This window comes from Diabrotica virgifera, chromosome 2, assembly GCF_917563875.1.
Source record: "Diabrotica virgifera virgifera chromosome 2, PGI_DIABVI_V3a".
NCBI classification, from domain to species: Eukaryota; Metazoa; Arthropoda; class Insecta; order Coleoptera; family Chrysomelidae; genus Diabrotica; species Diabrotica virgifera.
The window spans coordinates 208,403,852-208,980,567 of NC_065444.1; the positions used below are offsets into that span (position 1 = coordinate 208,403,852).

The window sequence follows — 576,716 nt, forward strand, 5'->3', positions numbered from 1 at the left end:
TGTATTTCTCGAGATATTAGACCGTTTCTATAATTTACCTATGGTATCAGGATAAATCGTTTTTCTCAATTATAGCGCCATCTATCCACAGTTCGAAAAAATGTCTTGAATAAAAGTTGCTTACTTTTACGTAACGAATCCAAATCTGCAAGAAACACTAGGGGTTTCCATTTGAGATTTTGAAGTTACCCTCCACCCCACCTCCAGGGGGTGTACTGGGGGTTGGTGTTTGATGTCATTGGATAGATTTTTGAAAATGATTGAATACGTATTTTTCAGTTTTTCGATCCGATGTTTAGTTTGCGAAATATTCGACCGTTCCACTACTTTTGGGACACCCTGTATAAAACATCCATCCTTTAAAAGGAAAATAACCATCCTTTAAATAGCAATAACTCAGTAATTATTGGGTTTACATAGGTCTTTCCGACTCCAATCTCTTTGATTTTTGTTAACCACAATTTTGTTCTTAATGATTTTTTCTATAAAATTAAATTTTTTTAAGTTATTCATGAAATACGTGATTCATAAAACGTGAGTTTTCAATGAAAAATGCAGTTTCAATCGCTAATAACTTGGAAAGCATCAATTTTGCAAAAAAAAAATTATAGAACTAAATTTATTTACAATTGGTCACTATCGATTTCCATAGTTATTTTAATTGAAAAATTTTTCATCCCCTAGATGGGGTTGTTTTCACCCCCAGGGCAAAAACCCGGTTCAGCATAGGGTAGATTTTGAAGAAGAGGGTCAACCGAGCTTTAATCCAAATTTTCATTAGAATCTGTGTTAATTCTCAAAATTCCACAGTTTTACAGTTTTTTACCGCTGATGAGTTGTCTATGGGGCGGTTTTATCGTACCTCCCGCATGATTCATGAAATACGGTTATAAAACGTGAGTTTTCAATGAAAAATTCAGTTTCAATCACTAATAACTTGGAAAGTATCAATTTTGCAATAGAACAAAATTTATTCACAATTGGTCACTATCGATTTCCATAGCTTGATTGAAAAAATTTTCATTCCCCTAGATGGGGTTTTTTTCACCCCCAGGGCAAAAACCCGGTTCAGCATAGGGTAGATTTTGAAGAAGAGGGTCAACCGAGCTTTAATCCAAATTTTCATTAGAATCTGTGTTAATTCTCAAAATTCCACAGTTTTACAGTTTTTTACCGCTGATGAGTTGTCTATGGGGCGGTTTTATCGTACCTCCCGCATGATTCATGAAATACGGTTATAAAACGTGAGTTTTCAATGAAAAATGCAGTTTCAATCGCTAATAACTTGGAAAGCATCAATTTTGCAAAAAAAAAAATTATAGAACTAAATTTATTTACAATTGGTCACTATCGATTTCCATAGTTATTTTAATTGAAAAATTTTTCATCCCCTAGATGGGGTTGTTTTCACCCCCAGGGCAAAACCCGGTTCAGCATAGGGTAGATTTTGAAGAAGAGGGTCAACCGAGCTTTAATCCAAATTTTCATTAGAATCTGTGTTAATTCTCAAAATTCCACAGTTTTACAGTTTTTTACCGCTGATGAGTTGTCTATTAGGGTGGAACGAAAAAAATGTGTTTATAATTTCAAAGTGTAATAGTGATAAAAAGTTGCCTATAGCCATTGTTAAGCCACAAATAAAATATTTTTCAAAACAAAATATTTTTAGAGGTGCCGCAAAAGGGTTGAAAATTAGAATTTTTAGTTAAATTTTGCTAATTTTGATGATTTTATTTTGGTCAAAAATAGCTATTGTAATGTCTTAATTCCTATTATAGCTATGATAAATATATACTCTAAAACTACTCTTTAAAGGTAATTTTAGTTTTAACTTACAACAATCCAATATTTATTTTTACTAAAAGTGACAAAGTTTCAACTAGAATTCAACATTTAAAGAAATATTTAGTAGTAAATATTTATTTCATTCCTTAATATATTATTTTAACATTCTTAGTAGCAGATGAAAGCCAAGACGTGAGGAAAATTTGTATTGGCAGAGTTGACAAGATAGTTTCAAAGGTTCTGGCAACGAGGGACGAAAGGAGGCAAAAACTAGTACAGCAGCATTTGAATTACAGACAATAATCATTAGCTGATGGTAACACTGCTGTGAGTAGTGTTACATCAAAGTTACGAGCAAGAATTTATTTATAGTTCCAAAAAGCCCTCAAGTTCTTTAAGTATAAGAACTAAACAAATGCGAGTAAAACTGCCAACAGTAGCTTCTATCTGTGACAGGACTGGTGTCTCAAACAGAGTAGCAGCAGCAATCACCAGAGCTGAAAAAAAGGTTGGCATTATTAGCGAAGATAATAAAAGTAAGGTAATTGACAGGATGAAAATACGTCGAGTACGGTTGAAAAATCGTACACAAGCCACAGAAATTAGCTTCACGCAAATTAAAAAAAAAACGCGGGGTTATCCTTTGATTTAAGAAAAGACAAAACAATTAATCAAGAAAAACGAGGGCATAAATTTTACAACAAAACTATACTAGAAAAGCACATTTCAATAGTAGATGAACCTGGATCAACCTTCCTAGGGCATATAGCTCCTGCTTCCTTCCGGAACAGGTGAAGCTATAAAAGATAGCATAGTGGAGCATTTTCAAGGTGACAATCCTTTGAACATTTCCAATATAACAGCTGTCGGATGTGATGGAACTGCCACTATATCAGGTTTTAACAATGGTGTAATTGCTTTAGTAGAAAAAAAACCTAAGTAAGCCGCTACAGTGGTTGATTTGTTTGTTTCATACCAATGAATTGCCTTTGCGTCATTTGTTTTGTACATTGGATGAAAAAACTTAAAACCCTAATGAATTTGAAGAGGTTTTAAGCAAAGAACTTGAAATATGTAACCCGCTTCCTGTGGTTAATTTCACTCCCATACAAAACATAAACAACCTCCCTATTGTAGATATTGAGGATGATCTAAGCACACATCGAAAATATTTACTTGAAATGTGCAAAGCAATCAGATATGTATGTCCTGCTGATCTTTGTTTAAACACCCCTGGAAAATTAGCTCATTCACGATGGCTTACGTTGGCTAATCACATGTTCCGGTTATATGTTGCAACAGAGAATCCTTTAGATAATCTGAAAACTTTAACTATGTATGTGATGAAGGTGTATGTCCCAGTCTTGTCTCATATCAAACTAAAACCATCTTGTGTAAATGGATCAAATCATCTATGGGGATCCAGTAATTCAAAGGAATGATTACTTCTCTCACCCAGAAAATATGGTTGTCTCCATGTTATGTGACAAGAGAAAACACATAAGAGAGCTAGGTTTGCGGCGATTTTTGAAGGCAAGATCGGAACTCATAAATGGTGTAAGAAAGTTTGTTGTCCCGAAGCATAACTTTAATGCCAATGACTACATTGATATAATTAACTGGACGGAACAAGAAATTATCGAGCCTCCTATGACAAAACATATAACTGACGAGGACTTAAAAAAGTATATAAATGAAGCAAGAGACCCTAGTTGTCAGGTGCAGTGTGTGGATTTTCAGTGTTTTCCCTCTCATACACAGGCAGTGGAAAGAGTCATAAAGCTCGTGACTGAGACATCTCTTAGTTTCTGTGGTCTAGAAGCAAGAAATGGCTTTGCTAGAGCAAATATTGCTTCCCAAAAGATTATGCCCATATTTTAGACAAAAATACAATGTTTTGAGTATCAAGAAGAATATTGTAACTAAAGAAATCTTATAGCAATGTATACATATAGCAATGATAGCAATGTTAACTATTATTATAAACAATATTTGACTAAGAAATGTTAGCTATGGTACCAGGTTAAAATATATAAAATATTTGAAAATTTCTTTATTTTTTTGTTAAAAACCTATCTTTTCAATGCTCTTGCGGCACCTCAAGATGTAAACCTAGAACAAAAATATTTTGTAGTTTTATTGTAGACATGAAAAGGCAACTTTCGAGTGCTATTAGAAAGTTCTTTGAAAAAAAATTTTTTTTCCCTATCCTTTCGTTCCACCCTATTGTCTATGGGGCGGTTTTATCGTACCTCCCGCATGATTCATGAAATACGGTTATAAAACGTGAGTTTTCAATGAAAAATTCAGTTTCAATCACTAATAACTTGGAAAGTATCAATATTTCACAATTGGTCACTATCGATTTCCATAGCTTGATTGAAAAAATTTCATTCCCCTAGATGGGGTTTTTTTCACCCCAAGGGCAAAAACCCAGTTCATCATAGGGTAGATTTTGAAGAAGAGGGTCAACCGAGCTTTAATCCAAATTTTCATTAGAATCTGTGTTAATTCTCAAAATTCCACAGTTTTACAGTTTTTTACCGCTGATGAGTTGTTTATGGGGCGGTTTTATCGTACCTCCCGCATGATTCATGAAATACGGTTATAAAACGTGAGTTTTCAATGAAAAATGCAGTTTCAATCGCTAATAACTTGGAAAGTATCAATTTTGCAAAAAAAAATTATAGAACAAAATTTATTCACAATTGGTCACGATCGATTTCCATAGTTAGTTTGACTGAAAAAATTTTCATCCCCTAGATGGGGTTGTTTTCACCCCCAGGGCAAAAACCCGGTTCAGCGTAGGTTAGATTTTGAAGAAGAGGGTCAACCGAGTTTTAATCCTTTTCATTAGAATCGGTGTGGATTCTCAAAATTCCACGGTTTTACAGTTTTTTACCGCTGATGAGTTGTCTACGGGGCGGTTTTATCGTACCTCCCGCACATACATTCGTAAGTACCCATTATATTTTTATTAGATATTTTTTATGATGTAGTTATGATTTGATTATTAATTGAATTTGTTATATATTTGCAGTGAGGCAATATATGTGGGTTTATGTATATATAAAATAAAATTATGGTTCCACTAAAACTTATTATTCTGATTTCGAATTTCCTAGCTCTCAGTTGATCAGCACTTGATTCTGGATCATGTTGATATATAAAGTATGTGTGATTTTGTTGTTGAATATGGTTTTCCTAAAAGGCATTGCATCAAAAAGTACCGAAGAGAAAAAATCTGAGGTAAACTTTCCTAATCCTGAGAAAGACGAAATTTATTTTGAAGGTGATATCATATTACCTGAGAAATCATTGCGAAATGGCATTGTTGGAGATACATATAGATGGGATAAAGGAATCATTCCGTTCATGTTAACTGGGGATTATACTAAAATACAAAAACGAGTTTTATTTCGAGCAGTGGCCACGTTTCATAAATATACGTGTATCAAGTAAGTTTCAATATTTTTAATATTATAGTTTTGAAAATATTAAAATTTGTTATTATAAAAAGTTTATCAAACTTAGAAACAGGGGAGCAGCTACCGCCGTAGATGCGACACTATACATATTATACAGGGTGTCCAGAAACTCTACCGACAAACGAAGACAGGAGATTTTTCAGATAATTTTAAGATAATTTAACCCAATTCACTTAGTCCGAAAATGCTTCCTAAGGGAGCTAGAGCTCTTTGAAGATGGCGTCTTGTAATTAGTTTTTCTTAAATACCTCCAAAACGCTTCTATTTAGAAAAACAAAAATTGGTACGCGTTTTTATCTTCAAGATATAAATCTAATCCATCCATTTCAAATTTCTAGTTCCTCTCATAGGCGTCCGTTTTGGGTAGGGCAACGGTTATTTTAACGCATAACTTTTTTATCTTTAACTTTTATGCATTTATGATACTGGACTGTTAAATTGTGAAGTATTCTAGTACTAAAAGGTACTCTTGTTTTAAATCGGTAGGACACACCGTTTTCTATAAAAATCAATTTAAAATTTTTTCGCTTTTTGAATAAAAAAAAATTTCAAAAAAAAACTGTTTAGAAAGACGAAAATTGGTACATTTATTTATATTCCAGAGATAAATCGATTTCATTAATTGCGAATTTCTGGTACTGGTCATAGGCGTCCATTTTGGGTAGGTCAACAGCTATTTTATAGCATAACTTTTTTTTGTCTTGAATTTTTGAGCATTTTTGACATTAGGTTATTAAATTATGAGGTATTCGAGTACTAAAAGTTACTCTTACTTTATGTTGGTAAAATACTTCGGTTTTTGTTGAAAAGTTCTTTCAATTTTTTTTCAAATTCCAAAAACGAAAAATTTTCAAATCGATTTTTCTAGAAAACGGTGTGTCCTACCGACTTACAACAAGAGTACCTTTTAGTACTAGAATACCTCACAATTTAATAATCCGGTGTCAAAAATGCATAAAAGTAAAGGACAAAAAAGTTATGCGATAAAATACCCGTTGCTATACCCAAAACGGACGCCTATGACCGATACTAGAAATTTGCAATGGATGGAATCGATTCATCTCTGAAAAGTAAATAAGTATACCAATTTTCGTTTTTCTAAATAGAAGCGTTCTGGAGGTATTTAAGAAAAACTAATTTCATGACGCCATCTTCAAAGAGCTCTAGCTCCCGTAAGAAGCATTTTCGGATTAGGTGAATTATTGGGTTAAATTGTCTTAAAATTATCTGAGGAATCTCCTGTCTTCTTTTGTCGGTAGAGTTTCTGGACACCCTGTATACACGCAATTTTCGATTTTCTGTTTTTGTTTCTGTCTGTTTTTCGTTCTCGTCCCCAAAACTCCCAAAAAATATAAGTCCGACTTTTGTGGCTTCTGATAGTACTGATCATTACCTTTCCAACGCATGTTTAATTTACGTCCCTCAAGTTAGCATAACAAAGTCAGCAGAACACAGCAGTGGCGGATATAGGAAAATATTTTGGGGGTGGCCCAATAACCGGGGAATCCGGGGGGGGGGGTATGGAATAAGCAGAGGGGGGTTCGGGTATACTCCCACGAAAAAAAATTTAAAGAATTGGTATATTTTTATTTTAATTTAATATTTTAAGTTTACAACTTTATTACAACTTTTATATTTTAAGTTTACAACACAAAATCAAGGTTTCTTGGTACACTCGCAAACTTGTCAAGAACTTCTTCATTGCTTATTGCAAAGTCTCTGTGGATTGAAAGCAACGCTAGCCCATTAAGCCTATTTTCCGAAGTGCTATTTCTCAAGTATGTTTTTAGCCTTCTTAAACTTGAGAACGATCTTTCCACGGTTGCCACAGAAACAGGCAGAACTGCTAGCAGTTTTAATAGAACATAAATGTTTGGGAAGAAATCTTGGTCACATTTTTCAAGAGAGCTTACGGCTGACTTGGGAAGATTTTCATACTTCTCTTGGCTCCACCTTTCTTTCCACAGCATGAACTCGCTTTCCACAACCTCTTTATGGGACAAATCCTCTTCATAGGAATTGAAAGCAGGTTCCAATGCACAGAAATCAGTTTTGATACAAAATTCTGGAAGGATGTTTTGTAAGGATGCAACTGTTTCCTTGTGAGACTCAAAGCGTTCCTTCAGCGAATTGCAAAAATCGTCTAGGTAAGGTAAATAAACAGCTCGGCGATAGTACTCTTCTTGGGTACTGTATGGAACGTTGTTGCGGGCTGTTTGAAGGCGGCAAATTCTAGGAACCTCCTCTTTAATCTTAAGTTTGTCAGCCCGCTCCTGTATTTGACTATACAGGACTTTAAAGTTGTTATCGGCATTTTCCCTTTCTTTTGAAAGCAGATCTAAGACATTCGAAACATTTTTCACAGCCTGTGTGAGATCTAAGTTCTTTTTTTGAAGATTCTCAGATAAGTTATGTGTTTTAGACAGCATATGGCTCAAAACAAAAGTATTTACAAGAAATTGAAATTGAGTGATAGAACTACCTAGAGCGTGTGCCTTAGGCGCTGAGTCACTTGATTCTTCTTCAATTTTCAAAAGGGAAAGACTGACGGGTTCCAATAGTTCCTTAAATAAAAGCACCGAGTCATGCCTCTCCACCCATCTTGTTTCACATAAAGAAATAAGTTTCTTTTTCTTTTGTTCAGGACAACATTCAGTAATGGTTAATTTTAATACTTCAGTTCTTTTGGCTGACTTATGGAAGAATGCGCAGACTTCTTTAATAACGCCCATGCAATTTTTTATAGAAGGTATGATACTTGCATCTGATAAACATAAGTTTAGGGTATGTGAAGAACAGTGTGTGTACAACGCTAGAGGCAGTTTCTGTTTGATGCACGCTTGCACCCCTCTGAAGGGCCCTCTCATCGTGGAAGCACCATCGTACCCTTGGCCTCTCAATTTGTTCAGGTCAAGCCCTAAGCTTGACAAGGTATCCAAAACTGTGTTAGCTAATGCTGCCCCAGTAACGTCATACACTGGAACAAAAGTCAGGAAATCTTCTCTGATTTTATATGATGAGTCGTCGACATACCGTACACAAAGAGAAAACTGTTCAACTTGACTAATGTCAGTTGTTTCGTCTGCCAAAACAGAGTAAAAAATAGATTTTCTGACATTTGTGACAATCTGACTTTGAATCAAATGACCAAACGTGCTAATCAGTTCATTTTGAATAAAAGAACTTGTGTACATACTCTTACCACCACTGCTCAATAATTGAAGTTTTAGATCATTGTCTCCACTGTTAGCCCTGTATCTGAGCAAAGATCGGAAATTTCCATCATTTTTTTCTGGCTCTTCTAAGCCTATTCGTCCACTGTCACGGTGGCCTCTTAGTGCTATTTGTTGCCTCCCGCAAAATCTTATACTTTCTATTATAGGAATAAGCTTTTTCCTGTTTTCTTTAATATCTATTATTCTTTGAGCATTTAGTTGATTGATAACACTCTCCGATTTTTTAGTTACAACAGATTTTGTATTTTGAGCTACCAAAATTGATCGTTTGTGATATGTACATTTTTCGTGTTTACCAAATACTTCTTTTGCCTTTTTCAAATTAGTGAAAGCCTTATTTACCAATGCCCCTGACATTTGGTGGTCTCCTTTTCCTACAGTTTCGGAGTGAGAAAATATTACGCAGTATTTACAAAATGACCCAGATTTTTCCTCGGAATATGCTAACCACTTAAATTCTTCTTGCCATTTCATTTGAAAAGATCTAGCATGGTTTGAACTAGAAATAGTAGGAAATTTATATCCAATCGGAGGTTTCCAAACATTTTCTAACAGTGAATTTTTTTCTTCATTTGTTAAGCTTTGAGTAGAGTTGATTTGACAATAGTGTCCAATATCATATTTGTTTGCTTTTACTTGTAATAAGCCTAACTGGTTACAGTCCTCTGCTACTGGAAATGGATCGGTGCTCGTAGTAGCAACAACAGAAGACGCAGCATCATTGCTAACGGCACAGTTAACTTCACTAGGTTCACTTACGTTTAGCCTTTTCGTAAAAAAGGTTTCAATTGAAGCTTGTCTCTTCATAACGAAATGAGCTGAACTATATAACAACGGATAACAACAAACGAATAACAAATAAAGCAAACTCAACACCACTTAATTGCAGTTTGTAACTGACGCTTCTCTGAAAACAATCAACACAGCATGCGCCGAGAACGTTCCGCACAGCGTTGCCATATCGCTAAAATTAAAGCGGTAGTAAGTAAAATGTACTGGCTCCGTTAAGAACGACTCTGAGCAAAGTTGCCGTTTAGGGAGATCCCAAAAAAGGAAGGGGAGAATAATGCACGGACGTAAGTGAGGGGTTACCATAATTAGCACCTACTTCCGAGTCCGAGCTTTTTCCCCTTTTTCTTGTTTAATGTCTTAACAATTTTTCTATTACATATTTTTCAAAAATTTTGGAATTCATTTGACAATGATAATCTCCACTATAAAATAGTAGTGTAGGCTCTATAAACCAGTTATGCTCCTTGGATAAATCCTTCCGAACAGCCAGCATGCACAACAAACAGTATATATCAATCTCCATAAAATCAATCAATCTCCATCCACTTCAATATTTTGTGTTAACTTGTATTTTTTAACTTCATCAACCATTTTTCATTTATTTATTTTTATTTCGGGAGGGGCCCGGGCCCCCTCGGCCCCCCCCTTATATTCGCCCTTGGAACACAGTTATTCTTATACCATAATTAAGTGTTAATTTAATGCTAATTTAATGTTCCAAGAAAAAATTTATTGCTCTTCTTCTTTAAAAGTTATCGCATGTTATGCTAACTTAAGACTCAAGTTAGCAGAACAAAGTCAGCAGAACACAGTTATTCTTATACCATAATTAAGTGTTAATTTAATGCTAATTTAATGTTCCAAGAAAAAATTTATTGCTCTTCTTCTTTAAAAGTTATCGCATGTTCTGCTAACTTGAGACTCAAGTTAGCAGAACAAAGTCAGCAGAACACAGTTATTCTTATACCATAATTAAGTGTTAATTTAATGCTAATTTAATGTTCCAAGAAAAAATTTATTGCTCTTCTTCTTTAAAAGTTATCGCATGTTCTGTTAACTTGAGACTCAAGCTAGCAGAACACTAGGTCAAAAATTTGATAAATCATTTATAATTGAATGCCAAAGTATTCTCTGAATTAAATACTAATTTAATGTTCCAAGAAAAAATTTATTACTCTTCTTTAAAAGTTATCGCATGTTCTGCTAATTTGATAATCAAGCTAGCAGAACACTAGGTCAAAATTTGATAAATGAAAGACTAAATTATTATCGAGGGCCGAAAATCCCTTAGAATAAATAAAAAGTTTCTTTTCAACGAGATAATTGGAACTAATAATCACACCACATTTTCTCTTAGTTTGTCACCCCTATAACTTATTAAAATAAACATTATAGAAGTTTTCAGGGATTTCGGCCCTCGGTAAGACTGTAATCTTTCATTCTGTGTTTAAATTTTTCAAAAATTTCATTGCAGCCGAAAATACGTACCCATCCCCTTAATGAAATTGATTTATCTCTGAAATATAAACAAACATACCAGTTTTCGGATTTCTAAATATTTTTTTTAATTTTTTTTGGAAACTCAAAAAAAATTTTTAAATCAATTTTTCTAGAAAACGGTGTATTCTATCGACTTAAAACTAGAGTACCTTTTAGTTGTAGAATATCTCACAATTTAATAATCCAGAGTCAAACATGCTCCAAAATTAAAGATAAAAAAATTATGCGATAAAATATCTATTGCCCACCCAAAACGGACGCCTATGACCGGTACCAGAAATTCGTAATGCATGGAATGGATTTATCTCTGGAAGATAAATATGTGTACCAATTTTTATTTTTGTCAATAAAAGCGTTCTGGAGTTATTTATTTAAGGAAAACTAATTAAAGGACGCCATTTTCAAAGAGCTTTAGCTCCCTTAGGAAGCCTTTTCTGACTAGGTGAATTGGGTTAAATTGTCTTAAAATTATCTGAGGAATCTCCTGTCTTTTCTTGTGGGTAGAGTTTCTGGCCACCCTGTATACAGGGTGTCCAGAAATGTTCAGAAAAGTTATAGTTTTTGTAAATAGTAGATGTACGTAAAGTTAGCGAATCACTTCTCGCAAATATTATGGCGAGCACAATGGGAATTTGCCGCTTTTTTGCCGTTAATTAGTTGTGAAAAAATTAATTTTGCCGCTCTTTTATTTTTCTTAATATTCAATGTTTCGCTAACTTCATATGAAGTTAGCGAATCACAACAGCAAAAAATATTTCAAATTTAAATCGAGTAGGTGCTGAATTTGCCGCTTTTTGCCGTTAATTAGTTGTGAAAAAATTAATTTTGCCGCTCTTTTATTTTTCTTAATATTCGATGTTTCGCTAACTTCATAATGAAGTTAGCGAATCACAACAGCAAAAAAAGTTTCAAATTAAAATCGAGTTGGTGCTGAATTTGCCGCTTTTTTGCCGTTAATTAGTTGTGAAAAAATTAATTTTGCCGCTCTTTTATTTTTCTTAATATTCGATGTTTCGCTAACTTCATATGAAGTTAGCGAATCACAACAGCAAAAAATGTTTCAAATTCAAATCGAGTTGGTGCTGAATTTGCCGCTTTTTTGCCGTTAATTAGTTGTGAAAAAATTAATTTTGCCGCTCTTTTATTTTTCTTAATATTCGATGTTTCGCTAATTTCATAAAGGGTGGGGAATTAGTGTGAAGAAGTCCAATTACTCGTTTATCGTAGGAGATACGAAAAAAAGTTACTTAGTTAAAAGTTGGTGCCTAGACAGGACCATAATCTGAAAATATTTTCAAATATACAGGGCTATCCGTATTGAGAGGGGAACGCAAACTTATGTTTTTTTAAATAGAACACCCTATATATTTTTACATTTTTGGATTCTCCTGTACGTCTACTTTCCTAAAATATAGGCTTTTGTACTAATATACGAAGTAGTTTAAAGGATAATTACGTTTTTTGTTAATTTCGTAGCAATATTCACACCCTGTAGAATTGTAGTAGGTAACTTGACATAAAAATTTCTATTTATATTGAAAATATTTTTAATATAGTCTACTATTGGTAAACATTATTAATATACAGAAACGTTTAGTTTTAGTATACAAGGCTGGTCAAAACTAGGAATGAGTATTTTTTGAGCTTCCTTAAATGAATTTTAGTATAGTATTTTGGTATTGTGAACCAACAAATTTGTGATAATTAGAGAGGAATAACACTACTAAGTACAACATATAAAATATTGACTTCAATAATAAGAAAAGATCACGAAGATCAATAAGATTGTCAAAGATCACGAAGAAGAGAGTGGGACAGTACCAATGTGGAGTCACAGAAGGAAGATATATGGAGGAAGGAAGAATAATGGAAAAAGCAAATGAATACAAACTGGAATTAGAAATGCTATTCATCGACTTCAAACAGGCATTTGATTCGATTAAGAGAAAACAACTAACTATTGCCCTGGAAAAATTAAAAATCCCACATAAACTCAGAAAATTAATAAATATGACAATGAGAACTACCAAAATTAGCATAAAAACGCAAAGAGGCGAGACAGATGAATTCATTATAAATAAAGGAGTGAAACAAGGGGATGCTTTATCCACTGTTTAATCTAGCATTAGAATATGTACTACGAAATATAAACAAAGGAAACCTAAGAACAAGAGGTGGACAAAAAATCGCCTGCGCAGACGACATTGTTATTATTGCAAAGAATAGAAACATAATGAAAGAAATGCTAAAAGAAATAAAAGAGAAAGGGGAGACAATGGGACTCAGATTAAATGAAGAAAAGACAAAAATATTAAGACTAGCGAAAACAGCAATAAAAGGAAAAACCAAAATAGGAAATCAGAGTTTGAAGGTGTAGAACATTTCAAATACCTAGGAGTGACAATAAGCAAAACGGGTGAAAGAATACAGAAATAAAAGAAAAAATATTGGCAGCGAATAAAGCTTATTTTGCAAATAAAACACTACTTAAAAGCAAATTATTGTCTATTAAAACCAAGATAAGAATGTATAACACCATAATGAGACCAATATTATTATACGCAGCGGAAACAATGACGATGACTAAAAAAGATGAAGAAAAGTTAAGAATAGTGGAGAGAAAGATCATGAGAACTATACTGGGACCAATCAGAACAGAGCAAAATGAATATAGAAGCCGAACACATGCAGAGATTAAGAAAGTACTAAAAGAAGATATCGTGACCAAAATAAAGCAATGCAGAGTTAGATAGTTAGGTCACATCTGGCGGGCAGGAGATGAAGCAGTGACATATACTATGTTAGAATGTAATCCAGTAGGAAGAAAGAAAAAAGGAAGACCAAGATCAAAATGGTTGCAAGAAGTTGAAGAAGACTTTTGCCGCACTTTTTTTTAACATTCAATTTTTCGCTAACTTCATTATGAAGTTAATGAAGATAGCGAATCACAACAGCAAAAAACTTTTCAAATTCAAATCGAGTTAGTGCTGAATTTGTCGCTTTTTTGCCGTTAATTAGTTGTGAAAAAATTAATTTTGCCGTTTTTTTATTTTTTTTTTAATATTCGATGTTTTGCTAACTTCATATGAAGTTAGCAAATCACAACAGCAAAAACTGTTTCAAATTCAAATCGAGTTGGTGCTGAATTTGCTGCTTTTTTGCCGCACATTAATTGTGGAAAAATTTATTTTGCCGCTATTTTATTTTTTTTTAATATTCGATGTTTCGCTAACTTCATATGAAGTTGGCGAATCACAACAGCAAAAAATGTTTCAAATCCAAATCGAGTTGGTGCTGAATTTGCCGCTTTTTTGCCGCTCATTAGTTGTGGAAAAATAAATTTTGCCGCTTTTTTATTTTTCTTAGTAATCGATGTTCCGCTAACTTCATATAAAGTTAGCGAATCACAACAGCGAATAATGTTTCAGATTCCAATCGAGTTGGTGCTGAATTCTGAATTTGCCGCTTTTGCCGCTCATTAGTTGCGAAAAAAATAAATTTTGCCGCTTTTTTAATTTTTTAATATTCGACGTTTCAATAACTTCATAAATATTAACTTGTGCTGAATGCTGAATGGTACCATTTTTTACGATATTGTAACATATTTTTCTTCTTTTATAATTCTGAAACGCTGCACGATAATTTCGTAGGATGCGTCTGGTAGACTTGCATCTCCACACAACTCTTTTGGGTCCTGATTGACGCTTCTAGTGGTACGCGGTACGAATAGATTATTATTAATTTATGGATATCCTACTTAAAACATAATATAATTTCATCTAACATAATATCCTCACTGTATAAAATACTTGAAATAAAATATAAAAGGAGGGGGTAAATATATGAATTTATATTTTATAATATTATTAATATTATAATGAATTTATTCCAACTCAAACGTCCTTACTGTATAAAATACTTGAAATAAAATATAAAAGGAGGGGGTGAATATATGAATTTATATTTTATAATATTATTATAAAAAACTAAAAATAAAATATAAAAGGAGGGGATAAATATATGAATTTATATTTTATAATATTATTATAAAATATAAATTCATATATTTACCCCCTCCTTTTATATTTTATTTCAAGTATTTTATACAGTAAGGACGTTTGAGTTGGAATAAATTCATTATCTCGAGAAGGAGCCAATTTGGAGAGAACTCCTGAGACAGGTCGAATTTTATTTTGAAATTATGACTTTTTAGCATATATATCACACTAGTGACGTCATACATCTGGGCGTGATTACGTAATGGATGATTTTTTTTAAATGAAAGTAGGAGTCGTGTGATAGCTCATTCGAAAGGTTACGTAATTCTCTATTCAGTAATATAAACGTTAACATAATTATTTAAACAGGGTGTCCAATTTTTTTTTAATAAAATTAATTGAGACAAAAAGGAGAATGTACGTAATTCATTTATTTCAAAATACATTTGAATTCCGTCAGAAAACAGAATGAAATGTTTATTTGACAAATAAGCATTGCTTTTCGCTTAAATTTAACGTTAAAACTGACACCCACCTGTCTCTTAGCAGTTTGAACATTTAATTTAAGCGAAAAGCAATGTTTATTTGTGAAATAAACATTATAAACTGTTTTTCTGACAGCAGTAAAATGTATTTTGAATTAACTAAATTGCTTACATTCTTCTTTATGTGTAAATAATTGTAATAATAAAAAAATTTGTACACCCTGTATAAATAATTATTTTAATGTTCATACTACTGAATAGAGAATTAAATAACCTTTCAAATGAGCTATCACACAACCCCAACTCTTATTTAAAAAAATCACCGATTACGTCATCATGCCCAGATGGATGACGCCACTAGTATAGTATATATGCTAAAAAGTCATAATTTAAAAATAAAAATCGACCTGTCTCAGGATTTTTCTACAAATTCGCCCATTCTCGAAATAATGAATTTATTCCAACGCAAACGTTCTCACAATATGTTTATGTATATTATGTTTAAATAAGATTGATCCGTAATTATTGGTGTAATAAAAATAGATATTTAAATAACTAATGGATGACGTTTTGATTTCCACTGCGGAAATTGTTCTCAAAAAACCTTATTCTAAAAATAGGTACTGTGAAAATTTTATGACTTGATTTGTTTAAGGGTTATAAATTGTTTCCAGAATTTGTAGAATAATCTTTTTTGAGAACGATTTCCGGAGTGTAAATCGAAACGACAAACATACACCAATAATTATTGTCGGTCTCTCCCATTAACCGTTAAAATGTCAACATCTGTGCTTCTTTGTTTCCCCGTGTATATTTAAATTATACAAAAACATAGATACAATATAATTATTGTGACTAACTACCAAACAATAGTTCTACTGTTTCAGTAGAACAGTAGGAAACACAATGAATAAAAAGGTTCTTTATTTGAGAATGCAATTCAGCCGGTATTTATAATACAACACATAATGAATGTCTCGCGTTGTTATCGCAAAATATATTACTTCACTGCAAGACACCTGATGACCTGATATAAAGAAATTTGAACACCATTCGCTAATCAATCGACAAGTAGTTAACACACAAAAATTAAACAATACATTTTCGCATTTTACACTTAGGTAGTGTCTTATAGGGTATAGGGAATGCTTAAGAAATAAAAAAGTATTATTTAAGAAAACTCAAAAAATACTCATTCCTACTTTGGACCAACCCTGTATACTAAAACTAAACGTTTCTTTATATTAATTATGTTTAACAATAGAAGAATATATTAAAATCGTTTGAACATAAATAAACATTTTTATGTCAAATTACTACAATTCTACAGGGTGTGAATATTGCTACAAAATTTAAAAAAACCGCACTTAATTATCTTTTAAACTACTTCATATATTATTACAAAAGTCTATATATTAGGAAAAGAGAATTCAAAAATGTAAAAATATTCAGGTTGTTCTATTAAAAAAGCATAAGGTTGTGGAATCCTGTCAATACGGATAGCCCTGTATATTTCAAAATATTTTTAAATTATGGTCCTGTCTGGGGACCAACTTTTACCTAATAACATTTTTCCTATCTCTTACGATACATGAGTAATTGGACTTCTTCGCACTAATTCCCCACCCTTTATGAAATAAGCGAAACACCTAATATTAAAAAAAATATAAAAACGCGGAAAAATTAATTTTTTCACAACTAATTAACGCCAAAAAGAGGCAAATTCAGCACCAACTCGATTTGAATTTGAAACGTTTTTTGCTGTTGTGATTCGCTAACTTCATATGAAGTTAGCGAAACATCGAATATTAAAAAAAAAAAAATAAAAGAGCGGCAAAAGTCTTCTTCAACTTCTTGCAACCATTTCGATCTTGGTCTTCCTCTTTTCTTTCTTCCTACTGGATTCCATTCTATCATAGTATATGTCACTGCTTCATCTCCTGCCCGCCAGATGTGACCTAACTATCTAACTCTGCATTGCTTTATTTTGGTCACGATATCTTCTTTAGTACTTTCTTAATACAGTCGAACCCGCTTATTGGAATAGCCTTCGTGCCAATCAAAAGTATTCCTATAAAAGGGATATTCTAATAACCGATCATTGGTCCCTAGTAGAAACGTTTCGGGACCTCAAATTTTTATTTCTTAAACCGGGATATTCCTTTAAGAGGTATTCTAATAAGCGGGTTTGACTATCTGCATTTGTTCGGCTTCTATATTCATTTTGCTCTGTTCTGATTGGTCCCAGTATGGTTCTCATGATCTTTCTCTCCACTATTCTTAACTTTTCTTCATCTTTTTTAGTCATCGTCATTGTTTCCGCTGCGTATAATAATATTGGTCTAATTATGGTGTTATACATTCTTATCTTGGTTTTAATAGACAGTATTTTGCTTTTAAGTAGTGTTTTATTTGCAAAATAAGCTTTATTCGCTGCCAATATTTTTCCTTTTATTTCTGTATTATTTCACCCGTTTTGCTTACTGTCACTCCTAGGTATTTGAAATGTTCTACATCTTCAAACTCTGAATTTCCTATTTTGGGTTTTCCTTTTATTGCTGTTTTCCCTAGTCTTAATATTTTTGTCTTTTCTTCAATTAATCTGAGTCCCATTGTCTCCCCTTTCTCTTTTATTTTTTTTAGCATTTCTTTCATTATGTTTTTATGCTTTGCAATAATAACAATGTCGTCTGCGTAGGCGATTATTTGTCCACCTCTTGTTCTTAGGTTTCCTTTGTTTATATTTCGTAGTACATATTCTAAAGTTACTTCTCTCTTCACAAGTTACACTCTCTTCTTCGTGATCTTTGACAATATTTTTCTTATTATTGAAGTCAATATTTTATATGTTGTGCTTAGTAGTGTTATTCCTCTATAATTATCACAAATTTGTTGGTTCACAATACCAAAATACTATACTAAAATCCATTTAAGAAAGCTCAAAAAATACTCATTCCTAGTTTTGACCAACCTTGTATACTAAAACTAAACGTTTCTGTATATTAATAATGTTTAACAATAGTAGACTATATTAAAAATATTTTCAATATAAATAGAAATTTTTATGTCAAGTTACCTACTACAATTCTACAGGGTGTAAATATTGCTACGAAATTAACAAAAAACGTAATTATCTTTTAAACTACTTCGTATATTACTACGAAAGCCTATATTTTAGGAAAGTAGACGTACAGGAGAATCCAAAAATGTAAAAATATATAGGGTGTTCTATTTAAAAAAACATAACTTTGTGTCACCCTGTCAATACGGATGGTCCTGTATATTTGAAAATATTTTCAGATTATGGTCCTGTCTAGGCACCAACTTTTAACTAAATAACTTTTTTTCGTATCTCCTACGATAAACGAGTAATTGGACTTCTTCACACTAATTCCCCACCCTTTATGAAATTAACGAAACATCGAATATTAAGAAAAATAAAAGAGCGGCAAAATTAATTTTTTCACAACTAATTAACGGCAAAAAAGCGGCAAATTCAGCACCAGCTCGATTTGAATTTGAAACATTTTTTGCTGTTGTGATTCGCTAACTTCATATGAAGTTAGCGAAACATTGAATATTAAGAAAAATAAAAGAGCGGCAAAATTAATTTTTTCACAACTAATTAACGGCAAAAAAGCGGCAAATTCAGCACCAACTCGATTTGAATTTGAAACATTTTTTGCTGCTGTGATTCGCTAACTTCATATGAAGTTAGCGAAACATCGAATATTAAGAAAAATAAAAGAGCGGCAAAATTAATTTTTTCACAACTAATTAACGGCAAAAAAGCGGCAAATTGAGCACCAACTCGATTTGAATTTGAAACATTTTTTGCTGTTGTGATTCGCTAACTTCATATGAAGTTAGTGAAACATGGAATCATAAGAAAAATAAAAGAGCGGCAAAATTAATTTTGTCACAACTAATTAACGGCAAAAAAGCGGCAAATTCAGCACCAACTCGATTTGAATTTGAAACATTTTTTGCTGTTGTGATTCGCTAACTTCATATGAAGTTAGCGAAACATTGAATATTAAGAAAAATAAAAGAGCGGCAAAATTAATTTTTTCACAACTTAACGGCAAAAAAGCGGCAAATTCCCATTGTGCTTGCCATAATATTTGCGAGAAGTGATTCGCTAACTTTATGTACATAAATAGTAGTGTTCTGGAGATATTTAAGAAAAACTAATTCCATACGCCATCTTCGAAGAATCTCCAGTCTTCGCTTGTCGGGAGAGTTTCTGGATACCCTGTATACAGTGATGAGCGCACTAATAACCGGCAAAATAACGCAAAAGATGGAAAACATATTAAGTTGTGAGATAAAAAGAAATGAACCTAATGGAGGTGTTAAATTAAGCGATAGTAACTTATAGATTGACATTATATTAATTGTTTCCCACCTTTAGACGTATAGGACGAATTTGAGAAACGCCACTGTCACAGTGACAGTTTTAGTTGACATACTCCTCTGATACGTATAAAGGTGGGAAACAATCAACATAATGTCAATTTATATGTTATTATCGCTAAATATAACAATTCTACTAGTTTTATTTCTTTTTATCTCACCATTTAATATGTTTCCATCTTTTGCGCTATTTTGCCGGTTATTAGCACGCTCATCACTGTATAGCCTGGTTAGGCTGGCAATGTGTTACATTTTCTCGACTCTGCTTTACGGGATAGAAGCATGGACACTTAACGCGTCGACTACTAAAAATTTGGAAGCATTTGAACTGTGGGTGTCTACAACTGTGGAAGACATCATGGACCGAGCATGTAACAAATAATGAAGCCATGGGAAGCGTCAACAAAGGAATGGAAATATTGGAAACAACATACTTCCGTCGTGGATATGGCACGTAAAGAAGAAGACCAGAGTACTCTCTGAATTAAATGCAAATTTAATGTTTCAAGAAAACATGCTATTAATAATAGCATATTCTGCTAACTTGAATTCAAGCTAGCAGTAGTTCAACTTTAACATTGAACAGTAGTTCAATAATTATGGATAAATCATCAAATAATTGAATACCACAGTATTCTCTAAACTAAATTCAAATGAAATGTTCCAACAATAAATTGAATTCTCTTTTTTTTTTTCGGAAAACAAATTTAATTCCACTAGTGCTATCTAATACCTAGAGTTACGTTGTTATTCTTTGAAGGGGTCAAACCTTACTGGGGCTTTATTGTACAAATTCGTTTACAGCTTTGCTAACTCTTTATGGCATAGGATTTTATAGAATTTCTAGACACTTACTGCAAGGAAACAATCAATTGTATGTACAAAATGGATCTTACCCTCACATTTCAAGAAACAGATGATAAACATTCGCGTTTGGTCGGACGAAGCCATGGGAATTTTACCAATATTTACCAAAAGCAGATGCGATTAGAAACTCTATAACCATTCTTCTTCAATGCACAATTGAAGTTTTTTTACCATTATTATTCGTCAATATTGCTTCAATAATATTGACCGTGACCGCCTTTCTGACATTTCATCAAAATTAAAATCTTAGCGATTATCAACGGTTCGGACTGTAACGTTGTCGATAATAATAAAAAAATATCATTTTACAATGACTTCCGACTAAGCAATAAAAAAAAGGATTTCGGTACCACTATTAATAGGTCTGGATCCCGCGTATGAAAAAAAAGTTGATTAATAGCAAGCTGAAAATTTGTTAATAGCTTAAGGGTGTCTAGTCGGTCAAACTTTGATATGTGGGAACACTGGAACAGGGGAAGTTTTAATTGTGGAACAGGATAAAAATTAGGAAAAGTCAGACCACGAAAAAGGCACATGTATTTTGTCCGACAGAACAGACTTAAACTCTCCGAACAGAGATTAAACTCTCAGGCAAAAATCAGACTGCTATTTATCACCTGTCATAATTCCTGTCATTTGACATATTCTACGTGTTCCACTCATTAATATGCCCATTTGGTGATAAATTTCAGTCTGATTTTTGCATGAGAGTTTAATCTCTGTTCGGAGGGTTTAAGTCTGTTCTGTCGGACAAAATACATGTGCCGTTTTCGTGGTCTGACCGTTCCAAATTTTTAACCTGTTCCACAATTAAAACTTCTCCTGTTCCAGTGTTCCCACATATCAAAGTTTGTCCGACTAGTCACCTTTAAGCTATTAACAAATTTTCAGCTTGCTATTAATCAACTTTTTTTTCATACGCGGGATCCAGACCTATAAGAATTTGTATGATTCTATGCAAATACCAGCTCGCATGTGTTTAAAAATCCTTTCTAAGCGTTTTTTTTTCATATCTGATTGAGCACCTACCTACCAAATTAAACCATAGGTCCCCTAGCTTGAAATCAAGATAACTGTAAAAAATATGTAGTGAGGGGCAAAATTATGGAATAAATTCATTTTTTCAAGAATGGGCGATTTTAGAGAGAAATCATGAAACAAGTCGATTTTTAATTTTAAATTATGATTTTTTGGGATACATATCTTACTAGTGACGTCAATCATCTGGGCGTGATGACGTAATCGATGATTTTTTTAAATGAGAATAAGGGTCTTGTGACATTTCATTTTAATGTATCTTCTCAGTAACATAAACCTTACCATAATTATTTGCACAGGGTGACCAAAAAAACTAATTTTAATTTAAATTAATTCACACATTGAGAAGAATGGATGTAATTTATTTAATTCAAAATACATTTTAATGCTGTCAGAAAATATAAAAACATATTTATATGACAAACAAACACTGCTTTTCGCTTAAATTAGATGCTCAAACTGCCAACAGAAGGTGGGTGCAAGCTTTAACGTTGAATTTAAGCGAAAGCGATGTTTATTTGTGAAATAAACATTTTTTTTTCTATTTTCTGACAGTAGTAAAATTTGTTCGGATATAAATAAATTACATACATTCTTCTTTTTGTGTAAATTTATTTAATTCACAAGTGTTTTATTGGCCAACCTGTATAAGTAATTATGGTAAGGTTTATATTACTGAAAAGATAATTGAGTAACCTTTCATACGAGCTATCACACGACCCCTATTTTCATTTTTAAACTACTGTGCTGCTAGCTTAAAATCAAGTTAGCAGAAGGTGCGATAGCTTTTTAAAAAATATAGCAATACATTTTTTCGTTGCTCATTCAATTTGCATTTAAGTAAGAGAATACTCTGCCATGCAATTATAAATGATTTATCAATTTTTGAACTACTGTTCTGCTAGCTAGATTATCATGTTAGCAGACCATGCGATAATTTTTATAGAAGAAAAGCAATACATTTTTTTTAAACATTAAATTTGCATTTACGTCAGAGAATACCCTGGCATTCAATTATAAATGATTTATCAATTTTTGAACTACTGCTCGGCTAGCTTGATTATCAAGTTAGCAGAACCTGCGATAACTTTTAAAGAAGAAGAGCAATAAATTTTTTCTTGGAACATTAAATTAGCATTTAATTCAGAGAATATTTTGGCATTCAATTATAAATGATTTATCAAATTTTTGACCTAGTGTTCTGCTAGTTTGAGTCTCAAGTTAGCAGAACATGCGATAACTTTTAAAGAAGAAGAGCAATAAATTTTTTCTTGGAACATTAATTAATTAGCTTTAAATTCAGAGAATACTTTGGCATTCAATTATAAATGACTTATCAAATTTTTGACCTAGTGTTCTGGTAGCTTGAGTCTCAAATTAGCAGAACATGCGATAACTTTTAAAGAAGAAGAACAATAAATTTTTTCTTGGAACATTAAATTAGCAATTAATTCAGAGAATACTTTGGCATTTAATCATAAATGATTTATCAAATTTTTGACCTAGTGTTCTGCTAGCTTGATTCTCAAGTTAGCAGAACATGCGAAAACTTTTAAAGAAGAAGAGCAATAAATTTTTTCTTGGAACATTAAATTAGCTTTAAATTAAGAGAATACTTTGGCATTCAATTATAAATGACTTATCAAATTTTTGACCTAGTGTTCTGCTAGCTTGAGTCTCAAGTTAGCAGAACATGCGAAAACTTTTAAAGAAGAAGAGCAATAAATTTTTTCTTGGAACATTAAATTAGCAATTAATTCAGAGAATACTTTGGCATTTAATCATAAATGACTTATCAAATTTTTGACCTAGTGTTCTGCTAGCTTGAGTCTCAAGTTAGCAGAACATGCGATAACTTTTAAAAAAGAAGAGCAATAAATTTTTTCTGGGAAGATTAAATTAGCATTTAATTCAGAGAATACTTTGGCATTCAATTATAAATGATTTATCAAATTTTGGACCTAGTGTTCTGCTAGCTTGTGTCTCAAGTTAGCAGAACATGCGATAACTTTTAAAGAAGAAGAGTAATAAATTTTTTCTTGGAACATTAAATTAGCATTTAATTCAGAGAATACTTTGGCATTTAATTATAAATGATTTATCAAATTTTTGACCTAGTGCTCTGCTAGCTTGATTATCAAGTTAGCAGAACGTGCGATAACTTTTAAAGAAGAAGAGCAATAAATTTTTTCTGGGAAGATTAAATTAGCATTTAATTCAGAGAATACTTTGGCATTCAATTATAAATGATTTATCAAATTTTTGACCTAGTGTTCTGCTAGTTTGAGTCTCAAATTAGCAGAACATGCGAAAACTTTTAAAGAAGAAGAGCAATAAATTTTTTCTTGGAACATTAAATTAGCTTTAAATTAAGAGAATACTTTGGCATTCAATTATAAATGACTTATCAAATTTTTGACCTAGTGTTCTGCTAGCTTGAGTCTCAAGTTAGCAGAACATGCGAAAACTTTTAAAGAAGAAGAGCAATAAATTTTTTCTTGGAACATTAAATTAGCAATTAATTCAGAGAATACTTTGGCATTTAATCATAAATGACTTATCAAATTTTTGACCTAGTGTTCTGCTAGCTTGAGTCTCAAGTTAGCAGAACATGCGATAACTTTTAAAAAAGAAGAGCAATAAATTTTTTCTGGGAAGATTAAATTAGCATTTAATTCAGAGAATACTTTGGCATTCAATTATAAATGATTTATCAAATTTTGGACCTAGTGTTCTGCTAGCTTGTGTCTCAAGTTAGCAGAACATGCGATAACTTTTAAAGAAGAAGAGTAATAAATTTTTTCTTGGAACATTAAATTAGCATTTAATTCAGAGAATACTTTGGCATTTAATTATAAATGATTTATCAAATTTTTGACCTAGTGCTCTGCTAGCTTGATTATCAAGTTAGCAGAACGTGCGATAACTTTTAAAGAAGAAGAGCAATAAATTTTTTCTTGGAACATTAAATTAGCATTAAATTAACACTTAATTATGGTATAAGAATAACTGTGTTCTGCTGACTTTGTTCTGCTAACTTGAGGGAAGTGTTTAATTTTTAAAATCTGTAAAAGCGGGCTACTCACACGCATGCCGCAGGGGCAACCGAGGGCGCACGGTTGTTGGGGCAATACAAAAAAGGGGAGATACTGGGTGAAGGGATGACTACAGAAAAGAAAAGATTTGACCACATGAACGTCATGCAACAATAATTGGAAGTAGATGATCTTAAGAACTTTTTGCGAATTGACATAGATTCCTTTGAAGAGCTCCTTGATACGGTGACACCAATAATAAAAAAAACAAGGCTCATTGCTACTACTCTACGATTTTTAATTAGGGGACAAAGCTATGAAGATTTAAAATTTAGTACTATCATATCACCTCAATTAATGTCAACACTGAGATGTTGACATTGTTGTGTGTGTGTGTGTGTGTGTGTGTGTGTGTGTGTGTGTGTGTGTGTGTGTGTGTGTGTGTGTGTGTGTGTGTGTGTGTGTGTGTGTGTGTGTGTGTGTGTGTGTGTGTGTGTGTGTGTGTGTGTGTGTGTGTGTGTGTGTGTGTGTGTGTGTGTGTGTGTGTGTGTGTGTGTGTGTGTGTGTGTGTGTGTGTGTGTGTGTGTGTGTGTGTGTGTGTGTGTGTGTGTGTGTGTGTGTGTGTGTGTGTGTGTGTGTGTGTGTGTGTGTGTGTGTGTGTGTGTGTGTGTGTGTGTGTGTGTGTGTGTGTGTGTGTGTGTGTGTGTGTGTGTGTGTGTGTGTGTGTGTGTGTGTGTGTGTGTGTGTGTGTGTGTGTGTGTGTGTGTGTGTGTGTGTGTGTGTGTGTGTGTGTGTGTGTGTGTGTGTGTGTGTGTGTGTGTGTGTGTGTGTGTGTGTGTGTGTGTGTGTGTGTGTGTGTGTGTGTGTGTGTGTGTGTGTGTGTGTGTGTGTGTGTGTGTGTGTGTGTGTGTGTGTGTGTGTGTGTGTGTGTGTGTGTGTGTGTGTGTGTGTGTGTGTGTGTGTGTGTGTGTGTGTGTGTGTGTGTGTGTGTGTGTGTGTGTGTGTGTGTGTGTGTGTGTGTGTGTGTGTGTGTGTGTGTGTGTGTGTGTGTGTGTGTGTGTGTGTGTGTGTGTGTGTGTGTGTGTGTGTGTGTGTGTGTGTGTGTGTGTGTGTGTGTGTGTGTGTGTGTGTGTGTGTGTGTGTGTGTGTGTGTGTGTGTGTGTGTGTGTGTGTGTGTGTGTGTGTGTGTGTGTGTGTGTGTGTGTGTGTGTGTGTGTGTGTGTGTGTGTGTGTGTGTGTGTGTGTGTGTGTGTGTGTGTGTGTGTGTGTGTGTGTGTGTGTGTGTGTGTGTGTGTGTGTGTGTGTGTGTGTGTGTGTGTGTGTGTGTGTGTGTGTGTGTGTGTGTGTGTGTGTGTGTGTGTGTGTGTGTGTGTGTGTGTGTGTGTGTGTGTGTGTGTGTGTGTGTGTGTGTGTGTGTGTGTGTGTGTGTGTGTGTGTGTGTGTGTGTGTGTGTGTGTGTGTGTGTGTGTGTGTGTGTGTGTGTGTGTGTGTGTGTGTGTGTGTGTGTGTGTGTGTGTGTGTGTGTGTGTGTGTGTGTGTGTGTGTGTGTGTGTGTGTGTGTGTGTGTGTGTGTGTGTGTGTGTGTGTGTGTGTGTGTGTGTGTGTGTGTGTGTGTGTGTGTGTGTGTGTGTGTGTGTGTGTGTGTGTGTGTGTGTGTGTGTGTGTGTGTGTGTGTGTGTGTGTGTGTGTGTGTGTGTGTGTGTGTGTGTGTGTGTGTGTGTGTGTGTGTGTGTGTGTGTGTGTGTGTGTGTGTGTGTGTGTGTGTGTGTGTGTGTGTGTGTGTGTGTGTGTGTGTGTGTGTGTGTGTGTGTGTGTGTGTGTGTGTGTGTGTGTGTGTGTGTGTGTGTGTGTGTGTGTGTGTGTGTGTGTGTGTGTGTGTGTGTGTGTGTGTGTGTGTGTGTGTGTGTGTGTGTGTGTGTGTGTGTGTGTGTGTGTGTGTGTGTGTGTGTGTGTGTGTGTGTGTGTGTGTGTGTGTGTGTGTGTGTGTGTGTGTGTGTGTGTGTGTGTGTGTGTGTGTGTGTGTGTGTGTGTGTGTGTGTGTGTGTGTGTGTGTGTGTGTGTGTGTGTGTGTGTGTGTGTGTGTGTGTGTGTGTGTGTGTGTGTGTGTGTGTGTGTGTGTGTGTGTGTGTGTGTGTGTGTGTGTGTGTGTGTGTGTGTGTGTGTGTGTGTGTGTGTGTGTGTGTGTGTGTGTGTGTGTGTGTGTGTGTGTGTGTGTGTGTGTGTGTGTGTGTGTGTGTGTGTGTGTGTGTGTGTGTGTGTGTGTGTGTGTGTGTGTGTGTGTGTGTGTGTGTGTGTGTGTGTGTGTGTGTGTGTGTGTGTGTGTGTGTGTGTGTGTGTGTGTGTGTGTGTGTGTGTGTGTGTGTGTGTGTGTGTGTGTGTGTGTGTGTGTGTGTGTGTGTGTGTGTGTGTGTGTGTGTGTGTGTGTGTGTGTGTGTGTGTGTGTGTGTGTGTGTGTGTGTGTGTGTGTGTGTGTGTGTGTGTGTGTGTGTGTGTGTGTGTGTGTGTGTGTGTGTGTGTGTGTGTGTGTGTGTGTGTGTGTGTGTGTGTGTGTGTGTGTGTGTGTGTGTGTGTGTGTGTGTGTGTGTGTGTGTGTGTGTGTGTGTGTGTGTGTGTGTGTGTGTGTGTGTGTGTGTGTGTGTGTGTGTGTGTGTGTGTGTGTGTGTGTGTGTGTGTGTGTGTGTGTGTGTGTGTGTGTGTGTGTGTGTGTGTGTGTGTGTGTGTGTGTGTGTGTGTGTGTGTGTGTGTGTGTGTGTGTGTGTGTGTGTGTGTGTGTGTGTGTGTGTGTGTGTGTGTGTGTGTGTGTGTGTGTGTGTGTGTGTGTGTGTGTGTGTGTGTGTGTGTGTGTGTGTGTGTGTGTGTGTGTGTGTGTGTGTGTGTGTGTGTGTGTGTGTGTGTGTGTGTGTGTGTGTGTGTGTGTGTGTGTGTGTGTGTGTGTGTGTGTGTGTGTGTGTGTGTGTGTGTGTGTGTGTGTGTGTGTGTGTGTGTGTGTGTGTGTGTGTGTGTGTGTGTGTGTGTGTGTGTGTGTGTGTGTGTGTGTGTGTGTGTGTGTGTGTGTGTGTGTGTGTGTGTGTGTGTGTGTGTGTGTGTGTGTGTGTGTGTGTGTGTGTGTGTGTGTGTGTGTGTGTGTGTGTGTGTGTGTGTGTGTGTGTGTGTGTGTGACACAGGGCAGAATGGCAAATGGCAGAAAACCGAAAAGAATGGAAGAGATGGGTGAATGTAAATTAAAATAGCGATCCCAAATCTAACACCCTGACAGGTTACAAGGAAAGGGAGAAAGAAAGAAGAAGGAAAGAAAAATAGTACTGTATACAAAATTGTCTTCTTAATTTCTAGGAGATATTAAAATTACGCTTTATTTACAATCTGAAAACCCCTATATCTTAAACTAAACAAATATGTTTACTATCATTTCCTTCTAAGAAACCATATAAAAGTCATTCATCATCATCATCCAGCCTCAAAAGTCCACTGCTGAACATAGGCCTCCTCCCCTCGTTTCCAACCCCATCTATCCTGCGCCGCCGTCATCCAGTTTTTATTTACCTTTCTTAAGTCGTCAGTCCATCTTGTAGGCGGTCGACCGACGCTTCTCTTGTCTTCTCTTGGCCTCCATTCCAATAACCTCTTCGTCCATCGCCCATCTGTCATTCTGGCTACGTGTCCTGCCCATCTCCACTTCAACCTGGCTATCCTCTCGATGACGTCAGTCACCTTTGTTCTTCTCCTGATTTCTTCGTTTCTGATTTTGTCTCGCAGAGTTATTCCTATAAAGGAATAGGAATAAAAGTCATTGTCTCTGGTTAAATCAAACCACGCTGGTTATTTTAAATAATAAATTAAAACTTCCTAAACACTTAGTCTGTTCTTTAGATTTTTAAAAATGTTCGTAGGAGGTCTATTACTATAAAATTTTCACTCTTCTGCGAAACACTTCTTACTGCTAAATTATTTTATTTACAAAATTTGACCATATACAGGGTCTTGAAAATTTATGATCTCGTGGTATTTGACATCAATATTATTTTATTTTTAAGATTAATTTTGATCTACAATAATATACATATAATATATTATATGTAATATAATATAATATACTTATAGATGTTTATGTTATATTTAGGTTTATTCGTCGAAAGATTGGGCATAACGATTATTTCAAAATCGTTGATGAGAGTCCGGGCTGTTTTTCCGGAGTAGGAAGATTGTCCTATGGAAAAAATAAAATGAATCTGGGTAAGGATTGTTTTACAAAAATTGGAATAATTATACATGAACTAATGCACATAATTGGTTTTTGGCACGAACACAGCAGAAGTGATCGAGATCAATTCGTTGACATTTTTAAAGAAAATATTATAGCTGGTAAGTAATTATTAAAACGTTTTTATATACTTGACTTGGTCTTTCTCACTCTATCCGCAAATTTTTTAATCCATTTTAAAAATAGTTCTAGGCTACCTAGGCACCTGAAATTTTCAAAATATTTATTTATTTATTTACGGGTTTCCCCAATTTCAAAAAAAATATACATATATAAACAATAAGTAGAAGTAAAAGTAGTATTAGTAAAGTCCAGTAAAACAGTAAAAAACTAAAAATAAAATTAAATGAATTAAATGAAAGTGTGACAGCATAAAACTATAGTAATTACATTACAATAAAACTAAATATAACATACGCACAATCCACGTTATGCAGTGACAATACATAATAATATAATATAAATTGACATTAATCAACTAACTACAGACAATAAAAAATGAACACATTACATAATACAAAAGCATTATCCATGGCAAAAATTAACAGATCCACTGAAAATATAATATTAAATATTAAACATAAGTGCTGACCGGAAAAATTGATTTTAGTCGGTTTTTAAATACTCGACTGGAAGAAGAGAATAAATCGATGTCCAAATCATTCAGGCGACTTAAAGTTCTATCTATTGGTGAGTTAAGACCATAGTTTGTTGATTGAAGAGGTACATGGAACAAGTTATTATTTCTCAGATTATGGTTTGGAATATTAAAGTTTATTAATTTTAATAAATCAGGACAATTGATTTCACTATTTAATAGTTTATAAATAAAAGCTAGATCATTTATAATTCTACGGTCTTTTAAGGAGTGCAAATTGAGATCACTACGGATGATGGTATAGTTGTGGTTTAGTTCAATAACATTATATCCCAATCTGTATGCTGCAAATCTTAAAAACTTATTTTGAACTCTCTCGAGACAAACAACATGAACATTATAAAATGGTGACCAGACAATAGAGGAGAATTCTAATATAGATATAACCAATGATGAGTAAACAGCCTTTATTGTATTAAGGGAAAGATCAGCACAACTGCTAAGTATATAACCCAGTACTTTTGAAGCCTTTGCTGTCACATAGTTAATGTGATCCACAAACGTTAAGTTTTCATCGAATATTACTCCTAAATCCTTTACTGTTTTAACATAGGAGAGCGCTTTACTGTCGATGACATATGATGATTGATATTTTTTTGCAACTTTGTGGAAGCTAATGAAATGACATTTATTAATGTTTAAAAAGAGTCTGTTTTTGTTACACCACTCAACTAAATTATTGAGATCGTTTTGAAGGAGACTACAATCTTCATGATCTTTGATAGATCTGTAAATCTTCAAATCATCAGCAAATAGCAAGTACTTAGAGTGATTAAAACATTCACCTATGTCGTTAATAAATAGATTGAACAGAAGGGGCGAACAATGAGCATCTTGTGGAACTCCAGATTTTATTTGTATTGCATCTGACATAAATGTACCCAGTTTGACTTTTTGTGTGCGACCTATTAAATAGCTATCAAACCACTTTAAAAGCTGATCGCTGAAACCATATGCCTTAAGTTTATGTAGCAGTAAGTAGTGGTGAATCCTATCAAAGGCTTTTGAAAAGTCTGTGTATACACAATCTACCTGACATTTTCTTTCCAGATCTCTGATAATAGATGTTTCATAAGATAGTAAGTTTGTAGTTGTGGATTTCTTGTGCATAAAGCCATGTTGATAATTATTTATTAATTGTTGACAAGTAAAACTAATATGGTTATAAATCAACTTATCAAGTAGTTTAGGAATGGTCGATTGTTTAGATATACCTCTGTAATTTTCTATATTTTCTCTTTCGCCAGATTTAAAAATTGGAATTAAATGGCTAGTTTTCCATTTATCAGGAACTATCTCAGAACTAGCTAACAATGCAATATTTAACTGCTATTATACAGGGTGATTGATTAGTGGGGTAAAGCTCCGTAGATCCGTTATAGTAATGAATATCGATAAAAGTTAATAACAAAAATTGTAGCCAACTTTGAGCTTTACCTTACAAAATTAGTTAGAATGGTACAGGGTGTTCGATAACATAGTGGCAGACCAAACTTATGTTTTTTTTTAATAGAACACCCTGTATTTTGTTTTATATTAGAAATCTCCGTAACTTCTCCATTACAAAAATATAAAGGTCTGGTATGTTACATATACAGGGTATTTACAAAGTTATAAGCAATTTTATCTGAAAATCGTAACAAGTTCAACTCCCTAGGTATATAAATAAAAATAAGCACAACGGCAATGGTTTATTGATGCCATATTTTTTTATTTATTGACAAAATTTTCGTAAATGATTGATATTTGAACGGGTGAAGTCGAGTTCGCTCCGCTTCGTTCAGGTATATATTAGAAGGGTACGAATTGGCTCCCGCATGAATGCGGGTAGGCTCTCATCTAATCGCGGAAACATTAGACATTGTTGCCAAATCGTGTAATATTTATACTGCTTAGGAAATTTACATAGTGATATAGACTTTTTATAGGAAAATTATACTTTTAGACAAATACTTTTAGAGTTTGTTTTAGTTCAACATTGGCATATGTGGCAATTTTAACACAAATTATCGGTGTCGGCCGGTATGCGCTCGACCGTTTTGCGCTCTTACCTGAAATCGGCCGGTTTTCGCTCTACACTCTAATACCCGAAAGTTAAGTTAGGACCGAAGGGTTAGGTCTTCCTCCTTTCCCATAGATATTTCTAGGAAGGTACCTGTTTCTAACAAAAAGAGAAAATTTGAAAGGAGTGACAACGCTGGGTGATATTTTCGACATATTTAGGTAAAATAAATTTTGTCTATGGGAGCCAATTCGGACTCTACCTTTTTTAGTTCAGGTAAAATTCTTACCATTGGGAGCGAACTCGACCCCGTCCATTTGAACGACTTGTTTAACAACATTTCAAACATAAATATATTCTTTTTTAACTTTTTTAGTAATTTAAGTCTTTAAGAACTCATTGCACTTTGCCGTAAAGCTCTGAAAACACTCCTTGGCAACAATGATTGTTTAAACATTCGATGCCTGGGATAAACATTTAACATAACTCGTAAACTAACAAACAGATCTTGAAAATTTGCACACTGATAAAGGCACTTAATTACCTCATGATCAAGTTACTTACGGCCTTTTGGTAAAAGTTATTAACATTTCCAATATATCGGTTAATTATTTATGGATTTTAACTTATAAAAATTAAAATGGACTCCGGCCCTAAACCCCATTTATAAACGTATCGATAAATTTCAGCTCCGAATTAAAACGTGTTTTTGTTAGTTTACACTCAAAATTAAAAAACAAGTTTGTAATAAGTTAATTACAGAAGAGAAAAAATTGTAAGTACAATAATTTTCATTTCGGCCATATCAAACCATTTAGTGGATATTGTTGAAAACTAACCAAACAGAAAATCCATTTTTATTTAAAATAAAAACGACGACAAACCAGCTTAATTACCTTAAGTCAGGAGCGGCTCTAGATAATTCCACCAATGAAGAAAACAAAAATTAAAAATGGATAGCAATTTAACTCATACAGCAATCAATAAACCATTATCAACACCAATTACTTCTTCCACATCTTCAACATTAACCTACTCCAACGCCGTAACTCGTAACCAACTTTAACTTCCCATCCAGAGAACATGTAGTCGTTTTGTCATCTGTACCAGACACAAAAATAAATGAATATATAACAGCAATAGGAACTTTAATATACCTAACCAGGAAATATCATCTTCGCGTCCAAAATCTCAAACAACTGAGTATGCATATGCATCTATCTTAGTAACACCACAATCGTAAAAAATTTACTACACAATCACAAATCCGTTTCAATACAAGGAAACGACATCGAGATCAGAAGATTAATTACTCCTACGAGGCGACTAGTGATATCAAATGTCTGCCCAGTATTCCAAAAATACTATAATCGAAGCAGAGCTCAAAAAATTGGAGCTTACTGCAGTGTCTAAAATAACATTTTTAAAAGTCTGAATACAGTCATATATTAAGTTTTAGGCGTCAAGTATTTGTTGCTTCAACAATTAATAATATTATCCCAAATTCACTTCTAATATCTCACGACAATACCCTTACAGAATTTATCTTTCCTTAGATGGTCTAAATTGCTCTAAATGTACTACCACAGGGCATAAAGACGAAAACTGCACTACTGAATCAATTAATATACAAAATCTTGACCAGAAAACAGAAAATTATCCAATAAATCAAAAACCCATTACATCAGATTCAACTGCTCATCAATCCAGTATCTCTACAACCAGCCCACCACCAAATACCTCCACTAACTCACAAAACCTATCCGAATGACTATCTAATATCAGCAACATAGTAGCACATACTTCTGTCAAAAGACAAATTTCAACATCTCCTGAAATAATAGAGTCAGAAAATAAAAAAAATACTTCCTGCTCCAAAGAAACCTGCACCTAAAAGAATAAAAAAAGTACTGAACATCGAAGCCTCAATGAAACCTAGAGAAGCCTTTTTATTGTCAACTACTACTTCTTACCCACTAAAATACATAGAACTTTGTGACTATATTACAAATGCTATATCCTCAAAATTGCCTGAAAACGTAGTAAAGCATTATACAAATGATCTAGAAGGACTTAGCGCTAAATTGCAAAAATGGTACACGCAAACGCAAACGACCGACGCCTTAAATACAACATTTCAAGGATCTTAAGAAAGATAAACGGAATAGACAACTCTTCTATTACTGAGGAAGAAAGCGACTGTAACCCTATTGTCCCTATTCAATAAAGCTTAGACACACACGACTTACCCACTGCTACATAATATCCAAATAACCACCACCAATGCAATGTGCCAAAGATGCCAAACACCTCTCACAGTTAACCATATTATTATAATGATAGAATGTCAAGAGTACACTTCAGCGAAGGCGATATTCAAGATACTCAACAGCCTGAAAGAAGCACTGGTTACAAAATTCAACGAAGTTCTGTCTTTTATAAATCATTGTAAACTGTATAACAAATTATGATTCATTTTTTCGTTTTCATCCAATTTTGAAAAAATGTGAAAACTTTGAATTATCCACGTCCGTCTGTCCGTAATCACAACTCCTCCGTCAATATACCAGCTAGAATGACAAATAAGTTGTCAAATGAAAGCTTATAATCCTAGGATGGTACTAAAGGTGAGATATTTTACCTAAGCTGTCTGTCCGTCGGTCCGTCCGACCGCGAATATAGCTCCTCAGTCATGATATCAGGTAGAATTCCAAATGAGGTGTCAAATGAAAGCTTATAATCCAAGGATGGTACTAAAGGTGAGATATTTGACCTAGGCTGTCTGTCCGCCGGTCCGTCTGACCGCAAATATAACTCCTCTGCCATTATACCAGGTAGAATGAAAAATGAGGTGTCAAATGAAAGCTTATAATCCAACGATGGTAATAAATTTGAGATATTTGACCTCAGCTGTCTGTCCGTCGGTCCGTCCGACCGCGAATATAACTCCTCCGTCATTATACCAGGTAGAATTCCAAATGAGGTGTCAAATGAAAGCTTATAATCCAAGGATGGTACTAAAGGTGAGATATTTGACCTAGGCTGTCTGTCCGCCGGTCCGTCTGACGGCAAATATAACTCATCTGCCATTATACCAGGTAGAATGAAAAATGAGGTGTAAAATGAAAGCTTATAATCCAAGGATGGTAATAAATTTGAGATATTTGACCCCAGCTGTCTGTCCGTCGGTCCATACGACCGCGAATATAACACCTCCGTCATTATACCAGGTAGAATGACAAATGAGGTATCAAATGAAAACTTATAATCAAAGGATGGTACTAAAGGTGAGACATTTGATCTAGGCTGTCTGCCCATCTATCCGTCGGACCGCAAATATAACTCCTTCGTCATTATACCAGGTAGAATGACAAGTGAGGTGTCAAATGAAAGCTTATAATCCAAGAAATGTACCAATGTGAGAAATTCGACCTAGGACTTCCGGTTTTAGAAGTACGACCAGAAGTACTGTTTTAAAGTCACCGGAATAGTACACGTGATATATTATTCGAAGCTACTTCGCAAGAAGAAAACAAATATATACTTCCGGTTTCATGACTGTCTGTTCATCTCTCTTTCCGTCCGCGAATACAATTCCTTCATTATTATCTACAGTATGGGAAAAAACTCCTTACTGTATAATATAATATGTACCAAAAGATGTATATAATTTTAAATAATTTCAGTTGTTACAAAAGATATTGTTTCTAAATATGCAAACAAAACGAAGGCTGATTAAGGCAGTTTTGTTTGTGTAACCTCGTAGATGCTCACGAATAGTTTTGCTTTTCAAAGTTCAAATTATAAGGAGATATAAATAGCCCACGGAGGGATTGAGATAGAATGATTGTAGTATTGTGATTTTTCAGATCGTTACTATGCTAGTGAGCCGTCCTGCGAGAAGGGTGTCCTAAAGGACTATCCCGCGAAACAATTTCTTAGTAACCTTATGTGATTGATGTTGTAAATCGTAAATAAAGTTATAAAGTTAGAGTCAGTGTTTCAACTCGATATTTCAACCCCGCAAGATTATCATGGCAATCTACCAACGTAACAATACCAACATAACAATTAATACAGATAGAATGACAAATGAGGTGTCAAATGAAAGCTTATAATCCAAGGATGGTATTAAAGATGAGAAATTTGACATCGGACTTCCGGTTTTAGAATTGCAACCGTATGAACTGTTCTAAAGTCACCGAAATAGTATAAGCGATATATCATTCGACGTGCCTTAGCAATATGAGAACAAATTTTAGTTTTGGTTTTTATATCATTTCCGCTTGAAAAGTTCTAACCAGAAATGCCGGTATAGTTGCAGAAATAGTACATGTAACACATCAATCGAAGCGTATTGAAAAGATGAGTTTTAGTTCCGGTTGTGAAGTCATTTCTGTTTAAACAATGATGACCCAAAGTTTAGTCAAAATGACTCAAAATTAGTAAAATCGTATATCAATCGACGCAAAGTGACACGAAGCGTTCAAATATCGACTTCCAAATCTACTTTCGATTACTATGGGTGAAAACCTAGGACTTACGAAGTCCAATTACTTGTTTGTAAACTGCAAAAAATAATTACCATATTTTTGTCATTCATATCTTTAAAAATGTATCTTTTTTCCCTATTTTGTATTATAAATCTACCGCTAATGACCCGAGTGGTTGATGCGAATAAAAAAAAATAAAATTAATTGTTTTTTTTGTGTAATATACAACTTTTATAATAAAACTTTTGCTCTTAATATGATACTAAAAATGCTATAGGCAAAAAAACAATATTTTCTGACTTTGGCCTTTGTTTATAAAAAATGAGGTTGATTTACGAGTACCTCTGTATGTATTTTTAATTAACTATATCCTCCCTACGATTTAGCACTTTCAAATACCTGTATTGATTTTTTCCCGTTTTTATTTTTCTACTCTGAACTAAACGTCATTATAACGTATGTGAATGTCGTGATAATGTTAGGTGTTTTAGAATGGTTCTCAGTTTTGCAGAAACAATTTTTATGCTGGAGTACTATTTTCGGCCATACGGAAAAGGTCACGAAAACGGTCCAAACATAAGATCAAGAATGGTTTCAGGAGGACGAAACAACCTGTCACACTACCAGGGAGTCTCTTCGAATACTGAGTGATCATTTTTGGGGTTGCCACTCACCACAACTAACGCCACCAGATGCGTACATATGGGGAAGGCTGAAGGAGTCAGACAGATCCACCGTCTGCCATTTCGGAATTGCGGACTAGAATTAAAGATTTGTCGTACCAGAGGTAGTAGCGGATCTAGAAACTTGCCTTCGGATGGAATTGGGGGGAATTTAAAATGAAAAACTAACCAAAAAACATAAAAAGATAAACTCAGATTACATAACAGACATAAATAATCAGCCCTGTGATGGATGACCGAAGTTATCGTTAACGTAAAGTTATCCTGTAGTTATGTTATAACCATCGAATTGGTGTGATGTATCATACTTAACTTAACTATTTGCGTTATTTCTTGACAGTTCTTGAGTTATCTGGTCACTTTATAACGCGACGTTAAACCTCAAGTTATGAGATAACTCTGTAGTTATGCAAGGTTAGGTTCATCTTTTAACTTCTTTTAGACAGAAATCAAGTGAATTTAGAAGCTAGTAATTTAATAATTAAGAATAGAAGGGTAATACAATTTTAAAAATTATACAAAAATCAAGTCGAGCGATATAAGTTGAAATTTTATTTTAAGTACCTACTGAGCTTTCTATCCAGAGTTGCCAGATGATATTTTATAAATCCCCCACTTAGAAACTGAAATTCCCTGAAATTAAAGCTCAAATACCCCAAAGTCCCAAAATTTAAATTGTTGTCGCATTTTAATAAATTATATTAGTCAAATGAAGAGAACAGTAAAGCAAAATTCATACTACAATATCAACGAGGGCAATAGAAATAATTCATAGTTCCTATCGTCTTCGATTATATGGGAGTATAATATACAGTTCTATGTACATTCGCAAATTTCATTTACCATGACCCCTTAAAATCATCCATAATTTTCCGCCCCCAAAAAATCCCACTACAATTTCTGCTTAGAAAAATTTCAATTGGCTCCGTGCGTCTCCCCTCTACTTACAGTCACGTGACACGCTGTCAGATTTTGTCAGGACGTTTTAACATTGAGTCTTATGGGATTATTTTGTTAAACTTGAATACTTTATTTTGTAGTGATAATAACCGAATACAATTGTTAGAATTCATCAGTTATTAATTTATACTGTAATTTATAGTGCAACAAAAATATTTTCTTTTTCGTTAAGAAAGATTTATTGACATAAACTGCGATAGTGAGGTTATGTATACAAAATCAAACTGATAATCAAGATTGGAAATAGAAGAATTTATATCAGATTAAGTGCGTTTTTATTTTCTGTTTTTATTAATACATAATATCACTAGCGTGACACGGCATTTTTTTTAATGTCTCATTTAAACATATCTACACAAAGCGTCCTGATAAAATTTCAAAAAACCGCCACCATGAGCAGGTCGGTCGATTTTGCTTTGACACTTTGTTAAAGCTCAGAGCGAATAGACGCTTTCAAATTAACCCAAAATTTTGGGAAAATACACCAATCTGGCAACCCTGTTTCTATCTACCGTTTGAAAGCAACTTAGAAACACCAACGAACCCAAACAGCTGTTTGCTGTTCGGTCATCGGCGGTAGCCGACGACGGGTATGTTCGGAACAATCTCTCGCGTTCACTCCAACTGTACTATTTGTACATAAGGTTCTCTTTGTTACTTCAAAATTTGTTCCTGAAAATTTCTTTCTAATATAACGTTGATGATATAACTATCTCATAACTGCGTGCGATACATCACACCAAATTTTACCTATATAGTTATGGGCACGTTATTCCTGAGAGTTATCTTAACTTTAACTCAAACGTTAAACTTAACTTCGGTCATCCATCACACGACTGAATACCTTATAGGTATTACGTTCCTTTAATTTTCCTAACTAGCGTGTTTATTGTATTGAATTTGTCTTTCTGTGGTTTCGGTTCCATGTCAGCTAATATATTTTTAGGTCTGAACATTTTTTTTTTCTTTAATTTTGAACCTTGTTAGGGGGGAAATTTCCTCATTCCCCCCCCCCCGCGCAGATCTGCCACTGGCCAGAGAGCATCTTTAACAACTGTTTTATCGGGGACGTGCCGCGTTGTGAATAATGTTTGCAAGGCTATATCATGTATACTAGATACATAAATAATCATAAATATTTAAATATTCATTTCAGTACTCTTTTAAACGGGGTATCACATGATTTACTTTCCCATTTAAAAAAATCACAGTTACGACTCACCTGAAGAGGGATCGCCGCGTAAAGTTCGAAACATTGATGCTATAATATACTATAATTCTTTTAAAACTCGACCTGTCCGAGATTTTTGCTTACGTTCTAAAAATAAATATAATAAGTTAATAGCGGTGAGGGAGGCCTTAACTCTTATTCCAGCGAAAGGTAGGTATGGTAAGTATATTGTTTACCAAGATGGTACACCATACTACTATTTTGAGTTCCCTTTTTAACATCACTCTGAATATGAATGTAAATATTATGAATGTTTCTGTTTGGTAGAAATAGCACTTATTTTATTAAACGCTTTTCTTAGACAAACAATACACGAATAGTCAATAAATTTTTTTTTGGTTATTAATTGTTTAAATAGATAAAAATCGATTTTAATGAAAAATGCTTAAGTTCTCTTGTTTTTTACAATGTAGAACCTTGAAACTTTTATGGATTGTAGCTAATAATATGAACTATACATAATTTCACTTTTTACGTTAATTGTTTACTGATTCAATAAAATTGTGTTTGAACTAGGAAAGTTTTGGGGTAGTTCTGATTTCTTTCATTCTATATGGATTTTGGACTGATGAATCAGAATATGAGATTTGCGGACAAAATTTCTTGCCGAAACATTGAAAAAATCGCGGAAAAAGCGAAAAATTTCAGCTTTTTCCCGCTTTTTTGCGCCAATCTCGAAAACTATTAACTTTTAGTAAATGTCTGTTAACAGAAATTAAAGTACTTAAAATTATCTACAAATATCACTATTTACTTTTTTTTTCAGACGAACCGTTCGGTCTAAAGTGCAAGTTGAAAATTGCCAATTTTTAACGGTCTCGGCAAAACCCACTTTTTACATTCCAAAACTTTATTTTTTATGAGAATGCTGGCATTTGATAAATTTCTCCTAGTTTTCTGTACAAATAATAAATGTTAGTTCATAGGTATGGTATGTCTCTTGTGACAGCTTCCATGAGTCCATTCAGTCCTAAGAGGCCGGGAATGTCTCTGCTTTTCCCTTAGAGCCACAGAAGATCAGGCACAGATGGAGTCACAGTTTCAGTTGGTGTGAACATTTCCTTCGGATCTGTTATCCTGATTTCTGATAAACTTTGAGGTTTTGTCCTTTTAAAATGAATTAGTTGAACAGCTCCCTGACTTCCATAAACCTCATCTTTTTTATAAGATTCTTATAGGGTTCTTTTTTATAAGAAGAATGGATTGCTTAGGAGCTACTGCATGTTTTGGTGCAATACAAGAAATGCCACATATGACGTGAAAAGTGTGGTATTCGTCGATTTTATGTACGTTAAAATCAGCGTTATCGTACACCTGCTGTGTAAAACACGGCAGGTCAATTTTCTGCGGATCGCCTGAAGAATGCTGACACTTCCAGGCGAACAGCTTCTGTATGGGATGAACAAAATCCAAAAGGGGAAACTACATCAACCTATTTTCTTGAGCCGTACTTTTTGTAGAGAAAACGGCCAACCCTGCAAGGAATGGTGAGACCAACTATCTGGGCCTTATTGCCGCTACAAGACTTTGACCAAGCGCGTTGTTTATCTGGAAGTGTCAGCAATCGCAGACGATCCGCATAAAATTGACCAGCTGTGCTTTACACAACAGGTGTACGAAAACGCTGATTTTAACCCTTTCTACGCTAGGCCTTAATTTGCATGTTGGTCCCTCAATTCCAAAGGTTTTTTCATGCTTAGAGTCCCATTGCCTTATATACGTCGCATATAAATAAACAAATAAATGACCAAAACATGTTTTTTAATGAGTTTTTTTAACCAACTTAAACGTTTTCTTTTCAAAAGTCTCATCAGAGAGCAAAACCAACTTGAAAAAATGTAACTAACTTAAAAAAATAATGTAATGTAAATTAACATTAAAAGTTTTCTTTTGTGTGGTACTTCTAAAAACATGACACTACTCAAAGGCAGACTCCGCATCTTGCACACATGTATCTCTATTCGCTTCTTTTTTTTCTGATCTTTTCTGTGGCTACAAACGCTTCACCTTCTAGCAGCTACCTATAAGCGTTGCCACCAGTGCTACAATATAGCATATATCTAAAATATGTGAACAAATATATACGGCAATGGCTCCGCATGACCTGTCTTAGGTGCCAATATTTTGAGGCTTTGGGAAAAATAATCTAACATTTTCGGACATATTTCTACGGCATTGGGACACCAATAAGTCTAAAATTTTATAAGCAACGCATATTTTCGGCTTTGGTAAATTTAGACCATAATACCTTGAACGTATATATACGGCGCGGTGGCTGGGAATACAGACCCACTTTTTCAAAAACATATATATGCAGCGTTGGGACAGAAAGGGTTAACGTACATACAATCGACGGATACCACACTTTTTACGTCATGGGTGGCATTTCTTGTATTGCACCAAAACATGCAATAGCTCCTAACCAATCCATTCCTCGGCTAAAAACTAAACCCGCACCTGAGGTTTATGGAAGTCAGAGAGCTGTTCAACTAATACATTTTGAAAGGACAAAATCTCAAGGTTTATCAGAAATCAAGATCCGAAGGGAATGTTCACACCAACTGAAACTCAGGGCCTATTTTACCAGTAGGTCCGTGAGGCACCTGCCTCGGGCCCGTATTTTAGTGGGGCCCGTAAAGATCACAAAAAAAGTCTTATTGCAATAACAAAATAAATTTTCAAAATTCTTTCATTTTACGAACAGCAAAAAATGATAAATGATATCAATAAGAGTTATATTCATAAACAACTGTACTATACTTATACCATCAATATAGCCTATCTATTGAATGCTCAATATACACAGCAGAAATGATAGCAGTAATGTTTGATGTTCAGTATGTACTACTGAATCCAACTAGTAATTATGTTATATTTACTGACAGTAAAAGCGTAGTGGACACATTGAGTAACATTCAAACAGTAAAACATATAAACCACATTGAATTGAATATTCTTAAAACTTTGTAAAAAACTTCTTAAAAAACTGGAGTATCTAGGCCACATAATGAGAGGAGAAAAGTACTCTCTGCTTAGACTCATAATCCAAGGAAAAATCTCGGGAAAGAAAAATGTGGGACGTAGGAAGATTTCCTGGTTGCGAAATTTAAGGGAGTGGTATGGGTGCAGTTCAATACAGTTGTTCAGAGCTGCAGCCAACAAAGTTAAGATTGCTGTGATGGTAGCCAACCTCCGATAGGAGACGGTACTGCAAGAAGAAAAAACTTTGTTTGAAACTATACAATTGGGAGTAAATGTAACAATTGCTTGGATTAAGGGCCATTCGGGAATAAAAGGCAATGAAATAGTTGACAATTTTGCTAAATCAGCTTATATGATCGGAGAAAAAATAAGCAAAAATTTAATTCCAGCTTCAGATATCGATAATTTTAGCAGACAAAAACTTAAAAGTAATTGGCAATTGTATTACAGAGAATGTAATACTGACTCAAATTTTCCTCATTGTAACCCTAGGATATTCTCAAGAAGATGGTTTTACACAGAATATAATAGAAATCGGCTGAGAGCCAATCATACACTTACGCTATCTTACATGCATAGAATCGGCTTGTCAGATACTCCTAATGTATTGTGGCAAAATCGGAGACCTAACACATGTCATATTAGAATGTCATTTAAAAATAAATAATATAAACGGCCTTTATAAGGAATTAAAAGATTTAAAATGTTTTTTCCCAATAAACCTTAATACTTTAATATTTACAAATGATATGCAAATTCTTTATCTCATTTATAAACATGTTTAATTATGTAAATACAAGTTGTAAATGTCTACTAACTAGGCAGAATTTGTTAATGTGGTTTGAAAAATTAAAAAGAAGAAAAAAAATATATAAAAAACACAGTAAAATAATAATAACAACAAAAATAAAAAAAATAAAAATAAAAAAAATGAAACAAAAATAAAAAGAAAAGAAAAATAAAAAAAAAAGAAAGTAAAAAAAAGTGTTTAGCACAAATTAAAATATATATAAAAAACACAGTAAAATAATTTAAAAAAACAAAATAAAAAAAGCAACATAATGTACCTATGTATCTAAAAATAATAATGTTGTATGTACTTATGCTATGAAATAAGAAATTTATGACTATGAATCTGCAATCAATCACAAACAAGTCTGGCTGATTGGCTCTGCCAAAGCCATTTTTCAAAAAAAAACTGTACTATGAGCAACTATATTTCTATTAAATAATTAATACATTTAAAAAGGTTGTTAATATTATTAAATTGTATTAACGGCCCCGAAAATTGTGTAGTGCCTCGGGCCTGATTCGTAGTAAAATAAGCTCTGCTGAAACTGTGACTTCATCTGTGCCTGATCTTCTGTGGCTCTAAGGTCCACTTGCTCATTCGGAGTTCAACCCTAGTTCATCGCGATAACCGAGTTCAAGGCATGAAGTGCATTGTACGGTGGTACGCACTTCATGCCTTGAACGCGGTAATGGCGCTGAACTAGAGTTGAACTCCGAATGAGCAAGCGGGCCTAAGGGAAAAGCATGGAATTCTCGGTATTTTAGGATGGAATGGATTCATGGAAGCTGTGAGAAGAGATATACCATATTCATATTATGAACTAACATTTAATATTTGTACAGAAAACTAGGAGAAATTTATCAAATAACAGCATTCTAATAAAAACTAAAGTTTTGGAATGTAAAAAGTGGGTTTTGCCAAGACCGTTAAAAATTGGCAATTTTCAACATGCACTTTAGACCGAACGGTTCGTCTGAAAAAAAAGTAAATAGTGATATTTGTAGATAATTTTAAGTACTTTAATTTCTGTTAACATACCATTTACTAAAAGTTAACAGTTTTCGAGATTTGAGTAAAAAAGCGGAAAAAAGCTTAAATTTTTCGATTTTTTCGCGATTTTCCGGCAAGAAATTTTGTCCGTAAACCTCATATTCGGATTCAGCAGCCCAAAATCCATATATAATGAAAGAAATCAGAACTACCCCAAAACTTTCCCACTAGGGAGCTTGTAGAGTACAAATGAATTGAATCATACGTTATGCTTCGTAAATAACCAATAAAATTTTAAATTTTTTGCCGATTCCGACTATTTTTCATGTTTGTACATCATATGTTTTATACATATTTTAATAAACATGACGATATATTTTAATGTTTGAAAAGTGTAAGACTAAAAAGTAAAAAATAAAAAAATATAAAAAAAAATTTTAAGAAAACGCTTTTCTTTAGTTACGAGTGACTAATATTATAAATATTATAAAAAAAGTCAACTAAAAAGCAAAAAATAAAAAAAATTGAAAAATCTAACACATTCGTTAAAGAAAAGCGTGGATCGAAAACCGTTTATTCGATGAAGACGCGCCACGTTTTTCTTTGACGAATGTGTTAGATTTTTCAATTTTTTTTATTTTTTGCTTTTTAGTTGATTTTTCATATTTTTAATTTTAGTCACTCGTAACTAAAGAAAAGCATTTCTTTTTATATTTTTTGCTTTATTTTTATTTATATTGATCACTGATTATTATACATATGTATATGTTGATAATGAAAACCGAAAATCGAAACTTTAAATTTAAAATTCATTTTAAATAATTTTTTTTATAAAAAACCAGAACTAATAATATGGTATATTGTTTTTTAGGGGAAGAAAATAATTTTGTGAAACAAAATACTACTATTAATTTTAATCAAACGTATGATTATGAATCTGTAATGCATTATTTTTCTAATGAATATTCTAAAAACGATAACTACACAATAGTACCAAAGGTAAGCGATCTATATTAATATAAATGTTACCGGCCAAACCCGATTTCAGGACAAACTAGTTTGGCCTCTACTTTGTCCTGAACGCGTTAGGATAAACTAGTTTGACCTAAACGCGATAGGATAAACTAGTTTAGCCTAGGCCAAACTAGTTTATCCTGATATTATTACGGACACTGCAGGATAAACTAGTACGGCCTAGTATAAACATTATAGTATACCTACAAAGTCAAAATAAATAAACTGATTAAAATACACTGTAATTGGATGTAAGACAATCATTTTTATTAAAACGATAATGATTCGGCATAAACTAATAACTAGAGCGGAATATATGCAAAGTGCATATAGATACATATATTGCATATTTTCAGGCAACAAACACAACATTGCATATTTAAGCTAAACACGATTTATTTTGCATATTTTAAAAATAAATTATATAAAAGTTTAAAATTTTCCTCTCTTAGTTGGAATTTTATAACTTCGATATGAACGAGCTCGTTATTTATATATCTATCGCTTATTATTATCTATCTGGACTTTCCCATTACTACCTGAATTTAACAATTATGGGTGTTCCCAGAAAAATATTATTTTATTAGCGTAGCAAGTCGTAGGTACCTACCTGCTTTTAAGGGTCTAATATTTATTTTGTCAGTTTCCGGCCAACATTTGTTTAAAGTAAACGTTGTATCGTATTTAGTGTTTTTGAAGTGATTGGTATTTATTAAATTTAAATATGTCTACCATTCAAAAAAGTGCTTGGATAAAGTGTTTCCCGAGTTAAAGCTAAGTGGAGACAAAGTATTTTGCAAGGCCTGTTCCAAAATCGTAAGTTACATTCATTTTCACATTTCATTTTTTAAATGAGGAACTGACAAACAAAAGCATCATGTCCCACAAAAGAAATTTTTCTGGAAAGAGTGTTTTTATTCGACAAATTCGCTTTTACTTCTATAAAGACGGACATAGAGAGAAGCATCAAAATACAAAAATCCATCAAATTGTAGACAATTCCGCAATTTTGAAAAATATTTGATTATTGATTATAAATTCATACTATAATTTAGATTCTTAATTTAATTATATCAGTTTTTGTGTGTCATTTCATTTGTTTTTATGTGAAAAATAAATACGTATTAAACATAAATGTAGGTTGAATTTTTTAAACATAAATGTTTATATTTAATATATTGTTTTATTTTTGAGTATTTTTAATATGCATTTGCATATTTAGCCAAATTTAGAAAAAATACCTGCATATTTGTAGTAAAAGTAATGCATATATATGCGCATATTTTGGTAATGTTGTGTTGCATATATTCCGCTCTCTACTAATAACTAATGGACAATAATTGTAAATACAAACAATCATATAAAAAATATTCAGTGTTTTTTTTTTATAAAAACAATAGTTATTCCCAGTGGTGTCATGGCAAAATTAGCAGTGCCGGAACGCGTTTTCCTTAACTTTTTTACAAGTAAAATATTACTCTTATGTTTTTTTGTTGTACATGGTTGTACTGTATCGAAATATACATATACAATAGAGAGCTTTTTCTAGCCATCTCTAAGTTAATGGTGACAATGTCACTGTCAAATAATCTTTATGTACATATCCATACCAGTGAAAATTTTACTACACGTAATTTGCGTGTAAAGAAAGAAAAAGTAGGGATAGCCGAAATCTTAATATTTTCAGGTCTATAATCCACAACTCAGAGATTGGACATTCTTAATGATACACCATGTATTTGGTAGTACCGCTGATCCAATGTTATCTTATTTTTCTTTTAATGTTCTATTTGGTTAATTCAATAGACTGGCTGAACGAGTCTTTATCTTTTAATAGGGAAAATCCCTACTTAAAGCCGTCTATCTGGCACAGGATTGCAGCCAATGGAGACAGCAAATAGTGTAGGAAACAGAAGTTGAACCTCGCAAAATGGACACAAGTCCGGTTTTATTTTTTTTTTCTGGTATATCAAGGGGTGCTTATTATGAGACTAACTTTTTCTTAAAAAAATTCACCCCAGAACCCCCCTTTTCATCCCTTTAAAGGGGGCAATTTGTGGTTTTTGTGAATCGTAGCCCTTCCAGTACGTTTTGCAAAAAATTTACTTAATAGTAAAATGAAGAGGGCTATATTTCCTACTATTTATTTCCCGACAGCAAATGTCTATCACTCATCGTTTAGCGGGGGTGGTGCCCCAAAATTGACAAATTTAAAAAAAAAACATCTAAAAAAGATGTTTTTAAAAAAATTATTTTTCCCTAACTGTAATGAAAATTAAGAAGAAAACCTGCGGCAATTAATCACAAATAAGTGGCTGATTTTTTGGTATAGGTTTCATTTAAGGGCAATTGCAAATTTTTTAATTACAGGGTGTTACATTTTTAAAAACCCCTTTTTATACCATCTGAACCGCCTATGCTAGAGTAAAAAAACTTTCAGCGATTATCCATGTGCTGGTGTTATTTACAAATTTGTATTTGTATACAAAATAATCAAAAATTTATTTTAGGCCACCACTGTGGCTTTGGGGTGCAAAGAAAATAAAATATGCATAGGTCATAATGTGTAGCAAACAGTGTGTTCTTATAAGTAGTGTTCGCGCAGTACAAATCGAACGTATTCAGAGTAAGTTCGGGATTAGTTTCCAATGCGCAGGCGTCAACGTAAACTTATCCTTTATCTGATTCTAAATCAAATTTCGACCAAAAACAAGTCGCTTTCAATATGGCGACTGTCGAAATTATTTGACACGGAGATGAATGAATGGCCAAAAGCGAGGTTAGGTTTAGTTTAGATGTGTTTTGTTTATTTCTTGCAAGGAAAACTAAATCAAAAGGTATTATAATATAGCTGGGTTTAATTGAAATTTGCTTGTTTTGAGGAATTAGATAAAATAGTATTAAATTAGAAATATAATAATTGAGAATGTCCACAACATGAATCATCAACTCAATGAAAGATGTGAGGTAATAATCTGGGAAAATTAGTAAAAAACAAGGAAAATTAATTACCAGCTATTTTATTGCTGGACATGCTGAAATCAAATCTTAAGATTTCCTATATTAGTAATATAGCTGTGCAAAGTCCACAGAAAGTGTGCTATTTTGTTTATAAACAAATTAGCGCTCCGAAATCTTTTTTTTTATTATTGGTCTATAACTCCGAAAATTTTAACTTTAAACCAAAACACTCACATAAAAATTGACAGTAATTTAATTCTGCACATTGATAATTTATTCCAATTTCCTTCGACGGAAATTTTCTTCGGAAAATTCGGGTTTTCCAAACAAAATCTTTAATTTTCAACTAAAATTTGAGGGAAGTAATTATTTATCAATAATTAAATAATTTGGTGACAGTGACATAAATCTTTTTTGTTATGAGTGTCTTGAAGATATGAAAATTTGTATGTACAAAGAGGACCGGAATTAAAAGGTATCTAATGGTTCAAAGATTAAAATCCTGTTGTTTATAACTCTGTCGCAAATGCCGGTCAAATTTGACCGGTTATACCTGGAATCACTCCTCGCAATTCAATTTGTTTTTCTTCGAAAAGGACACAGAAGCCGTGCTCTTTTGAACAGCGTTAACTTAATTTAATTTAATCTAATATTTTCTGAGGGGTTCTATTTGTTTATAAGCCAAAAAATTGTTTCTTTATAACATTCCTGAGACCGCTCAAATGGTCCAATTTCAATCCTGTAAGGTACGTTGAATAGGTATAGTGCTTTTTTATATGAAAATCATAGTTATTCTGGTGTATCATAATCTTTCTGGTTATTATTTCGACCGAAATTTTTTAATTAACATTTTAATTATTGCTAAACTATTGGTTAGATTGTCGCCGGTCTCCTGATATACAGAGAGGGGCTAAATTATGGAATAAATTCATTTTCTCTAAAATGGACGATTTTAGAGAAAAATCCCGAAACAGGTCGATTTTTATTTTTAAATTAAATTTCTTGGCATATATTTCAAACTAGTGACGTCATCCATCCGAGCGTGATGACGTAATTATTTTTTTAAATAGGAATATGGGTTCGTGTTGTAGCTCATTTACAAAGGCGTTCAATTCTCTATTCAGTATTATAAACATTAATATCAATATTTATACAGGGAGGCCAAAAAAATTTTTGAATTAAATTAATTGACGCAAGAAGAAGAATGCATGTAATTTATTTAACTCAAAATACATTCTATTGCTGTCAGAAAATAGAAAAAAATGTTTATTTTGCAAATAAACATTGCTTTTAGCTTAAATTAAAAGTTCAAACTGCCAATAGGTAGGAGGGAGGCTGTTTGTGATTTAATTTAAGCGAAAAGAAATGTTTATTTGTGAAATAAACCTTTTTTCTATTTTCTGACAGCAGTACAATGTATTTTGAGTTAAATAAATTACATACATTCTTCTTTTTGCGCCAATTAATTTAATTCAAAATTTTTTTTTGGCAACCCTGTATAAATACCTAATGATATTAATGTTTATATTACTGAATAGAGAATTAAACGCCCTTTCAAATGACTTACCACACGACCCCTATTCCCATTAACAAAATTATCGATTACGTCATCACGCTCAGATGGATGACGTCACTAGTATGAAATATATGCCAAAAAATTGTAATTTAAAAATAAAAATCGACCTCTTTCGGGATTTTGCTCTAAAATCGTCCGTTTTAAAGAAATGAATTTATTCCATAATTTAGCCCCTCTGTATAATCTACTATAATAAATCTTTCATGTCTTCAATTATTTAATTATTGATAAATAATTAGGTACTTCCCTAAAATTTTAATTGAAAATGGCAGATTTTTTGGGAAAACTCGGATTTTCTGAGTAAAATTTTTGTTGAAGGAAATCGGAAAAAAAATAACTTTGTGCAGAACTAAATTACGGTGAATTTTTATTTGAGTGTTTTTGGCTCAAAGGAAAAATTATAGGAGTTACAGACCACTAATTGAAAAAAAAGAAGATTTAGGAGTGCTAATTTGTTTATAAATAAAATAACACACTTTCTGCGGACTTGTCATACCCCATATTACTAATATATGCAATCTTAAGATTCGATTTTAGCAATAAAATAGCTGGTAAATAATTTTTCCCAAAAATGGTACTATTATTTCGATAATTTTCCCAGACTATCAACAAAATCCAAGAAACCAAAGCGCCAACCCAAATTCTGAGCAGTCTCAACATGATAAGGTTAATATCCCCAGTTGCTGTCATGGCGGTGTCGAAATGAAATTGCGACTGTCGAAATGAATTAGAATCAGGCCCCTGGACATGCTCAGGATTTTTCGCTCCGCGAACAATTTTCGGATTCGCAATGTAATGACGGGTTGCATACCTTAAGGTTAGAGAAGGAAGCCTTTTGTTGTCTCTTTCTTATTTCGAAATAAATGTCAAAAAAATGCAAAAAATGCAACAAATTTGTATGTCAACAAAGAGAAAGAGAAAAGAGAATAAAAGCAACAGGCAAAGGATTAAGTTTCTATTCAATAATTCAATGCCTTTCTTAGAAGGTAGAAATTTGATTAGAGTCTTTTTCCACAATATAATGTGGTTATTTCCACTCGGAAATCCAGCTTACATTTTTAGAGAGTAAAAGATTGTTGATATTTAGATATTAAAATTACCTTTAACTTCCTGGGGGTTGAACATTATCTGAAGGAAGGAATAATTTAGTAAAACAATCATTTCCAATTTTGATATCTATGTATTGAATTTGATGGGTTGTGGCATTGTGTTTTGGTTTATTACACCACAAAAATAATGAAATATAACAAGACACAATAAATAGTTTCAAAATAAGTTTGATGTATTGTTTATGTTTCATTATATTCAATATAGACCAGGGCGCATCTGTAAAAATATTAGTACATTTGGACGTTAAGAGGTGACTCAAATTTTTTTTGCACAAATTGCTTGAAAATAAATCAAGTAATAATCCCTCTCAAAAAGGTCCGGAACATTGTTTAAATAATCAAAATGTCAAAAAATGAAGGAGAAATTGTTTTTTTATTATAACTTTAAAAGTATTCATTTTCGAGAAAAGTTGTACTGACATAAAAGTTGCGTAATTAAATTTCCTACAATATAGAATTGGTTAAGAATTTAAAAAATAGTCACCCTTGTTGCAAAATAGCAAAAATTGCGAAAAAAAAACATACAAAAACAAGTATTCGCATTTTACGTTTTTCAACCATTTATGCTACACTTAGAACCTTCATATTTCATTCAGAAAAACTTTATGATACAGTAACATAATACTGTAAATTTTATTAAGATCAGTTCAATAGATTTTGCAAATTAAATTTTGCAGTCCAGCTTTCGCAAAAAAAATTCATTTCTTCAAAATATTACAGGACTGAAAATAAAGCAGGTAGCACGTTGAAATTTTTTTTGCGTATAGAAGTATAGAAGTTTACTATACCTTTCATTTGCAATTTTGCAAAATTAAAATCAATTAACTACCACGGGGTCAGGAATTTTTTTAAATAAACATTAATTATTGGTGCTACGAGCAGGACAGCGGATAGTTTGCTCTTATTGGGCATTCCAATGACCTTTGATAATGATTGATACATTTTAATTTTTATTACATTTCGATATAAATAAATAAATTTGTTTATTGCAAAATAAAAACACATACTCTATCCTTTGAAATAACACTTTTATTAGCAAAAACTTTATTGTTCATATATTTGAACTTAGAGAATAAAAGTTTATTATTTTTAAACATATGCAATTGTTTAAACAATATTTCACAAACAATAATAAAATTAGTTTGATTTTTGTGGAATTAAAATATTAAAATACAACAAAATATAGAGTAAGAAAATAATATATTAGATAAAGATTGGAAGAAATTTTGCTGGAAATCAACTTGTGTGAATCGAACACCGCTGTCCTGCGCGTAGCACCAAAAATTAATGTTTATTTAAAAAATTTCCTGGCGCCGGGGTAATTAATCAATTTAAATTTTGCAAATTGCAAATGAAAGGCACAGTACACTTCTATAAGCAAAAAAAAATTCAACTTGCTATCTGCTTTATTTTCAGTCCTGTAACATTTTGAAAAAATGAATTTTTTTTGCGAAAGCTGGATTGCAAAATTTATTTTGCAAAATCTGTTAAACCGATCTTAATGAAATTTACAGTACTGTTTTACTGTATCATAGCGTTTTTCTGGGTGAAACATGAAGGTCCTAAGTATAGTATAAATGGTTGAAAAACGTAAAATGCGAATACTTGTTTTTTATGGTTTTTTCGCAATTATTGCTATTTTGCAACAAGGGTGACTATTTTTTAAATTTTTTACCAATTCTATATTATAGGAAATTTAATTACGCAACTTTTATGTCCGTAAAGCTTTTCTCGGAAATGAATACTTTTAAAGTTATAATCAAGAAACGAAGAAAAAAATCGAATTTTTCCTTCATTTTTTGACATTTTGGTTATTTAAACAATATTCCGGACCTTTTTGAAAGGGAGGATAACTCAAATATTATTATTTGACTTATTTTCAAGCAATTTCTGCAAAAAAATTTGAGTCACCTCTCAACGTCCACCTCAAAACAGATGCGGCCTGGACTAATAAGAGACTAATTTAACTCATAATTTAAACTGAAAAATAAACCACAAGAATACCTATGTAGGTACTTATAAGCTCATTTAGATAGAAGAAATTAAGTAAAAACAGAGTACAATTTATTTTAATACATACTACCGTAATAGATAATTATCGAATATCGAATGAAAATAATACCTACTAGAAAAGGTACCTACTTATTTATAAACATACGAAATGGAAAACATTGACAAATCAACTAAAAAAGCTTTAATATAAAAAATATTAAAATTGTTTGAAGAATATTTAAATGACACAACACTTTACATAATTTCAAAACTTTAAAAACCAGAATCTACATCTACAAGTTGTTTAACAAAACAATATTTTAGGTTAAGAATTGGAAGGAGTAAGAACAAAATGTCAAGAAATTCTTCCCAAATATTTTGTGCGCCTGTGCGAACTTAAAATTCGAAACAAAATCCTCGAACGTCGAGAGCGTATCCCGGACATGTTCAGGAACTTTTTTCTGTACTGCGCGAACACCGAATTAAAAATCCGGAGGGTGTTCAGAGGGAAAGATTTGGACTCCGCGAACGCCCAATTTTGTAATGCGCAGGCGTTCTCCCTCTGGGTATACCCAGGACGTACTGCGCGATCAAAGCTATAGTTTCCATAAGTACTTTATCAATAGAATGAATAGGTGACGAAAAAAGAACAAAAACTGCCATCTCAGAAACCTCAGAAATGCCAAAGCATTGCTGAGGTTTACGGTGCCACTGTGCCGTAACAGTTGCTTATACGAAAAAATGCGTAGGACCTTATTTGTAGAGAAAATAGTGGTCTTTAATTCTGCATAAGTTTTGTTTTAAAAAAATGCATAGGTAATGAGAAAATCGTAAAAACATGCTCTCCAAGGGATAGGGGTAGTTTCTGCAGCTTATATTCAATGATAGGGGTAGTTTCCGCAGGGATGTTGCAATAATCATATATATTTATGAAAAACTCTATTGATGGAGCATACGTCCATATGGGTCAACAAGCAAAAAAAAAATTTTTTCAACCCCTCCTTTATTTATTTTTTTTGGCTACAGGGGTTGCATCAAGCAATCGCTTCTGGTGTCCATGCTTAGGTAATAAGAACGTGCATAAAATGGTGTGTGAAGGGTTCCACGAAAATCACCTTCTTTATTAATTCTTCTTTTTTTGGGTGGTTCCGGACAAAAATGGGGGTGCATTATAGAAATTTGTAAATAACACTGTTACATGGATAATCGCTGAAAGTTTTTTTACTCTAGCATAGGCGGTTCAGATGCTATAAAAAGGGGTTTGTTAAAATGTAACACCCTGTAATTAAAAAATTTGCAATTGCCCTTAAATGAAACTTATACCAAAAAATCAGCCACTTATTTCTGATTAATTGCCGCAGGGTTTCTTCTTAATTTTCATTACAGTTAGGGAAAAATAATTTTTTTTAAAACATCTTTTTTAAAGAGTTGTTAACTTTGAGGCGCCACCCCCGCTAAACGGTGGGTGATAGACATATGCTGTCCTGAAATAAATAGTAGGAAATATAGTTACGGTGACCATATGTACTTATTTAAGTAGGACAGTACTTATTTTTAAATATTGTCCTAATGTACTTTAAAACCTTTCCAAGGACACGCAAATGTACTTATTTTTTCTAAAAAATGAATATTTTTATATTTTACTATGTACTTTAAACAAATTTCTTTGTATACTGTTTCCGGTATTGCAGCTTTTGTGTCTTGATGGTTTCCAATATTTTCATTCTTTTGTTGACTCTTCTCATGACTTCGTTGTTTGTGACAGGCTCGGTTCATGCTATCTTCAGGTACCTTCACCCACAGTTCAAATGCTTCCAACTTTTCAGTAGTCGACACGTTAATTGACCATGCTTCTATCACGTAAAGCAGAGTCGAGAAAACATAACACCTTGCCAGCTTAATTCTCAAGTCTTAATTATTTCAGTTCCCTTACACAAACTACCTTTCTCATTTTATTGAAGTTTGTTCTTGTCCTCTCTATTCGAACTTTGATTTCTTTGGAGTAATCGTTTGTGTGATTAATGATTGTGCCAAGATAGTTGTAGTTTTCAACTTGTTCTAAAGTTTTACCTTTAATTGTCAGGCTTTTATCATTATTTTGGGTTTTTGATATCCTCATAAAGTGTTTAGTTTTCTTGATGTTTACTGATAATTCATATTCTTCTCCATACTCAACTATCTTGTGTTTTGGAGGTATTGGAGGTTGTCCGCTATTATGATAGTATCGTCTGCATACCTATCTAATGTTGTTAATTGGCGTTCCATTTACCTTTATTCCTGCTGTTCCTCCCTCAAGAGCTTTTTTCATAATTTCTTCAGAGTATGCACTGAATAGTAGTAGTGACAATACACGCCTCTATCGCACTCCTCTTTTAATTTCGAACTCTTCTGATGTGTGTTCGTTAATGCGTATGTGTGCCTGCTGTTTATAATATAGATTTGTTATAATTCAAAGGTCATTGTATTGTAATTGTTTTGCTTTGAGGACGTCCATTAGCTCTTTGTGGCGGACTTTATCGAAAGCCTTGTTGTAATCTATGAAACAGACGTACATATCCTGGTTCACATCCAAGCATCTCTGGATTAGTACGTTGAATGCAAACAGAGCTTCACGGGTACCTACGCCTCTACGGAATCCAAAGTGGGTTTCTTCAATATCCATATCAAGTGTTTGGTAAATGCGTTTATGAATGATTTTTAAAAACATTTTAAGTGTATGAGATATCAGGCTTATGGTGCGGTGGTCGTGCACAAAACTTCACTGCACAAGTGAAATATTTTTACACAAAATGTGTAACCTATCTAGACAACTGGAGTACAAATTTTCATGAATTTAAACTATTCAAAAAGATAGATCTAAGAAGTGAAATAACATGGAACGATGTTTGTTATTCTCTCGAAACTTTTAAATTGTATATCAAGGCAACCATGTTAAATGAAGATCAACTCTTTGACGAACTGGGAATTTTGCAAGACGTGGCTACAAGTGAAAAAATTGCTGAGTGGAACAGAGAAGAAGAAAATAGTCAGGATCGATAACTTGAAGTTTTTAAATGTGTAGATCAATTGAAACTGAAAAACTTACAAATATTATGCGAATTTATGTTTTGTCTTCCGGGTACTGGTCCGGCTATCGAGCGTTTATTTTCTGCAATAAATAATTATTGGACGTCGGAAAAGTCTCAAATGTCCATATCCACTCTCAAGGCAGCGATGCTGGTGTACGCAAATTTTGATGAGACTTGTATGAAATGTTTCATTTACTTTAGTCGAAGCCGGACTATCTTAAATTCATTTTAAGTTCAGAAAAATATGAATGATGCAAAAAACCGGAAGAAGATGAGGCTATTCCAGGTCCCTCATCTAAAAACTCTTAATTACAGGCTTGCAACTTTTTCAAAGTTAATATAATGTTATGTTTAGTTTAATTGATATAATTTTTTATGTTTAGCTACATAGTTGATTTATTTTTAATGCCAAAAAGTTATATTTGTCCAATAACAAGATACATTTTGCGTTTTTAATACATTTTTGTTTTTTGTACTTTTTTTTCTTTAAAAAGATATGGTCGCCGTAAATATAGTCATCTTCATTTTACTATTAAGTAACTAAATTTTTTGCAAAACGTACAGGAAGGGCTACGTTTCGCAAAAACCACAAATTACCCCCTTCAAAGGGATGAAAAGGGGGTTCCGGGAAAAATTTTTTTAAGAAAAAGGTAGTATTATAATAAGCACCCCTTGATATACCAGAAAAAAATAAAACTGGACTTGTGCCCATTTTGCGAGGTTCAACCTCTGTTTCCTACACTAAAACTAATTATATTTAGAGCATCACCAAGTCCTGACAAGGTCTCAAGGATTGAGGAGAAAGATCTTGTATCGGTACTATTAAGCGTAATAAAGCACTAAAATCGGCCTTGCCTCCGAAAAAAACGACAAGACGGATCTTAATAATTTTTTTTGCATTCGATTCGTGAATGCGCCAGGAAACTTTGTGACCCCGAGCCATGATATATTATTCAAAAACTGCATACAAAAAATGCATTCTTAAAGTGCATCTCAAACAGACAATAAAAAAATTCAGAGCTTGTCAATTATCGGCAGAAATGAGTTCAGTTTTGTTATTCTCAGGTTTTTGGGGTCGCTGAAAACGAATATGACGTCGTAAGTGATTTCCGGAGTACCTGGTGCCCAGGGTACCAACTGTTTACCTCGTGGGTCACTAACGACGAATATGACATCGGAAGTGATCTACGGACTACCTGGTGCACAGGGTACCTACTGTTTACCTCGTCTTGTGGAGTTTTCGGCAAAAACTTTATTAAAAAATTAGTCAAAAATCATTATTTGGGGGATTTTTGGGGCCCCTAACGACGAATATGACATCGGAAGTGATCTCCGGAATATCTGGTGCCCAGGGTATATCGTCTTCTGGAGTTTTTGGCAAATTCATTAAAAAAATAGTCAAAAATCATTACTCGGAGGTTTTTGGGTCGCTGACGACGAATATGACATCGGAAGTGATCTCCGGAGTAGCTGATGCCCAAGGTACCTACTGTTTACCTCGTCTTAAAAAATTAGTCAAAAATCATTAGTCACGAGATAAACAGTAGGTACCCTGGGCACCAGGTACTACGGAGATCACTTTCGATGTCATATTTGTCGTCAGCGACCCCAAAAACCCCCTGAGTAATGATTTTTGACTAATTTTTTAATGAATTTGCCGGAAACTCCCGAAGACGAGGTAAACAGTAGGTACCCTGGGCACCAGGTGTTCCTGAGATCACTTCCGATGTCATATTCGTCGTTAGCGACCCCAAAACCCCCCGAGTAATGTTTTAATAAATTTTTGTAGAAAACTTCACAAGACGAGTTAAACAGCAGGTACCTTGGGCACCAGGTATGACTTCCGATGTCATAATCATCGTTAGTGACCCTAAAAACCCCCCGAGTAATGATTGTTTACTAATTGTTTAATGAATTTTAATGACAAGGTAAACAATAGGTACCCTGGGCACCAGGTACTCCGGAGATCATTTATGACATCATATTCGTTTTCAGTAGGTACTTTATATTGAGTTCAGTATAAAATTCAAATAGTTAATGTTTTCAGGATTCTTTTTTTTCGGGTATGCGGTTTGTGCAATTTTAAAACATTCCTAAATAGGTCAATCAAGTTAGTAAAAAATTAGCCTTTTTTAGACATACCTGAAAGGACAGGGTTTGACAGTTGAAATGTGTAGTATGAGATATTATAAAAAGACTACCATCTTGGGATTCATCAATTTTTTAGTGGAACAATTTTTAAATTAACAACAAAAACGTCAAACTTAGTTTTTTGCTCATAACTTAAAAACTTGTTTATTTAGAGATTTGACGCTCACAGGTAACTTTTTGAGACAAAAAAGATACATCGAATGAGATGCGCTAAATGAAAATCGGTTAATAAACAAAAAAGTTATTGCAAAACGGACGACAAAATCGTTGTTTTTGGATATTGTTAATAACAATTTAATTGTTGAATTTTGCGTTCCGAGCAAAAAATAGTGGACGTAGCGGCTGCCGTAGCCGAATGAGACTGAATTCGCGCGCTATTACAGTGATAGCCGGTATAGGTGAAATTTGCTAGTCATTTCAGGAACGATAAGAGCCTAAACTTAAATGATAGAACCTAAAAGAAAACGTATGAACACTATGCCGTCACGTTTTAGTGACGCACATGCGTCGACAGTGGCGCATCAAAGTTTTCACTTATGGACGGGATAAATAAATTAAAAGGTAGCCTCCTTCACTAATAGAATTCATTTTTTTTATTTTTTAAGTTCTATGTGATTAACAAGTAAAACTGGTAATACGTAATAACCTCATTTTAACCCACCACCCCCTTCCTCCTTCTGCCACCATCAAAAACTTCATTTTTTGTCTTATTTTTTTGTCAATTTTTAAATTTGAAAAATATTCACACGCACAATTGAGGCTTTTAAAAAACAAGTCTCTTTTTTTATGGACCTGTAAATTGAGTGTACATAACCTCTAATTAAATTTTTTTTTCGGAAAAAAACGTATAATTTTTTTTGGGGATGGCTGCAAGTCTAATTTTTTTTACTCCTTTGTATTTTATCAAACACTATATTCTTAATTTTTATAAGATTTTTCGTAAGGTTTGCCACCTTCAAAAATCCGAAAAACTGTTTTTTAGATGGTTTTTGGGGATTTTCCCTATTTTATAGACTTCAAAATAGATCAAATATGATCGCTTCAAAACTTAGTTCCTTAGAATATTTAAAAATGGGAAAAACACGTTAAAACTCCCAAAAACCACTAATAAAACAGTTTTTTTGGATTGTTGAACGTGGCGAACCTTAAGGAAAAGTCTAAAAAAAAATTAGAAATTTAGTGTTTGATAAAATATATTAAATACAAGATTAAAAAAATTAGACCTGCAGCCACCCCTAAAAAAAAGTTATAGGTTTTTCTCTGAACAAAATTTTTTTTTGAGGTGATGTACACTTAATCTACGGGTCCATAAACAATAGACATATTTTGTAGAAGCCTCAATTATGCGTGTGAATTTTTTGAAATTTAAAAATTGATTGAATCCTACCTAAAAAAATAAAATCGGGATTCTTTTGGTTTTTGATGGTGGGGAAGGGGTGGTGGATTAAAATTACGTTATTAAGTACATATTGTCTTATTTGTTAATAACATAGAACTTAAAATGTGAAATAAATTGAATTCTGTTAGTGAGGGAGGGTATCTTTTAATTTATTTATCCCGTCCATAAGTAGAAACTTTGATGCGCCACTGTCGACGCATGTGCGTCACTAAAACGTGACGGCATAGTGTTCATACGTCTCCTTTTAGGTTCTACTATTTAAGTTTAGGCTCTTATCGTGCCTAAAGTGACTAGCAAATTTCACTATACCGGCTATTAGTGTAATAGCGCGCGCATTCAGTCTCATTCGGCTACGCCAGTCAATACGTCTACTATTTTTTACTCGGAACGCAAAATACTCTTTGTTTATAACACTTCTGTTTAAACAATTTGTAATATTTTTTCTAGCTAAAAATTTTGATGAAAACTTTGATGTTTCTTATAATAGATTGCTTAATTTCAGATCTTAATGTTGTTAATTAACGTAACAGTAATTTTTTTAAAAAAGGGAGCCATCTCAGCCTCCCAAGCTGGTAGGACTTTTAATTTTTTTAAAGTTGTGTATTTTAATCAGTTTTCCGTATTTTTTATTGCCATTTAATTTGATATAATTTCCACGGAGTTATTGTAATTGTTTATAAGCTTAAAAAGTGCTATTTATTAACAAATAATTTTGAGTACATAAATGTAACTTTTTTTTTATTTTTTTCATAGGCTATTAGTATACATCTTAACGAAGGAAATAAGCCCCAGATCATTAAAATCCAGTCAGCCAAATTAACTAGATCAGCCTCAGAAATTAGCTCGTTTTTCAAAAAATTTTATAAACAAATTCAATTTTGCAAAAACTATTTAACACATCTGGACCATTTTTTGCACACCATTCAAACACCATAATACCCTCAAGTTTAGATACATTTAAACAAATTTTAATCAACAATAAAATTGTTATTAACAATATCCAAAAACAGCGATTTTGTCGGCCGTTTTGCAATAACTTTTTTGTTCATTAACCGATTTTCATTTAGCGTATCTCATTCGATGTATCTTTTTTGTCTGAAAAAGTTACCTGTGAACGTCAAATCTCTAAATAAACAAGTTTTTAAGTTATGAGCAAAAAACTAAGTTTGACGTTTTTGTTGTTAATTTAAAAATTGTTCCACTAAAAAATTGATGAATCCCAAGATGGTAGTCTTTTTGTAATATCTCTTACTACACATTTCAACTGTCAAACCCTGTCCTTTCAGTTATATCGAGTAAAAACCTAATTTGATTGGTCTAAAATGTGAATACAGTCCGTCCAATATACTTACCGTTGCACGTCATTATCTACGTCAGAGATCTAAGTTGGCATTGTTGCCGGATTACAAAAAAATTGTTGAATTCATTTCAAATAAAATATATCACATAATTTAACAATTATATGATATGATTATGTGATTATACAACAAAACAAATTAATATTCAATGTAAATAAATAAAAACTTTAGAAATAGAAAACAAGAATTATGTTATAATCTTACGTTAAAGTAAATGTTAAAAACAGTAAATAGGTATAATAAAGCAAATACTTATAGTCATGATACTATAAGTAACATTATAATAACGTTATTTATAATATCATGCTTATAGCACAGAATAAATAACCACAATAGTAACGAATAAAAACAAATATGAAATGTCATCACTGCAACTGTCAAATAAATGTTACCAATTTATATCAAAATATCACCTTTGTTCGATGACCGTTAGAGTAGTTAGAGTGTAATCCTAACAAGTGTGCTGTATAAGAACGCGTTATATTCCACTTATACAAATTAAATGAAAAAAGTTAGGGTATGTTTCTGTAAATGTACATTAATAGAAATCTTCTATTATTTCTATGCGTATATAATAAAATATGTCTAGTGGCTGTAATTCCCGTTTACTCGGCTAAATGATTCTAAAAAGGAACAGACCTACCGCCTAAATATTTCGTATTGGTATCAAGCGATGTCACAGACTATGACGCGGATGACGTGCAACGGTAAGTATATTGGACGGACTGTATATGTATACTTACTCAGTGACATAGAAGTGTTACATCCAGAAGGAATAATTTCTTGAACTTAATCTTTTGGCATCAGGGTAGATTTACATTAAGCAAGAAACGACAACGTTGATAAGAAGTTTTATTAACATGCAATAAAAAAAATTAATAATGTATTTAGCGACCCCGTAGCTAAATACCTACACTCCTGTACACGTCTAGGCGTTGACCAAATGAGATGATTGTTATCTGCTTGTGGCACCTCGCAAGCAACTTAAAATTCATTGATTAACTGTGCCAAAGTCTGTGGAAGATGGCCACGGCATAACACTACCGCCACCTTCTTGGAAAAAGTCCATGGTTCGACGAGCAATATGGGGACGCGCGTTGTCTTGCTGAAAAAAGGCATGTAGACGGCCGTCTAGATAAGGCAGTAAAGTGGTTTGTAAGATTATAAACATAACGCGCAGCTGTCAATGCTGTTATACTGCCTCGAATAAATAGAAGTGGTGATCGGCTACCATAGTTAATAGCCCCCTAAACCATTACTCCAACTGTCCTAAGAACATGGCTCTCAACAGCAAATCCGATATATTGTCGCTCTCCACGGCAATGTTTTACCTTCCTACCACCGTCTTTGTCTATCGTGCTTCCTACGACCATCATGCATTCCTAAACACAATCGCGATTCATCGCGGAATGCTACATTATGCCATTTTGCAACCCAATGCTACCGTTCTCCGCACCAATTCAAACGTTGATGACAGTGGTCCGCAGTTAAAGGAAGCACTAGTGTTGGGCGGAATGAAACCAGTCTAAAGGCGAAGTGTTCGCATAGTAACAGGTCAACCTACTACTCCAATCCAATTAGTCAGCGATTTGGCGCGTAGTAGCAAAACGGCCTATCTTGACGCTCTGTAGTACGCCTTGGTTAACCAGTTAGTCTTTTTCGTGTTCCTCTACCTGCGTTTGTCCACACACGACAAACACATATAAATAACCATCATTACCGTACAATTAACACGACGGACAATTTCGGGATATGACAAACCCATATTACGCTAGGGAAATAAGGCCAAAATATACCATGTTCGGGACACTTGAGCAGCCAGGTTGCAAATGGGTTTTTTTGGGTACTATATACCTAATACATTATAAATACAAAAATGCCCGTCACAGTTCGGGCGAGAAATTTAGTTATTAACAAATAAGGGTCAAAAATGGCAGTTTTTTTCATTTAAATCGCTACAGGTAAAAATACGGTAACTAAGTAAATATCTTATTTATAGTATTCATCTTTTAGTAGATAAGCCAAGGCTTAAAATGGAGGTTTTTGAATTTTGCTCCGATTATTATTTGTTGCTTCGAAAATTGCAAAATAACACAAAAATTTATAAAATAAAAAATTTACTATAACTTTTGCAAAAATGAATTTAAGACTTTCATATTGCATGAAAAGTTGAGCAAAACAGTCCATATAATGCACAAAAGTTTTTAAGACGATTTGTCAATTAGTTTAAATTTTATTCAATTTCTTTATCCCAAAGAGCTATTTTTCGCAATGTTATTGTTCAAAAAATAATAATGATATAGCAATACTGTGGAAACCACATGAAATAAGAATAGTCATACTTTCAACGTATTATAAAAATATTAATAAGTTACTTTTATTTGCTTTTATCACTCCGAAAACATTTTAATAAAATAAAGTCATTTTTGGCTTATAAACAATTTGAATAACTTTGTTAATATTGACTATACGCTAAAACTACAATGGGATTTGAAAAACTGGTATTTTTACACCAATTTTAAAAAACCACTTTTCGCCTAGGGTAATTACGGTCAAAGATAGCCACTTTTTTATTTAATTGACGGCTACTTTGTTTATAACAACTAAGTAACCGAACTAGAGCCATTTTGAAGTTGAAGGTATATACCTAGTTTATGTGTAAAAGTTTTAGTAAACTTTGAACCTCAACAGAGTGGTTAATAAAGCTTTAAAAATGACGTCCTAACGAAATCGATTCGTGGTCGGTGGAGGGGAATTATTAAAATCCGTGCACTCAAAAACTGAAACTGATTTTTCAAACATATGCTGCGATTAATATCGCCGGAGCGTGTTGATGGATTTTGATCATAATATTTTTAATTTGTATGTACTCGTAGTCTTATAGAGTACGTTATGTACACACATCCCCACCTAACATTACAAAATGTTGGGGGGAACCCTCCTTATCACTCAGGGATTTGAAAAATAGATTACGACCGATTATAAGACCTACCGAATATACATGTACATACATAATTTCATAAAAATCGGCCTAGCGGTCTCGGAGGAGTATGGCAACTAACACTGTGACAGGAGAATTTTATAGATGTAAATATATAGATAGCTATTAACAAATAGGGCTTGGTGATAGAAGAGTGAAAATTAAGGGTTGTATGTATTTTTTAATTCTACATCATATCAAATTAAGGTAGATAATTTTATCCAAAATATTTTAAAAAATGTCAGGGGAGCAACCACCCTTATAACTTATGGGTATGAAAAATAGATTAAAACCTATCCTTAGTCCTCTACAGGATATACGTGTAAAATTTCATAAAAATCGGCCAAGCGGCTTCGGAGTAGTATGGTAACTAACACTATTACAGGAGAATTTTATGTATATAGAAGTAACTGAATTAAATAATAAAAGTGGTTGACTTTGACCCTAATTAACCTACTAATTTTTTTTTGAAAATCCGTTTAAAAATACTAGCTTTTGAAACCCCAAAGTAAATTTACTCTACAGTCAATATTAACAAAGCTATTCAAATTGTTTATAAGCCAAAAATGACTATTTTAGTAAACTGTTTTCAGAGTGATAAAAACGACTTTTTAATGATTTTTCAATACTTTGAAAATATGACTTTTCTTCTTTCATGGTTTCCACAGAACTGCCATATCATTATTAGTTTCTGAACAATAACATTGCGAAAAAAAAACTCTTTGCGATAAACAAATTGAATAACATTTAAACGAATTGACGAATCGTCTTAAAAATTTTTGTGCATTATAAGGACTGCTTGACTCAACTTTTCATGCAATATGAAAGTCTTAAGGCCATTTTCGCAAAAGTTATAACAATTTTTTTATTTTCAAAATTTTAGTCTTATTTTGCAATTTTCGAAGCAACAAGTGATCGGACCAAAATTCAAAAAGTGCCATTTTAAACCTTGACTCATCTACTAAAAGAAAAATATTATAAATAAGATATTTAATTACCCTATTTTTACCTGTAGCGATTTAAACGAAAAAGCTGCCATTTCTGACCCTTATTTGTTAATAACTAAATTTCTCGTCCGAACTGTGACGGGCATTTTTGTATTTATAGTGTATTAGGTATATAGTATCCAAAAACCCATTTGCAACCTGGCGGCTCAAGTGTCCCGACAAATACCTTATTACTCCAGGGAAATAAGGTTTTTGTCGGGACACTTGAGCAGCCAGGTTGCAAATGGGTTTTTTGGGTACTATATACACCTAACACATTATACATACAAAAATGCCCGTCACAGTTCGGACGAGAATTTTAGTTATTAACAAATAAGGGTCAAAAATGGCAGTTTTTCGTTTAAATCGCTACAGGTAAAAACAGGATAATTACATATCTTATTTATAGTATTCTTCTTTTAGTAGATGAGCCAATGTTTAAAACGGCAGTTTTTTAATTTTGGTCCAATCATTTGTTGCTTCGAAAATTGCAAAATAAAACTAAAATTTCGAAAATAAAAAATTTGCTATAACTTTCGCGAAAGTGACCTTACGACTTTTATATATTTCATAAAAAGTTGAGTCAAAGAGTCCATATACTGCACAAAAAATAATAAGGCGATTCGTCAATTAGTTTAAATTTTATTCAATTTGTTTTTCCCAAAGAGCGTTTTTTTGTAATGTTATTGTTCAGAAAATAATAATTATATAGAAATTCTGTGAAAACAAAATGAAAGAAAAATAGTCATGTTTTCAAATTATTACAGAAAATCATTACAAAGTAATTTTTGTCACTACGAAAACATTTTACTAAAGTAGAGTCATTTTTGGCTTGAAAACAATTTGAATAGCTTTGTTAATATTGACTGTAGAGTAAATTTACCTTGGAATTTCAAAAGCTGGTATTTTTACACAAATTAAAAAAAAAACTTTTCGCCTATGTTAATTACGGTCAAAGTTAGCCAATTTTATTATTTAATTCACAGTTACTTCAATATACATAAAATTCTCCTGTAACAGGGTTAGTTACCATACTACTCCGAAACGGCTTGGCCGATTTTGATGAAATTTTACAAGTGTATCCTATGGGACTGAGAATAGGTTTTAATCTATTTTTCATACCCATAAGTTATAAGGGGGGTTGCCCCCCTGACATTTTTTTATGTTTTTGAACAAAATTGTCAATCTTAATTTTATATGATGTAGGAATAAAAAATACATACAACTCTTAATTTACACTTTTCCATCACCAACCCCTATTTGTTAATACCCATCTATATATTTACATCTATAAAATTCTCCTGTCACAGTGTTAGTTGTCATACTCCTCCGAGACCGCTTGATCGATTTTTATGAAATTATATATGTATATTCGGTAGGTCTTAGAATCGGTCGTAATCTATTTTTCATATTCCTGAGTGATAAGGGGAACTCCCCCTAACATTTTGAAATGTTAGGTGGGGATTTACGTACATAACATACTCTACAAGACTACGAGTACATACAATTTAAAAAAATTATGATCAAAATCCATCAACAAGCTCTGGAGATATTAATCGCAGCATATGTTTGAAGAATCAGTTTCATTTTTTGAGTGCACGGATTTTAATAATTCATTTCCACCGACCACAAATCGATTTCGTTAGAACGTTATTTTTAAATCTTTATTAACAACTATGCTGATGTTTAAAGTTTACTCAAACTGTTACATATAAACTATATACCTTCAACTTCGAAATGGCGCTAGCTGGGTTGCTTAATTGTTATAAACAAAGTAGCTGTCAATTAATAAAAAAAAGTGGCTAACTTTGACTGTAATTAACCTAGGCAAAAAGCATTTTTTTGAAAATTCGTATAAAAATACCAGCTTTTCAAATCCCAAAATGGTTTTATTCTACAGTCAATATTAACAAAGTTATTCAAATTGTTTTTGAACTAAAAATGACCCTACTTTAGTAAAATGTTTTCGGAATGATAAAAATGACTTTTTAATGATTTTTTTTAAATACTTTGAAATCATGACTTTTCTTCTTTCATGTGGTTTTCACAGAATTGCTATTACATTACTATTTTCTGAACAATAATATTGCGAAAAAAAAGCTCATTGGGATAAACAAATTGAATAAAATTTAAACTAATTGACGAATCGTCTTAAAAATTTTTGTACATTATATGGACTGTTTGTCTCAACTTTTCGTGCAACATGAAAGTCTTAAGGTCATTTTCACAAAAGTTACAGCAATTTTTTCATTTTCGAAATTTAAGTTTTATTTTACAATTTCTGAAGCAACAAATTATCGAACCAAAATTCAAAAACTACCATTTTAAACCTTGGCACATCTACTACGAGAATAACAGTATAAATCAGATATTTAATTACCCTATTTTTACCCGTAGCGATTTAAACTAAAAAACTGCCATTTTTGACACTTATTTGTTAAGAACTAAATTTCTCGTCCGAACTGTGACGGGCATTTTTGTGTGTATAATGTATTAGGTATATAGTACCCAAAAAACCCATTTGCAACCTGGCTGCTCAAGTGTCCCGAACATGGTATATTTTTGCCTTATTTCCCTGGAGTATATTTCTCTGGACTATGTCTCTATAGGCATCAATTCTACCTCTGTCAAAATCGCTAATATGGTGGTAATTTTGGTGTGATGGTAATGTTAAAACATTTATATTGTTATCATAGCATGCTTTAAATATAGTCATTCTCTTGCTAAAAAATTAAGTTCAAGAAATTTTTCCTTCTGGGTGTAACACTTTTTTAAATTTATTTTTTTTTTATTTCAATAATTCTGATTTGTAGAATGAATCATTTATAGACATCATTGGTCAACGACACGGATTGTCGAAGATAGATATAACTAAAGTAAATCTTATGTATAATTGTTCTGAAAAAACCGACGCCATTGTTAACGATACGAGACAGATTTACGTTGCGAGCGAGGAAGAATATAAAACTTATTTATCACCTGATGATTTATTGTTTTTATGATATAACTATTAAAGTTTAATACAGATTTTGTTTTTCCTTTTTACTCTGGGGTTTATTTTATTTAGCGTATGGCTTAATATATCACAGAATATATTTAGATTTATGCATTATACAATGCATCACAAACAGATGTCCAATTTTTTTATATATTCGATTGACCCTTCGGTTGCCATTACAAAGTCTATAGGATCGCCTGTGTATGCTCTGCGTGGGCAGTCCTGAACAATGTGACTGATCGTCTGTCTTGCAGCGCCGCAGTCACAAGAAGGCGAGAGGAGTTTACCCCATCTGTGGAGGGAGTCGGCGCATCTTCCACAGTTTGTTCGAATTCGATTAAGGGCTGCCCAAATCTTACGGGGACGTTCAAATTCGCCAGGTTTCCCTATGATGTCCGGTAGACTATGGTAATGCGGATCTGTCCTACTTACCCAATCTTCTCTCCGTCGGGTATTTAAGTCAAAGTTGGATTGCTGCAGCGCTTGAGCAGATTGTAGAGGGGGTAACCTGGATCGGAGACGGTTTCCAAGAATATCGGGGATGTCGTTGTGGACTAGAAGCTGGCGACTGTCCATTATTTTGTTATATTCTTTAACCAATGCATGTTCGCGGCGTAGGTTGGGTGGTGCTATATTACTAAGGGTAGGTAGCCACATTGTAGGGGTGGGCTTAATTGTGCCTGTTATCATACGCATAGTACGGTTTAGTTGGGTGTCGACCAGGTGGGTATGCCTGCTATTTAGCCACACTGGAGCACAGTATTCTGCCACCTGATATATCAGGCCAAGAGCAGAGGATCTTAATGTTGATGCTGTGGACCCCCATGTAGTGCCGCAGAGTTTCTGTATTATATTGTTGCGTGTTTTCAATTTTGCTGCTGTTTTCGTCAGGTGTTCTCTGAATGTGAGCGTTCTGTCTAGAGTAACCCCAAGGTATTTCGGATATTTATTGTGTTTTAACAGCTTGTTATTAAAATACACTCGCAATTCTCTGTTTGCCAACTTGTTGTTTAGATGAAAAGCTGATACTTCAGTTTTTGTAGTACTTGGCTGTAGTCTCCATTTCTTAAGGTATTCGCTGAGGATGGATAAGTCATTCGTGAGAGTGATTTCTGTAGTTTCTAAAGATTGGTGGCTTGTTGCAAGGGTCCAGTCGTCAGCATATCCAAACTTCCGAGATTCGGTTTCAGGCATGTCAGCAATATAGAGGCTGAAAAGTAAAGGGGCAAGGGCAGAACCCTGTGGAAGACCATTGTTAAGTTTCATCTGTCTACTCGTCTCCTTTCCCATTATAACCTGGAAGGCTCTGTTGGTCAGCATGTTGTCAATGAGGTTAATTATCTTTCTGCAGGGGATAATGCGGGCCAGTTTATATATTAATCCCTGTCTCCAAACAGTATCATATGCTGCTGTTAGATCTATAAATACTGTTGCTGTCTTTTGTTTCTTTTGAAAACTAGCTTCGATAAAAGTTGTTAATGACAGCACTTGGTCCGTACAGCTTCGATGAGGGCGGAAGCCAGCTTGTTCACTGGGGACATTTTCTAGTATCCTGTGACTAATTCTGTTGAGGAGAAGCTTTTCTAATAGTTTATATACCATGCTGAGTAGAGCTATGGGGCGGTAGTTTGCTGGCTTATCGTTTGATTTGCCCGGTTTCGGAATTGCAATTATCTTTGTTCGCTTAAGTGAGAAAGGAATGTTACCTGACTGAAGTATATCATTAAAGAACATTGCAAGCCACTGTTTCGTGTATGCACCACTGTGTATCAAGAACTCTGGATGGATACCATCAAAGCCAGGTGCTTTACCTGATTTCATTTCTTTCAGCACATGTGTGATTTCAGAAATAAGTATTCTTGCTGAATATTCGGAGGTCGTTCTGTTCATTTGTTTTAATGCCCTTAAGTCTCTTTTCACGTTGGTAGTATGTGTTCGATCTCGTGGAGCTCTGGATAGAGATACTATATGGGAGGCAACCTTGTTAGGAGACATTTTAGACTCTCTGGATTCCAGCTGGTTAGCTCCTCCAATTTTCCGCAACAAGGACCATGCCTGCCGGCTTGATTTTTTGAAGTCAAGGTTTTCGACAGTCTTTATCCATTTTTGGCGTCTAGCTGTATCGATGTTGTGTAAAAGCTCATCGGCTATTTCTCGGTCACCACTTTCGAGAAACTTCGTGTATAAGTCTTCACATGTTTCAGTCCATCCAGGCACATATTCTTTGCGATACCCCCTAGGTATGGTTTTCTTGGCAGTGCTTATTACTGCGCCCACAAACCTCTGATAATGTTTGCTGGTTGGAGGGACCCAGCTCAAGGTCCGGTCTAGTTGTTCAGAGAACTTCTTCCAGTTTGCTTTTCTAAGATTCCACCTGGGTCGAGGATATGATCTAATTATTGGAATTGATATTCCGATGGTGATAAGCACCGGACGATGTTGAGTATGTGGGAAGTCTGCAAGGACACTTCTCGCAGTTGTTAGTGGTCTGTCATTGGTATCTTTTGAGACAAAGCATAGGTCTGGGTTATATTCTTTTCTCCATGCAGCTGATTTAAATGTTCCTCTGTCTTTGGCATCAAAAACTAGATATATGTTTTGCTCTTCGGACCATTCTACTAGTGCCTCCCCATTTTCATCATTCGTGGTGTACTTCCACATTTCGTGGTGGCTGTTGAAGTCGCCGCGATGTATATAGTAGGATGTGGATGAGTCTTTAGCACTTCTGAGTTCCATGTAGTGGCTGGAGGTTTGTATATGTTAACTACGGTAATATCTCCAATCTTGGTGACTACTTCATGTATATTATTTTCATTGGAAGCAGAAAGTAGGAAACCATTTTCTATATTGCAGCGAGTGTAGGTTGCGACGCCGTAATGTTTATCATAGGTGGCTCCCAGTAAATCGTAGCCAGGTATCTTTCCCCTTAAATCAAGCTGGACTTTGTCTTCAGTATGGGTCTCTTGTATGGCAACCAGATCAATGTCGTTATCGTGTAGGATTTTTTGCAACACTTGGCATTTTGCCTGGCTTATGCCCTCGATGTTAAGGTGACAGACTCGGATACACGGTCCGAGATCTCTAGTCAGTTGGTTCTGAGAAGAACCTTTATTTGTTCCCATCGTATGTTTACGTATAGATAAGATTTCTGTTTGTGATCTGTGATGTTGGCAGGATATTGTTTTTGTTTTTCGTTCGTCTGCCGCCAAATTTTTGCTAGTTCATTTAGCGTTACCCAGGGTGCACCACATGGAGGCGAACTAGCATTACACCCCTACTCTGGGGTAATATATACCCACGTGGGGTCTCAAAAAAATTTGTACCCCATAAGTAAGTAAAACAATTGTTTTGGCAAAAATCGAAAACCTGTCAATTTTTATATCTAGGAGTACCAAATTATATGAAGAATTCTTGCAACTTTAACCCTGTGCTAAAGATTGAAACCCCACACAAATTTATAAATAGATAACAATTCTTTTACTTGTCATTTATACATCAACTTGTAAATGTTCAATTGCAAATTTAGCTTTAGTTATTAGGCAATAAGCTAATAACTTTTTTTAGTCGAGAATAACAAATTAGTTTTTCTAAACTAAAATGATTAAAATTATGTGTTTAGAACGCTCCACCAAGTCACTTTAGGGGTACCAAATTATAATAAATAATCATTTCGTTGTGAAGCGAAACAAGAGCCGTCTTATTATCAGGGCCTATTTTACCACTAGGCCAGTGAGGCACCTGTCTCGGGCCCGCATTTAATTGGGGCCCGGAAAGATCATCAAAAAATTTTGATTGCAATAAAACAAGATAAATTTTCAAATTTGTCAACTGTGGTCTTAGAACCACATGAGCCACACTTTGAAAATCTTTCTACGTATCATCCACAGTAGAATCAGAGATAAATGTGAAGAAGACCAGGATGAAACACAATAATTTGGCTTCAGAAATGGAATGGGAACCCGGGTCGCAATCTTTGCACTAAATGTATTATTGCAGAAATGCCGAGATCAAAGGAAAGACGTATTTGCTGTATTTATTGACTATGAGAAGGCCTTTGATCGAGTACAACATCACAAATTAATTAAATTATTAAAGAATTAAGGAGTTGATAGTCAACATGTACGAATCATAGAAAAATTATACTAGCGTCAAACAGCGACAGCTTGCATAAAAAGAAAATCAACAGAAATATGCAAAATACAAAGAGGTGTCAGACAGGGTTGTATACTGACCCCACTGTTATTCAATTTATATTCAGATAGTATATTTAAGAAAGCGCTCCATATTTTGGAATGGAGTGTGAAAGTTAACGGAATTCTGATAAATACAATCAGATATGCAGACGATGGAGTTATTTTAAGTGATGATATGAATAGATTACAACACCTTTTAAATGCCATTGACACAATGGGAAGAGATTTTGGCCTAAACATAAACTGTTCAAAAACAAAATACATGGTATTTAGCCGTTTGGCCCATCAAGATTCACAGTTATATGTTGATTTCATATAATTCAAAGAGTACCCAGTTTTAAATACATATCTTGGTTACCATATTACTGAACAACTAGATCCAGATAAAGAGATAAAATGTAGAATCGAGATAGCCAGCACATTTTTAAAAATGAGGTCATTCTTCTGTAATGATAACTTGCAACTTAAACTTCGAAAGCGCATGATTAAATGTTACATTTGGTCAGTCCTCTTGTATGTTGTCGAAGCATGGACATTAAAAATGTCGACCATTAATCGTTTGGAGGCCTTTGAAATGTGACTGCACAGACGTACACTGAAAATACCATGGACGGCTACATGGACGTGGACAGGAATAAAGAAAGCAGAACAACTATTTAGAATAGCTCGAGACAGACAGTTTCGCCATGTTAATCGCTAACGTCAAGAGGACTTGATAGAGCACTTTAAGAAGAAGAAGAAGGTCTTAGAACAATTAAAAAATTTGATATCAATATTAACTAATTAACTTAATTAATATTATTATTAAATTATATTTAGGGGCCCGAAAATTATGTAGTGCCTCGGGCCTGATTTGAAGTAAAGTAGGTTCTGCTTATTATAGTCAGTTCAGAGAGCGCCAAAAGAGCTTTAACTAGTTTCAACCCTTCTTAGGGTCTCATCATAGAGTGTATATTTGATTCTCTCTGAACCGCTAAAATTCGGGCTGCCGGTATCGGTTCACAACGAAATAACATGATGGTATGGATGCCGTGGCGGCATCTGCTAAAGAAGAATGAAAGTTTTAATTTTAATATTCAATATCAAAAATAAAACTTTATTAGGACTAATCTATTTATATAACTTAAAGTAAAGTAAAAAACTCCCAGGTGCAGTTGGTATAAAATTTAATTAAGAATTAAAATTCTAAAAAATCCAAAAGGATTATACATTCATTGTTCAGAAAACTCCGTGTCCTTGCAAAATAGCCACTACAATGCCAAACACTGGTTGAGTTAAATGAGCGAACTACATAATAAATTTATTTATTGATTTATTTATTACATGAAAATAAGGGCTGGAATGATGGAGACCCATAAGCCCATTTACAAGAAAAATGAAACATTACCTAAATTACAAAAAAAGTTTCGCAAATAAACTATAGACTAGTAGAGTGTGCACAACACTGATCAGCATACTGATCAGTTTACAAACAAATAACCCAGCAAACATACCGACGTGGGTACATTTTGGGTACATTTGTTACCAATATACGTAAATTGCTTACGTGAATTTCACGTGAAAATTTGGTTGGAATGTCACATTGAAAATACGTCTTTAAATTACGTGAATAACTCGTCTTCAATAGACGTGTTATTTACCTTAAATAGCAATAAAATGTTTCGAAAAATTCACGTTGCAAATACGTGTTGATTAACGTATCTTTTATCTGAATTTTTATTTATCTGAAAGATAGGTCCTTGGTTCACGTAAATAATTCGACCTTAATTAAATTATGAAACACGTAATTATTATCCTCATATGATATAAGTAAATAAAACAAGCATAATATAAAGTATTAACATAATGTATTTGTTTAGTAGAATTTAGAGACTTTAAAACATTTGTCTTGTAAAATTATTATACAAGATAATGAACCAAAAATGGTACCGACCTAAAGACACATTAAAAAATTTGCCAACACAAAACACAACACAGGTCACATTTTATCCCTAAGAGGACACTTCGACACTTTCCTGTTTTTTTCTAATGGCAGTTAATCTGGAAAGCTCAACGTAGGTGGCGCTCGTGTAGTTGGAGGTCATGTCAACTTACGTTAATACTTCAAATTTACGTTAATACTTCTATTTCCAAGTAAATATATGGTAAATATTGCATATTTGTTTCGCTGTGTGAATTAAACTTAAGAAAATAAAATCCCTCAATGTTGTGCTGTGCATTTGTGCTCATCGAGAACATCAGGACACAGTTTGCCAAAGATATTCTGATGAGAAAAAAGTGGATTGTAGCAATAGGCAGGGGCGGCTTTACCTATTGTGCAGGGTGTGCGGTGCACACGGGCGCCGGGATGTTGGGGGCGCCGAGCGCCAAAGAGAGGATCATTTACTTTGTTTTTCAACAAAAAATATGCTTTAAAACGATTAATGAAAAAGTACATTGAATTCTACTACACCTTTGGATATTTTAAATTACTTGAATATAAATAAATTACTTTCATTGTTTCCAAATTTGTTCACTGCTCTTAGAATTTACCTCACATTGCCAGTGACAGTAGTGCACAGTGAAAAATCATTTTCTAAATTACACAAAAAGAATTAAAAATTATCTAACGTCACATTGTCTCAAAGTCGATTGAAATTACTAGTAAGTATTGAACATGAAATTAAAATTGAAGTAAGTGATATTATTCAAGATTTTGCTAATGCCAATGCACGAAAAGTGATAATTTGTTAATAAATTATTATTTTTTTAAATAATCACAACGTTCTTCTTTTTTATTTTTCTAACCAATTCCTTCCTAAAAGTACTATTTACTCGTATACTCAAACCTGTCAAATTTCCTCAACCAATTTTTAACCTTACCTTGTAGATAAAAAAGTTCATTTTTAATTAAATATTTTTAACAGATTTGGGTAGGTTATTCTGACGCCGTGAATAACTATTGGCTCCCGGCATCATTTAATATTGCTATATTTGCATCTGGATTTTTGTTTACATTATATAGACAAGGCGAAAACGGCGGGTTCGTTGGAAAAAATATTCCAGTCGATGCCCTGGCGCTCTTTGGTGGACGCGCAGTCAAACAGGAATAGTCGAATAGGTACCTACCTAGTACTAGTACATGGGGTATTAGGTACGCTGATTAGACAAGGCGAAAGCGGCGGGTTCATTGAAAAAAATATTTCCATGAGATTTTTTGCATAATCACATTCGTGAGACATCCCAGAATAAGGTTCAAGAAGCTCACGTGAAAAGTGGTCCAAATTTTTTTTAACAATTTTTTTTAATCAAATTGCAAAAATCAATATTTTTGGTCCAGTCAATTTTTTTTAGGTTTTTTGGACCATTCTGGACAAAAAGGTTTCCTGTAATTTTTCTCTAAAGTTGATCGTTTTCGAGTTATAAGCAATTTAAAATTTGAAAAACGCGAATATTGCCATTTTTAAGACGTAATGATTCAGTTAAAAATTATTATTATGAAAGTCAGAAAGTGAATAAATCAAAGTTTAAAGCTACCCCTACGTGATCCTAGAGAAATTTGTGTCATTAATTTATTACTAAGCTGTTATTTTTAATTATTAATAATGAGCGGTAACATCGTATTGACGCGGCTGTAAATGTGAGTGCGAGTAAGATAGCACCATTGACTGCCGGAATGGCATCTCTCTCGCACTCACCTTTGACGGCCACCTAATACGTGCATGGCGCTCATTATTATTACTTAAAAATAACAGCTTAGTAATAAAATAATGACAAAAATTTCTTCAGGATCTTGTAGGGGGGACTTTAAACTGTGATTTAGTCACTTTCTAACTTTCATATTAATAACTTTTAACCGAGTTATTAAGGTTTGAAAATCGCCATTTTTCGTTTTTTTCTATTTTAAATTGCGTATAACTCTAAAACGATCAACTCTAGATAAAAATTATAAGAGACCTTTTTTGTCCAGAATGGTACAAAAAACCTTAAAAAAATTTGTTCGCGCCAAAAATATTAATTTTTGAAATTAGATTAAAAAAAATTTTTAAAAAAGATTTGGACCACTTTTCACGTGGGCGACTTCTTGAACCTTATTCTGGGATGTCTCACGAATGTGATTATGCAAAAAATCTCATGGGAATATTTTTTCCAACGAACCCGCCGCTTTCGCCTTGTCTAATAAGCGTACCTAATACCCCATATACTAGTACTAGGTAGGTACTTATTCGACTATTCTTGTTTGACTGCGCGTCCACCAAAGGGCGCCAGGGCATCGACTGCACACGGGCGCTACATGGGCTAGAGCCGCCTCTGGCAATAGGGCTTTTCATTCACAGTCATTTGTTTCGAGCTTCTGTCATGTGTCACATAATATTAATTTATCTACGTCGTACGTTATTGGTATGAAACAAACCTTAGAGTAGGGAGAGATTAAATGTCCAGCAAACGACGGCACTGTTGCCAGATTTACCTTTTTCCTTTTAGCGGGAATTTTAAAATTAGTCTAATAATGCCACTTTGGTTTTAAAAGAGAGTTCTGTATTCTTAAATTTATAACCTTACTTTTACAAGTAATTAGGATTATTTTATTTACATGTAAATATTGAAACAAGTATTGTACTGTGTCATAATTTAAAACTCATGTTGCAGTATTTTGAAAAAAAAAATGAAGCTCAAAAGAAATATACAGTACAAATTATTTTTTAATGGGAATGGAAATTTACGATTTCAAAGGTGAAAATGTGTTGGGATAGTATAGATGGACACTTTTTTATTTTAGTATTAAGTGGTTACATAATTATTCAGAATATTAATACAATTACTAGTAATTTGAATTAGTTTTAATATGTATTATAATAGTATTAATTCTCATCATGTATCTGGCTAAATAGCTAAGCGTTAAAGCCGCAAAATAAAAAAAATTGAAAAAAACATTCTTAGTCCTAGCACCTTTACTTTGCCTGGGGGCGAGGAGAGTTAATAAATTCTATTTTCTTATTGCAGTCATTTTGTGACGGCTTAAGAAGTTACATAAATGATGTCTTTAGGCTGTGAAATTTTAACCGTAGAAAGACATCTTTATGACTTGTATTTACACGATATAGGCCTTTTCACTCAGTCATTTGTTTCGAGCTTCTGTCATGTGTTGTCTAATATTAATACATTTATGTCATATGTTATTGATATTGCCCATGATACAAACCAAAGACGTATGACGTAGATATATTAATATTATGTGACACTTGACCGAAGCTCGAAACAAATGATAATTGATGAAAAGCCCTATTCAATATGGCATTTAATTCACAGTCATTTGTTTCGAGCTTGTCATGTGTCACATAATATTAATGTATCTACGTAGTACGTTATTGGTATATACCAATGATACAAACCAAAGACGTATGACGTAGATACATTAATATTATGTGACTCATGACAGAAGCTCGAAACAAATGACAATCGATGAAAAGCCCTATTGGAGTCTGCATATCAGGATCCGGTAATACTATATTATTTATCTATGATCAGGATATGGCTGGGTGTACACAAGTAAACAACACTTTTTTGATTAAAAGGTTTATTTCATTAAATCAATTAATCAATTAATTTCATTAAAACTACATGGATACAATTTAAATAAGATATTTTTTCTATTTAAGGCAATATAATATATATATATATTTTAGTATAACTCTCCTACATTAACAAGCTTTAACACATTCAGTGGCCATGACGTATGGCTTTACGTGACGAAGGTTTTACGGAAGGTACTGACGACACATAAGTTATGTGAGTAGTACTGTGTAACTAAATAAATGATTTAAGTATGTGGTACCAGCTAAGTGGAGCTTGTTTGAGATGGGGACCAAACATGTTAATCTGGTCATGCAGAGACTTATACTATAATATGTTACATCTCATATTGCTCACTATTGTAATGAGTGAGCCTGCATACACAAACTATAATATATTATTATGGTTCTGTGTATGCAGGCTCACTCATTACTACTGTAGTGAACAATATGAGGTGTAATATTATGAGATATACCTATTATATATTATGGTATAGCTCTCCATGAGTACCAAGTTTTAAACTTAACTGATAACAACTAATGGATACCCTTTTATTCAAAATTTTATGAAAATTTTGAATGGTCATATTGGTATTAATTCCACAACCCCTTCCTATAACAATAGGCCTATTGTTGGATGTTATAGTTCTACTGGAAATACTTACTAAAATTGTATGTATCTACATCACTTAGAAGTCTACCCAAAAAGCTATTAATACTCTCTAAACCATCATTAATACATCTTGTATACATAATAGGATTTTTTTCAGAATCAGATATTTTATTAAGATTTACTTACCATGCCCTATCTATGTGCCAGGCACTTAACAGTCTATTAGGAGCAATACCCATTACATTTGACGAGGCATTGTAAAAGGTGTCGCTTATGCCTGATATGAAAACATTTGACTATACATATAATACCAACACAGACATGTATTTAAAAAAATTGGTAAATTAAAGTAGGTATCTTTTCTATTTGAAAATAAGAAAGCAGTACAAAATCCATTCCCAAATTCATCTTTTACTAATACTGTCATAAGTTCAAAGTCATAGGAATTGAGCCCATGAGTTCCATCGATTGCGATAAAGGATTTACCAAACTTAATTAACATTTTCTTTTGGCACAGTATTAAGGAAAATAAGACAAAAATCATAAATGTTAAATTCAGAATGAATATCCATTAGTATGCCCTGTTGTTTGTAAAATAATATTGGACATGAGTCTGTAAGCATTCAACCCAAAAATAAACACTGGTTGCATCATCATTGTACATATACCCATCTTTCAAATCAATGCCATAAGAGAGTTTAATGTTTGTGATATCTTTTCTTGTAAGTAAATCAATTCTTTTTAATTCGCCTCCTATGCTATTATGCTATCCTGAACAGTCTGAAGTTTACTAAAAAAGTAAAATATAGGTATAGGAGAATCAAACACACTAGTTTGAAATTGTAAACTGTAGTAAATATTCATGAGTAATATTTAAAAAGTGGTTTAGTGGTAACATTCTTGTTTTAAATTATATTGTGTATATCGATGGCGGAAAGGCAGGACCTCATAACTGAAAAATTTGTATAAAATGAGTTACTTCGGTTTTCGCTTTAGAATAAGTGTATCAGCAGCTATTAAACAGCTTTTAGAGCTGGGAAAGCCTTTTGGAAGCCTTCCGGAAACTTTCCCAGCTGTAATCGCTGTTTAATAGCTGCCGATACACTTATTCTAAAGCGAAAACTGAAGTAACTCATGCTATAAAATTTTTTCAGTTACGAAGTCCTGCCTTTCCGCCGTCGATATGCAAATATTTTACTTACCTACATTTTTGAAGAAAGTCTCAAAATAAACTTTGAAGAGATATTTATCTGATTTTGGTATTTATGTAAGTGCTCTATATCATCCTCATGCCCGTAATGTGTTTTAAAATAGTTTCAATATTTTTAGATACTATTATTCGACTAGTACACCAAATAAACATTTTGCAGGATCCTTGGGATTTTAAAGCTCTTTCTCTATCTTGTTTTGTAAAATAATTTTTTGAGGATCACATACATATACATTCATAATAAGATGTTCTTGTAGTCTTGTTCTCTTCCTGTGCCATCCATACAGTGCAAATCTAAAAAAACAACATAACAGGTGATTACATGGGCAGTTATACTACTTACAGCTTACTTTGTATCCAATCTATTATCTAGTATTACTCTATTAGTATCTACCTACATAAAACTATCTTTGAAATCTAAATTTTTGATATCAACATCAGCCTTAATACTTAAAAAATAAATAATAATGTGGAAGTTACAGTACCTACCTAAGTTTTTGAATTGAAATTTTATCAACTAATCAACTGGAAAAGACTGCAACATAATGAGTTTGAAATTATGACACAGCTCAATATTTATTGTTTCAAATTACATGTAAATAAAATAATAATAATAATCCTAATCACTTGTAAAAGTAAGGTTAAGATTTTTGACTTAAGAAAACAGAACTGTCAAATTTAAAACCAAACTGCTATAAAATTTTAAAATTCCCGCTAAAAGGAATCTGGCAACATTGCCGTCGTTTGCTGGACATTAATCTCTCCCCTTAAGAGTATGGAAAATTTTTTACCCTCTCCCTGGAGTGACCGCAACGAGAACGAAACTGAAGCCAAAACCAAGTTAGAACCAAACACGAGTGCCGGTGGCGTATCGCGTAGGCCAGAAGAAACTATATAAAACTACATAATTAAATAATATTGCTCGTAGGTTTAGTTCAATTTTCTATTTTTATTAATTACACAATATATTATGCATGGCTTACATAGAAAGATTGAAACAAATAACAGTATTTTAGTATGTTGAACTTTTATACCCACTCAAAATAAAACAGGATTAGGAATTAGGGGATGTGACGAAAGCAAACTTTTTGAATTATTGATTTATGATAGATATCTTTATTTCACATAGGTCGCAAAATTTCGGCTCCAATACTATATTTAAATAGGATTTATTTTTTCGAATTCTGAGAAAAAAGTTACAGGGGTGAAAAACTAAGAGACAATTTAGTGTGATTTTTATTTTCAAAGATCTCATTCAAAAGAAACTTTTTATTTATTCTGAGGGACTTTTAGCCCTCGGTAATAATTTAGTCTTTCATGCTGCGTTTAAATTTTTCAAAAGTATTACTTTTTTCAGTATAGGACTTTTCATTCACAGTCATTTGTTTCGAGCTTCTGTCATGTGTCACATAATATTAATATATTTACGTCATACGTTATTGGTATATAACAATGATACAAACTAGAGACGTATGACGTAGATATATTAATATTATGTGACACATGACAGAAGCTCGAAACAAATGGCAATCGATGAAAAGCCCTATAGGGCTTTTTATTCACAGTCATTTGTTTCGAGCTTCTGTCATGTGTCACATAATATTAATATATCTACGACATACTTTATTGGTATATAACAATAATACAAACCAAAGACGTATGACGTAGATATATTAATATTATGTGACACATGACAGAAGCTCGAAACAAATGACAATCTATGAAAAGCCCTATTGGAAAAAAATGAACACCATGTCAGTGGTAATATTTTCCAAATTGAATATTCGCTATCTTTGTCGTACTACGCACTCAGTCGAACAGAATGTGCTGACAAGACAGCGGCAATTTTAGATATTTGACACGGCTTTAGGAATAATAATAACGTTTGATCCAAAATTATTGTCATCATAGGTGGCTCTCAACGACAGAGATAGATATACAGTGCATGTCTGTTCTTAATTCAGATATACTACTTTCCAGTTTACGTCAACTTTGCAGTGCACGTCAACTTAACAAGAAAAGTTAGGTTATGTAGAGATGTTGGTGGTGGACATATACAGCATCCTGTTTGATTTTATTTATTATTGTTACTTATAATTGTGTTAATTCTTTTTATTTTAGATTAAAGTTCTGTGTTAAAGGCTTTGACTGATTTTTTATGTTTTATAACGTTAATCAAAATTAATTGATAAAAATTCAGATTAAAACAAGACATACGTAATTTTTTGCACGGCTAGCTGTGATCCAATAATTGTGTATCGCTCGTTATCTTGAGTTGTTTATTAAATAATATTGATAGTGTATTGGCTAAAGAATTTAAGACGTGACATTAATAAAAAGTTATTTATTGTTTATTATTTATGGAAGATCCCAAGCAGAGACTACACCAGGATATATATTGTGATATAAGCATTTTGTTGTTAAAGATATTCAAAATTTATCTAAGCGTTCCATAGTAACAATATATTATTAAAAAAATCACTTTTCCTCTTTTCTCGATTAAGTATTATCTTTTATGGCATAGTATATAAATTATTATAATCACTGAATACATAGTTAGTGAAAAATTATCATATTATTTAATTAAATTAATAATTTAAGCGATGATACAAGTAACAGTTATCCAAGAACATTCAAAAGTCATCTCAAGTTAATGGTGACAATGTCATTGTCAAGTAATGTTTATGTACGTATCCATACCAGTGAAAACTTTACTATAGTATTTTTACTACAAAAGCGTTATTACGTAGGTCAAAATTTTTGACGTAAGAGAACTGTCAAAACATTAGAATGTGACTTTGCCATGTTTATAATAATTATAATAAACATGGCAATAATGAAAAGTCACATTCTAATGTTTTGACAGTTCTCTTACGTCAAAAATTTTGACCTACGTAATATCGCTTTTGTAGTAAAAATACTATACATATAATTTGCCGTGTAAAAAAAGAAAAAGTAGAGATAGCCGTAAAATATTTGCGCCTGTGCTCTTAAGAGGAAACAGTAGCGATCAACAGGTAGCAAAAACGCGTTCCAAGATTGCGGCTGTAATTTTGAATATTTTTTCGAGATATTTGGCACACGTGTTCGTAATATAATAAAGAATGGCGGTACAGAGCCCAATTTGAAAAATATATTAATATGTGGAAATTATTCTGTAATTAAGTACAATATTAAAAAAACGAGCCTGTACCGCCATTAAGAAGAACAAAAAAATACACTTTTTTCAAATAAACTTTTTTATCCGATGCCTAGATTTTCTGTCATTTTGGAAGTACTAACATTTTTTATTTCATTAGTAGTTCCAAAATAACACAAAATCTAGACTTCGGATAAAAAAGTTTATTTGAAGAAAGTGTATTTTTTTGTTCTTCTTAATGGCGGTACAGGCTCGTTTTTTAATATTGTATTTAATTACAGAGTAATTTCCACATATTAATATATTTTTCAAATTGGGCTCTGTACCGCCATTCTTTATTATATTACGAATACGTGTACCAAATATCTCGAAAAAATATTCAAAATTACAGCCGCAATCTTGGAACGCGTTTTCGCTACCTGTTGATCGCTACTGTTTCACCTTAAATAATTTTTTTACATATAAACAAAATAAAATCAAGCAATAAAATGTTTAACAACAAAAAAAGTCAATAATATGTAATAACAATATACGCTATTAATTCCATTTTCGAAGTTGCCACAATATATTTTATAATTTCATTTATTTCGTACCGTTTCGTACCTACACCACTGGTAAAATGGTGATTTTTTATGTTACTTTTAATTTTACATGTAAATTTTTCTCATTTTATAACTTAACCATATAATTTTAATTATGTAATAAGGTACATTAAAGTGTTAATGTACCTTATTACAAAAAGCTTGAAAGCTTTGAGATGTGGTGCTACCGCCGTATACTAAGAATAAGTTGGGTGGATAAAATTACAAATGAAGAAGTAATACGCAGAATAAATAACAAGCCAGAAGTTCTACTGAATATAAAAAAGAGAAAACTTGAATACTTAGGCCACCTGATGAGGGGACAAAAGTACACATTCCTACAAAACATAATGCAAGGAAAAATCCAAGGACGAAGAAATCCAGGCCGTAGAAGAATGTCCTGGATGAGAAATTTGAGAGAGTGGTTTGGCTGTACCACTAACGAATTGTTCAAAACAGCAGTAAATAAAATTAGAATCGCTCTAATGATATCCAATCTCCGATAGGAGAGGCACTCAAAGAAGAAGAAGAAAGTGTTAATTTTCAAATTATTAACCATTTAAGAGGCAATATCTAAGAATATAGGAGTATTTATCGAATTTTCATCTACGCACACATAACAGAAATATTTATTTACCTGTAAAATGTAATTCGCACTTATTTCCTGCTGCTGTCGCTTTTACAACCGTAAGCCGAACACATCACCACTATAAAGAGTTAAAAAAATTGCTAGTTTTCACTCAGAAATCGCACAAAAATCAGTAATAAAACAAGTGATGTCAAATCTCAATGAGAACCAACCGTATTAAAATAAGGATTCACTTTCGTTCGAAAAACAGATTGCGTGTTAGATCTCCAGAGAGAGAAAAAATTTTCCATGCTCTAATGGCTCCAGTACACGTTGGGCCAACTAGTTGGCCAATGAGTTGGGCCAATACGTTGGGCCAAGTAAGAACACTGAATACATGGTGATTACACGTTGGTGGAGTTATCAGTCTGCATTCACCTTTCTTAGTGGATAAACAAAAAACAAACTCTGAATATGGATATGGATGTAGAGACTGTAGCAGCTGCCGCAATTAATTTGTACAATGCGTTCAATGCTTATAGAAAAGTGTATCAAACAAGAGTGATTAAAAAACAATGGCGCAAACGACGGTGCTTTTACACCGAAAAAAGTATTCATATTAAAACACAACCTTAAAATTAATACTTATAAACAGTATCAGTATTGTGAGAAGAGAAAACAAATATTTTAAACTCAACGACAACAACGTGTTCAGTGTTCATAACCAAACAGCTGTTTGGCAGATCGCGCAAGTCCCAAAAATCCTTTGATTTGTGCACCAAATACCGACAAGATTCGGTTTGTAGACCAACGCTGACCGCCAATCGCAAACTCATGCCAAGTGGTCCTGTACACGTTGGCCCAACTCCTTGGCCCAACTGATTGGCCCAACGTGTACTAGCCCCATAAGATACAAACCAAAGACGTATGACGTAGATATATTATGTGACACATGACAGAAGCTCGAAACAAATGACAATCGATGAAAAGCCCTATAAGAAGGGGTAAATATGTGCCGAGAATAAATGCACGTATCTGCAATAAACATTTTGCTGAAACAGATTAAGTATTGCCCACAGATTCGACCGTAAAAAATAGAATACTTCACTATAAAATTCAGATCAAAATTTATTATAAACGCACGGATTAAGATATGCAATTTTATATACATTCACACTGTTGCCACATCTACAATCGCTTTTTATGGAGTGAACATGTAAAAAAATTTATATTTGAAGTAATAATATAGAAAAATGTGAAATATTAATTTTAAATATTTCTCAAGTTCTCAATATTTTTAGCATAGATATCGTAACGTATCAGAGGAGTATGTAGAGGTGTATTTCCTACTATAAATACGTTATACAAAGTGAAGTATAATTTAGCGTATAGTTAGAATACCCAAGTAGCAATTTTTCGACGCATTGGTTGTCAGTACAAACAAATGCACTGTATATAACGTTGCCACAGTGGACTTTCAGTTGTTTCGGCCAACGACCCCTAACCCGACTGACATTACGATGTTACAACGTTAAGGCCCGGTCTTTTTACCTCCGAATAAATATTTATTAGGAAGTTTATCCGGCAGATTACATGTAAATCTGTCAAATAAACCTCCGAATAACTTTTATTCGGAGGTGGAAAGACCGGGCCTAAGTAATATCTTTAGTTATATGGGCAACGAAGTTATTACTATTGTGACAACTACATATCACAGTTAAGTTTTTTCAACAATCGCAACTACTTAAAAACGTTATAATGCTAAACTAATTTACGCCCATGGGTTTTCTGGCCGACTAGGTAGTTGTCTCTCACGACCCCAGGGCCTTTACGTATAGTTCTATAGATGTGTGACACATTTACGGCAACTTCAGGAGCAAAAAAAGAATTTACTTTATAACCGTACTTCTTTCTTATTATTTATTTTATATTTTATTTTGCTGGAAATTTTCGATTTATTTAACAACCTGTTGATTTGTTTTTTATTAGCTGGTTTCTCCATTGTCCATTGTTTTATCAGTAGATTTGATAAGCTTAAATTTTTGTATCAGCTTTGCTAGACAGGGTTGCCAGGCCAGTTCTTACTCTTTCAGTACTATATCCGTTGCAAGATAATTTGGCTGAAACTCCGACAAAATATGTACTTTTTGTACATATTTTGTCTGAATTCCATCCGAGTTATCTTGCAGCGGATAGTAGTTTTGCTTTCAAAAAATCAATAGAAATCAGTAGATTCTTTTAGGCCCTGTAAATACAGTAAAATCTGTGTTAACGGTTACCTGTCAAAATCGCCCGGTTTCATAATCAACTTAAAGTAAACATTAAGTAAAGTTCACTTTAAAGTTGACATTTACCCATACCTATATGAATTGTGATAAAGGTAGGTACCAACTTACTTAAAATTTAAAATCCTTAACTGATTATGAAACCGAGCGTTACAATCATTTTGAAAATTCTCCAAACCAATTATATGAAGATTTCCTTATTTAGATCTGGTATTTACCAGTTTCATTTCTCTGTCCATCTATTATCATCATCTACGTCCTGAATCTTATTTTCGGTAATGACATTGGGAAATTGTAACAAAATGTCTGAAAATTAATTTAGAAACGGGGTGAATACTATTAAAAAGCAAATTTTATTTTAGTGATAACAAAATATGGAAATATACCAAACATCTAAAAAAACATTGCCTACTAGATTTTTTTAAATAATATCAAAAATATACCAAAACAGTAGATATCTACTAAATGTGGCAACGCTGTTAAGGAGAATGATGCACTGGTCACATGACCTCTGTCACCCAATGAGAGGGTGCGTTCTAAAGTGGTTGGGATAGTCGGTCCAGGCCGTGTTTGGTCGGCGATTGGACTTCTCGGTTGTCTCATCCGTCTATGGTTGGTAATAAGGTATATTTTAAGTAATATTGGTAATGTTGTTTAATGCACCATTTTGGTTTTTTTGGGATGTAAAGAAAATAAAAACACAAAATATAAAAAATGCAGGCATTTTCTAATACTGGCTTTTATATTAAAATTAGATTTTTTAAATATACATATTTTTTGTTAAAAAGGTGATAAAAAATGAGCGCGTGTGTTTTTTAAAGGTGGAATATCCATATTTGACGGTAATCTGAGATGCGTTTATAAATTTCACATCAGGTAATTTTGTTTAAGTCCTTATTTATGTATTTATACGCTGTGAGCTCGTACGTAGAAGGGATATTTACAAATTCGCGAGCGCCAGTAGTGGCAAGTCTGTAAACGATTACTGGAAATTTGACATAAATGTCAAAGTGATTAATTTAAAATTAAAATTAAAAACATTAATTATAAAAAGTATTAGTTTGTCAAAGCTGTGTTATATATTTTTACCTTAAATATACAATACGTTTTAAATACTGAATTTAAGTTTTTTTAATGTTCCGTAATATCTAATTATAAATTAATATATTAATCTTACCGCCATCTACACGATAATTGTGAAAGTATCCGAAGTACGAAATTCATATTTTATCAATAGAACGTCAAAATGATTAGCAAAATCTTAAAAAAATCGATTATAATTTAATTACTTTTTTGCGTTGTAAATATTAAGCGATAATAATTAAATAATAAATTTAAAAATTACCAGTGAAAGTTGATTAGTAATCCGCCAGGAGCGACACCAGCGAAGCTCACAGCGTATATAAATTTAAATACCTGATATGCTGTCAAAATAGTTTACTTTTTATATAGGTAAAAAAACATAACCAGCCCGACTCTTTGAGCAACCATTGCACGCAGTCACTTTTTATAGTCGCTTCAGTTGTCTTATGCAACGCTTAAGGTTGCCTAGGCAACGTCAAGACAACTCAAAAATCGTCCACCAAATTAGTGCAGAATTGGGTCGTCTTCTAGGCAATAACAACGTTGTAACAAAACGTTGCCACGCGGTAGACAACGTTGTCGCGTCGACAAATTGCTACTTGGGTATGTTCTTTACCTGAATGTCATAACATCAGTATATAGGTATAGTTTTTAAAATATATTAATAAGTGGCCTCATATCAAAGACAAAAAAATTTAGTTAGTAGTGGTTTCTCATTTTTCCTGTTTTTTTCAACGGTGATAATAGTTTCCTTCAAATACGGATGCAAATACGTTATTTTTAGCTTCAAAATTGAATGTTTGTTTCAAAAGCGGACTCCTGTTATGAAGGTTTATTTCAATAACAGGCATCTCCCCAACAGTCCAATGAGAATGCTGTATTGTGATTATATGACTGCGAAATCAACAAATCAACTAAAACTATAGGAAGTGTGAGATTTAAATTGTATAAAAAAACCCATTTATCTCAATTTTTCTCCAATGACAGATGTCCGCCTTTGATATGAGGCCACTCATAATATGTTATACATAGCTCGATAATTTTCAATATTATTTTTATTACCAGACTTGAAAATTGGTGTTAAATAACTAGTTTTACAAAAATCAGGAAAGATGCCAGTACTCAATGAGGAATTAAATAAGTAGTGGATAGTGGATGGGCGTCGTAACGTTAATAAAATAATTTTTTGGTAAAATTGGGGCTTATTTCCCATTGAAAATAATTGATTAGGTAAAGTTTCATAGTTAATACCAAATTTTCAAGTACCTACCCATATAAGTAGGTACATGCAAGTACATACACATTTATAAAAACATTGTGAATTTAAAAATGCTTACCTTGATTTGTCTTTTGGAAAACGGAAAAAACTATAGCTGCAATTTGATACCGTGCTTTTACAGTTGATCGCTGCACAGATTGAATTCGAACTGCCTTTCTTTTTGTCCATATCCATAATTATTATTGCACAATGCACAAAAACAAAATCACCTAACAGAACAACCCAAAATTAAAGTAACCCCGAAAAAAGCGTGATCTGACAACAACAATCACAAATTGATCGTGTCAGCAGCGGACCTGTAGACCGAAAAAATGGCCGCCGGCCGTGCGCAAACCAGATGCGCGAATTCTTCCCGCCGAGTCGACTGTGCCTTCGGGTTGTTCGGTGGCAAAACTTAGTGGTTACTTTTCAAAATACTCGTGTAAATGATTTTAATTTAACGTTTTAGAACTGTGAGGTCAAATGACGAAATGAATTGTTTTCCTAGAGTTATCGTCCATCTTTGAAATTTTGAGCGCCCTCTGTCGGAATTTAATTTTGCGAATAAAGTCCTATTAGAAAAAGAGAAGAAAAAAATGAAAAGAGGTTATGTTTTTAAATTCAAATTTTGCTGATTTTGCTTTATAAAATTGTAATATGTGTGGAATTTTTCTTGTATTATGTAAAAAATTGGACCAAAATAATAATTTGAACGATATCGTAAGTTATTTTTATATTTATTTAATTATTAAATATTACATGTGATTGAACATTATTTTCAAAATGGTAACAGACTGCCAGAACATTTGAATTACATGCAGACAAGTCTTATATACATAGTTAATCAGTTCTGCTAGTTTTTCATTAGAACAAGTATACCAGAAGTATGTAAAGATTCATAGGCCTAATGTATAAAAAGCAATAGACTGTCTTGCTGCAACTTCTAGAGTAATAAGGTTATCGCGGTTAACACATTCACTGCCACTGAACGGCTTTTGGCGTCAATAACGTGTGGAATTTAATAGGGTTTTTGTATTGGCTCCATATGAAAGTGACTGAATAAAGTGGCAGCGAATGTGTTAATCCGCTATCAGTACTGCCGATAGATATTATCTAACATTTTTAGCTATTTTTGTATTACTTTTCTTTTGTGGCTAGTATATTCAACACCTGCCAGCTATGCTCTGCTCAACGTTTTGTCTAGTCGTCCCCACCATTAATTTAGATTGAAATTAATGAATTTTTGTTCAGTACGCTGTGTCGTCTGTATCGAGATGTTATTACTAGTATGCGTAAATCAAACGTGGTACCGATTCTGTATTCTGTAGAGTATGTACGTGGTACCGATTATGTAGATATGAATTGTTGTATTCTATTTAAAATATTGTTTGTGATCTAGACTAAATTTGGACTTTGTTGTTGTTTGTGATGCCATATAAGAGCATTTACAACAGCAACATTTACTGGCCCTTTGGGAGAGTGTTGAAGGTGACCTGCAACAAGATGGATCAATCAATCAGACACAGAATTTCCAGAAGCCAGTTCAAGTGACGAAGTAGAAGACCTTGATTCAGAAAGTGGTCGTGCAATGAACAAAGGTGACCATACGTCCAGATTTCGTCTGAACAGTCCGGATTGGCGTCCGGATATGAGAAATGTCAGGATTTTTTTCTTTACTAAAAAAAATGGAAAACACTTGGCCCAACGGTGGGAAATTTCATTCTGCGCAGCACCTAGTTAAGTTGGTCACACTGCTTGTCAACAGCACACGAGCACTAGCAGACAATAATTGATCGACAGTTAGTTGAGTTAGTGTAATGACTACTGTGTAATTGACCATGTCTGTGAGCTGTGAGCCATATTTTAAACTGTGAGCCATATTTTAAAGAGATTTTCGATGTTAGTTGCATATTGTAACGAAACAGCTCTACTTCTAATTGTGCCATATGCATTTCGCATATATGTACAATGTAGACGTAGCAACACAGTCAAATTCACATTTTACATGTTCTACAACCCCTTGTACTACCCTTGTCCGGATTTGGCCTTAATAAATTATGGTAACCCTAAATGAACTCTTCTGCCATAACATTCTACAATATAGGCAACTGAAAATAAGAATGCAGTGCCAAAGTGAGCAATTTTAGAACTATAAATATTGACATTGGTCATTGGAGTTTTGCAATGGTTTTGCATGAGTTCTGTATTTGGATGCTTCAGAAGTCAAACAGTGTAAGTCACATTCTCCCTAAAAATGACATGAGATATAACAAATATTATTATATATTATATTATTATTATAACTTCCTTGTTTGTTTTTATGAATATGAATATAATATGGTTCTTTTCATGAGGATTTTTCAGTGCGTCACAAATGATAGAAAAAAAGGTAAGTCCGTGATAATATACATTTATAACATTTATTCTAACATGACATTTTAGTTAAATCTGACAGTTGTCAAATTTTATTTGCAATTGGGCATAAAAACACATCAATTTTCTTTATTGCATTTATAAAATGGTATTTTCTTTGATTTCTATAATAGTCTTATAAATTGTACAGATTATATTCGTAGATATTATATATAATTAGTAAATAAATTTTTTTCTATTATAGCGCCATCTATCGACAACTAGAATAATCACCGAACTAGAATAATTACCAAAGTAATCACTGACATGCCTGTTTTTCTGTCATATACAATTTAATGCGTTAGAAAGAAATCGAAAAACTGTGACGCACTGAAAAATGCTCATGAGAAAAAGCATACTTATATTATGATAAATAAAGACAGTTTATTTATTTTTAATGACTCCTTATTTTTCTGCAACTACTTTCACAAGCATCTTCTTATCTTATTTTAAATATTTATTGACTTACACCGATTGGCTTCTGAGGTATCTATTTGTTGAATGTTGAAATAATTTTTAATAGTAATAATTCGTTGGTAATAAGATTAATAGGTTAATAAGTTTAATAGTAATAAGTTTTTAATAGTACTAAGCCGATTTGAATTGCGTTTCGAAGTTCCAACTCCACTAGCCCAAAGGTTTTTTCTTAAAAAAAACAGTTGTTTTAAACCAAGGTTTCAAGCATGTGGTTTAAGCTTGCCAACCTTAAACATAACCTTGATTTCTGCAGTAGAATCGATAGTGTTCATATTAAGCCGGCCACTCACAATAATGCAGTGTGGTTCAATTTTGTTGAATTCGACTAATTGACAAAAATTTTGATCTTGTGAGACAGTGCATCCAACAAAATCATTACAATTTTACCACAGAGACACTGGTTTATATGCTGCAGTACTGCAGAATTGATATCATCGACGATTTTGTCAAACGGCACCACAGTATCGTGAGTGACCACAGTAAAGTATAATTTAAATGTTCTTATTACCTAAAACCTACAAAATGATTTTTTAAGCATGTCATACTTAAAAACTAATCGAGTTATGAGTATAAAACCTATAACATATTTTAGGAGATATGAGAATGTGTATACTGGAACTGTGTATACCGAACGGTTCAACTGGCCGCTTATGCTGATGATTTTAATATTATGAGTAGAACATCAACAGGAGCACAGGAAACATATGCAGAGTTAAAAACGCAAACAAAAAGACTAGGTCTGGAAATTAACACAAGAAAACAAAAATAATGATACAGACGAGAAGAAATATAGTCCCACAAAACATTATACATGAAGATGACATTGAAACGGTTGGAAAGTTTACATACCTGGGAGTAGAACTATATGCCGACCGATCAGAAGATGGAGAAATACGGAAGAGAATAACGCAGGCAAACAGAGCTTATTTTGGCCTCTCCCATATATTTCGGTCTAACAGTGTCCACCGAAATACAAAGATGAGAATCTATAAAACCTTAATTCGACCAATAGCATGCTATGGCAGTGAAGCATGGGTCCTGAAAGAAACATCCAAAAACAAACTCAACATATTCAAAAGGAAAGTACTGAGGAGAATACTAGGACCTGTGAGAGAAAACGGAATCTTCAGAAGTTGATACAATAACGAGCTTCATCAACTTTATAAGGAAACGACCCTGTCAGACTTCATTAGAATACAAAGATTGCAATGGGCCGGACATGTGATAGAATTTATTTATTTATTTATTTATTTATTGACGGGATAACACCCAATTAAATATATACATAAAATATTACAATAATTATTATCTAGTGATACATTAAACATAAATATAGTGAATATTACAAAAATTGATGATGCAGCCATATAGAAAAAAAATATTAAAATAAGTCTATTAAGTCTATTATATTTCCATTTAGGATGATTCTACTCAGTGGAGAATGCCTACCAAAGTTGCAGCGATAAAATTTAATTGCAAAATTTGGAGATGATCTAGTGACTCTAGAGGGAACATTAAAATCAATTAGAGACAGTAGATCATAGATCATTGCAATTTGATCATTAGATCATTTGAATTCAATAGTTTATGCAGAAACAAAACATCAGCATAAATCCGTCTAGAAGATAGCTTAGGAAGGTTTAATGTATATCTAATTTCTGAGTAGGAATGGTCACTTAAAGGTTTGTGTAATTTAAACTTAAATACCTTCTTTTTGTAGTGCCTATCCGTTTCGGATGTTGGCGACCATCATGGCAATCTGTACTTTGGCTAAAATACCTAATGAATTTATTTTAAACTTTTTCAAGCTTGCCTATATGGACTTCATAAGTAGTCCAGAGTAATAAGGATTTTCTCGGGACACTCAAAGATCCAGGTAGCTGACTACTTTTTTAGTTATTGTAGACCCATGGGAAGAAAACCTACCTGTTTCCTGCCTAGAGTTCGCGTCCGTTTTTTAATTATTAACAATTTAGTGCGAAAATTGCGATTTTTTCGATTTTTTGCACTCCATTAAAAAGCTAAATAGTTGACATAAAATTACAAAATTCAGTTTTTAGAACATTGAAAAACCTTCAAAATGCCGATTTTTGAAAGTTAAAAAGTTAATTTGTTGCTACGCAAACTACAAAATAAGTGAAAATCGTTATTTATTAATAACTTTTACTAAAACTATCTTAGAACTTTAGTGTTTCACCCAAAGTTGGGTATTGGCGTACTTAACAAACCTTCAAAATTTGAGACCGATCCATTAATTCGTTTAAGAGTTATTCTATTTGTTTATCCCAGAGACCTTTATTTTGCAATAAGATAAGACAGAAAATAATGAAGATATGGCAATTCTGAGTATTCCAAATGAAAGTAGAAGAGTGATAGTATCAAAATGTATTAAAAAAAGATAAAAAAAATAATTAATATAGTCAAAAATCCTAATGCTAAATTTTTGAAATTTTGTAGTTTTTAAACATTTAGAATAACTTTAAAAATGTTGTCCGTAGAAACAATCTTTTTATATATTCGAAAAGATAGAATTTTAACACGAATTTTCAAATAAAAAAATTTAGCCTGGGTTCATTTGGGACAAAGTTAGCCATATGTTTTTTTTTTAATTCACAGCTAATTTGTTTATAACAATTAAGGAATCTCATTAATGCCATTTTAAAGAATGAGATTTGTATTTTTTCTTAAAAAAAATTTGCACAAACATTGTACCTTCACAGCACCCTCTACGATTTTCCAAAAATGTAGTTCAAACGATTACTAGGGGGAACCTACAAATCCAACGAGTTAAAATACCGAAAAAATAATTTCAAACGAATATAATTTTCTGTATCTCCGGATCAACTCAATGGATTTTGATCTTTGTTTTTTTAATTTGTATGTATTTTCTACGTACATTACAAATATGCAATTTGTTTATAAATTTATTAATTAATAAACAGTCTAATTTGTTTAAACAATTCTTGAAAAAATATTTTTTTTACAAAAATCAATTTTTTTTTAATCATAGTGTCATTAATGATCATAGAAAAAGTTGAAGCACACTTTAATTAATAAATGATTTTTATTAGATAATTATTTATTGAAGATAATTTATTTATTAAAAAGGGGAGTGCATATAGATTTTCACTTCGGAAAAATCAAACAAGATAGAACTTTTTGTAATTTCATTAAGAAATGTTTAATAAACAACATATCAAAAAGTTCTACTCGAGAAGTGGATGCTTCATTTTTTATTAAACAAACGACGAAATTACTACGAAACAAACTACGAAATTAGATGTTTTTTTAAATACAGTAGACTCCCGTAAGTTCGGCCACCTCGGGACCGGACCCTAGGCCGAACTTAAAAGTGGCCGAACTAACCGATGCTTATCTAAAAAATGCCCATTTATTGTTTGTATGGATCTAGAAAAAAAAACAAAACACTTGTACATTAAGTACAAGACAACACAGAGGAATACTCTGGCATATATTTAACATAATATGAAAAGATAGACCTTTACAAAAATACTATAAAACAATACTTACAGAACTCTAGGCCTAATAAAATTTAAAAATATTATTGCACATTGGTGGTTTGGCTTCTTAAACACTTAAAAAAAAGTCAGTAATTTTCTTTCTGAATTTTCTTTTCTAATGATTTTTGATGTGCAAAGTGTGTGACTAATGCTCAGAGAGCCGGCTGGACTAAGCGGAGACCGAACTAACCGAGGCCGAACTTACGGGAGTCTACTGTAACTCCGAAAATATAAATTTTAGAAAAAACTGACTTACCATTAAAAAATTCAGAAAATTTTACCAATAAACCTTATATAAAGAATTTTCTAAAATTAAATCTGTATCTTCTATAATTTTTTATTTATAACGCTAAAGTCACCCTTCTCACAAACATTGGCGCACTGTAAACTAGCGTACGGCGAAGTGCACGGTTGAGTTATTTTAATGTAATTCTTTAACTAATAGATCAAATGAAATTTTACAAATTGAACATGAAAGAAGAATAATTAAGCTATATTATGGTTATAATAAAAATAAATAAAATGTATGGGCATAAGTACGGTGTGGGCGGAAAGTAAGCCTTACATGAATTTGGTTTAAAAATGATTTAAAAATGTGTAACTAATACAATTTTTCTTACAAAACTCTCAATTTTGCACAACTTACCTTTGAAGCATCTTACTAAATGATGTTTCATTCAAAAAAAATCTCAAAAATTTAATTCAAATGATATGACGTCTCAAAAAATGTAATTTTTGAAATCTTCGTAGTTTTATAGAATTACTACCACTTTAAGACGGTATTACTCAAGTTTGAACAGATCTATTACAGTTTTTTAAGTACTTTTTTAAAGCTTAGGATGTAATCTTTAAAATGCACTAAATTATTTTAGGTCTGGATCCCGCGTATGAAAAAAAAGTTGATTAATAGCAAGCTGAAAATTTGTTAATAGCTTGAGGGAGTCTAGTCGGACAAACTTTGATATATGGGAACACTGGAACAGGGGAAGTTTTAATTGTGGAACAGGTTAAAAATTTGGAACGGTCAAACCACGAAAACGGCACATGTATTTTGTCCGACAGAACAGACTTAAACTCTCCGAACAGAGATTAAACTCTCATGCAAAAATCAGACTGCTATTTGTCCCCAAATGGGCGTTTTAATGAGTGGAACATGTAGAATATGTCAAATGACAGGAATTATGACAGGTGATAAATAGCAATCTAATTTTTGCATGAGAGTTTAATCTCTGTTCGGAGAGTTTAAGTCTGTTCTGTCGGACAAAATAAATGTGCCGTTTTCGTGGTCTGACCGTTCCAAATTTTTAACCTGTTTCACAATTAAAACTGCCCCTGTTCCAGTGTTCCCATATATCAAAGTTTATCCGACTAGACACCCTTAAGCTTTTAACAAATTTTCAGCTTGATATTAATCAACTTTTTTTTCATACGCGGGATCCAGACCTATTTTACTTTATTTCTTTTTGAGAAAATTAAGAAAGATAACAAAAATGTAATACAAGAACCGAAAATTACCAGCTAAAAAAATGTTTATACAAAATAATCAAAACTTTTTTCTGTAAAACTTATCTAAAATACATTTAATAATAAGCTTCAACAATAATAAATGTTCAGCAATAAAATTTTTTTTTTGGCTCTTATACAGTATGTCTGCGTAACTTGGAACCTATTGATAACTTTTTTATTTTCAGTTTTACGAAAAAAAAGTTATTCTTTATAAAATACTCTGCATCATATATAATCTAAGATGAAATCATCAAATATCAAATTTAATTAATTTTATACGAGACATGTAAAAAAATATGAATTTCACTCAAGAGTAAAGTACCTTTACATTTCACAATAACGAAAATTGTTTGGAAACATGGTAATAAAAGTTGTTTGGAATTACAAATTTTGTTTAAGTGTTCAATTACATTCTTCTAATTAAAATATTGTGAACAATAAAGGCACTTAACTCTTAAGAAAAATTCATATTTTTTACATATCTCGTATAAAATTAAAAAATTTTGATATCTGATGATTGTGTCTTAGATTTTAGACCAGGGAGACATTTTATGAAGAATAATTTTTTTTCATAAGAGTGATAATAAAATAGTTCTCATATTTGTAATAAAATGATGATGAGTATCCGTAATTTGAGAAAAAATTGAAATTTTTTTTTCGATTAGAATGATGTAATTGTATATTTAAACATAGTTTTTAATTTCAAACAACTTTTCATAATATCGTTTTTTGATATTCTGGAATATAAAGGCACTTTACTCTTTATCGAAATTCATATTTTTGACATAACTCGTATAAAATTGATAAAATTTTATATCTGATGCTTGAGTTTTAGATTTTTGACTCTCCAGAGCATTTTATGAAGAATAACTTTTTTTCGTAAAATTGATAATAAAAAAGTTTTCCATGTGGTTCCTAGCTACGCAGACATACTGTATAAGAGCTTCTGTATAAGAATTTTCAAATTGCAATGCCATATTCGGATTCAGCACAATCAAAAACAAAATAGAAACATATTTGATCAACGTAAAATGATGAATTTAACGATATTTTTAAAATTATTTATACAAAACAATTGTTATTGTTTAAACAATTAATAAACAATTAGCGGCCAAATCTGCGAGTAGAACCTTTTACTTTAACAAGTATATAAACTAACAAAAAAAGTTTTAGAAAAATATAAGCTTGTTTGAATTTTTCCGAAACAATGCATGTTTTCGTTCTAATTGCACTCCCCTAAAAGTATAACTTAACTTTTTCTATGATTAATAATGATAGTATGATTAAAATCATGATTTTTGGGAAAAAATTATTTTTTCAAAAATTGTTTAAACAAATTAGACTGTTTATTAATTAATAAATGTCTAGACAAATTGCATATTTGTAATGTACAGAAAAATTACATGCAAGTTAAAACAATAACGATCAAAATATGTTCAGCAGATCCCGAGATATAAAAAAGGATATTAGTTTTAAGTTGCCTTTTTTAGTTTTTGAACTCATGCATTTGTCGGATCCCAGCTCCCCCTCACTTACCACGACTAGTCACCAATTGAACTACATTTTTAAAAATTCTTGTAAAATACCAGCTTTTCTAATATGTAAAATGATTTTTTCTACGGACAATATTTTTAAAGTTATTCTAAATGTTTATAAACTACAAAATTTCACAAATTTGGCATTAGGATTTTTGACTATATTAGATAATTTTTTATCTTTTGTTGGTACATTTTGATAGCATCAGTTTTCTACTTTCATTTGGCATACGCAGAATTGCCCTATCTTCATTATTTTCTGTCTTATGTTATTACAAAATAAAGGTCTCTGGGATAAATAATTAGAATAACTAAAACTAATTAATGGATCGGTCTCAAATTTTGAGGGTTTGTTAAGTACTGTTCTTACGATGTCAGTTGGACCAGTATAAAAACAAAATTCGACACCGATTGTCGGCACCGTTTGTAAAACATAGGCGGCGCAATATAAATTAATGAGTAAACTTTTATTTTTAAATTATGGTTCAATATTTGTTAAACAGTAATAATGTTGTTAATTGTTCACATTTCTTTATGAAATTGACACCAAAGATAATTAAAAATACATAATACAAATGAAATTTAACGTGCTTATTAATTTGAGAACTAAAGAAATAAGACTACACTTTGAATATACACATAAAATACATGAAAACGAACAATTCCTCTTCCAGTCGAATTGTCTAATTCATGACTAATGAAGAGATCACTTTACTACTGTATAGTATTTTTACTACAAAAGCGATATTACGTAGGTCAAAATTTTTGACGTAAGAGAACTGTCAAAACATTAGAATGTGACTCTTCATTATATGCATGTTTATAATAACCATGGCAATAATGAAAATTCACATTCTAATGTTTTGACAGTTCTCTTACGTCAAAAATTTTGACCTACGTAATATCGCTTTTGTAGTAAAAATACTATACATAGGACATATTTTTGACAAGTTGAAATATATCACTATCCGTGTATTCAGAACTTGATTCGACACTTGTCGTGTTTATAACTACCACACCAATATTGGAAAAGAAGTGAAAGGCGCAATTTACACAACAGTTATCAGACCAATAATGACATAAATACGCGGCAGAAACACAACTTGATACAGAAAGGACAGAAAGAATGCTAGAAACAGCAGAGATGAAAATACTTTGAAAAATCGATGGGATATGGGAAGAGGTAGAAGTGCAGATATACGACAGATATGCAAGGTGGACAACATCAATAACTGGGTAAAAAGCAGAAGAGTATAATGGAACAACTACATGAGCCAAATGACAAAAAACAAAGTAGTAAGGACGGCGAGAGACGGTTCCCCAATAGGAAGACGATCAGTTAGGTCTGTATCCCGCGTATGAAAAAAAAAGTTGATTAATAGTAAGCTGAAAATTTGTTAATAGCTTAAACGGTGTCTAGTCGGATAAACTGTGATATATGAGAACACTGTAACAGGGGCAGTTTTAATTGTGGTTAAAAATTTGGAACGGTCAGACTTAAACTCTCCGAACAGAGATTAAACTCTCATGCAAAAATCAGACTGCTATTTATCAGCTGTCATAATTCCTGTCATTTGACATATTCTACATGTTCCACTCATTAAAACTCCCATTTGGTGATAAATAGTAGGCTGATTTTTGCATGAGACTTTAATCTCTGTTCGGAGAGTTTAAGTCTGTTCTGTCGGACAAAATACATGTGCCGTTTTCGTGGTCTGGCCGTTCCAAATTTTTAACCTGTTCCACAATTAAAACTTCCCCTATTCCAGTGTTCCCATATATCAAAGTTTCTCCAACTACACACCCTTAAGCTATTAAAAAATTTTCAGCTTGCTATTAATCAACTTTTTTTTTCATACGCGGGATCCAAAACTAAGTGGGAAGACCACGAAAACGATGGAATGACAACTTACTGGAGCCACATTGAAAAACAGACAGTCATGTCTACACAAGAAGAAGAAGAAGAAGGAAAAGAAGAAGAAGACATTAATATTGGTGACAAAGCAAGATAATATTTTTATTTTACTTGAACATGAGCTACACAATTTTTCCAAATGTCACTTTTGACTTGTAAGTATTGTTATGATCTGCTTCTTATTAATTTTATATTAATTGTTATTTATTTGATTAATTATTTAATTGTCGCAAATCATACATAAAAATTGAATAAAAAATCTCAGTGTGCCTTTTTTATACTATTAAAAAAATCCAAATTATCTCACGTTATACTTATCTTCTCTCGTGGGTTCAGTATCTCTGAGTTGATCCTAATCGGGATAAAATAGGGAAAAGAAATAAAGCAAAACATTAAAATAAAAATACAGAATTGTTTTTTATTTATCAAATTAATACTCTGAAATCTATCGAATCTAAAAACCTGTGGACACAGATGTCCGAATGAAATTTATACCACTTAAATTTATTATAGTAAAAAAAACAATTTATCGGTTTGTTCCCGATGACTTTGGTAAAACAAACTAAACCAAACAAATTTATGTCTTCGCAAGATTACCTATATTTACTATTTATATTTTGAAATATTGGAATTTTAATTCATATGCTTTTTACTCAAAAATTTAGTTCCCGAACATAAAAATCTCTTTCACATAAATTGACTGACCTTTTGCTTCACTCACTCGGATGTCTTCTCGTGACCCCAAACAGCTCTCCCTCGTTGACTATGTTAAAGGCTACTCATCAAAGCCTCTCTCCGTTGTCCAGCTTCAAAACTATCAGCATACCAGCACCAATTCTCCAACAAGCCGGGTCTCTTTTGACACGTACTCGATTCAAACAGAACTCCAAAAATTCTCTGCTCTCCTTCTCACAATAATACAGAATCAAAGAGGTATTTCGTCTCAATTTGATCTGTCTCTCGTTCCACTTTTCAACACTATTCTCCACTATCAAAACAGCCACTGGTATCTGCTAACTATCTATCCACTTAACACGTCGAACCGCTCCTTAGCGATGCCAAAAACATAATGCCTTCCTTTTCAACCTCTCTCAATCATTCTAACTACTTTTCCCCTTCCACATTGCCAATAATCAGAAACATCGACTTTTCCATTCGAACAAACAAAACAGTCACCCTCAAAATTATTCCGATCATCCTAATTACTTTCTGAGAACTATACAATATTTACTCGTGTTGAAACAAAGATACTAAAATTCCAAACTTTCTCCATAAAACCACTTTTCTAGACATTGATAATTACCTCTAAACTAAACAATCTTTTTCCATTTTAAATCTAAATACATCGTTATTTTCACTTTAATTATTCACAAAAGTCTTTAATGGTTCATCGGAAAGCTCATTAAAAGAGAAATCTACTTACATCCAAACTACATTCTAAGAAATATCTACAGCTCAATATACAGGGTGTATCAAATTTATGTGCCCGCGTTATTTAAAAAAAAATTAATTTAATTTTCATTTTGCTTTTGATTGATAAATTGAAAACACAATAGTATATATATATTGTATTAAAACAGAAAATAGTGAAGAATTACCAAGAATGATGGAAGCACTAGATAGTGAATCGACAAAGATGGGACTGAACATCGCTTACAGTAAAACAAAAGCCATGACCAATCAACAAGGAGAACCAATAATTACAGTGGCACAAACAAGAATAAAGCAAGTAAAAGAGATATTCTAGGACAAATCACTAAATTAAATAAAAAAAATCAGACCGAAGAAATAAAAAAAAATAATAAGATTGGCCTGGGCATCACTCGGAAAACTGTCTTTTATTCTAAAGAAAAAAAAAATACCCCCAATACCTAAAATCAAGAGTCTTCAATCAATGTACACTCCCTCTCCTCATATATGGCTCTTAGACATGGACACACACAAAGGAAAATATGGAAAAAATAAAAATATGAAACATGAAAAATTCCATTAATTACATTATCCAATCAGCGGACTGAGCAAATTGACGTCATTAAATCTCGCATAATATATGGGACATCCTGTATAAACAATACAGTTTCAGTATAATACAATACAATAAAATTTAAAATTGATCATTAAAAGTATATAATACTTACAAATGCAATTTAATGTGCTTATTCATTTTTTAAGTACTAAAGAAATGAGACAAAAAATGTATTATAAAAATAAAATAATTGTAAGTTATGACGACGACACTGTTTATTTAGTGTTTATATTGCTTGCCGCCTTTGAAACATGAGAAGGTATTTTGACCAGATAACGATATGATTTGAGCCTAAGCACTTCCGAACAATTTGACCAATTACTCTTCAGTATTGCCCAATAAGATACGTTAGAAAGTAGTAAGCCACACCCGCGTCCATGTGGACTAATACAAGGAGTGATCAATTTTGAAGCAAGCAAATGTTTATATGGTTTATCTTTATTTCTATGCTCTTCGTAGAATTATTGACCGGACCCCAAAAATGCTTCTGATCCAACTGACATCGTAAGAACAGTACCCCAGTACCCAACTTTGGGTGAAACACTAAAGTTCTAAGGCAGTTTTAGTAAAAGTTATTAACAAATAACGATTTTCACTTATTTTGCAGTTTGCGTAGCAACAAATTAACTTTTTAACTTTCAAAAATCGGCATTTTTAAAATGTTCTAAAAAATTAAATTTTGTAATTTTGTTAACTATTTAGCTTTTGAATGGGGTGCAAAAAATCGCGATTTTTGCACTAAATTGTTAATAATTAAAAAACGGACGCGAACTCTAGACAGGAAAGAGGTAGGTTTTCTTCCTATAGGTCTACAATAACTAAAAAAGTAGTCAGCTACCTGGATCTTTGAGTGTCCCGAACATGGTCTATTTCTAGCTTATTACCCTGGAGTAAAGTGGGTGACCAAACAACTGAGCAATACTCAAGAACAGATCTAACTAGGGAAATATAAATTAGTCTTATGGAATTAATGTTATGCAAACATCTAGAAGTTCTGATAATGAAGCCTAACATTTTAAATGCCTGGTTATTCACATAATCAAAGTGAGCACAAAAATTTAGTTTGGAATCTAATGGGAGAGGATAGGCTACCAAAAAGCACTGAATGCTAGAATGCAGGAAAAGAGACCGGTTGGAAAGCCAAGAAAGCGCTGGGAAGACACAGTAAACAGTGACGCACAAGCCCTTTTAGTAGTCCGTGTATGGAGAAGAGCAGCCACAGACAAGCTCCACATTGTGGTGGAGGCAAAAAATAAAGGATGCCAAGGCTCAATTTGGGCTGTAGTGCAGTAGAAGAAGAAGAAGAATACTGGAGCATTGTAAGATATGTGTACATACTTATATTAATATGGTGTATTCCACGAATATACGACTGTTTTGGATTATCGCGACAACGAATATTTTAGTGTGCAACATAAGAAGTACGAAAGTATTTTGCCCTAATAATTACTCCAATAAACAACAATATAATTTGCAATTTACTTTCGTTCTTCATATTTTGCACAGTAAAATATTCAATGTCGGATAATCCAAGAGGGTCGTATATTCGTGGAATGGGTCATACATATAATGTATTATACCTACTTTTTATGAGCTACAACTCTGCTTCTACTGGGTCTACAGACTTTATTAATACACCATTCCTTTTGTTTTTTTTATAAGCTACATTTTTTCGGTAAAATATTTACTTAGTGAGTTATTTGTGAAAAACCGTCTGAAAACGTGTCTTTTTTGTTGAAAAATAAACATTTTTTACTCGCAGATACATACCTTAAAAAATATTGACTCAGAGCCGGTATTTCCAACCTCACTTAAGCCAAAGCTTACTTTAAGCCTTTGCTTAAGCTTAGATGCCTGTATTTCCACTTCAATTTGAGGCTTAAGCCTAGGCTTAAACCAAATAACTTTAAGCTCACGCGGGAGTTTGTTTAAGCCTTTGCTTAAAATTTGTTCTCTGTTTTTTGAGGTTATTTCTATAGATTATTAATTAGAGAGTTATTTTGAAAACCAACCTTTGAGTAATAACGTTATTATTAGATTATTAAATAATAATCTATTAATCTATTAATTTATTAATCGTAATAACGATTATTAAAATTCTTACTACTTTTGGAAGGTGTAGGCACATGAAAATTATTTATTTCTACAATGCTTGGTAGGTATATTTATTTTACAAAAATAAACTTACATTCGAATTTGACATTTTAAGGAATATATCCAACAAACAAAATTACAAAGACGGATCTATTGCTTACTAAAAATTACAATAAAAATATAACCAGAGAAAATATAGACAATAAACTCACAACACATGTATCATGTACACAAAATTAAGTGAAGTAAATGACATTGATACAAACGACAAGATAAAATTAAATGTCAAGAGTAGTGGTTTTTACCTCAGAACAGTTAGTTTGACTTATTCAGAACATTTTGACTTATTCAGAGGTACCAAACCAATTTAATTTACAGTTGAGCATCTGTTTAGTTAAGGAAATGATGGAAATACGGCACCCAGCTTAAGCTTCTCCTTAACTTTTGACACAGGCTTAGCTAAGCAAAGGCTTAAGTAGCTATTGAAATACCGGCCCTTAGTGAAAAAACTCTATAGAACAAAAGTTACTTAAAATTATGGCCGGTTTCGTCAACAACAAATAAATCAGAGAATAGTTATTATTTGTCAAATAAAATTTATTAGTCGATTATATTTTTATTGTGTTTTACAATTTTGATAAAATTTAAAGTTAAACTGACGAATTTTCTTTGTTATAGATATTAAAAGTGAGATTAACTTGTCTATTTATTCGAAGAGTCAATATTTATTTAATAAATAAACAAAATAAGTTTTATTTGACATTGGTAAAACAGAGAAATGTCAGTTTTATTGGTCACAACTTTATTCTTTGAATAAATTACTATTGGTCGTTGGAAAAACCAGCCATTAGTCAATTTATTTATTTCCGGACTTAAACTTATCCCAACACTTGAACATACGTTTTCTCACCCCCAAGAAGGGGTGGCTTTCACCCCCCAAGTAAAAGCAACCCCCGGATGTACTTTGAGCTCTATACGCTCTCTAACACCATTATTATTCCATACCCCCAGAGACCTTCAAGTAGATGTAACCCCCCACCCCCCTTAGGATCATCCTGGTTACACGTCTGATCAAAATTGACACAATATAAAAAGCTACATACAGTTGCGTCCATGATTCTTTATCCGTGCGTCATCATTTAAAGCATACGAAATAAGACGGAAATCTATTCCACACAACGGAAAGTGACAGAAAGTGGGTACTGCTCCGATCACGGATTATATTATAAAATTTGACGTTATCAAATAAATAGAACTTGAAATTTTGGTGCAGAATTACAGCTACATTTGAAGTAGCTTAATAAATTCTTTTCATATCATTAGTGATATTAAATATTTGTTATAATATAAATATTTAAAAATAAAATATTGCCTTTTTGTTTTTTATTTCACTTTTACGGACACTTAAACAACACCATTCCTTAACTGTGAATGAGATTAACTTTGTATGTAAATTAATGGCAAAATAAAATACACTTGCCATACAATTTCAAACTCCAGTATACAATTGGTAGTGAACACAACTGTTTCTTTAAAATAAATAACTTCTAAATGCAAAAACAGGACAATAAAAACAGCAAACAATCCAACAAACTGACAATGACCAATAAACAAACCAGAAACGTCACAAATTGTACTTAAAATCATGTGTCTTTACTTAATAACAGGCGCTATCTGGTTGATATTTAGTTTGATGCGTGGAAGACAATGATGCTAGATAAAAAGTATGTGTTTTATTTCGCCAGGTATTAATGCCGCACGGGTAATGAATCCTGGACTCAACCGTATACAAGAAATAATTTCAAGATAATGTATATTATAATATTAGATATGCACTACATATTTTATTATTTAGTTTCAGATTTTTAAAGAACAAATTTCCAGGAGAGGCCCAGATTCACTAGAAACACTAACATGTACCACAGCTGAAAATATATCTTTATTATTTGCTGCAAGTGTTCTGTGGCTTCAAGGAAAAACCTTAACCAAGCAACCTATTGCAAATAATGAAGCAGTTTTTATATACAATGGAGACATATTTAAGGGAATACCAGATGGATGTAGATCTGAAGGAGATACTCAATATATCTTTGATTTGCTGACAAAAGTTGAACCTGGCAACATTCATAATGAACTTTATAAACTACAGGGGCCATACGCTTTTATCTTTTATGATAAATTAAATAATAAGATTTATTTTGGAAGAGACAAATTTGGTAGAAGAAGTTTATTAATTGGGAAGAATAATAACAATATAATATTATGCAGTGTTACTCAAAGAACAAAGGATTATGAATTTATTGAGCTTCCATCAGTTGGTACATTTATATGGGATTTAAAATCAAATTCATTTGCACTGCATCCATTCAGTCAAAATGATAATTTTAAAAAGAAAGTAGAAGAGTTGGAGCAATTTCTTGAAGAAGACATTAATATTCGTAACACTGAGATTGTTCAGGATCAAATATTTTGTGAACCTAGTTCTAATCACATTGATATGTATAAATCTTTAGAGAATATGGATATAGATGATGCAGTTTCTTTATTACTTAACAATAAAGATTGGATGTCGAAGGTCACGACACTACATGCATTATTGATTGATTCCATTAGAAGAAGGATATCAAGTCAACCAACATTTTGCAAAATATGTATCAAGGATCAATTGCCTTGTGATCACTGTACAGTAGGTATTTTGTTTTCTGGTGGAGTAGATTGTTCCATTCTGGCACTTTTATCAGATCAGTTTGTTGAAAAAAACAGACCTATTGATTTGTTTAATGTAGCTTTTGACGAAACTAAAGACTATAAAACTCCTGATAGATTAACAGGCTTGCAAACATTCCAAGAATTACAAAATCTTTGTCCCAATAGAGAATGGAGGTTTAATGAAGTTAATATTACTAAATCAGAATTGGATGAAAGGAGACATATGCATATAGTAGACTTAATTTATCCGTTAAAAAGTGTACTGGATGATAGTTTGGGTTGTGCCTTGTGGTTTGCTAGCAGGGGATTCGTTGATTCTAATTGTCGAGTAAGTAATCTAAATTTTATTTACCTACATAAGTGTGTGTGTTGTAGCTATTTTGCAGAACATTAGTCATAATTTGAGACTTATATTATATTATCCAGCTACAACGTATTCTCGAAGAAAAACCAGACACTCCTTCAAAACCAGAGTCATCTCATTTATCAATTACAGTGGAACCTCGATAACTCGGATTAATCGGGACCGCGACCGATCCGGGTTATCGAAAATCCGAGATAGCCGGAGAATATGGTAAAAATTAATAAAATACGGTATACTTACAGATAAACTCCGTTAGAATTGAAATAACATGAAATATATTTATAAATATGCACAGTACCTACTCATTAAAATTACTAAAAAAAACACCAAACCCAAACGTAAGCAAATGGAAGCGAACAATACAAGACACACAATACTAAAGACCATTGCTTATAAAAGAATTTTTTAAATAGTCTTTCCTAAACAATGCTGACAGTTTGAAATAAAAAGGAATAGATACCTACTACAGACAGGTGGCTGTTGTTTCTGCGGCGTGTGCTGAGTCATTTTTAATATCGTATCGTTCAAATTACACACATAAGTACACATTATCTCTCAAATATTATATTACATACATTTTTATTGTTGAAAGGTTTGTCTGATAATTAACTATTTTGATTGGAAATAAGCCACAATTAAATTGAAAAATACAAAATATTGAAAATCAAAATGTTTATCTGATGAAAATCGGTCCGGGTTAGCCGGACTTCCGGGTTATCGGGGGCCGACTTATCGGGGTTCCACTGTACTTTCATGTCTTGAATGTGATGGGTAGTATACAGGGTGATTGATTAGTGGGGCAAAGCTCCGTAGATCCGTTATAGTAATAGATAACGATAAAAGTTAATAACAAAAATTGTAGCCAACTTTGAGCTTCACATTACAAAATTAGTTAGAATGTTACAGGTGTTTGATAACATAGTGGCAGACCAAACTTTTGTTTTTTTTTAATGAAACGCCCTGTATTTTATTTTATATTTTAAATCTTCTTAACTTGTCTATTACAAAAGTATAAAGGTTTGGTATGTTATACAGGGTATTTACAAAGATATAACCAATTTTATATGAAAATCGTAACAAGTTCAACTCTCTGTATAAATAAAAAATAACCACAACGGCAATGGTCTATTGATGCCATGATTTTTTATTTATTGTCAAAATTTTCATAAATGATTGATACTGCTAATTTTCTTTATATTGAATACAGGGTGAGTAAAAACGCAAGTAAATTATTTTCTCAGTAATTTTTAATGGAACACCCTGTATTTTATATCACTATCGAAAAGTACCATTACCATACTTTAATTTTTATATAACATTCCCTATGTCTAAATTTATTAGTTTTCGAGATATTTTCATTTTTCAGAGCAAATTATTAATACGGGTTTAAATCTTTCCAAATTTTAAGTAAGCCATGATTGAATTGCCTATAACTGACAATTTACGATTACTGGTTATCAATCTGGTAATAAATGTTACAAATAAAAACACAACCACATCTTACAACATTTTTGAAACAATTAAAACTACTTTTGTATGTAAGTGTAACAAATAAAGAAAGAAAAATAATTTACAAAATCCACAAGGAAAAGAAAAGGTTTTCCTGTAGTTGGCTGTATACCATCAATCACAAAATTGGAAAGAAATCCTTTGTAAAAGGTATAAAATTTTTTTATTAAAAATCCCTTAAAAGGGCTACATCACAACAAAACGTTTTCCATTTTTATAAAAAATCATCATCAGTGTTCGATAAACTGGATGCTAGCTGAGCCACAAAAGAAAAATATCTGGGTAAAAACCCTTTTACATATAATATAGATGCCTTTAAGGCATCTATATTAGATATTTTTCTTTTGTGGCTCAGCTAGCATCCAGTTTATCGAACACTGATGATGATTTTTTATAAAAATCGAAAACGTTTTGTTGTGATGTAGCCCTTTTAAGGGATTTTTAATAAAAAAATTTTATACCTTTTACAAAGGATTTCTTTCCAATTTTTTTAAAAATAATTTATTAGTTATAAATTTTACAAAAAAAAACACAAACACAAAATACAACATTTTGTGAAAATTAATAAATTGAATTAAAATGAAACGTTAATAAATTCATTTTTTTTGGTAAAATTGTGGCTTATTTCCCACTGAAAATACTTCATTATAAAAATGCCACAAGGAAATAGCTTCAGAACAACATTTGTGAAAACAATTAAAAACCTCTTTTGCATGTAAATGTAACAATGTCACAAATAAAGAACGAAAAATAATTTATCAGTGAATATGAATAAAACATTTTTAATAAAATTAAAAGCTACTTTTAATAAAATATTTTAAATATTTAATTATATAAGTTGTTCAAAATGACCTCATAACACATTTATGCATGGCTAAAAACGGTCATTGAATGAGTTACTTATACTACGAAGAAACTACTGAGAAAATAATGTACTTGCGTTTTGACTCACCCTGTATTCAATATAAAGAAAATTAGCAATATGAATCATTTATGAAAATTTAATAATAAATAAAAAATATGGCGTCAATAAACCATTGCCGTTGTGTTGTGCTTATTTTTATTAATACAGGGAGTTGAACTTGTTGCCATTTTCATTTAAAATTGGTTATAACTTTGTAAATAGCCTATATAACATACCAAACCTTTATATTTTTGTAATGGAGAAGTTAAGAAAATTTTGAATATAAAATAAAATACAGGGTGTCCCATTTAAAAAAAAAACATAAGTTTGGTCTGCCACTATGTTATCAAACACGTTATTACCTTTTATTGCTATCGATTACTATAGCGGATCTACTGAGCTTTTTCACACGAATCAATCACCCTGTATATCATGCTATCCATCTAGGCGTGATGACGTAATCGATATTTTTTAAATGAGAATAGGGGTCGTGTGCTAGGTTATTTGAAAGGTTATTTAATTCTCCATTCATTAATATAAACATTAACATACTTAATTATTTATACAGGGTGCCCAAAAAAATTTTTTTAATGAAATTAATTTACACAAAAAAAAGAATGTATGTATATTATTTATTAAATTCACAATACATTTTACTGTTGTCCTAAAACAGGAAAAAATGTTTATTTGATAAATAACTATTGTTTTTCGCTTAAATTCATGTTCAAGCTGCCACTCACCTGCCTCTTGGCAGTTTGAACATTTAATTTATGCGAAAAGCAATGTTGATTTGTGAAATAAACATTTTTTTTTCTCATTTCTCAGAGCAGATTTCTGACGTGATTCCTTTGACGTAATTCATTTGGTTTTTAACTTCAGCTATAATTACAATATTGATTTTTCGTGCAACTGCTTTTGCAACTGGTCAGTAAGTATACATATAATACTAAATTTTTAGGTACTGCTTGTTGGAATGGGTGCCGATGAACTATTCGGAGGATATACAAAACATAGAGCTGCTTTTAAAAGGGAGTCATGGTCAGGTCTACATGCAATACTTACTGAAGACTGGCAAAATTTACCTTACCGAAATCTCGGTAGAGACGATAGAGTGGTTTCCGACCATGGAAGACAGCTACGTACTCCCTACTTGGACGAGCAAGTGGTAAATTATGTACGTGGTCTTCAGTGTTGGGAAAAGTAAGCATTGAAAGTTATTTATTTCCTGTTACTTAACACAACATCATCAACAGCCATTCCATCCATCATCGGATGTAAGCATCCCTTAGTTGTGTCCATTCATATCTGTTTGCTGTTTTTTTGCATCCATTCATGGCCAGCCATTCGCTTGATGTCATCAGTCCATCTTGTTTGAGGTCTCTCTACTTCTTTTGCATGTCTTTGGTCGTCACTCGAGAATTCGCTTTGTCCAACGGTTGTCTTCCATTCTTCAGGGAGGCAATCTTCCGAAAATTAGATCTTGAGGAAGCTTTATTTCTCTTCCTGTGATCATTATCGATGGAGCATAATCAGTTGCTCCATGTTCGGAACTTCTGTAGACTAACAAGAATAGAGGAATCCAAGTATCCCAATCTTTTTTATTATCAGCGACAAACATTGAAAAGTATTGACAAACAGTTCTATTATGTCCTTCGACCATTCCGACTGATTACGGATGGAGGGGTGTAGTGCAAATTTTCTTAATACCCAAGATTTTCATTAATTCCTGCCATAATTCTGATTCAAAAATTCGTCCTTGATCAGAATGCAACTCTAAAGAAACTCCATGTCTTGATACTACGTGTGTTATGAATGCTTCGGCTACTGTAGTCGATTCTTGATTAGGAGGGGGTGCGGTTTCAGTCCATTTTGTAAAATAATGCATTGCGACCATTAAGTACTTGTTTATATCCACTGCAAGTCGTACAAAAGGCTCTGCTGAAAGATATTGTGCCATTTCTACCGTTATATTAATCGCATTTCTTACACCAATTTTCTACATCTAGGCGACAATTTATCCAGTAAAATATGTCTCGAACTCTGGCCAGTGATCTTTTGACTCCAGAAAGGCTGCTATGAAGTTCTTGTTCTTGCAGCACACTTTTAATGTGTGATTTTGGGAGTACCACTTGTTGAATAGAATAGAAAAAATGTACGTACTGTTGAACTGTACGTACTCTGTCAAAAACTATTGAACTGTACGTACTCCATCGGGACTCTCCCTCTTCTGGTATAATAGAAATAGACAGATGCAGAGATTCCCATTGAGCCCATTACACCTTTATAGTTCCACTGTATTGGGTTATTTCTTGCCAAATAGGTCTTACTCCATTTTCAAGCCATTCTCGTATGACTTTTAAGCCATTATCTTTCTTTTGCCTCTTTTTAATGTTTTTCAGGGAAGTCTGATGATCTTCCTGTTTAACTGTGGTCACCTGGAGACTTACTGCTTCGGTTACTTTCTCTCGTTCTTTTACAGTACTGGCATTGCTGTTCCAAACAGGGTTACCTGGAAAGAATATCGGCATTGTTGTGGAGACTCCCTTTTCGATGTACTACTTCGAAGTTATACTGTTGAAGTCTCTCTGTCCACCAAGCCACTTGTCCTTCAGGCTTTTTAAAATTCATTCGCCACTGCAAAGCGCTATGGTCAGTTCTAATTATAAAATTGCTATTTATGATTAAGTTATTATTATACTATTTATGATTAAGTTCATTAATTGATCTAAAAGGGCTTTCGAGTAATTTTAAACCTTTTAGGACTTGTCCATCTGATAAATTACGTCACGGCTTTGGAGACAAAATCCTTCTTAGGTCTTTAGCGTATCATTTAGGATTGAAAAATGCAGCTTTCTTCAAAAAACGAGCCCTACAATTTGGTTCCAGAATAGCAAATAGTAAAGAAGTAGCAAATGAAGTGTCTTCAAGATTATGTTAAGGTAAGACTATTATCATAGACTCACGTTTTTTATTTATAGGGCAGTGCATATAGATTTTCACTTCGGAAAAAATCAAACAAGATAGAACTTTTTGTAATTTCATTAAGAAATGTTTAATAAACAACAAAATCAAAAAGTTCCACTCGAGAAGTGGGTGCTTCATTTTTTATTAAACAAATGAACTGCGAAATTAGATGTTTTTTAAAATAACTCCGAAAATATAAATTTTAGAAAAAAACTGACTTGACCATTGAAAAATTCAGGAAATTTTACAAAAAAAAAACCTTATATAAAGAATTTTCTAAAATGAAATCTGTATCTTCTATAATTTTTTATTTATAACGCTAAACATCCTTCTCACAAACATTGGCTCACTGTAAACTAGCGTACGGCGAAGTGCACGGTTGAGTTATTTTAATGTAATTCTTTAACTAATGGATCAAATGAAATTTTACAAATTGAACATGAAAGAAGAATAATTAAGCTATCTTATGGTTACAATAAAAAGAAATAAAATGTATGGGCATAAGTACGGTGGGGGCGGAGTTCGCACGTTTACAAATAGAAGTGCTATGGTCGGACCACGTTAGACTGCTGTTTACGATAACACCGAGGTCGTTATACGAGAACACTGAATCTAATGGTCGCCCGTTAACAAAATACAGCACAAGTGGGTTGTATTTACCAATTCTAAGTACTACACATTTTTCCGCGTTTAAGGGTAGTGTTACGCGATTGACTCTACTATATAAGACTTACTTATATTATTTTATTTACATCACTTATTTATTTTAATAATTACAAATAACACCAACTAACACATCTAATTTATTTACAAACTCAAATTTATGATTTAATTAACTAAACATAATAATTCCGATAACTAATAAATACATTTCACTAAATCCGATTCGAATACAATTATATCACGCGTCGCGGCTCGTTCATTGACTGACTGGCCTGTGCTCGAATTCCTGTTCTTAAATACTCTGACAGCGGTCGTCTCGAATCGCCGTGGAAGGTCTGGCCTTTACTCGTAACGCCGAGAAGATTCAAGAATAACTAGGCCGGGTTGTGAGGCGTCACATTGCCCCCTCCTTAAAAGATGGTTCCTCCTGGAACCTTGTCGGGACTGGAACTGGATGCTGGTATCTGCAACTGGACCCTCTTTTACAACTCCCAGTTGTATAAAAGTGACAGGGGACGGTCTTTTCTCCGCACCAGTAACTATGCGGATTGCAACAGACTAACACCTGGACCTCGGTGTCTTGGAAAATTTCTTCTACCATATTTCGGATAACTCTCCAGTCTAATTGGCTGCATTCTAACTTTGGCATGGCTAACTTTTGCACGTCGGACTCCAACACGTGCTCTCTCAATTGAATTAATGCATCCCATACATCTTGGTAGGTAGGTTGGTCACGGACAGTGTCTTTTGTTACCAGATAGAATAGGTAACGTGATGCATCTTGGAGTTTCAATGCTTTGCCAGGAGCTGGCAGTTGGCATTGAAGTTCTGCAACTCGACCAAACTTCCTTCGGAAGGCGGATGCCAACCCTCGTGTGTCTTTGATACTGGCCGGGATGGTATGGGCCAGTGAATAGTCATCGGGAAGTGCGAGTAGATCTCGCTTTTCTTCATTGGTAACACCATGTCTCGCTTTACCGGTACCTCCATAGGCCCCCATGAACTCCTCGAACGTGAGGTCAGGTATTTCTCGAACTTGGTTTACTTCCACTTCTTCATCTACGTCGTGGTCTCCCTCGTACGGCGCCAACCGGTTATGGTGGACTATCATCGGCTTTCCCCTAGGAATCTTGCTTATTCGGTAGATAACGTCATTAATTTTCTTGACAATGAGATACGGACCTTCCCAGAACTGCTGCAACTTGGGAGAACAACCTGTTCGCTTCTTTGGATTATAAAGCCAGACTTTGTCGTTCTCCCTGAAACATCCCTTCTCGGCTTGGGTATCGTATCGTTTCTTCATTCGGTCGCTAGCGATCTGAAGATTAGAACGGACCAACTCATGTATATCGTCCATTCTTCTTCTTAATTCATTCACGTAATCCTCACCAGCAACATCTTCTCCAGGTCGACATCCAAACTCTAGATCACAGGGTAGACGCATCTCACGTCCAAATAGGACTTTTGCTGGTGTTTGGCCAGTTGATTCATTAACAGCAGATCTATAGGCCATTACGGAGAACGGAAGGTACTGGTCCCAGTCTCGTTGATGATTGGACACCATCTTTGTCAAATACTTGCCGACTGTCCTATTCATACGCTCCACCATTCCATCCGATTGCGGGTGATAGTCCGTGGTTCTTGTCTTCTTCATGCCTAGTTTATCACAGATTCCTTGAAATAGATCGCTCTCAAAGTTCCTTCCTTGGTCACTATGGATCTCCAGAGGCACTCCGAATCGGCTGATGCAGTCTTTGATTAACACATCTGCAATAGTGGCGGCCTTCTGGTCTGGAATTGCGTAGATCTCAACCCATTTCGTGAAGTAATCCATTACCACCAACATGTATTTGCATCCATTGTCACTTTCTGGAAATGGCCCGGCAATATCCAAAGCTATTCTTTCAAACGGACTTCCAACATTGTACTGTCTCATAGGAGCCTTCCTTTTCCGGTAGGGTCCGTTACTTGTAGCACAGGTAGTACATTTCTTACACCAGTCCTTCACATCGTCGGAACTATTCATCCAATAAAATCGTTCCCGAATTCTCTGAAGGGTCTTCTTTACACCAAAATGCCCTCCTGATGGACTGTCGTGTAACTGACGAAGTACTTCGGCTACTCTGCTTTTTGGAATCACCAACTGTTTTCTCCTCACTGAACCATCATCATTTTCTATTACTCGTTTAAGCAAGCTGTCTTCCAAGATAAATGAGTCCCACTGGGCCCAATACGTCTTAACTACTGAGCTTAGGCTTGATATTTCTTGCCAAGATGGTCGACGATTTTCTTCTTTCCATTTTCGAATCTTCTGTAAAACTGGATCTTTTTCTTGTTCTTCCTTGATCTTGGTAGGCGTCCACTCGTCGTTGACCACTGTTGTTCTTAGTACTGCTGCTTCCTTCGACTCTGTTTTGTTGCAATGGGAACATTCTGCTGGACACGGTCTTCTAGATAGAGAATCAGCGTTTCTGTGGCTAACTCCGGCCCGATGCTCGATCTTGAAATCATATTCTTGAAGTCGTTCAATCCATATGGCTATCTGACCCTCTGGATTCTTAAACTGCATTAACCATTTAAGGGCGGCATGGTCGGTTCGGATTAGAAACTTCCTTCCGTAGAGGTATTGATAGAAGTGTTCCACTGATTTTACTACTGCTAGAAGTTCTCTTCTCGTGACGCAATAATTTCGTTCAGGTTTTGAAAGCACTTTACTAAAATATCCAAGGACTTGTTCCTGTCCTCCTTGGATCTGCGACAGCACTCCTCCAATTCCCACATTACTTGCATCCGTATCTAAGATGAACTCTCCTTCTGGCAGTGGATACCTTAATATTGGCGCTGTAATTAAATGCCTCTTCAAAGTTTCAAAGGCCGTTTGGCAGTCTCCATCCCAGCAATAATCCCTTGCTTCCTCTGTAAGTCGCGTTAATGGCTTAGCAATATCTGCAAACTTCTTAATGAATCTCCGGTAGTATGTACATAGTCCCAGAAAACTTCTCACTTGATGTTTATCAGTTGGTTCAGGCCATTCCTTAATGGAATCGATTTTTCCTTTATCCACGGCCACTCCTTCTTTGCTGACTATATGACCTAAATAATTGACTTTACTTTGAAATAACTGGCATTTCTTGGGATTTAACATTAACTGAGCAGCTTTAAGTCGATTAAAAACGTCTTCTAAATTCTTCAGGTGGTCTTCAAACGTCTCTCCCAAAACGATTATGTCGTCTAAATACACCAGGCACGTTTTCCAAGATAACCCTCTCAACACATTTTCCATAAGCCTCTCAAATGTCGCAGTAGCGTTACAGAGTCCAAACGGCATAACGTTGAATTCCCATAATCCAGATCCTGTCGTAAAGGCCGTCTTCTCTTTGTCCACTGGATCCATTTCTACCTGCCAATATCCAGACTTCAAGTCCAACGTAGAAAATAATTTACTTCCAGCCAATGTGTCCAACGTGTCGTCGATCCGAGGCAGAGGATAACTATCTTTCTTGGTAACATTATTCAACAAACGGTAGTCCACACAGAACCTCGTAGTTCCATCTTTCTTCTTGACCAGGACCACCGGAGAGACCCATGGGCTCGTAGAAGGTTCTATCACCCCGTCTTTCCTCATCTCTTGAACAATCCTTTCAGCTTCCTCTCTCTTCGCCTGTGGTAATCGTCGAGCGGTTTGACGAATTGGCCTAGCGGTACCAGTGTCAATTTTATGTTTGATAACTGTCGTTCTTCCTGTCTTTCCTCCTTTCGGTACGAATATGTCACGATATTGCCGAAGAAATTCCCTTAATTTCCTTTTCTCCACTTGATTTAGAGATTGGCCTGCAACTGCAACCATTTGGTCGAACTTGTCGTTGGAATTATCTGATGTTGTTGTCTGACGGATTATGGACGTCACGGGTACACAAGTTCCTACTTTTGTCTCCTTCTTGATGGTCACCGGGTAGTCATTGACATTAATCAATCTCACGGGAATTTCTTTAGCAGAAGTAACCAATTCCTTTCCAATTATGATTCCTCGGCCAACCTCCTCGTCGTGGTTCCATGGCTCCATCATAACAGGTGTTCCTTCTTCTACAATTCCCTGTAGCCGCGCTACGATGATCGTTTCACTCCTCGCAGGCACAAATGTATCTTCTTTAATGGCTGCTAGCACAGTGCTGTCATCATGTGGATGAAGAAATACCTCCTCGTTGCCAACTTTGATTACCCTGTTCTTAAAATCCAATTGAAATCCATGCAAATTCATTACGTCCATTCCTAATATAACATCTTCTTCGATGTCTGCAACTATGACAGTATGGACGAACTTTTCTGCTCCAATCCCTAATTGTATCTGGATTTCTCCGTGGATGTTGGCATTTTCACCTGTGGCAGTCCGCAGTCGCAACCTCGTTGGTAAGAGTTTCTTACGGCTGTTTAAAACTGACGGTCGCATAATGGTCCTGGTCGCTCCGGTATCCACCAACAATGTATACTTTTTACCATTTATTTCTCCATCCACATATACACTATCTTCACGACATTTCAAAGAAGCTATTAGTATGAGAGGGTCTTTGGAAAAGTTGCGGGTCGAAGCTGCCCCCCTAAGGCCGACCCGTTCTAGTTTTCCTGCTGGTGAGTCTCTTGATTGTTATTGTACCTAGGGTACTTACACGAACTCCGTACGTGTCCCATTTCACCACAGTTCCAGCACCTTATGGTCTTCGTTTTCCTGGATGCAATGTCTTTCATCATATTAACAAGCTGGTTAAGTTTGTCCTCATCCTGTTCCTCTTTCACAGTCCTCACTTTACTGTACCCACCAGAGGCCTGGGTAGCTGATTCGTATTCGACAGCGGCAGATAAGACATCGACCAGCGTCTTGTGACGAGCTAATCGCAGTGTTCTTTGCATTTCATGATCACGAAGGCCATCAATAAATGTTTGAACAGCCAACTTTTCCATCATGTCTTCGGGAGCTGTTGGATATGCATATCGTACCAACCTGGCAATATCGACCTCGTATTCTTGAAGAGTTTCATCTTTCTTTTATCTTTGATTTTTAAACTGCGACTGATAGACATGCTCTAAATGTTCGTGCCCGTATCGCATATTCAGTCTCTTTTTCAGCTGCTCGAAGTCATCTGTCTCCTCTACGGCTATGGTCTGGAGGACATCCAAAGCGTCGCCTCGAAGAGCAATAGTGAGGTTTACAGCTTTTTCTTTTTCGGACCATCCGTTCGCTCTGGCCGCCGATTCGAACTGTTTCATGTAGTTGTTCCATGATGACTTTCCGTCGAAATTTGGCACCTTAACACGAGCATGACCTACACTCCCTTCAACTATCGACCGTGGCTCCAATTTGTATTTGGTTTCATAATTTTTAATGTCTGTTAAGATGGGTTCCATACCTTTGTCTACTTTTTCCGTTTCCTCCATTTTCTTTTCTATTTCCTTGATCTTTTCTTCAAAAGTAGATTTTATGGACGATATCTTGTCGTCAAAATCCGAAGTGACTTTAGAGATTTCGTTAGTCATCTTGTTTTCAAGGGATGAAATATCACCCGAAACTTTCGAAACTTTGTTCTCTAACGATATAATGTCTGTAGAAACTTTCAAAACATCCGAGGAAACTTGGGAGATTTCACCAGAAACCTTTTTCTCTAATGATGTAATGTCTGTCGAAACTTGGGAGATTTCACTAGAAACTTTGCTCTCTAACGATGTAATGTCTGTAGAAACTTTCAAAACATCCGAGGAAACTTGGGAGATTTCACCAGAAACCTTGCTCTCTAACGATGTAATGTCCGTCGAAACTTGAGAAATCTCTTTAGAAATTGACGAAATTAAAGCAGTTTGCCTGTCCTCAAACACGTAGGTTTCTGGATCATGACCCTCTTCCTGTAGTGCGATCTTCAGACGAACCACTAGATCAGCCTTTTTCCCCGCTGCGTCGAGCTCACGATTTTCCAGTTCTGTTCTGAGCTCCGTAAGGCGCAGATCAGAAAGTTTCGGCTTACACTGTGAAGACATAGTCACACTCTTTATTTATTACGATTTATATTTAGTTATTATTAAAGATTCCACACTGTATTTACACGAATTAATTTTATTTATTTCAAGTATCCCTACTTCTGACACCATTTGTCACTCGATTGACTCTACTATTTTATTTATTTATATCTTTAGCCACTAAGTTTAATTTAAATAAAGGAAGACTTACTTATATTATTTTATTTACATCACTTATTTATTTTAATAATTACAAATAACACCAACTAACACATCTAATTTATTTACAAACTCAAATTTATGATTTAATTAACTAAACATAATAATTCCGATAACTAATAAATACATTTCACTAAATCCGATTCGAATACAATTATATCACGCGTCGCGGCTCGTTCATTGACTGACTGGCCTGTGCTCGAATTCCTGTTCTTAAATACTCTGACAGCGGTCGTCTCGAATCGCCGTGGAAGGTCTGGCCTTTACTCGTAACGCCGAGAAGATTCAAGAATAACTAGGCCGGGTTATGAGGCGTCACAGTAGTAACCACTGGGAACACCAAGTAAAGATAGAATCCAGGTCCCTTTGGATGGTTAACTGGTTTGTCATAGGATTGGCATATATTTTTGTGTCATCAGCATAGAACGATATTTTATTTGAAACATAATAAGCAACATCGCTGGTATAAACCGTAAAAAGCAGAGGTCCGAGGACAGAACCCTGAGGCACTCCACTTTCCACTAACCTGTCCTGTGAGAAAGATTCGCCAACTCTAACTTTGTAATGTCGATCTGTCAGAAAATCTTCTATCCAACGAAGTAAAGTGCCGCGAAATCCGAAATGTTCTAGCTTATGTAGAAGTATGTGCTTAGGAACACGGTCAAAGGCTTTAGAGAAGTCTAGATAAACAACGTCGACCGGCTGCGAACTGTTAAGGGATAGCGTCCAGTCGTTAACACAATGTAGGATATTGGTTAGAGTAGAGCGGCCAGGCACAAATCCATGTTGTTGTGTTGTAATGACATGTTCCTGGAGAAGGAATTTAGTCATCTCCTCGGAAATAATGGCTTCCATGACTTTACCAACTACTGACAGCAAGCTAATCGGACGATAATTGTTGGGATCGAGTTTGTTGCCTTTTTTAAAAATAGGGGTGTTAGATGCTAATTTTCAACTAGGGGGTAAGGAATTCTGGATAAAAGAAGTCTGCATAATTAACGTTAAAGGTATTGCAAGCGTGTCTGCACATCTTTTTAACAGTTTTGGTGTTGAACCATCTAAACCAGGTGAAGCGACTGTGCGAAGTTTCATTAAATGTTGTTTGACACGATCCACTGTAAATTCGACTTGCTCTAAGGATGCACCGACACGGTTACACCTAATAGGAGGTAGATTGCCATCATTCGATTCTTTAGTGAAAACCTGTGAAAATGCTAAGGAGAGAGTTTCGGAAGAATCTTTGTCAGAAGAGCATAAAGTCTGATTAGGTTTTTGTAGTAAAGGTATGGACAATTTAGATGTCAAGGAGGATCTTATGTATTTGTAGACTTTTTTAATGTTACCACTTTCAATAACACTTGTTTCAAAATTACGTCTTATAGTTTTTAGAAATGTTTGTAAGTTATTTGAAAATCTGCGGTGGTTTTGAAAATCACTGAGAAGCCCGGTCTGTTTAAATTTCCGCCAGAGATGTCGTTTGTGATTAATTTTTTTTTGTTGCCGTTCGATTTGTCCACGGTTTAAGATTGTTTTTATAAATCCTACAAATGGTAGTATTTCTAGAAATTATATTGTGGACGGCATCGAGAAATGTAGTCCACATTGATGAAGGGTCATCCCACCGTGAGAATGCGCCTTGACTAATGTTGAAGAAAAAAGCATTGAAATCATTCAATAATTGCTTTGGTAATAACAATCAATACAATTTAGAAACATAACAGGAGTAAATAATTGGTGATCAGGACGAGATACTAGAAAGGTGGGCAGAAAGTTTTGAGGGACTAAATATGAGAAGGGAGATGAGGTTGCAAGAAGCAAAAATACAGCTCGAGGGCAAGGACGACGAATGAGAGAAAGATAACATTCCAAACGAGAAAGAAGTCATCAAAGCAATACAATAATTGAAAGAAAACAAAGCTCCCGGATTAGATGGCATACCTTTTGAACTTTTAAAACATGACGCAGAGAATCTACCTCTAGTAAGTAGGCTAGTAGAACTGATTTAGAAGCAATTGTGAAACTACCAGAAGACTGGAACGTACAATATGTATAATTGTACGTATTCACAAGGAAGGAGACCAAACAGTTTGTGATAACTACAGAGGCATTACCATGCCAAACGTGACCTACAAAATCTCTCTCTCTCTCTTCAACCCTGACCCCCCGGAGGGAGTGTAGTGGTCGACGTGATGTCGTGTATTGTCCGTCTCCAAAGATCTCTGTCTCTGGTCATTTCTTTTAACTCATGCATAGGTCTTTTGCATATTCCTATAATTTGATCGATCCATCTTGTTGGGGATCTTCCTCGTGATCTTCGGCCTTCCACCTTTCCTTGTATAATGAGCCTTTCCATGTTTTCTGTGTTTGCTCTCATAACATGTCCAAAGTATTTTAATTGTTGGAGATGGACTTTACTGGAGAGTCGTTGGCTAACTTTTAGCTCTCTTAAAATTGAATTATTTGTTCTATGATCGATCCAAGGAATTCGTAGCATTCGTCTCCAACAGAACATTTCAGTGGCGTCTATCTTTCTTCTTTCCGAATTTTTCAGGGTCCAAGATTCACATCCATAGGTCAGTATTGGGAATATTAAGTAGTCGATCAACCTCATCTTTAACGCTCTTGAAATTTGACAGTCCTTCCTTATTGTGGTCATATTTGCTGTGGCGACTTTTGCTAGATCACATCTACGTTTTATCTCTTCCTGTAGTGACCCTGTGTTTGTGATTAATGATCCCAGATATAAGTATGAGCTCACAACCTCAAACCGATCAATTTTGGTTATGTGTGGATGATTGTTATGTAGTCTATCCACTATCATGATCTTTGTCTTTGATATGTTTAATTGCAGACCAAATATTTGACTTTCGTTTTCTACCAGTCGTATCAGATCAATCAGATCTGCTTGACTATTTGCAAGAAGGGCTGTGTCATCTGCGAAACGTAGGTTGTTTATTTTATGACCATTTATTGAGATGCCTTTTTCCCATCCTTCAAGTACTCTTCTCATAATATGCTCTCCATATATATTGAATAATTGTGGAGATAGTATACATCCCTGTCTGACACCCCGTTCTGAATGAAATTCGTTTGAAAGTGTGTCAAGCACTTTCACTGATCCAGTAGTGTGTTCGTATAGTTCAGTTATAAGCGAAATAAGGTGTTGGGGTACACCTACTTCTTTTAGTATTCGCCATAAGTGTCTCCACTTGACCCTGTTGAACGCCTTACGATAATCTATAAAGCATATGTACAGTGGAATATTGAATTCCCTAGATTTGTCGATTATCTGTCTTATATTCAACAGGTGTTCTCGAGTACCTCTACCTTTGGTAAATCCAGTTTGCTCTTGTGGAATTTTTCTTTGAAGGAATCTTTTTAGTCTCTCATTGATTATATGTAGCATTATTTTACTGGCATGTGATATAAGAGAAATAGTTCTATAATTGTCGCATTTATGGAAGCTGCCTTTTTTATGAATTGTCGTTATTGTAGATTTTGTCCAGTCTTCAGGCCATTGTTTAGAATGCCATATTTGGTTACAGAGTAGATGAAGTAATTTTACGCCAGTTTCTTGCGTGGCTTTGAGCATTTCGGCTGTTATCATATCTGGACCTGGTGCTTTATTATATTTGAGCTTACTGATCGCGAGTCTTACTTCATTTTCAATATATCAGGTTCTTCTTCCACCTCGTCAAAGATTTGGTTAAGAGGTTCTTGGCGTTGATCATCTTTATATAGGTCCCTGCAATACGATCTCCATGTCTCTGCTATATCTTCTCTGTTTGTTCTCAGAGTTCCAGCGTTGTCTTCAATGGCCCAAGTTCTGGTTTTAAAGTCTCTTGTTAAGTAGCGTATTTTTCTAAATAGATCTCTCGGCTGATTATTCTGATCATGTCTCTCAATTTATTTGCATATACTTTGATAGTACTGTTTTTTGTCTGCCTTGCGTCTTCGTTTTATTTCTCTATTGAGGTTTCTTAAACTAACTTTTTCCCTTTCACTGTGCACGCCACTTTGACAAAGATTTCTTCTATTCTCAATTATTTGAATGGTTTCATCTGTTATCCAGTGTTTCCGTTTCACAGGATTATTTATCTTTGGATGATCAATTGGTGTTGTTACACAATGTTTAAAAGTCTCCCATATTTCTTGTGATGTTCCGTTACGAATAGAGGGCATTATTTTATGTACTTCCTGGAGCAGGTCGTACCTACAAAATATTGGCTTACATTCTTTACGATCGACCGATGCAACCGACTGTGAAAACATAATAGGCAAATACCAGCGTGGGTTTCGCAAAGAAACTTCTACTATCCATTAAATATTCCTTCTAAGACAAGCTTTGGAAAAACGTATGAGTATGAAATTGATACTCACCATTTTTTGTGGATTTTAGATGTGCCTATGACAGTGTAGTCAGAAACACACTATACAAAGCTATGGTAGAATTTAGAACCCTCTCAACAGTCGAGTGTAAGGTTAAAGTAGAGAACGGAATATTAAGAATTGTCCAGACACATTAATATCTTTCTCTTATAGAGAAAGCTATTGAAGAATCTGGATTAACAACAAGAGGGACTATTATTAATAGGAGTGTACAAACACTGGCGTATGTAGACGGTATTGGTATCATAGCAAGAAGAAAGGCGGACCTAGTTAAATCGTTCACCGCAAGGGAAACAGCAGCAAAAAGAATGGGGCTACCAATGAACTGTCAACACGGATGGAATGGGCATGAAGCAAATTCAATGCGGCCAGGATGAGAGAGCAATAGCCAGGGAAAGAGGGAAGATAATCGCCATCTTTCGTAAACAAACAAATTGATAGTGGTAGTCAGGGTTGCCAGATTGGGGTATTTTCCTACAATTTTGGAGTAATTTAAAAGCGTCTATGGGAATTTTTCTAAACAGAAATGGTTGGGGGATTTTTTGGGGGAAGAGTTATGAAAGATTTTAAGGGGTCATGGGAAATTAAATTTGCGAATGTACAGCTGGTTCCTAAAAAGACTGATACGACCTTTAGTAAGATTTGATCATTTTGAGCAGTATATGATTGGTCTGACATTATATTATATTTATTATGACAGACAAATAATAAAATAAACAAACAAACAGCCATTTTTTGAGGTTGAAGTTTTAAGATTTGGCAGTAACAGTGACAGTATGTAAATAATAAGTATTTATCCTTCAAAATATAATAAATTAAATATAATTAAACTCATATTCATTATATCACACCTCATCAAAAGCTTTTTACAAGAACATAGTCAGCGATTTTGATATGGCTTAGAGCCAGACTACATCAAGATCGCCTATAAATCGTGCGGTAATTGCCTTACAGCGAGACCAAAAACAAAAAGAAGAGGAAGAAGAAAGTACACTGCTCAATTTTCTACAAAATAGGCTTTAAGAGTCGTATCAGTTTTTTTTTTGGAACCAGCTGTACATAGAACTGTATATTATACTCTCATATAATCGAAGAAGATAGGACCTATGAATTATTTCCAGGGCCCTCTGTTGATAAGTAGTATAATAATTTTGGTTTACTGTTCTCTACATTTGACTATTAATTTATTAAAATGCGGAAAACATTTTAATTTGGGGATTTGAGCTTAATTTGAGAGAATTTCAGTTTCTAAGTGGGGGATTTATAAAATCACATCTGGCAACTCTGGTGGTAGGTCTAGCAAATTTTCCCTGGCATGCTGTGTCTCTCTCTAGGACCTCTCACTTGTATGTTGGCCACAATCTCGCTTCACTTTTTGAATGGGACGGGGCCATTCCATCCGTGTTGACAGTTCATTGGGGGCTACACGTTGATCTAACGGTTGGAACATATATACTTTCGAAGGAGTAAGAGAGTATATATATTATCTAGACTCTCAAATCAACCAAAGTAATACAGTAACTACAGAGATTAAGAGACGTATATATCTAGCAAATATACTATTGATAAAAGAAACCTCTAACGTCAGACATAGTCACAAAGAGAACAAAAATATTGATATACACAACTCTAACGTGGACCAGTGGCGTAGCGTGAGTGTCGGCCGCCCGGGGCGGAAGACAATTTTGCCGCCCTCTTATTTAGGTATTTTAATTTATTGTATAACATTACATACATTAATTATAGAGAACTTTTCGGCGAGAACACTTATCATTATTTGGCATTATACAGGTTGGATTTTAAATAAAAAAATTTATCTAAGTTTTACAATCACGTTTATTAATACAAAAATTCTTTTTAACCAATTAGATACATTGATATAACTTAGGTACCTAACACTTAAGATTAGGTACACTTTGACGATCGACAAAATTAAATTAAATCAATTTTTAATTAGAACTAGAACGATACTATAATGCTATATATTTTTATTTCTATTGAAAAGTAATATGAGTATTTGTTATAATTAAAAACAAAACTTCCGTCTTCAATTAAAAATTTATACGTCTACCTTTTTTAAGAGCAAAGTATTTTATTGCACCATCAATGTCTATCGCATTACACACCTCTTGCTCAATAGACAAAATAGAAAAATTAGTTAGTCTTAGAGTACTAATTGTCGATCGTAAATAATTTTTAATCATTTTCAATTTTGAAAAACTCCTCTCACAGCTGGCCTTGTTTATAGCAACTGTGAAAAATATTCGGAAAATTATTAAAATACTGGGCAGAGTATCTTCCAGCTTGGATTTAACAATAAATTTAAATAATTCAAGTGAGTCTGCATTAATCAATTTCGTTGCCTGTAGCAGCAACGAAAGTCCGCAGTCGAAGTTTTTCCAGCTTGAAACCCTGCTCGTCAATTTCGTCAAATGCGTAGTCTAGATTACATTCAGTGTTGTCTGGATCTAATAATATAGCCGGCGTAAGATAAACAAACTTATCCGTTAAATTCTGTTGCTGTTGAAAATGCTCACGAAATTCTACAATAACTCTATCTAACGAAGAAAACAGCTTTCGTCTCAACTCATTTTTCCGTCATCGAAAATATGTTTTCCACCTGCCTCTACCGAAGGTATACTTTTCCGGACCTGATTGTAGGGAGCAAAGTTATACTTTTCCTCCCTAGGGAGGAAAATATTTTTCTTCCCTAGGGAGGAAAAGTAGAAGTGACATCATGGTATTTCATTCATGAAATATAACTTATTGACGCCCTGTACAATATTTATTTTCTATTACGTAAGTATTTATACATTTTAACGTTTATTTATAAAACACCCTGTATTTTGCAAAATGGTAAAAAACAGTAAATTGTTATTTTGATTTAACAATGCTTACATTAATAATTTGACTTATATTTGACAGTTGACAGTTATATTGCACCTACTTGTTAGTTTTAGTTTTAATAAATTTTGTTGGTTAGTTACATAAATAAATTAAGTAAAAATGAAAAAATGACTTGCAATTTGAGGAAGGTGGAAAAACATATGTATAATATGGGAGTAAAGTGCCTTCTCCTCCCTTGAATGATTACTGCCCAACGCGTAGCGGAGGGCAGTAAACTTCATTCTCGGGAGGAAAAGTAGCACTTTCCGCCCTTGTTATACAAATAGCTATTTCATGGTATGCGCCTCCGAGGTTTAATGGAAATTCCAAGTTCTTGATACATATTTTTGCATACCCTACAGCGCAATTTGCCCATTCCTCTCTTTTCTCTGTCAATATCATCTGCAAAGCATTTACTTTCTGAGCGCATAATCTTATATCAAGTCTCCTTGTTTTTATTTTTGTGCATCATTCACTTCATCTAGCACCGTTTGCCACAGGCCCAAAAAACAAAGAAAGCAAAATGACTACATCGAAACTAGTAAAGCACCTGCATCTGTCCTAGTGTATAAGCTTTCACCTGCCTTTGTCAGTTTTTCCAAAGTGACGAGAATGTCTTTGTAATGATGCCATGTCACATTTACGGCATCGCCTCTTGCACTCCAACGCGTGTCTTGAATCCTTATTTTGCCTGTAGCTGCTATCAGAACTTCCCAACGATTTGTCGATGAGAAAAAAAAAAGAATAGCAACGTTCTAAAGTGCCGAAAAAAGTTGTGCTGATTTTTAGTCATAAACGGGGAATTCCCACAAGTCAGTATACATAGACGTTGTTGCCAGTCGCTACAAAATATCATCCAAAGGAATTCCCCAAATTCGTCACAAAATAAGTAGGTAATGAAAAATTCCGTGCTTTTTTCAATCGGTCCGAATTTGCAGTTGCGATAATAATATAAAATGGTTCAAATATTTACAAAATATTTTTATTATTCATTGTTAAGTTTTGCCGCCCCCTAAAAAGTGCCGCCCCCACTACGCTACGCCATTGACGTGGACGATAAATAAAAGTGACGAGGAACAGTTAGGCTGTTTTGAACGTAAAATCCTCAGACACATTTATAAAGGCGTGCTGGAAAAAGTATTATGGCGTAGACACTAAAATTTTGAGCTTTACCGCCTTTATAGTGAGTATTGGTAGATTCATCAAAATAAACAGGCTGCGATGGCTTGTCCTCTAGCCAGAGAGAATGAATGAAATGGACCCGTTGAAAAACATTTATAACTAAAGACCGGATGAAGTGAGGAGAAGAGGCAGAAGAATGGAAGCTGATTCTGGAACAGGCCAAGACCCACCATGGGTTGTAGATGTAGAGCCAGTGATGATGATGCAGCAGCTTAAACTTATGGGTTCCTAAGGTTGTAGGTATATTATTTGTTGTATGTTCCATTTGCAATTTATTATTAAATTTTGCAATATATTGTTTTTGTCAGTAATACGCCAGTCAATGGGAACAAGAATAGGATATTACTTTCGAATTCTAAACTACTGCATGGATTTCAATGAAATTTTGGGCCTAGCCTCTACTTATCTTTTAATTCAAAGTTTACCCTATGCCGATGTGTGCTTTTATCTTGGGGGTGGTTCCCACCCCTTATTAGGGGTGAAAATTTTTTTGGTTAAAATTACAACTGAATTCGCTAGAGAACCTAATTCTAAGCAAAAACTGTTCTATATTTTTTTTTAAAAACCTCAATACTTTTTGAGATATTCGTGGTTGAAAATTGGCCATTTTCATTGAAACATAATACCTTTTCGAACGGTTTTTTGCGAATACCTTAAAAACTATGCATCTTACTAAAAAAACTATATTAAACATTTTTGTAGGTTATAAAAAAACAAAGAGACACTTGCCTTTATAGATCTTCTAAGTTATAATACAAAAAGAGATATGGTAGGTGAAAATAGTTTGTTTTTGGTACATTCTCAAATTGGTGTATTCAACTGGAAATAACAGAGAAACGGTCGATTTTAGGTGTATAATGCTACTAATACCTTTTGTAGTGCTTGAAAAGACCTTTAAAATGAGCTATTGTTCGTCCGCTATAACTTTTCCCATGCGTCGCGATTCATTTTCAAACAAATTAAGTCAAAACATAAAGTGAAACGTACGCCGATGTGTGTAGTATATAGTATACAGTATACAAAATGTATATACACATCAACGTTCGTTTCACTTTATATTTTGACTTAATTTGTTTGAAAATGAATCGTGACGCATGGGAAAAGTTATAGCGGACGGACTATATATTAAAGGTCCATTACATTAAAACTAAGCGAGATGTGCTGCAAACAAAATTGATAACTAATGTATTTTAAGAAAAAATGAGAAGTAATTTTATCCCCCATCCACCAAAATGTAAATGCATAGTTTTCCTTCCAAAATACCTTTTATTTTATAGCCCGATCAAAGAACAATCTGACCCCAAAAAAATAAAGGAAGGATGAAAATTTGGGAATAGGTAGTTGAAATTGTCTATTATTATATAAGAAAAAGTTTACAATTCTACATCCCCTCCATTTTACAAAAATTGAGGGGAATACCCCCTCTCGAAGATGAAAAAAATACATTCAAAATAAGACCGGAATAGGATAAAATGACTAATTCTAAACAACTTTTCTTCTATAAAGTTTTTTACTAAGTCAATACTTTTCGAGTTATTTGCGAGTGAATATGTTCATGTTTAACAAAATAAAACATGTTTTTGGACGGTTTTTCGGAGATAACTCAAAAAGTAAGTATTTTAGCGAAAAAAATATTCTTGGCAAAAATATAGCACATAAAAAACTGAAAAAAAAATGGTGTATACATGAGGTCTGTAGACCCAGTAGAAGCAGAGTTGCAGCTAATGAAAAGTAGGTTCTTCTTTGCCAAATTATAAATCGAATATTTCAATGTGAAATAACCCAAAAACGGAGCACGTTTAGGGGAAAATTCATTTTAACTTTTTTAAAGTGTTTAAAAAAAGGTTTATTTTTGTTTTTTAAAAAAACTTGCAATATTAAAAGTAAGTGAATTACGCTCAAAATATTGTTGGTCCCTTTTATTTTTTGCAAAAAAAATCGCGAAAATGACCCCCTAATTAGCATCACATATAAATTTTAACATTACGACTTCACAAGTTACTTTGTCTATGTATTATTTATATGATCTGTAAGTTTCATCGGTTCAAAGTACTTCGTTTTGAAAAAGCTGTAGTTAAAATGGCTTGAACGAGTAACTAATTACGAGTTTAGGCAAATTTTGAACAGCCATAGCATAACCAATTTCTGTTTAACAAGAAAACAAAAAATCAAAAATATTCAGAAAAGCAAAACGTACATTTTATTACTCTTTGAGATTTTTGGTATTCCTAATTGTTTTTAAGTTAATTCCATAAACAATTACGATTTTTTTCAAAATAAAAAAAAATGTTTTATTTTAAACCCATTTTTTTCAAAACTGAGCACTTTGAACCAATGATACTTATAGATAATATAAACAATAAATAAGTAAAGTAACTTGTAAAGCGGTAACGATTAATTTTATTTGAGAATAAAAGAGAGAAGAGAAAGAAAAGAGAAAAGAGAATAAAAGGAACCAACAATATTTTGAGCGTAACTCACTTACTTTTAATGTTAAAAGTTTTTTTAAAAAACAAAAATAAACCTTTTTTTAAGCACTTTAAAAAAGTTGTAATTAATTTTTCCCGAAAAGTGCTCCTTTTTTTGGTTATTTCACATTGAAATATTCGATTTGGAATTTGACGAAGAAGAACCTACATTTCATCAGCTGCAACTCTGCTTCTACCGGGTCTGCAGACCTCACACATACACCATTTTTTTTTTTCAGTTTTTTATAAGCTATATTTTTACTAAGAATATTTTTTTCGCTAAAATGCTTACTTTTTGAGTTATCTCCGAAAAACCGTCCAAAAACATTTTTTTTTTTTGTTAAAAATGAACACATTCACTCGCAAATAACTCGAAGAGTATTGACTTAATAAAAAAACTCTATAGAACAAAAGTTACTTACCTTTTAACTACCTATTCCCAAATTTTCATCCTTCCTTTATTTTTTTGAAGGTTTTCGTAAAATTTTGCTTTCCCTGATCGGGCTAATAGTGTTATTTCTATGTTCAAAAAGTTGGATGGGTTTAAAATGAATGGTTTTTGAAAAAAAAAAAAAAAGATCAAATTATAGAGCGCATTTTTAAGTTTTCCTTAAAATCTTCCTTTTTTTCCATGTAACTTGAAAATTATTAAGAGATACAGTAATAAAAAATAAAAAGGAAATTTTTATTTGAAAAAGTCGTACATTTTTGTATGGTATCTTTTTTTCGTATCTCTTATCTTTTTCGAGTTACATGGAGGAAACGGTAGATTTTTAAGAAAATTTAAAAATGCGCTCTATAATTTGATCTTATTTTTTCAAAAACTATTCATTTTAATCCAGTCCAACTTTTTGAACATAGAAATAACACTATAATAAAAAGTATTGTAGAAGGAATACGATGTATTTAAATTCTGATGGATGAGGGGTTAAATATACTTCTCATTTCTTCTTAAAATACATTAGTCATCAACTTTTTTGCAGAATATCTCGCTTAGTTTGAATGTAATCGACATTTAGTATTGCTCATTTTAAAGGGCTTTTCAAGCACTACAAAAGTTATTAGGATCATTATACACCTAAAATCGACAGTTTCTCTGTTATTTCAAGTTGAATACACCGGTTTGAGCATGCATCAAAAAACAAATTCTTCTTACCTACCATATCCCTCTTTGTATTTTAACTAGAAGATTTATGAAGGAACGAATTTCTTTGTTTTTTTTATAACCTACAGAAATGTTTTACATAATTTTTTTGTTAGATGCATAGTTTTTAAGGTATTCGCAAAAATCCGTCCGAAAAGATGTCATTTTTCAATGAAAATGTCCAATTTTCAACCACGAATAACTCAAAAAGTATTGAGTTCTCAAAAAATAATTAAAGAACAGTTTTTGCTTAAAATTAGGTTCTCTAGCCTCTTCCGTGGCTATTTTAACCAAAACATTCCCCCCCCCCTCGGGAACCACCACCAAGATAAAAGCGCACATCGGCATAGGGTAGACTTTGTTTCTTGAGCTATTCCTTACTTACTGTGAAAATATCAAGTAAATCGATATAGTAGGATGGAATTCGAAGCCAAATACCCTCATTGACTGCCCTATAAATTGTATTTGTTATTAGACCGGGCAGTATCGTCGCCCCCGCTAGCGCAATTATTCCGATTCTTCCGATTTCTTTGCACAAACTTACTCAAAAAGAGGTCCTTATAACATATCCACAGGGTGCCGGGCGGTGCCGTGGTCGAAAAATTTTTTAAACAATTTTTTTTAACAAATTCACAAAAATAATTTTTTATTTCCAAAAATTTTTTTTTAGATAATTTGGATCAATGTGAGTAAAAAAGGTCTCTGGTCATTTTTCTCTAAACTTGACTGTTGTCGAGTTATACGCCATTAAAAATTTGAAAAATTCGAAAATGGCCATTTTCAAGGCTTTATAACTCGATCAAAAATGATTATTATGAAATTCAAAAAGTGACAAAATCAAGATTCAAATACCTTCTTCAGCGTTCTGAAGAGATTTTTGTCATTAATTTACTACAAAGCTGTTATTTTTAGTTATTAACAATTAGCGCTATAGTACAACTGTATCGTCGCTCCCGTTAACGGAACTATTTCGATTAGATTTTTTTGCACAAACTTACTCAAAAAGAGGCCCTTATAACATATCCACAGGGTGCCGGGCGGTGCCCTGGTCAAAAAATTTTTTAAACAATTTTTTTTAAACAAATTCACAAAAATAATTTTATTTCCAACAATTTTTTTTTAGATAATTTGGGTCATTCTGAGCAAAAAAGGTCTCCTGTCATTTTTCTCTAAAATTGACTGTTGTCGAGTTATACGCGATTAAAAATTTGAAAAATTCGAAAATGGCCATTTTCAAGGCTTCATAACTCGATTAAAAATGATTATTATGAAATTCAAAAAGCGACAAAATCAAGATTGAAATACCTTCTTCAGCGTCCTGAAGAGATTTTTGTCATTATTTTATTACAAAGCTGTTATTTCTAGTTATTAACAATTAGCGGTATAGTCCAACTGTATCGTCGCCCCCGTTAGCGGAACTATTTCGATTAGATTTTTTTGCACAAACTTACTCAAAAATAGGTCCTTATAACATATCCACAGAGTGCCGGCCATTGGTCGAAAAATTGTTTAAACAATTTTTAGACCACGGCACCGGCCGGCACCCTGTGGATATGTTATAAGGACCTCTTTTTGAGTAAGTTTGTGCAAAAAAAATCTAATCGAAATAGTTCCGCTAACGGGGGGTGACGATACAGTTGGACTATAGCGCTAATTGTTAATAACTAAAAGTAACAGCTTTGTAATAAAATAATGCCAAAAATCTCTTCAAGACTTTGAGACTTTGAAGAAAATATTTGAATCTTGATTTTGTCACTTTTTGAATTTCATAATAATAATTTTTAATCGAGTTATGAAGCCTTGAAAATGGCCATTTTCGCATTTTTCAAATTTTTAATGGCGTATAACTCGACAACAGTCAAGTTTAGAGAAAAATGACCAGAGACCTTTTTTACTCACATTGATCCAAATTATCTAAAAAAATTGTGGGAAATGAAAAAATTATTTTTGTGAATTTGTTTAAAAAAAATTGTTTAAAAAATTTTTCGACCACGGCACCGCCCGGCACCCTGTGGATATGTTATAAAGACCTCTTTTTGAGTAAGTTTGTGCAAAAAAATCGAATCGAAATAGTTCCGTTAACGGGGGCGACGATACAGTGTTGGACTATACCGCTAATTGTTAATAACTAAAAATAACAGCTTTGTAATAAAATAGTGACAAAAATCTCTTCAGAACGCTGAAGAAGGTATTTGAATCTTGATTTTGTCGCTTTTTGAATTTCATAATAATCATTTTTAATCGAGTTATGAAGCCTTGAGAGGCCATTTTCGAATTTTTCAAATTTTTAATCGCGTATAACTCGACAACAGTCAATTTTAGAGAAAAATGACAGGAGACCTTTTTTGCTCAGAATGACCCAAATTATCTAAAAAAAATTGTTGGAAATAAAATTATTTTTGTGAATTTGTTTAAAAAAAATTGTTTAAAAATTTTTTCGACCACGGCATCGCCCGGCACCCTGTGGATATGTTATAAGGACCTCTTTTTGAGTAAGTTTGTGCAAAAAAATCGAATCGGAATAATTGCGCTAGCGGGGGCGACGATACTGCCCGGTCTATATTGTTATTTTCTGACTCTGTAAGCTTTATCCATAAAGTTGTCAAATTTTCAGTGCCAATAAAGCATATTTCTATTTTATACTAATGAAATACGATAAAATAACATTGAAAATTTAAATGCTACCTCCCAGATTAAAATTATTATTACACTTTGCGTCTGATTTACCTACGTTGAAAGGTCAAGTTCGTATCCTTGTTATCCTGGTACCGCAACCGAATCGCGTGTGTCCTTGTTATGAAATTACGTCTGCAGATATGTTCCAAGTATCATCCCTTCTAACATATCGAGCCCAGCAAATCCATTACTCACATTCGTCTGTTGGCGTCAGAAAACAAACAAAAGCATTAAAATCTCGGACCTCCTCCTGAGGTCTAAATTACACAATTAATTCAAGTGTGCGTGTGTTATCACTGATTATAGTTGAAGAAAATTGCATTGAAATCGTTCAAGTAATTGGTTTGGTAATAGTTCCATGTTTGATTAGAAATCATAATTACTACCCCTTTGAGTATACAACTCAAAATACATTAAATCGTGGCAGCTGTGGCATTAGTGAGCGGAAGTTTGTATCGAACTATCGAGTAGTAGCTGACAAAACCGATCATATATTTTTTTAATTAATTATTGTCAAGTCAAAATGGATTTTTCTGTAAATGCTAGAATGGCTGAATATTATGAGAAGTTTATTGAATTACAAGAAAAATTAAGGAAAAGGTAAGGGTTTTTTTAATACTAAGTAGGTACATCGAGATCCAACCTGTGAAATTCTAATGTTTGTATTGTACTAAAATATTGAATAATCCGTTCATATGTTTATAAATTTTACATGCATATAAGTTTTACAAAAATTCCTTTTTGGATTTTTTTTTCTAAAATTTATTAAATCATTGTTTTTATTCATCTAAATAAAATAATCATTTCATTACCACTTATTTGATGAATTTCAAATTATTTTGAATGTTTTGCTTTCAAAACACAGAATTTTTAATTGTAGTAATTTAACAAAAATGTTTATAAAAACATTCTCATAGAATATTGTTATGTTTAATTTATTCACCAAGTAGATTTAAAAAAAAAATGAAAATATTATGAAATAAGAGATTTTAGGCTTCAAATTTTGACACAGTAATACACAGTCTATTGGGACCGTGCAAGTTCGGCAAAGCGACCCCTATTTCTACGCTCTGTACTATTATTCGCACTTTTAATTATATTGGCCAATTATATTAGTCCTGGTTACTGGATAATTGTCAAAGCCATAGTCCAAAAAAATAATAAGAAGAAAAAATAAGATTCAGGTTATGTTATGAAAACATCAACAATTGTATGTAGTAAATAAAATTAGTTATTAAAATGCAGTACTGCAAGCAAAATACAATTAATTAAATTTACCTTTATATAATAATTGCATATCATATCAATATTGTGGAGCAATATATAATTTTTCTGCTTCATTGACAGAAGGTATGAAATATACGTCAATTTGACAATTTCAATTGACAATATGAATTATTTAAGATAGTTGCAATATTTCTCCGCGACTCGCGCAGGGTCGTTTCTCGTTTCCCTTTCCAAGTACTTGCACACCGCGAATAGTATTTGGTAATACATTGTTAAGAGACCAGTGGCGGATCTACGCGGAGGGAAAATTGGGAAATGGCCCCCTTAACAAGGCCCAAAATTAAAAAAAAAAAAGAATGTGTGTGTACTTTGTACGCACGTAAGAAGTTATACTTCTATTATATGATTTCAACGAAATCAATATACTTTAAACATTTTATTTATATTTTATTTAAACATTAAACTAATTTTAATACTTACTACTTTCCAAAAAATTTTATTAAAACAATACCTACCAAAAATTAAAAAAATAAAAGAATAAAACACACGCAAACACATTGAAACATGATACAAAGAAATGATTTCTGAACAATTGTATAAAAAAAATAAAAAGTTGCATTGAGAATTGAACCTGCGTCTATCAGGTTGTTAGATTATTTTGAACTCACCTCACGCAGAATTTAACTACCGAGACACGTGAATGAAGTGGGAAGATATAGCATCTAAACGTTTTAAAAATTTTTGACAGTTGCTTATTGTCTTAGTTTAATCAAATAAGTTTGATTCTTGTGGAATTAAAATACAACAAAATATATACTAAAAAAGCAATATATTAGATGGAGATTTTTGTTGGTAAATCAAAGCATTACCTAGGCAGGTAAGTAGCTAGGTAAGCTAGGTAGGTACATTTTCCAAATAGGTATTTAATTTGTAGTTTTTTATTACAATACTGATACATTTACAATAAGGTACGTACCGGTTGCTTTTAAAAACTATTTAGAAAGTTACTACAATAATTATAAACTTGCTTTTTGTCTCTGTCCTCACAACAATAAAAACTAATATACACAACATTTGTTTATGCATAATATCCATTTGAACAAATATTGACAGATGATTTTAACATCCAATCAGATCCCGTATAACGTTTGAGCGACTAAAATTATACTGTCGGTGTGCACATGCGCCCGGCAAAATAAAAATTCACCCTCGTGCCTAAAGAAGTATAACTTCAAAAATAAAATTGTTGAAACATAAAAATATATTAACTGACATGAAACTTAAACCACAGACAGACAAATTCAACCCAATAAACCCGATAGTTAGTAAAATTAAGGGTACTTAATTCATATAAGTTACTATTTATATCTTCGGGTTTATCTTTTTTTATTTCTTTTGGATGGTGTTGTGAAGTGCCACCAGTGCACTTCACTGTATTGGCCCAGGCAGGATAACGACATTCATACATACATAAATCAAATAAATAAATGAGTTTGAACGAAAACATTTATTATAAACTAACAGATAAAAAGAAATATAAAGAAATACAATAAAACGCAACCTCTATGTACAATAAATAAAAAGAATCAGAAAAATAATCAAAAAGTCTTCTGCTCTTTTTCTAGGTGACATATCTCAATTTCTGATCCATGATATCAGGTTTAAAACGTCCCAGCAGTAGGTCTCATTGGTCTAAATATATTTTGTCACCTTATACAGGGTGTAACAAAAAAGCAGGTCATAAATTAAATCTCATATTGTGGGACCAAAAATAGTTCGATTGAGCATAATTTACCTTAGTAATATGCTCATAAAAAAAGTTACAGCCTTTGAAGTTACAAAATAAAAATCGATCTTTCCAATATGCCAAAAACTATTTATGGTAGGGGAGCAAAGTATGCTAAATGTGCAGTCACTCGAGCGCTTTGGGGACCTATTAGGTTGTGAAGAGTAGGTCCTAAAACCAAAAAAAGTTAAGTAAAGTTTTCCATTTTAGTGGGCGCTTGCCATTTTTTTATTTAATTTTCCATTTCCAACAATCGTTTTTTCCGATTATAACGCCATCTATCCATAATTCGAAAAAATGTTTCGAATAAAAGTTACTTATTTTTACGTAAGGAATCCAAATTTGCAATAAAAATGAGGGCTACTATTTAAGATTTTAAAGTAACCCCCCACCCCATATCCATGAGGGTCGTGTTTGGTGCCATTCGATAGATTTTTCAAAAATATTGAATACGTGTATTTTACAGTTTTTCGATCTGATGTTCATTTCGCGAACTATCGCGGGATTCGTATTTAAAATATTAAATTTACCCCCCACCCCTCTCCGTGGGAAGTTGTGTTTATTATCATCCGATAGATTTTTAAAAAATATTGGGCACATATTTTTTAGTTTTTCGATCGGTCATTCATGTCGCGAAATATTCGCTTTTTTCTTGTGAAACTCTGGAACTCGCCCATTTCCTTACTCCCGGCTCAAATCGTCAGATTGTTGAAATATACACTCTTTTGCATGTACTTAACTTACCTTATCTTAATCTGACAATTTCGAGTTTTTTTAAGGATACATTTTTTTTTTTCGGTCCCCCCTTAACGAACTCCCCTGTGTTAAGAGCCAATATATGGTAGAGGTACATCTCCAGGGTACCAGGTTTCTCCCCATATGCTAATCTGACGCGCTCGAGTAACTGCAAAAATCCCCGCTTGGGCTCCCCTACCATTATATAGAGATTTTTTATTGAAAATGGACATATGGCATTCTTATGGTACAAAAAAATACCCGTGAGATTTTTGCACCACATAAAAATTTTATGGTGGTTTTGTTACCTTAAACCCCCCAAATTTTTGTGTACGTTCCAATTAAATTAATATTATTGTGGTACCATTAGTTATACATAATGTTTTTAAAACGTTTTGCTTCTTAGTATTTTTTCGATAAGCCAGTTTTTATCGAGATATTTTGAACATTTGTAAAATCCACCATATATTTGTAAATAAAGAAAATCATAAAATCCTTATAAAAGGTATATTTGTTAAAATCCCTATACAGGGCTACATCACAGAACAGAACTAGTTTCCAATCGGTTGACCGAGAAACTACAGAATTGAAAACTAGTTCTGTTCTGTGATGTAGCCCTGTATAGGGATTTTAACAAATATACCTTTTATAAAGGATTTTATGGTTTTTTGTAATAAATGGTATACAGCCAACTACAGAAAATTTTTTCCTCGTGAATATTTGTAAATGGTTAACAACGTACGCGCAAATATTTTTTCCACCTACCTCTACCGAAAGTATACTTTTCCGGACCTGATTGTATGGAGCAAAGTTGTACTTTTCCTCCCTAGGGAGGAAAATATTTTTCCTCCCTAGGGAGGAAAAGTAAAAGTGACGTCATAATATTTCATTCATGAAATATAACTTATTGACGCCCTGTATAATATCTATTTTCTATTACGGAGTATCTATACATTTTAACGTTTATTTATAAAACATCCTGTATTTTGCAGAATGGTAAAAAACAGTAAATTGTTATTTTTATTTAACAATGTTTACATTAATAATTTGACTTATATTTGACAGCTGACAGTTATATTGTACCTACTTGTTGTTTTAGTTCTAATAAATTTTGTTGGTTAGTTACATAAATAAATTAAGTAAAAATGACAAAATGACTTGTTATTTGAGGAAGGTGGAAAAACCATATGTATAACATGGGAGTAAAGTGCCTTTTCCTCCCTTGAATGATTACTGCCCTCCGCTACGCGTCGGGCAGTAAACTTCATTCTCGGGAGGAAAAGTTACACTTTCCTCCCTTGTTATACAAATAGCTATTTCCACCTACCTCTGCCGAAAGTATACTTTTCTGGACCTGATTGTAGGGAGCAAAGTTGTACTTTTCCTCCCTAGGGAGGAAAAGTAAAAGTGACGTCATGGTATTTGATTCATGTAATATAACTTATTGACGCCCTGTACAATATCTATTTTCTATTACGTAAGTATCTATACATTTTAACGTTTATTTATAAACACCCTGTATTTTGCAGAATGGTAGAAAACATTAAATTGTTATTTTGATTTAACAATGTTTACATTAATAATTTGACTTTTATTTGACAGTTGACAGTTATATTGTACCTACTTGCTAGTTTTAGTTTTAATAAATTTTGTTGGTTAGTTACATAAATAAATTAAGTAAAAATGAAAAATGACTTGTTATTAATTTGAGGAAGGTGGAAAAACCATATGTATAACATGGGAATAAAGTGCCTTTTCCTCCCTTGAATGATTACTGCCCTCCGCTACGCGTCTAGCAGTAAACTTCATTCTCGGGAGGAAAAGTAGCACTTTCTTCCCTTGTTATACAAATAGCTATACCGCTATCCATATTTTTTCTTTCTTTACAGTGTAGTAAAATTGCGTGTATTCTTTTTCTCATAGGCATCTTTCAGTGCGTCACAGTTTTTCGATTTCTTTCTAACGCATTAAATTGTATGTGACAGAAAAAATTCACGTCTGTGATTACAGACATTTATAACAGTTATTCTAGTTGTCGATAGATGGCGCTATAATCGAAAAAAAATTTACGAATTATATAACATATCTACGAATATAATCTGTACAATTTATAAGACTATACAAATCAAAGAAAATACCATTTTATAAATGCAATAAACACAATTGATTTGTTTTTATGCCAAATTGTAAATAAAATGTGGCAACTGTCAGATTTAACTAAAATGTCATGTTAGAATAAATGTTATAAATGTATATTATCACGGACTTACCTTTTTTCTATCATTTGTGACGCACTGAAAAATGCCCATGAAAAGGACCATAGTAAAATTTTCACTGGTATGTAGATTAGTTCACAATGAGATTGTCATCATTAACTTAGAGATGTCTTTTGAATGTTCTTGGATAACCCTTGCTTGTTTAATCGCTTAAATTATTAATTCAGTTAATTAATATTAGTATTTTTTCACTAACTATGTATTAATTGATGACAATAATTTATAAAATATACAACAAAAACTAAACTCGCGAAAAGAAAAAAGTTATTTTTTAATAATTCATATCTTGTTACTATGGAACGCTGAACGCTTAGATACATTTTGGAAACATCTTTAACAACAAAATACTTGGATCACAGAATATATTCTGGTTAAATCTCTGCTTGGATCTTCCAGAAATAATAAACAATAAATAAATTTTTATTAATTGCACGTCTTAAATCAATTATTTATCAAATACACTATCAATATTATTTAATAAACAACTCGAAATTATTCTTGTGGCCGTGTCAAATATTTAGTAACCTTGTTTATCACTGCCTTGTCACCACATTCTGTTCGCCTGAGTGCATTGTATGACAAAGATAGCTAATGATCTATTTGGAAAATATCACCACAGACATGGTGTTCATTTTTTTCGAATCCTGAAAAAACTAATAAATATTTTTAAAAAATTTAAACGCAGAATGATAGACTACATTATTACAGAGGGTAGAATGTCCCTTAGAATAAACAAAGATTTTCTGTTGAATGAGATATTTGAAAATAAAAATAACACTAAATTTTCTCTGCTTTTTCACCCATGTAACTTATTAAAATAAACATTATAGAAGTTTTCAGGGACTTTCTATCCTCGGTAATAACGCAATCTTTCATTCTGAGTTTAAATTTTTTAAAAATATTTATCTCTAGTTTTCTCAGGATTCGAAAAAAAATGCACTCTAAGAGCATTGACGCCTAATTTTTGAGCCCATCCCCAAGTAAGATTATACAATATTATTTTTCTACGAGCGTGCAAAAATGTCTACTTTCGCGCACACATTTTAGTTTAGAAAGTTTCACTTTTCCGCACGCGTGTTACTTTTCAGCACGCGTTTTTTACTTTTCCGCACGCGTGTTAATTTAGATATGTTAACATGGCCTTAAAGTAATTATAATACATGCAATAAACTAATATTTAGATATTATTTACTAATTTATTTCAAATATATCTTATTGTGTTCCTGTTTTAATGAAATTAACGCGACAATTCGATGAAATAAAATTATTTTGACATAATATTCGAAAGTCAAATAACAGTCGTTTTGAATCATCGTCATGGAAACCAAGATCGTCGTCATGCTAACTAATTATATTGAAAGTTTCTTTTTGACAACCTTGTCAAAGAATTAATTTGTGTATGTATTTTCATATTAATTAAATTAATTGATTAAGATTTGGTAATTTTTTAAAGACTCTTAGAAAAAATATTGTTCCTAACTCTTGCAGAAAGTCTCTTTTCCGCACTCGACTGCTTGCAAAACTCCCGCTTCGCGTCGTTCGGCAAACTGCAGTCGCGTGCGGAAAAGAATGACTTTCTGCACTTGTTAGGAAAATAACTATTTCATTATGTATATCGTTACCAGTTCTTTGTAATCTTACTATATGGTTAATATATTTGCAAGTATGTGGTGGATTTTGCAAATGTTCAAAATATCTCGATAAAAACTGTCTTTAGCTAATGGTACTACAATAAGAATATAATTGGAACGTTCACAAATACTGGGGGTGTGGTTTAAGGGAACAAAACCCCCATAAAATTTTTATGGGGTGCACAAATTTCACTGTTATTTTTTTTTAAGATGTTCCTACCATGTCATTTTCAATAAAAAATCTCAAAATCCCGAACAGTTTTCGATATATTGGAAAAAAATCGATTTTAATTTTGTAACTTCAATGTGCTATAACTTTTTTTATCTTCACATTTGTACTAAGATATTCTTTTCTCATGATCATCTTTCAGTGCGTCACAGTTTTTCGATTTCTTTCTAACGCATTAAATTGTATGTGACAGAAAAAAACGCACGTCGGTGATTACATTTCGTCGGTGACATTTATAACATTTATTCTAGTTATTCTAGTTGTCGATAGTGGGCGCCATATTAAAAAAAATAATTTATTTTTAATTAGATAATAATATTACAAATATAATCTGTATAATTTATAAGACTATACAAATCAAAGAAAATACCATTTTATAAATGCAAGAAACACATTTGATTTGTTTTTATTCCAAATTGAAAATAAAATGTGACAACTGTCAGATTTAACTAAAATGTCATGTTAGAATAAATGTCATAAATGTGTATTATCACGGACTTACCCTTTTTTCTATCATTTGTTACGCACTGAAAAATGATCATGAAAAGGACAATAAGTCAGGTTCAATCGAACTATTTTTGGTCCTAGAATGTATGATTTAATTTATGACCTTTTTGTTACACCGTGTATATCTCCATATTTTACAACGTAAATAAAAATATCTTTTATTTTTAGCGAGGAAGAAAGACTGAAATTGGAAATGAAGTTCAATGAGATGGTACAAAAGTCTCGAGAAGAGTAAGTACCTATATCTTAAAATATTAAATTGTTGTTGTATATATTTTATTATCAAGATAAGTTACACGAACATATTGTGAATTCGCTTAATCCGTGCGATCTGTACATGTTTCGTGTACAATCAGATTTAGTTTCGATAAGCTCGTGGTAGTTTTAACTATGAGGATTCTGTCTCTATACAACGCTATACAGTGTGTCAATTTTAATACTTACAATGGGCTATATCTCAAGACCAAAAACTGATATCGAAAAACGCTTGAAACCGTTTCTAGGATATTAAGGGGGAACCAAAATGACATGAAAGAGAACTCACCCCCCATCAACCCCCTAGGGCCCACCCACCACAACCAAAAAAGTTTAAATTGCAAACCCCTACTTGTGATACATCATTGAAAAGACTATAAAAAATTCTATCCAATGGTATAAATAATAATTATACAGAGTGAAGCAATAATTGTGAAACTTTGGCTTAAATGAAAAATTTAATTAGGTTTTTGTTGAACTACAAATTTGTTAAAAATGTCAATTAAATAAATGTTCAAAGTGACTTCCGTTGTTTTCTAAACAATAATACAGCCTATTTTTAAATTCTGCACGAACTGTGGCAAATGTTGTTCTTGTAATAGCGCGACATGCTTGCGTAATTCTTTCTCGCAGTGCCTCAAGTGACGCAGGTTGAGTTTTATAAACAACTGACTTGAGGTAACCCCATAGAAAAAAGTCAGGTGGCGGTAAGTCTGGTGATCTCGGTGGCCAATCAATAGGACCTCTCCTTCCAATCCATTTGTTCGGATAATTAGTATTTAACCAGTGCCTAACTGGAGCTGCATAGTGAGGAGGTGCTCCATCTTATTGGAAGTGCAGCAAATCTTCGTCTAGAGCTAGGTTGCCTTGGTCGTCCATTTGGTTCTCTAATTCATGCACAATTAAAGGTTCGATGGTGTTTTCCAGCATATCGAGATAAATGTCGCCACTTAAATTGCCTGGTATGAACAAGGGGCCAATTATAGCATCGCCTAATATTCCTGCCCAAACATTCAGTTTTTCAGGATATTGAGTGTGACCTTCTCTGAATCGATGCGGGTTCGCATCACTCCAGTACCGACAGTTTTGTTTATTTACATTACCATTCAGCATAAAAGTACATTCATCAATGAAACAAATATTTTTTAACAATCTCGGTTCAACGCGAATTCTTTTAGTCATGAGTTCACAAAACTCAATTCGTAGGTCTGGATCATCATCGCCTAGTTCTTGAAGAATTTGTGTTTTGTACGGGTGAAACTTTGTAATTTCAACATCTTTCTAACCAACTCATGTGAAAGTCCTGTCATTGCAGATACTTGACGTGTTGATGCAGTAGGTTCTATTGCAAAATTTCCAAGGGCCTCGATTTGGGATGCTTCATTCAGTAATCTTGGGGCATCCCTTTTTTTATTTTGCACTGATCCCGTTTCTCTAAACTTTTCAACTAAATCGCAGACGTAAACGTGACTTAAATTTTTGTCCGGATGTCTTTCATTAAATATTTGAGATGTTCGTAAATAACACTGGCTCTGGGACGCAAATATGAAAATGATCTCCACGCGTTCAGGTATACTGTAAACCATCGTGACAACTACAGCTTAGTGACAGTACCGATCGTACAAATGATGAAAACTAATGATATTTAAAGGTCTCAAATAAACCAAAAATTATTGAATCTGAGAGAAACCAAAAAACAGATGTTTTTAACTTGTTTTGCAAAAACGGCAAATTAAGTTTTTATACAAAAAAATGTACCGACGGACATTTATCATTTAAAATAATAGTTAGGGAGATAGCATTACAAATATAAAAGTCATAGTAAGCCGCCTGATATTAACACCCTGTACAATTATTATTTATACCATTGGATAGCATTTTTTTATAGTCTTTTAAATGATGTATCACAAGTAGGGGTTTGCAATTTAAAATTTTTTGGTTGTGGTGGGTGGGGACTAGAGGGTTGATGGGGGTGAGTTCTCTTTCATGTCATTTTAGTTCACAGCATGTCATTTTAGTTTCAAGCATTTTTCTATATCAGCTTTTGTTCGTGAGATATAGCCCATTGTAAGTTTTAAAATTGACACACTGTATACAGTCTGTTTCCAAAGTGCTATAAATATTAATGTAGTTAATACTCAAGAATGGAAAGTAAAATACATACTTGATGTATTTATTAACAGATATAGAAAATCGAAAACATTAATGATGTTACACAAAAAAGAACAATGTTTGGTAATCATTTCATACATGATAAGCTGAAACGTTAATCAAGACTTCGTTATCATCTGTCACTATTACACTGACTAATGATAGCGGCACTGTTAAACTGTTTTTAATTTATCTACTTCTATAAACGAATTGTTGTATTCGATGCACTTTCTAGCACGTCTTTATGACATGAATATGGCTTATTCCGTGGCTGAGGGACCTGAGAAGATGGTTTGACCGTTCATCCACAGAAATTTTTCGTGCAGCTGTTTCCAAAGCTACAGTTGCCATTTGGATCGCCAACCTTCGAAAGGAGATGGAATAAGAAGAAAGAAGAAGGTATCTTGGACAGTACTTTATTTATGGGCAAATTTATTTCTCTGGTTATTTTCAAAAGTTGTCAAATTAAAATAATATAAATATCTTTTTCTACTCTCATACTTTAATATATCAATTATGATTTCACTAACTGTATTATAATGAGCTTCATTATTATAAAGATTGAAAATATAATATTTTTTTGACATCCATTTTATTGCAATCTATTTTATACAAAATAATAAACAATACATACGAGTGTTAAGAAAGTGACACAGTCAGTATTCACCCAGTAGTGAATACCTAAAAGAGTACAATAATAATAATTGAATTAATACAATTATTAATAATTAATTTGAATAGTACAATAGTAATAAGTTAAAATGATTAGTTCTTGTTGAGGTCAAGAGTGTCTGTTCTTTTTAGTTTTCTGTTCTGTAGGGGTTTCAGGAGATTGGTGACCAATATGTTTGGGTGAACCTGTAGTCTATTGTGGTACTTGGAGCACAGAGAAATAATTTCTTAGAAGGGAACCATTCTCGTTGGAACTTTACCGCGCTGAGCAGATGGGACGTGAATTGTAAATTGTAGAATTCCCTCATCTTCCTTAGTCTCAGCATCCGTATGGCTTGCAAATTGTAGAAGCCTCGGAGGTGTAACCATTGTTTTCATTCTGGTGGGGTGTAGAATAGCATTATGTTGTTTTATATGCCATTAGAGTAAAAACTTAGTCTTTTTGCAAGCAGTTGCCGCTAGGGCATCTATGCCATTTCGTTCGTTGCAATCCGGGACTGCACGCTGGGGTTTGTTTTGGTTGGATCAGGGATAGCAGCATATGTGCCTCCTGATGAGAGACTAATAAGTTTCGAAACCGGTAGGGATGCTTGCAGCACTCTCTATTTGGACTAGAATATGGTTGGGCTGTGTTTTCGTTTTGCAACGAAATTGAAAATGGTTATTCATTTTTGATTTTTAAATAATTTCTTTGATGGTTTGGACTTGGAGATCCCTATATATGTTACCGTTAAACCCCGATTTCAGTTGAAACCCGAATTTACTAGGAAAAACTAGTTTTAACTAAGTGCTTTAGACAATTCTAGTTTTAACTAGTCAAAACTAGATTTGACTGCTAAATTCAGTTAAAACTAGAAATCGCGAACGGATTTCATTTAGAGTAGTTTATATGCGATTCTCTTGTGATTGCATATAGATCAAATCTACCTGACAGCGACTATTCATTTCTGAATGCAATATAGGTTTGGACACAAGACCTCTTACGTTTTGTTTTTATATTGTTACTCTTCTTCCGTTGGCAGGTTTCACACATTGGTATAAAAGTATTGATCATATCAATAAAAAGTTATATTTGCTTATTTCCTGACGGTTTCAGTCTTCAACCTATCCCGATTTCCATGAAAAATAGCAACATGGGCTGCTTCAATTATGCCAAAAATATTTTCGACAGGTACATAATATTTGATGGGATCAATTTTATTTTTGAAGCTAACTTTTTTATTTCGCCAACTTCAACAATTCTAAATCATTTTAGTCTTTGATTTTGTAATGGTGTTTTCTTGGCAGACAGTTCCGCATCTTGTACTTCGACCATTAATTTATTATATATGCTTTTGGTCACAACATTGTAGTGACTTTCTTTCTTCTCTGTCTCTTCCATTTGTAAAATAATTTCCAAAACACGTTCTTTTCACGTTCTTATATCTCTGCTCTCCAAAAAAAAAACTACTTTGAACTAGTATAATCTACTCTAAATGAAATCCGTTCGGGATTTCTAGTTTTAACTGAATGTAGCAGTTAAATCTAGTTTTGACTAGTTAAAACTAGAATTGTCTAAAGCGCTTAGTTAAAACTAGTTTTTCCTAGTAAATTCGGGTTTTAACGGTAACATATATATTATCGTTGGAAATGTACCAAGGAGCTTGGCACAGTTGCCTTAGAACTTTTGATTGAAAGCCCTGTATCTTGAGTAAATTTGTTTCACTCTCAGTTCCCCAGATTTGGATACCATACGTCCAGATGGGTTTCAGTACACATTTGTAGATCAGTTTATTGTCTAGGCGTGATTTTTGATTCATGAACCAGTACATCTTTACGAGTCCCAGTTGCAGTCGTTTGTTCCAAATATGCTTTTGCCATGTTAGGCGGCTGTCTAGGTAAATCCCCAAGTATTTGACGTCACTTCTTTTTGGCAGTGGTGTGTTGTTAAAGGATACAGCTGGATTGATCCCCTTCCTTAGTGTAGACGTAATGTGTGTTGACTTGGAACTATTAGCTTTGACTCTCCACAGTCTAAACCATATTTCAAGTCTATTTAAGTGACTTTGTAGTATCTGAGAAGCTAGGGTCGGATTTTCGTGGCAGGCCATTAGGACAGTGTCATCAGCATATTTGTTGCAATTGTTGTACGATCTGAAGTTGTTATATCTGCTGTGAACAGGAGGTACAGTGTGGGTCCAAGGACACTTCCTTGGGGTACGCCAGAGTGGATGGGATGTAGAGTAGTGAGGACCTTCCCTAATTTTCTCTGATACGATCTGCCGGTGAGGTATGATTGTAGGAGCACGCAAATTGGATGAGGCAGTTGTCTTTTAAGTTTTGATATTAGACCTTTATGCCATACCTTATAGAAGGCTTGGGAGACATCCAGGAAGGCTGCTGTACAATATTTCTTGTTCTCGAGTGCATCTCTTGCGGTTCTGACTACCCTATGAACCTGTTCGATTGTGCGAAAATATAAATGTATCAACAAAATAGTTAATTTAACCATGTAACTACTTAATTTGTTTGCGTTACAAAATTAATCAATTTTTTGTTGTGAATGATCATAGAAAAAAATCATGTACGACTTGCATTTAATTATCATATCATTATGAAGGCTCGTATGCTATAACTCTCCGCTACGCGGCTCGTTTCGTATCCGTCATACTCGGATCATAATGACCATCATTAAATGCTTATTGTCTAATATACTATTACAGAAGAGTGAAATTCGAAGGTTTTGCGCTTACCCCCTTAACTTCTTCTTCTTCCTCTGGTAGCACTACAACCCGGGGTGGGTCTTGGCTGACTGCATAACTTGCTTCTATCTCGAACGGTCGTTCATTGGGTCAGTGGGTAGCCCCAGTGTTCTTAAATCTGACCATCTATTGTCTCTCCATCGCATTCGTGGGCGTCCTACGGGCCTTCTTCCTGTTAGGGCTTCCTCGCAGATTAAGTTCGCAGGGCGGTTATTAGGGGGTTTATGGACATGACCAGCCCCCCTTAGACGTTGAGATTTAATTTCTTGGACTACGTCGCTCGATCTATACATCTGCTTGATCTCAGCATTTATTCTCATTCGGTATTGGTTGCTATTAGGGTCATGTTAATGTCCAAAGATACTTCTGAGAATTTTTCTCTCAAAAATTTCTATCCCCTTAACTGGTTTTCGTTATGTGGTCAGTCTAGGTTGTGTTTTATACAGTTCGTTTATCGTCAAGAAGCTGTTATAGGACGTGAGGTATAGAACTCCGAGATCATGCGCAGTAAAGTAATGTGAAAACACATTCCTTTGCTGTGCATGATCAGCACCTCCAAGAATGTTATACAGGGTGAGTCACCACTAACGGGACGAAAGATTACAGCGAAATGGTAAAAGATTTGAAAAAAATTTTAAATTAGTAGTTTGTAAGTTGATAAAATCTACATTTTAAAATTATTTTGAAATATACAGGGTGTCCCAGTAAATGGCGGCGTATCGAAGTTATATTTTTTCTTATGGAACACCCTATATTTTATTGCATTTTTTGATTGTAAGCAAAAAATAAGGTATAGTTTCATAAGGCTTCCCTATACCTATGTACAGAGTGTTCTGAGTTATGTTGACTCTTCTTAAAATGTAAAGTATTAAAAGAAGGCTTATTCTCAAGTTATTTAAAAAATTATAAAAAAAAATACTTTTACATTTAAATATTTGAATATTGGTTGAATGTATTTCATGATTAGTTATTACACATTTATTTACAGGGTGTTCAAAATTTACAGTTTCATTATTGGATTATTCAATGTGTCATATGATTCTTATTTTAAATGGAACACCATGTATATTAATAGATAATTATACTAAACAATTTTACCTCTTTCGAATGGTATATGGTTGTCCTATACCTAGGTCTCATAGTTTTTGCGTAATATACAATTATTTAAATTCTTAATCTGTAAATCGATTTTAAAACAAAAGATGTAGTTAATTAATGGCATTGTATGACATTGTCACCTTATGACAGTACGGTCTGGTTTTTATTTTACAATTAATGCATTCCATGATTGATTATTACACATTTATTTACAGGGTGTTCAAAATTTACAGTTTCATTATTGGATTATTTAATGTGTCATATGATGCTTATTTTAAATAAAACACCATGTATATTAATAAATTATTGTACTAAGCACAGGTTCCTCTTTTGAATGGTATAGGGATGTTCTATAACTAGGAGTCATAGTTTTTGCGTAATTTACAATTTTCTTAAACGGTAAATTGATTTTAAAAATAATATTTATAGTCACTCTCGATTTTTAAACTGTACGAAATAAATATTTGTTTACTGTATCATAATGAAATTAAAATTATGTTTATTTACTAGACCATTATTATGAAAACTAGGTATATTGGTCTGTATACAATACATTAAAAAAATCAGGATCTTCTATAAAGTCTAAAGTCCATAAACGATAAGTTAAATATTTATCATAATCCTGTTTGGTCTAATACTGGTGTAGTTGAGTTTTATATGGATAATAGTGGTTTCTCTTAAGTATTCTAACAGTCGTTTGACTGATTTACAATTCACCCGAAATTTTTTCTTTACTAGGATTTGGGTTTTCCGTAACAGAAAGCAGGATATCAAGCTCCTTGACGTCATCACAAATAACTGGTTTATTTTTATTTAACTTTCCGTATGCAACATTACCAGTAGCACGGAATCTATTGAAATCTCTCAAAAACGTCCTTTTTGGGTGTCTTCTATCAGGATACTTTTGAGCGTAAACTTAAGAAGGTAAGATACAATTTTGCAAACACTCCCCAATGCAAAGTACCATGTCTACTCTTTCGTAGATAACGTGATTATTCATTTTTAGGAACAATTAAATTTGAATATCATACACGGATGTTCATATTTTTGATAATTACCAGACCGTACTGTCATAAAATGACAATCTCATACAATGAGATACATCTTTTTTTTTTAAACTCGATTTACAGATTAAGAATTTAAATAATTGTAAATTACGCAATAACTATGAGACCTAGGTATAGGACATCAATATACCATTCGAAAGAGGTGACTTCGTTTAGCATAATGGTGTATTAATATACATGGTGTTCCATTTAAAATAAGCATCATATGACACATTTAATAATCCAATAATGAAACTCTAAATGTGGAACACCCTGTAAATATTTGTGTAATAATTAATCATGGAATACATTCAACCAATATCCAACTATTTAGATGTAAAAGTATTTTTTTCATAATTTCTTATATAACTTGACAATATGCCTTCTTTAAAACTTTACATTTTAAGAAAAGTCACCATAACTCAGAATACTCTGTACATAGGTATAGGGAAGCCTTATAAAACTATACCTTATTTTTTGTGGACAATCAAAAAATGCAATAAAATACAGGGTGTTCCATAAGAAAAAATATAACTTTGATACGCCGCCATTTATTGGGACACCCTGTATATTTCAAAATAATTTTAAAATGTAGATTTTATCAACTTACAAACTACTAATTTAAATTTTTTTTCAAATCTTTTACCATTTCGCTGTAATCTTCTGTCCCGTTAGAGGTGACTCATCCTGTATAGCAGTCATTTGGTGATGAACGAGAATACCTATATTCTAGTGGACTAATAATAAATAATAGTAATAAGTCTGCATATTAAATATTTTTGATTACAAAAATAGATAAATATTTTAAAAATGGTAATTGTTTTAGGGAACAAGTGTATTACAGAAGACTACGATCGCAGTACAAGAAATTTTTAGAAGAAGACCGTAAGCGACAAGAACGCAATGAAAAAATAGTAAGAACCCTGGAACGGATAGAAACTCGCATCGATATGCTGACATCGAAAACAGAACGCATTAAAAATCTAAGAAAACATTACCACAACTATTTGCAAAGGGTTTCCGGCCAACAAGTCCCGCCAAAAGTTGTAATAAATACTCCACAATATAGTACAATACCAAAAAACACAACTACATGCAACGAAGATGTTTTTCCTACAAATAATAATTGCGAGGATGAGCAGAAACTTAACGACGAAAAAATGGAAATTCTTGATAGATATTTACAAAGTATTTCATCCCAAAAATGCAGGGATCTGCTAGAAAAACGAAAAATGGAAAATGCCGAACTTGATAAATTGGAAGTATTAAAACACAAATTAGAATACGGTTTTGATTCCAATAAAGCTCAATCCATAGCAGAGGATATCATGAATTCAATATATAGTAGACATTATAACAAAGATCCAAACCAAGGCGACCGACAAACTAGTAGAAAGGCAAATGTGAAATTTTCTTGTGATGTAGACGATGATAACAAATCAGATATTAGTGACCTGACTCAAAGTAAAGATGGTACCGAGTGTATAACACAAAATACTAAATCCGATACAGTACCGAGCAATGGAGATAAGGACGCCAACAAGCAAGAAAAACGTGTATTTGTAGAGAATGAGCAGGAAATACAGCTCCAACCTATATCTAAAGAAAATAAAGGCTTTCATAATATTTCGAATTACGAAAATGGTACAAAACAGGAAAATAATCTACAAGAAAATTATAATCAAGATACAAATAATACCAGACTTAACGAAATTGAATCAAAACCCGAGTGTCTTTCCAACAATTTATCCATTACGAATGAAACTGATGAGTTTGTTGAGGTTAAAAAAATTGACAGCAGTTTTATCAATAATCAGCAGGAAAATGACGATGAGGATGATAAGGAAAACATGTATGATAAAGATCATTCAGAAAATAAACAGACTGTATTTGAACCAAGTCTTGCTGATAATCAGTCATGTAATGAAGACAATGTCTCGTCTGTTGATATATCTAAAGATATCTTACCAAGCGAGCTTCCAGTTCAGGAAAATGTAGAACAAAACCCTGATTTATCTGAAAGTACACAATCTGCTCAGCAACAACATGAGCCCAATTCAACTGCTTTAGAAACTCAGGCTAAAGGTGAATGTAACTACGACTCACAAGCACAATATAGTGAGGATGGTCAACCCCTGCCGTATGAATCAAATGACCAAGATATTCAATATGATCAAAATGGTCAACCTCTTCAGTATGACGAAAATGGCCAGATTGTTCAATACAGTCCTAATGGAGTATCTTACGATGAAAATGGACAGCCTATTCAATATGACGAAAACGGACAACCCCTTCCATATAATGAAAACGGGCAAGATTTACATTATGACGGACAAAGTCAACCGATACAATATGACCAACAAGGCCAGCCAATACAGTATGACCAAGAAGGCCAACCAATACAATATAATCAACCAGTTGAACCAATAGAGTACGACGAAAATAATCAACCAGTTCAATACGACGAAAATGGTCAACCCATCCAGTATGATTCAACGGGACAAGCAATTCAATATGATGAAAACGGACAACCGATTCAGTACGATCCTAATACGCAGCCTATACAATACGACGAAAATGGTCAACCCATCCAATATGATTCAACGGGACAACCAATCCAATACGATGAAAACGGACAACCGATTCAGTACGATCCTGATATGCAGCCTGTGCAATACGATGAAAACGGTCAACCAATACCTAGCACTCAATTGGACGAAAATGGTCAACCAATTTACTATGACCAGTCGGGCCAGCCAATCGCGTATGACGAAAATGGTCAAATCATTCAGTATGATGAAAACGGCCAGCCTGTCCAGTACGATGAAAACGGTCAACCTGTCCAGTACGACGAAAACGGACAGCCAGTTTATCAGTATCCTCAGTATGACGAAACGGGCCAAGTACTTCAGCAATATGATGACAATGGGCAGCCTCTTCAGTACAACGAACAAGGACAGTATGATGAAAACGGCCAAGCAGTATCCAATTATCCTGCCGAAAATCCGACAGAGCAAAATAAGGAAGACAAAACCTTCGGAGAGGTGGTACTACCGGAAAATGTGGACAATACATTAGAAGACAAAGATGCTGCAACTGTTAATCAGACCGGTAAAAGTAAAGTTTTAGAAATGCTCGATACTGATACGGAGAGTTTGCAAAATGTTAGTAAAGTGTCTGATAGTGATTTCAGCATCAGTCAGTAGTTTATTCCAATAAATATTACATAATTGGTTTCATGTTGTTCTGAAACTATTTTCTTGTGGAATTTTTGCAATTAACTAGTTTTGATGGGAAATAAGCCACAATTTTACTAAAAAAATGATTTTATTAACTGTTGAATGGGTTGCATGTGAGAGTTCATTTTAAATGAAGTAAAAGACAGACGTACTCTCAATCATTTATTGTAACTTCCGACGACCGGTTTCGCTCTCTAAACTATGCAGAGCATCTTCAGGTCAACGGTTACAAGTCACTAAATGCTACAAATAAAAAACCAGAGTTAGAACAATGTCTGGTTGTAAAAGATGCTAAAGATGCATAAGATCAAGCCAATGTTGAACAACATACATAAAAGTAGTGAAAATAGCAGACAAATACATATGCATGTAAAAACGGGGGCGGTAACAAACGTCCCCAAGCTTACAAACACATACAGATGTATATCGTCTATAATCATGCAATTATAACGTGTCATACTTACATTCGGATACAAGGAGCTACTACCTCAGTATTCATTAACATGATGTTATTGCTTAACCCATTTAGCGCCAAAGGTGCGAAAACGCACCATTTTTTTGTAGAATTTTTTTTTGACAATTCGTTAATTTTTTTTAAATCTTTGTATTTTTTAAGCAACCAGAAGATATAAGTGTAACTAAATTTAATTCTTTTTAATTTCCAAACTCATGCTTTCATCACAAAAATATTTTCTAAATGTCCGACATTTTCAATCCTTCGACACAACTTTATTTTTACTGTAGTAATTTTATTGGCATAACACTTTTGTGGTCAAATAAATTAAAACATTATTTTTTTTAACCTATTTGTACACCAATTGTTATAAAAATACAAAAAAAATTTCTGAGTCCTCAAATCTCGTGTTTGAAAATAATGGTTCGATAACGAACCATTGGCGGAAGTCGACATATAATCCTGTCTGATCAGGAATGAGTTCAAGGAAATGCAGAGGCAGTAATTTGTTGGGATATTTCTTTATTATGTGTAAAAACACGTATTCACTATGCTTGCGCTCCGAGCTCCTGCAACTGCTCCACATAGTGGACACGTTTGGCGCTCCCGGACTGTGCAATTGTGCGCACTCTGCCTCGGCGCTCCAATCTGTGGCGGTTTATATGTAAGGGAGCGCATACCGAATCGATTGGAGCAGTTGCAGGGAGCGCGGAGCGCAAGAAGTTCGTGAACATAGTGGATGGTTGGCGCTCTCGGGCCATGCAACAGTGTGCGCTCCGCCTCAATGGTCCAATAGGTGGTGGTTTATATGTAGAGGAGCGCATGCATGTAGATGGAAGCTGTTGCAGAGAGCGCAAGAGGTTTGTGAACATAGTGGATGGTTGGCGCTCCCGGACCGTGCAAAAAAGCGCGCTTCGCCTCGGCGGTCCAATAAGTGGCGGTTTATATATAGAGGAGCGCATACCGTATCGATGGGAGCAGTTGCAGGGAGCGCGGAGCGCAAGAGGTTTGTAAACATAGTGAATGGTAGGCACTCCCGGACCGTGCAACAGTGCGCGCTCCGCCTTGGCGTTCCAATTTGTGTCAGTTTATATGTAGAGGAGCGCATACCGTATCGATTGGAGCAGTTGCAGGGAACGCGGAGTGCAAGAGGTTCGTGAACATTGTGGATGGTTGGCGCTCCCGGACCGTGCAACAGTGCGCCAACGACTGTGCGGCAGTGCCACGGTGGTCCAGTATTACGAACGTAGTGGATATGTACCTTTAGAAAGACGGGTATTCTGGTATTCAGTTTTGTTATAATCTAAGGTGGGGGTGTAGGGGGGAGAGGGCTACATAAGGAAGGTTGTGTAGTGTTGTAGACAATATGTCGATTTGTCGAATTTATGCAACTGGCACAGTGCAAGATACAGGATTAGAAAGTGTAAACTGGAAATATCTAAAATAATTTCTAAAAAAGATAAAGGGCCGTTCGACTTCGTTTTTGAGAAAGAAGCTGGACAAGGTGTAGGCAATGTTCTAACCATACTATTTTTGTTCACTTATCAAAACTTCCAGGTCCATTTACACTCTAAATGTTTTGAGACTTTTCACAAAAAATAAAATTGTGTATTTAAATTTTTATACCTCATTTCCGCCAAAGGTTCGAAAACGAACCATTTTGTTGTTGTGAAACCTGCCATTATCAAAGTGTAAAACAATTTTTTTACGAATGTTTAAGTTTATTTTACTCTAATAACTCAAATATATTACATATTATCGCAGTATTTCTTTGCTTGGCGGTTAATGGGTTAACTTAATGATACTACTACCTCATGATAGTATTCATTAACATGATGTTATTGCTTAAGTTAAGCAATAACATCATGTTAATGAATACTGAGGTAGTAGCTCCTTGTATCCCAATGTAAGTATGACACGTTATAATTGCATGATTATAGACGATATACATCTGCATGTGTTTGTAAGCTTGGGGACGTTTGTTACCGCCCCCTTTTTTACATGCATATGTATTTGTCTGCTATTTTCACTACTTTTATGTATTCTAACTCTGGTTTTTTATTTGTAGCATTTAGTGACTTGTAACCGTTGACCTGAAGATGCTCTGCATAGTTTAGAGAGCGAAACCGGTCGTCGGAAGTTACAATAAATGATTGAGAGTATTCTTTTTCTCATGATCATCTTTCAGTGCGTCACAGTTTTTCGATTTTTTTCTAACACATTAAATTGTATGTGACAGAAAAAAGGCACGTCCGTGATTACAGACATTTACAACATTTATTCTAGTTATTCTAGTTGTCGATAGATGGCGCCACAATAAAAAAAATATTTTTTTAATTAGATAATAATATTACAAATATAATCTGTATAATTTATAAGACTATACAAATCAAAGAAAATACCATTTTATAAATGCAAGAAACACATTTGATTTGTTTTTATTCCAAATTGAAAATAAAATGTGACAACTGTCAGATTTAACTAAAATGTCATGTTAGAATAAATGTCATAAATGTGTATTATCACGGACCTACCCTTTTTCCGATCATTTGTTACGCACTGAAAAATGCTCATGAAAAGGACAATACGTCTGTCTTTTACTTCATTTTCATGATTTTATTAACCTTTCTGCGCCCAAATCGGGTGTCGTTGTCAAAGTACAAAAAATATTAATGAATTTAACAAAAATGTTGTTGCTTAGTAAAAAATTCTTCTAATAATTTATTTAATCTGACTCATTTATGTCGGCAATAAAGACATATATTATTATACATTTTAAAATAGAAGACTTTAAAATGATATTGCCAATATTTATGAGTTGCGTTCCTGGGACGACTTTATTGAAAGATAGTTCATTCGATTACATGAAATCAACCCCAACTCAAGAATATCCGTCACAAATAAATCATAACATGTGATCTATCTTTAAAAAGATAACCACATGCAATGGTGACAGTAAAATTCTCGCGCTAGAGATTCCATAGTAAATCACGAGGGAAAACCAGGAAAAAAGCCTCGTGATACTATCCCGACATCGTAAGTATTGGGTCTTACTTTAGTTTACTCTCAAAACTCGATATGTTATTGACTTACTAATCCTGGTATTTTTTTCTATTGACTTCCTCTTTTAGTATGGGCAACCACATCCTACTGCATTCTACCGAGGAATTTGCGACACAATTGGTTTCATTTAGCATAATTAGAGCCGCTTCTTTGATTTTTCTCTTTTTACTATGTGTTTCTTTCTTGTGATTTACTATGGAATCTCTAGCGCGAGAATTTTACTGTCACCATTGCATGTGGTTGTCTTTTTAAAGACATCACATGTTATGATTTATTTGTGACGGATATTCTTGAGTTGGGGTTGATTTCATGTAATCGAATGAACTATCTTTCAATAAAGTCGTCCCAGGAACGCAACTGATAAATATTGGCAATATCATTTTAAAGTCTTCAACTTTAAAATGTTTAATATATATCTGAATTGCCGATATAAATGAGTCAGATTAAATAAATTATTAGAAGAATTTTTTTACTAAGCAACAACATTTTTGTTTAATTCATTAATATTTTTTGTATTTTGACAACAACACCCGATTTGGGCGTCGAAACGTTAATAAAATAATTTTTTTAGTAAAATTGTGGCTTATTTCCCATCAAAACTAGTTAATAAATGGCTTAGGAGAGGTGGTATTTTACTTTTTTTCGATCAATTTAAATTTTATCTTTTATAATGTGATTCGAGTAATCTTTTATCGGGATGGATTCTTCTTCTTCGTGCGACTAAGATTACTCCTGCTTGTCTGCCTCTTATTCTGTTTCAGTTGTTGTTGACTGTACATTGTCGTTCCACCTTTTCGGCGGACTTCCAACGGGTCTTCTGTTATACGGCTTGTTGTTTTTACAGATGTTCGCTAATCTATCTGGTCCCATTCGGCTTACATGTTCGCTCCAGTTTTTCTTTCTTGTTTTTATCTACCTGTTAATATTTTGAATTTTGCATTGTTCGCGTATACTCCTGTTGCTTTGTCTGTCTCTTAAGGATATGCCTGCTATTGATCTTAATACTTTCATTTCGATATTGTTGGTTTGTTGTTTCGTCTTTCTTGTATCGCTCCTTGTCTTCGCTGCATATGTTAGGATTGGTCTTACTATTGTCTTGTATACTTTCATTTTGCTTTTCGTGGTCAGATATTTGTTTCTCTATATGGCTTCTCGGAAGCAACCCCTTACTCTTGCTGCTTTTGCTGATTGCCTTGTGGTATCTGTTCTTATATTCCTATCACTAGTGATCTCTACTCCTAGGTAATTTAATTTCATTACTTGTTCTATAATTTTGCCGTCTATTTCTAGTTTGCATCTACGCGGTTCTTTACTGATTACTATAATTTAGTTTTTTCTACTGATATTCTCATATTAATTTTGTTTGATGTGATATAGAAGGTGTGGAGCTGCCTTTGTAGGTCATCCTCGTTATCAGCAATTAGTACTGCATCATCGGCATAGCATACCATCGTGATTTTATGCTCTCCCATGTGGTGTCCATATCGTTTCCTTACGTCGTGAATTATTTGATTTATCGCCATATTGAGTAACAATGGACTGAGCGAGTCTCCTTGGCGGATTCTTCCTTTTAGTTATATGCATTCTGTTTGTCCTGTTGACATTATAACTCTGGTCTTGTTGTTCTTGTTAATTTCATTAATTATCCTTATTATCAGATGGTCTATTTGTTCAGCTTGTAATAAACTTTCATTTCGAGATGAATTTCGTCTCACCCTGTCAAAAGCACTTTTTAACTCGACAAAGCACATGTATGCTGGTTTTTCCATAGTCAATAGGCTTTTCTATTATTTGTCTGATAAAAATTGTATGACTGCCGTCAACAATTTTAATGTACTATTCATCAGACTAATGCCTCTATAATTTTCATGATTTTTCGAGTCTCCCTTTTTAAGTATCGGTAACAGCAGACTTTTCTTCCATTCCGCTGGTACTACTCCGATATTTTTTATATCGACGAATAATTTTAGGAGCCATTTGAGTAGTGTTGTCCTCCATATTTTAGCAGTTCTTTGTTTATCTTTATCTTATCAGGACCAGGTGCTCTTCTATTTGTTAATTTTTTTTATTAGTTCTTGTAGCTCTTCTTCTGATATTAGTACTTTATCGTGAGTTTCGTTAATGTTTCTTTTCTGTTCTCTTCTTCTCCTTCTCCATATAATTTCGTGAAATGCTCAATCCATTGTTCCTTCGTAATGTTATCTATACGTACAAATTGATTAATTTCTGTTTTTGTCTCCTTTTCATCATCCACACCTTTTCTTGGGATCCATAGAGGTCGTATTTCATATGTTTGGTAAATTTCTCCCAGTGTTCTTTTTTGATGTTATCTATTTCTTGGTTTACTCTATTCCTGATTTTTACGAAGTCTTCACGTGCCTCCGGTGTCTTCGCTCTTTTGTATGTTAGGAAAACTTGTTTCTTTTGATTTGCTAGTGCTTTTACCCTTTCGTCGTACCATGGAGTTTTGTATTCCCGTTTATGTGGGAGTGGATTGTAATTGTAAATCCCCAAATTCCCATAATATAGATCGTTCCCTGTTAGTATCTCACTAATTTGTCATTTATAACAGTAGGTACTACTTGTCTAGTTTAGTTTTCTACTCTAGTCTATTCATTCAGGAACTTCATATTATGGTGTAAGCCTTCAGGCTGAGCGTATCATTTTCAATTTAAATGACTTAGGTTTCTTAAAATTTAGTATTTATCTTGTTATATACAAAATATGTGCATGCTTCTATGAGTGTTTTTTTTTCAGACGCTCCGTAACTTTGACCATAGTATCAGTTTAAATCCATTCGTTGTGTTCATGTTCTTGTTCTTGTACCGTCATAAACCATTATGACGGCATGTATTATATTATTCATAGTCTCTCCATTCATTTTAATTGTTAACAAGTCATTGATTCAAATTATTTAGGTGTAATTAATGTATTTAAAATAGTTGTAATTAATTCATATATAGTTTAACTAATGTGTATTGGATTTCTTAAAACAATAAGTTTGTTCTAGCATGTAGTTTCTTATGGTTTGGCACCAGATATTGTACTGCTTTACTGCGCATGTTCAATCCACAAACGGGTAGTAAACTATATTTTGCTAGAACGTTTTTTATTGGAGAAAATACCAACGTCAAATGTGACTGGTTCATGTTTGTTTTTATCTATAATTTTGAGGTTAGATTAGAAATACACTTTTCTTATAAGTATCCAAATTTTCAAGATGTATGCTAAATATTGAAAATTAATGTTATAAGCGTAAATAATGACAAGAAATAGTTAAAACATATTAAAAAAGAGTCCTGTGTTGCCGTGGGTAATATCCAGGCATATCTACAACATCTTTACAACTTTTTTATTAATATGTAACATAACATAACTGTTTGCATTTAAAGGATTTTACGCAAAACATCTTGGTGGCTTAGGCATGCTATTTTTTGGCTTTTTAGTAACACTGATGATGGATTTGTTATGATGAACGTTTTGTTTTAATGTAACACTTATTTAGGGTATTTTAAATATACCTTTTACAATAAATCTAGTATTTTTGTGATTTATGGTATACAGCTTTGGTATACCTACATACTTTTGACAGCTTCAAGTCAGTTTCCAAATCAAAATTTACTTTCGTTAGAACGCTCGACTAGTGGTTTCAAACTTCAAACTAGTAATTTGTGTGCTTGAACGCCATCAAACAAATGCGCATGCTTCTGATAATTTCAAACCGTTTGAAACTGATGCTAGAACAAACCTAATATTTCATCTCTATTGTACTAGGCTGTAAAAATAAATAGTTTTACCTGTTTTATCTTTAATCTAATTTTTTTATGGTACCGGCAATGAATTAAGATACTCCCGAAAGAAAATAAGTCAAGACAATTTTACTAAGTCAGTAAAATATAATACTAGAATAATTACAAGGGAGGATATCAAAAAGACCAAAAGAAGATTATTTCGACCATATTAGAAGTGTATGTTTACTAGCAGGTATTAAACGAAACAAGTAATAAAATCAAAACAAGCAATACAATAATTACAACACCTGCTTATAAAATGCATTCCTTCTCATAGCTTCTATTGGTGAGATGAATGGAAATTCTCCATAGGCGCAATAAATACACACATTCAAAATTAGTTTGTTGCTAAATAATTCAAAACGAAACAATGGGAACAAAGGATAAATAATGTAGGTAATTAAAACCACTTACCGATAACTTGTCGAATTCAAAACACTAGGGAACCAACGAACAACGATATGTGCACACTGCTCGTCTGAATGCATCTCATCTGTTTTTCTTATGCCATGGGGGAAGAAACTCGGGTTCAAGTGGGGTACCTACTAGACCGATCTCACATTCCTCAACCGCGATATCGATAAGAGGAACACAGGGGTAGCGGAAAAGGGATATGATTTCGAACTATTTAAACAACCAAATCAATTTTAATGGAATTCAAACATTTAACAATAACTAATACTACATATCACTACTTGAGCAACAAGCAATGACAAGACAAACAAATCCGATATATATTCTTAAACAAACAACTATTAAACTTAAGCTTAAATCAAAACTAAAATTAAAATGGTGGTTTTCGCAGTTCTACTAACGAATCCGAACAAAAAAAAAAGTGTATAGTAACGAAAAAAAAAATAAATCTAAAGCAACGAAAAGTTAGCATCTAATCCTTTATCGGCAAGGGACAGAGGCGGACAAGAGGCCATTTCAAAGTTCCGGTAGTTGTACGCACGGTGGCTACCCGAGCTACCCCGTCTTTGCCCTCATGCAATTCAACAAGACGCGCGAGAGGCCATTTACACGGAGCCAAATTATCCTCATTTAAAACAACAAAACTACCGATTTTAAGTACAAAGCCAGAATCTAACCATGTCGACGTTTGTTGTAAGGTATGTAAATACCCCTTACGCCATCGAGCCCAAAAATCCCTGTGGATGCGTTGTAACAACTGCCATCTGGACAAACGATTGAGGGATACCTCCTAAAAATCAGGCACATGACGTCAAAGGCTCAAGAGTCAGAAAATGCCCTGGGGTCAAAGCGTTGAGATCCTTAACATCATTGGTCAATGGGGTGAGAGGACGCGAATTTAAAACGGACTCAATCAACGTCAAGACAGTGTAAAATTCTTCATACGTCAAGATTTGAGCCCCGACTATCCGAGCAATATGCTCTTCTACAGAACGAATGCCGCGCTCATAAATACCACCGAAATGTGGAGCCGCAGGAGGCGCAAAAGAAAATTTAATATTTTCTTTATCGAGAGCACCCTCCATAACGCTACGCAATTGTCGATAATGTGCCATGAAAGTTGGTACCGTTATCACAAAATACTTGCGATACTCGACCTCTCCTAGCATTAAAACGTTGTAAAGCCGCTAAAAAGGCTTCTGCGGATAAATCACTAGCCAATTCGTTATCGAAAAGGGTCCACCATAATCTACCCCACAAATCGAAACGGGTTTAATGGGCCCCGAGACGAAATTTAGGCAAATCACCCATAGGGGCTGTAAGGCCCTAGGAGATTGCTTCCAACATCTAATGCATTTAGACAAGACTGAATTAACGGACTGCTTAGAAGACAATATCCAAAACCTTGAAGACTAACCAAAGAAAACAAATAGAAGACTAACCAAAAATTGAGTACTTTTAAATACCGCATGTAAGTACTTTTCATGATAATAACGAACTAGGAGAGTCGTAAGACGAGATTTCTTTGGTAACAAAAAAGGGTGTTTTGCCTCATACGACAAGGAAGACTGCGATAGACGACCACCTACTCTTAGGCACTGAGTATTATCATCTAAAAATATTCCTAATTTGCGAAATGGTTTTGGAAACGAGTTCGACTGAAGCTGTTCTTTAAAATACTTTTCCTGAATAAGTTAATGCCAAGAATAATTTTGACTATGGGTCTGGATATACGAAATGCGATTTGCGACGAAAGTTTTAAACCTAGAAGGTGAACTTTTAATCCAGAGCAATACTATTTGCGAGTCTACCCAAGCATACACCTTTTGAAAGATATATTCTGCCGCGACTGTGACACAAACGACATAAGTTTGACCAAATGAACAGCAGCTAACAATTCTAATCGAGGGATCGTAATCTGTTTCATAGGAGCTACTTTCGACTTGACACAAAGTAAATTAACTTGAACCGTGTTCCTACTATCAATACTACGAATATAAACGACACAAGCGTATCCCTTTTCACTGGCATTGGCAAATCCATGAAGTTCTAATATGGGACAAGAGGAAATATTCAAAAAACGAGGAATTTTAAACTGTGAAATAAGAGATACAGTACAACCTGCCATATCCGGACATCTCCATATCCGGACGGTTCTGCGCCGTCCGGATCTACCGAAAAAGGCAGTCCTGCTGTTGGACAACGCACTAAAAGAAGAACTAAAAGATGGCGAAATAATGTATTATAGAATCTATAAAACGTGTCTATCGACGAAAGTTATTAACGGCGTTGATTACTGGAATGTGTGAAGGAGAAAACGTTTCAGAGACTGTAAAAGAAGTATTGGTCTTGATATCCGGATTTTTTCATATCCGGATCGGTCTGTCGCCACATTGATCCGGATATGGCAGGTTTGACTGTAATTCACTTTTATATTGCTTCCATACACGAATAATTTCTGAGGGAGGACGATCATCCCATTCAAGACCAGTTGCTCAAAGTCGTTGGATTAAATGTTTGATGAAAAAGGTAATAGGTGTTAGATAACCACACGGGTCATAAATTCGAGCTAATTCGGATAAAAACGATCTTTTAGTACAAGGGACATCCTGCAATGTGACTACAAATTGAAAGACATCGGACTGTGCCATCCACTTCAAACCAAGGATTTTTAAATAAGGGCCATTTGATTCTGGATCAAAATTAATAGAATGAGGATTAATATGCGATTCAGGAAATTGCGACAACAATTTGGGTTCATTCGAACACCATTTCCGTAACTCAAAGCCTCCTAACTTCAACAAAGCGACTAATTCTTCAACTAAACTTTGTGCTTCTTCGAGCGTCGAAGCACCGAAAACAAAATCATCAATATACGAAGCATTACAAACGAGCGAGGCGGCTTTAGGAAAACGAGAGCCTCCGTCCAACACGAGTTGTTGAAGGGTTCCTAGAGCGAGGATACAACTCCAAAAGTGACAGTTAACAAGCGATATTCCTGAATCTCCTCAAGGCTAGAAAATCTCCATAACACACGTTGATAATCCGTATGCTCAGGAACTACTAAAATATTACGATACATCTGACGAATATCTGCACACAACGCAAAACGATTAAGTCTAAAATTTAACAAAAGCGAGACGATGTCCTGTTGTAGCTTAGGACCGACTAATAAACAATCATTCAACGATCTACCAAGCCTGGGACTTTTCTGAGACGCATTATATACCACTCGAAATTTAGTAGACACTTTCCGATTTAACAACATAATGATGTGGAATATAATACTTTCCCTTTGTCTTTTCGACCTCGGGGACCAATTACATATGACCTAAATCAATACACTCCTGCATATGGGACGAATATTCCTTTTGCAAACTCGGCTGACGAAACAAGCGACGTTCTAATGACATAAATCTGTTTAAAGCAACATCATAACTATCTCTTAAACAAGGCGGTGATTCACGAAAAGGCAAAGACACGACATATTTCCCTGAGACGTCCCGACTATGCGTTTCCTGATAATTTTTTTCGCACAGAACGTCTTCCGGTTCTGAAACTGGCTCTTCCGGTATGTTCTCCAGTTCCCAAAATTTCCTTAACGAAGAATCTAGTGAGTCTTCCACATTTGAAAGACAAACAAGCGACGATGACGAAAGGTTAGGTGTGTGCTAGTTGGTCCCAACAAAATATATCCAAAAACGGTATTTAGGGCATCAGGTTGTCCAGGTTTACCTTCAATTTTACCCTCTAACAACACCTTCGAAAATATACTATATACAACCAATTAACAAATCAACCGATTGACTACAATTAAATTTGGGATCAGCTAACTTCAAATTTTTAATATAATTCCAAGCAGAAATATCTATTTGGGCGCTGGGCAAATCCGAGCAAACCCGATCTGTAATAATAGCCTCCAAATGAAACACCGGCGACTCCTGATGACGAGGTTGGATAGAGAAACTTATTTGCCCCTGATTCAGTTTCGTTTGCATCGAATTGAGTCCGTTAATTTCGAACGAGCAAGGAGTTTTAGGCCATCCCAATCGATTGGCAGCCTTTCGACTAATGAACGAACTCATCGAACCCGAATCAAGAAGACATCTCAAGGGTTGTTTACACTCTTTACTGTCAATTGCATGAACCAAAACAGTACCGAGCAAGATTTCCTTTTTGGTTTAATTTTTCTTTCCTACAAAACTAGCGGTACAATGGGATACTTCAGACGAAGAGACGATTCGATTCCCGATGTCCCTGGACTATTATTTTCTGAGGACGACTGACTATTGGAACGGTTTTTATCGAAGTGCAACAAACTATTATGGAGATGACTACTACATTTGCTACATTTGAAGGATTTAGGACACGACTTGACTGAATGGTTAGCCTGATTAAGACACTTAAAACAGGACGAAGACTCTTTACAAAACTGATATCTCTCTTTTGGCGATTTTTTCAAGAACAACGAACACTGGTTGAGATAATGGCTTTGTTTGCATAAAGCGCAACATACTGATGACGAATTTGTCACGAACGACGAGCTACTACGATTATGTCTTGAATCATTAGCCTGGTATTTTAAGTTGACCTTTGGCTCCGTGTTATTTGAGGCCCGCGACGACTTCTTTCCCTCACCTGTACTACTGTCTAGGTTATCATACGCTATGTATTGTGTTTCGATGAACGCTACTAATTTTTTGAATGACGGAATTTCATTACTTATTTTCCAACTCGAATAACTTAATGGAATCAACATCTAATTTAGACAAAAGCAAATTGAACATAATGAAATCCCAATGCTCGGTGGGAAGGCCTAAGGCTTTCAACGCGGCTAAATTTTCCAAAAAGGTGTCTACCAATTTAGCTAGATTTTTCGAGTTAACCGCGGAGATTTTTTGAACGCCCATTATCGCGTCCCAATGGCCGGTCGCACAACGACGAACATTTGTGTACCGTTTAACGATTAAGCCGTAAGCTACTTGGTAATTCTCGTTAGTTATGGGCAAATTGCGAATTAAACTAAGCGGAGTCCCGTCTAAACAACCTTTCAAGTATTTGAATTTTTCTACGTCCTCCCCCCCCCCCGCATTGTTATGCACTATCGAATTGTAAAGGTCTAAAAAGGATGCAAAATTAATGAAATTTCCTTGAAACCTTGGAAGCTCTATCCTAGGCAGACGAATGTGAGATGGATGAGCTCCACCTGAAGCACAAGACGCTGGGCCTGGACTTTCAGATTGTGAGCCGAAGAATTCCGCGTTAAAAACTTTTATTTTGTAGAATAGATCCAAAAATAATTCTCGGACTTTTTCTTCGTCCCCCATATCCGAATCCAGTACCGACAAAATATTATTAATAATACCTGTATGCTGTTTTAAAAATTCCTCCTTGATCACATCTAGTTCGCTAAATCTGATTCTATTGCTCATAATCAGAATTGCTATTTTATTTTTTAAATGGATGGGTACGTATTTTCGGCTGCAATGCTATTCAAATGGGGATTCATTTTTTTCGAATCCTGAGAAAACTAATAAATATTTTTGAAAATTTTAAACGCAGAATGAAAGATTACGTTATTAGTCAGGGCCGAAAGTCCCTGAGAACTTCTATTCGCGGTGTGCAGGTACTCGGAAGGGATACGCGAAACGATCGTGCGCGAATAGCGGAGAAATATTGCAACTTTCTTAAATAATTCATATTGTCAATTGAAATTGTCAAATTGACGTACATTTCATACCTATTGTCATTTAAGAAGAAAAATTATATATTGCTTCACAATATTGATATGATATGCAATTATTATATAAAGGTAATTAATTAATTGTATTTTGCTTGCAGTACAGCATTTTAATAACTAATTTTATTTACTACATACAATTGTTTACGTTTTAATAACATAACCTAAATCTTATTTTTTCTTCTTATTATTTTTTTGGACTATGGCCTTGACAATTATCCAGTAACCAGGACCATATGATTGGCCAATATAATTAAAAGTGCGAATAAAAGTGCAGAGCGAAGAAACCATGTGTCGCTTTTCCGAACTTGCACGGTCCCAATAATGTTTATTTTAATAAGTTACAGAAGTAAAAAACTATGAGAAAATTTAGTGTGATTTTTAATTTAAAATATCTCATTCAAAATAAACTTTTTATTTATTCTAAGGGACTTTCGGCCCTCGGTAATAATTTAGTCTTTCATTCTGCGTTTAAATTTTTTAAAAGTATTTATTAGTTTTCCACGATTCGAAAAAAATGGACACCATGTCCTTGGTAATATTTTCCAAATCTACCTTTGTCTTAAAACACACTCAGTCGAATAGAATATTGTCAGCATATTGTCAGTCAGACAGTCACAATCAGTGACAATTTTAAATATTTGACATGGCATCGGGAATATTTTGAGTTGTTGTAAAGATGTTCAAAATTGTAAGCGTTCCATAGTAACAATATATTATTAAAAAATCACGTTAACACTTTTCCTCTTTTCTCGATTGAGTATTAGTTTTTGTTGTACATTATTACAATCACTGAATACATAGTTAGTGAAAAAATTATCACATTTATTAACTGAATTAATCATTTTAATTGGGCCGGCGTAGCCGAGTGGTAGTGTGCTAGGCTAGCGTACCGGTGGTCCGGAGTTCAAATCCTACCGCCGGCAAGAACAACTAGACATTTTTAAATGTTTATAGGCCCCAGGTCGACTCAGCCTGAATAAAATGAGTACCTTGGGTAAAACCAGGGGTAATAATAGGCGGTTGAAGCGTAGCACTGGCCCTGTTACCTTCCTTGTATACCGTAGGCCCTAGATATAGCAGACTACCCTGCTATACTCCCAAAGCCACGTGAGCGGTATAAAACGGGAGACTATTATTATTATTAATAATTTTCAATTATACAAATAACAGTTATCCAAGAACATTCAAAAGCCATCTCTTTAAGTTAATGATGATATTTTCAAGTAGAATGACATTCTAGTAATGTTTACATATCCATACCAGTGTGAATTTTACTACACGTAATTTGCCGTGTAAAGACAAAAAAAGTAGGGATAGCCGTAAAATATTGCGAATTATGTACCCATGGCCTTAATCAAAAGTTATTCGCATTCAAAAATTGCAATTATTCGATTTTTTTAAAGTTCAACCGCGTTTATTTCGAAAACTATGCATCCTAGAAAAAAACGGAAAACTACGTAAGAACATTTTTTGCTTAGAATGATCCAAAAAATACAAAAAAATGTTTTGATTTGCAAGAAATCGCTGTTATGTAATTCCTCAAGTTCTTTGTTTATAACAATCTAATCGACATCCGGATCAACTGTTACCCAAAAAATTCGCGTTCTACGGGTCAAAATATATAAAAAAAACTTGGGTAAGTCCATCTGAATAAAGGAGAGGCCGTTGTACCCCTCTGGCGACAGGACTATTATTATGTACATATGTATTTAATTATTTTTATTTATACCGGTTATAGTTTTTTTAGCTTATCTACTTAATAATTTTTCTTTAAACTTAAACTTAAGAAGCAACTTCCAAAGTTGCTTCTTAAATTTTTTCTTTGTTTCCTACATTTCTGTATTATGAAATCGAATGAGATCTGCTTAAATAAATGTAGGAACCGAAAATTAGTAGGTAATACAAATTAATGAAATCCTTTGACTTTGCCAAGCATTTATTCTATATTCTATTTATAACATAGGAAAACCATAAAGGCGAAATTAAATAATATTATTTACCATGTGTGCCGTTCAACGAGTTTATCATTTTACATGGAAAAATATCAACGGGCGCTAAAATTGATAGAATCGCGCTAGTCTTAAATATCATCTACAACTGTAGACGGTATAACTACAATACTACAAGCTATATATTATTCGACGTGCCTTAGCAAGCCACTTCCGGTTTTTATATTACTTTCGGTTAAAATGTTGTAACCGGAAATGCCATATTATAGTTGCAGAAAAATACACCTGAAATATTAATTTGTGTGTATTGAAAAGTCTAGCTGGAATATTTGTTAGTTCCGGTTTTGATGACATTTCCTGTTTAAAAGTTATATCTGGAAATTTGGCAAACATGGCGTAAAATTAGTGAAATCGTATTTCAATTGACGTCAAGTTACAGGAAGAGTTCAAATATCGACATCCGGTTACGTTGGGTGAAAACAGAAAACCTATGACTTACAAAATCTAATTGCTCTTGTTTTCACTTTCTATGGTTATGAGATTTATTTTTCTTCTTTAATTTGTTAATAGATAATAATCTTCAACACAGATTTCTCTCCTAAAATTTTGTTTATTTCAGAATATTCGCTTTTCTATGTTCTGTTTTAAATTTCTTTTTCACAATTACATATTTAATTATTTATACCGGTTATAGTTCCTTAGTTTATATTTTCTGGTAAACCACTCAAGTACCTAGCTTTTTCTTTTTATCCACCAGCTGTAACTTTTATTTAACACGAGTTTTCTTTTCGTTCTTTTGTTTGAGTTGAGAAGCTTCATATGCTGCTTCTTGAATTTTGTCCTTTTTCCTACAATTCTACACTTCTCCGAGAAATTAACACCGCACCTTAAAAATGGGTCATTTTTGATGTCTCGAATTTCCTAAACGTGTTGTCCGATTTAAAGTGATTTCTTTAATATGTTATAGCCTAATTCTTTAACAATAGCGCTGTAATAATATTGTTGCTAGATAGGTAAATTGTCGTTGTACATATACCGGCAGTGGCGTGCTGGAACTTTTTAAGCGGCCCGGTGATTTTATAGAAAAGCGGCCTCCAAACTCCAATCCTCATTTTACCTTTTACTATCAGGATATTTTACCTATTCGTTATTTATACAACAAAAATATAAATTATTCCTAAATCAAACATAAAACTTTGAACTCAATGATTTTTTTTTTATTTTCTATATTTTTTTATTTAAGAATAAGTAATCTTACAAATAATAAACGACATGTACGACAATATTGTATGCAGTAAGGCAGAAACCATAATTTCCTGAATAAATATAATATGAATTTGATGTAATTAAGATTTCAAGTAAAATAATATTTTAAGAATTTTTCAATTATATACAAATACAGTGCAAATACTTTAATTTAACAATATTTAAAATGTTAATACAACGCAATAATCTAAACTTTCTTTTTTTTATTTATTTAGCTAATGCCTCGACAACTAATGGCCATTGGCATGGTAGGTACGGTAAATGTTTGCAGTTAGGTACCTAGTGTAATGTATAGTGTGTGTGTTGAGTAAGTGTCTTGTTACTTTGCAAAGTCGACGTCATTGTCTTTCCAAAGAGACGCTAATTGTATCCGAACGTCTGCGGTCCCTCCGGTGAGTACCGATCCCACAAGGACAGAAACTATTTTCATTTATTAATTTATATTAAACGAAGAATCCCTGAACCTGGTGAGATTCGAACTCACGACCATTCGGACCTTTCGATCCAAAGGTAAGCGCTCTTACCACTGAGCCACACAGGGGGTCTAAACATTCTTTTGCAATTATTGTATAAAAATAATTACTTAACTCTCGATCAATAATTTTCGCATTAAAGTAGATTTTTGAGCAAATTCGTCGATTATTTCATCATTTTTAAGCTCATAAAATGCTTCTTTTTTTATAGCCAGTAGCATAAATGTTTCCAAGTGATCTTGTGTTAAAGTACTTCTAAACCGATTTTTTATGTACATATTTCAACGTTGAAAAGCTTCTTTCACAAGATACGTGTGTAACTGAATCATCATTCTCTTTGCCTTATCCCTATGCGGGGTCGGCTTCCCTAATTGCATTTCTCCACACAATTCTATCTTGGGTCATATCAATGTTAATCCCCTTTACCAACATGTCCTGCCTTATCGTCTCCCCCCAGGACTTCTTTGGTCTTCCTCTCCTACTCCTTCCAGGAATCTGCACTTCACCTATTCTTCGTATTGGGTGATTAACGTCTCGACGTTGAACATGACCAAACCATCTTAACCTATGCTCTCTCATTTTGGCATCAATTGGTGCCACACCTAGACTTCCCCTAATATACTCATTTCTAATTGTATCCTTCTTTGTCACTCCACTCATCCATCTAAGCATTCTCATTTCCGCACATGCATTCGTTGTTCCTCTTTCTTTTTCACTGCCCAACATTCAGTTCCCTACATCATAGCCGGTCTTATGGCTGTTTTATAGAATTTTCCCTTCAGCTTCATTGGAATTTTTCTGTCACACAACACACCACTCACCACGTGTGTCACTGAAAGCGTTAATAAAAAAAGCTTATATACTATTTACATTTGGATAAGCACACTGTTGTACTTAGGCAAAACAGCGTAATAGCAAGCTATAAAATCTCTACACTTTTTAGTACCACACGGCGGTGAAGTTTACGCGATATCAACAACATTGTCATTAGCTACTTTAAGGTCATTATCACTATTAGAGATTGATAATATCATCCTTCATATTTTCTGTAGACTGAACGTAGATATTCATCATTGATTCGATCTTCTATAATTTCAGTATTTTGCAAAATCATATTTTTTAATACAATTTATTTATCAACAAAATCCATGAGTTCTTCTCTCAGATATGGTAGGATTAAAATTTCTTAATTTTACAGTAAATGATTTAAAAAAGGCCGTAAAGGTATACCATTTTTTATTGTATCAAAATTTCTAGTATCTAGAGTACTTATATCATCATAAAACGATTTGCCTTGATGAAATCGTTTTTCGATACTTCCAATAATTCAGTCAAAAATGTGCAAGACGTGTTTCCATTTTTTATTCTACACAGTTTGAAGGAAATTCAAAAACCATAAATATATTTGTATGTATGAAAATAAATATTATCTGTAGCAATCTATTTATGTATATTATAGAGCCTCATTCATTTATTTAAACTGTATTTTACAATTAAAAAATTTTTTTGAAATGTTCTATTAATATTATTAGCAAGAATAACATTCGATTAGAAATTAAAAAATATTTTTTGTTACATCTAAAAATTTTTGTGAAAAAAACCTTTTGGCCGGCCTCAAGAGGCCGCGGCCTCTCGGTGATTGCACCGATTGATTTATATGGCCAGCACGCCACTGTATACCGGGTGTACCAATCAAACTGTGATTTTTTCTCAAAGTTCGCGTGACTCTATGGAATATTCTTGCATTTATAAAATACTGAAATTAAAACCCAACTATAGCCTCACGTTTTGTTAACATTCCGTTTTTTTTTTGACTCATAGTTATGTTGGATAATAAAAAAGTTAGGTACCTTAACAACTAGCCTTGTTTTTCGTCAATACAGGGTGTTTTTAAATAAGTAGTATTCAGTGATTTTTTAAAACTTTTTTCGTATTTTTATTCTTGTTTTTATACTTCTAATAATCATATTTATTGCCAGTGCTGTCTACTATACCTACTAAATTTTATCTATTATGTTCCAAGTAACTGTTATGTTGTATTTTAAAATTATAATTTTATATGTCTTATAGGGTGCTCGCCACTGGGCGGCTTCCCTCTATGTTATTTTATAATAATTATGCATATTGCTTATTGTTTGTGATGAGACAAATTGCAATAAACATTGGAAGTTATTAAAAAACATCATGTACTTAATGCATAAAAACTTATTCTTTACTCGTATACAATACATAATATAATAAATAAGAAATTTGAAAAGACGCCCCTGATTTAAACCCATTAACCGGTTATAGTTTTTTTAGTTTATATTTTCCAGTAAACCATTCAAGATGAACCTTATCTAGCTTTTTCTTTTCATCCACCAGCTATAATTTTTCCTTAACAAGGGTTTTCTTTTCATTCTTTTGTTTGAGACGCTCCAAATGTTGCTTCTTGAATTTTGGCCTGTTTCCTAATACATTTCCATTTAATCAAATCGAACAGTATCTGATAAATGTAACGGAGATTAGTAATAAAAATTCATTAAAGCCTTTGACTTTGCCAAGCATTTATTCTATTTATAGCATCGGAAAACCATAAAGGCGAAACTAAATATTATTTACCATGTGCGCCGTTCAATGAGTTTATCATTTTACATGGAAAAATATCAGCGGGCGCTAAAATCGATAGAATCGCGCTACTCTTAATACCGTCTACAACACAACGAGGCACGCACACGACCAACGTTAAAGAATCAATTTTTTACCTAAGATTTTCTACCACGGCTAATTGTTCCACAACAATTAAGTATCAAATTGAAGCACAATAAAATTAACATTTTCTCATTCCACAGTGTATCATCGTCTCTTGTGTCAGCAGTCGGTCGTTTGGCATTGACCGTGTGTGAAATAAGCGCTAGATAAACATAAGTGTATCCGCACGCAGACAACATATTATTTTTGTTTTCATTTTGTGTTTAATTGTGTGATTGGACAAAATGGCAGATGTGTGTGTAAATGGCATCAAAAAACCGGAATCTGTTGCCGCTTTTTATGAAGAGTTTCCAGATGGCGAAGGGGATGGATATGAAAATGATATATTAGAGCCGAGAGAAGGTCAGTAATTATATAGGTTAGGTTTTGTTTTCATGGGAATATTGATTTGTTACAGATGCTGTTTTTTTATTGCATCAAAGAGATTTCATTTATATTTAATTGGGTTTGATATTGATGATTCGATATTTTATTTAACAATCAAACATTGTCTTTAAAGTGTTATTTACGGGTAGATTTTGGTACATTTTATATGGTGACCCAATAAACAATAAAAATACATAGTCCAACTGTGGGTGAAAAAACGTGTTAAGGAAATTTTGAAACCTATATTATAGTCTAGGCGCCAAATAGAGGCCACCGTGTCCTTTTCAATTCTGATGGACAGACTCAACGGTTTCTTATGGATTTTTGGCTGCTGATTACGAATTTCGAGGGTGGATTTCGATCCGATCCGAGTGGTAAAAAATTGTTATAAACAATTTAATTGATAAAAAAATGTTTCAAATAAAATTTGTTCCTTACTAAAAAACGAAGAAAAAACGTTTACTAAACTTAAATCCAACAGTTATAACTCAAGATATTGTAAAATTAGTGCACAATGCAAATTGAAAATTGCAAAGTAAGTATTTTTCGAAGCTTTATTGATCGTAACTCGACTTTTACGCATGCAAATGAGCCTTAGAATGCATCATTTTAAACAGGGCCGGCGATAACGGGCCTGCAAGGGATGCACTGCAGGCGGGCGCCCCTCTTTGGGGGGCGCCAAAATGAGCTTTTTTTCTGCCGATGCTATACAAAATACTAATTTAAAAGATACCGAAGGGCGCCTATGCCTCTTTTGCAGGCGGGCGCCTTATACCCTAGCGCCGGTACTGATTTTAAAGGTCTATTAATGGGTTTCCAAAAAAAGTTTATTAAATTACTTTATCTTCATTTGTTTTAAAGTAATACCCGTTTGAAATTTTAAAAAATTGTACATTAATTTGTTTATAAGGGTTTCAAGCAAATTTTTAGCTATAAATAAACATTTACACTTTAATTAACAATAATGATAGAAGAAGAACTCAAAAGAAAAATTTCGAGCTTACGAAAATGTTTGTAACTTTATTTTTGGCCAAGATAGGTATCGATACTTTAATAGCGCAAGCTCTGAGGCACAAGATCGACTCACAGCCTAAAGTTGTTCTAAAGCTATTTAGTTGTGGCATTAATTATTCTAAATAGAAAATAAGTCACAATTTAACTAAAAAATTATTTTATTAACGTTTTAACGTCCAAATCGGACGTCGTTGTCAAAATAAAAAATATTAATAAATGAAACAAAAATGTTGATGCTTATTAAAAAATTCTTCTAATAATTTAATTTAATCTGACTGAATTCAGACATATACATTTTAAAGTAGTTTAAAATGATATTGCCAACATTTATAAGTGGCGTTCCTGGGACGACATTACTGAAAGATAGTTCATTCGATTACTTACATGAAACCAACCCTAACTCAAATTTTTCATTAAAGATTTAATGAACTATCTTTTAGTAAAGTCGTCCCAGGAACGCAACTCATAAATATTGGCAATATTTTTTTTTGAAGTCTTTTGAGTCAGATTAAATTAAATTATTAGCAATAATTTGCTAATATTAACAAATAATGTTTTTCTAAGCAACAACATTTTTGTTTAGTTTATTAATATTTTGTATTTTGACAACGACGTCTGATTTGGACGTGGAAACGTTAATAAAATAATTGTTTAGTTAAATTGTGGCTTATTTCCCAGTTAGATTAATTAATGCCACAAGGAAATAGCTTCAGAACAACTTTACCCTGTGAGCCGATCTTGCGCCTCAGAGCTTGCGCTATTAAAATATCGATATCTTGGCCAAAAATAAAGTGAAGAACATTTTCGTAAGCTCAAAATGTTCCTTTTGATTTCTTCCATCATTATTGTTAATTAAAGTATGTATAAATGTTTATAGCTCAAATTTGCTTGAAAACCTTATAAACAAATTAATGTACAATTTTTTTAAGAAAATTATACCTTCAAACGGGTATAACTTTAAAACAAATGAAGATAAAGTAATTTAACAAACTTTGTTTGGAAGCCTATTAATTAAGCTTTAAAATGAGACCTTCTAAGGCTCATTTTTATGCGTAGAATCCAAGTTACGATTGATAGAGCTTCGAAAAATACTTATTTTGCAATTTTCAATTTGCATTGTGCACTAATTTTACAATATCTTGAGTAATAATTGTTGGATTTAAGATTAATAAACGTTTTTTTCTTCGTTTTTTAGTAAGGAACATATTTTATTTGAAACATTTTTTTTTTACTCTTTTAGTTTATGAGCCAGAGCCTTATAAACAATTTATAAACAATTAAATTGTTTATAACAATTTTTTGACCACTCGTAAATTCGTAATCAGCAGTCAAAAATCCATAAGAAACCGTTGAGTTTGTCCATCAGAATTGAAAAGGACACGGTGGCCCCTCTGGCGCCTAGACTATCAGGTGATGTAAACGATGTCAGAAATAACTTATAGGTACTTACTAAAATGTAACACCTAAATTTTAGGTCCGTATATAATATATAATATTTATAACATTATTTTTAAGTTTTAAAATTTGCAATTTTTTAAAATTTTTAATTCTACAGCTCAGGATATTCATTTCAGAGAAAAACTTTCAAATATAAAGTTGTAGGGAGTTAAAAAAACGTAGGTATAATTTGAGCTATGGCAAATTTAATTTAAAAAGATTGAAACAAAATGGCAGTTTTTTGCAATTGCATTGCATTTAGATATTAATTTAGTGTAAAAATAACCTTTTTTTTTATTCTTTAAAGCTTTAAAATGAAGACCCTTCAATTCCAAACATAAAAAATTGGAAAGCTGCATCGGTTAATTTGTTGCATAATATTATAAATTGTTTATCCCGAGAGGTTAAAAGTCGAAGGCTATAACTTTTTGAAAAAAAATCGTAGAGTTAATCCTAGATCCTAGATTATGTAAATAAATGCGTAAAACTTTTTTCAATCCCTTATATTGGGTTTGAAGATAAGGGGGCGAATTTCGTTATAAACATTTCTTTATAAACCGTCGCTATGAGTTAAATATATAGGGTGAGGCAGATAACTGGCCTATTAGAAATATCTCAAGAACTAAAGGCAACAGAATCATGAAAATTGGAATAAAGTGGTTTTGAAGAATGATCTATTAAATGAAAATATTTTCATCTCTTTGCAACTTCCGGTTATACCGGAAGTTGCCTATAACTTCGTTTTTTTTTAAATGGGACACCCTGTATATTTTTACATTTTTGGATTCTCCTCAATATCTTCTTATTATACATGGGTAATACAATGGTAATATTATACAGGGTATTTTAAGAGGTATTTACGTTTTTTTATTAATTTCGTAGCAACATTCACACCCTGTAGAATTGTAATAGTTCGACATTAAAAACTCTGCTTACGTTCAAGTGATTTTAAATATAATCTATTATTGTTAAGAATCATTAGCATAGCTAATTTTGAAATTTTAGTATACAGGGTTGGTCGAAACTCGGAATGAATATTTTCTGAGTTTTCTTAAATGGAACCTTTTAGTATTTTAGTATTGTAGATACTATTATTGTAGATACTAATATTGTAGATAGAATTTTAGTATTGTAGTGAAATCATATTTCATAGTACTTTTTTATTTTATAAGTATTCCACCTAACTGCTTTAATTTGTGAGTTATTGGTGATTCAAGCTAAACATTAATTGCAACAAAAAATACGTAACATTTTATTAAGTTGACCGTGAAAATATTTAATTACAAATAATTTTACCCGTGTTGAGCTGCCCCCCCCCACTTGCAAAAATTAAAAAACAAATAGCCCTGATTTATGAGCTATTTATGAGCTCTCATATTCCGCAAACTAAAAATTTTGAGCTCGTTCCACTGAGCAGGAATTTAATACCCTAGTGGGGGGGGGGGGCTGAGTCAGCCCCCCCACTACTTAAAAATAGGAATATTGAATCGGCTTTTGCGGCAGAATTACGAGCTATTTATGAGCTCTTGAAATTATATAGTTTCGATTTTTGAGCTCATCCCCTTCACCCCCAAACAACCCTTTAATTGATTTAACTTAAGAGAAAGATGCTGAGAAAACTTAAAATATATCGTATTGCGAATATAATTCCTATAGCTTATATACTCTAAGAATAAACTATTAAATCAAGAGCATTTCGATTATTGAGCTACAACCCCTTCGCCAGAAAACCACCCTATCTTCCCGGCTTAAGAGAAAGTTGTATTTAAAATGCGTTAAACTAATTATTTGGCGACTACATATCATTTAATAATTTATAAGCTTCCAAATTACGCGCATTTAGATCAGTAAATTGCAATTTATTTTGTATAGTGCAGTCACTGAAGGTAAAAATCAACGATTACCTTCAATTTCGGTGAACCTTCATCGATTTTCACGAAAATTGGTCAGTGGTTAGAGGATACGTCAAGAAACAAAGGTGACATGGTACCACCTTGCGCCTTTACCCTGAGGGTGGATACCGCCCCTTCTCGGGGGTGAAAATTATTTTATAAAAAATAAATGCACAAATCAATAAAAGAACAAATTAAGAGCAAAATTTATTATATAAAGTTAATAAAATAAGTCAATACTTTTTAAGTTATTAAAGATCAAAGATTTTAATTATTTGTGAAAAAAATGCATGTTTTGAAAAGGTTTTTTGTAAATCACTGAAAAACTTTAAGTTTTTACAAAAAAGTTAATAGTAGTTTAATTCGTATAGCTTATATTCTAAGAATAAACTCTTAAATCACGCGTCTTTCGATTATAGAGCTACAACCCCTTCGCAAGAAAACGACCCCATATTCCCGGCTTAAGAGAGAGTTGTTCTTAAAATAATTTAAATTAATTATGTGGCGACTACATATCGTTTAATAATTTATGAGCTTGCAAAATATACGCATCTCAATTATTGAATTGCCATTTTCTTTCTATAGTGCAGTCACTGAAGGTAAAAATCAACAAGTACCTTCGATTTCGGTAAATCTCCATTCATTTTCACGAAAATTGGTGAGCGGATTTTGATACTATCAACTTTTTCTGCATCTTATTTTTCATAGGTATTTCTAAGTACTTTGACAAGTATTTAGTACCTAAGTGTTATAAAATGCATCTCTTTCCCGTTATTTAAGCTTGAACCCTTAGATTTTAACAGTCGCGGAAAAAAATATACATTTAATTACCAATAACTTACTTTAAATTAACATTAAAGGGTTTTTCAAGTAAGCAATTTATTATATTTTTTATTAGCTTCAATTTTAGTGATGAAAACTTTTTTGTAAAAACTTACAGTTTTTGAGTCATTTATGAAAAATCGCTCTAAAGCATGCATTTTCTTTCCAAAAATTTAAATATTTGATCTTTAATAACTCAAAAAGTATTGATTTATTTTAATCACATTATATAACAAATTTTGCTTACAATTTGTCCCTCTCTCGATTTGTGGGGTTATTTTTAATAAAGTAATTTTTACTCCCGAGAAGGGGTGACATATACCCCAGGCTAAAACCCCAAGTTGTTATTGTCAATTCGTGAAAATAAATGGAGATTTACCGAAATCGAAGGTACTAGTTGATTTTTACCTTCAGTGACTGCACTATAGAAAGAAAATGGCAATTCAATAATTGAGATGCGTATATTTTGCAAGCTCATAAATTATTAAACGATATGTAGTCGCCAAATAATTAATTTAAATTATTTTAAGAACAACTCTCTCTTAAGCCGGGAATATGGTGTCGTTTTCTTGCGAAGGGGTTGTAGCTCTATAATCGAAAGACGCGTGATTTAAGAGTTTATTCTTAGAATATAAGCTATACGAATTAAACTACTATTAACTTTTTTGTAAAAACTTAAAGTTTTTCAGTGATTTACAAAAAACCTTTTCAAAACATGCATTCTTTTCACAAATAATTAAAATCTTTGATCTTTAATAACTTAAAAAGTATTGACTTATTTTATTAACTTTATATAATAAATTTTGCTTTTAATTTGTTCTTTTATTGATTTGTGCATTTATTTTTTATAAAATAATTTTCACCCCCGAGAAGGGGCGGTATCCACCCTCAGGGTAAAGGCGCAAGGTGGTACCATGTCACCTTTGTTTCTTGACGTATCCTCTAACTACTGACCAATTGTCGTGAAAATCGATGAAGGTTCACCGAAATTGAAGGTAATCGTTGATTTTTACCTTCAGTGACTGCACTATACAAAATAAATTGCAATCTACTGATCTAAATGCGCGTAATTTGGAAGCTTATAAATTATTAAATGATATGTAGTCGCCAAATAATTAGTTTAATGCATTTTAAGTACAACTTTCTCTTAAGCCGGGAAGATAGGGTGGTTTTCTTGCGAAGGGGTTGTAGCTCAATAATCGAAATGCTCTTGATTTAATAGTTTATTCTTAGAGTATATAAGCTATATGAATTATATCCGCAATACGATATATTTTAAGTTTTCTCAGCATCTTTCTCTTAAGTTAAATCAATTAAAGGGTTGTTTGGGGGTGAAGGGGATGAGCTCAAAAATCGAAACTATATAATTTCAAGAGCTCATAAATAGCTCGTAATTCTGCCGCAAAAACCGATTCAATATTCCTATTTTTAAGTAGTGGGGGGGGGGGCTGACTCAGCCCCCCCCACTAGGGTATTAAATTCCTGCTCAGTGGAACGAGCTCAAAATTTTTAGTTTGCGGAATATGAGAGCTCATAAATAGCTCATAAATCAGGGCTATTTGTTTTTTAATTTTTGCAAGTGGGGGGGGGCAGCTCAACACGGGTAATAATTTTTCATAAATAAATACATATTCATGCAGACTGATCCTTAAAATTACCAATAATGCTTTAGCTATCAAAATGCCTACATAGTTAAGATTGTTGGTGCGATTAACAATTAAGTACAAATTAAAGCAGTTAGGTATAGAGAATGCTTAAGAAATAAAAAAGAACCATAAAATATCATTTCATTACAATACTAAAATACAGGGTGTTCCATTTAAGAAAACTCAGAAAATTCTCATTCCGAGTTTCAACCAACCCTGTATACTAAAATTAAAAATTTATCAATACTAATAATTCTTGACAATAGTAGACTATATTAAAAATTATTTGAACGTAAGTAAAGTTTTAGATGTCAAACTACTACAATTCTACAGGGTGTGAATATTGCTACGAAATTAATACAAAAAACGTAATTATCTTTTAAAATACCCTGTATAACATTACAAAACCTCATATTTTAAGAAAGAAGACATCGAAGAGAATCCAAAAATGTAAAAATATACAGGGTGTCCCATTAAAGAAAACGAAGTTATAAGCAACTTCCGGTATAACCGGAAGTAGCAAATACATGAAAATATTTTCATTAAATAGATGACTCTTCAAAACCCCTTAATTTAAATTTTCATGATTCTGTTGCCTTTAGTTCTCGAGATATTTCTAATAGGCCCTTTATTTGCCTCACCCTATATATATTGTACCTACTATGAGTTTCTGATTTGCAGATTATTTTTGCTGAAAACAAAGCAAAGATTAAAAAAATAGTAAAAGTGTTCTACGGCCAAATGAAGCGGAGATAATTTTTTCTCTCTTTTTTAAATCAATTAAATCATAGCGACTTTAATTATAACAATTAATAAATTATATCGGCGCCATTGACTAATAAAACACCTATATTTTCTTAAAAAATTTTAATTTTTTTAAATATTTGTTTTGTCTTCAGAAATAATAATCTGCAGCAGTTTATTATGGTACCTACTAGTACACTTTAGAAGACAAAAAATAAGCATTTTTTCAAGATTTTTTTTCTCAGAAACTTTATTAAAAATTAACATAAAACTTTTTACATATTAATATCTTACTCTTAGAGAATACAAAAAATATATTTTTTTTCATTTATGCGCGTACACTAATATTGTAGAGGGCGCCAAAGTCGAGGCCTCGAAAAAAAATACTTCAGTTAATCTCAGAATTGGGATTTCTGAAACAAAAAAATCGTACGGCACTTGAAAAACGAAGGTTTCTTACGTGACAATTTACCACCGTTAGTGAACAATTCCACAAAAAAGGAGATTTTACGGAAAATTGGAAATTTTTCATGGTTAAAAAATATGTATTTTTTATTTTTGGGTCAAATTGTGGTACATTGTCACGTAAGAAACCTTCCTTTCTAAAATGCAGTAAAAATTTTTTGTTTCAGATATCCTCAATCCTGAGATTAACTGTCACCCATCAATTTTCGAGGCCTCGACTTTTGCGCCCTCTACAATATTAGTGTACGTCCATAAATGAAAAAAGATAGGTATATTTTTTGTACTCTCTAAGAATTAGATATTAATATGTAAAAAGTTTTATGTTCATTTTTAATAAAGGTACCGAGAAATTTTTTTTAAAAAAAATGATTATTTCTGGTCTTCTAAAGTGTACTAGTACCTTATATTGAAATTTGGCCCCTTATTTTCAAACCCGATATAGGGGTTGAAAAATGCTTTACGAATTTATTTACATCAGAATATGAAAACATAAGTAGGTATATATTTAGAGAGATAATGGATCTAGGATTAACTCTACGATCTTTTCTCAAAAAGTTATAGCCTTCGACATTTGACCTCTCGGGATAAACAATTTGTAATATCTAATGGGGCATTTAGACGGGCTAGTATTTAAAGCAATATGTTGCCGGCAATATATATTCGGTATGTTGCTGGCAACGTTGCAGCATCTAATGAAAATATCGCCGTAGGGCCGAGCCATGTGGCTAAAATATTGCTGGTATTTGAACACTATTGCAGTTAGTGGCTGATGCGTTGCCGATAAGTTCCGACTGCTGTGGAAAATCTTGCATGTTGCTCGGTTATTCTGTAGAAATTTAATTTGGTTTTGTCAAAACATACAAAGAAAAAATGAATACGTGGTCAAATGAAAACACAATAAGTTTTATTAATGCAGTACATTTACGTCCAGAGTTTTGGGATGTAGAAAATACATCATACAAAGACAGAAATGCAAAGAAAGATAGTTGGACGGCCATTGCACAAGAATTCAATATAACACCGGACGAAGCTTATAAAAAATTCAGAAGTTTAAGGACATATGCGAAAAATGAACACAAAAAGGTAATTCAAAAGAAAAGAGGAAGTCAATGTGGCAAAGTTGTACATTGGTTTGCATATAAAGCAATTCAATTTATTTTATCTCGGAATATACCAGAAACGGGTATTGATAGTGTAAACATTCGTCTCGTCAATACTTCAAGGGTATTTTTCGTCTAAAACGGATATATAATGCAACAAGCATGGCTGGTAATATTGCAGTAAATATTTTGTATTATTGTTGACAGGCCATACGTAAATATTTCTGTTTTTACAAGTATCGCTGAGCAATATTTCCACTAAATATTGCCAAAAATATGCAATTTTAGTGTCCCGTCTAAATGACCCTTTAAGCAACAAATTAACTGACCGGCTTTACAAATTTTCTTTATATTTGGAATTGAAAGGTCTTCATTTTAAAGCCTTAAATAATGACAACGTTGTTTTAACAATAAATAATGTATGTAATTGCAAACAACGGCCATTTTGGACCTGTGGCGGATTATTTTGCACTAACAAATTAACGAAATTAAACTGGCCGTAGCTCAAATTATAGGTTTTTTAATTCCCTACAACTTTTTATTTAGATATACAGTGATGAGCGCACTAATAACCGGCAAAATAACGCAAAAGATGGAAACATAATACATTGTGAAACAAAAAGGGATGAAACTACAGTGGAGGTGTTAAATTTAGCGATAGTAACTTGTAGATTGACATTATATTGATTGTTTCCCACCTTTAGACGTATCGAACGAATTTGAGAAATGCCACTGCCACAGTGACAGTTTTAGTTGACATACTCCTCTGATACGTCTAAAGGTAGGAAACAATCAAATGTCAATTTATATGTTACTATCGGTAAATTTAACAACTCTACTAGTTTTATTTCTTTTTATCTCACAGTTTAATATGTTTTCCATCTTTTGCGCTATTTTGCCGGTTATTAGCACGCTCATCACTGTGTATTATACTTAAGGCTTTTCTTTAAAATTAATATCCTAAGCCTCAGAATAAAAAATCTCTAAACATTTCCAATTACAACTTGAAAATGTTATCAGTAAATAGGCACCCAAAATTAGGTGTAACATTTTAGTATAAAAAAAAACCAATACAGAAGTAAGAACTTCGAGATGTATTCTGGTATAAAATCGTTTATTTAAAACTATAAAATGTCATGGATTGCAAAACGTTTTCGTTCTATACAGAACATCTTCAGTGCATCCTGCCGAGTAGTTTGAAACTAGCACACTGTAAATAGTGTTAACCTCATTGTATATGGTTTACATAATATAATATATTAAAATTTTATGACTACAAGTCGATGTTGATAGATAAAGTGGAACACATGCTAAAAGGGTGCCATGGTTCCCTGCTCGAAGATGCTAGGTACTTGCCAATTCAATGGGCACAGACCAACTCATTGATTGTTTGATTGAATTGAATTGATTTTTTATTTTAGTATAAGTGCATATCTAAAAGAAAAAGTTATAGAACAACGTTTGCGGAAAAATGGCCCAAGAAACGTTAGTTTTTTTCCTGTGAAGCAATGCCTATACCTACTCGTATATTCTCTTAGAAAAAAGTAATACTTAAAGCAGAAATAAATCGCGTTTTGTCGTGTTCTTTTTGTTTCGTTTTTTGAATATATTTTTGTCAAAAAAAAAATATTTTTGACTTTAGAAGGTGACACTTTGATCGCAAATTTAATTTTAAACAACTTTTTTGTATACGTATAACAATGCATAATTAACCTTAAGGCTGAAAACAGCGTGGTCCGTCTGTTTTCAGCCTTATGCATCATAGCGCAGAGGGACTAATAATTCACCCCTTTCTCAAAAACGCACCCTTTTAATGAGAGCAAATCCCGGTTTTTCATATTTGGGGTCCATTGACGATATGAAACAATTAAACACCTTTACGTTGTAGTTCCGTTCTAAAGTAGGTACATAATAAAAATAGTCTATCTTAGAATATAACTTAACTATCTATATACCTACATTCACTTATTCACTTACGGAAATCTGATTCATATGATTTCCTAAAAACATTGTCCTTGTTATTTTTAACTTTCCTTTGAAATCGTTGCCGCCAATTTACTCGTAGCACGCTTGAATCATACATTGATTAGCGCACTAATAACCGGCAAAATAACGCAAAAGATGGAAACATAATACATTGTGAACCAAAATGGGATGAAACTAGTAGAGGTGGAAATTATCGATATAAACGTGTAAATTAACATTACATTACATAGTTTCCTACCTTTAGACGTCTGTGACAGGAATATTTTATAAAATTCTCCTGTCACAGTGACAGTTTTCATACTCCTCCGATACGTGTAAAGGTAAGAAACTATTGGATATTGGATACACAGCTATTAAATTTTGACAAGAGCCATGAGTCATGCCGATTTAGTGAAAAGGTTTACGTGAAATTTTCTAAGTATAGCTCATGTTAAAATCCTTTACTTATACTTACCGGTAAAGAAGATACTTAATATCATAATAGTCTGGGCTGATTATCGGAGAATAGGCCATTTTTGGGAAAAGTTATTTATCAGCAATTTTATTGCTGGAATCGAAGCTTATGATTATATATATTAATAATATAGGTATGCAAAGTCCGCAGATAATGTGCTACTTTTTTTATTAACAAAATGGCGCCCCCAAATCGTGTTTTTTAAATTTTTGCTCCATAACTCCGAACATTTTAACTTTACACCAAAAACACCCTAATAAAAATTCACCGAAATTAAATTCTGCATAAAGACATGTTTTTCCCGATCTGTTCCGATGAAAATTTTCCCCGTAAAATGCGGGTTTTCCCAACAAAATCTTTAAATTTCAAATAAAGTTTTAGATAAGTAATTATCTACTTATCAATAATTAAATAACTCGGTGACATAAAAGCTTTCTTGGTTTAGATTATAGTTCCAGAAGCCGGTGAAAATTAAACGAATATTTTAGCAACAATTAAATTGTTAATTAATAAATTACGGTCGCAATAATAACCAAAATAATTATGATACACTGATCAAACTTTGAAATCTTATAAAGATAAGATGCCTATTTAATATTTTGTCGACAAAATATAAATTTTTAATTTTTTTGAATAATCTTTAAATGTTTAAAAAAAATAGTTATAAACAAATTAACGTTTCTCAGAAAGTTTTTATTATATTCTAATTTTAAAAAATAGGTAAAATGCGCATTTCAAAGATATTGAAAATGAATGCGTTAAAACTTTTTTTAAAACCCATTTGCAAAAAATTTATGAAACAGCAAAGTAAACATACGAATACTACGTTGTTTATATATTTTTTAATTCTTTCAAAGCGTAAAAGTGAGTTTACAGTACAAGCTAATTACAAATATCGACTATTAGTTTAATAGTTAGGTATATTTTAATTAAAGATTATAAATATTTTTTTTTGTAATTTACACGCGCGAAAGTAGACTAATACAGTACCGTACCGTATTATGTATTATACCCGTCCACAAACACAACTCGCGCGAGTTTAAAGCGTGTCAGTCGCTTCGAGTAAACATCTCCGGCTCTGTATCAAGCCTACTTTCGCCCTAAAAATTACAAAAAAAACATTTTTAATCTTTGATTAAAATATAACCATTGAACTGTTTGTTATTTTTTGAGAGTTACTAGCTTGTACAATAAACTCACTTTTAAGCTTTGAAATAATTAAAACAAATTATAAACAACTAGCCCAACCAATAGCCTTCAAGTATTAGCTAACGAATTACCTTTACACTTACGAAGGCAACAATTGTCACTAAATTATGCAGCTCGTGTATCATCAAATCATCAAAATCCTATGCATTCAAATATCTTAAAACCTAAATCTATCATTAATTATAGAAATAAACCTATAAATGCACTCCCTTTTTATGAAAGATCAAAATTCAGTGGTTACGACTGTGAGCAGTTTAGTGCCATCATAAATCCAACCCAAAACTTCCCCTCTTGGTCAACCAGTCCACCAATTGTAAATACATCCCTTACTCGCTATCCCAAAACATCCACTAACCCAACAGTAATACATCAATCATACCATGAAATAATATCCCTATATCCAAATTCTGAACATATCTACAATGATGCATCAAAAACTCAATCAGGACTAGCAGCGGCTTACATACATGGAGCAGACCATTTTAAAATACGACTCCCTCTGAGTTGTAGCATATTTACTGGAGAAGCACTGGCTATTTTAGAGGCACTGAAAATTTGCAGAAGAAAATCCGCACCTCATTACATTATAATATCTGACTCATTAAGTACACTAAAAGCTTTACAGCAATTGTATCCATCAAATGAAATTATAATGCTAATAAAAAATGAACTCATACTACTATCAACAAAAAACATAGAAATAACTTTTTTATGGGTGCCATCACACGTGGGAATCAAGGGAAACGAAGCAGTGGACCAACTCGCGAATAAAGCTGCACTAGATGAAAGCATCCCTGTGTCAAACATACTAACAAGAAACGACCATAAAGCCTCCATCAAAAAACATATTACCAACTTATAGCAGAGTAACTAGAATTCCACATCCAACAAATTAAAAGATGTTATAGAAACTGTCAGCACCACATTACCACTCCCACTCAAACGTTGTGAACAAGTAATAATAACTCGACTGCGATTAGGACATACTATACCAACCCATATTCACTTAATAAATAAAGAGGCCATCCCTTTCTGCCACAGCTGCAAGAACCAAATCACTGTGAAACATATTCTGTTAGAATGCAAATCATACACCCAAGAAAGAAGAAAAAATAACCTCTCTACCAACATGAAGGATCTACTAAGCTACCAGTTCAACCAAGTGCTAAAATATTTGAAAGACATTAAATTTTACAGTGTTTAATGGAATAGACATATTATTTAAGTTATATACATTGTAAGAGATTGAGTACTTGTAATTTGTGTTTGTACCCCCTGCTAATAACTCTTAGAAGTTGATGCAGGGTCATTTTTGTTTAAATAAAAAAAATTATAAGCAACGAAATAATCGTATGTTTACTTTTCTGATTCATAACTTTTTTGCAAATAGTTGGAAAATTTTTTTAAAGCATTCATTTTCAAGACCTTTGAAATACGCATTTTAAGTTTTTTTTTAAATTATAATATAATAAACAATTTCTGAGAAATGTTAATTTGTTTATAACTATTTTTTTAAACATTTAAAGATTATGCAAAAAAAATGAAAAATTTATATTTTGTCGACAAAATATGAAATAAGCATCACATCTTTATAACCTTTCTAAGTTTGATCATTGTCTCATGATTATTTTGGTTGTTATTGCTACTGTAAATTGGTGATTAACAATTGAATTGTTGCTAAAATATTCGTTTAATTTTCACCGGCTTCTGCAGTTATAATCTATACCAAGAAAGCTTTTATTTCATCAAGTTATTTAATTATTGATAAATAATTACTTGCCCAAAAAATTAATTTGAAAATTTGAGATTTTGTTGGGAAAACCCACATTTTCCGAGGAAAATTTTCGTCGAAGCAAATTGGGAAAAACATGCCTCTATGTAGAATTAAATTGGGGTGAATTTTTATTTTAGTGTTTTTGGTGTAGAGTTAAAATCTTCGGAGTTATAGACCAATAATTGACAAAAACACGATTTGGGGGTGCCATTTTGTTAATAAAAAAAGTAGCACACTATCTGCGGACTTCACATACCTATATTATTAATATATAGGATCATATTATTCGACTCCAGCAATAAAATTGCTGATAAATAACCTTTCTTTGTACTTTACTAATTAGACAAGCGTATTATAACTATTTTTTTTTTCAAAATTTAAAGATTATGCAAAAAACGAAAAATTTATATTTTGTCTATAAAATATTAAATAAGCATCTCATCTTTATAATCATTATAAGTTTGATCAATGTATCATGATTATTTTGGTTATTATTGCGATCGTAAATTGTTAATTAACAATTGAATTGTGCTAAAATATTCGTTTAATTTTCACCAGCTTCTGGAATTGCAATCTATACCAAGAAGGCTTTGATGTCACTAAGCTATTTAATTATTGATTAATAATTACTTACCTCAAAATTTAATTGAAAATTAGAGATTTTGTTGGAAAAACCCGCATTTTCCGAGGAAAATTTTCGTCGGAGCAAATCGGGAAAAACATATCTCTATGCAGAATTTAATTGCGGTGAATTTTTATTTGGGTGTTTTTGTTATAAAGTTAAAATCTTCGAAGTTATAGAGCAATAATTGAAAAAAATACGATTTGTCGGCGCCATTTTGTTTATAAAAAAAGTAGCACACTATCTGCGGACTTTGCATACCTATATTATTAATATATAGGATCCTATAATTCGATTCCAGCAATAAAATTGCTGGTAAATAACTTTTCCATGAATTTTGCTAATTAGCCCAGAGTATAAGTGCTAAAATTAATTTTGACTATTTTTTATTTACATTAATTTCTAGTCCCTTCTTTCACGGTTTTTGCTCTAAATTTTAAAGAACCGCTTGGATTGACATGAAATTTGGCATACGCATAGCTTACATGTCAAAGAAAAAAGTGATATTGTGCCGATGTGTGCTTTTGCCCTGGGGGTGACTTTAACCCCCTCTTGGGGGTGAAAAAATATATGTCCAAAATAAGTCTGGAAATGGGTAAACTGACTAATTTTAAGTAACTTTTGTTCTATAGAGCTTTTTCGCCAAGTCAACACTTTTCGAGTTATTTGCGAGTGAATATGTTCATTTTACAACAAAATAACCACATTTTTAGACGGTTTTTCGCAAATAACTCAAAAAGTACCTAAGTATTTTGTCGAAAAAACGTTCGTAGCAAAAATATAGCCTATAAAAAAATTAAAAAAAATGGTGTACGCGATAGGTCTCTGGATCTCGTAGAACCAGAGTTATAGCCAATGAGAAACCTCCAAAATTCACCAAATTTCAAATAGAATATTTCGACGTGAAATATCCAAAAAATTAAGCACTTTTTGGGGAAAACGCATTATAACTTTTTTAAAGTGTTTAAAAAAAACTTTATTTCTGTTTTTACGATAAGTTTCTAGCATTAAATTTAAGCAAGTTACGCTCAAAATAAAGTTGGTCCCTTTTGTTTTTGCAAAAAAAAAATCGGGAAGACCACCCCCTAATTAGCAACTTAAATGAAATTAATCGTTGCCGCTCCACAAATTATTTTACTTATGTTGTGTTTATATGATCTGTAAGTTTGATCAATTCAAAGTGCTTATTTTTGAAAAAATTTGGTTTCAAATTAAAATTTTTAAAAATTTAAATTTTGAAAAATATGCTTTTTTTCAAAATAACTTAAAATTTGTTAGAGATACCAGAAATCTCGAAAAACAAAAAAAGTCAGATTTGCTTTTCTGAATATCATGCATTTTTTTGTTTTTCTGTTAGATAAAAATTGATCAAGGTTTGGTGTTCCTAAATTTGCATACATTCGTGATCAGTGCTTCGTTCAACCCCTTTTAACTACAGCCCTTTCAATAATAAGGTCTTTGAACCGATGAAACTTACAGATCATATAAACAATATATACACGAGTCAAGAAACTTGTGAAGTCGTAACGATTTAAGATACTAATTAGGGGGTGATTTACTCGATTTTTTTACCAAAACCAAAAGGGACTAACTTTATTTTGAGCGTAACTTGTATAATTTTGATGCTAGAAATTTTTTTTATAAAACAAAAATGAAGCTTGTTTTAAACACTTTAAATAAGTTTTAATGAGTTTTCCCCGGAAATGTGCTTAATTTTTGGTTATTTCACGTTAAAGTATTCCATTTGGAATTTGACGAATATGAACCTATTTTTCATTAGCTATAACTCTGCTTCTACTAGGTGTAGAGACGTGATATATACACTATCTTTCTAAATTTTTTATAGGCTATATTTTTGCTCAAAATGTTTTTTGGACAAAATATTTACTAAGTATTTGAGTTATTTGCGAAAAACCGTCTAAAAGCGTGGTTATTTTGTTGAAAAAATGAACATACTCAACGCCAAATAACTCGAAAAGTATTGACTTAGTGAAAAAACTCTATAGAACAAAAGTTACTTAAAATTAGCCAGTTTACCCCATTTCCTGACTTTCTTTGGACAAATATTTTTTCACCCCCAAGAGGGGGTGAGGGAGGGTACAGTTAAAAAGTTTGTGTGTATGTGTGTATGACGAAAAATGTGGAATGCGCAACGGAGAAGAATGAGAGTGTATGGGTAAGAAGTAGTACAGTCGAACCCGCTTAGAGGAATACCGGTTAAACGAATATCCCGGATTAAGGAATAGAAATTTGAGGTCCCAAAACGTTTTTAATAGGCTTATATGATCGGTCATTAGAATATCCCAGTTATAGGAATACTTTTGCTTGGCACGACGGCTATTCCAATAAGCGGGTTCGACTGTATCTGCTTGTTTCATTTTAAATCAGTGGTGTACGACTGCTCGTTGGATGTGTAATATTATTGAGCATTTTGTGAGAAAACAAACAGCATATTAACAACCATGAGTGATCTACGGACCATGTCGATTACTGAATTCCTAGAACTTTACAGAAGTTACCCCTCTTTAAGGCACATTAAAAATGAAGCATACAAACACACGACTGGGGACTTTAGACAATGTAAAATTTCGTACAAGCTTGAAAATAATAGGAGAATCCTTCACGAAAAGAGAATAGTATATTGTACAACAAGTGAGAAAAAAGACATATTTCTCACGAGCGCAAATTTTGTTTGAAAGGTAAGTTTTGCTTCAACACATTTTGTTTGACAACATTATTTGTGTTTGTATTGTCCATGTTACCATGGAAACGGCGATCATATATATGGAAAACCGTAGGACTTGCGTGAGAAATTGTTCGTTTTGAATGTAAGTAGTGAGAGAAGTTGCACATTGATTGTATAGCATCCATAGAGAAATATTATTTCTAAACGGTTATATACTTTTTGACGCTCTTCAGTTAGTTTTTTTTTTGACGAAATTTGGATATTTTTAAAGGATCTTATAAACGTACTTGGCAAGATGACAAAATAAAGAGCACCAGAAGAAACAACGAAAATATTGATAAACGATTTGTTGTTTTACATGCTGGAACTAATAATGGGTTTGTTGAAGATGCTGTCCTGTTTTTTTTCACCAAATCGGAGGATGCAGACTAGCATGATTTGACGGATAGAAGATCTTTTAAAAATTGGTTCTGCGAAAAGTTCATACCAATGCTGGAGGAACCATATCTAATAGGTAATTATCGATAATCTCTCATACCATAGTTCTATGGTAGAACAGTTGCCTGAATCTTCATGGACAAATCCCATTTAAAAGGGTGGTTACAGGAAAGAAATAAAAAATTTGAAAAACATTCCTGTAAAACAGAGCAGTTATAGACGAACTACTACTAGAAGATCGTGGGAATCAGCTATTACTACTACCTCGATATCATTGTAAGTACAATCCGATCGAGTTTGTCTGGGGTATTTGTAAAAAGTACAAACAGTAAACAGTACTGAGGTAGTACAGCCATTTTGCACTTTCAATAATATTTTATCACGCACCATAGCGGGAATATTTCCAGTGTGACAGAAAAAAGCTTGAACGAATTTAATATTATTTTTAAGACTTCCTGGAATATCTATTTTTTTTTTTCAAGGTCATCTTAAAATTTTTCACTTTTTGTAGATGATTTAAAGGTTACCTACTCTGCTATGATTCACAGCTGGTTGGTACATACATTAGCTTTAATATATATTATGAAAACATTGATATATGTTTAAGTTTTTTTTATGATCGAATATGAAAATATTGACTTATTTAAGATATTTTTGACCGCTACAGAGTGAAATATATTTTTGAGAGAAATATGTTTATCCAGAGAATATGAAAAATCCACAAACAGTAAAACAAAATCTTTATTAATAACAATTCGACTTCTAAATTGGATAGTAAAATATTTGGTAACCCTTTTGCGAACAAATCTTTCGTTATCTTTGAATTGACCTATAGACCTTGCTCTCTTTACTGCTAAAAATAATTGAAAGATTAAATAATCCAAAATTATAATCGAAATATGTTCTCATCATGTGTGTAAATACATGGTATCTAATCTAATATTTCTTCAGTGGTATTCTTCCTAACAGCCGTAATATACAATGACATGAGATAAGATTAAATATAAAAATTATCAAAAATAATGTGTATTGTGCCCCGTCAAAATAGCTCCGTCGAAAAAGCTCCGACAAAATAGCCCCGACGTATTATCCCGCACACAAAATAGCTCCGACAAAATAGCCTGCAGACAAAATAGCCGCGGAAAAACCCGACAAAAAAGCTCCCTTCAGAATTCATCATGAAATAATCCCTTAAAAATACATTTTTTCGGAAATGGTAATTATCATCTATTCAGATGTTTATCTTAACTACATTAAATAAAAATGGCCTTTTCAGAAAACTCGAACTCTGTCTTCTGTTTCGATTAAATGTGTTATGTTATGCTTTTCGATTAAATTCAATGTTCAAGCCAGCTCCCACCAGCCATCTGCCTTTTGGAAGTTTGAACATTTAATTTAAGCGAAAATTAATGTTTATTTGTGATATAAACATGTTTGTCTGATTTCTGACAGCAGTAAAATGTATTTTGAATTAAATAAATTACATACATTCTTCCTTTTTTAGGCTAACGTCGCAGGTTTACGAAATAACGAATTTATTAATTTCATTTGCACCATACTGTATGTCTGAATTGCCGATATGAATGAGTGAGATTAAATTAAAATATTAGAAGACTTTTTTTACCAAGCAACAACATTTTTGTTTAATTTATTAATATTTTGTATTTTGACAATCCGAAGTAGAAGTCGAAACGTTAATAAAATAATTTTTTTTACAATTAGAATAGTAATTTAAAATAAATGGTACTCCGTTAAAAGGTAAAACTTTTTATTGGGGGTGTTTTCGCCGGGGCTGTTTTAGCCGGGACTGTCTTGACCGGGGCTATTTTGTTTGCGATATATTTTGTCGGGGCTATTTTGCATCCGGGCTATTTTGACGGGGCTGTTTTGACCGGGACATTGTGACGGGTCACGATTATAATCATGTACTTAATTTAAAGACATAGTTTTTCTTACTTCTCATATCACTGTAACATTGCGAGCTCCACACTCTCGCCGAAGTCGATCGAGGTTCAACAAGTACGAGAGTGTAGACGGCCACCTTGTACAACTTTGCCTCACTTCGTTCTACTTCCATTCTCTGTCGGTCTGGCGTGTCCGAGTCAAAGGGATCTTTGTCGGTATCGCACCGCTCTTTGTCGGTATCGCACTTCCTCGCGAAGTAGAACGAGTGTGTAGTGACGGTACTTCGGCGAAATAACTTCGCCGAGAGTGTGGAGCCCGTTTATAATTGAAGGAGGAAACATTCTCCTGCTTTAGCAATGATCTCTGGTAGTGATGTTGAAAAAGTAACTATTCGTTACAAAGTACTCGTTACTTACGAATACCGAAAGTAACGATTACTATACAGAGAGGCAAATCGTTACTTTGATTACTCTGATTACTTCGTTACTTCGTACCAATCGTATCAGAGCGAGTAACAACTATAGGGCTTTTCATCGATTGTCATTTGTTTCGAGCTTCTGTTATTTGTCGTCTAATATTAATATATCTACGTCATACGTTATTGGTATATTCCTATGGTACAAACCAAAGACGTATGACGTATATATCTTAATATTATACGAGATATGACAGAAGCTCGAAACAAATGACTGTGAATGAAAGCCTTATTGTATCTACTTTAATTACTTTGATTACTCTGATTACTTCGTTACTTCATACCAATCGTATTAGAGCGAGTAACGACTATTGTATCTACTTTGATTACTTTGATTACTCTTATTACTTCGTTACTTGCTGTTTTGACCGGGCCATTTTGACGGATCACGATTATAATCATATACTTAATTTAAAGACATAGTTTTTCTTACTTCTCATATCACTGTAACCGTATAATTGAAGGAGGAAACATTCTCCTGCTTTAGCAATGATCTCTGGCTCTGGATCAACGTTTATTTATTTCATACGGATCAACGACAAAATTTCAATTTTGTCTCCATAATTCTAATTAGGCGGTTCTTGTTCGCATCATTCCTCAGAAATTGGGAAATTTCAACTTGCGACAAAGTTGGAATCATTATCTCGTCAAAAAGTATGTCTACTGAAGCTGTTATTCGTGATCGTCGGGATCGCTCCGCGTATTTGGTACTACGGTTTGCTACATCTTGAGGATATCCGTCGAATACGATTATGGCATTGGATTTATATTTCGATCAAACGTACGTGATGTAGTTACTTCAAATAGATGAAAATGGTTCACGAGATGCCAAATGACTCGGTGTAATAAGGCGGCAATAATAGAATTTAAAAAAAAAAAATAGGTATACGAAAAACACGTGGTGGTGTAGACTAGGGGTCAACAATTATGTTCCCTGAGGGTCTGTTTCGCAAACCTATGACACTTTCGGGGTCCGGATTGAATGCTACTTGTGTCTGGTTGTTCTGATTCGGTTTATTTGCGGATTCTTTTTTAAAAATATCCCCTTTAAATAAATCAGAAGGGTGCCAGGCCAAATTTTTGGACAGAAATTGTTTAACAATTTTTTTTTGACAAATTCAAAATATCACCTTTTTGCCCCCGAAAATATGTTTTTAGCATTTTTGGGGTCATCTTAAACAAAAATATTTTGTCATTTTTCTCAAAAGTTGATAGATTTCGTGTTTTAGCGATTTAAAATCTGAAAAATGCGAAAATAAGCATTTTCGAAGCTTGAAAACTCATGTGTAAATTATTATTTTTGAGGTCTTTAAGTACATAATTTGAAGATTAAACATTCAGTTTCAAGGTTCTGATGAGTAATCTGGGCTTATTTCAATTTAGACTATTGTTTTTAATTGTTAATTATGCGCGTCGTCCACTCGACCCTTAAGTAGACGCGGCAGCGACAGGCGCGGATCCAAGGGGGGGTCAATGGGGTCAATTGCCCCCTCCTTGAGACTTCGCCTTGTGTTGCCTTTTTTTTAAGAAAGAGATAATTACGATTAAAAATAAATAGTGGGTTTTGTGTCCTATCGATAACTGAATAACGGAATAAAACATAAATAAAATCGATCTACTTACCTGAATCGCCTTGAGGCTTTCAAAATGAGGCTATAGAAGAATTTTAAGAGTATCTTTTGCGAAGAAGATTCGAAACTCCACAATACTAGAACGTCTCAGCAAGACTACTGAGATTATAGAAGGCATCAAGAAGAGAAAATTGGAATATTTTGGACATGTAATGAGAAGTTTCAAATATAGATTGCTACAAAATATTCTTCAAGTGAAAATAGAAGGCAAACGCAGTCCAGGACGAAAAAGCACTTCGTGGTTGATTTAGGGTGGCAGTGAATAAAATTAAGACAGCTATGATAGTAACCAACGTTCTGAAAGAACATGGTACATGAAGAAAAATAAAGTACCAGCCCCCCATACCGAAAAATAATCCTGCGTAGGCGAGTAACGAGAAAATTTTTATTTCATTGCCCCCTCCTTGCAAGGTTGCTGGATCCGCCTTTGGGCAGCGATCGCACTATATGGTGCGTATTGCACTATATGATTGGCGTATTTAATTAGCACATTGGCAATAATTAACTGAATAAATAAATGAATTATTTAACAAAAACTATGTTAATAATATATTATAAAATTTTAATAAGTTCTCGCTTAAGTACGTATATAATATAATTTCGCATAAGTACGTATAATATGTATGTATACGTGCGACAGAGACGCGCGCGCACATATAAAGTGCGACGCGTGACGATTAACAATTAAAAAACAACGGTCTATATTGAAATAAGCCCCGATTACTCGTTAGAATCTTGAAGTTGAATGTATAAGCTTCAATTTAGACACTTGTCAACCTGAACAATAATAATTTACACATGAGTTTTCAAACCTCGAAAATGCGTATGCGTATTTTCGCATTTTTCAGATTTTAAATCGCATATAATTTGAAAACTATCAACATTTGAGAAAAATAACAAGAGACCTTTTTAGTTTAAAATTACCAAAAAAAACCTAAAAATACATATTTTGGAGTAAAAAGGTAATTTTGAATTTGTTTAAAAAAATGGTTTCTTCTTTAAAAAAATGTACAACCTGTCTGAAGTTTGGAATGCGTTTACTGCAACTGATTCTCATTAGAGAGTTGAGATATTCATCTGTTAGCTGATATGTGTACCGATTTTTAATCAAGTTCATTATTGAAAAAGCTGCTTCGCACACATAAGTTAAGTCAAAAATAGTACATACTATGGCCATGTCATAGTCATGTCCAAACATTTTCAAAATTGCAAAACACTATATTCTGAATTTAATCGCGGTCCGCACAAAACTAGCCTACTGTCCGGATGCGGACCGCGGTCCGCCAATTGGTGACCCGTGGTGTAGACTGTAGAAGAATAATACTTTGTGACGCTGGTACGCGAATACTGTTAATTTTACAGAAAAAATTATAAATACATAAATAATTGCAGGAACTTTTTTCTAGTTTACTTAATTTTTTACGTAAATGTTTTTGCATAAAATTCGCCGGAAAGGAGATATTCACAAAAACTGTTAGTTATTAGGCACCATTTTTTCAATATGGCGGCACGAGCGGCGGAGATATGATGGGGCAAAGTTAAAATTCGAAAAGGGCATGCCGAAATCCTTAAAATAACCAATGTTCAAAACTCCCGGAAAACTTTCCAGGTAACCCCCTTTTTTGACCAAATGGCTGAACTATGAGCAAATTGTAACAATAAATTCATATAAAACAGGCTCCACACTCTCGGCGAAGTTACTTCGCCAAAGTTGACCGAAGTCCGAAGTACCGTCACTACACACTCGTTCTACTTCGCGAGGAAGTGCGATACCGACAAAGAGCGGTGCGATACCGACAAAGATCCCTTTGACTCGGACGCGCCAGACCGACAGAGAATGGAAGTAGAACGAAGTGAGGCAAAGTTGTACAAGGTGGCCGTCTACACTCTCGTACTTGTTGAACCTCGATCGACTTCGGCGAGAGTGTGGAGCTCTCTTAACATTGAAAGAGTGGAGAGTTTTAAATATCTTGGAGCGACAATCAGCGCAGATAACGATATCACGGAAGAGATAAGAGAAAATTCAGGCAACAAGTAGATGTACGTAAAGACTTAATACGAGTAAATCCAAGAGCCTAACACGAACATAAAAATCATAATGTATAAAACAGTGATTGGACCGGTTCTCATGTATGGGTGTGAGACGTGGACGCTGACAAAAGCAATGAAAAGAAAACTCAGATGTCCTGAGAGAGAAATCCTCAGAAAGACCTTCGGACCCATCACGACCCGAATACCAACCAATACCGAATGAGAACAAATGCCAAGGTCAAATAATTTTATAGCGCTAGTGACGTAGCCCAAGAGATTAAAATCCCAACGTGGGATGGCCATGTCCATAGGCTCCCTAATAATCTTAATACGTACCAAGTTAATATTGGAGGAAGCCCTGACAAGAAGGCCTTTTAGACCAGGGCATTTAGCACTAAAAACACCCGAATAAATAAATTTTTAAATACAGCACCTAGAGACTTGCAGTTGTTTTCATTATGTTCAGGATGACGTCAGGAAAAAAGTCTACTGTCCAAAAATGGGTGGAAATGCATAATTGCACTGTAAAGTGCATAAAATGCATCCAAAATTGCATAAATATAAAATTAAAGTCAAAATCAGTATACTAAGGAACAAAATTTATTATTTGGGGGGTTTTTGGGGTCACTGAATACGATTACGCCATCAGAACTGATCCCCAGATCACCTGGTGCCCAAGGTCACGGCAAGAGACGTTATCTTCTGGAGTTTCGATGGTTTTCGGTATTAAATCGACGCAAACGGATTACTCATGGGTTCTAGGGGTCGCTAAATACGAATATGATATCAGAATTGACCTCCGGAGTACCTGGTGCCCAGGGTCGCTACTAAGTCACGTCATCTTCTGGAGTTTCGAAAGATTTCGGCACTAAATTGATGTAACTGGACTACTCGGGGAGTTTTTGAGGTGGTTAAACACGAAGATGCCGTCAGGATATACCTTAGGATCACCTGGTGCCCAAGGCCACTGTAAGGGACGTCATCTTCTGAAGTTTCGAGGGTTTTCGGTATCAAATTGATGCAAACTGATTACTTACGGGTTTTTGAGGTCGCTAAACACGAATATGCCATCAAGAACGACTCCCTGTGCACCTGGAGCCCAAGCTCACTGCAAAGGGCGTCCTCTTCTGGAGTTTGAGAGATTTCGGCATTAAATTGATAAAAATGGATTACTTGAGGTTTTTAAGTCGTTAAACACGAATATGCCATCAGAACATACTTTTCGATTACCTGGTGCCCAAGGTCACTGCAAGGGACGTCATCTTCTGGAGTTTCGAGGGCTTTCGATTTTAAATTGGTGCAAACGGATTACTTACGTGTTTTTGGGGTTGCTAAACATAAATATGATCTCAGAATTGAATTCCGGAATATCTGGTGACCAGGATCGCTACTAGGGCACGTCATCTTCTGGAGTTTCGAGGGTTTTCGGCATAAAATGGATGCAAATGGATTACTCGGGGAGTTTTTGAGGTCGCTAAGCACGAATATGCCATTAGAAGAGACCCACGGAGCACCTGGTGCCCAGGGTCACTGCCAGGGACGTCATCTTCTGGAGTTTCGAGAAATTTCGGCATTAAATTGATGCAAATGGATTACTGAGGGGTTCTTGAGGTTGCTAAATACGAATATGCCATCAAAACCGAATCACGGAGAACCTGGTGCCCAAGGTTATTACTAGGGGCGCCATCTTCTGGAGCTTCGAGAGTTTTCGGTACTAAATTGATGCAAACGGATTACTCATAGCTTTTTGGGGTTGCTGAAAGCGAATACGCCATCAGATCTCACCCTCAGAACACTTGGTGCATAATGCAGGTCATCTTCTGTAGTTCCGAGGGTTTTCGTCATTCAATTGATGCAAACGGATTACTTACTAATCGGATTTTGTTGAACACGATTGCGTCATCAGAACAGACACCAGAGCACCTGGTACCTAGGACACGTCATCTTCTGGAGTTTCGAGGGTTTTCGGTACTTAATTGATGCAAATGGATTACTTATGGATTTTTTTGGGTTTCTGAACATAAATACGCCATCAGAACAGACACCAGAGCACCTGGTGCCTAAGGCACGTTATCTTCTGTAGTTTCGATAGTTTTCGGTACTAAATTAGTGCAAACGGATTATTCTTGAGTTTTTGGGGTTCCTGAGTATAAATATGCCATCAGACCCAACCCACGCAGCATCTGGTGCTTAAGGCAGGTCATCTTCTGGAGTTTTGAGTGCTTGCGGTACTAAATTGATGAAAACTGATTACTCATGGGTTTCTCAGGTACCTGAACACGAAAACGCCATCAGAACAGACACCGAAGCACCTGGCGCCTAAAGCACATTATCTTTTGGAGTTTCGAGAGTTGTTGGTACTAAATTGATGAAAAATGGATTACTTTTTGGTTTTGGGGTTGTTGAACACGAATATGGCTTACATGAGGAATTCTGACGTATCTAGTGATTACGATGATCACTAATAATGCTAACGCATAATAAATTTCATGTAAAAAATTAAATAGATCAACATAGTAGAGTTCGTATTCCGTAAACCCAAAAACCCATGAGCAATTGATTTACATCAATTCGGTACCAACATTTTTCTTAACTCCATAAGATGATATACCTTAGGCACCAGGTGCTCCGGTGTTTGTTCTGACGGCGTATTTGTCTTCAGCAACCTCAAAAACTCATGAGTAATCCGTATGAATCTATTTAATGCCGAAAACCCTCGGAACTCCAGAGGATAACGTGCCTTAGGCCCAGATGCTCCGGTGTCTCTTCTGATGGGGTATTTGTGTTTAACAATCCCAAAAACCCGTGAGTAATCTGTTTGCAACAATTGAGTACCTCAAACTTTCGAAACTCCAGAAGATGACGTGCCTTAGGGACCAAGTCTTCCAGTGTCTGTTCTGATGGGGTAAAACCCCTTGAATAATTTATTTTCATCAATTTAATGCTGCAATTCCTTATAACTTCAGAAGATGACGTACCTTGTAGTCACCTTGGGCATCAGGTGCACAGGGGTTGTTTGTGATGGCATATGCATATTTAGCGACCTCAAAAACGCTCCAGTAATCCATTTGCATCAATTAAATGCCGAAAGCCCTCGAAACCCCAGAAGATTACGTACCCTGCAGTGACCTTGGGCACCAGGTGATCCGGTGGTCTGTTCTGATGGCATATTCGTGTCTAACACTACAAAACCCCCGAGTTACCCATTTTTATCAATTTAACGCCAAAATCCCTCAAAACTCCAGAAGAGGACGTCCCTTGCAGTGACCTTGGGCTCCAGGTGCACAGGGGGTCGGTTTTGATGGCATATTCGTGTTTGTCGATCTCAAAAACCCTTCAGTAATCCATTTGCATCAATTAAATGCCGAAACTCCTCAAAACCCCAGAAGATGCGACGTACCCTATTATAGCGACCCTGGGCACCAGGTACTCCGGAGTTCAGTTCTAATATAATATTCGTGTTTAACGACCCCAAAAAACCCGTGAGTAATCCGTTTACATCAGTTTAATGCCGAAAACACTCAAAACTCCAGAAGGTTACGTGCCCTAGTAGCGATCCTGGGCACAAGGTACTCTGGAATTCAATTCTGATGGCATATTAGTGTTTAGCGACCCCAGAAACCCGTAAGTGATCCGTCTGCATCAATTTAATACCGAAAGCACTCGAAACTCCAGAAACTGACGTCCCTTGCTGTGACCTTGGGCACCAGGTAATCCGGTGGTCTATTCTGATGGCATATTCGTGTTTGGTGACCTCAAAAACCCCAGAGTAATCCGTTTGCACCAATTTAATACAGAAAGCCCTCGAAAGTCCAGAAGATGATGTCCCTTGCAGTGACCTTGGGCACCAGGGGATCCAGAGGTCTGTTCTGATGGCATATTTGTGTTTAACCACCTCAAAAACCCCCCGAATAGTCCAGTAGCATCAATTTAGTGACGAAATCCCCAGAAACTCCAGAAGACGACGTGCGTTAGTAGCCACCCTTGGCACCAGGTACTCCGTAGGTCAATTCTGATGGCATATTAGTACTTACTGACCCCTTAAATCCGTAGGTAATCAGTTTGCATCGAAACTCCAGAAGATGACGTCTCTTGCACTGACCTTGGGCACCAGGTGATCCGGGGGTCAGTTCTGATTGCGTAATCGTATTCAATTACCCCAAAACCCCCCAAATAATAAATTTTGTTCCTTAGTATACTGATTTTGACTTTATATTTATATTTATGCAATTTTGGATGCATTTTATGCACTTTACAGTGCAATTATGCATTCCACCCATTTTTGAATAGTAGACTTTTTTCCTGACATCATCCTGAACATATTGCAAAAAACTGCAAGTCTCTATGTGCTGTAATAATAGTAATTTATTTATTTTGTGCTAAATGCCCTCGTCTATTTAGGAATGCGATAACATATGGTCAGATTTAAGAACAATGGCGTTAAGTACTTTTTTTTTCGGTTATAATCTAACTAAATCATTATAGCGCAAAACTAGAATGCTTTTTGTTATTCCTAATGTCACTATGTGAGACCTACTTACTATAAATAATTCAGCACATAATATTTCTGTTGCAATCAAAATAATATCTATAAATATATCGTTTCACCAGTAATACACCTAGTTCACATTTACATTGTTTTAATATCGATTGTTTTATATAAACCTTTTGCCACGCACAACAATAAAAATACAAAAATATACATTTTTTTATGCTAATATGTAAATGAGGGATATTATTTTTAGCTACTTTTCAGTCACGGTCAGTCACCTTTGGCGTTAGTTTGATATCAACTTTGTAGATAAAATAAGATTTTTAGGTGAATGAAATGGTTAGGTGTAAAGAGTTTTTTGAACTTTTGAGATCGCCAAAATATATTTTTTATTTTAAATAGATTTTCTTAAAAGCCATATATAGAGACGAAAGACTAAGGCTTCGATGCACCTTAGTTGTATTAATTTTTCCTATATTATATCTCCATAGGACCCACCCATTAAGCAATTATTATAATAGGTATTTTAGATATTAATAGTATATTATGCAACGATCATTTAATGATGGTCATTATGAAGCGAGTATGAGGGTTACGAAACGAGCCGTATGCGGCAAGTTTCGTATAGAGTACGCGCTTCACAATGATCATTAAATGAAAGTTGTATACACTATTTTTTCTATGATCATTCACAACAAAAAATATATTCAAATTTATTAATTTTGTAACATAAATAAATTCAGTAGTTTGTCAGTTTGACGGTTTGTTTATATTGAGAACTGTCAAAGCGTATGTATTTGACTCGCCATTGGTCACTGCGCGTGTACTACCTTTATCGCGAATGTCATATCGCGATTCTATTGGTTAAAAATCTGTATCTTAATGAAAATCTTTATCATAATGAAGTTCATTATGATACAGGTAGTGACATTATAATGGCACCTATGTACGCCGTTTCTCCCGCTTGGCGGCGCTAGTGTAGTTGGAGGTCAACGTTTTGACTATTCGTGAAGATTGTATATGGTGTTTTTGATTACGATTTAATAAATAATAAATTATGGCCGAAATATATGGATCTTAGAGACTGTTTGTGCGTTGAAAAACGAATTGAGAAGGAATGCGTGAGTTACTGGAAAAAGGAAACCCTTATCGAATGATAAACTATATTAATCATCGTCTCAATGTTTTATTTCTATAGCTCAGAAGAGGGTATTTATTTAGTATTAACTCGCGCTCCCCACACGAGTCTGACAACTGTGAATAATATGATATGTGCGATCTGCCTTACTTTTTTATCAATTTAAAATTCACAATTAAGTGTGCTCAGCATTAATTTTTGTGTTTATCTCATTTAAAAATGTGATATTTTCAAAATATGGCCGCCATGACAGTTGCGCATTTGGTGTAAATTTGGTTTAAGTATGGGTTGAGCGCAGTCGATTGTGCAATGTTGTCTTATTTAAAAAAATTGTAATTCCTTATGGAAATATAGAATGTGTTAATTTAATTAAGTACAATTATTTGGGTGTTTGTCTACGTGAAAAGCGACCTTAAATTTAAGATGAAATTAGAAAAAATTAGGGTTAGGTTTGATCAGGTTATGTTTTAGTCACTAAAGAATATTTGAATGGTACCTACTAGGTCACTTTAATTTTCAGTTATTAACTTTTTTTATTTTCGATGACGCTAGGTTAGGTTTGGTCAGGTTATGTTTTAGTCCCTAAAAAATATTGAGAACTTGAGAATTATTTAAAATTAGTATTTCACATTTTTCTATATTATTATTATTGCTTCAAATATAAATTTTTTTATATGTTCACTCCATAAAAAGCGATTGTAGATGTGGTAACAGTGTGAATGTATATAAAATTGCATATCTTAATCCGTGCGTTTATAATAAATTTTGATCTGAATTTTATAGTGAAGTATTCTATTTTTTACTGTCGAATCAAGGGGCAATACGTAATCTGTTTCAACAAAATGTTTATTGCAGATACGTGCGTTTATAGTCGGCACATATTTATCCCTTCTTATTGCTACAATCCATTTTTTTCTATTCAGAATATCTTTGAGAAACCTGTGTCCTGATGTTCTCGATAAGCACAAATGCATAGCACAACATTGAGGGATTTTATTTTCTCGAGTTTAATTCACACATCGAAACAAATATGCAATATTTACTTGGAAATAGATTGATTTGAAGTGTTGACGTAAGTTGACGTGACCTCCAACTACACGAGCGCCACCTACGTTGAGCTTTCCAGATTAGCTGCCATTCATATATTATAGTATTAGGCCAATCAAGTTAGGTTTTTACTAGACATAACGGAAAAGACGAGGTTTGACAGTTGAAATGTGTAGTATGAGATATTACAAAAAGACTACCGTCTTTGGATTCATCAATTTTTTAGTGGAACATTTTTTAAATAAACAATCAAAACGTCAAACTTAGTTTTTTACTCATAACTGAAAAACTTGTATATTTAGAAATTTGACGTCCACAGGTAACTTTCTCAGAAAAAAAAGATACATCGAGTGAGATAGGCTAAATAAAAATCGGTTAATAAACAAAAAAGTTATTGCAAAACGGATGACAAAATCAATGTTTTTGAATATAGTTAATAACAATTTTGTTTGTTAAAATACGTTTTAATATACCAAAAATTGAGGGCACTGTAGTGTTTGAATGGTGTGCCAAAAATGGTCCAGATCTGTTAAATAGTTTTCGTAAAATTGAATTTGTTTATAAAATTTTTTGAAAAACGAGCTTATTTCTGAGGCTGGTCCAGTTAATATGGCTGAATGTATCTCAATAATCCGGGGCTCATTTCCTTCGTTAAGATGTATACTAACAGCTTATGAAAAAAAAATTAAAAAAGAATTACATATACTTACACAAAATTATTTGTTAGTAAATAGCAGTTTTTAAGCTTATAAACAATTACAATAATTTCGTAGAAATTAGATCAAATTAAATGGCAATAAAAAATACGGAAAGCTAATTAAAATACACAACTTTCAAGAAAAAATTTTTAGGTCCTACGACCCTTGGGGTCTGAGATAGCCCCTTTTTTTGAAAAAATCACTGTTACGTTAATTAACAACACTAAGAGCTGAAATTAACCAATCTTTTATAAGAAAAGTCAAAGTTTTTAACAAAGTTTTTAGTAAGAAAAAATGTTAAAAATTGTTTAAATAGGAGTGTTATAAACACAGAGTATTTTCGACTGACGTAGTCGACTGACTGAATAGTGGGCGCGGTTGGTGACCGGCATGCGGCAGCAACTATTAAAATTACGTTATCCCGACCACAAAAATCCATTTTAAGGTGAATGACAAATTTTCGTCATTCCTTATGTTTTTGAGGTCTCTGAATCCGAATATGGAGTTAATTTTTTTCTAGAATTAATGGAACATGTTCAAAAATCAAATTTTATGCAATAATGCGAAAAATAAATTTTGATGATTTTTCAATTTTAACGCACTGTATTTTTGGTCGCTGTAAATATCTCCTTTTGAAAATTTTACTGTGTTATCTTTAAAGCATTTAAATAACAATGAGATTTGTCCAAAATGACTCAACACGTTAAAAGAGAAGTTGTTAATTTTTAAACATTTTGTCGTCAGATTTCGTTAGTTTTATGTTTACTTAAAAAAGTTGAGTGACAAACTTTTTAGTTTATAATTTTAATTAACACAGAAATAAAATATAATTCATGAAGAAGTTTTCCAAAAAAATTTAATTTAAAATATGCAATAGGAAAAATGTTATGTGGCTTTATAGACGAGCGGCACACCCCAAAGCTTATTTCTCGAGATACTGATATTAATTTTGGTCATACTTTATATTTTTTATGGTGCTGAAAACTAAAATTAGGGTTGTTTTGAATTTTACGTGGGGAAACATTATCAAAATCGCAACTTTACCCTAAAAATAAAAAAAAATCACGTTTTTTTGAGTTTAATTTGCTACAACTCTGTTCCATTGTAATATTGTTTTCTGATAATTTTATAGTATATATTTCTCACCTTTCTGAAGACAATGGGACCTGCTTCAATATTTCTGTCTTGCCATAAAGAAAGTTATAAATTGTTTGAAGTAAAAGGTGCAGATTCTTGAATTGCAAAGTTTAATCGCAAAAGTTGAGTAACAAAATTTGAAATTTAGCTGTTTAATTAATTTTAAGTTAAAATCCAGAGTACAGAGAACAAAATGTTTTATAGAAAAAAGTGGTGTAACTTTTAATTTTAAGAAAAACGTGATTTCATTTTTTTTTATTTTTAGGGTAAAATTGCGATTTTGACAATGTTTCCAAATCTAAAATTCAAAATAAAACTCATTTTCGTTTTCAGCACCATCAAAAGTATAAAGTAAGACCAAAATTAGCCTTTCACCACACCGTGGTTGATATCTCGAGAAATGAGCGTTTTTTTTTGGGGAGTACCACTCGTCTATAAGGTCGCGTAACTTTTTTTCTGTTGCATATTTTGACTTTGTGGCCTTTTTATTGTTGTTTTTTAAATTTATTTATTTAAAATATAATTTTACTAAATAAATGTGCAACATAATAATATTCATAAAATTCAAGTTTCTACCAAAATATATAAATATAATATTTAGCTTCAAATCCGGTATACTGTCAATGTTAAAAAATGGGCTGCAACGGTCTAGCGCTAGCGAATGCTAGTCCGCGAATTTATTCTCATTCGGCTGCGCCCATAATTTTTTTTTACTTTAATCGGAACGCAAAATACTCTTTCTTTATAACAATACTGTTTAAAGTTTAAACAATTTTTAACATTTTTTCTTGCAAAAAAGTTTGTTAAAAACTTTGACTTTTCTTATAAAAGATTGCTTAATTTCAGATCTTAGTGTTGTTAATTAACGTAACAGTGATTTTTTCAAAAAAAGGGGCTATCTCAGACCCCAAGGGTCGTAGGACCTAAAAATTTTTTTTATAAGTTGTGTATTTTAACCAGCTTTCAGTATTTTTTATTGCCATTTAATTTGATCTAATTTCTACTAAATTATTGTAATTGTTTATAAGCTTAAAAACTGCTATTTATTAACAAATAATTTTGTGTACGTACATGTAATTTTTTTTACTTTTTTTTTCATAGGGTATTAGTATACATCTTAACGAAAGAAATGAGTCCCTGATTATTGAGATACATTCAGCCATAGTAACTGGACCAGCCTCAGAACTTAGCTCGTTTTTCAAAAAATTTTATAAACAAATTAAATTTTGCAAAAACTACTTAACAGATCTGGACCATTTTTTGCAAACCATTCAAACACCATAATTCCCTCAAGTTTAGGTATATTTAAACATATTTTAATAAACAATAAAATTTTTATTAACAATATTCAAAAACAGTGATTTTGTTGTCCGTTTTGCAATAACTTTTTTGTTTATTAACCGATTTTAATTTGTGTATCTGATTCGATGTATCTTTTTTTTCTGAAAAAGTTACCTGTGGACGTGAAATTTCTAAATAAGCAAGTTTTTAAGTTATGAGCAAAAAACTAATTTTGACGTTTTGATTGTTTATTTATAAAATGTTCCACTAAAAAATTGATGAATCCCAAGATGTTAGCCTTTTTGTAATATCTCATACTACACATTTCAACTGTCAAACCTCGTCTTTTCAATTATGTCGAAAAACGGCTTATTTTTTACTAACTTGATTGGTCTATATGAGAATAGAACAAAAATATATGGAGGATGTTAGAGGGAACATTCGAAAACTGTTCTTTATAGTGCAGTTTCGCTTCTGACAGCCAGGCTGCACTAATATAACGATATTGCTGAGAGTATTCTTGAAGAAGGAGCTAACGCTTCTTTTATCGAGCCAGGACCATTGTTTGGTATCCCAAAAAGTCACTAAGTAAACATACTCTTAAACGAAGACGGAATCATTGATGATTGACGGACTATTTGAGTAATCACAGATGTTCTCACTGGACAATCTGGACCTTGTTTGTTCATACACGTAACATCATGGACCTATCATCTCTGAGTGATAACAAAATCTTAAATATAAGACACCAGATGGCGCACAGATATAGGGACCACCACAAGGTAGTCCAGATATGCACATCTCCGCCGATAGTGCCCGATTTATACCGGCTAAAAAACTTCCAATATTTTCCATTAAGAGCATGATCCAATCGTCGTAGGACATTACTTAGCAATTTCATGGCTTACTTAATTGTTTACACCACTAGAGTTATTCGTCCCCGTATCTTTAACACTTATTTTGCAATATTTTACCTAATGTTTTTGATATTTGTTAATCAATTTGCCTTTATGCTCTAGCATAAAATATATTGTATTGTTTGTTATGATTTTTCCTTTTTACCTTTACAGAAATTTTGTAGCGTTTTCCACTGTTTGCAAGAACACACAGTGTGTTCAGTAGTATGAGTAATCTCACAGTAGATACATCTATTGTTTCCTTAAATAATAGCCAATGAAACAACCGTGGCTAGTTATAAATTGAGTTAGATGGTGGTGGATTTCTTCAAACTCGCTCTTAATCCAGTTTATAATATGAATTATATTTAGTGTATTACATAATAGTATAAGTATAGTTCACTTACTCACTTCAGTCTTCTATCGTTGTTCTTGCCATCTGTTTATTATTGTAATCTCGCTAATATTTTCATTTATATTTTCTTTTTCTAATGGTTTTTCTTCTTCCCCAAACCAGGAGCTGCATTGAAATTACTCTCGAGACGACTAAACTGCTTTCAGTGGATATTGTTTTGACTTACAGAGGTGTTAAAAGACTCATTTTTCAATTTACAATCACGACTTCTTAGTTTAGCATCTTTGTTGATATTAAACAAGTTTGCTGTTCCCAAAAATCCACGATAAGAACTCTATAAGTAGGTATGACATCGCCTCTTTCTTGTCTATCTGTTAATGGAGACAACTTGAGCTTTCTTAGTCAGGTTTCATAGTTTAATCTTCATTAATTAAAAGGTAGCTACGGAGCTCTTGGTGTAACCCATCAAATAAATTATTGTCCCTTTGAAATTGGGATGACCAAACTGACACTGCAAATTTTAGGTGAGGTTTGGGTTTGACAAAGTTTTAAAAACAAGTCTGGTCTGGAGACAATCTATGAAAAACCTATAGATAGATAAGTGGAGTGATAGAACAATTAAGAATGAGTGTATTAGGATTAACGGAAGTCTACAAGTAGAATCAATTGATAGGCTATTGATTATATTCAAAATAAGATAGCTAAAAGGAACTACAACGTTAACGGGGTTTTATTATTTGATATGGTCAATGGACATCTATATATGAAAAAACCGAGGAGTGCTACCATTTAAAGGGGTGCGTTTTTGAGAAATGGGCGAATTAGTCCCTGGGCACAGGTTACATTAGGGTGAGTTATATGCACTTTTGGTACAAATACGTCTACATAAAAATTGTTTCTGGTTAAATTTCCTATCTAAATATAACTTTTTGAAGTCAAAGATACCTTTTTTTATAAAAATATATTCAAAAGAAAAAGCACAAAGAAACCCAAAAGAAAGAAATTTTGTTTTTTGTCCCATAACTTTTGTCCACGGGGATATAGGTATAGACATTGCTTCACAGAAAAAAAACTTACATATTTTCTCATTAAAATGGTCTTTGGTAGAGGTCATTAAAATTTACAGTTTTCGAAATATGATTTTTCAAAGTTCGCCACTCACAGCAATTTTGGGCAATTTTCCTTGTTATTTCACAAATATTGATCTGTAACTTTTTTCTACGTAACTTTAGGTATATGCAATGGTACACGTAATAGGAATAGAAATCAATTACCTTTAAAATGGTCTACTGTGTAATGTTGTACGACTATTTTTTTAAAGAGATTATGGTTTTTCAAGGTATAATACTTTAAACGATTTTTTTTATAATATAATATAAAAATAAAATAAAATTATTATATAATATATTATATATTATATAATACCTAATATAAAAAAAAATATTATTTTTTACATTTTTTACGATTATTTTTGAAATTTCTCATTATAACTTTTTTTTCTTGTACATGAATATACTATCTATATATTGCGCAACAAAGAGGGCTTACTTTCTGTTCTTTAAAATGGTGTATCATCTATATTTAAATACATAATGGAAACCAAGTGATTCTTTGATATTTTTTACCTGTATTATTTAAAATTATTTCTTTTACGAAAATTACATAAACATTAGTCTTAAAAAACGTCACTTTAGGTAAAATTATTTAAACGTTGACATTTAAAAAAATTTCAAAATCAAAGTCCATCTCTTCGTTAGCATTAGCTTCAATATCTTCCTCTGACACCTCAGTTATCTTAGAGTTCCAACAATAATTAGTACCCATGCACATGCACCCTTTGCAGAATATTGAACAACTTATTCCTATCTTCCTACAACCGCAGTTTTTTGTACATCCCTTGGTACATTTACATGCTATTTTTTCAAGCAAAGCTTGTGGCGCAGGAGCTTTGACAGTAAATATTGGAATTATTCCATATTTTGAAGTTTGCCCTGCCGAGTCAAGTGAATCCAAAGTATTACCTATAAAAAATAAGATCATAACACACAATCACATAAAAAAGTTACAATGAGGAATTTAAAAAATAATCCTTAAATCAAAAATCGTTGCAAGTACTTATTACCATTTGAAAAAGCATATCTTATTCAAAAATAACTCTAGAATTTTTTATAATACACCGTTTTAAAGTAAACACAATAAGCTTTCTTTTTTATTATATAATATATACCATATAGAAAAAAAAGTTATAATGGGAAATTTAAAAAATAATCGTAAAAAATATAAAAAGTCGTTAAAAGTATAGTCTTGAAAAAGATAACCTCTTTAAAAGAAGTCGTACAACATTATACAGTAGACCATTTTAAAGGTAATTGATTTCTATTTCTCTTACATGTACCATTGCATATACCTAAAGTTACGTAGAAAAAAGTTACAGAACAATATTTGCGAAATAACAAGGAAAATTGCCCAAAATTGCTATGACTGGCGAACTTTGAAAAATCATATTTTGAAAACTGTAAATCCTAATGACCTCTACTAAACATCATTTAAAAGAGAAAATATGTAAGTTCTTTTTCTGTGAAGTAATGTCTATACCTATATCCCCGTGGACAAAAGTTATGGAACAAAAAACAAAATTTCTTTCTTTTGGGTTTCTTTGTGCTTTTTCTTTTGAATATATTTTTGTAAAAAAAAGTATCTTTGACTTTAAAAAGTTATACATAGATAGGAAATTTAACCAGGAAGAATTTTTATGTAGACGTGTTTGTATCAAAAGTGCATAGAACTCACCCTAATGTAACCTGTGCCCAGGGACTAATTCACCCATTTCTCAAAAACGCACCCCTTTAAATGGTAGCACTCCGCGGTTTTTTCATATATAGAGGTTCATTGACCATATGAAATAATAAAACCCCGTTAACGTTGTAGTTCCTTTCTATAGTACATAATCAATAGCCTATGATGTAAAAAATGGAAAATACAGATTAAAATGGTTCGGAAATCGCCAACATCGAGATGCCAATGAATAAGATACTGAATGATACTGAATGGATAAGAGAGGAAGACCAATAAAGACGGAAGGGAGACACTTAGGAAGGACATGTCGGTGAAGTTAGAAAGATAGGGTTGTGGAGAAATATAATGATTATGGCAGTCAACCCCACGTACTGTTAAAGACAATAGAAACAGTGATGATTAGTTTATTGCAAACACACATCATTATCTTTATATTCCGCATGACTGGAACATCCTAGAACGGTTAGAGACTAGAGAACCTTTAGTACTCGTACAGTGTACAGTATTATTTTTCACTAATGGAAAAATACTTATACAGATTAATTTTTAGTTTCCCTTCAAAATAGGATGTTCAGCTAAATTTAGTTTAGTTTAAGTGAACTGATATTACGCAATTGATAACACGCCAATTTTAATTACAATAGGTTGAAATTGTTTTTGTCTGCTTCTGTTTCCGTTCGACCTTGACATACCCCGAACTTCGCATTGTTGTGATGAAAAGGCTGAATGTATTCATACGCTTCTTTGTTTGCAACTTTTTGCGTTTATTATTAAAACACCAGAAATTGCTACGAAGTTTATAATACATTATTAGTCCATGTTGTGAGGCCGCTCCCGTATGATTTCTTGTCAAAAATGTCTTCTTTAAACAAATCAGAAGGATCTCAGGCGAAGTTTTTAGACAGAAATTGTTTAAACAATTTTTTTAAACAGATTGAAAAGAACACCTTTGTTGCTACAGAAAATATGTTTTTTAGGTTTTTTGGGACATTTTAAACAAAAAAGTTTGTTGTCATTATTCTCAGAAATTGATAATTTTCGAATTCTATGCGAAAATCTGAAAAACGCGAAAATACGCATTTTGAGGCTTAAAAGTCATATGTAAATTACCTATTATTTTTGAGATTGCTAAGTACTTACCTAAATTGAAAAAAAAAAACATTTAATTTCAGGATTCTTAAATTTAGACAGTTGTTTTTTAATCGGTAATTATGCGCGTCCACTCGATTTTTAAGCCGCTGCGACGCGTGTCGCATCGGCTTAAAAGTGTGTCTCTGTGTATATGCTGTGTCTCTGTCACACTGTGAATACATATTATACGTACTTATACAAAAAATTCCCAACTAATACATACTTCACATTTAATAACATTTTATAATTTATAATTTATAATAATTTATTTATAATAATTTAATTTATAATTTATAATAATAACATTTTATAATTTATTGTTAACATATTTTTTTTAATACTTGAATTATTTATTCAAGTATTGTTAATGTGCTAATTAAATACACCAATTATATAGTCAAGTCAAGTCAAATTTATTGATCACATGCGACATTATACAAAGTACATGTATGAGACAAGTCAAAGTTACAGACATACATCTTAAAAGTATATAAATTAATAAATACGATAAAACATACTTAAAAGTTATTTTTAGAATATGGCTCTAGCTCACAAATGTATTGATGTACACACCTCCGAAAGTTTGGCTGATGTAAATTCATTTGTATATCTATTGGCAATTTGTTATAATGTGTGCTACCTTCCAACAAAACAGAACGATGTTGTGGAAGCATAAAGTGATTGTCTTTGAATCTTGTTGAATAAACATGGTTAAATTGAAATTTATTAAATTCATAAATTTTGCAATGTAAATACATTATACACGAAAATATATACAGACGAGGAATTGTAAGAATATTGTTTTGTCTAAAGACGCCTCTACAAGAATCACTAAATTTCATTTTATACATTATCCTAATAGCTCTTTTCTGAAGTACGAATATCTGCTCTAATTGAGAGGTACAACCCCAGACTTCAATGCCATATTTGGCTATTGAGTAAAAATGGGCAAAGTATACTGTTTTTAATATTGATGTATTAAAGAGACGTGAAAGAATTCTCAATGCATAACATGCGCTACTTAATCTGGATTTCAAATTAGAAATGTGGTTTGACCATTTACATTTACTGTCTAAAAGGACCCCCAGCAACTTCGTGCAGTCTGTTTTATCTATTGCTGCTTGTATAGTGGCTTGATGGTTTAATAAATTATTTGACGTGAAAATCATATACTTTGATTTCTCTTCATTCAGAACTAGTTTGTTGGATAAGAAATAACTGTTGATGGTGGATAGTATCTGTGTAGTTTTATTTTGCAAATTTTGATCAGATGTTCCTGTGACTAGAATGTTGGTATCATCCGCATAACTGATGATGTTAACCCCAGTCAGTGAATTAGTTACCAGAGCTATATCATTAATAAATACTATAAAAAGTAGAGGACCCAATACACTACCTTGAGGGACACTATAATGGATATCCAATGTGTTTGATTCGTTTACAAGTCCATTAGATGTTATATTTACTTTTTGTCTTCTATTCTGTAGATAGAAAGTAAACCATTTTAGAACTACACCACGAATACCAATCCCCTCAAGTTTTTTAGCAACAAATTATGATCCAAAGTGTCAAAAGCCTTGGACAAATCGAGAAATAAACCACATGCCTTCTCTCGTCTGTCCAAAGCATCCAACACTAAGCTGACGAAATTTGCAAGAGCTGTAGTTGTAGACTTAGAAGATGTAAAACCATGTTGAAAATTATGCAAGACACTATGCTTTTTTAGGAATGCGTTCATTCTAGTATAAACCAGAGTTTCAATTATCTTTGAAAACACAGATAAGAGACTTATGGGACGGTAGTTGTTAAGGTCATCTTTATCACCACTTTTGAATAAAGGGATTACAATAGATAGTTTAAACATACTAGGAAATATTCCTTGTTGAAAAGAGGCATTACAAATATCCGTCAGTGGATCTGCGAGAGCGTGAATGCATTGTTTTAATAACTTAGGGGAAATCTGATCAAAACCACAACTGTGTTTGGATTTAAAACTACCGACTATACTAGTTATTTCCTTTGGGCTAGTTTGACATAAAAACATAGAACAACTATTACGGTTTTTTGATGCTGATGTAAACCCACCTATTTTAGTAGGATCCAAAGCGGCAAGTAACTTTGGGGCCATTTCAACAAAATGGTGGTTAAATTTGTCTGCGACAGAGACAGAAAGGCTAAATGTACGTTCATTTGTTTGCAACTTTTTGCGTTTATTATTAAAACGCCAGGAATAGCTACAAAGTACACTAAATACTTAATTTTATCCTCCTGAATTACGTTGTTTTTAATACACTGCTCAACAATTGAAGTGAATATTTTTATTATCCGTAATTTTAGTCTTACGAAATATTCCGATTGAATTGTAATGAATACGGCCCTCAACAATAATTGATAGCAAAGGCTCTTTGCATGTCAACTTTTGCATGCTTTTTGCATGCTAACATGCTAACAAATTATAAAATTTTAATAAATGTCAAGTAATTGTTAGGATTTTTTGGCATAAGTACGTATAATATGTATAAGTGCCACATAGACGCACGATACATAATAAATAAGAAAATCTATGATTTCGTTTTGATTAAAATATGTCTTCCTCCATCCCCCGATAGTACTATTTCTAGGTCTACCTGTTGTCAAGGAGGTTCTGAGGAAGAGAGATTTTTACCATTACGACCGTAGTTTCTCTATATAAATTAAAAGAATTTATATCGCAGTATGGTTAGAACGCCCTCTAACGGAGAATAAGTGAAATGAATTTCGACTTGATTCAAGTTCTCTGTTTAACCCAGGTATAACCATACCAACAGGCACCGCTAGGAAATAGCCAGGTATAACCCAGGTATGGTTATACCGGGGTAAACAGATAACTTAAATCGAGTCGAAATTAATTTCACTTATTCGCCGTTAGAGGGCGTTCTAACCATACTGCGATATAAATTGTTTTAATTTATATCGAGAAACTACGGTCGTAGTGGTAAAAATCTGTCTTCCTCAGAGCCTCCTTGACAACAGGTAGACCTAGAAATAGTACTATCGGGGATGGAGGAAGACAGATTTTAATCAAAACGAAACCGTAAATTTTCTTAATTACTAATGCCATACTCTGTATAGAGTACACAGACTCGTTTCATACGGGTTCTCTGAACCGCAAAGTGGAATGTTTTCCTAACGGTGCCTGATGGTATGGTTATACCTGGTTTAAACAGAGAACTTGAATCGAGTCGAAATTCATTTCACGAAACATCTATATTAAAATAAGCCCCTATTACTCGTCAGAATATGGAAATTGAATGTTTAAACTTAATTTAGACACTTGGCCACCTCAAAAATAATAACTTACATATATATGAGTTTTCCAACCTGGAATATACGTATTTTCGCATTTTTTAGATTTTAAATCGCTTACTCGACTAAACTCGAAAACTATCAACTTTTGAGAGAAATGAAAATAGATTTTTTTTACTTAGAATGGCCCAAAAATCTAAAAAAATTTCTTCAGCAAAAAATGGTGATAGATTTGAATTTGATTAAAAGAAATATTATTTAAACATTTCTGCCCAAATATTTTTCCCGGCACCCATCTGATTTGTTTAAAGGGGACATTTTTGAACAGGAATCCTCACAGAAATAGAATCAGACAATTCTTCATACGAGAGCAATCTCACATCAAGGACTAATTAAATATTTTATTTATCCTCCTGAATTACACTGCTCAACAATTGGAGTAAATATTTTTATTCTTCGTAATTTTGGTCTTACAAAATATTCAGATTTAATATTTAACTGTAATGGGTATGGCCCTGAACAAGAATTGATGGCAAATGCTTTTTACATGCTACTTTTTCTTTCTTGGTTTTTTACTTTTCAGTAAATAAATATCTGGTTTAACATTATAATATACGTTTTAGCGACTTTATCACTGTTATTCCGACAAAACTTGTTTATTTAAAACATTTAGTTTTAATTTAGTAATGTACCTTTAAGACCTATAATAAGAGTTCACATACCTATACTGACAATTCACATACCGTACCAAAAGTATGGGACGATGGTAAAAGTAAATATTTAAAATCAGGCGTAGGTTAACGGATTATAAGGGCTTGTCAATATCAGGGCGGTTTGCCAACGTCGACTGCGCGGTTTACCTGTTTTCCCCCTGTTTTCCTTGGTAACTTCAAAGGCGGCATTAGGGTGAGATCAAGTAAAACAGGTAAACCGCGCAGTCGACGTTGGCAAACCGCCCTCATATGGACAAGCCCTTATCGTACATGCTGGAGGTGAAGCAGGATTCGGGTCTGAGACACTTATATTTTTAAATCGGTAATGAAAACCGGAGACTATCGCGATGAAATCAATAATGCAAATTTTGTCAAGTGGTTAACAGAAAAAATCACTCCCAATACTCAGAAAAAATAGAAAAAATGAGTATTTATATTAAACAATGCATCTTCTCATAACTAACTCTTAGATCCGTAGATCCCACTCCGATTTTTTTGTGGAAAAAATGTAATGCTGAAGTGGCTTGCTGAAAGAAATATTTTCTATCCGGTAGAATCAATTTAAGCTAAACTATTTATAATTAAAAAAATACGGAAGCTAGTTTGTAAAACATACATACAGTTGAGTCCGCGAGTCTTTACCCGTGCGTCATTAATACCTGGCGAGATAAAACACATACTTTTTATCTAGCATCATTCTCTTCCACGCATGAAACTCATGACAAACCAGCTGCCGTTTGTTATTAAGTAAAAATACATGTTATTTTTATGAACCATCTAGACTCAGTGCATTGAAAAGAGATAGGTACAAAAAAAGACGATTCGGTATGTTTTCATATTTTAAGCACAATTTGTTTGACGTTTCTGCTTTGTTTACTTTTGTGGCTGTCAGTCAGTTGAATTTTTTGCGGTTTTTGTCGAATTTTTGCGTTTTGAAGTTTCTTTATATTACACAAACAGTTGTTTTCACAACTATTTTATATTGGGCTTTGAACTTTTAAGGCAAATAATTATATTTTGGCAATTAATATTTAAAACAAAAAGCTAACGTCATTCACACAGTAAAGAAATGATTGTGTTTAGGTTTCGGTCAAAGTGAATAAAATAACAAAAATAAAATATGTTATTGAATTTTTTTATAAATTGTTTATTTATTTATTACTCAATAATAATAAATTTTTTTATTAAGCTACTTCAAATGTAGCTGTAATTCTGCACAAAAATTTTGAAGTAAAACTTACATTTGACATTTTATGTATTTGATAACGTCAAATTTTATAATAAAACCCGTAATCGGGACAGCAACCACTTTCTGTCACTTGTTGCGTGAAATATATTTCTGACTTATTTCGTATGCTTTAAATGATGACGCACGGGTAAAGACTCGCGGACTCAACTGTATGTATAGTTGCGTCTACCACCCTGTCATCCGGAGTTGAACCCATTAGAAATAAATGTGCGCATTCGTGAAGAATGAAGGTTCTGCCTACAACGTAAATTTGAATTAGGTGATGTGTGGAAATTAACAGAAACAAGTTTTGTGAAGTAACTGTAGAATATTGGAAACAAATTTGCTCTAATATCACAAAAGTTAAAAATTATTATAGGAAAAGAAAACATGTTATGGATACAGTGGCAGATTAAATGCCCGTTATATGAGTAAATTGATGATAATAGAATAAAAGTAATATTTTTTCTATGGATGCTATACAATGTGTAACTTCTCTCACCGCTTACATACATTCAAAACAAAATATTTCTCACGCAGTGAGAAAAGTCGGCCATTGCAGTGAGAAATATCACGGGTTCTCCGTTGATTTCCATTCATATGATCGTGATTTCCATGGTAACATGCACAATACAAACACAATTATTTTTGTCAAACAAAATGTGTTGAAGCAAAACTTACCAGGGATTACCTTTCAAAACTGTTCAAATATAACTGTTTATAATTTTAAATAAATAAAGTATATAATATTAAGAATATTAAATACCTACATATACATATTATGTATTTTATTTCAATTTAGGCATATAATATACAAAAGCAATTAAATTATTTCATTTTGAAGTTTGAACTCTTTACAACAACGCATCCAGAGAAAAAGCACAGTGTACAACAACACTTGAGAAAATAACATATTTCTCCCTCACGTGATTAACAACAAACTTCTGCGTTGGTGAGAAATATGTCTTTTTTCTCACTTGTTCTACAATATACTATTTATTAATATGTATTGTAATACCTATAGTATATTGTACAACATTTGAGAAAAAAGACATATTCCTCACGAGCGCAGAAGTTTGTTGGCACGAAGCGAGTGCCACAAATCAAGCGAGGGAGAAATTGCCATTTTCTCGCGTGTTGTACACTGTAATTTTTCTATGGGTGCGTTGTTGACCAGAGCTTGCACTTCAAAATTAAATAATTTAGGTGCTTTTAGTAAATTGAAATAAAATACATAATATATGTAGGTATTTAATATTTTTAATAGTTATATACTTTATTTATTTAAAATTATATATAATATATAATAAGCGAGTCTTCTACAGCTGACGCCGCTTCTCGCATCCTAATTTCCAGCGTTTTCTGTCGAAGCAATCTTCAGTTTTTAGGATTGTCTTGGGCTTCCTCGTTTTCTTCTTGTGGGTGGAGTCCATTTTTCTATTTTTTGGCCATCTACGTTCAGGCTTTCTCTGAAGGTGTCCATACCAGTTGAGTATTTTGGCTTCGATTGTGTCTATTATATCTAGATCGATTACCATTTCTCTCCTAATATCTTCGATTCTCTTCCTATCAAGTCTACTGAGCCGGCAACATCGTCTTCAATAGTTCATTTCCACGGCCTTAATTTTTGATTTATTTCTTTGGTTTATTTCCTCGAGTTAGGCGCCATACAACCCAATATTTTCTACTATTGTTTTATATATTCTTCTTTTATTTTCTTTTGTGATTTTATTATTCCATAATAGTCCGTGTAGCTGGCTGGTGGCTGATCTTGCTTGGCCAATCCTGGAATGTATTTCGTCGTTACTCCCTGCTTTTGAATTTAATTGGACTCCTAAGTACTTGAAAGTTTCGGTTGGGTTTATAGTTCCGATTTCAATTTGTAGGCTTTCTGGTGTTTCTCCTACAACTAAGTACTCGGTTTTTTGTATATTAATTGTAAGAGCCCCACTTAGTGTACTCCTCTTCCAGTTTTCTGAGCATAGTCTATATCACTCTCGTCTTCAGCTAGAATAGCTTGGTCGTCAGCGAAGTGCATTGTGTACAATCTATCGTCATCGATTGGGATGCACATATTGCAGCACTTTCTTTTCCACAGTGAGAGTGCCTCATTTAAATATATTGTAAAGAGTGTAGGTGCTATGAAGCAGCCCTGCTTTAGACCCTTACTAATAGGAATTTCTCTCGTTAATTTGCTTCCGGTTTTAATGTTTACCGTCATATTTTTGTAAAGCTGTTGTAGTGCTTGTATATTTTTTTGCTTATCCCTTGTTTTTCCACTGCTACCCAGAGCATTAAAAGTGGTACACTATCGTATGCTTTTGTCAGATCTATAAAGACTATACATAAGTGGAAAGGTTGTGGGCTAATCTTTTCTCAATAACCTGCTTTACAGAAAATATGCTGTCCATACAGGATCTGCCTGCACGAAAGCCATTTTGTTCTTCTACATCTGTCATCTTGTTTTCAATTTTATTTTTTATTATTTTTCCATAAAGTCTTGAGAGTGAGTTTATGACATAAGCCCCCTATAGTTTGAACAATTTTTTCTATCTCCTTTTTTGTATATGTTGTTAATATGTGCTTTTGTCCACTCCGGTGCTGTCATGAGTCCTGTCCAAAAATATATTTTTCTACGGATGATATACAATATGCAACTTCTCTCACAACTTACATACAGTCAAAACGAACAATTCCTCACACAGTGAGAAAAGTCGGCCATTGCAGTGAGAAATATTTTTTCTCACGGGTACTCCTACGGTCTTCGATACTATGATCGCCGTTTCCATGGTATCATGCACAATACAAACACAATAATTAATGTTGTCAAACAAATGTATTAAAGCAAAACTTACCAGGAATTACCTTTCAAAACTGTTCAAAAATAACTGTTAATTAGAATTTTAAAAAATAAGGTAAGTAAATTTTAAGAATATTAATACCTACATGTATATTATGTATTTTATTTTAATTTATGCATATAATATACCTAAAAGCACCTAAATTATTTAATTTTGAAGTTTGAACTCTTGACAAAACCGCATCCATAGAAAAAGTACAGTGCACAACACATGAGAAAATGACATATTTCTCCCTCGCTTGATTTGTGGCCCTCGCCTCGTGCCAACAAACTTCTGCGCTCGTGAGAAATATGTCTTTTTTCTCACTTCTTGTACAATATGTAGATATACTATTTTAAATTAATTACTTAAAAAATATTAAATCGTTAAAGTTATAAAACAAAGTTTTTAATAAAAATTCCCAAATTTCATTAAATAAATATGGTATTATTTCTTTAATTAAGTAGGCCTGGGTCTCATAATAGTTATTAAGGTACCAAGGGTATTATAAGGATAATAACGCTTGAGGTCAATGGTGTATTTACCGAGGGCCTTCGGCCCGAGGGATATACGTTGACCGAAAGCGTTATTATTATAATACCCGTGGTGCCTTCAACGTTTAATGTCCGACTAAATTATTCTTTATATGCGAAAAATTTGAATGAATTTTGAATTAATTAGTTTTCAAATAAGTACATTTACCAGTAACAGTAGTAACGTAATTGTGGTAACTAGTTTTACTTGATATTTGTCAACTTGGCATTATCTAAGTCGTTATTTAAATTTAATGCCCAAGGGCGTTATTTTTCAAAATAACGCCCTAGGGCGTTATATCGTACTTAACAGACTTCGAAATAATGTCATTATTTGTCAAATAATGTACCAGTCGGACATGATATTTAACCACTTGCAATTATTGGTCTTATCTACAAGTTTGCTAGAGCTAAGTTTATATTTAAGTGATTAAAATATCATTTAGCACATTAGTTGTACATGGGATTTGATATTAATAGTAACACATTAACATTTAATGTTTACATATTGAGAATTTCAACCGTCAGTTTAACGTACTGTATTTGTTTAATTTAATTATTTATCTCTTATCAAAATTTGTATACCCTATATCTATAATATAGCCCACGTTTTTCATGTTTTAAATTATATTGTGCAATAATATTATAATGCTATTTTTAACTCCGGTATAGTACCTTTAAAAATATTTTATAAAACCTTAATCTTAAGAATCCACGAGGAAAAAGTTTTCCTGTAGTTCGCTGTATACCATATATTACAAAAAACGACTAAAATCCTTTATAAAAGGTATATTTGTTAAAATCCCTAAAAAGGGCTACATCACAAAACTAGTTTTCGATCGGATGACCGATCATTATCACTGCTTACGTGATTCTAACATGCTAACCACCAAAATATAAAAATATGTGGGTAAAAACTCTTTAAAATTGATCCGTCATGGAAACAGATAAAATATGTGAACTTAATATGGATGTACAGAATATTCCATGTATTATGCTCCAGGTACCATTTGAGCTCAGAATTGACTTGTTCATATGTTGACTATATGGTGGCAAGTGCTCACTTGGCAAGTGAGCACTTGCCAAGTGAGCACTTGCCAAGTTCTCACTTGCATCCATGTTATATTTTGTACATCCATGCTTAAGTTCACATATTTTATCTATGTTTCCATGACGGATCAATTTTAAAGGGTTTTTACCCACATATTTTTGTATTTTGGTGGTTAGCATGTTAGAATCACGTAAGCAGTGATGATGATCGGTCATCCGATCGAAAACTAGTTCTGTGATGCATCCCTTTTTAGGGATTTTAACAAATATACCTTTTATAAAATATTTTAGTCGTTTTTTTCTTAATCTTAAGCTTATTACAAAGTAATTATTTGTATTAGTCCAGAAAAATAAGGTAAACATATTGTAATTAAATATTTTATTTGGAATATTCATCTTTTAGTATATGTGCAAAGGTTTAAAATGGCAGTTTTTAAATTTTGGTCCGATCATTTGTTGCTTCGGAAATTGCAAAATAAGACTAAAAGTTCGAAAATGAAAAATTTGCTATACCTTTGGCGAAAATGAACTTAAGATTTTGATATTGCATGAAAAGTTTAGTCTAGCAGCATAATATATAATGCACAAAGAATTTCAAGACGATTCGTCAATTAGTTTAAATTTTATTCAATTTGTTTATCCCACAAAGCTTTTTTTGCAATGATATTGCTCAGAAAATAATAATGATACAGCAATTCTACGAAAATCACATGAAACAAGAATACCTATATTTTCAACGTATTTAAAAAAACCAGTAAAAAGCCATTTTTGTTATTCGGAAAATATTTTAATAAATTAAGTCATTTTTGGCTAATAAATAATTTGAATTACTTTGTTAATATTGACTATAGACTAAATCTACTTTGGTATTTGAAAAGCTGGTATTTTGACACGAATTTTCAAAAGAAAATTCGCCTAGGTTAATTATGGTCAAAGTTAGCCATTTCTTTTAATTAATTCACAGCTACTTCTATAAGATATAAAATTCTCCTGTCACAATGTTAGTTACCATACTCTTCAGAAACGGTTTGACCGAATTTTATGAAATTTTACAGTTAAATATCCTGTAGGATTGAGAATAGGTTGTACTCTATTTTTAATACCCATAAGTGATAAGGGGTGTAACCCCCTGTGCGCTAGTTAAAAAAGATTTTACACTGGAAATAAGGTACAGCTGACAATTAATAGTCAATATGTAACTATTGGCGGATCCCATTTTTTAATGCACTCTTACTGCTGTAAAATATCACAATGTTGCAAAAAGTATCTTTGTTTGTTGTTGAAAACAGTTATTGTGTATTTATAATTGAATAGCAGTTTTTCATTATTGCATTCTTACTTGGTACCTACAGCTATTCTTGTTCTCCAAATACTGAGAGTACTACTACTTTTTAGAGTGATTACCATAACAGTTTGATCTATGTAATTTTGAGATTTACATATCGTCGCCTTAATACTATAACTTGATAACTCGAAATTAGTAGTTTTGAGATAAACGAGTTTAAAGATTTTAAAGATATTTGTGCTGCTACCATGATGTTGGTAAATACGGAATTCACTCTGCGGCTCTAAACTACTGTTCCTTAACTTTTTGGCAACTGATCTATTTAGGAATATGGTCTAAATTTGTTTTCCAATATGGAAAAAAACATGAAAAACTAAAGTTATCAACTTTTAGCACTACCATAATGTTAACATTTGGTAATGTCGCATGTTGTGCTAAGTCGCATATAAGTGAACTTTTTAACACAACTAATATTTTAAACATTATTTTGTTGAAAATTAGCCCTCTGCCATGAGGGTTGCCAGATCTGCTAACAATTCTCGAATTCTTGCATTAAAATGAACCGAATAAACAGATAGCAATTATGTGGTAAGTTCAATGATTTCAGAGAAACACGTGCTAAAACTAGATAACTCGAGTTATCTAGTTATAGCATTCAGTGTATGTCGTATTCACGATTATTTCGATTAAATAATAGCTTGATAATTTATCTTGTCAAGTTTTAGCACTGAATATTAGTGGCATTTGAGTTTTATCAACTTTCGTCAATCATAAATAAATACTTAACCCATTTGAAGTGAGCTATCAAGTTTTTACACAATATGGAGGCAAAAAAATACATTTTGTGAACTAGTTATCTCAAAAACGTCAATTTTGGAGTTATCAAGTTATAGTACTAAGGCGACGATATAAGAAAATGAAGTATCATAATACATATGGATGCTAGGAACACCCTGTTAAAAACTATTTAAAACTTACTGCCGCAAAAGTAAAATTAAATAAGCAAGTAGAAATATTTGTATAGTATTTTTACTACAAAAACGTTATTACGTAGGTCAAAATTTTTGACGTAAGAGAACTGTCAAAACATTAGAATGTGACTTTTCATTATTGCCATGTTTATTATAAACATAACAATAACGAAAAGTCACATTCTAATGTTTTGACAGTTCTCTTACGTCAAAAATTTTGACCTACGTAATAACGTTTTTGTAGTAAAAATACTATATACGTGTTGCTTTGCCAATATTGGTACCAGTAAAATGATAAACAAGACATATATTTGGAGAACAGCATCTATATAATGTCTTTATTTTTGGACAGCTGCATCTCATAAATATTTTCTGCGCACCTTTGCATGTTTACACCGGCAAGAACTTGATACAAGAATTTTTGAAAACATTGTAAGTATTTAGAGACCAATAAATAAATTTTCAATATTTTTAATATTTATCCGTTTATTTTTGTAAAGCTTTAAGGGGTATTTATGTAAAATATAGATTTCAATTTATAATATTATTGTAAATTTAGCGTAAATATTTACGTGGTCTAAAAATATGGATAACCCAAATATTGTAAATTTAGAATTATTTTCTTTCTGAATGAAGCCTTGAGATGAAAATAGTTTGATTTAACGTCACAAAATATCGGATGCATTTTGGTGTACTGATGAATATGTTCGTTAGTTTTTACGATAAGGAACCTGCAAAAAAAGACATAACGGCAGGTCGTGAAGACGAAAAATTTAGCTTGGTAAAGTTCGATTTTCAATAGTAAGTACACGTCAGCTCTAAAATAATCGATTTCTACCCCGAGTAACAATTTGAAAGTTTTAATTTCACGACTCGCAGAAGAGTGAAATTAGAGTGAAATTATGTCAAATTGTCACGAGGAAAATTCTGGTCAGAAAAGGACATTGAAACGGTTGGAAAGTTTACATACCTACCTGGGAGTAGAACTATAATGCCAACGGATCATAAGATGGAGAAATACGGAAGAGAATAACGCAGGCAAACAGAGCTTATATATTTCGGTCTAAAAATGTCCACCAAAATACAAAGATGAGAATCTATAAAACCTTAATTCGACCAATATCATGCTATGGCAGCGAAGCATGGGTCCTGAAAGAAACATCCAAAAACAAACTCGACACATTCGAAAGGAAAGTACTGAGGATAATACTAGGACCTGTGAGGAAAAACGGAATCTTCAGAAGTCGATACAATGAGCATTATCAACTTTATAAGGAAACACCCCTGTCAGACTTCATTAGAATACAAAGATTGCAATGGGCCGGACATGTGATAAGAATGGGAGAGGATAGGCTACCAAAAAGAGCACTGAATGCTAGAATGCAGGGAAAGAGACTGGTTGGAAAGCCAAGAAAGCGCTGGGAAGACACAGTAAACAGCGACGCACAAGCCCTTTTAGGAGTCCGTGTTATGGAGAAGAGCAGCCACAGACAAGCAAGGGTGGAGGCAAAAAATAAAGGAGGCCAAGGCTCAATTTGGACTGTTAGACCAATCAAGTTAGTAAAAAATAAGCCGTTTTTCGACATAATTGAAAAGACGAGGTTTGACAGTTGAAATGTGTAGTATGAGATATTACAAAAGGGCTACCATCTTGGGATTCATCAATTTTTTAGTGGAACAATTTTTAAATAAACAATCAAAACGTCAAACTTAGTTTTGTGCTCATAACTTAAAAACTTGTTTATTTAGAGATTTGACGTTCACAGGTAACTTTTTTAGAATAAAAAGATACATCGAATGAGATACGCTAAATGAAAATCGGTTAATAAACAAAAAAGTTATTGCAAAACAGACGACAAAATCATTGTTTTTTAATATTGTTAATAACAATTTTATTGTTTATTAGAATATGTTTAAATTTACCTAAACGTGAGGGCATTATAGTGTTTGAATGGTGCGCAAAAAATGGTCCAGATCTGTTTAATAGTTTTCGCAAAATTGAATTTGTTTATAAATTTTTTTGAAAAACGAGCTAATTTCTGAGGCTGGTCCAGTTAATATAGCTGAATGTATCTCAATAATCCAGAGCTCATTTCCTTCGTTAAGATGTATACTAACAGCCTATGAAAAAAAAAGTAAAAAAAAATTACACATACGTACACAAAATTATTTGTTAATAAATAGCAGTTTTTAAGCTTATAAACAATTACAATAATTTCGTAGAAATTAGATCAAATTAAATGGCAGTAAAAAATACGGAAAGTTGGTTAAAATACACAACTTCTAAAAAAAAATTTTAGGTCGTACGACCCTTGGGGTCTGAGATAGCCCCTTTTTTTTGAAAAAATCACTGTTACGTTAATTAACAACACTAAGATCTGAAATTAACCAATATTTTATAAGAAAAGTCAAAGTTTTTAACAAAGGTTTTAGCAAGAAAAAATGTTAAAAATTGTTTAAACAGTAGTGTTATAAACAAAAAGTATTTTACGTTCCGACTAAAGTAAAAAATAGCGGGCGTAGTCGACTGACTGAATAGTGGGCGCGCTTGGCGACCGGCAGCAACTCCTAAAATTACGTTATACCGACCACAAAAATCAACTTTAAAGTGAATAACAAATTTTCGTCATTCCTTATGTTTTCGAGGTCTCCGAATCCAAATATGGAGTTTATTTTTTTCTAGAATTAGTGGAACATGTTCAAAAATCAAATTTTATGCCAAAATGCGATAAATCAATTTTGATGATTTTTCAATTTTAACTCACTGTATTTTTGGTCGCTGTAAATATTTCCTTTTAAAAATTTTACTTTGTTATCTTTGAAGCATTTAGATAACAATGAGATTTGTCCAAAATGACTAAACATATTAAAAGAGAAGTTGTTAATTTTTAAACATTTTGTCGTCAGATTTCGTTAGTTTCATGCTTACTTAATAAAGTTGAGTGACAAACTTTTAAGTTTATAATTTTAACTAACACAGAAATAAAATATAATTCATGAAGAAGTTTTCCAAAAAAATTTAATTTAAAATATGCAATAGGAAAAATGTTATGTGACTTTATAGACGAGCGGCACACTAGCACACCCCAAAAAAAGCTTGTAATACTTTATATTTTTGATGGTGCTGAAAACGAAAATTAGGGTTGTTTTGAAAAAATGCCCCTTTTTTGAAAAAATCACTGTTACGTGAATTAACAACACTAAGATCTGAAATTAACCAATATTTTATAAGAAAAGTCAAAGTTTTTAACGAAGTTTTTAGCAAGAAAAAATGTTAAAAATTGTTAAAACGGTAGTGTTAAAAACAAAAAGTATTTTGCGTTGCGACTAAAGTAAAAAAAAAATAATGGGCGTAGCCGAATGAGAATAAATTCGCGGACTACCATTCGCTAACGCTAGACCGTTGCAGCCCATTTTTAACATTGACAGTATACCGGATTTGAAGCTTAATATTATATTTATATATTTTGGTAGAAACTTGCATTTTATGAATATTATTATCTTGCACATTTATTTAGTAAAATTATATTTTAAATAAATAAATTTAAAAAATGACAATAAAAAGGCCACTTAAAAAATGTTTATACATCCCATTAGCTGCTTTGTTTTGGATAATTTTGCAATGAAAATAAGATAAACATGATTATTTTAATGTGGTACCATAATAAAAAAATAGTAAACTTGGTACAATAGAACCCGATTGGTAGGTATAGGCCATTTTTTATTCTCTATTTTGAATCCGTGTGTAGTCCAGGCTGTATCGTCGATCCCGTTAGGTAAATTATTCCGATTCTTATTTTTTGCACAAACTTACTCAAAAAAAACTTCCTTATAACAAATCCAAAAGGTACCAAGAGCTACCGCGGCCGGAAAATTGTTTAAACAATGTTTTCATTAGTTTTCTGTTAACTTGTAAAAGTTGGGTGACAATCTGTTTAGTTTATAATTTTAATCAACGCAGCATTAAAACATAGGTCCTGAAGAAGTTTTCTGGAAAATTTCAAGTCAAAATATGCAACAGAAAAAAAGTTACGCGACCTTATAGACGAGTGGTACTCCCCAAAAAAAAAAACGCTCATTTCTCGAGATATCAACCACACTGTGGTGAATGGCTAATTTTGGTCTTACTTTATGTTTTTGATGGTGCTAAAAACGAAAATGAGTTTTATTTTGAATTTTAGATGGGGAAACATTGTCAAAATCGAAATTTTACCCTAAAAATAAAAAAAAATGGAATCACGTTTTTCTTAAAATTAAAAGTTACACCACCTTTTTTCTATAAAACATTTTGTTCTCTGTACTCTAGATTTTAACATAAAATTAATTGAACAGCTAAATTTCAAATTTTGTCACTCAACTTTTGCGATTAAACTTTGCAATTCAAGAATCTACAACTTTTACTTCAAACAATTTATAACTTTCTTTATAGCAAGACAGAAATATTGAAGCAGGTCCCATTGTCTTCAGAATGGTGAGAAATATATACTATAAAAATTTCAGAAAAAAATATTACAATGGAACTGAGTTGTAGCAAATTAAACGCAAAGAACGTGATTTTTATTTTTAGGGTAAAGTTGCGATTTTGATAATGTTCCCCCACGTAAAATTCAAAACAACCCTAATTTTCGTTTTCAGCGCCATCAAAAATATAAAGTACCTATTACCAAAATTAGTATCAGTATCTCGAGAAATAAGCTTTTTTTGGGGTGTGCCAGTGTGCCGCTCGTCTATAAAGTCACATAACATTTTTCCTATTGCATATTTTAAATTAAATTTTTTTGGAAAACTTCTTCATGAATTATATTTTGTTTCTGTGTTAGTTAAAATTATAAACTAAAAAGTTTGTCACTCAACTTTTTTTGTAAGCATGAAACTAACGAAATCTGACGACAAAATGTTTAAAAATTAACAACTTCTCTTTTAATATGTTTAATCATTTTGGACAAATCTCATTGTTATATAAATGCTTCAAAGATAACACAGTAAAATTTTTAAAAGGAAATATTTACAGCGACCAAAAATACAGTGAGTTAAAATTGAAAAATCATCAAAATTGATTTATCGCATTTTGGCATAAAATTTGATTTTTGAACATGTTCCACTAATTCTAGAAAAAAATAAACTCCATATTTGGATTCGGAGACCTCGAAAACATAAGGAATGACGAAAATTTGTTATTCACTTTAAAGTTGATTTTTGTGGTCGGTATAACGTAATTTTAGGAGTTGCTGCCGGTCACCAAGCGCGCCCACTATTCAGTCAGTCGACTACGCCCGATATTTTTTACTTTAGTCGGAACGCAAAATACTTTTTGTTTATAACACTACTGTTTAAACAATTTTTAACATTTTTGCTTGCTAAAAACTTTGTTAAAAACTTTGACTTTTCTTATAAAATATTGGTTAATTTCAGATCTTAGTGTTGTTAATTAACGTAACAGTGATTTTTTCAAAAAAAGGGGCTATCTCAGACCCCAAGGGTCGTACGACCTAAATTTTTTTTTTACAAGTTGTGTATTTTAACCAGCTTTCCGTATTTTTTATTGCCATTTAATTTGATCTAATTTCTACGAAATTATTGTAATTGTTTATAAGCTTAAAAACTGCTATTTATTAACAAATAATTTTGTGTACGTATATGTAATTTGTTTTTACTTTTTTTTCATACGCTGTTAGTATACATCTTAACGAAGAAAATGAGCCCCGGATTATTGAGATACATTCAGCCATATTAACTGGACCAGCCTCAGAAATTAGCTCGTTTTTCAAAAAATTTTATAAACAAATTCAATTTTGCGAAAACTATTTAACAGATCTGGACCATTTTTTGCACACCATTCAAACACCTTAATGCCCTCAATTTTAGTTATATTAAAACATATTCTAATAAACAATAAAATTGTTATTAACAATATTCAAAAACAGTGATTTTGTCTTTTGTTTTGCAATAACTTTTTTGTTTATTAACCGATTTTCATTTAGCATATCTCATTCGATGTATCTTTTTTTTCTGAAAAAGTTATATGTGGACGTCAAATTTCTAAATAAACAAGTTTTTAAGTTATGAGCAAAAAACTAAGTTTGACGTTTTGATTGTTTATTTAAAAAATGTTCCACTAAAAAATTGATGAATCCCAAGATGGTAGTCTTTTTGTAATATCTCATACTACACATTTCAACTATCAAACCTCGTCTTTTCCGTTATGTCTAGAAAAAACCTAACTTGATTGGCCTATGTAGTGCCGTAGAAGAAGAAGAAGCAAGGGCGGATCCAGGACCGATTTTCGGGAGGGGCCATAAATGGGGGGGACGGGGTGGGGTACACGTGAGCCTGGAGGAAGTTTTTTAAAAATTAGGGTTAAAATAATGAGTTTTGAAGGCACTTGTCACACACTTTTGAATGTCATAAAAACATTTGCGTCACAAACGTCAAGCACCTTTGTTACTTCATCTGGCAATAGAAGAATGTTTGTCTGTGTATCACCGATGTCCATGATAGGTGAAAACTGTTCAACTGCTTTCTTCAAAAGTTTTAATTGTTCCACTTCTTTTTCTCCTTAGGAATCAGCTAGGAGTGTGAGAATAACGCCCCGTAGCCCCAAACAAATCAGTGAGGTGACAATGAGTCTTGACGTTACATCGGTACATTGTCTAGAAGAGGTATGTAAATTGTACGTCTGTAATATTTTTCTTGGCCACCTGGATGATTGGCTCTCTTAGTCCGTCTACCCACAAATCTAGGTAACTTCATTTTACCTTCCAATTCGTCTATTAATTCTTTAACTTTGGTAAAGATCTTACTAAAAGAGATTTTGTTTGTAGAAGTCGGTAATGTTAATTTTAGTATGTCAATCAGTGACATCATTGACACTAGAAACTCAGATGTGCATAAAGAATTAAGCAAAGTTGATGCAAGTGTGGCAGTCTTGAATTCTTCCATGATGAGATAGAGGTTAGTGCTTCAGTTAAATGTAAAATGATAGATCTGAACTGGATTACGCTTTCAAGGTGCTCAACACCTCTTGTTTCGTATAAACTTGTTAAATTTTGTCTTTAAAACTTCATTTCTTTTGGCTGACATGTTAAAAGATTACTGACTTCATTGTTCCCACTATGTTTCTGATGGACGATACATTAATAGGAGTTGAAATGGAGTTGTTTAAAATGTGATTCAGGCAAGGACATCTAACTGCATTTGTTGCGACCTTTTTTATTTCTGTTACTGCACCGACCGCTTCAGAACTCTACAACTGTCAGTACCGTTTCCTACACATTTCTTTGGATCTTTTTTTGTAAGCATGAAACTAACGAAATCTGACGACAAAATGTTTAAAAATTAACAACTTCTCTTTTAATATGTTTAATCATTTTGGACAAATCTCATTGTTATATAAATGCTTCAAAGATAACACAGTAAAATTTTTAAAAGGAAATATTTACAGCGACCAAAAATACAGTGAGTTAAAATTGAAAAATCATCAAAATTGATTTATCGCATTTTGGCATAAAATTTGATTTTTGAACATGTTCCACTAATTCTAGAAAAAAATAAACTCCATATTTGGATTCGGAGACCTCGAAAACATAAGGAATGACGAAAATTTGTTATTCACTTTAAAGTTGATTTTTGTGGTCGGTATAACGTAATTTTAGGAGTTGCTGCCGGTCACCAAGCGCGCCCACTATTCAGTCAGTCGACTACGCCCGATATTTTTTACTTTAGTCGGAACGCAAAATACTTTTTGTTTATAACACTACTGTTTAAACAATTTTTAACATTTTTGCTTGCTAAAAACTTTGTTAAAAACTTTGACTTTTCTTATAAAATATTGGTTAATTTCAGATCTTAGTGTTGTTAATTAACGTAACAGTGATTTTTTCAAAAAAAGGGGCTATCTCAGACCCCAAGGGTCGTACGACCTAAATTTTTTTTTTACAAGTTGTGTATTTTAACCAGCTTTCCGTATTTTTTATTGCCATTTAATTTGATCTAATTTCTACGAAATTATTGTAATTGTTTATAAGCTTAAAAACTGCTATTTATTAACAAATAATTTTGTGTACGTATATGTAATTTGTTTTTACTTTTTTTTCATACGCTGTTAGTATACATCTTAACGAAGAAAATGAGCCCCGGATTATTGAGATACATTCAGCCATATTAACTGGACCAGCCTCAGAAATTAGCTCGTTTTTCAAAAAATTTTATAAACAAATTCAATTTTGCGAAAACTATTTAACAGATCTGGACCATTTTTTGCACACCATTCAAACACCTTAATGCCCTCAATTTTAGTTATATTAAAACATATTCTAATAAACAATAAAATTGTTATTAACAATATTCAAAAACAGTGATTTTGTCTTTTGTTTTGCAATAACTTTTTTGTTTATTAACCGATTTTCATTTAGCATATCTCATTCGATGTATCTTTTTTTTCTGAAAAAGTTATATGTGGACGTCAAATTTCTAAATAAACAAGTTTTTAAGTTATGAGCAAAAAACTAAGTTTGACGTTTTGATTGTTTATTTAAAAAATGTTCCACTAAAAAATTGATGAATCCCAAGATGGTAGTCTTTTTGTAATATCTCATACTACACATTTCAACTATCAAACCTCGTCTTTTCCGTTATGTCTAGAAAAAACCTAACTTGATTGGCCTATGTAGTGCCGTAGAAGAAGAAGAAGCAAGGGCGGATCCAGGACCGATTTTCGGGAGGGGCCATAAATGGGGGGGACGGGGTGGGGTACACGTGAGCCTGGAGGAAGTTTTTTAAAAATTAGGGTTAAAATAATGAGTTTTGAAGGCACTTGTCACACACTTTTGAATGTCATAAAAACATTTGCGTCACAAACGTCAAGCACCTTTGTTACTTCATCTGGCAATAGAAGAATGTTTGTCTGTGTATCACCGATGTCCATGATAGGTGAAAACTGTTCAACTGCTTTCTTCAAAAGTTTTAATTGTTCCACTTCTTTTTCTCCTTAGGAATCAGCTAGGAGTGTGAGAATAACGCCCCGTAGCCCCAAACAAATCAGTGAGGTGACAATGAGTCTTGACGTTACATCGGTACATTGTCTAGAAGAGGTATGTAAATTGTACGTCTGTAATATTTTTCTTGGCCACCTGGATGATTGGCTCTCTTAGTCCGTCTACCCACAAATCTAGGTAACTTCATTTTACCTTCCAATTCGTCTATTAATTCTTTAACTTTGGTAAAGATCTTACTAAAAGAGATTTTGTTTGTAGAAGTCGGTAATGTTAATTTTAGTATGTCAATCAGTGACATCATTGACACTAGAAACTCAGATGTGCATAAAGAATTAAGCAAAGTTGATGCAAGTGTGGCAGTCTTGAATTCTTCCATGATGAGATAGAGGTTAGTGCTTCAGTTAAATGTAAAATGATAGATCTGAACTGGATTACGCTTTCAAGGTGCTCAACACCTCTTGTTTCGTATAAACTTGTTAAATTTTGTCTTTAAAACTTCATTTCTTTTGGCTGACATGTTAAAAGATTACTGACTTCATTGTTCCCACTATGTTTCTGATGGACGATACATTAATAGGAGTTGAAATGGAGTTGTTTAAAATGTGATTCAGGCAAGGACATCTAACTGCATTTGTTGCGACCTTTTTTATTTCTGTTACTGCACCGACCGCTTCAGAACTCTACAACTGTCAGTACCGTTTCCTACACATTTCTTTGGATCCAAGTGTAGTTCTTTCAACAAGTTTAATACTTTTTTCCCAATTATTCTCCTGCCAGGCGTTGTTCTTTCCATCTTTCTTGATTTTCACTAATTATTTTTATGTTCTCATAAGCGTCAATGAACTTCACAAAGTCTTCACGAATGTTGTTATTATGTATGTATCTCAAATGTAGAGAAAGCTGTTCTACGTGGGATGCGTCAGTCCCAAATATGACAGAGTAATAATTTGCATTATGTGTATTATTTGCACTGAATTATTATGAACGTGGCAAGCGGAATAATGTATTTGAAAGTAAAAACATTTGAACTGCAAATAGCAAATATTTAAATATATATTTTTTTTAAATTCTCGGAGGGGGCCATGGCCCCCTCTCTGGATCCGCCCTTGAGAAGAAGTCACGAGGAAAACAAATCGGCAATTTTTAAGAACTCGTGTGTAATTTGGTACAATTAGTTCTACCTGAAAATATTTTATTTATATCTTCGCCTGAATATTTGCTAAACCTGTTTATGGTGTTCTATTTGACAAGTTGTAAACCATTAATAATTAACAATTATTGTCATCGTCATTAATATCACTGGATGTTAATTTTTGCGTAGCAACGAAGGGCATTTGACGTAATACTTGATGACGACAGAAAATTTTCGAAAAAAATTACCAACATTACGAGAGAGTGAGAATAAATAATTAATCATAATGCGATAATTTTTCGAAAACTTGTTGCCTGGCAATAGACACAAGAATCCGGAGGGCTCGAGTGACTATTGCAGAATGGAAACAAGTTTGAGAAAAAAATTGGATCATTATTTTCTTATTTATTTTTACTATCGTGTGACATTCGCAGGTTATTTTTAATATTTACATAAAAAATACAAGTTTTTGCTTAAAAATATTCAGTGACATTTATTCCAAATAATGTGACATACATTCTTCAACTTGTCAAAGTGAACCGCACAGTTTAGCAAATATTTAGACGAAGTTATCAATAAAATATTTAATTTATTTATAAATACAGCTTTATTCATGAAATAATCTTACCGAAGTACACTCAAGCGCTTAAAATTTTCGATTTGTGTTGTCCTCGTGACAAGTTGACATTAGAATAGATGTAGATGCAGAAGTAAAATTTATTAGAAACAATCCACAAAGGTAGAAACAATCTACCTAAAAATATTCCCAGTATAATAATCTGGGTATTCTTTTTCTCATGATCATCTTTCAGTGCGTCACAGTTTTTCGATTTCTCTCTAACGCATTAAATTGTATGTGACAGAAAAAAAGGCACGTCTGGGAATACTTCGGTAATTATTCTAGTTCGGTGATTATTCTAGTTGTCGATAGATGGCGCCATAATCAAAAAAGAATTATTTATTAAATAAAATAATAATATTATCAATATAATCTGTACAATTTATAAGACTATACAAATGAAAGAAAATACCATTTTATAAATGCAATAGACACAATTGATTTGGTTTTATTCCAAATTGAAAATAAAATTTGACAACTGTCAGATTTAACTAAAATGTCACGTTAGAATAAATGTCATAAATATGTATTATCACGGACTTACCTTTTTTTCTATAATTTGTGACGCACTGAAAAATGTTCATGAAAAGGAGAATATAATATTCCCGATATAATAATCATCTGATTGGACAGAATTAAACACGTAATGAAAAATTTTACTACACGATTGCAAGTTCAAATCATCAAAAAATATCCGCTGTAATTTTTATTCTTATAGGTTTCTATTGAAACCTACAAGAATGAATGAAATTGAAATAAAACCTCTATGAATGAAATAATCAGGAAAACGCACTCTGCTTAAACTCTGAATATCCTTTTCATTCCTTTTTCCCTTCTTTTTTTTTATAAGGTATAAAATTGTGGTTGACCTTCGTAATGAAACCAGAGAGTCTATCAGTCCTATTCTTCACCCATCAGTCCAAGTATTTATATTATGATTGTAAATTTGTTATATGATTGTAAAAGTAGTGGGTGTAGATTTGACCACTAAATACATACATATTGTCAAATATTGTGAAATATGTAAGAAATATGAAAACAAAAATTTATAAAACGTTTGATTCATTCATAACAGCCTTTATTTTAGTATTTAGTCGAATTGTGTATATAAAATTTTATTAAAATTAATATTTTTTGTTCTAGGTACGTCAGATTATTCTGCAAATTTTTCTTGATAAAGTAAAACCAGTAAACGGTGAGTAATTTAAAATATCGTTATAATTATTTATAAAACTTGTGGATGCCTAAACCAGGTGGTGAATTCGTAGAGACAAACAAAATCTACACTGAAATTAAGTTTTACACTCTTAAAACAATATTATTATAGTTATTTTCCTAACAAGTGCAGAAAGTCATACTTTTCCGCACGCGGCTGCAGTTTGCCGAACGACACGAAGCGGGATAGTCTAAGAGCTAGTGAACCCTCCGACTAACGGTCGTCCTGTAAGGCTAGAAATTTGTCTATTGATAATTCATAGCACACCAAGGCTAAAAACCATGACCTGGCAGGCATCAGCCGTGCACGTGTATCTACCAGGTGAATCGAAAAGTGCAAATTTAGGGGGTAAAATAAACTTTCTCCTAATAATAAATTAATTATTTCGAGAATGGGCAAATTTGAAGAGAAATCCTCAGACAAGTCGATTTTTATTCTTAAATTAGGACTTTTTGGCATATATATAATACTAGTGACGTCATCCATCTGGGCGTGATGACGTAATCGATGATTTTTTTAAATGAGAGTGTGGGTTGTGTGATAGCTCAGTTGAAAGGTTATTTAATTCTCTATTCAGTAATATAAACATTAACATAATTATTTATACAAGGTGTACAAAAAAATTTTTTTATTAAATTAATTTAGACAAAAAGACGAAAAAAATTTTTTGTACACCCTGTATAAATAATTATGTTAATGTTTATATTACTGAATAGAGAATTAAATATCCTTTCAAATGAGCTATCACACAACCCCTACTCTTATTTAAAAAAATCATCGATTACGTCATCACACCCAGATGGATGACGTCACTAGTATTATACATATGCCAAAAAGGCCTAATTTAAAAATAAAAATCGACCAGTCCGAGGATTTCTCTTCAAATTTGCCCATTCTCGAGATAATGAATTTATGCAAACTCAAACGTCCTCACTTATACTACAGTGTCGCCCCCGCTTGATTAGCAATTAAAAAACAAAGGGGTTTTCGATATTGTATTGCAAAAAACTCTTTGGGATTTCATCATTCAATGTTTAATATATACCTACCTTGGCAACATTGAAATTTTTAGTTAAATGTCCGATTTAGGGTTAAAAATGGCAATTTTCAAAATTTTTAATCGCTTATATAACAAAAACTATAACCTAAGAGAAAAATCACTAGAGACCGTTTCTGTTTGGAATGATTCAAAAAACCTAAAAAAACTTTTTTCGATGCAAAAAAAATAATTTTAGGAAAAACCCCTAATCTTTCCCCTCGCCTGGCAAGGTCTTGTGCTCTTCAGAATCGCCTGTCATTGTACACATTTCTTCTAAATGACTTACTCAAACACATACTTAAATTTAAACTTTACAGGAGAAAGTTTATTTTACCCCCTAAATTTGCACTTGGTAGATTCACCTGGTAGATACACGTGCACAGCTGATGCCTGCCAGGTCATGGTTTTTAGCATTGGTGTGCTATGAATTATCACTATACAAATTTCTAGCCGTACAGGACGACCGTTAGTCGGAGGGTTCACTAGCTCTTAGACTAGGAGTTCGGCAAGCAGTCGAGTGCGGAAAAGAGACTTTCTGCAAGAGTTAAGAACAATATTTTTTCTACGAGTCTTTAAAAAATGACCAAATCTTAATCAATTAATTTAATTAATATGAAAATACATACACAAATTAATTCTTTGACAAGGTTGTCAAAACCAAACTTTAAATATAATTAGTTAGCATGACGACGATCTTGGTTTCCATGACGATGATTCAAAACGACTGTTATTGTCTACCGATTTGACTTTCGAATATTATGTCAAAATAATTTTATTTCATCGAATTGTCGCGTTAATTTCATTAAAACAGGAACACGATAAGATACATTTGAAATAAAATAGTAAATAATATCTAAATATTAGTTTATTGCATGCATTATAATTATTTTAAGGCCATATTAAAATATCTACACGCGTGCGGAAAAGTGAAAGGCGTGCTGAAAAGTGAAACTTTCTAAACTAAAACGCATGCGCGAAAGCAGACATTTTTGCACACTCGTAGAAAAATATTTTCCTAATGTTTTGCTGCTAAGTGTATTTCATTACATATCGTGTTGATACAAGTTGACACAACTCCAGTGGCGTAATAATTGTCTTAAATTCATCAATACATTTTGCCTTTTGCCTCGATTTTTTCTTATGGTTTCTATCCTTTTTGTATGTTGACGATGATCATAGTAATTTCGATGTTTATTTGCAATTGGTCGAAAGAGGCCTGCAGTTGTCGTATTTAACCCAGTTCATAGGTTATGGAGCCAGGAAACACGTCATCTTTCCAGGCCTTCATTACCAAACACTTAAACTTGATTACCAAACACTTCAATAACCAACTGAAGTAAACCACATATCTGCTTTTTCTCATGAGCATTTTTCAGTGCGTCACAGGTTTTCGATTTCTTTCCAACGCATTAAATTGTATATGACAGAAAAAAAGGCACGTCGGTGATTACTTTGGTAATTATTCTAGTTCGGTGATTATTCTAGTTGTCGATAGATGGCGCTATAATAGAGAAAAAATTTATTTACTAATTATATAATATATCTACGAATATAATCTGTACAATTTATAAGACTATACAAATCAAAGAAAATACCATTTTATAAATGCAATAAAGACAATTGATTTGTTTTTATGCCCAATTGCAAATAAAATTTGACAACTGTCAGATTTAACTAAAATGTCATGTTAGAATAAATGCTATAAATGTATATTATCACGGACTTACCTTTTTTTCTATCATTTGTGACGCACTGAAAAATCCTCATGAAAAGAACCTTATGTCTAATAATAAGTCCAAAGAACTCTAATTTCTATTTTTTTATATGTCAAACACTTCACATTGTTTTCCCATTCTACGGATAACTTCAGAATGCGTCAAACTTCCTACTGTTTCAAAATTGTCCCATAATTTAACTGTGCGTGTGTTCCCCTAGCTCTTGCATGTGTTAGCTTTTTGTCTTTTGACTATTTATTTCTAGTCCTGTCTCTTTTGCTTTTGATTTAATTGTAAATATATTTCTCCGTCTCTTCTGTTCTGCGAATACCAATGCTGATGTCATCGGCATAGGCGGCAATCTGTATTGATTTATTTGTTAGGAGACTAACTCTTCCTATATTTAACTGTCTTATCACATATTCGAGAGACATGATGAAGATCGTCGGTGCCAGCCTTTCTCTGGTCTTTAATCCTTTGACATAGGAAAGTTCTCAGTGAGCTAGCCCATTTTGTGTTCTCACAGTTGCCTGTTGAAGAGTCCGTAGTTGCGTTTACTAGTCGGATGTATTTGTGGGGAATACTAAAGCTGCGCAATATTTGATGTAACTTGTGTATATTAATTGAGTCGTAGATCTGTTTAAAATCACTGAATATGTTGCGGACGTCAGTGTCATATTCTCATGGTTTGTTGAGAATTTGTTTCACTATGGATAGATGGTTAATTGTATATTTTTCTTTTCGAAAACCTTCTTGATATCCCCCTCTTTCAACTCTATCTACAGTTTCGTCATTCTTGATCTTACAATTTTTCTGTACAAAAAAACTGTTTTTAAATATTTAGTATACCGTTTATTCTTACAGCAATGGCTTTATTTTCATCCCTATTGGTCAGAACTGTATTATCTTAATTTAATCACCAATGCTATACATGTTTGGAACTGCTCTTCTAATCAGATGACTATTGAAGGTGTTTAACTAAACGAGCAGAGTTTTCGACCAGAATGATGTCTTCAGATGTCTTCTACTTTCCATTGGTTTCCTACCAGTTATCTTTCATTGCATTATGAAATAAAATAATTTATATTTGTATCATCACATGCTGTACCTCTGGTATTATTTCTTTTCTTAATAGGCAGTGCTTATTTCTCTTTTCTTGTTTGACCTTGCTGTTCGTAACATTTTTTTATATATCCAGAACTGAAAATCTTCTTTTTTCTTTACATTGTTTTTCTTTAGTGTCCACGATCGCATATTCTAGTGTAGCACTGATAGTGCATAGCAACATCGCGTATCATACGCTGTATCTTTAATTCTCGAGTTAGATCTCGACTACAGAGTATTTGTTTCATTTTCATAAATGTGCTCTGGGCTTATTCAATTCGAATGTTTATTTTATGAAAACTGGAAACATACTTATTATTAAAAAGAATGCCCAACGAATTGTACTTTCTCAATCTTTCATTTGGTTAGTTAGGTATGTATATATGTACATATTTCCGATTTTTTCTTGAAATCTTGTTTATATAAATTATGTTATTAAATTCTTTGTCTGTCAAATTTTGCCCTAGAAATTAGTTCTATTATATGGGTAGGTACATCATAAAAATATTGTGACTATTTCTGAGAGCTTTAAACAGAGTTTTATATCTTACCTTAGAAAACTACAAGAACCATAAAGTAAACTTCTTAGAGCATATTTAGCTTTAAAATCTACTTTTAATAATAATGACAATATAGGCCAGAGAATCCTTATCTGCAATAAGTTTCATAAAGAAACTCTTATTTACTGTTGTATTAATAAATGCGAGTAATGTCTAGACTTATAGATATCTCTGTTTAACATTCCTATATTTTATTTTTGGAACTGGCCATATTAGTGACAGTGACCTTAGTGAACTAGTTTATAAACTTCCGTGTAGGTGTTTATATATTCAAAATCCAACAGATGAAAAAATTTAGTTTCGACACGATTTCAAGTACTTTTGGCACTTGTTCAGTTCAAATTTAACTCATAAATTATATTTAGATTCACATAGAAACACGTTACTAACTTGCAACTTTTTCAGAACAGAATTTTATTTGGAAATAATATTGACGCACCAAATAGATAAGAACGGATCGACGTTGATACATATTTGTGCAAATCAGTTTTTGAGAACGACCAGTATTTTCTTTTTTTTGACGTAATTACTGAAGATTGTCTATAGTTACGGCCACTTATTGATTGTTGTCCCAAATAGCACTCAGTCATACTACGTGTCTTCTCCCTTATGTCGTTTAGCCAAGGGGTATGCTCTGATTCTACCCCTGACGCCTTGCAGCTTTCTGTTAGGCCATAATGTTACTAACGGATAGTACAATGGACTCGTCTTAGGAGGTCTAAGGGTCTAAAGGGCTCACAAGTAGGCCCTGCCCCGATGTACCATACCATACCATGCTCTGGTTCCGTTTCGCCTTCAAACTCCTTGCATTATGTGCTTTCTTCTCGATGAATGTGTATAGGTTGTCAGTTTTTTGGAATTAGTTAGTTCTGTCTAAGGAAGGTATCTTTAATATTCATCGGAAGTCATATAAAATATACCGATTTATTATGTTTACTCCCTGACTATATGACCCCAGAAGTCAAGACGATGGTCAGACTAAAAACAAAATGGTATAGCCTGTATAGTCATACTCTTAAATTTGAAGTAGCTTGCAACTGATAAAAAGAGCCACATGGGTAAATTGCAATCTTTGACTAGTCAATTTGGTCACAAGACTAGTTGGTGGGTTCAAGAGAACAAAACCCGCATAAAATTTTTGCACAAATTACACTGTTATTTTTTAAAACGTTCCTGTCACAAGAATGCCATATGCCCATTTTTAACAAAAATCTCTAACAGTTTTCGATATCTTGGAAAAAATTGATTTTCATTTTGTAACCTCAAAGGGCTGTAACTTTCATGTGCACATTTGTACTAAGGTAAGATACGTTCAATCGAACTACTTTTTGTCCCAGAATATGACCTGCCTTTTTTTTACACCCTGTGCAAAATCAAAATTGTTTTTGTACGATATAAAATCGCCGACTATATAAATCAACGTGATATTGAAATTCCTTATTGCTAATATGGCCAATCCAATCCTGTTCCGCAATATTTTGCAATAACATAGGGCAACCAAACAACATGGCGAATAATGTTTCTGGCGAATAGGAAGCGTTCAAAAACAGATGAATGAAATGAGAAAATTACTTCAGTTGTTAAAATATATTAATACTAACAAATAGAGAAAAAAGTTACGAAAAATTTTCAAAATTATGTAGTATAATCAATCAAAATAATCATGTAGTTTGAAAGAAAGGTAACACTCTAAGATAGGTAAAACACTGAAAAATAATTGGGGTCTGCTTAGTAAAAAATGTTTATACCGCCATCCGTTTTCAAGATACAGGGCGTTGAAGAAAAACAAATTTTCACATTGTAATGAAATTTGGTGGATTTTAAGAGGTAGTTATTATGCATCTTTGACATACAGCTTTTTTATTTTAGAAGAAGAATTTTATATTCATCATTGGCGCGCATACTTACGGGTAATGATTTGAATTAAAAAAAGAAAGTACGCCACTGAGATATTTAAAATGAAAATTTATTTTTGATTCCTCGTTTAATTTCTAACAAAAAATATATCTTTCCTTTTTTTTCATATCTACGACGCGCTGTTTTCATTCAAAAAATAAAATATTTTAAAGCTTCAAAAGTATTCGAATCAAGTTTCTATCTGATAGATAGAAACTTATTTCGATTCAGGACAATTCTTTGACGTTAATCTTCTAAAGATACGGGTGGTATACTATAGATTTTACTTATTAGGTTTCCCACAAAAACATCCAGGGGAAACAAATCTTGTGATCGAGAAGGCCATTCGATGCTCCCTCGCCTCCCAATCTAATGCCGTGGATAATTTTGGCCTAAATATTAGCGAACAAGTAAAACATAATGCGGATAACTCTCCTGTTGAAAAATTAATTGATCTCCGTCGTATTGTTGATAATATTGTGGCTATAATATCACGTCGAATGATTCTACCAGTCGATCACCAAAAATACCAGCCCATACATTTAATTTTTGCGTTTGCTGAGCATGCACCTCGTGAGTCGCGGAACCCTTTAGGTGCAATATTATATAATAATAAAAGTTATTGAAATATGTATAGTGCTCCACTATTTGGATATCATGGATTAAAATTTCGTTTTCCTTACCCGTTTGATACGAGTAATTCCTCACACCTATTAATATTCTGATGTTTTGGCAACGCTGTGGTTCTGACGTCATAAATCTTTAAAGCGTAGGTCACGACTTAAAGAAGGGTTTGAGAAAAACTTTTATCAATCCTATACGTTAGCCCTAGATCAATTTTCTAAGGTTCCTAATCTTTATGTTTTGTTACGCCACTGCATGTAATTGTGTTTACCCAGCCCCAGCCAATAAATTTGCCGGTTTATTAAAAAAGTATTTTGTTAATGTTTTGATCGATAACCATATCCAATTTGTCACCATATCCCAATAATTGTGCAACCTTGAAACTCATGCATCAGTTGACAATAACTTTACTCAGTTGCTAATAAGTAAGCACATGACAATAGATTGTTATTGCTCCATAAACTAATAAAGATCCACCGAATCTGCTGCAAAAAATTTGTTTTGTGATGAAATTAAGTTGTTCTACGATTTTATTTTTATTTTGGTTTTCGTGAGTTGAAAATTCGTGAGTATTTTTACGATTTGAAGATGTGCCAGTCAATTCTCCGTTTAGTTGTTGTGGTATGTTTGACTCGAAAAGTAGTGTCATTAGTTTGTTGAAATTACCTGCGATATTCGCGTGATCAAAACTGTAAACTATAAATTTAGATTCCTGATATTGCGAGATGTGTTCCCGTGGAGTGTATTTGCCCACGAACCCTGACGATTTGAATGTTGTAAATGCCCCAAGTTACCTTCGAGTTAATTCGTTTGTGGATGATGACAAAAGTACTGGAGGTAATTAATTATGAAAAACATGAGAAATTAGGACTAAGTATCATTTCAATGCAATAATAAAAACTTTACCCGTCTAAAAACGTTTATAAAACTGATTTATTGATTGTGCCAACTTGTTTAACCCTTTCAGTCACGAATTTAAGATATTTCAGATAGAAATTTTATATCTAACAATAAAGCACTGAAAAACTTTTGTTTTCAATACTTACTTCCACAAAATTTATTATAACTTAATGTAACTACAGCTGCTTTGGCAGACTGCCTTACTCAAGAGGATGTGTTTTACTATGTGTCTGCATTTTAAAGTCTCTAACTGAATAGGTTAGTGGGGAGCTGTTTGTCCCAGGTTGGTCATTCAGAATTAGATCTGTATTTTTTAATTTATTAATTTACAATGTGAAGAATTTGATACTGTTCATTAAAAGAATGATTATGATCTAGAAGGTGAAGTGCTTACGTAGAATCTGTTTTTCTGTTATCAAGAGCCCTTTTGTGTTCTGCTATTCGTTTGTCAAAGGATATGACAGTTTGACCGATGTAAAATGTCTCCATATGTCAGTTTGTATACACCACTCTGTATGGTTTTTCTTTTGGCTCTTATTGTTCTTAATTTATTTGCCTAAGTTGTTGTTTGTTCTGAAAGCTGGTGTTATTCTTTTTTTATGTGTTTGGATATTTTTGTTGATTTATTGCCTGTATATGTGATAGAGCAGATAGGTCAGGGTAATAAGACAAAAATATACCCTGTTCGTGACACTTCAGCAGCCAGGGTACTGAAGCGTTTTTTCAACAAGTAATACCTGTAGGAACAAATTGTAACTATTTCCTGCGGAGGATCTGGCGGCCATTTTTATTTATACACAATCAACTGTAAAAAAATGGCATTTTTCCCTTTTTTTTTCTCAAATAAATGGAAAACAGTGAAACTTATGATTTGTTTTAGTACAAATATCTTTGAGATTATGGAAAAAACTTTAAAATGACATATTACAAAGTTTGATATACTCATTTATTGTTAATTTAATTGCGAAAAAAGGTCGGAATTGCAAAAAAAATTATTTTCGCAATAACTGCTGTAAAAATTAGTGTACAGCTTTGAAGTTTTTGTCAAATGAGGGCTCTTTGGTGCTTAATATGTGATAAAAATTTCAAAGCGATTCATTCAATTGTTTAAATTTTATTCGAATTGTTTATCTCAGAGAGCATTTTTTTTGCAATAACATAAGTCAGAAAAAAATGACGTTAGAACCATTCCACAGGTGTCAAATGGAAGAGCTTGAGCTATATTTTCAACTTGGTTTAAAGAAAGCGAATAAAAAATGCATTTATTAGTAATAAATCATTATGCAAAAGTATCGTAAATCTTTACTTATAAACTTTTTGAATAACTTTTTCCAAAAAAAATAACTTTTTTACCCTGTTTTAAGTGCACAACTACCAAGTAATGTTATTTATATCATAATTGATAAACAATTATAATAAATATATATAATTTCTTATATAACAAAATCAAAAGTTTATAAGGAAAGATTTACTATACTTTTGCATAATTATTTATTACTAATAAATGCATTTTTATTCGCTTTTTTTAAACAAAGTTGAAAGTATAGCTCATGCTCTTTTGTTTGACACCTGTGGAATGGTTCTAACGTCATTTTTTTCTGACTTATGTTATTGCAAAAAAAATGCTCTCTGGGATAAACAATTTGAATAAAATTTAAATAATTGAATGAATCGCTTTGAAATTTTTATCACATATTAAGCACCAAAGAACCCTTATATGACAAAAATTTCAAAGCTGTATACTAATTTTTACAACAGATATTGCGAAATTAATTGTTTTTGCAATTCCGACTTTTTTCGCAATTATATTAACAATAAATGAGTATATCAAACTTTGTAATACGTCATTTTAAAGCTTTTTCCATAATCTCAAAGATATTTGGACTAAAAAAACTATAAGTTTCACTGTTTTTCATTGATTTGAAAAAAAGGGAAAAATGCCATTTTTTTACACTAAATTGGTTATATATAAAAATGGCCGCCAGATCCTACGCAGGAAATAGTTACAATTTGCTCTTATTGGCCATGAGCCGATGGGTAGAGGGGATTTGACAGCTTTCGCCAGCGCTGTTAGTGGCAGTTTTGTGCATTTATCTGATAAATTTAAATGACGCGCCATGGGTAGAGCAGAGGAAATTTGACGGTTTTCGCCAGCGCTGTTAGTGCAGCGTTGCCACATTTAGTAGATTTCTACTGTTTTGGTAGATTTTTGATATTTTTTAAAAAATTCTAGTAGGCAATATTTTTTAGTAGATTTTTGGTATATTTCAACATTTTCTTATGACAAAAATAAAATTTGCTTTTTAATAGTATTTACCCCATTTCTAAATTAATTTTTAGACATTTGTTACAATTTCCCAATGTCATTACCGAAAATAAGGTTCAGGGGTGGGATTCTGTGTACAATCGCTAACACCGCCGACCGCTTTCTATCAATGTCAATATATTTGAATTTTTAGTTTTAATTCAAATATTTTCTTGTTTTACTAAGCCCCGTATTCATAGTCGGTACTCAAGTCTGAGTCGATGCTTAAGGTCGACCTTGAAAAAATTTGTATAAGAATTTGTTCAAGGTCGGACTTGAGCATCGACTTAGACTTGAGTACCGACTATGAATACGGGCCTAAGTGTCACTTCAGCATCAACTAGCAAAACTAGAAAATAATTCAATTAAAGCTAAAAATTCAAATATTTTCACGACAATTGACATCGATAGAAAGCGAAGTGTAGATATCTACAGTGCACGGAATCTAGCCCCAGGACGTAGATGATGAATATTAAACAGAAATGAAACTGGATTCTGGTATAACAAACTTGCAGATTTCAAGTAGGAGTGCAATCAGTACCTATTTCAGGTGTTATTGAAGAGTTCTGGCATTCTGTGAGCCTGTTAGAAGCTAACGATGGAAAACTAAAATATTTGAGGCCCGGTCTTTTCATCTCCGAATAAAAGTTATTCGGAGGTTTATTTGACAGATTTACATGTAATCTGCCGGATAAACTTCCTAATAAATATTTATTCGGAGGTGAAAAGACCGGGCCTAATTATAATATGTACATATATGTAACTTTGCAAAACAACAAATGTTGTGTTTGCGTGTTTCTAATGTAAAATGCGAAATAATTGTTTGAAGAATATGACCCAGGCATGCAGATGTTAAAATCAGTGGATGACAAAATATTATATACAAATATTAAATATAAAACTGATAAAAATTAAAAATAGTTGGTCATTTTTGTTCCCCAGTTAAAATATAAAAAAGTTTGGTTTTTGTTTAGTCATATTAATTTCTAGTTAAACTCCCTCTGTGGCTCAGTGGTAAGAGCGCCTACCTTTGGATCGAAAGGACCGAATGGTCGTGAGTTCGAATCTCACCAGGGTAGAGAATTTTTCGTTTATTATAAATTAATAAATGAAAATAGTTTCTATCCTTGTGGGATCGGTACCCACCGGAGGGACCGCAGACGTTCGGATACAATTAGCGTCTCTGCAAAGACAATGACATCGACTTTGCAAAGTAACAAGACACTTACTCAACACACACACTACACATAACACTAGCTACCTAATTGGTAAAATCCACTGTACCATCACCATGCCAATGCCCATTAGTTGTCGAGGCATTAGCTAAATAAAAAAATTTCTAGTTAGTCAGCTGTTATTTTTATTATAAAAAGTCCTAAATTATATACAAATATATTAATAAAGTTTTATAGTATATTTTAGTTTTTGATAAGTAGATTTTAGTAAGCTAAACTTAACAGTAGATTTTCTAAATAAAATGTGGCAACGCTGTGTTAGTGGCAGTTGGCAGTTTTGTTTTGTGCATTTGATAAACTTCATAAACTGAAATGGCGGATAATATGGATTTTTCAAAAAAGAAAACAAGATATTGCAGCTGTTGTATTGATTCATGTAAAAATACTGAATATAACAGTACTGGATGCATTTATTATATTCGGAAACATTGCGTACATGTCCTGCATCAACTAAATCCTTTCCTTTTTTTGGTGTTGCTGATTGAAATTGGATATCATGGGAAATAAGACTTGAATCCAGTATAATGTTTAAATCCATTTTGATAGAATTCGAACAAATTACAATTCATACAAATTACAAATTTTAATAAGCAAATAAGCACACAAAAATAAACAGAGGTAACAAATAATTCATTTAAACTTATTCTTTTCCTCAATGGTCTCTTGCGTAAGCAGTCATCCAGTCGCACGAACTTATATATTAAATATTAAAATTATAATGAATAAAATAAAAAAACATAATTAATTTTACTATTAATTATGTGTATTCATTTAGTAATCAGGTTACAATAATATTTCCGTTCATAAATTTGTGTCTTTCTAGATAAGTATCTATTTTTCTCGTTTTGTATATTTCACATACATAAATTTTATCAGAAAAGTATAAGTTTCAAACCGCGAGATAGCGCTACCGTCGAAACTCACAGCCAATAGGTACTACCTGTCGAAAAAACGCTTCAGTACCCTGGCTGCTCGAGTGTCATGGAAAAAACCTTATTACCCACCTGGACTAAGGGCCGCGTCTCACCATCAAATAATTTGATCAAACAGTTTGAGCAAACTTGACGTACTTAAGGAAGTACGTCAAAGTGACGTCACAATTGCAGTTTTTTTGAAATTCTAAAAATCTGTGCTCTCACTATCAGTCTAGTTTGATCAAATTTTTTATATTGAGTTGTCTAACTTGTTTGTACTTTATTTAAAATTTAAATTTTTCATTATTATCCACAATAAACACTCAGGATGTGACGTCACTAACTGTCACTTTCAGTTTGCTCAAACCAGTTTGATCAAACTATTTGATCGTGGGATAAGAAGGTACTGGCTGTTTTCTGTGGTGGCGGGGAGACTAATTTCAAGGCTTTCTTATGCAGTTTTCGGTTGAAAATTTTGTTAATTGTTTGTTAGTTGGACCAACAGAAATTTTGTACTTTGATCTAGGAGGCAGGAGGGTTGAGTGTGCACTTTTAAGTACCCTCGGTACGTTGATGTTTTTTAATGTTATTTGGCGCGTAGATTCTATTTTTCTAAGATACTAGGCTGAAAACCGGCTAGATAATTTGTTATTAACAATATAATTGTGTTCAATGATTGTATCTCCAAAACGGAAAATTTTACTAAAATGAAAATTGTTTCTTTTTAAAAATTAAATAAAATGGCATTTGGTAAACTCTGATTCGATTGTTAGAACCGGAGTTATAACAAATTTTGTGAAAAATAATTGCAAAGTAGACATTCGATATGGCTGTTGTAACTTTTTTTCTAACTCTACTTTCATACGTGCAATTTATTTTCAAAAACCCCTCATTTTAAAGATAATTGTTTCAGATTAAAAAAAAACTTAATAACTTTATCGTCATGTATTAATAAAAAGTTATAACAATTAAACTTTAAAAGTTTCACTAAAAGTTTGCGAATTAATTTGTTTATAAGAGATTTAAACAAAATTAAGTTATAAAATTTGAAAAATTGGCTAATGGAAGTTATATAACAACTCAAAACGAACATTTTGAGCTTTGGTAAATGTTTCTATGTTAGTTTTTGACCACGATATGGAACTTTTAATAACGCCACAGATAAAGCGCTCTAATGCGGTAAAACGCCCGCTTAATTAATTTTTAATATCTCGTCAAAGTAGTATCATAAGTTTGTTAAAATTACCTGCGATATTTGCATGATTAAAACTGTAAACTGTAAATTTAGATTTCTGATATTACGAGATGTGTTCCCGTGGAGTATATTTACCCACGAACTCTGACGATTTGAATGTTGTAAACGCACCAAGTTACCTTCGAGTTAATTCGTTTGTGGATGATTTCGCAATTTTCAAAATTTTTAACCGCTTATATAACAAAAACTATTAACCTAAGAAAAAAATCACTAAAGACCTTTTCTGTTTGGAATGAATCGCCTGTCATTGTACACAATTCTTCTAAATGACTTACTCAAAAACATACTTAAATTTAAACTTTACAGGAGAAAGTTTATTTACCCCCTTTTGCACTTTTATTAAGATAGTTACGAAATTGTTCAACTTAATCTATGAACGCTGAAAAATTCCTAAAGATTGGCTTAAATCCTCATTTGTTGTACTACCAAAAAAACACAGAGCCACAAAATGCAGCGACTATCGCACCATCAGCCTAATGAGTCATGTATTGAAAACGTTTCTTAGAATCATTCATCAAAGAACATATAGAAAAATTGAGGAAAGAATCTCAAGTACTCAATTCGGTTTTCGCTGTGGCCTTGGAACGCGTGATGCACTATTCGCAACCCAAGTTTTAATTCAAAGATGCAGAGATGTAAATCATGACGTTTTCATGTGCGCGATTGATTTTGAAAAGGCCTTTGATATAGTTCGCCATGAAAAAATGCTACATATTCTCAAAACTACCGGTCTGGACGGTAGGGACATTAGAATAATCGCAAATTTGTATTGGGGCCAGGCTGCATGTATTAGGGTTGCGAATCAGTGCTCTGAAGAAGTAAAAATCAAGCGCGGAGTTCGACAAGGCTGTATATTGTCACCAATGTTGTTTAATCTTTACGCTGAAACAATCTTAAATGAAGTCTTGGAAAACGCAAAAGAGGGAATACTCATTAATGGTATGCTTATGAACAATATCAGATACGCAGATGACACCTTGTTGCTGACTGGATCAATTGAACATCTTCAAGCGTTATTGAATCGAATGGTGGCATTCTGCGCGATATATGGACTCAAACTCAACGCAAGAAAAACAAAGTTTATGGTTATTAGTAAACAGGCAGCCGTAAATAATAATAACTATAACGTAACAATCGGTAATGACTCAATTGAACGAGTACGTAATCTTGTATATCTGGGTACTCATATTAATGAAAGCTGGAACCCTAGTACAGAAATAAAAAGTAGAATTGCCAAAGCAAGAACAAGTTTTATGAAATTTAAGAAAATCCTGTGCAGTCATGATCTAAATTTGGAACTTCGCATAAGAATGGTCCGATGTTATATATTCCCAGTACTACTTTACGGGGTTGAAGCATGGACACTGACAGAATCGCTTTTAAAAAACCTAGAAGCATTTGAAATGTGGGTCTACCGCCGTATTCTGAAGATCAGTTGGGTAGAAAGAGTCACAAACGAAAGGGTTTTGCAACGTTTGAATAAAAGTTGCGAAGTAGTGAACACGGTTAAAAGGCGCAAATTGGAATACTTTGGTCATATAATTACGGTGACCATATATTTTTAAAGAAAAATAAGTACAAAAAAAATGTATTAAAAACGCAAAATGTATCTTGTTATTGGACAAATATAACTTTTTGGCATTAAAAATAAATAAACCATGTAGCTAGACATAAAAAATTATGTCAATTAAACTAAACATAACACATTACATTAACTTTGAAAAAGTTACAAGCCTGTAATTAAGAGTTTTTATATGAGGGACCTGGAATAGCCTCATCTTCTTCCGGTTTTTTGCATCATTCATATTTTTCTGAACTTAAAATTAATTTAAGAAGGTCCGGCTTCAACTGAAGTAAATGAAACATTTCATACAAGTCTCATCAAAATTTGCGTACACCAGCATCGCTGCCTTGAGAGTGGATATGGACATTTGTGACTTTTGCGACGTCCAATAATAATTATTTATTACAGAAAATAAATGTTCGATAGCCGCACTAGTACCCGGAAGACAAAAAATAAATTCGCATAATATTTGTAAGTTTTTCAGTTTGAATTGATCTACACACTTAAAAACTTTAAGCCATCGATCCTGACTATTTTTTTCTCCTCTGTTCCACTCAGCAATTTTTTCACTTGTAGCCACGTCTTTCAAAATTCCCAGTTCGTCAAAGAGTTGATCTTCGTTTAACATGGTTGCCTTGATATACAATTTAAAAGCTTCGAGAGAATAACAAACATCGTTTCATGTTATTTCACTTCTTATGCGAGCTCCACACTCTCGCCGAAGTCGATCGAGGTTCAACAAGTACGAGAGTGTAGACGGCCACCTTGTGTAACTTTGCCTCACTTCGTTCTACTTCCATTCTCTGTTGGTCTGGTCAAAGGGATCTTTGTCGGTATCGCACCGCTCTTTGTCGGTATCGCACTTCCTCGCGAAGTAGAACGAGTGTGTAGAGAGGGTACTTCGAACTTCGGTCAACTTTGGCGAAGTAACTTCGCCGAGAATGTGGAGCCAGTTTTCTAGGTAGGTTACACATTTTGTGTAAAAATGTTTCACTTGCGCAGTGAAGTTTTGTGTGCGACCACCGCACCATAATCCTGATGTTTCACACACTTAAAATGTTTTTAAAGATCATTCATAAACGCATTTACCAAAACACTTGATATAGATATCGAAGAAACCCACTTTGAATTTACACTACTAATCCAGAGATGCTTGGATGTGAACCAGGATATGTACGTCCGTTTCATAGATTACAACAAGGCTTTCGATAAAGTCCGCCAAAAAGAGCTAATGGACGTCCTCAAAGCAAAACAATTACAATACCATGACCTTTGAATTATAACAAATCTATATTATAAACAGCAGGCACACATACGCATTAACGAACACACATCAGAAGAGTTCGAAATTAAAAGAGAAGTCCGACAGGGGTATGTATTGTCACTACTATTATTAAATCCATACTCTGAAGAAATTATGAAAAAAGTTATTGAGGGAGAAACAGCAGGAATAAAGGTACCTAAATGAAACGCCAATTAACAACATTAGATATGCGGACGACACTATCATAATAGCGGACAACCTCCAAGACCTCCAAAAGCCAATGAACAAGATAGTTGAGTATGGAGAACAATATGGATTATCAGTAAACATCAAGAAAACTAAATTTATGAGGCTATCAAAAACCCAAAATAATGATAAAAGCCTGACAATTAAAGGTAAAACTTTAGAACAAGTTGAAAACTACAACTATCTTGGCACAATAATTAATCACACAAACTCCAAAGACATCAAAGTTCGAATAGAGAAGGCAAGAACCAACTTCAATAAAATGAGAAAGGTAGTTTGTGCAAGAGAACTGAAATAATTAAGACTTGAGAGTTAGGCTGGCAAGGTGTTATATTTTCTCGACTCTACTTTACGGGATAGAAGCATGGTCAATTAACGCGTCGACTACTAAAAAGTTGGAAGCATTTGAACTGTGGGTGAAGGTACCTGAAGATAGCATAGACCGAGCCTGTAACAAACAACGAAGTCAGGAGAAGAGTCAACAAAAGAATGGAAATATTGGAAACCATCAAGACCCAAAAGCTGCAATACCTGGAACAGTATACAAAGAAATTTGTTTAAAAGTAGTAAACGATAAAAATATTCATTTTTTAGAAAAAATAAGTACATTCGCGTGTCCTTAGAAAGGTTTTAAAGTACATTAGGACAATATTTAAAAATAAGTACTGTCCTACTTAAATAAGTAAATATGGTCACCGTACATATAATGCGTCACCCAGAAAAATATGACATACTTCACCTTGTCATGCAAGGTAAAATAATGGGAAAAAGAAGTGTGGGCCGCCGTACAACTTCTTGGCTTAAAAACCTACGCCAATGGTTTGGGAAAACTAACACTGAACTATTTCGTGCGGCTGTAAATAAGACAATGATTGTTAATATGCTGCGCAACATGAGAGCCAACGATCGACAAGCGGTCTCGGCACCTTAAGAAGAAGAAGCACTTTTCGATTCACCTGGTAGATACACGTGCACGGCTGATGCCTGCCAGGTTATGGTTTTTAGCCTTGGTGTGCTATGAATTATCACTAGACAAATTTCTAGCCTTACAGGACGACCGTTAGTCGGAGGGTTCACTAGCTCTTAGACTATTAGAAGTGTTACACCCAGAAGGAATCATTTCTTGAACTTAATTTTTTGGCATCACAATGACTATATTTAATGGTAGGGGAGCAAAGTATGCTAAATGTGCAGTCACTCGAGCGCTTTGGGGACCTATTGGGTTGTGATTATTAGGTCCTAAAACCAAAAAAAGTTAAGTAAAATTTTCCATTTTAGCGGGCGCTTGCCATTTTTTAATTTAATTGTCCATTTCCATTAATCGTTTTTTCCGAATATAGCGCCATCTATCCATAATTCGAAAAAATGTTGCGAATAAAAGTTGCTTATTTTTATGCAGAGAATTCAAATCTGCAATAAAAAATGGGGGCTCCCATTTAAGATTTTAAAGTAACCCCCCACCCCACCTCCGTGGGGGGTCGCGTTTGATACCATTCGATATATTTTTCAAAAATATTAAATAAGTGTATTTTGCAGTTTTTCGATCTGATGTTTATTTTGCTAAATATCGCGGGATTTGTATTTAAAATTAAAAATTTACCCCCCACCCCTCTCTGCGAGGGGTCGTGTTTGGTATCTATCGATAGATTTTTGAAAAATATTGAACGTGTAGTTTTTAGTTTTTCGACCTGACGTTCATTTCGCGAAATATTCGCCTTTTCCTTGTGAAATTTTGTGACTCACCAATTCCCTTACGCCCCGCTCAAATCGTCAGATTTTTTAAATATACACTGTTTTGCATGTACTTAACTTACCTTATCTTAATCTGACAATTTCGAGTATTTTTAAGGATAGATTTTTTTTTTCGGGCCCCCCTTAACGAACTCCCCTGTGTTAAGAGCTAATATATGGTAGAGGTACATCTACAGGGTACCAGGTTTCTCCCCATATGATAATCTGACGCGCTCGAGTAACTGCAAAAATCCCCGCTTGGGCTCCCCTACCATAAAGCATATAACAATATCAATGTTTTATCTTTTATATTTTTTGTAAAAATAAAGTTTTATCTTTAAATTTTTTTGTGAAAAGACCAATTTATGAAGACCGGTTGAAACAGAAATTTGTAGTTATTATTCCTCAGTCTAATTGTATTCAGTGCAAGAATATGCCCCGAGTTCGAAGACACCAAAATTACCACCATTTTAGCGATTTTACAGGGGTAGAATTATTGCCTATAGAGATATGGGTTTGTGTGTGAGTGTGTCGTGTGTGGACAAACGAAGGTAGCGGAACACGAAGAAGACCAACTGGTCAACCGAGGCGTACCACAGGGTGTCAAGATAAGCGCTTTAGACTCCTGGCTCTGCGACCTGCCAGTAGGGGTTGACAAGACAAGAATTCTTGTCTTGATGACAACTTCTTGTCTTGTCTTGAGAAAAAATCACGAAATTTAGAAAAATCTTGTCTTGACGTTTTCTTGACATCTTATATCTTGTCTTGACTCAAGAAATTTCAGGATCTTGAAATTTCTTGATTACCCGGACCGGTGATTCTTCGGCGACATTTTTATTGTGTTGCGTGCTAACACGGCCTTCACTGTCACTGTCTCCTCCCGACCCCGCCCGGTGCGTCCCCGATCTGCTTTATTTCTTGACGAACTCAAAATTCATGTGTGCAGTTGCTTGCTTTATCCCGTTAAGTGGTTAACATTACGAAGTAGTAGTCTATACCGGTTTCGTTATATTTTTGATGCGAGTTTGTGAATATTGGTGATAAATATTACATTGTATATTAAAATTATCTCTTATTTTACCATGAGTAATATTGAGTCTGCAGTAAACAGTATGTTTGCTGAGTCATTTGGCTCCGATTTTCACTTAGAATATTTACCAAAAAACAATAGAAAGAAACGTAAGCGCTACGGTTTCAGTCAATATGAAATAATCAGTGAGACTAACGGACTACTAGTGCGAGTGTGAATACTGATAATGACAAAACTGAAACCAGCGGGAGTAGCTGTCTGCGATAGCGAAAGGAAAAGCATTTAACAATGCAGTAGTACTAGAGGCGATACTGGCACTACAGACAGAATAAAATTCTTTTTTCTGCCTGTTTTTCCAATTTTTCAGTATTAGTCAAGAAATCTTGGTATTGACATCAAATTTCTTGTCTTGTCTTGAAATCTAAAATTACTTCTTGTCTTGATCTTGTCTTGAAATCAAGACAAGATCTTGAAATTTTCAAGAACTTGGCGACCCCTACCTGCCAGACCGTTTTGCTACTACGCTTCAAATCGCTGACCAGTGGTTTGGAGTAGAAGGTAGACTTGTTACTATACGTACCAGTGTACCCTAAACCGTAGCATTCAATCCTTTGGACTGGTTTCATTTCCCCCACGACGAGTGCTTCCTTTGACTGCGGATAAATAAACCGTCATCAACGTTTGAATTGGTGCAAAGAACGACAGCGTTCTGTGGCAGAATGGCATCGTGGAGAGCGACGAGATATAGGGTTTGCTGTTGAGTGGCATCTACACAGGACAGTTGGGGTAATGGTTTGGGGGTTATTGCCTACGGTAGCCGATCACCACATTTGTTTATTCGAGACAGTATGACAGATGCGCGTTATGTTGATAAGATGTTAAAAACCACTTTACTGCCTTATCTAGACGACCGTCGCCGCGCTCTTTTTAGGAAGAAAACGCGCGTCCCCATATTGCAAGTCCAACTATGGACTTTCTCCAAGAAGCTGGCGTTAATTTTTTGCCGTGGCTACCCCGTTCACTGGGTTTAAATCCTATCGGAACATATGTGTGGGATATGATGGGGAGGAGACTGTCCACTTTGCACCATCCTCCACAGACTCTGTCACAGTTAATCCATGAAATTCAAGCTGCTTGGAACGAGGTGTCACAAGCAGACATCGATAATCTCATTTTGTCAATGCCTAGACGTGTACAGGAGTGTATTCAGCTAGGGAGTCGCCAAACACATTATTAATTTTTGAAGTTATACTTCTTTACCGGCGATATGAGGGTGAATTTTTATATGTTAAAACCTATGATCCCGGCGCATGCGCATTATAACTTTGTTCTGATTGGATGTTCAAATGACATGTCAAAAATTATTCAATATGGCGGCTGTGGCACAGCTGTAGTTAGATTATTTATGGTTGTTGCGTTTTAAAATTTGTGTGAAAAGAAACAACAAACAAAAGTTAATTAATAGTTATACTGCCTTTTTAAATAGTTTTCATATACCTATATTTTTGGACTATTTTGGACAAGAAAAACTCATTCTAATTTGGTAAGTAGTTTTTATTATAATCATATTGTAATTATACATTTGGATTAGGTTGAAATACAGTAGAGCGTCGATTATCCGAACTAATTGGGGGACATAGGTGTTCGGAAAACCGATTTGTTCGGATAATCGAACTACAATATATTGATACATATTTATAGTCATACATATTTATCCACAAGTGAATAAAAGCCATATTTATATACCTACATATTTATTTATATCTTGATAATGACAACTAGCAACTAAACAAAAAAGTGCAGTCTTTGCAACAACATAATTATTTTTGGATACAATATTGAAGAAAATTGAAGATATTTTAAGCGTCAATTACTAACGCTTGCTCGGTATTCGAGTGCGGGACGCGGGAGTCGATAGTTCGAATAAGCGGTCGTTCGGTTGATCGACGTTCGGATAATCGACGCTCTACTGTACATTTATTTTCTCAAGAATGGGGATTTTAGAGAGAAATCCCAAATTAGGTCCGATTTTTTATTTTTAAATTATGATTTTTTGGCGTAGATATATTTATCTAGTAGGTATGTAATGCTTTGATTTACATACTTAATTTGATTACCAACAAAAGTTCTACCAATCTTCAGCTAATATATTGTTTTCTTACTGTTTTGTTATATTTTTATATTTTCTTCCACAAAATTTAAACTACATAATTTAATTATATTCAAAACAACTGTCAAACAGTAAAACGTTCAGTTACCCTATTTTTCCACATGACAAATAATGTGGAATTGGACGAGTGAGTCTAGGCTTCGATTACGAATCAAAGCGCCACGAAATTCACGGGTTCGATTCCCGATGCAAGTTTTTATTTTTTTATTTTTTTTATGCATTTTATGATTGTAAGTATATTTGTTATATAATTTTTTTTTCAAAAAATGCGTATTTAAAATTTTTGCCAACAATTATTATCGTTCAGAAATCATTTTTCTTTGTGGAATTTTTCAATGTGTTTGTGTGCGTTTTATTCTTTTATTTTTTTAAATTTTTGGTATTGTCTTAAAAATCACATAATATGTAGTAGAAGTATAACTTCTTACGTGCGTACAAAGTACACACACATTCTTTTTTTTATTACATGTCAATAAAAAGTCTTTCCAATGTTATCGTTTCATTCTTAATGAAAATGTACCATGTTGCCAAAAAATTAAGTTCCGGAAATGATTCCTTCTAGTGTAACACTTCTAATGTCACTGAGTATATTATGTACCTATATGTATTTTTAGTTTATTAATTTTCATAGATTCTAATAAAGATAGCTGAAGGCCTTTAATTTTGCAAAATGTGCAAAAATATAGGGTTTTCCTTTTCTCGCAGTATTTGTAGAAATGTCTTTTACATGGTGGTGGATTATGTCGGTTTTGTGTCGGCATTCCAGAGTATTTCACAACAGCTTATCGAATATGCATGCGAAAGAAATCCTGTCGTTGCAGCACTAAATTGCAAATAACTGCTTACTACGCCTACTCCTAATTTTTTAATAAATTACCTTTGTTGTTTGGTATATTCCCTATTAGGATTATTATGTTTGGTAATTACAATTCTAGCGATATTTAGGACACCATAAAAAATTACAAGTGGCCATCGTTTGAGTATTTCTATACAGTCTACTCGTCTACTGTATCAATGTGATGACATGATGAAACCAGTAATACATTTTTATTTTTATTCTTTTTGGGTACATAGGTAGTGTGTACATATTGTCACCATCATACGTGCTCCAAAACCGAAAACAGAGGAACCTACAGGGCGACCTTTCCCATTGGTCATAATTGGGGGCAATCCTAGTTTTCGAATCGTACCCACAACCGTGTGAAAAAAGTTAAGAACGACGTAAACGAACGACGGTGGTGTATCAGGACAAAATAATTTTTTTTGAAAAAAAAAAATAAAACGACGGCTGTTGTAAAATATACATGTAAAATGTAGGTGTTCATTTTTTTTAAGAAAGGTAGTGAAAATCCTGACAATGTACATTAATTATTTTTAAAAAGCTAACGTTTTACGTCGTAGCATTGGTCTGACAGACCACCGTCATCGAACGGAGTGATAAAAACATTTTTGTAAATTTCCTGACAACCTACGACGCGCACCCTGTATATAAACTTAAAAATACATAATAAAGTTAAAACAAACAGGCTGAATATTCAATAGTACAATCAGCTGAATATTTACTTTAGATAAAATTTAAATAAAACCGCTTTCTTATCAGTGGTGACTCGACTCAGTAGTTTTCTAACAGTGCAATTGTTTACTTTCCACAACCAACTAGACGTAGTGTTGTCACAGTGCAGAATTATTTTAAGCATTAAATTGTGGTGTTGTGTTTACCTATTAGTTATAAAAAAATGCCTCATTATGGTATTGGTGAGTAAACTAGTTATTAGATTAATATTATATACGCCTACTCACACTGTTTTCTTTTTTTACGATAGCCTATTTGGGTCGTACCCAACTCATCGAAAGCCAACTCATCCAATCTCAACTCTTATACATCCAAAACGCATAGGCACCAAATCGTATACGACCCTATTCATATACAGACCAACTCGCATACAGATTATGAAGTTATATTATGAAAGAATATATATAAAGTATCATAATATGTATTATACCCTATTTCACAAACATACGTCTGTTGTGGATTATCTCGCCAATGAATATTTTACTGTGCAAATTATGAAGAACGAAAGTAAATTGCAAAATACATTGTTGTTTATTGGAACAATTATTAGAGCCATTTACTTTCGCACTTCTTATGTTGCACACTAAAAGATTCGTTGTCGCGATAATAGGTCTGGATCCCGCGTATGAAAAAAAAGTTGATTAATAGCAAGCTGAAAATTTGTTAATAGCTTAAGGGTGTCTAGTTGGACAAACTTTGATATATGGGAACACTGGAACAGGGGAAGTTTTAGTTGTGGAACAGGTTAAAAATTTGGAACGGTCAGACCACGAAAACGGCACATGTATTTTGTCCGACAGAACAGACTTAAACTCTCCGAACATAGATTAAACTCTCATGCAAAAATCGGACTGCTATTTATCACCAAATGGGCGTTTTAATGAGTGGAACATGTAGAATATGTCAAATGACAGGAATTATGACAGGTGATAAATAGCAGTCTGATTTTTGCATGAGAGTTTAATCTCTGTTCGGAGAGTTTAAGTCTGTTCTGTCGGACAAAATAAATGTGCCGTTTTCGTGGTCTGACCGTTCGAAATTTTTAACCTGTTCCACAATTATAACTGCCCTTGTTCCAGTGTTCCCATATATCAAAGTTTATCCGATTAGACACCCTTAAGCTATTAACAAATTTTCAGCTTGCTATTAATCAACTTTTTTTTCATACGCGGGATCCAGACCTATATAGACTACTAGTCATGGCCACTCGTTGTGAATAGTCGTGTGTATGAGTGCTCCCGAAATTTTTAAAATAAGTAGTAATTCGTTTCAGTAATAAAGTTCTCATCTTTGTTGAGTGGTCACAACTGATGTTGCAGTACTTAGTGAAGGTCCAAGTAAGTTAGAAATATACCAATTAATAGAGAAATTTGAGCAATTACAGTAATACAGTGTATTGGTGAATATTAAATTAATAACTGGTAAAGGGATCCATACACGTATAATGGCAACAAAAACTAGAAGCGGAATCTTATCAAGTGGTGCTTCTTTGGACGAAAACAGTTTAGAAGTCATAATATCAAAAGTATGTCAAAAGTTTATGACAAAACTGGACCAGAATTTAGATAATTTGGAGAAAAAATTTGATGATTTGGAGAAAAAATTTGATGCAGTTCAGGATACACTTAATGATGTATCACAACAAATATTAAATATGAAAACAAACATAGAAACACACACAACAGAAATTAGCAACATAGCAAAAACAATTGATGACATAGAGGCACTTCAAAAGAAAAGGACCCTGCGTTTTGATGGCATTAATGAAACTAATAATGAAAATTTGATGTCCGTTGTCATAAATATTATAAACAACACATTGAAAATAAAATGCAATTCCAGCGAAATTTCTAATTTATACAGACAAGGTAAATTAAACTTGCAAACTAATTAATCGAGAACAGCGGTGGTAGACTTTAGTTCTTATTTGAAGAAAAAGGAAATTCTAAGTGCTAGAAGACAATTAAGAGAAACAAAAATATTTGTGAATGAAGATCTAACGAAACATAGGTATTCATTATTGAAGAAGGCAAGGAGTAAGTTCGGGAAGACTGAGGCATGGAGTTACGATGGTAGAGTATTTATAAAGAAGAATGATGAAATTAAAGTGATTACTTGCGAATCGGATCTTGACAATTAACGTGTGTGGGCTACTTTATACTCAAAGTTTCTGTAATGTGTATATTAGTGACTGATAAGTTTTTGTTGATAGTAATTTAGATATATTAATTTGGAACTTAAATTCGTTGATTTTGGTTTGTAGTGTATAAGAGGATAAAAATATTGATGTTGTTAATGAGTTACTTATAGAAAAACTGGATGTTTTAAATTATTTCAATTATTGTTTTTAAGTTATTTGGTTTGTCAAAAATTTATGAAAAGAATTTACTACGGTATAGTAGAAATAAAATAGGTGTAAAAAAATATATATTAAATAATAAATATAATATGATTAGGATTTGATATCAGGGGACAACTCAATTCATGACAGGGATTCACATAAACTTTCAGAATTGTAGGGGACTGAACACGAAAACTGCGGAATTCTATAAAAATTGCTTGGAAGGCAATTATGATGTAGTAGTAGCTGTAGAAACATGGCTTCGGGAGGATATGGTTGATGGAGAACTAATTGATATAAATGTATTTAACTTATTGAGATCTGACAGAAACCAGGAGATTTCTGGCAAAACTAAGGGAGGAGGAGTATTAATGGCAATAAAAAAGGAGCATAAGATTTTAAAAGTAACACAACATTGTTCATCTTTTTAAATTTTGGTTGCGGATTTAAAAATTAATAACAAATTAAGTATAAAATTAATTGGAGTGTATATTCCACCAGATTGTAAATTACATGACTATGCGAATTGCTTCGAATTGTTACAAACACATATTACTGATATTAATAACACGTTTATTTTTGGCGACTTCAATATTGCAGAAATTAAAGGAACCGAAAATCTAGATTTTACTAATGGAAGTGCTAAGTTTAAAAGTATGATTGAGTTTTTAAATTTTAATTCATTTTTGCTTTATAACAATGTAAAAACTGGCAGGGCAAAACTTTAGATCAAGTAGTAGCATCTGCAGATAATATAAATAGTTGTAAGGTATGTCAAGAGCAGTTACCGTTAGTAAAGGAAGATAGATTACATCCATCTCTGGAAATTCAACTTTCATTTACAGTATCAAGTTTTAGACAAACAGATAATTTAGTTGGTAATAGATTTAATTTTAAAAAAGCAAATTTTGATTTGATGTGTGATTTGATGAGAAATATGACGTGGGAAGCTGTAACAGAGGAAATAGAGGTAGATAAAGCTCTAGATATCTTTTACTCAAAAGTACTTAATATATTTGAAGGATCTGTACCACAATATAATATTTACAAGAATTATTCTAATTTTCCGAAATGGTTTACGCCTGATATCAAAAAGTTGCTCAAACAAAAAAATAATTTTAGAAAGTTAAGACATGTTTCAATTTATTTTAACAATCAATTTATAGAGACCAGAAAAAAACTGAAATCATTAATTAACATAGAGCACAGGAAATATATACGGCAAATTGAGGAAAATATAGAAAATGAGTTTAACAATTTCTGGAATTTCATTAATAATAAGAATTCTAAGTCTAATCAAACAGAAATATTTTATTTTGGGGGTAAAGAAATAAATCAGAGTGATACTGCTAATGAGTTTGCGAAATATTTTGAATCTGTTTATTCTACCGACATTTCCAGCTATAACACTAATTTTACAAATATTATTAGTAATAACAATGTTTTTACCATCAATAACAAGCGTAGATTATGATAATGCAGTCAAAAAGCTGAAACCAAAGAAAGCTGCCGGTATAGATGGCATCCCCCCGTATATTTTAAAGGCATGCCAAGAGTGGTTAAAGTTACCATTATTACATATTTTTAATCTAATAATAACTTATTCAAAATTTCCAGAAAAATGAAAACTATCTTCAATTACTCCAATATTTAAGGCGGGTAACAAAAGAGATATTGAAAATTATAGAGGAGTCGCTATTATGTGTGCTCCATCAAAAATTTTCGAACAAATATTGCATGCTCATGTATATAATCACGTCAAAAATAGTATTAATGATCATCAACATGGTTTTATGTCGGGTCGCTCGATAAACACAAGTTTTATTTCATTCACCGAGTCTGCAAACAATGCGTTAGAAAAACAATTACAATTGGATGTAGTGTATACGGATTTCGAAAAAGCCTTTGATAAAGTAAAACACGATGTTCTTTTAAGAAAGTTATGTAATTTTGGCTTATCTGATAATCTAATAAAGTTATTTAAAAGTTATTTGCAGAATAGGAGTTTTGTTGTAAAACACAATGGAAATACTTGGTACTGGTAAATATAAATACTGGAAATACTGGTAAATTTAAGGCTAACTCGGGAGTACCACAAGAGTCTAATCTTGGACCACTTTTGTTCTTAATGTTTATAAATGATTTAGCAAACGTCATCCAGTATTCAGATTACTTATTATTTGCAGATGATTTTAAGTTATTCAAAATAATTCAAACTGTTAGGGATTGCGTAATGATTCAAAGGGATATTGAGAACATTTTATTATGGGGTGACAATAATAAGATCAAATTCAATATAAATAAGTGCTACGTTATGTCTATTACCCGTAAAAGAGAACCAATAGTATTTGATTATTTAATAGGACTGAATGTTTTAAAAAGGACCAGTGAGGTCAAGGATTTGGGTTTGATTTATAATAATCAACTGTCATTTGCTACACATATTGGTAAAGCTGCAAAACGAGCGAACCGTATGCTGGGTTTTATATGTCGACAAACTTGCGATTTTACTAGTATTAAGGGTATAAAAATATTATATAATACTTTAGTTAGACCAATATTAGAATTTGGACCTATTAGAATTATTTGGGGACAACAACCTCAAGTACATTTAGAGGCACTAGAAAAAGTTCAGAATAAGTTTCTTCGTTATTTGTATTTCAAAAAACATCATCGATGGCCTGATTATGGAACCATAAGATCAACCATGCTAAGGGAAGAATTTGAAGTTTTGTCTTTGACTAGTAGGCGCAAATTTGTAATGGGAATGATTTTATATAAAATAATTAATAATATTTCAGGTACAATTGATTTACGAATGCGGTAAACATTTAATGTTCCTCGAAAAGCAACGAGATATCAGTTGTTGTTTGGAAAAATAAGAACATCTGTTTGCTCTCCTCTAGAGGCCATGTTGAAACTAGCGAACAATATAAATTTAAATATTGAATGGGTTGCATATGTGAGTCCATATTAAATATAGTAATGAAACACAGACTTACTCACAATCATTTAATTATACTTTGACGACCGGTTTCGATCTCTACAATATACAGATCATCTTCAGGTCGGCGTTACAAGTAGTTAAATGCTACAATAAGAGAAAACTTGTGTTAGACCAGTGTCTGATTGAAGAGATGTTAATAGAAAGCCAAATTTAAAAAATTTTTTATAAAATTTTTTGAAATAAAGGTTTGCAACTGTTGACAAACCTTTCAACAGTTGCAAACCTTTATTTCAAAAAATTTTATAAAAATTTTTTTAAATTTGGCTTTCTATTAACATCTCTTCAATCAGACACTGGTCTAACACAAGTTTTCTCTTATTGTAGCATTTAACTACTTGTAACGCCGACCTGAAGATGATCTGTATATTGTAGAGATCGAAACCGGTCGTCAAAGTATAATTAAATGATTGTGAGTAAGTCTGTGTTTCATTACTATATTTAATATAAATTTAGTAAAAAACATTGATTTTACAATGTCAGTTGGTTGCTATAGACGTATAGTGCAAGAGCACTTTAAACTAGTAGATGGATAATAGATATCATTAGTCTAGCTGTTTTTGTGTTAAAGTCTTCTATATCTGCCTATCAATAGTTGTGCTAATGACTGTATATATTAGTTATATTTGTTATATAAAGTTTATGATTATAACTGTCCATGTAAAAAGGTTTTAGGACCTGTTTGGATTTTTATAAATAAATAAATAAATAATCCAAGACAGTCGTATATTCGTGGAATAGCCCGTATATACTATTTTTAAAAAGTATAGATATAGAACATGTAATTATATCGTTCATTAGAACATAGAACAGTAGAAGCTCTTTATTTGCGGGGTATATGTTCCATAAATATGCCGATAATACAGAAACCGTGAATATGGAATGGTAACGTTGAAGTTTAAAAATATTTATTAGTTTTCTCAGAATTCGAAAAAAAAATGAAGGCATTTGAAAAGCATTGGAGCCGAGATTTTGCGCTTATGCCCTTAAGAGGAAGTATAGTTTATAAATTTCACGACATAATTCCTAGATCATCTCCTCACTATAAACATATTGATAGAGAAGGCAAACGAATACAACCTAGATTTATGTTTAGCTTTTGTAGACTATGAAAAAGCGTTCGATAGGGTCGAGATATGATATGGACGATAGAAAAATCTCTAAATAACAGCAGAATAGACTCCAGGTACAGGCAACTCTTACATAACATCTATAAAACAGCAACTATGACAGTCGAGTGGGAAATTAAAACAAACAAAACTCATCCCATAGCAATTCGTAGAGGCGTAAGATAAGGACATGTAATATCCCCAAAACTCTTCACCTTAGCTCTGGAAGATGTCTTTAAAGTACTGAAATGGAAAGACATGGGTATCAACATAAACGAAATGAAACTCGATCACCTCAGATATTGCAATGGTATTGTTCTTATTACAATCAACCAAGAAGAACTAGCCACAATGCTGAGTCAACTAGCCCAAGCATAAAAAAATAGGATTAAAAATGAACATGGGTAAAACAAAAATTATGACAAATACAAATGACAGAATAAATCTATTATGTAAATATAAATAACGTAAATATTGAGGTTATACAGGGTGTCCCGAAAAGATTGGTCATAAATTATACCACAGATTCTGGGGTCAAAAATAGGTTGATTGAACCTCACTTACCTATATACAATAGTGCACACAAAAAAAGTTACAGCCCTTTGAAGTTACAAAATGAAAATCAATTTTTTTTCATATATCGAAAACTCTTAGAGATTTTTTATTGAAAATGGACATATGGTACTCTCATGGCAGCAACATCTTAAAAAAAATTAAAGTGAAATTTGTGCACCCCATAAAAATTTTATGGGGGTTTTGTTCCCTTAAACCCCCCCAAACTTTTGTGTACGTTCCAATTAAATTATTATTGTGGCACCATTAGTGAAACACAATGTTTTTAAAACTTTTTTGCCTCCCAGTACTTTTTCGATAAGCCACTGTTTATCGAGATATTTTGAATATTTGTCGAATCCACCACATATTTGTATATGGTTAAGTACGATTATAGAGACCTGTTAATAATCTGAAAATTTATTTATAATTTACATTTTTAGGTATATTTTGCAAAAGAAGCCCATCTCGATAAAAGGTAACTTATCAAAAAAGACTAAGAGGCAAAAAAGTTTTAAAAACACTGTGTTTAACTAACGGTACCAAAATAATAGTTTAATTGGAACGTACACAAACATTTGGGGGGTTTAAAGGAACAAAACACCCATAAAATTTTTATGTAAATATATTAAAAAATAGGCCGCATGTCGATAAAAAGTGGCTTATCGAAAAAATACTAAGAGGCAAAAAAGTTTTAAAAACGTTGTGATTAACTAATGGTACCACAATAATGAATTAATTGGAACGTACACAAAAGTTTGGGGGGTTTAGGGGAACAAAACCCCCATAAAATTGTTATGGGTTGGACAAATTTTACTATAATTTTGTTTTAAGATGTTCCTGCCATAAGAATGATACATGTCCATTTTCAATAAAAAATCTCTAATAGTTTTCGATATACCTATTGAAAAAAATGATTTTCATTTTGTAACTTCAAAGGGCTGAATCAGATTGGCGTGGGCAGCGTTTGGAAAGCTAAGATGGATACTAAAAAACACAACGATACAACAGTACCTACCTAAAAACCCGTTTATTTAATCAATGCATTCTTCTTGTTCTGACATATGGCTCAGAAACATGGACATTAAAAAAGGCCAACAAAAACAAAATAGAAATAACAAAGAAAAATGGAAAAATCCTTGTTACAAAAGTAAAAAATTGTAACAGAACATAAACAGAATTAAAGTGGAAATTTGCGGGCTACAATGCGAGATAGGAAGATAAAAGATGGAATGCTGAAATACAAAACTGGAGACCGTGGACAGGAATAAGAGGAAGAGAAAGACCTCAGATGCGATGGAAGGACAATATTTAAAAGCTGCAGGAACTCACTAGAAAAGAGCAGCCAAGGACAGACGGAAATGGAAAGATTTGGGGAAAGTCTATGTTCAAAGTTGGATAGAAATGGGCTAAAGAAGAAGATAGTTTATAAAGGGAATTGTGTTTTAAACCACTTTAGAGGAAAAACGGTGTACTGTCATACGGTGTACATAAATTTCCAGTTTGTGAGTTGGGGCTTTCGATGAAGTGGCTGTTAACGATTTGAGTGTACTTATGTATGTATATGTACATGAAAAATGTCTATCGATGAGTTGGGATTCGATGAGTTATACCGCACCGTTTTTTATCATAATTAGGCTCTGTAAATAAGAACAAAACATGCATTATAAGATTAAGTCCTGATGGAATTATTTTGTGATTGATCGGTGTATGCAATCAGATTTCCGTGTAGCTGATCATCATCCATCATAGTTCTGAATAACAAGTAGCTTCTATCGCGTACACTTATCGGAGTGTATAAATAATGAGATCTATTTTTAGCACACATGTTCGTATTTAACACTAATGGGGTTTCATTTTTAGTACATGCATTGAGTTGGAAAGTTAATTTCTTTGTCTTCTTAAATTTGTATTTCGAATTATTATAACTACCATACAACGTAGTTGTAAAATCGCAATGTTTATTTCACTTTTTGCAAATTCGAAATCTAATGTAAGAGGATATAATGCAACATTATTCGGACTACCAATCTACGTAAGCAAGTTTATTTCGCAAATAAATCAAAAATGGGGCAATTTACCTATCAATTATTATCAAGTCCCTCTACAACCGTCAGTAGGAATAGATACTAAATATTTATTACGCTAAATTGCTAAATAAACCTAGTAATCTTAGGGCAAAAGGTTTCATTTACATAATTTTAAACTGTTATAGGTACAATAATATGTACAGGTATGTTCAGAGAACAATGTACATTCCATTGTTTTCTAAATTTAGATACCGTGTATTGGAATTATTTCTACTTCACATTTCGCATGATGCTTCTTCTGATTGCTAATAATTCTGATTCTCTTACGGCTTTCGAAATCGAAATATTGCTATCGTGCGAAATATTGATACCCACATAGTTGTAGTTACACCAGTTCTTTATCGTGATTATGTCGTCTGACATAAGATCATTTTGTTGTCCTCTAATACACAAGTATTTGCAGTGAAACTTCTTCTTCTTCGTCTAGCCATTCACGTCCACATCTGAACATAAGCCTCTTCAAGTCTTCCTTTCCATTGTTTTTTGTTGTACGCTACTGTAGCCAATTTTTCCCAGCAGTCCGTTTCAGATGACCTGTCCATCTCATAGGAGGTCTGCCTCTGGGTATTTTGTGTTGGTATGGTCTTCAGGTTAGAATTGTTCTGTGCCATTTGTTTAGATCGCTTCTAGCTACATGTCCAGTGTATTCCCATTTCGATTTTAATGATTTTTGTACAACATCGGTGACTTTGGTTTTCTGTCTTATCCATGTGTTTGTTTTCCTGTCCTTAAGTGATATGCCAAGCATTGCTCTTTCCATCGCATGTTGAGTGACTCTGATTATGCTCATATTCTTTTTTGTGATTGTCCATGTTTGTGCCCCATATGTTAATATCGGAATAATGCACGCATCAAAGACTTTAGATCTAAGATGTAGTTTTGCTGATTTCTTAGCATATAGTTTAGTTTGCCGAATGCTGCCCATGCTAACTTTCTTTTTATTTCTTCCGTTTGAATTTCGCTTAACAAATCCCCTTAGCGACAAGTGGATAATCAAGTCCACATTAACACTGCTGTGCGGCGAAAATTTCTTTGAAGTCGACTTAAAAACCGACAGACCGCCGGATAACGTGTGTTGTTCGTCACGAAAATATTTTTGCATAAATCCTTGCGGCGCACCGTCCACATCAACAAAAACTTCAACGCACACGAGAAAATTTGTGTCAAATACAACGTACAACATAACTTTTTATTGATTTGAATCCGGCTTAATATGAGATCCGATGTATTCGGTTTTCTTTTTATTGACTTCTATAGAGCGTATCACGTTAAGAATAGAACATTGCGGAGATAGTCCCATGTGTTTCTTATGGACGATAGAAGCGCGCCGATGCCACGCCGTACTGACTAGAATGAATCGTATATCGACAGTCGAGTATCCATCCGTGCGCGAGAGATTTGGTAACACTGATCTCCGTAAGCGTAACGTTCTCTTCTTAACGTGAAACAAAGTATATACCCTTTTTCTAGACTTGTAGACTTTAATGACTACATAGTCATAATCTTGAGCGATTATTACTTGATCGTCTGCAAAGTTGATCGTATATAAAGTACATACCATAGTGTTGCTGGGTGGTATCCCTATTGTTCTTTTTAGCACTTTCGAGGTATATTTTAAAGAAAGTGGGGGACAAGCAACATCCTTGCCTCAATCCCTTTGACGTTACAAATTCTGTTGTTATTTGTGTTCCTGTTTTTTATTTTTGTTATGTTACAGTTTTATACTAAGGGGGTGGGCGCAAAATCATGGTTAATGCTATTTAAATGCATTCATTTTTTCGAATTCTGAGAAAACTAATAAGTATTTTTGAAAAATTTAAACGCAGAATGAAATATTACATTATTACCGAGCTCCCTGAAAACTTCTATAACTTTATTTGAATAAGTTACAGGGGTGAAAAAAAAAAAACAGAAAATTTGGTCTGATTTTTAATTTCAAATATTTCATTCAATAGAAACTTTTTGTTTATTTTGGCCCTCGGTAATACTGTAGTAATCTTTCATTCTGAGTTTTAATTTTTCAAAAATATTTATTAGTTTTCTCGGGATTCGAAAAAAATGAACGCAATTAAATTAGATTTTAAATAGCATTGGACCCCTACCCCCTACCCCCTTCAACAAATTCTAAATTAAATTGTTTAGGACCATATATGCGTAAATATCTGTGGCAAAAAGTTTATCTAATGCCATCCCCTCTTTGTGAACACACACACATATATGCGTAATTTTTGATTTCTGAAAAACAATTTTGTTTAAAACTGTGATATGATTTATTAAACTTATGGTAGACATGATTTTAATAAATTAAAAATGTGTAGAAGCGATTTTTGAAATAAGACGACAAAGTTATACCATCGCGTCGTTCTTACAAGAAACTGCAGGAAATATGAAATGATGAAATATGTAATTGTTTATTATGTGATCGCAGATTACGTCTTGATTTATTTACGTCTTTCAAATTCACCATTAAAATTATTATCGCCTCTTATTTGTGCATAATTCTGTATATGTTCCGTATATGTTATCGGTAATACATATCATTCTGTATATATGTTATCGGTACATATATGTTCCGTGTTACCCATTACCCAATGTTTTTCAATGGAAACTAATATACTAAATAATCAAATAAGTTTAAAAAAATGTTCTACGATAGACCAAAATTAGATTTGTGCAATGTTATTAGTTATTACACATAAATATAAACATAAACCATTGCAACTAATTTTTAGGGGTAGGTACACGTGGTCAAAAAATTAAAGTAAAATTTTGAATGTTTTTGATTTAGCCCTTTCAATTAACACAAACTAACAAACTGTTAGCCCGGGAGGTAGTGTCAAATTTAACCGGAGCATTTTAGCATGGCTGTGTTCTTTTTATTTAGTTAGGTGTTCCAAAGCTTATTAACAAATGATGTGTCAGCTGGCCCAAAACCGGGGATTTTAGGCAAGCAAGGGTAAAATGTGAAACTTGATGGAAAAACGCTATAACTTATATGTCAAATATTTATCTCCGTGACTTACGTGTATAATAGCCCAGAATACCTAGCTACTGGCTTTCACCCAGACGACTCGGGTTCAAATCCTGGCCCTGAAAATCTTCTTTGTTTTTAAAATTGACATTTTGATTTTTGAAAAATAAATATTTTTTGATAATATGTACCACGTTTTTATTATTTATACGACACAATATAAAAAAGTCTGTATGTCTTTTATAGAATCGTAATCTTTGCATTTGATCATATAATATTCAGCTGAAGCTTTTTCTTACAATCTAAAATTCATAAATTAATGATTTATACTTTTTAGTCTTTGCCAAACTACATAGTTCAAGAATATTTTTTTATTATTAACTAGCTGACCCGGCAAACTTCTAGTATAAGAGCTGTGAGACATTTTTGAGTAGGTATTTTAGGCAACCTGAAAATTTTTCAGGTGACTTTTCCATGATAGCCTAATACAAAAATGCCGGTCTGGCTGGAGGGTAGCGGTTATTTTCCCCAAAAATCCCCCCCAAAGTTAAAAAAAGGGTAAAAATTGTTATTACAAAAAATATCATTGACGTGACTTTAAAGTAAATTTAAATATTCAAATATAAAAAAATAAACAGGCCAGGCGATTTGAGGGAGATTTTAACTGTGCAAGATACTTGCACGGGCGTCCCAGGATTATTTTCAGGGGATGCATCTGAACTTCAGAAGATTTCATCTGAATCTGTACATACTATTAACGAATATAAAATATACAACTATACATACATAGCTATGTACATTCCTTCCGGACAGAGAGGTGCAATTGTTATTTTGACAGGGTATTTTTTAATATTAAAAATAAATATTCTAAAAAAGACAGGTTTTTTTGGTGAAATTTTCCAACTACCATGTGATTAAACAAATTACGCGTGCATTATAAATGAAAAGCGCTATAGGTAAGCACCAGTGTGAGAAGGAGCGTATACCGATAGCTGTTTGCGTCCTCTGTTGTAACTGAGCGAGTCCGTTCGCTCGAGAAAAATCACGTGACCTGGCGATACCTATGTTGTTGTAAGTAACTTTTTTTAAATTAATTATAAATATATAGGTAAAAAAGTATAAAACTATAAACTAAATTAATTCTGTGTTCGAATCTTGTACTTCTTCAAACTCCTCATCTGAGCTTAAATATTCATTCCCTTTTTCTTCGTCAGACTCCCCTCGAGACTCAGATTCCTCTTCTACCTGATCTGTAAATAGTTGTAATATGTATTTAGAGTTAATTAAAAATTAATTAGTGATTAATTAATTGAGTTGCTACGTATTATTACTTATATAACCAATACTTAATACCTTTCCTTATATAACCAATCACATCAGGTTTTTTATTTCTTAGTATATGGACAAAACGTATTGTCGAGTGGAGGCCGCGAGAAGAAGCACTACGGAGCAGAGGACGCCCACTAACCAGATGGGCCGATGATTTGAAACATGTTGTCGGTAACTGGATGCAAGCCGCACAAAATAGAGATGAATGGAAAGAGCTGAGGGAGACCTATGTCCAGCAGTGGACGCGTACGGGTTGATGATGATGATGATGATATGACCAAAGTAGCTCATTTTTTTCCTTCATAGCGTTGAGTATTTCTTTTTCCTTTTTCATCTTTCTTAATGTTTCCGTGTTTGCTACGTGTTGTGTCCATGATATTTTTTACATTATTCGATAACACCACATCTCAACAATGGCAAGTCTTTCTTCAGATGCGCCCGTGATTGTGCAGGCTTCGACTGACGAGTCTGAGGAAGAAGAAGAGAATGAATATTTAAGCTCTGATGAGGAGTTTGAAGAAGAAGTACAAGATTCGGACACCGAATTTATTTAGCTTATAGTTTTATACTTTTCTACCTATATATTTATAATAATAAATTTGTCTTTTTCTATCATATTTGCAAAATCTATTGTATAGTACGTATTATTTTCCTTTAATTAAGGAAAAGTTACTTAAAAAACTATAATATATAATAATTACTCTAACGTTTCAAGGCACAACAACATGGGTATCGCCAGGTCACGTGATTTTTCTCGAGCAAACGGACTCGCTTCGCTAGAACAGAGGACGCAAACAGCTATCGGTATACGCCCTTTCTCACAGTGCTGCTTACCTATAGCGCTTTTCATTTATATGCACGCGTAATTTGTTTGACGACATGGCAGTTGGAAAATTTCACCAAAAAAACCTGTCTTTTTAGAATATTTATTTTTAATACTAAAAAATACCCTGTCCAAATAACAATTGCACCTCCCTGTCCGGAAGAAATATACATATATATAGCTATGTATGTACAGTTGTATATTTTATATTCGTTAATAGTATGTACAGATTCAGATGAAATCTTCTGAAGTTCAGATGCATCCCCTGAAAATAATCCTGGGACGCCCGTGCAAGTATCTTGCACAGTTAAAATCGCCCTCAAATCGCCTGGCTTGTTTATTTTCTTTATATTTGAATATTTAAATTTACTTTAAAGTCACGTCACTAACATTTTTTGTAATAACAATTTTTACCCTTTTTTAACTTTGGGGGGGATTTTTGGGGAAAATAACCGCTACCCTCCAGCCAAACCAGCATTTTTGTATTAGGCTATCATGGAAGAGTCACCTGAAAAATTTTCAGGTTGCCTAAAATACCTACTCCAAAATGTCTCACAGCTCTTGGACCATTCGTACCGCCTTAGAACTAAAAAATAATGTTTAAAAGTTAAATACCTAAAAATTACCAGAAAGCCAAAAAAATACTCAAAGATATTGCGTATACTTTTTTCTAATAAACAATATTGTTTTTGTGGTGTCTGCTTAAATAATTATTACTTAGATTGGTCGTATTAACTCAGAAACCTTCCCGGGTTCATGTACAACAACTTTGCTTGAGGTCATCATAATATGATCAAATGCATAGTTTACGATTCGATAAGGGGCATACAGACAAACATTTAGACAGATAGACAAACATTAATATTTAGATTAATAAGGGGTTGCTGATAGAAAAGTGAAAAATTAGGGTCCAAAAAAATAAACACCTACCAAACTACCATACAACAACTTTGTTTATTAAGGAGATCAATCATAATAATATTATGATATCATCATATGATCAAATGCATAGTTCACGATTCTATAAAAGACATACAGACTTTTTTATATTGTGTCGTATACATAATAAAAACGTGGTACATATCAAAAAATAATTATTTTTCAAATCAAAATGTCAATTTTAAAAACAAAAAAGATTTTTCAGGGCCAGGATTTGAACCCGAGTCGTCTGGGTGAAAGCCAGTAGCTAGGTATTCTTGGCTATTATAAACGTAAGTCACAGAGATAAATATTTGACATATAAGTTGTAGCGTTTTTCCGTCAAGTTTCACATTTTACCTTTTCTTGCCTAAAATCCCCGGTTTTAGGCCAGCTGACACATCATTTGTTACTAAGCTTTGGAACACCTAACTAAATAAAAAGAAAACAGCCATGCTAAAATGCTCCTGTTAAATTTGACACTACCTCCCGGGCCGTAGTCTGTAAGAAAGACACAAAATATGTGTCACGATTCTGTCACGGATTGTTCACAAACTAATATTCATAATATTTTGATTTATTTTATCTCATTGATGGAACTTTCTACAAAATATATGCACAAAACTGATATTTTACACTAAATTTTGAAATTAACATTTATCAAGGCAATGTTAATTAGTTATAAAATATAAACATTACAATAAAATAATAAAAATATTCTAATTCCTAAGACAGCACCGTACTAGTCCACATAGTATTATTTCGTTTTTTATTGCTTTACTTCTTAGTTTCCGATTAACGTTCTTGAATCTATTAACAATATATTAATTTAAATACATGAAAAGATGAAATTCTTTTACGAGGAGAATGAGTCCAAAAACTCTTCTAACTATTGAGAAAGCACCTGTACAGGCGTTTAAAAATGACTTTTTTTTCTCTCAAATGGGATAAACAAATTAATTGTTCAAAAATTTGCACATATTATACTCACTATAAAAACTCACATTGTGAAACATTTTTTACAAGAATTTTCAAGAAAGTCGTCTGTTGAACGTTTTCATCTACAATACGTAGATTTTCACAATATTGAGATGAATGAAAAAAGTCGCATTTTTCGATAAAAATTTCGAAAAGATTCAGTTAATGTGACAAGTTGGTGACAAATTGGTGAATATGAGTTTAAAAAGGTAGAACACTTTAAATATCTTGGGCTGTCAGTTAATTGAACTAATGATAGAAGCATAGTAATGAATGAAATAATCCAGGCAGAAAATAGAACCTACTGGAAATGCAACAACTTCTTCATAGATAAGAAGCCTACTTAGAATACCAAACTGAAAATTTACGGAGCAGCAATTAAACCAGTAATGACATATTAGTGCTGAAGTAATGTGTTTGACATAGCAAGATAAAGAAAAATTGAGGATTCTAGCGAGAAAAATAATTCGGAGGATAGCAGGTCCACTAAACTTATGGAATAATGAATTTAGAAAACTGATAAACCACGAAGTAAGCCTTTTAAAAGAAGATATCGTCAGATTTATCAAGGCACAGAGACCCAGATGGATTGGACATATAGAAAGGAGAAATCCAGAAGCAAGTATAAGGAAAATTACCAAATGGAGACCTGTATCAGGCAGACCACGAAGACTCAAAACCAAATGGGAGAACCAGATATTCGAGGACCTTAAGAAGAATGGATTTAGAGAGTGGGTAACCATAAGTAAAAACAGGAACAAATGGAGAAAAATTATAGAAGACGCCAAGTCACACTACCAATTATTGTAAAACCAAAATATTAATGCGGACTGATTCCCCGCGACAAATGAATCGGAAGATCTCAAAGAGGGTGGCAACCACTCCGCTAAGAGTGTCGATACCATGATAATGATCAATACTGTAGCAATAAAATATTAAAAAAAAAACTAAGTTTTCAATCTCATAGCACATAAAACAACATCCAAAAACTACATCCTACCAGATTGAAAACAATGGGAACCTTCTCTGGTAACACCTCCGAGGCTTCTACAATTTGCAAGCCATAACAGATGCTGAGACTAATACCGCATTTACACTCAGTCCTGTTGGACAGGGAATTGGACAGGGAAGTGGGCAGCGTGAATGTGTAAATAGCTCACTCGCGCTGCCGCTGCTCATGCTATTGCCATTGCACGGCGCTCCCTCAAAAGTCGGTTTTCGAGATGGAAGTCAATGGACTGGCAGCGGGAGCGCTAGAGAGTATTCACATTCAACTACTCTCTCTCGGCTTTGCCGGCGGCAAGTGAGTAAGGGAGCAAGAGGATTAGAGGATGCTGTCGTCACATTACATTCTTGAGAGTGGTTCGGTAAATGAGTTGTGATTACATTGGCGAGGAACTGATGTGAACACCTCACTCGCGTCGATATCGTATTTCGGGCAATATTTCCGGCAGCGGCAGCACCAGTGGCAATGGCTGAGTATAAATTCGGTATAAGGAAGAGGATGGAATTTTACAATCTATAATTCACGTCCCATCTGCTGAGCGCGGTAAAGTTCCAACAAGAATCGTTCCCTTCGCAATCCAATCAGAGTAAACATCTAAATAAAAAATGAATAGCCATTTTCAATTTCGTTGCAACACAAAACTACAGCCGCATCATTATTCCAGTTCAATCAGAGAGTGCAGCAAGCACCTCTACCGGTTTCGAAACTTATTAGTCTCTCATCGGGAGGCACATATGCTGCTCTCTCTGACCCAACTAGGACAAACCCCGGCGTTCAGTCACGGATTGCAACGAACGAAATGGCAGGGATGCCCTAGCGGCAACTGCTAGCAAAAAACTAAGTTTTCAATCTAATAGCACATAAAACAGTATCCAAAAATTCTCCCAATACTCTACATCCTACCAGATTGAAAACAATGGGAACCTTCTCTGGTAATACCTCCGAGGCTGGTAGGATGTAGAGTAACATTTTTATATGTTGTTTTATGTGCTATTAGATTGAAAACTTAGTTTTTTGCTAGCAGTTGCCGCTAGGACATCCCTGCCATTTCGTTCGTTGCAATCCGTGACTGCACGCCGGGGTTTGTCCTAGTTTGGTCAGATAGAGCAGCATATGTACCTCCTGCTAAGAGACTAATAAGTTTCGAAACCGGTAGAGGTGCTTGCTGCACTCCCTGATTGAACTGGAATAATGACGCGGCTGTAGTTTCGTGTTGCAACGAAATTGAAAATGGTTATTCATTTTTGATTACAATGTTTACTCTGACAATAAAATATTTGTTCACTTACTTACAGTGAGCCTGTTCTTACGAACTAAAATCTTTTTGACTGCATAAATTGATTTTAATTTAATAAAAAATAATCCGTATATTAGATAAATCCATCATTCATCCGGAAAACGTGGGGAGTTAACGATAACCGCATTAACGTTTGGTTAGATACATCTGCAACACGTGAATAGTGACGATAGTGTATCTGAAATCTAATTAGTATACACTACACTTCATCTGGAACAAACAAGATGAAGATAATTTAGTATTATACGGTCAGCCTTTTAATTAACACGGGTCGTGACGAATTAGAAAATCGTGTTTTAATTTGTTATTTTGTGTAACAGAAAAATCTTAAAATATCGAAATTACTTTAAACATATACAATAATTGTAACTATACTTTTATATTGCATTCTAAGACTCAACATCCTGCTCCTCTATATTATTTTCTCCTTCGTTAGGATGTACTGGCGGCATCATGCGGCATGTAATTTGTTTGACTATTTCTATCCCTTTATCTCTCTTCTGTGCGTGTTGTTTTGCTTCGAAGAATGATCCTTTATCATTCTTCCTTATCATATTCGTTACTTTATCATCAATAATTATTATGTCCTTTATTTGGCCCGACCATCGTGCTGGAGAGCTTCCTCTGGATCTTTTGCCCGCTACGTTGCCTTCAACTATTATCTGTCCCATGCCTACCTTTCTAGTTATATGTCCAAAAGTATATTTTGATTGCATGATAGTTGCAGTAAGTTTAGTTTTTATGTTACGTTCAATTAATACAACGTTTTCTGATGTATCTTGTGTGTTCCAGATTTTCTTTAAGGAATTATATATAATTGTGCATACTGCATATTATATGCATGTTGTGCCTTTACTATTCTTTTTTCTACTTCTGATTTACTACCGGCTTTTTTCCCTTGATTGGTGTAAATTGATGGATTGATATGTAAAGTTATCTATTGTCTTCAATTTGTTTTAATTTTAGTTTCCTGGCTGTTGTTTTTTAAGTTTCGTTTTTGTCTGTATTTATCTTAAGGCCCATTACATCTTCTTCTGCATATGATTCTTCTTCTGCTTTGTTCGGTTACGAGACAAATGTCGTCTGCGAACACTAAGTCCTCCAAATGGATGTACATGTACAAGTTCCACATAACACCTGTTTGTTTATCGGTTACTTTCTCCATGATCCAATCCGTTATGATTAGAAATAGTCTTGGGGACAGTAAGCATCCCTTTTTAACTCCGCTTTGTATAGCTGTATCTTCTACCATTTCTCACGCTTGTTCCAGTCTGGCTCTGTATCCCGTGTAGAATAAGCTGACCAGGTTGATGAATTTCATCTGTAGTCCATATAGTTTCAGCAGGATCGTCCACATTTAAGTTGCTCTCTGTTTATATTATTATCAAAGGAATTGTAAAAGTTTTGCTCTGCTTGATTCCCTTGTTTAATTTGCTATTTCCTTTTTTTATTTCTCCAAGCTCTTACCTGTATTTTCTTTATTCTTCCTGTACCTCCTTGACCCATGTCGTTAATTTTGGTGTTTCCTTTCTTAATTGCTGTATCATATTTATCAGTTTATCTAGCTTGCTGCTTTGGCTTTGATTTTTGACAGGGGTTCTGGCTGTTTTCTTATTTGTTTTTCATTTCCTTTGCTTTATCTCTGTTTCTGTCGTATAGTTGAGCAACTACAAGTGTTCCTGATGAGATTTGAATAACTCGAAATACGAGTAGACCAATGGTGGAGCTCGAATTGAAAAGAAATTCAATCGTCTACTTTTTCATTTCATCGTTTTTCAGTGCGTAAAGAGTGTAAAGTTGGTGTTTTTAAGGGTGAACTTTACATAATGTATTGTCAGAATAAAAGGTTATTCCTAACATTGTCCAATTGCTTCCAGTAAGCTTGGATTTGCAGCTCACCTAATTCGTCATCGAAGAGAAGCCTCCTGACTTCTTATTGCTTCATATAGAGGTCGCTCCTAGCGTACTCAACTATCTTTTATTACTATAGTGGACTTTCCCTATAACGAACACGGATATTACTAGGTTTCGCTTATAACGAGGTACATTAGGTGTCCCATGAAATTCCTATTGAACTATAACCCTCTATAGCGAGGCATATTTGGTTATAAATGAGGAAAAATCAAGGAATATGTTTTTTTACCTGTTTTTAGCGCATTAATTGCTACAAATAAATACCCCAACTGCCTGTATATGCCCAACATATGTGTTATTATCGAGGCCAGTGCTGTAATAAACTCCGTCGCCTGTAGTAAACTTCTTCCTATTTATCGACCGATATTGAATAGTGTAGATAATTTACAATTTTCTCATTGTTCACTGTTCAGGTCGACCATCGACACCTAATAAACTACGTAAGAGGCATCAAAACATTTCAATATTATTGTTGTCTGATATAACGAGGGAGTCTATTATATAACAACCACATAGATTGCATTTTATTTCAATTTGGGCTTCCCCAAGTGTTCCTGATGAGAGTTGAATACCTCGAAACACGTGGATTAACACTAATGGATCTTTTTTGAAATTATTATATCAAACGCTTTAAATGAGGTATCAAAAATAATACGTCTCGTTAAGTGATCTAAATTTTTTGTTCTCTAGTGTAGTTCTCTTCGGTTTACCCTTTCTGTATTTAGACCGATGAAATCTTTAAAGCATATACATATTTGCAAAGCATATTGGTTAGTTGCAACTCTGTATATTGTAAAGAAGGCTTTAATTCACATTACTTATTAATTAACAATAAAATCATCAAGCTTATTACTGTCACATAATTTGTTTAAACACTAATAGTCCGGGGAAATAAGGTTTTTGTCGGGACACTTGACCAGCCAGGTTGCAAATAAGTTTTTTGGGTACTATATACCTAATACATAATAAAAACAAAAATATCCGTCACATTTCGGAGACCTATAATATTTACTAACAAATTAGGGCCAAAAATCATAGTTTTTTCGTTTAAATCTCTACATGTAAAAATAGGGTAATTAGAGTATGTATTTACCTTTTAGTAGATGGGCAAAGGTTTGAAATGACAATTTTTGAATTCTTATCCGATCATTTATTGCTTTAGAAATTGCAAAACAATACTAAAATTTCGAAAATCAAATATTTGCTACAACATTTGCAAAAATAATCTTGGGAGTTTGATATTGCACGAAAAGTTGAGACAAGTATTCCTTATAATGCACAAATAACTTTCAAAACGATTCGTCAATTAGTTTAATTTTTATTCAATTTGTTTATATCACAGAGCTTTTTTGCAATGTTATTGCTCAGAAAATAACAACGATACTGCGATTCTGCGAGTAACACATGAAAGAAGAAGACTTATGTTTTTTTACATTTTAGAGTCATTACTAAAATAGAGTCATTTGTGGCTTATAAATATATAATTTTAATAAGGAGATATGTCGGTCTAGACGGTCCAGTTGGCTAAGGCGCAGTCAGTCGATCGACAAGTTTAGTGGATTTGCGATCGACGACGGTTTCAGCCTCAGCCAGGTCATGAAATTAATAAAAGGCCAACGTCGGTAGTTTAAAATTCAATTGAATCTCCGGCTTGGTCTGGAATAACTGGCGTCTGATCGGCCTATGGAGGAGCGGTACGGCAAGGGATAAGGGCTTGCGGCTTGGTGATACTCCTCCATAGATCCCTACCGAAGGGCGTTGACGCCTAATAACGGTGTATATATAAGGAGATATTAGAAGCAGCATGTGTTCGAAGAATCAATTTCATTTTTTGAGTGCACGGATTTTATAATTCCCTGTCAACCGGCCCCGAGCCGATTTTGTTAGGACTTCATTTTTAAAGCTTTATGACGCTTGAACTTCGCTCTGTTGAAGTTCAAAGTTTACTCAAACTTTTACACTTAACCTATAAACTTTGAACTACAAAACTAGTTAGGTTGCTTAATTATTATAAACAAGGTAGCTGCAAATTAAATAAAAAAAGTGGCCAACTTTGACCCTAATTGATTTAGGCGATTTTTTTTTGAAAATTCGTGTATAAATACCAGATTTTCAAATATTAAAGTGTATTTTAGTTTACAGTCAATATTAACAAAGTTATTCAAATTATTTATCAGCAAAAAATAACTGTAAGTTAGTAAAATATTTTTGCAATGGTAAAAATAACTTCTATTGATTTTTCTTAAATATATCGAAATATAAAAATCGACTCTCATTTAAGATGGGATGCCCACATAGATCAAATAACAAAGTGTTTGAGCGCCTTGGTTCCAAAGTTCAAATTTCTCAAATCTAAAATAGATTTAAAATATTTAAAAATATTATATTATGCACTAGTTGAATCTAGAATTAGATATGGAATACTTGGGTGGGGCGGTGTACAAAAAACTTATTTAAAGAAAGTCGACATCTTACAAAAAAAATGTTGAAAATAATAATTAACAAAAAAATGACATACCCGACTCATTTATTATTCTGTGATACTAACGTAATGGATACGAGGCAACTTTATAAATGTATTCCCTGGTATTATACACATACAACCATAATCATATCCTGCATACATTACCTCATCACTATGAGACTCGTACTAAAACCAACCAACACGTGCAATTGGGAAATATTAAAAAATCAATAGGACAGAGATCTGCCATGTACTTGTTCCAAAAGTATTTAATCACTTGCCCAACATATTATACAAGATATATATTAATACTCTTAATTCATTAAGTATGGTAAAATCTATATTCAAAAAGTATGTATTGAACCTTGATCGTAATATTGTACATAAATTATTTGATCTGACTTAACAAGTGAACCAAATTAAAAAAAATAAAAAAAAATAGGTATTAAAAAAAAGGAATGTTTGCAATAGAGTGGGTTGTTAAATTTACCCAGTTCCTTTATGTATAATATAAAAACAAATAAAAGAAAGTAAATAAATACATGTAAGATAATAGAATGTTTGTAGCTAGGCATTTAGTATACACATACTATATTCAAAAACTAAACATTGTCACACACTATATCCCCGTGTTCGACCAATAGGTTTTAACGGGTAGTGAGTAAATGTTTCTTTACTGTAAAATTAAAAAGTAGAATGTAATAATGTAAAACGTAGAATATAAAATTAAAATGTATGTATGTAATTTCTTGTACTGTGAAATTAATAAACATTATTATTATATTATATTATTATAAGTCTTCTTCTGTCATATGGTACCCGCAGAATCGCTGTATCATTATTATTATCTGAGCAATAATATTGCAAAAAAGGTCTGTGGGATAAACAAATAGGGCTTTTCACCGCTTCTCATTTGTTTCGGGCTTTTGTCATGTGTCATATAATATTACATTGGTACCTACCAATGATACAAACCAAAGACGTATGACGTAGATATATGAATATTATATGACACATGACAAAAGCCCGAAACAAATGAGAAGCGTTGAAAAGCCCTATTGAATAAAAATTAAACTAATTGGGTAATATAAGGACTACTTGGCTTAACTTTTCGTGCAATATCAAAGTCCCAAGTTCATTTTTGCAAAAGTTATATTAAATTTTTGATTTTTGAAATTCTTGCCTTATTTTGCAATTTATGAAGTAACAAATAATAAGATAAAAATTTAAAAACTGCCATTTTAAACCTTTGCGCATCTACTAAAAGATGAATACTCTAAGGGCCGGTTGTTCGAAAGCTAATCAACAATGATCATTATCAAATATTTAATTACTGTCAATGTCAACTTTGATTGGGTTGCTGAAAACATAATATGAAATTACTTAATCAATTATGTTAATAATTGTTATGTTAATTGATTAACTAATCTCATAATTTTAATCAATTATGTTTTCAGCAGCCCAATAAAAGTTGACATTGACAGTTTTGGTGACAGTAATTAAATATTTGATAGTGATCATTGTTGATTAGCGTTCAAGAAGCTATCAAGAATGATCAAGCTGTAGCTATCAATAATGATCATTATCAAATCTTTAATTATTGTCACCAACTGTCAATGTCAACTTATATTGGGTTGCTGAAAGCATAATTATTGATTACAATTATGAAATTAGTTAATCAAGTATGTTAATAATTGTTATGTTAATTGATTAACTAATCTCATAATTATAAACAATTCTGTTTTCAGCAATCCAATCAAAGTTGACATTGACAGTTGGTGACAGTAATTAAATATTTGATAGTGATCATTGTTGATTAGCGTTCGAACAACCGGCCCTTAATAATATATTTCATTACCCTATTGTTTACGTGTAGCGATTTAAAAGAAAAAACTGCCATTTTGATCCATATTTATTAATACATAACTATTATAAGCCTACAAAACTATGACGGGCATATTTGTATGGCCTGGACGGGCTGGATCAGTGTCCCGGAAATGGTATATTTTTTTATTATTTCCCTGGAGTATAAACCACCAACGAATAAATTTGTCCCATACAGTGCATATGTGATTGCTAATTAAGTTGGCGTTGCGTTTCAAATACAAATTAATATAGAATTAATTATCGATAACCTATAAATACAGTCCTGTTTGCTTTTCCGCGATAATGATGAGATTCGGATTGGCCAATTCAGACGCGGCATTCTAAGTGCTCCACCAGACTGTGAATAAACTGTTGATGTGATTTTTGTGATAGAAAATGTTAGCGAAAAAGCTCGAAAGAAAATTTGAGCAAAGGAATTTTAGTTTGTGTTTTAATAAAAATTTGTCGTTCGATGAAAGTTTTAATGTTTGTTATTCGGATGATAGCAAGGTAGAAGTCGCTACGAATACAGATACAGAGCAAGGTAAGAATCGAAAATTGCATCGAAATTAATATTAATACATTCTATTATTCTTATAATGGAATGTATGGTATGCAGTTGTCTCTTTTTTAGTAGTTGTTTCTGTATTTTTATCGGCGTTTACCATCGATATAATAATGATAATATGTACTATAGAACTGTATTCTTAACCATAGAATCTCTCTCTTCAATCCTGACCCCCCTGAGGGAGTGTAGTGGTCGACGTGATGTCGTGTATCGCCCGTCTCCAAAGATCTCTGTCTCTGGTCATTTCTTTTAACTCATGCATAGGTCTTTTGCATATTTGATCGATCCATCTTGTTGGGGATCTTCCTCGTGATCTTCGGCCTTCCACCTTTCCTTGTATAATGAGTCTTTCCATGTTTTCTGTGTTTGCTCTCATAACATGTCCAAAATATTTTAATTGTTGGAGATGGACTTTACTGGAGAGTCGTTGGCTAGCTTTTAGCTCTCTTAAAATTGAATTATTTGTTCTATGGTCGGTCCAAGGAATTCGTAGCATTCGTCTCCAACAGAACATTTCAGTGGCGTCTATCTTTCTTCTTTCCGAATTTCTCAGGGTCCAAGATTCACATCCGTAGGTCAGTATTGGGAATATTAAGCAGTTGATCAACTTCATCTTTAACGCTCTTGAAATTTGACAGTCCTTCCATATTGTGGTCATTTTTGCTGTAGCGACTTCTGCTAGATCACATCTACGTTTTATTTCTTCCTGTAATGGCCCTGTGTTTGTGATTAATGATCCCAGATATAAGTATGAGCTCACAACCTCAAACCGATCAATTGTGGTTATGTGTGGATGATTGTTATGTAGTCTATCCACTATCATGATCTTTGTCTTTGATATGTTTAATTGCAGACCAAATATTTGACTTTCGTTTTTAACCAGTCGTATAAGATCAATCAGCTCTGTTTGATTATTTGCAAGAAGGGCTGTGTCATCTGCGAAACGTAGGTTGTTTATTTTATGACCATTTATTGAGATGCCTTTATCCCATCCTTTAAGTGCTCTTCTCATAATATGCTCTCCATATACAGGGTGTCCAGAAACTCTACCGACAAACGAAGACAGGAGATTCCTCAGATAATTTTAAGACATTTTAACCCAATTCACCTAGTATGAAAATGCTTCCTAAGGGAGCTAGAGCTCTTTTAAGATGGCGCCATGTAATTAGTTTTTCTTAAATACCTCTACAACGCTTCTATTTAGAAAAATGAAAATTTGTATACATATTTACTTTCCAGAAATAAATCGTTTCCATCTATTGAAAATTTCTAGTACCGGTCATAGGCGTTCGTTTTGGGTAGGGCAACGGTTATTTTATCGCATAACTTTTTTGTCTTCAACCTTTAAGCATTTTTGATACTGGATTATTAAATTGTGAGGTATTCTAGTACTAAAAGGTACTCTTACTTTAAGTCGGTAGGACACACCGTTTTCTAGAAAAATCGATTTGAAAGTTTTTAGTTTTGGGAATTTGAAAAAAAAAATTGAAAAAAATTAAAAAAAAACGATGTATTTTACCAAATTAAAGCAAGAGTAACTTTTCGTACTCGAATATCTCATAATTGAATAATCTAGTGTCAAAAATATTTAAAAATTCTACTAGAAATTCGCAGTGGATGGAATCGATTCATTTATGGAAAGTAAATATGCATACCAATTTTCGTTTTTCTAAATAGAAGCGTTCTGGAGGTATTTAAGAAAAACTAATTACATGACGCCATCTTCAAAGAGCTCCCTTAGGAGCAAATCTAGCTCCCTTAGGAAGCATTTTCGGACTAGGTGAATTAGGTTAAAATGTCTTAAAATTATCTGAGGAACCTCCTGTCTTCGTTTGACGGTAGAGTTTCTGGACACCCTGTATATTGAATGATTATGGAGATAGTATACATCCCTGTCTGATACCCCGTTCTGGATGAAATTCGTTTAAAAGTGTGTCAAGCACTTTAACTGATCCAGTAGTGTGTTCGTATAGTTCGGTTATAAGCGAAATAAGGTGTTGGGGTACGCCTACTTCTTTTAGTATTCACCATAAGTGTCTCCACTTGACCCTGTCGAACGCCTTACAATAATCTATAAAGCATATGTACAGTGGAATATTGAATTCCCTAGATTTTTCGATTACCTGTCTTATATTCAACAGGTGTTCGAGAGTACCTCTACCTTTGGTAAATCCAGTTTGCTCTTGTGGGATTTCTCTTTGAAGGAATGTTTTTAGTCTCTCATTGATTATATGTAGCATTATTTTACTGGCATGTGATATAAGAGAAATAGTTCTATAATTGTCGCATTTATGGAAGCTGCCTTTTTTATGAATTGTTGTTATTGTAGATTTTGTACAGTCTTCAGGCCATTGTTTAGAATGCCATATTTGGTTACAGAGTAGATGAAGTAATTTTACGCCAGTTTCTCCTGTGGCTTTGAGCATTTCTGCTGTTATCATATCTGGACCTGGTGCTTTATTATATTTGAGCTGAATGATCGCGAGCCTTACTTCATTTTCAAGTATATCAGGTTCTTCTTCTACCTCGTCAGAGATTTGGTTATCAGGTTCTTGGCGTTGATCATCTTTATATAGGTCCCTGCAATACGATATCCATGTCTCTCTATATCTTCTATGTTTGTTCTCAGAGTTCCAGTGTTGTTTTCAATGGCCCAAGTTCTGGCTTTGAAGTATCTTGTTAAGTAGCGTATTTTTCTACCATAGAATAGGATTATGGTAATTATGATTCTAATTCAAAACTGAACCGTTTTAAATTCGTGAATTTTGTAACATAAAAGGTGTTGTGACTATCCGTTGTCCTCAACATAAGAGGATAAGCAAACTTCTAAGTGGTTCATAATGAAATACTGGTTCATTAATTTTCGTACTAAGGATGAAGTAATAGTAGATTTTGAGTTTAAATATTTTTATTTATTTTGAACACAGATAATTTTACAAACACTTCTAGTTGACAATTGGTCTTGACAATACTCAAATTTAAACTGACCCCTTTGTTATGTCGAGTATCTATTTTTATTAGGTAGTGAAAGCGAAATGTGTACTAAGGCAAGATATGTGATTGTATGTAGAACGCGTAATGTATTTATTGTCAGCCTGCTAACTGGGGAGTGTGTCTTTGATGCCATTAGCGTCGCGATATTGTCTTAACAGAGAACGAGCGAGTGTGTCTAGAGATAATCGTCTAGAGTCTAGACGATTATTCTAGATAATCGTCAGATTGCGGACTTAAGAATGATTCTTCTAAGAGTGCTAAATGAGTGCGAATCCTTGTACGTAGAGCGCTAGATGTGAATGTCCTAACTGGGGACGTGAGAATGTCTTACGGTAAGGAACCGGTAATCTATAGCAATTTTAACCAGGGCAAGAATTAGCGATCTTTTTATGGCTTTCAAAATCAATAAAATGTTTTTTATGATCGACTATAAAAACCTTTTAGTAAATATAGAACTACAAAAAAACACAGTTGTGTGGTTTAAATTGTTTTTAACGACAAAATAAAACGTTGCCCAAATTACTTACGCATAAATTAATACTTCGGATTTGTGTTGATTCAAATTGTTCGTTCTGTATCGACGGGTGCGACGGATCGGCGTCTGTAGATATTATGTAAATTATCTTTTCTTAGATGACAGGGTCTTGAGTTAATAAATTTGAGAGATTTATAAGGTAAAAAACTTAAAAACACGAAACTCTAATTTTCACTCTTTCTTCTCTCGCCCGTTCTCCCCAGCTCTTTCTTTTTTTCTATTCATCAACTTGCAAATTTTTTCTTTCAAATGCCTCGTCTAATTCATCTCTAAATGATCTTTGATGCCGTCTTCCCTTTGTTCTTTTTATCGATGTCTGTGCATTAGGCATTTTTCATTATTGACTTTGACATTGACCCATTTTTGTTCCAGAAAAAATTGATTGGTAAATATATCTACATATAAATACCACTACAATGAAGGCACATCTCCCATTGTTTCTCAAACCGATGTACACCCTGCTTAAAGATATTAAGTAACGATAATATCGGTAGGGTGGATGTTCTAATACCCCCATTTCCTTCAGTGTAGATTTTCTTCAGTCTAGAAAAATCGTAAAAATAATCGTTAAAATAGATGAGAATTGTTCAGAAATCAATGTTTAATTATTTCATATTAATTTTAAATATTCATTTCAATATTATTAACATTAAATTTACAGACCGTGATGGTCACCAGATTTTTTTCACGCAGTGGAGTTGTCTTCAACAACATTTACTATGGAAATCAGACACCACGTGTGATATTTGTTTACTATAGAAATGATAAATAGCGGTAATAAAAAATATAATAATACTAATAAATTATAATAGTTATTTAAAATCACGTTTTATGGTTATTCTTTTAGTTGCAGTTCGTTTGAACTAATTTCGATTCTTTCACTTGACCTTCAGTATTGATATCAAGGTTAAACTGATAATGTGGTTTTTTGGTAGTACTTATTTTAATTTGGACAATAAAAAATTTGCATTTATTGTGTGTGTCCATAAATAAAATAAAAAAATATATGTTTTTCTATTCTCATACTGTAATAATAATATATCAATTGTGGTGTCACTACCTGTATCATAATGAACTCCAGTATGATACATAATATTTTCATTATGATACAGATTTTTAACCAATACTTAGAATCGCGGTATGGCATTCGCGATAAAGGTGGTATTAATACCCGCGCTGTGACCAATGGCGAGTCAAATACATACGCTTTGACAGTTCTCAATATGTAAACAAACTGTCAAACTGACAAACTACTTAATTTGTTTGCGTCACAAAATTAATAAATTTGAATATATTTTTTGTTGTGAATGATCATATAAAAATCGTGTAGGTATACAACTTGCATTTAATTATCATTATGAAGCTCGTACTCTATGCGAAACTCGCCGCTAGGCGGCTCGTTTCGTGTCCCTCATACTCGCTTCATAATGACCATCATTATCATTAAATGCTCGTTGCATAATATACTATTATGAATGATGTAATATCTACAGTTTTTGCTAAATTAAAATATTTATATTAGTTGTGATAATAACATACAGTTTCAGACTAAACACTTCCAATTTAAAGGGAAAAAAATTACATCTGTGAGAAATATTAAATAAGACGATACACGGACATTCTTAGTAAATAGTATACAAGGTATTTCATTAATAATTGTACATATAGTAACTGGAGAAACCTTAGTACAAAATAAGAAGATTTAACCTAAAACACTTGTTCTACAAGTCTTATATTCGCTCGATTTTGGATTATGGGTGTACTCTCTATGGTTCTACCTCCAATACGAACCAACTTACCCTTGATCGAATACAATATAGAGCTCTGAAAATATGTTTGGGAGCAATGGCATCTTCACCAAATCATGCCATTCTGGCAGAGTCTCAAGAACTTCCTCTTAGTTTTCGAAGACAGTTTTTAGCAAATAAAAGTCTATTAAAATATAGATGTTACAACAGTGATTTGATCGCAAAAATTAACTTTCTTGTAATTGAGAACTTGACAAATCATTATTGGAAAAAGAAAAACTCTCCTCCTTTGGCAGATGCATTTATTGATACAAACTTATTTCAAAATGATATTGTTAAACTTAATAAAATACCATTGTATGCACACAGTTTCGATTCTATAATTGACAAACCTATCACCATATTCCCTCGGTATTCAGATTGTAATATCTTAAACCAAGCCATGATAAAATCCATTGTAAATGGTCTCGGATCGAACTTAACTAAAATATATACAGATGGGTCAAAAACGGAGCTAAACACAGGTTCGGCATTTTTTGTTTCAAACATAAATCATATTGAAAAGTACAGAATCTCAAATTATTGTTCCATTTTTACCGCCGAGTCCTTTGCTATTGAAAAGGCACTAAAATGGTGTGCAACTCAAACATGCACGAATGTGGCAATAATTTCAGACTCAAAATCAGCATTACAAGCTATTAGCGGTCACCCAATAAACCAATTCCGAAATGCCTTAATTTTGAACATTAAAAAATTAATTATGGATCTTAAACAAAATAATGTAACGGTTTCGTTTATTTGGACGAAAGGACATTGCGGAGTCGAAGGTAATGAAATTGCGGATATAGCCGCAAAAAGTAGTCACAGTTGCCACCATATGGACAAAGTATTTAATTTAAAAGATTTGAATAATGCTCTACAACCTAATATCAGAAGGAAATGGGAAACTGATTACAAAAGAATTGCAAATAAATCTACAAACCCTTATTTCAGAATTCACCCTACACTTCCAAAAGACATTCCTCATTTCACCTTTAATTATAATAGAGCACAAATGTCAGTATTGACTCGTTTAAAATTGAATCATGCTCGCTTTCCATCTCACTTATATAAAATTGGAATACTTAACTCTCCTGTCTGTAGTTGTGACAATGTATCCATTGGTGATCTAAATCATATATTTCTAGAATGTTCTCTGAACTCTCAATCTTCTTCAATTCTGTATCAAGAACTAATTCATCACGAGTGTCCATTGCCACTAAATATTACAGCTCTCCTTTCTTCCCCAGATAAAGCGGTACTAGATTCCATCATTAATTTTATCAGAAATTCAAAAATAGCGGTATAGTTTAGAAATAGACAATATGAAATCATTTAATGTAATTAAGAATTTACATGTTTTGTGGCAAATAGATTTTGTCTGATGCCAGGATCTCTCACACACACACACACACAACCTAAAACACTTAAATAAAATGTGGTTCCTTACTGAGTTACAGGGTGTTTTACCTAAAAATTTTAAAACTATTTTTGCTCAGCATTTTAAAACTATTTGACGTATCCTTTTCATACTTGGCAGGAAGTATAGGTACTGTACAAACTACTAAATTATGTTAAACAAACGTTTCTGGCTATTACCAGAAGCATACGACGGGGGAAAGTGAATGGTTTACCCTTTCCAAATTCTACGCCACTGGCGAAATTGCTATTTTAGTTCAATTTTTGGATTTTCCAATACTTTCTATGAAAATAATATACTCTTTATACGTAATGATAAAGTCATTAGTTTGCGAGATCTTAAGTTAAAAATGAAACGACACGGTTATTTTGATTAATGTATTGTGTCGCTTCATTTTTAATTTCAAATATCTCGAAAACTAATCATTTTATCGTTAGGAATGAAGAGTATATTATTTACATAAAAAATTTACAAAATCAAAAAATTACACTAAAATAACAATTTCGTCAGTGGCGTAGAATTTGGGAAGGGTCAACCAGCCACTATTTCCTGTCGTACGCCTCTGGTAGTAGCTAGAAACGTTTATTTATCTTAATTTAGTAGGGTGTACAGTACCTACACTTTCAAGTATGATAAGGGTGTACAAGTATGATAAGGATACGCCAAATAGTTTTAAAGTACTGGGTAAATAATTTTTAAATTTTAATCATATGAATCATATAAATTAACCAAAATAACTGTGCCGTTTCTTCATATTTAACTTCAAATATCTCGAAAACTAATGACTTTATCGTTACCAATGAAGAGTATATTATTTACGTAGAAAGTATTGGAGAATCTAAAAATGGCTCTAAAATAGCAATTCCTCCAGTGGCGTAGAATTTGAGAAGGGCCAACCATTCACCATCCCCTGTCGTACGCCTCTGGTAGTAGCTGGAAACGTTTGTTTATAATAATGTAGTACGGTGCCTAGTAGTCGCACTTTCTGTCAAGTATGAAAAGGATACGTCGAATAGTTTTAAAATGCCCTGTAACTTAGTAAGGAACCACATTTTATTTAAGTGTTTTAGGTTAAATCTTCGTATTTTGTGCTAAGGTTTCTCCAGTTACTATATGGACAATTATTAATGAAACACCCTGTATAAAATAGTTATTTATGAAACAGTTCGTGAAGTATGCTTTTTGCGAACGCACGCGATGTTTAGAGCACGAGCGACAGCGGAGCGAGTGCTATACATCGCGTAAGTTCGCAAAAAGTACTTCACGCACAGTTATATACATTATTTTATCTACGATAAACAAATAAAAAGACTGTAACTCTTCGTCAGTGGAATTCATTTCTACTCTACAATTTTTAGAACTTTGATATTTAAAAATACTAACTTCTTTCAAACCACAAAACTGTCAAATCTTTTGTTGTAATTTATTGCTCACATGTCATCATCATGACAACGCGAAAGTTAAGGATATTTGATTATATGAAAGTGTGCCAAAAAACAGTACGAAAAAGTAAATCCCATTTAAAATACATTGATACTTCACGCACACTTTAAATTCTTCACACACTTCTATCTATAATGACAGTTTTCACAAACTGAAACTTATACACAATATGAGACAGAGTAGATAAAATCATTTATATGCAGTAATAAGTATACAATCATTTCGATTAAACAAGACCAGTATAAGACCAATAACAACATCCGATACAGTCAAAACACAAATGATGTTGGAAACAGCAGGAATGATTGACGGCAGCTGAGTAATTGAATAAGGAGTTGAAGATCAGATAAAAATGTACTGTACAGGTTATAAACGAGTCGACACTAAAGCAAGAAACCCATTATGAACGCCCGGCACGGCACAGCACAGGCCGGCACGTCCAAAAACCCATTTGTAACGGCCGGCACGGCACGGCACCGGAAAAATGATCATATATTTTAAAAACTATTGTAAAATAAAAGTTTTAAAAGACATAAACTACACAATTTTAAAGAATATGCATCATGTTAAAAAAACGAATTCATGGTTAAAAGATAATGTACGTACCTGTCCATTGATCAAAATTTTCGGATATTTGCACCCATGTATTGTCCTTTTTCTTACTAACATGATAACTTGAGTCCGATGCATCATACAAAAATGGGTATTCTCTGACACTCTCAATGTCTCTGACACTCAAAAATATCGTCCATATTATTTTATTTCAAAAGAAACAACGCGCTTTCAATTAAAAAATCAACAATATATCTGCTTATTACCAATTATGATGCACTGGCGTCGACTGGCCGTTCGACTTCAACGGATTTTATTCTCCTCGGAGAATTTTGGCCGTTCCGTTTGCGTGCTGGCCTGTGCCGGGCCGAGCCGGCCGCTCATAATGGGTTACGTTGCATTTAAAACTATACAAATGAATTTGGGCTGTCCTGTGCCGGGCCGGGCTGTGCCGTGCCGGCCGTTCATAATGGGTTTCTTGCTTAAACAGAAAAACGAATGAAACAATCACATCAGTAGAATTGTGGACACAAGAATCGTTAAACTAGAAAGGAATAAATCATCAAAGTAGCAGAAGTATGGGCCAGCCAAGAGATGGAGTGACAATCTGCCATAGAGGGAGTAACCCGCCAATGAACAAGCAAAATTGCTTATATAAAGGAAAAAGAAGAATAACAGAAAAAGAAAACATACGCTACAAATAAATGATTTTGGGTCCATCAATCTTGGAAGAAGGGAGCAATGGAACGGGAATTTTTACTTTATATAAAGAGTTGATGACAAACACAGCATAGAATAGTAGACCTGCTTGGAAACTACTGAAAATTTTTAGCAAAGACCTTAGTGCAAGAACACTCTTCCCAAACATCACAAAAAACAAGTGGCCTCACGACTTCTTAACCCCTTCGTGCCGGATCGTCATTCGGCAAGTCGGCTCCTATATACGGATTCGAGCGCTTACCGGGCGGCTTCGCGAGTTCGGTTAAAATACAGTATCACACTACAACTAATTAAAGTTAATGGAATAATAACACTAATTTTAGAAATAAAACTATTTTTTTATTATTCTAAATAGTATGTGAGGTGAATTAAATTTGATCAATAAAATACCATTTTAAACAAAAATTATTAAAAAAGATAAATAAGAAAATTGGGATGGAATTCCCCAGAATATTGTGTGCTTGATATCGCCCCAGTCTCCTAACCTGGGAAATTCCATCCGAATTACCTTGCAAGGGATAGTAAGGTAAGTTGTAAACAGCGGCACAGTAACTTCACCTCCCACACAATCCCATTAGTCAACATCCAAACAACCTTATCACTTTTTCACCAATCAAATTAACTAAATCTAATCTCCTTCTGGACATCACCCACTTTTGGGCGTGGTTTCCCCACTTTTAGATTTGAATAAGGTAATTCGGATGGAAGAAAAATACCTGAAATATGATTCAGATGGTGGCCCGCCGTATATGGCGAACGAAACCATGATTCACCCGTGTGCATCACCGTACTGAGCGAACATTCAAGCATGATGCACACGGGTGCATCACCGTACCGAAGGGGTTAAAAATGCCATAGCACCTGGAAAAATAGACAAAGAAAACTTCAAATAGGAAAGGACGAAACAAGTCAGCTGAGCGAACGATGCTGAGCTTCGATCCACCATTCACATAATGAAAAATAATAAGGCCCCGTACATTGACGATCTGCGCACAGAGCAAAATAAGAATTTTGGACTAAAAGTACTACAATGGCTGTTTATCGACCTCCAGACGATGAACAGTCTGGAGATAAGTCGAAATCGTTGCCGTGTCTAAGCTGTTAAATATTCCAACAGCCTCAAAAGCTATCAGCCAATATCTTTGCTTCGTCACCTATTCTTAATAATTGGGGGCATGATTCTCAATAGAATTTCATCCAGAATATATGAAAAACTCATAAAGAACATAGTGGCTTTAGACCGGAAAGATCAACACATCTAAGACGGGTATGAAAGACACCAGGTATCTGGAGCTGTATTTGTAGATCTCATTGCCACTTACGACACTGTAAATCACAAGAGATTTCTCCAGAAACTATGTATACGACATCACATTACACAATAAAATCACCTGTCTTATCTGCGTCTTCCTACAGAACAATATATTTTTCATATCTCTCAGTGGTAAGAATAGTAGATGGATACTAGACTTTTATATGCAAATGATACAGCTATTTTTGCAAAAGCAAAAATTTTTGCCGAATTCGGCACAATACTATCTGAAGCCTTAAACACAATGACAATATACTATTAACCAAACTAAACTTAAACCAAACCCCGGAAAAACTCAGGTGTGCTCCTTTCACCTCCATATCAGAGATCATCCAGCAAACTGAACATTCAAGGGTGTAATTAAACCCTTGAATATTATCCTTCTCATAAATACATGGGAGATACTTTGGACCGCAAGTTGTCATTCAAAGAACATTGTTTGAAACTAAAAGGCCAACTGATGGTCAGAAACAATACTTTCCGCAAACTTGTAAACCAAAAATGGGGCGCACATCCTTTCACCCTTAACTTGAACTCTACTGCCGAATATGCCTCTACTCTTGACAGTATTTGTCTACTGCCGAATATGCCTCGCCAGTATGGGAAGAATCAGCACACGCTAGACACTTCTATCAGTGAGTCAGCAAGTATCTTCTTAAATGGTAATTTTCTCATTATATTCTATTTAAAAAAAAATAATACTTCTTCTATCTCCATAGGCGAAGCAATAAAGCAATAAAATAGGCCTTACCTCCGAAAAAAAAAACGACTAGACGGATCTTAATAATTCTTTTTACATTCGATTCGTGAATGCGCCAAGAAACTTTGTGACCCCTAGCCATGAGATAATATTAAAAACTGCATACAAAAAATGCATTCTTAGAGTGCATCTTAAACAGACAATAAAAATCAGAACTCGTCAATTATCGGCAGAAATGAGTTAAATTTTGTTACTCGGAGTTTTTGGGGTCGCTGAAAACGAATGTGAGTGGGAGTACCTGGTGACCAGGGTACCTACTGTTTACCTCGCCTTGTGGAGTTGTCGGCAAATTCATTAAAACATTAGTCAAAACTCATTACTCAGGGGTTTTTGGGGTCGCTGACGACGAATATGAAATTGGAAATGATCTCTCCGGAGTACCTGGTGCCCAGGGTACCTACTGTTAATCTCTTACGTCTTCTGGAGTTTTCGGCGAATTCATTAAAAAATTAGTCAAAAATCATTAGTCACGACATAAACAGTAGGTATCCTGGACACCAGGTTCTCCGGAGACCACTTCTGACGTCATATTCGTCAGCGACCCCAAAAACCCCCCGAGTATTGATTATTGACTAATTTTTTAATGAATTTGCCTAAAACTCCAGAAGACGAGGTAAACAGTAGGTACCCTGGGCACCAAATACTCTGAAAATCACTTTCATGTAATATTCGTCGTCAGCGATCCCAAAAACCCCCCGAGTAATGATTTTTGACTAATTTTTTAGTCAATTTGCCGAAAACTCTAGAAGACGAGGTAAACCGTAAGTACCCTGGGCACCAAGTACTCCGATAATCACTTTCGATGTAATATTCGTCGTCAGCGACCCCAAAACCCCCCGAGTAATGATTTTGGACTAATTTTTTAGTGAATTTGCCGAAAACTCCAGAAGACGAGGTAAACAGTAAGTACACTGGGCACCAGGTACTCCGGAGATCACTTCCGATATCATATTCGTCGTCAGAGACGCCGAAAATCCCCGAGTAATGAATTTTGACTAATTTTTTAATGAATTTGCCGAAAACTCCAGAAGACGAGCTAAACAGTTGGTACCGTGGGCACCAGGTACTCCGGAGATCACTTACGAAAGCATATTCATCGTTAGCGACCCCAAAAACCACCCGAGTAATTATTTTTGACTAATTTTTTAATGAATTTGCCGAAAACTCCACAAGACGAGGTAAACAGTAAGTACCCTGGGCACCAAGTACTCCGATAATCACTTTCGATGTCATATTCGTCGTCAGCGACCCCAAAACCCCCCGAGTAATGATTTTTGACTAATTTTTTAGTGAATTTGCCGAAAACTCCAGAAGACAAGGTAAATAGTAAGTACACTGGGCACCAGGTATTCCGGAGATCACTTCCGATGTCATATTCGTCGTTAGCGACCCCAAAAACCCCCCGAGTAATTATTTTTGACTAATTTTTTAATGAATTTGCCGAAAACTCCACAAGACGAGGTAAACAGTAGGTACTCTGGGCACCAGGTACTCCGCAGATCACTTACGACGTCATATTCATTTTCAGCGATCCCAAAAACCTCCCGAGTAACAAAATGAACTCATTTCCGCCAATAATTGACGAGTTCTGATTTTTTTTTATTGCCTTTTGAGAGGCACTTTAAGAATGCATTTTTTTGTATGCAGTTTTTCAATATTATCTTATGGCTAGAGGTCACAACGTTTCCTGGCTCGTTCACGAATCGAATGCAAAAAGAATTATTAAGATCCGTCTTGTCGTTTTTTTTTGGAGAATGCTTCTACTATCAAACGCATACTAGTTTACCATGCGTAGTCTTCACCGTGACGATATTAGATTGTTATATATTTTCAAAATTATTGGTAATTAGTAAGAAACAAGCAGACTAACAAAATTTTTGTATGACTCACAATATAACACTGAATTATACGTTTGAAACCAAAAGTAAAAACTTCCTTTACGTCAGATATTTAAAATGCTGTATGTCGTATTTCTTTTTTCTTTTGAACTTCCACCGATGCATGTCACATACTAAAACGCGTGCCAATATTTGCGATATTTTTAACCAAGGAAAAAGCCAAGTAAGATATTTGAAATTTATTTTTCCACCTACCTCTACCGAAAGTATACTTTTCCGGACCAGACTGTAGGGAGCAAAGTTGTACTTTTCCTCCCTAGGGAGGAAAATATTTAAATATTTTTCCTCGCTAGGGAGGAAAAGTAAAAGTTACGTCATGGTATTTCATTCATGAAATGTAACTTATTGACGCCCTGTACAATATCTTACATTTTTACGTAAGTGTCTATACATTTTAACGTTTATTTATAAAACACTCTGTATTTTGCAGAATGGTAAAAAACAGTAAATTGTTATTTTGATTTAACAATGTTTACATTAATAATTTCACTTATATTTGACAGTTGACAGTTATATTCTACCTACTTGTTAGTTTTGGTTTTAATAAATTTTGTTGGTTAGTTACATAAATAAATTAAGTAAAAATGAAAAATGACTTGTTATTTGAGGAAGGTGGAAAAACCATATGTATAACATGGGAGTAAAGTGCCTTTTCCTCCCTTGAATGATTACTGCCCTCCGCTACGCGTATTATTGGCTCCCTAGCTATTATTGGGAAATTTCGTTCATGGTCATGCAAATTGTAACTAAACCGTTTAAAAAAATTGATGTAAACAGATTGCTTGGAGGGTTTTTGGGATCGCTAAACACGAATACGCCATCAGAACCAACACTTAAAGCATCTGGTGCCTAGGGTCACTGTTGAGGCAGGTCATCTTCTTGAGTTTCGAGGATTTTAGATACTAATTTGATACAAACAGATTACTTGGGAGATTTTTGGGGTTGCTAAACACAAACACGCTATCAGAATTGACACTGAGAGCACCTGGTGTCCACAGTTACTGTTAAGGTACGTCATATTCTGGAGTTTCGAGGGTTTTCGGCACTAAATGCATGCAAATAGATGACTAGAAGGTTTTTTGGGGTCGCTGAACACAAATACGCCATCAGAATGGACCCCGGACCACCTGGTTCCCAGGGTCAATGCTTAGGCACGTTATCTTATGGAGTTTTTAAAGGTTGTTAGGCACCACTTGCACCGGATATCGGTCCTGATGGCGTATTCTTGTTCAGCGGCCCTCAAAACCTTCGATTAATCTATTTCCATCAATTTATTGCCGAAAAACCTCTGTACGATAACTTGGACATATGTGAGAGTATGAATATACTTTCAGAGTGTGTGGACTGTATTTAGCGGATTGTATATTTACTGGCTCAAGTGGGAGTATAGAGGATAAGGTTTTATACAGACAATATTAATATGTATATGAAGTCTTACCAAACTGTGAACGTTGTAGATCATTAGAGCCGTGGTCACACACGAATTGATTGTTCTCGTACCACGATTTGCGAAATCAGGTATGGCGTCACTCCCGAATTACTGTTCGTCACGTAACGTAACACGTATTGCTATTTCGTTTCAGCCCAAAAGGAAGGCGGGACCGTCCAGAGTGAAGAGATGAGCGGTACCGACTTTTCAGTGGAACCGCTGATGAGAGAGAGAGAGCAGAGAGATTGCACCCTCACGTGTTGCAAGAGGTACGAGAGATACGCTTACCCTACGGTAGGTGTAAGAGGAGAGAGAGAGAAAGGCTACGGCTCCACGGGTTCCAAGGCTACGACAAATTTACGCTAGCAGTAGCCGTAAAACGAACTTAGGTTCCGCGGAACGGAATAGGAATAGCCGCACAAGAATCGCACAAGTCCTGTAGTCGGTTCAGTTCGGCTATTCCTATTCCGTTCCGCGGAACCTTAAGTTCGTTTTACGGCTACTGCTAGCGTAAATTTGTCTCCCGTGGAGCCGTAGCCTAAATTGCCCCTCGTTGCGAGTGGTGAGTGGTACTTGTTGACGGTCGAACCGCTGGATGCTAGAGAGAGAGTTTCTTCCGTCCCGAATCCAAAATTGTCTGTCTGTATGGGTAAGGGTAAAATTAGGAGGGAATGAATTGGTACTATTAAACAGGGCTGGCTTGAAATTTATTTAAATTAAGGCTTGTACTAAGAGATTTAATGCAGTATATTTTTTGCGTGTGAAAATTGAACAACCTCGAAAGTCCAGATGACGTGACTTAGCAGTGACCCTGGACACCAGATTCTTCGATCGCCGATTCTGATGGCGTATTGTATTCAACGATCCGATAAACCCCCGAGTAACAAAATCTGGCCCTTAAAATACTGATTTATGCACTTTTGAATGCCTTTTAAGTACTTTCAAGTAGGTTATGCATTTATATATATTTATTTATTTATATGCATAGTTATGCATTTTCACAAATTTTTCTATTGTAGGTTTTTTTCCTGGTGCCATTCCGAACATAATGCAAAAAGTTGCTAGTCGATAGGTGCTGTATTTAAAAATTGATTTATTTTTTCCTAAATGCCCTGGAACATTATAGGTCTGGATCCCGCGTATGAAAAAAAAGTTGATTAATAGCAAGCTAAAAATTTTTTAATATCTTAAGGTTGTCTAGTCGGACAAACTTTGATGTATGGGAACACTGGAACAGGGGAAGTTTAATTGTGGAACAGCTTAAAAATCTGGAACGTCAGACTACGAAAACGTCCCATGTATTTTGTCGGACAGAACTTCCAATTAATTTGTTACCCGTTCATTAAACTGTCCTGCAAAAATCAGACTACCATTTATCACCAACTGGGCATTTAAATGAGTGGAACACGTAGAACATGTCAAATGACAGAAATTATGGCAGGTGACAAATAGCAGTCTGATTTTTGCATGAGAGGTTAATAAAAAGGTAACAAATCAATTGAAAGTTCTGTCCGACAAAATACATGGGACGTTTTCGTGGTCTGACATTCCAAATTTTTAACCTGTTCCACAATTAAAACTTCCCTTTTCCAGTGTTCCCATACATCAAAGTTTGTCCGACTAGACACCCTTAAGCTATTAACAAATTTTCAGCTTGCTATTAATCAACTTTTTTTTCATATGCGGGATCCAGACCTATTCGTTGTTGTATACCTGCCTGCAATTTTTTGTTGTTCCTAGTGCAATAGAAACAGAAATTTATTAGTTTTTTATTGCAAATGTAGTAACTGAATATTGAAAAGGTTAATGATTCAGCTTATATTTTGTGCCAAAGTATATCCACAATTTGAAGATGCGTTTTTATTTTTAGATTGTATTTTTGCTTGGGTCGTGATGTTGTGTGAATGATTTATGTGATATTTTTAGTCTAGAATAAGAGGTGGAAATTTTTGTATGTATCCGTACGTTCGTTTGTTCTGTTCTGACAGTTACATATTGCAAAAATATTACAAGATCTTTCCAGAGATTTGTGGCCATATCATTTTATTTGAGAAAATTGTGCTATCGTCGAGCTGTTGGACCTTGTTTTTTTAGTAACTTACTTTAGTCTTGTTAACTACCATCCATCAATATGATAAAATAGTGTGACCATACCCTTGAAAGGTCAAAAACCGAGAGAGGAAAACAAAAAGTTGGTTATTAATGTTTTGGCAGTTTTCATTAGTAGTCTGTGAGGTTCCTACGACTTATCATATTATATACCTTCAAAAAAAGGCATATTCTGAGTCTCTCCAAGGTAGTAATCATCTTTCTTTTATACTTACGAATATAATTTTCTCTCTCTCTCTCTCTCTCTCTCTCTCTCTCTCTCTCTCTCTCTCTCTCTCTCTCTCTCTCTCTCCTCTCAATTTTTTGATGTTCCCTTGTTATGTTGTCAGGTTGGTACACTCGAGTGCCTACCTGACTACGTTAATTTGATCTTTTGTTAGTGTATTCCCAATTTCCATTTCTCACATTTTTATCCTCTTTGTGCCCTGTTTTATACAAGTGATTCCCGGCAATCAGATCTGTCAAACATATTTGCTGGCAGTATTGGATACTTAGCAGTAATGCATACTTTGGCAATATTACATACTAGCCGTTGATACAAATTTTATTTAAAAAATTGATTTCACGCGCGTTACTGACATTCAAAATCGACGGTCGCTGCAAGCGTTGCTTCTGAGCGAACGGTTCATTCTATACAAAAAGTACTAATGAAGATTTTTATTCAAAATTATCTCAGCTCTATTTCTTGTTTGAAGTCTTTTCTTTGTACGGCCTACATATTCTTGGTAAATCGATGTTTTCCGTTCCCCCACTCCTATGAGGTTGTTTTCAGTTCGGGGAGTAGGAGTGTCAAACTTTTTTGCATCTTTTTTGGGATTCAAAAATTGATATTCTCAGTAAAATTCAGGTTGTTCGTATGATTTTTAGAGGTCAAATCTCTGACGACTGAACTAATATTACAACGCAAAAAATTACTATCATAAAATATCTGTAATTGATCCACCTCTTAACGAATATGAAATCTTCAGTACAAGTACATATTAACATTACAATAAAATAATAAGATTTCTACAGACAAAAGTCAGTGAAGATCTTCCTGATGTTTAAACACTTTTTCTACGACCGTTGAATAACATGCTCATTATTTTCTAAGTTTTAATAGATACTAGCACCCATTACCGTACCCGTGAGTAATAGTTCATTACTCACGGGCTGAAGTTACTTACGGGTCATTACTCACGGGCTGAAGTTAGATTCAAGTAGGCGCATGCCACCTTTAATATTAAATATTAATCGTATATAAACTGCAAATAAAATTACTTAACTTGTTTATTTAATACAATAATTATTGTAATTTATATCAATAATTATTAACTTCAAAAGATGTTTAAAGGAATTTTAACTGTAACAATGTCAATATATTTTTTACGTTTAGGTATATCTAAAAATTTGTTTACTAAAAATTTTGACATTTATCATTTATTTTAGTGGCAGTGACATTAGCGCATTTTGTTTATGTTAATTTAAATTTATAACTAATATTGTGTTTACTTTTTACGTTATATTATGTTAAGAGCAAACAGTAGCGATCAACAGGTAGCAACAAATGCGTTCCAAGATTGCGGCTCTAATTTTGAATATTTTGTCGAGATATTTGGCACACATATTCGTAATATAATAAAGAATAGCGGTACAGAGCCCAATTTCACAAATATCTTAGTATGTGGAAATTACTCTATAACTAAATAAAATATTGAAAAAAGGAGCCTGTACTGCCATTAAGAAAGACAAAAAAATACACTTTCTTCAAATAAACTTTTTTATCCCGTGCCTAGATTTTGTGCACATTGGAACTACTAAAAATCGATTTTTTTATAACAAGAAATCGAACGTCACTGACTTGGCAAAATTTCGCGCCTATGTGTATAAAAATTATTGTTTTTGATAGCATAAACGTCACTGTCATTGTCGAATTACCGACGCACTGTTGCCTCACTTTTGAAAGTTCGCAGAACTTTCGCAACCTTGGACCGCGTTTGTTGCTACCTGTTGATCGCTACTGTGTGCTCTTAAATATGTTATAACATATTATATTATATAGTTATATTATTATATTATATATAGTTAAATGTATATACATTATAACTCTATGAAATTATGAAATACGTCCACCGATAATAGCCATTTCATATTTATTAGATTCAGTGACACCAGGTACAAATATATGCGTATAATTTTTCGGAAACGAATAGAACTTAGATTGACTATTTCTGTAGGTATTTTTGTAAATTATTATGTTTTAGATCTCGAGTAGTTGATAATTATTATATTTTTTAATAATTAAAATAAAAAAAAGGTCGTAGAAAAAGTATAGTATTCAACTCGCATGTAATGGCTATTACTCACTCTGATGAATTACGACACTCGCCTAAGGCCCATGTCGCAAACTTCATCATCGTGAGTAATAGCCATCATTACATGCTCGTTGAATAATATACTATTACCCAACTCTATTTCTTAAACATATTGCAAATTAATTGCTATAAGTAGTAATAATATAACAAGGAAAAAAACTGGAAAATTTTGTTGTATTTATGCTAATTGTTGTATTTTTATATTACAGGAAATGAAAGCCCCACGTTCGGCGCAAATGCAGTTTATGCAACCAACGAACCAGATTTGTCAAATGAAATTTCTGCTCCCTATGAAGTCCCACAATTCCCTATTGAACAGATTGAAAAGAAATTGGCCATTCAAAGACAATTAAATAACAAGTAAGTCATTTATGTATTTATCATTTATTTAGCATTTACAAGTAAACATTTTAAACAAGTTTAACAAGTTAAATAAGTTAAACAAGTAAACGGCAGGAAAATCTTGCATAGACCACATATATACACTCCAACAATTAGTTGAGAAAAAAATGACAAAAAATAGTCCAGTACACATGACATTCTGTCAGGAACACTGGACTGTCCTCAAAAGCACAAGAATGTCCCCTAAATGTCCCAGGAAATTCTTTGAATGTCTTGTTGGAACATTCCATGAATGTCTACGAATGTTCTTTGGACATTCACAGTATATTTTTATACATTCCCTAGATATAGTCGCTGATGTGACATAATACCTCCGATTTGTTTTTTCATGAGTTTTGTAAGAGAGACTAAAAACTTTTTTTACAGTCACCTCCTATTTTCATATGATATTTTTTGACATGTTTTGTAGTAAACTCAACTATCTATTTACTACAAAACATGTCAAAATTTACATGTGAAAACAGGAGATGACCCTAAAAATGGTTTTTGGTCTCCTACAAAATTCATGAAAAAGCAGATAGGAGGTATTGTCACATCACCGACGATATACCAGAAGTATATGTGGCCATTTATTGCACAAAATCTTGTCATATATTTTTGAAGTTATACTTCTTTAGGCGCGATTGAGATTGAGGGTGAATTTATATTGATCTGCGCGCATGCACACACCGACAGTTTGGTATTAGTCTTTATACGGGCTCTGATTGGGTGTTGAAATGATCTGTCAATAATTGTTCAATATGGAGGTTATCGGTAAACAAAAATGTTGTATAATATATTAGTTTTTATTGTTGTGAGGACAGAAATAAAATCAAATTTATAATTATAGTGATTTTTTAAATAGTTTTGAAAAGCCACAGGTACGTAATTCTAAATGTTTCAGTTGTATTCCAATAAAAAATTATCTTCATACCTATTTGGAAAATGTAAAAAAAAATAATGTACTTACCTAGTACTTGCTATGCTATACCCCTAGTAGGCAATGCTTTAATTTACATAATCTGATTACGAACAAACTTTCTACAAATTTTCATCTTTCATGTATCGTTTTCTTACTCTATATATTGTTGTATTTTAATTCGACAAAAATCAAACTAATAAAAATTCATATAAACAAAATGTCAAAAAGTTGTTCAGTTTATGTATATTCCCACATGACGTATACGCGAAGGTGGTGCAGTTTGAAATCGCTTCGACTCTCGTACGGCGGGATACACGGGAAGCATATTTACAAATGCTCCTATACTACGGCACCAGAGTGCCGAAATCGGTTAGCCTTTGAAATACACTATTACGCTACAAACCCTCATTGATTTCGGCACTAATTAAATTAAAATACTTCTATTAAATTTTGGTGTCTTAAGTTTTTATTGCAATTAATATTATTGTAAGTATTGTATATTTATATTTCAATTTATTGTTTGAAAAATAGGAATAGAAATGTCTTTTCTTTTTTGAAAAATGTCTTAGGCAGAGCCAATTAGCCAGAATTGTTTGTGATTGATGGCAGATTCATAGTCATAAATTTCTTATTTCATAATTATTAACAACTACTTCAATATTATTTTTATAGATACATAGGTACATTTTGTTGCATTAGTTTTATTTTTTTATAGAAATGTCTAAACTGCAATAAACCTAGCATATTATTTTAAGAATGTGTTTTTTGACCCTAACCCAACAAACAAATAAAACAAAAATTATAAAAAAACCATTGAATAAAAAGGAAATACATAAATATTTTTTATTTTTATTTATTTATAGGTACAGATATAATTACTCGTATTCAGTGCGTCCAGAAAGTATAGCATAAATTCATTATTAACTAAATAAACAGCATTATTAGAAATTACCGAAACATGTCGACTTTTCATTGTAATTTATGATATTTGGCATATATATATATATATATATATATATATATATATATATATATATATATATATATATATATATGTGCATTTGTATCCTTTTTGCCTCCGCACATACAACAGACGTCCATCGCTCCACCAAAACTAAAGGTAGTATGTGCACATATAATGCATCATTAACCTTATTTTGATGTATAATATAAAGGCAAAGAAAGAGGGGTAAACATTTATTAACCTAATTTTATACAGTTATTTTATTTGTGTAGTTCGTGTTTGCCTCCATACACTGAACGTACTCTATGGCCTCATTTGCATATTTTATATGATGTTGCAAGTGCGGGTCCAACTCTGTAGATGTTGCCAAATTTATCGTTTAATTATCGCGATTGCGACATATGATTCATACTTATACTTAACTTTTTCGTATTTCTAGTTTGGAATTTATTTGCACCCCCTCTTTTAGTCTTTCTGCCTTTTTATTAGGTACTGTACAGTTCTTCGGTTTCTCTTTATAATCTTCGCAACTTTCTGTTGTATCTTACCTTCTCTGTTATTTTTTAATGGTATTGGTATTGATAAAAATTATTAATGCGTAATCGCTTTCGCCCGGTGGTTTCCCGAGTTGTACGACCTTTTTTCGGTGATTAGCAAGCTAATCGAGTGACTAAAATTAAAAATCTTATAAAAAAATCAACTAAAAAGCAAAAAATAAACGAAAATTGAAAAAATCTAACACATTCGTTAAAGATAAGCGTGGGGCGAAAACTGTTTATTCGATGAACACGCTTTACGCTTTTCTTTGACGAATGTGTTAGATTTTTTCAATTTTTGTTTATTTTTGCTTTTTAGTTGATTTTTTTATAGGATTTTTAATTTTAGTCACTCGTAACTAAAGAAAAGCGTTTCTTAAAAAATTTTCTTTTCATATTTTTTTATTTTTTAACTTATATATTATTGTTCAACTTATACAGTGGCTCACGGTAAATATGGTCATTCGTTTGAAATATGTTTATTGCAAAAAATATTACATTATTATACAGGGTGAGTCACCACTAACGGGACGGAAGATTACAGCGAAATGGTAAAATATTTGAGAAAAAATTAAATTGAATAGTTTGTAAGTTGATAAAATCTACATTTTAAAATTATTTTGGAATATGCAGGGTGCGCCAATAAATGGCGGCGTATCAAAGTTATATTTTTTCTTATGGAACACCCTGTATTTTATTGCATTTTTTAATTATCCGCAAAAAATAAGGTATAGTTTCATAAGGTTTCCCTATACCTATGTACAGAGTGTTCTGAGTTATGTTGACTTTTCTTAAAATGTGAAGTTTAAAAAAAAGGCTTATTCTCAAGTTATTTAAGAAATTATCAAAACATTACTTTTACATCTAAATAGTTGGATAATGGTTGAATGTATTCCATGATTAATTATTATACATTTGTCTACAGGGTGTTCAAAATTTACAGTTTCATTATTGGAGTATTAAATGGAACACCATGTATATTAATAAATAATTATACTTAACAAATTTACCTCTTTCGAATGGTATATGGATGTCCTATACCTAGGTGTCATAGTTTTTGCGTAATTTACAATTATTTAAATTCTTAATCTGTAAATCGATTTTAAAACAAAAAATGTAGTTAATTAATGTCATTGTATGACATTTTCAGTTTATGACAGTCTGGTTTGGTAATTATCAAAACTATAAACATCCGTGTATGAAATTCAATTTTTTTTTACTTAAAAATGGCTTTGGCAGGGCCAATTACATTCAAATTTAATTGTTCCTAAAAATGAATAATCACGCTATCTATGAAAGACATGCTAGACATGCTACTTTGCATTGGGGAATATTTTTAAAATTGTCTCTTAGCTTCTAAAGTTTACGCTTAAAAGTATCCTGATAGAAGACACACAAAAAGGACGTTTTTAAGAGATTTCTCGATAGATTCTGTGCTAATGGTAATGTTGCATAGATACGAAAAGTTAAATAAAAATAAACCATTTATTTTTTATGACGTTAACGAACTTGATGTACTGCTTTCTGTTACGGAAAACCCAAATACTAGTACAAGAAAAATTTCGGGTCGATTGGAAATCAGTCAAACGAGTGTATGTACAATATATAAGAAAAGCCACTATCATCCGTATAAAACTCAACTACAACAGCATTAGACAGAACAGGAACGTTTAACTTTTCGTTTATAGACTTTAGAATTTGGAGAAGATCCTGATCTTTTTAAGAATTTATTGTCTACAGACGAATCTACCTACTTTTCATAATAATCGTCTAGTTAATAGACATAGCTTTCACTTTATTATGATACAGGAAACAAACATTTTACTGTTGATCGCCAACACCGATGAAGTGTTAATGTTTGGGGCAGTATTCTGAGCGAGTATGTTATCGACCCATATTTTGTTGACGAAAATCTGAATGGAGCAACTTTTTTAAATTCCTTAAAATATGTTTTTTGGATCCTTCTTAAAACCTTCCACTTAGCGTGCGAACAAACATGTGGCTCCAATTGGACGGAGCTGCTGCTTATTTCTGACGTTATGTTAAGAACAACCTTAACATGAAATTTAGAAATAAATGGATAGATAGATTCGGTCCATATATTTGGCCACCTAGGTCACCAGGATTGACCAAGATGAATTTTTTTAAATGGGGTTATATTAAAAATATTGTAAATGCTACACTTCCTACCCTACTACCTCAGATGATATTTTTATGAAATTAAGAATTTCGAACGTTTTTGCTTCTATAGCACCAGCTATGTAAATAATGTAAACAAATCATTTAAAATCGCTTGTTGTATAAACATTTTGAATGTGTACCTATTACATAAGCGATTAATATACATGGTGTTCTGTAACTGTAAATTTTGAACACCCTGTAAATAAATGTGTAATAATCAATCATGGGATGCATTAATTATAAGATTATTACCAGACCGTATTGTCATAAAATGACAATGTCATACAATGACATTAATTAACTTCATCTTTTGTTTTAAAATCGATTTACAGATAAAGAATTTAAATATTTGTAAATTACGCAAAAATTATGACACTTAAGTATAGGACATCCATATACCATTCGAAAGAGGTAATTTGTTTAGTATAATTGTTTATTAATATACATGGTGTTCCATTTAAAATAAGCATCATATGACACATTGAATAGTCCAATAATGGAACTGTAAATTTTGAACACCCTGTAGACAAATGTGTAATAATTAATCATGGAATACATTTAACCAATATCAAACTATTTAGATGTAAAAGTAGTATTTTTATAATTTCTTAAATAACTTGAGAATAAGCCTTCTTTTAAAACTTTACATTTTAAGAAAAGTCAGCATAACTCAGAACACTCTGTACATAGGTATAGGGAAGCCTTATGGAACTATACCTTATTTTTTGCGGACAATTAAAAATGCAATAAAATACAGGGTGTTCCATAAGAAAAAATATAACTTTGATACGCCGCCATTTATTGGCGCACCCTGTATATTCCAAAATAATTTTAAAATGTAGCTTTTATCAACTTACAAACTATTAATTTAAAATTTTTTTTAAATCTTTTACCATTTCGCTGTAATCTTCCGTCCCGTTAGTGGTGACTCACCCTGTATACAGTGCGCTGGAATAAGTGTTACCCCCCCCCCTTATTAACTTATTTATTTTTAGCACATAAGCAAAACGCTCGGACAGGTCGATTTTTAAAATAAGCATAGTATACTATAGCATCAGTGTTTCGAACTTTACGCGACTCCTCTTCAGGTGATCGGCATAACTTCGAGTTTTTTAAATGGGCAAGTACATCATGTGACACGTCATTTAAAAGCATTTGAAATACTGATTACAAAAATATATAATACTTTAATCCTATTTGAGAGCGTAGGCGCAAAATTTCGGTCGAATTATTTTCAATTGCATTCATTTTTTTCGAATCCTGAGAAAACTAATAAGTCTTTTTTTTAAATATCGAGGGTTTCCCTAAGAACTTCTGTAATGTTTATTTTAATAATTCACAGGGGTGAAAAGAAGAGAAAATTTTGTCTGATTTTTAATTTCAAATATATTATTCAAAAAAACTGTTTGTTTAGTCTAAGGGACTTTCAGCCCTCCGTAATAATTCTGCGTTTGATCTTTTCAAAAATACTTAATACATAGTTTCCTCAGAATTCGAAAAAAATAAATGAGTTTAAATAGAATTTGATCGAAATTTTGCGCCTACGCTCTCAAACAGGAGTAACGTATACAATTTTGTAATCAGCATTTCAAAAGCTTTTAAATGATGTATCACATGATGTTCTTTCCTATTTAGAAAAGTCAAAGTTATGCCTGTCACTTGAAGAGGAATCGCGTAAAGTTCGAAACATTGATGCTATAATATACTATGATTACTTTAAAAATCGACCTGTTCGAGCGTTTTGCTTATGTGCTAAAAATAAATAAGTTAATAAGGGTGTAACACTTATTCCAGCGCACTGTATATAAAAAATTAAAATTTAAATTAATAAACTCAATGTGGTAATACAACTTTTAACATATGTAAATAATATTAAATAAATTAAACAAAAGTCTTCCAACCACAGCAATTTTTAAAAAATTGTGTATTTGTTAATACTAATGCTCACAATAAAAATCGTCAATCTCCACTTTATTATAATATTAACACATAATATAATATCATAATATTATATTCCACAATATAACAGTAGTTCCTTTGAGCTACGACACTTTTAAGCCTGTTTGGATCAATTATTGATTTCACTAATTTGTTTCAATATTTAGGATTAATTTTACTTCATTCTTCTAGAAGAGCATTTTTATATTAATGTCTTATATTTTATATTAATATCTTCTATATATCTTCTATCTTTTATCTTTTATATTAATATATGTATCTTCTATCTTTTATATTAATATTTTATATTAATATCTTCTTTTATTATTATTATTGTGAATATCATGTTAACGGATCTGAACTCAATAAGGAAAACTAAATTAGGAAATAAATTATTAATTGCATTTAAGTCAGATGATTTTGTCGGTGTTTGAATTACCTACGCTAAATTATATAATAGCCATTGTTTAACAATTTGTGCGGAATGCTTTGAATTGTTATCAATGTAGAAGACAAAACTATCTATAATACCTAACTTCTAGACGCTTTTATTTAAATTTGTTTTCAATATAATATTATGGTAAAATTTGCTCTCGTCAAGAAAGAGCACATGTTTCAATTTTTGCATTTTAATTTTTCCGTTATTTTGACTAATGTAATGTTACTTCCGAGCTTATTATACCTACCATGAAAGTATTCTTTCGTAATATCCGTCGGATGTTTTCAGGATGAACAGTTTTGTTTCAGCACGTTTATACTTCAATAGTATGCTTTAGTGCATTAATTCTTGTATCATTTTTTATAGAAATCCATCGTTCCTTGCTTATAGTTAACTTTTTCGTATTTCTAGCTTAAAATTTATTTGCCACGCTGGTTTCGTGTTTCTATTTTTTTATTATGTACTGCACTGTTGTTCGGCTTCTATTACTTCTAAACATTCACGTTTAATGATGACGTCTACACTATTTGCAGTTATAATAAAGCACTTTTACTTACTAACAACAAAACAAATACATGAAATAGTATCGACTGAGCCTCTTTTGCTTAGGGGAATTCCCCGATATTCCGATTATGACGATGTTTGTTAGTATTAGAATTAACAAATACTCTAATTTTTTAAATTTGGTGTAGTTGAGATTACTTTTTGTTTAATTCCTTTTCATATTATTTACATTAAAAGCTGTGTTTCAGTAACGAGTTTGATTAACATCAAAATAAAGGAATAAGAATAACGACAGTGTTAATAAAACATAAAAAAGAAAAGTATGACTCATAATAATTACATCACTATTAAGTGCTATTACTATTGAAGGCCATGTACGCGAAAAGAAAGTTAAATTTTGTCCTTTTAGGCTTTCTAATTTAAATCACGAGCCCTATTTTATAAATAGATAAAGATAGATACCTACTTAGGATCTGATAAATTTAAGATAACCCCGAAATTATACGAATTTAGTCAAATGCAAACTAGCATAAAATTTTCTATTAAGGTGAGAAAATACAAATATTAGCGTTGCAGTGTCTTATATCTAGCTATTCATAATCATTGTGTATCAGGTTCCGACTACATTATGCGATTAAATGATTGCGATGTTGCCACTACTAAGAGGCGAAGTGAACCGGTGGACATAGCGTATATATCGGAGGCGCCCACTACCTTCGGCTAACGACAGAGTATACGCGTGTAACAAGCTGCGCCTCTGACGCCAGATACGGCGAACTAAAATGTATATCGATAGACGTTAATGACTCGATTTTACCTCTACTTAAAAAATTGGCAAACGCCTTATACAGACGTGTTAACAAATAAATGCACAAGAAACATGACTGTACGTGTTCGCCTCCGATTTCGGAGGCGAACTCGTAAAATCGGAGGCACACTCGAACTAAGGATGTAGCAATCGGAGGTGTATGGGTAGCAAATGCACATATATATATATATATATATATATATATATATATATATATATATATATATATATATATATATATATATATATATATATATATATATATATATATATATCGAGTCATTAACGTCTATCGATATACATTTTAGTTCGTCGTATCTGGCGTCAGAGGCGCAGCTTGTTACACGCGTATACTCTGTCGTTAGCTGAAGGAGTGGGCGCCTCCGATATATACGCTATGTCCACCGGTTCACTTCGCCTCTTAGTAGTGGCAACATCGCAATCATTTAATCGCATAATGTAGTCGGAACCTGATACACAATGATTATGAATAGCTAGATATGACACTGCAACGCTAATATTTGTATTTTCTCACCTTAATAGAAAATTTTATGCAAGTTTGCATTTGACTAAATTCGTATAATTTCGGGGTAATCTTAAATTTATCAGATCCTAAGTAGGTATCTATCTTTATCTTTTTATAAAATAGGGCCCGTGATTTAAATTAGAAAGTCTAAAAGGACAAAATTTAACTTTCTTTTCGCGTACATGGCCTTCAATAGTAATAGCACTTAATAGTGATGTAATTATTATGAGTCATACTTTTCTTGTACTAAACGTACCATACAATTGTTTTATGTTTTATTAACACTGTCGTTATTCTTATTCCTTTATTTTGATGTTAATCAAACTCGATACTGAAACACAGCTTTTAATGTAAATAATATGAAAAGGAATTAAACAAAAAGTAATCTCAACTACGCCAAATTTAAAAAATTAGAGTATTTGTTAATTCTAATACTAACAAACATCGTCATAATCGGAATATCGGGGAATTCCCCTAAGCAAAAGAGGCTCAGTCGATACTATTTCATGTATTTGTTTTGTAGTTAGTAAGTAAAAGTGCTTTATTATAACTGCAAATAGTGTAGACGTCATCATTAAACGTGAATGTTTAGAAGTAATAGAAGCCGAACAACAGTGCAGTACATAATAAAAAAATAGAAACACGAAACCAGCGTGGCAAATAAATTTTAAACTAGAAATACGAAAAAGTTAACTATGTATAAGCAAGGAACGATGGATTTCTATAAAAAATAAAAAATGATACAAGAATTAATGCACTAAAGTGTACTATTGAAGTACAAACGTGCTGAAACAAGATTGTTCATCCTGAAAACATCCGAAGGATATTACGAAAGAATACTTTCATGGTAGGTATAATAAGCTCGGAAGTAACTTTACATATTAGTCAAAATAACGGAAAAATTAAAATGCAAAAATTGAAACATGTGCTCTTTCTTGACGAGAGCAAATTTTACCATAATATTATATTGAAAACAAATTTAAATAAAAGCGTCTAGAAGTTAGGTATTATAGATAGTTTTGTCTTCTACATTGATAACAATTCAAAGCATTCCGCACAAATTGTTAAACAATGGCTATTATATAATTTAGCGTAGGTAATTCAAACACCGACAAAATCATCTGACTTAAATGCAATTAATAATTTATTTCCTAATTTAGTTTTCCTTATTGAGTTCAGATCCGTTAACATGATATTCACAATAATAATAATACAAGAAGATATTAATATAAAATATTAATATAAAAGATAGAAGATACATATATTAATATAAAAGATAAAAGATAGAAGATATATAGAAGATATTAATATACAATATAAGACATTAATATAAAAATGCTCTTCTAGAAGAATGAAGTAAAATTAATCCTAAATATTGAAACAAATTAGTGAAATCAATAATTGATCCAAACAGGCTTAAAAGTGTCGTAGCTCAAAGGAACTACTGTTATATTGTGGTAATATAATATTATTATATTATATTATATGTTAATATTATAATTGGAGATTGACGATTTTTATTGTGAGCATTAGTATTAACAAATACACAATTTTTTAAAAATTGCTGTGGTTGGAAGACTTCTGTTTAATTTATTTAATATTATTTACATATGTTAAAAGTTGTATTACCACATTGAGTTTATTAATTTAAATTTTAATTTTTTATATACAGTGCGCTGGAATAAGTGTTACACCCTTATTAACTTATTTATTTTTAGCACATAAGCAAAACGCTCGAACAGGTCGATTTTTAAAGTAATCATAGTATATTATAGCATCAATGTTTCGAACTTTACGCGATACCTCTTCAAGTGACAGGCATAACTTTGACTTTTCTAAATAGGAAAGAACATCATGTGATACATCATTTAAAAGCTTTTGAAATGCTGATTACAAAATTGTATACGTTACTCCTGTTTGAGAGCGTAGGCGCAAAATTTCGATCAAATTCTATTTAAACTCATTTATTTTTTTCGAATTCTGAGGAAACTATTAAGTATTTTTGAAAAGATCAAACGCAAAATTATTACGGAGGGCTGAAAGTCCCTTAGACTAAACAAACAGTTTTTTTGAATAATATATTTGAAATTAAAAATCAGACAAAATTTTCTCTTCTTTTCACCCCTGTGAATTATTAAAATAAACATTACAGAAGTTCTTAGGGAAACCCTCGATATTTTAAAAAAAGACTTTATTAGTTTTCTAATTAGTTTTCTCAGGATTCGAAAAAAATGAATGCAATTGAAAATAATTCGACTGAAATTTTGCGCCTACGCTCTCAAATAGGATTAAAGTATTATATATTTTTGTAATCAGTATTTCAAATGATTTTAAATGACGTGTCACATGATGTACTTGCCCATTTAAAAAACTCGAAGTTATGCCGATCACCTGAAGAGGAGTCGCGTAAAGTTCGAAACACTGATGCTATAGTACCTATACTATGCTTATTTTAAAAATCGACCTGTCCGAGCGTTTTGCTTATGTGCTAAAAATAAATAAGTTAATAAGGGGGGTAACACTTATTCCAGCGCACTGTATACAGGGTGAGTCACCACTAACGGGACGGAAGATTACAGCGAAATGGTAAAAGATTTGAAAATTTTTTTAAATTAATAGTTTGTAAGTTGATAAAAGCTACATTCTAAAATTATTTTGGAATATACAGGGTGCGCCAATAAATGGCGGCGTATCAAAGTTATATTTTTTCTTATGGAACACCCTGTATTTTATTGCATTTTTTAATTGTCCGCAAAAAATAAGGTATAGTTCCATAAGGCTTCCCTATACCTATGTACAGAGTGTTCTGAGTTATGCTGACTTTTCTTAAAATGTAAAGTTTTAAAAGAAGGCTTATTCTCAAGTTATTTAAGAAACTATAAAAATACTACTTTTACATCTAAATAGTTTGATATTTGTTAAATGTATTCCATGATTAATTATTACACATTTGTCTACAGGGTGTTCAAAATTTACAGTTCCATTATTGGACTATTCAATGTGTCATATGATGCTTATTTTAAATGGAACACCATGTATATTAATAAACAATTATACTAAACAAATTTACCTCTTTCGAATGGTATATGGATGTCCTATACCTAAGTGTCATAGTTTTTGCGTAATTTACAAATATTTAAATTCTTTATCTGTAAATCGATTTTAAAACAAAAGATGAAGTTAATTAATGTCATTGTATGACATTGTCATTTTATGACAATACGGTCTGGTAATAATCTTATAAAATTTCATGTTAAGGTTGTTCTTAACATAACGTCAGAAATAAGCAGCAGCTCCGTCCAATTGGAGCCACATGTTTGTTCGCACGCTAAGTGGAAGGTTTTAAGAAGGATCCAAAAAACTTATTTTAAGAAATTTAAAAAAGTTGCTCCATTCAGATTTTCGTCAACAAAATATGGGTCGATAACGTACTCGCTCAGAATACTGCCCCAAACATTAACACTTCATCGGTGTTGGCGATCAACAGTAATTTGGCTGTTGTAGTTGAGTTTTATACGGATGATAGTGGTTTTTCTTATATATTGTACATACACTCGTTTGACTGATTTCCAATCGACCCGGAATTTTTCTCGTACTAGTATTTGGGTTTTCCGTAACAGAAAGCAGTACATCAAGTTCGTTAACGTCATCAAAAATAAATGGTTTATTTTTATTTAACTTTTCGTATCTATGCAACATTACCATTAGCACAGAATCTATCGAGAAATCTCTTAAAAACGTCCTTTTTGTGTGTCTTCTATCAAAATACTTTTAAGCGTAAACTTTAGAAGCTAAGAGACAATTTTAAAAATATTCCCCAATGCAAAGTAGCATGTCTACTCTTTCATAGATAGCGTGATTATTCATTTTTAGGAACAATTAAATTTGAATGTAATTGGCCCTGCCAAAGCCATTTTTAAGTAAAAAAAATTGAATTTCATACACGGATGTTTATAGTTTTGATAATTACCAAACCAGACTGTCATAAACTGACAATGTCATACAATGACATTAATTAACTACATTTTTTGTTTTAAAATCGATTTACAGATTAAGAATTTAAATAATTGTAAATTACGCAAAAACTATGACACCTAGGTATAGGACATCCATATACCATTTGAAAGAGGTAAATTTGTTTAGTATAATTATTTATTAATATACATGGTGTTCCATTTAAAATAAGAATCATATGACACATTGAATACTCCAATAATGAAACTGTAAATTTTGAACACCCTGTAGACAAATGTATAATAATTAATCATGGAATACATTCAACCACTATCCAACTATTTAGATGTAAAAGTAATGTTTTGATAATTTCTTAAATAACTTGAGAATAAGCCTTTTTTTAAACTTCACATTTTAAGAAAAGTCAACATAACTCAGAACACTCTGTACATAGGTATAGGGAAACCTTATGAAACTATACCTTATTTTTTGCGGATAATTAAAAAATGCAATAAAATACAGGGTGTTCCATAAGAAAAAATATAACTTTGATACGCCGCCATTTATTGGCGCACCCTGCATATTCCAAAATAATTTTAAAATGTAGATTTTATCAACTTACAAACTACTCAATTTAAATTTTTCTCAAATCTTTTACCATTTCGCTGTAATCTTCCGTCCCGTTGGTGGTGACTCACCCTGTATAATAATGTAATATTTTTTGCAATAAACATATTTCAAACGAATGACCATATTTACCGTGAGCCACTGTATAAGTTGAACAATAATATATAAGTTAAAAAATAAAAAAATATGAAAAGAAAATTTTTTAAGAAACGCTTTTCCTTAGTTACGAGTGACTAAAATTAAAAATCCTATAAAAAAATCAACGAAAAAGCAAAAAATAAACAAAAATTGAAAAAATCTAACACATTCGTCAAAGAAAAGCGTGGAGCGTGTTCATCGAATAAACAGTTTTCGCCCCACGCTTATCTTTAACGAATGTGTTAGATTTTTTCAATTTTTGTTTAGTTTTTGCTTTTTAGTTGATTTTTTTATAAGATTTTTAATTTTAGTCACTCGATTAGCTTGCTAATCACCGAAAAAAGGTCGTACAACTGGGGAAACCACCGGGCGAAAGCGATTACGCATTAATAATTTTTATCAATACCAATACCATTAAAAAATAACAGAGAAGGTAAAATACAACAAAAAGTTGCGAAGATTATAAAGAGAAACCGAAGAACTGTACAGTACCTAATAAAAAGGCAGAAAGACTAAAAGAGGGGGTGCAAATAAATTACAAACTAGAAATACGAAAAAGTTAAGTATGTATAAGTATGATTCATATGTCGCAATCGCGATAATTAAACGATAAATTTGGCAACATCTACAGAGTTGGGCCCGCACTTGCAACATCATATAAAATATGCAAATGAGGCCATAGAGTACGTTCAGTGTATGGAGGCAAACACGAACTACACAAATAAAATAACTGTATAAAATTAGGTTAATAAATGTTTACCCCTCTTTCTTTGCCTTTATATTATACATCAAAATAAGGTTAATGATGCATTATATGTGCACATACTACCTTTAGTTTTGGTGGAGCGATGGACGTCTGTTGTATGTGCGGAGGCAAAAAGGATACAAATGCACATATATATATATATATATATATATATATATATATATATGTGCATTTGCTACCCATACACCTCCGATTGCTACATCCTTAGTTCGAGTGTGCCTCCGATTTTACGAGTTCGCCTCCGAAATCGGAGGCGAACACGTACAGTCATGTTTCTTGTGCATTTATTTGTTAACACGTCTGTATAAGGCGTTTGCCAATTTTTTAAGTAGAGGTAAAATCGAGTCATTAACGTCTATCGATATACATTTTAGTTCGCCGTATCTGGCGTCAGAGGCGCAGCTTGTTACACGCGTATACTCTGTCGTTAGCCGAAGGTAGTGGGCGCCTCCGATATATACGCTATGTCCACCGGTTCACTTCGCCTCTTAGTAGTGGCAACATCGCAATCATTTAATCGCATAATGTAGTCGGAACCTGATACACAATAATTATGAATAGCTAGATATAAGACACTGCAACGCTAATATTTGTATTTTCTCACCTTAATAGAAAATTTTATGCAAGTTTGCATTTGACTAAATTCGTATAATTTCGGGGTAATCTTAAATTTATCAAATCCTAAGTAGGTATCTATCTTTATCTATTTATAAAATAGGGCCCGTGATTTAAATTAGAAAGTCTAAAAGGACAAAATTTAACTTTCTTTTCGCGTACATGTCCTTCAATAGTAATAGCACTTAATAGTGATGTAATTATTATGAGTCATACTTTTCCAGTGGCGGTCTCAAGGGGGGGGCGACGGGGGCCATCGCCCCCCCCCCCTCGAGAAACCTTAGTTTTCTGAAAAATTGAGAAGTTAATATACATATTAATCCGAAGTGTGAGATCGAACTAATGCATTGCTATTATTGGACAAAATAATGTAACAGTTCCCGGAATAATCTAACCCGGACCCCCTTTCCGGCTGGGGGCTGCACCCCCCAGACCCCCTGCAACAGACCATCGCCCCTCCCAAAATCTGACTCTGAGACCGCCACTGTACTTTTCTTGTACTAAACGTACCATACAATTGTTTTATGTTTTATTAACACTGTCGTTATTCTTATTCCTTTATTTTGATGTTAATCAAACTCGATACTGAAACACAGCTTTTAATGTAAATAATATGAAAAGGAATTAAACAAAAAGTAATCTCAACTACACCAAATTTAAAAAATTAGAGTATTTGTTAATTCTAATACTAACAAACATCGTCATAATCGGAATATCGGGGAATTCCCCTAAGCAAAAGAGGCTCAGTCGATACTATTTCATGTATTTGTTTTGTAGTTAGTAAGTAAAAGTGCTTTATTATAACTGCAAATAGTGTAGACGTCATCATTAAACGTGAATGTTTAGAAGTAATAGAAGCCGAACAACAGTGCAGTAGATAATAAAAAAATAGAAACACGGAACCAGCGTGGCAAATAAATTTTAAGCTAGAAATACGAAAAAGTTAACTATAAGCAAGGAACGATGGATTTCTATAAAAAATGATACAAGAATTAATGCACTAAAAAAGCGTACTATTGAAGTACAAACGTGCTGAAACAAGATTGTTCATCCTGAAAACATCCGACGGATATTACGAAAGAATACTTTCATGGTAGGTATAATAAGCTCGGAAGTAACCTTACATTAGTCAAAATAACGGAAAAATTAAAATGCAAAAATTGAAACATGTGCTTTTTCTTGACGAGAGCAAATTTTACCATAATATTATATTGAAAACAAATTTAAATAAAAGCGTCTAGAAGTTAGGTATTATAGATAGTTTTGTCTTCTACATTGATAACAATTCAAAGCATTCCACACAAATTGTTAAACAATGGCTATTATATAATTTAGCGTAGGTAATTCAAACACCGACAAAATCATCTGACTTAAATGCAATTAATAATTTATTTCCTAATTTAGTTTTCCTTATTGAGTTCAGATCCGTTAACATGATATTCACAATAATAATAATAAAAGAAGATATTAATATAAAATATTAATATAAAAGATAGAAAATACATATATTAATATAAAAGATAAAAGATAGAAGATATATAGAAGATATTAATATAAAATATAAGACATTAATATAAAAATGCTCTTCTAGAAGAATGAAGTAAAATTAATCCTAAATATTGAAACAAATTAGTGAAATCAATAATTGATCCAAACAGGCTTAAAACTGTCGTAGCTCAAAGGAACTACTGTTATATTGTGGTAATATAATATTATATTATATTATGTGTTAATATTATAATAAAGTGGAGATTGACGATTTTTATTGAGAGCATTAGTATTAACAAATACACAATTTTTTAAAAATTGCTGTGGTTGGAAGACTTTTGTTTAATTTATTTAATATTATTTACATATGTTAAAAGTTGTATTACCACATTGAGTTTATTAATTTAAATTTTAATTTTTTATATACAGTGCGCTGGAATAAGTGTTACACCCTTATCAACTTATTTATTTTTAGCACATAAGCAAAACGCTCGAACAGGTCGATTTTTAAAGTAATCATAGTATATTATAGCATCAATGTTTCGAACTTTACGCGATCCCTCTTCAAGTGACAGGCATAACTTTGACTTTTCTAAATAGGAAAGTACATCATGTGATACATCATTTAAAAGCTTTTGAAATGCTGATTACAAAATTGTATACGTTACTCCTGTTTGAGAGCGTAGGCGCAAAATTTCGATCAAATTCTATTTAAACTCATTTATTTTTTTCGAATTCTGAGGAAACTATTAAGTATTTTTGAAAAGATCAAACGCAGAATTATTACGGAGGGCTGAAAGTCCCTAAGACTAAACAGTTTTTTTGAATAATATATTTGAAATTAAAAATCAGACAAAATTTTCTCTTCTTTTCACCCCTGTGAATTATTAAAATAAACATTACAGAAGTTCTTAGGGAAACCCTCGATATTTTAAAAAAAGACTTATTAGTTTTCTATGGATTCGAACAAAATGAAAGCAATTGAAAATAATTCGACCGAAATTTTGCGCCTACGCTCTCAAATAGGATTAAAGTATTATATATTTTTGTAATCAGTATTTCAAATGCTTTTAAATGACGTGTCACATGATGTACTTGCCCATTTAAAAAACTCGGAGTTATGCCGATCACCTGAAGATGAGTCGCGTAAAGTTCGAAACACTGATGTTATAGTATACTGTGCTTATTTTAAAAATCGACCTGTCCGAGCGTTTTGCTTATGTGCTAAAAATAAATAAGTTAATAAGGGGGGGTAACACTTATTCCAGCGCACTGTATACAGGGTGAGTCACCACTAACGGGACGGAAGATTACAGCGAAATGGTAAAAGATTTGAAAATTTTTTTAAATTAATAGTTTGTAAGTTGATAAAAGCTACATTTTAAAATTATTTTGGAATATACAGGATGCGCCAATAAATGGCGGCGTATCAAAGTTATATTTTTTCTTATGGAACACCCTGTATTTTATTGCATTTTTTAATTGTCCGCAAAAAATAAGGTATAGTTCCATAAGGCTTCCCTATACCTATGTACAGAGTGTTCTGAGTTATGCTGACTTTTCTTAAAATGTAAAGTTTTAAAAGAAGGCTTATTCTCAAGTTATTTAAGAAATTATAAAAATACGACTTTTACATCTAAATAGTTTGATATTGGTTAAATGTATTCCATGATTAATTATTACACATTTGTCTACAGGGTGTTCAAAATTTACAGTTCCATTATTGGACTATTCAATGTGTCATATGATGCTTATTTTAAATGGAACACCATGTATATTAATAAACAATTATACTAAACAAATTTACCTCTTTCGAATGGTATATGGATGTCCTATGCCTAAGTGTCATAGTTTTTGCGTAATTTACAAATATTTAAATTCTTTATCTGTAAATCGATTTTAAAACAAAAGATGAAGTTAATTAATGTCATTGTATGACATTGTCATTTTATGACAATACGGTCTGGTAATAATCTTATAATTAATGCATCCCATGATTGATTATTACACATTTATTTACAGGGTGTTCAAAATTTACAGTTACAGAACACCATGGATATTAATCGCTTATGTAATAGGTACACATTCAAAATGTTTATACAACAAGCGATTTTAAATGATTTGTTTACATTATTTACATAGCTGGTGCTATAGAAGCAAAAACGTTCGAAATTCTTAATTTCATAAAAATATCATCTGAGGTAGTAGGGTAGGAAGTGTAGCATTTACAATATTTTTAATATAACCCCATTTAAAAAAATTCATCTTGGTCAATCCTGGTGACCTAGGTGGACAAATATATGGACCGAATCTATCTATCCATTTATTTCTAAATTTCATGTTAAGGTTGTTCTTAACATAACGTCAGAAATAAGCAGCAGCTCCGTCCAATTGGAGCCACATGTTTGTTCGCACGCTAAGTGGAAGGTTTTAAGAAGGATCCAAAAAACTTATTTTAAGAAATTTAAAAAAGTTGCTCCATTCAGATTTTCGTCAACAAAATATGGGTCGATAACGTACTCGCTCAGAATACTGCCCCAAACATTAACACTTCATCGGTGTTGGCGATCAACAGTAAAATGTTTGTTTCCTGTATCATAATAAAGTGAAAGCTATGTCTATTAACTAGACGATTATTATGAAAAGTAGGTAGATTCGTCTGTACACAATAAATTTTTAAAAAAATCAGGATCTTCTCCAAATTCTAAAGTCTATAAACGAAAAGTTAAACGTTCCTGTTTTGTCTAATGCTGTTGTAGTTGAGTTTTATACGGATGATAGTGGTTTTTCTTATATATTGTACATACACTCGTTTGACTGATTTCCAATCGACCCGAAATTTTTCTCGTACTAGTATTTGGGTTTTCCGTAACAGAAAGCAGTACATCAAGTTCGTTAACGTCATCAAAAATAAACGGTTTATTTTTATTTAACTTTTCGTATCTATGCAACATTACCATTAGCATAGAATCTATCGAGAAATCTCTTAAAAACGTCCTTTTTGTGTGTCTTCTATCAGGATACTTTTAAGCGTAAACTTTAGAAGCTAAGAGATAATTTTAAAAATATTCCCCAATGCAAAGTAGCATGTCTACTCTTTCATAGATAGCGTGATTATTCATTTTTAGGAACAATTAAATTTGAATGTAATTGGCCCTGCCAAAGCCATTTTTAAGTAAAAAAAAATTGAATTTCATACACGGATGTTTATAGTTTTGATAATTACCAAACCAGACTGTCATAAACTGACAATGTCATACAATGACATTAATTAACTACATTTTTTGTTTTAAAATCGATTTACAGATTAAGAATTTAAATAATTGTAAATTACGCAAAAACTATGACACCTAGGTATAGGACATCCATATACCATTCGAAAGAGGTAAATTTGTTTAGTATATTTATTTATTAATATACATGGTGTTCCATTTAAAATAAGAATCATATGACACATTGAATACTCCAATAATGAAACTGTAAATTTTGAACACCCTGTAGACAAATGTATAATAATTAATCATGGAATACATTCAACCATTATCCAACTATTTAGATGTAAAAGTAATGTTTTGATAATTTCTTAAATAATTTGAGAATAAGCCTTTTTTTTAAACTTCACATTTTAAGAAAAGTCAACATAACTCAGAACACTCTGAACATAGGTGTAGGGAAACCTTATGAAACTATACCTTATTTTTTGCGGATAATTAAAAAATGCAATAAAATACAGGGTGTTCCATAAGAAAAAATATAACTTTGATACGCCGCCATTTATTGGTGCACCCTGCATATTCCAAAATAATTTTAAAATGTAGATTTTATCAACTTACAAACTATTCGATTTAAATTTTTCTCAAATCTTTTACCGTTTCGCTGTAATCTTCCGTTCCGTTAGTGGTGACTCACCCTGTATAATAATGTAATATTTTTTTCAATAAACATATTTCAAACGAATGACCATATTTACCGTGAGCCACTGTATAAGTTGAACAATAATATATAAGTTAAAAAATAAAAAAATATGAAAAGAAAATTTTTTAAGAAACGCTTTTCTTTAGTTACGAGTGACTAAAATTAAAAATCCTATAAAAAAATCAACCAAAAAGCAAAAAATAAACAAAAATTGAAAAAATCTAACACATTCGTCAAAGAAAAGCGTGGAGCGTGTTCATCGAATAAACAGTTTTCGCCCCACGCTTATCTTTAACGAATGTGTTAGATTTTTTCAATTTTTGTTTATTTTTTGCTTTTTAGTTGATTTTTTTATAAGATTTTTAATTTTAGTCACTCGATTAGCTTGCTAATCACCGAAAAAAGGTCGTACAACTCGGGAAACCACCGGGCGAAAGCGATTACGCATTAATAATTTTTATCAATACCAATACCATTAAAAAATAACAGAGAAGGTAAAATACAACAAAAAGTTGCGAAGATTATAAAGAGAAACCGAAGAACTGTACAGTACCTAATAAAAAGGCAGAAAGACTAAAAGAGGGGGTGCAAATAAATTCCAAACTAGAAATACGAAAAAATTAAGTATAAGTATGAATCATATGTCGCAATCGCGATAATTAAACGATAAATTTGGCAACATCTACAGAGTTGGGCCCGCACTTGCAACATCATATAAAATATGCAAATGAGGCCATAGAGTACGTTCAGTGTATGGAGGCAAACACGAACTACACAAATAAAATAACTGTATAAAATTAGGTTAATAAATGTTTACCCCTCTTTCTTTGCCTTTATATTATACATCAAAATAAGGTTAATGATGCATTATATGTGCACATACTACCTTTAGTTTTGGTGGAGCGATGGACGTCTGTTGTATGTGCGGAGGCAAAAAGGATATAAATGCACATATATATATATATATATATATATATATATATATATATATATATATATATATATATATATATATATATATATATATATATATATATATGTGCATTTGCTACCCATACACCTCCGATTGCTACATCCTTAGTTCGAGTGTGCCTCCGATTTTACGAGTTCGCCTCCGAAATCGGAGGCGAACACGTACAGTCATGTTTCTTGTGCATTTATTTGTTAACACGTCTGTATAAGGCGTTTGCCAATTTCTTAAGTAGAGGTAAAATCGAGTCATTAACGTCTATCGATATACATTTTAGTTCGCCGTATCTGGCGTCAGAGGCGCAGCTTGTTACACGCGTATACTCTGTCGTTAGCCGAAGGTAGTGGGCGCCTCCGATATATACGCTATGTCCACCGGTTCACTTCGCCTCTTAGTAGTGGCAACATCGCAATCATTTAATCGCATAATGTAGTCGGAACCTGATACACAATGATTATGAATAGCTAGATATAAGACAACGCTAATTTTTGTATTTTCTCACCTTAATAGAAAATTTTATGCAAGTTTGCATTTGACTAAATTCGTATAATTTCGGGGTAATCTTAAATTTATCAGATCCTAAGTAGGTATATATCTTTATCTATTTATAAAATAGGGCCCGTGATTTAAATTAGAAAGTCTAAAAGGACAAAATTTAACTTTCTTTTCGCGTACATGGCCTTCAATAGTAATAGCACTTAATAGTGATGTAATTATTATGAGTCATACTTTTCTTGTACTAAACGTACCATACAATTGTTTTATGTTTTATTAACACTGTCGTTATTCTTATTCCTTTATTTTGATGTTAATCAAACTCGATACTGAAACACAGCTTTTAATGTAAATAATATGAAAAGGAATTAAACAAAAAGTAATCTCAACTACACTAAATTTAAAAAATTAGAGTATTTGTTAATTCTAATACTAACAAACATCGTCATAATCGGGATATCGGGGAATTCCCCTAAGCAAAAGAGGCTCAGTCGATACTATTTCATGTATTTGTTTTGTAGTTAGTAAGTAAAAGTGCTTTATTATAACTGCAAATAGTGTAGACGTCATCATTAAACGTGAATGTTTAGAAGTAATAGAAGCCGAACAACAGTGCAGTACATAATAAAAAAATAAAAACACGAAAAAGTTAACTATAAGCAAGGAACGATGGATTTCTATAAAAAATAAAAAATGATACAAGAATTAATGCACTAAAGCGTACTATTGAAGTACAAACGTGCTGAAACAAGATTGTTCATCCTGAAAACATCCGACGGATATTACGAAAGAATACTTTCATGGTAGGTATAACAAGCTCGGAAGTAACCTTACATTAGTCAAAATAACGGAAAAATTAAAATGCAAAAATTGAAACATGTGCTCTTTCTTGACGAGAGCAAATTTTACCATAATATTATATTGAAAACAAATTTAAATAAAAGCGTCTAGAAGTTAGGTATTATAGATAGTTTTGTCTTCTACATTGATAACAATTCAAAGCATTCCGCACAAATTGTTAAACAATGGCTATTATATAATTTAGCGTAGGTAATTCAAACACCGACAAAATCATCTGACTTAAATGCAATTAATAATTTATTTCCTAATTTAGTTTTCCTTATTGAGTTCAGATCCGTTAACATGATATTCACAATAATAATAATAATAAAAGAAGATATTAATATAAAATATTAATATAAAAGATAGAAGATACATATATTAATATAAAAGATAAAAGATAGAAGATATATAGAAGATATTAATATACAATATAAGACATTAATATAAAAATGCTCTTCTAGAAGAATGAAGTAAAATTAATCCTAAATATTGAAACAAATTAGTGAAATCAATAATTGATCCAAACAGGCTTAAAAGTGTCGTAGCTCAAAGGAACTACTGTTATATTGTGGTAATATAATATTATTATATTATATTATATGTTAATATTATAATTGGAGATTGACGATTTTTATTGTGAGCATTAGTATTAACAAATACACAATTTTTTAAAAATTGCTGTGGTTGGAAGACTTCTGTTTAATTTATTTAATATTATTTACATATGTTAAAAGTTGTATTACCACATTGAGTTTATTAATTTAAATTTTAATTTTTTATATACAGTGCGCTGGAATAAGTGTTACACCCTTATTAACTTATTTATTTTTAGCACATAAGCAAAACGCTCGAACAGGTCGATTTTTAAAGTAATCATAGTATATTATAGCATCAATGTTTCGAACTTTACGCGATACCTCTTCAAGTGACAGGCATAACTTTGACTTTTCTAAATAGGAAAGAACATCATGTGATACATCATTTAAAAGCTTTTGAAATGCTGATTACAAAATTGTATACGTTACTCCTGTTTGAGAGCGTAGGCGCAAAATTTCGATCAAATTCTATTTAAACTCATTTATTTTTTTCGAATTCTGAGGAAACTATTAAGTATTTTTGAAAAGATCAAACGCAGAATTATTACGGAGGGCTGAAAGTCCCTTAGACTAAACAAACAGTTTTTTTGAATAATATATTTGAAATTAAAAATCAGACAAAATTTTCTCTTCTTTTCACCCCTGTGAATTATTAAAATAAACATTACAGAAGTTCTTAGGGAAACCCTCGATATTTTAAAAAAAGACTTTATTAGTTTTCTAATTAGTTTTCTCAGGATTCGAAAAAAATGAATGCAATTGAAAATAATTCGACTGAAATTTTGCGCCTACGCTCTCAAATAGGATTAAAGTATTATATATTTTTGTAATCAGTATTTCAAATGATTTTAAATGACGTGTCACATGATGTACTTGCCCATTTAAAAAACTCGAAGTTATGCCGATCACCTGAAGAGGAGTCGCGTAAAGTTCGAAACACTGATGCTATAGTACCTATACTATGCTTATTTTAAAAATCGACCTGTCCGAGCGTTTTGCTTATGTGCTAAAAATAAATAAGTTAATAAGGGGGGTAACACTTATTCCAGCGCACTGTATACAGGGTGAGTCACCACTAACGGGACGGAAGATTACAGCGAAATGGTAAAAGATTTGAAAATTTTTTTAAATTAATAGTTTGTAAGTTGATAAAAGCTACATTCTAAAATTATTTTGGAATATACAGGGTGCGCCAATAAATGGCGGCGTATCAAAGTTATATTTTTTCTTATGGAACACCCTGTATTTTATTGCATTTTTTAATTGTCCGCAAAAAATAAGGTATAGTTCCATAAGGCTTCCCTATACCTATGTACAGAGTGTTCTGAGTTATGCTGACTTTTCTTAAAATGTAAAGTTTTAAAAGAAGGCTTATTCTCAAGTTATTTAAGAAACTATAAAAATACTACTTTTACATCTAAATAGTTTGATATTTGTTAAATGTATTCCATGATTAATTATTACACATTTGTCTACAGGGTGTTCAAAATTTACAGTTCCATTATTGGACTATTCAATGTGTCATATGATGCTTATTTTAAATGGAACACCATGTATATTAATAAACAATTATACTAAACAAATTTACCTCTTTCGAATGGTATATGGATGTCCTATACCTAAGTGTCATAGTTTTTGCGTAATTTACAAATATTTAAATTCTTTATCTGTAAATCGATTTTAAAACAAAAGATGAAGTTAATTAATGTCATTGTATGACATTGTCATTTTATGACAATACGGTCTGGTAATAATCTTATAAAATTTCATGTTAAGGTTGTTCTTAACATAACGTCAGAAATAAGCAGCAGCTCCGTCCAATTGGAGCCACATGTTTGTTCGCACGCTAAGTGGAAGGTTTTAAGAAGGATCCAAAAAACTTATTTTAAGAAATTTAAAAAAGTTGCTCCATTCAGATTTTCGTCAACAAAATATGGGTCGATAACGTACTCGCTCAGAATACTGCCCCAAACATTAACACTTCATCGGTGTTGGCGATCAACAGTAATTTGGCTGTTGTAGTTGAGTTTTATACGGATGATAGTGGTTTTTCTTATATATTGTACATACACTCGTTTGACTGATTTCCAATCGACCCGGAATTTTTCTCGTACTAGTATTTGGGTTTTCCGTAACAGAAAGCAGTACATCAAGTTCGTTAACGTCATCAAAAATAAATGGTTTATTTTTATTTAACTTTTCGTATCTATGCAACATTACCATTAGCACAGAATCTATCGAGAAATCTCTTAAAAACGTCCTTTTTGTGTGTCTTCTATCAAAATACTTTTAAGCGTAAACTTTAGAAGCTAAGAGACAATTTTAAAAATATTCCCCAATGCAAAGTAGCATGTCTACTCTTTCATAGATAGCGTGATTATTCATTTTTAGGAACAATTAAATTTGAATGTAATTGGCCCTGCCAAAGCCATTTTTAAGTAAAAAAAATTGAATTTCATACACGGATGTTTATAGTTTTGATAATTACCAAACCAGACTGTCATAAACTGACAATGTCATACAATGACATTAATTAACTACATTTTTTGTTTTAAAATCGATTTACAGATTAAGAATTTAAATAATTGTAAATTACGCAAAAACTATGACACCTAGGTATAGGACATCCATATACCATTTGAAAGAGGTAAATTTGTTTAGTATAATTATTTATTAATATACATGGTGTTCCATTTAAAATAAGAATCATATGACACATTGAATACTCCAATAATGAAACTGTAAATTTTGAACACCCTGTAGACAAATGTATAATAATTAATCATGGAATACATTCAACCACTATCCAACTATTTAGATGTAAAAGTAATGTTTTGATAATTTCTTAAATAACTTGAGAATAAGCCTTTTTTTAAACTTCACATTTTAAGAAAAGTCAACATAACTCAGAACACTCTGTACATAGGTATAGGGAAACCTTATGAAACTATACCTTATTTTTTGCGGATAATTAAAAAATGCAATAAAATACAGGGTGTTCCATAAGAAAAAATATAACTTTGATACGCCGCCATTTATTGGCGCACCCTGCATATTCCAAAATAATTTTAAAATGTAGATTTTATCAACTTACAAACTACTCAATTTAAATTTTTCTCAAATCTTTTACCATTTCGCTGTAATCTTCCGTCCCGTTGGTGGTGACTCACCCTGTATAATAATGTAATATTTTTTGCAATAAACATATTTCAAACGAATGACCATATTTACCGTGAGCCACTGTATAAGTTGAACAATAATATATAAGTTAAAAAATAAAAAAATATGAAAAGAAAATTTTTTAAGAAACGCTTTTCCTTAGTTACGAGTGACTAAAATTAAAAATCCTATAAAAAAATCAACGAAAAAGCAAAAAATAAACAAAAATTGAAAAAATCTAACACATTCGTCAAAGAAAAGCGTGGAGCGTGTTCATCGAATAAACAGTTTTCGCCCCACGCTTATCTTTAACGAATGTGTTAGATTTTTTCAATTTTTGTTTAGTTTTTGCTTTTTAGTTGATTTTTTTATAAGATTTTTAATTTTAGTCACTCGATTAGCTTGCTAATCACCGAAAAAAGGTCGTACAACTGGGGAAACCACCGGGCGAAAGCGATTACGCATTAATAATTTTTATCAATACCAATACCATTAAAAAATAACAGAGAAGGTAAAATACAACAAAAAGTTGCGAAGATTATAAAGAGAAACCGAAGAACTGTACAGTACCTAATAAAAAGGCAGAAAGACTAAAAGAGGGGGTGCAAATAAATTACAAACTAGAAATACGAAAAAGTTAAGTATGTATAAGTATGATTCATATGTCGCAATCGCGATAATTAAACGATAAATTTGGCAACATCTACAGAGTTGGGCCCGCACTTGCAACATCATATAAAATATGCAAATGAGGCCATAGAGTACGTTCAGTGTATGGAGGCAAACACGAACTACACAAATAAAATAACTGTATAAAATTAGGTTAATAAATGTTTACCCCTCTTTCTTTGCCTTTATATTATACATCAAAATAAGGTTAATGATGCATTATATGTGCACATACTACCTTTAGTTTTGGTGGAGCGATGGACGTCTGTTGTATGTGCGGAGGCAAAAAGGATACAAATGCACATATATATATATATATATATATATATATATATATATATATATATATATGTGCATTTGCTACCCATACACCTCCGATTGCTACATCCTTAGTTCGAGTGTGCCTCCGATTTTACGAGTTCGCCTCCGAAATCGGAGGCGAACACGTACAGTCATGTTTCTTGTGCATTTATTTGTTAACACGTCTGTATAAGGCGTTTGCCAATTTTTTAAGTAGAGGTAAAATCGAGTCATTAACGTCTATCGATATACATTTTAGTTCGCCGTATCTGGCGTCAGAGGCGCAGCTTGTTACACGCGTATACTCTGTCGTTAGCCGAAGGTAGTGGGCGCCTCCGATATATACGCTATGTCCACCGGTTCACTTCGCCTCTTAGTAGTGGCAACATCGCAATCATTTAATCGCATAATGTAGTCGGAACCTGATACACAATAATTATGAATAGCTAGATATAAGACACTGCAACGCTAATATTTGTATTTTCTCACCTTAATAGAAAATTTTATGCAAGTTTGCATTTGACTAAATTCGTATAATTTCGGGGTAATCTTAAATTTATCAAATCCTAAGTAGGTATCTATCTTTATCTATTTATAAAATAGGGCCCGTGATTTAAATTAGAAAGTCTAAAAGGACAAAATTTAACTTTCTTTTCGCGTACATGTCCTTCAATAGTAATAGCACTTAATAGTGATGTAATTATTATGAGTCATACTTTTCCAGTGGCGGTCTCAAGGGGGGGGCGACGGGGGCCATCGCCCCCCCCCTCGAGAAACCTTAGTTTTCTGAAAAATTGAGAAGTTAATATACATATTAATCCGAAGTGTGAGATCGAACTAATGCATTGCTATTATTGGACAAAATAATGTAACAGTTCCCGGAATAATCTAACCCGGACCCCCTTTCCGGCTGGGGGCTGCACCCCCCAGACCCCCTGCAACAGACCATCGCCCCTCCCAAAATCTGACTCTGAGACCGCCACTGTACTTTTCTTGTACTAAACGTACCATACAATTGTTTTATGTTTTATTAACACTGTCGTTATTCTTATTCCTTTATTTTGATGTTAATCAAACTCGATACTGAAACACAGCTTTTAATGTAAATAATATGAAAAGGAATTAAACAAAAAGTAATCTCAACTACACCAAATTTAAAAAATTAGAGTATTTGTTAATTCTAATACTAACAAACATCGTCATAATCGGAATATCGGGGAATTCCCCTAAGCAAAAGAGGCTCAGTCGATACTATTTCATGTATTTGTTTTGTAGTTAGTAAGTAAAAGTGCTTTATTATAACTGCAAATAGTGTAGACGTCATCATTAAACGTGAATGTTTAGAAGTAATAGAAGCCGAACAACAGTGCAGTAGATAATAAAAAAATAGAAACACGGAACCAGCGTGGCAAATAAATTTTAAGCTAGAAATACGAAAAAGTTAACTATAAGCAAGGAACGATGGATTTCTATAAAAAATGATACAAGAATTAATGCACTAAAAAAGCGTACTATTGAAGTACAAACGTGCTGAAACAAGATTGTTCATCCTGAAAACATCCGACGGATATTACGAAAGAATACTTTCATGGTAGGTATAATAAGCTCGGAAGTAACCTTACATTAGTCAAAATAACGGAAAAATTAAAATGCAAAAATTGAAACATGTGCTTTTTCTTGACGAGAGCAAATTTTACCATAATATTATATTGAAAACAAATTTAAATAAAAGCGTCTAGAAGTTAGGTATTATAGATAGTTTTGTCTTCTACATTGATAACAATTCAAAGCATTCCACACAAATTGTTAAACAATGGCTATTATATAATTTAGCGTAGGTAATTCAAACACCGACAAAATCATCTGACTTAAATGCAATTAATAATTTATTTCCTAATTTAGTTTTCCTTATTGAGTTCAGATCCGTTAACATGATATTCACAATAATAATAATAAAAGAAGATATTAATATAAAATATTAATATAAAAGATAGAAAATACATATATTAATATAAAAGATAAAAGATAGAAGATATATAGAAGATATTAATATAAAATATAAGACATTAATATAAAAATGCTCTTCTAGAAGAATGAAGTAAAATTAATCCTAAATATTGAAACAAATTAGTGAAATCAATAATTGATCCAAACAGGCTTAAAACTGTCGTAGCTCAAAGGAACTACTGTTATATTGTGGTAATATAATATTATATTATATTATGTGTTAATATTATAATAAAGTGGAGATTGACGATTTTTATTGAGAGCATTAGTATTAACAAATACACAATTTTTTAAAAATTGCTGTGGTTGGAAGACTTTTGTTTAATTTATTTAATATTATTTACATATGTTAAAAGTTGTATTACCACATTGAGTTTATTAATTTAAATTTTAATTTTTTATATACAGTGCGCTGGAATAAGTGTTACACCCTTATTAACTTATTTATTTTTAGCACATAAGCAAAACGCTCGAACAGGTCGATTTTTAAAGTAATCATAGTATATTATAGCATCAATGTTTCGAACTTTACGCGATCCCTCTTCAAGTGACAGGCATAACTTTGACTTTTCTAAATAGGAAAGTACATCATGTGATACATCATTTAAAAGCTTTTGAAATGCTGATTACAAAATTGTATACGTTACTCCTGTTTGAGAGCGTAGGCGCAAAATTTCGATCAAATTCTATTTAAACTCATTTATTTTTTTCGAATTCTGAGGAAACTATTAAGTATTTTTGAAAAGATCAAACGCAGAATTATTACGGAGGGCTGAAAGTCCCTAAGACTAAACAGTTTTTTTGAATAATATATTTGAAATTAAAAATCAGACAAAATTTTCTCTTCTTTTCACCCCTGTGAATTATTAAAATAAACATTACAGAAGTTCTTAGGGAAACCCTCGATATTTTAAAAAAAGACTTATTAGTTTTCTATGGATTCGAACAAAATGAAAGCAATTGAAAATAATTCGACCGAAATTTTGCGCCTACGCTCTCAAATAGGATTAAAGTATTATATATTTTTGTAATCAGTATTTCAAATGCTTTTAAATGACGTGTCACATGATGTACTTGCCCATTTAAAAAACTCGGAGTTATGCCGATCACCTGAAGATGAGTCGCGTAAAGTTCGAAACACTGATGTTATAGTATACTGTGCTTATTTTAAAAATCGACCTGTCCGAGCGTTTTGCTTATGTGCTAAAAATAAATAAGTTAATAAGGGGGGGTAACACTTATTCCAGCGCACTGTATACAGGGTGAGTCACCACTAACGGGACGGAAGATTACAGCGAAATGGTAAAAGATTTGAAAATTTTTTTAAATTAATAGTTTGTAAGTTGATAAAAGCTACATTTTAAAATTATTTTGGAATATACAGGATGCGCCAATAAATGGCGGCGTATCAAAGTTATATTTTTTCTTATGGAACACCCTGTATTTTATTGCATTTTTTAATTGTCCGCAAAAAATAAGGTATAGTTCCATAAGGCTTCCCTATACCTATGTACAGAGTGTTCTGAGTTATGCTGACTTTTCTTAAAATGTAAAGTTTTAAAAGAAGGCTTATTCTCAAGTTATTTAAGAAATTATAAAAATACTACTTTTACATCTAAATAGTTTGATATTGGTTAAATGTATTCCATGATTAATTATTACACATTTGTCTACAGGGTGTTCAAAATTTACAGTTCCATTATTGGACTATTCAATGTGTCATATGATGCTTATTTTAAATGGAACACCATGTATATTAATAAACAATTATACTAAACAAATTTACCTCTTTCGAATGGTATATGGATGTCCTATGCCTAAGTGTCATAGTTTTTGCGTAATTTACAAATATTTAAATTCTTTATCTGTAAATCGATTTTAAAACAAAAGATGAAGTTAATTAATGTCATTGTATGACATTGTCATTTTATGACAATACGGTCTGGTAATAATCTTATAATTAATGCATCCCATGATTGATTATTACACATTTATTTACAGGGTGTTCAAAATTTACAGTTACAGAACACCATGGATATTAATCGCTTATGTAATAGGTACACATTCAAAATGTTTATACAACAAGCGATTTTAAATGATTTGTTTACATTATTTACATAGCTGGTGCTATAGAAGCAAAAACGTTCGAAATTCTTAATTTCATAAAAATATCATCTGAGGTAGTAGGGTAGGAAGTGTAGCATTTACAATATTTTTAATATAACCCCATTTAAAAAAATTCATCTTGGTCAATCCTGGTGACCTAGGTGGACAAATATATGGACCGAATCTATCTATCCATTTATTTCTAAATTTCATGTTAAGGTTGTTCTTAACATAACGTCAGAAATAAGCAGCAGCTCCGTCCAATTGGAGCCACATGTTTGTTCGCACGCTAAGTGGAAGGTTTTAAGAAGGATCCAAAAAACTTATTTTAAGAAATTTAAAAAAGTTGCTCCATTCAGATTTTCGTCAACAAAATATGGGTCGATAACGTACTCGCTCAGAATACTGCCCCAAACATTAACACTTCATCGGTGTTGGCGATCAACAGTAAAATGTTTGTTTCCTGTATCATAATAAAGTGAAAGCTATGTCTATTAACTAGACGATTATTATGAAAAGTAGGTAGATTCGTCTGTACACAATAAATTTTTAAAAAAATCAGGATCTTCTCCAAATTCTAAAGTCTATAAACGAAAAGTTAAACGTTCCTGTTTTGTCTAATGCTGTTGTAGTTGAGTTTTATACGGATGATAGTGGTTTTTCTTATATATTGTACATACACTCGTTTGACTGATTTCCAATCGACCCGAAATTTTTCTCGTACTAGTATTTGGGTTTTCCGTAACAGAAAGCAGTACATCAAGTTCGTTAACGTCATCAAAAATAAACGGTTTATTTTTATTTAACTTTTCGTATCTATGCAACATTACCATTAGCATAGAATCTATCGAGAAATCTCTTAAAAACGTCCTTTTTGTGTGTCTTCTATCAGGATACTTTTAAGCGTAAACTTTAGAAGCTAAGAGATAATTTTAAAAATATTCCCCAATGCAAAGTAGCATGTCTACTCTTTCATAGATAGCGTGATTATTCATTTTTAGGAACAATTAAATTTGAATGTAATTGGCCCTGCCAAAGCCATTTTTAAGTAAAAAAAAATTGAATTTCATACACGGATGTTTATAGTTTTGATAATTACCAAACCAGACTGTCATAAACTGACAATGTCATACAATGACATTAATTAACTACATTTTTTGTTTTAAAATCGATTTACAGATTAAGAATTTAAATAATTGTAAATTACGCAAAAACTATGACACCTAGGTATAGGACATCCATATACCATTCGAAAGAGGTAAATTTGTTTAGTATATTTATTTATTAATATACATGGTGTTCCATTTAAAATAAGAATCATATGACACATTGAATACTCCAATAATGAAACTGTAAATTTTGAACACCCTGTAGACAAATGTATAATAATTAATCATGGAATACATTCAACCATTATCCAACTATTTAGATGTAAAAGTAATGTTTTGATAATTTCTTAAATAATTTGAGAATAAGCCTTTTTTTTAAACTTCACATTTTAAGAAAAGTCAACATAACTCAGAACACTCTGAACATAGGTGTAGGGAAACCTTATGAAACTATACCTTATTTTTTGCGGATAATTAAAAAATGCAATAAAATACAGGGTGTTCCATAAGAAAAAATATAACTTTGATACGCCGCCATTTATTGGTGCACCCTGCATATTCCAAAATAATTTTAAAATGTAGATTTTATCAACTTACAAACTATTCGATTTAAATTTTTCTCAAATCTTTTACCGTTTCGCTGTAATCTTCCGTTCCGTTAGTGGTGACTCACCCTGTATAATAATGTAATATTTTTTTCAATAAACATATTTCAAACGAATGACCATATTTACCGTGAGCCACTGTATAAGTTGAACAATAATATATAAGTTAAAAAATAAAAAAATATGAAAAGAAAATTTTTTAAGAAACGCTTTTCTTTAGTTACGAGTGACTAAAATTAAAAATCCTATAAAAAAATCAACCAAAAAGCAAAAAATAAACAAAAATTGAAAAAATCTAACACATTCGTCAAAGAAAAGCGTGGAGCGTGTTCATCGAATAAACAGTTTTCGCCCCACGCTTATCTTTAACGAATGTGTTAGATTTTTTCAATTTTTGTTTATTTTTTGCTTTTTAGTTGATTTTTTTATAAGATTTTTAATTTTAGTCACTCGATTAGCTTGCTAATCACCGAAAAAAGGTCGTACAACTCGGGAAACCACCGGGCGAAAGCGATTACGCATTAATAATTTTTATCAATACCAATACCATTAAAAAATAACAGAGAAGGTAAAATACAACAAAAAGTTGCGAAGATTATAAAGAGAAACCGAAGAACTGTACAGTACCTAATAAAAAGGCAGAAAGACTAAAAGAGGGGGTGCAAATAAATTCCAAACTAGAAATACGAAAAAATTAAGTATAAGTATGAATCATATGTCGCAATCGCGATAATTAAACGATAAATTTGGCAACATCTACAGAGTTGGGCCCGCACTTGCAACATCATATAAAATATGCAAATGAGGCCATAGAGTACGTTCAGTGTATGGAGGCAAACACGAACTACACAAATAAAATAACTGTATAAAATTAGGTTAATAAATGTTTACCCCTCTTTCTTTGCCTTTATATTATACATCAAAATAAGGTTAATGATGCATTATATGTGCACATACTACCTTTAGTTTTGGTGGAGCGATGGACGTCTGTTGTATGTGCGGAGGCAAAAAGGATATAAATGCACATATATATATATATATATATATATATATATATATATATATATATGTGTGCATTTGCTACCCATACACCTCCGATTGCTACATCCTTAGTTCGAGTGTGCCTCCGATTTTACGAGTTCGCCTCCGAAATCGGAGGCGAACACGTACAGTCATGTTTCTTGTGCATTTATTTGTTAACACGTCTGTATAAGGCGTTTGCCAATTTCTTAAGTAGAGGTAAAATCGAGTCATTAACGTCTATCGATATACATTTTAGTTCGCCGTATCTGGCGTCAGAGGCGCAGCTTGTTACACGCGTATACTCTGTCGTTAGCCGAAGGTAGTGGGCGCCTCCGATATATACGCTATGTCCACCGGTTCACTTCGCCTCTTAGTAGTGGCAACATCGCAATCATTTAATCGCATAATGTAGTCGGAACCTGATACACAATGATTATGAATAGCTAGATATAAGACAACGCTAATTTTTGTATTTTCTCACCTTAATAGAAAATTTTATGCAAGTTTGCATTTGACTAAATTCGTATAATTTCGGGGTAATCTTAAATTTATCAGATCCTAAGTAGGTATATATCTTTATCTATTTATAAAATAGGGCCCGTGATTTAAATTAGAAAGTCTAAAAGGACAAAATTTAACTTTCTTTTCGCGTACATGGCCTTCAATAGTAATAGCACTTAATAGTGATGTAATTATTATGAGTCATACTTTTCTTGTACTAAACGTACCATACAATTGTTTTATGTTTTATTAACACTGTCGTTATTCTTATTCCTTTATTTTGATGTTAATCAAACTCGATACTGAAACACAGCTTTTAATGTAAATAATATGAAAAGGAATTAAACAAAAAGTAATCTCAACTACACTAAATTTAAAAAATTAGAGTATTTGTTAATTCTAATACTAACAAACATCGTCATAATCGGGATATCGGGGAATTCCCCTAAGCAAAAGAGGCTCAGTCGATACTATTTCATGTATTTGTTTTGTAGTTAGTAAGTAAAAGTGCTTTATTATAACTGCAAATAGTGTAGACGTCATCATTAAACGTGAATGTTTAGAAGTAATAGAAGCCGAACAACAGTGCAGTACATAATAAAAAAATAAAAACACGAAAAAGTTAACTATAAGCAAGGAACGATGGATTTCTATAAAAAATAAAAAATGATACAAGAATTAATGCACTAAAGCGTACTATTGAAGTACAAACGTGCTGAAACAAGATTGTTCATCCTGAAAACATCCGACGGATATTACGAAAGAATACTTTCATGGTAGGTATAACAAGCTCGGAAGTAACCTTACATTAGTCAAAATAACGGAAAAATTAAAATGCAAAAATTGAAACATGTGCTCTTTCTTGACGAAAGCAAATTTTACCATAATATTATATTGAAAACAAATTTAAATAAAAGCGTCTAGAAGTTAGGTATTATAGATAGTTTTGTCTTCTACATTGATAACAATTCAAAGCATTCCGCACAAATTGTTAAACAATGGCTATTATATAATTTAGCGTAGGTAATTCAAACACCGACAAAATCATCTGACTTAAATGCAATTAATAATTTATTTCCTAATTTAGTTTTCCTTATTGAGTTCAGATCCGTTAACATGATATTCACAATAATAATAATAATAAAAGAAGATATTAATATAAAATATTAATATAAAAGATAGAAGATACATATATTAATATAAAAGATAGAAGATATATAGAAGATATTAATATAAAATATAAGACATTAATATAAAAATGCTCTTCTAGAAGAATGAAGTAAAATTAATCCTAAATATTGAAACAAATTAGTGAAATCAATAATTGATCCAAACAGGCTTAAAACTGTCGTAGCTCAAAGGAACTACTGTTATATTGTGGTAATATAATATTATTATATTATATTATGTGTTAATATTATAATAAAGTGGAGATTGACGATTTTTATTGTGAGCATTAGTATTAACAAATACACAATTTTTTAAAAATTGCTGTGGTTGGAAGACTTTTGTTTAATTTATTTAATATTATTTACATATATGTTAAAAGTTGTATTACCACATTGAGTTTATTAATTTAAATTTTAATTTTTTATATACAGTGCGCTGGAATAAGTGTTACACCCTTATTAACTTATTTATTTTTAGCACATAAGCAAAACGCTCGAACAGGTCGATTTTTAAAGTAATCATAGTATATTATAGCATCAATGTTTCGAACTTTACGCGATCCCTCTTCAAGTGACAGGCATAACTTTGACTTTTCTAAATAGGAAAGAACATCATGTGATACATCATTTAAAAGCTTTTGAAATGCTGATTACAAAATTGTATACGTTACTCCTGTTTGAGAGCGTAGGCGCAAAATTTCGATCAAATTCTATTTAAACTGATTTATTTTTTTCGAATTCTGAGGAAACTATTAAGTATTTTTGAAAAGATCAAACGCAGAATTATTACGGAGGGCTGAAAGTCCCTTAGACTAAACAGTTTTTTTGAATAATATATTTGAAATTAAAAATCAGACAAAATTTTCTCTTCTTCTCACCCTGTGAATTATTAAAATAAACATTACAGAAGTTCTTAGGGAAACCCTCGATATTTTAAAAAAAGACTTATTAGTTTTCTCAGGATTCGAAAAAAATGAATGCAATTGAAAATAATTCGACCGAAATTTTGCGCCTACGCTCTCAAATAGGATTAAAGTATTATATATTTTTGTAATCAGTATTTCAAATGCTTTTAAATGACGTGTCACATAATGTACTTGCCCATTTAAAAAACTCGAAGTTATGCCGATCACCTGAAGAGGAGTCGCGTAAAGTTCGAAACACTGATGCTATAGTATACTATGCTTATTTTAAAAATCGACCTGTCCAAGCGTTTTGCTTATGTGCTAAAAATAAATAAGTTAATAAGGGGGGGTAACACTTATTCCAGCGCACTCTATACAGTATACAGGGTGAGTCACCACTAACGGGACGGAAGATTACAGCGAAATGGTAAAAGATTTGAAAAAATTTTTAAATTAATAGTTTGTAAGTTGATAAAAGCTACATTTTAAAATTATTTTGGAATATACAGGGTGCGCCAATAAATGGCGGCGTATCAAAGTTATATTTTTTCTTATGGAACACCCTGTATTTTATTGCATTTTTTAATTGTCCGCAAAAAATAAGGTATAGTTCCATAAGGCTTCCCTATACCTATGTACAGAGTGTTCTGAGTTATGCTGACTTTTCTTAAAATGTAAAGTTTTAAAAGAAGGCTTATTCTTAAGTTACTTAAGAAATTATAAAAATACTACTTTTACATCTTAATAGTTTGATATTGGTTAAATGTATTCCATGATTAATTATTACACATTTGTCTACAGGGTGTTCAAAATTTACAGTTCCATTATTGGACTATTCAATGTGTCATATGATGCTTATTTTAAATGGAACACCATGTATATTAATAAACAATTATACTAAACAAATTTACCTCTTTCGAATGGTATATGGATGTTCTATACCTAAGTGTCATAGTTTTTGCGTAATTTACAAATATTTAAATTCTTTATCTGTAAATCGATTTTAAAACAAAAGATGAAGTTAATTAATGTCATTATATGACATTGTCATTTTATGACAATACGGTCTGGTAATAATCTTATAATTAATGCATCCCATGATTGATTATTACACATTTATTTACAGGGTGTTCAAAATTTACAGTTACAGAACACCATGGATATTATTCGCTTATGTAATAGGTACACATTCAAAATGTTTATACAACAAGCGATTTTAAATGATTTGTTATATAGCACATTATTTATATAGCTGGTGCTATAGAAGCAAAAACGTTCGAAATTCTTAATTTCATAAAAATATCATCTGAGGTAGTAGGGTAGGAAGTGTAGCATTTACAATATTTTTAATATAACCCCATTTAAAAAAATTCAACTTGGTCAATCCTGGTGACCTAGGTGGCCAAATATATGAACCGAATCTATCTATCCATTTATTTCTAAATTTCATGTTAAGGTTGTTCTTAACATAACGTCAGAAATAAGCAGCAGCTCCGTCCAATTGGAGCCACATGTTTGTTCGCACGCTAAGTGGAAGGTTTTAAGAAGGATCCAAAAAACTTATTTTAAGAAATTTAAAAAAGTTGCTCCATTCAGATTTTCGTCAACAAAATATGGGCCGATAACGTACTCGCTCAGAATACTGCCCCAAACATTAACACTTCATCGGTGTTGGCGATCAACAGTAAAATGTTTGTTTCCTGTATCATAATAAAGTGAAAGCTGTCTATTAACTAGACAATTATTATGAAAAGTAGGTAGATTCGTCTGTACACAATAAATTCTTAAAAAAATCAGGATCTTCTCCAAATTCTAAAGTCTATAAACGAAAAGTTAAACGTTCCTGTTCTGTCTAATGCTGTTGTAGTTGAGTTTTATACGGATGATAGTGGTTTTTCTTATATATTGTACATACACTCGTTTGACTGATTTCCAATCGACCCGAAATTTTTCTCGTACTAGTATTTGGGTTTTCCGTAACAGAAAGCAGTACATTAAGTTCGTTAACGTCATCAAAAATAAATGGTTTATTTTTATTTAACTTTTCGTATCTATGCAACATTACCATTAGCACAGAATCTATCGAGAAATCTCTTAAAAACGTCCTTTTTGTGTGTCTTCTATCAGGATACTTTTAAGCGTAAACTTTAGAACCTATGAGACAATTTTAAAAATATTCCCAAACGAAAAGTAGCATGTCTACTCTTTCATGGATAGCGTGATTATTCATTTTTAGGAACAATTAAATTTGAATGTAATTGGCCCTGCCAAAGCCATTTTTAAGTAAAAAAAAATTGAATTTCATACACGGATGTTTATAGTTTTGATAATTAGCAAAACAGACTGTCATAAACTGACAATGTCATACAATGACATTAATTAACTACATTTTTTGTTTTAAAATCGATTTACAGATTAAGAATTTAAATAATTGTAAATTACCCAAAAACTATGACACCTAGGTATAGGACATCCATATACCATTCGAAAGAGGTAAATTTGTTTAGTATAATTATTTATTAATATACATGGTGTTCCATTTAAAATAAGAATCATATGACACATTGAATACTCCAATAATGAAACTGTAAATTTTGAACACCCTGTAGACAAATGTATAATAATTAATCATGGAATACATTCAACCATTATCCAACTATTTAGATGTAAAAGTAATGTTCTGATAATTTCTTAAATAACTTGAGAATAAGCCTTTTTTTAAACTTCACATTTTAAGAAAAGTCAACATAACTCAGAACACTCTGAACATAGGTATAGGGAAACCTTATGAAACTATACCTTATTTTTTGCGGATAATTAAAAAATGCAATAAAATACAGGGTGTTCCATAAGAAAAAATATAACTTTGATACGCCGCCATTTATTGGCGCACCCTGCATATTCCAAAATAATTTTAAAATGTAGATTTTATCAACTTACAAACTATTCAATTTAAATTTTTCTCAAATCTTTTAACATTTCGCTGTAATCTTCCGTCCCGTTAGTGTACGACTCACCCTGTATAATAATGTAATATTTTTTGCAATAAACATATTTCAAACGAATGACCATATTTACCGTGAGCCACTGTATAAGTTGAACAATAATATATAAGTTAAAAAATAAAAAATATGAAAAGAAAATTTTTTAAGAAACGCTTTTCTTTAGTTGCGAGTGACTAAAATTAAAAATCCTATAAAAAAATCAACTAAAAAGCAAAAAATAAACAAAAATTGAAAAAATCTAACACATTCGTCAAAGAAAAGCGTGTTCATCGAATAAACAGTTTTCGCCCCACGCTTATCTTTAACGAACGTGTTAGATTTTTTCAATTTTTGTTTATTTTTTGCTTTTTAGTTGATTTTTTTATAAGATTTTTAATTTTAGTCACTCGATTAGCTCGCTAATCACCGAAAAAAGGTCGTACAACTCGGGAAACCACCGGGCGAAAGCGATTACGCATTAATAATTTTTATCAATACCAATACCATTAAAAAATAACAGAGAAGGTAAAATACAACAAAAAGTTGCGAAGATTATAAAGAGAAACCGAAGAACTGTACAGTACCTAATAAAAAGGCAGAAAGACTAAAAGAGGGGGTGCATATAAATTCCAAACTAGAAATACGAAAAAGTTAAGTATAAGTATGAATCATATGTCGCAATCGCGATAATTAAACGATAAATTTGGCAACATCTACAGAGTTGGGCCCGCACTTGCAATATCATATAAAATATGCAAATGAGGCCATAGAGTACGTTCAGTGTATGGAGGCAAACACGAACTACACAAATAAAATAACTGTATAAAATTAGGTTAATAAATGTTTACCCCTCTTTCTTTGCCTTTATATTATACATCAAAATAAGGTTAATGATGCATTATATGTGCACATACTACCTTTAGTTTTGGTGGAGCGATGGACGTCTGTTGTATGTGCGGAGGCAAAAAGGATACAAATGCACATATATATATATATATATATATATATATATATATATATATATATATATATATATATATATATATATATATATATATATATATATCTAGTGACGTCATCCATCTGGACGTGCTGACGTAATCTATGATTTTTTAAAGGAGAATAGGGGTCGTGTGCTAGCTCATTTGATAGGCAATTCAATTCTCTATTCAATAATATAAACATGAACATAATTTTTTATACAGGGTGTTCTATTTTTTTTTATTAAATTAATTGACACAAAAAGACGAATGCGCGTAATTTATTTAATTAAAAATACATTTTACTGCTGTGATAAAACACAAATAAATTTTTTTATTTGGCAAATAAACATTGCCTTTCGCTTAAATTTAATGTTTAAAATGTCAAGAGGCAGGTGGGTGGCAGCTTAAACATTAAAATTAAGCAAAAAGTAATGTTTATATTTGAAATAAACATTTTATTGCTGTTTTCTGACAGCAGTAAACTGTAGTTTGAATCAAATAAACTACGCAAAATCTTCTTTTTCTGTCAATCAATTTAATTAAAAAAAAATGTTTTTGAATACCCTCTATAAATAATTATCTTAATGTTTATATTACTGAATAGAGAATTGAATTGCCTTTCAAATGAGCTATCACACGATCACTATTCTTATTGAAAAAATCATCGATTACGTCATCACGTCCAGACGAATGACGTCACTAATATGATATATATGCCAAAATATCATTAATTAAAATCAAAAATCGACCTGTTTTGGTAATTTCTAATAATGTTGTTTATTTAGTTAATAATGAATTTATGCGTTACTTTATAGACGCACTGTATACGAGTAATTATATCTGTACTTATAAATAAATAAAAGTAAAAAATATTTATTTGTTTTTTATTCATTGGCGTTTTTTTTAATTATTGTTTTATTCGTTTCTCGGCTTAGGGTAAAAAAAACATTCTTAAGTATGCTAGGTTTATTGCAATTTCGACATTTCTATTTGAATACAATAAATTGAAATACACTACTTACAATAATATTAATTGCAATAAAAACTTAGTTTTAATAATTTAATAGATGCCTTATAATTTAATAGGTGCCTAAATCAATGAGGGTTTGTAGCATAATAGTGTATTTCAAAGGCTAACCGATTTCGGCACTCTGGTGCCGTAGTATAGGAGCATTTGTAAATATGCACACGGGAAGTAGGTTCAAGCCCAATGCAAGTTATATCATTTTTTTATTTTTTTATAGATTTTATGATTGTAAGTATATTACTATATATTTTTTTTTCAGAAAATACGTATTTAATTAAAATTTTTGGCAACAATTATTGTTCAGAAGTCATTTGTGGCATTTTTCAATGTGTTTGTGTGTGTTTTATTCTTTTATTTTTTTAATTTTTGGTATTGTTTTCATAAAAATTTTGGAAAGTAGTAGAGAAACTGTTTAAAGTATATTGATTTCGTTGAAATCATATAATAGAAGTATAACTTCTTACGTGCGTACAAAGTACACACATTCTTTTTTTTTATATAATCATCACTACGATGATGATTCATTGTATTGACTTATACATTACAATAATTACAATCTGGTCATAACTGACCAATGAGCAATTTTAATTTAACCTAAATTACTACTGTTCCTTAAAATGAAGAGCTTACACCATAGCGTCTCTTATTTAATCTAACAAGATCGTGCACTATTCTTACATACACAGGCACACAAGCACTGTGCTCTGCTTTTCACTATCACCAATCACTCAAACTAGTTCAAAAGGCTTTGTCCTCTTCAATCTTCTAGTTTGCCCAGTAGTATCGAGGAGCTGGATTTCCTCAATATTCTTGTAGGTACTTATGAAGTTGTTGCTCGTGACTTTCAACTTTACTCCAACTTTAAAAACAAATCCAGCTGTAAAATATTTATGTACCTGAAGGCTTTTGTATGCTTTCATCTGCTGCTTAGAGTAGTAACTGTGAGACTCTACCAGATATATATATATATATATATATATATATATATATATATATATATATATATATATATATATATATTGATGCACGTTAAGTTGTGACTTCCGGTATACAGAAGAGGCTGTCCGACTTCCACCTTTTCTACTAGGAATTATTTTTTAAAAATTGTGTATTTGGTAAAAGGGGGGCTTATAAAATGGGTCTACCTATTGAGGGGAAAGGATTTACCAAAATAAATTTTGTATATATATACGTATATACCGAAGCGTACAGCATACGTTATGGCTTCCATATATAGGGTAGTTCAAGGCGCGTTGTCACTTCCAGCGGTGTTGTCATATTTTGGAAGTCACAACGACTCGTCTGCTAGATTTACCTCCTATTTTGAGCGTAATGTGTGATCTTTTGAAACTTTTACTGTGAATACAGTTGTCTGTGTTTTAAAGTTGTCTATTTAAATTAAAATATTGATATTCTTTTGATTATACAGGTTTACAAAAAAATACATTTCGGACTATTTGACGAAACCGTATGACTAGGGGGGTTTTTGGGGGCGCTGGTTACGAATCCGGGGTTCGCTAACCTCTATCACGTCAGGTAAAGGTTATTTCAAGGACAAATCAAGATAAATCGACAGTCGCTCTGAAAAAGTATATTAGGAGGGTTTTGGGGTCGCTTATAACGAATCCAGGATCCGCTGACCTCTATCACGTCTAGCTGAAGGTCATTTCGAGGTAAAATCAAGATAAATCAACACAATCGCTGTGAAAAAGTATATTAGGGTGTTTTTGGGGTCCCTGATCACAAAACTGGGGCCCGTTGAGCTCAACCACGTCAGGTAAAGGCCATTTCAAGGTCAAATCAATTTTGTTAACTCCTCCTGATTTGAACTTGAAATGACCTTTACATGACGTAGTAGAGCTCAACGGACCGCAGTTTTCATGATCAGCGACCCCAAAACTCCCTATACTTTCAGAGCAATTGTGTCAATTTATGTTGATTTGACCTTAAAATGACGTTGAACTAGACGAGATAGAGGTCAGCGGACTCCGGATTCATCTTCAGCGACCCCAAGAACCCCCTAATATACTTTTTCAGAGCGACTGTCGATTTATCTTGATTTGACCTTGAAATGACCTTTACCTGACGCGATAGAGGTGAGCAGACCCCGGATTTGTGATCAGCCACTCCAAAAACCCCCTTGTCATATGGTTTCGTCAAATTGTCCGAAATTTAGTTTTTTTTGTAAACCTGTGTTATTTATGATAATATGATTGATATTTATTTGAACAAAAATACTAATATATTATTATTGCTGTAAAATGGATTTATTGGAATTAATTAAAAAAGTGTTAATAGTAAGTCATTTATTTATGAAAATTATATCAAAAATGTTAATAAATAAATTTGAACTTATAGAAAATTTTAATATTTTAGATTTTATTACAGGCACCGTCCTTTTAATTTTTGATGTACCAATAATAATATGTAATAAAAAATTAAATGGCTAAACCCTCCAGGTGGGGATTACCCGCTAAAAAGCTATCTAGATCCATCTTTTTCGAGCAGATTTTTCCCAATCTGCTACTCGATACTATTGACTATGCTTCTCCATTTCTTTCTATCCTCTTTTGTTTTTCTGCTAGTCTCTAATTCCTGCCCTATATAAATCTTCCTTTAATTCCTGTAACCATTTATTCTAGTTCCTCCGCGTCTCCTTCTAACTCCGGGTCTCCATTGTAAAATTGAGTTTATAGTTGTTGCGCTACCTGCTCTCCATATATGCCCCAACAATCCAACTCTGTGCCCAAATCTGAAAATCTGGAATAATATCTACCCGGGTCGAAACATTTTTTTTTAATATATGAAAATAGTTATTTATGAAACGGAGTGAGTGCTATACATCGCGTAAGTTCGCAAAAAGTACTTCACGCACAATTTCATACAATATTTTATCTACGATAAACAAATAAAAATACTGTAACTCTTCGTCACTGGAATTCATTTCTATTCTACAATTCTTAGAACTGTGACATATAAAAATTCTAATTTCTTTCTAACCACAAAACTGTCAAATTTTTTTTTTTTGTAATTTATTGCTCATTATGTCATCACCTCTCTTGTGCTCTGCACAAGAGATCTAAGGTTAGAGCTAAGAATAAGGTTGGCTAGGTGCTACGTTTTCTCGACTCTGTTTTACGGAATGGAAGCTTGGACCTTGAATGCGGCATCAATGAAAAAACTGGAATCATTCGAGATGTGGGTATATAGAAGAATTCTAAAAATATCATGGACAGAACACGTCACAAACAAAGAGGTTCTGAGAAAGGTGAATAAAGAAATGGAAGTCTTAAATACAATTAAAACCAGAAAATTGGAATATCTCGGACATATTACACGTGGAGAGAGATACAACTTGCTCCAACTCATTATGCAGGGAAAGATTCAAGGAAAAAGAAGCATAGGGAGACGCAGAATATCGTGGTTGCGCAACCTGAGAGAATGGTACGGATGTACATCAAACGAACTTTTCAGAGCAGCCGTCTCCAAGGTCCGAATAGCTATGATGATTGCCGACCTCCTTCGCGGAGATGGCACTTGAAGAAAAAGAAGATGTCATCACCATGAAACGCGAAAGTTAAGAAAGAATATTTAATTATATGAAAGTGTGTCAAAAACAGTGAGAAAAAGTAAATCCCATTTAAAATACATTGTTACTTCATGCTTACTTTAAAGCACTGCTATCTATAATGACAGTTTTCACAAACTAAAAATTTATATATTATAATATGACATAGAGTAGATAAAAGTCATTTATTAATTATTTATTGATTATAGTCAGAAAAAAATTAGATCATGCACCCCTTGTTTTTTATAATTGTTAACATACTAAATTACATATCCAATAATTATTGTTATCCATTAAATAGATCGATGCAGATCGGCCTTATATCGGATCCTCTTCTATTAGTCCGTTCGCTGACGGTAAAATATTGCAAAACCCATAAATTTTAAAAAACCACTTAAGATTGACATGAAATTTGGCAAACACATAGGTAACATATCAAAGAAGAAAATTGATATTGTGCCGATGTTTTCTTTTGCCAAGCAGACATTCCGTTAACATTTTTAGTCACAACATAATATCAATGTTAAAGTATTATTAGAGCAACGCGTTATGGTGTCACATTTCTTTTAATGACCGACACACAAAATATTTTAATGACGGATCCCACACTAGAACCAGATTTTTATTACCTACTGCTGATAAGGTAAAGAGTTATCAAATATCAATCGTTGTCATCTCTGTGTTAATTTGAAATAATAAAATATAAATATTGTAGTTTTGTATTCTAAAATATTTGGAAAAAATATCTATGTATTTTTTTTTTCATTTAGGTACACATCATTTTAAGGGATTGTCCGGAAGAGTACAGGCTCAATATATCGGCAAATGAATTTTGTTTTAAATACCGTCCGTATAGAGGAGGTGCTCGTTGGGGATAGGCGCAAAATCTTAGTCCAGTGCTAATTAAATGCATTAATTTTTTTCGAATTCTGAGAAAACTAATAAGTATTTTTGAAAAATTTAAACGCAGAATGGAAGCTTACATTATTACCGAGGGCAGAAAGTCCCTGAAAACTTATATAATGTTTATTTTAATAACTTATATACCTAATATATGTTTATTTTAATAAAGATAATGGGATGAAAAAACAAGAGAAAAGTTAGTGTGCTTTTTAATTTCGAATATTTCATTCAAAAGAAACTTTTTTTTATTCTAAGGGACTTTCGGTCCCCCGTAATAATGTTATCTTTCATTCTGGGTGTATGTTTTAAAAAATATGTATTAGTTTTCTCAGGATTCGAAAAAAATAAATGTATTTAAATAGCATTGGACAGAGATTTTGCGCCTACCCCCTTAAGAGAGAGTTTACTGTATTTTATATTATTACTAGAATTTATTACTTTAAACTTTTTATCGCTCTTGATTCATTTTATCGTGTATTTAATTCCATTCAATTGTAATTGTACATTCAATTTTTTTGTAATTTTTACACGTTTTATTACTTTCGAAATAACAATAACTATAAAATCGATTTTTCAGCCTACTTGGGTCAAAAAAATACACAATTTTCGGAAATTTCGTTAAATGAGAACATTTACCTACATTTCTTGTATTTAAGCTTTTAATAAGATTTTTAAAAATAATTTAGATTATTTAATAGATACATTCACCGGCACGAAAAACGGGCACCCCAAAAAATAGGTCATTTTTGATGGCTCGTATCTCCTAAACCTATTCTCCGATTTAAGTATTTCTTTAATATGTTATAGCCTTATTCTTTAACTATATCGCTGTAATAATATTGTTTCTAGACAGGTAAATTATCATTGTATACTGGGCGTACCAATCAAACTGTTTTTTTTTTCAATTTTCACAACACTCTGTGGAATATTCTAGCCTTTATACAATATTGAAATTAAAACCCAACTATAGCCCCAGGTTTTCTTAATGTTCTGTTTGTTATTCATTCGCTTATGTTGGATAATAAAAAAGTTAGGGACTTTAACAATTAAACATGTTCTTTATCAATACATGGTGTTTCTAAATAAGTGCGACAAACTTTAAGGGGTAATTCTGCATGAAAAAATAATGATCGTTTACTTGATAAAGCTATGTCCGCAAATGCTTGCAAATATAAAATTATTTTGCCAAACGATCATTATTTTTTCATGCAGAAATTACCCCTTAAAATTTGTCGCACTTATATTTAGAAACACCTATATCGATAAAGAACATGGCTAGTTGTTAAAGTCCTTAACTTTTTTATTATCCAACGTAAGCGAATGAATAAAAAAACAGAATGTTAATAAAACCTGGAGCTATAGTTAGGCTTTAATTTAAATATTTTATAAAGGCTAGAATATTCCACAGGGTGTTGTGAAAATTGAGAAAAAAACCCAGTTTGATTGGTACACCCGGTATACAATGAAAATTTACCTGTCTATCAACAATGTTATCATAGCTATATTGTTAAATAATAAGGCTATAACATATTAAAAACATTACTTAAATCGGACCAAAGGTTTGGGAGATACGAGACATCAAAAATTACCCATTTTTTTAGGGTGCCCGTTTTTCGTGCTGGTGAGTGTAGATTAAATTAGAAGTTCATTGTAAAAAAGGAAGTAAACAAAAACACGAGAAAAATGAATTTATATAAGTAAATAAGTAAGTAAATATTATAGATTGAAATAAGTACAGAAAATATATAATTATAGAGATATATAATCACTTATTGTACCTTCATTTAAGGCTAACTTTAAAAGTAAAGCAGATCTGCTATTATTCATGTTTAAAAACAAAAGGCACACAAAACACTAAGTACGATTAGGACCGCGAATCTACAACAGATAAATGTCTGGAAACCGTTACACAGGGTTGCCAAAAAACGGAAGTCACACCGAGCGGTGTGGTATACCGAAGACGCTACGCGTTGTGTACATAACCTGTATAGCAGCACGGGAGCGACACTAGCGCTGGTGATATACCGTCGAACTAAAATCTGATCTTATGAGTATGTTAGATACGATATGACTTCCAGCGAAATTTTTAATATAAGCCTTCTGATACCATCTAGTAGCCAAATTCGTAAAAATATAGGCAAAACGTTGTGACTTCCGAAATCGGAAGTCATAACGGTATATATGAAGTAACAACGTATTACGAGAATCTACTTTGGAAGTCACATGGATACTTGTATCAATATATATATATATATATATATATATATATATATATATATATATATATATATATATATATATATATATATATGTGCATTTGCTACCCATACACCTCCGATTGCTACATCCTTAGTTCGAGTGTGCCTCCGATTTTACGAGTTCGCCTCCGAAATCGGAGGCGAACACGTACAGTCATGTTTCTTGTGCATTTATTTGTTAACACGTCTGTATAAGGCGTTTGCCAATTTTTTAAGTAGAGGTAAAATCGAGTCATTAACGTCTATCGATATACATTTTAGTTCGCCGTATCTGGCGTCAGAGGCGCAGCTTGTTACACGCGTATACTCTGTCGTTAGCCGAAGGTAGTGGGCGCCTCCGATATATACGCTATGTCCACCGGTTCACTTCGCCTCTTAGTAGTGGCAACATCGCAATCATTTAATCGCATAATGTAGTCGGAACCTGATACACAATGATTATGAATAGCTAGATATAAGACAACGCTAATTTTTGTATTTTCTCACCTTAATAGAAAATTTTATGCAAGTTTGCATTTGACTAAATTCGTATAATTTCGGGGTAATCTTAAATTTATCAGATCCTAAGTAGGTATATATCTTTATCTATTTATAAAATAGGGCCCGTGATTTAAATTAGAAAGTCTAAAAGGACAAAATTTAACTTTCTTTTCGCGTACATGGCCTTCAATAGTAATAGCACTTAATAGTGATGTAATTATTATGAGTCATACTTTTCTTGTACTAAACGTACCATACAATTGTTTTATGTTTTATTAACACTGTCGTTATTCTTATTCCTTTATTTTGATGTTAATCAAACTCGATACTGAAACACAGCTTTTAATGTAAATAATATGAAAAGGAATTAAACAAAAAGTAATCTCAACTACACCAAATTTAAAAAATTAGAGTATTTGTTAATTCTAATACTAACAAACATCGTCATAATCGGGATATCGGGGAATTCCCCTAAGCAAAAGAGGCTCAGTCGATACTATTTCATGTATTTGTTTTGTAGTTAGTAAGTAAAAGTGCTTTATTATAACTGCAAATAGTGTAGACGTCATCATTAAACGTGAATGTTTAGAAGTAATAGAAGCCGAACAACAGTGCAGTACATAATAAAAAAATAAAAACACGAAAAAGTTAACTATAAGCAAGGAACGATGGATTTCTATAAAAAATAAAAAATGATACAAGAATTAATGCACTAAAGCGTACTATTGAAGTACAAACGTGCTGAAACAAGATTGTTCATCCTGAAAACATCCGACGGATATTACGAAAGAAACTTTCATGGTAGGTATAACAAGCTCGGAAGTAACCTTACATTAGTCAAAATAACGGAAAAATTAAAATGCAAAAATTGAAACATGTGCTCTTTCTTGACGAGAGCAAATTTTACCATAATATTATATTGAAAACAAATTTAAATAAAAGCGTCTAGAAGTTAGGTATTATAGATAGTTTTGTCTTCTACATTGATAACAATTCAAAGCATTCCGCACAAATTGTTAAACAATGGCTATTATATAATTTAGCGTAGGTAATTCAAACACCGACAAAATCATCTGACTTAAATGCAATTAATAATTTATTTCCTAATTTAGTTTTCCTTATTGAGTTCAGATCCGTTAACATGATATTCACAATAATAATAATAATAAAAGAAGATATTAATATAAAATATTAATATAAAAGATAGAAGATACATATATTAATATAAAAGATAAAAGATAGAAGATATATAGAAGATATTAATATAAAATATAAGACATTAATATAAAAATGCTCTTCTAGAAGAATGAAGTAAAATTAATCCTAAATATTGAAACAAATTAGTGAAATCAATAATTGATCCAAACAGGCTTAAAACTGTCGTAGCTCAAAGGAACTACTGTTATATTGTGGTAATATAATATTATTATATTATATTATGTGTTAATATTATAATAAAGTGGAGATTGACGATTTTTATTGTGAGCATTAGTATATTAACAAATACACAATTTTTTAAAAATTGCTGTGGTTGGAAGACTTTTGTTTAATTTATTTAATATTATTTACATATATGTTAAAAGTTGTATTACCACATTGAGTTTATTAATTTAAATTTTAATTTTTTATATACAGTGCGCTGGAATAAGTGTTACACCCTTATTAACTTATTTATTTTTAGCACATAAGCAAAACGCTCGAACAGGTCGATTTTTAAAGTAATCATAGTATATTATAGCACCAATGTTTCGAACTTTACGCGATCCCTCTTCAAGTGACAGGCATAACTTTGACTTTTCTAAATAGGAAAGAACATCATGTGATACATCATTTAAAAGCTTTTGAAATGCTGATTACAAAATTGTATACGTTACTCCTGTTTGAGAGCGTAGGCGCAAAATTTCGATCAAATTCTATTTAAACTGATTTATTTTTTTCGAATTCTGAGGAAACTATTAAGTATTTTTGAAAAGATCAAACGCAGAATTATTACGGAGGGCTGAAAGTCCCTTAGACTAAACAGTTTTTTTGAATAATATATTTGAAATTAAAAATCAGACAAAATTTTCTCTTCTTCTCACCCCTGTGAATTATTAAAATAAACATTACAGAAGTTCTTAGGGAAACCCTCGATATTTTAAAAAAAGACTTATTAGTTTTCTCAGGATTCGAAAAAAATGAATGCAATTGAAAATAATTCGACCGAAATTTTGCGCCTACGCTCTCAAATAGGATTAAAGTATTATATATTTTTGTAATCAGTATTTCAAATGCTTTTAAATGACGTGTCACATAATGTACTTGCCCATTTAAAAAACTCGAAGTTATGCCGATCACCTGAAGAGGAGTCGCGTAAAGTTCGAAACACTGATGCTATAGTATACTATGCTTATTTTAAAAATCGACCTGTCCAAGCGTTTTGCTTATGTGCTAAAAATAAATAAGTTAATAAGGGGGGGGGTAACACTTATTCCAGCGCACTCTATACAGGGTGAGTCACCACTAACGGGACGGAAGATTACAGCGAAATGGTAAAAGATTTGAAAAAATTTTTAAATTAATAGTTTGTAAGTTGATAAAAGCTACATTTTAAAATTATTTTGGAATATACAGGGTGCGCCAATAAATGGCGGCGTATCAAAGTTATATTTTTTCTTATGGAACACCCTGTATTTTATTGCATTTTTTAATTGTCCGCAAAAAATAAGGTATAGTTCCATAAGGCTTCCCTATACCTATGTACAGAGTGTTCTGAGTTATGCTGACTTTTCTTAAAATGTAAAGTTTTAAAAGAAGGCTTATTCTTAAGTTATTTAAGAAATTATAAAAATACTACTTTTACATCTTAATAGTTTGATATTGGTTAAATGTATTCCATGATTAATTATTACACATTTGTCTACAGGGTGTTCAAAATTTACAGTTCCATTATTGGACTATTCAATGTGTCATATGATGCTTATTTTAAATGGAACACCATGTATATTAATAAACAATTTTACTAAACAAATTTACTTCTTTCGAATGGTATATGGATGTTCTATACCTAAGTGTCATAGTTTTTGCGTAATTTACAAATATTTAAATTCTTTATCTGTAAATCGATTTTAAAACAAAAGATGAAGTTAATTAATGTCATTGTATGACATTGTCATTTTATGACAATACGGTCTGGTAATAATCTTATAATTAATGCATCCCATGATTGATTATTACACATTTATTTACAGGGTGTTCAAAATTTACAGTTACAGAACACCATGGATATTATTCGCTTATGTAATAGGTACACATTCAAAATGTTTATACAACAAGCGATTTTAAATGATTTGTTATATAGCACATTATTTATATAGCTGGTGCTATAGAAGCAAAAACGTTCGAAATTCTTAATTTCATAAAAATATCATCTGAGGTAGTAGGGTAGGAAGTGTAGCATTTACAATATTTTTAATATAACCCCATTTAAAAAAATTCAACTTGGTCAATCCTGGTGACCTAGGTGGCCAAATATATGAACCGAATCTATCTATCCATTTATTTCTAAATTTCATGTTAAGGTTGTTCTTAACATAACGTCAGAAATAAGCAGCAGCTCCGTCCAATTGGAGCCACATGTTTGTTCGCACGCTAAGTGGAAGGTTTTAAGAAGGATCCAAAAAACTTATTTTAAGAAATTTAAAAAAGTTGCTCCATTCAGATTTTCGTCAACAAAATATGGGCCGATAACGTACTCGCTCAGAATACTGCCCCAAACATTAACACTTCATCGGTGTTGGCGATCAACAGTAAAATGTTTGTTTCCTGTATCATAATAAAGTGAAAGCTGTCTATTAACTAGACAATTATTATGAAAGGTAGGTAGATTCGTCTGTACACAATAAATTCTTAAAAAAATCAGGATCTTCTCCAAATTCTAAAGTCTATAAACGAAAAGTTAAACGTTCCTGTTCTGTCTAATGCTGTTGTAGTTGAGTTTTATACGGATGATAGTGGTTTTTCTTATATATTGTACATACACTCGTTTGACTGATTTCCAATCGACCCGAAATTTTTCTCGTACTAGTATTTGGGTTTTCCGTAACAGAAAGCAGTACATTAAGTTCGTTAACGTCATCAAAAATAAATGGTTTATTTTTATTTAACTTTTCGTATCTATGCAACATTACCATTAGCACAGAATCTATCGAGAAATCTCTTAAAAACGTCCTTTTTGTGTGTCTTCTATCAGGATACTTTTAAGCGTAAACTTTAGAACCTAAGAGACAATTTTAAAAATATTCCCAAACGAAAAGTAGCATGTCTACTCTTTCATGGATAGCGTGATTATTCATTTTTAGGAACAATTAAATTTGAATGTAATTGGCCCTGCCAAAGCCATTTTTAAGTAAAAAAAAATTGAATTTCATACACGGATGTTTATAGTTTTGATAATTACCAAAACAGACTGTCATAAACTGACAATGTCATACAATGACATTAATTAACTACATTTTTTGTTTTAAAATCGATTTACAGATTAAGAATTTAAATAATTGTAAATTACCCAAAAACTATGACACCTAGGTATAGGACATCCATATACCATTCGAAAGAGGTAAATTTGTTTAGTATAATTATTTATTAATATACATGGTGTTCCATTTAAAATAAGAATCATATGACACATTGAATACTCCAATAATGAAACTGTAAATTTTGAACACCCTGTAGACAAATGTATAATAATTAATCATGGAATACATTCAACCATTATCCAACTATTTAGATGTAAAAGTAATGTTCTGATAATTTCTTAAATAACTTGAGAATAAGCCTTTTTTTAAACTTCACATTTTAAGAAAAGTCAACATAACTCAGAACACTCTGAACATAGGTATAGGGAAACCTTATGAAACTATACCTTATTTTTTGCGGATAATTAAAAAAATGCAATAAAATACAGGGTGTTCCATAAGAAAAAATATAACTTTGATACGCCGCCATTTATTGGCGCACCCTGCATATTCCAAAATAATTTTAAAATGTAGATTTTATCAACTTACAAACTATTCAATTTAAATTTTTCTCAAATCTTTTACCATTTCGCTGTAATCTTCCGTCCCGTTAGTGGTGACTCACCCTGTATAATAATGTAATATTTTTTGCAATAAACATATTTCAAACGAATGACCATATTTACCGTGAGCCACTGTATAAGTTGAACAATAATATATAAGTTAAAAAATAAAAAATATGAAAAGAAAATTTTTTAAGAAACGCTTTTCTTTAGTTGCGAGTGACTAAAATTAAAAATCCTATAAAAAAATCAACTAAAAAGCAAAAAATAAACAAAAATTGAAAAAATCTAACACATTCGTCAAAGAAAAGCGTGGAGCGTGTTCATCGAATAAACAGTTTTCGCCCCACGCTTATCTTTAACGAATGTGTTAGATTTTTTCAATTTTTGTTTATTTTTTGCTTTTTAGTTGATTTTTTTATAAGATTTTTAATTTTAGTCACTCGATTAGCTCGCTAATCACCGAAAAAAGGTCGTACAACTCGGGAAACCACCGGGCGAAAGCGATTACGCATTAATAATTTTTATCAATACCAATACCATTAAAAAATAACAGAGAAGGTAAAATACAACAAAAAGTTGCGAAGATTATAAAGAGAAACCGAAGAACTGTACAGTACCTAATAAAAAGGCAGAAAGACTAAAAGAGGGGGTGCATATAAATTCCAAACTAGAAATACGAAAAAGTTAAGTATAAGTATGAATCATATGTCGCAATCGCGATAATTAAACGATAAATTTGGCAACATCTACAGAGTTGGGCCCGCACTTGCAATATCATATAAAATATGCAAATGAGGCCATAGAGTACGTTCAGTGTATGGAGGCAAACACGAACTACACAAATAAAATAACTGTATAAAATTAGGTTAATAAATGTTTACCCCTCTTTCTTTGCCTTTATATTATACATCAAAATAAGGTTAATGATGCATTATATGTGCACATACTACCTTTAGTTTTGGTGGAGCGATGGACGTCTGTTGTATGTGCGGAGGCAAAAAGGATACAAATGCACATATATATATATATATATATATATATATATATATATATATATATATATATAAAAACATAAGATGTAGATCTTTGAAACACACTCAGTGAACCAAAGATCCAAGGTTATTGGTTTAACGACCACTCGTACGAAATCAAATAGATGAAATAGAGAATGTGGAAAAATCCCCTTACGAACAATTCACACATCCACCATTTCGGGCTGGGAAAAATTTTTCGAATAGAATCAAAGATCCAAACACCAGTTCTTAGAAATGTGTTTCTAAAATGTCTAAAGATATTCAACCTCTTGTCTTTACCGACGAGCCCAGAGAGGTTGAAGAGGGCGAAACACATTTCTAAGAACTGGTGTTTGGATCTTTGATTCTATTCGAAAAATTTTTCCCAGCCCGAAATGGTGGATGTGTGAATTGTTCGTAAGGGGATTTTTCCACATTCTCTATTTCATCTATTTTATATATATATATATATATATATATATATATATATATATATATATGTGCATTTGCTACCCATACACCTCCGATTGCTACATCCTAAGTTTGAGTGTGCCTCCGATTTTACGAGTTCGCCTCCGAAATCGGAGGCGAACACGTACAGTCATGTTTCTTGTGCATTTATTTGCTAACTCGTCTTTATAAGGCGTTTGCCAATTTTTTAAGTAGAGGTAAAATCGAGTCATTAACGTCTATCGATATACATTTTAGTTCGCCGTATCTGGCGTCAGAGGCGCAGCTTGTTACACGCGTATACTCTGTCGTTAGCCGAAGGTAGTGGGCGCCTCCGATATATACGCTATGTCCACCGGTTCACTTCGCCTCTTAGTAGTGGCAACATCGCAATCATTTAATCGCATAATGTAGTCGGAACCTGATACACAATGATTATGAATAGCTAGATATAAGACACTGCAACGCTAATATTTGTATTTTCTCACCGTAATAGAAAATTTTATGTAAGTTTGCATTTGACTAAATTCGTATAACTTCGGGGTAATCTTAAATTTATCAGATCCTAAGTAGGTATCTATCTTTATCTATTTATAAAATAGGGCCCGTGATTTAAATTAGAAAGTCTAAAAGGACAAAATTTAACTTTCTTTTCGCGTACATGGCTTTCAATAGTAATAGCACTTAATAGTGATGTAATTATTATGAGTCATACTTTTCTTGTACTAAACGTACCATACAATTGTTTTATGTTTTATTAACACTGTCCTTATTCTTATTCCTTTATTTTGATGTTAATCATGCTCATATTATGCGTACAGCTTTTTCGGAACTTCTGTACGTTGTTGGGTTTATCTAAAAGCATCCGCGCGCACAACTAATAGTGGTAAAAGTGTCGAAAATTTGCTACACGCACTGACAAAATTTTACGTTGTGAATAAATATGCGAGCTCCCTTGCTCACTCCGTCCCAATCCCGGCAATCCATTTTGGGAGTTAGTGACACCTTTAGGTTTTTATAGTTTTTTACGATTTCTTTCCATCCTTCTCTGTACTGGGCTAGTTGTTCGGAGTCATGTAACCCGTGGTTAATCAGGGTTTCTGTTTGATCCACCCAACGCAACGGCTTGGAGATCTTCCCCTAGATCTTTTTCCTTTAACTCTACCTTCGATTAAAAATTTTCCATCGTGCCCTTCTAGTAATGTTCCTAAAATACTGCAAATATCACTGTTGTATTTGTTAAGGCAATATGTCTTTTACTTTTTGAGTTGTTATAGTATCGATACATTAGTTCGATGATCAACCCAAGATATTCTTAACATACGGCGGTATACCCACATTTCATAAGCATCTATTTTATTTCTATCCGTAATGTTATGATTGAATTTTGAATTTTTCCAAATTGTTTCCAGTTTCATCACAGCTGTTCTTGCAAAAGTCAACCTTCTACGTAACACCCTCCTCGTATGTTATTAGAGACCCCAGGCATATGAAACTACATATTTACTACTTCGAAGCTTCCTTGCTAGGTTGACATAAATGGTCTGTTTTTACCGATGCTAAGATTAAAAAACATAATCTAAATTTTAACAACTTTACTTAAACACTAAAGAAATGAAGTATAATATAGTTTACAAAATATAAAACTATAACATGTCAAGAAAGTAATCTGCTGCCTAATATAAAAACTACTGTAGAAGTAAAAAAATAGAAAATTCAGTAATCTAGAATAAGTAGGTAGGTAAATAACCTGCCGCAAACGCCTAGTACACTTTCAAATACACACTTTATCATAGAAGAGTGAATAAAGCACATAAAGACGAGCCTTTATTTTAATATACGAAAGTGATAGTCAAATGACAAAAAAAAATCTTTCTAAAATGTTACATACTACTGTTTTTTTAATTATTTTTAAAATATTTGAGTTTCATATAAAAAATCTTGTCTCGATGTATCTTATTAGCTCCTTTAAGATTTTACTTTATGTACGGAAGACCCTGTGTTTTAGTCTTTCGTATTTTGTATATTATTTTCTATAGTTGTTATAGACGAAAGTTTTTACTTTAACCCAATCTAAATTTTTTAATAGGATGGGTTGTTCATCAATTAATGTTTGACATTCTTCTTTTTTTGGTGAATTTTTTTTTAATATGCCCTTTAAAATATGACAACCAATTTTTTCTGTTCTTCTGTCCAATGTATTCTGTTATTCTTCGCCTTCTTTTTAATCATACCTGAACTATTGCAATCTTTCTCCTTACACTTTTTCTGCTTAGTTGTTGTCTCATTATCGCTATTATACCTATTGTCCCTATCCAATGCTTCACTGTCTTCACTAACATAATTATCTGGTCGATCGTTTGGTGGCTCAGATAGACTGTCATCATCGGAATAACACATGCTTCGACCAAATCCTTGGTAGGATCGATATCAATCTAATGACTTTCCTTTATATTGAAGGCCCTGGCCCTTATCAAATAACACAAGTATTTTTGACATCTTTGCCATTTGGTAAGCGTCCTGCGTAATTCTGCAAGCAAGTATCAAGAAAAAGAAAAAAATCAGTACACATTTCGCACCGACGTAATTCAGACTATACTAAAATCACAATAAAAATGCACTAGAAATAAACAAATCAAGATACTTGAATGTTACGAGGAACACTCCCGAATCATGATTTATAATGTATAAACTTTGTAAAGTATGATTTAGGATTTATACAATGTATATGTTACAGTTCAAGTTGATTCTCAGTTAGAGTTGACTTTTCCTAGTTCGAGTCAACTCCAACTGAAACGAGCAGTAAAAGTTGATTTGAAAAATTTAAATCAACTTTTACTAGTTGAAGTTGACTCTTCCTAACTCTTGTTAGTAAAAGTAGATTATACAATTTATACGAGTATAATCTCAAGTGCATTTTTTGATGAGTGTGCGTCTCTTTGTTTTGACCGTTTCAACTACTTATTAGTCCAGGCTGTAACGTCGCCCCCGTTAGGTAAATTATTCTGATTCGATTTTTTTGCACAAACTTACTCAAACAAATACATCCTTATAAACAAATACACAGTGTCAGGCGGTACCGCGGTCGAAAAATTGTTTAACCAATTTTTGTTACCAAATTCACAAAAATAATTCTTATCTACTCTACCTCATATTATGTATAAGTTTTTATTGTGTGAAAATTGTAAATATAGATAGCAGTACATGAAGGGTTTAAAGTGTGCCTGAAGTAATGTATTTTAAATGGGATTTACTTTTTCGCACTGTTTTTTAGCACACTTTCATATAATCAAATATCCTTAACTTTTGCCTTGTCATGGTGATGACATGTGAGCAATAAATTACAAAAAAAGTTTTGACACTGAACTGAAGTCATGAACCGTTTTATAAATAACTAAGTATTTCACTCCTGACAAATTTTTTTATAATATTTTGACCATTCGAGGCAAAAAAGGTCTCTTGTGATTTTTCTCTAAAATTGATAGTTTTCGAGTTATACGCGATTTAAAATTTGAAAAATGCGAAATGACCATTTTTAAGGCTTAATAACTCGATTAAAAACTATTATTATGAAAGTCAGAAAGTCACCTAATCAAAGTTTAAAGCCCCCCCCCCCTACAAGATCCTGAAGAAATTTTTGTCATTATTTTATTACTAAGTTTAATTATCAACAATGAGCGCTAAAAGCGTATTGAGGCGGCCGTCAATGTGAGTGCGAGTAAGATCCTCCATTCCGACCGTCCAATGGTGCATCTCAGTCGCACTCTCATTGACAGCCGCCTCAATACGCTCCTAGCGCTCATTGTTAATAATTAAAAATATCAGCTTAGTAATACAATAATATTTCTTCAGTACCTTGTAGGGGGGTCGTTAAAATTTGATTTGGTGACTTTCTGACTTTCATAATAATAATTTTTAACTGAAAATGGTCATTTTCGCATTTTTCAAATTTTAAATCGCGTATAATTCGAGAACAATAAATTTTACAGAAAAATCACAAAAGACCTCTTTTGCTCCGAATGACCCAAATTAATGATGTAAAAAAAATGTCCGAAGTGAATTTTTTTTGTGAATTTGTTTAAAAGAATTGTTTAAACTATTTTTCGATTACGGTACCACCTGACCTCTTTTTGAGTAAGTTTGTGCAAAAAATCGAACTGGAATAATTTACCTAATGGGGGCGACGATACAGCCTGGACTATAAATATCACGATTTGAATACAGTAACATAATATACAGTAACATTTAATTTCTAGAATCGGTTGTTTGTGTGAATCAACTTTTACTAAATGGCATTGGGAAGAGTATAGTTTAACTAGTTGGAGTCTACTTTTACTAGTAAATGTTGAATAAAAATCTTCATTTTATATTTATAATCAACTTTTACTAAAACCAGCCGTTTGAGTCGACTCGAACTGGAAAAGTCAACTCCAACTGGATAATCAACTTTAACTGCAACATATACACTAACCGCTAACTAATCATACTATACTGAGAAGTGAGAACTGAACTGAGACAGAGTTCAATTAGCTTGCTAATCACCGAAAAAAGGTCGTACAACTCGGGAAACCACCGGGCGAAAGCGATTACGCATTTATAATCTTTATCAATATCAATAACGTTAAAAAATAACAGAGAAGGTAAAATACAACAAAAAGTTGCGAAGATTATAAAGAGAAACCAAAGAACTGTACAGTACCTATTAAAAAGGCAGAAAGACTAAAAGAGAGGGTGCAAATAAATTCCAAACTAGAAATACGAAAAAGTTAAGTATAAGTATGAATCATATGTAGCAATCGCGATAATAACTCGATAAATTTGGCAACATCTACAGAGGTGGACCCGCACTTGCAACATCATATAAAATATGCAAATGAGGCCATAGAGTACGTTCAGTGTATGGAGGCAAACACGAACTACAAAAATAAAATAACTGTATAAAATTAGGTTAATAAATGTTTACCCCCCTTTCTTTGCCTTTATATTATACATCAAAATAAGGTTAATGATGCATTATATGTGCACATACTACCTTTAGTTTTGGTGGAGCGATGGACGTCTGTTGTATGTGCGGAGGCAAAAAGGATACAAATGCACATATATATATATATATATATATATATATATATATATATATATATATATATATATATATATATATATATAGACATACACACCGCCAATTTGAGTCCCATTTTGCCGTATGCTGCGCACCGTCCGAGACCCGTTTTGACCATGCGAGACCCTTCAGCGGGACTCGCATGGTTTTATCGTGTATATCGGTTGCAGAAGGTCCAATTTATCAAAAAAACTGATCAACAAAAATTTTTTTTTGGACTCGGAAGTCTGTTTGCTATCGCAATATATATGGAATTTAGTTCATAGAAACGCACCATAGGCGGCGCACAGGTAGACTGTATGTAAGCTGTATGTCCATCCGAGACCCAGATTGATCAAACATAATATGCGAGACCCAAAACCCGGCAACATTGCTTTGTTATAATTTACTAAAGAAATTTCATTTGAACTTTATTTTAGCCAGGACCGCGATTCCAAAAGAACGACTGTCCTCCGCCATATTTAAAGACGGCGTAAATCGTGTAGCCGAGAAACAGAATCGCGGGACTGATTATATTTTGTCAGCAGGCTACTTTTCACCAGATTATTGATTACGTATTGGTTGTATTCGGTGGGATTTTGTATTGGATTAAAGAAGGGCTCCCGCCATTCTTTAATACCGCTAAGTTGGAAAATAAACGTTTGTGCGATGAAAAAATTTAAAGTTGTATGTATTTTTTAATCCACATTATAAAAAGATAATAAAATACAAGTCCAAAAAAATGTTTTAGGGGTGGACAACCCTTATCATCTAGGGCAGCGTTTCCCAACCGGTGGGTCGCGACCCACTAGTGGGTCGCGGGCAGATTTTAGGTGGGTCGCGGCGGGGCTCTTACAGTAGCTGAATAACGTACATTTATATCATCATAGGTGAGGGATGGGTCGCGAATATGAAAAAAACATCAGAAAGTGGGTCGCCAGACATAAAAGGTTGGGAACCCCTGATCTAGGGGGATAAAAATCGGTCGAACCGTTTTAGAGGAGTTTGGGAACGTACTTTATGACACAATAATTTTATATAATATAAGATACTATTTAATTAATTATAGTTTTGTTAAAAATCTGATTTGCTAGATTAAATGAATTTTTACCGAAAAATATATATCAAACGAAATCGAATTAAAACACAAATGTTTAGAAACACTTTATTTAATAAAAAGCTTCACAAAAACTACACTAAGAATTGTAAACAAACGTTTTAATTTTTACCCAATCAATTGATTTAAAGTTTTCTCCAGCTTTATTTTTTTTTAAATTCCTGTACGTCTGCTTTTTTCGGAACCCTTTTTTCTTTTATGCATCTTGTAAAGTATTTAAGCATAGTTTGTTTGTCATTTTCGGTCCATCGGTGCCTTGCAATCGCTAAAAAAAGTTAATACATAAAAAAATAATACATAAAAATTAATACAAAAAATATGCCCTAAATTAGTTATATAATTTGGAAAGCATTTTTAATTTTAACAAAAACAGGTAATTGTCCTTTTACAAATAAAATTATAATATTAGAGTTTTTTACGAATAAATATTTTTTAAATCCTATTAGGTAATAAATATATTATTAAATTAAAACAATTGTATTACGAGTAGCAGAGTAATAGTTACCTAAAGAAATTACCATTTGAAGTGCTTTCGGTTTTTTCAGTAGTTGGCACCTCCTTTCTTTTTGTAACTAAAGAAATAAAATAATACATGCATTTTTTCGATATACTCTTATTAAAACTTCTTTACCTTTATTATTTTGCATTGGATGCGTCATTTCATCGGTAAATAACTTTCTTTTACCCTTCGACGAAACTTTTTCTGCAAATTAATAATAATTATTATTTATTTGTTACTTTTAAGTAGAAAACTGCTTTTAAGGGTTAGGAGCTACTCATCTTTTTTTATTTATTTATAACATTTATTATAATGATTTTTTAAGACTTCGTTTATAATAATCTTTTACCTACCATTTTTATTAGTAGTATGGTTTAGTTAGACCCAAACCCAGACATCCAAAGTGAAAGTAATTCTCCAACACCAAATTGTTCTATATGGTCCACATAATGTTCAGAAAAAAGTCACACCATTTTGAGCGTCGGGTTTGGGGGGGAGAGAGGGGAGAAATCTGCAAATTCGTAGTTTTTTATGTTTTTCGTCAATATTTCTAAAACTAAGCGGTTTAGCATAAACAACTCTCTACACAAAATTGTTCTACATTAAATTTGAAATAAAAAAGGCCCTATGCATAACCCTTCTAAAATAAACGGTTCCAAAGTTACAGAGGTAGTATAGTATTATTGGTTCAAAAAAAGGCCTAACTTAGACATCCAAAGTAAAAGTTTTCCTTCAACACCAAATTGTTCTATATGGTCCACATATTGTTCAGTAAAAAGTTACACCATTTTGAGCGTCCGGTTTGGGGGGGGGGGGGAGATGGGGGAGAATTCGATAAATTAGTAGTTTTTTTAAGTTTTTCATCAATATTTCTAAAACTGTGCTTTAGCGTAAGGAATGTTTTATAGAAAAATGTTCTACATAAAATTTAAAACAAAAAAGGTTCTATACATAATTGTTGTAAAATCAACGGTTCCTGAGTTACGGAGGGTGAAAAGTGGAGGTTTTCGATAGTTTTTATATTTACCGATTTCTCCCCCCTCCCCCCCCCCCAAACCCGACGCTCAAAATGGTGTGACTTTTTTCTTAACATTATATGGACCATATAGAACAATTTGGTGTTGGAGGATAACTTTCACTTTGGGATGTCTGGGTTTTTGGTATAGTTGTATCATAAATATTGCCCAAAAAATATAAAAAGTATCGAAAACCTCGACTTTTCACCCTCCGTAACTCTGGAACCGTTGATTGTATAACAATTATGTATAGAACATTTTTTATTTTAAATTTCATGTAGAACATTTCTGTATATAGTATTGTTTACGCCAAAGCACAGTTTTAAAAATATTGACGAAAAACCCAAAAAAACTACTAATTTACCGGCTTCTCTCCCATCTCCCTCCCAAACCGGACGCTCAAAATGGTGTAAATTTTTACTGAACAATATGTGGACCATATAGAACATTTTGGTGTTGGTGGAAAACTTTTACTTTGGATGTTTGGGTTAGGCCTTTTTTGGACCAGTTATACTATACTACCTCCGTAACTTTGGAACCATTCATTTTAGAAAGATTATGCATAGAGCCTTTTTTATTTCAAATTTAATTTAGAACAATTTTGTATAGAAGGTTGTTCATGCTAAACCGCATAGTTTTTGAAATATTTTCGAAAAACTTAAAAAACTACGAATTTACCGATTTCTCCCCCCTCTCCCCCCAAACCCGACGCTCAAAATGGTGTGACTTTTTTCTGGACATTGTGTGGACCATATAGAATAATTTGGTGTTGAAGGATAACTTTCACTTTGGATGTCTGGGTTATGTCATCTTTTGGATCAACTATACTATACTTGTTCAATCTTTTCGTCAGTTACATCGCTAAAATTACTTTTAGGACTCCAAGAATGAGTAGGCTCTGTTAATTCTAAAAAATGGATTATTAAACTTTTAGGCAATTACCAATGCGAGTACACTAATCCTACCTTTTTCATTTATTTCATTACTTCTGTTTCTATGTTTTCAATTTCCAAGTAGTCATTTTCTTCTATATTGATATCGTCTAAGCTCTTTCCTTTGTAAATATTAACATCACCTTTATTTAAAGCGATCATTAGTTTGGCTATTTTTGCAGTCTGGTATAGATCTTGAGGAAGTCTAAAAAAATATTACAACTATTAATTATGCTAATATAATAATAAACCATTTTAACAAGATTGGCTTACCTATACCATTCTTCATGGGTTTTCTTTGTATGACCCATAAAAGTGGCTAATTGTTCCCTGTCAGTATTATTAATGTCCATAATCTCTAAAATTGTTGCAGTCTGTTTTCGAAATTTGGTAGAAGTTAGAGAGTTGGGATCCTTTGCCCCACAGTTTTTTGCAAATTGTTTAATTACACTTATTCCATGAAACCAACCTTTCGACGAATTGGGATTTGCAAATATGTATTTATTATCTTCTGGAATTTATTTTATTTTTTCCCTTATTTTAATCATCAGCTCAATTTTCTCGTTTAAAAAAGGAGAAATTAAAATAGCTACAGGTTTGCTACCTTTTCCACCTGTAATAATTCTTCTAAAGTTTCTACACAATAGTTTTTCTGAAACAGTTAAACTTTCAGCAATTTCTTTTTGAACACTGGGGTCCGCAAATGATCTTTTGTAAGTAGAAATTTCAAGGTATTGAATCTCACCGATGCGTTTTCTATTTAGTATTAAAAGAAGGGCCATTATTCCTTTTGCTAAGGTTTTATATAAAGGAAGTAAATTATTTTTGTCATTTTATTTCCCCTCCTTTTCTAAAAGTTTGTTTAATTTTTTGGCACTGTCTTTAACCTGATTTTTGACAAAATTATTAAACTTAATTACGTCACTTGTCACCGGCAGTATTTGGAGTTTTTCCCATTGCCGTTCTTTCATTGTTTTAAGGGCCAATGAAGAAATTTCATTGGCCCAACTGGTCTCTAATAATGTTTTAAATCTCGAATGCTTTTTTTCCTCATTAGGGTTTTTAAAGGTAAAGAGTGGGGATTTTTTTAAAATCATTCGATTAATTATATCGCATACTTGTTTTAAAGTGGTACCCATATGAAGTGCTAATGAAGAAGATTTAAAGCTTTTATCGGCATTGCTAAATCCCGAAATTACTTTTGTGGCTGTAACTAAATCGTCAAATAATTCTGGTTTCATAGCATCAATTTTTTTCGATCTATTTTCCATAGGTACCTAATATTTATCCTTGCGCCTAAAATCACTATTTTACGTCCGCCCTTACTATTCACAAGAATTAAAATAACAACCGCTGAAACAAAACTGTTAAATTCGAGGTGAAATATAAAAACCGGGGAAGTACCTAAAAGATTCGGCAAACAATACGAGACCCAGCGTTGTGGCAACATCGCTGGGTCTCATATTGTTTGCTGAGTGTGCCATGTATAACTGGCGGGACTCGCATGTCCTTTTGACTTGTAAGTGGGACTCGTACATGGGGTATGCTCGGTATAGATTTTTTAAACTAAAAGATTTTTCTTACCCCTCTCTGGGGCCCATAAAAGTTCATATTATATTATTTATTTTTCTATAATAAAAATCTAATTATACACTTTGGTTATGGTGGGTCTCGGGTGGTCTGCTGGATATATCGGGACTCGCATGGTGCGTTGCTCGCGTATATATATATATATATATATATATATATATATATATATATATATATATATCAAAGAAATGAAATAGAGAATGTGGAAAAATCCCCTTACGAATAACTCACACATCCACTATTTCTGGCTGGGAAAAATTTTTCGAATAGAATCAAAGATCCAAACACCAGTTCTTAGAAATGTGTTTCGCCCTCTTCAACCTCCGTGGGCTGATCGGTAAAGATGAGAGGTTGAATATCTTTAGACACATTCCATCAAAAAACAACATCCGAGACATAGACATAACAGGAGCGTAAATCTACGCCCAACCTGAAAATGACAGTCTCAAGTATATATATATATATATATATATATATATATATATATATATATATATATATATATGGCAAAAACTAATGGCGATATAATAAAATTAAGAATAACAATGTCATGGCATGGTTTTATAATAATTAAGTGTTGTGAATGTAAAGCAATTTTTGATTTTAAATATAGGAGTAAGTTTTAGACTTAACAAAGATGACAGACTGTGATAAATTTTATCAACATTATAATATAACATCATTGATGATACAATCTCAATAAGTTTGTAAGTAGCGAATTTTTTAATTAATTATACCAACGTTAACAAACTATTCATCACATTTGTAGCTCCCTGATGAAGGACATAGCCATGTCCGAAAGCTTGGAATAAAAAATTTACAAGAGTACACATTTCACTTTTTATTGCTGCAAACCCAATATTGAACGTTTACTTATATATATATATAATATATATATATTATGTGTGAATTGTTCGTAAGGGGATTTTTCCGCATTCTCTATTTCATTTGTTTGTTTTCGTACGAGTGGTCGTCCAAATCAGTACCTGTGGATCTTTTGATCACTGAGTGTGTTTCAAAGATCTACATCTTTTGTTTTTTCATATATATATATATATATATATATATATATATATATATAAATATCTATAATGTAATTTGGTGGAATGCACTTCACTGTAAAATCCAATTCTGACTGAATTGTATGTGGATCTAAATCCCCAATTATTTTCAGCTTCAATAAATATCTATTCCGATGGGTGAGTTGCGGAATTTAATTAAAAATGGATATAATAAAACAAACGGTAATTTTATTTTTGCAACGAAAATGTGTTCGTTTAGGTCTCTCGGAGAGGGTCGCGTCGGTATATGTGTATGGTTCGCATGCTGCGTAGTGACTAAAGAAAGCAACCACAAACGAAGATAATGTTTGTATTCCTTTTCCCCTGACCAGATGATCACATAAATCACTATCAAGTCTGGCGTCTACTTTTACGGTTTTAAGAAAAATAATTTCGAATGCATAGCTAGCTGTTGACACATTAACTGTCTGATAAAATACTTAATTAATGAGGGTGCAGTTTGTTGCCGCATAAACGAACAACAGATGTCACAGGTTAAGGCCATAACCTTCGTATTTGAATATGCAGTTTGAATGACTAACGTTGTTTTGTTTTTGAGAAAAAATATTAAAATTACAATTAGCAAAAATAGTAATTAAAGCTTATCGCTATACACCCCCTTCCGAGAGACTAAAACGATAGATAATATATAATATATACAAATTACATATAATGAAAATTGAAAATAGGAAAAAAAATAATGCAAAGTTTATACAAGGAGAAAGAAAAAAAATCACTTGATTCACTTTGAACTAACATTTTCTTGGTAAGTTCCAGTAAATCTTGCTTTCCTCTTCGGTCTGTTGTTGTTTGTTTTGCTGGTCATTTCTTTTGTTTCGTGATGGGTAGAGTCGTGAAGTTCGTAAGCAGGTTTCAATCTGTCTATGGAAATTGTTGATTCCTTCCCGTTTACCCGGACTACAAAAGTCTTGTCACCTCGCTTAACAACTGGAAAAGGACCGTGATATGGGTTTTCTAAGCTGCTTTTGATTGTATCACGGCGGATGAAAACGTGAGAGGTGGTTTTCATGTCTTTGAAAATGAAGGTACTTTTGGATCCATGATGCGACGGTTGCGTAGGACGGAGGTTTTCGAAATGGTTTCGAAGTGTTTTTAAATAAATGTGAGCATTGTCGTCGGTGTTTCTTTGTGACGAAAACAATAGTTCACCTGGCAAACACAATGGTTCTCCGTACACGAGTTCGGCGGCGGAAGTACCTAAATCTTCTCTCCACGCTGCTCGTATGCCCAGTAACACTGAAGGTAGGCTTTCGGTCCATCGGATGTTTTCATGACATCGAATTGCTGCTTTTAACTGTCGATGAAACCTTTCTACCATACCATTTGCTTGCGGATGATAGGCGGTTGTCCTTAAATGGGAAGTTCCAGTTAATTTGCATAATGACTTGAAAAGATGCGATTCGAATTGTCGGCCTTGATCTGTTGTGATGCGCTTGGAAGTGCCGAAACGAGCTATCCAACCAGAAAAAATGTTCTGGCTACTGTGTCTGCTTCTTGATTAGGCATCGGGAAAGCTTCTGGCCAACGTGTGAAACGATCGACACATGTTAAACAGTATCTGTTTCCTTCTGAAACCGGCATCACTATAATGTCTATGTGGACATGTTCGAATCGGCTGGAAGGTGGTAGGAAACTTCCAGTAGGTGAAACAATGTGGCGCGATATTTTCGATTTTTGGCACTGTATACACGCTCGAGTCCATTTCCTCACATCTGATTTAATGGATGGCCAAACATATCGCTGTGTGATCATCTTCACAGAACTGTTGATTCCGGGATGTGCTAGGTTATGCATGGTGCGAAAAATTGCCATTCGAAGTGGTTTCGGTACAAATGGTCTGGCTGTAGATGTTGATATGTCACAGTACAAACTCACGTTTTGTTCGGAAAAGCGTATTTTCTTCATTTGTAGTGATGTTTTCTCACTTAAAAAGTTTGCAGTTCTGGATCAGTTTCTTGTGCGAGAGCTAAGTCAGTGATGTCGATATCTTTCTTGATGCTATCGACTCGAGATAGTGCGTCTGCCACAATATTTGTTAAACCAGAAATGTGCTGAATGTTAGTGCAAAACTGTCCTATATAGTCTAAATATCTAAACTGTCTAGGACTACATTTATCTAGCTTCTGAGTAAAGGCGAAGGTGATTGGTTTCTGGTCTGTGTATATCGTTATGTCCTTGCCTTCGATCATATGTCTGAAGTGTTTTATGGCTAGATATATAGCTAATAGTTCTCTGTCGTATGCACTATATTTCTTTTCGCTAGGTGAGAATTTCTTAGAAAAGAAAGCTAAAGGTTTCATACCTGTATTCGTTTTTTGTTGTAGTACAGCTCCCGCACAAAAATCAGAAGCGTCACAAGTGATGGAGATATCAACATCGTTTACAGGGTGGCTCAGTAAAGCAGCGTTAGCTAAACTGTTTTTGCAGTCGTCAAAGGCTTGGATTCGCTGTGGTGTCCATTCGATTGGTGCTTTTCCTTTGACATTACCTTTTAGGCCATCATGTAGTGGTGCTTGTAGCTCAGCTGCATTGGGTATGAACCTTCGGTAGAAGTTTAACATACCTAGAAATCTGCGTAGGTCTTTCACTGTTTTTGGCTGAGTGAAATTCTGTACAGCTGCTACTTTTTCTTGTGGAGGTGTGAGTCCTCCGTCTGATACTGTGTATCCCAAAAAGGTAATCTCGTTTTTGCCGAATTGACACTTCGCTGGATTTATCACAACGCCAAACTGCTTGAGCCTTTTGAAAATCTCTTCTAAATGCGACATATGCTGCTCTTCGGATTCTGATGCAATGAGAATGTCATCGATGTAGGCGTAGGCGAAGTCTAGACCACGTAAAATCTCGTCTATGAAACGCTGGAATGTCTGTCCTGCGTTTCGTAAACCAAAAGGCATATATAAGTATTCGTATAGCCCAAATGGTGTGGTAACGGCGGTTTTTGGTATGTCATCGGTGGCTACTGGTATCTGGTTGTATGCTCTCACTAAATCTATTGTAGAGAAAATTGTCTTACCAGCTAGCGCCTGACCGAAATCTTCGATGTGCGGAATTGGATATCGATCTGGAACTGTTTTTTGGTTTAGACGTCGATAATCTCCGCAGGGTCTCCATTCCTCACCTTTCTTTGGGACCTTGTGCAGTGGAGTAGACCAGTTACTTTTCGATGGTCTTATGATGCCTAGTCGTAGAAGATTTTCGAACTCTTTTTTAGCCCATTGCAGTTTGTCAGGTGCTAATCGTCGAGGCTTCGAAAAAACGGGTGGACCTGGTGTTGTATCGATGTGGTGCTTCGTTTGATGTTGAATGTCTTTCACGATACCGGCGGGTCGCGTGATTTCCGGAAATCGTAGCAGCAGTTCATGGTAACGCGACGCTTCCGCGATAGTCTTTACGCTGCCGTCGAAACACTCTTTAACGAGTCCCTTTGTTCGAAGGGTTGTCGTACTGTCTACTAAGCACTGGTTAGCAATGTCCACTAGGAGCGCGAAATGGGAAAGAAAATCGGCTCCGATAATGGGCTTTGAAATGTCCGCCACTACGAATCGCCACGTAAAATCACGCCGTAGTCCGATGTTTAATGTCAAGTTCACATAGCCGTATGTCGCGATTTTAGTGTCATTGGCCGCGTATAGTTCGTATGAAGTCTTTTCGCGTGCACCCCGTACATATTTCCGCGGGAAAACGCACAGATCGGCACCGGTGTCGACTAAAAACTGTTTTTTTGTATCATAGTCTGTTACGTAAAGGCGGCGAGACTTTGGGCTTCGATCGGATGCCGCATCTACCGACTGCCCGCGACGTTTCCCTGGTGCTTGCACGGAGGAGAGCACTTTTGAGCCTGGTCACCAAAACGGTAGTGGTACCAACAAATGTCACTATTACGTTCCCTGCTGTAGCTCCTGTCTCTAGGATAAGGTCTGCCTCTTGAGTTGCTGCGGTTTCGACGGTATGTGTTAGCTTGTGCTTGAGCATTTGACAAGCTGGATAGCTGGATTTTCATTTCAGCTAATTCGGCTGTCAATTTCTCTATGGTACTTTCAAGAGCGTTAGAAGCTTCTGAAATTTGGGCCCTAGGAGCTATCGCTTCAGATATTGTGTCAGCTAGCTCGGCAACTGCGTCCAAACTAGCTTTAGCTTGAGTAGCTAAAATAGCCTGTGTAGACGCTGGCAGTCTACCTAACCACAGAGACCTTACAATATTTTCTGGTACCGTTGTGCCTGCTAAAGACTGTAAATGTCGTAAGAACTGCGAAGGTCTTCGATCGCCCAGTTCTTCATGCTCGAGTAGTCTTTTAATCTTTTGTTGCTGTGATGCACTAAGTCTCTTGATTAATTCTGATTTTAATTTTTCATACCTCTCTGTGGCTGGTGGTGAAACAATGATGTCCCTAACTTCTAATATGTAGGCTGTGTCTAAATTGGCAACTATATAGTTGAATTTGGTTGCGTCACTTGTTATATTTGCCAGTGTAAATTGGTTTTCTACTTGCAGGAACCATATTTCAGGATCGTTGGGCCAGAAAGGTGGGATTTTAACTGAAATCCGATCCACTGAGGCACTGGTATTGGCACTGGTGTTAGCGTCCGTCATTTTCGATATTCACTGTATTTAAAAAAACCGGCAAAAATGTAATATTATTAACACTAACTCTTTTTTAAATTTTCGCGGCGGTTTAAAATACTCGCGAGGGTCACCAATATTCCGATGGGTGAGTTGCGGAATTTAATTAAAAATGGATATAATAAAACAAACGGTAATTTTATTTTTGCAACGAAAATGTGTTCGTTTAGGTCTCTCGGAGAGGGTCGCGTCGGTATGTGTGTATGGTTCGCATGCTGCGTAGTGACTAAAGAAAGCAACCACAAACGAAGATAATGTTTGTATTCCTTTTCCCCTGACCAGATGATCACATAAATCACTATCAAGTCTGGCGTCTACTTTTACGGTTTTAAGAAAAATAATTTCGAATGCATAGCTAGCTGTTGACACATTAACTGTCTGATAAAATACTTAATGAGGGTGCAGTTTGTTGCCGCATAGACGAACAACAGATGTCACAGGTTAAGGCCATAACCTTCGTATTTGAATATGCAGTTTGAATGACTAACGTTGTTTTGTTTTTGAGAAAAAATACTAAAATTACAATTAGCAAAAATAGTAATTAAAGCTTATCGCTATATATCTAAAACAATAAAAGAAATAATGTTATTGCTTGCAAAATTCATTAATATTGATAAATATCAGGGAAAAATGAACAGTAAATAAAAATTGTTTCCCCTACCTTCAACAACCTATTGTTTCTCCAACATCTAGAGTTTCCAATAATAATTTCCTTAAATAATCACTTTGCCATTGTGGTAAAGTTAAAGTTCACAAAATACAGCAAACGAAATACAAATGAATCCGAATTATTGTTAGATATTACAAGCATAAACATAACCTGTGTAACTTTTTGTATGCCAACCAGAAGCCAGAAGTCACGTGGTTTGGATTGCCTATTACATAGATACACGAGCGGCAAATTTGAAAATGAACGTAAATTGAATAGTAAATGGCCTCTCTTATAATATAGGACATTGGTAGTATGTTCATAGAACGTCTTGTGGTAACATTCCACCAATATTTTAATCAGATGTTCACCGAATGTTCCTTGAATGTCCAGGACATTAAAACATTAATAGAACTTTTATAGTACATTCACGGAATGTTTTGTGTTGTTAGGGTCAAGATATTCCTATAACAGATATTAAAACCATGGAAAGGAAAATGTGAAGGGATGGGAATTTCAATCCGGGACAACTTCTTGTACACATTAAGTTTTACAGTTGACCAAGTGGTAACGGCTCAAGGTAAAGGAGATCTATTCTATATGCTCCGAAAATTAGAAGAGGAATACACAAAAAATTAACTGGAAATAAACCTAGAAAAGACCGAATACTTAACAACAGAGCAAGAACCAGTGAGGAACTGGGAAATGGACGATGATAGGGAAATTAACGGCACTGAAAAATCTAAATACTTAGGATTCATACTCCTAAAGAATGGAACCACCGAGCAAGAGATAACCAGCAGATTAGCACAGACAAGAACATGCATTAAACAAGTGAACGGGGTATTGTGGGATACACAGATTACCAGAAATGCAAAGAAGAGAATATATAACACCTTGGTACGTAGTATAATGACATATGGAGCAAAGAATTGGGTAATAAACAAACGAAACAGATCCAAAATTACAGCAACTGAAATGGAGTTCATGAGAAGAAGCTGCAGAGTAACACGAATCGATCGCATTAGAAATGAGGAGATACAACGAAGAATGTCACTAGAACAAGACACCCTCAGCTACATCGAAGAAAAATGTTTAATTTGGTATGGACATGTGAGAAGAGCAGATCGTACAAGGTGGATATCCAAGATTTCGGATTGGAGCCCAATAGGAAAGAGAAGAAGAGGTAGACCCCGAAGATCATGGAGGGATGAAGTGGACGAGGCCATGGAAAGACGAGACCTTAGAAACGGAGAATGGCAGAACAAAAACGACTGGAGACGTTGGCTGAAAGAAGGAAGGCGGCGACAGCTGTAAAAATCCTTACATAGATCGTATAGATAGAAGTACACATTTTTAAGTACTAGTACCTATATCACTACTCAGTACTCACCCTAGGTACCGTGGTCGTTCGGAGATAATAAGCGACTCTTTGTAAATAAACTTTACCGGTTTTACTTAGTAACAAAGAGTTATTGGCAAGGATCGATCTAAAGTGTTACGGTCCTACTTTCTTCTACGAAATGGAAGCGTGGACGTTAAAGGCTAGATCCGTTAGTAAACTTGAAGTTTCTGAAATGTGGTGCCTGCGCCTAATGTTTAGAATATCATGGAATGACAAAGTCAGAAATGAGGAATATTAAGAATAGCGGGTTTCCAGGATAGGGATCTTTTTGGTTATGTAAAAAGTAAGAAGAAAGAAGGGCTTGGGATCACTTGTCGACTCCTGGTTGATTTTTCTGGACAGTTTCTTCAGTCAAATATTAAAGCAGCTTATTGCGAAAGGATGTAAATATTTTTGTAAGCTGAGTACAAGGATACATCTATCTTTATAGCTTAGCTTATACCGAAAACAGATAACAGATTTCTATACAGATGAGCTCAGAAACATACAACACTAATATTTCTGTCATAACTGTTAATCGATGTTGACAAATTATATAGCCAATTGCTTCCAAGTCCTTGACATTACATTTTAAAAAATAATTATCAACCTATTACGTATGCAAATAAAACAAATTATATTTACATGAGGGACTAAAGGATCTCTATAATTTGTCCAAATGTGTTATTATCATAGCCGTAGATAGATTCGAATATAAAGCAATATAAACATGTATTATTTTGTACAAATTTTGGAAATATAAGTTCGATTAAGACGAAAAACGTAAAAGTTATACATATTATTGTTACACTAAATTTATATTATTAAATTATATTATTGTTAAAATTATATTATTATTATATTAAAATTATATTTTTGTTACACTAAAGATTATAACAAAGAAAGAAAGAAGAAAGTTACGCAATAATCAGTACAAATAAAAATATATATTACACTTCGAAAGCGCATGATTAAATGTTACATTTGGTCAGTCCAATTATACGGTGTCGAAGCATGGACATTAAAAATATCCATCATTAATCGTTTGGAGGCTTTTGAAATGTGGTTGCACATACGAACACTAAAAGTTCCATGGACGGCTATGCTGACAAATGTAGCAGTCCTTAAGAGAGCAAATACTGCTCGCGAGCTGCTTGATAACGTCAAATGTAGAAAGATGGCCTATTTTGGGCACATTGTAAGGGAAGATCGATATAATATTCTTCAACTTATTATGATGGGTAAAGTCGAAGGACGCAGGGGAATAGGTAGAAAACAGGCCTCTTGGTTGAAGAATATCAGAGAGTAGACAAGAATAAAGAAAGCAAAGCAACTATTTAGAATAGTTCGAGACTTAGACAGTTTTGCCATGTCAATCGCCAACGTCAAGGGGACTTGGTAGGGCAAGCTAAGAAGAAGATACTGGCTAACAGCTGCTGTTGTGGGCTATCAAAATATCTATTTTTTATTAGGTTTATTTCTAACAACAATGTTGAAGACTCTCTTCTTCAAGTGCCATCTCCGCGACGGAGGTAGGCAAAAATCATAGCTATTCAGACTTTAGAGAAGGCAATCTGAAAAATTATTTTAATGCACATCCTCACCATTCTCTCAGGTTGTGCAGCTATAATATTCTACATCTCACTATGCTTCTTTTTCATTGGATCTCTTCCTGCATAATATAAGACTACAAGACGCTCAATATGGATCAGAGGCATGGTACCTAACCAAATTCGATGAATTTCTTCTATTTATTTTTGAACTAAAGACAAAACTGGAAGTAGCTGTAACTCACATTTTTACGTACGAAAAATAAAAAATAGAAATAGACAGGTTTGAGTGCATTCTTTATTGAGAGAGATAAAAGGAAACTAGCTTCTTCTATTCTTAAGTGCTTTGAGAGATAATGATTCTTAGATGCCGCTATATAGATCAGGCGATAAAATTATCAATATATCAATATAGTGTTAGTGAATTAGGTGTTCACTCGGAATAATACCACTGTCAATGTGGTACAATCTGATTAGCTATTGGCGACTAATGTGGTACCATGCTATGACGCCACACAGTATGCTGTTTTTATAATTAATCTGTCACACGTGATGATGACGCGTAGAAAGAAGCATAGGAAGACCAGAATATCGTGGCTGCGCAACCTGAGAGAATGGTACGGGTACGGATGTACATCAAATGAACTTTTCAGAGCAGCCGTCTCTAAAATCCGAATAGCTATGATGATTGCCGACCTCCGTCGCGAAGATGGCACTTAAAGAAGAAGAAGAAGACGTGATGATCGTAGGAAGCGGAAGAGGAGAATTAAAATTAATGGAGAACAAATTTCTAATATAATACATGCAGATCACACTCTTCTACTAACTGATACATACAGAAATTTACAGAAAATCCTAGACCAACTTAACGATGCTTGTCGAAAGTTTGGAAAAAAGATTAACGGGAAAAATCAAGATAATAATAATCCAAAAGAGACAAAAAGTCTCTTTCCTTATATGAACAGGTAAACCAAAAACCATTACGAATGCGACTGCTGGATTAACTACAAGCTTGACCCAGAACAAGAAATTAAAACGAGAGTTTCTCAAGCTAGAGATAATTTCTTCAAGATGCATAATGCATGGTCTATTTTGATAATACACCTATCGATACACAAGGAATGAAACTTGTAACATGTTCTGTTTGGTCTGTTCTTATCTGCGGAGTCGAAACGTGAACTCTAAAGATAAAGAATAAGTTAGAGGTATTTGATGTGAGTGTACCTGAGAATTTTAAAAATTCCTTGGACTACACGAAAACTAAAGAAATTTTATACAGTGCGCTGGGATAAGTGTTACCCCCCCCCCCATATTAACTTATTTATTTTTAGCATATAAGCACAACGCTCGGACAGTTCGATTTTTAAAATCATTATAGTATAATATAGCATCAATGTTTCGAACTTTACGCAATCCTCCTTCAGGTGACAGTCATAAGTTTGATTTTTTAAATGGGAAAGTACATCATGTGACACCTCATTTAAAACTTTTGAAATACTGATTACCAAAATGTATATAACTTGGGCAAAATTTCGGTCAAATGCATTTTAAATGGATTCATTTTTTTCGAATCCTGAGAAAACTTATGAGAATTTTTGAAAAATTTAAACGCAGAATGAAAGATTAGATTATTTCCGAGGACCGAAAGTCCCCTAGAATACACAAAAAGTTTCATTTGAATGATATATTTGAAACTAAAAACCATACTAAATTTTCTTTTCGTTTTCATCCCTGTAACTTATTAAAATAAACATTATAGAAGCTTTTAGGGACTTTCGGCCCTCGGTAATAATGTAATCTTTCATTCTGCGTTTAAATTTTTCAAAAATATTCTATTAGTTTTCTCAGGATTCGAAAAAAATGAATGCATTTAAAAAGCGTTTGACCGAAATTTTGCCCAATATTATATATTTTTGTAATCAGTATTTCAAAAGCTTTTAAGTGAGGTGTCACATGATGTACTTTCCATTTAAAAAATCAAAGTTATGACTGTCACCTGAAGGAGGATCGCGTAAAGTTCGAAACATTGATGCTATATTATACTATCATGATTTTAAAAATCTTAAAACTGTTTGAGCGTTGTGCTTATATATATGCTAAAAATAAATAAGTTAATATGGGGGGGGGGGGTAACACTTATTCCAGCGCACTGTATAAACTAAATATAGAACAGCAACTATTGACATTGAGAAATAGGAGGCATGTCAGGTCCAGGCCCTCTCCCATTCTTCATTGTTTTTGATGCGTGTAATATTTCTTCTTTTCTAATATTAGTCCTGTCGCCAGGGGGGGTACAACGGCCTCGTTAATTCAGATGGACTTACCCAAGTTTTTTTTATGTATTTTGACCCGTAGAACACGAATTTTTTGGGTAACAGTTGATCCGGATGTCGATAAGATTGTTATAGACCAAGAACTTGAGGAATCAAATAACAGCGATTTTTGGCAAAACAAAACAATATTTTGTATTTTTTGGGTCATTTTAAGCAAAAAATATTTCTACAAGTTTTTTAGTAGGATGCACAGTTTTCGAGATAAACGCGGTTGAACTTTCAAAAAATCGAAAAACTGCAATTTTTAAACCCGAATAACTTTTGATTAAAAAATAAAATAGCAATTCTGCTTAGCGCCTTTGAAAGTTCAAGTCAAATTATGTCGGTTTTGATTATTTGCATTGCTAAAAATTTATTGTGTTATTGTTAAACAAAGCTACAAACAACTAGTGCGTGAGTGATGTTTCTATGATTTCTCATTTAAAATCGAACGAGTAGGTAGAATAGGTACTAGTGCAATCAAGACTATTTCTACGTTACATGCGGTAAAACGCATGTAAAAGCACGGGAAACCCTACGTGTTTATAGCTTTGTTAAACAATAAAAAAATAAATTTTTACCAATGCAAATAATCAAAACCGATATAATTTGACTTAAACTTTCAAATGCGGTAAGCAGACTTGCTATTTTATTTTTTAATCAAAAGTTATTCGGATTCAGAAATTGCAATTTTTCGATTTTTTTAAAGTTCAACCGCGTTTATCTCGAAAACTGTGCATCCTACGAAAAAACTTGTAGAAATATTTTTTACTTAAAATGGCCCAAAAAATACAAAATATTGTTTTGTTTTGCCAAAAATCGCTGTTATTTGATTCCTCAAGTTCTTGGTCTATAACAATCTTATCGACATCCGGATCAACTGTTACCCAAAAAATTCGTGTTCTACGGGTCAAAATACATAAAAAAAACTTGAGTAAGTCCATCTGAATTAACGAGGCCGTTGTACCCCCCCTGGCGACAGGACTATATCTGGATATATTTTTATTATAATAAACTATAGGATCTTGTACCGATTTCTATGTGACTTCTATAGAGAGAGGATATGTTTCTAGTATACCGTATACCTAACCATCATTGTTACACTATTCAAATATTCCATTATAAAAGGAAACACCGCCACTGATCGGTTTCAAGTAAACGTAGTCCAGTAAAAACTTTGATGATTTAATACTCACGGAAAACTTATGTCAATCCCAATATCTATTACAACTCACAAGTATTTCGATTCGATTAGTTTATATACGACATTTCCAGCAAAAGGGCTGCTGTTAAACACTACTATTAGCTACCAACAAAAATGTTTTTGTCTACTTTAGATTTTTGGAATGACAGGTGATTTTATGTAATTTTACTTGATTGTCACATGTTTCATTCAACAGTACAATTATTTTTTATAGACATTTTATACACAGAGTTGATGTTAGGTTATCAATTTTGCCAACAGGAGTGGTAATTTTTTGCGTACAACCTCTTTTGGACTCAATTCTACTTCTTGTTCTTCTTCCTCAGATTTTTCCTTTTCAGGGGTCGCTGTTCCTTATTCTTGGTCACTCATTTATGTTTATCGTATCTTCTTCATCTAAATCTATTTCCCTTAAGTCCTCTGTTACACAGTCCTTCCATCTTCTACTTGGTTTTCCTCTATCTCTCTTTCCATCAACTTTTTACAGCTCTATTCTTCTTTACAGGCCACACTTTACCGTCGTACATCAATGCAGGTCTCACCACACTCTGATTTATTTTTTCTTTCAACCCTTTTTCGATCACGGAGCACCGTGCTGTTTCGCTTCCAGTTAAACTAACCAACCTGTAGCCTTTGGGCGATTTCCAGTGTCCCATTTTCGGTTATGTAGGAGCCAAGGTATTTGAATTCTCCTACCCGTCCTAGTTTTTCTCCAAGCAGTTCGATGTACCCAACCATTCCTACTCCTTCCAACTACATTTACTCCCTTTTCGACCAGCTAACCTTAAGTTCTCCCTCTTCAATAGCCTTTCGCCAACGCTTTAACATTTTTTTGCTTTCCTCTACGAACATAATATCCCTCCCTCCTAAGATTAAACAGGTAGGGACTCAGTGAAGAGCCTTGATGTAAACCAACTATTACTGGAAAACTTCCGACACAAGTCCTTACTTTGGTTCACGCTCCTTTACCTACTTCTCAGGGATCCATTTCTTTCTCATAGTCCATAATACACTGACCGGCACAAAAAACGGCCACCCCACAAAATGGGTCATTTTTGATGTCTCGAATTTCCTAAACCTGTTGTCCGATTTAATATGTTATAGCTTTATTCTTTAACAATATCGCCGTAATAATAGTGTTGCCACATAGGTAAATTATTGTATACCAAGTGTACCAATCAAACTGTGTTTTTTTTCTCAAAGGTAACCACACCCTGTGGAATATTCTAGCATTTATAAAATACTGAAATTAAACCCCAACTATAGCCTCAGGTTTTCTTAACAGTCTGTTTTTTGATTGATTCGCTTATGTTGGATAATAAAAAAGTTAGGTACTTTACTTTAACAACTAGCCTTGTTTTTCGTCAATACGTTTTTAAATATTTATTTTCTAGAAAATATTTTTACACTCTTTTCAACGCCGGTATTACCTTTTTGAAAAATTAATATATACAGGGTGAAAGAATTGAAAAAAAAACCAAAATATTTTTACATAAAAAATCAGGAAAAATACAACTTCTGGTAAACCGATTCTTCCGGTTCAAGGCCTTGATCTTATACATAAAAAAAGAACCTACATACCAAATTTGGTTGAAATCGGATTTTTCATTCAAAAGTTATCGTGCTGTTAGTCACATATGTATAGTCGCCATTTTGAATGCTCGCCATTTTTGTAAAAGGCAAAATCTGAAATGACCTCATATCTAAATTTGAACTTTTGTATGTGCAGTATATGTGGTCCAAATTATATGCTTCTACCATTAAATGCACAATAATTCTTATAATATTTGCACGAAACTGCCGAACATAGGTACATGTAAAGATAAGTTATGCATTTATTAAATGGTAATTAACATAACTAAAAAGTTCAAAATATTTCCTAAAAAATATTTTTACGCTCTTTTCAACGCCAGTATTACTTCTTTAAAAAATTATAATATACAGGGTGAAAGAATTAAAAAAAACAACATATTTTTACATAAAAAATCAGGAAAAACACAACTTCTGGTAATCCGATTCTTCCGGTTCAAGAGCTCGATCTTATACATCAAAAAAAGAACCCATATACCAAATTTGGTTGAAGTCGGACTTTTCGTTCAAAAGTTATCGTGCTATTAGTCACATATGCATCGTCGCCATTTTGATTGCCCCCCATTGTTGTAAAATGTAAAATCTGAGATGGCCTCATATCTAATTTTGAAGCTTTATATGTGTAGTATATGTAGTCCAAATTATATATGCTTCTATCATTAAATGCACAATTCGTATAAGTAATATTTGCACGAATCTGCCGCACTAATTATTACAACGATATTGTTAAAGAATAAGGCTTTATAATATTAAAAAAATCACTTAAATCGGACATCAGGAAATTCGAGACATTAGATATGACCCATTTTGTGGGGTGGCCGTTTTTTGTGCCGGTCATTGTATAATAAAATAGCTCTTGTCTAGAAACTGTGTCGTACGTCTTCACAAGATTTATAAATCTCTTATTTTTTTTTTGTCCTTTAATTCGTCCAATTTTGAACATACACTTTCCCTAGTTTCTTCCATTCGCTTGTTTCAAGATTTAGATTTACAAATACTAAATGCAAACAAGGTGTTCGTTGTCCTGCTTCCTTTTATCTTTATACAATGATACTATCACACTCTTTCTCCATGCATTGGACATTCTTTCTTTTTCATATTTCTTACTCATCATTTGCCACAAAACAGTAACCCCCTATTAATCCTGCCTTAGAGCCTTCCAAACCTCTATAGGTATTCCATCAGGCCCCACTGCCATAGTATTCTTCATTCTATTTAACGCCTCGACAACCTAATCTTTAGCTATCCTCGGTATTATATTCTCATTCTCATATATTCTCATCCCGCATCCTCTGTCTCTCCTCTCCTTCTCCTCAGTCGTTTCCTCATTGCTGAGTGTCGTGATTCCCTATAATACGAGCAACTATCTCTTTCCATCGGCTTCTGTCCTGAGCTTCCCTCATGGATTCAGAGAATGTTTTTCCACTAGCTTTCTGTACTTGATCCGTCCATCGAGTAGGTGAGCGACCTCTACTTCTGCACCCTTCAACGTTTCCCGAAATTATAAGTCTCTCAATATCATTACGTCTTCTTGCAATATGGCCGAAAAATTTTAAGACGGTGGAGAGGAAAATAGAGGAAAGTCGAGTCTGAATATTAAGCTCTTGGAGGATTGAGTGATTTGTTCTGTGTTCCGTCCATGAGATCCGAAGCATTCTTCTCCAGCACCACATTTCAAAGGGGTCAATCCTTTTTCTGTCGTCCGATTTCATTGTCCATGTTTCGGATCCGTAATTAAATATGGGAAAAATTAAGGCACGTACTAATCTTATTTTGCTGTTCTTCGACAAGAAGCGATCGTTCCAGATTTTCGATAATCGACTCATAGCGTTTTTGGCCATGCCTATTCTCCTACGTATTTCTGTTTCACAAGATCCTGTATTACTGATGTAGGATCCTAGATAATTGAACTCGTTAACCACTTCAAACTGGTCTAAGGCTCCTGTTGTCTGAAGTGAATTTGAATAATCTACTATCATAATTTTTGTTTTTTGTTTATTGATCTTGAGACCACATCTATTGCTTCCGTCTTCCACTAGCTGCAGCAGGCTGGACATTTCTTGTTCGGATGCAGTTATTAATGTTGTATCATCTGCATATCTGAGATTTGAGATCTTCTTTCCTGCGATAGAAATACCGCCATTCCATTTGTCGAGTGCCTTTCTCATTATATATTCCCCATAGAAATTAAAAAGACTTGGAGATAGAATACATCCTTGTCGGACTCCTCTACCTATTTTAAAAGGATCGGACATGGTTTTCAATTCTTATTCTGGTTTCACTGTTCTCATATAGGCTTTTCACCAGAGCTGACAGATGATCAGGAACCCCCATCTCATGTAGAACTTTCCACAAAACTGTCCAGTATACACAGTCAAATGCCTTCTGATAATCCAGAAAGCAGATGATCATCGGAATTTTGAATTCTCGTGCTTTCTTAATGAGTTGTCGCATATTAAGAATTTGCTCCCTCGTGCCTTTACCCCTCACGGAGCCTGCCTGTTCTTGTGGTATTTGTCTATCCAGGTATGTCTGCATGCGACACTTGATGATTCTCAACAGAATTCTACTTGGGTGTGAAATTAGTGAAATGGTTCGGTAGTTACTACATTTTGTGGTTTCTTGTGAATGGGAGTAAATAGTGCGGTACACCAATCACTGGGCCATTTGCCGATTCTCCATACATGATTGCACAGTCTCCACATTAATTGGAGACCATGTTCACCCATGTTCTGTAAAACTTCTGCCGTGATGTCATCGCAATCAGGTGATTTATTTCTTTTAATGTGTTTTATGGCTTCATCGACTTCAGACCTTAGAATATCTGGTTCTAGGGTTGTTGTTGAGACTTGAAGTGCTGTTATATGATTAATGTTAGAGGTTTTAGCTTTATAGAGTTCTGTGCAGTTATTCTTCCAAGTCTCCAGAACCGCATCCATATCGCTTACCATATTACCTGTCTCATCCTCTATAGCGTAATTTCTGGGTTTGAATTCCCGAGCCAGTAAGACACTTTCTGAAAGATATCTCTTGTTTCATTTCGATGTAAGTGGATTTCTACTTCCTGGCAAATGTTAAACACATATATTTGTCTTTATCTTTCCGGCAATTTCTTTGGATTTGTCTTGATAAGTTTCGATCGTCGCGTCGTTTAAATCAAAACTGCCAACTTTAAGTTGCCTTCTTTGTTCTATAATTTTCCATGTTTGGTCACTGATCCATGGTTTACGACTGTTGTTTTTTATGGGTTGGCGACTTTGCTTAGCTGTATCTAATATATCTCTTTTAAAACCTTCCCAGAAAGTCTCGATATCATCTACGGGGGTAGTACTTGTCTCAGTTAACACTGGGTTTATTCTTTCTTTGAAAGTTAAAAGTTCAGTCTCTGTAAACCCGGGAGTTCTAGGAGTGAGCTTGTGTTTGTTTCTAAAACGTATTCGGAATACAGCTACAAGGAGTTGGTGGTCGCTTCCACAATCTGCTCCTGGATAAGTTTTTGCGTTAGTAACTGAGCCAATTCATTTTCTCTTTCGTTCGCACTCTTAATTTGCTGAACGTGAGTCAAATCCTTTGATGACTTGTTCCTTGCTTTAGTAAAGCTGTACCCTGTAACCTGTAATCTTTTCATCCCCTCGGTGTTTCCAACTCTTCATGTGCAGACGATCTTACCAATAGCAAAAGCGCGCTTTGCTTCCGTCTTTGCTACATTGGACGTATTGGTAATACTGGATATGTTATTCCCGTTAAGTTGTTTAGTTCTGTTTGAATCGCAGGGTAAACCATACAGCTATTTGCACTTACGAAAATTTAAATTTTAAAAATTCTTCATTCACATAGTTCACTGCAGATAAAATTGAAATTTACATAGCTGTATAATTTGCCTCAACATTCAGCAGCTTTATTGAATAGCAGTGCAAAATTTATTAGTGGCGCGTTAGCTCCGTGCTGGAGTTTATATATATTAAAAAAAAATTTAGGAAACACTTTTCTTTAGTTACAAGTGACTAAAATTAAAAATATAAAAAAATCAACTAAAAAGCAAAAAATAAAAAAAATCCAAACTCGAAGGATTATTCGAAAAAAAAACTGTTAGATTAAATATACAAAAATCTCACATATTCGTTAAAAAATTGAAAAAATCTAACACATTCGTTAAAGAAAAGCGTGGGGCACGTCTTCATCGAATTAGCGGTTTGAGGATAGATACTTTTTTATTTTTCGCGCCCCACGCTTTTCTTTAACGAATGTGTTAGATTTTTCAATTTTTTAACGAATGTGCGAGATTTTTGTATATTTAATCTGTCTAACAGTTTTTTGATTTTTTATAATATTTTTAAATTTAGTCACTCGTAACTAAAAAAAGCGTTTCCTACAATTTTTTTTTTCATATTTTTTTTATTTTTCAGTTTTTAGTCTTACACTTTTCAAACAGTAAAATATATCCTCATGTTTAAAAAAAGGATGTGTATATGATAGGCACACTTTTTGCATTTATTTCAACATTTGATACATACATTATATATTTTCTGTAATTTCTTTATAAATTTCTTACATCGAAATCATTATTTACACCTATTACAGCTTTCGCAGTCTTTCCATCTCTTCATGCACGATGTAGACCCTGTTAATTTCTCGCGAATTACGAATTCTTATGTTAATTGTAGCACGAAACGTCTCTACCGGTGATTTTCTAAGACTACGTTAAAAACACGAATTTTTTGAATTCGAGTTTTGGTTGAAGTTTTGTTTCGTATCGTATTGAAATTTGACACGAATGAGCGCCGATGTTTATATAAACAAAGATATGAGCGTTTAAAATCGTCGCCGCTTAGGATGTTTATAAACATGATGTACAAACATGAAAAGTAGTCGGAATCGGCAAAAAATTTGAAACTTTATTGTTTATTTATGAAGCATAACGTAAACAATTAACGTAAAAAGTGAAATTATGTATATTTCATATAATTAGCTACAATAAGTTTCAAGTTTTTAGATTGTAAAAAACAAGAGAATTTAACCATTTTCCATTAAAATCTTTTTTTATTTAAACAATTAATAAACATAAAAATTTTTTTATTAACTATTCGTGTATTGTTCCCGCGAATGCATATGTCTGCAAATTTTCATTTATTTGCATTGAAGAAAAGGCAGTCAAATTGACGTCTAAAGATTTGACCCAAACGATTTCACTAAAGAAAAGCGTTTAAAATTAACTGTTTTTTTGTTTTAGGGTATTAGAAGATAAGCGTAGTCACTATGAACCATCAATTCAAGGAACTGCCGAAGTAGATGAACTTGATGATCATGATTTATATGTACCTCATTTCCAACGTGTTTCCATTTCTGGAGAAGACACGAGTGGAGTAAGTTATTTTTATGATCTATTTTAACTTTGCGTAAATTAATTGCTTGAATGAAATTTTTATGATACCATTGAACAAAACAAGTAGTTGATGGATTCGACCGTTGATGGAAGTTCATTTTACCTATTTAAGCTATCTTTATTAGAATCTATGGAAATTAATAAATTAAAAAATACAGATATAATTCTGAATGACCAACTCGAGACAAACAGCTCCCCACTCCTCAACCTCTTCAGTTAAAGACTTTAAAAAGGCAAACACATAGTAAACTAAATCACTTGAGAAAGGCACTCTGCCGAAACAGCTGTAGTCACATAGTTATAATAAATTTACCTATTTATTATACCTATTTTTGTGCCTCTTTTACTATTCTTTCGGTTTTTTTTTTCTGCATGTGTTGCCTCTTTTCTGAGAGCAAACAGATGTCATCTGTAAACTCCAAAAATCTTCAAGTTGATTGAACACATTCCATCGTATTCCTGTTTTTTTATTGCATTGGTCATGATCTAGTCTATTATAATGATAAAGTGTCGGTAATAGGGTGCAGTCCTGTCGATCTCCAGAGTATATTTGTATGTTGCGTGTTAGTTTTCCATTATGTTGTATTTGTGCCGAGTACTTTCTATAAAATAGTTTTATAACACTTATATATTTGTTTGGTATGTCATACTTTTCCAATATTAACCACATTATTTGTTTTCGGTTTACTCTATCAAATGCTTCTTCAAAATCAGGATAATAAACGTACAGTTTATTTTACCATTCAAGAACTTGTTTGATTATAATTCTTAGTGTAGCTGTATGGTCCGTACACCCCCGTCTTGTTCTAAAGCCGGCTTGATTATTCCAGAGTTTCTTATTATTCATTATTTTTCTTTGGCTTCATTCTTTCTAATATTATTCTTGTTATTACTTTACTTGTAACACTTAACTACGTTATCGCTCTCCAATTATCACATTTATTTTTGTCGCCCGTTTTTGGTATTTTAACTATTATGCCTTTTTGGCGTCCTTCGGGCATTTTTTCTTCTTTCCATATCTTATTTATTACCTGTAGATGTATCTATATCGGCTTTTAGCAATTTTGCTGTCTGTCCCCATCGCTCTTCCATTTTTTTAGTTGTTTAATAGCTCGTTTTACTTCTTAAATCTAAAGTAGTTTTTATAACATATCCAATACTACTTTGTCTTCGTACGGAATCCGAATATAGGTCGACCTGCATCCATCTGCTTTCCGGATGAAACATTTTTTACTTTATCGTACTACATACGTAGTATGAGTATAATAGATAAAGTTATAGGATCGTGCAAAAAAAAATTTTCAGATTTCACTTTTTTTCGACGTTTTGAGTCCCCCTGAGTCTAATAAGCAAATAAAAAAAGCATGTCGGAAGTATGTACGTACGTATGTCGCCACCGCCCAGCAAAAACTACTGGACTGATTTCGATAAAATTCGGTATGAGTAAGTTTAAGAGAATTCTGTCGAGAAACTAAGCTTTTGAAAAAAACCTCTCAAAGGGGGGCCGAAATAGGGGGGTTATTTGGGGCCCATTTTTGCAAATTTTGACCGAAACGAATGAAATTTAACTTAAAGTTAGCTTATCGATAGGTGAATAGAAATACGGAATTTGACATTTCCAAATCCAAAATGGGGGCCAGCATGGCCGACCGCCCAACCGATACATATCCCTACCAATCTAAAAACTTGTTTAGATAAATTTAATTTGAAAAAACATTGATATAGCCTAAAGATGGGGCTATAACAAGAATATTATCGTTTTTCAGAAAAAGTTATGGGTTGCCTATATTTAAGGGGTCAAAATTTGACATAACTTTGAACTAGATTTTCTCAAAAATAACTCCAAGGAATTTGTTTATTTTTTGATATTTTTGATATCCTATCGGTAAATTGAGATTTACACAAATTGTAGATTTTCACCTTTTTTCCAAAGAAATTCGTTGTTTTGACTTCCGAGTGATATCAAAAAGTCAAAAGTCGATAAAACAAAAAATCTTGATAGCGTTACCTCGTAAATTAATAAGCTAATAAAATCTTTTTGAAGTTCTCGTTTACCATGATCCAATGATGATGAGTTCTGATGTCCACCGCAAAATTCATTGTTTTTTGATTGGTCCTTAAAAATTTGCCACCGTTGGCTTATTTTTCAATATTTTTCCTTGAATTTTTTCTTGAATAATCTACTCGTATGTATTGTACTGAATATGCTTATTTAATTTAAAAATAAAATAATGCTACCATACCATTGATTTCAACCCCTACTGCCCCCCTTAAGGATAGCTAAGACAAAATTTTGATAAGCAACCCATGCAAGTCGTATTTGTCTATGTATGAAATTTAATAGAAAAATGTTTCATCCGGAAAGCAGATGGGTGCAAGTCGACCTATATTCGGATCTTAGATCTTCCTCGCTTCCTTACTGCTTAGGTATTATTACTGTGTAAATTAATTTGATCTTAAGGCACAATATGAGAGAAGAAGAAACTTTTGCTAAGTTTTGGTTTGTGTTAAATTGATCGAATTTTCTATTCTTTACTAGGTACCACTTGAGGATCTAGAAAGAGCTTCCAAACTCATTGTTCAGGCCCTGCAAATTCGAAAAAGGTATATGGAAATGTCTTATCAAAACTTTTCTTCCACTGCAGGTAGATTTTTGGATCCTAATAAGGAACAACAAAAACACGATGAGAAACAGTCTATTGAAGGTTAGTATGCACATAAAAATTATATAATGAGTAAATAAATAGTTGTGATTTAAGTACCTATTGTAAAATATTCTGATTTAATTTGTTTTTATATTAGATTATATAATATCGATTTAAATATTTTAAAATATACAATAATTAATACCTATTATTGAGCTAATAGTGTCATTTTACGATTGTATTGATCAAAATAAGTAGAAAAACAAGATTTACATCTGATTTTTATTTTGTTGAAAATTTATAAACAATAATTATAAAAATACATACCTTAATATTATGGACTATGAATAATAATTTTTTCTAGTTTGAAAGTTGTTTTTAATTACTACGCAGTTTTCTGCATTTTTTTTGAATTCATAACAAGGGAGGGAAAGGGCTATATTAATAAATTGATTTATTAATGTTTTGTAGTCTGAAAACGATATCCCAGAATTCTGCATCCTGCCATCGCCCGCTTCAGATGGTAAGGTTTTTAACCATACCATGATCAAACTTTTTTAACGTGTTTTTGTGATAGTCCTGTGTGCCGTTCTAGACGTTTTTTAAAACACAACTTTTCACAACCAAACTTTTACAAACTTCGAACAAAGTTTTTTTTATATCAATAAAAAACTGCGTAAGATACAATTTTTTTCAATCATACATGGGATCCCTTTCTCTTCATAGTGGTGTTTTGAATAGCTATTTGTATAACAAGGGAGGAAAGTGCTACTTTTCCTCCCGAGAATGAAGTTTACTGCCCGACGCGTAGCGGAGGGCAGTAAACATTCGAGGGAGGAAAAGGCACTTTACTCCCATGTTATACATATGGTTTTTCCACCTTCCTCAAATAACAAGTCATTTTTTCATTTTTACTTAATTTATTTATGTAACTAACCAACAAAATTTATTAAAACTAAAACTAACAAGTAGGTACAATATAACTATCAACTGTCAAATATAAGTCAAATTATTAATGTAAACATTGTTAAATCAAAATAACAATTTAATGTTTTTTATCATTCTGCAAAATACAGGGTGTTTTATAAATAAACGTTAAAATGTATAGATACTTACGTAATAGAAAATAGATATTGTACAGGGCGTCAATAAGTTATATTTCATTAATGAAATACCATGACGTCACTTTTACTTTTCCTCCCTAGGGAGGAAAAGTACAACTTTGCTCCCTACAATCAGGTCCGGAAAAATATACTTTCGGTAGAGGTAGGTGGAAAAATACTTTCTTCCCCTGTCACTGAGTTGCCATAAGTGTGTACAACACATATATCAGTATTTACAATTAGAAATACAAATGTTATGACTGACTAAAGATTCAGATGTAGACAACGGTTTATTCTAATTATTTTTTTCAATAAGTAGAGTAGAATATTAGAATTTAACTATGGCTTGATTTTTTTAATTTTTTTTGCTTATATTTATGGGTTCAGATGTGTTTAGAATACAGCTATACCATTTTTAGATACCATACACTGCATATACCATAATATGGTAGGTACCGTTTATACCATAATTTAAAAATTAGAAGTTTGCATTTGCTTGTAAAGTGATGCCCATAGAAAAATTGAATTTTAAATGGAATTTTACTCCATATTTTTTCTATATTGTAAAAAAGATAAAACTTGGCTTCTACTTGACAATTCGTCTTGTCCGTGGGTTGTCAAATAATCTGGCGGCGTGTTCTGCCTAATTCACTCAACATTTGGCGTTCCATAGTTCTCTGAGTCACCCAAATCGTGTTTCTGCTCCATGAGTATAGGTAAAACACACTAAGCAAAGATTTTCCTTTTGTGGCATATGGGTAGCTTCGTTTTAAATACATACAGGGTGATTGATTAGTGGGGTAAAGCTTCATAGATCCGCTATAGTAATAAATAGCAACAAAAGTTAATAACAAAAATTTTAGCCACCTTTGAGCTTCACATTACAAAATTAGTTAGAATGTTACAGAGTGTTCGATAACACAGTATCAGACCAAACTTATGTTTTTTTAAATGGAACAGTCTATATTTTATTTTAAATTCGAAATCCTGTTAACTTCTCCATCACAAAAATATAAAGGTTTGTTATGTTATACAGGGTATTCACAAAGTTATAACCAATTTTATATGAAAATCGTAACAAATTCAACTCCCTGTATAAATAAAAGTAAGCAAAACAGCAATGGTTTATTAATGCCATATTTTTTTACGTATCGTTAAAATTTTCAATAATGATTGATATTGCTAATTTTCTTTATATCAAATACAGGGTGAGTCAAAACGCAAGTACATTATTTTCTCAGTAATTTTAAATGGAACACCCTGTATTTTATATCACTATTGAAAAGCACCATTACCGTACTTTAATTTTTAGATAACATTCCCTATGTCTAAATTTATTAGTTTTCGAGATATTTTCATTTTTCCATGGACCAGTAGCGTGGCCACCGAAATCACCAGAATTTAATAAACTGGACTGATTTTTTTGGGGTTACGTTGATAATGAAGTTTATAAAATACCTCCAACAACAAGGAATGGGATGAAAAATAGAATAGAAAGTGTATTTCGATGTGTTAATTTACAAATGCTTCGTAGAGTACAGTATTTCTCATGATCATTTTTCAGTGCGTAACAAATGATAGGAAAAAGGGTAAGTCCGTGATAATACACATTTATGACATTTATTCTAACATGACATTTTACTTAAATCTGACAGTTGTCACATTTTATTTTCAATTTGGAATAAAAACAAATCAGAAGTGTTTCTTGCATTTATAAAATGGTATTTTCTTTGATTTGTATAGTCTTATAAATTATACAGATTATATTTGTAATATTATTATCTATCGACAACTAGAATAACTAGAATAAATGTTATAAAAATGTCACCGACGAAATGTAATCACCGACGTGCCTTTTTTTCTGTCACATACAATTTAATGCGTTAGAAATAAATCGAAAAACTGTGACGCACTGAAAGATGATCATGAGAAATACTGTAAGTAGCTCATTCAATGATCGTTTTTAGGCGTGCATAAATGTGTAAGGAGGTAATTTTGAACACCTTATGTAATTAAATATTGAAAATATTTTATGAAAAGTAGCTTCTAATTTTTTCAAACATGTTTTTTTGCAAAACGTATTACTGATAAATTATTTTTCGTTCTTTATGTGTTACATTGTTACATTTACATAAAAAAATAGTTTTTATTTCAAAAATGTTGCATGTTGTTGTTGTGTTTTTTTTTTGTAAAATGTATTACTAATAAATTATTTTTATTTCTTTATTTGCTACATTGTTACATTGATTACCGGAATGATAATCAGTAATCGTCAATTATTGTCAATTCAGTCATGGCTTACTTAAAATTTAGATAAATTTAGACACCTAAAATAATTTACTCTGAAAAATGAAAATATCTCGAAAACTAATAAATTTGGACATAGGGAATGTTATATAAAAATTAAAGTACGGTAATGTTACTTTTCAATAATGATATAAAATACAGGGTGTTCCATTTAACATTACTGAGAAAATAATGCACTTGCGTTTTGACTCACCCTGTATTTGATATAAAGAAAATTAGCAATGTCAATAATTCTTGAAAATTCTGATAATAAATAAAAAAATATGGCGTTAATAAACCATTGCTGTTGTGCTTATTTTTATTTATACAGGGAGTTAAACTTGTTACGATTTTCATACAAAATTGGTTATAACTTTGTAAATACCCTGTATAACATAACAAACCTTTATTTTTATGATGGAGAAGTTAACAGCATTTCGAATTTAAAATAAAATATAGAGTGTTCCATTTAAAAAAATATAAGTTAGGTCCGCCACTGTGTTATAGAACACCCTGTAGCATTCTAACTAATTTCGTAATGTGAAGCTCAAAGTTGGCTACAATTTTCGTTATTAACTTTTATTGCTATCTATTACTATAGCGGATCTATTGAGCTTTACCCCACTAATCAATCACCCTGTAGTTTAATTTACCAAACGCTGCTCATGTTGATCCCTAGGCGACTCAATTTCATGCCTAAGTGTTAATACGACGCAGTCTGCTTGGCCTGCTTTTTCACCAACATCGATATTAGGATTTAGCACCAGATTAGTCATTATTTGCCTCTTCTTCATGTTGATCTTTAGTCCGACCTCCAAGGAAGGGTGATATAATTTTTTCCACATTATTACTGTATCATCCATACGATTGGGTATAAGGATGATACCATTTGCGGATCTCAAATAACTGAGCTTATCTTCGTTTATGTTGTTACTATACTACTTCATATCTGCCTTCTTTCAAATATGTTCTAAAAGTGTCATGAATAGCTTTGCTATTTCGTTTTCTGTCTTGAAAAAAGTATATGTCTAGTTAAACTATCTTCATACATGTCGTTGTTTCCTGGTAGAATCCATTTCTTCTTTCGTGTTTTTAAGATTATCTTTTTTTTCCAATTTGACATTTAATCAGATTAATCTTTGGTCGCTTCCTTTTGTTGAGCACTTCTGTGTCTTGGATTATTTCTTTTCTCGCGTTATTATAAAATCTATTTCATTTTTGGCGCTGGCACCTGGGCATATGTAAGACCATTTACGTTTAGGTTTTCTATTGAAAAATTGTTCATCATGGATACATTTTTCTGGTGTAATAAGTTGAATAGTCTTTGCCCTCGCTGATTTCGTTAGCTATATAAATTCTTGCCCATTGCTGCTTCTGCATCATCTAGTTTGAACGCTACTTCAAAAGGCTATTCAAAATCTTCAATATCTTCATCACAGTGGCTAGTCGTTGGAGCATATAACTGAAAATGAGGTATACAATTCTCGGGCTCATGCTAAAAATTTTAACTATATTTTGTGTGTATTTTCCATGTATAATGAATCGTATGTTTAATCAATCATATTATGTTTAAAATACATCATTTAAAGTCCAAGGCTACAATGAAATAGGTGTCTGGATTTAAGGATCATTTGGGCTTCTCCTCCTCGACTAATTCACTGAGGCCGAAGAGTTCTAAAAGATTTAAGATATTTATTCGTTGGCTCTGTATTATTTATTTTTAATCTTCCATACTTCCTTTGACTGGTAATATAGTCCAGGGCGGATCTGTTTTGAGATGGACGTTGAGAGGTGACTCATATTTTTTTGCAGAAATTGCTTGGAATTGATTCATATAATAATAATTGAGTTATCCTCCCACTCAAAAAGGTCCGGAACATTGTTTAAATAATCAAAATGTCAAAAAATGAATGGCAAATTCGATTTTTTTCTTCGTTTTCTGATTATAACTTTAATTAAAAGTATTCACTTCAGAGAAAAGATGCACCAACATAAAAGTTGCGTAATTAAATTTCCTACAAAATAGGATTGGTTAAAAATTTTAAATGTTGTCACCCTTATTGCAAAATAGCAATAATTGCGAAAAACCATAAAAAACAAGTATTCGCATTTTACGGTTTTCAACTATTTATGCTACACTTAGGACCTTCCAATTTTACCCAAAAAAAACTTTATGACATAATAAAACGATACTGTAAATTTGATTAAGATTGGTTCAATAGATTTTGCAAAATAAATTTTGAAATCCAGGTTTCGCAAAAAAAATCATTTTTACAAAATATCGCAGGACTGAAAATAAAGCAGATAGCAAGTTGAAATTGTTTTTACATATAGAAGAATATTGTACCTTTCTTTTGCAATTTGTAAAATTAAAATCGGTTAACTACCACGACGTCAGGATTTTTTTTAAATAAACATTGATTTTTGGCGCTACGCGCCTGACAGCGGTATTCGATTCACACAAGTTGATTTCCACCAAAATTTCTTTAAATCTGTATATAATATATTATTTTCTAACTCTATATTTTGTTGTATTTTAATATTTTAATTCCACAAAAACCAAACTAATTTGATTATTGTATGTTAAAAACTGTTTAAACAATTGCATATGTTTAAAAATAATAAACTTTTATTCTCTAAGTTAAAATATATGAACAAAGAAAGTTTTTGCTAAAAAAGTGTAATTTCAAAGGACAAAGTGTTTGTTTTTATTTTGCAATAAACAAATTCATTTATTTATATCGAAATGTAATAAAAATTAAAATTTATCAATCATTATCAAAGGTCATTGGAATGCCCAATCAGAGCAAACGTATCCGCTGTCCTGCGCGTAACACCAAAAATTAATGTTTATTTAAAAAAATTGCTGACGCTGTAGTAGTTAACAGATTTTAATTTTGAAAATTGAAAATGAAAGGTACATTATTATTCTATATGTAAAAAAATCCAACTTGCTGTCTGCTTTATTTTCAGTCCTGCAACATTTTGAAAAAATGAATTTTTTTTGCGAAAGCTGGATTGCAAAATTTATTTTGCAAAATCTGTTAAACCGATCTTAATGAAATTTACAGTGTTGTTTTATTATAGGTTTGTTCTAGCATCAGTTTCAAACGGTTTGAAACCATCAGCGAATAGCGGACCAGCGCGAGTAGAGGGGGTAGCACTGGTGACTGTATTATGTTCTCTCACTGACCAACTGTTTGCTGACGGTTTCTGACTAGTTTGACTGTTTGCTAGAACAAACCTTATATCATAAAGTTTTTCTGGGTAAAATATGAAGGTCCTAAGACAAATGGTTGAAAAACGTAAAATGCGAATACTTGTTTTTTATGGTTTTTGCGCAATTATTGCTGTTTTGCAACAAGGGTGACAATTTTTTAAGTTTTTAACTAATCCTATATTGTAGGAAATTTAATTACGCAACTTTGATGTCAGTGCAACTTTTCTCGAAAATTAATACTTTTAAAGTTATAATCAAAAAACCAAGAAATAAATTGAATATTTCCTTTATTTTTTGATATCTTGATTATTTAAACAATGTTCCGGACCTTTTTGAGTGGGAGGATAACTCAAATATTATTATATGAGTTATTTCCAAGCATTTTCTGCAAAAAAATATGAGTCGCCTCTCAACGTCCATCTCAAAACTGATCCGACCTGGACTATATTACCAGTCAAAGGAAATCGGAAAAAAGTTTTTTGGCCGTTATAGCTAAACATTTAGGCCGTAAATCGAAAACGTGCCTTAATTGAAGAGCGCCGTTATAGCGAAATGCCGTATAAAGAGCGGCGGTATAGCGAGGTATGGGTGTAGTAGGTACAAGATATAGCTGTAGTCTAAAATTAATTATCTAATGTAATCATTTGTACCCGATGTACCTGCTTGTTATGACATAGATCGACAATATGCGGAGCTGCTACTAAGAACTGCCAGAGCTTCGTTTGATGATTCTGTGTTGAAGATTTTGACCGTTGAAAATGTCGAGGCGATATTAAAAAGTGGTCCAGGTAACTTAATTCACATTTGTGTACAAAACATGGAACTGCTAGTTTAGAAAAGCCCATTAGACCGGTCCTTGTGAATAACATTTTTGTATTTTGAGTGATTTTTTGTTCAGTTCTCTTTTTTCAACACTCTTCTCAGTTTTGATAGATTTGTTTTCCAGATTAAACACATTGTATAACAAAATAATTACTGTTCAGACACTAATGCATACAATTGTTGAAAATATACAGGGTGTAACAAAAAGGCAGGTCATAAATTAAATCACATATTATGGGACCAAAAACAATTCGATTGAACCTAACTTACCTTAGTACAAATGTGCACATAAAAAAAGGTACAAAAGGTTTGAAGTTACAAAATAAAAATCGATTTTTTACAATTATATCGAAAACTATTAGAGATTTTTATTGAAACTGGACATATGGCATTCTTATGGCAGGAACGTCTTAAACAGAAAAAATAATAGTGAAATTTGTGCACCCCATAAAATTTTATGTGGGGTTTGTTCCCTTAAGGCCACTCAAACATTTGTGTACGTTCCAATTAAAATATTATTGTGGTACCATCGTTTAAACACATTATTTTTAAAACTTTTTTGCCTCTTAGTACTTTTTCGATAAACCACTCTTATCCGAGATATTTTGAACATTTGTAAAATCCATCGCATATTTTGTAAAGTCGATGAGGATGCCAGGAACTTCCTGGGAAAGCGTTCATGGAAAAGAACAGCGGTAAATCGAAATGATTGGAGAAGCTTGTTGAAGGAGGCCAAGGCTCGATTTGGGCTGTAATGCCATTGGATGGATGGATGGATCGCATATTTGTAAATGATTCAGTAAGATTATAGAATATTATTTTCATATTATTTATAATAATTAAATATCTGGTGGATTTTTACAAATGTTCAAAATATCTCGATACAAACTGGCTTATCGAAAAAGTACTAAGAGGCAAAACAGTTTTAAAATCATGTGTCTAATTAATGGTACGTACCACAATAATAATTTAATTGGAACGTACACACATATTTGGGGGGGAGGGGAGCCCTCATTAAATTTTTATGGGTGCACAAATTTCAGTGTTACTTATTTTTTATAGATGTTCCTATCATAAGAATGCCACATGTCCTTTTCAACAACAAAATCTCTAATAGTTTTCGATACCTATATTGGAAAAAATCGATTTTCATTTTGTAACTTCAAAGGACTGTAACTTTTTTTATGTGCACATTTGTACTAAGGTAATTAATAATTAATACTGTAGCGGAAGAGAAATCTTGGCCGATCCCCGTATAACAGTAAACACCTCGAGAATGACGTAATCGGATGTGCTAGGCCTCGCCGGAGAATTCTGGAAGGTACGTCACGTAGGCGGAACAAGCCGATAGCTCGAGATGGGAGTCGATTGTTCCAGAATAACAACTGGGTATAAATACGGGCATATTTTGTGAATAAGTTTAGTGTATAAGATAAATTCGTCTGTAACTTATATAAATAAAGTCGTATATAAATTACGAACCGCTAGTTTTATTGTAATTAGAAGTAATTACACTAATCACGCTACAGTTGGTGTCGGTGTTCAGTAAACTTAGTGCGATATAAATAAGTGAATTACAGAGAGACTTTAAAAGACTTTTGAACTTTATTCGTCGGGAATAACCGGAGTGCGTTAATTGTTCGGTATTCGGAAAGACTTTAAAAGACTTTTGGACTTTATTCGTCGGGAATAGTTAAAGTGCGTTGATTGTTCGGTATTCGGAAAGACTTTTAAAAGACATTTTGGAAAGTACGTGTGTGCCGACCAAAGATGTTGCTACGAGAACTTATAGTAAAACAGCTCCGTGAACAGCTAGAGGAACGGGATCTGGACAGCAGTGGGCTCAAGATAGTCCTACAAGAACGACTCGAGGAAGTCCTAACGAAGAACGGAGATGATCCAGAGACGTTCCACTTCCAGTCAGCAGAACAAGCAATCTTATCGAAATTAAAAACTGTTTCTGAAACGATTGATGATACTTCTAAGATAAGCAACGAGAAATTTGAAAGTGTTTCTCAAAAGATCGATGAAACTTCTAGACAGAACAACGAGAAACTTGAAGAAGTTAGTAGAAAAAGCGACGAGAAATTCGAAAATGTTGCTAAAAGATTCGATGAGACTTCTCAAATAATTAAAGAGGTCTGTAGGCAAAACAACGAAAAACTAGAAGAAGTTTGTAAACAGAACAATGAGAAATTTGAAGAAGTTTCTAGAACATTCGATAAGATGCAGAAAAGTGTAGAGACCGTAGAAGAAAAGATCAAACAGCTAGAGAGCAGGATAACCGATACAAAAGTACAACCATCAGTTAATGCAGCAGCGTTAGATCCTTTAGTGAAAGATGAACTACCGAGAGACGAAACGTCGCATAATATGAGATTCAAATTACCACCATTTGATGGAAAGTCCTCTTGGTCCATATATCTTAGACAGTTTGAAGCTATTGCGACCGCCAATCATTGGACCGAACAAGAAAAGGCTGTTTCCTTGACTGCTGCTTTGCGAGGTGATGCTGCAGATATATTAAGATCAATTCCTAAGGGTCAAGAAAAATGTTACCAGACCTTGTTCACTCGTCTAGAAAAACGCTATGGAGATGCCCATCTACAACAAGTATACAAAGCACAACTGAGAAATAGAAGTCAACAAGCAAGTGAGAATCTGCAAGAATTTGAAGCAGATGTGGCTCGTGTGGTGCGGTTGGCTTATCCGGAGGTGCCAGACAGCGTTTTAGAAGAAATTGCGGTAGATACCTTTGTCAATGGGCTGAAAGATAGTGAACTACAGAAAGCTTTACGACTAGCAAGACCGAAAGTTTTAGATGAAGCACTTGCTATTGCCTTGGAACACGAAGCAGCTAGCCAAGCTTCACGAAACAATCGAGTAATAACCGTGGAAAAAGGCGATAAGAGAAAAGATGAACGTTTGGTGGAAATGGTACGGAGGGTGATTCGTGACACGATGCCGAAGAGACGCATGAAGAGGGCTGGAAGAGTTGGTTCAAATACAGATGCTTCCTCGATACGGCCATGCAGTGAAAGTTGTAATCACCGGCTTAAAGTAGATGAACAGCTTTGCCCTGTGAGACGAACTACCGTCGTTAATGAGCAATGGCAGCCACAACAGTTACAAGAAGCCCAAGAAGACGATCCATGTTTAAAAAGAGTATTGGATTGGATGCGTCGAGGTGAGAGACCTAGTTGGCAAAACATTAGTGCATGTAGTCCGGAAGTCAAGGCCTACTGGAGCCAATGGAATTGCCTGATACTAAAAGATGATCTTCTGTACAGAACCTTTGAGAACGATGATGGTACAGAATCTAAGCTTCAGTTGATTGTACCTAAAAGTAAAGTGTCAGAAGTATTGCGTCAGTTGCATGACGGTACATCAGGTGGACACTTTGGTATTACGAAGACTCTGCAAAAAGTTCGAGAACGGTTCTATTGGGTGAACTGTAAAGATGATGTAAGAAGATGGTGCCAGAAATGTGAACTGTGTGCATCCGGTAATGGTCCAGTTGGTAAAAAGAGAGCACCCATGAGACAGTACAATGTTGGCAGTCCTATGGAAAGAGTAGCAATCGACATTGCAGGTCCATTTCCAGAAACTGATGCTGGAAATAAATACATCCTGGTAGCCATGGATTATTTTACGAAATGGACCGAGGCCTATGCATTACCAAATCAAGAAGCTGCTACCGTTGCAGAGGTACTTGTTAAAGAATTCTTCAGCCGATTTGGTGTTCCCTTGGAGATCCACTCCGACCAAGGGCGAAACTTTGAGTCAGCTCTTTTCCAAAACGTTTGTAAATTGATTGGTGTCAATAAGACCAGAACAACACCCCTGCATCCTCAATCAGATGGGATGGTCGAGAGGATGAACCGAACGATGGGTAAACACTTGTCCAAAGTTGTATCTGAACATCAGCGAGATTGGGACCAACACATTCATTTATTCCTGATGGCCTACCGCTCGGCCGTAAATGAAACTACAGGTCAAACACCAACCTGCCTGATGTTGGGTCGTGAAGTTCGGTTGCCCTGCGACCTAGAGTTTGGCTGCGGACCTTCCGAGGAACATGTTGCAGGCGAAGACTACGTTGACCGCCTGAAATTACGAATGAACAACATTCATGAACTTGCCCGACAACACATCCAGATAGCCAGTGACAGAATGAAAGATCAATATGATTCTCGATGCAAGAATGAAAGCTTCGAAGTAGGTGATCTTGTCTGGCTTTATAATCCGCAACGTCGTCGAGGCTTATGTCCTAAACTGCAAAGACAATGGGAAGGTCCATATGAAGTTAAGAAGAAAATAAATGACGTAATATATAGAATTAAGAAGTTGCCAAACGGTAAACCAAAAGTTATTCACATAAATCGTCTTGCACCATATGCTGGCTCAAATGAAACAGAAGAAGCACGAGTCCTCCAACAGGAGATGAAAGATGTCGCACAGCCAAGTTTTAATCAATTTATGTCAAATTACGCAGCGAGAAAGAGTGCTAGATTCGGTGTGACCACAGAAGTTCAGCAAGATCTGTTTGGTGTTCCAGAAAACGTCTCTCTGGCCCACTGTGTTGCCCAAGACCTCGAGATGACTAAAGGAATATCGTCCGTATTCAATAGAAAGTTCGGCCGCCTGGACGAGTTAAGAAATCAGCAGCCTAAAATTGGAAGAGTACTGCGATTGGAAGATGGTCCTCGATCTTTGCTGTATATGGTGACCAGAAAGTCTTATACGGACACGCCAAGCTACGAGAACATATGGCGTGCTCTAACTAATTTGAAGAAAATCGTGTGTAATTATGACATCAAAAATTTGGCTTTACCAAAAATAGGTCATGCAGTAGAAAATCTGGATTGGAAGATTGTGAGAAGCATGCTTGAAGTGGTCTTCAGAGGAACTGGTGTACAAATCACTGTGTGTTGCATGAACCCGAAGATGTCGTACCCTTCAAAGACAGTAGACTGTTATTTCTTCTTGAAAGGTGTATGCAGAGCTGGAGAGTCGTGTAGATTCCGCCATCCTGGGCCTTCATTTAGAGTTGCTGATCGAGACGCTCAGATCTTAAGAGGGGAGCAGTGTAGCGGAAGAGAAATCTTGGCCGATCCCCGTATAACAGTAAACACCTCGAGAATGACGTAATCGGATGTGCTAGGCCACGCCGGAGAATTCTGGAAGGTACGTCACGTAGGCGGAACAAGCCGATAGCTCGAGATGGGAGTCGATTGTTCCAGAATAACAACTGGGTATAAATACGGGCATATTTTGTGAATAAGTTTAGTGTATAAGATAAATTCGTCTGTAACTTATATAAATAAAGTCGTATATAAATTACGAACCGCTAGTTTTATTGTAATTAGAAGTAATTACACTAATCACGCTACAATACAAAGAAGCGGCTCTAATTATGCTAAATCAAACGAATTATGTCGCAAATTTCTCGGTAGAATGCAGTAGGATGTGGTTACCCATACTAAAAGAGGAAATCAATAGAAAGAAAATAACACGATTAGGAAGTCAATAACATATGGAGAATTAATAGTACCTACATAATTTATAGTTTAGTATTATTTATGTATCTATGTATTATTAATATTATTTATAATTTAACATAACAACAGCGTTTGATGTTAGTTCTGAGAGTAAACTGAATGTAAGATCAAATACTTACAATGTCGGGATAGTATCCATGAGGTTTTTTCCTATTTTTTCCTCATGATTTACTACGGAATCACCAACACGAGAATTTTACTGTCACCATTGCATGTGGTGGTCTTTTTAAAGACAAATCACATGCTATGACTTTTTTGTGACGGATATTCTTGAGTTAAAGTTGATTTCATGTAATCGAATGAAATATCTTTCAATAAAGTCGTCCCAGGAACGCAACTCATAAATATTGGCAATACCATTTTAATGTATGTATTCTATTTTAAAATGTATAATATATGTCTGAATTGCCGATATGAATGAGTCAGATTAAATTAAATTATTAGAAGAATTTTTTTACTAAGCAGCAACATTTTTGTTTAATTTAGTAATATTTTGTATTTTGATAACGACGTCCGAGTTGGAAGTCGAGACGTCAATAAAATCATTTTTTAAGTTAAATTGTGGCTTATTTCTCATTTAGAATAATAAGGTGGGTTAGCGAACTATTTTTGGTTCCAAAATATGTGATTTAATTTATGACCTACCTTTTTGTTACAACCTATATATACACTTAAATGTAGTAATTTGTACTCACCTGTAGACACAAATTTGTAAACGCTTTTTTAACGTTTTAAATTAATAATTTTACTTTCAAGTTAATTTTTGTTAAATTGAAGTTAATTGTTATTTAATTTTCATAATTCGTAGATTTTAACTAAAATCATTCATCTCACGAACATACTCAGCAACATACTATAAAACCAATAAAACTATATTAAGAGCAAACAGTAGCGAGCAACAGGTAGCAACAAACGCGTTCCAAGATTGCGACTCTAATTTTGAATATTTTGTCGAGATATTTGGCACGTAATATAATAAAGAATGGCGGTACAGAGCCCAATTTCAGAAATATGTTAGTATGTGGAAATTACTCTATAACTAAATAAAATATTGAAAAAAGGAGCCTGTACCGCCATTAGGAAAGACAAAAAAAATACACTTTCTTCAAATAAACTTTTTATATCCCGTTCCTAGATTTTGTGTCACATTGGAACTACGAAAAATCGATACAACAAGAAATCGAACGTCACTGACTTGGCAAGATTTCGCGCCTATGTGTATAAAAATTATTGTTTTTGATAGTATAAACGTCACAGTCAGTGTCAAATTACCGACGCACTGTTGCCTCACTTTTGAAAGTTCGCAGAACTTTCGCAATCTTGGACCTCGTTTGTTGCTACCTGTTAATCGCTACTGTGTGCTCTTAAGGAAAATAATTATCAAACCAATTTACACCTTATACTGGTCGTATTTTTTTCTATGTTGGCAGCCACATATTTCTTTAGCTTGATTTCGTACTCAACTGTAAACTCCCCAAGACATTCTTGTGGTGTTTGATGTGCTATGATTCTGTTAAGAAAATATTTGCTATGTACTTGTTCCTAAGTTCTATAACCATACCTGCGCATTTTCTCCTCCAGTTGTTTAATGCTTCTTGAATATAGATTTTGAATAGAGTTGTAGATACAGAACATCCTTGCCTCAAGTCTTTTGTGACAGGAAATGCGTCTGGAATTTTGTTCTCCATTTTAACAGCAGTTTTTGCATTTATGTACATGTTCGCTATGGCGTTGATGTATGCCTTACTTAGACCTACCTTCCTCAATATTTCAAATATTTTTTTTACGGTTACTGCATCATAGGCCTTCTAAGTCAACGAACACTAAGTGAGTCGGTAAATTTCTGACTGTTCTTTTGACTGTAATTTGTTACAACTATATTATCCACACAAGAATTACAAAATATATTATTTAATTGACTATAGCCTATGGCTAGTATGTCGCTAAATTTTTTGAATGTCATCTTATTTAAATTAAATAAATTAATATAAATGTTGGACAACCTATTTTTTAATCTAATATTTCCTTAACATCCATTTTAATACGCGCAAAGCTATATTTTGTCTAGTATTTATTTTAAAGCAATTATTGGTAAGAGAATTCTATACCACGCGTACGCATTATCGGTGACGTCACGCTGTCATTTTTGTGAAGCAACAGATTTTAGTTCAAAACAAACTGAATAGTTCTTGTAGTCCAATCGCGTTAGACGAAAAAAAGGCTAACCTTGAATGGCTACCCTAAAATTTTATTGTTCTAACCTTTAGGGGGGTCAATTTTTCGTGCGGTCGATATTTGAGGGGGTAACTAGAGGAAGGTGGGGAAGCATAATCATTGAAATATCTAGTTGATGTAAAACAAAAATGTAGGGAATTTATTCGCTGTGTGCAAGTACTTGGAGGTGATACGAGAAACGATCGTGCGCGAGTAGCGGAGAAATCTTATAACTTTCTTAGCATATTTCTTAAATAATTCCTACTTTCAACTGAAATTGTCACATTGGCATATTTTTTATCTACTGTCATCATGAAATCTGGCATTAATGTTGCTCCACAATATTGATATAATATGCAATTATTAAAGTGAATTTAATTAATTATAGGTATTTTACTTGTAATACTGCATTTTAATAATTAATTTTATTTAATACATACAATGTTTACCTTTTAATAACATAACCTCAATCTTACTTTTTCTTCTTATTTTTTTTTGGGCCATGGCCTTGACAATTATCCAGCAACCAGGACTAATATAATTGGCCACTATAATTAAAAGTGTTACAAATGTTGCTGAGCTATGAAACCAGGTGTCGCTCTTCCGAACTTTCACGGTCCCAATACAAGTTTGATCTCTGTAATTTTTATGCTGAAATTAAGATTTGAGGTCGTACGTACATATAAAGGAAGTGTGTTTATTCATTATATCAACCATTTTCAACTTTTCGGTGAAATGGTAAGGACTGAAATAGTTGCCATTGCAATTTCTTATAATTTCTTCTTTGCAATTTTTTTTTCGTGTGGTTGATATTTTCCGAGTTAAGTGGGCAAACAATGAGAAAGCACAAGATTATCAGCAAGCCCAATACAGGAACCAACCTATAACCTTAAATATTGATTTTAGCAAATAAATAAAAGATTAAAATTGAATAATTCTCTCCATTTTTGTTTGTGTACATTTATGCCATAGAGTTAATAAAAAAACAAGATAATTCAATAATTTTGCTTCCCTTCCCCACTATTTTCCCACCTAACTCGGAAAATATCGAACGCACGAAAAAATTTGCAAAAAAGAAATTGTACGAAACCGCTTTGCAAAAATTTCAGTTTTTACCATTTTTGTCCAATAGTTGAAAATGGCGAAATATTGAGCAAAACCAATTCTTTAAATTCAAGATGGCGGTTAACGAGGCGGTGCGATTCAGTCGCGATTTTAAATTTACACTACTATTGACCACCTCTAAAGGCTAAAACAGTAAATAAGAAAACAATAAATTATCTACAATTGATGTTTAGCTATTATGTGGCATCTTAGTTTAGCAATATCTTTACAGATACTACATACATAAACGTTTAAAATCCTTTTATCCATTGTGTACTTCTTCACACAGTGGATATATTAATTTTAGAAAAGATAATATGTATACACTTTGTTTAGGAAATGTTGTTTACGAGGTATATGGGAATGAGTGACTTTGGTTTATTTATAATAAATGTATACTATCCTCGAAATAATGGTAGCCTGACGTCACACTAATATGGTGTATTGCTTTCGGGCCAAGTCAAATGGAAGGCTGTATTGTTTTTCACTTCTTTATATTTTTTGTATTGTATTGTATTGCTGTAACATTGGCCAATTGCTTTCAAAATCACAAGGCTTAGTTCAACTTAATAGCTTCAAGCAGCATAAACACTTGTGGAACAACCTTCAATATAATTTAACTCATTTAAAATGATTCAATGGTTTGAAGAGAAGACGAAATACATGCTAGTAACCTAGCTAGTAAATAAAGACCAAGAGTTAGGCAGAACATAACTATTAATGACCCCAACTTTGAAGTATGTAGTAAAAGAGTTTAAATATCTGAAGGCAGTAATCATAGATGACAACCACATAGAAAAATAGGTCTTATGGTGTATTCCACGAATATACGACTGTTTTGGATTATCGCGACAACGAATATTTTAGCGTGCAACATAAAAAGTACGAAAGTATTTTGCTGTAATAATTACTCCAATAAACAACAATATAATTTGCAATTTACTTTCGTTTTTCATATTTTGCACAGTAAAATATTCGTTGTCGCGATAATCCAAGAGGGTCGTATATTCGTGGAATGGGGTATAGCAAGGATATCCGCGGGAAATAGAGCATTATACTCCCTATCATCATTATTAAGATCTAATTGCTAAAAAGACAAAATTAAGACTGTACACTGTACATGTCAATTATTTGCCCAGTTGTTACATATGAACTCTATATCAGCTGTTGAAACCAATTTATCTAGGATTGAGGTACAATAAAGGGAAATGGAAGCGGAAAATCGTAGAAGGTGGGGGGCAACAGTGGATGCAGCGAAGACTCACTCCGAATTGTAAAGCCAGTCAAGAAGAAGAATCTTTAAACTATAATTTATGTCCAAATTATTGATTTCTCATCCCTTTTTAAACTAATCCAAATACTGACACATCGTTTGTATCAGATAAATACATAAATTATCATTCTCTTTTCCTTATCCCTATGCGGGATCGGCTTCCCTAATTGCATTTCTCCACACAATTCTATTTTGGGTTATATCAATGTTAATCCCCTTTACCAACATGTCCTGCCTTATCGTCTCCCCCCAGGTCTTCTTTGGTCTTCCTCTCCTACTCCTTCCAGGAATCTGCACTTCAGCTATTCTTCGTATTGGGTGATTTACGTCTCGACATTGAACATGACCAAACCATCTTAACCTATGCTTTCTCATTTTGGCATCAATTGGTGCCACACTTAGACTTCTCCTAATATACTCATTTCTAATTTTATCCTTCTTTGTCACTCCACTCATCCATCTAAGTATTCTCACTTCAGCCACATGCATTCGTTGTTCCTCTTTCTTTTTCACTGCCCAAAATTCAGTTCCGTACATCATAGCCGGTTTTGTGGCTGTTTTATAGAATTTTCCCTTCAGCTTCATTGGAATTTTGCTGTCACACAACACACCACTAGCTTCTTTCCACTTCATCCATTCAACCCTAATTCTACTGCATGCATTACTCTGTAATACCGATATATTCTCCATTACTCTGTAATACCGATCCTTGGTACATAAAACTATTGCTTTTCACAATCATTTTACCATCCAAAGATGCCATTTTATTTGTAGTAACTCCATCTTTAAATGAACATTTTTCCTCCAGAGCTTGTCTCCACTGTTCCAGTTTTTGTTCTAAGTCTCTTTCACTATTTCCTATTAACACTACATCATCAGCATACATTAGGCACCATGGAATGCTACCCTATAGTTTCGTTGTTATCTGGTCCAAAACTAATGAGAATAAATAAGGACTAAGCATCGAGCCTTGGTGCAATCCTACTTTCACCTGAAATTTATCAGTCTCTCCCACATCTGTCCTAACACTAGTCGTTACTCCCTCATACATATCTTTCACAATCTTTATATATTCGCCAGGGACTCCTTTCTTATCGAGTGCTCACCACAGAATCTCTTGAGGAACTCTCATATGTTTTCTCAAGATCAATGAATACCATATGAGCGTTGGTCTCTTTATTCCTGTACTTTTCCATCAGTTGCCTTACAATGAAAATTGCATCTGTTGTTGATCTGCCCTGCATAAAGCCAAATTGATTATCGGATATTTCGGTTTCTTCACGTATCCGTCTATCAATTACTCTCTTTCATATTTTCATGGTGTGGCTAAGTAGTTTTATAGCCCTGTAGTTTGTACATTGTTGTATGTCTCCCTTGTTTTTGTAGACAGGTACTAATATACTGCTTCTCCATTCGTCTGGCATTTGTCCAACTTGCATAATTCTATTAAATAGACCTGCTAGCCAACTTATTCCTGTCTCTCCCAATGCTCTCCATACTTCCCTAGGAATATCATCTGGTCCGACTGCTTTCCCTTTCTTTATTTTTTGAAGCGCTTGAGCCACTTCCTCGTTTATTGTATCAGATAAATACATACAGTGTAAAATTTTGAGTTATGTGTTTACCTGCTTATGGGAATATTAGTATACTCTTCAAATATTGAGACAAAAAAATCAAAAAAGGAACATTTAAACAAAAAATTCAGGATATGTATAACTATTAATATTTTCAATTTGTGTGCTGCAGGTCAAAGTCTTGAGAAGAATTATATAGATCTGATATTGTCAGTGGAGGTTGTGATTTTATGTTATGGAATGGGTTAAAAAGTGACTATGTTACTTTTTGTCTAAATATCTTAATAAAGTTATCATTTATCACTCCAAAATAGTTCTTCATTATCATGTAATAATACTTGTAGTGTACTATTTGTAATACAAAATGTAACATTGGTTTTTAGTGGGATCTCTTTTATTCAATATGTATGTGTCTTCGTTTTTAGTTGGTGATATGTTGTGCAAATATATTTTTGTTATTATTGTGTAAAAATAACCTAATGTTGTTTTGTGTTTGTAATAACCGATAAAAAGCTTTATTGAGGCTTTGTGAAATAACAATTTATTAGTACCCCTACTATTTTTCTTTATTTATAGACCATGGAATCCATCCTCCAGTTCACACGCCGTGGGAAGCACCAAATATACCAGACACAGACCATACTTTTAAGAACTGCAGCGGAGTTTACAACGTGTATATGAACAAAGAGGATATGGATAATAATAAACCATGCAATTATGAATATCCTGATGTTATAACATTCACTGATGATTTCTATACTATGTGTAACATGATAGCTGATGGACCATTGTAAGTATATCAGTACACAGTACATATGTGGTTTTCTTATATTTCAAATTTATTTAATATGGTTTTTCATGTAGTTATAATTTTTGGGACATGACCAGATTTAAAGATAATAACACAAACGTAAGGAAAAACAAATTGAAGTACAACTTAAACATAGAAAAGAACAGAACAATTTTGAAAATGGCATCATGGAATGTAAGAGGTATAAATGGGAAAGAAATAGAACTGGGGGAAGAAATTAGAGATAAGAACATTGAAATAGTAGCTATAACAGAGACAAAGAAAAAAGGAAGAGGATCAATAATATTAGAAAACGGAATGTTACTAATATACAGTGGAGTGGAAGAAACGAAGAGAGCTCAGGCAGGAGTAGCGTGCCTGATTAAGAAGGATAGTATCAACAAAGTAAAAAATTGGATATATTACAACGAACGTATACTAAGAGTAGACATATATATGGATACAGAGGAAACCAATACAAACCTAATCATATGCTATGGACCAGATGAAGACGCAACAAAAAACGAAAAGAATGAGTTCTGGGACAAATTACAAGAAGTGATAAATGATTGTACAGAGAAAATGGTGATCACAGGAGACATGAACAGTAGAGTGGGGAAAGAAGCAGAAAAATGGAACAATGTCATCGGACCGTATGGGGAGGAAAAAATAAACAAAAATGGAAAATTACTACTTGAATTCTGTCTAGACAATAACCTGGTGATTATGAACACACACTTCCAACATAAAAGGATACACAAGATCACAAGAGAAGTCAAATCAAGAGACGAACAATCAATTATAGACTATACTATAGTGCAAAAAACAGAGAAGAACTGGATAAGAGACGTAAGGGTGAAAAGGAGTTATGAAATTGGTAGTGACCACTATCTACTAGAAACCACATTCAAAAGCAAAAGAAAAGAAATAAAAAGAAATGAGAACATAAACAGAGAACACAAAGAAATAATAAAAATTTATAAACTAAGGGAAGAAACAACGAAAATAAGATACACAGAAGGGCTAGAGAAAGAAATAGACAATGAACATATAATAACAGAAACAATAGAAGAAGAATGGGGAAAATTTAAAAATGCGATGATAAAAACAGCTAAATCAATATGTGGAACCACAAGAAATAACAACAGAGGGAAACGAACGTCTTGGTGGAACGATGAAGTGAAAAGAGAAATAAAAGAAAAGAAGAAATTATGGAAAGAATACATACAAGACAAAACACAACAAAAATATGAAAATTATAAGAGAAAAAGAACAAAAGTTAAAGAGATAGTTAGGAAAGAGAAAAAGAAAAGTTGGGAAAAATTCGGAGAAAAAATGGAAGAAAACAGCACAGAAAACGTAAAATTATTTTATAGAACACTGAAAAACCTAAGAAGCAACAAAGAAACGAAACTGAAACAAATAATGAACAAGGAAGGAATAATAATAAATGACGATAAAACAATAATGGAAAGATGGAGGGAACATTTCCAGCTGTTACTGAATGGAAATCAAGTGAACACAATGGAGAAGGAAAGCCACATAAAGAGAGTATCCATAAGAAACACGGAAAATCCAGAAACTATAGAAAAAGAAGAACTAGAAGAAGCAATAAGAAAGATAAAGATTGGAAAAGCACCAGGAAGCGATGAAGTAGCACCAGAAATGATGAAATATATAGGAATAAAAGCAAAAGAAAAATTGTTATACATATATAACCTAATATGGAAGAGAAAAGTAATACCCAGAGAATGGACAAATGCAGTAATTATACCTATATACAAAAAAGGAAACACAAGAGACTGTAAGAACTATAGAGGTATATCACTACTATGTGTAGCAGCAAAAGTATACGAAACCATAATAGAAAGGAAAATCAGAAAAGAAATAGAACATAAATTAGAGGACGTACAAAGTGGATTCAGGAAAGGACACAACACACAAGACCATATATTTACCATGCAACAAGTAATAGAAAAAGCATTAAAGAAAAATAGAGAAATATACCTGAGCTTTATAGACATGGAAAAAGCCTTCGACTCAGTCAAAAGAAAAGATATATGGGAAAGCCTAAAGAAGAAGGAAGTAAGCGAAGAACTGATAGAAGCAACAAAGAGTATATACATGAAAACAACAAATACAGTAAGAATGTTAAATATACAGTCAGAACCATTTGAAACAACTCAAGGAGTTAGACAAGGGGGAAGTCTCAGCCCAGTGCTATTCATAAATGTAATAGATGAGATAGTGAAAGAATGTAAGAAAACTTTCAAGAAATACTGCATCGGTTGGAACAGAATGCAAATGATAAACGCTGAGATGTGTATATTTGCAGACGACATAGTATTAATTGCGGAAACAGCAGAAAAACTGAAATACAACTTAGAGAAATGGAACCTAGAAGCAAGCAAATACAACTTAAACGTAAACAAAGAGAAGACTCAGATAATGAAAATATCAAGGAAACAAGGGACGGAAGATCAAATAGAAATAATGATAGACCAACATCAATTAATACAGACAAATTCATACAAATACTTAGGAACAGTAATCAACAACAAAGGAGACATAGAGGACGATCTTAACAACAGAATGGAAAACACAGGAAAACTATTCCAAGCACTAAATAGAGGATTCCTTAATAACAAAGAAATATCAACAAAGACCAAGATGACAATATACAAAACAATATATAGACCTACGGTGATATATGGAGCAGAAAATTGGATATTAAACAAAAGACACCAGAGCAGAATACAGGCAGCAGAGATGAAATACCTCAGAAGAACGATAGGAGTAAAAAGAACAGATAGAATCAGAAATGAAGAAATAAGAGAAAGACTCAAAATCAAGCCGATACTCGACTCAATCAAGAAGAAAAAATTGGCATGGTTCGGACATCTAACCCGGATGGACAATGATAGACAAGTGAAAAGAGTGTGGGAAGCCAAACCAATAGGTAAGAATAGAAGAGGAAGGCCCATCAAAGAATGGAACAGTGACATTTCGCAGATACTGCAGAGTAAGGGTAAGACTTGGCAGGAAGCAACACAGATGGCATCCAATAGGAAGGAATGGAGAAAGTTCGTTAAGAGCTAGGACAATTCAGAAGATTGTAAAATATTGTAATTTATTGAATTGTAATTTAATGAATTGTATTATAAATGGCCCTACACCGAAAGGTACTAATGGGTCTACTGATTAAGTAAAGTACAGTATAATTTTTGGTTACTTACATAAAGTCATCTATTACAACTTTTATATGTTTTATTCGGTTTCTTCTTCTGGTAGGATACTATTTTCCCCATTAATTTCACTAGCTGTCGGTTTTCCATTGTGTTTAGAAGTTTATTTGGAATTTTTTTGTATATTACACTTTTCTCGACAATTTGTTCGACATTCTGTCCGTAATTTTCAGGGTCAAGTCCGAATTGCACGAAAATTTGAATATTGGTTCTACTTATCCTCCACTTCAAAAGTTGAACTTTTTTATGCCGTTGGTTGCTTTTACTTGGGGGAGGGGGATGACAATCACACTTTCTGGGGGATGAAAAAAACGCACGTTTAATAACTCCGAAAAAGGATACATTGACTAATTCTAAACTTTAGTTCTATAGAGTTTTTATGTAAGTTAAGTTATTTACGATTGAAAATGTTTATTTTTCGACAAAAAAGGCGGTTTTTCGCAAATTAAACAAAAAGAAAATATTTTATCACAATAAATATTCTTAGTAAAATTAAAGATTATAAAAAACGAAAAAACGTGTATTAATGAAGTCTGTCATCCCAGTAAAACCAAAGTTGTAGCTCATGAAAAATACGGGACAGCTTGGATATTAGTGCACCCTATCTATGTAACCCACAGCTGAATCTTATGCTTGTGCGTCACAGTGTTGCCATACTCTTTTCTTTATTTGTTTCATAATTTCAATCAATGTTAAATGTACCTACAAGAACAATAGAATAATTTTATAAGAACGTTTACTTCTCCGTCATTATACCAGGTAGAATAACAAATGAGGTGTCAAATGAAAAAAAATTACCTACTTTATTGGTGCTTCAAAACTCTTTTTAATTTATTATAATCATTCATCTGTTTGATTTATCCATTTATCTACTCTTTTATAACGATTTAAATTAACTTCGATTTAAAAACATTTTTACAGTTTATCTTCATTGACCTCTTTTATTTATCAGTTGATCTTATTTTTTTACATTTAAGGAACAATTTTAAGGTAACTTTGAGCATGCCTCTTTTGAGCTTTTTGTATTAAAAAAAAACTTTACTTTATTGGTGTTTCAAAACTATTTTTTAATTTATTATACTAAGTTATCTACTTTTTTATAATAAACATTCCTCTTTTGAGCTGTTTGTAAAAAACAAGTAATTGGACTTCGTCCTATTAGACGAAGTCGTAATTGGACAACTAAGTCCAAGGTTTTCACCCAAAGTAATCGAAAGTAGAACCGGAAGTCGATATTTGAACCCTTCCTGTAACTATGCGTCGATTGATATACGATTTTACTAATTTTGAGTCATATTTACTAAACTGTGGGTTATAATTGTTTAAACAGAAATGACTTCAAAATCGAAATTAAAGATTCAAACTCGACTTTTCAATACTCTTCGATTGATGTGTTACATGTATTTCTGCGACTATAATATGGCACTTCCGGTTAGAACCTTTTAACCGAAAATGATCTTCCGGTTAGAACCTTTTAACCGAAAATGATATAAAAACCAAAATTCTACATTTGTTCTCATCTTGGTAAGGCACGTCGAATGATATATCGCTTATACCATTTCGGTGATTTTAAAACAGTACTTACGGTTGCAAATATAAAACCGGAAGTCCGATGTCAAATTTCTCATCTTTTGGCATTCTACCTTGTATAGTGACGGAGGAGTTATATTCGCGGTCGGACTGACAGACGGACAGACAGTCTAGGTCAAATATCTCACCTTTAGTAACAACCTTGGTTTATAAGCTTTCATTTGACACCTCATTTGTCATTCTACCTGGTATAATGACGGAGGAGTTGAGTTTACAGACAGCCAAGACGGACAGACGAACGTGGATAATTCAACGGTTTCACATTTTTTCAAAATTGGTGAAAACAACAACATAATAAACTTTACTTAATTGGTGTTTCAAAACTACATACTTGTATATTGCACTAATATTCGTATATTAACCTTTTTATATTTTTAGAAAGTCCTTCTGTTATCGTCGCTTGACATATTTGTCATCTAAGTTCCAATTGCACGTACTGCTCAACGAGCTTAGAGAATTGGCTTCGCAGAAAGCTGTACCACATCGAGACTTCTACAATATCCGTAAGGTAGACACCCACATACACGCAGCGTCGTGTATGAACCAAAAGCATCTTCTGCGATTCATTAAAAAGACTTTAAAAAATAACCCAGAAGAAGTAGTTTCAGTAACGAAGGGAGTGCCTATGACTCTTCGTCAAGTCTTTCAGGTAATGCAGAATCAGGTGATTATTAAGTTTAAGTAAGAAGTGGAACTTTGGTAACACAAATAGTTATTAAACCTAGTAATATTATTATTAGTTATATATTAAAATAAACAAATAACATTTTTCATGTGATATAACTACTTTACTGCTAATGACATTTTTTTAACCAATCTGCAGCTATTTTTCGAATCAAAATTATTCTTTTGTCCTCTTGCTTGACAGTAAACATAGTACATTATTTGATGGTTTTTGCTGTAATTTTAAAAGAACCGTTTGGATTGACATGAAATTTGGCATCCTCATAGAAAACATGTCGACGAAAAAAAGTGATATTGTGTCAATGTGTGCTTTTGCTCTGGGGGTGAGTTTCACCCCTTCTCAGGGGTGAAAAATATACGTTCAATATAAGTCCGGAATTCGATAAACTGACTAATTCTAAACAACAGTTATTCTATACAGCTTCTTTACTAAGCCAATACATTTCGAGTTATTTGCGAGTGAAATATGTTCATTTTTCACCAAAACAAACACGTTTTTATACAATATTTCGCAAATAATTTAAAAAGTAAGTATTTTATCGAAAAAACTATTCTTAGCAAAAACATAGCCTGTGAAAAAGTGAAAAAAATGGAGTACACAGACATGATGTATCTAGACTTAGCAAAAGCAGAGTTATAGCTAAAGAAAAATAGGTTCATATTCGCCAAATTTCAAATAAATATAATTCAACGTGAAATAACCAAAAAATGAAGCACTTTTTGGAAAAAACTCATTAAAGAGTTTAAAAAGTTTTATTTCTATTTTTATAAAAAAAGATTCTAGATTCACCCCCTAATTAACAACTTAATAAAATTAATCGTTACCGCTTCACAGGTTGCTTTATTTATGTTGTTGTTAGTCTCAGTAAGTCTCATCGATTCAACGTGCTTATTTTTGAAAGAAATTGGTTTTAAAATAACATTTTTAAAGTTTTTAATTTTGCAAAAAATGCTTTTCTTCAAAATAACTTAAAAATTATTAGCAATACCAAAAATCTTAAGAAGTAATAAAATGTACGTTTTCTTTTCTGGATATTTTGGATTTATTGTTTTCCTGGTAGACAAAAATTGGTTATGCTATGGCTGTTCAAAGTTTGCATACACTCGGGATTAGTGACTCGTTCAAGCCATTTTAACTACAGCCTTTTCAAGAATAAGCTCTTTGAATCGATGAAACTTACAGATCGTATAAATAATAAAAACAAAGTAACTTGTGAAGCGGTAACGATTCATTTTATTCGGGATGCTAATTGAGGGGTGCTTTTCGCGATTCTTTTTACCAAAAAATAAAACGGACCAACAATATTTTGATCGTAACTCACTTACTTTTAATAAGTTTTTTTAGAAAACAAAAATAAACCTTTTTAAACACTAAAAAAGTTGTTCCCCGAAAATTTATCCGTTTTTTGGTTATTTCTCGATGAAATATTCGATTTGGAATTTGACGAATAAGAACCTGCTTTTCATTAGCTACAACTTTGCTTCTACTAGGTCTACGGACTTCTTATATGTACAATTTTTTTCACTTTATTATAAGTTATATTTTTATTAAGAATATTTTTTTTTGACAAACTGGGTACTTGATTATTGAGTTATTTGCGAAAAACCGTCTAAAAACGTGGTTATTTTGTTGAATAATGAACATATTCACTCACAAATAACTCGAAAAGTGGTTGACTTATTGAAGAAACTCTATATAACAAAAGTCGCTTAGAATTAGTCAGTTTATCGAATTCCGAACTTATTTGGGACATATATTTTTTCACCCCGAGAAGGGGTGAAACTCACCCCCAGGGCCATAGCACAGATCGGTGCAATATCACTTTTGTTCTTTGACTTATTAGCTATGTGTATGCCAAATTTCATGTCAATTCAATCGGTTCTTTAAAATTTAGAGGTTTTGCAATATTTTACCGTTAAAGAACGTACTAACAGTGATGAGCGCGCTAATAACCGGCAGAATAGCGCAAAAGATGGAAAACGTATTAAGTTGTGAGATAAAAAGAAATGAAACTAGTGAAGCTTGGAAAATTAGCGAAATTAACCTATTATATTACATTATATTGATTGTTTCCCATCTTTACACGTATTAGAGGAGTATGTCAACTAAAACTGTCACTGTGACAGTGGTAGTTGCCAAACTCGACCGATACATCTAAAGGTGGGAAACAATCAATATAATGTAAATTTATTGGTTAATATCGCTAAATTTCCCAGCTCGACTAGTTTCATTTCTTTTATCTCACAACTTATACGTTTTCCATCTTTTGTGCTATTTTGCCGGTTATTAGCGCGTTCATCACTGTATACTAGTCTAAATAGGAGATCAGCAGTTTTAAAAACAAGCTGGATTAGCTCATCCTCTAGAAGAAATTAACATACATTGTTATTCATCTCTGCTACTCAGTCATCTACAGAGAATGTAATATACGTACATTCTTTCTTCTTCAAGTTCCGTCTTCTATCAAAATCTTCATGGCTATGCGGATCTTTTTGACTGCAGTTCTAAATAGTTCTGCACTACTGCATTCAAACCGTTCCTCTAGGTACGTTCTTTATCTTCCCACATTTCGCTTTCCTCATTTTCGTAATTTATTTGTTAATTTTTCCTTGCATAATAAGTTGTCAGAATGAGTATTTTTCCCCTCTCATCGCATGTATTTAGTTAGTACCTACTTAAGTTTTCGTGTTTGGGTAGTTAATATTATGTTTGCTTCATTTCCTATTCTTCTCGTTAGTTCCACTCATTTGAATGCATTATATTCGTAGGATTCTTCTGTAATACCAACATTCAAGGGCAGCCAACTTATTCAGATGCACTTGTTTTATTGTCCTGCTTTCAAGACATAAAGAAGAATAGAAAACAGCGAAGTATACTTAGGCGTAGCTCTAACCTTATATCATCTCGGCAACAAAGAAACTTAAGTTTAATGAATGATGCACGTACTATTTTATTACGTGTCTTAATTTATTTGGTTTGGTCTATATATTTGATGTTATACATGTTCCTAAGTATGTGTAGGTAAAATCTCTCAATTACAGTGTCATCAATAATCAATTGGATGTGTGCATCTGCTGATTTTGTCATAATCATGCGTTTAGTTTTCTTCCGATTCCGATCTTCAGTCCGTATTCATAACAGTATTCATTAAGCGTTGCATTACGTTCTGTAAATCATTGTTGTTATCGGTCATGATTACTCTATCGACTGTAAAACGTTAAGCTATTCAAAACTTCTCCATTGATAGATATACCTTTTATTGAAGTGAGTGCTTCTACAAATACCGCTTTACTTTAGACATCGGAGATTAGTGGGGACAGCGTGCAACCATGGCGGATTCCTCTCTGTATTTTTATATTTCGGGTGTTCTGGTTGTCAACTCTTAGGGTAAGAACAGAACAAGTGGGTCTCGGTGAAGGTGGAGGTCGCGGTCGATGTCGACATCCATGTAAAACAAACACATTGTTCTGAATGAAAGAGAACAGAGCAGGTAAGTCGCGGTGGAGGTTTAGCGCGATGCCATCCAGGAGGTTTACATCGATGCTTTTGAAAATAAAATGAGTTTGTTTTACATGGATGTCTACTGCGCGGCCTACAAGGATGCTTCCCTGGGATTGGTCCGTTCGAAGCCAAGTTGTCATTACCTGCGCTATCTGAGTTGATACTTTTTATATAATCCCTTTTTTGTATTCAATTTATTTTTGAATTTCTAAAGTAATTAAATTCAGTAAATTTTTGACCCGTGTTGAGCTGCCCCCCCCCTTGCATAAATCAAAAAACAAATAGCCCTGATTTATGAGCTATTTATGAGCTCTCATATTCCGCAAACTAAAACTTTTGAGCTCGTTCCACTGAGCAGGAATTTAATACTTTAGTGGAGGGGCTGAGTCAGCCCCCCCCACTACTTAAAAAGAGGAATATTGAATCGGTTTTTGCGGCAGAATTACGAGCTATTTATGAGCTCTTGAAATTATATAGTTTCGATTTTTGAGCTCATCCCCTTCACCCCCAAACAACCCTTTAATTGATTTAACTTAAGAGAAAGATGCTGAGAAAACTTAAAATATATCGTATTGCGAATATAATTCCTATAGCTTATATACTCTAAGAATAAACTATTAAATCAAGAGCATTTCGATTATTGAGCTACAACCCCTTCGCCAGAAAACCACCCTATCTTCCCGGCTTAAGAGAAAGTTGTATTTAAAATGCGTTAAACTAATTATTTGGCGACTACATATCATTTAATAATTTATAAGCTTCCAAATTACGCGCATTTAGATAAGTAAATTGCAATTTAATTTGTACAGTGCAGTCACTGAAAGTAAAAATCAACGATTACCTTCAATTTCGGTGAACCTTCATCGATTTTCACGAAAATTGGTCAGTGGTTAGAGGATACGTCAAGAAACAAAGGTGACATAGTACTACCTTGCGCCTTTACCCTGAGGGTGGATACCGCCCCTTCTCGGGGGTGAAAATTATTTTATAAAAAATAACTGCACAAATCAATAAAAGAACAAATTAAAAGCAAAATTTATTATATGAAGTTAATAAAATAAGTCAATACTTTTTAAGTTATTAAAGATCAAAAATTTTAATTAGGTATTCGTGAAAAAAATGCATGTTTTGAAGCGGTTTTTCGTAAATCACTGAAAAACTGTAAGTTTTTACAAAAAAGTTAATAGTAGTTTAATTCGTATAGCTTATATTCTAAGAATAAACTCTTAAATCACGCGCCTTTCGATTATAGAGCTACAACCCCTTCGCAAGAAAACCATCCCATATTCCCGGCTTAAGAGAGAGTTGCACTTAAAATAGTTTAAATTAATTATTTGGCGACTACATATCGTTTAATAACTTATGAGCTTGCAAAATATACGCATCTCAATTATTGAATTGCCATTTTTTTTCTATAGTGCAGTCACTGAAGGTAAAAATCAACTATGACCTTTGATTTCGGTAAATCTACATTCATTTTCACGAATTGACAATAACAACTTGGGGTTTTAACCTGAGGTATATGTCACCCCTTCTCGGGGGTGAAAATTACTTTATTAAAAATAACCCCACAAATCGAGAGAGGGACAAATTGTAAGCAAAATTTGTTATATAATGTGATTAAAATAAATCAATACTTTTTGAGTTATTAAAGATCAAATATTTTAATTTTTGTGAAAGAAAATGCATGCTTTAAAGCGATTTTTCATAAATAACCCAAAAACTGTAAGTTTTCACAAAAAAGTTTTCATCACTAAAATTGAAGATAATAAAAAATATAATAAATTGCTTACTTGAAAAACCCTTTAAGTTTAATTTAAAGTAAGTTATTGGTATTTAAATGTATATTTTTTTCTGCGACTGTTCAAATCTAAGGATTCAAGTTTAAATAACGGGAAAGAGATGCATTTTATAACACTTAGGTACTAAATACTTGTTAAGGTACTTAGAAATACCTATCAAAAATGAGCTCCAGAAAAAGTTGATAGCATCAAAATCCGCTCACCAATTTTCGTGAAAATGAATGGAGATTTACCGAAATCGAATCTCATAGTTGATTTTTACCTTCAGTGACTGCACTATAGAAAGAAAATGGCAATTCAATAATTGAGATGCGTATATTTTGCGAGCTCATAAATTATTAAACGATATCTAGTCGTCAAATAATTAATTTAAATTATTTTAAGTACAACTTTCTCTTAAGCCGGGAATATGGGATAGTTTTCTTGCTAAGGGGTTGTAGCACAATAATCGAAAGGCGCGTGATTTAAGAGTTTATTCTTAGAATATAAGCTATACGAATTAAACTACTATTAACTTTTTTTTGTAAAAACTTACAGTTTTTCAGTGATTTACGAAAAACCGCTTCAAAACCTGCATTTTTTTCACGAATATTTAAAATTTTTGATCTATAAGAACTTAAAAAGTATTGACTTATTTTAATAACTTTATATAATAAATTTTGCTTATAATTTGTTCTTTTATAGATTTGTGCAGTTATTTTTTATAAAATAATTTTCACCCCCGAGAAGGGGTGACATATACTCCAGGCTAAAACCCCAAGTTGTTATTGTCAATTCGTGAAAATGAATGGAGATTTACCGAAATCGAAGGTCATAGTTGATTTTTACCTTCAGAAAGAAAATGGCAATTCAATAATTGAGATGCGTATATTTTGCAAGCTCATAAATTATTAAACGATATGTAGTCGCCAAATAATTAATTTAAATTATTTTAAGTACAACTCTCTCTTAAGCCGGGAATATGGGATGGTTTTCTTGCTAAGGGGTTGTAGCACAATAATCGAAAGACGCGTGATTTAAGAGTTTATTCTTAAAATATAAGCTATACGAATTAAACTACTATTAACTTTTTTGTAAATACTTACAGTTTTTCAGTGATTTACGAAAAACCGCTTCAAAACATGCATTTTTTTCACGAATATTTAAAATTTTTGATCTTTAATAGCTTAAAAAGTATTGACTTATTTTAATAACTTTATATAATAAATTTTGCTTATAATTTGTTCTTTTATAGATTTGTGCAGTTATTTTTTATAAAATAATTTTCACCCCCGAGAAGGGGTGGTATCCACCCTCAGGGTAAAGGCGCAAGGTGGTACCATGTCACCTTTGTTTCTTGAGGTATCCTCTAACCACTGACCAATTTTCGTGAAAATCGATGAAGGTTCACCGAAATTGAAGGTAATCGTTGATTTTTACTTTCAGTGACTGCACTATACAAAATAAATTGCAATTTACTGATCTAAATGCGCGTAATTTGGAAGCTTATAAGTTATTAAATGATGTGTAGTCGCCAAATAATTAATTTAATGCATTTTAAATACAACTTTCTCTTAAGCCGGGAAGATAGGGTGGTTTTCTTGCGAAGGGGTTGTAGCTCAATAATCGAAATGCACGTGATTTAATAGTTTATTCTTAGAGGATATAAGCTATAGGAATTATATCCGCAATACGATATATTTTAAGTTTTCTCAGCATTTTTCTCTTAAGTTAAATAAATTAAAGGGTTGTTTGGGGGTGAAGGGGATGAGCTCAAAAATCGAAACTATATAATTTCAAGAGCTCATAAATAGCTCGTAATTCTGCCGCAAAAACCGACTCAATATTCCTATTTTTAAGTAGTGGGGGGGCCGACTCAGTATTAGTATTAAACTCCTGCTCAGAGGAACGAGCTCAAAATTTTTAGTTTGCGGAATATGAGAGCTCATAAATAGCTCATAAATCAGGGCTATTTGTTTTTTAATTTTTGCAAGTGGGGGGGGGGGCAGGTCAACATGGGTAAATTTTTGAAATATGAAGGAGGATCTGATTTTTACAGCTGACATTTTATCACTATCATCACTTGACTGACACAATATCGCAAAAGCACAGTCTTTTTGTCATTCAAATTTCATTAAACTAGTGGCATCCACCGCGACCTACACCTCCACCTCGACCCACTTGATAGTGGTTCTAGCTCGACTAACAGCGCAGGTGACCTCCTTGCTATGTGCTGTCGACATCGACCGCGACTTAACTAGTAGCATCCACCGCGACCTACACCTCCGCCGCCGACCCACCTGTTCTGTTCTTACCCTTACCTTGGCAGTTTGATAATTTCCATATCACGACTGTCAATATTTTTGATTTTTATTAAATCTACAAGCGTTTTATGTTGAACCGTATCAAAAGCAATTTTAAAGTCTACAAAACACAAATAGATGTCTTGATTCTTGTCTATGCATCTCTGGGCTAGCACATTCAAACCGAATAAAGCATCTCTTGTGCCCATACCATTTCTAAAGCCAAATTGTGTGTCACTGATTTCATATTAACCAGTTTTATGAATTCTGCTTTGTATTATTTTCAAAAATGTTTTAATTGTTGTGTGATCTTCTTTATGTGTGTTGATGGCGTCGTAGGTTAATCCACCATTACCGTGACACCATATTCAAACAATTCATTTTGCTATCCCATCTTTCTGCAGCTTTTCTGTTCTTTAGTTTTTCATCTGTTTTTAGTACTTCCTGATTGCTTATATGAACTTATTTGTATATGACAATTTCTGGCGTTTTTGGTTCCAACGTCATTTGTTGTTCCTCTGTATATAACTTCTTTATTCGGGTTGATTACAGTGGCGGATCCAGCATCGTGTAGAGGGGGGGATTGGCTAAATTTCTATAAAAATAAATTAATGTTTCTTAATCTACAAATAAATTAAAAAAATATTTAATCACATGGTTTGAGAGGGGGGGGATTGCCTCCATCGCCCCTCCCTGGATATGCCTCTGGTTGGTTATTTCCCTAAACTCCTATCGACGTCTTATAAAGCGTCATGTTTCTTTTTGTAAACCATATAAATCATGCTCCAGTTCTTTAGAGAAGCGTTCCTTGTGCTCTTTTTGATTCTTCTTACAAGTGCTTTTGTTTCATTTCTTATTGCACAATAATTACATATGATCGGTTCCTATCTCTGCTGCTATTAGGGCTCTTTTTTGCCGATATAGCCACATCTCAAATGCTTCCAATTTTCGGCACATATCGTCGTTCAAGGTCCTCGATTCAACACCATAAAAAAAGGACAGAGAAGACATAGCATATCAGCATTCTTACTTTTATACCAAGAGAAAGGTTGTGGACCTTGAAAAACCCCATATCTTCAACCCATACTGTTGAAGATTAATCTAGCTTTTTCGATGCGCGCTCTTATCTTTTGGTTGTTGATCCATTCTTCATTTATTATGGTGCCGAGGTAGTTGTAGTGCCTCACTCTTTCTACAGGGGTTTGATTGATGTAGAGTTGACCTTCTGTTACCTTTTTCTTGCTGACGATCATAAGCTTTGTCTTCTTTACGTTTATATTGAGTCCATATTGTTGACTTTAGTACGTGATTTTGTTCATGAGGACTTGTAGGTCTTCTAGGTAGTTCGCAAATACTATGGTGTCATCTGCATACCTGATGTTATTTAGCCGGTACCCGTTTAGTGGAATACCTTTTTCAGTTTCGTGCAAAGCTTCGATAAATATTCTTTCAGAATAAAGATTGAAAATTAGGGGGGACAAAATGCAGCCTTGCCTCACTCCAAACATGATTTTCACATATTCGGTGTGTTCACCGTCAACTCTGAGGTTTGCAGTCTGATTCCAGTAAAGCTTTCTAATTATTTTCAGATCTTAGTTGTTAATTCCTGCTTCTTTTAGTATTTGCATCATCTTGGCGTGTTGTACTCGATCAAACGCCTTCTCGTAATCAACCAGTATCTCGTAATCAATCATCATCGCGTATGCGTCGCAATTGACGTCTGCATCTCTGGAATAAGACTTGTATTGAAAACAAACTCTCTCGTACCAACAGTACCAATAATATAATATATTATGTACATAATAATTACTGGTTTATAATAAATGTATTTTTTGCTTTAATTCAACACTTTTTTCTGTTGTTTTAATAACAAATGTTGTTACCTTAGTTCTAGTTCTAAATAAAAAGTATTTTTCTCTACTTACTTATTTTGTAGTCGATGAATCTTACAACGTACGACCTCACCGTTGACATGTTGGACGTCCATGCCGATAGAAACACTTTCCACAGATTTGATAAGTTCAATGCTAAATATAATCCCGTAGGAGAAAGTAGACTACGGGAGGTTTTCCTAAAAACTGATAACTACTTGAATGGAAAATATTTTGCCAATATTATTAAGGAAGTGGCTAGCGATTTGGAAGAATCCAAGTACCAAAATGCTGAACTGAGACTAAGTATTTATGGAAAGACTAGAGATGAATGGGATAAATTGGCCAAGTGGGCTATAGATGAGAACGTTTATTCCGATAATGTTCGTTGGTTGATTCAAGTTCCTAGACTTTTGTAAGTATTTTTGAAATTAATTTCGTTACATATTTACTTATTTCGTGATTGATTCAGTTAACCGATTTCAAAATTAACGAATATTTTGAAAAATATTCTTTTGGAATATTGTTGTTAGTTTCATTGTATAGTCCTTTTCATGACCAGGGCCGCGTTTAGGTCAATTGACGCCCTAGGCAATTCTACAATAGCCGCCCTTCAAGCATGTACCATTTTTGCGAAAAAAAAAATTGCAAGCAGATTTTTTTATTTAAATAAGAATACATAAAAATTGTCATTCCAGTTCGATCACATCAGATTTCTTTCTTGATTTTTCTTTGGAAAAATCATCAATAAATTATTTTCATGACTATTTTAAATTCTTGACATTTTCGAAAATGACCTTTCGCGGATACGTTGGTTGGCAACTGGGAGGCACAAATAAATGCGCAAAGCAATATCAAAATTAGGGAAAATATCTTTCAATCCCCTCTGTTTTAAATATTTAGATATGTTAATTATTGATGATTGGTGATTTTATTGTGGTATCCAAATGAACCTTTAAGTGAATATATTCATGTATACTCCGAATTCCATCTTACTGCATCAATTTACTTGATATTTACACTGTAAGTAGGGAATAGCTCAAGAAACAAAGTCTACTCTATATCCTATGACGCTTTTAACTTCCCACCCGTTCTCGGGGGTGGAAATTTGTTTTATCGAACTAACACGGGAAGTGGCCAGATTACCTAATTCTAAGCAATAACTGTTTTATAAATTTTTTTGAAAACTCAATACTTTTTGAGTTATTCGTGGTTAAAAATTTGCCATTTTCATTGAAAAATGACACTTTTCGGAGACTGTTTTTTTGGGAATACCATAAAAATTATGCATCTAACGAAAAAAACTATATAAAACATTTTTGTAGTTTATGAAAAATCAGAGAGATTCATTTTTTCATAAATCTTCTAGTTTTAATAAAAAAAGAGATGTAGGTGAAAAAAGATTTTTTTTGGTGCATGCTCAAATCGGTGTATTCAACTTAAAAAAACAGAGAAATTGTCGATTTTAGGGGTATAATGCTACAAATACCTTTTGTAGTGCTTGAAAAGACCTTTAAAACGAGAACTGTTAAATTCGGTTACATTCAAACTAAGCGAGATATGGTGCAAAAAACTTATGACTAATGTATTTTAAGGAAAAATGAGAAGTATATTTAACCCATCATCCACCACAATGTAAATGCATCGGTTTTCTTCTAGAATACCTTCTACTATAGTGTTATTTCTATATCAAAAAGTTGGACGGGTTTAAAATGAATGGTTTTTGAAAAGAATGAGATCAAATTATAGAGCGCATTTTTAAATTTTCTTAAGAATCTTCCTTTTTCTCCATGTAATTCGAAAGTGATAAGAAATACGTAAAATATACCTTACAAAAATGTAGGTTTTCTTTTAGGTAACAACTATATATTTTTTTTCATTACTGTATCTCATTATTATTTTCGAGTTACATGGAGAAAAATGAAGATTTAATAAAAATTAAAAATGCTCTCTATAATTTAATCTTATTTTTTTAAACTATACATTTTAAACCCGTCCAACTTGTTGGACATAGAAATAACACTATAGTAAAAGGTATTGTCGAAGCAAAACGATGCATTTAAATCTGGTGGATGAGGGGTTAAAATATACATACTTCGCATTTTATCTTAAAATAAATTAGTCATCCTTTTTTGTTGCACCATATCTCGCTTAGTTTGAATGTAATTGAAATTTAACAGTGCGGTCGTTTTAAAGGTCTTTTCAGGCAGTACTTACAAAAAATATTGATAGCATTATACCCTTAAAATCGAACATTTCTCTGTTATTAAGTTAAACACACCCATTTGAGCATGCACAAAAAAATTTTTTTCACCTACCATATCTCTTTTTATGTTATCACTAGAAGACTTATGAAGAAACGAATCTCTTTGATTTTTCATAAGCTACAAAAATGTTTTACATAGTTTTTTTCGTTAGATGCATAATTTGTAAGGTATTCGAAAAAACCCGTCCGAAAAGGCGACATTTTTCAATGAAAATGCCAAATTTTCAAACACGAATAACCCAGAAAGATTCAGTTTAAAAAAATTATAGAACAGTAGTGCGCCGCCGCCTTTGCGGTGTTGCCGACGGCCCAATAATCCCTAAATTTACGACTTCTGTCCTTTTTGAATGAATAGTGTTAAGAAAATGCATTTTGTTCTCTAGAAATGAATGCCCACTTATATTCCATTCATGGATGTACGATGTATGTACTTAAATGTTATTCGATTTTAATTTTCATTTACAAATATTTTTTTACAGTATTTTTGCCGCCCTCTCATAATTTGCCGCCCTAGGCAACTGCCTATATTGCCTAATGGAAAAAGCAGCCCTGTTCATGACCATTTTTCAGTGCGTAACAGTTTTTCGATTTCTCTCTAACGCATTAAATTGTATGTGACAGAAAAAAAGGCACGTCGGTGATTACTTTGGTAATTATTCTAGATCGGTGATTATTCTACTTGTCGATAGATGGCGCCATAATCAAAAAAGAATTATTTATTAAATAAACTAATAATATTATCAATATAATCTGTACAATTTATAAGACTATACAAATCAAAGAAAATACCATTTTATAAATGCAATAGACACAATTGATTTGTTTTTATTCCAAATTTAAAATAAAATTTGACCACTGTCAGGTTTTACTAAAATGTCACGTTAGAATAAATATCATAAATGTGTATTATCACGGACTTACCTTTTTTTCTATAATTTGTGACGCACTGAAAAATGGTCATGAAAAGGAGAATACGACTTTAACGATACAATTTTATTTGAGATACCAGGCCACTTGATATTTTTTAAACCGGGTACACATATGCGAACCGAACTGTATACGAACGCTATATTCGTGTAATTTGTACGGCAAGACGAACCGCTTACGAGCTGTTAATTCGGCACTCGTCACGAACCAAGGTCTATCGGTTTTTGAAACGAACACCAAAGGATTTTCGCAGTTCAATTTGGACTGCGTATCGACTGTTCGTATCGTCGCGTCGAAATTGAGCAAATGACGTGTTTCTAGAGATAAGAAACACAATAGTTGATAAACAATAATTGCTCTCTTTATTTACATTTAGAACGTGACTTTGAGATAAAATTACAAATTAAATGAAGCAATTACATAAACTTCACACAAGTTGGTTCGTAATTGGTTCGTCGCTTTCCATGGATCGTGATGAGTTTACGATGAGTTCGCTGTAAATCTATTTTCAACGAACTGTACGCGAGCACTTCACAAACAGTTCGGCTTGCATATAATGTGTACCCAGCTTTATACCTACAAAAAAATAGCGTGATACTTGGGGAGTACCAACAGAAGTGAATACTTCTTCTTGGGCCTTCTTACTATACTATATTAAGGTCGGTACACATATGTCGGCCGAACTGTTTGCGAACGATATATTCGTATAATTTGTACGGCGGGACGAACCGCTTGCGAGCTGTTCGTTCGTCGCTCGTCACGAACCACGACCTGTCGATTTTTGGGACGAACACAACGGATATTCGCAGTTTAATTTGGACGGCGCGCGTACGCAGAGATATTATATGTTCGAATTGAGGTTATGTGAATGACGTGTTCCTAGAGATAAGCAACGTGAGAAACACAAGGTAATCAATTTTTATTTTATAGTTGATAAAAAAATAATTGCTGCCTTTATTTACATTTAGAACGTGAGTTTGAGATAAAATTACAAATTAAATAAATCATTTACTTACTTCGCACAAGATCGTGATGAGTTTGCGATGAGTTCGCTGTAAATATATTTTCAACGAACTGTACGTGAGCAGCTCGCAAACAGCTCGGTTCGCACATGTGTACCGACCTTTAGGTTAATAACATTTTATTTTATTCGATTCGAACCTATTAGATTTTGTTTACTTTTATTTAATTTTGTTTTATTTTATTAAATTTTATTTATTTTATTTAATCTTATTTAATTATTTTTAATTTTAGTTAATTTTCTTTTATTTCATTTATAAACCAGTCCGGATCGGTGAACGAACGTCTAAATTTAGATGTGTAAGGTGGCATTCGAATTTCTACCACTACCAGTGTTGGTTAATTCATATAATGATAAAAATTCCAACACAATGTCGTTCGACCACTCCATAGTAAAATCACTACGGCACTGACCGTAACAGCCCCTAGCCGAGTCGGAAGGGTACATACCTACTCTGTATACCTACTCAGCTTCTGACTTCCTTTGAATCGTGTTAATTTACCGGTAAAAGATAAGAGAGCACGCACCAGCCATAAATCAAGGGTCATGGGTTCTGTCCTAGCCTAAGGATCGCAAATCACAAATTTTGAGGGAAACAACGCTATTTTACGTTTTGTTGATTCACGTCTTTAGTTTTTTATCCTTTTCTATTACTATTTTCAATTTCTTTTTGCCAACTGTTAACTGGTAAAGAGCCACACGCCACGTTCCATGGGATCCCGGCTTTACGAGTAAAATAAACTACTTTTTTGATTTTAAAATGCAAATTAGAACAAAACATTGAAACATTACATATTTATTATAAAATACATATATTTACAAATAATTGTCTTGAAGTAGTCAAATAAGATGCATGGATTTTAATAAAAAGACTAAGTTTTTAGCGAGAATTTTATTTTAAAATTGTATAAATTGTTAAACTAACAAATGTATTTTAAATTGCATTTTTTGATAGCTATTCAGGGTGGGACCTCCGGGAACTGCATCGATTGATTACGGAAAAACTATGGTTAGTAAAATTTCGAAAGGTAATAGATTTCGTGTATCATATAGTTATATATCTATATATTGGCTTTCGCTACTCTCCGCCGTATTCGCGTGTATAATCAATTCGTCTACGCCATCTTGCAGGTTTTCTGAGGTCCAAACAACGAACTGTCAATACGGATAGAATAGGCATGAAGAAAATTAATGCCGCCAACATACAAGAGAGTGGTCCTAGAGAGAAACAGAGAATGGCCGGGAAATTTGACAGGCCGTGTAATTTGAGTTGCCTATATTAACTTAAATCGGGGAAATGGACCTCATATTTTTTAACTTTATTAACTTAACTTAATTTTTAAATACTGCCTGTCAGCCCTGATACTTAAAAAGTATCAGGGCTGATACAGGGTGAAGTTAAAAAAATATGAGATCCGTTTCCCCGATTTAAGTTAATATAGGCAACTCAGATTACACAGCCTATCAAATTTTCCCGGCCATTCTCTGTCTCTCTCTAGGACCTCTCTCTTGTATGTTGGCGGCAATCTCGCTTCACTATTTGAATGGGACGGCGCCATTCCATCGGTATTGAAAGTTCATTGGATCCAAATCTCAGTTTCCGTTTTCTCATTGACATGAGTGGCATACTTCCGCCAATTTTGCTTTGTTACGCGTGCGAAACCGTCGTCGATCAACTGGCGCTCCTTTTCTTTTTAAAAAGTGGTATTATGGGTAGCTACATACCGCTCAACTTGGTTCCACACTATTTCTCTAGGATTTAATTCGCAATGACGCGGAGGAAGCCTTAAAATAGAAACATTATGTTGTGCAACATATTCATCACGATTATACGTATCGTATTAATTTTTAAAAGCACACGCTGCTTTTAATAGATCGTATTTCAAATAGCACTGCTCAAAAAAAATCTCTTAGTACTAGCCATTCCTTGATTGCAGCTTTATTCCGGGAATTGTTAGGGAATCTCTCTTTACGGGTGATACGATGCACTGTCCATTGCAATGACATTCCTGCGACCATTATTTGGTAAATTTGGTATTAACGTCTATTTAAACCACGATTCAATCATCGGGATATGCTTCATTTTTCTTTGCCATAAAACACGCCGTGTTCCAGGAAGAAAACCTGCATGCATTAAAACATATCGTGGGCCACGTTTGGTAGGTGCTTTTAAATCAGTAGGTACTTAAACCAAGTGATTTTATAGACCAAGAGAATTTAGTTATTTTTATTATTTTGTTAATAGTATTTTTTTATCTCGGAAAGCTCGACTTGACCACGAAAAGAAGGGGAGATTACGTTAGAAAAATAACGTACAAAATAAAATACAAAAAACATGTAGGTTCACTTACATACTACCTATAATACATTTTTTTCCTATCTTGACGTTATTTACGAGTACAATTTGCTTTTTATATTTTTAATATGTTCTATAAACAATTGCATTAATTCTGTATTGTTACTTTGTGTTAAATATATTTTAAATTGACTGCATGTGTTATTCAATTACTGAGTTACTAGTTAAGATATATTTTCTGTGGTAGAATATCTCCTTCTAAATCCGAAGCTGATATTTTTTCGTTAGCTTTGGATCTGGTAATGTTTGATTATGTTGCTCCATTGCTGCCGTATCTTTCGTATTTGAGCTAATACTTCTAGTTATTTTCCGTCTTGCTATTGAATAGTTGCTAGATGTAGTTACTTGATTGATTTCAACTACTGAAGAAAATATTTTTTTTTTATATTCTGCGCTGGCTTACTAGCAAGATATTCATTATATTTTTAACAATTTTTTGCTTTTCTCTTTCTGGACAAATTGCCTTCATATCTGTTGCCGTATGATTACCTCTACAAAGTGCACATTTTATATCTTTTGTGTCATAACAATTATAACTCATGCTCTCCACTATACTATTTGAATCTATCTTTTCCTCTACACTGGGAACTTACATGTCCAAATCGTAGACATTTCAAACACTGAACTAACGTGGAAATACATGCTTCGACTTCATATTATACCATTTTTTCTATAATTACCTGGTGAAATACCGTTTGACCCTTAAAAGATACTATTATGGGAAATGTAGGGATGTATTCTATATTTACATCTGAATTCTTAACTTTTCTCTTCAATATTTTTACCTTAACTGCTTCAAACTGCTATATTAATATCTAGGTTGAATTATGAAAATTAATTCTTTCTCATCCAGTTCTTTACCAATTAACTTAATTATTCCTCATTTTTGTATAAGGAATGTTGGTAAATACTGCACGACCAAATTCACTTTGTATTTGAGATTTGAATGCGCAGTGGTGTTGACGTTTGGTTTTTCTAGTTTTTTTTTTAGTATTATTTTGGTAAAGTCTCGCCAAGTAAAATACATGTACGGTACAAAAATAAAATTTAGAAAATGTGCAAAAATTTAACGTCAACACCAGTGTACATCCAAATTTCAAATAAAAAGTGAATTTTGGTTGAAGTGGTTGTCGATTATCTAAGCGCTGTATGCCGTTATTTGAAATTTGCTAGTACGCCACATATATTCCTATTTTAGTTCACCTGTACTCCTGTCTCTAAAATCTTTTAACTTGACAGTTGTTTTGTTGATTATGCATTCATTTTAAGAAATTTTTTACATTTAATTTTTTCTATTCTTATTTTATATTATTCGCTCCGTGCGTGATCACGGTGGGGGTACATTAAACGATGCCAGCGTGAGTAGCGGCGAAATATAACAATTTTGGCAATTCTTTGTAATGTCAGTGTCATTGTTTGTATAACAAATTTTATCAAAAATGGTAAATAAATGTTGCGTCGGTATTTAATTGTGCTGATAATAGCAAAAAAAAGTAAGCGTTATTTCTATAGATCTCCAATAATGACAAATAAATTAGAGAAAATATTTAAACTAGGAGGAATAAGTCCAAGAGACAGATTCACACCAAATAATGTCACTACAAAAATCACCAGGTTCATCTTCTTTTTTGGTTGACCAATTTGAATTACTTCTCCTAGTCTAAAAACGAGGATAGATTTTTCCTTGTTGTTCTGATTGGGGTTGAAAACATAAATTGTAATGAATTTAAATATTGAATGGGTTGCATATGTGAGTCCATATTAAATATAGTAATGAAACACAGACCTACTCACAATCATTTAATTATACTTTGACGACCGGTTTCGATCTCTACAATATACAGATCATCTTCAGGTCGGCGTTACAAGTAGTTAAATGCTACAATAAGAGAAAACTTGTGTTAGAACAGTGTCTGATTGAAGAGATGTTAATAGAAAGCCAAATTTAAAAATTTTAAAAAATTTTTAAAATTTTTTGAAATAAAGGTTTGCAACTGTTGACATTTCAGAATATTGGTATATACAAAGGCACACCTATGAGTAAAAATGCTCATAGGCATGTATGTGCAAATGGGTGCATACAGTTTGTGAATTTGTTGAGATTAAAATTTTTAACCATTAAAAAACAAAATAAACATAAGCTGACTTAAATATGCTTCCAAATTCAAAGTAGTAATAATAAAAGAGATAGTAATATTGTTCTAATCTACTTCCATGCCGTTACAAGGATTGCGTTGCAACTTAGTTGTTGTCATATTAGTACGTCCAAATTATGCTAATTGGTTTGTTGGGATAGTGATAGGGTAAACAGACATGTTACGTAGGTTAAAACACAGTAAGATTTCGAATTTGGAATGGATCCTGAAGGAAGATGCGTATGTGAAACGGGTGATGTTTTGTTCGAATGGAGAAAGACAATGCTCCAGGGGTTGCGTATTAATTGTAGCAAAGTATGAAATGTTATTCTAGACTCTTGTACAAATGTGATGGTCTTAGCTCGTAGATGTTATACGATGCGGGCAGAGGTCAAAGCATAGGAAATGACAAATAGGAAATTGTTGTAATAAATTAATCTAATTTATCTGTCTGTTTTGACATTTCAGATAACCTACATCTGTCTACACTGTCAATATTCCCTCTTGAAAACACAAAAACTAGACTTCAATTTAGGAAATAAAAAATAAGTTAATTAGGGAATTGGGGAAATGTAGTGCTACCTCCCTTAAAAAAACCTTTTACCAATAATTGTTATGTCTTTGTGCTTTTAAACCCTATGTGTTATGTGTTAATTTATTTATTTATTTTAAAAAACTATTCTCAAGTAAGTGCCTACACCCTTCCATTAATATTTCGTTTCTTTTTCTTTGTACATATCCCATTATACAATAGCTCAATCAAAATAATCTTTAATTTTCTCAATTTCTTACCTTTTTCAATTTTTCAATTTAAAGTTTCTTAACCGACTTTTTGATAATAATAATTTTTTCATTTAACTAACTTGCTTTCTTTTAATTTCTATACACTTCATAGTTTCACAGTGTATGGCACTTACTACTTCATAATATTATAATGTTATTATTATACTTATGACATCCCTCAGTTAATTTACTGAGAACAATACATCTTAAATTAGATTAATTTATTACAACAATTTCCTATTTGTCATTTCCTATGCTTTGACCTCTGCCCGCATCGTATAACATCTACGAGCTAAGACCATCACATTTGTACAAGAGTCTAGAATAACATTTCATACTTTGCTACAATTAATACGCAACCCCTGGAGCATTGTCTTTCTCCATTCGAACAAAACATCACCCGTTTCACATACGCATCTTCCTTCAGGATCCATTCCAAATTCGAAATCTTACTGTGTTTTAACCTACGTAACATGTCTGTTTACCCTATCACTATCCCAACAAACCAATTAGCATAATTTGGACGTACTAATATGACAACAACTAAGTTGCAACGCAATCCTTGTAACGGCATGTAAGTAGATTAGAACAATATTACTATCTCTTTTATTATTACTACTTTGAATTTGGAAGCATATTTAAGTCAGCTTATGTTTATTTTGTTTTTTAATGGTTAAAAATTTTAATCTCAACAAATTCACAAACTGTATGCACCCATTTGCACATACATGCCTATGAGCATTTTTACTCATAGGTGTGCCTTTGTATATACCAATATTCTGAAATGTCAACAGTTGCAAACCTTTATTTCAATAAATTTAAAAAAATTTTTAAAATTTTTAAATTTGGCTTTCTATTAACATCTCTTCAATCAGACACTGTTCTAACACAAGTTTTCTCTTATTGTAGCATTTAACTACTTGTAACGCCGACCTGAAGATGATCTGTATATTGTAGAGATCGAAACCGGTCGTCAAAGTATAATTAAATGATTGTGAGTAGGTCTGTGTTTCATTACTATATTTACTATATGTAATGAATTTGTAGAAACCCAGTTCTTAATACTACATCCATTTTATATATAAATTGGAAAAGTATCGTTAAAAAACTAATTATTAACAATTTGCAACTTCAAAATATACATATGTATTTATCATAAGCTTAACTTCAAATTGTGGTCGCTAAAGATGTCAGATGATGACGCTAGGTGTCGCGTCAGTCATGCACGGAGCGAATACTGATAATTTTTTTAATGGCATGGACTAGGTGTCAATCAGCCACTCACAACATGACATTGGTCTAATTGACAGTTCTGATTTTAATATTTTGTAAGTAGTATGTAGCGCCGATATAACGATCTGTATCACATCATTGAGACGTTAGTTGACGGTTGCATGAAAATGAATCATACAGGCTACACATTTGGTAATAACTCTTTATTTATTAATTTATTTTAAATTTCAGTGATATTTTCAAGACAAATAAGGTCCTGAGTTGTTTCCAAGAGGTTATTGACAACATCTTCCTTCCATTATTTGAAGTGACAGCTAAACCAAGCTCCCACCCGGAACTCCACAACTTTCTTCAGTATGTCATTGGATTCGATTCAGTAGACGACGAAAGTAAACCAGAAAAGAACCCATTATTTGACAAAGATACCGCTACTCCTGATAATTGGAGTGACGTAGAAAACCCTAACTATGCTTATTATTTGTATTACATGTACGCTAATTTAACAATTTTAAATCATTTTAGAAACGAAAAAGGTCTGCATACGTTTGTTCTCAGACCACATTGTGGTGAAGCTGGACCAGTCCAGCATTTGGTATGTGGGTATATGCTCTCTGAGAATATTTCCCATGGATTGCTTTTAAGAAAAGTTCCAGTACTGCAGTATTTGTACTACTTAGCTCAGATAGGTATTGCTATGAGCCCTCTTTCTAACAATAGTTTATTCTTGAACTACCACCGTAACCCTCTACCCGAATATTTAGCGAGAGGACTGATGGTTTCATTGTCTTCTGACGATCCGCTACAATTCCATTTTACCAAAGAACCATTGATGGAAGAATACAGCATTGCTGCTCAAGTGTGGAAACTGTCCAGTTGCGACATGTGTGAATTGGCTAGGAATAGCGTCTTAATGTCTGGATTTTCTCACAAAACTAAGCAGTACTGGTTGGGTCCAAATTATACCAAAGAGGGTGTTGCTGGTAACGACATTGCTAGAACCAACGTACCCGATATACGGGTTGCTTTCCGCTATGAGACACTTATTGATGAGTTGTCGAATATTTTCAAACCCCATCAACAAAATAAACATTTTTAAATGGTTTTCTTAACCTTTACCTTCCTAAATTTTTACAACAAATGTTTCTAAAACTGTGAAACTAGTTTAAATAGTTAAGCACTATTGAAATTTCTTAGTTTTCTTACTAAGAGCATTATAAAATTGTTTCAAATTTACAAAATAATATAAATACTTTGCCCAAATTACAAATTGCCCTAAAGTGTACTTTCATATAGTAATGAGTGACACTCAACTTAGAACGCCGGAAATGTCAAATGGTGGTCAGAAGTAACAAGACAACTGGAGGTAAATAATAAAAAAATATGATCCAACGTGTTAAGCGATTTGCAACGTTAAGTTTTAGCATCGCTCAAAGCAGTAATAATTTTTTCAGATTGTTCGAACAACTTTAACAAGGAAGTTTATCTCAGATTAGTAAAATTATTAACTTTATGTTTATTTTGAAACTAGATGTATTGTTTAGTCCAGCGTAGATTTTTGTAAAGTTAGAGTGAAAGAAACATTTATTTTAGAATTTTTTAAAATACTCTTACAAAAAAACCCAAAAAGTTTAGATTTTATTTTTTATTTTACTTGTTTTTCTCCATTTTTCAATAGAACTTTTACGCGAGACTTGATATTCTCTATCTACAACTACTGTAAAAATTTAGACCTTCTATCATATAAGGAAATGATCCTATATTTGACATCAAAAGTTAAAAACCTAGTATTCGGGACATCGCAAAAATATAAAACACTCTAATAGGCTACGCTAGGTACTCTAATAAAACTACCGGTACACGGTAAGTTTAGTGGAGACTATATTTATTTTTATATTTATATATGGATATTTTATACTATAAGGTGTTATATATCGTTGGAAAGAGACGATTTCAGAGAATAATAATTTTCAATCATAACAAAAAAAAATTCAATTTGCGGACTTTGGCTACCCTTAATAGAGTAATATTCATAATATTAATGTGATCGTTATTGTATATAATATAAATTCTACAATACTTAAAAATTTGGATGTTTACCACTACTAACCACAGAGTGCACTCACCTTTATCCCAAAAGCACCCAAAAGTAATATTTAAACTTAATACAACGAACTTCAAAAATTCCCTTAGATTATAGAAAAGTATAGACTTAATTCTAAATTATTTTTCTTCTTCTCTTAATCACATTTGGTTTATTTTTCGATATAAGGTATAATATAACTAAGGTATAAGGTATAATGACGTCTAAATATCGCATCAACATTTAACATTGCAGTAAATCAAATAAATTGTCCGTGTCTTTCCCATAGCAAGCCATTGTAAATCCCCTAGTTTAATTTCTATTTTGCACAGTTTTAGAAATATTCCAAACATAATAGTTTAAAAAACGTTCTGAGCATTTAATACGTTATATTCAAATTTGTTCTAAAAAATAGTGTAGTGAGGCAAAAGGTTAAAAATAGAGTGTAAGTTATTTTATAAGCCATAAAAAACCTATTTAAAAATATATCATACGCTCAAGAAAATGAGGATTTATTATTAATACAGGGTGACCAAAAACCACCAGCGCTCGATTTAAGATAATTAGACATTTATGCGTGGTTGCACCAACAAATCTTAAGCTCCAGCTTAGCCCAGCTCAGCTTATAGATAGGGCCGCTTTCAGTTTCACTTACGTTGCACCATAATTTTCGAATCTTATCTAAACACGTCTTAAGGGGTTACATAGGCCTTGCGGGTAAAAAAAGTTACTTTTTAAAAAAATTATATCTCGAAAACTAAAAACTGTTTTTATTTATGATTGGAAAATGTAAAAGCATAGTACTTAAGGTACTCTTAAACAATTTTTTTGGCCAAAAATATTCATTTTTGTAGAGTTGACTGCAATTTTTCGACAACAGCCTTTTTTGCGGTGGACAGCATAACTAAGTCCAGTGTCATCTGAAATCAAAAAATCAAAAAGTTTCTTGTAGCTTATACCTGGCTAGTGAATGAACGAAGGAATAAAAAAAATTAAATTTGAAGATTTTACATAAGTTTAAACAAATTTTCGACCCCAATTTTTCTCTTTTTTCAAAAATGATCATTTTTAAACTAGTTTTTTTATAAAACAAAAACAACTTCACCTAATAAAAATTCCTTCGTTCATTCACTAGCCAGAGGTATAAATTACAAGAGACTTTTTGATTTTTTGATTTCAGGTGAGACTGGACTTGTTATGCTGTCCACCGCAAAAAAAGGGCTATTGTCGAAAAATTGCAGTCAACTCTACAAAGTACTATACTCTTACATGTTCCAATTATAAATAACAATAATTTTTAGTTTTCGAGATATAATTTTTTTAAAAAGTCACTTTTTTACCCGCAAGACCTATGTAACCCCTTAACTGAGGCGCAGTTTAAGATGCAGTCCACGTGGAAATCCATTGTGACAAGCTGAAAATTGATCCAAGACTCAATGGTGCAACGCGTATGTTCCGTAAGCTGAGCTTAAGGCACATCTTAAGCTTAAGATCTGTTAGTGCAACCAGGCATAAGTATTCTTAAATTTTTCTGTCTAGTACGTCTGTATATGCGAAAGTGGTTGCCCGTTAATGTAACCTAAGTTAGATAGTTCACGATTTTTTTATTTTCCTGATTTATTTTTGGAGTGACAAGGAAAATTCAAAAATCCTATATGTTATGGGATTCATATAAGAATAGAAAAATATAGAACAAATAGGATTAATTTTTCTAAAACGTTTTTCTTCTGTGTGTTTTTCTAAAACGTCCACAGCAAAAAGGAACAATCACATTTACCTTACGTCGTTTTTATTAAAACTAAGTGGTTACCGACTAACTAACTAACTGGACATTGGAGTTCACATAGCATTATTAATAAAAAACCAAAAATAAAAAATCCACAAGGAAAAAGTTTTCCTGAAATTTGGCTGTATACCATGTAATACAAAAAATAGTAAAATCCTTTATAAAAGGTATATATTTAAAATCCCTAAAAAGGGCTACATCACAATCACATAACTAGTTTTCGATTGGTTTACCAATCATCATCAGTTCTTACGTGAAGTTTACATGCTAACCACCAAGATATAATTTTACAAAAATATGAGGGTCAAAGCCCTGTAAAAGTAATCCGTCAAGGAAACATCGGTTGAAATTGCTAACTTAAGCATGTATGTATAAAATATTATACTAATATGTCCCAGGTAACATCTGAGCTGTGGTTTGACTTGTTCACATGGTGAAAGTATGGCAGCAAAATAAAAAAGTACCCCTGCTGCAATGATATATTTCTTTAATATTTCACTGACCACTGCACATTTTTAAATGGGCACATTAAGAAAATTACAGCTCTTGCATTTTTTTTATTTTCTTTAGCAGAAATACCAAAAGTAAAATAGAAACTTAAGGGTAATTTTGGGGTTTGCACTACACTATTTGACTGCAATATATGCGTATACCCCTAATAATCAACAAGTGGAGGAACTACATCCCAGAAGTGGCTTTGAGCTGAAATAGGAATCCTCGAAATTGAAGGACACCGACTCAGCTCCCCTAATATTAAGCAGGCATCTATCCTCTTGTGGCCAAGAGACACACCGTGAACTAAAGAAAGCATAATAAATTTCTAAAAAAGCTGCCAACAGCTATATTGACAAAGTTCGTTCAGGAGACACTCAACGTTTGCGCGAAGTCCCGAAAGCAATCTTAATAGGCCTACCGCCAGCTTAAAAACTTCAACTTGACTCCCAGATGATCTAAACAGGAATTCCATTATCACGCATTGAGGATCTCTCCAGTGGCGCACCCATGGAGGCTTTGGGGGGTTAAACCCACCCCCAAGGCATATAAAAAATATATCAAGAATAGTAGGAATTTGATGTAACTTATCTTTCTCAAACAATACAAAAAAAATTTCGGTGCCCAAACCAACCCCCTAGAGGAAAATTCTAGGTGCGCCACTGGATCTCTCGACGGTAAAAGCGGCACTTGTCATTGTAAACAAACAATTGGATTTTATTTGTTCTCGTCGAAGATTTTGCAATTCATAATCTTTTTCTTTCGAAGATTTGTAAGAGACAAAGGGATAAGTGATTAGTTTTTTTATTCAAAATGATAGCGCGTACCAGACAGAAAAGTTTGAGTATTATAAATTAAATATATGCTTATAAATGTTTACTATTTAATTAATTAGCTGGTTTAAAATATACATATTAATCTTTCATGAACTATTTCTTAAACAAAGAGAAAAACTGAAAATTCTCTTTTATTATATCCCATATTTAATTAAAAAATTAATGAAGTTATTTTAGATTTAGTCTCCTTGTAGATGGCATACCTAATCATTTGGCAGTTATTTGTACTTGATTAATTTTAAATTGATCTAAAAATTTTATTAATTAAGTATAATCTTTGGACAGTCTTATGGTACTTTGAATGATAACTTAATTTTTATGTAATATCAAAATTTATTTCAACACCTTGGAGATTTTATTACACCTGATGGTTCAGCGAATGTTGCCATCGAAAGTAGATGTTTTAAATTATAAGGTGCATTCCATCTATGCAAAGACCTGTACAAAAACAGAAGTTTATCTTTAAACTTACAACTCTGTCCTTGAGACAGAGGAAAGGTCTCAAAGAAGCTCGTTCAGACTACCCCGAGCAGTACTGTAGGGTACTACAATCACAGGTTATAGAATGGAATAGAATAGAAATATACTTTATTCTCACTGAAAATTTTTACAATTTTATGGACAAAGCTTACATACAGTCAAAAGAAAACATAATATCAATAACAAATAACAACTGCAATTTACTAAAATTAGATACATCGTCAATATATGTACAGTATATGACATAAAAGCCAAGACAAAAACAATTTATTGTAAAATTTATATAAATTGCAAATTGAACATACTTACAACAAATAAAATAAAATACAACATAAGGAACTGACAAGTTTATTCTACTGCGTATGAAACCCAGTTTTCTTAATTATTCATTAAGAAATTCTTCTATTGAATAGTATGGTCTTTTAGATTTTTTTTTATTATCTCCCTTTATTGACAATCAGATATAAAACAAACATCTATAAGTCAATTTGTTGGTCTTACATTAAATTAAATTATTGTAAATGTGGTGACGTGGAGAGGTAAACATCCAGCGATGTTTCCTCAGTTACCTCTTAGGTCGGAGGGCCAGCTTCTTCTTAGTCTTCTATTGTGGACAGGTTGCAGTAGTGGATGAAGTAGTGGATTAGGATGGTCTTCTAGTTTGTTGTGGTGTTTTCTGTTGTTTTCTCGGATGACTTCGGTTACATATGGAATTTTTAGATCTGTGTGTAGAGTTTGGTTTGATACATACCATGGTGCATTAACTATTGCTCGAAGTATCTTGGATTGCGCTCTCTGGATAATCACAGTATTGGATTTGCTAGCACAGCCCCACAGTTCAATGCCATAAGTCCAGATTGGCTTTATCACTGCTTTATATATTAGCAATTTGTTTTCTATTGAAAGATGGGAATTTCTTCCAATGAGCCAGTAAAGTTCTTTGGTTTTTAGGTCAAGTTGCATTCTTTTCTTTGTTATATGGTGTTTCCAGTTGAGTTTATTGTCAAAGTGTAGCCCTAGATATTTGACTTGATTACTTTGTGGTATTTTTATTTGATTGATGGTTACTGGTGGGCAGGTTCCAGTCCGGAGAGTGAATGTTATATGGGATGATTTTGTTTCGTTTACCTTAAACTTCCACTTCTTCAGCCATATTTCAAGTGAGTTTAGATGCTCTTGGAGATTTTGTGTTGCTGCAATAGGATCGTCATGCTTGGCAAAAATAGCAGTGTCGTCTGCAAATGTCCCGATGGTTGTTTTATCATTTGTAGGCAAGTCATATGTATATAGTATGTACAATAATGGTCCTAGTATGCTCCCTTGAGGTACGCCAGAGTGAATAGGCTTGTATTCCGAGACTTCTTCATTAACTTTTACTTTAAACTGCCGTTCGTGTAGGTAGGCTCTCAGTAGGTTGTAGTAACTTGCTGGAAGAATTCTTTTTATTTTGCATAACAAGCCTGGATGCCAGACTTTGTCAAAAGCCTGACTGATGTCTATAAAGGCTGCTGTGCAGTACTGCTGATTTTCAAGTGACTGGTTAATGGCGTTGACTATGCGATGGCATTGTTGTATCGTTGAATGGCTTTGTCGAAATCCGAACTGATGATCTGGGATCCAATTTTGTGGATTTATTTCTGCATTTATTCTGTTTAGGATAAGTCTTTCAAGCAACTTGGAGATTGTTGGTAATAAGCTGATAGGCCTATATGATGAGACATCTAGAGGGTTTTTGCCAGGCTTTGGTATCATAATTATTTGTCCAATTTTGAGTGCTTTGGGCCAGTAGTCACATCTAAGTATTGCATTGAATATGTGCAGTAGTTTAACTATGCCCTTTTTGGGTATTTCTTTTAACATTTTTGCGGTTATCAGATCTTCGCCTGGTGCCTTCTTTGGGTTTAGGGTGGCAATTACGTCTCTAATTTCTTTTGGAGTAAATAGTTTTATTCGGTCCTGTATCTGTAGTGGTTCTTCTAATATTTGGTTCGCTTCTGGTACTTGGTCGTCATTTAGTGGAGTAAAAACTTCTGCTAAATACTCGGCAAATAGGTCAGCCTTTTCTTTATCACTTTTTGCCCATGGTCCTGGTGGTGTTGAATTTTTACGTATTGGAGGTAATGCTGTTATTGGCTTTCTCTTACTTTTTATGGGCTTCCATATAGAGTTGTCTTGTCTTGAAAGATTGGTGATATAATTCGTAAATGACTCATTTTTGACTTCTTGCAGCTTTGATTTTAATTTGTTGCTGATGCGATTGTATCTTGTTCTGCTGTCTGGTGTGTGTGTTCGTTGCCATGCAGATCTGGCCTTTCTTTTTTCAGCTACCAGTTTTTTTATTTCTAAAGGTATATTACTTATGTTTCTGTTGGGACTACTTTGTGGGGTAGCTGATTTAGCTGCATACTGTAGTATGTTTATAAATTTGTTATAGTCCTCTTCTATTTCTTCCGGTTTTTTCAGCCTCGTTGTTATTTCGATAGTATCGTGAATTATTTGTCGGTAAGTGTCCCAGTTTGTTTTATTGTTGTGCAGGTGGAGTTTTGGTTTTTTAGTGATAACTGTTGTACTTACCGTTGCTATTATTGGGCTATGGTCAGTAGTTAGGTCATAGCTTGGTGTTATATCTGTATAAGTTATACCGATACCGTTTGTTATGAAGAAGTCCAATAAATCTGGTTTTTTGTTGGGATCGGTCGGCCAGTATGTTGGTGTTCCCGTTGAGATAAATGAGTAATTCTTATTTTGTATAACATGTGCCAGTTCTCTGCCTTTTGTTGTTATAAGTCGTGACCCCCACAAGGTATGCTTGCTGTTGTAATCTCCCCCAGCAATGAATTTTGGTCCTAAAGTTTGGAAAAATTCTTCATAGTGTTCTCGTTTTAGATTATGGCGAGGAGGGCAGTACACAGCTGTTACGTTGACATTATATGGAAGTGCTTCAACGCTTACTGTCGTTGCTTGTATGTGTTCTTCTTTGTACTTCAGTAGTTCATGATGTTTAATATTTTCTTTGATGAGTATTGCTGTACCTCCGTGGGCTGTGCCGTCAGGATGCTCAGTATGATATAGTTTATATTTAGGTATGTTAAAATAAGTTCTGTTTGTGAAGTGTGTTTCACTAATTAAAAATATGTCAATTTTATTTATGTCTAGAAATATTTTCACTTCTTCTGTATGGCTTGGAAGGCCGTTGGCATTCCATTGGGCTATTCGAAGAAACTTAGCCATTTATTTCATTTTGTTCATAAGCATGGTAAGCATGTTGAGGACCATGCTATTTTGTTGGATTAGTTGGTTGAATAGATTCTTGAATTCTTCCAAAAACTTGTTTAACACAGTGGTTGTATCTTCTGTTTGGTTGCGTTTAGTTACTTCAGCATAGCTCATGCCCTGGGGCAGTGGATTGGATAGTTGTTGTGTGTTTCTTGTGTATATATCATTTGTGTAGATTGCTGATGGGTTTTGATGCTCTCCATTGTTTTTATTGCTTCCTTTGGTAAGTTTCTTATAGTGATCACATCCCTTGTAATTGGCTGGGTGGCCTCCATTGCATAACGCACATATGGCTGGCGTCTCCTTTGACTTTTTGCACGTGGTGGTATTGTGTGAGCCTCCGCATTTTACACAGACGTATGGTTTATTACAATATGATTTGGAATGTCCATATTGTTGGCATCTCATGCACTGTATTATACTGTTTTTTTGAGTTCGTGGAGGTTCTATGTGTACTACTCTGTTCTGTAGGCCTGTTATATTATAGACATCTTTGTTGTTTTGCGCGGGTTCTAAATCTACAAAGAAGAGATTAAGTGGTTCTTTGGTTTTTTGTTGTTTTACATTAACTATGTTTCTCACTTTGTGCCCTAACTGAGATAGCTCACTTTTTATGTCATCAGTATTGGTTGAGTGATGTAAGTATCTGATCACGATTCTGTAGGCTCGTTCTTCTTTTAGTTGGTACGTGTGATGGTATATATTTTTTTCCTTGAACTCCTTAACCAATTTTCGGTATATTTCTGGTGTTTCACAATTTATTTTGACAACGTTGTTTATTAAACTTTTTGTCTGGTATTCTTCTTTTTTGGCTATTTCCTCTAATTGCTTTGTCATCTCTTTGAAATCCTGTACCCCGTGTACAAATATTGGTGGAGGTTTTGGTATTTTGTTGGTTTCGACGTTTCCAATATTTTCTTCTGTTTCTTTCGACAGCGGTTGGAATCGGTTACCTGTTTCAATTTCGCTTGGATTTGGTTTGTTGTTATGTATTTTCTTTCTTTTATTGCTTCCCATGACTTGCCAAGCGTTTTTACTGTTTGTCTGATTTTCTTCTTCATCTTCACTGGTTGATGTCATATAGTGAGTTTCTCTGTCTTCGATATTTGCACTATTTTTACTTGATGTCGGCATTTGCTGCTGAACTGGTTGAGAGCTGAACTGGTTGGTATTTACTGTCTGTATAGGAGTTGTATGATACTGTTGTTGCATAGTTGGCATATTCATGTTCATTGCATTTTCTGGTTGCTTCATCATTGTTGGCTGCCACTGTAGTTGGTTATTGGTTGCTTGTGGTATTTGTAAATTTATTGGATCACTCTGTATGTTTTGTTGTTGATAAACTGGTTGTCCATTTCTGAACCCAATAAGATTCCCCGAAGGGAACATATTGTTTTGTTTTTCTCACTTATTGCTAATGGGTTTTTTTTTATTGTTGTTGATAAGATAATTAGAATTCTTAATCACCGGTTTTTCGGAGCGCTTTAACGATGTTTACACCTCGATGGCCCAGCGACGACTGGTCTTTTAGATAGATAGGCTTTTGTCATTTTGCGGAACTTTGGGAAATATGTTGCAGATTTAAGTTGTAACGGGAGATGGTTGTACAGTTTCTTTGCGGAATATAATATTGATTTCTTTACTAATTCAGTGGATGGAATCGGTAAATAAATGTCAAAGATTGAATTTCTGGTGGAGTAAAAATGATTGGGCCTTGCTGGAAAGACATGAAGGTGTTTACGAATTAAACAAACCGTTTCTAGAATATATAAAGATGGAAGTGTTAAAATTCGGTGATCTCTGAAGTAACTTCTGCAATGTGTAGATCTTCTGAGGCCAAACAGATATCTTATTACTCTTTTTTGCAATTTAAAAATAACATCAAATTGAGCAGCTGTACTAGAACCCCAAAAAGTAAGACCATATCGAAGTTGAGACTCGAACAACGAAAAATATGTTATTTTAGAAGATGCTAAATTAAGTTCCCTTGAGACAGATCTTATTACATAGCAAGCTGAGGCGAGTTTCTTACTTAACGAATCGATATGAAGGGACCATTTGAGGTTGCTGTCTAAAAAAAATACCAAGAAATTTTACAGAATAAACGGTACTGATCTGGCTGTTATTAAGAGGCAAAGGTTGAAGAGCTCCTTTATAGGATAATGCTACTGTTTTATTTACGTTAAAAGAGAGTCAGACAGGTCTTTATCGTCAGTAGATCCGAAGTTATAGTTTCATGAAGAGATGCAATAGTTGAGTTGCTCCAAGTGATACTGGTATCATCAGCAAAAAGAAAAGTTTTCCCATCAATTTTTAAATTAGTGATGTCATTTATAAAGATAAGGAACAGAAGAGGACCCAATACTAAACCTTGTGGTACTCCACATACAATGTTTTTGAGACTAGAGTCAGTATCATTTGCTCTAGCTAGTTGTTTCCTATTATTCAAGTAGGATTGGAACCAATTCAAAGAAATACCTCGAATTCCATAGAAATTTAGTTTTGTAATCAAGATGTCGTGATTTACACAATCAAAAGCTTTGGCATAGTCGCAGAAAACAGTGGCAGTATAAAGATTATTGTTTAGTGCCTTGGTAAACCTCATGTAGTACAGAAAACATGGCATCAGTGGTACAATTATTAGTTAAAAAGCCGAACTGATTTTGTGATAAAATGTTATCAACGATAAAGGACGTAAGTCGAGTTTTAATGAGTCAATAATTTTGGAGAGTACCGGTAGTAAGGCAATAGGTCTATAGTTGCAGGTATCAGATTTTTCACCACCCTTATGAAGAGGATAAGAGGAATAATAATGGCTGTCTTTAGGCACTCTGGAAATTTACCTTTTTCGAGGGAATCATTAATTAGTGAGACCAGGATTTCCAACACATTTTCTGTGAGATTAGAGAAAATTTTTATAGATAGTCCATCAGTACTACAAGTTTATTTGCTTTTGATATTATTGATTGTTTGGATCAGTTCAGAGTTATCGACTGGTCTTAAAAAGAATGAATTCTAGACCTTTCTTGAATTAGGGAGATAGGAACTGGGATCTTGTTGCGGCAAAATAGTTGATGTTATATTTTTACTCACATTAACGAAGTAGTCGTTTAGACTTTCAGGATTTGGAAGGGAAAATGATTGAGCTGTATGAGTTTTATTTCGAAGATCGTTTATTATAGACCAAGTTTTTTTGCAACATTTTTAGAGCTTCCCAGACGATTTTGATAATAGGGTTTTTAGCTGATTTGACAAGTTTTAGATATGTTGTCTTGCACTTCGTGATATATTCAGTGACAGAAACATTGGTAGTAAATTTCTTGATGTATAGTAGTGAACGCATATTCTTGGCTGATATGCGAATACCTTTCGTAACCCAAGGTTTTCGATGTTTTGGCTTAATAGGGATTAAAGGAAATGCCTTATTGAAGATGCAGAGAAGCTTATCTAGAAAAACACTGAAATTATAGTCCACGTCTATAGATGGAAAGTGCCACTCAGAAGTTAAGCATAAATTTTGGAATTTACGAAACTTCTGGGTGGAAAAAATCCTACCTAATCGTCGGGTTTTTGAGGAGGGTTTGCTGAAGATGTTAAACTTCGTATACACTGCTTCATGATCAGATAGTCCCGCATTAATAACTGTAGAGCAGACATCAAGGGGTGAGAAATCTGAGACAATATAATCGATTATGGTAGATGTAGTTTTTGTAATCCTTGTAGGAGAATTAACGTGCATTGAGAGACCATACGATTCAAATATGTTGGCCAGGGACACTTGGGTAGCACAAGCAGCAGCATAATTAATGTTAAAATCACCGCTTATAATTTTTCTGCTTTTATGAGGCAGGTCATCTAACAAATTTAAGGTTCGGATCCCACAGGCAAAGTGGATGAGCACCGTCTTGTCAGGGCGTCAGCCCGTTCGTTTCCTTCCACATCTGTGTCCGACACCCATACTAAGTTAACCCTATTAGTTATCTCAACATCAGCCAGTGCTCTCTTGTACCCAAGAACCAGCTTAGAGCCGACTTTGTGCGCTTCCAGAGCTCTTACTGCTGCTTGACTGTCAGAGCAGATAGAGATGGTCCTGTCTGTCTATTATCTCCTGAGCACATACCAGGATCGCAAAGATCTCGGCCTGAAAGACTGATGCAGGGGAGCCAAAAGACTCAGATTACGATAGGCTCAAAATCAGATTCCGCTACCAATAATTCCAGTACCTGCCCACTAGTTCATTCTGGACCCATCTCTGATTCAGGTAAGCTCGCTCCAACAGATCAGTGCCGGCTAGTTCCATCTACTCATCCCAGTCAAAAAATTGAATCAAGGAGGATGAGAACTTAAATTGAGGGTCCGTGCTGTCCTATACCACAGAGAGCACAGGAGAACATTCGATGGCCTGTCACCAAATGTTACAAATAGTCTACAATTCACGGTTATATGTCAACTAATTTCTATAAAGAACAGTCACAGAGTAGGAAGGAAACTACATGTAGATAGGGGAAAAATGTTAATAGAAATTATGTATTAAATATTTTAAATTTGGATTCCCGACTAGCATTATTATTCAGTAGAGGGATAATTATAATATCACTTGTTATGTCGATAAAACTTTATCCAACAATAACTCCAAATTTTAAGTACGTATCCTTTTATCTTAAGTCTATTTTTGGTAGATTTCCAGTAGAAGGGCAGAATAACCCTTCATATTGACCAATATGCATCTAATAATATTTTGATACTATTCTGAGGGATCTATCATGGATTTAACGCAAGTATCGCTAATTTTTCTTACATATAAATCAAGTTATTCAAAGTTTTAAGCTACCAGAGACTGAGTTGTTCATTGACGGCATTAGAGGTGTCTGATTGATAGTTGAACGTTTTTTAAAATTATGTTATATACTTAAGTTTGTACCCTATATTTATTTAGAATCTTTTTTAATATTTACTAGGATTGTGATGAAATGAAGCCTTACTTGTGGTAGGAAACTTCTAAACCTTAGTATTTGATCAGGTTATACTCATATTTTTGTAGAATTTTTATACCCCTTTTTTATTTAGTAGAAATTTTCTAGCTTGTAACAGTTGTAACGTTTAAGATTCGTATATTAACTTATATTTGAATTTTTTATAATAATATAACTGTATATAAAAGTGATTATCTAAAATTATAACGAATTTATACTATAAAATTATTTTTACCGTTGTTGTGATTCATGTTTAAGGAAGATAATAATACAAATATATTAATCGAAAAAGCACATCGTCTTTTTTATTGTCATATCCTGTTTCTACTTATTATAATAGATCAGGGATCTGAAGTACTTTTACCCATTACAGTGTCAGAAGCTTTAAAGGAAACGACGAACCATTCAGAAAACTCGAACAATGCAGTGATAGTCTTTTTACACAAAAAATGTGATATTACTAAATCAGAAAATTAGACTCATCAGCCTCTTAACATATAAGTACAAACTCTTTATGAAAATCTTAACGAAGAGACTAACTTCTTTCTATTTCTATCAATAGGCACGCTTCAGGGCTATAATATATGGCACAAATGACCATTTGCATACCCTAAAGATATTAAATTGAAAAATGTATTGAATACAACATACGATTGGTTCTTGCATTTGTCGATTACGGGAAGGCTTTTGATTCTGTGGATTTTCAAACAGTACTGGAAGCCCTAAAGCAAAGCCGAATAGATTATAGGTACACGTCATTAATCAAAAATATCTATGAGAAAGCTACACCAGTTATACGAGTCAATATTTATAGTCTAAGAGCTAGTGAACCCTCCGATAACGGTCTTCCTGTAAGGCTAGAAGTTTGTATAGTGATAATTCATAGCACACCAAGGCTAAAAACCATGACCTGGCAGGCATCAGCCGTGCACGTGGGATTTTTCCTAAAATTATTATTTTTGCATCGAACAAAGTTTTTTTTGGGTTTTTTGAATCATTCCAAACAGAAAAGGTCTTTAGTGACTTTTCTCTTAGGTTAATAGTTTTTGTTATATAAGCGATTAAAAATTTTGAAAATTGCGAAATCGGTCATTTTTAACCCTAAATCGGACATTTAACTAAAAATTTCGATGTAGCCAAGGCAGATAGATATTCTTTAAACATTGATTGATGAAATTCCGAAGAGTTTTTTGCAATACAATATCGAAAACCCCTTTGTTTTTTAATTGCTAATCAAGCGGGCGCGACACTGTTAAGTGAGGACATTTGAGTTTGAATAAATTCATTATCTCGAGAATGGGCAAATTTGAAGAGAAATCCTCAGACAGGTCGATTTTTATTTTTAAATTAGGACTTTTTGGCATATATATAATATTAGGGACGTCATCCATCTGGGCGTGATCACATAATCGATTATTTTTTTTAAATGCGAGTAGGGGTTGCGTGATAGCTCATTTGAAAGGGTATTTAATTCTCTATGCAGTTATATAAACATTAACATAATTATTTATACAGGGTGTACAATTTTTTTTTCCTTTTGTCTAAATTAATTTAATAAAAAAAATTTTGTACATCCTGTATAAATAATTATCTTAGTGTTTATATTACTGAATAGAAAATTAAATAAACTTTCAAATGAGCTATCACACAACCCATACTCTTATTTAAAAAAATCATCGATTACGTCATCACGCCCAGATGGATGACGTCACTAGTATTATAATATATGCCAAAAGTCCTAATTTAAGAATAAAAATCGACCTGTCTGAGGATTTCTCTTCAAATTTGCCATTCTAGAGATAATGAATTTATGAAAAGTAAACGTCCTCACTTATACTAGAGTGTCGCGCCCGCTTGATTAGCAATTAAAAAACAAAGGGGTTTTCGATATTGTATTGCAAAAAACTCCTCGGGATTTCATCAATCAATGTTTAAAGAATATCTACCTACCTTGGCAACATTGAAATTTTTAGTTAAATGTCCGATTTAGGGTTAAAAATGGCCGATTTCGCAATTTTCAAAATTTTTAATGGCTTAAATAACAAAAACTATTAACCTAAGAGAAAAATCACTAAAGACCTTTTCTGTTCTTTTCTGTTTGGAATGATTCAAAAAATCTAAAAAAGTTTGTTCGATGCAAAAAAAATAATTTTAGGAAAAACCCCTAATCTTTCCCCTCGCCTGGCAAGGTCTTATGCTGTTCAGAATCGCCTGTCATTGTACACATTAGGGTGGTTCGAAAAAAACTTTTTTTTATATTTCAGATCGCTATAGTGCGCAAAAGTTGCCATTGGTATAGACTTAAAAAAAGCACTAATTATTATTTTTTTATTAATTTGTCTTCCGGTCGCGCAATGCCATCGAAGTTAGCAAAAATTGTGAAAAACCTGAATTTTTCATATATTTTTTTAACAGGCTAGATGGTTTTAATTGCGTTCCTATACCATGAATTAACTACTAAAAGTATGTAAAATCAATATAAATGAACTTATTATACATTTGTTTCATATCTTCCGGTCGCGCAACATAACACAAAATGAGTAAAATTAGTAGTTTTTGCAAAATTTCAAAGTTTGACTGTTTGGTACAATTTAATCATACGACTTTTAGAGATGGTATAGTTTAATTTAATTACGATAATATATTTAAAATCCAAGCATATAATATAAATTTTGATATCCAAGTGGAATTCGGTCGCGCAGTTTCGTCAAAAACAGCAGACTACCGAGAGACGAGGCGAAAGTGACGAATGCCAGCGAAGCGCGCGCTACCACAAATAAAGATACATGTGGGAATACCTCTATAATGGTGTATTTGTCTTCTCCATTACAATTAACTGCCATTCCACCACCTTTTCCAATACTTAGATGAAAATACAACAGGCCCAATAGGATATTCCCGACCAATTGGAAAGGCCCTAGCTGATTGTGAAAGACTACCACTTATTGATTTTAATCCTATTGATTGTGAGATTCCAAAAGTTGACAAGCGTATTCTTAAGCTTGTCAACTCTTAAGCACCAATAACTGTACTTGCTTGAGATATCAGAAGTCATCAAGTCAGGACATTGTTCAGAAGACTTTGTAGTGGGTACGTGATCCTATCCCAACGTCACATTCAAGATGGCTTACTACTTCAAACCGAGTTTTGCGTTTCTACATCAGTGTGTCCAACCCTTCTGAAAATCTGAGAGAAATTATCACATTCATTCTCAAATGTTATAATATGCCTACGTGGTTTGCCACAAAAATAAACCACAAATTCACAGATGGGCCTAGACATGATTACAAAATCATTGAATATTCAAGGTACTTACCAGTAGAGCTTCTTCAAGTTGTTGATCCCGTTTTACAACGGAATGCTTACTTTGCCCATCCCGAAAATTTACTTTTGGCTATAGTAACTGATGACAGAAACCATATCTGAGAGCTGGGCTTTAGGCGTATCATGAAGGAAAAGCAAGCAATATCTGAAAGTGACTCTATCAGAATCTTTAAACCACCAAACTTAAGTATTGGAAAAGGTGGCGGAATGGCAGTTCGTTGTAATGGAGAAGACAAATACTCCATTGTAGAGGTCTTCCCACATGTATCTTTATTTGTGGCTGCGCGAGCTTCGCTGGCATTCGTCACTTTCGCCTCGCCTCTCGGTAGTCTGCTGTTTTTGACGAAGCTGCGCGACCTAATTCCACTTGAATATCAAAATGTATCTTAGATGCTTGGATTTTAAATATATTATTGTAATTGAAATAAACTGTAGCATCTCTAAAAGTCGTATGATTAAATTGTACTAATCAGTCAAACTTTTAAATTTTGCAAAAACTACTAATTTTACTCATTTTGTATTACGTTGTGCGACGGGAAGATATGAAACAAATGTATAATAAGTGCATTTATATTAATTTTACATACTTTTAGTAGTTAATTCGGAACGCAATTAAAACCATCTGGCCTGTTTAAAAAATTTTTTGAAAAATTAAGGTTTTTCACAATTTTTGCTGACTTCGATGGCATTGCGCGACCGGAAGACAAATTAATAAAAAAATTATAATTAGTGCTTTTTTCAAGTCTATACCAATGGCAACTTTTGCGCACTATAGCGATCTGAAATAAGAAAAAAAGTTTTTTTCGAACCACCCTAGTACACATTTCTTCTACACGACTTGCTCAAACACGTACTTAAGTTTAAACTTTACAGGAGAAAGTTTATTTTTCACCTAAACTATGCACTTTTCGATTGACCTGGTAGATACACGTGCAGGGCTAATGCTTGCCAGGTCATGGTTTTTAGCCTTGGTGTGCTATGAATTATCACTATACAAATTTCTAGCCTTACAGGAAGACCGTTAGTCGGAGGGTTCACTAGCTCTTAGACTATTAAGAACACTCAATGGCAAGATATAGACATCAATATAGATGGAGAAAGATTAAATCATCTGGGGTTTGCAGAGGATTTCGCAGATAACTTACAATACACAGTTTTATGATTCATTCGCTTAAAACTCCGAGAGAGCAGGATTAAAAATAAACTTTGAGAAAGCTAATAGGTGTACCAAATAAAGTTGATTAATAGCAAGCTGAAAATTTGTTAATAACTTAATGGTGTCTAGTCGGACAAACTTTGATGTATGGGAACACTGGAACAGAGGAAGCTTTAATTGTGGAACGTGTCATCCTGAGAAGTTTATGATTGTGAAAACTTGCAGGTTGTTCTTAAGTTTATTCAATAGCAAACTTTATATAATACATGAAAAAATGTTTGTCCCACAAATATGTTAGGCATTTTAATAAGTCCGACACGTAGAACATGTCAAATGGCAGGAATTATATTGGTGGTAAATGGCAGTCTGATTTTTGCATGAGAGTTTAATGAAAGGGTTACAAAACAATTATTGAAAGTTCTGTCCGACAAAATACATGGGACGTTTTCGTAGTCTGATGTTCGAAACCTGTAACCTGTTCCACAATTAAAACTTCCCTGTTCCAGTGTACTACCACCGAGAAGACTCTACACCTGGAAGTCAAATGCAGAATCAGAGGACAAAATTATTAGGAACCAAATCGACTTCATTCTAATAAAAAATCGATTTAGAAACTGCATCAAACCAGTTAAAACTTATCCAGATGCTGACATTGGGTCTGATCACAATCCCATAGTAGCTGTAACCCATTTAAAATAAAAAAAGGCGATCAAAAAGAAGTCTCGCAAAAATATTGATACAGCTCAATTACAAGACGAGAAAGTAGGGATCAGTTCAAAGACAACTGAACGAAAATTTAATTTGGGAAAATATCGGTGAGAATGTCGATGAGGGCTTAAATAAAATCGTAACAACAGTAAAAGAAATCTGTGTGAGAAATTTACAAGGCAGGTCAAAGCTAAAAAAGCAGGCTTGGATGACAGAAGACATATTGGATTTGATGGAACAACGGCGACTGGCGAAAAACAACGATACACTTTATAACAGAAGCAAAGAGTCAACATCTAGCCAAACAGGTTCATGACATTGAAGAACTTGAAAACAGATAAGCCACGTTTAACATGTATAAAAAACTGAAAGAAGCGGCTGGTATCTTCAATAAGAAACAAACTGCATTGCTACAGGACGAACATGGTAAAGTAATATTTGAAGTAGAGGGCAAACTTAAAGAATGGCAAAATTACGTTACGAACCTATTCGAGTAGTTCACCTCCCGATATTACTAACTGCGACGGAGCCCTAATAACACGCTCTGAGGTAATAAAAGCCATACAATCATCAAAAGATGGCAGAGCGACTGGTCCTGAAGAAACTCCCAACTGAAATATACAAGCTTATAAATGTTTTAGAGGCTATAACTTCGTTTTTAAATACCATTTATACCAGCGGACAACTATACCTATGGTTGGTCTAATTCACTGCTTATAGCTCTACCTAAGAAGACAACAGCAAAAACCTGTGCTGATTATAGAACCATCAGTTTGTTAAACTATTTATTGAAAATTTTTCTGAAGGTAATACATGGTCGTATCTACAATAAATGCGAGGAATACCTGGATGACACACAGTTTGATTTCCGTAACGGGTTTGGAACGAAAGAGGCACTGTTTGGAATGAACGTACTTGCTAAAAGATGTCGAGATATATCTGTAGACATATACTGTTGTTTTATCGACTTCTCAAAGGCATTTGATCATGTTAAGCACTCTATATTGATCGAAGCTCTAAATGACATTGGCTTGGACGTCAGAGATGTTCGAATAATTGCAAATTTATATTGGAATCAAACAGCATCAGTTTTAGTAAATAATGTGGAATCACAGGCTCTTAATATTAAAAGAGGAGTACGGCAGGGATGCCTCTTGTCACCCCTGCTTTTCAACGTTTACTCCGAAAGAATTTTCAGAAATGCCCTTTCTGAAAAACAAGAAGGAATACTTGTGAACGGTGAAGTCATCAATAATTTGCGATATGCGGACGATACAGTACTCCTAGCTTCTAGTCGAGAAGATCTGCAAACACTACTAGATAGTGTCGTTGAGAGTTGTAAGGAGACAGGTCTGGATCTGAACATACGGAAAACCAAAATACTCGTAATAAGTAAACAACAGCATATAAAACCGTCTATATATGCAAGTAATACCAAACTTGAGCAAGTTGATAAAATCGCTCACTTTGGACAGCAATTAAATTGTAACGCAGAAAGTCACGGCGAAATTAGATCTAGGATAGAACAGGCTAGAGCCGCTTTTATAAGGATGTAGAAGGTGTTATGTAACAGAGACCTAAAATTGGCATTGAGGATCCGCCTACTTCGCTGCTAAGTGTTCTCGGTCTTACTTTATGGTGTCGAGTCCTGGACTGTGAATAAAATCAATCTAAATCGCCTTGAGGCTTTCGAAATGTGCTATAGAAGAATTTTAAAAGTTTCCTGTGTGGAGAAGATTCGAAACTCCACAATACTAGAACGTCTCAGCTAGACTACTGAGATAATAAAAAGCATCAAGCAGAGAAAGCTGGAGTATTTCGGACATGTAATGAGAGGTCCCAAATATAGGTTGCTACAAAATATCATGCAAGGAAAAATACGAGGCAAACGCAGTCCAGGACGAAGAAGAACCTCATGGTTGAAGAACTTGCGAGATTGGTATGGTGTTGATACAAGCATGCTATTTAGGGTGGCAGTGAATAAAATTAAGATAGCTATGATGGTAACCAACGTTCTGAAAGGACATGGTACATGAAGAAGAAGAAGTTCCAGTGTTCCCACACATCAAAGTTTGTCCGACTAGACACCGTTAAGCTATTAACAAATTTTCAGTTTGCTATTAATAAACTTTTTTGGTACGCGGGATCCAGGCCTGTAAACTTATGACAAATCTCGTAATGAGTGGAAATATAGCTATTGACAATAATACCATACAACAAACAGACACTTACAAACCTAGGACACGAGATCAAAATAAGTAGAGACAATCAAATACAGACTTGAATAGGCAGCATTTGGCAAACTAAGACATATTCTAAAAAGTTCAATTCTCATGTGTCTAAAGCGAAAGGTTTATAAGCAATGTGTTTTGTCCGTACAAATTTATGGAGTAGAGACTTTAACACTGACGCGGAAATCCGCGAATAAACTCAGAGTTACACAACTATCTATGGAACGTGCAATGCTGACGGTGAGCCTTCGAGACCTTATGACAAACCAACAAATGAGGCAAAGATCAGGAGTTCAAGACGTCATCGAAGAAATCACGACGCTTAAGTGGAACTTGGCAGGACACTTAGCTAGAGTACAAGATGAGCGGTGGACAAGACGAATCATGAAGTGGAGGCCCAGAAACTATAAAAAGAAGCCCATAATGATCACCGACTATATAGACCGACGACGTAAAAAGGGTAATGGGAAACTGGCTACAAGCGGCCCAGTGTAGGGAACACTGGAAAGAACTGAGGGAGGTCTATGCCCAGCAGTGGACGCTGTAATGGATTTTTAACTCTTTAATGACTTTTATAACTATTTTCTCTTGATCTATTAATTAATTTCTCTAATTTTCGCTTAATTAACTATTTCTAATTATTATCTTTTATATTTAAAATTTCTTGCAACGATGCCACACCTATTGTGTTTTGGTATCACTGATGGAACGTACTATATACGCCACCTAGCGAGAAATATTCTTTCGTGTTCCGAGTCTTAATTTTGAGATACAGAGGAATCTCGTGTCACTTTTGGTTGGAGATTCAACGAGTATCAGTGGTGTGTGGCCAATTTAGATCTTGGAGGTTAGACCTCGTTTTTATTTTAAAATATGTGAATTTCGAAATACGGATCACCAAACCTAATCAGTATTTGGGAGAAATAAGTAATCCATCCAATGGGGTTTTCTGCATAGAATCATCGCCACATGGTATTATATATATCATTTTTCCAATAAAATCTTATGTGTAAAGTTATCCAGTGAATTTAGTAGGTATCTTTTAATTATTCCACGATTTTTAACTAATATTCATTCAGAGAAAACCCTTACCTTAATTTTTAGCTATTTATCTGTATCTTTATCTTAATTTTATCATTGTATTCCAACCTATTAATAGTAATCTTATAATTAATTTAAAGAAATCATAGTTATTCTGTATTTAAATCCCAAATCCACGTCTGTAATTAGAAAAACACATAAATTCTTGTCAAGGTCATATTTTGTCATGTATTCAGTAAATTTTTTGAGTTTAACTAATGGCCTTTTTACATTACTATCTATCCTAAAAACACTTTCCGAGTTTTTCTTCTTTCCTTTCCTTAATTTGTCGTACAGTAGGAAATTGAAATAAACGGGAATTATGTTTTTTGTAGACACTCAGGTGAAAACTTAAAAACACCTCAAACCACCGAGAGGCCAATCTCCAAGCATTAGTCAATCTGGGAGTATGTCATTGGGAGCAAGCTCTGGGAGCGTTCCAGCTCAATTTTCGTCTGGACAGCTGGGCCTACAGGAGGCCTAATTTGGCACCATCCTGGTGCTCATTTTCGAGGATATAGCAGCAACCTTTAAGGAGTCGTTTGGGTTTGTTTGGGAACAATCAGTTTGGTGATAAATATTAGTAACTATTGTGTTTTTATATCTCAGATATTTTGGTTTAATGCACTGTGTTTATTAATTACTTTTTTCAGATTTAGCTTACCTTTGTTTTTTTTATATGACATATTTGTATATTAATGTATTTAGTTCCCAAGCTATGGTATCTACGGTAAGTTCTTGTTCACAGGAATAAGCCTAGAGAATTAGGTTTTATACTTTATTGTTGGTTTGATATTTATTGTGTAATATTACTTCCTTGTTTCCCAAATATTTTATTGTTTATTCACTTTATTCCATTTGTTCGGTTAATCTAGGTCGTTGTTTAGGTATTTATCGCAACTTCAATTTATTTCACATTCATTGGTATATTTAACTTTGCTTAATTCATTTAGTATTTTCTCTTAGTCAGGCTTATGCCTATTTATTTATCATTTTTTCATATTTGTCGGGTTTTAATTTAGTTCTACGTAGCAAGCGTACTATAACAATTTGGCAAAGGGTCTCATGTGAGTTGTACGTTGTACCCTATATGTAAGTAAGAGGTATATCATTTTGTAACATGCATATAACAGGACTGTTGTTACATTGTATGTCCTGTTTAACGATAACTTTTGTCATGTTAGAGTCACTTAATAATTCGATGTGGTTTAACTCAGAGATTGTGCAAATCTAGGTAGTTATTTTTAATAAATATTTACTTATTTTGTATATTATTTATTTTTATTATTTATTTATGTTCACATTTACTGATTTAATATATTTAATAGTTAACAGCAGTGTAAGATACCTGGGAGAATGATCGAAGATCATTTTCTTGGCGCCCATGATTTGTTAGTGTTATTTAATTTGTTCTTCTTTAACAATTATTCTCCTTTATTTATTTTTCAGAACATTATTCTTATCTTAGTATATACCTTTTCTAGTCATCATTATCTACTTTGAGCCACTGGTCTTCGACAGGCATGCAAACCAGCCGTATCCATACTTGAGTGTCAAGTTGTTCTCTTGCATCTCTTGCTAGCCAACTCCATTCAGTTTTGCCTCTGTCTATTCATACTTTTATTATTTCAGTCTATCTATTTAGTTCCCCTTTAGTTATACATTAGTTTCGTTCTATTTCCTTACTTCTGTTGTGAGTTTATCTTCCTCCTAACTTTCACTCCAACAGAAGTTCTTCTTATCTGTTACAACGCGATTGGATGATGATGATTATAATAGATAGACCTAATTGAATTTGAATTCAAAAGAGACGTATATACAAGGGGAGGACTCTTTACAGAGACATCTAATCTAATAAAACGCTAGGACCACACGTAAAGCGGAAACGCAGTTTCTCCGGACGACATCAGTTGTTATTCCTGGCGCCAATTAGGTGTTGTCGAAGAAATCTGAACTACGAATTGAAATGTACATACTATACATACTTTCTTACAATATGGAACCTTAACCTTGTGGATAAACCATCGCAATGAAAGTATCAATACTCAGTAGTAAAATTCAATGTCAGTAACCAATCACCAACTTTAATGACGGTTCTTAGACCATTTTTAGATGCGCCATAATATTCAAATTAGTGCCTTCCCAAATGACGGGACTTCTACTTTCTTTATATCCTTATTCCTCTCTTTTAGATCTGTCATACCTCTTTCTAGCCTTTTTCTTCTCCCTGACCTTCTGCTGCATTTTATCTTCTACCACCAAGTTTCTATATTGAAACTTCGAATTACAATATGAATAAATGCAATAAAAATTGGAGTGGTATTTGAGGTTTAATTAAAAAAAAAGGAATATTAAAAAATAATTTTATTGCAATATTTACATTTTATCTAGGGTATTACAAAAAAGACTAAACTATAAATTAAAGTAAACTTACATTTATATTAAACAAGCGGGAGTCGCAAAATGTACAACTATATAGGTGTTTTTATCTTTTCTGGTTGTTTGGTATATATAATGAATTGGTATAGTGTTGGACGCTCCTTTAAAACAGTTTTCAATATTTACCTCATCTACTTACATATCACAATGGTACAGTACCTACATACAACATGAGTACAGTATACAGGGTGTAACGAAAATACAGGTCATAAATTTAACCACATATTCTGGGACCAAAAATAGTTTGATTGAACCTAACTTACCTTAGTACAAATGTGCATATAAAAAAAGTTACAACCCTTTTAAGTTACAAAATGAAAATCGATTTTTTTCAATATATCGAAAACTATTGGAGATTTTTTATTGAAAATGGACACGTGGCATTATTATGGCAGTAGCATCTTAAGAAAAAATTATAGTGAAATTTGGACACCCCATAAAAATTTTATGGGGGTTTAGTTCCTTTAAACCCCCCGAAACTTTTGTGTACGTTCCAATTAAATTATTATTGTACATTACTTAAACACAATATTTCTAAAACTTTTTTTGGCTCTTAGTACTTTTTCGAAAAGTCAGTTTTTATCGAGATATTTGAATATTTGTCAAATCCACCACATATTTGTATATGATTAAGTAGGTACGATTATGGAGACTTGGTAATAATATGAAAATTTATGTATGATTTACTTTTTTAGGTATATTTTGAACCGTATTAAAAAAGAAGCCATATCTCGATAAAAGGTGCCTTCTCGAAAAAATACAAAGAGGCAAAAAAGTTTTAAAAACATTTTGTTTAACTAATGGTATCGCAGTAATAGTTTAATTGGAGCGTACACAAACATTTGGGGGGTTTAAAGGAACAAAACCCCCATAAAAATTTTATGTAAACATATTAAAAAAGAAGCTGCAACTCGATAAAAACTGCTTTATCGAAAAAATACTGAGAGCCAAAAAAGTTTTAAAAATATTGAATTTAACTAATGGTATCACAATAATAATTTAATTGGAACGTACAGAAAAGTTTGGGGGGTTTAAGGGAACAAAACCCCCATAAAAATTTTATGGGGAGCACAAATTGCACTATAATTTTTCTTTAAGATGCTCCTGTCATAAGAATGCCACATATCAATTTTCGATAACAAATCTCTAATAGTTTTCGATACATTCGAAAAAATCGATTTTTATTTTGTAACTTCAAAGGGCTATAACTTTTTTTCTGTGCATATTTGTACTAAGGTAAGTTATATTTTGTATTTTTGTTATACCCTGTATAATAAATTAACTATCAATAAACACTACTTTTCTATGAAACAACAATAACGAATTCTTAAATTAACACACTACTGCACTGAACAGATATTGATAAAGATGACAGAACAGATTAGAGAAAATCTGACGCAGGTTTGTCAAAATTACAGTGATAATTTCTCTATGTTGCGTAATTAGTTATTTAGTTATAATATTTTCGATTTCTGGTTAGAAATAAAAAATTTTAGTAGTTCCAAGATTACACAAAATCTAAGCATGGAATAAAAAAGTTTATTTGAAAAAAGTTTATTTTTTTTTCTTCTTAATGGCGGTACAGGCTCCTTTTATCAATATTTTATTTAGTTATACATAGAGAAATTCCACGTACTAACATATTTCTGAAATTGGGCTCTGTACCGCCATTATCTATTATATTACGAATATGTGTGCCAAATATCTCGACAAAATATTCAAAATTAGAGCCGCAATCTTGGAACGCGTTTGTTGCTACCTGTTGATCGCTACTGTAGCCTCTTAACGTCAAAGCTAATACACTAAGAGTGTCATATGACAGTTGAAGTGACCTAATACCTACATACTTACCGTGTCCGGAACACCATCATTCTTAAATCTTATATTTAGATTAGTTTTCCAAATAGATTGCTCTGTCAATTGCTAAAATTAGGTCTTCATCTGTGCAGGTCTCTCTCATGTTTGGCATGTAAGTTGGTGGTGGCTACTCTGAACCGCGCCACAGTCGTAGAGATCGGAATCCTAGTATCTTCATCTTCTCAGGGTACTAATAGCACATCGCCACTCCTTAGTTTTTTTAGGGCTCTCCACGTTGGGAAAGGAGTTTACGCTTATCATAAGTTTATTTGACACATTTCAGATCTGGATTTCGGATCTTGATTTTTGCGGAAAGGTTTTCCGAGGCCTTAGTTAGCTTAGCTAATCATGATCATATCAGGGATCATATCAGGGATATGATGATCATATCAGGGATGTCCTCGACCCATCTCTTGCTTCTTCCTGTCTACGTCTGACGTCTAATGCATGGTGGAGCAATTCCAGTAAAGCTCTTCTATGGCTGTCGGTTTCCGGCAACTCGATACTATAAGAACTGTTTCATTGTGGGCCACGTTTTTGTCATGAACATAGTTCGCTCAAGCTGGTGCTGCAAATTACGCGGACGCAAAACATAATGCTAAGCCAAAAGTACGGAGAGTATGTGAATGTGCTTCCCATTGTGTATTAGTTCGTTTGTGGATAATGTTATTCCTTGTGCTTATACTTTTTCTTGACCTTTTGACAATGATATCGGTAAGACAGGGTTCTATCTAGTGGAATACGTACCAAGGTACTTTGACGTCTTGTATTACAGCATTCGGCCACGCCATTCCACTTCCATCGTTTTTCGGCCATATTTATTTCTGAGATGGAAACCCCACAGCTTTGATTTTTTGTGATTAGGTTTCATATATGGTCTTCATCATATTAGGAGTACCTATATATTACAGGTTTCCCCTACGCTGCCACAGCTATATTATAATCAACATCAATAAATTGTTTTGTTTTTTCGTTTATGGGTTGTTTATTGTTGTACACAGTGCTCTTCAGATAAAACTATCCACCTTACATAACTTTTGAACCACTGATTTTTAGAAAAAAAAAAATGCAAAAACACGTCAAATAATATTTGAAGGGGGAGACATTATGCCATATTTAAGCTTGACGGAAAATTGTTAAAAAATAGTTTTTTTCAATCAAGTTTTCTTGCTTTTGTATTTATTTTTCTCATAAACTAATCACTTTATGCATCATGTGTTATACATTTTTGAAATCAGTACAAAGAGGAGAATCCAAATATAAAATAAATAAATATAAAATAAATATAAAATAAAGGGGGTAGTAATTAAAAAAAATAAGGGATGATACGGGGGGGAGAGGATGTCTTTCCCGGCAAGCTTAAATATGACATAATGTCTCCCCCTTCAAGTATTATTTGACGTGTTTTTGCGTTTTTTTCTAAAAATCAGTGGTTCAAAAGTTATATAAGGTGGATAGTTTTATCTGAAAAGCACGTATATTGTATAGAATCATTGCGAGAATGCTTTCCTTAGGGAGGCCATTTTTTGTTCCCCTCACCGACTACCCTTGAATTGGAGGGTTTTGTAGAAACGTCTGTTCTGAAGAAGGCCTAAGAAATAACCTAATAATGATGTCGGTGCTTGGACATGGAGAGGGTACCGAACACCTGTTAGTATAGAATAGAGCAATTTTAATTACTCTGCTTAGCTTTTTGGTGAATATTTGATACATTACAGTTCGCTGTAAAGTTTACAGTATTTGTTTATGTAGATTTTAGGAAAGGTATAAAATTTAATACGTACCTACCCATTTCAAAAATGAGTATAAACTATGAGTACCTATTTATATTAGTACAAAATAGTTTTGCAACTGCCGTATCAGTTTTTACATATTCTAGTTTTTTTAATGTACATATCACAATATACTTTTATTTTTACAAACACATTGTTAAATTGTCATATATTGATAATCTAACTTAAAGGGGTGAAAGTGTATAAATTATATAGTAGGTACCAAAATAAATTTAACAATAATACCATAAAAAAGTTTAGAGCAGCAAAAGAAAAACTGTTTTTGAACCTCAAAACCAATCATTAAAAATCCTTTATCAAATCGCCAAATGCAATGTGAGCTTAAAAGTAATATTACAGACTTACATATTTAAATACCTAATCTTTAAAGAAATACATGTGATTACTTCGAAATGGCATAATAATGCTTAAAAAAATTAAATAAAACAGCTAAACATAAAGAACAATCATCTATTTCTTGGACTGTAATAGGAATTACTTGGATTATAATAACTATTATGGTAAAGGTAATATTTTTATGAGATATCCTTTTTACTAATTACATTTCTCCACATTATTACATTTCATTTTCATTACGTTTCTCCACATACACAAATAAGATCAAATTATAGAGCTCATTTTCAAATTTTCTTAAAAATCTTCCTTTTCCTCCATGTAACTCGAAAAAGATAAGAGATACGGAAAAAAGATACTACACAAAAATGTAGAGCTTTTTTAGATAAAAATTTCCTTTTTATTTTTCCTTACTGTATCTCTTATCACTTTCAAGTTACATGGAGAAAAAGGAAGATTTTTAAGAAAATTTAAAAATGCTCTCTATAATTTGATCTTTTTTTTTTCAAAAACCATTCATTTTAAGCCCGTCCAACTTTTTGAACATATAAATAACACTATAATTAAAGGTATTGTGGAAGGAAAACGAAGCATTTACATTTTGGTGGATGGGGGTTAAAATTAATTCTCATTTTTTCTTAAAATACATTAGTTATCAATTTTGTTTGCAGCATATCTCGCTTAGTTTTAATGTAATGGACCTTTAATATAGCTCATTTTAAAGGTCATGTCAAGAACTACAAAAGGTATTGGTAGCATTACACACCTAAAATCGACCGTTTCTCTGTTATTTCAAGTTGAATACACCAATTTGAGAATGTACCAAAAAACAAACTATTTTCACCTACCATATCTCTTTTTGTATTATAACTAGAAGGTTTATGAAGGCAAATGTCTCTTTGTTTTTTTATAACCTACAAAAATGTTTAATATAGGTTTTTTAGTTACATGCATAGTTTGTAATGGATTCGCAAAAAACCGTTCGAAAAGGTGTTATGTTTTAATGAAAATGGCCAATATTATCAACCACGAATATCTCAAAAAGTATTGAGTTTTCAAAAAAAAATTATAGAACAGTTTTTGCTTAGAATTAGGTTCTCTAGCGAATTCCGTGGTAATTTTAACCAAAAAATTTGTCACCCCCGAGAAGGGGTGGGAACCACCCTCAAGATAAAAGCGCACATCGGCATAGGGTAGATTCCGAATTAGGAGATAAGTAGAGGCTAGGCCCAAAATTTCATTAAAATCCATGCAGTAGGATATAATTCGGAGGTAATATTCTATTCTTGCTCCCATTGACTGGCGTACTTGGTTAAGGCGTTGATTTAATACCCGAATTCGGGTATTCAATCAACGGTTGAGGTTGGTTTAATTGAGTTGTTTGGGTAGTTCAGCATAGTATGGAGGGTATCTTCTAGTTTGGCCTCCACTGTCTCTAATGTTCCCCCTTGTATAGTGACGGCCAAACCATCGGCATACAAAGCAATTAAAGCTGCTAAAAAGAAGTGTTGTGTTATTTTTGTAGACCATTATATTTTAAAAAGTAATAAACTTGATCTAGGTTAACAAAAACAGTTTAAAATGAGTGGATGCATTAGTACGTCGCTACCTCTTATTTTTATATTGTTTGTAGAAGGTATTTTAACGACCTAATACGATAAAGTTACACTTTTATTGGTAAGATTTGTGTAATATGCCATTTTGTGTACATATATCTTATGTAAGTTTCGTAAGTTTGAAATATTACGTAGTTATTTACTATATAATTTATACTAAATTATTAAATATTATTATTATGTGGTTTACAAAATATCAAATAAATTATTTCGTACTACATAGTTAAAAAAATTGGTACACTAGGCGGTACTGCAGACTACCGCAAAGCTTCATACTGTTTTCTGCATTTTTAATTTTTAAATAATACTTTTAAAATTGAATAAAGTAATTTTCTTATTTATTTTATTTTTTATTTTACGATTTTTTATTTTATTTATTTATTTTGATTATACTGATTCATTCACGTTATCATATTTGTTGGTAATGATTGGTAACTAAACTACTATGAAATATATAGGTAGTACCTATTGGATATTTTGAATATGTCTGGCATTTTTTGAATTGATAATGCGCAATAATAATTTTTTGTTCATACAAGTCAGTAGCAGCCGTTGGATACAAAATTTACGTTAAAATCACCGATTCTTATTATTGGAATCATGTGCAAATTAATATGATCACTTATTAACCGTGAATCATTTGGTGTATATTGCGATAAGAGAATATAATATAACTTTTTTTTATAACCCCTAATGGATTCTGCAATCGGCCGGAAGGGCAATAAGCGTTTGCTTTGACAAATGTTAGATTGCCACGTAGAGTAGCACTCCAGTGAGTTATCTCATTTAAAGAACTAGCTTAATTTAAATTTAGTGTTTGTAAAAATGTAATTACATCACGTATGGCAGAATTATGACTTATGTACACATATAAGTAAAATATTACAATACTTGATTGAAACTACACATTATGCGGCACATAAATAACCAACTGCTGTAGGTACCTACTTGTCATTATCATCAAACTATACATAATGCCGACTGTTGGATATAGGTCTCCTTCCGCTCTTTCTATCTATCTCTGTCTTGTGCGGGTTGATAGTGCAAAAACATCATACCGAGCTATAAGAAGTAGTATTTAATTTCAAAAATTTATGATATCGAAGGTTTATCTATCGTTTATTATACTTAAGCATCCGTATACTTAAGTATACTTTATTAACACATTCACGGTCATGACTGCATATGAAGTCATTTACCCCATAAGAATACGAGTAGGTATACAATGACAGCGTGTCCGTGAATGTGTTGAGTATATTAATCGAACCGTATCCGCGTCCCAGCACGGAGCAGCCAAGGTAAAGAGAGGTGGTCAGTAAAAGGTATAAAATCAAGCCAGCGAGGAAGAACAAGGAGTCTTGTAGCGGAGTGAGCTCTGGACTCCCCGGCTAACTAACGTACTGAGTTGGTAAGTCAATTGAGCTGCGACGTATTGAGTTGGAGCCTGCCACGGAGCAGTCCTGTATTGAAGAAGGATCAGTTAGTTTTGAGCGGTCGCCAGTTGGGGATCGAGTCGTTACATGGGTTTGGGTGTGTGGGTGTTTATATTTTGATTCCGTGATTGCGAGACTGTGTAATTATTCCGTATTGAGGAATAGCGTGGTTGCGAGTCTATGCGTAAATATTAGTATTATATTCCCTATTGAGGAATAGCTTGATTGCTTATTCTATTATACTAACATTGCTATTGCATTTTTGATAACAGTAAATAAAATTTGTTTTTTTACAGACATCCGCCAAGGGGCCTTTCTTCGGTGCGGAAGGAAGAGCAGAATATTGTTTTTATTTTATTATTTTTAATTTTACTTTGTATCGAAAGAACCAAAATATAATAATTTATTTTAATTGAACCTGTGTTTTACTGAGTCTGTTATCAGAAAATAACTACCCGTTACAATAATAGATACCTTTTTAATGGTAGTGAAAATTCGCAAAAATCGCATTTGTCCTACTAAATTGTTAATGATTAAAAACCACGCCGAAATTTCTATAGAAAACATATTATATAGGTTCTATAGGTATATATTATGAGCATAGGCGTAAAATTTCGGGCCAATGCTTTTTAAATGCATTCATTTTTTTCGAATTCTGAGAAAACTAATAAACAGTTTTGAAAAATTTAAACAGAATAAAGATTACATTATTACCGAGGGCAGGAAGTCCCTTCGAATAAATAAAAAGTTTCTCTTGAATGATATATTTGAAATTAAAAACCACACTAAATTTTCTCTTCTTTTTCACCCCTGCAACTTATTAAAATAAACATTATATAAGTTTTCAGAGACTTTCCACCCTCGGTAATAATGTAATCTTTCATTTTGCGTTTAAATTTTTAAAATATACTTATTAGTTTTCCCATGATTCGAAAAAAAATGAATGCATTTAAAAAGCATTGGCTCGAAATTTTGCGCCTACGCTCTTAAAAGAAAAATTCGTCAAATACTTGGCTATTGAGACGTTCTGAACACGATGAAATTGTTTAATTTCCCAGGAGTATAACTTTCCCAGGAGATCAGAATAGCCATGATGATTGCCAACCTCCGTCACGGAGATGGCACGTGAAGAAGAAGATAACTTTTAGCAGATCAGACGGAAGCTCAGTATTGTAAAAAAAAATTATTTTTCGAGTACGAACTGAAGTTTGTTACGTTTTCAACTGATTGTATTTAAATAAATAAAAATAACAAGAGAGTGAGATACTCTCTTATTATTTTTATTTATTTATGAGATCATCTTTTTTTACAAAAATGCTAGTATCTGTTCCAACAAAAATTTGACACCCCCAGAAACTCAGAAACCAAAAGCTCCTCCAAAATTTAAAAAAACACGTCAATTTATACTGGGGCGGGGGGACGAATTTTCATGCAAAATTCATGCTCTCAAATGTAACCCCCTACTGTCTTGCATCAACCCCCACTTTTTTTAAATAGCAAGTGTAGTCGAGTGGCACATCATTTGAAAGGTAATTTTTTTCTCTATACGGCACTCTATTTTTTTAATTTTCTCAATAAGTTTGAAGATAATTTTGGACTTAACATATTTATTATAACTTAGTTAAATTCAAAATTACCTTTAAAGTTGTTTCGCAAATAAAAAAATAGAGTGTCATGTAGAGAAAAAATTACCTTTCAAATGATGTGCCACTCGACTACACTTGCTATTTAAAAAAATGGGGGATGATGCGGGGCAGTAGAGGGTTACATTTGAGGGCATGGATTCTGCATGAAAATTCGTCCCCCTTTCAATGAAAATTAACGTGTTTTTTTAAATTGTGAAGAAATTCTTGTCTTGGTTTCTGAGTTTCTGGGGGGGGGGGGGGGTCAAAAATTTTCGTTGGAACACACATTGATTTATTTGTAGTTTGTATACCACATAAACCTATAAAAATAGATCACAATAGTTCAAATCGCTAATACTAAGTTATATTTAGTGCAATCACGGAAGGTTTTCAACTCCGATTTCTTTATTCATAAGTATAACAAATTTTGCTTAGAATTTTTCCCTCTATCAATTTTTGGGGTTATTTTTAATAAAATAAGTTTCGCCTCGAGAAGAGGTGGCATCCACCGCCAGGGTACAAGCGCAAGTTGGCGTTATGTCTTTTTTGTTTTTTTGAGGTATCCTCTAACCCAGTGTTTCCCAACCTTTTTATGCCATGTCCCACTTTAGCAATTCCAAAAATTCTTATGCCCCCCTATGTAACATGCACATACATAATTATTTTGAATATGTATTAAAAAATCTAATTGTTCACCTTAGAAACTTAAATGATAGGTTTTAGGAAAACATCACTAGGAAATTGTTAACGAAACAGTTAAGTAAATTTTCAAAACATATAATGAAAGACTCAAATTCAAATTCCAAATAATTTTAATGTAGATTTTTCTATATTAATTTATTATTTTAATTTAGTGAGATCCTTGCTCTTGATTCTCGATGGACAGATATTTTATGTTAGGTTTCAATTTGGTTAGCTTCAGTCTTAAGTCTCCAAGTTGTGTTATAATCCAGCTGATTTCTATTTTAACAGTAAATCGTTTCTTCTTCTTGTAATTCCTTCTCTGAAAAGATCTACTGAGCTACAACTATACCACTTTCTTAAGTTTCTCAGCCAGTAAATTCTTCTTCTACCTATAGATCTTTTACCCTTTATTTTACCTTGCATTATGAGCCTTAATATCTCATATTTCGCACCTCTGGTAATGTGGCCTAAATATTCTAGCTTTCTTGTTTAGATGTTCTTTATCACCTCGCAATCCTTTTGCATCCTTCTTAACACTTCTGCATTTGTAACTCGTTGGATCCATGGTATTTTCAAAATCCTTCTATAGCACCACATCTCAAAGGCTTCCAACTTCTTTATATTTTCTACTTTTAGTGTCCAGCTTTCCACTCCGTACAACAAAGTCGAGAACACGTAGCATCTTAAGGCTCTTATCCTCAGCTCCAGAGGAAGGTCTCGATTAACAAACAACTTTTTTATTTTTATAAATGCTTGTCTTGCAATTTCAATGCGTGTCCTGATTTCTCTGCCCTGATCATTGTTTTCATTAACCCAGGTTCCCAGATATTTGTAGTTATTCACTCTTTCTACTTGTTTTCCCTCCATATCCAACCTTCCTACTGTATGTTGCTTAGAAATAATCATGTACTTGGTTTTCTTAACGTTCATTTGTAGTCCATAGTCCATACTGACTTGATGTAATCTATTTACTTATAGTTGCAGTGCATCTAGACTGTCTGCAAAAATAGCGGTGTAGTCTGCGAATCTTATGTTATTCAAGATTTTTCCGTTTATTGATATACCCTGTTCTTCCTCTGATATTGTTTCCTTAAAAATAGCTTCGCTGTACAGATTGAATAACAATGGAGACAACACGCAACCCTGTCTAACACCTCTCTTGATTTTTATGGCCGCTGTTTCGACATTTTCGATTTTAACCTTTTTTAGTGCTGTAAATCGTTTACAGCACTAAATCGACATTCAGCTAAATATGAAGATGAAAATTGTAGCAATAGTTTTCTTGCACATTTGGTTGAATTTGGGTATTTGATTTTGATTTTTGTTTTCCCACAAAGCCATGGCATCGCTCCTTTTATATTAAATAAAGTTTTATCTGATTCCTCATTTTGCAATTCTATGAGTTCTTCTTGATAAAATCTTCTTATACTGCGTATTTGATATATCAGACAAATCCACTAGCATTGGCTGCATCATCCATGTTGAAAAATCAATTACTTTAAATCAGAAATTATTTTTTTTTAAATCAGCGTATAGAACATTCAGATGATTGAAAATAATGAAGTAAAGCGGTATGAGTTACGTCACATTTTTGGAGGCAATGAAACTGTTCAAAGTTTTTGTTGTTAATATGTTTCTGACATACTCAATATGGGTAATGAAACCAAATATCTTTTGGTTTTTGCATCGACAAGAGTTTTATTTGTTCCTTGAAGTTGCTTATTTAATATATATTTAGTTTTTCAAAGATTTCGGCTAAATAACTCACAAATCTTTTACCGTCGATTATGTTAACAGATGCTTAATTTCAGGTTTGTTGCATAAAAAGTCACTAAGAGTATCAGAGAGTTCCATAAATCTTTTTAAGCAGTTCCCTTCAGATGACGATCTTACTTCAGTATGAAGTAAAGTCTCACGTAGTCTTCATTTTTGTTCTTCACAAAATAGCTTGTGATGCTCAGATTTGGCGTTTTTTCATTAATTTTAGATTTAGCATTAATACACTTTCTTAAGAAACGTAGTACTTCATATAAAATAGGCGAGAATATTTTTGTTTTGGCTATTAAGTTCCTATGAATAAAGCATTTCACAAGAATCATTTATGGATTCGCATCTTTCATCAATTTGAAGCAAGCATTTTTCTTGTCCACTATACCGGGTGTCCACTTATATTTTCCCCCATTTTAACTGCCTATAACTTCTAAACGGCTTAAGATAGAAATATGCGGTTTTCGCAGAAATGTTTTATTTTAGTAAAAGTTTTGTCTGAATGGACTGAATTTTTTATATCGCTTTCAAATACGAAAAAAAAAAATGGCGAATTTTTGAAAAAAACGTTGTTGACTTTTTTTTAATGGAACACCCAGTATATTTTTTTGTAAATTGAAAGAAAGGTCATTCACCTATCCAGCGATATAAAGTTTTTCAAAATCGGTTGCCAAATCACTGAGTATGTAATTAATTTTTAAAATGAGCGGTGCAACGTAGATATCACATACCTAAATAACATAACTAAGCAAAATGATATTATGTTATGTGATTTCCACATTGCATCTTTCATTTTAAAAATTATTTGCTCAGTCATTTGACAACCGATTTTAAAAAATTTAATATCGATGGATAGGTAAATGACCGTTTTTTCAAGCAACAAAAAAATATACTGGGTGTTTCAATAAAAAAAGTCAACAACGTTTTTTTTTACAAAAATCCGCCATTTTTTATTTAAAAGCGACATAAAAAATGGTCATTTACCTAAAAACTTGAAAAAACGGTCATTTGCATATCCAACGATATAAATTTTTTTAAAATCGGTGATCAAATGACTGAGCAATTAATTTTTAAAATGAGAGATGCAATGTGGAAATCACATAATATGTTATTTAGGTATGTGATATCCACGTTGCACCTCTCATTTTAAAAATTAATTACTCAGTGATTTGACAACCGATTTTAAAAAACTTTATATCGCTGGATAGGTGAATGACCTTTCTTTCAATTTACAAAAAAATATATTGGATGTTCCATTAAAAAAAAGTCAACAACGTTTTTTTTTTCAAAAATCCGCCATTTTTCTTTTCGTATTTGAAAGCGATATAAAAAATTCAGTCCATTCAGACAAAACTTTTACTAAAATAAAACATTTAAGCGAATACCGCATATTTCTATCTTGAGCCGTTGAGAAGTTATAGGCAGTTAAAATGGGGGAAAATATAAGTGGACACCCGGTATTATGAGCACCATCAGTAGCACAACATGTTTAATTTTTCATTATTGTGCTTTCTAACCTTTTACAGAACAACATTTCTTCAACAAAAAGCCCTGTCTTAATATATTATATAGCTTTTTAACAAGTTGTTTTTTAATATATTCCAATTTGTATATTCTTCTGCTAACAGTACTGTTACTAAGTGGCATATATTTTTCATTTTTGTCATCTTTTTTGCAGTTTTAGCGATTAATAAAGATATTTGATAACTAGCCTCAAGAATACGAGTATTAGTTGAAATATGAACAGTAAATAGACTAATGTTTTTCACAGAACTCTAGTATTGCATTTAAATGGCCCATAGCTCGTGCCGAGACCATATTCTAATTGCTCCTCTCCCTTAACAATCAAATTGCCCCCCTGTGGGGCGTGGGTCACACGTTGGGAAACACTGTTCTAACCACTCACAAATTTTCATGAAATTCGATTGAAGTTCAACGAAATCGGAAATAATAGCTCATATCCACCTTCAGTGACTGCACTAATTCTAAAAAATTATTTTATAAATGACTATCACAGGTAACCTCGTTAACACTTTCTTGAGATTCTACAGGTTTCGGTTTGGGTTTTAGGGTGTTTCTTGCAGGCGGTGCAAATATTAAACTGAATATGTTTCTAAAAGGTGCTTCCACTGTTAGATATAAAACAAACGCTGATGAAAAGGCTAATACGATGTCAGAAAAAGCCCAACTTATCTGAAATTAAAATCATATAAATTACAAACATGACCATTACAATTTACATAAAAAGTTAAGAATTATCTGAACAAGAACAATGAACAAACACACCTAACCGATTAATTGACAAAAACAATAAACCTAATAATAACCCAATTAATTAACCCAATTAATTAACCCAATTAATTAATCCAATTAATCGATCATAAACAAATGAAACCAGAGATAACTACGGAGTTTATACGAAGGGTAAAACAGCTACTTCGCTTACACCTTAACAATAGAAATTCGTTTAAGACACTAAACACCTACGCATATTCCACGGCATTGTTAAGTGGACAAAAACGGACAAAAAATCTTCAGCGAAAAGTAAGAATACACCTCACAAAGGCACAAAAACACCATCCTCGAACCTCGAAGTGCAGTAGAGACTTATGGATATAGGTGAGCAATTAGATAAACAAATTGCTAATTTAAGAACTTATTTTCAGTGGCAGGCTGAGACCTCTACTCTACATCGCGCTGTCTGCGCAGTAGATAACACAACACCGATCAAACTGAGGGAACCAGAAATGCGCATGAACCACCTTACTAAGGACGAAAAATTGCACCCCTGGATGGGTAAACCTCTGCACGGGCGACATCTCAATGAGGTCAGCCAAGGTTATGTCGAAAATATAGCGTCGAACTACTGGTTGACATCAGGAAAAATGTTCCCCGAAACGGAAGGTTCATTACTCGCCATTCAGTATCAGGTTGTACCAACCAAAAATTACTTGAAATATATCGTCAAAGACCCTCAGGTCCAAAACGACAAATTCAGATATGGATGTCAAGACCAAGAAACCATCCAACATATTACCGGGGGCTGCCAGGCATTTGCTGCAACTGAATACAAGGAACGGCATGACTCAGTAGGAAAGATCCTTCATCAAGAGATAGCTGTCAAATTGGGACTTCTCCAAACGGACCATTTCCCATATTATCATTAAGTTTCTGAGAGTCTTAGTGAGAATGACAACTATAAGCTATACTGGGACCGCACTGTGCTCACAGAACAAACAGTGTCACATAATAGACCAGACCTCGTATTAGTCAATAAATTACCGAGACAAACAACACTCATTGATGTGCCGATTCCTAACAACAATAATCTACGTACTAAATTTACTGAAAAGATCGCTAAGTACAGAGATCTGGAAATTAAAATACGGAGACAATGGGGAATGCAAAGTACCCAGACAATAGCGATTATTATGTCATTCCGAAGACCCTCCTCGAAAGCATAAAAGCTGGGTCTCAATGAACATCTTCATAAGACCATGCAGAAAGCTGTACTACTTGCGACGGCCAGAAGTGTACGAAAATTTTTGGGAGGTACACCTGCATACCAAGTCACCTAGGGCTCGATAACATGGAAAGAGTCCCACCAGAGCTCAATCCTTTTGAGACCGAAGGTATCTGGGACGAGTCAATTTTCCCCTTAGGGGACATCCATAAACTACGTCGTAAAAATTTTGGAGTTTTTAATACCCTCCCCCCTTCCGTCGTAAAGCGTCGTTTGCAGTTAACCCCCCCTCATACCGACGTCGAAATGACCCCCCTTTTTAGTGATTTTTTTTAATTTCATGTTATTCCTAGATTTTTAAAAGTTAGCTCTCAAAGTTTATTAACGAATGTATCCAAATCAGTATTACTATGTAGCTCATTAATGTCCGCGTACTCTCTCAATTGACTGTTGACTGTAGAACTAATAGCCTTATAGGGACAAAAGACAACATTTTTATCGGAGTTCCTATGCTTTCTTAACTGCATCATATACATATATCTAGATTCTTATTTTGTTTTGCTTTCAATGCCATTTTTTATTAATAGTCCAGAAAGCCACTGCGCATCCGCTAGGAAAAATATTCTAATTCGGATTCTTTGGGACAATCTTACTCAAAAAGGACTCCTTTTAACAAATTTGCATGTTGCCAGGACCAAAAAGTGGTCAAAAATTTTTTAAACGTTTTTTTTTTTGTTTTTTTCCTAAAATTATTTTTTTTGCACGGAAAAAAGTTTTTTAGGTTTTTTGGATCATTCCAAAGAGAAAAGGTCTTTAGTGACTTTTCTCTAAAAATGATAGTTTTTGACATATAAGCGATTAAAAATTCAAAAATTGCGAAATCGGCCATTTTTAACCCTCAAAAACTATGTGAAAAGCTGAAAATTTGAATGTTGCCAAGGTAGGTAGATATTCTTTAAACATCGATTGATGAAATCCCGAAGAGTTTTTTGCAATACAATATTTAAAACTCATTTGTTTTTTAATTGCTAATCAAGCGTGCACGACACTATTTTCCACCGACAGTATGGTGCAAATGAAAGGAATAAATTCGTTATTTCGTAAACCGGCGACTTTAAGGAAAAATCCCGAAACACGTCGATTTTTAATTTAAAATATGATATTGTGGCATATATAGTATACTAGTGACGTCATCCATCTGGACGTGATGACGTAATCGATGATTTTTTTAAATGAGAATAGGGGTCGTGTGCTAGCTCATTTGAAAGGTTCTTCAATTCTCTATTCAGTAATATAAACATTTACATAATTATTTATACAGGGTGTCCAAAAAATTTTTATTAAATTAAATTATTTGACAAAAAAAGAAGTAGAAGGACACCCTGTATAAAAAATTATGTAAATGTTTACATTACTTGATGGAGAATTGAAGAACCTTTCAAACAAGCTACCACACGACCCCTATTCTCATTTAAAAAAATCATCGATTACGTCATCACGCCCAGACGGATGACGTCACTAGTATACCATATATGCCACAATATCATAACTTAATAAAAATCGACCTATTTCGGGATTTTTCCTTAAAGTGGCCGATTTTCGAAATAACGAATTTATTCCTTTCATTTGCACCATACTGTCGGTGGGAAATAGTGTCGCGCACGCTTGATTCGCAATTAAAAAACAAAGGAGTTTTGAATATTGTATTGCAAAAAACTCTTCGGGATTTCATCAATCGATGTTTAAAGAATATCTACCTACCTTGGCAACATTCAAATTTTCAGTTTTTCACATAGTCTTTGAGGGTTAAAAATGGCCGATTTCGCAATTTTTCAATTTTTAATCGCTTATATGTCAAAAACTATCATTTTTAGAAAAAAGTCACTAAAGACCTTTTCTGTTTGGAATGATCCAAAAAACCTAAAAAAACTTTTTTCCATGCAATAAAAATAATTTTAGGAAAAAACCAAAAAAAAAACGTTTAAAAAATTTTTGACCACCTTTTGGTCCTGGCAACATGGAAATTTGTTAAAAGGAGTCCTTTTTGAGTAAGATTGTGCAAAAAATCCGAATTAGAATATTTTTCCTAGCGGATGCGCTGTGGCTTTCTGGACTATAAGTATAAATAGATACAATGTGCCAACTAAATATAATAAAATATTTTATTTCTATTCATTCTTTTAGAATTTTTTCACACAGAGTATTCAGTAAATAAGTGAACAGTTTAATATTTATTGCTTCCAGACGTTGTTCTGAACAGAAGCGTTTGTTTAAAGACATAGGACAATGTTTTATTGTTTGTTATTCTGTATAAAACTGCTAGCAATATTATTAAGGCTGTGAGTGATAAAAACGAAATGAAAAGTATGCGATAAAAGTAATATACAAATTCTTTTTCATTCTAAAATAGGGTATATTTTTTATATTCGTGAACTTCAAACGACGTCGGATGTGCACTTATGGCCCCCTCCCCCCTATCTTATACTGTCGTAATAAGCAAAGTCCCCCCTCCCCCTTTTCAACGACGTAGTTTATGGATGCTCCCTTAGAGAGAGTGTGAGCCGTATGGCTAAATCTAGACCCAATCAAAATAAAACAAGTATGGACTAAATATATTGAAGATCTTTTCATGGACACAAAAACGGAACCAACACAAATGGATTGCGACTAAGCTCTAATAGTATTAAAATCTGAAGTCCAACCTGTTATACACAACTCAAAATCTTACAGAGCCCCTGGGCTAGATGAAGTTCACGTCGAGTTGATTAAACTTATAGATAAATACAATTTAAGCTCAATAACTCTGCCCTGTTAAGGTAAAAGAAAGTAAATGACATTTTTGTCAAAAATGAGATATTAATGTATCCTACCTAAGTAGTAACTGCTCTTAATTTTACAAAGGCTTTAGTGCACATTTATAGTCAACTTATACCAGAACTAGCAATGGTAAAAAGCAGTAACTAGCAAAGTAACTCTGAATGTGATGGTAACAGGCAGTATCCAACGTAATAAATAACTAATTACTGCTGTTTGCCTACACAGAGATCTGGAACATCATTTTTAATGTGAATTTTAATGGCAGTATCTACTTAGTAAAATAGATACTGCTATTTTTCTTCACATTTGTATTCAAAGTTTGTATCATATCATGACATAAGGCAGTAGTATCTTCTCAGATATTTTCGCAACTGTGCCCTCTCATACCTCAAAACAGACGGCATTTTTGGCTTTAATTAAAAGAAGGTGACGTAGAAGACTTAATAAATTTCGATTTAGTTTTTTCAATACAGTAAAACCTCGATATAACGGACCAATCAAAAACTTTTTTTTGAAAATTTTGTTTGCACTTGTGAAGTTTGCTGTTTTTTATACTATTATTAGAAATATGTCCGCATTATGCTATAATAAAAATTTTATTGAACCTATTTGTAAAATACAGAGATGTTTTAATTTTTTTTAACATTTGAGCGGATTTTTTGTCCGTTATATCCGAAGTCCGTTAAATAGAGGTCCGTTATATCGAGGTTTTACTGTATTATGTAATTAATTAAGAGTTTTTTCTTTTTCTAATGTGAATTACATTTGATTACACTACCACTTTACTCTGCATTTTTGTTTTATTTTTAAAACCGATATTTACTTAAAGCTGACAATTCTACATTATTTTTAAGAAAACAACTTCACTATTAGGGCAAACAGTAGTAACTGTTGAATTTTTAGCCAAAAAACAAGTAACACAATTGTTTGATTTGTCAAAAATTAATGCATATTTTTTAATGTTTTTTAAAGTTTTTCTTCTTAAAATTAAAGAATTAATAAATTGTGTAAAAGAAAAAATCTTAAAAAAATCTCTTAAAATTAAAGAAATAATAAATTGTGTGAAAGAAAAAAATCTTAAATTACAAATAACTCAAAACCATTATTTTGGCAGTTACTGCTTTTACCTTATCACGGCAGAACTATCCTCTTTAACAAGATAATATATACATCTGGTGGGATACCTACAGAATGTCTACTACCGACCTTTGTTAGACCAAGAACCCCAAACACTGTAATGACTATATATTAATCAGCTTAATGTCACAATTATTAAATAGTAGATTATACCATGAGTCAATAATGATGGCTATTATTCCCGAGGAATATTTACGAACCGAGCCGCGTTAGGCCGATGCCACATTATGCGTTTTGACCGGATGCGTTTCCGCCGCATCCGGTGGAAACGCATAGTGTGACAGATCGGTCCGGTTGCGTTGGAAACGGATGCGTTTTGAGTCATCGGTACGCGCTTACAAACTGCACCAGACTAAACGCATAGTGTGACAGGTCGGTCCGGTTGCGATGGAAACGGATGCGTTTTCACCGCATCCGGTCAAAGCGCATAATGTGGCATCGGCCTTAGCGGCGAGGGAATAACATTCCGAGGGAATGAGAGCCATTATTGCGAGTAGTATACTCTACTTTATCTACGACAAATTAATTAATTTAAGATTTTTAATGAACAACTTTATTTGTTAAAAACATTAAAATTAGTAATAGTACAATTAATAAACTGAATTGGTTGAGAATCATCATTAACTTTAGTAGAGTTTTTAATACAAATAGTTGGGATCTCGATTGCTGTAGAACAAGAAGATGGTACATTACTGTTTATCTCTTTAGCGATAGTATCTGCTGTAGTTGCCTTGTTTCTCATAGACTGATCAATGTATCCTTCAGCTACCTGTGTTGACTTCCAGCCCCCATGACGCTTTAATCCAGTTAAATCGCCTCCTCCATCAATATACAGAGTGGCAGATGATCTGCGATAACAATGGCCGGTATAACTTTGAGGATTTGGCAAGTTTAAATATTTGGCAATCTGCCTACCAATATCTGCAAATTTGTTCTTTCCTATATGTTGTATTGTACATTTAGATTTTTGATAATTTAGAAAGAATGAATTTATTTTCACATGTGACGGACGGAGATCAATGTATTTCTTCACAATATTGTAAAACGTACTGTTTATGGTAAATTTTCGTACAATTTTGGTTTTAGACTTGGGGATTGTTATTAATAAATCTGTTTGGAGATCCTTCACGTCTTGTATATTCATTTGATAAAGTTCGTTTGAGCGGCATGCACCCATAATTCCAATGATCAATATTACCTGAAGCAAATAAGCATATGAGTTTTTGAATAAATCAAATTAAATATGTATATTTACCTTATGTAAAAGATAAATTTCATCAGGAGCTTTGTCAATAAATTTCCTAATTTGCTCTGGGGTTAGAGTGGAAGACTTTTTTGCTTGAAATCCTTCCGATTTCTCTTTAGAAACGCTCTTAGTTTGCCGTATTTTTCCAGATCAACGTCATGGTTTATTCTCAACATAGATTTAATCATTGAATAGAATGACCATAATGAAGACGGTTTATATTTTGCACTTAATTCAGCGAAATAGGCCAGCAGAACATTTTCGGAAAATGATTTCGCGTGTTTCGAACACGCCATTCGTTGAAGGTTGCGTACGTTTTATTATAAATGGATTTCGATGTTTCAGGTATTAAGGTAGATGCTGATGCTGTAGCTAGTTCTACAATTTCTGGTGGTGTACAATTAAAAGATTCTTCATTTTCGTCCATCTCAACACAAACTGTCAAATATACTATTCGTTTGACAGTGACACTTTTTGAGGTTGATTATTTTGTTTCCGTGGTGAATTTTGTGATTGTTTTGCCAGAGGGATTAATATACTACATTCGCTCTCGCGAGATTTTTTTTGAGACATTCGGAATAGGAAACGTACAACACAAAAATTCCTACCTCACACTATTAACTGCTAAAATCAACTGAAATCAACTTAATCTTTCATTAAAAAAAGAAAAATTATTAGAAATAGTGGGAGTGTCTACAATCTCATAAAATTTTGTGAAGTTTATTTCTACAAAATATTTTTATTTTGTACAATAAATAATTTTCTCATTTGCTATCAATACATTATAATGGTTTAAATAAATAAATATTGATTGGCGTAAGGTTTATGTTATTTTTATGTCTGTTTACTATTAATAATATTGGATATGAGTAGGTGCGTTGGTTTTGTAGTAATTTCCAGTCACTTCTGACAACTGAATTTTTCAAAAAAGAAATTACTAACGTCAGTGTCAAAAAAATCTCGCGAGAGCGAATGTAGTATAGCTATTAATCCCGCATTATTAATCCCTAAGGGATTATTATATGGCATTATATTGCAAACACCACAAGTATAATACATAGTATATTATGTATCAGTCGTAGATAAAATATTTTTAAAGGTTATACATACAAGAATATTCAGAAAACGTGAAGCGGATATGAGTAATAGACAATTTGGCTTTCGCAATGGCTTCGGAACAGTAGAAGCTCATTTTGTAGTTTCACAGCTCTTACCCAAGAATAAGAGAAAGTTTTCGACTTTAAACAAAACATTCTCATGGAATGTATAAAGTGAAAAGGACTCGACAAAAATGATAGTGAGAAATCTCTATTGTAACCAACAGGCTGTGGTAACATTAGATAGAAATAGCATGGATGCTCAACAGATAAGTAGAGGAGTGAGACTGGGCTGTGTACTTTTAAGATAGGGTGACCAGATCAAAAACGGGACACATCCAAGGAGCAGTAGCGTAGAATTTTTCTCTGGGGAGGGGGTTGGCTTATTTTTTTGTATTGTTTGTGAAAGACAAGTTATATTTTCCTACTTTTTTTATATATTTTTCATATGCCCTGGGAGAAAGGGGGTTTAACCCCCCCAAGTCCCCTCTCCGGGTACGCCACTGCCAAGGAGGGTTTGGGGCGATATCCAAAGAGGCAGAATGAAAAATGGTCTTTTAGTTAATTTGGGACCTACAAATCCTTTTCAATTTACCTTTGAATATGTAATTTACGTACGATCAAGACTGCGAAACAAACTAAAAAACTCAGCCATAATATCATGGATCAACAATCCGTCAGAACAAACAGTTGTTAACTGAACAGCAAATAAAGCAATTTTACAAAAAAGTCAGAGCAACAAAAAATAAGCCCAGCATTAAATCAAGCAAAACAAGAGGACTAAAAAACCAAAAAGGAGAAACCGTATTTGAAGAGAAACAGATCAGCAAAATATGGGAAGAATATTACGAAAAAATGCTATTCACTATGAAGAAGGAAACACACTGCGATGAAGAAATAAAACCGTTGAAGATAACGACGAAGTCTAAATTTTCACAGCAGAAGAAGTACAAAAACAAATATTAAAAACCTAGGAAACGGAAAAGCAGCAGGAGAATATGAAAAAGCAGTGGAATTAATAAAATAAGGACGAAGAGAATTACATAAAGAAATAAACCAACTAATACAACAAATTATGGACAAAACTGACTACCAGAGGATTCGAACACAGATATTATAGTACCTATAATATATGAAAAAGAAAAGGAGATCGGGAGGAGTGCGAGAATCAAAGAGCAATAACTTTATTAAACACCACATATAACATTCTAGCAAACATACTAAACATGAGACTTAAATAATGCGCTGAACGGATATTAGGAGAATACCAGAATGGATTCAGACAAAGGAGGTCGATGATTAATTTCACACATACAGTGAAACAAATAATTCAAAAATCTAGAGAATACAACAAAGAAATTCCCCGAATATCCATAGATTTCAAAAGCGCTTTTGATATAATCAATCGGACGAAAATGATGGAGGAGCTAGAGAATGTTGGAATCCCAGAAATATTAAGACAAATTATGCTAACACTAAGCCTAAAGAACACCGAAGCAAGTACAGTCGAACCCGCTTATTGGAATAGCCTTCTTGCCAATCAAAAGTATTCCTATAACCAAGATATTCCAACAACCGATCACTGGTCGCTAGTAGAAACGTTTCGGGACCTCAAATTTCTATTCCTTAAACCGGGACATTCCTTTAAGAGGTATTCTAATAAGCGGGCTTGACTGTATCAGTTTCAACGAACAACTTCTAAGGAGATAAATGTAAATAAATGAGTGAAATAAGGTGACTGTTTCTCCCCGACACTATTATTTAATCTGATATTGAAAGTAATCATAAAATAAGGAGGACAAACTTGTATCCACCTTTAGCTACTTGGGAGTAACAATATGGAATTCCCGGAAAAGAGAGAACAGAGGAAAGAATTCTGAAAGGCAGAAAACATATGGAATGATTAGAAATCTGTTGAGAAACAAGACAAGTATAATATGAACCAATATAATACCTTAATAAGACCTGTTGATACATATGGGCTGGAAACAACGACGATTAATAAGAAAGAGGAACATATAGCATTCCGAAATTTGAACGAACAATAATGAGAACAATACTGGACCACAATATAATAAGAGAGGGAGAAATAATAATGAAAACAAATGCCGAAATTGAAGAAAAAAATAAGAGACAAAAAGTCAGATACATAAAATCAACTTAACGCAAATACTGGACATTTAGGCGTCCCGAGAGACTTTTTCGGGACACCGGGACAAATCGTTAAAAAACGGGAAAATCCCGTTGTTTCGGGACGTTTGGTCACCCTATTTTAAGATCTACTTCGAAGAGTAATTTACGAAAGCACTTGAAGACAGCGCAGAAGGGATTAAGATAAATGGTGAAAATATAAATAACATTCCTTATGTCGACGATACAGTCATTATCGCTGAAAGTAAGACCTGCAGACGCTACTAAACACAATGTATAATACTGGGGAACAGTTTGGCTTAATAATAAACATAAAGAAAACGAAAACCATGATTATCAGTAAGAGGGGTAAAGTCATAACAAGGATCCATATAAAAAATGAAGATATTGAACAAGTGGACAAAATGAAATACTTAGGAGCCTGGATGTGTAGATTTTAAGTTTTGTTTGTATTGTATTTACTTTTTTTACTTTAATTTAATTTAAACTTAAAATCTATATATTATATCGGTTTTATAGCGTTCTACGCCTTTCCGTTCCTAATCGCCACTCCTTTCTATTGTGGCAATCTTCCTCTCTTAGATTTCTTTCCGACATCGCCTTGGAGATGCTCTTCATCCATGTAGTTGCTGGTCTTCCTAGTTTTCGTTTTCCTGTGGGGTCCATTCTAACACTTTTTTGGGGATTCTCCTTTCGTTCATTCGTCTTACGTGTCCGTAACAAACTAGCTGTTGTCTTTCGATGTCATCTATGATTGTTCTCTCTATTTCCATTTGTTGTCTAATGTCGTCGTTTCTTATGTGCTCTAGTCTAGATCTTCTTGCTGACCTTTTCCAAAAATCCATTTCAGTGACTAGTAATTTATCGTTAATATAACTTAAAATCATGTTTCTTATATATTAACATTTTATTATGTATTTTAATAATACTAGTTCTGTATGTGAGTATAATAGTAATAAAATGTGTATACTTACAATGTCAAAATAGGTAATAAAATCAGATCCTCCCTTCCTAGCGGTGGCTCTGATTTGAAACTGCATATGAGTTAAATAAGCACCATAGACAAGCTTACTAATTGGAACCCAGGGCTTCCAAGATAAGAAGTTATAGATAAGTTTAGCATGTCCATAACTCGCAACATACAAAACTCCTACTGATCCTGCAGACCAAGCCACTCTATGTAAAGATGCATACAAGCCAGACTCTATGGCATTGTAATCATATTTCGGGTCGTAGAAGATAACGCCACTGACTATGGAACCTATCATGACAGTTAAAGATGATAGAAGAATTATGTGTGAGTATTCCTAAAATCATAAAACACTTATAAATAAAGAAAATAAAGTAAATTTATTATAAAATGATGCAGAACGTGTTTTATCATTCCACTTAAGGTGGGTCCACATTACCCGTGCTCGTGCTCGTACTCGGGCTTTTACTTGTGACTTGTAGATACTCGCAAGGTTCCGGCGGGTGTCGGCACATCAAAGGAAATTCGCGTAAGCTTGTGAGTTTATTTGGACGCAAATTTTTGCGTTTCGTGAACTTATTTGACTTGTATTAATCGGGTGTGCATTTCGTGCAGAGTGGAGTAACGATAGTGTTATTGATTTAATAAAGCTGTACGAAAAACACGCAGTTTTGTAGCACAGTACTAATAAATTTTATAAAATCCTAAATAAAATGAACGATGCATGGAAGGAAATATTCCAGGACATCGATTTTTGACCCTTCGCTTCGTTATCGATCATTCGCTATCTTAGTCTGTGCAGATTATCGGAGAATAGGCCATTTTTGGGAAAAATTATTGCTATTTTTGGCAATTTTCACTCGTAATATCGATAGTTTTTATTATAATAATATATGTTATGAGTACTTTAAAGATATGAAAATTGGTGTGGTGAAAGGGGACAAAAATAAAAAGGTGATGGTTCAAAAATTATGATCCTATTGTTTATATCTTAGCCGTAAATGCCTGTCAACTTTGACCGGCTGTATTTCAGGAACCACTCATCACAATTAAACGTTTTTCCTTTTAAAAGAAACATCCTGTCGCTTTTTTTCCAGTACTGTTTTCATAATTTCATTTGATTTCATATTTCCCGAGATATTCTATTTGTTTTTAAGAGGAAACAGTAGCGATCAACAGGTAGCGAAAACGCGTTCCAAGATTGCGGCTGTAATCTTGAATATTTTTTCGAGATATTTGGCACACGTATTCGTAATATAATTAAGAATGGCGGTACAGAGCCCAATTTGAAAAATATATTAATATGTGGAAATTACTCTGTAATTAAATACAATATTAAAAAAACGAGCCTGTACCGCCATTAAGAAGAACAAAAAAATACACTTTTTTCAAATAAACTTTTTTATCAGATGCCTAGATTTTGTATCATTTTGGAACTACTAATGAAATAAAAAATTTTAGTAGTTCCAAAATGACACAAAATCTAGGCATCGGATAAAAAAGTTTATTTGAAGAAAGTGTATTTTTTGTTCTTCTTAATGGCGGTACAGGCTCGTTTTTGTAATATTGTATTTAATTACAGAGTAATTTCCACATATTAATATATTTTTCAAATTGGGCTCTGTACCGCCATTCTTTATTCTATTACGAATACGTGTGCCAAATATCTCGAAAAAATATTCAAAATTACAGCCGTAATCTTGGAACGCGTTTTCGCTACCTGTTGATCGCTACTGTTTCCTCTTAAGACCAAAAAATTGTTTATAATTTTAAAATATTCCTGAGGCCTCTTAGATAGTCCAATTTCAGTTATGTAAAGTACGTTAGATAGGTACAGTGTCTTTTTATACAAAAATCATAGTTATTCTGATGTATCATAATTATTGTGGTTATTATAGCGACCGTAAATTTTTAATTAACAATTCAATTGTTGCTTAACTGTTCATTCAATTTTCATCGGCTTCTGGAATTATAATCTATACGAAAAGAGTTTTTATATTACCAAGTTATTTAGTTATTGATAAACAATTACTTATCTAAAATTTTAGTTGACAATTAAAGATATTCTTGGAAAAACCCGCATTTTCCGGCAAAAATTAAAAAAACACGATTTTCGGGCGCCATTTTGTTTATAAAAAAGTAGTACACTGTCTGCGGACTTTGCATACTTATATTATTAATATATAAAATCATAAGATTCGATTCCAGCAATAAAATTGCTGGCAAATAAGTATTTTGCTAATTAGCCCAGAGTATCTGTACACTAAACAGATACGAAGCGAATACGTTCGATAACGAAACGAAGGGTCAAGAATCGAGGTCCTGGAACTGAATATAGATGTGCAGGAGATTAAACGCAAAATCACTTCTCTAATGGCAACTTACAGAAAAGCACGCCAAAAAGTTGCTGAAAATAATAAATCAGGAATAGGAACCGATGAATTGTATTCTTCCTGGTTTGTCTTTAAACATTTTCGTTTTTTGCACATGAAATATCAGCCTACTTCATCAAGTTGATAGAGCAATGCATACCTCTGGCACAATAAGCGAAATTGACTGCTTGGAAAACTTAAACAAAAAGCTTAAGCGGGTGTACGAATCACCTGAGGCTAAATATCTTAGCGTTATAGCTAATCGTTATTTTACAGGAATTTCTTTTCGAAATGTTGTGTTTTTCTAAATGATTTTTGGACCAATTAAAGTTATCGGTTCTTCAAAATTACTAGGCGAAATTCTACAGAATGTATGAAAGTGGAGATTTTCAACACTAAGGTCACTAAGTAACTTACTTCCACTGTATTCGCTTCGACTTTTAAACAGTGACGTCATCCACCACCGTCTTTTTTTCTCATTTTCGATTTTTTTTAACAGAGAATACATCACAATAAAAGTTTCATTGGCTGCCGCAAGCTCGTCCTCTTCCATTGGAACCGCCGGAGTACAAGTCTATGTGGACGGTCAAGTAAAAGTAAGGACAAGTACAACAAGTTTCACGAGTTCCAAGTAGAAGTATGAGTTCGAGTAGGAGCACGAGTAGTCTGGACGCACCTTATACAGGGTGGGGCATTAGTGTGACAAAGTCCAATTACTCGTTTGTCGTAAGAGATACGAAAAAAGTTATTTAAGTAAAAAATTGGGGCACAGATAGGAACATAATTTAAAAATATTTTCAAATATACAGGGGCGTGCGTATTGACAGGGTCACACAATCTTATGTTTTTTTAAACGGAACACCCTGTATATTTTTACACTTTTGGATTCTGCTCAATGCTTCCTTTCTTAAAATATGGGATTTTGTAATATTATACGAGGTGGTATATAAGATAATTACGTTTCTTTGTTAATTTCGTAGCAATATTTACACTCTGTAGAATTGTAGTGATTTGACATGAAATTTTTATTTTATGTTCAAACGATTTTTAATATAGTCTACTATTGTTAAACATTAACAGTATAGCAAAATGTTTAATTTTAGTATACAGCGTTGGTCGAAACTCGGAATGAGTATTTTCTGAGTTTTTTACATGGAATACCCTGTATTTTAGTATTGTAATACAATGATAGTTTATGGTACTTGTTTATTTCTTAAGCATTCTCTATACCTAAGTGCTTTAATTTGTAAGTTATTCGTGATTAAGTAAAATTTAATAAAAAAATTTTGTCCTGGTAAAAGGTATATTAGTTTAAAAAGCCCCTATAGGGCTACAAACATAGAAACAAAACGTTTTCGCTCTGTAACAAGAGCATCATCAGTGTTACAAACACATGGTGAGCCACCCAAAAATACAAAGGTTGAAACCTCTTACAAATAGACTAAAAGTCTTATATAAATATAAACATCCTAAAATCCAAAGGATGGATAAAATTCCTATGGATGTGGCTTTAGAGCAACATATGACTCCCACAGGTGGTAAGTGGGTTAATTAATTCGGTCATTATGTTATAAGAGGTGACAGGCAACTGAGTGTAAATTTTATTAGGTGGCCGTGAAAATATCCAATCAAAAATAATTTTTCGAAAAAAATTAATCATCTAGCCTGATCCTTGATTTATTAATATTGGATGCGATATCCAAATAAATTCGTAGTTAAGATTGTTGATGCGCATAATATTAATAAAAACATACAATATTCTACCTAGTCGGCCATGACACTAAATTTGCTTAAAAATTTGACATTATACTATTTTTATAGTTCCAGTAGCTTTGTTACCATTACTAATATGAATTTTTCTAATGAGAAACTGAATAATAAGATTTTTGTGCTAGTGGAGTATAACAAAAATGTGCTACTAGTAATAAGAATTTTTCATCAGAAATTTCCTGATAGACGACAACCAAGAAGAGAAACGTTTGAAAATATACTAGAAGAAAAACTATTGTAAATGAACAAAAGAGGAATTAAATGTAATCCTTAGTGTCACTGAGGATCTGCATATTAGTACAACCGTTCTTACAATCTAAGTATCTAGTTTGTTGAGACCGTTTTAGTATACTTTCAGTTTCTCTTCTTGGTTGTCGTCTCTCAGGCAGGGCCGGATTTAAGGGAGGGCAGGCTGGGCAGCTGCCCGGGGCCCCCACATTTCGGGGCCCCCACAAAATCCCAAACATAAAAAAGTCAGCACATTATTCACATAAAATAATTTTTGTTTTATGCAAACATAATTATGTATATCAAAAATAATTTCTTATTTATCGTTACCTTGAGTTGGCACAACGCCACTGAGTATAATAACATCGATTAAAACATTGCTTACTCCACATTTACAAAGTTTGAACTTAAATTTGAGCCAAACTTGCCTCCTACGCCTACAATTTATTTGTCTTCTAAATCATATTCTGTATCATGCATATTTTTTAAATACCCTTTTTGCATGGATTGCAAAATACTCAGAGCATAATCAAGTGGAATTCAGTCTTTTTTGTTGAGTCATAATTTAATTACGAGTTTGACCTTAAATTATCCCGTTGACAAAAATTGTGGCATAAGCAAATCTGAAAATCTGGCACTAAACCACTCATTTGTTTTGTGACTTTGTGCTACTTGCAGAAAGAATAATAATTGTCAGCTGTAATACTATTTAGGATAATCTAGTAAAACAGCAATATTACTCACCACTCACCTGTTTGTATTATTTCGTACTGTTATCCCTGTTAAAAAAGGTAAGTTTTTACTTTATTTTTGTGATAGCCTACAAGTTTCCTATCTAGTATTTGGAGGGTTGGGGACTTTTAAAATATAAAAATTTAAATAAAGTCATGCTACTCATACAAACATGGTCAGGCCAGGCCGGAAAATATTTAAGTTGTACATTGGATTGTTAACTGTTAAATAATTAGGATACAAGTTTAAATTCTAATTTCTAAAATCATTCAAAAGGTGCGTATTAAATAAAATTGTGCTGTGTGCTCTCATTGTTACTGGTACCTATAATAGTCCATTGACTCACGGTTTTTTCTGAAAATTTTAAAGAAGAAAATTTTGAATCGACATGAAATTTTACATACTGATGTGATCTAGATTATTGATATGAGATAATATTCTTATATGTCACTTAATTTAATCAATGTATTAATACTAATCTAATTAATTAACCAGATCACATATCAATATGTTTTCAATCTCAGGGCGAATTATAAATTAATTACTTACTTTCGTGGCTTCTAAATATTTCTTAATGGTTCCTAATCGGGATAGAAAAGAAAAGAGTAAAAAAAATACACATATGGGTTACAATTATAATCAAAATATTTTTTATTTTATTTAAAAGGCAATCAATGCTTAATATTTGCTATTTCTTATTATTCTTAAACATAACATTTACAAATGGGAATCTTATTTCCTTTTGGTTTTCAATTGAAAGTTTTTATTAACATTTAACTATTAGGAGTTATTAGGAACAACTCTATTTAAGTTTGATGAAGCTTTTCTGATATTATTGATTATGTTATTCAATTTTTTTATGTGGAATTTAATACGAAAAACCCATACATTCATGTCCAAACAAATGAGACTGACCTTTTCCTGGTGAACTGAAAATGTCCTCACACAAGACCCGTTTCCTGCTATCCTTGGCTGCGATCAAACCTCGTCCTGGCTTCCAGTAATGTTCTCCTTTGAAAAACTATCTCGTATAGCTCTCGTTCCTGCGTCTGTCGTGATGCTGTGTTCTACCTTTCTCGAAACTGCTATCAGCTACCGGGACACTCTTGGCTCAAGGAGGTTCTTTTACTCTCGACCTGGCCTACTTCTCGTTCCACGATAGATACTCCACACTCACGGAACTACATCGGCTTTCTCACTCTCCGTACACTACCGTCTACTACTCGACTTCACTTCTCGACAGCTCAAAACATTCTGATCTCTATTTGTCATTCATTCCCCTACTTTCTAAATATCCCTTCCAGATTCACAAATCAACCTTCCACCACCAACTCTCATTCGTAATATTCCTCAAAACCAATTTTTAATCTTTCTAAATATGCTTAATGGATTTCAAAAGAAAATATTTAATTCCCATTCTAAAATACTTTCTAACTATTTACAAATTTTAATGACCTATTCTCTCTTTCAAATGAGTCTTATTTAGCATAGGCTAATGATCGAAACCTTCCGCGAAAAACGATAATGAACTATCATCTATTTCACTGAGTTTTATTTAGCATAGGCTAATGATCGACCTTCCGAGAAGAACGATAATGGTACGCGTCATTCACTTTGTTTATCTAAGCACATTGTTCCGAGTTTCGTACGCTTATTCTAATCACTTCTTAAAATTAAATATAACAATTTGTTGTATACAGGTTGTTCTAAATTTATATGCCCGAGGTTGAGAAAATTAAAAATATTTTATATTAAAGTGAATTTTGTTTATAATTATCAAATTTTAATTTTTATATCAAATAGAAATATAACAAATCCCCGCCTTGTATTCGATAAAATTTATCTGCATTTTTAAATAAATTTTCTCGAGGCAAAACCAACTCCCTGTATATTTCCTTACTTTAATCTACGTCTTATACCCCTTCTTCTTGTATTACTCTAATTAGTCCCACCTGTAGAGTAATTGTTTCCTTATTTTCAGTGTCCTCATCCTGTGTTAGAGTGTCGGCTATTATGTTGTCTTTCCCTTTTTCCCATATTAATCTTCTGTCTTTTTCCTCAGATTTTTCACATACCTTTATCGTGTATTCTGCATCCTCGTTTTCATATGCCTCCTCTTCAAATGCCACTGTTTCGATCATATCTTTTTCGCTTTCATTTTTTTGCTTTATTTCTTCTTCTCCTGAGCTCGTCTCTTCTTTTGAGGAATCCCAGGTTTCCTTTGTTTCTGATACTCTCAAATTTTCTTCTTCTGGGCTCAACTCTTCTTTTGAGGAGCCACAGGTTTCATTTTCTTTTGTCTTTTTCTGACTTTTTCTCCCTTTTCTTCTTTGTCCTTGCTTCGTTGCCAAATTCATTTCCACTGTTTGTTCTTTACCTGATTCGTCCGTATTTTGTTTCTCCTGTTCCTTGTCCTGTTCTTCTTCTTCTTCTTCTGTTAGATTCATCGTATTATTTTTAAAATCTATCACTACATGTTTTTCTGCCAATTCGTCAACTCCTACTATCATGTCATGTGACATGTTTGGCATTATTACACATTGTAGTGCATACATCTTCTTACCCAGTCGTACCATTACTCGTATGCCTTCATTTATAGTTGCCAATGTCCGTTTGTTTGCGCCCACTAAATTTACCCTAGGTATTTTGTAAATTAAATTTGTTAAGTTAACTTCTTCTATTAGTTTTCTGTTGACCAATGTTATTTCAGATCCAGTGTCTATCATAATTTTAATTGGTTTCTCGTTGATAAATCCATCCACAAATTTTAAATTAACTCCATTTTTCTTTTCGTTGTTTCTTGCCAATTTAATAAACTCCTTGGGGTGACAAAAGATTCCTGTTTGCTTTTTGGTTTTTAGTGAGCGCCGTCGTGAAAAGACGCCGGTTGCTCATCGTTGTTTATATTTTCGTCATAATGTCCCTCTCCGTCATATTCATCTGTCTGGGTATTATTTACTTCTCTTCTATTTTCTCTTGGTCTGTCGGATCTGTTTCGGTTTTCTCGATATACCTGTTCATTTTGTCTACCATTATTTCTGTTTTCTTGATTTGAGCGTGTGGTGTTTCTATTCAGGTATTCTCGATTTCTGTCCTCATTCCATTGCCTATTTCTTTGTTCATAATTTCCTCTTCCGTTGTCTCTATTTTCGTTTTCCCTTCTGGGATTAAAATCTCGTCTTGTATAGTCCCTCCTATTTTGATTTCTATCTCTGTAATCTTGTGTTTCTCGGGGCCTGTAATCTTCTCGCGACCTTCTTGATTTTCTTTCTCTTAGACGTGATTCTCTTATTTGTAGGAATTGGCATAAACTGTCTATGTCTTTGTAATTTTGCAATGTGATATGGTCTTCCAGCGTTTCCTCGAAATGTCTTGCAATCAGTTCGACTAATTGTTCCGATGAGTAATTATATTGTAAATGTTTTGCATTATTGTAAATTTGCAAAGCATATGTCCTTTCTGATACACCCATCCTATCATTGTATTTCCCATTTTGCAATTCCTTGTTAATTTCCAATTGTTGGACCTTTCCCCAGAAATAATTCAAAAATTTTTGTTCAAATTGTTGCCAATTGCCGAATTCTTCTTCTTTACTATCGAACCATAGGCTTGCTTCATATTTGAGATGGTTTCTGATAGTTTCTTTTGCTGTATCGAAATTTCCGATGTGTTGTATTTTCTTTTTCAGGCTATTTATGAACGGCACTGGGTGTAATCTTCTTACATCCCCGCCAAACCTTATCTTCACGTCATCTGTGCTATGTATAACCATTTCTCTTCTTTCTCCGACATTTTGTTGCGTCCGGTTTTCGGTGACTTGTTTTTCTATTTCTGTGATTCTTTTTTCCACTTCTTCTCTGTCTACTTGAATAGCATTTTCCAACTTATTTTCCAAATTTTCTAGTTCCTTTTTCTGGCCATTCGTTAACTCCTTTATTTTATCTTGAATTTTCATTTCATACTTTTCTATGCGTTCCTCCATTTTCTTGTTGTTCTCTTCTATGGCTTGTTTTGTTTCCTTCTGATTTTCTTGCATTATTCTTTTTGTTTCATCCATTTTTTGATCCAATTTTTGTTGTGTTTCATCCATTTTTCGTTGTGTTTCCTCCATTTTTTGATCCACTTTATCCATTTTCTTTGATGTTTCTTCCTGATTTTTCTCCATTGTTTGTTTTGTTTCTCTTTGATTGTCATCCAGTTTTTGTTGTGTTTCATCCATTTTCTGTTCCATTCTTTGTGACTGGAGTTGCATCATTTGTAATAATTTATCTATTCCTGATAATTCTTGCTGTTCTGATGCCATGATTGTCGTGTCTAAAATATCTTCTTGGTCTGAATGTTCTTTTTGTTTTTTGTTATCCTTGCTTTGGCTTCTTGTCACAGACATTTGTTTTCAAGAAGTATTATCCCCGCCAAATATGAAATTTTACTAGTATGTTACCAATACGACTTTTTTTTTACCCAAATATTATAAATTGTCAATAAATATATCAAATGTAAATATCGTAAAAATAAAATATTAAATCAGTTATGTAAAATTTGTACCTAAAGAGATCTAAAATTTTATGTTATCAAATGTAAGTATCTCACTTTTTACCACAGGCATATAAATTTTCAAATACCGGCTTTACTCTTTCTATCCTTCAAATTTGCCACTAGAAATACTTTACAATGCTTTCCACGTTGGACGACAGTTGATGTGATCTTGATTATTGATATGAGATAATATTCTTATATGTCACTTAATTTAATCAATGTATTAATACTAATCTAATTAATTAACCAGATCACATATCAATATGTTTTCAATCTCAGGGGGAATTATAAATTAATTACTTACTTTCGTGGCTTCTAAATATTTCTTAATGGTTCCTAATCGGGATAGAAAAGAAAAGAGTAAAAAAAATACACATATGGGTTACAATTATAATCAAAATATTTTTTATTTTATTTAAAAGGCAATCAATGCTTAATATTTGCTATTTCTTATTATTCTTAAACATAACATTTACAAATGGGAATCTTATTTTCTTTTGGTTTTCAATTGAAAGTTTTTATTAACATTTAACTATTAGGAGTTATTAGGAACAACTCTATTTAAGTTTGATGAAGCTTTTCTGATATTATTGATTATGTTATTCAATTTTTTTATGTGGAATTTAATACGAAAAACCCATACATTCATGTCCAAACAAATGAGACTGACCTTTTCCTGGTGAACTGAAAATGTCCTCACACAAGACCCGTTTCCTGCTATCCTTGGCTGCGATCAAACCTCGTCCTGGCTTCCAGTAATGTTCTCCTTTGAAAAACTATCTCGTATAGCTCTCGTTCCTGCGTCTGTCGTGATGCTGTGTTCTACCTTTCTCGAAACTGCTATCAGCTACCGGGACACTCTTGGCTCAAGGAGGTTCTTTTACTCTCGACCTGGCCTACTTCTCGTTCCACGATAGATACTCCACACTCACGGAACTACATCGGCTTTCTCACTCTCCGTACACTACCGTCTACTACTCGACTTCACTTCTCGACAGCTCAAAACATTCTGATCTCTATTTGTCATTCATTCCCCTACTTTCTAAATATCCCTTCCAGATTCACAAATCAACCTTCCACCACCAACTCTCATTCGTAATATTCCTCAAAACCAATTTTTAATCTTTCTAAATATGCTTAATGGATTTCAAAAGAAAATATTTAATTCCCATTCTAAAATACTTTCTAACTATTTACAAATTTTAATGACCTATTCTCTCTTTCAAATGAGTCTTATTTAGCATAGGCTAATGATCGAAACCTTCCGCGAAAAACGATAATGAACTATCATCTATTTCACTGAGTTTTATTTAGCATAGGCTAATGATCGACCTTCCGAGAAGAACGATAATGGTACGCGTCATTCACTTTGTTTATCTAAGCACATTGTTCCGAGTTTCGTACGCTTATTCTAATCACTTCTTAAAATTAAATATAACAATTTGTTGTATACAGGTTGTTCTAAATTTATATGCCCGAGGTTGAGAAAATTAAAAATATTTTATATTAAAGTGAATTTTGTTTATAATTATCAAATTTTAATTTTTATATCAAATAGAAATATAACAATACACATAAATAATAACATGTCAGAGAAGAAAAGTGAATTTTGCCGATTTGTGCTTTTGCCCTGAAGGTGAGTTTCACCCCCCTCCTCGGGTGTGCAAAAATAAGTCCGTAAATGGATAAACTGACGAATTGTAAGCAACTTTTGTTCTATAGCATTTTTTCACTAAGTTAATACTTATGTAGTGTTATTATTTTAGTTATTCATCATCATCAGTAGCTCGACAATAATTTTCGGTCCTGGCTTGTTCTAGGATTTTCCGCCATTCTGTTTTGTTCCTTGCTTTGTTTTTTCAGTTGGTAATCTTAAGTGTTTTCAGATCTTGTTCCACTTGTTCCATGTATCTAAGTTTGGGTCTTCCCTTTGACCTTCTCCCTACTGGTGTCTGCCTCATTATATGTTTTGGTGTTTCAGTCTTCAACATCCGTTCAACATGGCCCATCCAGTGCAGACATCTGATCTTTATGGATGTTATGACGTCGGGTTCGTTGTATGCTGCGTAAGGGGGTTGTTTCTCTGGTATCCGTTTGATGCAGTATATTTCCATCATATTTATAGTGGATCTCTGTTTTTTTTAACTTTTCTTTGAAGAAGTCTGTTGTTATTTCAGTTATTTGCAGTAAATTTGTGAGATGTGTTCATTTTTCAACAAAAAAAAAACACGTTTTTAGACGGTTTTTTGCAAATGACTAAAAAAGTAAGTATTTGATCGAAAAAACATTCTTATCAAAAATAAAAGTGTAGATAAAAATATAATTCTAGAGAGCAAGTCCAGCCTTGCTGTCTCTAACTACAGTGGAGAGTGATCATTCTCAAAACTAAGGTTAATTAAAAATCGCCTTTGGTCTATGATGGGCCAAGAGCGTTTCATCTCCCTATAATGAGCATTAAACACGATGTCTTAAAGGAACTAAATAGATATGTCAGACATAATAAAGGAATTTTCAATTCAAAAATCTAAATAATACCCAGACTTTAACCATACATTTTACAATATTTATTTTTAATATTTTACGGTAACAAGTTACACCTCTTGTATTTTTTATTATTTAAAAATATATTTATAAATGTAGATCAACATTTTTTTTTAATTTTTAAAAGGGAAAACTCTATACTTGGCTGTATACCATAGTTATAACAACAATTTTTTAATGGTAGGAGGTAGGGTCCCACACCAATTCTGCCCAGGGGCCCCACTGCCTTAAATCCGGCTCTGCTCTCAGGGAATTGCTGATGATAAATTTTTATTGCAAGTAGCTCATTTTTGTTAAACTCTCCTAACACAAAGCCATTATAATCAGTTCCTCATTTGAAAAATTAATATTAGTAATGGTAACAAATCAACTGAAACTATATAAATAGTATAATGTCAAATGTTTAAGTAAATTTTGTGTCATAGCCAACTAGGAAGAATTTTGTATGTTTGATTAATATTTTAAGCATTAACATCCTTAACTACGAATTTAGTTGGATATCTCATCCAATATTATTAAATTAAGGATCAGGCTAGATTATTATGTATTTTTGTTTGGAAAAATTATTTTTAATTGAATATTTTCACGGCCACCTAATAAAATTTCACATAATTTTTGTTGCAATTAATGTTTGGCTTAAAGAATCACGAATAACTTACAAATTAAAGCACTTAGGTATAGGGAATGCTTAAGAAATAAAAAAGAACCGTAACATATCATTTCATTACAATATTTAAATACCATCCATTTAAGAAACAGTTCCATTTAAGAAAACTCAGAAAATACTCATTCCGAATTTCGACCCACCTTGTATACTAAAATTAAACATTTCGCTATACTGTTCATGTTTAACAATAGTAGACTATATTAAAAATCGTTTGAACATAAAATAAAAATTTGATGTCGAATCACTACAATTCTACAGGGTGTAGATATTGCTACGAAATTAACAAAAAAACGTAATTATCTTATAAACCACCTCGTATAATATTACAAAACCCTATATTTTAAGATAGGAAACATTGAGTAGAATCCAAAAATGTAAAAATATACAGGGTGTTCCATTAAAAAAAACATAAGTTTGTGTCACCCTGTCAATACGGACGTCCCTGTATGTTTGAAAATATTTTTAGATTATGGTACTATGTGTGCCCCAACTTTTATCTAAATAACTTTTTTTCGTATCTCTTACGACAAACGAGTAATTGGACTTTGTCACACTAATGCCCCACCCTGTATATAGTCCAGGCGGGACGTTCCTTGTACAAATTATAATAGACTTCTTTTTAGTTTTTGCAATTAGCACCAAATTGTCGGCAAATACTACATCCGAGATTTTAACTCTGTGCAGATTTCTATACGCTACATTCAGTTTTCTACGTTTTTCCTATGTCAAGGCTTTTTGTAGGTCAAAAAATACTACATACCTATAAATATATATTTTCTTTTTCTCTTGCAGGGCTTTGTGTGTTATCTTTTTTAAAGTAAATATAATAAATATGATCCTTTATATTCCTACGATTTCTAAATCTACTTGTATATTATTTTTTATTAAAGAACATAATGCTGTTGGGTGACAGCGCTTTTCTAATGATGTGACTTCATAAAGACTGTAAAAAAGTGATTTTCAAAGATCTGAAAGAGAATATTACAAAACTTCTGCCCGAATTTAAAAACTCCATTGACCTCCTTGTGCGTGTAACACTATAGCTCCTTTATACTTTATTAATATTTAAAATATAGTTTTTACTTTCCCAACCAATTATTGATTCTTTTCCATAAATAAAAATTATTCTATTCTTATTAGAATAATTGTAATGGCTTTATCTTAATGAGTTTATGTGGTTTGCTTGACAAACCTATTGCCTCATATTATTTACCAAAGAAAATGAAATGAGGAAGTAGACAACAATTCACCTATGTAGATTTAATTGTATGAAATTATTTGTGTTTTTAGGACGGGGGGAGCGAGACCTTTAATGGTTGTGTACAGAGTGGATATAGATTCACTAAAATCAGAGAAGTACATTAGCACTTAATAATGTAGAATTATTTTTCAAATATTTTATTATACCTAGTAATTATATACACTCCAAACATATGTATAGGGTGGGCCCAAGAAAAGATTCCACCTCGATATTTGCCAGTAGTTATTACATTTTAAGGAAATGCCGAAACAGGTCGTTTTTTGTTCTAAGGGGGACACATTTTTACGAAACATACATCTGTTATTTGTCAACCCCCTCCCTTCCACGTCCCCACAACCTTATTTTTTAAATAGGGAAAAGGGTCGTGTGATAACTCACTTGAATGGATATTCAATTCTCTATTCAGTATTATAAACATTATCATAATTATTTATACAGGGTGTCCAAAAAAATTTTTTTATTAAATTATTTGACAAAAAAGAAGAATGTATGTAATTTATTTTATTTAAAATACATTTTACTGTTGTCAGAAAACAGAAATAAATATTTATTTTACAAATAAACATTGCTTTTCGCCATGCCAGCTTTCACCATCCACCTGCCTCTTGGAAATTTGAACATTTTATTTAAGCGAAAAGCAATGTTTATTTGTGAAATAAACATTTATTTCTGTTTTCTGACAACAGCAAAATGAATTTTAAATAAAATAAATTACATGTATTCTTCCTTTTTTTGGTCAATTAATTTAATTTAAAAAATTGTTTTGGACACCCTGTATAAATGATTATAATAATATTTATATTACTGAATAGAGAATTAAATACCCTTTCAAATGAGCTACCACACGACCCCTATTCCCTGTTTAAAAATAAGGTGTTGGGGACGTGGAAGGGAGGGGGTTGACAAATGACATAAATATGTATGTATCGTAAAAAATGTGTCCCCTTCAGAACAAAAATCGACCTGTTTCTGCATTTCCTTAAAATCTAATAACTATTGCCAAATATCGAGGTGGACTTTTTTCTTTGGCCCACCCTTTATATACAATATAGGTACGGGAAATTATAATTATAATAAAATTGGCTAAATACCTAGGATCTGTATTACAGAGTAATCTGGACATAAATGGAGATGGATGCAGTATGCAGTAGAGTTAGGGAAGAATTAACGAAGTGGAAGGAAAAGGAAGCCAGTAACGTGTTGTGTGACAAAAATATTTCAATTAAATTGAAGGAAAAATTTTATAACACTGCCATAAGACGAGATATGATGTACCTACAGAACTGAATGTTGGGCAATTAAAATCAACGGGGAATAACCAATGCATGTGGCTAAAATGAGACTGCTTAGATAGATGAGTTGTGTGACAAAAAAGGATAAAATGAAGAATTAGTGTATTATGAGAACTCTAAGGATGGCACAAACTGATGCCAAAATGGGAGATAATGTTAAACAATTAAGATGGTTCGAGCATGTTCAATGTCCACAGATTAATCACCGAATACGAAGAATTGCTGGTTAACAAGTTTCTGCGAGGAGTAGGAGGGGAAAATCAAAGAAGACAGAAGATGGAGATAGGCAGGACATGTCGGTAAAGGGAATTGATGTTGGTGTGACCCCAGATAGAAACTTATGAAGAAATATAATTAGGGAAGCCGACTCCTCATAGGGATAATGGCAAAGATAATGATGACTAGGGAGCGGATTTTATGCTAAATGCATATTGCATGCATATTTCGCATATTTGAGAACTTTACTAAATTTTGCATATTTTTAAAAAAACATGCATATTTTGTGCCTATTTAAAAACGTTTAAGTCCAAAAAAAAATTTAATTTTCTATTTCGACACAAAATACTTCCCCGCACAGGCTGTTCTTTTAATTCGAGAACTACCTGAAGGGAGACTCATTTTCTGCCTTTTCATTTTTTCTTAGAAAATACCCGATATTTACACAAAGTACTTATAGTGCGCTTTTATAAAATGATTGTAGGATGTTAAAATGATGAAGGACGGTTTACCGGGAAATCTGAATTTTATTTACTTTTATTATATTTAGTAGGTACCTATAAATTCTGGTCATTCTTTTAAATCCCCTATTTTTAAGAGAATTAACACCTTTAATAATAGTTTTACGATTTTCTAACGGAGTTGAAATAAATCGTTATTTTAAATACACCCCAGTTACTTCTGGTGATGCTGAAAGGAGTTTCTTAAGTTATAAAAATATTTTATCTGATCAAAGAAAATGTTTCCTCGTAAAAAATTGGAAAAACACATTGTAGTGAATTATAATCGAAGATATATACAGTGATATTGTTGTTTTATTTTAAATAGGTAACTATTGGTATCAGTTTTTGTAAAAAATGAGAATAAATTGCATATATAAAAAATAATGATTTTATTTGAAAGATAAAGAATAAGATTGCACCCCCCCCTATAAAAGATCCAACTAGAAAAGAATAGAACAGAAAATTTGTGGTTTCTCGAAATTCGCATTTTTTGAATTTTTGTGCATATCTTGCGCATATTTCGTAATTTTTTACTGCATATATATGCGCATATTTCCTCAAAATTGATCGCATATAAATCCGCTCCCTAATGATGACGTATCAGCAGTCAAAAATTTTCTAGAGATGTAAACATATCTGCATTTCTAATCTCTGCAGAAGTTGGGAGATGATTTGGGATTCGAATTGGTATTTCTTTTTGGATACCTGATCCAAAGCATTCAGGGCAAAATCCCATTTCTATAAAACGTGTTCATATAACAATAGGCATCATTGGAGCTGTACCTTTTAGTTTAGTACCTATTTATTAAAATGATAAATAAAACCAGATAATTTTTCCGATTTTAAAATTCGGCTATAATGACCTCATAATTGTACTTTTGAATTAAAATACATATTTAAGGGGAAAGGCGCAAAATGTCGCCTGTCAAAATTTTCAATGTGTTTTAAATGTATTCATTTTTTTTTGAATCCTGAGAAAACTAATAGGTATTTAAAAAAAATAAACGCAAAATGAAAGATTAAGTTATTACCGAAGGCCAAAAGTCCATTAGAATAAATAAAAAGTTTCTTTTGAATGAAATATTTGCAATTAAAAATCACACTAAATTTTTCCTTTTATTTTCATCCCTGTATTTGTATGTTTAAAATAAACATTATAGAAGTTTTCAGAGACTTTCGGTCCTCAGTAATAATGTAATCTTTCATTGTGCGTTTAAATTTTTCAAAAATATTTATTAGTCTTCTCAGGATTCGAAAAAAAATAATACATTTAAAATACATTAAGCATTTTGACAGGCGACGTTTTGCGCCTATGCTCTTAATCATTGTGATGGTTTAAACTAAAATATAGACATACTTTCAAAAACACAGGTTTCTTTTAAGTGGAACTTTAAACCACCTGTCAGGTGGTTGGCTGTCCATAGCAGACCACCTGACTAAACAAACACGTCAGCTCCATGACTACGGGACAAGACTGCAGCTGTAGAAATTAATGTACCTATAGTCCATTCTTTGACGGTTTTTGCGGTAAATTTTAAAGAACCGCTTGGATTGACTTGAAATTTGGCATACATATAGATAATATGTCAAAAAAAAAAGTGATATTGTGCCGATGTGTGCTTTTACACTGGGGGTGGGTACCACCCCTTCTCGGGGGTGGAAATATTTAACCTCAAAATAACCTCGGAAATTGATAGATATTTCAATTCTGAGTAAAAAATCTTATATACGACTTTTTCGGTAAATTGATATTTAGCAAGTTATTCACGATCGAAATTGATGATTTCCTACATGAAAAATGCATGTTTTTGAGTGGATTTTAAAAAATATCTCTAAAATTATGCATTTTATCGAAAAAGTCATTATAATCAAAAATAAACCTATTAAATTAGTGAATGGAGTGTTTTCATGGTAGGGGAGCCCAAGCGGGGATTTTTGCAGTTACTCGAGCGCGTCAGATTATCATATGGGGAGAAACCAGGTACCCTGAAGATGTACCTCTACCATATATTGGCTCTTAACACAGGGGAGTTCGTTAAGGGGGGCCCGAAAAAAAAAATCTATCCTTAAAAATACTCAAAATTGTCAGATTAAGATAATGTAAGTTAAGTACATGCAAAAGAGTGTATATTTCAAAAATCTGAAGATTTGAGCTGGGCGTAAAGAAATGGGCTAGTCCCAAAGTTTCACAAGAAAAAAGCGACTATTTCGCGAAATTAATGACAGATCGAAAAACTAAAAAATAAGTGCTCAATATTTTTTAAAAATCGATCGAATGATACCAAACACGTCTTCCCACAGATAGGGGTGGGGGGTAAATTTAATATTTTAAATACGAATCCCGCAATATTTCGCGAAATGAACATTAGATCGAAAAACTGTAAAATACACTTATTTACTATTTTTGAAAAATCTATCGAATGGCACTAAACACGACCCCCTACAAAGGTGGGGTGGGGGGTTACTTTAAAATCTTAAATAGAAGCCTCCATTTTTATTGCAGATTTGGATTCCTTACGAAAAAATAAGTAACTTTTATTCGAAACATTTTTTCGAATTATGCATAGATGGCGTTATAATCAGAAAAAACGATTGTTGGAAATGGAAAATTAAATTAAAAAATGGCAAGCGCCCACTAAAATGGAAAAATTTACTTAACTTTTTTTGGTTTTAGGACCTACTCTTCACAACCCAATAGGTCCTCATAACGCTCGAGTGACTGCTCATTTAGCATACTTTGCTCCCCTACCATCAGTTTTCAATTTAAATTATTATAGCAATAACACAACCTAAGTTACAGCCTACTTAAAATCGGGGTTTTTTCGAATTAACCTTGAATCAAACATTTTATCATTAAATAACGCAAGAAATAGAGATTTTAAGAAAAAAATTATGGAGACATCTTTTAAATATTTTACTGATACCTTTAAAAGGTGCTATGATAAAAGTGATTTGGATAAAAAATGGCTGAGTTATTACAAAAACAAAACGATTATGTCGTTGAAAAATCGAAAGAATAATTACAGTGGAACCCCGTTAACTCGGATTAATCGGGACCGCGGCCGATCCGGGTTATCGAAAATTCGGGTTAGCCGGAGAAAATGGTAAAAATTATTAAAATATGGTATGCTTACAGATAAACTCCGTTATAATTGGCACACAGACACTTGTAAACCACGTTCGCGTTCCACACATACAAAGCGTCGTCGAGAGTCTCATTTTTAGCTTTCTTAGCTTTGCACCGATTGTCCAAACTGTCTTTTGTTATCATTTTGAAACAAAAACAACATTTTAAGTTTTATTGCCATTACGTAGACAAAAAATCACGCAAACACAAAATCTGAATATATTTACGAACGATTACAGAACGGAACGAACAATGCGACTTTACTACACACAATACCGTCTCGCAACGAGAACGAACTTATGTTATTTAATAAAAGTGAAGACTAAGACCATTGTTTGAAAAATAATTTTTTAATAGTCTTTTCTAAACAATTCTAAGACAGTTTCAAGTAAATAAAGGATACTACAGATGCCTGTTGGTTTCGATAACACGACAATGAGCGTTGTCTGCCATGCCATGAGTCATTTTTACTAAGGTATATTATGTATCAAATTACACAAATACGCATTATCTCTCATTGTATAATGTGTTTGACATTGAAAATTGAAACGAATGAACTACATAGGAATTCGCTAAAGCGACAAATTTTTACGAAGAAAGTTTATTATGATAAATAAAATTAGCCTGAAAAATATAAGATATTACAGTATTCGAACAATAGGTTTATAAGGAAAGATAAAAGAAAATATTTTAAGATGTTGAAAAGAAATTGGAAAATCCAGCATAAAGGACATACATTTTTATTATTGTAATGTTTGTCTGATAAAAATCGGTCCGGGTTAGCCGGACTTCCGGGTTATCGGGGCCGACTTATCGGGGTTCCTCTGTACTTAAATTGGTGAATTTTCCACAAAAATAAAAATTAACATTATTCCATACACAATTAGGTTTATTTATAGCCTGACTACGCGTTCTGAGATTTTAACCAGTTTAAAGTGCTTAGGTTTGAAAAAATTTTTAATTTAGTAGTAGCAGTAGTATTAGCAGTATTTTAATTTAGTAGCATTTAGTAGCAGTTTTTTCAATGTCTGTATGTTAAACACTGAGCGATATATTTATATTTTAAATTTGCACGTAAGTGTGAGAAGCAGTTTTCTAAGCTCTTTGAATCGCATGCTTTAAAAATCAAAGACCTCCAGAAAGTCCAGCTTCTGGATACTTTTAGCACTTACAATTCCCCACAAAATAAGCTTTGAAACAATGAAATATCTTGAAAATTACAGAAGTTATCGTTAAAAAACCATATTGAAACTGAGTACTTTTTAAGCGTTGATATAAGTATTTTATTTTTTTTTATGAAAAAGGCGCATCGTATGAAAAAAAGGGAAGATATATTTTGTGTCATAAATTAAATACATAAGTGCAAAAATGTCTACTTTCGCGCACGCATTTTAGTTTAGAAAGTTTCACTTTTCCGCACGCGTGTTACTTTTCCGCACGCGGTTTTTACTTTTCCGCACGCGTGTTAATTTAGATAGGTTAATATGACCTTTAAGTAATTATAATACATGCAATAAACTAATATTTAGATATTATTTACTAATTTATTTCAAATATATCTTATTGTGTTCCGGTTTTAATGAAATTAACTCGACAATTCGATGAAATAAAATTATTTTGACATAATATTCGAAAGTCAAATCGGTAGACAATAACAGTCGTTTGAATCATCGTCATGGAAACCAAGATCGTCGTCATGCTAACTAATTAGTATATTGAAAGTTTGGTTTTGACAACCTTGTCAAAGAATTAATTTGTGTATGTATTTTCATATTAATTAAATTAATTGATTAAGATTAGGTAATTTTTTAAAGACTTAGAAAAAATATTGTTCCTAACTCTTGCAGAAAGTCTCTTTTCCGCACTCGACTGCTTGCCGAACTCCCGCTTCGCGTCGTTCGGCAAACTGCAGTCGCGTGCGGAAAAGAATGACTTTCTGCACTTGTTAGGAAAATAACTATTTAATTTGAAATACCTCAGTGGCGTACTTTTTTTTTAATTCATAATAGTACCCGTATGCGCGCCAATGGTGAATATAAAATTCTTAATAGTAAGTCTGTCAATAAATGCGTAATAACTACCTCTTAAAACCCACCAAATTTCATTTGCATATCTCAACCGGTTTTAGAGCAATCAATAAATCTTCACTTTGTAAGAGAAATCTCAACACCCCGTATGGGGTGTTGAGATTTCTCTTACATTAGCTCTTACATTAGAACTCTGGTTCTACTAGGTCTCTAAACTTCATACATACACAGATTTTTTCAGTTTTTCATAATCTTTATTTCTGCTCGGAATATTTTTTCGATAAAATACTTACTTTTTGAGTTATTTACGAAAAACCTTCTAACAACGTGGTTCTTTTGTTGAAAAATGAACATATTCACTCGCAAATAACTCGAAAAGTATTGACTTAGTGAAAAAACTTTATAGAACAAAAGTTGCTTAGAATTAGTCAGTTTATCCATTTTCGGACTTATTTTGGACCTGTATTTTTTCACCCCCGAGAAGAAGTGAAACTCACCCAGGGCAAAAGTACACATCGGTACTATATCACTTTTTTTCCTTAACTTATTAGCTATGTGAATGCCAAATTTCATCTCAACCCAAGCGGTTGTTAAAAATTTACAGGTTTTGCAATATTTTACCGTGAGTGAATGATCTAATAAATCTATTTGTATGGGTAATTTGTAAGGGTTGAAAATATTAAATACTTAATAAACTAAATTGCAAACATAAAATAAAGTTTAGATCACTACAAAATACATTATTACCTAATTTAAAGTTACAAAATATTTTTTATAAAAATTCTTATTTAGAGGGTAGTTTTTAAGGGTTTAAAAATAGTTATAAACTATAAAATACATTTCAATATGAAAAACAATCAAATTCCTATATTTAACATACTATTTAACGTACCTACACATAATTTAGATTTAATTAACGCTTATATCGGCTGTTTTTAATTTTTGGTAAAAAAGGGTAGTTTTCACCCCTTAAAAATAAGCACACATTGTAGTCATATCACTTTTGAAGAGAAGGATAAGATGAGCTTGTTTGCAAAATTTCTTCTAAATCGGAGCGGTTATTTAGAATTTAGAGGTCTTGCAATATTTTACCGTTAACGAACGTACTAGTAATATGGTGGATGATAACTAGACTTAGGCAAATATGCAAATAAAAACATATGAAATATGCGCATAAATATGCAGCATTTTACACAAAAATATGCATGTTCATCTATAAAATATGCATATAAAAATAAAAAAAAATAGAAGTACCTACAGTAAAACCTGTGTTACCGGCCACCTGTACTAACGGCCAGTTTAAAAATTCCCCAAACCAATTATATGTAGACTACAAAAACTGGCAATACAGGCCACCTTTCTATATCGGCCAATTATTCTTTCATTTTTAGTGGCCGTTACTGACAGGTTTTACTGTATGTATATATAAATAACTCAGAAAGTAGTATCCGTTTTATTTACAAAAATATTTAAAATATCTTAATTATATCATAATTTACAGTAATTAACATTTATTTATTTTACAAACTAAGCTTAGGTATTTAAGTATTTTAACAAATAAATGATATTACTTTGAATTGTGCTAACACTAAATGATTAAGGGCTGTTTAAATTTTTCTAACAAAAACTTATGGTTTCTGAGTAGGTACAATATATTTGTACATGAAAAAACTTCTTTCCACATCAACTGATGTAACTGGGGCATTTTTAAAATACCTATACGTTAATCTTTGCTTTCAAATTACAGTGGAACCTCGATTATCCGTCTCTCCATTAACCGTCACCTCTGTTAACCGTCAGGGTACATACAGACGTTGTATTGACTACATAAGCCAAAATTTTAATGTAAAAAAATAAAAAAAGTTAATTTGATTTGTGATGAGGACACAATCGGCTACCCATTGCTGACAGATAAAGAAATCGTTGAAATGGCAACAAAGGCGGACCAAACAGATTCAGAAGCTGACACAGACTTGGAATTTTACTGTAGATATGTTGATGAACCTATTGTAGCTGACAAAGATTTGCGTAAATAATCTAAGCTGCATCGCACATGCAATAATTCATCGAGTGGTATTCTCAACAAGAAGAAGCCAATAAAGTAGATTGCATGATCGTATGCCGACTAAGAAATTCAGCCGTCGCAAAATGTGAAGCAACAGTAAAACAAACAAAGATTTCAGAATATTTTAAATTGATTCGATTGTACGAACACAAATTCCTCTTATATTGTCAAACAAAACATACAAATGAAATTTGAGAGTTGTACTATGAATTTTTAATTTTTTTTAATGTTCTGTTAACCGTCTTTTCGATTATCCGTCATACCCTTGGTCCGGTGCCCTGACGGATAATCGAGGTTCTACTGTAAATGGTTCCTAAAATGTCCCACCTAGTACTTGAACAATGTACTTTAGAAACGACCTGGTAACTATTTGCATAACAATTAAAATCAGGAATCTTGAAAATATCAAGATAATATGACTATGAAAGCAGGAAGATCCTCCAAATATTTACAGGAGATTCTTGGTTTTTTCTCTTTATCTAAGAAACAATATTATGAGGCTAAATTAGAAGCACGCAACTAAAGGCTATTGTGCGAGAAAATACAGCGTTTATTTTCGGCAGTTTCAAATTGCAATTCACAATAATATTATAAGGACAGGTGTTACTGGTATCAATTTTACAACATAATAATTGATTTCTAAAACTGACCATCCCAATAAAAATTTTTACCTAGAGGTATAAACTAGCAGATTTTTGAACCCTTATTCAAGGACAAAATTACAATAAATATCTAGAAATATTGAAACAAAATATATTCGGATTTTCAAGCTCTTCGTTGATTTTATTTCATGAATATATCTATACACCTGATGAAATTTCAAGTTATATGCATTTTATGCATACTTTTATAGAAATATGCAAAATTTGGCATTTTTGCATATTTTATGCATAATATGCAAAATATGCAATTTGCATATTTGCCTAAGTCTAGGAATTATCCTTTTTTTATTGACATTTATTTGTGAGGTAATATCTTTACACTTTGACTTATGTTTTTGACGGGCCAATAACATGTATTTGCTTTTTAAAACGTTTTTATATACTTGGCTTTGTCACTATGTCCGGCAAATGTTTTAATCGCTCAGATATCCATGGAGAACAGTGCCTACGTTCTTTCCGATGAAGGCTCCAATAAGAGCCAAAAATCGCGATTCAAGGGACTGGACTGCACTCCGTATTCTAATTGAAAAGTAAGATTGTTTTGCCTTCGCATTGCAACTAAATAAAAATGGTATACATTTTTATTTTTATTTTATAGTCGTATTACTCCGTAGAGTAACTAGGTGCATTTTTCCGTTGGAACTTTACCAGCTGCAGACGGGGGATGTGAGTTGCATAGTGTAGAATTCCTTCCCTCTCGTCTTCACTGCAGCATCCATTTGACTTGCAAATTGTAGAAGTCTTGGAGGTGTCACCAGGAAAGTGTACCAATAAGTTTTCAATTTAAAAATGTTTTAGTAATATTTTTAATATTTTCAATATTAATAATTTACTATTAGGATTGAAAACTACTTCGTCTAAGTTTTATTTTTTTGGTAAACGTGCTATTAGATGAATGAAAAACTGAACCACCAGTTACAGTTCCACCAAACAAGAGATAAACGTAATTGATTGGGGTTGGAAATTAAGCTAAGAACCGTTAGTACCGATCCGATCAACAGATCTTCTTTATACCAGATATTTTATTAAAATAAACTATCTGCTCTTGCAAAACTGGTTGCACCGAGTACTTGTTAATACAAAGATATAAATAGTTTATGGACTTCGATAACCAAAACCTCAATATTTCTCTATTATCTATTTTGGAGTTTCTTTTTTTAATCTTTGTACTCTTTGCATACGTTACGGATGTTTCTTGTTAATAAAGTGGTTATTTAATTAACTATGTAAATTGTGTAAACAATTTTTGGAAATTCTTTTACGATATTGTTAGGATAACTTTGTTGGCAATCATAGGAGTGGATCATATGCACTTGACTCTACAATAACTTATAATAAATAGGTAACTGATAATTGTTACTTTTTTCATAAAAATACAAGTAAGTATTCCTAGATAAATCTCCTTTAATTTTATTTTAATAGTCTTGTTATCATACCAAAATGTATGAAATATCTTAATTTTTGTTTTTTGGAATCTTAAAATTATAACTTTCAATGTTGTAAGATACAATTATTACAATATTGTAGAAAATTTCTGAAAATAATTTTGTTCTTTTTATCCTCTCTCTAATTTTGTTACATTTCATTTTTCGTTTATCTAGTTTCTAGTAGCATGTTTATCAAGAAATAAAACCTAGTTTATTTGAGATTTTTTATTTTCAATTCAATATTACATATAGGCCAATTTTAGATTTAGGAATAATTGAATAGGATTAATATATAATAATTACAGGGTGTAACAAAAATACAGGTCATAAATTTAATCGCATATTTTGGGACCAAAAATAGGTCGATTGAACCTAACTTACCTTAGTACAAATATGCACATAAAAAAAAGTTACAGCCCTTTGAAGTTACAAAATGGAAATTGATTTTGTCCAATATATCGAAAATTTCTAGAGATTTTTTATTGAAAATAGACATGTGGTATTTTTATGGTAGGAGCAACTTACAAAAAAATTATAGTAAAATTTTGACACCTCATAAAAATTTTATGGGGGTTTTGTTCCTTTAAACCCCCCAAACTTTTGTGTACGTTTCAATTAAATTATTATTGTGGTACCATTAGTTAAACTCATTGTTTTTAAAAGTTTTTTGCCTCTCAGTACTTTTTCGAAAAGTCAGTTTTTTTGAGATATTTTGAATATTAGTCAAATCCACCACATATTTATATATGGTTAAGTACGATTATGGAGACTTGGTAATTGTATGAAAATTTATTTATAATTTACATTTTTAGGTATATTTTGAACCATATTAAAAAGAAGCCACATCTTCATAATATGTGTCTTATCGAAAAAATACTAAGAGACAAAAAGTTTTAGAAACATTGTGTTTAACTAACGGTACCGCAGTAATAGTTTAATTGGAACGTACACAAACATTTGGGGGATGTAAAGGAACAAAACCCCCATAAAATTTTTATATAAACATATTAAAAAAGAAGCCGCAACTTGATAAAAACTGCCTTATCGAAAAAATACTAAGAGGCAAAAAAGTTTTAAAGACAGTGAGTTTAACTTATGGTACCACAATAATAATTTAATTGGAACGTACACAAAAGTTTGGGGGGTTTAAGGGAACAAAACCCTCATAAAATTTTTATGGGATGCACAAATTTCACTATAATTTTTCTTTAAGATGTTCCTGTCATAAGAATGATACATGTCCATTTTCAATAAAAAATCTCTAATAGTTTTCGATGTATTGGAAAAAATAGATTTTCATTTTGTAACTTTAAAGGGCTATAACTTTTTTATGTGCACATTTGTATTAAGGTAAATTAGGTCCAATCGATCTATTTTTGGTCCCAGAATATGTGATTTAATTTATGACCTGTATTTTTGCTACGCCCTGTATAACTAATATATACGTTTTACAATAAAAGTTACATAAAATATTATTTAAAAATTTGAAAAAAATTGTTTAAACAAATTCGATGGTGTATATAACAATTAGTTTATTTAAATAACGCATATTCGTAATGTACGTAACAAGTACATACAAATTAAAAAAGGAAACAACGAAATAAATAATCGAGAACCAGAGATACAGTTAACATTTCCTTCCCCCCTCTCATCGCTATCCCAGGTTTCAACGCCGGCCGATTTTAAGGGCTACATTTTTAAGCTTTGTGGACGATTTCCTTGAAAGGAAATCTTCTGTATACGTGGTACATTAAAACTTTGAAGCATTTTCTTTCCAAATCGGCTAATTTTATTTCTTAATTGTTATAAACAAAGCTGCTGCGAATTAAAAATAGAAGGGGATTTACTTTGTTCCTAATTGTTCTAGGACAATTATTTTTCTTTCTAAATGTGTATAAAAATTCAGTCTTTCTAAATATGGCAAAATAATTTTTCTACGGGTAACGGTTAAAAAGTTATTCTAATTGTTTATAAGCAAAAAATCGACATGTTTTTGCAAAATAATTTTACAGTATTTAAAATTATTTTTTGTCATTTTTTTAAAATAAAGTTAATAGCGCAAATCTTCTTATTTTATTAACTGTCCATAGTATTACTGTAAGCTCGTCGTTTTCTGACTTATAGTGTTGCAAAAAAAATTAATTTGGGAAAAACAAATTAAATAACTTTTAAACGATTTGACCAATTGCTTTGAAATTTAGAATATAATTTAAGCACCAGATGTCTCAGCATTTCGTGTAATAAGAAAGTTCTAACTTAATTTTTACATAAGTTATGAACATTTATAAAATCTCAAAATATATGACTTATTTTGCAATTTTATAAGCAACAAATAAGGATAGACATATGCAGTGAACACCATATTATAGTTTTTTATATGGTTTATTAGTTTCTGACTCTCAAATTTGTATAAAATGCTTTACTTTTTGGTAATAGACGAAAAAAGCGAAAATTTAGCGTTTTTTGATCTTCATTTGTTTATAACTATGTATATCATCAAAATCGGCTGCAGGAAACATATAGGTTATTAATGTAGATGTCCATACTACTTAAAAAATTTGGTTTCGGCCTGGAGGGGGATGTGTCACGAGAAAAATCTTATTTCTCTGGACTATAAACAAACACGTCAGCTCCATGACTACGGGACAAGACTGCAGCTGTAGAAATTAATGTAATATGGTGGATGATAACGAATAATCCTTTTTTTATTGACATTTATTTGTGAGGTAATATCTTTACACTTTGACTTATGTTTCTGACGGGCCGATAACATGTCTTTGCTTTTTAAAACGTTTTTATATACTTGGCTTAGTCTTTGTCACTATGTCCGGCAAATTTTGTAATCCATTTTAAACATACTTCTAGGCTACTTAGGCACCTGGAATTTTCATAATAGCTCAGAATTAGTTAGCAATGCAATATTTAACTGCTATTATATGGATATGTCGCGTTTTAAGGAAGCTAGAGCTCTTTAAAGATGGCGTCTTGGAATTAGTTTTTCTTAAATATCTCCAGAGCGCTTCTATTTAGAAAAACGAAAACTGGTAAGTTTATTTATCTTCCAAAGATAAATCGATTTCTTCAATTGCAACATTCTAGTACCAGTCATATGCGTCCGTTTTGGGTAGGTCAACGGTTATTTTATTGACTTTTGTCTTAATTTTTAAGCATTTTGGATATTTGATCATTAAATATGCTGTTTGTGGATATATCGCATACATTTGATGACGGCGATATAGAGGCCACACAATCTCAACAATGTTACCTATAGCACCATTAACTAGTCCTTTTTCGACATTAATGTTAGCTCGTAACATTATTCTTGCGCCGACGAATATCTCCAACTCCTTTAGTAATCTACCTATACAATAGGGGCTATAGGGGGGAAATCGATGGTCTGGAGCATTGGAGCGTGGTGGAGTGATTCCTGTATGACACGAATTAATACACCTCGCTCCAATGAATTTTTGCACTCGGACGTCATTTTTAGGAGTGAACAAGTCTCACAGACTAGGTTGAATCAAATTGCTTGTTTGCTTACTCAAAATGCCATATTTTATCACCTGGTAGTGGATCTGGAATTCCAAATTAAATTTGAAAACCCAGTAGGCAACAGACATACAATTTTATGAAATATATTTTGATGAATAAATAATTTCCCTTAAAGTTGTGTGTTAAAAATTTTATTTGATTTATATGAGATTAAAGTCGATTACAAAATTCTTTTATGACATAGAAATTGAAACAATAAAATAATTTATGATTTAATATTGGAGTCCTACAAATAATGAAAAGATTTTCATCCTTTTTTCATCATTTTTTTTTATAAATTACACAAACTTGGGAGCATAGACACCAATGCCATTGACGAGCACTGGGAGCAACTAAAGCATTGCATACTAGAACCTTGTAAAGATATACTAAAGACTTCCACAAGGAGAAACGAGGAATGGATGAACGACGAGATACTGAATATGATGGAACAACGGAGACAATATAAGAACAAAAATGTCAATAAATACAGGGAGATTAACCACGAGATACGGAAGATGATAAAGCAGGCAAAAGAAGAACACTTTGAAGAGGAATGCAAAGAGATCGAGGACTTCCAAAAAAGATACAATCTATTTAACCTTCATAAGAAAGTCAAAGAAATGGCTGGACTAAGAAATCAAAATCTCAATGGTGCGCTTCTGAATAGACACGAAATTGCTATAACCTATAACAAAGACCGATAAGAAAGTACAACGTTGGACAGAATACATCGATGAACTGTTCGATAATGAAAGAGGGTACCTGGAACACATAGAACTTACTTAAGGAGAAATAGGTCCAGATATTACAAAGGAAGAAATAATACATGCGTTAAAAACAATGAAAAACAGGAGAAGTCCAGGACCTGACATGCTTGCTATCGACCTTTTAAAAATTATACATGAGCAGCATATTGATGTTTTAGTGGTACCTACTCTTAAACAAAATTTATAGCTCAGGCACATTACCCAGGGAGTGAATTATGTCTATCTTTATTTACCTCCCTAGAGGGAAAAACGCAAGAGAATGCGGCGACTACCGCATCATTAGTTTGATGTCCCATGAACGGGCGCCCTTATAAAAATTTTCAGGGTGGGGGGCAGACGTAAAGATGTTGCACATTATATTTTGTATACTTTGGATAACCATATATATAGTTTACAGCAACCGAAAAGATAGGGGGGCCACGGCCCCCCTGCCCATGGGTATGGGCGCCCATGGTCTCATGTGCTAAGGTTGCTACTGAAAGTCGTCCATAACCGAATATATCATAAACTGGACATATACATTGGTGACGCGCAATTTGGGTTTCGCAAAGGCCTGGGAACTCGTGAAGCTCTTTTTTCGCTTAACATACTTATACAGAGGTTCCTGGACATCAATCAAGATATATATGCGTGTTTTATTGACTATAAAAAAGCATTCGACAAAGTCCGACATGAACAAATAATGCATGTTCTGGAATCAAAGAAGCTGGACTACAATGATCTCAGGATTATATCAAATTGATACTAGTCGAACCCGCTTATTTGAATAGCCTTTTTGCCAAGCAAAACTATTCCTATAACAGGGATATTCTAATAACCGATCATTGGTAGCTAATAAAAACGTTTAGGGCCTCAAATTTTTATTCCTTAAACCAGGATATTCGTATAACCGGTATTCTAATAAGCGGGTTCGACTGTATAAGCAACGAGCAAAAGTACGTGTTAACGACCAGCTGTCAGAGGAAATTGAAATCAGACGTGGAGTGAGACAGGGATGCATGTTGTCGCCAATTCTTTTAATGGCTACTCGGAAGAGATCTTGAAAAAGCCCTTGAGGGTAAAACAGCTGGAATAAAGGTAAATGAAGTTCCCATTAACAACATTAGGATTAGGATTAGGATTAGGAACAAAATCTCTTCATAAACGGATCCAATATCGAACGAGTCGACCAATATGCATACCTTGGAAACTTGGAACAATGATCAACTCCACAGGAGATTACTTACAGGAAATCAAAATCAGAATAGAAAAGGCTAGAGCAAATTTTAACAAAATGAGAAAAGTGCTCTACACAAGAGATTTGAAGTTGGAGCTAAAAGTTAGGTTGGCTAGGTGCTACGTCTTCTTGACTTTGTTTTATGAAATGGAAGCTTGGACCTTGAATGCTGCATCAATGAAAATACTAGAATCACTCAATTATTCGAGCTGTGGGTGTACAGAAGAATTCTGAAAATATCGTGGACAGAACACGTCACAAACAAAGAGGTTCTGAGAAAGATGAATAAAGAAATGGAAATCCTAAATACCATCAAAACAAGAAAATTGGAATATATCGGACATATTATACGTGGAGAGAGATACAGCTTGCTCCAATTGATTATGCAGGAAAAGATTCAAGGAAAGAGAAGCATAGGAAGACGCAGAATATCGTGGCTGCGCAACCTGAGAGAGTGGTAAGGATGTACATCAAATGAACTTTTCAGAGCAGCCGTCTCTAAAATACGAATAGCTATGATGATTGCCGATTAAAGAAGACGACACAAGCTGATTGTATTTCATGATTTATTAATAAAAAAAAAATGTTTTTATACTAACATTCATGCAAGTAATTTGGACTTTTGAAAGTCATATTTTTATTCTCCAATTTAATCCTAACAGTAACACCAATTTAATCCTAACAGTAACAATAAACAACTACTTACTTTTTTTAAACATTTTTCTGATCCTCTCATTCTATAGTACAGATATCCGGCAATCATTCCAATGAAGTATGGTGATGCTCTTGTGTGTGATTTGGAGTAAGTTAAGAGGAAATCCTCCTGTTGTTTTGGTTGCCTCAGGAAATCTGGATAAAAGAACAACACCGCAGATTTCTGGTAATACCAAACTATAGCGAACGGAGTTATAATAGCGGCCATGGTTACGAAAGAGAGAAGTATTAGGCCCACTTTCTTGTTTTTGTATATAACTATACATAAAATTACTGCAATCATGAAGTAATGAAAATCACACGGAAGGTACCAAGAGTGTACCATGCACTGAAAAATACAAATATATAGTTTTTATGATATTTATTTATTTGATTGAATTAATGGTTTAACACTGACATCCGAATTATAAATTACATACATGTCCAAAAGTTTGAAATACCTACGTACAAATAATATATCTACGCCTATGATGGTATTAAATATGTTATTGGTATTCATTCTAGAGCGCTTTTACATGAAAATGATAAAAAATTTGAATCGTTTTTGTATAATTTTGGTCACATTCAACTGATTAGCGTATGTGAGCCGCTATAGGTGAAATTTGCTAATCATTTTAGGCACGATAAGACCCTATAACTTAAATAGTAGAACCTAAAAGATAACGTATGAACACTGTGCACTCACTTTTTAGTGGCACATGCGTCGACAGTAGCGCATCAAACTTTCCACTTATGGAAGGGATAAATAAATTAAAAAGTACCCTCCCTCGCTCCCAGAAATCAATTTTTTTTAAGTTCTATGTGATTAAACAATTACACTCAGCGTAATTTTAACCCGCCACCCCCTTCCTCCTTCCCCCACCATCAAACATTTTTGGTTTTTAATTTTTTTAGGTGGGATGCAATCAATTTTAAAATTTCAAAAAATTCATAGGCATAGTTGAGGCTTTTACAAAACATGTATATTTCTTATAGATCCGTAGATTGAGTGTACATAACCTCAAAAATTTTTTTTTGGAAAAAAGCGAATAACTTTTTTTTTTGACGTGGCTGGAGGTCTAATTTTTTTCTATTTTGTCTATTTTATCAAACAGTATATTTCTAATTTTCTTCAGATTTTTCCGTAAGGTTCGTCACCTTCAAAAATCCAAAAAACTGTTTTATGGGGTTTTTGGGGGCTGAACGTGTTTCTCCCATTACTAAATGTTCCAAAGGACTCAGTTACTTCAATATACATACAACCTATAAAAAAAACATGATTTGATCTATTTTAAAGTCTATAAACTAGGGAAATCCCCAAAAACCCCCAAAAGACAGTTTTTTGATTTTTGAAGGCGACAAACCTTACGAAAAAATCTGAAAAAAACTAATAACATAATGTTTGATACAATACACAAAATAGAACAAAAATTAGACCTCTAACCACCTCAAAAAGAAATACGCTTTTTTCAAAAAAATATTTTTTTATTTTTTTGAGGTTATGTTCACTCAATCTACGGGTCTATAAAAATAGACATGTTTTGTAAAAGCCTCAACTATGCCTATGAATATTTTGAAATTTTAAAATTGATTTCATCTCACGTAAAAAAAAATAAAAGCGGAAAATGAAGGAGGTGCGTTGAGTGACTTGAGACAAAACCAAATTTTAAGTCTTTAGGCGTAATCCACATCCAGTTGCTGAGCTTCAATAAAATGGAATCCAAATTGAAAGAATTCAGACATAGAAATGAAACGTAGAATAGCAGTGACTAAAACTACCTTTATGAAAGGTAGTCATTTGTAATAATGAATTCATTCATAGTAATGAAGTTATTTCTTTGCAATAATCATCTCAGTTAAAACTAATACAAAGAATGGTTAAGTGCTATGTTTGGTCTATACTTTTGTATGGTACAGAAGTGTGAACACTAAAAGTATGGACCATTAACATAATTGGAGCATTGGAACTGTGGATTCATAGGCAGACGCTGAAGATACCTTGGACAACTAGAAAAACTAATGAGTAAATACCAAGGAGGGTCAACAAAAAGAGAGAACTGCTAAAGACTGTTAAACACCTAAAAATGTTTTATCTGTGACATACAGTGAGGTGAAGTCAATATAGAACTAATCTTTAAAGGAATAATAGAGGGAAGTAGAAGTATAGGAAGAAAATAAGTTTTTTGATTAAAAAACATTAATTTGTAAATCATTCACTGAATGGAATCAGATATAAAATGCAGGACAATTATTCCATGTTACAGAAGATCGAGAAGCCTTCGCAATGGTGATCGCCAACGCACGTCGGATAATTCTGATATGGTACGTGAAGAAGATCATTATTTTTGTTAATATCATATAAAACGATAAATAACCACTGAGCAGTATTTAAATTATATCTTACCATTTTCTCAGGATTAACATAATTGCTAATATATAATATGTTTGTCCACCAATTTTCCCTACAGTCATTTACTTCGGCGTTAATAATCGTCTTCCACATTGGACCACTTCCAACATATTTAAATAATGTGGCATAGTAAAATATAACTATAGCATATACTGGTGTCAATCTAAAAAACATAATTATTTAAATATATTTTGTTATCAAATCCAAAGTGTCCTAAAGGTAAATCGATTTAGGAATCGTGACAATTTTTTACTAGATTAAAAAAAGTAACTTTCCTCCCAGAGGACCTTTCTCAATTGTTTTATTCTAGGCGTTTACACTTTAAAGTCTCTAACTGAATAGGTTGAGGAGTGGGGATCAATTTGGTCATTAAGAATTATATCTATACAGGGTGTCCCAGACTAATTTAGCCACGCTATATCTCTTAAACAAATAGAGATTTTCGAATGGAACAAAAGTGGTCTATTCTACTTGTAATACACTTTAATATGACGTAGAAAAAAATCATCCCCTAAATATTCATCCCTTAGTTAGAACCCCTCACTTTAAATTTTTTAATAGCACGCTGTATATTTTTTTATAGTTTTGGATGTGGTATTCTATCGTCTATTCAACACATTTTTTGAAAATAAAATCGGTTCGTAAATAATTAAGAAAATATCAATTTAGTATTGTTAATTATGTGTCCCAGACTAATTTATCCAGGCTATATTTCTTAAACGAATAGATATTTTCGAATGGGACAAAAACTGATCTATTACATTTGTAATACACTTTAATATGGCGTAGAAAAAAAATTATCCCCTAAATATTCATCCCTTAGTTACAACCCCTAACTTTTTTAAATAGCACTCTGTAAGTTAGGGATGAATATTTAGTGGATGAATTTTTTCTACGCCATATGAAAGTGTATTACAAATGGAATAGATCAGTTTTTGTCCCATTCGAAAATCTCTGTTCGTTTAAGAAATATAGCCTGGATAAATTAGTCTGGGACACACAATTAACAAAAATAAACTGATAGTTTCTTGGTTATTTACGAACCGATTTTATTTTCAAAAAATGTGTTGAATAGACGATAAAAGACCACATCCACAATTATAAAAAAATATACAGGGTGCTATTAAAAAAATTAAAGTTAGGTGTTGTAACTAAGGGATGAATATTTAGGGGATGATTTTTTTGTACGCTATATTAAAGTGTATTACAAGTAGAATATATCACTTTCTGTCCCATTCGAAAATCTCTATTCTTTTAACATATATAGCGTGACTAAATTAGTCTGGGACACCCTGTATATACATATATAAATATATATATATATATATATATATATATATATATATATATATATATATATATATATATATATATATATATATATATATATATATATTATAATAACATAATCATCGCTGCAACAGAATCACTTGGAGAGAGGAAAGTAACGAATACTAACATATTAAAAAAGAAAACCCCGTGGTTTAGAGAGGAGGTGATGATAAAATGAGAAGAAGAGAAGAAAGCCTTTTTACAATACAGAATAAAATAAACACAACAGGCATACAACCCCTACAAACGAACCAGAAACGAAACGAGTACTTTAGTGAGACAAATAAAAAGGGAAACCTGGCATAGGTTCTCAAAACAGATGGAACACGACTTCTACGGAACACAAAAAGAAGTATTGAGAATGATCAGAGGACAAAGAAAGGAGATGAACGAATTAATAAAACCGAAACACATTCAGAAGGAAACATGGGCAGACTTCTTCCGATCTCTATTTCCGAAAGGCGACGATAATGAACCACCGACACCTGAAGTTGCGACAAACGAAGAAATAAATATCGAGGAGGGAGAGGTAAAGGAAGCATTAAGAAAATTAAAAAATAGAAAATCTCCAGAAGAGGACAGAATATCGAATGAACTCCTAAAGTACGGAGAAGATATAAATAAACAACTATTAAAACTAATACAAAAAGTAATAGAACAAAACAGTATCCCCCAAGAATGGAGATCAAGCATACTAATTAATACCTCTCTTCAAAAAAGGAGACAAATCGGACCCGGAGAATTACAGAGGAATTAACTTAATTAAACACAACATTAAAATTAACAATCAAAGTGATAACAAACAAACTGAATGAAATTATAACAATAGCAGAAGAACAACAAGGTTTTAGGTCGGGAAGATCATGCACTGACGCTATATTTATAACGAAGCAAGTTCAAGAGAAATCGTTCGAATATAACACATCGGCATATTTATGTTTCGTGGACCTTAAGAAAGCATTTGACAGGGTCGAATTAAAGGACGTTATCAATTTGTTATACTCAAGAGAGGTACCTCTAGGAATAATTAAAACGATCGAAAACATCTATCAGAACAACACAATAAAAGTAAAGGTAGAAGATGAACTAACTGACCCAATTGGAGCTGGCAATAAGATAAGATAGGGGGATTTCTTGAGTCGTTTATTGTTCAACCTGATCATAGATGAAATAATGAAAAAAGTAAGAACTAAAAAAGGATACCAAATGGGAGAAAAACAACTTAAAATAATCTGCTATGCAGACGATGCAATACTAATCTCTCAAAGTAATGATGATTTACAACGTATGCTGCACCAATTTAACATAACAGCCAGAAAATTGAACATGTTAATTTCGCCAAAAAAGATAAAATGCATGGTTTTAACAGCAAATCCAAGGCTCTAAACAGAAGTGGAAGGTCAAGTGAATAGGGCAAACAGAGCCGCAGATTGCCTGAATGACACAATATGGAGAAATAAAAATATCGGAAAAGAAATGAAAGGCAGAATTTACAAAACAGTCATCAGTCATAATGACCACATTAGTCGAATGACAACAAATAGAGTAGTAAGGACAGCGAGAGACGGTTCCCCAATAGGAAGACGATCAGTGGGAAGACCACGAAAACGATGGAACGACAACTTACTAGATGCACATTGAAAAAACAGACAGTCATGTCTATACAAAAAAAAAAGAAGAAGAGAATTATATCTGTATTTTTTAATTTATTAGTTTCCATAGATTCTAATAATATAGCTTAAGACCTTTATTTTGAATATGAAGAATTTAAAATTAGTCATTGAAAGAATGATTATGATCTATCTAGAAGGTGAACTGCGTACGTAGAATCTGTTTTTCTGTTGAAAGCCCTTTTGTGGTCTGCTTTGCTTTTGTCAAAGGTTCTGCCAGTTTGACCGATGTAAATTTTTAGACAGTAGTCACCGCATGTCAGTTTGTAAACACCACTCTCTAGTTGCTTTTTCTTTTGGCTCTTATTGTTCTTAATGTATTTGACTGTTGTAAGTTGTTAGTTCTGTTATTCTTTTCTTTTTTATGTCTTTGGCTATTTTCGTTGATATCTTGCTTGTACCTATATGTGATAGAGCAGAAGGTACTGAGTATTTCTATGGTAGTGAGAAAACTAATTTCAGGGCTTTCTGAACAAAGGAAGGAAGATTGAACAAAGCCATTCCGTTGGAATGTGGTCGGTGTTATACAAAACTATATGGCATTGAAAATTGTTATCAGCATGTCGATATTTTTCATCCTACAAAAGTCCAAAAGTACTACTTTTCTGTTTTTGTTCGTTTTAGACGACATTTTATTCCGAACGTGACAAACTACGTCTAGATATTTTATATATAGGTACGCATAAAATATCCGACGTCCATTCCAGTTTCCAGAAAATATGAGGGAACTGCTCACTAACTAATAGTCTCAGTAACTAATAGCTCAGTAACTAGTAACATAAGCGAATTATTATTGTCCCCTCGCATATCCGTAATTTGATAAAAATGAAAGACGGAATATTTACGTTTGTGAGCAAAGAAATATCCTATCTCTCGCAGGTCGTTCAGAAATCTTCTCCTTGTGTGTTCAGAAATCCCAGCTATTGACTTACATTTCTTTGACGGCCGCCTGAGTGGTAAGTACTATATATCTGGATTTTCTGAATAATTATTTTCCATTAGGTACTAATGTCAAAAATTGTCTTTCTCATGTGGGGTTATATGAAAAACCTTGTGTACCATAATCATCCAAAAACACTAGATAATATTAGGTTTGTTCTAGCATCAGTTTCAAACGGTTTGAAACCATCAGCGAATAGTCGACCAGCGCGAGTAGAGGGGATAGCACTAGTGACTGTATTATGTTCTCTCACTGACCAACTGTTTGCTGACGGTTTCTGACTAGTTTGACTGTTTGCTAGAACAAACCTATTAAAAATAGAATAAGAGAAGCTTTTAATAATATTGACTTACAAGTAGTGCTAAGATCTATGTCTCGGTTATTTGAATATGTGTGCAAACCATTTTAGACACTTTTACATACTATTTTTTCACTACCTTGTTTCATTCAACTGCGTACAAAAATTATCAATATTTCAACTAAAAAAAATATGTTTGGGTCCATTTTATTATCGAGTTCTAAGCATAAATCATGCTATTGATATGTTATTGGTTTAAGACTTACCTAATATACCTCATGAATACTATCAGTCCAGGATTAATAAATCGTTTGTCGTATTGAACTAGCAGACAATATGTCACTAATAGACCGCTTAAAATGAAGAAAGAATCAACAAATACATCACCATGAAAGAAAATGGTTCCAACTGGAGATCTGTATTGCTAAAAATAAATATAAATTAAAAATATCAGTAAACTGAAAAACATCAATACACCGATCTAAATGGAGATCTACAAGAGTTAAAAAAAAATTAAAAACTTTTTTTTAAGAAACGCTTTTTTTTAGTTACGAGTGACTAAAATTAAAGATATTATAAAAAAAATCAGAAAAATCAGAAAACAGAAAACAAAGAAGCAAAAAATAAAAAAAATCCAAACTCGAAGGATTATTCGAAAAAAAAACTGTTCAGATTAAATATACAAAAATCTCACACATTCGTTAAAGAAAAGCGGGGCGCGTCTTCATCGAATAAACGGTTTGAGATATAGTACATTCTTTCACGGTTTTTGCTGTACTTAAATTTAAAAGAACTGCTTGAATTGACATGCAATTTGGCATACGCGTAGCTAACATGTCAAAGAAAAAAAAAGTGATATGGTGCCGTTGTGTGCTTTTGACCTGGGGGTGAGTTTCACCCCATCTCGGGTTTTTTTTATTAACTCCCAGTATATTTACAATCTGTCATATATCATATTATATAATATTAAAGGACAATAAGTAAATGATCGGATATTTACATTGGACATGTAGGAAATATTTCCAGTGAATTATTTCCTTTACATAATTAACCTAATTATTTAAAACCGTTATTTGTTTGTTATTCTGAGTACACTTAGTTAAACCTGCTTATCAGGTCCGTTGGTTTAAATTTTTTTAAGCGGCGCACTTCACCTATGGTGTTAAATAGATCACTCGCGAGGGGGTTCACATGCGTATTCACTCTATCCCGATATTTTTCACTATGTCGTTTTATTTCACTGTTGATGGTGGTGATTTCTAAGTCTCTTTCTATTGCTGTATTTGGCACGTACCAGGGGGCATTGACAACTTAACTCTTAAAACCTATTTTGGAACCTTTGAAGTATTTCTAAGTTTGAATGTGGCGCTGTGCTGCATAGCTGGATTCCATATGTCCAGATTGGTTTTAGAATTGATGTATATACAAGTATTTTGTTTTGAATGGTTAGTTTAGATTTCCTGCCGATAATCCAGTATAGTTGCTGCAGTCTAAGTCCTAGTTGTTTTCGCTTGTTGAATATAATATGTGTCCGCCATGAGAGGCGTTTGTCTAGGTGCATGCTTAAGTATTTCACACTATCAGCTTGTGCTAATTGGCTGTTATTTAGTTTCACTATTGGACACTGATCTCTTTTCATCGTGAAAGTAACGTGTATTGATTTGGATTAATTCGCTTTTATTTTCCACTTTTTTAGCCATACTCCTATTTTGTTCAAGTTTGTTTGTAGGTTTCTGTGGGAATGTCTGCCGTGTACAATAAATATAATATTGGGCCCAAAGTACTACCCTGTGGTACTCCAGATTCTATGTGGTAGATGTTAGTATATTCAGACTGCTGTTTTACTAAGAAAAATCTGTTAGTTATGTATGATTTTAATAAAGGATCTCATGGGTGAAAAGAAAATATTATATATTTTTTCATCTCGGGGGTGAAAAATATATGTCCAAGATAAGTCCCGAAATGGATAAATTGACTAATTTTAAGTAATAACTTTTGTTTTATAGAGTTTTTCCCCAAATCAATACTTTCGAGTTATTTGCGAGTGAACCACGTTTTTAGACGGTTTTTCGCAAATAACTCAAAACGTAAGCATTTTGTTGAAAAAAAGCGAAACTATAGCCTATAAAAAAGTGAAAAAAAATGGTGTATATATTAGGTCTCCATACCTAGCAAAAGCAGAGTTATAGCTAATAAAAAATAGGTTCATATTCCAAAAATTCCAAATATAATAATTCAATGCGAAATATCCAAATAATGAAGCATTGTTGGGGAAAACCCATTACAACTTTTTTAAAGTGTTTAAAAAAAAGCTTTATTTCTGTTTTAAAAAAAATTTCTAGCATTGAATGTAAGCAAGTTACGCTCAAAATAAAGTTGGTCCCTTTTGTTTTGACAAAAAAAAATCAGGAAGATCACCCCGCAATTAGCAACTTAAATGAAATTAATCGTTACCGCTTCACAAGTTACTTTACTTATGTTATGTTTATATGATCTGTAAGTTTCATCGATCCAAAGTGCTTATTTTTGAAAATATTTGGTTTTAAAGTAAAATTTTTTAAAATTCCTATTTTGAAAAAAAAAATGCTTTTTTTCAAAATAACTTAAAGATTGTTAGAGATACCAAAAATCGTAAACAATAAAAAAAGTGGCTTTACATTTCTGAATATTTTGTATTTTTTGTTTTTCTGTAACACAAAAATTGGTTAAGATTCGGTGTTTCTAAATTTGCATCCACTCGTGATAAGTGACCCGTTCAAGCCCTTTTAACTACAGCTCTTTCAAAAATAAGGACTTTGAACTGATGAAACTTACAGATCATATGATCAATATATACGCGAGTAAAAAATTTGTGAAATGGTAACAATTAACTTCATTTGAAATGCTAATAAGGGGGTGATTTTCCCGATTTCTTACCAAAAAAGGGACCATTTTAATTTTGAGTGTAACTTGTTTACTTTTGATGCTAAAATTTTTTCTTAAAACAAAACTAAATATTTTTTAAACACTTTTAAAAACGTTAAAATTAATTTTCCCCAAAAAAGTGCTTCGTTTTTTGGTTATGGCACGTTAAAATATTCGATTTGGAATTTGACGCATATGTACCTATTTTACATTAGCAATAACTCTGCTTCTACTAGGTATAGTGACCTAATCTATGCACTATGTTTTTTAATTTTTTAACTTACTATATTTTTGATAAGAATTTTTTTTCTACCAAATACTTACTTTTTGAGTTATTTGCTAAAAAACGGTCTGAAAACGTGGTTTTTTTGTAGGAAAATTAACATATTCATTCGCAAATAACTCTAAAAGTATTAACTTGGTGAAAAAACTTTATAAAACAAAAGTTTAGTCATTTTATCCATTTCCGGACTTATTTCGAACATATATTTTTCACCCCCAAAAGGGGTTCAACATACTCTCAAAAATATGAAAAATGATCTCCATTCGAGAAAGATGTAATAGCCTTTGAGACAATTAAACTAGGACGTCCATTTTTTATGCAGGAAGCCAAACACTTCTTAATCTTGTCTACATAACGAAAACATATTTATCTTCTCAGTACTGCAATGAATCTGGGATCTAGGAAATTCAACATACTCTCAAAAATATGAAAAATAATCTTCATCCGGGGAAGATGTAATAGCCATTGAGACAATTGAACTAGGACGTCCAATTTTTATGCCAGGAAGGACACTTCTTAATCTTGTCTGCATAACGAAAACATTCGTTTTCTTACTAAACCACCTATTATCATCATCATTAAACCAGGATCCATTCACTGCTGGCTGAATATAGGTTTCCCTCAGTCTTCTCCATGTATTTCTGTTTTGTGCCACCTATACAAGCTCTTTATTCGAGTATTATAATAACAATAAAATTGCCAACAACTTTGTTTTCTCCACTTTTTGGAAAGTCATAATAGATCATAAACTACTTACCTCTTCTACTAACTCAAAATTTAAAACGGCAGATGAAAGATGCGTTCCAAATCTGTGATCAGTTATAATCATTAAGATGCAAATAACTCGCATTCCATATAAGATAGTTAGAGCCGGATTGGAATCATCTGCATGCGGTAGTTTTTTCAAGTTTTTCTTTATAGAGAACGTAAGAAAAAGTGAAGCAATTGGTGACCCTAAAAATATTATCAAAATAATCAAATTAGAGTATACAGGGTTATTCACTATATTTTGACCCCCTGCAAGCTGCTTTATTTACAGAATTAAAATATGTTAAAATAAAAAAGTTATTCGATTTTTAAATTATGATTTTTTGACATAGAGGGTGGGGCATTAGTACGACAAAGTCCAATTACTCGTTTGTCGTAAGAGATACCAAAAAAAGTTATTTAGGTAAAAATTGGGGCACTGATAGGACCATAATATAAAAATATTTTCAAATATACAGGGGCGTGCGTATTGACAGGGTGACACAAATTTATGTTTTTTTAAATGGAACACCCTGTATATATTTGCATTTTTGGATTTTCCTCAATGTTTCCATTCTTAAAATATATGGTTTTGTAATATTATACGCGGTAGTTTAAAAGATAATTACGTTCTTTTGTTAATTTCGTAGCAATATTTACACCATGTAGAACTGTAGTGAATTGACATCAAATTTTTATTTTACGTTCAAACGATTTTTAATATAGTCCACTATTGATAAACATTAACAGTATAGCGAAATGTTAAATTTTAGTATACAGGGTTGGTCGAAAATCGGAATGAGTATTTTCTCATTTTTCTTAAATGGAACACCCTGTATTTTAGTATTGTAGTGAAATGATATTTTATGGTACTTTTTTATTTCTTATACTATACATGCATTCCCTATACATAAGTGCTTTAATTTGTCAATTATTCGTGATTCTTTAAGCCAAACTTTAATTGCAAGAAAAATTACGTGAAATTTTATTAGGTGGCCGTGAAAATATTCAATCAAAAATAATTTTTCGAAAACAAAATACATCATAATCTGGCCTGATCCTTAATTTATTAATATTGGATGAGATATCCAAACAAATTCGTAGTTAAGTTGGTCCGCAAAATATGGTACCCCGTCAAAATAGCCCCGTCGAAAAAGCTTCGACAAAATATCCCGACATAATATCCCGCACACAAAATAGCTCCGACAAAATAGCCTGCAGACAAAATAGCCGCGGAATAATAGCCCGCTGACAAAATAGCCCCGACAAAATAGCCGCGACAAAATAGCCCCGACAAAAAAGCTCCCTTCAGAATACATCATGAAATAAGTTTTAAAAAATACATTTTTTCGAAAATGGTAATTATCCTCTATTCAGATGTTTATCTTAACCACATTAAATAAAGTAGTCTTTTCAGAGAACTCGAGTCCTGTCTTCTCTGCCTCTTGGAAGTTTGAACATTTAATTTAAGCGAAAATCAATGTTTATGATATAAACATTTTTTTCCTGTTTTCGGGCAACAGTAAAATGCATTTTAAATTAAATAAATTAAATACATTCTTCCTTTTTGTCAAATAATTTAAATTAAAAAAAAGTTTTTGGACACCTTGTATAAATAATTATGTAATTGTTTATATTACTAACTAGAGAATTAAATAACCTTTCAAATGAGCTCAAAAATAAAAATCGATCTATTTCAGGATTTTTCCTTAACGTCGCGGGTTTACGAAATAAGGAATTTATTCAAAAAAAAAAAAAAAAAAAAAATCAATGGGAAAATCCCAATAGTTGGCTGTATACCATAGTTTAAAAAACCAATACAGAAGTAAAAACTTCGAGATGTATTCTGGTATAAAATCGTTTATTTAAAAACTATAAAATGTCATCGATTGCAGAACGTTTTCGTTCTAAACAGAACATCTTCAGTGCATCCTGCCGAGTATTTTGGCCCATTGAATTGGCAAGTACCTAGTATCTTCGAGCAGGGAACCATGGCACCCTTTTAGCATGTGTTCCACTTTATCCATTAACATCGACTTGTAGTCATAACATTTTAACATATTACATTATGTAAACCATATATGATGATGTTAACACTATTTACGGTGTGCTAGTTTCAAAATACTCGGCAGGATGCACTGAAGATGTTCTGTTTAGAACGAAAACGTTCTGAAATCGATGACATTTTATAGTTTTTAAATAAACGATTTTATACCAGAATACATATCGAAGTTTTTACTTATGTATTGGTTTTTTTAAGTTGGTCCGCAAAATATGGTACCCCGTCAAAATAGCCCCGTCGAAAAAGCTTCGACAAAATATCCCGACATAATATCCCGCACACAAAATAGCTCCGACAAAATAGCCTGCAGACAAAATAGCCGCGGAATAATAGCCCGCTGACAAAATAGCCCCGACAAAATAGCCGCGACAAAATAGCCCCGACAAAAAAGCTCCCTTCAGAATACATCATGAAATAAGTTTTAAAAAATACATTTTTTCGAAAATGGTAATTATCCTCTATTCAGATGTTTATCTTAACCACATTAAATAAAGTAGTCTTTTCAGAGAACTCGAGTCCTGTCTTCTCTGCCTCTTGGAAGTTTGAACATTTAATTTAAGCGAAAATCAATGTTTATGATATAAACATTTTTTTCCTGTTTTCGGGCAACAGTAAAATGCATTTTAAATTAAATAAATTAAATACATTCTTCCTTTTTGTCAAATAATTTAAATTAAAAAAAAGTTTTTGGACACCTTGTATAAATAATTATGTAATTGTTTATATTACTAACTAGAGAATTAAATAACCTTTCAAATGAGCTCAAAAATAAAAATCGATCTATTTCAGGATTTTTCCTTAACGTCGCGGGTTTACGAAATAAGGAATTTATTCAAAAAAAAAAAAAAAAAAAAATCAATGGGAAAATCCCAATAGTTGGCTGTATACCATAGTTTAAAAAACCAATACAGAAGTAAAAACTTCGAGATGTATTCTGGTATAAAATCGTTTATTTAAAAACTATAAAATGTCATCGATTGCAGAACGTTTTCGTTCTAAACAGAACATCTTCAGTGCATCCTGCCGAGTATTTTGGCCCATTGAATTGGCAAGTACCTAGTATCTTCGAGCAGGGAACCATGGCACCCTTTTAGCATGTGTTCCACTTTATCCATTAACATCGACTTGTAGTCATAACATTTTAACATATTACATTATGTAAACCATATATGATGATGTTAACACTATTTACGGTGTGCTAGTTTCAAAATACTCGGCAGGATGCACTGAAGATGTTCTGTTTAGAACGAAAACGTTCTGCAATCGATGACATTTTATAGTTTTTAAATAAACGATTTTATACCAGAATACATCTCGAAGTTTTTACTTCTGTATTGGTTTTTTAACGAATTTATTCCTTCCATTTGCACCATACTGTACGTCTGAATTGCTGATATGAATGAGTCAGATTAAATTAAATTATTAGAAGGATTTTTTACTGAGCAACAACATTTTTGTTTAATTTATTAATATTTTGTATTTTGACAACGACGTCTGAAGTGGAAGTCGAAGTTAATAACATAATTTTTTTAAGTAAATTGTGGCTTATTTCCCAATTAGAATAGTAATTTAAAATAAATGGTACTCCGTTAAAAGGTAAAACTTTTTATTAGAGGTGTTTTCTAAGAGGCTGTTTTAGCCGGGGCTGTTTTGACCGGGGCTATTTTGTTTGCGATCTATTTTGTCGGGGCTATGTTGTTTGCGAGCTATTTTGTCGAGGCTATTTTGTATCCGGGCTATTTTGACGGGGCTTTTTTGACGGGGCTGTTTTGACGGGGCTATTTTGACGGGTCACGGCAAAATATTAATAAAAACATACAATATTCTACCTAGTCGGCTATGACACTAAATTTCTTTAAAAAATTGATGTTATACTATTTTTATAGTTCCAGTGGATTTGTTACCATTACTGATATGAATTTTTCTAATGGGGAACTGATTAATAAGATTTTAGTGCTATAATATATATAATATAACAAAAATGTGCTACTAGCAATAATAATTTTCTATCAGAAATTCCCTGATAGGTGACAACTAAGAAAAGAGACGTTTAAAAATATACTAGAACGGTTTCAACGGACTGGACACTTAGATTATGATAAATCTGATCGAACAAAAACTATTGTAAGTGAAGAAAACAGGAATTAAATGTAATCCTTAGTGTCACTGAGGATCTGCATATTAGTACAACCGTTCTTACAATCCAAGTATCTAGTCTGTTGAAACAGTTTTAGTATACTTTCAAAAGATTCTCTTTTTGGTTATCGTCTATCAGGGAATTGCTGATGATAAATTTTTATTGCAAGTAGCTCATTTTTGTTATAGTCTCCTAACACAAAGCCATTTTAATCAGTTCCTCATTAGAAAAATTAATATCAGTAATGGTAACAAATCAACTGGAACTAAGTATAGTGTCAAATGTTTAAGCAAATTTTGTGTCATAGCCAACTAGGAAGAATTTTGTATGTTTGATTAACATTTTAAGCACCAACATCCTTAACTACGAATGTATTTGGATATCTCATCCAACATTAATAAATTAAGGATCAGGTTAGATTATTATGTATTTTTTTTGAAAATTTTTTTCTATTGGATATTTTTACGGCCACCTAATAAAATTTCACGTAATTTTTGTTGCAATTAATGTTTGGTTTAAAGGATCACGAATAACTTACAAATTAAAGCCCTTAGGTATAGGGAATGCTTAAGAAATAAAAAAGTACCATAAAATATCATTTCACTACAATACTAAAATACAGGGTGTTCCATATAAGAAAACTCAGAAAATACTCATTCCGAGTTTCGACCCACCCTGTATACTAAAATTAAACATTTCGCTCTACTGTTAATGATTAACAGTAGTAGACTATATTAAAAATCGTTTGAATATAAATAGAAGATTTGAGGTCAAATCGCTACAATTCTACAGGGTGTAGATATTGCTACGAAATTAACAAAAAAACGTAATTAACTTTAAAACTACCTCGTATAATATTACAAAACCATACATTTTAAGAAAGTAAACATTGAGGAGAATCCAAAAATGTAAAAATATACAGGGTGTTCCGTTAAAAAAAACATAAGTTTGTGTCACCCTGTCAACACGGACGCCCCTGTATATTTGAAAATATTTTTAAATTATGGTACTATGTGTGCCCCAACGTTTACCTAAATAACTTTTTTTCTATCGCTTACGACAAACGAATAATTGGACTTTGTCACACTAATGCCCCACCCTGTATATATCATACTAGTGACATCATCGATCTGGGCGTGATGACGTAATCGACTATTTTTTTAAATGAGGATAGGGATCGTGTGCTCGCTCATTTGAAAGGTTATTTAATTCTCTATTCAGTAGTATAAACATTAAGATAATTATTTATACAGGGTGTTAAAAATTTTTTTTAATTAAATTAATTGACACAAAAAGAAGAATGTATGTAATTTATTTAATTTAAAATACATTCTACTGCTGTCAGAAAACTGAAATATATATTTATTGAACAAATAAACATTACTTTTCACTTAAATTCAATATTCAAGCTGCTACCCATCTGCCTCTTGGCAGTTTGAACATTGAATGCAAGAAGCAATGTTTATTTGTGCAATAAACTTTTATTTCTGATTTCTAACAGCAGCAGAGGATATTTTGAATTAAATAAATTACATGCATTCTTCTTTTTGTGTCAATTAATTTAATTAAAAAAATTTTTTTTGAACACCTTGTGTAAATAATTATCTTAATGTTTATATTACTCAATAGAGAATTGAATAACCTTTCAAATGAGCTAGCACACGATCCCTATTCTCATTTAAAAATGTAGTCGATTACGTCATCAAGCTTAGATGGATGACGTCACTAGTATGATATATATGTCAAAAAATCATAATTTAAAAACTTTTGTCTTTACTTTTTTGTCTACACTTTTTGTTTACAGGGGGGTAAAAATACAGGGTGTCCAGAAATTCTACCGACAAACGAAGACAGGAGATTCCTCAGATAATTTTAAGATATTTTAACCCAATTCACCTAATCCAGTAGTAGGCAAACTTATTAGCAAAAGAGCCGAATATGTATATTACAACAATTTATAAAAACATTGGGAGCCAAATCTGATTGTTTAGTAAACTTTTATTATACAAAATAAGTAGTACATACACTAAATAAAACTAAATTTTATGCTGAATACATATTTGTTAATGCGAACAATGTGCTTGCTTCTCCTTGTAAACTTTGAGTAAGTCAGGTTTGTATGTTATTGTTAATTTTAGGCATGATTCTAAGTTCTCATCAGTAAGACCACTTCTCAGTGTACTCTTGATAATGTTCATGCTAAAAAGAACAGCAAACGCGAGCTTTTTCAGTCTATCGTAAGAGTCAGGAATACTATTCCACGCGTTAAAAATGATCACCCCTTCCTTCTCAAGGTCGTTCAAAGCAGACCACTTTTATTGTGAACTAAGAGCACATTTTTTCTTGTCTAATATTTCAAATTCAAGACAAAGACGTCCGAATTTAGAGAGACATGGCTCCTTGTTTCTTAAATCCAGCAAATGTATTTCAAAGCTACCAAAGTTAATTTCAAAAGGAGAAAATTTTAACTTGATTATCGTAGTATTAAGAAAATTTTTGACAAATGCTAAAGTTGCTCCGCTGTTTTTAAATTCCTGAACCCTGCTCAGAAATCCTTCTCTCGTAGAGAAATTATTCCTAACGCGCTTTGGACAAACTAGTTTGGCCTAGGCCGAACTAGTTTGTCCCAAAATCGGGTTTGGCCGGTAACATATATTAAGATCGGAAAACGTAGCATTTAACTAGACGTAATTTTAGAGGAAGAGATAAAGATTTTCTTATTAGGACCTTTTTTATGTTGTTAAATGCTGCTCTAGCTCGTTCTATTCTCGCCTTAATTTCTGTGCCCTGTTCCCATTTTGCATTTACGTTGGTGCCAAGGTATACATAAGATTCTACATGGTCAATTAGTATGTTGTTTATCCGTAACTGGTAGTTGCTTTTTGCTTATCAGCATCCGTTTTGTCTTCTTGAAGTTGAGGCTCAGGCCGTATTCATCATTAAATGAATTTACCCTTTCCATTGCCTGTTGTAATTCATCTATTCTACTGGCAAGGATCACCGTGTCATCGACATATCTTATATTGTTGGTTAACTCACCGTTTAATTTTATGCCCTCATTTGTATTTTCCACACATTTTTTAAATAAATCTACCAAACAATATTATTTTTATTAAATTAAATAGATTTAAAAATAGTACTTACTGGCTACTAGTTTCTCGTTTGAGTAGTTTCGGAAGCAGTCGTATATCGTCGACGATATTACCAAAGAAAGAATTATTACACATACTAATCTAAAAATAAATTTTGTTAGTAATAAATTTTGCAAAATATGTACTTAATAAAGACTTATACAGTATGGTGCAAATGAAAGGAATAAATTCGTTAATTCGCAAACCAGCAATTTTAACGAAAAATCCCAAAACAGGTCGATTTTTCTTTTTAAATTACGATATTTTGGCATATACATATGTCATACTAGTGACGTCATCCATCTGGGCGTAATAACGTAATAAATGATTTTATTAAATAGGAAGAGGCATCATGTGCTAGCTCATTTGAAAGGTCATTAAATTCTCTATTCAGTAATATAAACATTTATATAATTAGACGAAGCAAGTTTTCAATCCTAATAGTAAATTAATAATATTGAAAAATATTAAAAATCACTAAAAGATTTTTAAATTGAAAACCTATTGGTACATTTTCATGGTAACACCTCCAAGACTTCTATAATTTGCAAGTCATATGGATGCTGCAGTGAAGACGAAAGGGAAGGAATTCTACACCTTGCTATTCACATCCCCCGCCTGCAGCCGGCAAAGTTCCAACTGAAAAATGCACCTGGTTACTCTACGGAGTAATACGAAAAATAAAATAAAAATGTGTACCATTTTTATTCGGTTGCAATGCGAAGGCAAACCAATCTTACTTTTTAATTAGAATACGGAGTGCAGTCCAGTTCCTTTAGCCGCGATTTTCTGCTCTTATTGGAGCTTCATCAGAAGGAACGTAGGCACTGTTCTCCATACTCCAACTAAATTGCATCGAGAGGTTTTCCCACACATCGCAACCAAAGTGATGATAATAGGTGACAAGCGCCATCTGGCAATTGAAAGACGAAGCAAGTTTTCAATCCTAAGAGTAAATTAATAATATTGAAAAATATTAAAAATCACTAAAAGATTTTTAAATTGAAAACTTATTGGTACATTTTCATGGTAACACCTCCAAGACTTCTATAATTTGCAAGTCATATGGATGCTGCAGTGAAGACGAAAGGGAAGGAATTCTACACCTTGCAATTCACATCCCCCGTCTGCAGCCGGCAAAGTTCCAACTGAAAAATGCACCTGGTTACTCTACGGAGTAATACGAAAAATAAAATAAAAATGTGTACCATTTTTATTCGGTTGCAATGCGAAGGCAAACCAATCTTACTTTTTAATTAGAATACGGAGTGCAGTCCAGTTCCTTTAACCGCGATTTTCTGTTCTTATTGGAGCTTCATCAGAAGGAACGTAGGCACTGTTCTCCATACTCCAACTAAATTGCATCGAGAGGTTTTCCCACATATCGCAACCAAAGTGATGATAATAGGTGCGATGATAACCTATTACATCACTTTGGTTGCGATGTGTGGGAAAACCTCTCGATGCAATTTAGTTGGAGTATGGAGAACAGTGCCTACGTTCCTTCTGATGAAGCTCCAATAAGAGCAGAAAATCGCGGTTAAAGGAACTGGACTGCACTCCGTATTCTAATTAAAAAGTAAGATTGGTTTGCTTTCGCATTGCAACCGAATAAAAATGGTACAAATTTTTATTTTATTTATATAATTATTTATACAGGGTTTCCAAAAAAAAAATTTATTTAATTATTTGAGAGAAAATAACGAAAAATGTATGTAATTTATTTAATTAAAAATACACTTTACGGTTGCTCGAAAACAGAAAAAAAATGTTTATTTCACAAACAAACATTGATTTTCGATTAAATTCAATGTTCAAGCCAGCTCCCGCCAGCCACCTGCACCTTGGATGTTTAAACATTTAATTTCAGCGAAAAGCAATGTTTATTTGTGATATAAAATTACTTTTCTGATTTCTGACAGCAATAAAATGTATTTTGAATTAAATAAATTACATCAGATACCGATTATTCACTTTGGAAAGCCACCAGGAAATGAAAACAACCCAGTAAACACATACCAGCATTAAGAAAACCAGATGGCTCATGGTCGAAAACAGATCAAGAAAAAGCAGAGGCATTTGGAAAATATCTTGAAGAAGTTTTTCAACCTCTCTCCTCTGTCAGTGCTGAAGAAGATGAGGCTATCTATGAAAGTCTAGCAACAATCCAACAGCCAAGTGAGCAAATTAAACAAGTAACAAAAAGAGATGTGAAAAATACTATTCAATATAGACTGAAAACCAAAAAAGCTCCTGGCTATGACCTTATAACAGGAACTATCTTAAAAGATTTACCAGATAAAGGTGTAGTTATGATAACACAACTATTCAACGCCGCAATAAGGCTCAAAATTGTACCAACGCAATGGAAAATTGCTGATATAATAATGATCCATAAACATGGTAAAACACCTCACGAACATACCTCTTATCGTCCTATTAGTCTATTACCGGTACTAGCTAAACTATTTGAGAAGCTATTAGCGACCAGGCTAATGAAGATAATAACTGATAGCAATCTTTTTCCGGATCACCAGTTTTGTTCCAGAGAGAAGCATTCAACAATAGAACAAGTTCATAGAGTCGTTGATATATTAAATAAAACTTTTGAAGAAAAAAAGTACTGTTCTGCACTTTTTCTTGACGTCAGTCAGGCTTTTGATAAAGTCTGGCACGAAGGGTTGCTCTTCAAAATAAAAATGAACGTTCCTGATTCAATGTTTACTATACTAAAATCATATTTAGAAGAAAGGTACTACCGTGTCAAGCATGAAGCAGATACATAAAAAATCTACCCTATACGATCTGGAGTCCCTCAAGGTAGTGTTCTGGGTCCTATATTATATCTAATATTTACGCACGACATACCAACAAACGAAAATGTAACGACTACAACATTCGCAGACGACACAGCTATGTTAGTCACAGATGAAAACCCCGCAACAGCTACCGAATTTCTTCAAAGGCATATTAGGAACATTAAAAAGTGGACAAAGAAATGGCGAATAAAGATCAATGAATCAAAATCACAACATATCATATTTACAAAATATTGTAAAATATCGCCCAATATAGAAATAAATAACAAAGAAATTCCACAAGCCGAAAGCGTTAAATACCTTGGTATGCACCTGGACAAAACTTTGACATGGAGAACACATATATGGAAAAAGCGCCAACAGTTAAATTTAAAATTTCGTAAACATTATTGGATACTGGGCAGAACATCGAAGTTGTTTATACAGAACAAACTGTTGGTATACAATACAATACTCAAACCGGTCTGGACCTATGGGATCCAGCTATGGGGTACAGCAGCAAAATCCAACATATCCATAATGGAAAGATTACAGTCCAAAGTGTTACGCTCTATAACAGACGCCCCATGGTTCGTGTCAAACAAAGACATTTATTGTGATCTAGAAGTACCTACGATCAGTGAAGAGATAGTTCAGTGCAGTGTTCGGTACATAAAACGCCTAGAAAGCCATCCAAATGCCCTGGCAATAAACTTACTTGATAATAGTCAACAAACTCACAGACTAAAACGTAAAAATCCACTGGACCTTATTTATAATTAAGTTTTATAACTCACCGTAATTGGGTTTACGTTTTAGATATATATGTATTGTTTGTAAATGTAAAATGTATGTTTATATGTAGCATATTATCGGAATGTCATGTTTGTTCCATACTAGAGGTCCAGTCATTGGACTGACCTCTCTACCGTCAATTTTTTATACTTCAAACCCCAAAGACGCTTATTGTTAGAATTTTTTATAACCAACAGATTGCTGAATAAACTTTAAAAAAAATAAATTACATAAATTCTTCTTTTTTTTGTCAAATAAATTAATCTAAAATTTTTTTTTGGGCACCCTGTATAAATAATTATGTAAATGTTTATGTTACTGAATATAGAATTGAATAACCTTTCAAATGAGCTAGCACACGACCCCTATTCTTATTTAAAAAAATCATCTATTACGTCACCACGCCCAGATGGATGACGTCACTAGTACGACATATATGCCAAAATATCATAGTTTAAAAATAAAAATCGACCTGTTTCGGGATTTTCCATAAAGTCGCCAGTTTACGAAATAACGAATTTATTCCTTTCATTTGCACCATGTATGTATACACCGTTCTTAGGCGTCAACGCCCTTCGGTAGGGATCTATGGAGGAGTATCACCAAGCCGGAAGCCCTTATCCCTTCCCGTACCGCTCCTCCATAGGCCGATCAGACGCCAGTTTATTCCAGACCAAGCCGTAGACTCTATTGAGTTTTATACTACGGCGTTGGCCTTTTTATAAATTTCATGACCTAGCTGAGGCTCGAACCAGCGACCGCAAATCGCAAATCCACTAAACTTGACTCCCTGAGCCCCAGCTAACTGGACCGTCAAGACCGACTCATTTGCACCATACTGTATATTAATTATTATCGATTTTTTTTCTCATTTTTACATTTTATAATTTTTCTAACACAATTTGTTATATCCAGTTATTTCTTGGTCATCTCCATTTTCTATGGGTTATCATCATTTTTGATGAAATTAGAATGAGGTATTGGGACCTTGGAAGTCTTACAGGTAAGAGTATGGATAATCAACTATTTTTAATGGGAAATAAGCCACAATTTTACCAAAAAAATGATTTTATTAACGTTTCGAAGCCAATTAAAAATAGTTCATTATCAAAATGCCACAAGGAAATAGCTTCAGAACAACATTAAGAGCATGGAATTTGAGAAAACACACAAGCTAGAGAACTTCATAAAGAATACAAATTGTAGTATGTAGGAAAAATAAGGTCAATTAGAGATATTATATCTCGAATTGATCTGGGAATTGACTTTACGCGTGAATACCAGGAACAATACACGGAGGACTAGGATTTATAAGTATAAATTATGCTGGAGATGATATCACACTCTTTTGATCTTTTGAAAGTAATAAAGCCACCTCATTACATACAGAAGTGAACCATATGGTAGCGCAGTTTTTTTAAGACCTGACATCATTGTAGCTTCCACATATTTAAGAAACCGAGATGCATTGAGATTCTTAGAGTGAAGTTAAACTCCTAAACTGTAACGTCCATCTACAAACCGCCAAATGCCTACTTTCTCTTCGAAGAATAGGAAAATTTTCATTTACAGTCAATAAAATTCGTACTAGGTAAGGTCAACTGCGTATGTTATAATAAGTCGGATTACAATGGAGAAGAACTAAAAAAAATGAATGAAAAGCCTGAACCTAAAACTTATTCATGTTCAAAGCAGACTGCGCTTTAGCGGAAGATGGAGCAGAGGAACCCAGAAAATATGTTAGACAAATCACGCCACAGACCAATAACTTGCCTCTCAAACGTGGCAATCAGATACGAAACTGTTCTCTTCAATAGAAGGTTAAATTAAAAAAAAAACAAGGAAAATGGAATAATTTCTTTGAAACCTTGAACCAAGAAGTTTGCTACCTGGAACCGTGCTCTGGGTCATATAATAAGTTTGTACAAATAGTAAAAAAATATATGAAAGAATATTCCTAAAGGTTACCAAACTGAATACATAGCGGGGCTCAATGAAGAATCTAACCAATACTTAAAAGGTATGAGAAGCTATATATGATGATGACCTTTTTTGAAATATTTGCTGGGGAGCAAGTGCTACATTTATCAAGAGACAGGTGATGCAAAAGAGTTTGGACATGATAGCAGATAGGCCTGGAGATTGATTCGTAGTCTTGGCAACGGTCCCGCCACCCTAGTACATCGACTTTGGACCAATAGCCTTAGGAATAGCTTGTAGGAATGATGAATTGCTGTATCTGTACAAAATTTGGAAGAACACTAAAGTAGGGTCCTTTAGTCACCAATTTTCACTAGTCCAATTTTTGTGTCACCTTTTCAAGGCGTTTGAGAGAATAATACTGAACAAGGTCACTGAATTTGTGAAAACTACAGTTATTCACGAACAATCAGGGTTCAAACCCGGAAAGTCATATTATAGCCAAACTTTTAACCTCCCCCAACACATTGAAGCTGATCTCGAATGGAAATAAATAACGGGGTTAGCGTTCATATACCTGATTGCCGTCTATGACATACTTAACCATCAAAGGTTGCTAAAAAACTCCACACGAAACTGCAAAGGATTTTCGACTCACAATGTTGGTGGACTGGCTTCTCTAGATGAAATGCTTCTAGGTAACACTCCAGTATAAAAAGAGTCGGTGGAGGAACAAAAAAAAAGCTTCCACAGGAAATTGTCCTCGCACTGATTATATTTAACATACACAACCCAAGTGCAACCCGTAAACCAAGAGACAAAACAATTTATTTACGCTGATGATACAGCCGTGGCAGCTCAGGAAGGAAACTTCAATGAAGTCGAAGAAAAACTAAAAAATTATCTAGAAGACTTAGCACTATACTATGTGAAACCTAATCCCACAAAGACCTAGGTGTGTGCTATTCTCCTTAGTAACCAGCATGCATGAAAGACGCTAGATGCTGGAACACTACGGGATGCCAAAATACCTTTACCTCTAGATAGAACTCTGTCTTACAGATACCGTTGTTAAGAGGTCAACAAGAAAACAGTAAGCACAAGAAATAACATGAGCTGGACACAAATTACCATATCCGACACTTAGAGCGCTAAACTGACTAAGAACTGTAGTGTCATGTTGGGCTAGTCACCTGAGAAGTTGAAGATACCAGGAGGGTGAAAGCTGAAACCGTTGTGCTGTCACCACCTACGAACATGCACAAACACGAGAGAAATCTGCAGAGAGGAAGACTAATTTTAGTTAATGACCTATGGCCAACTATTGGAAATCTAGGTTTTACTTTGTTGGTGTCCAGGACACAGAAAGTAAATAAGGTAAGAAATATTCCTCTCTAAATACTTTGGGCTAATTAGTAAAATATAAGTAAAAGCTATTTACCAGCAATTTTATTGCTGGAATCAGATCTTCTGATTCTATATATTAATAATATAACTATGCAATGACCAGAGATAGTGTGCTACTTTTTTTATAAACAAAATGGCGCCCCTAAAACGTGTTTTTTCAATTATTCCTCTATAACTCCAAAGATTTTAACTTTACACCAAAAACAGTCAAATAAAAATTCACCGTAATTAAATTCTGCATACAGACATGCTATTCCAGATTTACGTCGTCGAAAATTTTCCACGAAAAATGCGGGTTTTTCCAACAAAATCTTTAATTTTCAACTGAAATTTTAGGTAAGTAATTATTTATCAATAACTAAATAACTTGGTGACATAAAAGTTTTTGATATAGATCATATTTACCGAAGACGATAGAAATTGAATGAACAGTTTAGCAACAAATAAATTGTTAATTAAAAATTTACGGTCACTATATTAACCATAATATATACGACACATAAGAAGAACTACGGTCTTTGTATAAAACGACACCATATATATCTAATGTACTTTACAGAATTGAAATTGAACTATTAAGGCGGCCTTATGAATATTTTGAAATTATAAACAATTTTTTGGCTTATAAACAAATAGAATATCTCGGAAACTATTAAACAAAATTAAATTATAAAAGCGGTATTTGAAAGAACGCGACAGGACGCTTCTTTTAAAAGAAAAAACATTTAATTGCGATGATATTTAATTACGGCGAAGATATACACAATAGGATAGTAATTTTCAAATCATCAACTTTTTATTTCGGTCCTCTTTCTCCACACAAATTTGTAATTTTGTTTTTGGTGTAAAGTTAAAATATTTTGAGTTATAGAGCAATAATTGAAAAAAAAACATGATTTGGGGGCGCCATTTTGTTTATAAAAAAATATATAATATTAATATATAGAATCATAAGATTCGATTCCAGCATTAAAATTACTGGTAAATAACTTTTACCAAAAATGGCCTATTCTCCGATAATCTGTCCAGACTAAAAATTGTATTAAGAGCAAACAGTAGCGATCAACAGGTAGCAACAAACGCGTTCCAAGATTGCGGCTCTATTTTTGAATATTTTGTCAAGATATTTGGCACACATATTCGTAATATAATAAAGAATGGCGGTACAGAGCCCAATTTCAGAAATATTATGTTAGTATGTGGAAATTACTCTATAACTAAATAAAATATTGAAAAAAGGAGCCTGTACCGCCATTAAGAAAGACAAAAAAATACACTTTCTTCAAATAAACTTTTTTATCCCGTGCATAGATTTTGTGTCACATTGGAAATACTAAAAATCGATTTTTTTATAACAAGAAATCGAACGTCACTGACTTGGCAACATTTCGCGCCTATGTGTATAAAAATTATTGTTTTTTAAGTATAAACGTCAGTGTCGAATTACCGACGCACTGTTGCCTCACTTTTGAAAGTTCGCAAAAATTTCGCAATCTTGTACCGCGTTTGTTGCTACCTGTTGATCGCTACTGTGTGCTTTTAATAATTTCATTGTTTGAACTTACCCAAATGAAATGTCTGTTTGATCGAGATCATTATATTCATCCTCTCTTTGGCAATTCTTGTCTTCAATAAATGAAGAGTATGATACATTGTGACTCCTGAGTGAAAAATCCATTGTATTGAAGTAGCTATTTAAATATGTTTTGAGATCATATGGCGTACAAGAAGAAGGCATACACCATCCCATTAAAACTACATTTTTTGGTTGCTGTGACGGATCTTTATGGTCCTATAACAAAAAAGAAACGGCTATAAAGGCTATATAACTTAACGGTATGTCAACCTTAAAATACATTTATTATTTAAATAAGTGGAGTATAAGGAAATATTAGTTGTAGTATTATAATGTATTGTAACAACACATTAGATAATAAAATGAAATATTTAGCCCAAAATGTTTAGTTTGAATTTATGTTCAATTTTAGATATATTTTATTAATAATTTAGGCTATTGATTATGTCCAAAATAAGAGAGCTAAAAGGAACGGAATGAACTTTTTTGAACTATGAACTACATTTGAAAAAACCTCGGAGTGCTACCATTTAAATGGGTGAGTTTTTGAGAAAGGGGTGAATTAATCCCTAGGCACAGGGTGAATTAGGGTGAGTTCTATGAACTTTTGGTACAAACACGTCTACAGGAAAACTGTTCCAGGTTAAATTAACTATTACAAAATATCACATTTTAAAGTCCAAAATATTTTTTTTAAAATGTATTCGAAAGAAAAGCAAGAAAAAACACGAAAGAAAGCAATTTTTTTTGCTCCATAACTTTTTTCCACAAAAATTGAAGAAAATCTTCTGTGTAAAAGGTATATTTATTTAAAACCCCAATAAAGGCTACATTAAAAGACAGAACGTTTTCGCTCTAAAGAGAGCATCATCAGTGTTCTAAGCAAGCTCTATATGCTAAGCCACCAAAAATACATGGGTTAAAACCCTTAAAACGCCGACCAAAAGTCTTACATTGGCATGTTATGTATTATGACAGAGTCATAGAGTTATATATTATGTCTTTGTGAAGACAGAGAAATCAACTCAACCACCCACATACACGTGGTATAGTCATATATTGCTTTGAGGTATATCTTGTTTAAATTTCACCCATCGCCAGGGTATAATATATAACACGCCAATGTACGACTTTTGGTCGGCGTTTTAAGGGTTTTAACCCATGTATTTTTGGTGGCTTAGCATGTAGAGCTTGCTTAGAACACTGATGATGCTCTCTTTAGAGCGAAAACGTTCTGTCTTTTAATGAACCACTTTATTGGGGTTTTAAATAAATATACCTTTTCAGTGGCGTAACAAACTCCGTCGGGGCCCCCCCGCAGAATTTGAAATGGGGCCCCTTTTAACCCGGGAGCAGTCTTAACTTAATGAAAAATTTTGCAACATAACTTTCCACTTGTAAGTGCCTCGAAGAAGATTGTAGTAATGCGTAGGATTTTTTTTTAATTTTTTTTAATTTCATTTCTATTTTTTTTTCTGTAATTTATGGCTTTGGTGGGAACCAATTAGTTTTAAAATTGTTAGAAATAGATATTTTTAACATAACAAGCAAACAAAATATTATAAAATTGAAATTTGTTTTAAATTCGTATTGTTAGATTTTGTTCTACGCGCGACTGCTTACGTGACAGAAGTGAGCGCGACTGCTCCCGCGTTAAACAATTATAGGTCTAGATCCCGCGTATGAAAAAAAAGTTGATTAATAGTAAGCTGAAAATTTGTTAATAGCTTAAGCGTGTCTAGTCGGATAAACTTTGATATATGGGAACACTGTAACAGGGGCGGTTTTAATAATTGTGGAACAGGTTAAAAATTTGGAACGCTCAGACCACGAAAACGGCACATTTATTTTGCCCGACAGAACAGACTTAAACTTTCCGAACAGAGATTAAACTCTCATACAAATATCAGACTGCTATTTATCACCTGTCATAATTTCTGTCATTTGACATATTCTACATGTTCCAATCATTAAAACGCCCATTTGGTGATAAATAGCAGTCTGATTTTTGCATGAGAGTTTAATCTCTGTTCGGAGAGTTTTAGGCCGTCCGCACATGAGTCGATCGAAAACAGGTCTCGAGGTTCGCGCTTATTGTTCGTCTTGTATGAACCCTGCGGCACAAGCGATTGCTCTCCGCACACTAGTCGATTCAGTTTGCTCACATCTTTTTTATTTATCAACCCAAACGACTATTTAGATCTGTAAAAAGTACGGTATTGTTACATTTTTAGTATCGTTTGTATACAATGAGCATTATACAATTGAGGGATCTATTTCCCCAAAGAATTTTATAATAAACACCTAGAAACAAAAGTTCAATGTTTTCAGAATTTTATATTACAAACAATATATTTCCACAAAGTTAGTAGGTAGTACTACAATCAATGAACATAACATGCACCGATCTTTAAATAAAAGTAAAATTTCATTCAGCGCAAAAAAAACAACAAAAAACGAAGGAAACAAATAAAATAAACTACCTATTATGACTAAAAACGTGCGTCTCACTCGAACTTTCTCGTTCACTACGGATCGCAAGAGACGAGAGTCGTACAAGACGAGGAGATTTTGCAATCGTAAACGCCTCGTGTACGGAGCCCAATGCCACAACGAAGGAACTTGAGTGGCAGGGAGAAATCTACGCGATTTGAATCGAGCCGAGTGCTTCGAGCGTCGCTCCATGTGCGGACGGGCTAAGTCTGTTCTGTCGGACAAAATACATGTGCTGTTTTCGTGGTCTGACCGTTCCAAATTTTTAACCTGTTCCACAATTAAAACTTCCCCTGTTCCAGTGTTTCCATACATCAAAGTTTGTCCGACTAGACACCCTAGACCAGGGGTCACCAATTAGTTTCCCTGAGGGTCCGTTTCGAAAACCTATGACACTTCCGGGGTCCGGATTTATGCGGCCTGTGTCTGACTGTTCTGATTCGGTTTCTTTGTGGATTCTTTTTAAAAAATATCCCCTATAAACAAATCAGAAGGGTGCCGGGCGAAATTTTTGGGCAGAAATTGTTTAATATATTTTTTAACAAATTCAAAACATAACCTTTTTTGCCCGCGAAAATATGTTTTTAGCATTTTTGGGTCATCTTAAATAAAAAAGATCTGTCATTTTATTAAATCTTGAAGAGTTTTCAAGCATCGCAAATGCATATTTTCGCATTTTTCAGATTTTACATCGCTTATAACTCGAAAACGATCAACTTTTCAGAAATATGACAAGAGACCTATATTGTTTATAATTACCCAAGAAACCTAAAAATACGTTTTTCAAGGCAAAAAAGTAATTTTGAATTTGTCTAAAAATTGTTTCACCCGGCACCCTTCTGATTTGTTTAAAGGGGACATTTTTGAACAGGAATCCGCAAAGAAATCGAGTCAGAAACATTTTTCATACGAAAGTGGCTTCACACATGGACTAATATGGAAAGGAAAACTAATAATATCTGATTGTTTTTTGGTTACTGTATACTTCTCTGTAAGTTTTCCTTGTACAATAAATAAAATATAAATTCATTGTGTACTGTTTTGATGTTATTATCAGTATATTTTGAAAATAGCAGTATTGTAAATTGTTACTGAGAATATTTTAAAAATTAGGAATTTATATTTTGAATGCTAATGAAGTTTTTAGACACCTTCAGTTTTGTAGAAAGGAAAATGATGAATTTAAAATAAATAATCATAGTACAAACTGCTAATTAACATGTTACCTTTTCTACATTAATTTTAATGCAAGGTGTTTGTTGCAAACTTATTAAATCTGAACATTACTTTAATTAAATGTACATCTGAAAAGTACTCCTACAATATAGTAGAGAGGAAATGAATATAAAAAAATGCACATGGCAATTTTATATTACAGCTTACTTAATTTCAAAATTAATGATTAGTAAGTATAACAATAAGGGGGAAAACTCTTTACAAAATTAAATTATCAGAGAGAAAAATGACATTTTTTTAAGTACAACTGTAAGTGTCTGAAGTTTGGAGTGAGTTTAGTGCAACTGAGTCTCATTAGGGAGTTGAGATATTCATCTGTTAAGTAAGATCTCTACCCATTTTTAATAAAGTTCATTGTTGATAAAGCGGCTTCGCAAATATAAGTTGAGCCAAACATAGTACACAATTTCATGGCCAAACATTTTCAAAATTGCCAAGCACTAGGTATATTCTGAATTTATTGACGGTCCGCACAAAAGTAGCTCACGGTCCGGATGCGGACCGCGGTCCGCTAATTGGTGACCCCTGCCCTAGACAACAAATTTTCAGCTTGCTAATAATCAACTTTTTTTTCATACGCGGGATCCAGACCTATTACTAAATACGACTTATTTAACAAAAACTTTTTTGTGTTAGCGTTATCATTCACTGTTCATAACAACTTGCATTTCTTATCTTTATTGGTATACAGACCCATTCCAAATAAACAACTTCTTTTTTTGTTTTCTATACAACTTACCTACAATACATTTAATAACCAGCTTTAAAAATAGGAAATGTTAAAATAATTCTTTCTTGATTTCTTATACAGTGTGTTTGTGTAGCATGGAATCTATGGGACACTTTTTTATTACATATCTATATTACGAAAAAAAGTTATTCTTCATAAAATGCTCTGCATGGTATAAAACCTAAGTTGCAATAATCAGATAATAAATTTTATTGATTTTATACGAGGTATATCAAAAAATATTAATTTCGGTCAATAGTACATATACCACCTTTATATTTTACAATATTGAAAAATTTTATTATAAAAAGTTGTTCGCAATTAAAAACTATGTTTAAATATGCAATTATATCATTCCAGTTGAAATATTATTGTGAATTATAAAGGTACTTAACTCTTAGAGAGAAATTCATATTTTTCGACATACCTCGTATAAAGTTGGTAAAATGTGATATATTACGATTGAATCTTCGTTTTGAGATAATGCAGAGCTTTTTATAAAGAATCTGATAAGAATTTTATAAAGAATTTTTTCGTAAAATTAAAAAATTAATAATAAAATAGTTATTATAATTGTAATAAAATGATATGTTGGTTATCGGTAATTTGAGAAATATTTGGAAAAATTAATTTTTTATTTACAAGGATGTAATTACATATTAAAATTAAAATCGTATATTGTTAAATATAAAAGTACTTTATCCTTGAGTTAAATTCCTATTTTTTGACTTACCTCGTATAAAATTGATAAGCTTTGATACCTGATGGTTTATCTGGCTTATTTTGTATCTCAGATTTAAGACCACAGAGCATTTCATGAAAAATAACTTTTTTCGTAAAATTGATAATAAAAATGTTTCCCATATGGTTCGAATCCACGCAGACATACTGTATAAGTGCTCAAAAAAAATTTATTTTGAATTTTCAAATTGTAATGTCTGACAGGGCCGTAACTACCATTGGGGCAACCGGGGTAGTGCCTCGGGGCCCCCGGCGAAGGGGGCCCCGCGATTGTAATTGCCTATAGGCAATATAACGCGAATAAAAACCTACATTGTAGCCGAAGAATGTAAGTAACATATGTAGTATATTTTTTATGAAAACAGAAAGATGTTATATTGATGGTAAATATTTAGCTTAAAATAATGTGATTTCAAATTTTTTTTGTGTTGGTCAACTAAAATAGCAATATGTAGGTAGGTACAGGAAACTTCAGTCATGGAGTACATTAAAATGCGTTTTTAAGTGGTTAAATATCAATTTTCCCGGACTCCTTCTGCTGGGTGATTAACCCCAGACCCCCGGTAGGGGTCCCAGATCACTTTTGCCCCGGGGCCCCCAACATCGTACCTACTTATGGCCCTGATTTAATGATATATTCGAATTCATCATAATCAAAAAGCAAATAGAAACATTTTTGAACAAAGTAAAATGATGAATTCACCGATATCTTTTAAAATTATTTAAGTAATATAAAGCAGTTTTATTGTTTAAAGAATGAATAAACAATTAGAGGCATCTGTGAGTAGAACTTTTCACTTTAAGATAAGATATATAAACTAACAAAAAATGTTTTAGAAAAATATAAGCTTGTTTGATTTTTTCCGAAACCGAAACTATGCAAGTTTTTCTACATTGACTCCTCTAACTAAAGCGTAAGTGTTATAATTTCCTTATCTTACCGTTTATCTGTTGAGAGATTGTCCAATGATTACACAAGAAAAGTCGTCAATAATTGTTAAATAAATGCGTACCAAACTGATGCCACTATAACCGTAAAACAACACAAACATAAATAGCATTCAATGCAAACAACCAATATGAAATTACTGGCGATAATATTGTATCGAAATACTAAAAGTAGGTAAAGAACAGAGAGAAAGAAAACCCATTTTTAGATTTAAAAATATTGTTCTTAAATTCGGCAAATTGCAATTCTAATATCTTTCAATAGTCACGTACAAAGCATTATATAGTTTATTGTCGCTGCCATAAAATTTCGGTAGGCCGGAAGGGATTAAGTTTCTAGATATTATGAGATGATTCACTTGGCAAATACGTCTAGTTAGAAATTTTTACGTTTTTAAATTTAAACAGACAACGTAAAAATAATATAAGAATAACAGATTTTTACATAATATCAGATGACAAAATGGGACCCTTAAGCGATTGGGGCCCCCCCGCAAGCTTCATGCTGCGGAGCCCTCTGTTACGCCCCTGTACCTTTTGCACAGAAGATTTTCTTCAAATTTGTAATTAATGGTATACAGCCAGCTACAGGAAATTTTTCCTTATGGATTTTTTCCACAGGTATATAGGTATAGGCATTGCTTCAGCGAAAAATAATTTTAATCCGTCTTCTTTAAAACGACGTTTGGTAGGAGTCTCTAGGATTTAGAGTTTTTGAAATAGGATTTTTCAAAATTAGCCGCTCACAGAATTTTTGGGCCATATTCCCCATTATTTTGCATACATTGTTCTATAACTCTTTTCTACGCAATTCTAGGTATAAGCAATGGCACATTTAGTAGAAAGAAGAGTCAATTACCTTTAAAATGGTCTATTGTATAGGGTTCTGCGACTACTTTTAAGCAAGTTATGCTTTTTCAAGGTTTTATACTTTTAATGATTTTTGATATTTTTTATGATTATTTTTTAAATTTCTCATTATGACTTTTTTCTTGTATATTTAGGTACCTATATACATTGTGGAATTAAAAAGCTTATTTACTATACTTTAAAATGGTGTATTGCAAAAATATCTAGGTCTATTTTTTTAAAAAACATATCCGTAGGATATCCAAGGGTATCCGTAAGCTGAGAAAAATTTTAAATGTTTTAAATTGTTTCAATTAGAAAAATATAATTGTAAATTATAACATACATTTTAATTACAAATAACTTTTCTTAACAACACTTTTCCATATTGTGAAATATAAAGTTACTTTACTCTTGAGCGAAATTCATATTTTTTAACATACCTCGTATACTATTGATAAAATTTGATATCTGATGATTGTATCCTATATTTGAGGCTATGCATAGTATTTTATAAAGAATAAGTTTTTTCACAAAGTTAATAATAAAAATGTTTTCCATATGGTTCCAACTAAATGGGACTTATTGCATGTGTATATGTCACATTTTGAAAAAGCATATCTTGTTTAAAGATGGTTTTAGAACTTTTTATAATACACCATTTTAAAGTAAAGAAAATAAGCTTTCTTTTTTATTGGACAATGTACATACCTAAATATACAATAAAAAAAGTTATACTGGGAAATTTAAAAATACTCATAAAATATGTTAAAAAAATCATTAAAAGTATAAAATTTTAAAAACCATATCTTGCTTAAAAATAGTCTATATCTACACTAGATAATTTTAACTACCATATGGTTCCAACTGAATGGGACTTATTGCATGTGTATATGTCACATTTTGAAAAAGCATATCTTGTTTAAAGATAGTTTTAGAACTTTTTATAATACACCATTTTAAACAAAAGAAAATAAGCTTTCTTTTTTATTGGACAATGTACATACCTAAATATACAATAAAAAAGAGGTATACTGGGAAATTTAAAAATAATCATAAAATATGTTAAAAATCATTAAAAGTATAAAATTTTAAAAACCATATCTTGCTTAAAAATAGTCTATATCTACAATAGATAATTTTAAAGGTAATTGACTTTTCTTTCTACTAAATGTGGCATTGCATATAGCTAAAGCTGCGTAGAAATAAGTTACAAAACAATGTTTGCGAAGTAACCAGGAAAATGGCGCAAAATCGCTGTGACTGGCGAAATTTGAAAAATCATATTTTTGAAACTATAAATCATAGAGACTTCTACTAAACGTCATTTTAAAGAGGAAGGATGGAGATTTTTTCACGAGGCAATGCCTATACCTATATCCCCGTGGAAAAAAGTTATGGGGCAAAAAACAAAATTGCTATCTTTAGTGTTTTTTCTTGCTTTTCTTTTTAATATAATTTTGTAAAAAAAATATTTTTGACTTTAAAATGTGATTTTTCGACAGTAAATATAACCTGGAACAATTTTCCTGTAGATGTGTTTGTACCAAAAATGCGTAGAACTCACCTTAATTCGCCCTGTGCCTAGGGACTAATTCACCCCTTTCTCAAAAACGTACCCCTTTAAATGGTAGCCCTCTGGGGTTTTTTGATATTTAGAGGTCCGTTGACTATATGAAATAATAAAACCCATTTAACGTTGTAGTTCCTTTCTAAAATACATAATCAATAGCCTAATTGCTTAGTGTTTGTTTTTTAGTTTTTATTGTTTTTAGTCAGTCTTCTTTTTATTGTATAAACTTTTATTTTAGGCGAGCAGTTTACCACCATAAGTACCGCATAAACCGACTTATTTTTTGCATTTCTATTACACTAAACTTTTTTTTATTCGATTTTATATATTTTTCAAAAGTTCAAATGTTTTTTTACTGTTTCAAGTAGGCCGGCAATGGTTATTAACAAATAACTTGTATAGGTATATAAAAAAAACAATTTTTTCTACGAGCGTGCAAAAATGTACTTTCGCGCACGCATTTTAGTTTAGAAAGTTTTACTTTTCCGCACGCGTGTTACTTTTCCGCACGCATGTTACTTTTCCGCACGCGGTTTTTACTTTTCCGCACGCGTGTTAATTTAGATATGTTAATATGGCCTTAAAGTAATTATAATACATGCAATAAACTAATATTTAGATATTATTTACTAATTTATTTCAAATATATCTTATTGTGTTCCTGTTTTAATGAAATTAACGCGACAATTCGATGAAATAAAATTATTTTGACATAATATTCGAAAGTCAAATCGGTAGACAATAATAGTCGTTTTGAATCATCGTCATGGAAACCAAGATCGTCGTCATGCTAACTAATTATATTGAAAGTTTGGTTTTGACAACCTTGTCAAAGAATTAATTTGTGTATATATTTTCATGTTAATTAAATTAATTGATTAAGATTGGTAATTTTTTAAAAACTCTTAGAAAAAATATTGTTCCTAACTCTTGCAGAAAGTCTCTTTTCCGCACTCGACTGCTTGCCGAACTCCCGCTTCGCGTCGTTCGGCAAACTGCAGTCGCGTGCGGAAAAGAATGACTTTCTGCACTTGTTAGGAAAATAACTATTAACGAATCGCTTTTTTCATATTCCAAAGATGACAGTTTTACAATTAAAAATAAAAGTTTTTTGACAATTTCGAGCAAAGTTTTCAACCAGGTTAGACATAATGATTCAGAGTTCTCGTACATAAATTGTGGAAAATATTGCGGTTTCACGAGATTATCTGTAACATTTTTAAATATGGCACCAATGAATAGTCAGACTATGTAAATGAAGTAGAAACTTATAAAATATCTTCTTCTTCTTGTATTGCCTAACAGTTTTGAGGAAAAAGCGTTTAAAGTATTGTTAACTTTTATTATCAATTTAATTTTTGTCTGTCAAATCGTAAAATGATGCACACCGGAATATTTTTTTGAATTGTGGAGTACTTTACAAAAGAAAATGAGACCAGCTGTTGACCGTTGTTCACTACGTTCAAGCGTGCTGGCACGAACCTGCTGTAAAGCGAGTCGAAGATATGGATATGCAACATTATCGCCCTACCTCCCTACCTTCAACTCGCTTTGCAGCAAGTTCGCTCCAGCGCGCCTGAGCGTAGTGAGAAACACAGCTGTTCTCATTTTCGTTTATAAATTACTCCGCGATTCAAGAACATATTCCGGTATGCACCACGTTACGATTTGACAGACAAAAAAATATTTTTTTTGTCAACTGTTATTGAAAATACAAGTTGACAATACTTTAAACGCGTTTTTCTCAAAACTGCTTTTTTCAAAGGCTGTAGGCATTGTAACTCAAATCTACTTGACCAACCCACCTGGCATTTTGTATATATTTTCTTTAGACATTCCTTGAGGTAACGCTGTTGAAATATTTTTTGTTTTATGCTTATTTTTTGTTTAACAATAATAAATACCATAGGCTAATGATGAGTTCTGATGTCCACCGCAAAATTCATTGTTTTGAGATGTCTTTAAAAATTTGCCACCGTTGGCTTATTTTCAATATTTTTCCTTGAATTTTTTTTGGAAGAGTCTATGAATTTTACTGAATATGCCTATTCAATTTAAAAATAAAATAATTCTACCATACTTTAAAAAAGTGTGCTTGAAATATTTATTTTAACTCCTACTCCCCCCTTAAGGATAGTTATGACACGATTTTGATAGGCTACCCATGCTAGAAATATTTGTCTACATATGTGTGAAATTTAATAAACACAATGTTTCATCCGCCAAGCAGATGGGTACAGATCGACCTATATTCGGATCCCGTACTCTTATACCGAACTTCATTATAAATCAAACGCAACTAGTAATACTAAAATACATTTTACACTATGTGTGGTCTAACTTTTAAACAATACTCAAGAAAATTATAATTATGCAATATTTTGAAATAAAACTTCTCTTCTTCTTCTTCTTCTTATGCAATCCACTAATGGATGTTCGCGATCACGTTTGACCATTTATCTCTATCCCTTGCAGTATGTATTAGGTCTCCTATGTTTTTTAGTCCTGTCCATTGTTTGACATTACGGAGCCATGACATTTTCTTCCTGTCCACTCCCCTTCTTCCTTCGATCTTTCCTTCAATTAATGTTTGCAGAAACTGGTATCTTTCATTTCTAATTAGGTGCCCCAAGTATGCCGTTTTTCTCTGTTTAATTGTCCATAGCCGTTGTCGTTCTGTACCAATTATTCTCAGGATTTCTTCATTTGTTATTCTTGCGGTCCAGGGAGCTTTAAGTATTCGTCGATAGATCCACATCTCAAATGCCTCTAGCTTATTCATTGTGTTTATTTTTAAAGTCCATCCTTCCATGCCATATAGGAGCACCGACCATATATAGCATTTTGTGAATCTTAGTCTTAGGTTTAGGTCAAAGTCAGAGTTCGTAAAGACGTTTCTGAATTTCATGAATGCACTTCTGGCCCTTTCTATCCGACATTTAATTTCCATATCCAATATCCAGTCTTTACATGGCCAGGTTCCCAGATACTTAAACTTTCTTACGCGTTCTACATCTTGGTTGTTATATGCTAGTCTTGCATTTTTATGTTGACATAATTGACGCCTGAATATAAGGAACTTCGTCTTTTTTATGTTGATGCTAAGTCCCATGTTCTCGATATGCTCTCCAATTTTATTAAGAAGGTTTTGGAGGTCTTCTATATTGTCTGCTATTAAGACCGAGTCATCCGCATATCGTATATTATTGACCCAGGTACCATTTACTTTGATGCCGCTTTCGCATTCCTCAAGAGCTTCCTGGAAGATACTTTCTGAATATAAATTGAACAGTAGAGGGGAGATAATGCATCCCTGTCTTACACCTCTGAGAATTTTTTGAGCTTGCGTTGTTTCATTATCCACATTGATGACAGCTGTTTGATTCCAGTAAAGAGCTTCTATGCAACGAATGTCTTTTTAATCTATGTCGAGTTATTTTAGTATATGTACGAGTTTATGATGTTGTACTCGATCGAAGACTTTTTTATAATCTGTAAAGCACATCATTACATCTTTACTTTGATCGTAGCAGTTCTGAGCTAGCACTTGGGTTGCAACTAGTGCTTCCCTGATACACAGGCCTTCTCTAAATCCAAATTGTGAGCAACCAATAACCTTATCGCATTTTGTGGAGATTCTGTAGTGAAGAACTTTGAGGAATATTTTTAAAGAATGGCTCATCAGACTTATCAGTCGGTGGTCTTGACACTTTGTTGCGTTATTCTTTTTTGGCAAAGGGATAAAGGTAGATACAAGCCATTGGACAGGGAATTTTCCTTTTTTATAGATTTGGTTGAAAAATCTTTGGAGTATCGTAATTCCCTCTTCATCTAACAATCTGAGTAACTGAGATAATCTGAGATATAGGAATTTGATCAGGTCCAACTGCTTTCCCGTCTTGACTGAAATAAAACAATTTTACCATTTGTTTTCAATATAGATTTTAATCCTCTACAAATAGGTTCTCATGATTTTCGATGTAAAATAATTAGGAAAGAAGAAACCACAATGTATCAAATTTATGTTCAATAACATTTAACATTGACGCTGACAAGAATTATAAAATTACCTCCTCTTCTTTGAATAACCCATTTAATGTATAGGTGTCGTCGACATCAGTCATCAATGAAGGTAAAATATTGACCAGATCAATAGCCATAGATAAACAAAAATGACCCCAATTTAGTGACCGTTGCTTAAGTTTCTATAGATTGTCTCGTGTTTACTTTTTGAAATATCTAATGTTTCGGTAAGTAGGTGATAATATTGAAGACAAGGCTGTTGAAAAATCTTAAATGTTGCAACATGTAACATGTAACAAAAGGAAATATGTATGTTTATCTCAGTAGATCATGTGTCTGGTTCTCCCGCGTGAACCTTATTTTGTGGCCCAAATACACATATTTTTACACAATATTTTTGTTTTCCCATAGTTGTTCCTTAAGGCGACTATAAGTTACTTGCGGTAGTTATTGTAGCATAACTTAAGCTGCACGTCGATGTTAATACATACCCCATGCTCACTCTATGGCTGATATAAATAGTTTTAGCGACAAAGCATCTCCTTGCCGCATCCCTCTACCTCTACCGACTTTTATCTTCTCATTCATGCAATGAAGGTTTAAAGTTGTTGCATTTTCGTATATATTTTGAATATTATTTGCATACTTGTGGTCTGCTTTCTGATACTGCTTTCAAAATAGTGACTATTTCACTGTATGAAAGGCTTTGTGGAAGTCAACAAGAATAAGAACCAGGTGTCGATTATATTTAATAGATTTTTCGACTACAGTTTTAAGTCACTGCAGATGTAGTCTAGTAAAATAAAATTACACTACATGTAAATCAAAATGTAAATTCGTACAGGTTGAAACAAATTTTATATCAAAGTTTAGGTGAGTACAAAAGATATTTTCAAAAAAGTATCCAAATCATACAAGAAGATCATTGTTTAAATAATTAAAATGGGGTCATTTTTGCAAAAAAAAAAATACTTTTTTAACTGCTGAGGTCATTCAATTACTAATGAAGGTATATAGGATTATTTTCTGCAAAGTTGAAGGGTAAATCTTTCACATAAGACTTACTAAATTAAATTTGACCCCCTATTTATTTAAATAATTATACATAAAACTTTAAAAACAAATTTGCAAAAAATTATTTTTAGCGTTTTATATATACAGATTGAAAAGATTGGTCATAAATTATACCACACATTCTGGGGTTAAAAATAGTTCGATTGAACCTAACTTACCTTAGTACAAATGTGCTTATAAAAAAAGTTACAGCCCTTTGAAGTTACAAGATGAAAATCGATTTTTTTTAATATATCGCAAACTATTAGAGATTGTTTATTGAAAATGGACATGTATTATTCTTATGGCAGGAACATCTTAAAACAAAATTATAGTGAAATTTGTCCACCCCATAAAAATTTTATGGGGGTTTTGTTCCTTTAAACCCCCCCAAACTTTTGTGTACGTTCTAATTAACTCATTATCGTAGTACCATTAGTTAAACACAAAGTTTTTAAAACTTTCTTGCCTCTTAGTATTTTTTCGATAAGCCAGTTTTTATTGAGATATGACTTCTTTTTCAAAATATACCGAAAAATGTAAATTATAAATAAATTTTCAGATTATTAACAGGTCTCTATAATCGTACTTAACCATATAAAAATATGTGGTGGATTGGACAAATATTCAAAATATCTCGATAAACACTGGCTTATCAAAATAGTACTAAGAGGTAAAAAATGTTTAAAAACATTGTGTTTAACTAATGGTGCCACAATAATAATTTAATTGGAACGTACATAAAAGTTTGGGGGGTTTAAGGGAACAAAACCCCCATAAAATTTTTATGGGGCGAACAAATTTCACTTCAATTTTTTTTTAAGATGTTGCTGCCGTAAGAATGCCACATGTCCAATTTCATTAAAAAATCTCTAAAAGTTTTCAATATATGAAAAAATATCGATTTTCATTTTGTAACTTCAAAGGGCTGTAACTTTTTTTGTGTGCACTATTGAATATAGGTAAGTGAGGTTCAATCAACCTATTTTTGACCCCAGCATCTGTGGTATAATTTATGACCAATCTTTTCGGGACACCCTGTATATATCGGGTGTTCTACAGCATTCGCCGTTTCCCGCATCCTATTCGCCATGCTTTTCGGTCACGAATATCTTCCTCGTTGAGTTGTCTACTGGTTATTTGCTTTCTCTACATCTTGTAACCATGTTCTCTTCGGTCTGCCTCTTTTTCTTCTCTCGGGTGGTGCATACTGGATCATTTTCTTGGGCCATCTTGTTGGTCCCATTCTCTGGACGTGCCCGTACCATATCAATCTTTTTGAAGTTATACTTCTTTACCGGCGATAGAGGGTGATTTTTTTATATGTTAAACCTATCAGCCCGGCGCATGCGCATTATAACTTTGTTCTGATTGGATGTTCAAATGACATGTCAAAAATTATCCGATATGGCAGCTGTGGTTTGGAGGTAAAGGTAAAGGTAAACAAATGTATAATATATTAGTTTTATTGTTGTGAGGACAGAAACAAAAAAGTTTATAATATTGTAGTGACTTTTAAATAGTTTTTAAAAGCAACAGGTACGTAATAATTGTTAATGTATCATGGGTATAAACCTACCTATTTGATCTGCCAAAATACATAGTATGTAATACTTTTATTTATATAATTTGATTACCATCAAAATTTCTATCAATATTCACCTAATATATTGTTTTTTTACTCTATGTTTTGTTGTATTTTTTCAATTCTAAATCATTTCAATTCAAAATTAAAATAATTTGATCAATTTTCAAAATATCAAAATATCACAAGTTTAATCCGTTTAGTTAGTCCATCTTCGTAAATAATGACACATAGTGCCCGTGGCTAAGCGGAGAAGGCGAATGAATTCCAATACCAACCGCTCTTATCAGCGCTGGTTCGAGTCCCAATAGAAACTTTCTTTTTTTTTTAATACATTTTATGATTGTAAGTATATTTATTATATTATAATTGTATTTTCAGAAAATACGTATTTAGTTAAAAAAATTTTCGACAATTAATGTTCAGACATCATTTGTGGCTTGTTTAATGTATTTGTGTGTGTTTTATTCTTTTATTATTTTAATTTTTGGCACTGTTCTAATAAAAATGTTTGAGAAGTAGTAAGTATAAATTAGTTTAATATTTAAACAAAATTTAAATAAAAAGTATATTAATTTCGTTTAAATCATATAATAGAAGTATAACTTCTTACGTGCGTACAAAGTACACACACATTCTTTTTTTGTTCTATTCTGTCTATAATATCATTTTCTACTTCCATTCTTTCTTTTATTTCTTCGTTTGGGATATGCTGCAGTTTAGATATTCTGCAGCTTCTTCTAAGCGCGTCCATTTCTAAAGCTTGTAGTCGTTTATTTTGTCGGTCTTTTACTTCCCACACTTCCGACTTGTACAGGACAATTCCTTCCACGATAGTTTGGCAGATTTTTTTCTTTGTCTGATTTTGCAATCCTGTACTCCACCAAATGCCATTCAGCTGTTTTATAGCTTTTCTCCCTTGACTTATTCGATATTCTATATCTTGATCGCATGTGGAGTGTTTGTCAAAAATAGAACCTAGATATTTAAATTCATCGCATACTTTTATGTATTCCCATTCTAATTCTAAGTCTTCAGTATCACCTCCGATTACAAGGTATTCAGTTTTCTCCAAGCTCATTTCCAAGCCCCATTTTCGGTACTGGACTCTGAATCAGCGGGAAACAACAAAATTACTGGTACTTGAAAGAAAGATACTGCGGACTATCTATGGGCCTTGCAGAGAAGAGACAACAGGAGAATGGAGAAGAAGACACAATGATGAACTCCAGACAATATACGGAGATGAAAACATAGTACGCTACATTAAATCAAACAGAATACGATGGGCGGGTCACGTACTAAGATCAAGTGACGAAAGACTTCTAAACGCCACATTCTGGGAAAGGCCCGTTGGAAAAAGGTCAGTTGGTCGCCCAAGAAAGAGATGGAAGGACGCAGTAGCCAGCGATCTACGCAAAATGGGAGTACAGCAATGGGAAATAGCTGCTCAGAACCGACAACAATGGAGGGAAATAGTAAACGCGGCCAAGACTCACATAGAGTTGTAGAGCCAAATGATGATGATGATGATGATTTTCGGTACTCCTCTTTCAATTTTCTAATCATGTAACTGGCGTCATCTTTATCAGCAGCAATCACAACTTGGTCGTCAGCAAATAGCAACGTATACAAATAAGAATCTCCTACTGGTATTCCCATTGTTTGGCATTTCCTAGTCCAATATTTTAACACATGTGTAAGGTAAATTTTAAATAAAGTTGGCGACAGACAGCATCCCTGCAAAAGACCTTTCGAAGTTTCAAAGGTATTTGAAAGTTTCGTTCCAATTTGAATTGCTGTTGTTGCATTATCATAGAGATCTTTTATTGTTTGGATGTATTTTCTATTTAAAGTGGTTTGTTGTAATACCTCAAACATTTTTTCTCTGGGAACGGTGTCGTATGCTTTTTTTAAGTTTACAAATACCATGTGAGTTTCTAGATTTCTAGCAGAACGTTTTTCTAGTAATTGCCTTATGCAGAAAATGTTATCTGTGCATGATCTACCTGCCCTAAATCCACTTTGTTCTTCGGAATCTTGCCACTCCTTTTCTATCCGTTTCTTTATTATTCGTCCGTACAGTCTTCCAACTGAGCTGGTCACACTAATGCCTCTGTAATTATTACAATTTTTTCTACCACCCTTTTTGTATATAGGGGTAGTTATGGAGTTTTTCCACTCAGAGGGCACGCCACTATTGCCTGAAAGGCATCCGTTGAATATTTCAACTAAAATTTCTTTTGCCTGTGTCGTGCTGTGCTTAATGAGTTCAATTGGAATACCTCCAGGGCCAGGAGCTTTATTGTTTTTCATTTCTCTTAACGTTAGTTCTAGTTCTTGAATAGTTATATCTTCTAGTTGTTCCAGGTTGTTTGGGGCGATGATGGTTTGCCTTACATATTCCTGTCTATTCTCTTGCAATAGGTTTCTAAAGTATGTTTCCCACTCGTTTATACTTATAAGGGATATCTGGCATCTTTCTTGTACGTTTTGTCTTGTATTTGATATTGTTCTCCAAGCTTCTCTGCTTTTTGTTCCTCCCATAAGAGTGTCTATTTCTTCACATTTCTTCAGCCACATATTTTCTTTGGTTTTAATCACTTCTTTTTTTGTTTCCATTCTTATTATTGCGTAGGGTTTTCGGTCTTCTGAGCAATTGGTACTGAGCCATTTTTGATATGCTTCTTTTTTTTCCCTCGTCTTTTCTTTTAAAGAATCTGTAAACCAAGGGTGATGAGTGTTATTTGAGGATTTTTCCCCTAACGCTTCGAATGCAGCTTCATGTAAGCACTTTTTTAGCCGATCATATTTTTCATCTGCTGTTCTTGTATTAAACTGTGTATTGGTTATCTTTTGGCTCAGCCTTAACTTAAAAAGAAAGGAGATTGAATTATCTTTCAGTGCATCGATGTTGTATTTGTACTGAGGCGGGTGTTCTTCTGTAATCTCTTCCTGGGTTTCTTCAATTTTGTTGTTCAAGATATATGGAAAGTATAGATCTGCTCTGAGTAAAAAGTGGTCAGTTCCACATTCTGCACCTCTAATAGACTCGTACATCTTTCGTCACAATTGATGATTTCTGCTTCATGATGACGTAATCTATAATCGATTTCAATTGTCGGGTTTAGCGTTTTAAGTAAGCAATATAAAATATCTTATTTTACAGACTAAGTTGCGCTATATTACCAGTATTAAGGAAAAAAAAATTGGTCGAAAAATATTTAATATTTTTTGAGATATTGAATTTGTTTATTAAATGTTACTCTATTTTCAATTGCAACAACGCGGTTGTTGCCAAAGAAATATTCACCTGTGGTAAATCTTATTATTTTTAAAAATGAATAACCACTTTCAATTTCGTTGCAAAACGAAAATACAGCCGAACCATATTCCAGTCCAATCAGAGAGTGCTGCAAGCACCTCTACCGGTTTCGAAACTTATTAGTCTCTCATCAGGAGGCACATATGCTGCTCTCCCTGATCCAACCAAAACAAACCCCAGCGTGCAGTCCCGAATTGCAACGAACGAAATGGCATAGATGCCCTAGCGGCAACTGCTAGCAAAAGACTAAGTTTTCACTCTAATGGCATATAACATATCCCACCAGAATGAAAACAATGGGAACCTTCTCTGGTTACACCTCCGAGGCTTCTACAATTTGCAAGCCATACGGATGCTGAGACTAAGGAAGATGAGGGAATTCTACAATTTACAATTCACGTCACATCTGCTCAGCGCGGTAAAGTTCCAACGAGACTGGTTCCCTTCATACTCCACACAGAGTAAATGTAAATAAAAAATGAATAACCACTTTCAATTTCGTTGCAAAACAAAAATACAGCCGAACCATATTCCAGTCCAATCAGAGAGTGCTGCAAGCACCTCTACCGGTTTCGAAACTTATTAGTCTCTCATCAGGAGGCACATATGCTGCTCTCCCTGATCCAACCAAAACAAACCCCAGCGTGCAGTCCCGAATTGCAACGAACGAAATGGCATAGATGCCCTAGCGGCAACTGCTAGCAAAAGACTAAGTTTTCACTCTAATGGCATATAACATATCCCACCAGAATGAAAACAATGGGAACCTTCTCTGGTTACACCTCCGAGGCTTCTACAATTTGCAAGCCATACGGATGCTGAGACTAAGGAAGATGAGGGAATTCTACAATTTACAATTCACGTCACATCTGCTCAGCGCGGTAAAGTTCCAACGAGACTGGTTCCCTTCATACTCCACACAGAGTAAATGTAAATCAAAAATGAATAACCACTTTCAATTTCGTTGCAAAACGAAAATACAGCCGAACCATATTCCAGTCCAATCAGAGAGTGCTGCAAGCACCTCTACCGGTTTCGAAACTTATTAGTCTCTCATCAGGAGGCACATATGCTGCTCTCCCTGATCCAACCAAAACAAACCCCAGCGTGCAGTCCCGTATGGCTTGCAAATTGTAGAAGCCTCGGAGGTGTAACCAGAGAAGGTTCCCATTGTTTTCATTCTGGTGGGATATGTTATATGCCATTAGAGTGAAAACTTAGTCTTTTGCTAGCAGTTGCCGCTAGGGCATCTATGCCATTTCGTTCGTTGCAATTCGGGACTGCACGCTGGGGTTTGTTTTGGTTGGATCAGGGAGAGCAGCATATGTGCCTCCTGATGAGAGACTAATAAGTTTCGAAACCGGTAGAGGTGCTTGCAGCACTCTCTGATTGGACTGGAATATGGTTCGGCTGTATTTTCGTTTTGCAACGAAATTGAAAGTGGTTATTCATTTTTGATTTACATTTACTCTGTGTGGAGTATGAAGGGAACCAGTCTCGTTGGAACTTTACCGCGCTGAGCAGATGTGACGTGAATTGTAAATTGTAGAATTCCCTCATCTTCCTTAGTCTCAGCATCCGTATGGCTTGCAAATTCTAGAAGCCTCGGAGGTGTAACCAGAGAAGGTTCCCATTGTTTTCATTCTGGTGGGATATGTTATATGCCATTAGAGTGAAAACTTAGTCCTTATTATTTTTATTTTTATGTATATTTTCGATAAATGTATTGATAAATTCAAATTTCAATTAAACTTCTCCCTAAAATGGCATTTGAAAATTATTCAAATTTGTTTTTAATTTGTTTTTTTAATAACGTCGCGACGATTAAATATTTTGAAATGCCGTTTCGATAATTGGGTTTCTGGGAATTTTTCACTAATTAAGAAATTTTTTTTGCCTTTTTTTCCTCTTTTTTTTTCTTGGAGTTATATTACTTCGGGCCCTTTTAGGGTTAAGTTTCATTAAGAATGTCGAATCTCTAAGTTGTAGATTCTAGACCTTAAAATATTAAGATTGGTCTAAAATTACTTAAATAAAATGTGGTTACTTACTGAGTTACAGGGTGTTTTATTTAAAAATTTAAAAATTATTTTTATCATGTACTTTCAAACTATTTGACGTATCCTTATCATACTTAGCTGAAAGTGTGGGTACTATACAGTCTACTAAATTGTGATAAATAAAAGTTTCTAGATGCTACCAGAGGCGTACGACAGGGGATAGTTAATGGTTGACCCTTCCCAAATTCTACGCCACTGAGGGAATTACTATTTTAGCGAAATTTTTCGATTCTCCAATACTTTCTATGTAAATAATATTCTCTTTACTGGTAACGATTAGGTCATTAGTTTTCGAGATATTGGACGGTTAAAATGAAACGGCATAGTTATTTTGATTCATTCGTTCATTTATTTTAAACTTCCAATATCTCTCAAACTGATGACATTATCAATACCAATAAAGTTATTTACATACAAAGTATTGGAGAATCGAAAAATTTCGCTAAAATAGTAATTCACACAGTGGCGTAGAATTTGGGAAGGGTCAATCATTTACTATCCCCTATCGTACGCCTCTGGCACTAGCTAGAAACGTTTATTAATCACAATTTAGTAGGGTGTATAATAGCCACACTTTCTGTCAAGTATGATAAGGATACGTCAAATAGTTTTAAAGTACTTGGTAACAATAATTTTTAAATTTTTAAATAAAACACCCTGTAACTCAGTAAGTAGCCACATTTTATCTAAGAGATTTTAGTTAAATCTTAATATTTTTAGGTCTAGAATCTATAACTCAGAGATTCGACATTTTAAATAAAATTTAACCCTAAAAGGGCCCAGAGTAATATAACTCCAAGAAAAAAAAGGAGAAGAAAAAACGACAAAAAAATTTTTTTAATTAGTAAAAAATTCCCAGGAACCCAATTTATCGAAACGGCATTTCAAAATACTTTATCCCCGCGACGTTATTAAAAAAACAATTTATAAACAAATTTGAATAATTTTCAAATGCCATTTAAGAGGGAAAGCGTAATTGAAATTTGAATTTATCAATAAATTTATTGAAAATATACATAAAAATAAAAATAATTAGATTTTAAGCAGTTTAATATTTCGTTGGCAACAACCGCGTTTTTGCAATTGAAAATATAGTAACATTTAATACAGTCGGAAAAATGAAAGAATACCCATGAATGAACATATAAAACACGCTGTATTATCCTGTCACCGTGTCACAAAGAAAATTCTCCAGTGCAAGTACATGAAACAATAATTATTACATGTACTTGCGCTGGCCAATTTTTTGTCTGACACGGTGACAGGAAAATACAGCGTGTTTTATAATATGTTCGTTCATGGGTATTCTTTCATTTTTCCTACTGTATACAAATTCAATATCTCAAAAAATATTAAATATTTTTTAACCAATTTTTTTTGCTTAATACTGGTAGCATAGCGCAGTTTAGTCTGTAAAATAAGATATTTTATAGTGCTTATTTAAAACGATAAAAATAATTTTTTGCAAATTTGTTTTTAAAGTTTTATATACAATAATTTAAATAAATAGGGGGTCAAATTTAATTTAGTATGTCTTATGTAAAAGATTTGCCCTTCAACTTTGCAGAAAAAATCCCATAAACCTTAATTAATAAGTGAATTACCTCAGCAGTTAAAAAAGTATTTTTTTTGCAAAAATTACCCCTTTTTAATTATTTAAACAATGATCCCCTTGTATGATTTGGATACTTTCTTGAAAATATCTTTTGTACCCACCTAAACTTTGATATAAAATTTGTTTTAACCAGTACGAATTTACATTTTGACTTTTTTTTATTTTATTAGGCTAATGGTCATTTTTGTTCCGTTACCTGATCAAAATCCTGCTTGTTCTTCTGACTTGTTGTGCGTACGCCAATCAGTTGATTGTAATTAATTATGTTATTTATCATTATGATAATTAAAATAATTTATTGATTAATTAATTATTACTTAACATAACTATTAATTATTAATATAATTGATTAACTAATCAATTAATCTCATAATTATAATCAGTTTTGTTTTCAGCAACCCAATCAAAGTTGACATTGACAGTTGGTGACAGTAATTAAATATTTGATAATGATCAGTTGATTCCATTTTTGATTAGCGTTCGAACAACCGGCCAAAGAGTTTAACTTTCTTTGTGTTTGCCAGTATTCGAGTAAAGAACTTGTATAAGTGGTTGAGTAAGCTAATGGGTATACAGTTTTCAAGATCTAATTTACCACGTTTTGTACGATATACGCATTTAACCGAAGTTTTCAATTTATCTGGAATGCTTTCGTTATGCAAACATAGATTGAATAGTGTTTGGGGGACCTCCTAGTTTGATTGCCTCCATGAACCAATTTTTTATTTTTTTGGAGAGCATATTGAATTTCTTCCCTTGATATATCTGGTATATCGTCCGATCCTATATCCTATACCTTTCGTATTGGCTGTTTGATAAGCTCTGTAATAATATGACTTTGATAACTCTGATACAATGTTTCCTAGAAACTTTCCACTATTATAATATATAAAATATACCTACCTGGTCTATTTGAGAATATATTTTCGGTTTTGTGTTTAAGTTCGGAATATTTACTATTTGCCATTTTTGATTTTTCTCCTCAATGCTTTCATGCTTTTTGCGTTTTCATCTATATTTTTTATAATTTTCTCGTTCTTATATTTCCTAATATCTCGTCTGATAGCTTTAGAGATTTCTTTATGTATGATGTTTATTTCTTGTTGGTCAATATTATTATAGGAACATATTATGTACTCGTATAACATGGTAATTAATGTTTAACTTTGGAGTTACATAAAATTTACCAAAGAAGTATACACTTTTATTTAAAAAATTTAATTCTACTTTTTATTCAGGACACAAAACCTCATAAAATTACATAAAATTCATTACGTCATAACTAGGCTATTGATTATGTTCAAAATAAGAGAGCTAAAAGGAACTACAACGTTAACGGGATTTTATTGTCTCATATGGTCAACGGACATCTATGTTTGAAAAAACCGCGGAGTGCTACCATTTAAATGGGTGCGTTTTTAAGAAAGGGGTGAATTAGTCCCTACGCACAGGGTAAATTAGGGTGAGTTTCATTCACTTTTGGTACAAACACTTCTAAAGGAAAATTGTTTCAGAATAAATTTACTATCGAAATATCATATTTTTAAGTCAATAGTATTTTTTTTACAAAAATACATTCAAAAGAAAAGCAAGAAAAAAACACAAAAGAAAGTAATTTTGTTTTTAGCCCCATAATTTCTTTCCATATGGATATAGGTATAGGCATTGCTTCAGCGAAAAATAACTTCCATCCTTCCTTTTTAAAATGAGGTTTGGTAGAAGACTCTAGGATTTATAGTTTCCAAAATAGAATTTTTAAAAATTTGCCGCTCACAGAATTTTTGAGAAATTTTCCCCATTATTTCGCAAACATTGTTCTGTAACTTTTTTCTACGCATTTCTAGGTATATACAATGGTACATTTAGTAAAAAGAGAAGTCAATTGCCTTTAAAATGGTCTACGGTGTAAGGTCGTACGACTATTTTTAAACAAGTTATGCTTTTTCAAGCTTTTACACTTTTAATGATTTTTGATATTTTTTATGATTATTTTTTTTAATTTCTCATTATGACTTTTTTTTCTTGTACATTTGAGTATATACATTTTAGAATAAAAAAAGCTTATTTTCTTTACTTTAAAATGTTGTATATCAATCACCTCTAGGACTATTTTTAAACAAGATATCCGTGGGATATCCAAGGGGATCCGTAATTTGAGAAAAAATTTTATTTTTTTTTATTTTTTCAATTAGAAGAATATAATTGCATATTGTAACATAATTTTTAATTCCAAATAACTTTTCTTGATAACACTCTTCGATATTGTGGAATATAAAGGTACTTTACTCTTGAGCTAAATTCATATTTTTTAACATACTTCGTACACTATTGATAAAATTTTATATCTGATGATTAAATTTTAGGTTTTAGACTATGCAGAGCATTTTATAAAGAATAATTTTTTTCATAAAGTTAATAATAAAAAGTTTTCCATATGGTTCCAACTTAGTGGGACCTATTGCATGTGTATATGTCAAACTATGAAAAAGCATATCTTGTTTAAAAATAGACCTAGAATTTTTTACAATACACCATTTTAAAGTAAAGAAAATAAGTTTTCTTTTTTATTGCACAATGTGTATACCTAAGTATACAATAAAAAGTTATAATGAGAAATTTAAAAATAATCGTAAAATATATCAAAAATCATTAAAAGTATAAAATTTTTAAAAACCATATCTTACTTAAAAATAGTCATACAGCCTTATACGATAGACCATTTTAAAGGTAATTGACTTTGCTTCCTACTAAATGTAACATTGCATTTACCTAAAGCTGCGTAAAAAAAAGTTACAGAACAATGTTTGCGAAGTAACAAGGAAAATCGCCCAAAATTGTTGTGAGTGGAGAAATTTGAAAAATCATATTTTGGAAACTGTAAATCATACAGACTTACACCAAACGCCATTTTAAAAATGAAGGATGGAAGTTTTTTTTCTATGAAGCAATGCCTATACCTATATCCCCGTGAAAAAAAGTTGTAGGGCAAGAAACAAAAATGCTACCTTTTGTGTTTTTTTCTTGCTTTTCTTTTGAATATATTTTTGTAAAAAAAAATATTTTTGACTTTAAAATGTGATATTTCGATAGTAAATTTAACCTGAAACAATTTTTCTGTAGACGTGTTTGTACCAAAGGTGAATAGAACTCACTCTAATTTGCCCTGTGCTTAGGGACTAATTCACCCTTTTCTCAAAAACGCACCCCTTTAAATGGTAGCACTCCGCGGTTTTTTCATATATAGAGTTCCATTGACTCTATGAAACAATAAAACCCCGTTAACGTTGTAGTTCCTTTCTAAAATACATAATCAATAGCCTAAACTTGTTAAAAAGTAAATCGGTAGGAACCGATCCTACATGTTTACTGACTAGCCGGTCCCAATTAAAATATCATAATGCGAATGATCGGGCTGGACTGTATTGTATAAACTTACATAATGGTACCTTCGAAAAATCAATGGTAAGACACTATATGATAGACTTAGAAGTGCAGATATACGATGAAGATGCAAGGCTAACAACATGCATAACTGGGTAAAAAACAGAAGAGTAGACAAGAATGGAACGACCACATAAGCCGAATGGCAACAAATAGAGTAGTAAGGACGACGAGAGACGGTTTCCAATAGTAAGATGATCAGTGGGAAGACCACGAAAACGATGGAATGACAACTTACGGGAAACGCATTGAAAAAACAACAAAGTCATGTATACACAAAAAGAAGAATAAGAAGTTGAAGAAAAATTGAAAAATGCTCTGAGACTGAGAGTATCACTCACACAAAATATAGATGTGTTCTTTTTACCTTAGTAATAAGCATGCAAAAAGGACGCTAGAGGGGAATACCTTTACCTCTAGATAGACTTCTGTCTTACCTACATCACTGCCAAGAGGCAAAAATAAAAGTAAGCATAAGAAATAACATCATAATCAAATAATCAACTACTACAAAATGGGGAGCACAACCGCACACTCTTCTTACCTCTGCAATATGTTTTGTCACCACGGAATTTGGAGCACCAGTGTGGACAAACCTCTTGCACTGCCCCCAAACTCAGCTAAGCCGACTAATGTCTTGGAAAAGCTTCCTGAAAACATTAATAACCGGTCCCAAATTAGTTAAAACGCGCCGAATAAACCTATAACAAGCGTTAGCTTTTATATTAATATTTTTTGCCTATCCAGACAGGAAATGGCTGCTGGACACAAATTATCTGACCAGACAGGACATGGGGAGCGCTGAATAGACTAAGAATTACGCAATTATTTTGTACGAAGTACGCATTTAACCGATTTTTTTCAATTTATTTGGGATGTTTTCTTAATGCAAATATAGATTGAAAAGTGTTTGAATTCTTGACATCAGAAATGGACCTCCTAGTTTGGTTGCCACGATGAACCAATGTCCAATATCAAATATTCAGTATTCATATCCGAAATTGGACAGTATCATTTTATCACCCAGTAGATCGAATGCATTTATTTGTTATTAAACACACACACGTAATTAATTAAATTACATACACATTTGGTCATGGTCCTATCGAGAAAAAGAATACTTCAAGGAAGTTTGAGAAAGCCTATACAGTCCACACCAGCAACACCCTCAGAGAGAGACCACTAGACCCGGGAGAACGAGAGCCGATTGCAGAGCTAAGAGCAGTACCAAAGCCGAGAGCCGATTGCAGAGCAAAGAGCAGTACCAAAGCCGAGAGCCGATTGCAGAGCTAAGAGCAGTACCATAGCCGAGAGCCGATTGCAGAGCTAAGAGCAGTACCAAAGCCGAGAGCCGATTGCAGAGCTAAGAGCAGTACCAAAGCCGAGAGCCGATTGCAGAGCTAAGAGCAGTACCATAGCCGAGAGCCGATTGCAGAGCCTACCAGAAGCGAGGGACCCTAGACGTCTAAGAAAACAAAAAAAAAACCGTAAGTTATTGAATAATTACAAAATCTTCCAACTGTTACAATCGTACAATTTAACAAGTTTGTATTTTTATTATAATTCAACAATCTAGAACAACACTCTCCACTCTATCAATAGTAAAATAATGTACTTTAGAATGTATACCATATAAATAATACAGAGACAAAAATATATTTGAAAAATAATTTGAAAAAAAGAAACGTTCATAAACATATAGCTTGCTTTAATTTCAATTAAATACTTTATTTCGAAAAAATTAAAATACTACGTAACTTATAGAACGATAAAAGTCCACTCTATATAATAATTTCAGTTAAATTTTCACTATTTTAGAAAATGAAAATATTTTACCTATTTCTGTAAAAATTAATCACATAGATATCTAATTGCCAAATTTGAATAAGATTCCAGTATTAATATTACATATATCATTTACAGATCTTTTATAAATACAAAGGTTCATTAAATTATCCAACCAAAGAATTTCAATTTTAGCGTTAGTGAAATCGTAATACTATTTAGTTTATTTACAAACAGAAATCACTTAGTCAGGCAAGCGACCTACGGTAACGTTGAAAAATTGCAAACTTGACAAGGGCATACAATTACATTTTTATTTATATACATTCTGGCTTACGAGAGAGCGTGATAGTACAGGTATAGTAAATAAATATAATTGTTAATAAGCAGATATTTTTTTTATTGTGTGAATTTGATGGCCTTGGACTAGCCAATTAGCCAGACATTATAGGCATATTTAAGTACATTGCTTAATAAATAAAATACAGTTCATATTGTTTAATATATTTACCGCTGAATTTAAAATTTTATAAAAATAACCATGGAAAGTGTATACGTTAAGCAAGCGGAGATAGAAGCAGAATTAGCGAAACTAGTTTCAAATACTAAAAAGGATTCTCAATCTCGGAGGACTCAACAATACATCCGGGATAGGCAGGAAAAATTAGAAGAATATTGGGCAAAATTTCTGAATAACCACGAAAAGCTGCTAGAAGGAGGTATAACGAAAGAAAAATATTTTGAAACAAAATACCATGATCAGGTATTTAAGACATATATTGAGGGGAAAACCCTGTTGGAAGAATATGGAAGGGTGCTGAAAAGAGGAAAAGCACCGAAAGTAAAGGAGATACAGATAAGGAAGCAAAGAATCGAGGAATTATTACGGCCAGAAAATGAACAAGATTTGCAGGAGGATGAAGAGCTGCAGTCAGAGTTAAGAGAATACATGGAAAAGGTGAATACACTAATAATTGAAGCGGCAGTAAATGAGGAACTAGACGCTATAGATAATGGAGAAGTAGAGAGAATAAATCAACTAAAGAGGAGAGTCAGGGAAACCTTGAAGAAAATAAGGCCAGGAATGCAACGGCCAGAAAGCACACAGAGGAGAGACGGTGTGACATTACCGCAGGTAAAAATCCCTGTGTATGAAGGCAGGTATGAAACGTGGAGAACTTTCCACGATCTGTTTACAAAAGTAATACATGAAAACGACCAGTTATCAAACGCAGAAAAAATGCAGTACCTAAAAACTCAACTAAGAGGGGAAGCCAACAGAATGATACAACACTTAAACATATCCGAGGCCAACTACGAAGTGGCCTGGAACATGCTAAAAGATAGATATGAGAATCCAAGGATGATATTGTTTAAATTGATAGACAGGATGCCTCTAGCACAGGAAGTAAAGGAATCTTCTGCTAGAGCATTGAAATCACTACATGACACCTTCCACGAAAGTCTGGAAGCCATAGGAGGGTTAGGAACAGACACGGAAGCGTGGAGCCCATTGGTAGCCCGAATTATCATAACGAAATGGGACAATGAAACCAGGAGGCTGTACGAAAACCACGTTGGAGACAGTAGAGAGATACCGACGTACAAATCGACACAAACATTCTTACAGCGAAGATTCCAGACACTGGAACTGCTGGAGTCAGAAAAAAGACAAGAGAAGCAAGGAGGATCTGGGAGGAAACCAAGAACACGTTGCGTGATATGCAACGGAGATCACGGAGTACCGAACTGCAGAGAATTTCAGGAACTCAATGTAAGAGACCGAAACAGGATGATAAAAGAAAAAGGATTGTGTGCAAACTGCCTAGCACATAAAAAAGAAAAACAATGTTATGTACAATATAGGTGCAGACACTGTGGCGGAGACCATAACCATATGTTGCATTATGAGAAAGGAACCACAGGCAACAAAAGAAACTCCAATGAAACGAAAGGAGAACAAACACAAGAAAGAAATGGAAGAGATTCGAATAATAGAAGAAACGGGTATCAAGCTAATAGGTACAGAGGAAGAAATAATAATCCATACAACGCCAGAGAACAAAATAACGGAAGGCGAGAAAATACACAAGATACCAATGGGCATAGGAATATCAACGACCACCAAAGAGGACAGAATTCAGTAAACTGTGCAAGCCATAAGGAAGGTGAAGCATTACTAGCGACAGCTGTTGTACGCATAAGAGATGCGAAAGGAGATTCACACATAATGAGAGCATTAATCGACCAAGGGTCACAATGCGCATTTATAACGGAACAAGCTGCGACGACGCTAGGAACAACAAGGAAGCCCATACAAGCGACCATATCCGGGATAGGCTCGTCAGGAGAAAAAACAGCCAATTGGAGTATGAAACTTTTAATTGAAACTCATTACGAAAGTGACTTCGAGATGGAAATAGAAGCACTAGTATTACCGAAGATAACAAGGAATTTACCGGAACAGGATATAATTCTACCGGACTATAACGAGAAAAATGCAATACTGGCAGATCCAAGATATTACAAGGTAGGGAAAATAGACTTACTACTAGGAGTAAAAGAATACAGTTACATATTGACAGAAGGGATGCACAGAATAAGTAATGGACTCCTGAGTCAAAACACCAAACTAGGATGGATAGTTTCGGGGATAGCACGAGAGAAGGAGACTACAAAAGCAGAAGTATGCTGTATGATATCCAGACAAGAGATGGACATACAAATAAAGAAATTCTGGGAATTAGAAGAAGTAAATCAGGAAACAAGTTTATCAGTAGAAGAACAAGAATGTGAAGAAATGTATCGACAGACAGTAAAAAGAGATGAAGACGGGAGATACGAAGTGAGAATTCAGTTTAAGGAAGACGTAACAAAGCTAGGAGAATCTAAGCAGCAGGCATTCGCCAGATTGATGCAACTAGAAAGGAAGTTTGCAAAAGACAAACAGTTAGAAGCGAATTACAGACAATTCATGGAAGATTATGAAAACCAAGGTCATATGGTAATAGCAGAAAACCAGGGAGATGGTACTACCTACCTCATCATCCAGTGAGAAAAGAGGACAGTACTACAACGAAAATAAGAGCCGTGTTTGATGCATCAAGTAAAAGCTCATCGGCAGTAAGCCTGAATGATATTATGCACACAGGGCCGAAATTACAACAAGATTTGACAAATATACTATTACGATGGAGATCCAATAAGATAGCATACTCAGCGGATTTGGAAAAAATGTTTAGACAAATCAGAATGGCAGAAGAAGACCAAAAATATCAAAAAATTTTGTGGAGAAAGGACACAAAGGACCCAATACAAGAATATAACTTAACGACGGTGACATACGGCACGGCCGCAGCACCATTTTGAGCGTTGAGAACAATACAGCAATTACAAGAAGACGAAGGAGCGAGGTTCCCGTTGGCATCGAAAATTGTAAAAGAAAACATGTATGTAGACGATATACTAGGAGGAGCGGAGACAGTGCAGGAAGCAGAAATAGCCCAAAAGGAATTAATACAACTGTTCAGAAAAGGAGGTTTCATTCTCAGAAAATGGTTGAGCAACGAAGAAAAAATAATGGAGAACGTACCGGAGGAAATGAGGAACGTAGACTCCAAGGCATTCAAACAAGAAGAAGTACGGAAAACGTTAGGAATACACTGGTCCCCTAAAGAAGATATAATCACATTCAAAATAGGGATAACGACAGCAAAGAAAATAACGAAAAGACACGCACTGTCAGAAGTAGCAAAACTATACGACCCACTAGGGTGGATAGCACCTGTAGTAATTCAGGCGAAAATGTTCATACAGGAATTATGGGAGCAAAAAACCAGTTGGGATAAAGAATTATCTAGCAACCAACAAAGCAGGTGGAATACATACCAGGCGCAATTAGTAAATCTGGAGAAAATAACATTGCCCAGGTGGAACAACTTAAGCAAGACAAACAGAGTAGAACTACATGGATTTGCAGATGCATCTATGAAAGGATATGGAGCGGTAATCTACTCAAGGGTGTTAGGCCCAGAAATCAAAACGAATCTAATGATAGCAAAATCGAAAGTCGCACCATTGAAAGGAAAACGACATTACCGAGGCTCGAGTTGTGTGCCGCGGTGCT

At 33.0% G+C, this 576,716-nt stretch overlaps 5 protein-coding genes and 2 long non-coding RNA genes across 17 annotated transcripts; 4 read left to right on the top strand and 3 right to left on the bottom strand.

Annotated features, from left to right (window-relative positions):
* Window positions 1-4,879: 4,879 nt before the first annotated feature.
* Window positions 4,880-67,314, top strand: LOC126879791 (hatching enzyme 1.2-like). Its single transcript, XM_050643053.1, has 4 exons — window positions 4,880-5,243; window positions 28,761-29,002; window positions 44,565-44,692; window positions 67,101-67,314. Exons 1-4 carry the CDS (start codon window positions 4,942-4,944, stop codon window positions 67,287-67,289), a joined length of 861 nt encoding a protein of 286 aa, XP_050499010.1. The 5' UTR covers window positions 4,880-4,941; the 3' UTR covers window positions 67,290-67,314.
* A 9,583-nt stretch (window positions 67,315-76,897) lies between these two features.
* On the bottom strand, window positions 76,898-79,493 carry LOC126879792 (uncharacterized). 2 transcript variants are annotated; one of them, XR_007696269.1, is made up of 3 exons: window positions 78,850-79,215; window positions 77,478-78,433; window positions 76,898-77,405 (listed from the first exon to the last, which is right to left on the bottom strand). It is a non-coding gene; the product is annotated as an uncharacterized LOC126879792 (long non-coding RNA). The 2 variants fall into 2 exon arrangements; XR_007696268.1 differs by lacking the exon at window positions 76,898-77,405 and adding an exon at window positions 79,343-79,493 and having other exon boundaries at window positions 77,988-78,433; window positions 78,850-79,147.
* A 3,965-nt stretch (window positions 79,494-83,458) lies between these two features.
* Window positions 83,459-111,677, top strand: LOC126880910 (asparagine synthetase domain-containing protein CG17486). The gene is made up of 4 exons (XM_050644985.1): window positions 83,459-83,521; window positions 105,109-106,290; window positions 109,698-109,939; window positions 111,500-111,677. Exons 1-4 carry the CDS (start codon window positions 83,459-83,461, stop codon window positions 111,675-111,677), a joined length of 1,665 nt encoding a protein of 554 aa, XP_050500942.1.
* Window positions 111,678-133,524: 21,847 nt separating this feature from the next.
* Window positions 133,525-160,255, top strand: LOC126879793 (mesocentin-like). 2 transcript variants are annotated; one of them, XM_050643054.1, is made up of 3 exons: window positions 133,525-133,933; window positions 141,893-141,955; window positions 150,514-160,255. In XM_050643054.1, exons 1-3 carry the CDS (start codon window positions 133,857-133,859, stop codon window positions 152,891-152,893), a joined length of 2,520 nt encoding a protein of 839 aa, XP_050499011.1. In that variant the 5' UTR covers window positions 133,525-133,856; the 3' UTR covers window positions 152,894-160,255. The 2 variants fall into 2 exon arrangements, with proteins under 2 accessions (XP_050499011.1, XP_050499012.1); XM_050643055.1 differs by lacking the exon at window positions 133,525-133,933 and adding an exon at window positions 144,366-144,529 and having other exon boundaries at window positions 141,891-141,955.
* Window positions 160,256-172,741: 12,486 nt separating this feature from the next.
* On the top strand, window positions 172,742-443,710 carry LOC114337170 (AMP deaminase 2). Of its 9 annotated transcripts, none has more exons than XM_028287562.2 (9): window positions 172,742-173,172; window positions 304,241-304,391; window positions 389,796-389,928; window positions 392,488-392,653; window positions 399,880-399,990; window positions 412,327-412,540; window positions 417,754-418,039; window positions 427,582-427,931; window positions 438,469-443,710. In XM_028287562.2, exons 1-9 carry the CDS (start codon window positions 173,055-173,057, stop codon window positions 439,331-439,333), a joined length of 2,394 nt encoding a protein of 797 aa, XP_028143363.1. In that variant the 5' UTR covers window positions 172,742-173,054; the 3' UTR covers window positions 439,334-443,710. The 9 variants fall into 9 exon arrangements, with proteins under 9 accessions (XP_028143363.1, XP_050499014.1, XP_028143367.1 ...); XM_028287566.2 differs by lacking the exon at window positions 172,742-173,172 and adding an exon at window positions 243,736-244,138; XM_028287569.2 differs by lacking the exon at window positions 172,742-173,172 and adding an exon at window positions 259,508-259,670.
* On the bottom strand, window positions 366,371-367,171 carry LOC126879794 (uncharacterized). Its single transcript, XR_007696270.1, has 3 exons — window positions 366,765-367,171; window positions 366,652-366,705; window positions 366,371-366,398 (listed from the first exon to the last, which is right to left on the bottom strand). It is a non-coding gene; the product is annotated as an uncharacterized LOC126879794 (long non-coding RNA).
* A 32,494-nt stretch (window positions 443,711-476,204) lies between the features above and the next one.
* On the bottom strand, window positions 476,205-557,863 carry LOC114337172 (nose resistant to fluoxetine protein 6-like). The gene is made up of 9 exons (XM_050644986.1): window positions 557,774-557,863; window positions 545,123-545,349; window positions 536,651-536,739; window positions 529,318-529,514; window positions 525,640-525,797; window positions 521,128-521,296; window positions 518,737-519,072; window positions 487,092-487,424; window positions 476,205-476,399 (listed from the first exon to the last, which is right to left on the bottom strand). Exons 1-9 carry the CDS (start codon window positions 557,861-557,863, stop codon window positions 476,205-476,207), a joined length of 1,794 nt encoding a protein of 597 aa, XP_050500943.1.
* Window positions 557,864-576,716: the final 18,853 nt, after the last annotated feature.

What these genes read in the sequence shown, in the direction of transcription:
- LOC126879791 (XM_050643053.1), top strand. Translation starts at nt 4,942, where the DNA reads ATGTTGATATATAAAGTATGTGTGATTTTGTTGTTGAATATGGTTTTC. An exon ending in TAAAGAAAATATTATAGCTG is followed by an intron (nt 29,003 to 44,564) that starts GTAAGTAATTAT and finishes ATTGTTTTTTAG; the next exon opens with GGGAAGAAAATAATTTTGTG. An exon ending in ACTACACAATAGTACCAAAG is followed by an intron (nt 44,693 to 67,100) that starts GTAAGCGATCTA and finishes TCTGATTTGTAG; the next exon opens with AATGAATCATTTATAGACAT.
- LOC126879793 (XM_050643054.1), top strand. Translation starts at nt 133,857, where the DNA reads ATGGATTTTTCTGTAAATGCTAGAATGGCTGAATATTATGAGAAGTTT. An exon ending in CAAGAAAAATTAAGGAAAAG is followed by an intron (nt 133,934 to 141,892) that starts GTAAGGGTTTTT and finishes TTTTATTTTTAG; the next exon opens with CGAGGAAGAAAGACTGAAAT. An exon ending in GTACAAAAGTCTCGAGAAGA is followed by an intron (nt 141,956 to 150,513) that starts GTAAGTACCTAT and finishes TAATTGTTTTAG; the next exon opens with GGAACAAGTGTATTACAGAA.
- LOC114337170 (XM_028287560.2), top strand. Translation starts at nt 284,547, where the DNA reads ATGTTAGCGAAAAAGCTCGAAAGAAAATTTGAGCAAAGGAATTTTAGT. An exon ending in GAATACAGATACAGAGCAAG is followed by an intron (nt 284,695 to 304,240) that starts GTAAGAATCGAA and finishes TTTATATTACAG; the next exon opens with GAAATGAAAGCCCCACGTTC. An exon ending in ATTCAAGTTCCTAGACTTTT is followed by an intron (nt 427,932 to 438,468) that starts GTAAGTATTTTT and finishes TTTAAATTTCAG; the next exon opens with TGATATTTTCAAGACAAATA.
- LOC114337172 (XM_050644986.1), bottom strand. Translation starts at nt 557,863, where the DNA reads ATGGCTATTGATCTGGTCAATATTTTACCTTCATTGATGACTGATGTC. An exon ending in CAAACAGACATTTCATTTGG is followed by an intron (nt 536,740 to 545,122) that starts GTAAGTTCAAAC and finishes ATTTATTTTTAG; the next exon opens with ATTAGTATGTGTAATAATTC. An exon ending in ATGTTAATCCTGAGAAAATG is followed by an intron (nt 519,073 to 521,127) that starts GTAAGATATAAT and finishes TGTATTTTTCAG; the next exon opens with TGCATGGTACACTCTTGGTA.
- LOC126880910 (XM_050644985.1), top strand. Translation starts at nt 83,459, where the DNA reads ATGGCTCCAGTACACGTTGGGCCAACTAGTTGGCCAATGAGTTGGGCC. An exon ending in GGGCCAATACGTTGGGCCAA is followed by an intron (nt 83,522 to 105,108) that starts GTAAGAACACTG and finishes TTTATTATTTAG; the next exon opens with TTTCAGATTTTTAAAGAACA. An exon ending in TCGTTGATTCTAATTGTCGA is followed by an intron (nt 106,291 to 109,697) that starts GTAAGTAATCTA and finishes CTAAATTTTTAG; the next exon opens with GTACTGCTTGTTGGAATGGG.